This window comes from Aquarana catesbeiana, linkage group LG04 (assembly GCF_042186555.1).
Source record: "Aquarana catesbeiana isolate 2022-GZ linkage group LG04, ASM4218655v1, whole genome shotgun sequence".
In the NCBI taxonomy this organism is placed as follows: domain Eukaryota; kingdom Metazoa; phylum Chordata; class Amphibia; order Anura; family Ranidae; genus Aquarana; species Aquarana catesbeiana.
In genome coordinates, this window is record NC_133327.1 from 312,909,594 (window position 1) to 313,452,803 (window position 543,210).

The following is a 543,210-nucleotide window of genomic DNA, read 5'->3' on the forward strand; positions in this document are numbered from 1 at the left end:
TTTCTGCATCTGTGTATAGGAGTTTCATCATTAGTGGTCACACGGTGGCCAAAGAGAGAAGATGTTAGAAGCAGAGGAAACTGCAAACATGACAGTGGCAGTGACAGATGGGCAGAGGGAGTGCAGAACTGGTAGCACTGAAAAAGGGCAAACCTAGATAAGCCTGCCATAGCTGCACATTATGACAAGAGCTGATAGCTGATATTCATGTTACCCTTTAAAGTAAAAAAAAAAAAAAAAAATTCTGTTAGTTATATAATTGAGTGAAACAGGCAATCAAACATTTGTTTATGAATATTTGCAAAAAAAAAAACCTAAAAAAAGAGCCTTATTCCCTAGCTATGGGCCCCTCATTTACCATATGTGGCCAGTTGTTCCTGCCCTTCTGGCAAAACTCCAGATATATAGGGTGAGTGAAGCCTATGAGGGTAGAGAATTGTGTATCTCAGAGAGAAAGAATGTAACAGAGAGTGGAACTGTGTTTGCGTCTCCACATGGGCTTCTCTAGCTATGGGCCTTTACACACCTAATATCTAACACTGACCTAAAAGTAACTAAGACTTAACACTGTACAAAAAGCGTTGGGTTACTGGATTGAAATTGAAGGGGGTTTTTTTGGAAATTGTCTCTGGCTGGGGTAGTGCTATTCAAAGAAAAGGCTTATGCCCCGTACACACGGTCGGACATTGATCGGACATTCCGACAACAAAATCCTCGGATTTTTTCCTACGGATGTTGGCTCAAACTTGTTTTGCCTACACACGGTCGCACAAAGTTGTCGGAATTTCCGATCGCCAAGAACGCGGTGACGTCAAGCACGTACGACGAGACTAGAAAAGGCCGGTTCAGAACCAAGCGCAGCACCCTTTGGTCTCCTTTTGCTAATCTCGTGTTAGTAAAAGTTTGGTGAGAGACGATTCGCGCTTTTTCAGACTCGTGGCTTTCAGATCGTTTTCTGCCGTTCAGTTTGTGCTTGTGGGTTTGTATCTGCTCTTCAGTGTGTGCAGTCAGTTCGTATCGGAGTTTTCTGTGCGATCTTGTCCGCTCGTTGCTGTTTTTCAGGTCGCTCTTCACAGGCCTTGCTGTTCTTCAGTGCGTTCTGTTACTTCGTTCTGAGCAGCCGACCGTTTTCTAGCCATGTTTCGTATGCGTACTCCTCGTACAGTTCGTGCTGTGCGGGGGCTTGGTGTTGGGGTCCTGACCTTGACACAAGTCCAGTCCATGAACAGGGTGGGGAGGAGTTCATGGACCAAGAATTGGTTGCTTCAGCGTGACCAGTTCTGTCATATGCCTTTGCTCCGTGAGATCCGTGAGAAGAATCCTGAGGATTTCAGGAACTTTCTCAGGATGACGGACCCCGTGTTTCACCGTTTGTTGGCTTCGCTGACCCATTATATTAGCAGGCAGGATACCTGCATGAGGCAAGCCATCACTCCGGAGCAGAGGTTGGTTGCTACCTTGCGGTATTTTACCACAGGGAGAAGTCTGCAGGACCTCAAGTTCTCGACAGGCATCTCCCCCCAGGCTCTTCTTTGTGGACATTTACTGCTTGTGTTTGTTTTAGCTGACCCTGACAGAAATGTGTGGAGTCCAGAAAATGGCGTGATTGTGTAACCTTATACAAAGCACTGTTGGCTGTTATTTACTAAATGCAAAGACACTTTTCACTACAAGTGCACTTGCAACTGCCCTGAAACTGCACTTGTAGTGCAAAGTGGATTTGCCCTTAGGAAATAACCCCCATTTTCTCATCAAACAACAATTACATCACCCCAAAAGTGTTGTAGCGTTGAGACAATAATCCACACATTCTTGATGAACAATCTTTTTAATACCTGCACAATCACATGTGCATTTACCAAAGGTTTTTCTGACAAACCAACATGTTTATTGTATAACATATTTTGTGGTGTCATTATCCAAAATCAAAATGTGCATTTTATAGAAAACAGGCCTGTGTAAAACCAACAAGAAAGAAACAAATCTTGATCTTACAAAGTTCACATTTGGTAGAACTTGAAGGCAATATCAGACATGAGTATTTAGGAACTGTGTTTGATATTGCGTTCAGATGGGGGAAATCACCCCTGGAAAAGCCAAATTTGGAAGATGCACACAAATTTCCCAATGTCAACATGTGCTATCTGCCATCACGGGGGATCAAGGGACGTGTTTTGGGGGAGAAAGCCCTTCCTCACCGCTACTTTATAATTGAGGAAGGGGTTGCACCCCCAAAACGCGTCCATTGATCTCCCGTGATGGCAGATAGCACATGTTGGCACACTGTGTGCATCCTCCAAATTTGGCTTTGGGAAAAATCACAAAAACATTTAGCACATTGTAGCACACAAAAGAAGAAAGTGATTTGGAGGGGCTTTAAACTCGCCCCAAAACATCAATGATGTTTTTATATTTTGGAATAACATCATTGATGTTTTGCTTGATGTTTTCCAATTGTAAATTACACCCCATGATCTCCCCGATCAGGATCTGGGCACTTTCGGATGTGAAAGGATCTTCATCCACAACCTCACGATCACCTAAAAAGAAAGGAACCCCAAAATAAATTAGGTCAAAAAAAAATGCCGCCATCCATCTCTTATCTGAGCCTGTAGTCGCAGACACTCACCTGTTGTGGTGACTACTTCCACCACATCTTCTTCCTCCTGCTCATCTTGTGTTGGGGGGATTTCACCTTCTTCCAGAGGGGGGGGGGCTCTGGTCTCCTGGGATGAGGGGTGTCCTCCGAGTCTTTTCTCCCCTATGTAAAACAAAAATGGTATAATTAGCACACAGATATTTGATGGCAGAACTCTAAAGATGAAACATTGCTTGGAAGTGGGGTACAATTGTCTATTTTAGCAGAGTTCCAAGATGTAGCTTTTTTAGTGTCCTTTGTCAAGCTGCAATACTTTACCTGTTTAGTACAAGCTTCACAGATGTAGCCCCCCCTATAGTATACACTGGAGCACCTGTGTGGCCCCCCTAATAAAAATGGTGTTCTGGAGTCCCACACTAGTGCTCCAGTGTCCAGATGTGAAAACAGCTGCTGAGTGTCCTCTCCTTACACACAATCTAGTTTGCATTTCATTCTAGTAACAAAGCCATCTACACAACCCAATTCTTTGAAGACAAGTATAGGACCTCAAAATGGTGGCCAAATGCATATGGGCTAAACAATGGTGTTTTATAGTCCGAAAAAAAAATGTGTGATCCGAACGAATAATGTGCCCATGAACATGAAAGTTGCCATTTTAAACTGTACAACAGTTCCTAAAAGCACATGGAGCAGCACGAACGTAAGAAACATAAAAAGAATAGGAACACAGCACAACTACTTACTTTTTTGCAGCACTCTCCGGATCTTTCTGTACTGCTCATGTTCTCGTAATTTGAGGTCTGACCACTGCTTCCTGAGCTGATCTTTCGATCGTCGTACCCCGAATTTCCGGTGCAGACTCCTGACCACTTTCCCCATGATCTTGGCCTTTCGGACATTGTGGTTGGGGTAAGGCCCATACTTTCCATCATAGTCGGCCTTCTTCAGGATGTCCACCATCTCCAACATCTCCCCAAAGGACATATTTGAGTCCTTTAATCTCCTTCTGGATCGGGACGTTTCAGGCTCCAGCCTTTCCTCCTCCTCCTCCTCCTCCTCCTCGTTGCTGTAAATAGCACGATCCTGCTGTCTATCCGCCATGTGCTCTTCCTCCACTGCGCCGAACGAAAAGGGGCGGGGAATAGAATAGAAAGAACGTCAGGGGCGGGCGGAGTTATACGCATGCGCAGTGTGTATAAATCGTAACGCGCGCGTCTTACGTACGATCTGTGAGCGGAGGAAGGAGCATCGGAGACGCCGATCGTGCTAACGAAGGTAGGATCTAAACTTGGGCCTATACTGCTTCGAAATGGAAGCCTATATTGTAACAAGATTAGGGGAGTTTGGCCTGACATTAGGGTTTGTCTTGTGTTGTGTCTTGCAGAGAAAATGGATGGGTTCAACGACCACAATTTCCCGCCCCTGTTCATAGACAAGTACAGGGAGCTGCCCTGTCTGTGGCAAGTGAGACACCCCCACTATAATCACAAACAGAAGAGGCAGGCAGCGCTGGAGAAACTGCTGGAGTTGGTGAAGCCGGTGGTCCCCACAGCAACCATCCCTTATTTAAAAGCTAAAATTGGGGGCCTGAGGAGCACTTATCTTAGGGAGCGCAAGAAGGTCACAGATTCCCAGAGATCAGGAGCTGCAGCAGATGACGTTTATGTCCCCAGGCTCTGGTACTATGAGAGACTGCGATTTCTGTCAGACCACACTGAAGTCAGGGAATCCCTCTCTACTCTTCCTTCCACTCTTCCTTCCACCCCAGCTGAGGCTTCCGATGTCCAACCTGGGCCTTCCAGCCAGGAAGAAGTGGAGGAGCCCAGCTGGAGTCAGGTATAGCATTCTTCTACAGATTTCTGGGCAATAAAGAAATGATGTTTACTAGATGTTATTATTGATCACTAATTGCTGCTTGAAAGTGTTTTACATAGCAATAGACAGTAGTGGGCACCCAAAATTGGGACAAGAATGAAAAATGCTGGGCTCAGAAGGATAGTCTGTTATATTTGTTAATATTCAATTTGCAGCAGTCAGGAGGTGAAAATTGTGTGTAATTGATGAAAACAATACTAAAACTATGTCCCTTTTTCATACACAGGAAGACCTCAGCCAGGAGGAGGCTGTGGAATGTGGCAGTCAGGAGGAGGCGGGGATTATTAGTGTCAGCCAGGAGGAGGCGGGGATTAGTGGCAGCCAGGAGGAGGCGGGGCTAAGTGGCAGCCAAGAGAAGCCTGGGACAAGTCGCAGCCTGACTGAGTCTCAGGTTCCTCCCCTCCGCCTGCCATATAAAAGGGCCAGGAAAGCCACTCCCAGTCCTGTGCAGGATTCAGCATACAGGCTGATCCAGGAGGCTTCGGCGTCCCTCAGAGCCTTCCCCAGTCCTGAAGAGGCCTTTGCCTGCATGGCCGCCACCAAATTGCAGGGCATGCAGGAGGGTCAACGCAAGATCTCTGAGGACCTGATTTATAAAGTCCTTCGTAAGGGGGAGAGTGGGGAACTGACACCCAAGACGGATGTCATTGAGATCGACGATCCTCCTCCTCCTCCTGCTGCCACAACTCCACCACCACAGCCAAAGCCTGTAAGGAAGTGTGTAAGGAAGACCAAAGAGTGATTGCCCTGGGTTCAGTCTGGTCTGACAGAAGCTGCAGTCTCTCGTATGACCACAGCCTGGGGACACAGATGTCATCTGCTGCTTTCCGGATCTCTGGGACTTCTGGACCAGACTGCCCTCCCTTAGATATGGACTCCTCAGGCCACCAATTTTGCTTTTAAATAATTGATGTCTGCCCTGGGGGTCCAAGGCTTCGCCCACTTCTGCAGTTTCTCCTGCGTTGCCTCCCTCTTTGTTTATAGTTGTGACCCCTTAATAAAATATTTTTAGGTAAATTCTACTCTCCTGTGTGTGTTTTCATCCAAAAAAGGACAGTTTGTTGGTGACGATTCAGGTACATTTCTAAAGTACAATGTGAAATTAACAAGGGACAACAACACCAAACAATCTCCTCCTACAGATTAAATAGAACAACATATCAATGGTGTTGTGGGAACTTGTCACAAAAAACACACAAACATTTTCGGGAGTACAAATCAAAATCACCAACAAAAAAAAATAAATAAAAAGAGAAACACAAAAAAAGATTCTACATTAAAGTAAAAAAAAAAAAAATAAAAAATATGTTGTCAGATGTGAGAAATCAAAATATATTGAGGGAATCCCGATAAATAGTAACGAAAAAAGTTTTTTCAGAAGTGTGTGTGAATATGAGCATCAAAACGACTTAATTCTTGTCACATTATAAAGAAGAAGAGAGTGCGCTATATTAAACCATTTTTTACATTGCAGCGTGACGAAAGTGCTTTATCCATTACGAACGCTAAGTTTACCAGAACGAGCTGTCCCGTGTCGGAATTTCTTCTGAGCATGCGTGGCACTTTGTGCGTCGGAACAGGCCACACACGGTCGGAATTGACGCGATCGGATTTTGTGGTCGGAAAATTTTATCTCCTGCTGTCCAACTTTGTGTGTCGGAAAATCCGATGGAAAATGTCCGATGGAGCCCACACACGGTCGGAATTTCCGACAACACGCTCCGATCGGACATTTTCCATCGGAAAATCCGACCGTGTGTACGGGGCATTAGACTTAGAAATATTTCAGAATAGTTTCTTAAAACCAAGAAAAAGCATCCAAATATTGAGTTCATTTCTATATAACTTACTTAGGGAAAAGCAATATAAGGTGTAATGGAAGCAGTGGCTATTCAGGCACCTTTAGGAATCCTTTTAAGTGTGGCCTGAGCACTTAAAGTGGAGTTCCACCCACTTTTACAACTCTTTAGCATCCCTCACTAAACTGTGCACTGTAAACGAATTGGATATTTTATTATTTTTTTCTCAGCACCTCCTGTATATCTGCTGTATTCATTTTTCACTTCCTCCTCCCTGGCCTTGGCCCATCGCATCATTTCCTGTTTGCAATGCCTTCTGGGAAGGGGCAGCAACTTCCTCTGACACTGCCGTTGCTATGGAAACCTGACCTGAAACCTATTACACTGCTTGTGCTGCACTGAGTATGTGCGAGATTTGCAAGGATGAGATCCAGGAAGAAATACAGTCTGGCTTCAGATGCCCACACTTAAGATGGCCACGGCCTGCTGTAAGTTACAAATAACTAACTACTGCTATAAACTAACAAAACAGACCTTAGTTTACACTTACCTTACTAGAATACATTAAACTTGTGTATTATAGGGGTATTTTTATTTAAAAAGTATAATTTCGTCCGGAAGACCACTTCAAGGCTCATCTACAAGGGATTATAGCAATAAAAGTAAAATAATTAAATATATAATTATAATATGTTACATATGCATTGTTGTTTGTTTGCTTAATAATGTTGTCCCTACCTCACTCTGTAGCTAGGGAAGGCTCTTTGTAGTCAGTCCCACCCTTCTTCTTTGTGCTTTATACACCTTTCACCACATGTACTGTATTTTCCTGGAGCTAGGCACACTATGATTTTTTGACCAATCTGATGTTCATGTGTGATCTGCACAAGTTTTTTTTATTAAAAAAACTTTCTGATCTGCAGGATGTCATTTGGATCAAGCACTGTCTACTAATTCTACTGAAACTCTTAGTTGCAGCTATCTTGCCACAACAGGATAGATCAGTTATAGAGATCACACCTGCGGCAAAAGGAGGGAGGGGTTTTTTTTGGGACTTTAGATGAGGCAATGAATGGATACATTCATCTGCCTCCATCCCTATTGTATACAAAACAATATCAAAAAGAATAGTTGAGACTGTAAATGAAGCACAGCTAAGAGCATATAGAAAAATAAAATCACATGATCATGGATTCCAAAAGCATGATTTTCTTTTTGATATTTTTTTTAGATCACACTTGCAGTGCTTAGTTTGGAGAGGCAGAACAATTAGAAAAATGAGAAAGGAAAAGACTGAGAGAAGAAATGAGAGGGATAAAACACCACCCAATTTTTGCCATGGTGGGCTATAGGTGCCACAAATTTCCAATCTGGGTGTTAAACTGTGCCTTAGATATTTTGGGACCCCAGCAGCACTATGTTACTTTTCATCTTACAATATAATAACCAGTGATACTGTTCATCTTCTAGAACAAATAAATAAAGTACACTCACTGGCCACTTTATAAGGTACACCTGTTCAATTGCTTGGTAACACAAATTGCTAATCAGCCAATCACATGGCAGCAACTCAATGCATTTAGACATCTAGACATGCTGAAGACGACTTGAAATTCAAACCGAGTATCAGAATGGGGAAGAAAGAGTATTTAAGTGACTTGAAGGTGGCATGGTTGTTGGTGCCAGACAGGACGGAATGAGTATTTCAAAAACTGTTGATCTGCTGGGATTTTCACACACAACCATCTCCAGAGTTTACAGAGAATGGTCCGAAAATAAGAAAATATCCAGTGAGCAACAGTTGTGTGAAAAAAAATGCCTTGTTGATGTCAGAGGTCTGAGGAGAATGGGCAGACTAGTTTGAGATTATAGAAAGGCAACAGTAACTCAAATAGCCACTCGTTACAACTAAGGTATGCAAAATAGCATCTCTGAATGCACAACACATCGAACCTTGAAGCAGATGGGCTACAGCAGCAGAAGACTACACCTGGTGCCACTCCTGTCAGCTAAGAACAGGAAACTGAGGCTACATTATGCACAGGCTCACCAAAATTGGACAATAGAAGATTGGAAAAATGTTGCCTGGTCTGATGAGTCTCAATTTCAGCTGCGACATTCAGATGGTAGGGTCAGAATTTGACTTAAACAACATTAAACTATGGATCCATCCTGCCTTGTATCAAAGGTTCAGGCAGGTGGTGGTGGTGTAATGGTGTGGGGGACATTTTCTTGGCACACTTTGGGCCCCTTAGTACCAATTGAGCATCGTTTAAACACCACAGCCTACCTGAGTATTGTTGCTGACCATGTCCATCCCTTTATGACTACAGTGTACCCATCTTCTGATGGCTACTTCCAGCAGGATAATGCACCATGTCACAAAGCTCAAACCATCTCAAACTGGTTCCTTGAACATGATAACAAGTTCAATGTACTCCTCCACAGTCACCAGATCTCAATATAATAGAGCACCTTTGGGATGTGGTGGAATGGGAGATTCGCATCATGGCTACAAATATGCAGAAACTGTGTGATGCTATTATATAAATATTGACCTAAATCTCTGAGGAATTTATCCAACACCTTTTTGAATCTATGCCACGAAAAATTAAGGCAGTTCTGAAGGCAAAACCGGTCCAATCCAGTACTAGCAAGGTGTACCTAATAAAGTGGCCGGTGAGTATATATATATATATATATATATATATATATATATATATATATATATATACATTTTTAATACACGATCAGTCGTATCTTTATAAGCACCCACCATAACCTGTCAAGGCATAGACTCCACTAGATCTCTGAAGGTATGCAGTGTTATCTGGCACCAAGTCGTCATTAGCAGATCCCTTAAACTCTGTAAGTTGCAAGGTGGGGCCTCAGCCCCTCCCAAATATGCTTGATTGGATTGAGGTCTGGAGAATTTGGAAGTAAACATCTCAAATTTGTTGTGTTCCTTAAAATATTCTTGAATTCATCAGACCAAGCCATCTTCTTCCATTGCTCCTGTGGTCCAGTTATGATGCTCACATGAATATAAAAGAAAAAATGCAGTGCATAAATGTCCATTAAAAGAAAGGAAAAAGTCCATTAATCCTGAGAAACACTGAATATGGGAGTGATCCTTGACTTATAGATGAGCAAGTCTTCCACCAACACCACAGTAAGCCATGCCTCTTACCCTCAGGAATGGACCACTAGATTATAGGTGGTCCTTAACACCCAAACACCAATCTCCTCTGAGTCTTATCCACCACAGACTGCTCCAGCATGAATCCAGGTATCTTTCCTCATATTAAAAGGTTTAAGAACAAATACCACATCATAGTGTAGTATGTCAAACCACTTGAAATTTATTGTAACCAAACAGATACACTCACACAATGGATGATAAAAACGAGCATGTCATGTAAACAATTCAGATGGTTTCAAACCAGCAAGATGGGCATGGTTCACATGCACAACGACCCCATGCGTCCAAACTCCACCCTACGCGGCGTTTCGTTGTAAAAGAAGTCATTAGGGGCGTGAAGACACATGAGTTTAACTAAATAGATTTATGTAAATAACAAATTGAAACAAAATTTATTTTTTCGTTCTACACATGTCTATTCTTCACCTATAGCAGCCCCTTTCCCAAAAGGCAAGCAGCCCTACCAGTACTCAGTTTCCCCCAGGATGATGTCTTAGTAGACGAAACATTGGGATATACCGCGCTGGCTCCACAACACTGCGTTTTTCTCCTTGTGATCGCATTATACAAAGGCCTATTTTTATCTACATTGATGTAAGTACAATACTTTATGTAATATGTTTTTAGCCATGGCTTTTATGCTATGTGGCAATCTTTTTTTCCTGTATGACTCCTTCCTGTTGACTGGTGGAGCCAATGAGTCTCTATAAGCTGAGCTTGGAATGTTATGCTTTCTTGATGTTGGTCCCTGAAAGTTTGATTGTCGAAACTGCACTGCTGTACAATCCACATGCTGGTTCCTGTGAAGTTAAAGACCCTATCAGTTTTACTTGTTTGGCTCTCTGCTGCTGGCAGGTAGCCCACACCATTTGGTACCCTATTACCATCACTGGTGGTGGTAGCACATTTGATGGTGAATAATGTTTCTTGCTGAATTGAGCACACACCTCTGCCGGTCATCCTTGGCTGGAAGATCGAAAAATCACCTATTACTTTTTTCACTTTGGACTCATCTAAGTAACTCTTGACGCAGTTTAATGGACATTTAGGTTCTCAATATGTTTATGTATATGTTGTCTCACTATTTTGCATACTAGTCTTGCTTTGCAGGCAATGTCATTAATGTATGTTTAATTGTGCACTGTCACTTATATGTTTGCATTACTACATATATCACTACTTAGCGCTGCACTTAAATCCTTACCACTTTCTTTACACAATTTGTCTAATTGTAGTGTCAGCAGCTCATCTATTGAATGTGGTGGGGCAGTATTTTCCTTCCTTTTTTTAAGGTCAATTCATAGTCAAAAGGCAGGCAGAGTTCACAGAATAGTCGATATCCGATCCAAGGTCGTCAACGAGGAAATCCAATCTAGCAGAGCAGGGCAGACAAACAGGGAGCCTAGAACACGTATTACAAAAGCTATCACAAGCATGAGACTACAGGCTTGGCTGGCTTAAATCCCGTTTGGTCTCCACCCAGAGAATAGCCACATTAATCACATTGCAGGTGGACAGACAAGGAGAATGCCACAGCCAAAACCAGGATGTTGCAATGAGAAGCAGGAGTGCGAGACCATCCTGACATGCACTATGTGTTCTGACACCTTTCTATCAGAACCAGCATTAACTTTTTCAGCAATTTGAGCTGCAGTAGCTCTTCTATTGGATCAGGCTACACGGGCCAGCCTAAGCTCCCCATGTGCATTAATGAACTTTGGCTGCGAATAACCCTGTCGCCAGTTCACCAGTTTTTCATGCTTTGGAGATCTGACCCTAGTCGTTTAGTCATTACAATTTGACCCTTATCAAAGTCGCTCATATCCTTACGCCTGCCCATTTTTTCTGCGTTCAACACATCAACTTCAGAGATAACATATTCACTTGCTGTCTAATATATCCCACCCAATTTCATTTGCCATTGTAATATCATAATCAGTGTCATTCACTTTACCTGTCAGTGGTAATAGTGTTATGGTTGATCAGCGCATATGCAAAATATTAGATAAATACATGCACAAAATAGATGGTAAACCTCACCAGAAAATCAGCTCTTTTCTGGCACACCTCATACAAATTAGAATAATCAAAATTTGTCAAACTATCTAAATTTTTATATAAAATATTATGCAGTTAAGCAGCGGGTTCTCTTTTCTTCCCTCCTTTTCTTCCTCCTAAAACAGTTTCAATGATTCATTTAAAATGTAACTAAGAAACAGCATGTACTTTCTCTGCAAATTAAGCTTGAATAGCCATGTTTATCAACTATTTACAGACTGTAGACTAAGGAAGGCCATACATTATGCCATTATTTCCCCTTCAACCACGGGTTGAAGAAAAGAAAATTGCTTAATTCCCCCATCAACACAGTGTTTATTGAAGAATCCCTCCCACAGGTCTATTGTAATCTGACAGTGGGAGGTTTCCCAGCCATCAGAATACAATGATCACTATTGGCTGAGATCAAACAGAAAAATGACAGGCTGGTTGTACTGAAGTCGATTAATAGATCAACCTCAATACAACTACACTAGTCATAAAATAATTGACAACTGTTCTGGCCAGTCCATAAAAAGGAGTACTCTAACTTCTTGTTTCTTTATCATTTTTAAGTAATCTTTTGGATTTCTGTCACCTTACATGATAAAATTTGTACTGATCAAACACATGGAACAGCGTGAAATTATGTAATGGAGTGGTTACCCTTCTGGTCCATCATTCTGTGCATTCTATGGTAATTTCCTTCTTTACAAGCACCAAAGCAGCCGATACCATAACATTTCCTACAACATACTTGATCAAGTATCAAGAGACTCTCTGTATTCCTTTAATTTTCTCTTCCTCTCACGGATGTGCTCCTCTTCAAATATCACAAACTTAGAATTATGTGCTTATAGTATACTCTCATCCACCATCCAATGTCTGTTTTTTTTTGTCTTTTGCACGTTTTAGGCTTTTATTTTTCTCCGGTGGCAAATATGGCTTTTTTTTTTGTTACTCTTGTAGAAGACATTGGTATTTGAAATGTACTTTTAAAGAGACAGCCAACTGAGGACTTGAAGGTTGTCAGTTCACATATTGCAGATTGTGTATCTGAATTTTGAGTTTTGGCTAGATCCAGTTTGCCCTATTCTCTCAAGACAGTAGTGGACCCCTTTGTATCAAATCTTCAGTTTCTTGGCAGTTTGATGCATAGAACAACCTTCATTTTGCAAAATAATTGACTGATATGAAACCATTTTCCAAGGTATTCCTTGGAATGTCAGCATCACTGCTAAGTTGATAAAAGTCAGAAAGTGATAAGTCAGCGATGGCCATCTTTTCTCAAAACCAGATGCTTATAACCAAAATCAAAACTGCTATCGCTGTGGAAAACTGGACAGGAGCTTGGCAGCAGTATTTTTACAGTGGGAATACAACATACCATGCACCAACACAGCATCCTATATCTCCCATGTCAGAAGAAGAGACACAAACTCACCATGCCAGGATAGGCTGGCATGATTACCGGGTATTATATGACTGCAGCAAATACGGCACTGGCTGCCAGTGGCTCCTTTAAGTTATCCAGCAGTTCTTTTTCCCTAGGACTTGATGAACAGTGCAGGAAGAGAAAGAGATTAAGAAGGGCGCTAATTGGCTGCTAAGATGAGCCCACCACCTTGGCAAGAGGCTTAAAACTGAAGTGAGTGGGCCTGGATTGTTCTTTGCTGTGCTGCCCTGAAGGGGGATAGCGGCTAGGGGTCTGGGGAAAAGCTTGAGGCTGCTGTCAAGGACTGTGCAGCAGAGGCAGAGGGAGAACTGCATAAGTGGTTGTTGCACGCAGTGCTTTAAATCCAGAGACACGTGCTGCTGTGGGAGAGATTGTCTGCTGAGAAAGGACCACATACTGCACATTCTAAGTGTTCCAGAATGCTCTAGTTGTTTCAGTTTGACCCATTTGTATAATATCCTGTTCTGGTGAGAATCAGCTACTGTTACTGACTTACCATGAAGAGATCCATCTGGTGATGCTGCATAACTCCAGCTCAGGAGGGATGATACCTTTTGCTGGTCACCAGAGGGAAGGTCAGAGACCCAGGGACCAACTTTTGTGCTGTGAGGCCTTTTGGCAACCTTGTGTAATACAGCTGTTGTTGAAAGTTGCCCGCCAGAAGGGACTGGAGCTCTTAATCACCTGGGATAATAAACACTCCCGCTAGGGAGTAAGTGCACCACTGCAAAGGCCCCAATGTCGGCAGGACTGCATTATTCAGTTATACTGGTCAGTGTCAGGGAAGGGCTTCCAAATATCAGTTAGGCCATCATTCATAAGTTATCTGAAAACTGCACCTGCTGCTGGTAATTGTGCTTTATGTTGTATTGGCTAATCAATTTCCCTTCACAAGGCTCTTGTGTTAATTAGGCCTATTGATATGTGTGTTGGTGGTCATTCAAATCTAGGTACATAGTGGATCAACCTTGATGAAGGACAGAAAAACCCAAACAATCCAGTAGCTACCCCAGGTGTAGTACTACAATATACTCAATATACTTTTTATGGACATACCTCCCTACTTTTGAAGTTGAGAATGAGGGACACTTCAGGAGAATAGCAACCTGTGGCATACGTGGTGTGCTGCAGCAAAAAGTAGGTGCTGTTTAAATATGATGGCCAGGAGGGGACAAGCTAGTACCGTTCCAGCCATTGTAATTTAACCTAGTTATAGATCGCTCCTGTGTTCATTCAGGAAAAGAAGACCCTGGTAAATATGACATAATTATCACCTCCCCCTGCTCTCCATCCTGAATCAGATACTTCTGTGCCCCATAGCAGCTAGCGAGAGGGAGAGAAAGAGAGTCGGCAGCGCTGCAGGGAAGGGGGGAACACATAGGCATCAGAGCTGCAAGGGGCAGAGGTGATAGACAGAAAATGAAGTGGGGGTTATTGGAGTGCCAGGAAGGGGGGGGGCACAACTGGAATCTTTCCCTGCAGCCCAGCTACAGTCAGTGGTAGAGAGAAGAGGAGAAGCTGACAATGCTGGGGGGGGCACACAGGAGGATCGGAGCAGCAGGGGGCTGGCAATAAATAGAGTGGTGTTGAAGGGGTTGGCGCTCAGTGCAGATACTGAAACCGATCCCCTTGATGTGAAAGAGAGGAGGAGAGTTGACTGTGCTGCAGGGGGATCAGAGCAGAGGGATTAGTAGAGCCCAGTGATGGAGCTCATTTCAGAACTGAGCTCTGGGATTCAGCCTGGATCTGCAGGACCCTGGGATTTCAATGAAATCTTGGGACAAATTGGATGTATGATATGTGTATACATTAAACAGAAGCAGGGCTGTTAGAAATCATGGAGCCCTGTATAGCCTGACAGAGCCCCCCCCCCCCCCCCCGCTCATCCTGATACTGATCTCCCTGTGTGCCTGCAGCAGCTGCTGGCATAAGAGAAGAGGAGAGGTGGGAAGCACACGGGGGGGCCCGGACAGCAGAGAGGAGGGGGCACAAATATTAGAACCAAGGATCGATTTCTTCAATAAGGCAGTACAGCCTGCCTTCCTGCTTGGCAGGTGCCTGGGGCCCCCCCTTTTGAAAGGATGGAACCCAGGTCCAGTACAGGATGGCTAGCTGTACTGCCTTATCAGCGGCCCTGAACAGTAGACACATATACAGGTGTATCTCAAAAAATGTGAATATCATCAAAAAGTTAATTTATTTTAGTAATTAAATTCAAAAAGTGAAACTCATATATTATATAGATTAATTACACATAAAGTGATATATTTCAAGCATTTCTTTCTTTTCATTTTGATGAATATGGCTTACAGCTAGTGAAAACCCAAAACACAGTTTCTCAGAAAATTAGAATATTACATAAGACCAATAAAAAAGATTTTTAATACAGAAATGTTAGCTTACTTACAAATGTTAGCTTACATGTACAGTATAGTATGCACTCAATACTTGGTTGGGGCTCCTTTTCCACAAATTACCGCATCAATCCGGCGTGGCATGGAGGTGATCAGCCTGTGGCACTGCTGAGGTGTTATGGAAGCCCAGGTTGCTTTGTTAGCGGCCTTCAGCTCATCTGCATTGTTGGGTCTGGTGTCTCTCATCTTCCTCTTGACAATACCCCACAGATTCTCTATGGGGTTTTGGATAGACGAGTTTGCTGGCCAATCAAGCACAGTGAAACCATGAACATTAAACCAGGTAATGGGACTTTTGGCAGTGTGGGCGGGTGCCTCTCCACTCTTCCTCCAGACTCTGGGACCTTGATTCCCAAATAAAATGCAAAATTTACTTTCATCCGAAAAGAGGACTTTATACCACTGAGCAACAGTCCAGTCATTTTTCTCCTTAGCCCAGGTAAGTCGCTTCTCTTGTCTCTGGTTCAGGAGCAGCTTGAAACAAGGAATGTGACAGTTGTAGCCCATGTCCTGGATACGTCTGTGTGTTGTGGCTCTTGAAGCACTGACACCAGCTGTAGTCCACTCCTTGCGAATCTCCCAAAATTCTTGAATGGCCTTTGCTTCACAATCCTCTCAAGACTGCAGTTATCCCTGTTGCTTGTGCACCTTTTTCTACCACACTTTTTCCTTCCACTCAACCTTCCAATAATATGCTTGGATACAGCACTCTGTGAACAGCCAGCTTCTTTAGCAATGACCTTTTGCGACTTATCCTCCTTGTGGAGGGTGTCAATGACTGTCTCCTGGAAAACTGTCAAGTCAGCAGTCTTCCCCATAACTGTGTAACCTACTGAACCAGACTGAGAGACAATTTAAAGGCTCGGGAAACCTTTACAGGTGTTTTGAGTTAATTAGCTGATTAGCGTGACACGATGAGTCTACAATATTTCACAAATTTCTAATTTACTGAGATACTGTATTTGGGGTTTTTACTAGCTGTAAGACATAATCATCAAAACTAAAAGAAATAAAAGGTTGACCTATATCACTCTGTGTGTAATGAATCTATGTAAGTTTCACTTTTTGAATTGAATTACTGAAATAAATTAACTTTTTGATGATAATCTAATTTTTTGAGATGCACCTGTATATATAAGGATTTTGGCACTGGCTGGGGGCAGGATTGTGGAGGGTGTATAAGTAAGGCACTGGCTGGCAGGATTGTCGACAGTGTATACATGTCACCTAGGTTTCCCAGGTGAATGGGCTCTAGTATGGAGCAAAACAAACGTTAATGTATACACAGATCTTTGTTCTGGTCTGGGCCCTGAATCCTGGGTCTTATGCCGAAGGCTCTGTAGAGCTTTGGTTGGGATAATGCTTCCAGTCCTAGTCCCACATCTTACCTGACCTCACTAATTAGTTTCAGCTGGCCCCAGGGCTTTTTGGATCTCAGCTGACAGATGCCAGAGGCTCTCTTTCACTCTCTCTGCTGTGAGCCTGACTACTGACAGAACACTAAAAGGTACCAGAACTGCCTGTCTGTTTTGAGGAACCTAATAGGGACACTCGTTCCTCAAAAATGTGCAGGCTGTAGAAGCGGAGCTCTCCCTGCACTGCATGGGTTAAATGCTTGTTTATGTCTAGGGTACCAGTAACAAGGACTTTTCCCTTGGTTCCCCAGCAGATGGAACTCAAATCTTCTCTCTGGTGCTGCGGGCTCCATGGCATTCTGTACAATACATGGCTACTGACCCCTGAAGCACTTTAGAGTAGAGGTTGTAGGTGCTGCTAGTCAAAGCATTGAGGGAGCTTGTGGGAGAGAGGGATTAGGCAAGTAAAAAGCTGAGTTAGACTTACCGGTAACTCCTTTTCTGAGAGTCTTCCAGGACAGCCCATGAGACCTTGGGCTCCTCCTACCAGGACAGGAAACACGTCACCCCCACCAGATAAAAGGGCGGTCCTCCAGGCCCATGTCAGTATTCTCAAGAACCGTAGGACCCTGCAAAACATATGCATAATACACATAACTTCAGACAATACCGGGTGGGAATCCGGCTGTCCTGGAAGACTCTCAGAAAAGGAGTTACCGGTAAGTCTAACTCAGCTTTTCTCCAAGCGTCTTCCAGGACAGCCCATGAGACGATGAGCCAGAACTTACCAGTCTAGGGAGGGACAACTGCCTGAAGGACCTTACGACCAAATGCCTGCTCCCGAGCTGATAGGAGATCCAGGCGATAATGTTTAATGAAGGTCGAGTAACTGGACCAAGTGGCAGCCCTGCAAATTTGTTCCGGTGAGGCACCAGCCCTCTCAGCCCAAGACGTAGACAAGGCTCTAGTTGAGTGCGCAGTAACAAAAGGTGTAGGGACCTCCCTAATTTTGTAAGCTTCCAAGATGGCTTGCTTTATCCATCTAGCCAATGTGGCTTTAGATGCACTATTCCCCTTGTGAACTCCAGAAAAGAGGACAAACAAGGCATCAGTTTTCCTAAAGGTCTTCGTGACCTCAAGATAGACCAAGAGAATCCTTCTTACATCTAGAAAACTAAATTTTCTTTCTAAGTCGCCCTGTGGCGAACTACAAAAGGTTGGCAATACAATGTTTTGAGATCGGTGGAGTGTACTTGCCACCTTGGGCAAAAAACCTGGATCGGTTCGTAACACAACTCAATCCTCAAAAATCGTGAGGAAGGGCTCCCTAACTGATAGGGCCTGCAACTCACTTACCCTACGAGCTGAGGTAACAGCTATAAGGAACACAGTTTTTAATGTAAGTAACTTAACTGACATACTTTCCAGAGGTTCAAACGGAAATTCTACCAGAGTTTGAAGTACTAGGGACAGATCCCACGTTGGACAACTTCTCACTACTACTGGTCTGGCCCTAGAGATAGATTTGAAAAATCTGGCTATAGTGGGATTTTCCAGGAGAGAAAACTGGAGGAACACACTAATAGCTGCCGCCTGTACCTTTAAGGTACTAACAGAAAGACCTTTGTCGACACCCTCTTGGAAAAATTCCAAAATAGACGGAATATCATGAGTTAATCTATCATTTTCAGATAACCATGAGTTAAACCTTTTCCAAACTTTGGAATATATGGCTCTAGTAACTGGCTTCCTGCAATTAACGAGAGTCCTGACTACTTTGTCAGAGAACCCTTGGGCGCTCAGTATCTTTTCTTCAGATACCAGGCCGTCAAGTTTAAGGAAACCACTTGAGGGTGTGATACTGGACCCTGCAATAATAGGTCTTCCCTTTTCGGAAGACTCCACGGAGGCTCTGAAACCAGAGACTGTAGCAGGGAAAACCATGGCCTCTTGGGCCAAAACGGGGCAATTAGAATCAGATCTGTCTCTTCCAGCCGAAACTTCCGGAGGACTTCTGGAATCAGCCTGATTGGCGGAAAGGCATAACATAGGCCTGGAGGCCACGGGTTCGCCAGAGCATCGATCCCCAAGGCTTGGTTTGCCGGGTTCATGGAAAAGAATATCTCCGTCTTGCGGTTGTTTCGGTTTGCGAACAAATCCGCTACCGGATAACCCCATCTCTTGGTGAGGTCTGCAAAGACTTCGGGATGAAGGGACCAGTTGTCTCGGTCTATCCTGTGACGGCTGAGATAATCTGCCAGGCAATTGTTTTTCCCCTTCAGGTGTACTGCAGAAATGGAGGCTAGATTCCCCTCTGCCCATGAAAGGATCTCCTGGGCAATGGACTGAAGCCTCCGGCTTCTCGTGCCTCCCTGCTTGTTGATATACGCGACTGTCGCTATATTGTCTGACAGGATTTGGAGGTTGTGACCCCTGATCTCCATCTGAAAAGACTGGAGGGCTCTCTGGACTGCAAGCAGCTCTCTTTGATTGGATGAGGCCCTTGCCTCCTCTGGGGACCACTCTCCTTGTGCTACTGCATTGCTGAGGTGGGCCCCCCATCCCCAGGAACTCGCATCCGTGGTAATCCTTCGGGAAATGGGAAAGGACCATGGGAGACCTCCTGCTAGGTGCTGACCAGCTCTCCACCACCACAGGCTTCTTTTTATCCTGTCGGGAAGCCAGATCCTTGACTCCAGGGACCTTACGTCCCCGTCCCAGTTTCTTAAAAGAAACCTTTGTAACGGACGCTGACGGAGTCTCGCCCATGGTACTGCGGGAAAACATGAGGTCATAAGACCCACTGCCCTCGACACCTGTCTCAGAGAGACCGACTGGTTGGTCTGCAATGTTGACATAGTCTGGAACACTTTGGTAATCTTCTCCTGAGGAAGAAAAACTCTTTGGTTCACGGAGCAAAAATCGTAACCCAGATAAGTTACTTTCTGGGCCGGAATCAAGGACGATTTTTCTTTGTTTATTAGCCAGCCTAGGGACTGTAAGAAGTCCTGTACAGCCTGGAGATCTTCCAACAGCCTTTGGTATGATTTTGCCACTATCAGGAGGTCGTCTAAGTAAGGGATAACCGTTATTGCCTTTAATCTTAGAGGAGCCAGCACTTCCCCCAACACCTTCGTAAAGATGCGTGGGGCTGAGGAAAGACCGAAGGGGAGGGCCTGAAATTGAAAATGTCGGGTCCTCATACCCGTCTTCACTGCCAATCTCAAAAACTTTTGGAAGGCTGGATGGATAGGGATGTGAAGATAAGCATCCCTTAAGTCCAACGTGGCCATAAAGCAGTTTGGGTATAGTAGGTTTTTGATTGTAAAAACCGTCTCCATACGGAAATGCTTGTATCTGATGGACTTGTTTAAGGTCCGGAGATTCAGGATAAGTCGAAACTTTCCTGCCGGCTTTCTGACCACAAATACATGGGAATAGAATCCCTTGCCTCGCTCCGATCGAGGAACAGGAATCAGGACTTTTTGATCTAATAAGTCTCCGATCTGGAGACCCAGAGCCCTTGCTTTCTCCCGATCTTGTGGAGGAAATGTGACCAACAAACGTTCTGGTGGTTGGTGAACAAACTCCAGCCTGTACCCGTTGGCCACTAGGTCCAGGACGAAGGGGCTCAGAGTGACTGCTGCCCACTGTGGGATGAAGGCCCTCAATCTCCCTCCCACCGGGGAACACAAGTCACTGCGGCTTGGCGGGCTGTTGAGGAGGGTTAAATAGCACTCCCCCTTTGCCTCTGCCTTTGTGCCCAGTCCAATGCTTTTTCGGCCTGCTGTCCTTTTCTCTAGGACTCTGTTGCCTGTTTTGGCCACGAAAAAATTTTCTGGCTGTCTGAACTCTCTTTTTCTCTGGAAACGCCTTTTTCTTATCAGCCGTGCGTTCCAGTGCCTCCTGTAGACCGGGGCCAAATAAATGATCGCCAGTTAAAGGAAGGCCACAAAGGTGCAACTTGGAGGCCGAGTCCCCTGACCAGGTCTTAAGCCAAAGGCTTCTCCTGGCCGAGTTCACTAGAGCCGAAGTCCTGGCTGACATTCTTACCGACTCAGCGGAAGAATCTGCCAAAAAACCCACTGCCTGAAATAGGAGAGGAAAATACTTTAAAATTTGCTCTCTGGAGGTACCTGCTGACAGATGTGACTGAATCTGAGTCAACCAAACCTCCAGATTTCTGGCCACACAAGTGGAAGCCAAAGCTGGTTTCAGGTTTCCAACTGCTGAGTCCCAGGCCCTGTGGAGAAGGATATCCCCCCTCTTGTCCATCGGATCCTTAAGCGTACCCATATCATCAAACGCCAGGTCCGAGTTTTTTGAAACTTTTGAAAGAGGTGCGTCTAACTTGGGATTCTTATTCCATGGCTGCGCAGTGTCCTCATCAAAAGGAAACCTCCTTTTTAGGTTACTAGAGAAGAATGGTTTTCTCTCAGGATTATCCCATTCCAGTTAAATAGTATCAACCAAAGAACTATGAACTGGAAACACTCTTGATTTTCTCTTATGTAATCCTTTATACATAAGATCATGTTTGGATAACTGAACCTCTTCCTCTTTTAATTCAAGGATAGTATAGATAGCCTTTAATAAGTCATCCACACCCTCAACAGATAACTTAAATCTTGAGCCTCGAGTGGATTCTCTATCTCTGGGCTCTGTATCTGACCCTGATTCTTCCAGAGAAGAACGGGTAGATCTGACCTCAGCCTCAGAGTCTTCACTCTCTGCCTGCTGCGGAGTGCTTACTGACGCCTTCAGTGAAGACGGACTCTCTGCTGGAGTCTGGAGCTTGTCAATAAGCGTTCTAAAGGAACTGAAGGTGGACGCAAGCTCATCCCTAACAGAAGTAAGCATCTTCTGGCAAGAGGCAACCGGGTCATCCTTTACTAGGCCTTCTATACAGGTGCGACAAACTGCTTTGCTCCATGAGGAGCTCAATTTGTTTGGGCAAACCGCACATTTCCTTTTAAGTGGCTGCGCTTGGGCCTTGTCCTGAGTCTTGGTCTGCAAGACAAAATAAATGACCCACAATGTAATTAAAGCCACACAATCACTCCGTAACACCACGTGCAGGAGGGAGGAAATGTGTCCCCTTACACCCACTACTACAGAGGGGGGAGAGGGAGGGAACACTCACAGGGATAGCAAGGTGGTGACTGAACACCCCAGGCTTACCTGTGAGGTGCTGGTGTTGGGAACTGCATCCGCTGCCTGTGCAGGTACTGCAGGAGGATCCATTCTGCCCCTCTTGGTCATCCACAGCCTGGCTGCTTAACACCAAGAAACACCAGCAGCCAGCGTTCTCTGTTCGCGCCGTTTATGAAGACTGGAACCTCGTCTCCGGCGCCCGATGATGATGTCATATGCCCCGGAAGTAACCCTCTCCAGGCACTTCCTGTGGGCCAGCCCCCTCGAACGCTGCGGCTTCCTCCATTCCTTGCTCAGATCAGCCAGGCTGTCGGCAGGGAAGGACAACCGAAGCTCAGCTGAGCTAGAGTGCAATGCACTGCGCTAGGGGCACGACCTCACACCGGTCCTGGCCCTCTCCAGGCACTGAGGACAGAGAACAGCAACACAGCCAACCTCCCCAGCGGTGTGCTGCTTCTGGCAGAGGAAGAGGTAAGTGATATGCCCCAGAAAAAGGCCATACAAAGCCACTGCTTATAAGGTTAATGGGAGCAGGTTCCATGAACATGTTACCACCCGTCCGGAGGAAACACAAATAACTGACATGGGCCTGGAGGACCGACCTTTTATCTGGTGGGGGTGACGTGTTTCCTGTCCTGGTAGGAGGAGCCCAAGGTCTCATGGGCTGTCCTGGAAGACGCTTGGAGAAAGTCTATTTTTTTGTATCGGTACTCTCTTTTTTTGTACTCGTACTCTAAGCATACATGAGCATTTAAACCTTTTCTTTTCTCCGGAGTTCAGCTTAAAGCCTTCACTACTCAATCCAAAGCTTAAAAATGTTTTAACTATACTATACTATACATACACTTCAACTGACTGGATGAAGCTCCATAGTTTAATATAATATGGAAAGTGCCCAAAATCTCTAAATACAATAATCTAGCTCCATTAACAGATTTGGATTAACTTACATTTTCCAAAAATCTAATCAGTGTTCCCGTCGGTTATTATTTTTCTTTAATCGGGGCTTTTCGACATTTTGATCCATGCAATCAGTTATTTACACAAAGCTATGCCTTTTTCCTTGTGAATGTGAACCTTGTTTATAAACTTTTCGGCAATCATAATTTTAATAGAAGATTTTGGAACAACTGTTCCATTTCTGGCTACGGTCACATAAACATTAGCGGAGTTAATGACAATACCGCAAACACAGTTTTGTAAGCAATATCAGAAACCAGAAAGTTGCAAGTTTACTAACAATCGTTCAACTTTGCATACCAGAAGGCAGTGAGAAATATATTATAAACATTATTTCCTTAGAGCATCCAGTTCAGTCTGCAGCTTGCTAACTATGGGATTTGGTTTTACAAGAGTGGTAGTTGCTAAATAATTCATTTTTTCTCTCAGACCTCTGCTAATACTTAAAGCAGTAATAAACCACAAAAACAAATATTGAGTATATTGCAGTTTACCAATCCTTAAAAGATTATTGCAGGTTGCCTGCCACTTTAAATAAGTCATTTGGGCCAGTTTGGACCCAATTAATCACTTGCATGCCAGAACAGACTGGCTCCTGCATAGGCTGTAATATCCTGTAGTAGCTTGTGCTAAAAACAGTAAAAGTGGAGCTGTTATCCGGCAGCAGAACAAGACACTTCTTCTCCGTTGCTGGATATAGAAAGATTTGGTTGAGTCATATCGCCGCCATTTAGGAAAAGCCTTGTATTTTTATCAATCAGTAAAAGGCACTTTCTGAATCTCCGAAGTGGAGAGTCAGGCAGGTGACATCATGTTCTCCACCTCGGCCAATTAGGAGATGCCTTGTATCAATTAATAAAAATACAAACACTTCTTTTAAATGGCGGACATGCAATACAACTCACTCTCTCTATATTCAGAAATCGAGGGGAAGTGTATTGTACTTCTACCAGAAGACAGCGCTGTTTACTGTATGTTGGATAAGCTGCTACAGCATATTATTCCAGCCTATGCAGCAGCCAGTCTGTTCTGGCATGCCAATGATTTGTTTGTTTCAAGCTGACCCAAACAAATTATTTTAAAACCTGTAATTCTCTTTTAAATGCCGTGGCTACGTTAGTTTTGTTTTTTTCTTTATTTTTAACTGGTGATCCAACCAGTAACACACTTCCTGTCTTAAGGCAGCCAAACACGGATGGAAATTCAGCCAGGTCATTAGGGACCGGCTGAATTTTGATCCATGTACAACCACCCTGTCTGGGTTTTCCCGAATGATCAGTGCCACCGGCTATAGCCGGCAACACTGATCATTATGCTCTGATGGCGGGTAAAAGTCCCTGCCGGCAGAATACAATAGCACAGCGGGAAGGATTCCCTTATCCACATCAAATGTGTGGATGTGGGTTGAACAAAACAAAATGTATAATGTATGGCCTGCCTTAGGGTGTCTCCACTCTGGATGAAGGAACAATGAGGCCACCTTTCCACAGTAGCATTGCCAATCTGGGGAGAGGGTAGTGCTAGACTAGTAGATTTAGATCGAGGCCCGGCAACCTGTTGATCGTAGGTGACGGGTAGATTGCATCCCTTGGTTGCCAAGCCTGACCCCTGGAGAGGAGGGGCGGCGGGGGCAGCACTTAGTGGAACCAATGGGCTGTATTTTCCTCACTGCAGCAGCTGAATGCCAGCTATGCCCGCTTCTCCTTCTCCCCCTCCCACTGGCATTCAGCTGCTGCAGGGAGGAAATTTGCCCATGGGTTCCAGTAACAATGGAGAGCAAGGAAGGGGCCCATAACTGTCATTTACCGGCCCCTTCTTTTCTGAATGAACACAGTGAGTGATTGGTACTGATCGCTAATGTGTCCATTCATAACTGAAGCATCGTAAACTGCTCAGCGCACTTTCCATTCATTCACTGTCCAGGGCAGCTGAGAGTGCAGAGGAGGGAACTGGGGAATCTGTTCTCATTCTGTTCAGCCCCAACAGGGCTCCTAAAAGTAAAAAAAATAAATTCAATATTATTTAAAAAAAAATAATAAAATAATACAAATTAATAACTACTGACACTGTCCTACTGACACAAACCTCTGCATTACTGACACCATCCACTGCTCTACTGACAGTCCTGATATAGATGGGACTTGACTAAGAAATTAAAGCTGAACTCTACTTTAAAGGCAGTTATAGCAGCAGTTTCTTTCCTTTTGGAGTAATGTTTTTTCATAAATGAATAAAAGCTGATCATTGTAAGCACCTGTCAGTGGTAAATGGTTTATCTCAAGCATGCAATTGCTATTTTTGCTAAACAGCTTGGTCTGTTAAAGGAGTTTGAAAAATAACAGACTTACAGGCAGGATCACCAGCTGAAAGTAAGGGAAAAACGCCTAAAATAGAAAATGAATTCAGCCTACACACCTAAGAATTGGTGAACTGCAATATATCACTTTTTGTTGTTTAAAGGCTAAGTTCACCTTTTGAAGCATGTTACACATTACACCCATATTTACCTACACAACCCTCCCCTCTTAATCTTTTCCCCAGCACCGACTGTCACTTTTCAAAAACGGCACGGCTGTGTGGGGCTCCGCCTGCACAGCAGCATAATTCATTCACAGCGTTCTGTGAACGAATAAACTACAAGCGCCACCTGTCACTGTGGCAGACAGCTTGTAATTTTCAAGAAACCGCAAGGGAGTCTGATGGCTGTGATAAAGGGGCTGGTTTGTGAAATGCATTGCCATGGTAACCTAGTAGCTATCCAAGCATCATTTCGATTTAGTGGTTGTGGCTTCCTCTCAGCCCTCCAGCAGTTCCCATTCACTTTCAGCCCATCATGGCATCATTTCCAGTGCGCAGTTCGGTGGCCGGCTACTGCTCCTCCTATCCATTCTTACATTGGAGAGCACCCCCCTTGAGATCCCCTGGGCATATCATCCTTTGGATCATACACCAACTGTCCTCCTTGGCGTTCTCCTCTTCCATGTGCTGGTATGCAACATCTTACATTTTTGCCCCCACCATACAGGGTTATGCAAGCTTATGGTTTTAATTATTTTACCCTGCAAGGCTTATGATGCTTTTTTTTTAAATTGCTATAAATGGTTTCTTTTTGGATCATATGCACATATGATCAATTTGTGTGACTTTACCACATAGAACAGATATATCGAGACATTACAGTACCATCTTGTGGCCATTTTTCATATAGCGCTCTGGTTTGTGTGTTTCTTCTCGCCAAATAGATGCCTGTGCATCTTCTTCTGGCTGCCAGCTCCCCTACCCACGGCTGCCACTACCATGCTCAAAGAAGGGCACAAGATAGGAGGTGTGGGCGATCTGGATAGAGAGCAGGACTTTTCAAGTTAAAAAGCTGGCGATTGGTTGTTAGGCTGGAGCGGTCCAAGCAATCATTTACCCGCCTTTAACATGAAAAGCCCCACCCTTTGTCCAGACCTGCCATTCCACCCAGCCAGGGACGGATCCAGAGTCTAGTCTCGGGAGGGGCACTGCCAGAAAATCCATTTTTTTGTGGGCAATTTATCAGGGAAACGGCTGGTGTTGGCGCTTCAATCATCCTGGCACCATGGTTGTTACAGTGTCAGGATGATTAGTAGCGCATTATTTCTATAATTACATTGTAAAATAAAATGAAATAGTTCAACTCACCATAATGCAGAATCAGTGGGAGCCCTGCGGATTGTCACTTGCCACGTCACCTGCCACACGTTTTGGATTGTCACTTGCCATGTCACCTGCCACACCTTGTGGATTGTCACTTGCCACGTCGCCTGCCACACCTTGTGGATTGTCACTTGCCATGTCACCTGCCACACCTTGTGGATTGTCACTTGCCACGTCACCTGCCACACCTTGTGTATTGTCACTTGCCATGTCACCTGCCACACCTTGCGGATTGTCACTTGCCTGCCACCAGATGCAGATTGTCACTTGCCACGTCACCTGCCACACCTTGCGGATTGCCACATCACCTGCCACACCTTGTGGATTGTCACTTGCCTGCTAAGTGGGTGTTTTAGTTGTCTCTTGCTGTGACCCCGAATTCCCAGACTCAGGCAGCAGAGAGATAATGTAATCTCTTTGCTGCCTGCCCAGTGAGGGCGGAAGTTACTGCAGGGATGCAGGGCTGGCAGTGAGAGATGATCTCATCTCTCTGCTCCCCCGCCCCTGGCTAACTGATTGGCCAGCTGACACACTGAGCCTGCTCTCTCTCTCTCTCACCTGCCAACACACTGAGACACCTGGCAGCTCAGTCCGCCCACAAACCTCGCCGTCCGCCCACAAACCAGTCCGCCCGCTATCTCATCCACCCGCGGAGCCACCCTATATGTCAGCCGCTCGCAGAGCCGCCCGATATGTCAGCCGCCCGATATGTCAGCCGCTCGCAGAGCCGCCCGATATGTCAGCCGCTCGCAGAGCCGCCCGATATGTCAGCGGCTCGCAGAGCCGCCCGATATGTCAGCCGCTCTCAGAGCCGCCCGCTTTCTCACCCCTGCCCGGCTAGCAACAGATTTCTCGGGGGGTGGCAATTGCCCCGTTGCCCCCCCCCTGGATCCGCCCCTGCACCCAGCAAGGTAGGACAGTAAAGGGAGCAGGGGGTGCTGCGATGTGATGAAAGGGACAGGAGTCTGTAATATGAAGGCAGGACTATAATGTAAAGAAGGGTCTGTAATGTAAAGGGGGACTATAAAAGCAAAGGAGGGGGGGGTTGACCATGTAAAGGACTGTGGTGTAAGGATGGGTGGCTGTGATGTAAAGGGGGTCTGTACTAGAGCAGTCTGATGTAAAAGGGGTGATCTAGGAAGGATGTAAAGAGGACACTGATGTAAGGGCTTGTTCACACTTGTGCAGAGATCTATGTTTTTCTGTACTAGAAAATCATAGATCTCTTCAAGGGCACTGGAAAACAATAGTTTTCTTTGAGCCCTGTTCACATTGCAACAGTGTCTCTTAGTGCAGTGCAGTGCGAAATGCAAACCATGTGCATTTTTCTGCAATAGACTGGAGCTCACCTGAAGGCTCTGTGGACAGTATTTCTATGCACCGTAACGGAGCTGTGGTGCATAAAAATGAATGAAATGTAATTTTGACATTTCAATAAGGTCGAAAGAAAAAAAAAAAAAGAAAAAAGGAGGTCACAAAAGGTTCCCACAGAGTAGAACTTTGTATACCACAATAAGGGCCAGAAAGTTTGGGCCTAAAAAGTGTGTGTGGAGTTGTGATGTGCATGACACCCACAGCAATTAAGTTTTACCAGACCCCCATGAATTTTAATTCAGTACCCATGCTGTAGGGCTTGTCTACAGGAGTCTGACAATACACTGGCAATCCACTGATTGTGGGTACAAGACTTTGCAGGCTCCTATAGGAAAACTGATACATTTCCTTTTTTTCTGACAAAAATGTGTTTATCTTTTCTACAAAAGTGATCTTAATACTACTTTAAAGGAAATCTGTAATTTTTTGATATCATGAGGTTAAAGCCCAACTTTAGCTCAAACTTTTTTAAGTTACGGTATGTCTCAACTGGGGTATTTGGTATGAGTCCTGTAAGATAGGGAGAGGTGGAGAAAAGTTTTTAACCCAGGACACAGACAGTGCAGATCTTATGCTATTACATACCTAACTTTAGGAGACCATACCACTTGACCAGGTTTTTTTTAAAAGCCTCTTCAAATGTTTACTCAGGTCTGCAGGAGTAGATAGAGTAATCATTCCTATTGGTACTTTGCATGAAATGGACTCACCTTGGAACGGAGGGACAGCTACCTTTCAGAGTGATTGGAGACCAGAGGATTCCAGCTCCCTTATTTGAAACAAAGCGCTTATTGACCTTCCTGTTATACGGGGTCATATTAATGAGGTGAGCAGCCAATTCTATCTGTGGTGGTGTTGCTGCACTCAGTTTGTGGCACTTGCATGATAGATCTGGACGCACTCCTGCACAGTGGCTGAACTTTTCCGCTTCTTTCATTCATCCACAGGAATATTTTGGAGACATGGACTTTTATATATTTAATATTATTTTTTGTTTTATGGCGAGTTTATTGAAGTTGTAATTCTTTTGGAATATTTTTTTTTTTTAACAAAGTTGTCATTTTAGGAGGTTTTTCACATACAGCATAGGCATACTTAGAGCTACACTCCAAAACACATTCAGCTACCACATATGTGAGACTAACAGCCTAGATGCATAATGGGGCCCAAAATCCAAAGAGCACATTCAGGTGTTCCAGTGTCATTAATTGCACATCTAAATTTCCTGACTAATGGCCCGTACACACAATCCGAAAAATACCGCTTTCAACGCGATTGTACAATAATCGGATCATTCCAGAGCTAATCACGACAATTCATCCAATATTATTTGACCGGACAAGCACGAAAATTTTCCTCGTACGATACCAGATCATACGATTTTCGTTTAGTCAGTACAGTTGTCGTACAATATTTTGAATCTCCTTAACCATCACATTTTGGAGGCCCTGGAGCACCAGGACAGTGGGAACACCCCCAAGACGACCCCATTTTAGAAAACACCAAGGTATTTTCTGAAAGTCATAGCGAGGCTTTTGAAAACGTAATTTCGATTGCTGAGAGATCTAAGCTTTATGAAAGCACTAATGGACATACTCCTTTTAATGCAGACACATGCCGCTAACTAGCAATCAACATGATGATATTTTAGTTTAGTTATCTTTTTTTATTTTAATAACAGCTCTATTATTGGGGCAGTGGACATGACCCTAGCCTTGCCATGTATTGTAAAAGAATTTTAAATAAGTGCATAATCTACTTACTAGAAATGCACCAAAATTTCAGCAGTTTTGCCGATAAAAAAAAAAACGAAGTTACTTACTGGTAACGTTCTTTCCCGTAGTCTTTCAGGACAGCCACCTGAGAGAGCTTGGCTCCACCCCTCTGTTGGAAACACCTGCGCCAGCTTCTATAAATTTCCTCCCTCCCTGCTGGCTCCTCAGTTCTTTAAAGAGCACCTCCAGTCCGCTGGGGAGACACAAGAACATATGATACACATAATTCATTATATCACATTTCCTGTAAGGAAATCTCTATGTCTTTTTACACAATTGGGTGGGTACCCGGCTGTCCTGAAAGACTACGGGAAAGAACGTTATCAGTAAGTAACTTAGTTTTTCCCCTAATCGTCTTTCAGGACAGCCACCTGAGAGGATAAACGAGCACTTACCCCTAGGGCGGGACCACGGCTTGTAAGACCTTGCGTCCAAAGATCTGATCTTTAGCCGCCCAAAGATCTACTCTATAGTGTCTTACAAAGGTGGCAAAGCTGGACCAGGTTGCCGCTTTACAAATCTGTTCCGGCGTTGCTCCAGCTCCTTCTGCTTGCGACGCAGCCATTGGCCTGGTGGCATGTGCCCTGATACCCTCTGGGACCTGCATACCTCCTAACCTATAAGCCTGTTCAATGGCTTCTTTTAGCCATCTGGCTATGGTGTGTCTTGAGGCCTTATGCCCTTTCCTTACTCCAGAAATCAAAATAAATAAGGAATCCGTCTTCCTAATCTCTTTTGTTGCTTCTAAATAATGCAAGACGCATCTCCTCACATCTAGACTATAGGAACCTTACTTCCTGTTCTTTAGAAGGATTTGGGCAAAACGATGGTAACACAATCTCCTGGCCTCTGTGGAATTTCGATGCCACTTTAGGCAGGAATGCCGGATACATCTTAAAGATTATGCGATCTGGAAAAATCTGAAAAAAGGGGGGCCTGATTGACAGGGCCTCCAACTCACAGACCCTTTTTGCTGTAGTAATTGCCACCAAGAAGACTGCTTTAAGCGTCAGCATCTTCAGGTTGCAACTATCCCCTGGTTCAAAGGGGTCTGCTGTCATAGTTTGCAGCACTAATACCAGATTCCACTTTGGAAAGACTGTACCTGGTATTGGTCTTTGTCTGCTCAGTGATCTAAAGATTCTGATTACCAAAGGATCAGATGCCAATCTCTTTTCCAGGTGAACTGAAAGTGCTGACACTTGACTCTTAAGCGTGCTAAGACTTAGTCCTTTGTCTATCCCGTCCTGTAGAAACTCCAGGACTGCTACTGAGCTTTGTATATTAACTTCCTTGTCTGTACACCATCTGTTAAAACATCTCCATACCTTCTGGTAGATGTTCCGTGTCCCAATCTTCCTGCTTTTCAGCATTATGTCTATTAGATGGTCTGAGAATCCCTTTGATTCTAGCAATTGCTCCTCAGACACCATGCGGCCAAGTTCCATCTTTGCACTTGGGGGCAGTGTACTGGACCCTGGGAGAGTAGATCTTCCTGGATCAGTAATAACCAGGGGGGTTCCACCGCAAGTTCTCTGAGCATAGAGAACCACCGTCTCCTGGGCCAATAGGGCGCTATGAGAATTAGTGTTGTCTTCTCTGTACGTAACTTCCTTAGTACCGCTGGTAGAAGTACCGGTGGGAGAAAGGCATAGCATTTGTTGAAAGCCCACGTTTGTGCTAATGCATCTACCCCGAGCACTCCGTCCTCTCTTTTCAGGGAGAAGAACGCTCTGACTTTCCTGTTTTCCTTTGAGGCAAACAAGTCCACCTGAGGTATTCCCCATATTTGAGCAATCTGCTCGAATACCTCCTGCTTCAGCGCCCAATCGCCCTCCTTCACTTTTTTCCTGCTGAGGAAATCTGCCACTTTGTTTAAGTCCCCCTTCAAATGGACTGCTAAAATTGAGAGTACGTTTTCTTCTCCCCATTTTAAGATTTCCTCTGCTAAGGACCACAGGGTTCCGCTTCTTGTTCCCCCCCTGTTTGTTTATATAGGCGATCACTGACGCATTGTCGGACCTGACCTGCAAATGATGACCCCTCAGATCTTCCTGGAAGGTTTGAAGTGCATACCATACTGCTCTCAATTCCTTCCATTTGGATGATCTCATCCTCTCCTCCTTTCCCCAAGTCCCTTGTGATATCTGAGAGCCTAAATGTGCTCCCCACCCTACGCCGCTCGCGTCTGTGGTTAAGATTCGGGAAATGGGTAGCTCCACAGCCGTCCTTTGTTCGTGTTCTCTGTCCTCCTCCACCACCATAAGGTTCTTTTTACCCTTGCTGGCAATAGCACCTTAGTGTCTAAGGACTCCTGCCTGTGATCCCATATGCTTAATAGGAACACCTGCAGTGGCCGGAAATGCAGGCCTGACCATTGCACTGCTGGGATTGCGGATGTTAACAGTCCCAGTGTTGACATTATCTGCCTTATGGTACATGGTAAGTTGGCTTGCAATCTGCTTACTTCTTTCTGAATCTTCCCTATTTTCACTTTGGGAAGAAACAGCCTTTGTTGCGCTGATTCTAGGACATACCCCAAGTATACTATTTGCTGACTGGGATTTAAATTGGATTTTTCCAAATTTACCAGCCAACCTAGACTCTCTAAAAACATTTGCGTATAGCTGAGGTTTTGTAGTAACTTCCTGGGCGACTCTGCCCACAAGAGAAGGTTGTCCAAGTAGGCAATGATGGATATGCCTTTGACCCGTAATGGTGCCAGAGCTTCGGCCAGAATTTTTGTAAAAATTCTGGGCGATGAGGAGAGGCCAAAGAGTAGAGCCTGAAATTGAAGGTGCATGATTCCTACTTCTGTCTTTATTGCTAATCTCAGGAATTTCTGACACTCCTGGTGTATCGGGATGTGTCCTTTAGGTCTAGAGAGACCATATAACAGTTTGGGGGCAGAAGTGCCCTTACTGAATATATGGACTCCATCCTGAACCTCTTGTAGGTTATGGACAAATTTAGAGGCTTGAGGTTGAGGATTGGTCTGACCTCCCCTGAAGTTTTCTGCACTCCGAATATGTGGGAGTAGAAACCTTGCCCTCTTTCCCCTTTTGGTACCTTGATAATCACCCTTTGTTCTTTGAGTTCCTTTAAGGATCTCATTAATCCTCTGCCCTTCTCCTTGATCCTCAGAAGTTTGGTGATATATAACCTGTTTGGGGGTGACCTTGAGAACTCTAAACGATATCCTTCCTTTATTGCTCTCAGAATAAACGGGTTGGAAAATATTTCTTCCCATTGCGGGAGGAAGGCCCCCAGTCTCCCTCCCACTGCGACTACTTTGTCATTTCTTCTGGGTTTGCTCAGGACGACAAAAAAATCACCCCTCCCTTGCCTTTCCCTCTCTGAACCCAAGGTCTCCTCTGGGTCTCCATCTTGGGAGTTATAAAGCGTGACCTTGTATTCCCTCTTTGCCTCTTCTTACTTTGTTGTGGCTGTTTCCCGCTTCAGTGGAAACGTCTTCTTCCTATCTGCAGTTCAGTCCAGCACCTTTTCTAACCCTGGTCCGAAGAGCAGATCCTCTGTAAAGGGAATCCCGCACAGTTTGGCTTTGGACGCGCAGTCACCCTGCCATGTCTTAAGCCAAAGGGCCCTTCTTGTGGAATTGGCCAGTGCAGAGGACCTGGCTGCAATCCGAACCAGTTCTGCGGAGGCGTCTGCGATATACACACAAGACCTCGCAGGAGTGAGGGAAATGAAGCCAGAATCTGCTCATTCGCAAATCCTTCAATGTGAGCCTGCAATTGATTTAACCAGAATTCTACGTTCCTAGCCACCACCGTGACCGCCATAGCTGGCTTCAGGCTTCCCACCGTCGAGTCCCGTGATTTTTTTTTTTTAACAATGAGTCCATTCTTTTATCCATTGGCTCAGAAAGAACCCCCATGTCCTCAAATGTCAAGTCTGTGTGCCTTGACACCTGCGAGAAGGCTGCATCTAGTTTTGGAACCTTGTTCCACACTGATGCTGGATCCTCTATAAAGGGAAACCGTCTCTTTAAGGCCTTATAAAAGAATGGCTCTCTTTCAGGTTCCTGACACTCTTTCTTAATAGCCTCTACTAGGACCTCACGATCAGGAAAATTCCTCTTTTGCCATTCCCCTAGGCCCTCATACATCTGATCGTGCAATGATAATGGTTTCTTCTCCGTTGATATACCTAGCGTGGTATAAAATGGCCCCTAAAAGGTGATCTACCTCTTCTAATGAGAGTTTGTATCAGGATGGCTTCCTGGAATCCCCATCCAGAGCTTCCCCCTCAGAATCCTGGGATCCAGAAGTTGCACTGTCAGGTTCCTCTTCCACCTCCTCTCTAGGGGCTACTGAAGGACCTGTACTAGTGGAGGGTATTGCCTGAGCTTTCGGTACCGTTGTTGTCGGAGGAGCAGTCTGAAACTGTGGCATCTGAAACCCTTCAAAAAAATTTTTGAAGGATTCGAACATACTAGACAATTCTTTAACAGATGCCGCTAGTTCACCCTGCTCTGAAGAATGTTCTTGTACTAGTTAAGTGTTCTTGCATAGCAAGACCACTTACTGTTATCTCACATATATATTATTCTTATTATTATAGCCAAATTTACCACCCTAACTCCTCCCACAGTTTTTACACTACATAGACAAGTAATATACCGAAACGTGCGGATTGTTCCCGAATGGTGTGCTATTACTTTGTGGAACGTTTCGCCGAATGGTTCACGAAATATCGTCATTTTTGCGGCGAAATTGGTCCCATAGGAATGAATGGGGAAACTAGAGTGGGAGATGACAAAAGCTGGAAAATCAGAACATGATTTCTAAACTGCCGCCACTCCCTCATTTTCAAGCCCACCTACACAAATCTTATATCAAAACGTTCAGCTATCCCTGCTGCCACTAAACATGTCCACGGCTAAGCCATAGTCCTGATAGTTTTCACAATATGACCATTTGTTTGCAACTCACGCCGTCCATTGACATTCATTGAAACTACACTCTAGCCCCTTCAAATTTGAAGGGCAGTTTCTAAACTGCGACCGTGCCTTCAATTTTAATATTTCAGAGATATACTATGTATCAAAATCTAGGTCTGGGTCTTGTGATTCTCACAATATAAAGATCTTCGCTGTAGGATGTATAGTTTTTAAAATACGGCCATTTGTTTAGAGGTCATTTCAGGAAATGTTAGCCATTAATCAGAGTGTACTGTTAGTGTTTGTTTTGTTGCCATGGTTACCAAAGCTTCTGTTATACACAGGGGGGGAGGTGGCTGGAGCATCTCAGCTCTGATTACAGAGCTCGGGGGAGGGGACAGACACACCATGTACTGATTTATAATAGAGGAATATGATGGGGCAGTTTTGATGGGGTAATTCTGATGGGGCAGTTTTGATGAAGTAGTATTTGGGAAGCATAAACAGGGCATGAGCGTTGCTAGGAAACAGTGGTTGTAAACACAAGATGCTGAGACACCCCAAATGCATGTGACTTCATCTGCTAGACTTGATAATGCTTGTAGACTCCTCCCACAGTTTTTACACTACAGAGACAAGTAATATACCGAAACGAGCAGATTGTTCCCGATTGGTGTGTTATTACTTTGTGGAATGTTTCGCCGAATGGTCCACGAAATGATGTTTTTGCGGCGAAATTGGTCCCATAGGAATGAATGGCGAAATGTTCAAAACTAGAGTGGGAGGTGACAAAAGCTGACAACCCCATGATCAGCCAAAACATTATGACCGCCCCATGATCAGCCAAAACATTATGACCGCCCCATGTAAAAAAAAAAATATTTTTGAAAAAAAAATAAATAATTTTTGAAAAAAATAAAATAATTTTTGAAAAAAAAAAAATATTTTTGAAAAAAAAAAATATTTTTGAAAAAAAAAAATATTTTTAAAAAAAAAAATTTTTGAAATAAAAAAATTCATTTTTGAAAAAAAAAATTACCTTTGAAAAAAATGTTCAGCTCTTTCAGCGAATGATGGAACATTTTTACTACTATTTATACTTTTTAAAATATTAAGCTTAACACTTTTCACAGTTACTCAAGCCACTCCACCCCACCCAGTTACTCCGCCCACTCCAGTTGTAGAGGCAAGAACACTTTCACAATTTCCCCAGAAATTGTACCTTTTCTAGTTTGCTAATACAATCTTTACATAATGGTTTTTCCCAAAAAGGGTCATTTTACAGGAAGGGCTCCTCCTTTTTGAAACATGAGAGGCCCTGGTTTTCTCTGTTTTCTGAAAAGACATAAGAAAAAACCCCCAACCATTAACACACAGTACCCTTTCCTGCATAATTGCAGGAGTGCAACACTTTCATTCGGGCTTGCCTCACCAGGGGCCCTATGAGTCCACCCTCTGACACCTGAGGGTCTTTAACCCGCCCCCCCCACCCCTTGCACCTGTCCCACACTAATGATTGGGGGGTTGTTCAGGTCAGGGGAGCTCCACCCTAGGTTCCCCTTACCTTAACATGGCTGAAGCTGGTCTCTGCTGGAGCAGTGCGGTCCAAATCCTCTGCATCCGCCATCCTTGTGTCACCTCTGGAGCTTTTGCTGTCTCTACAGTATGTATAGCTCCTCTCCAGCCCCATGCCTGGCTCCCTTTCAACGTTCGCGGCCGCGAACCCGGAAGTGCACGCCCCTTCTGGCCGGATATGATGTCACCCAACACAGGCCGCACAATCCCTGTACCCGGCGTGTTCTACTCCACACGCTGCTGGGGGCATGAGACTGCAGGAGCTGCACTTTGCTTCACCGCGCTCGGTGATGAAAGGGAAGCCCTCCCGACCTCAACCTGCGCTCAGGGATGCGGGGGTGGCAATATCCAAAAAAAGTTTTCTCTGACCAGGTTAGTGTTATAACCGCTGCGGGTGTATACACTAACATTTTTCCCCTGGTCCGTCCTAGGAGTTTCTACTCCTTTTTCAGGACATGCTGCCTGAGCCTCCCTCTGGCTCTCCTGGCTGGTTCCTGTGGTGTCTCCCCTCTGGGGGAAACACAAATAACTGAGGAGGAAATTTATAGAAGCTGGCGCAGGTGTTTTCAACAGAGGGGAGGAGACAAGTTCTCTCAGGTGGCTGTCCTAAAAGACGATTAGGGGAAAAATGGTTATGGCGATTGTGGTTTTTGAGTCAGTCAGATGACCTATTAAAAACACCATATCAAAAATGCAACAGGTGCTTTATTGATGTGTTTTTTGCTGCGTTTTCAATGCATTTCAACTGGGAGGTGCATTTTTTTTTTTAAGCCAGGGTTCACACTAGATACAGAGCGAATTCAGCACCGCATCTAAATCGCAACCCATCCATGATAACCGATTGTGGAATGTATGTTAAGTTAATGTCCGATTCTGGTGAGGACAAAAATAAGGGTCCTCTACCAGTTTGGTGCAAATGCAGTGCGACTTGAGCCATACAAATCCATTGCTCAAATCTTACCGGAGACACCGCATGTAATTCACACAGGAACGTGCTGCGATTCTTGTGCGAATTCCATACAGCATCTCGCACCGCAGCAGTGTGAACCTAGGCTGACTAAAAATGCAGCAAGATTTACCACCACAAGGGAAGCACAACAGACCAGTGTGAAGACATACATAGAATTTAAAGGGATCCATTTTTCTCATGCTGAAATTCATGATATTGAACTGTCAGTTTCGGCCAAGTGCATCCTGCATTTTCAGCACCAAAATGTTCATTCGATGCACCTCTACTACTTACTATACACATTACTGAAAACAAAAGCAACACTAATAGTAATGCAAAACTGCTTTATTTCTAGCAGTTAATACAGTACATTTTAATAAATATTGTTCCCACAGTTTTAACACATCTTTATGACAAGGAAAGAACAATCCCTGATGCATCACATTGAAGCCAACGGAGTTCAAATTTAACATGGAATCATTTCTTCTGAGGGAATGAAGCTCTGCCGATTTCAAATAAACTATAACCGGTTCCTGAAAAACAAAAAAAGTGATAAACGTAAAGCTAAATGTTCATTTAATTGGAAAAATCTACAACAGATTAGCTTTTATCAAATCCAAAGTGTATGAGCCAACATCAAATAAAGTACAGAGACCCAGTGGTACTCCCAAAACCTGCACCTTTTTCCACAGATCCTAATTTAGTCCTGCCCACTTTTTGGTGAACTCCATTTTGTTGCTTAAATTTCAAAACGTCCTGGCAGGCAGTATAATGCTGTAATTGTATAATGTAATCACTAGGTGGCAGTATTCAACTTTGTTTTATTAGTGTCAGAATAAACCAAGAAGATTGGTTTGATTTTAAAGGCCAAGTTCACCTTTCCAATAAAAGCTCACATGCATTCAAACAATTGCATTAGAATAAAAATGGCTGCAGCTTAATTTTAACCTCTCTTGGTATAAAATGAATGTAGCACTTAGCATGGTCAGACAGCTTTCCCACTTGCCACAATTTTCTGCCCATGGTGCTAACAAGGGGGTCAAATATGTAGCTAGATGTGAGGGACATCGCTCATCTCAGGGGCGCTCGAGACCAGCATAGTCATTTGCCACATCATAGCGAGGGACGCTTGTCAGCATACATCTCATTGTGTGCTCTTGAATTGCAAGAAATTTCATGGGCGTTGACAAGTGGTGAAGCATATGGGACATTACAGAGCTGCAATCACAAACAGTAAGCCTGATTTATTGTCAGGTCTTTGAGGGATATAGGATTGCTCTGACCTGCTATCAGTTGCACAGGAAGGAGAAGTAGCTCCTTGAGACTACATTGAAACTGCTGTCAGGTTTTTGCCTAAGGCTGGGTTTACACATGTGTGCGGGGTTTTCCGCATTCAATTCGCATGACATTTGAGAGTGACTGGCTCTCAGTGGAGCCAGTTCACACATATCTGGGGCAGCTGTGGCTCGCATTCCAAAAGGGTCCTGTGCTTGTTTGAGTCCAGTTGAGGTGCAAATTCAGGCAAAAAATTCAGACCCGATTCGCACCGGACCCCCATGCTGGGAACCGCGGAGGCAGATATGTGAACCCGGCCTAGACGTTTGCTGCCCAAGGACCACTGCAAAAGTAGGTTACGCTAAATAATCTAAAGCTGGCCATATACCCGGTGATTTCTCTTGTAAAGCCCAATGGAAAGAACAAGAAAAATCAGTCAATCTGATTTCAGTGGGCAGGGGTGTTTACACCGCTCCTATAGCACCTCAAAAGATGCTGCTTGCAGGAATATTTGACGTCCTGCCAGCGCACCGCTCCGGTGTGAAAGCACTCGTGCTTTCACATTGGAGTGACAGGAGAGGCAGTTTACAGGCGCTATTTTTATAGGTGCCTGTAAAGCACCTCAGGGGCTGCACAAAGAATTGTTGCCTCAACAGAAGAAAAACACTTTCCGTTTATGCCAAGACACCTTGGTCTGTGTGCAGCCCCTCCCAAGTTTTTCAAAGTGACTAGTTTGAGCAACTCTTTCCATTCTGCCTATATGCCAGTATGTGCCCAAGATTTGGCTCCTTCCCTCTAGCACTGCAAGAACTAGCACTTTGCTGGGTTCAAACCTCACAAAAGGTCAGTGTACCCCTTTCCCTCAGCTTACGCATTTTCTCAACCTATAGGTTGCTTTTCCCAGCTTAGCAGTTGATGAAAATCAATTCCAATCCTCACGCCAAGTCAATGTGTTTCATCTTTTACAGGATTACACTGCAGCCAGCATTATTGATATATCAAGCACCAAATTCTAGTCCCGATTTACTTTTCCACCCACAGAGGCCTATGAAAACATGGCACATCTTGTGTTACAACCATTGAGGATTTTGTAGAGCATTTCTTATCTATGTCCCATTACCAACTTAAGCCTCTAAAGCAGGGGTCTCAAACTGGCGGCCCTCCAGCAGTTTTGAAACTACAAGTCCCATCATGCATCTGCCTGTGGGAGTCATGCTTGTAACGGTCAGCCCTACAATGCATCATGGGACTTGTAGTTTTTCAACAGCTGGAGGGCCTCTAGTTTAAGACTCCTGAATTGAGCCCTCCTCCTATGAAATAGGAAGCCAGGTGACGTGACTTTTACATATTTGTTCCAATACAAATTTGAGTGCAGGTTCACACTGACAGCGGGATTGAAATTGACTCCAGGAGTGATTCCAGGTACATCTGTGCGGGTTCCTGCACAGATATCTATACAAATCCCACTCCAAAGTCGCCAAAAGTAGTACAGAAACTACAGAAATCGGTGGTGCGGCGTCGCAAATGGGGTATCGCACTGATTCGGATGGTGCCATTGCCGGCAATAGCAGCCAATTTGGCATGTGATTTGACATGTAAACCTAGGCTCAAGGGAATTTTTCTCTTAAATAATTAACGGGCTACTTCAAGTAATTTTTTGTCCTCCGGTTTTAATGTACAGGTCGAGGTGAATCAAGTAAATTATACATACACTTTATAAAAACTGCTTATAGTTACCAATAATTGTGAGCAGCATGGTCACTCTGTACAATAAGACATCACTAATGCCTGCTTTTAGATGGACCGGAACACCATTATCTTCCTGTTAAAAAAAAAAAATTACATAAAAGTTCACTTTAGCTCATTTATTAGATAAATAGATAATTGTTAGGTCAAGTATAAATAAAATAGTACATGGATCTGACTTTATGGAGGAGTCCATTGACACACACCGACATCTGATCCTGTCCGCTAAAAATAGATGGCGGGTAGCTGGGTTTAAACAGAAAGGCGGTCCATTTACAGCCGGCCACTTAGAGAAGAGCGGGCTGGTTTGCAGGTGGAATCGCTGTGGATCTGCCCACGATTCCAAATCGTGGGACGCTTGTGCAATGCCATTACTTCTTAAAGGCACCTCCAAACGCGACACAATTTTGCTGCGAGTGTCATGTCATAAATGTTGCTGCAATTGTGGCAAATAGAGACGCTGTTGCTCAAAAGAAGCTCCTGCTTCTTTTTGAGTGACAAGCATTGTGATTTGCCACAATTGCAGCATGCTTGGGGTGCAATTAAGTAATGTCATCGCACAAACTTCCTGCAATTCGCCTCGATTTGGAATCGCGGGCAGAATCGTGGCGATTCTGGCCTCGATCCGGATCACTCAGTTGTGAACAGAGCCTTAGTGCTGCCAGCTATAGCCTACAGTACTGATCAGTATTCTGATGGGAGGGGAAGTCCCCCTGCTGTCAAAACACAATAGCTCAGCGGAAAGGATCCCCCCCATCCACATACAGAGTGTATGGCTGCGTGAATCAAGTCAACTCGCTGATTGTACAAAAGAAAAAAAAAAAAAAAATTTTTAATGTATTGCCAGCCTTAGCATGTTAATGTACTCTAAGTGCTGGTTCACACCATGCCTACACATGACTTACACAGAAATGAACTGAGTTTCTGTGCAATTCAGACCGCATGCAAAACGCACTCCATTTACAATCTGCAGAGGGTGTCAATATAAAGTTGACACCCCAAAAACGCAGGTTTCAAACAGTGCGTTTGCCCACACCAGATCGCATCGTACTTTTGCACCATGAGATTCAGTTACAGTGCTGTTTAAAAAGTAGTGCATGCATTACTTTTGGTGCAGTGTGGTGCGATTTTAGCCATTCAGGACCGGTTCATACAATGCCCACACATGAAATCGCACAGAACAAGCAGTGGGTTCCTGTGCGATGCGATTTCAGACCATTTTATATGGGATAAATTCACACCGCATAACACCGGTATAACACCGGTTATTAAACGTACACTTAAAATGTGGAAAATAGGTTCTGAAATTATTTATCTTTGTCTCATTTTTTTACATCACAGAAACCTGACATTTTAACAGGGGTGTGTAGACTTATAAGCACTGTACATATAGATACACACACGCATTGCAGCTGTAATCAGTGGATCAGGGCTTCAATATCAGCCTTCTACTGACAAGCCCTGCAGCTTTCATTCATACCTTCATAAGGGCTGTCTGATTGAAAGGCTTGTGAATGAATTACAAGCACGCTCATCAGAACCCATACAGTTCATGCAAAACTGCAAGTTGTCGGCTGTACTGGCTGATTATTTTTAAGGGGGAGGTTTTATTTCATTCATTCATAGGAAACTGAATGAATGACATGGCCGTGTGAGAGCAGCCCCACAGTGCCATGCAATTTTTAAAAAATTGTGACAGTGGGTGCGGGAAGAAGATACCATGTCTGCTGTCACAGGTGGGGGGGGGGGGGGGGGGGGGAAGGGAGATCAGGGGCAGGAGCTGAACATGTTACTGGTTCCACGCTAAATACATATGGAACATGTAACATGTTCCAAAAGGTGACGTTAGCCTTTAAACATAGCAAAAGTCCAATTGGATGGTCCACAGTAATGTGATACAGTAATACGTAGGTTTGTGGTTTTGTGCTTATTTCACATACTTTGTGCTGCAGTAAGGGTTGATATACCCAAAGCTGCAGCACTCGAGTTAGACAGCTAGTCTCACAAAAATCATGAAATAACCCAAGCTCCCTGAGCAGCACTGTTAATTGGAGTAGTGTGCAGTAGGGTATATTGGACCAATCACAACCACAGCTGCTGCTTTGTGTGTGAGTGGCAACTCTTCCAGGTGCTGCAAACAAGAGATGACTGAATTACAGTAAAAAATTGAGAAGGCTCAGTTGAGCTTTAAAGATAAACGTTGAGGCATTATTTCAAGTTGTACCCACTATCCCTCTCATTTGTCCATGCATATTTGACAAGGTAATATTGTGAGAAAGCATGTAAAAAAACATGTATATACCTGAAAGACCTTCTGCTTTTCTGCAACCCTGTTTTGCACTGACTTCCGAGTAGAAGTAGTTAGGGATCTCTGGGAGATCTGACGGAGGGCCTGAAACAAAACATGATACATGTATAAAGCACCAATCGTTACACCTCAACTTCTACCAGAAACACATCAGTAAGTTGCCTGACGTGGCCAACATTCCCCAATCACTACTGCTCCCCAGAGACAGGCAGCCCTACCATTTTATGTCATCCCTACCTGACGTTTAATAACGACACTTACCTGTCTAGGGATAAACAATGTCTTCACCCAAGCAGATTCTTCAATTGGCTTCAGGTGCAGGCGCCAGCATCTCAAGTAAGGGAAACTGTCAGTGAAGCCTTGCAGCTTCACAGCCGTTTTCCTACTGTGCATGCACACGTTGCGCTGGACCTTGTGAATGGTCCTGTAGTCTTCTGGGACTTGTGATGTGTCCCAGAATGCTACGGGGAAGGAGGAGGGGCCGAACTTTCAGCTCAGATCACTGCAGCGCATCTGAATGAAAGTGGGAGCAGGTACCTGTCAAAACCAGGTACCTGCTCCCCCCTCCACCACAAACAGCGCCAAATGTGGCAGTAAGGAGAGGCCAGAGTATGTAAACAAGCAGAACCTCCCTTTGGGTGAAGTTCTGCTTTAAGTCGCTTATCTCTCAGCTGCCTCCAAATCCTTTTCTTTTTTGCTGCTGTGATCTGACTTCTATTAAGAGGGTGACTACATTCGTTCACACAGTGGGACCACGGAGAACGAATGTAGCCGCCCTCTGTTGCTCCCTCCTCAGATAGTATATGTGATTTGTAGTGTGCATAGAGCACTGTATATGACTGCAACTAATGTGTACTGCTCATTCCAAACAAAGGGGAGGGGAGAGGTTTGGGAGCTCACAGAGGATACTACAAGTGGGCAGAAAAATAAAGTAAGACATTTTTATTAAAATATACATTACAGGACCAGAAACAAGTGGGTGTACATTGATTAGTTTGGGAGAAGATAGATGTGTCACTTTAAAGCTCTGCAACCATAAAAAACCTCTTTTTTTTTTTTTAAAGCAATCGGTAAGTATTTAGATTTGACTTATTTTAGGCCTGTAAGACAGCTCTGGTAAAGCAGAGCTCAGGCTGGCAGACAGAGAAGGAGCCAATCAGGTATGCTGTGCTGCAAGGAGCATGCCAACAGTAGGTGAGAGCAAAGTGACAGAGATCAGGCTATTGTGTGTTTAGTGAAACAGAGTGGTTAACTTCTTTGAACTAAATGTACAGAAATACTGTCTATGCTGCTTTGTCTGGAGTTCAGTTCTATCATCTATCACTGAATCCAGCTCTTACACAATCATTAACAGAAAGCCCATTAAAAGTATATGTAATACACTTCTGCAATGAAATGACCTTGGAAAAACCATCTCCAAAATACTGGACAGGATTTTTCTCTAATTTGTTACCTTATAGAATCAGCAGAATAAGGATGTGCAGAGAAAAAAAAATGTATATGTGTATATTCTACTGATCAAAAGGCTTCTACAGGAGGAGGATCAGCCACAGCAGCCATCTCAACCAGGGTTCCTGCACAGGATCCTACCCACTGATCACCAATCTAAGGGGAAGGGGTATCCTACCCACCAATTACTGCTGTACTGCTGTGGGGGAAAAGAGACATCTCAACCACCCACCTGTAAGGGGGGTGACATCTTAACCAAACACCGCTGTAAAGGGGGGGTGACATCACAACCACCAATCACTGCTGTAAGGGGGGGGGGGGGGGGGGGGGGGCGACATCTTAACCAAACACCGCTGTAAAGGGGGTGACATCACAACCACCAATCACTACTGTAAGGGGGTGACACCACAACCAATCACCACTGTAAAGAGGGGGGGGGGGGTGACATAACCACCAATCACTGCTGTAAGGGGGGGGGGGGGACATCTTAACCAAACACCGCTGTAAAGGGGGGTGACATCATAACCACCAATCACTGCAGTAAGGGGGGGGGGGGGGGTGGCATCTTAACCAATCACCACTGTAAAAGAGGGAGGGAGGATAACCACCAAACCCCACGGGGGGGGGGATGCACCCCACCCACTCAGCCCCACTGTAATAGGAACATTCTACTGACTGACCCCCGATTAAATAATAAATTAGCAGCCATCACCTAGGATCTGTCCTCCTGGTGTACACATCTTAGTAAAGTGTGACGTTTCAGTTGTGACATACACAGTTCTATAACCGCGGTCCTGTAATGTCCAAACATATCCGCTGTAATATCCTCCCTTCCTAGAAATGTGACACACAGGAGACTTGCTGTAGAAGCTGGTAGCCGGGGCACCAAGGTCACCGGTCCATAAAGAAGCCAAAGACTCGTGTGTGATGAGGATAGGAATACAAAAGTCTCCCTGCCATGAGCCCAGCACCGCCCGTACACAGCCATCATGGTTACCACACACTGAGGATCTCCAGGCCGCCCTTACCAGGACATTGCGGAACATGCTACCCATCCTCGCTTCTCACTAGCCGCTGCTAAAGGACAAGGACACTGTGTAACCGGAAGCGGAAATAAGCTCTCTCCACTGTACGTAGCCTACGTGCACGTCCTACAGAGGAGGAGACATATTTATTGAGGGCAGGGCGACCTCTGTTATACTTTTCTTCGAGGTGACGCCTTCACTCGTTCTATACTGCATATTGTTAGCAGAGCACCTGTCTCCATTACGTGTGTGTGTACTACGAGGAGGTCTATGTATTACGTGTTTTGTAGTGTTCTCCTTCCATTCTAATATTGCAGACTATGTATGTGTTTTGTATTCTGTACAGGTCTGTATGGAGGGGCTACATGGGCTCATGCTTTGTGTTTTACACATCAGTTAGTGACACTTGTGAGATCATCACTGCAGCTTTCACATATATTTGCAAATGTGTGCAACAAAAACCCCTGTTCTTATCATGAACTGTTAAGACAGGGCTAATTTGTTTTTTTGCAGGCTGACTGGTAAATGTGCTTCAAAATGTTCTTGTTGATTGTAATGCACACTACATACAGTGGGGAAAATCATTATTTGATGCCCTGCAGAGTTTGTAAGTTTGCCCAGAAAGAAATGAAAGGTCTATCGTTTTTATCACGGGTGTATTTTAAATGATAAAGACAGAATATCAACCACAAATCCAGAAGAAACACAATACAAACTGTATAAATTAAGTTGCAGTCCAATGAGCATACGGTGGAACCTCGGTTTGCGAGTAACACGGTTAACAAGCGTTTCGCAAACTGAGCACTGTATTTCTAAAATTCCTATCTCAGTTTGCAAGTGTTGTCTCACAAAACGAGCAGGATTCCGGCCAAAAGCTGTGTGCAGTACCACTTTTGGCCTGAGGCGGGGGGTGGCGGAGCCGAGCAAAGCCGAAAGTCGACGATCGGAAATGCACGGAAAGGCCCGAGGACAGTTCGGCTGACCTGTGAACGGAAGTTTGCCAAGGTCCGCCGAAGTGTCCCTCGGCCCTTTTCGGACGTTTCTGAGGCTCTCCGGCGCCCCCGCCTCTGGCCGCATGCAGTATTGCATCCCATTGAAGTCAATGCAGAACAAATTATTTTCGTTTCCATTGACTTCAATGGGAAAACTCGCTTTGATATGCAAGTACATTGGATTACGAGCAAATTACTGAAACGGATTATGCTCGTAATCCGAGGTTCCACTGTACCTCCCAACATTTTGAGATGGGAATGAGGGACACCTACTGGCAAATAGATGAAGGCATAAGACACGCCCCTGCCACGCCCCCCTAAAGTGAATTAACCAAAAAAAAGGTTAATTAAACTCACAAGGGCTTTTTTTTTTACCACTACTATTCCTTTATATTGGCTTTTAAAATTTACAAATGCAGCACTTTAGAATTTGGATAAAAGGTTTAGCACTGGGAAACACTTTTTGAAAGATAAAAACAGCATTTTATATACAACTATATGGATCAGACCAAAATGAGGGACAAATGAGGAGAAAAGAGGGACAGAGGGACATTGCTCCAAATCAGGGACAGTCCCTCCAAATCAGGAACAGTTGGGAGCTATGCAATGAGTAAAATAAATATTTGATCCCCAAGCAAAACATGACTTAGGACTTAGTGGACAAACCCTTGTTGGCAAGCACAGAGGTAAGATGTTTCTAGTAGTTGCTGACCAGGTTTGCACTCATCTCAGGAGGGATTTTGGTCCACTCTTCTTTACAGATCTTCTAGAAATCCTTAAAGTGGATGTAAACCCTCACACATACCCAGCAAAGTGAACAACCTCAGATGATACACAGGGCTGAAACAGATCTCCCTACATAAGTTTTACATGTATATCTGCTGTCTTTTACTTTCTATATTCTTTAGAAAGTGCACATTGTGCTAGAAATGTTTCTTCCTGTTTCAGCAGTGGGAGGGGAGTCTGGGCATACACCGTGTGTGATTGGAGGAAAGACACCCCCCCTCCACATAGGCAGGTGAATGAAGAAACTTGCAGAGCTGTGCTGTGAATAGACAAGCACTCTGCTTATCTATCCTTAAGTTACCTCCCAGACACAAATTTCCACCTGCTTTTATCTCCTGTGTTGGAGAGCTTGTCAGAAGTTATCAAGCTGATAACAGAGGAATGGAGCACCAGACATGAGACTTAGAGGTTTGGAGAGAGATAAGTAAACGCTACAGATATATTTGCCCAGGTCAGATTTCATGAATAGGGTTTACATCCACTTTAAGGTTTTCTTCCTCCAAACACGGTGAGTCCCCCTCCTCAAGAAGGCACATGCACAGTCATGCCAATGAACATCTGAATGATTTAGAGAAGGATTGGGAGAAAGTGCTATGTTCGGATGAGATCAAAATTGAGCTCTTTGGCATTAGCCCTGGTTCACATTGATGCGATTTGACATGTCAAATCACATGCCGTAACGGCGGCAATGGCATCATCCGAATTGGTGCAACGCCACATTTGCGGCACCGCACTGATTCCCAAAAGTAGTTTCTGTACTACTTTTGGGGTGCGATTTCCATTGACATCTGTGCATTCGCATGCCATCATAAACACGCGGAGTAGTCTATATGATGGCATTTAGGCAAAACAAGAATTTTGGCGGAGTATTTCCAAACATGTATACAGCATGCAAATTGGAAATCGTTACCTCCCGGACCGGTAGGCAGACATGCAGTGTTGAAACATGATTATAGAATGCCCAAAGCAACCTTCACCGCCTTGGATCGAATACACATTCCGGATAGAAGAGGTGACTGGAATAAAATATTGCTCCAACGTGCGCAAAGATGGATATTCAAATTACAGACCACTACTTTTCCAGGCCTGAATGAATCCATCTCTTATGCTCCTTTCTTAAAAGGACTAGCATCAGGAAAGACACAATAAAAATACTAATTTGACTAATTTGATTGAACAATGACTTCCACTGTATAAATAAAAATGAACTGTAGAATATTTGACATGCTTCAGGCTCATTTTAGTTAAAAATCTTCAATAAGGTTTTGAACAATGAGAATATACCTATAATGTTTTCACTGTATTACAAATGGATGTTGTATTTTTTTTTTTTTCAGTTTTTCAGCAGTTCCATCTTTTCATGGTCCTTCAATGCCTCTTGAGGTGGGTCCGGTCTCTGTCAGGATTCCCGGCAAGGTAGGGAGATATGGACCCTCACAGTTCTTCCTACATAACATACTTCCTCTGGGGGGGGGGGCCTTTTTGACCACCGGGGGGAGCTGTACCTTGCTGGAATTGTCTTTTGATCATTGCTGGCGAGGGCGAGTCAGTTTACAATTGGGCATATAGTTGTGCCATATCCAATGTTTACAAGAAATGAAACAAGATCCCCAGGTGGCGGACTTTTAAGGCACAAAATGGTAAAATGGTATATTCTAATATGAAAAGTATTTATTGAAATATGAAAAATACACAACATTTAATAAAAAAAAATGTTGAGTACAGGAAACACTACTCCGTTATATGTATTCTGGTTTGTATGACAACACTGGAATGTTTATTCTCAACATGTTTTTTTATTAAATGTGTATTTTTCATATTTCAATAAATACTTTTCATATTAGAATATACCTTTTTACCATTTTGTGCCTTAAAAGTCCGCCACCTGGGGGATCTGGTTTCATTTTTTGATCATTGCTGGATGCCTAAGGATGTGGTGCACATGCCACGATCTGCAGGTCCCGCATGTGCGAGACGTCAGGGCTCAGTGTGATCTCAGGAGAGCTGTTGCACATGAAGGTTCATAGTTTCAAATGCAAGTACTGTTGGAAATGCCGAACCAGTATTTTTTGTTTAACACTCTAGATAATAAGAGTTAGAGCTTTTATTTTATATATATATATATATATATATATATATATATATATATATATATATATATATATATATATATATATATAGTTTCTTGGTATTTATCACTCATTTTTACTCCTTACAATTAATAGATATGGCATTTTTCTGTGCACATCATCACCAGAGTGGTATACCTATTTGAGCAGGGCACTCAAATTGCAACAGTTGTCCCCACATAATTCCTTACCAGTTAAGGTAATTAACTACAGGTTTTTTTTGTGTGGGTGTGTTTTTGCGTTTGGTCGTTTGTTTTTTGCTTTCTTAGATTGCTTGAGGGAGCAGCACCACTCTATTTCATTCCACAGATTCAGTTCACTTACCCACCTCCCATACACTAGTATCCACTCAACTATTTATTTCACATTCCCATATTCAACTTTTCTGCTGCATTCCCATTCACTTTTTTCTATATACACAACTATATACTGTATATATATATATATTTTCACACACCCTTATTACCAAACACCAATCAAATAACCAAAAATCTAACATTATTTGATTAAAAACAAGCATCTAACTTACTCTATACTAAAAATGTTAAATTAAAAATTAGATAGTATTTAATTAGTAATAATAATATAAAACTTTAAAAGAATTAATATAGATAGATATCTACTGGCATTTTTCAAAAGTACTGCAAAATAAACACGAGTTCTAGTATATTGTTTCATCGTCTTTTTTGATTCATTAAGATTATTGCATAATACCCCGGGTGCGGTCTACTCCCTCATATCAGGAACGTTCTATTGTGTGGCTTTTCGAAAAGCCTCTCGGAGCTGGACTCCATCTTGAGGAGGTGGGAACGGTGTGTGGAGATCATGGAATTACTGGGATTTTTTAAAATAAATTCTGGCTATAGGATAGTTTTATTTCCTGAGCGGCAATTATAGCCTCATCATGATACAATACATTCATAGATGTTTGTAAATAGGGATGGTCTTTATGTTCAGGTTGAACATGAGTTCGACTTGAACATTGGCTGTTCGCCGAACAGCGAACAATTTGGGGTGTTCGCGGCAAATTCGAGAGCCGCAGAACACCCTTTAAAAGTCTATGGGAGAAATCAAAAGTGCTAATTTTAAGGGTTAATATGCAAGTTATTGTCATAAAAAGTGTTTGGGGATCTGGGTCCTGCCCCAGGGGACATGTATTAATGCAAAAAAAAAGTTTCAAAAACGGCAGTTTTTTCGGGAGCAAAATTACATTTTTAAAGGGAAAAAAAAGTCATGAAGTAATAGTGGTGTCGGCTATAGTGAATTGTCTATGGGAAAAATCAAAAGTGCTAATTTTAAGAGTTCATATGCAAGTTATTGTCATAAAAAGTGTTTGGGGACCTGGGTCCTGCCCCAGGGGACATGTATCAATGCAAAAACAAGTTTTAAAAACGGCCGTTTTTTCAGGAGCAGCGATTTTAATAATGCTTAAAGTGAAACAATAAAAGTGTAATATTCCTTTAAAGCTTTATTAAAATCACTGCTCCCCAAAAAAACATCCGTTTTTAAAACTTTTTTTTGCATTGATACATGTCCTCTGGGGCAGGACCCAGGTCCTCAAACACTTTTTATGACAATAACTTGAATATAAGCCTTTAAAATGAGCACTTTTGATTACTCATGTTTGTGTGCCATAGACTTTAACGGTGTTCGCACAAATTTTTTGCCTGTTCACATGTTCTGGATGCGAACCGGACCGGGGGTGTTTGGCTCATCCCTACTTGTAAATTACAGAGCATATATATACGGGTAGTAAATAGCCAATCCCCGTTCATGAGGTTCTCACCATCTCAGTATTTGTATTATTTCGATATTTCATATTATTTTTTTCTTCTGATGTTTTTTAATATCGATTATTCTGTTTGATCGTAGACTTTTATGTGTACTCAAATTATTTTCCTTTCTCTGAGCATTAAATATATGGGTATTTTTTAATATGTCTCTCTAGAGAACAAATGCCCTGAAGAAGACTATAACTAAGTCGAAACACATTGGAGTGTTCCTGTGGATATCACTATTGCAATGTATCATCACCTGACAGTTGTATTGTGTGATAATTTACAGATGTAATAGTATATGTATGTATACATCTGTAGCCAGAACGCATATTTCATCTCCATTTTCACTTTTTTAATTCGATTTTGTCTAATAAAGATTTTATTAAAAACTAAAACATCTTGATTTAAATATTTAGCTGCTAAAAACCCCTTGGGGGAATCATCTCATTTTTCTCCTCCAAGTACTAAGTCATGTTTTTCTTGAGGATCAAATACTTAAAGTGGAACTTCAGTCATTTTTTTTCATCTTTCCATCTATTAAATCTTCTGCTCTTATTGTTTTAACTTTGGATAGTACTTTTTTTTTTCTGCCAGTAAATACCTTATACAGCCCACTTCCTGTTTCTTGTCTGGTAAAAAGCCTAGGCGTATGACATCATGCACAGCTCTCACTCTCACTCTCATGAAAATATGCCAGGAAGGGAGGGGGGATGAGTCATAGGAGGGCCAATGAGAGCTGCGGAGGTGTGTCTGTGTAACAGGAAGTAAACAGGCAGCAGCTTCAGCTCCAGTTAAAATAGATACAGCCAGACTTAGTGGAGGGAGATTTCTGCAGCATATTTGGCAAGTACAGAGTCACAGTATATATAAAATAATATGCAAAGTGGTTGGAGGGAAGCTTCAGCATGGCAAAGATGTTTTTATTACAAATGATGTGAGCAGACTGCAGTTCCTCTTAAAAAGTGCACAGAAAACACCCAGTTTTTCTGGTGTGTGTCCCTTGCTGCCAGGAGTTAGGTGTCACTCTTCAGCAGTGCAGCATTGCTGGTGAATTGACCTTCAATCAAATGGTCCAGGAAAGGTTTAGTTCCAGGTGCTGTGTGGGAAACATTAAGCACTTCAGCTCCTCTTTAATTTACTCAGTGAAATTGCAACTTAATTTATAGCATTCGGTTTGTGTTTTTTCTGGATTTTCGGTTGATATTCTATCATTTAAAATAGAGCTATGATAAAAAAAAATAAATTAATAAATATAGACCTTTCATTTCTTTTAAGTGGGCAAACTAACAAAATCTGCAGGGGATCAAATAATTATTTCCCCCAACTGTATCCTATAGTACATCTCAGAGGTGAGCAAGAAAGAGGTCTCTATGTTCCAACATACAATGAGACCATGGAGAATGAATGTAACCACCCCCTAACAGCATGACAGATCACAGCAACAATAAAAAAGGTATTTGGAGGCAGCTGAGAGCAATATAAGGTACTTTTTTTTATTTACAGCAGTAGTAAACTACTAAAAAAAACAAGTATTGATTCCAGGTTTGTAGGCTCTGGCTGTTTGAATGGGCATGCTGTGATAACATCACTCCCTTGCATGTGCACAGGAGTCACAGTCGTGGGACAGCACTCTTAATGGACGGCACACTTAAGTATGCAATCCATTCAGAGCTCAACATGCAAATACAGGAAGGTCCATATATAATTTGGACATGGGTACAATTTTAGTTTTTTTCAGGTATTTACCAAAGCATATTCAAACTATAGTTATATAATGCAAATGAGCTGCAAGTGCACACTCTCAGGTTTAGTTTGAGGGTATGCACATCCAAATCAGAGGAAGGGTTAAAAAAAGCAGCCCCCCCATTTCAAAAGGACCAAAAGTAATTGGACAATTGAATCAAAAGCTGTTTCATGGCTAGGTGTGGGCTGCTCCTTCATTATTTCTTCATCACTTAAGCAGGTAAAAGATTTGGAGTTGATTCTAATTGTGGTATTTGCATTTGGAATCTATTGCTGTGAACCTACATCATGCGTTCAAAGGAGCTGTCCATGCAAGTGAAACAGGCCATTGTAAGGCTTCAAAAATTAAACACATCCATCAGAGAGATAGCAGCAACATTAGGAGTGGCCAAATCAACAGTTTGGTACATTCTAAGGAAAGAAGAACACACTGGTGAGCTCAGCAACATAAAAAGACCTGGATGTCCACGGAAGACAACAGTGGTGGATGATCGCAGGATCTTCTCTATGGTAAAGAAAAACCCATTCGCAACATCCAGACAAGTGAAGGCCACTCTCCAGGAGGTGGACATATCATTGTCAAAATCTACAATCAAGAGAAGACTTCACGAGAGCAAATACAGAGGGTTCACCACAAGGTACAAAAATATTCATAAGCCTGAAGAATAGAAAAGCCAGATTAGACTTTGCCAAAAAAAAACATCTAAAAAAGCCAGACCAGTTCTAAAAAAGCATTCGTTGGACGGATGAAACCAAGATTAATCTGTACCAGAATGACAGGAAGAAAAAAGTGTGGAGAAGACTTGGAACAGCTCATGATCCAAAGCCCACAACGTCATCTGTAAAACATGGTAAAGGCAGTGTGATGGCATGGGCATGCATGGCTTCCAGTGACACTGGGTCATTGGTGTTTATTGATGATGTGAAAGAAGCAGCTGGATGAATTCTGCAGTGTTTAGAGATATACTGTCAGCCCAGATTCAGCCAATTACAGCAAAGTTGATTGGACGGCGCTTCACAGTACAGATGGACAATGATCCAGAACACACTGCAAAAGCAACCCAGGAGCTTTTGAAGGAAAAGAAGTGGAATGTTCTGCAATGGCCACGTCAATCACCTGCTCTCAACCCAATTGAGCATGCATTTCTACTTGCTGAAGGCAAAACTAAAGACAGAAAGACTCACAAAGAACAACTGAAGACAGCTGCAGTTAGAGCCTTGCAAAACATCAGAAAGGAGGAAACCCAGTCTTTGGTACTGTCCATGGGTTCCAGACTTCAGGCAGTCATTGCGAGTAAAGGATTCTCAACAAAATATTAAAAGTGAACATTTATGATTATATTAATTTGTCCGATTACATTTGAGCCCCTGAAAATGGGGGGAGTGTGTATATAAATGGTTACAGTTCCTAAAATTTGTACTTGATGTTCATGTTCAACCCCTTGAATTAAAGCTGAAAGACTGCGCTTCAAATTCATTTGGATTGTTTTTAATTTTATTCTGGTGGCATACAGAGCCACAAGTATGAAAATGGTGCCTGTGTCCAAATATATTGGGACCTAACTGTATCTACTAAAAGGAGATATTCATTTTACCTACAGGCAAGTTTTATTATAAGCGTACCTATAGGTAAAAGTGACAAAGCGGAGTTTACCATCACTTTAAGAATACATACATGAATGGAATTTTAGTGTCACCTTAAAGTGTTACTAAACCCAGAAATATGAAAAATAGGTAAATCGCCGCCCCCCCCCACACACACACACAATGTCCACAGCTTATAAATCTTTTTACATTAACCCCTTGCCAACCAGCCGCCGCAGAAAGGCACGGCTGGGCGAAGCGACGTCATGTTACGTTGCTTCGCCCTGTGGCCACTAGGGGCACGCGCCCGATGCACGCCCCCCGAGCCAATGCGAGTGCCCGGCGGTGATCATCGGCTCGGGGGGCGTGCATCCCGCGATCACCACTGAGACACGGAGAACCAGGAGCTGTGTGTGTAAACACACAGTTTCCGGTTCTCTGAGGGGAGAAGTGACAGATCGTCTATTCATACAGAGTATAAACAGCGATCTCTCTCTTCCCCCACACAGTCCACTCCCCCTTTACTTAGAACACAGACTAGGGAAAACATTAACCCCTTGATCGCCCCCTATTTTTAACCCCTTCACTGCCAGTGACATTTTTACAGTAATCAATGCATTTGAATGCAGCCCTGATATAAAAAAAAAAAAAAAAAAAAAAAAAAAAAATCGCAGATCGCCATTACAAGTAAAAAAAAAATAATAATAAAAATGCCATAAACGATCCCCTATTTTGTAGTTTTGTAGACGCTATAACTTTTGTGCAAACCAATCAATATACGCATATTGCAATTTTTTTTTTTTTTACCAAAAACATGTAGAATACATATCGGCCTAAACTGAGGGAACAAAAATGTTTTTTTATACATTTTTGGGGGATATTTATTATAGCAAAAAGTTAAAAAATATTGTTTTTTTCAAAATGGTTGCTTTTTTTTTGTCTATAGCGCAAAAAATAAAAACCGAAGAGGTGAAACCGAAGAGGTGATCGAATACCACCAAAAGAAAGTCCTATTTGTGGGAAAAAAAGGACGTCAATTTTGTTTGGGTGCAACGTCGCACGACCGCACAATTGTCAGTTAAATTGACGCAGTGCCGAATCGCAAAAAATGCTCTGGTCAGGAAGGGGTAAAATGTTCCGGGGCTGAAGCGGTTATTATACTGTCACTATATACCTTTTTAGATGATCTGTATACCACGGTTACATCATAAACTGCACACTTTCTCCAGTGCCGAGAGTTCAGGTAGGAGATTTCCACTACAGCCTGTATACACGCCCACATGTGTGATGTCAATACCATGTGATCTGGCTAGCTCTGAGAACAAGTAAATGTTCTCTCCTGCATAAAAGACACAACTGAGCATGTGCAGGTTGGCTACCCTGCCTGTGTTAGCTGGCCTTCCCCAGATAGACAGTGCAGGAGGGGGAGGATCTATGCATACAGGATCAAACAGCCTTTTTACACAATGCAGAGGATTAACCCCTGAAGTTCCACAGTGAGTATAACAAGCAGGCTATGTTGCATCTACAGACTGATTTTACTGTTATGGGTTTAGTAACACTTTAAGCTCTAATGCACACAGGTGCCTGGGGCTGTAAAATTCAGGTGGATTTCGCCGCCCATTAGCCAGAGGTGTTGCATACATAGAAATCAGTGGCTGTACATGGATATATGCTGTTACTTGCATAAACAAGCGCATCCATACATACAGTTGTGCTCATAAGTTTACATACCCTGGCAGAATTTATGATTTCTTGGCCATTTTTCAGAGAATATGAATAACACAAAAACATTTCTTTCACTCATGGTTAGTGTTTGGCTGAAGCCATTTATTATCAATCAACTGTGTTTACTCTTTAAATCATAATGGCAACAGAAACTACCCAAATGACCCTGATCAAAAGTTTACATACCCCAGTTCTTAATACCATGTATTGCCCCCTTTAACATCAATGACAGCTTGAAGTCTTTTGTGGTATTTGTGGATGAGGTTCTTTATCTTCTCAGATGGTAAAGCTGCCTATTCCTCTTGGCAAAAAGCCTCCAGTTCCTGTAAATTCTTGGGCTGTCTTGTATGAACTGCACGTTTTTAGATCTCCCCAGAGTGGCCCCATACTTTGAGGTCAGGAGACTGAGATGGCCACTCAAGAACCTTCACTTTATTCTGCTATAGCCAACGACAGGTTGACTTGGCCTTGTTTTGGATCATTGTCATGTTGGAATGTCCAAATACGTCCCATGTGCAGCTGCCTGGCCGATGAATGCAAATGTTCCTCCAGTATTTCTTGATAACATACTGCATATATCTTGCCATCAATTATGACCAAATTTCCTGTGCCTTTGTAGCTCACACATCCCCAAAACATCAGTGATCCACCTCCGTGTTTCCCAGTAGTTATGGTGTACCTTTCATTATAAGCCTTGTTGACTCCTCTCAAAATGTAGTGTTTATGATTGTGGCCAAAAGGCCCAATTTTGGTCTCATCACTCCAAATAACTTTGTGCCAGAAGGTTTGAGGCTTCTTCTGGTGACTCGACCATGCAGCCCATCTTTCTTCAAGTGCCTCCCTACCTACTGTGCATCTTTAAACAGCCATGCCACACCACATGTTTTCAGAGAGTCCTGTATTTCACCTGAAGTCATTTGTGAGATTTTCTTTGCATGCTGAAAATTTTTCCTGTTGTGGCTGAAATTTTAGTTGGTCTACCTGACCGTGGTTTGGTTTCAACAGAACCCCTCATTTTCCACTTCTTGATTAGTTTGAACGCTGCTGATTGGCATTCTCAATTCCTTGGATATCTTTTTATATCCCTTTCCTGTTTTATACAGTTCAACTACCTTTTTCCGCAGATCCTTTGACAATGCATTTGCTTTCCCCATGACTCAGAATCCAGAAACGTCAGTGCAGCACTGGATGAAAGATGCAAGGGTTTGTCAGGCGTCCAGATACTTATTGACCTTTTATACACACACATTAATTACAAGCAAACAGATCAGAGGTGAGGATGGTTACCTTTAATAGCCATTCAAACCCCTTTGTGTCAACTTGTGTGCATGTTATCAGGCCAAAATCCCCTGGGTATGTAAACTTTTGATCAGGGTCATTTGGGTAGTTTCTGTTGTCATTATGAAAAAAAAAGAGTAAACACAGTTGATTGATAATAAATGGCTTCAGCCAAACATTAACCACGAGTGAATGAAATGTTTGTGTTATTTATATTCTCTGAAAAATGGCCAATAAATCAAATTCTGTCGGGGTATATAAACTTATGAACACAACTGTATGACCCTGGATGCAGACTGTTTCCATGCACATTAACACAATAGACAGCTGTGTGTAGCACCTGTGGCTTCTAGGTAGGGAAATACACCCAAATGTTATGTTTTACAGTCAAATGTTGGGTACACACAGGAGGACCAAAACAGCCAGTTTGGCCCGTGTGTACAGCTCCCTGTCCGACAGAAGCCAGTTTCACAACCAGCTTCTGTCAAACCAGCATCTGATCAGCGCTCTCTTTCATGGTTTCTGTACCTCTTGGTCTCTGGCTCTCTCCCTCACTATTTGAATTCTCCTGTTTTCCTTTTTTTCTATCCTGCTGTGTCCGCTTGCACTCAGCACTTGTACAGTTTAAAGGAAAATACTCCTCAGAAGTTTGAAATGCTTGTTTAAATCATCCAAGAGTCCCTGTACACATAGCAGTTGTCCCAGTTCAAACCTCTGCTGTCACTTAGAAATAAAATGCCACTTTTATTCTTTGCTTGCTATAGCTCAACTATAGGCAGAAGCCTAAAATATGGGTATTCCTACGGTAGAGGTACAGGGAGCACTGAAGCCACAGCCCCCCTATCCGTTCTGCAGCCCTGTGCCTTCTCTGTTCCCTTTATATTGATAAAAGACTAAGCCCACAACCTCCTGCAGCCACCAGCTAGTTTGGATGAGCTTTCTATATTAGCGGTTGGTTGGTGGTGTCATGAATGACAGCAGCTAGAGGGGTTCGTCATCATTCACAAAAACACAAGCCCACAACAATGCACCTTGGCAGCTACTACAGTATGCTCCCTTAGACAAATGGAGCTGCCATCATTGTGCACTGGGACCCTTGTAGGATTAAATTGAGTGTATGATCATGGGCAGCATGTGCAGGACCAAATGGTATGTTCAGGGGATTGCCAGATGCAACAACTGCTGACTCACAACTTTGAGTGTGATATTATACTGCTTAAGGCCTCTTGCACACTGCAGCTTGAAAAAGCTCAGTACAGCTTTTTTTGTTTTTTTGTTTTTGTTTACTGAGCCAAGATACAGCCTATTATTTGTAATGTGCCTATGTACACAGGAGCGTAAACAATCGACGTGCATTCTTCAGTTAAAAAAATAAATAAAAATCAGCATTTTTGGTCAGCAATTTAAGCCTCATGCACATTTACATTCTGCACAGAACAAAAACGCGAGAATAAGTTTTCATGCATGTGTGCGAAATTGCGCGCAAATACATACAGAAAAAAAAGTCAGAAAAAAAAGATGTTCAAAACAGGTGTGTCTGTGCAGGAGGCCTAAGTCAGACTTTATTTGTACTGCTGTAGTTTATTTTCAGCTTTTATCTGGGCTTCTGTGTCCCTTTGTTGAGCCTTCATTGTTCGCTGTAGTGTTACATTAGCAAGACATTGCTCCACATCAGCCTGCTGCAGTGCAACATTAGCCACTAGCAGTTGTTTCAGCATTTCATTCCCGTTTGCTTTGGACATTTCAGCCCACTGATTCATTAGCCCCTGCTATGTCTCTTAAAGAGCTCCCAACCTGCCACACATAGAAAGTAGATACCCGTCAGCCAGGACACAGCCCTTTTGGCCAGCACACCCTCCTCACTGAGCAGAACTCTTAGAAGAGATGAAGATTTAAGATAAGTCCAGTCACTGTACAAAACAGGCTGCAAAAGTGTACAGGGTACAATTGGCAACCAATGCTAGGGTTGTCCCTACAACTTTAGTTTCTAGCGCCCAATCACCTTAAAGTGGTTGTAAACCCTCACCTATACCCAGTGAAGTGAACAACCTATATGGAAGCCGATTGGAGGAAAGGGAAAGGGACCCCCCCCCCTTCACATAGGCAGAGGTATGAAGGAACATGCAGAGCTGTATTCTGAAAAGACAAGCTGTGTGATTATCTCCCTCCCCATCACAAATTTTATCTTGTGTCAGGAAAACTTTTCAGAAGTGACACATGCCAATAACAAGGAACGAAGTACCAGAGAGAAACGACGTTTAGAGATTTGGAGAGATATAAGTAAACACTGAAGATATATACTCACCGGTCACTTTATTAGGTAAACCTGTTCAATTGTTGGTAACACAAATTGCTAATCAGCCAATCACATGGCAGCAACTCAATGCATTTAGGCATCTAGACGTGATGAAGATGATTTGTTTAAGTTCAAACCGAGCATCAGAAAGGGGAATTTATGCGACTTTGAACGTGGCATGGTTGTTGGTGCCAGATGGGCTGCTCTGAGCATTTCAAAAACTGATGGATCTACTGGGATTTTCATACACAACCATCTCTAGGGTTTACAGAGTGTGACAGACTCACCCGAGACAGAGGCTATTGGAGGGGACTGAACGCTAGCCTCTTGCCAACAGATTATGGGCCCTGGCATTTGGGGAAATGGTGCTCTCTGTGAGCTGTATGCCTGGGGACCCTGGGGTTGTTTTTACTTTGGATTCAGCTCCATGTCCCCCCAAAACACACAGACTCTGGGGACCCTGTATTTGCCATAGTAGCAATAGTGACTGAGCCATACTGTTGGGGCTCATACTGTGAGAAGATGCTAATGTCATCAACTCCACTCACCTGTCTGATGTCAGTTATAATGTGTTTAATGTAAATAAGTTTACTCTAGGTTCTAAGGGTATTCAACTCATTGTTGTTTGTTCTAATTAACCCTGTGTTGATGTTTATGGTAATGTGTGTTAATTGAATGAGCTGATCACATTAGCCACCAGCATTGGCTAGGAGACGAATGGTCTAGGCTGAGGAAGGGGGAGATTATTGTTAATTGTAATTAGCTCCAGCTATTGTGTTTATACTACTGTGTGAAGCTTGGTGCCCACAAGTCTGTCATCTGGTCTGGGTAAATTTTTTAGTAAATTAGCTCATGTTAATTAGGTTAGCTTTGAGTCAGCCTGCTGTATAAATGTGTGTGAGATCTCAAATAAAGAGTTAGTTCTGATGTACTCCAAGACTGGTGTTGTCTAGTTCTTGGGGTTCCTATAGCCAGATCCATTGGACTCGTGTTCCAGAACTTAGGAAGCGGTATACTGACGGAAGCACTCAAGCGGAGTGTGGGACACAGAAAACAGAAAATATCCAGTGAGCTCAGTTGTGCAGACAAAAATGTCTTGATGTCAGAGAATGGGCAGACTGGTTTGAGATGATAGAAAGGCAACATTAACTCAAATAACCACACGTTACAGCCAAGGTATGCAGAATACCATCTGATTGCAAAGCAGATGGGCTACAGCAGAAGACCACACTGGCTGCCACTCCCGTCAGCTAAGACCAGGAGCCTAGACTAAAATTCGCACAGGCTTACCAAAATTGAACAATAGAAGATTGGAGAAACGTTGCCTGGTCTAACAAGTATTGATTTCAGCTGCAACATTCAGATGTAGGGTCAGTATTTGGCGTAAACAACATGAAAACATGGATCCATCCTGCCTAGTATCAACGGTTCAGGCTAGTGTTGGTGTAATGGCATGGGGGATATTTTCTTGGCACACTTTGGGCCCCTTAGTACCAGTTGAGCATCGTTTAAGTGCCACAGCCTACCTGAGTATTGTTGCTGACCATGTCCATCCTTTTATGACTACAGTGTACTCATCTTCTGATGGCTACTTCCAGCAGGGTAATGCACCATGTCACAAAGCTCAAATCATCTCAGCCCTGGTTTATTGAACAGGACAACGAGTTCAGTGTACTCCAATGGTCTCCACGGTCACCAGATCTCAATCCAATAGAGCACCTTTGGGATGTGGTGGAACAGGAGATTTGCATCAGGGATGTGCAGCCGACAAAGCTGTAGCATTTGCATGATGCCATCATGTCAATATGGACCAAAATCTTTGAGGAATGTTTCCAACACCTTGTTGAATCTATGCCACAAAGAATTAAGGCAGTTCTGAAGGCAAAATGGGGTCCAACCCAGTACTAGCAAGTTGTACCTAATAAAGTGGCCGATGAATGTATGTGCTCTGTTCAGGTTTCATGACTGAGGTTTACAACCACTTTAAGGTAGCTGCACAACCCAATCGTCTATGATAAAAGAAAGGGGAGTTTTGGGACTTTGAGTGAGGCAATTGACAAACAGCTGGATTTTGTATAAAAGCTTGACATGTTTATTGTCGTTAGAAAAATATAGCATTAAAACAGGAAGTACATATATAAAAGCCATATTATATACACACACAAATAATGTAACAGCACATTATAATTCCCGATGTGTGAAGTATAAAATTCTGTAAAGAAAGAAATATTTTTTGAAGTAGTAAAAAACATTTTGTACATGGTATGCATGCAATACTCGTGCATAAAGAAAGCATGGTTGCAGCCTACAGTGCTCAACATGTTTTGTGGTACAAAGCCACTTCCTCGGGAGAAAATACATCCACATATATGGAGCTATGGTTCAATAGATATGCAGCACTACGAAACAAGGGCCGCTAGAGTTGTCGGCTGTCCCCAGAGCTGAGGTAACGAAACCGCGTGTAGGGCAACCAGTACCCCCTTTGAGCTATTACATATTACTTCTTGTCACTATCCAGTGCATCATCGAGATTTCCATTTCTGGGAATGCTTTGTGGGTGGTTGCCTCACGCGCAGTTTCGTTATCTCAGCTCCCGGGACAGACAACGCCTCTAGCAGCCCGTTTTATTGTCCCGCATATCTTTTAAACCGTAGCTCCATACATGTGGATGCATCCGCTCCTGAGGAAGTGCTTTGTACCACGAAATGCGTCAAGCACTGTAAGATGCAACCATGCCTTCTTTATACATCAGTATTGCATGCATACCATCAAATACAAAATGGTTTTTGCTACTTCAAAAAATATTTCTTTCTATACGGAGTTTTATACTTTACACATCGGGAATTGTAATGTGTCGCTACCTATATATATATATATATATAATGAACTGTACCGTGTGTGTGTGTGTGTGTGTGTGTGTGTGTGTGTGTGTGTGTGTGTGTGTGTGTATATATATATATATATATATATATATATATATATATATATATATATATATATATATAAATAAAATGAACTGGTGTGTGTGTGTATGTATATATATATATATATATATATAATTTTTTTTTTTCTCAGAGAATAGGTGCAGGAACTCCCCCCTGTCTGAGTCACCCCTTGTCTCTGCCCCCTACCCACCTCTGACCACCGTCCCTTGATTCCACCACCTACCAGTACTGCCCCTTTTAGAGAATACAGAACCAAGTATCATTTGTGATGCTAAATCATTTGTATGGAACATGCTGATGATAAAATGAAAAGCAGTAAAATAGATCCCCTGCAGTCAGCAACAATAGAATCCCAGCAATAGGTAGCCACACAACAATAGACTCCCCCAGCAACAATAGATTCCCTGCAGCAAAAAAGTGAACTACCCACAACAAAATATCACACCCAGTAACAAAATATCCACCCAAGCAACATTAGACGCCCCCCCCCCAGCAGCAACAGATCTCCCAGCAGACAGCATCAATAAATCCTCCAGCAGCCAGTAAAAATAGACCTCTCCCTCAACAGTAGATCCCTTCCAGCAACATAAGACCCCCCAGCAACAATAGATTCACCATCAGCAAAAATAGACCCTCACACAAAATCAGATCCCCACCAGTGACAATAGATCCCTCAGCAGCCAACATCAATAGACCCTCCAGCACATCCCACACCCCATGCTATTACATGCTGGAGGTACCGGAACTGCGTTCCTGCTGAAAAAAAGCCCTGTATATATATATAAAAATTACACTTACTGTTTAATGCTATTTTATTTGTCTTACAAACACTAAACATGTCAAGTTTTTATAAAATATCCAGCTGTTTGTCAATTGCCTCACTCAAAGTCCCGAAGCTCCATATTCTATTTACTTGATGCAGGGATGGAGGCACATGATTTTATGTGCGTCATTCAAAGTCCCTTTACACCCCCTCCTATACAATTGTCTAAGAGAAGACCATGTGTCCTCTAATGTACAATTAAGAAAAGGTTTTGTTCTTCTCATTGCAATGTCCAAAAGGGACAAGGAGACCAGGGACAGACTGTGGGTACCTTCCCGTTTATTGAGAGGAGTTAAGCTGGGTACACATGATCCAAATATCAGCCAGTTCAGCAGGAACCAGCTGTTCGGACAGTGTGTACAGCTGCCTGTCTGACAGAACCCTGTCTCCCTGGAAATCCAGCATCTGACCAGCACTGGCAGCCAGTGCTGATTAGTGTGTTCTGGTGGGATGGGAGACAGTCCCCCTGTCAGAACACAATAGCACAGTGGGGGAGATCGTCGCACTAACATCGCTAAAGTTACAATTTCCCTACACCGCACTAACAATGCCAAAGTATTCCCTATCTATTACACCTCCTGGATCTGATGAAATGTTTTGCTGGAGAATGTTTTCTTTTATTCCAAATGCCAATCAGAGCACTTCACAAAACAAAATGGTTAGCTTACAATCCTGTTCACAAGTTGCATTTGGGGAGCTTTGAAAATTATACCCTGTGTCACTTTCTTGGTGCTTCAAAGCATCTCCAAAGTGGTTTTGTGCTACAATCTCAAGTAGGCGCAGCTGAAGTGCACTAGTACTGTGACCATACACACTGCAACAATTAGTAGACAGTAGCAGAAACAAATACACGCATACCATATTACTAGTTAATGATTATCATTTTCCAGAGAATACAGTTTTTAGTTAACAGGCTTTGCAAATACATCAGTGGACAAAAAGGAAGACAGAGCTAGTAAAGGACCAAGTAAACTTTATTTTACCAATGCCATCCAGTGTATTAGAGAAGTACAAGACTCACTATCTGCCTTTTCTTCTATGTTGTAAATTAAAAGATTTGCTAAACTTAGTGTGCTGTACTTCAATCTTATTTTAGATCTTTGCACTTTTTCTGCATTACACATTTTCAGAAAAAGAAAAACAAAAAGCGAATGCTAAATTGCAACATTGACATTTTCTGGAGTGAGTTGTAAGTCAACTAGTTTTCATAAATGTGTTGCACTAGCTTTCGTACACACAGGAGCTTAAAGCGGAGTTCCACCCAAAAGTGGAGCTTAGGCTCATTTGGTTCCTCCCCCCCTCCAGTGCCACAATTTGGGGAGCTTTGAAAATTATACCCCATGTCACTTTCTTGGTGCTTCAAAGGATCTCCAAAGTCTCCATAGAAGTGTGACAATGCTTGTGAACGGCACCCTGCAGCTTTTGAAAGGCTTTTACTCAGAGTTAGCTTTGCTTTCTTTTGGAAGTATTGCAGGTATGAGATATCCCAGGATGCACCAACAAGCGAACGGGAAAGATGTCATCAGCAATCACTTGCAGTTCATGTATATATACATCTGCAGAAGACATCAGGCATGGTGTGTAGCAGAGAGCAGCAGAAAGGGGAGCAGGGTCCGGACTGAAGTGGAGCAACTAGCAGATGGTACACATGGTGTGCAACATGGAAACGCTATAGGTGTAGGTGAACAGGACTGGAAAGTGAAGACTGAGCAGATGAAACTAGCAGATGTCACATGTGGTGTGCAGCATGGGAGCAATGTAGCAGGAGGTGAGCGGAGACCAGAAAGAAAGGAGGAGGATCAGGAGAGCTGGGGGGTACTACTGAGCGGGGGGGGGGGGGGGGGGGAATCTGCTGAATGAGGGTTCTAATAAGCTGGTGATCTGCTGAACAGGGGTACTAATAAGCTGGGGTTCTACTGGGCACCTTTACAACAAATAGAAAGTCAACACACAAGCATATTTAAAGCTTCAAAAAAGGATTACAGAAGCATCAAAAACACATTTAAAAAAAGCATGCACAAGCAGCAAGTGCCTTTAATTTGTGTATACGTCTAAGCAACTCCCTAACTACTACGTGGTGTGCCGCTCACAAACTTTTCATCTAGCATGCTGTAGAAGTGCAGACTTCTACAGAAATGGGTGAGCACATGGGTAAAAACAAGGATTCTAGAGACCTTGTGTGGGTTTGATATATGCATTACAATAGCAATCCAAGTCCACTTGCGGAGCTGAAATTTGCAAACTATTGTTTTTATTTCTCTATAAATGATAGACAGGACAAAAATACTTCATTTAAGAGAATTTATTTACTGGAATAAAGTAAAATCTTGGATATAACAGGGAAACAATCACAGCACTTGTTTAAACAACTGCAACTATACAACCACACAATTGTTCAACCAGTTATAGAAAACCTGCAGACAATCTAGTGGCTTTACTTACGAAATTGTTTAACAGGTCCTTTTTTCGCTACATTTGCAAAACAATATTTTTTGCCATACAGCGAGTTACTATACACTTAGGATTCCATACCTGAAAGACCGTTATAGGTGATATAATACGGTTTCTTTGCTTTGTTTTTTTTTTATTTTGGAACTTTCTTCAATGTAGCACGTTTGCAATAAGAAAGTCAAGTTAGACAGTTTTAACTTATTTTTGCTATGATCATTGATGAGCAGCTGAAGGTGTGAGTTCTAAATACAGCACAAGATACTCTTGGCTTGTTACAATGTCACAAACAAGCAACCATTTTCAATAGTATGGTCCAGGCACAGCAAAAACAATATTGCATCTCCACAGAAAGACATTATGCACACACATAAGGACCCATTCAAGCTATGTGCAATTACCTGGGTTTCTGCATGGAAAAACAAAGGTAACTGCAATGACACAGAAAACTGTTTCCTGTGCGTCATATACAGACCAGAACAGGGGGGAGAATAATATGTTCAAAGTCTGTTCTGAAGTAAAATAAATATTGAAGAATTTATTTAAATGCAATGCTTTTGTTAGGGGAATAAATGGGGGGAAGAAAGGGAGGTGGGGATACATAAAATGACAGACAGCATAAATCAAATACTTTAAGAAAAAAACTGTAAGACTACAAATATTGGAACCTTCACCATGTGCACAATATACAGCTAAAAGGCAGCAACATTTCACATTTAGAACCAAGCAAGCTAAATATTGTTCATACTATACATATATGCATGTGTGCGTTATCGCTGCTCTGATTTCAAGGAGGCTTTTGTCCAGTAGATGGCAGCAATGTCACACGGCAACCTCATTCGAAGCGCACAATTGTGTGTGTGTGTGTGTGTGTGTGTGTGTGTGTGTCAGATGTTAGAGGTTCCCTATGTGGTCACTAGAAGGTATGACACAAAAAAAAATTTAAAAAAAAATCCATGTATCTTCATGTCTTTTAGATTCTTAATATAGCCTTCCTGTCACTTCTCAAGTTTTTCAGCTCACATAAAAAGCAACTTTTATTGATTTACTTTTAAACCCATCATCCCTTTTGCTACCTCGGCAGAATAAGACTACACTTTCAAACTATAATGAAAGTCCACAGCATCACAAAGATGTCAAAAGGGGCTGTGATATAACATGCCAAGCAAAACATAAGAACGTGTGAGAACTTTTGGCGGTGCCTCCTGTGCATCTACCTTGCCTCTCTAACTGCAAATACATGTTCAAATCAACAGTGCTAAACTGGAAGAGACATCAGAGGATGCAGGATTGGAAATAAAACTATTAATAAACATTTTCTACAAAGGGCTGCAATATAATAACATCAATATTTACAGAAATCCATGGTCCCCTATAAGCTGTTGAAGCTAATATACAGAACATTGTTTTAGAGGTTACAAGGAGGATGATGGTGGTGGGAAGTAAAGTGGTTTTGTGCTACAATCTCAAGCAGGCGCAGCTGAAGTGCACTAGTACTGTGACCATACACACTGCAACAATTAGTAGCAGAAACAAATACACGCATACCATATTACTAGTTAATGATCATCTTTTACCAGAGAATACAGTGTTATTGTAACAGGCTTTGCAAATACATCAGTGGACAAAAAGGAAGACAGAGCTAGTATAGGACCAAGTAAACTTTATTTTACCAATGCCATCCAGTGTATTAGAGAAGTACAAGACTCACTATCTGCCTTTTCTTCTATGTTGTAAATTAAAAGACTTGCTAAACTTAGCGTGCTGTACTTCAATCTTATTTTAGATCTTTGCACTTTTTCTGCATTACACATTTTCAGAAAAAGAAAAACAAAAAGGGAATGCTAAATTGCAACATTGACATTTTCTGGAGTAAGTTGTAAGTCAACTAGTTTTCATAAATGTGTTACACTAGCTTTCGTACACACAGGAGCTTAAAGCGGAGTTCCACCCAAAAGTGGAACTTAGGCTCATCTGGTTCCTCCCCTTCTCTGGTGCCACAATTGGCACCTTTCAGGAGCCTCAGCAGCAGATATTGACGTTGCGGCGCTCCTCCCTCCTCTTCCCCCTGTCGCCGGGCCAGTAGAAAAGAGGAGCAGAGCTTTGCATATGCGCAGTAGGGTTCCCGGCGTGAAGCCTTAAGGCTACACTGCTGGGTTCCCTTACCCGCAACAGCAGCACCCGACAGCTGGTGGAAACATCAGCTGCTTTGCCAACATCACTGGACTCCAGGACAGGTAAGTGTCCTATTATTAAAAGCCAGCAGCTGCAGTATGTGTAGCTGCTGGTTTTTAATTTTTGCAGCAGTGTGCAGACCGCAGCTTTAAGACCCCTTTCACACTGAAGGCGGTTTCAGGTGTTTTAGCGCTAAAAATAGCTCCTGTAAAGCTCCTCTCATGCCTCCCCAGTGTGAAAGCCCGAGTGCTTTCACACTGGGACGGTGCGCTTGCAGGACGGGAAAAAAAGTCCTGCAAGCAGCGTCTTTGGGGGCCGTGCGGTAGTGGTGTATACACCGCTCCTGCCATTGAAATCAATGGGCAGCGCTGCCCAAGCTCCTTCTTTGAGGTTAAAAGCGCCCCGCCCCCACACAGTGCCAGTAAAGCGCCGCTAAAACTAGCGACGCTTTACCACAAACGCGACCTGCACCTCAGTGTAAAAGGGCTCTAAAGCGGACCTACACTCTACTCTTCTCCAGTGAGCTCCCTTAACTGTACAAACATCTTCTCACCAGCTTCTTCCGAATTCTGGATCTTAGGCCATCTCCAATAGCCAGGCTAGGATGACATAAATCTCATGCATCCATGAGTTATTTGATCCCTCTGGAAAGAGTGGGAATTGTACACTGAGCTGTGCATGCGTAGCTCAGTATGCAGTGTAAAGAGTTTGCCAGGAAGAAGATATGAATCCTTTACTGAAGAAGAGAGCCTGGGGTTGATATACTAAAACTGGAGAGTGCAAAATTTGGTGCAGCTGTTAATGGTGGTCAATCGCTTTCTAACCTGAAGTACTTGTAAAGCCTCCTGGTTTTTTTCATTAAAATAATAAAAATGTCATACTTACCTGCTCTGTGCAATGGTTTAACACAGAGCAGCCCAGATACTCCTGTTCTCAAGTCCCCTGCTGGTGCTCCTGGCTCCTCCCTTCGGTCCATAGGCATCTATTCGGGCAAGCTTGCTCCTGCGCCGAGCTGTTTGCGTCTATGCAGGCACAAAGCCAGGCTGGGCCCCTCCCCCCGTGCTCAAATGTTTTGGACTGCTTTGGCTCCCGCTGCTCTCAGCTATGCCTATTAGAGCTAAAGAAAGGGAGCTGCTGCAGACATGCACAGCACTGGACCAAGATCAGGTGAGTATTAAGGGGAGCTGCACTTAAAGGTTTTTTACCTTATGCAGAGAATGCATTAAGGTAAAAAACATTTACCTTTACAACCACTTTGAGCTTGATCAATTAAAGCGGGGTTCCACCCAAATTTTGAACAATATCTGTATGTATTCTCTTCCTTGCCTAGATGCTGACATGCCGTTTAAAAAAATTTAAATCGCCGTAATTACCTTTTATTTTTCTATTCTTCTTTGCACTTCCTGGTTCTCCTCCCATGGGAGTAGGCGTGTTTCTAGCCTCTCCCAGACTCCTGGGAGCTAGTCTCAGGCTTCCCAGGATGCCACTGAGCATGTGCGGGAACGAGCAGTGAATGCTGGGAGCACAGCATTCACCACATCCAGGAAATAAATGCTTGTGGGCTTCAAATGCCCACAATGAAGATGGAAGCCGCCTGCAGTGAATAATATAAGTTATTCTTTCCGACGAAATCTGACACAGGCGGACATATTACACACAATATGTGAGTATGTAATGCTGAGAAGAAAAGTTTGTGGATGAACTAAAAAAAAAAAAAACGATAGATAGGTGGACCCCCGCTTTAAGCTTTGACAAAAAACCTGGAAGCGGATTGGTTTCTATGCAGAGCTGCACCAGGTTTTGCACTCTCCAGTTATAGTAAAGCAAAAGTTTTGGCCTAAAACTCGGCTTTAAGACAATTCCCATGCAGCGCAATCCAGGATATGCACAAATGGGTTCTGAGCTTATTCAGTTGTTAAAACGTGTCCAGAGCACACTAAATGTCAACAGCAGGGGTACTCATTGGCACTTACACAACAGCATCATTTTACTTCTATAGTAAGCTGGTTTGTAATGCACTACAATGAACTTAGAGGGCACAATCTGCACAGAAAGGAACTGCTGTGTCCACTGTCACTGGAAAAAAAAACTCCTTTAAAAAGAAGAAAAAGTTTACACTTTCCTGTCTAGTTACCATTTGAAAAAAATCTTTGCTCTGTTGCACAAAAAAAAAGAAAGAAAAAAAAAGAAAGATCACATAAGGAATCTGCACAGCTGGCACATGAGGGACCACAAAACACAAGCAATGGATGCATCTGACTCAAAGAGAGAAAAAAAAAGAAAAAAAAAACGTTTTGCAATAGAGTAATAATTCTATGAAAGGGCAATGGGCATTAGGTATAAAGTCTCTTCTTTTACAGCAGCTTTTATTTTTTCAAAAAACAGAGTCACCTGCTCAGCATGTAAATTACAATCTTAACTCTGCATTTAGTTGGAGAGGCCAATACAAAATGGAGTAACACATATCAGTGCAATGGACTTTAGGCACCAGACACAGCTGAGTGCCATACATGTATCAAGTCTGGATCAGCTCAGAAATCCCACTGGCAACCATGTTATGCAGCAAGAAGTTCAGTGGAAACAGAGCTTGCACATGGATGAGGCAACAAATATGTTTTTGACCATTTCCTAGGTACAACAAATAAAAAGGCCTTAAAATGAGCCCACATAAGAAAATAAATAGCATTAGAAATACTACAGCAGAAAGCTAACACACAAGCAGTGCAGACTTGCTTAGATGCACATGCAAACCATTAATTTGGAATATCAGCACTGTTATTACGATTGCCATATTTGGTATGTATGATGAGAAGCACAACACCTAAGAAAAAACAGATCGAGCCCACAGTCATGTATGCAATTCCTAAAAATGGGTTCTTTCCTCCCATCCAAGAAATTGTGCTTAGAATCATTCTCTTTCTTCCATCAAAGCTGAGAACAGGATAATCTGAGAATGGTATAGGAAAATTACTTCACCAGGACAAAAAAAAAACAAAACAAAACAAAACAAAACAAAAAAAAAAAAACACTTGACGCCTAAGGGTAAAACAATTGTAAATGCCCAATTTTACAACGTTGACATGTGTTAGTAAAACTGTGTATATCGTCACAAATACTTTGTGTATCCAGGTGGATTACACCTCTCTTTTTTTTTTTTTTTTTTTTTTTTTTTAAATTTAGCTGTATATTTCTTGCGGTCATAATTTACCAAACAACCAAAAAAAAATTCTCCTGCTCCTGACGAGTTGTTGTTTGAACCCATAGTACAACCCAGAAACAAAATGCGCATTTTGAATTTTTTTTTTATCCTGCCTAAAACACACTGACATTGATACCAATTAAATTATTCTATTAAATTCTAACCAAAATATGTTGACTGTGACCTCTGACCCCAACCTTGACACTAATCCTGTCAAACTTTGATCTTATTGACTATTTATTTATATTAGATTTTTTTTCCCCACACTTTGGTTTGTTTACAATTCCTTTCCGGCAAAAAGAGGAAGATACAAGGCATCTTTCTCTTCAATCAGAAGTAGTAAACACAGGGGCAGGCCCAGAGGCTATCACAGCGATCAGTTGACCCAGAACCATGAGTCCCGGGTCCTGATCGTTAGGACAAGACCAGGGGCTCTTGTTAAGTGCATGGTCTCTGTGCTGGGAGCACATTGTGCAGCCCGCTCACAACACAAAGGGAGATGCGTATATATGTGGCCCCACGTACCGCCGAGAAAGGTTTGTCAGTGGTCTTGGTGTGCTTTGCAAAGTTTCAGAAAGAGGTGCAGAGGCAGTCAGCTTGGTTCGGTAACAGGATACAAGATCCAGCAGATACAAAGCAAGCTCTCGCAATTGGAGTCTAAGTGCTCTTGCAAAGGAGGGCCAACCTTTGCTGGCCTGCAGGTATTTCATTTTGGGACACATTGTTATGAGTATCAAGCTAGTACGAGTAATCATATATCCAAATCCAAAATGGAGTACACGTGAAACCAGGAGTAGGTGTTGAACTAAACCCCACAGTCAGAGAGGATAGTAGGGCAGTCATGCCACATACAATTGTAACTGCTGCTCAGGCCTCCAGATTTTTGGCAGACACAGTTCATTACCTGATCTCATCTGCCACATGCAAAGCCCACAGAGAAAGACTCTGCTAAAGCCTAGTACACCACCAGTTTTTTTCTTCAACCCAACGGGTTAAAGAAAAAAAGAAACCTAACAGCTCAGGTTGGAGCCACTGTACTAACAATCCAATGTTAGTACAGCAATCTCCCCTGCTGTTCTATTGTGTTCTGACAGGGGGGCAGCTACTCCGCCAGAACACTGATCAGTGCTCTCAGCCTGGCTGACACGCAAACAAATGTCAGCCGGTTTCTATTGAAGCGGCTCACATTTGGCCAGTGTGTAGAGTCTTTAGACTAGAGTGTGCATAGGAAAGAAAAAGAGTGGATATTGCAGAGAACTCCACATCCATGCCTGCAGGGGTTACCAACCCAGGACTGGTGGAGGAACCTGCAGAGATAATGATGATTAAGTCATGGGGTTGAACAGGTCCTAGAAGGACCACACATGGGTTCCCAGGAGAATAACCAGTGGGGAATCCTGATAAATCCCTGCTGCAGGCAGCCCATGCATTTAAAATCTAAGGCTTCAGAGAGAGTCAGGCTAAGCATCTGCCATATTTGTGGACTTGGAAAAGGAACTAGAGTGATTCCTCACACGAAGTTGAAATAACACTTGATGCAGAGCCCTGTGCTGTTAAAGAGACACATCCAGGTATGCTACTAAAGGAACATGGCAACAACAATACAGGATAATATAATTGGGAAAATATGCACTTTGTGACGGACTGGAAAGTAGGGATGCACCGACAGATCAGCCAAAAAAAAGGGTTATTTGCGTTTTGCCGATAGAAACAAAAAAGTGCCGATACAGCATGTTCTGAGACAGCATACATAAATGTGTCCTGACCTGAATGCTACCTGGCGCCCCACTTCGCCACGTACGCAAATCCTGGCCAGGCTCCCCATCCACTCGCTGCTTACTGACCATCTACACACCCTGCCAATCAGAGGTTGCATGAACCCACAGACCTTTGCTGACATCCCCCTGACCATGCCAGTCCCTCGTGCTCCATATGCAGGACGTTGGGGGGGGGGGGGGATTACTGTGTGCATCCAAGAAGTTGGGGGTTGGGGAATGGGGCGGAGCCAGAGATGACAGGGGCGATCTGTCTAGGACTGGAAAGAGGTGAGTTTGCCAAACTAATATAATACTGGGCTGTTTGTGACTGTCCCTTTGCTGGATACGGCTGTCCCTTTGCTAGATATGTGGAGATGTCTCTGCTGGATTGGGCTATTTCTTTGCTGAAAATTTGGAGATGTCTTTGTTGGATTGGTCCATCCCTTTGCTGAATATATGGGGATGTCTCTTCGCTGCTCTTTGACTAAAATATAATTCCTTACTGTTAAATCTTGAAAGTGCTGATAACTTGGAAAACACTCTTCATTTTTATATATTAAGTTGTAAAAGTGTTTAAATAAAAGTGTGTGCACTAAAGAATTTGGTGGGATGGCCAGTGGGCAGATTCGGTGGGAAGAGCAGTGGGGTGGTGGTAGGAAGGGGCCCAGGCCTAAAGCTGTGTAAAGGGGCCCAAAAGATCTGATGGTTGCCCTGCTCACGCGTATTACGACCAGTGCCATGCTGTAATACACAACCTCTGTGGCCCAGCTATTTTGCATGGTGCTGTGACCTCCATCCACCAACCCATTATATTAATTAAAAGTTGGAATATAATATATCTATCTATAGATAGATATCTATAGATAGATATCTATAGATAGAGATAGAGAGAGAGAGAGAGAGAGAGAGAGAGAGAGAGAGAGAGAGAGATATCTAATACATTTTTTTTTTTTTTAAACTGTCCATTTTTCAGCCAAGTGCATCATGAATTTTTGGTTTTGGTCCAGAATTTTCATTTTTGTGCACCACTACTGGAAAGACTTCCAAGAATTAGAATCCTGCTTATATCAGCTAAATATATTTCAAGTCTACCAAAACAAAAAGTCAGGCATACATCAAGCAAATTAGCAACAATTCAATGCAAATCAGGCTGCCTCCTGTTTAGCAAGGTCTCTGCAACAGTGTTTTTGTGAGCCTGTGCCTGTAATCTTGGGAAGCCAACTGCAAGGTCTGGAGTTAGATACTGTACTGTTAGACACTGTAAATAAAGCTGATTTTCCCCCTAAAGAGCAGCATGATTAGGAAGTGGTAAGGTTACAGTCTGTCAGAGTACTACTTTAAAGCAATTTATGATTAATAATGCAATCTTGTCTTAAAGCTTTCAAATAGACTGCCTTACTGCTCCTGTTTAGCACGGTCGTGCTATGTGACAGAATTTATATATACCCTTCAAGTGTTCAAAGTTTTTTTTTTTTTTTTTTTTAAGAAAACTGTCACAGTCGATTAGAAAAGCAGGTCCCCTGCCAGCATTTACTTTTTTTTTTTAGGACCACTGCTGAAAGACCACTTCTTCCACAAAGAGAGAGCAAGAGTCATTCTCTGCATCATACTGGCAGGGTACATGCTTTTCTGCTCAGGCTGTGGCTAATTTCTGAAGAAAATGAACTACAAAACACTGCACATCTTTGTTTTGCAAAGGACTCCACTTAGCAAATGTAAACTGAAATTGGAATTAAAGGCTATACCTAACTAATCTTAACCCTTTCATGACTAAGCCTATTTTTGAAATTTGGTGTTTACAAGTTAAAATCCATATTTTTTGCTAGAAAATTACTTAGAACCCCCAAACATTATATATATTTTTTAGCAGAGAATCTAGAGAATAAAACGGAGATTGTTGCAATATTTTATATCACACGGTATTTGTGCAGCGGTGTTTTAAACGCACATTTTTGGAAAAGGGACACTTTCATGAATTTTAAAAAATCCAAAAACAGTAAAGTTACCCCAATTTTTTTGTATAATGTGAAAGATGATGTTACGCCGAGTAAATAGATACCAAATATGTCACGCTTTATAATTGCACGCACTCGTGGAATGGCGACAAAACTATGGTAGCTATGAATTTCCATAGGCAACGCTTTAAAATTTTTTTACGGTTACCAGGTTAGGGTTACAGAGGAGGGTCTAGGGCTAGAATTATTGCTCTCGCTCTGACGATCACGGCGATACCTCACATGTGTTATTTGAACACCATTTACATACGCGGGCGCGACTTCCGTATGCTTTTTCTTCGCTGCGCGAGCTCGCGGGGACGGGGGCGCTTTAAAAAAAAAAAAAATTTTTTTAAATTTATTTTATTTAATTTTTATACTTATAAATTGTGTTTTAAAAAAAAAAAGTGTTTTTTTTTTTACTTTTATTGCTGTCACAAGGAATGTAAACATCCCTTGTGACAGTAATAGGTGGTGACAGGTACTCTTTATGGAGGGATGGGGGGTCTAAAAGACCCCCCATCCCTCCTCTGCACTTCAAAGTATTCAGATCGCCGAAATACTGAATACTGTGTATTTTTTAAAATTCGGCGCCATTGGCAGCCGAGTAAACGGGAAGTGACGTCATGACATTGCTTCCACGTTTACAATTAGAAGGCTGGAACGTAGCCATTCATGGCTTCGTTCCAGCCCGCCCCCAGCCGCCGGAGGCAGCCAATTGGACACCGGGCCTCCCGATCGCACGGGAGGCCCGGTAAGAGCGGCGGGAGGGGGGGGCATCCCCTCCCGCTCCTCCGGTATAACAGCCGAGTGGCTTTTACCCGCATCAGTTGTTATTTACGGATAGCCGATCGCCGGCTCGAAACAACAGTACCAGGATGATGCCTGCAGCTGCGGGCATCATTCCGGTATAACCCCCGAAAGCCGATTACGCACATCTGCGTACAGTCGGCGGGAAGGGGTTAAAAATGCTCCCTCTTCACTCTCAACACCTATTCTGACAAACCAGTTTAAGAAATATGTATATACTTACCCATTTTCAAGCTGCTCTGATCATATGATCTAGCTCCCCTATGTCATCCAGCAGCAGCTGCCGGGAGACCGACAAGGGATGAGCCATAGGAGACTATGGGTGACAACATTGCTCTCAAGCATTATCAGCCATCGTTGGGTGCTCTCTCCTCTCCCATGCAGCAGCTGCTGGCTGACACAAGTCATGTGACTGGACTGGAGTGGCCTGAAATTGCACTTTAAGAACTGGTTGCTAAATTCCTGCTTTCAATTTTTCAGCAAGTATTGTATACACTGTAAGTTGTGAAAGTGAAAAAAGCAGCCAAATATTGAAAAGGATACTGTAATTAATCAAAAGAGAGTAATTTCCAGGTTTCAATGCTACTTGTGAAGAATCAGTCTTTTCTATGAGACCATAAAGCTTTCTGAATGTTGGCAATGCTGCAGTACGCATCCATACAATAAAATCTTCATTGATGAATCCATTGTTGTCCGGATCAGAACTTAAATCATACACTGGTGTCTGCCAATTAATTGGCTTAGTTGTATCTTCGTAAAAAGAAAAAAAAAAAAATCAATTAGCAACAACAGTAAGCATGTAATTAGCAACAGTAAGCATGTAAACATACGAAGCTAGCATATGTCAAGATACAAATAATTACATGAAACGGGAATAAGCCACGACATTTCCAAGATCACATGTACTAAAGAACAAAGAACATAAAACAAAGTTCACAAACAGTGCAGGTTTAGACTGCATTAAGCCTTCCTTTCCAGTGTTCTTCCAGTGGAGGACAAATGAGTTGGTGCTATAGGAGCAATTAGCATTAAAGTGAAACTTTACCTATAACAGTTTGATAAAAATAATGTTCTTCAGCAAGGAACATACATTCCACATTAATAATTATGCCATCAAAGTCTGTGTTGTAAATTGTCTCCAGCATTGTTCCTGTTTCTTCTTACTGGAAGTTGCCATTTTGCTGACGCCTAGAACCCCTGAACAGCAGTAAATTTTTAGGCTGCAGATCAACCGCTACAAATAAGGCACAGTGCCAAGAAAATAAAGCAACTGAGCATGTGCAGAGCAGGGTGAGACAGTGTATTACTGGATTTTAAACAGTATAGTCACTTACAGTATATTTAAAGTGGTAGTAAACTGCACATTTTTTTTCTTTTTATAAACCCTGGAAGATTGGCATGATGCATACTAGCACATTATGAAATACTTACCTTAGAATGAAGCCCTCCAGCAGTGCGCTGTCACCGCTGACAGGGCTTCCATTGTTGCTCGGTCTTCCTTCTGGGTTCGAGTGCATGTACGCAGCAGTCGCAGCCATGGCACTGAGCTCTGAAGGGACGGCACAGGTATGCAATCCCTTGTCACTAGCTGCATGCAGTGTGAATATCTCCTAAAGTTTTCAGGTTTTGGAGATATTCACTGTACTTACAGGTAAGCTTTATTAAAGGCTTACCTGTAGGTACAAGTTAGAATTAAGACTTTGCTACCACTTTAATGTTTTATATAGCTATACCTGCAAAAGGGGCAATCCTGAAGTGATCTAGCAGGACTTAATTTCCTAATTAAAGTTACACTTTAAAGTCTAGTGCTTTTATGGCAATGTTATTATTTCAAATGTTTAAAGTGGTTGTAAACCCTCACATATACCCAGTGAAGTGAACAGCCTCAGATGACACACAGAGATTAAACAAATCCTCCAACATAGGTTTTACTTGTATATCTGCTGTCTTCTCCCCTCTATACCCCCTTAAAAGGGCAGGATCGTGTTAAAAATATTTCTTCATCTGTCAGAAGCACAGAGGAGAGGGCAAAGAGACTGCTGTAACAGCTGGTTAGAGGAAAGGCACCCCCCTTTCACATAGCAGAAGAACTGTGTTCTGAATAGACAAAGCTCTGTTCTGCGTTCTCCCTCCCGACACAAATTTATCTCATGTGTCGGAAAACTTCTCAGAGGTACAGCTAATAGAGGAACGAAGCAACAGAGAGAAACAACACTTATGCCCCGTACACATGATCGGACTTTCCAACAACAAAACCGTGGATTTTTGTTCGAAGGGTGTTGGCTCCAACTTGTCTTGCATACACACGGTCACACAAATGATGGCCAACAATTATGAACGTAGTGACGTACAAGTCGTACGTGATATCTCCATTATGAACGCCAGTTATATTCTCCGGCTCATACTCGATTCCGAGCATGCGTGGACTTTTGTCCGATGGACTTATGTACACACGATCGAAAAGTCCGACAACAAACCTTTGTTGGCGGAAAATTTGAGAACCTGCTAGCCAACATTTGTTGCGGAAAGTCCGATGGAGCATACACATGGTCGGACTTTCCGCCAACAAGCTCGCACCCAACATTTGTTGTCGGAAAATCTGATCGTGTGTACGGAGCATTAGAGCTTTGGAAAGAATTAAATAAAGACTACAGATATACGTGCTTTGCTGAAATTCTATGACTGGGATTTACAACCACTTTAAGTAACATTAATTTTTGATTGAACAGAGGTATCTAGAACAAAAGCCCTAATGTATAAAACATTTACAGTTAGGCCAACAGTTTAAATTGAAACTAGAGCTGTAAACATTTTTGGTATGTTTAGTATGGCAGACCGTTTCCTTTCAGTGGAGACAGTGCCTGTTAAAAACAAGCAAAAAAAAAAAAAAAAAATAGATTTTACCTTTAAAGATCTCCTTGAGGTCTGATGTATTTCCCACTGGGTTTTTGAATTTTACATTTTTATCAGTCCACCATGCAATCCCTTTCTTGGTCAATTGAATAGGCTCCTCTACTCCATCTGTGATCCGATATAAGCGAAGACTGTCTAGAGTGAAAAAGTTATCACAAGTTATCAATGATGATAGAGCAGTACCACAAAATTAGCTACAAGCAGATCATCCTTTTAGTGGTAGTAAGTGACCAAGGAAGAGATCTGCAACAAGTGCCTAAGCAGCATTTTACCAAAACCACAATTTGTGCCCGATTTTCAGTAAATGGTCCCAATAGTAAAACTTCTGCAGGAAACCAACATCCACAGCTACACTCAAAGATGAGATGGCAGGCAGGGTTTTTATGGCAAGAAATGCTACCTTCTGCCTGTTAGCAGTAATATACACTGAGCCACACATGCGCAGCTCAAAGTACATTACGGCACCTGCGCTGTGGTGTGTTGACATGGCTCCCATGCACATGCGTGGGACTGACACCCTTGTAGCCTGGCCATTCAAGCAGTTCAACAGGGCAAACCTACAATGAGGACTGAATGAAGATGGAAGTGCTCCGGCACTACCAGCGCAGTGCTGGAGGGCTTCCTATGACAGGCAATCTGTCATGATTTGGCATAAATGGTCAAATAGGTGGAAATGGCACTGCAAAGTATCTGGGGAAATGATAAAATTACTGCACACCTCCTAGGTCAATAAATATGAAACTCTCTAAAAATGTGCCCGTCCCTATAAAATGTCACAATTCATATAAAAATGATTTCATAGAATAAATGTGCAAGTAAATTCATATCAAAAATGAATAGGCTAAACATGCAAATGAAAACCCCACCAATACTATAGTGTACATAAAAGTACAAGGAATAAAGTGTCAAAGTGCTACAGTGCTTATGAAATCATTGAACCTATAATTATTAAAAAGTGCACCGTGCCAAAAAATGATGCATCATAAAGTCCACATATACATAAGAATTTCATGAACGTTCATAATTCATATGTATTGTATAATGAGTGACCAGTGACTGGGTCCTCGCTCACCAGATACTCTAGCCCCACCAGGGGGCTATAAGTCTTCCAACAGGTACTGTGTAACCTCCTCAGTATGAAGCATGCATCTTCTCTTCACGGCCACCACAAAGAATACACTCATGCAAGGGGCAGGACATAGATTTTTAACACATTTTATATGCGGATTTGCCTATTTGCTATGCGCTTACAGGTAAAAAAAAAAACAAAAAACAATACAAAGTCTTGAAGTCAATATGTCTGGAATGGCAGGCACTCCCTGGGACCCACACGCCATCCCTCACGTATTGATTTCCAAGCTTTTATTTTTATTTTTTTTAACATGTAAGTGCATAACAAACAATTTTTATATGCGGATTTACACTATTGGATTTGCCTATGTCCTTCTGCCCCTTGCACATGAATTCTTGGTGGTGGCTGTGGAAAGATGATACATACTGCATACTGAGGAGGTTATTCAGTATCTATTGGTAGACTTATAGCCCCCAGTGGGGCGACAATATCCGGTGGGTGAAGATCCAGAATAGGAGCACATGTGTCAAAAGTGTGGATCTTAAGAGCACTGGTCACCCATTATATAATACATACGAATTGTGAACTTTCATGAAATACTTATGTATGCGGACTGTATGATACATATTTGTTTGGCACGGTGCACTTTAAAATAATATTTATGTAGTTTGAATGATTTCATAAGCACTGCAGCACTTTGAAACTTTATTCCTTGCACTTTTATGTACACTGTAGTGTTGATGGAGATTTAATTTCCACGTTTAACCTATGAATTTTTAATTTTAATATGAATTTCCTTGTACATTTAATCTATGAAATCATTTTTATATGAATTGTGACATTTAAAAAAAAGGGACAGACATTTTTTTGAGAGTTTCACATTCATTGACTTAGGACTCTGTGCAGGCCAGTCAAGTTCCTCCATCCCAAACTTGTTCATCTATGTCTTTATGGACATTGCTTTGTGCACTGGTGCGTAGTCATGTTGGAACAGGTAAGGGTCATCCCACAAAATTGGGAGCGTGAAATTGTCCAACATGTCTTGGTATGCTGATGCCTTAAGAGATCCCTTCACTGGAACCAAGGGGCCAAGCCCAACCCCACACCATTATCCCCGCTCCCAAATAGATTTGGACCAGTGCACAAAGCAAGGTCCATAAAGACATTTTGGAGTGGAGGAACTTCACTGGCCTACACAGAGTCCTGACCTCAACCCAATAGAACATTTTTGGGTTGAATTAGAGCGCAGACTGCGAGCCAGGCCTTCTCATCCACATCAGTGCCTGACCTCACAAATGCGCTCTCTCTAAGGATGATCAAACATTCCCATAGACACACTCCTAAACCTTGTGGACAGCCTTCCCAGAAGAGCCGAAGCCGTTATAGCTGCAAAGGGTGGGCCAACTTAATATTGAACCCTACGGACTAAGACAGGGATGCCATTAAAGTTCATGTGCGTAAAAATGCAGGCACCCCAATACTTTTGGTAATATTAGTGGATTTCCAGTTTAACTGTATAACAACATTTTTCCTGCTATGTTAGTTGGCGTTTTTGGGCCTGGAAGCCATAAAATCGTTGCCTTCTCTCTCTCCTTGCTTTATCTTGTTACAACTCATTAAAATGACAAGAAGCATTCAGAAATTTCTATGTTTCTGCTACTTCTCTTGAAATGCGGCACAAAAAAGACGACTTACCATTAAACATACTGTTTGCGATAGCACCACAAGGAGCAATAGGCTTATTGTCACTGGTACGATAAGGATCACATTCTTTGCTTGGATTCTAGAGTGTTTAAAATGAATGTAGTTAATTTTAGACATGTATCAGGTTTGAGATATATTAAAAAAAAAAAAAAATCACCACACAAACATAAAAAGCGCAAAATGTTCGCTTTCCTCAACAGCAAAATTCTGAATTTCCCCTGGGGGAAAAACAAAAACAAAAAAAAACAGGCTGACATTTTTGATTTACTAATTACAATGCCCAGTCCTAAAGAAAAACTAAACCCTCCTATTCTTTACAGCCAAGGAAGCTGCCATCTTAGGCTGGCAATACATTATACAGTTTTCTTGTACAGTGGGGAAAATAATTATTTAATCCCCTGCAGATTAAGTTTGCCCACTTACAATGAATGGTCTATAAATTTTTATCATAGGTGTATTTTAAATTATAGAGATAGAATATCAACCAAAAAGACAGAAAACACACGATACAAATGTTATGAATTGAGTTGCAATTCAGTGAGAAAAATAAGTATTTCATCCCCAAGCAAAACATGCCTTAGTACTTGGTGGAGAAACCCTTGTTGGCAAGAACAGAGGTAAGACGTTGCTAGTAGTTGGGTTAGCAGGTTTGCACTCATCTAAGGAGGGATTTTGGTCCACTCTTTACAGATCTTCTCTAAATCCTTAAGGTTTTGGCTTAGTTGTTCCCTCCATAATTGTTCTACAGAATTAAGGTCTGGAGACTGGCTAGGCCACTTCATGACCTTATTGTGCTTCTTCTCAAGTCACTCTGTTGCATTGCCGGTTTGTTTTGGGTCACTGTCATGCTGAAAGACCCATCCATGACCCATCTTTAGTGTTTTGGCTGAGGAAAGAAGGTGCTCGTCCAAGATTTTACAATACATGGTCCCGTCCATTGGCCCCTCAATGCGGCAAAGTCAGCCCGTACTTTTAGCAGAGAAACAGCCCCAAAGCATAATGTTTCCACCCCCGTGCTTGACTGTAGGAACGGTGTTCTTGGGGTCACAGTCAGCACTTTTCTTACTTCAAACACAGAAGTCGAGTTAATGCCAAAGACCTTAATTTTGATCTCATCTGACCACAGCACTTTCTCTCAATCCTTCTCTGAATCATTTAGGGGGGGACCCTGCAGGTGCTGCAGGAATTCAATCCATGGCAGCATATTGTGTTACCAATGGTTTGTTCGGTGACTGTGGTCCCAACTGCCTTGAGATTATTCAAAAGCTCCTCCCGGGTAGTTCTGGGCTGATCCCTCACTTTTCTCATGATCATCCTTACCCCATGAGGCGAAATCTTGCATGAAGCTCTGGACTGAGGGCGATTGATGGTTATTTTGTATTTCTTCCATTTGCGAATGTTTGCGCTAACAGTTGCCCCCTTCTCACCAAGCTTCTTGCCGATGGTCTTATAGCCTATTCCAGCCTTGTACAGGTCTACAATCTTGCCCCTGATGTCCTTTGACAGCTCTTTGGTTTTACCCATGACGGTGAGGTATGAATGGAATAAAGATTCTGTGGACAGGTGTCTTATATATACACACACATACACACACACAATGAGTTGTTGTTAGGAGCACCTTCCTAAATTTACAGGGCTAATGGGTTTACCACATGAGCACATACTGTAGCCAGTCTGTGGGAGCAGAATTATTGTTGGTTGGTAGGGGATCAAATACTTCTTTTACTCACTGAACTGCAACTTTAATTATAAAACATTTGTATCATTTTTTTTTCTGGATTTTTGGTTGATATTCTGTCTCTATCATTTAAAATACACCTATGATAACAATTATAGACCCTTCATGTCTTTGTAAGTGGGCAAACTTACAAAATCTCATGGTATCAAATAATTATTTTCCCCACTGAACAATTTTTCTTTAGATTTAACAAAACCATATAATATGGGGTCAAACCTAAACACTTTCAGTTTGTATGCAATCAGGCAGGCCCTTGGACTACTTAATGTTGAATAAGAAAATTGGAAAATGTGTGTCCAGCCTTAGCCTCTGTTTGATATGATGAGCTGTGACACCAGCTATTTGATAGCTTGACAGTTTGATTAAGAGCCAACATAAACACACTTATAAGCACAAAATAACTTTAAACAGTTATTTAAGGCATGTCTTTAATGTAACGTGTTAGCAAATGGGTAAATCAGTCGGTTTAGTTCTGCTTTCAAAGCCCTCTTACTCATACGTTGTTACAAAGAACAGTTTCTGTACAACAAAATAAAGCATCTGAAATCAGCAAGGTCATCAAGTACACATGGAAATGGCGAAGTCACCAGAAAGCGAAACCCATCCAACAAAAGCTGGGCTGTATATTGATCATAAAATATTAAAATCATTAACCACACTCTTTAAAATTTAAACATCCTATGGAAAACAAGGGCAAACATACATTGCAACAACATCACTGTTCATACGTCAGTTATAATTAAGTATGCCGCTTCTTAACCAACAAACTGAATTTTTAAACTGAAATAAAAAAAAAAACACAGAAGTGTGAGTGACCGTTGGAAAAAATAAAAAAAAGTTGTTCAAGTCTCCCCCCCTCCCCCTTCTTCTTCTTTTTCCTTTTGTCTGGGTATGCACATATGTATACTTTAACCACTTCAACTGCCCGCCCACAATGTACTGAAGATGGGCGGCCGGTGTAGGCAAAGTGACGCATCCATCTGACGCTGACTACTTTCAGGTTTAAGGCACGCACATGTGCGCCCCCCGGCCAGCACACCCTGTGATTGTACACAGTGGGAGCCTGTCAGCAAGTCCCGACCTGCTGTGTACAATCACAGCCCAGAGCTGTGTGTTGACAATTAACACAGAGCAAGCTCTGCACAGGGAGGAAAATCTCTGTCTTATCCCCGCAAAACAGGAAAGAGAAACAGATCTAGTAGTAAAAAGCAGCACACATTACACATAGTTAGGCCCACATTTATCCCCTTGGATTACCCCTAGATGGTAACCCCTTCCCAGCCAGTTCATTAGTACAGTGAATGTGCATAATATTACTGATCACTGTATTAGTGTAACTGGTGATGTCAGTAGGGGTGCAACGGATCGTCACTGGTCCGTACGGATCAACCTCCGCTGATCGGGACACCCTTGATCCGCGGAGCGCTCTGTGGCATGGGCCATAGAAAAGGCCGTGGCTTCGGCCTAGCTCTGGAGCGGCGGCCATCTTGGTACACCCGGCGGCCGTTTACCACGTGATCGCTCCGTCAAATGACGGAGCGATCACTTGTAACAAATCGGCGTCATGTCATGACGCCGGTTCCTCTCTCTCCCCCCCCTGACAATACTCTGCAATGCCCTGCCAATATACCCTGCAATACCCTGCTAATATATTACTACAGTGGGGGAGATTGTGGATATTACAGTGGGGGAGATTTTTTTTGTTGATCCGAAAATGATCCGAACCGTGACTCCTGATCTGAGGAACCATCCGAACCATGAGTTTTTTGATCCGTTGCACCCCTAGATGTCAGTGGTAGTTAGTCAGTTTCCCCCAGCGTCAGTTAGTGTCAGATTTCCCATTGCCCAATCGCAGTCCACTTACAAGTCACTGATCACCACAATTATTAGTGTGTGTATATATTATATATATATATATAAAAAAAATTCCAGTATATATACACCAGAGTTTGTAGGCGCTATAACTTTCACACGATCAAAATACACCTATCAGGATTTTTTTTTTCAATCAAAGACATGTAGCAGATTACATTTTGGCTAAAATGTATGAAGACGTTTGATTTTTGATTTTTTTTGGATAGGTTTGATAACAGAACGTAAAAAATGTTTTTTTCAGAATTTTCGGTCTTATTTCATTTATATTGCAAATATTAAAAACAGTGGTGATCAAATACCACCAAGAAGAAATCTCTATTAGTGCCGATTCACACAGGGGCAACAGGACTTCAGCGCGACTTTGCAAGACGACTTCAACGCGGCTTCAACGCGACTTTAAGCGACTTCAAGTCACCTCCAGGACAGGCGACTTTGGCTGTGGCCAATCACAGAATAATCAGCTCTCTGGGAGGGAGGGGTTTGCCTGGGTAAACTAATTTCTTTTCCTGTAAAGTCGCTTCAATATAGATGGAGATCCGACTTGGAGCCGACTTCCATTGAATTCTATGGGTACAGGTCGCCTAGAAGTTGCCTTGAAGTAGTACAGGAACCTTTTCTGAAGTCGGAGCGACTTCAGTAGTGTACATTAAGACGGCTTTCATTGACTATAATGCAATTCCCAATGTCAAACGACTTGGGGCGACTTGAGGGCTGACAAGTCGGATCCCAAGTCGTTGTAGTGTGAACCGACCCTTAGGCTCGGTTCACACTAGGACAACTTGTCAGGCAACCTAGGTCGCCTGACAAGTAGCGTCCCGTTCAGTACAATGGAACCGTTCTAATCGGAGCGACGCAAGTCGCTCCGACTTAGAAAAAGGTTCCTGTACAACTTTGGGGGCGACTTGGGGCGACTTGCATAGACTTCTATACAGAAGTCGTTTTGCAAGTCGCCCGGGCAGTCGTGTGCAGGTCGCCTCGGTGAGGCGACCTGCAAGTCGTGCCGCCTCTGGTGTGAAAAAAATTATATAAATTTAATTTGGGTACAGTGTTTCATGACTGCACAATTAACCAGTTAAAGTAGCACAGTGCTAAATAGCAAAAAATGGCCCGGTCATGAAGGGGGTAAAATCTTCCGGAGCTGAAGCGGTTAATGCTTCCTACATAGCACCTGGAACTAAACCTTTCCTGGACCATACGTTCGAAGGTCAATTCACCAGCAACGCTCCACTGCTGAAGAGTGACACCTTACTTCTGGCAGCAAGGGACACACACACACACACACACACACACACACACACCAGAAAAACGGAAATATTTTCTGTGCACATTTAAAGAGGAACTGCAGTCTGCGCACATAATTTGTAATAAAAACATCTTTGCCATTCTGAAGCTTCCCTCCAACCACTTTGCATATTATTTAATATATACTTTAATTCTGTACTTGCCAAATATGTTGCAGAAATCTCCCTCCACTGAGTCTGGCTGCAAACATTTTAACTGTGGGCAGCTGAAGCTGCTGCCTGTTCACTTTCTGGATTTCCACAGAGGCACATCTCCAGCCCTGCAGCTCTCACTGGCCCACTTATGACTCATGCCCCCTCCCTTCCTGGCAAACTCTCACCAAAGTGAGCGAGAGAGCTGTGCATGATGTCATAAGCCTAGGCTAATGACCATACAAGAAAAAGGAAGTGGCCTCTATAAGGTATTTACTGGGAGAAAAAAAAAATGTTTTACTATCCAAAGTTAAAACAACAAGGGCAAAAGATTTAATAGATGGAAAGTTGAAAAAAATGACTGAAGGTCCGCTTTAAGCAATCCTGTTGCTCACAAGTATGCCATGGGCATGAGTTTCACTTTCACCTATTTTGCAGATAAAACAGAAGAAAATAGCTGCAAATCTCTACACACAAACTAAAAAGTGGATGTAAACCCTCACATATACCGAGTAAAGTGAAAAGTCTCAGATGATCCACAGAGATGAAACAAATCTCCCTACTTAAGTTGTAGATGTATATCTGCTGTCTTCAGCTTTATATACTGTTTAGAAAGTGCACGTCCCATTAGAATGTTCTCTTCCTGATTCACCTGTGGGAGTGGATTCTTGCCATACACTGTGAGATAGCTGATGGAGGCACACACCCCCTCTCCACATCGGCAGAGACTTGCAGAGCTTTGCTGTGAATAGACCAGCTCTCTTCTAATCTATTTATAGCACCCACCCTGACACAAAATTCAGCCTGGTTTTATCTCAGTTGAGAGAGAACTTGTCAGAAGCTATCATGCTGATAACAGAAGAATGGAGCAGGAGAAAGCCATGGGACTTAGGGCTTTAAAGAGAGATCAGAAAAAAACACTATAGATAGATGTGCCCAGCTCAAATATCATGAATGGGGTTTACATCCACTACGTAAAGTTCATCTAAATCTACTATTCCATCAACCATAACTCTCTCCATACAGCACTGTTGTCCAAGGATGTCTCTGTTGCTCCTCCACAGATAGAGGAACCACCCCCGGACAGGAAGTGTTAAACTATCTGGATCTACAAATAAACATAAAATAAAAGCTGTAGTATATTACATTTTTGTTTTAGATATGCTTTAACTCACAAAATAGGTACAACTTACCGTCAGGGAGTTTTTGTCTCCATTCAACTGACTGTCATCTCTTGACTTAACATACCGGCGGTGGTTCTGGTAGAAGTTAGACAGTCCATAATACATGAACACATTGCTCTGAAAAAAAAAAAAGTTGCAAATAGTGAGGCTAATATAACTGTTTAAGATATATAAAAGGTTGTCTAAGGACCAGATCAAGTCCAACAGGGAAAATGTGTCTTATCCCCACTGGCACTTCTCACCTAGATGACACGCTTCATTTTTGATAAAAACGCTCAGGAACCCAAACTTTATACTTTGTTAGTAAAACCATGAAAATTAGAGTCAAATGTGGCCAACAGCTAGAGATTACTGAGAGTGCACTTGAATATATGGTTCCTGCAGGTTTAGAAGTTACATTAAACATCGACTCTACCATATTAGCACATAAAACCTTTTCATATCACTCTTAATACATAAATGAGGACCAGTGACGCTCCATATGCTACAATGACTTATTAGAGATGAGACTGGATGCTTACATCTCTACTGAATACACAAAAGCATCCAGGGACCTTATTACTTGGGGAGTAGTCTGCCCATGCTGTAAAAGCTCACCCAGCAGCTTGTTGAGGTGAGCAGCTTTGTTGATGGCAGCTTCAAAGTACACAGCATAGCAAAGCTATTCCTGATTAAAGCAGAAATCTTTCCATCCTGGCAGAAGACACTTGGCAGAGCTCTAAACCAAGCATCAACTGTCTCCTATCACAGTTCAGGTTAATGCAGCCATATGCACATATTGTCTACTTTGATTTAAAAGACACAAAAAGGACAAAAACAATATGAAAAAAGGACAAAAAGAAGTGAAAAGTACAAGTTATTAAAGCAGTATTAAACCAATAAGAAACATTATGTTGCAGCTTACCAATTTTTAGATGTATTGGCTGCATTCGTTTTTTTTATTTACTCTATCCTTATCTGGTGATCTAGCCAGCAAGTTTGTTTTTCAAAAGAACAAGCACTCCAGCACAATGTATCAGTTACAGAGATGAGACAAACCATTTACCACTGACACAGGTGCATAAAAATGACCAGTGTATGTATATAACCAAAAGGAAAACTGCTTATAAATTAGTTGCTGCAGTTTGGCTTCAATTTGCTGCTGTATTAAAAATTTCTAGTACATTTAACACCCCCACCCCCTCACCAGACTGACAATCCTGCTGTCCAAAGGTGCCTCCTGTGTGCCTTCATCAAGAGTGTAAGCACCCTGATACAGGAGATATGTTATTGGCCAGATCACCAGGGGACAACAGAGAGGAAAAAACAAACAAAACAAAAAGCACACATCACATATAATAATTGGTAAACTGCAAAATATAAATTTTATGGTTTTGGGTTTATTAACCGGTTCAATAGCGGGCATTTTCACCCCCTTCTTTCCCAGACCAATTTTTAGTTTTCAGCGCTGTCGCACTTTAAACGACAATTGCGCGGTCGCGTGACGTTGTACCCAAACAAAATTGTCGTCCTTTTTTGATCACCTCTGCTGTTTTTATTTTTTGCGCTATAAACAAAAGAAGAGCGACAATTTTGGAAAAAAAACACAATATTTTTTACTTTTTGCTATAATAAATATCCCAAAATTTTTTTAAAAAAAAAATAAATTTTTTCCTCAGTTTCGGCCGATACGTATTCTTCTACATATTTTTGGTAAAAAAAAAAAAAATATCGCAATAAGCGTATATTGATTGGTTTGCGCAAAAGTTATAGCGTCTATAAAATACGGGATAGATTATTTTTTTTTTTTTACTAGTAATAGCGCCGGTCGCAATTTTTTTTCGTGACTGCGACATTATGGCGGACACATTTGACACATTTTTGGAACCATTCGTCTTTTATACAGTGATCAATGCTATAAAATTGCATTGATTACTGTGTAAATGTGACAGGCAGTGAAGGGGTTAACCACTAGGGGGCGGGGAGGGGTTAAATGTGTTTCCTAGGGAATGCTTCTAACTGTAGGGGGAGGGGACGCACAAGGGGAGAAGACTGATCAGTGTTCCTCCATTCTGGGAGCACAGATCACTCTCCTCTGAGCTGACAGGACGTGGATCAGGTCCATCCAGATGCCTGGACTGGCAGCAGGTTCAGCCTCTCAGCGAGCCGCCAAGAGCCAGAGTCAGCCCCTCTCCACCCCCTCTCCACAGCCCAAAGCTCCAGTGAGCGCTGGAGGGGCAGAGCAGAGAGTGGGTCACTGACAGTTACTGTTCTGTGCAGGCTGGAGACTGCGGGCTGAGCGATCAGCGGCATTTGATTGCTCTTTTCTCAGTCTCAGAGAAGGCGGGGAACAGATGCAGCATTGGATTGATGCTGCATCCACCTAGCTGAGTGTGTGCATATATTTAATTTTTTTTAATGAATCCCACACTTCTCTTTTAAGTCATTACCAGTCATACAGATTATGTACAAAAACTGTAGTGACGTACAGAGGCTGCCATTTCTTAAATTCTCTTTCTGAATATACCAGTTTGCCTGGTTAACATGCTGAACCAATGAGTTCAGTATTTTGTCAAGTCAAAAGACCCAAAACAAATACACAGATCAAGAGTTCAACTTCTGTACTTCATGGTCAGTATACTTATTTCAGGTCAATGTTTCGAAGGAGTCAGACAACTAGCATGGTCAACAAGAAGTCAGAAATCGCAGTCCCTTTTGTTCTCACAGCGCAGATTTCTTTAAAAATTAAATGAAACCTGTACTAAAATATTTATATATATATATATATATATATATTTATATATATATATATATATATATATATATATATATATATATATATATATATATATATATATATATATATATATATATATATATTAATATTAGAGCTGCACGATTGTGGCTAAAATGAGAATCACAATTTTTTTGCTTAGAAGATAGATCACAATCTATTCGCGGCGTAACATCATCTTTCACATTAAAACAAAACAAAAAAAATTGGGCTACCTTTACTGTTTTTTTCTTTTATTCATTGAAGCGTATTTTTCCCCAAAAATTGCATTTGAAAGACTGCTGGGCAAACACAGTGTGACATAAAATATTGCAGCAATTGCCATTTTATTCCCTAGGGTCTCTGCTAAAATATATATATATATATATATATATATATATATATATATATATATATATATATATATATATATATATATATATATATATATATATATATATATATATATAATATGTTTGGGGGTTCCAAGTAATTTTCTAGCAAAAAATATTGATTTTAACTTAAGAAACAAGTATCAGAAAAAGATTTATACTTTAAGTCATTAAACCTCCTGCATTTACATGCTGTTTAAAAACTTGGCAGACTGCCTGGATTTTTTTTTTCCACACAGAAGTTTATCCCTTTGATCTAAGCAGGAAGAGTTAGTTACAATGTTTCATGTTAAAAGCTTGGCAGATTGCCTGGATGTTTTCTTTTGACAGCTGAGTGAGCAGATAAGTCTCTCCACTTGTTATATGAAAGAATAGGCAAACGCTGCAATAGAGATCGTCAAGGGGGTTGAATAGAGATCACGATTTTTTAATGATTAATTGTGCAGCTCTAAATATCTCTATCTATCTATCTATATATATCTATATCTATATATCCCCCAATTGAGCATCTCTGGAGAGACCTAAAAATGGCTGTCCACCAACGTTTACCATCCAACCTGACAGAACTGGAGAGGATCTGCAAGGAGGAATGGCAGAGGATCCCCAAATCCAGGTGTGAAAAACTTGTTGCATCTTTCCCAAAAAGGCTCATGGCTGTATTAGATCAAAAGGGTGCTTCTACTAAATACTGAGCAAAGGGTCTGAATACTTAGGACCATGTGATATTTCAGTTTTTCTTTAATAAATCTGCAAAATTTTCAACAACTCTGTGTTTTTCTGTCAATATGGGGTGCTGTGTGTACATTAATGAGGAAAAAAAATGAACTTAAATGATTTTAGCAAATGGCTGCAATATAACAAAGAGTGAAAAATTTAAGGGGGTCTGAATACTTTCCATCCCCACTGTGTATATACACACACACACACACACACACACACATATATATATATATATATATATATATATATATATATATACACACACACACACACACACATACACAGGTCAGTGACTCAATGTACTGAAGTTAGAAAAAGCCGGGCAACTTGTATTTTCCGAGGAAGGTTCAGCAAGGTGGCCTGTGTATTTCCTTTAAGCTTTTTTGTTTTAGTCTGAAGGTGACGGTTATTACTAAAAAGAAACTCACTGGTCAGTATTTTAGTGGTTATTTAGCTTCTCAGTAAAGTTAAAACCTGATTACTTATGAAACAACTTTTTCAGAACAGGCCTACATTTTCAGCATTTGACGAAGGGTAGAATAAGCCTGAGATGTGGGTGTTGCAGACCAGGGGTCAAGAGCAGACTATAAAAAAGTGAAATGAGAACTTTTAACATTAGAATTATCAAAAACGTATATAATATTTAACATAAGCAACAATAATGCAGTTACCTCAAATGCAGTTTCCAGAGTAAAATTCATAGTACAATTACATGGCTTGTTCCATGAAACATTAACACATCTGTGGCAATCACTATTAGAATCTATCCCAGTGTAGTCGATCTGAAAAAAAAAAAATTATTAGATGTTAAAATAGTTGACATTAAAAGCACAAAGTTGACAGTTTATGATACTTCTTGCAAACAGATTTATGATATAACTTACAACGGAAAAGAAAACATGCAAAATATTTAAAAAAAATAAAAAAGGAGACAAAGTTGGACTAAAAGAGTTGAAAATCTTCACTCAAATTGTAGCTGGGTTTCCCTTGAATACCCAGTCACATGCAGAAATAAACAGGGATTTGCTTTTCATGTAAATATTAACATCATTTACGGATTCAAGATTCTCAACTGCTTCAGTAAATCAGCTGCATAGTATAAAGCTCCATTCACATTAGCAAGTCTCCAAAGTCGCGTGATTTCCAGTGTGACACTGGAGCGATTTTGATCCGACTGAACATTCTATGGATCAAAGTCACACCAAAGTAGTGCAGGCACCTTTTCAAAGTCACTGTGACCAAGTCACCCCAAATTGAACGGGTGCTAGTGCAAAGAACTGGGTGTAATTTGTCATGCGACTCTGATGTCCAAAGTTGCCTGATAAATTGCACAAGTGTGAATAGAGAGTGAATGAGCAATTATTGGTAAGCAAATAATCACATTCTTTTAAAAGTATTGTATTTAGATCCCTCCAGCCTGTGTCTTAAAATAACAGGGAGGTGAAGCCTCCATCAATCAAGATGTAATATCCCACCCATTGTGTTTAGCTGCTTAATGGGCATGGAGGGAGGGAAGTGTTATTTACCACTGTGTATACTCCCACATGTGTGACTCTTTAGACACATGGGCTGCTCAGAACGGATAGGGAGGAAATGCTCAGAGTAGAAAATACACTGAAAACTGAGTATGTGCACTAGCTGCCAACATTGCTCTGCAAAATTCCCAACTGCAGTGGGGACATGAACAAGGGGAGGGATAAAGAACAGTAGGATCCACTTTTTTTTTTTTTTTTGCAGAGTAAAGAAAAAAAATCTCAGTGACTGAGTATGAACAGCATGTGATACATTTATTGATAGTTTTTAACCACCAGCCAATTACAGGATATTACTATCTCACAAAATAAATGTTTTTAGCATACTTATGCAAATATCTTCTCTCCCCTGCCCATCCCCATGCTAACAATCATGTCTGCTGGTGAAAGTAAAGTCAGAATTTTCAAAGTCATGCTGATAATTTTTTTGGACAGACAGGGAAGCATGCTCACATTGCCAAAATACACAGATGACTATTCACACCCTAGCACCATACTTGTGCCATCCTATTATGAGTGAAAAACAATAGCCACGTCCAACAATGCCATGGTTCTCCCAGAAATAAACCTCTGGAGCGTCTTATCGATTGTAAAGAAAACAAGAGTCATAAACAGCTGTATCAGACAACCACCGCCTAGGGTATATGAAGATAAAATGAAGTGCAGAGGGCCTCGTGCAACCAAGCAGCGGAGACCAGTCAAATATCAATCCATGTATGAGCAGGCAGACTGTACAGAAGTCGACTTCTTTACAACCAGCCTTTCGGGTTTATCTTGGTTGATCAGTACTGCCGGTTATAGCCGGAGCACTGATTGATGTGTACTTACAATGGGGAAGGCTCCCATGTGTCAGAATACAATAACTCAGCGAGAAGGATTCCCCCATCTACTTCAAAGACTGCAGACTCAACTTGACCCGTAGGGGTCTTTACTAGAGGTGAGAGGCTGGGGGAAACGTGTGGCGCACAACGGATTGCTGATAATTGAAGGAATCTGAAACCGATCATTTTCTGCACATGTACTTTTTGTTCTTTGCACAAACTGTTATATGAAGATTTACTTCACCCACGTTGGAATCTTATTGCACTTGTTGGATTATGCACTTTTGTCTATTTTTATAGGGTTTTTTCACTATTTTGCTTCATTATGTGATTTTTTTCATTTTATGCGACTTTTTTCACTTTTTTCCAATTTTTTGTTTTATTGTGATTTTTCACTCTTATGCACTTTTAGAGTAGTATTGGACTTATGCATTTATATTGGATCTTTTTTGCACTTTATGCGATTTTATTCTTCATTATAAGCAACTTTTTTCACTTTATGCGATTTTTTACATTTTTTTGTGATTTTTCATCTTTTCATCTTTGTGCACTTTTAGATTATTATTGGACTTATGCACTCTTATTGGATTCTTTTATCACTTTGATTTTGTTAGTGTATTGACGTCACACCGAAGAATTGTCATTATTTTTATGTTTAATCACATTGTTTATGATCTTTTTATGCACTTCAGTTAGCGCCACATCTTTTATATTCATATTGGTTTTTCTGTGTGGGAACACTTTATCTTTGGTGGCTTCTTTGATCTCTTTATTTATAAATTGCTTCAGCTCACTTTGGTTTTGCGCATTAGTTCCCTCCTTCTGTTCAGTTACCAATTACAGCCTCAAATCTCATTGAGTATTATGCTACAAGCTTGGTGCACCTATTTTTGGGCAGTTTCTCCCATTCTTCTTTGCAGGATCTCTCAAGCTCCAGCAGGTTGGATGGGGAGCGTTGGTGCACAGCCATTTTTAGATCTCTCCAGAGATGTTCAAATCGGGTTCAAGTCTCGGCTCTGGCTGGGCCACTCAAGGACAGAGTTGTCCCATAGCCACTCCTTTGTTATCTTGGCTGTGTGCTTAGGGTCATTGTCCTGGTGGAAGATGAATCTTTGACCCAGTCTAAGGTCCAGAGCACTCTGGAGCAGGTTTTCATTAAGGATGTCTCTGTACATTGCTGCATTCATCTTTCCCCATAATTCGGACTAGTCGCTCAGTTCCTGCCACTGAAAAACATCCCCACAGCATGATGCTGCCACCGCCATGCTTCACTGTAGGGATGGTATTGGACAGGTGATGATATGACGCTTGCCATTCAGGCCAAAGAGTTTAATCTTTGTTTCATCAGACCAGAAAATGTTGTTTCTCAAGGTCAGGGTCCTTCAGGTGGGCTGTCATGTGCCTTTTACTGAGGAGTGGCTTCAGTCTGGCCACTCTACCATACAGGCCCGATTGGTGGAGTGCTGCAGAGATGGTTGTTATTCTGGAAGGTTCTCTTCTCTCCATAGAGAAATGCTGGAGCCCTGCCAGAGCCATTGGGTTCTTGGTCACCTCCTCGACTAAGACCATTCTCCGATGATCGCTCAGTTTGGCCGGGCGGCCCACTCTAGGAAGAGTCCTGGTGGTTCCAAACTTCTTCCATTTAAAGATGATGGAGGCCACTGTGCTCAGTGGGACATTCAATGCTGCAGAAATTTTTCTGTACCCTTCCCCAGATCTGTGCCTCCATACAATAATGTTTCGGAGATCTACAAACAATTTCTTGGGCTTCATAGCTTGGTTTGTGCTCTGACATGCACTGTTAACTGTGGGACCTTATATAGACAGGTGTGTGCTTTTCCAAATCACATCCAATCAACTGAATTTACCACAGGTGGACACCAATCAAGTTGTAGAAACATCTCAAGGATGATCAGTGGAAACAGGATGCACCTGTTCAATTTTGGGTGTCATGGCAAAGGCTGTGAATATTTATGTACATAGGATTTTTTTCATTTTTAATAAATTTGTAAGGATTTCAAACAAACTTCTTCCACGTTGTCATTATGGGGCATGGTTTGTAGAATTTTGAGGAAAATAAATGAATTTAATCAATTTTGGAATAAGTCTAACATAACAAAATGTTGAAAAACTGAAGCACTGTGAATACTTTCTGGATTCACAATAAATATGGAAGCATCGATTTGTAAAGGGGTTAAAATAGCAGTGATCTCTAACAGTCTCATGCAATGCATCTTCAAGTCTATGACTGTCCCTGAAGCACCTCACTAGTCTCCAACAACTCCTATAGCATCTTCACAATCTCCTGCTGAGTCTCTGCAGTCTGACAGCTTTTTGCAGCATTACATTTACTGATTATTATTATGCAGCCCTCTGGTGATGTCAGGGCCACACTTGAGCTCCCTTATATTACGATAGGTAATCACCACTGGTCTAGCAACTTGAACAGCCGCTGAATGGCCCAACCAATATTTCAGAAACGTTAAAAAGGAAGTCAAAGAAGTGTTTTGCCTATGTCTAGTATAGCTAAAGGCGCACATATATGGACACCTTTATGTTGCTGCTGTATATTGTTTTTTTTTTTTCAATGTGGAAGCAAGTAACCACATCAGTCCATTTATATAGGCAAAATCAGTGTGAAACTAAAAAAAAGGAAAAAAGGACTTGCCAACTATATAATTTTTAGATTTTGTCATCACTTACAGTGTATTTTTCCTGATAAAAAAAAAAAAAAATTTCCTGATGCACGTTTTTGATCTAAGCTTGGATGAGATAAAAATAAGCAGTTATGGAAATTCTTGACTACACTTGGAAGAATTAGAAATACCAGACTGAAAATAAAGACAATATTCCAGAAATAGACAGAAATATTTACAACAGAGATACACAAATGATATCGCCCGACCCCGGGACATGCAGTTCCTGGCGTCGGGCAGGTTTTTTTTTTTTTTTCCACATTTAGCCCTGCTGTGGGCAAGCAGCAGGGTTTACGTTATTTTCAGCTGGCGTTTCCCTTTTTACCAAAAACAATCCGAGCAGCTGATTATCCCCCCACCCCCGATCCAGCAGTTCACGTGGCTGGCTATAGAGGTGAGGAGAGACCAGATCGTCTCTCCTCTAGGGTCTAAAAACAACCTTATGACTTTCAGTTTAGGGTGAATGTAAACCATTTTTTTTTGGAAAGCATCAGATTTATTTAATTTTTTTGAACTCATGCTTTTAAGAGTAGAGAAAAGATTGGGGGACTTATAGACCCCAGACATCTCCATAAAGGAGTACTTGGCTTTATTATCACGAGGGATATTTACATTTCTTGTGATAGCAAAAAAAAAAAAAAAATCACAACACACATTTAAAAAAGGGACAGTGTAAAAACAAAAAATGTTTAATACGATAAATAAAAACCCATCCCCAGAGGCAAAGGCATACGTAGGTCAGCCATACATATGGAAACGGTCTGTACCACACATGTGAGGTGTCGCCGGCAAACGTTCTAGCGAGAGCAATAATTCTAGCGCTAATCTTCTCTGCAACTCCAAACTGGTAACCTGTAAAAAAACATTTCAAGTGTCGCCTATGGAGATTTTTAAGTATCGAAATTTGTCGCCATTCCCAGAGCGTGCGCAATTTTAAAGTGTGATATGTTGTTAGGTATTTACTCAGCGTAACATCTTTTATATTTTACCAAAAAATTGGCTTATTTTGTGAGTTGTTTTTTATTTTTGCATTAGAGTGTGCTTTTTCCAAAAAAATTGTATTTAAAAAACACGCAAATACTGTGTGACATAAAAATTGCAACGACCACTATTTTATTCTCTAGGGCAGTGATGGCGAAACTTGGCACCCCAGATGTTTTGGAACTACATTTCCCATGATGCTCAACTACACTGCAGAGTGCATGAGCATCATGGGAAATGTAGTTCCAAAACATCTGGGGTGCCAAGGTTCGCCATTACTGCCCTAGGGTCTCATTGGGGCCGGCGCCTCACCTACTCGCTCAGCATATGCGTTTCTGCTAAGCATCGAGAGCCGACACTCCCCTTTCCTGATGAACACCCAATCGGTGCTGGTCACAATGCAAAGTCTCTTGCCCTTCCTGGGTGCGCTGCTGGAGACAGGCAGGGAGGTGAGTAGGATATAAACACGCAACGTTAAAACATTAAGTCGCCATAAAGCCCCTTTTGTTTTTAAAAGCCCCAGACATTCCTAAAAGCACCTGTCTAATAAAAACATGAACCCTCTACCTTATTTAAATATGGTTTTAGTTAAAACAATTTTTTTTTTAACTCCTTTAATATATATAGGCATGCAGATGGGGGTCACCAAACACGCCCTATGTGTGATTATATGACCCCTGATCACTCAGCGATTGCTGAAGCGTTGTTCTGGGGAGGGGGCAGCTGGCTCTAAGCCACCTACTGAAAGGCAGAGCCAGCTTTTGGTCAGGCAGCTGGGTGGATACCGACAATATTGTTGGAATCCTTCCAGATCCTGGCTCGGCTCTGCCCCATCAGTGAGAGCAGGCAATAGCTCACGCATGTGCAGTAGGGGACCAGGAGTGAAGCCAAAAAAGTCTTCACTGCCTGGCTCCCTTACCAGGAATGGTGCGGCAGCACCCAGGAGTCAATCCGAAGATCAACTGGGGTGCCGGCATTGCGGGCTCCCTGGACAGGTAAGTGTCCTTATATTAAAAGTCAGCAGCTACAGTATTTGTACCTGCTGACTTTTATATTTTTTTCCGTTGGCGGAACTCCGCTTTAACCACTTCCCATCCTGGCCAATTCTGGCACTTCACTCCTACATGTAAAAATCATAATTTGTTTTTCAAGAAATTAAATTAAAAATCTATAAATTACTCAGAACCCCAAACATTATATATGTTTTTTTAGCAGAGACCCTAGGGAATAAAATAGCAGCTGTTGCATTTATGTCATACGGTATTTGCGCAGCGATTTTTCAAACGCATTTCATGAAATAAAAAAACAAAAACAGTAAAGTTAAAATTGTGCACACTTGTGGAATGGCGCCAAACTTTGGTACTTAAAAATCTCCATAGGCGATGCTTTAAAATGTTTTGCAGGTTACCTGTTTAGAGTTGCAAAGAAGGTCTTGGGCTAGAATTGTTACTCTCGCTCTAACGTTCGCAGCAATAGCTTACATGTGTGGTTTGAACGCCGTTTACATATGTGGGCACTTCTATGTGCGGGGACGGGGCGCTTTAACCACTTAAGGATGGGGCCTAATTTTTCAGACTCTGTGTTTACAACTTAAAACCAGTTAATTTTACAAGAAAATTACTTAGAACCCCCAAACATATTTTTTTTCAGACACCCTAGAGAATAAAATGGCTGTCGTTGCAATACTTTGTCACACCATAGTTGCGCAGCGGTCTTACAAGCGCAATTTTTTGGGAAAAAAATACTTCGACTAAATTTTTTTTATATTGTGAAAGATAATGTTACACCGAGTAAATTGATACCCAACATGTCATGCTTCAAAATTGCGCCCGCTCGTGGAATAAAGACAAACTTTTACCATTACAATTCTCCATAGGCGACGTTTAAAAATTTCTACAGGTTACATGTTTAGGAGTTACACAGGGGGCCTGAGTGCTAGAATTATTGCTCTCGCTCTAACGATTGCGGCGATACCTCACATGTGGTATGAACACCGTTTTCATATGCGGGCATAACTTACGTATGTGTTCGCTTCTGCGCACAAGCTTGGTGAGATGGGGCACTTTACATTTTTTTAATTATTATTTTACTATTTATTTTTACACTGTCCTTTGAAAAAAAAAATAAAAAATTGGGTCACTTTTATTCCTATTACAAGGAATGTAAACATCCCTTGTAATAGAAAAAAAGCATGACAGGACCTCTTAAATGTGAGATCTGGGGTCAAAAAGACATCAGATCTCACATTTACACTAAAATGCAAGAAAAAAAAAAAAAAAAATGAAGTCATTTTTCTTTATACATCTTTCCCTCCACTCAGCATCCAGGCAGTGAGGGGAGCATATATGATCATCTCCGCTACTACGGACACGTCCCCTCCAGCCGCCTGATGGAATGATCAAGCGGCTGCACTGCCGCTATCATTGTTCTTACAGTGCAGGGAATCGCCAGCCGAAAAAGATGATATTTGGATGATGCCTGTAGCTGCAGGCATTCAGATATCCACACTCAAAGTCCAGGACGTCATATGACGTACCTTAGGCGGGAAGTGGTTAAAAGGTGAATTCCAGGTAACAAAGTTTCTTGCATAGCTTGTAAGACACAAGACAGCTTGGAAGCCAGAGGGATTTTTGTAGATTATGAATATTGTAAAAATATTGTTGAAAATCATTAAAAGCTCAGGTCGCCCCCCCTCCCCCCCGAAAAATGTTTTATACTCACCTAGGCGGGTGCAGAATCGATCTGATGCTGCATTTGGCTCCCACCACCTCTACATGGAGAGCTGAGCGATCAAACACCGCTGATCGCTCAGTTCTCAGTCTTCACTGAGCAGAAAGCTGTGACTGTCAGTCCATGGCTCTCTGCTACTCCAGTGCCCACTGGTGCGCTGGGCTGTGAAGGGAGCGGAGGGGCTGGCTCAGGCACTCAGCAGATTGTTGAGAGGCTGAGCCAGCTACCAGTCCAGGCTGCTGGGTGGATCCTGGCTGTAACGACAGCATTGATCAAGCGCCTGGACCGACTGAGTGACATCACAGGAGTGCAGAGCTTTCTTGTGATCCATAGGAAAAATAGGGCCAAAAAAGCACATCTGCCTCAATTCCAATACATATTCGTATGGAAAAGGGTAAGTCACTTCTGCCTTGGAATGCACGCTGCTCCCATGCGGCTCGGAGTGGTGGCATCCCTATACAGAGTGTTGGCAGATCATTCCGGGTGCAGGGACAGGCACCAGATATTGTGAGTAACATTTTATAGCTGGTTTTAATAAACGATAATGATCTTTTTCTTGGCTTTCTCTCCTTCATGATGTGGAATTAAGAGCAACCATGATGGCATTATATACTGTACAGCGTGGATAATGGTATAAACACACAGTTGGCCTGTGTCTAAAGCTTTCACTGACCTCTCTCTGTATAATCTCAGGGGGTCAAAAACTTGAATTAGTTAGGTGAGTTTAGACATTAGACCTTTAGACAAGGAGTGGAGGAGATTGAAGTGGATTTGCACGGAGCACTAAAGCACTTTTCTTTTAAAGAAGATTGCACATATTTTTGCTCTTTTATTTGGCACTACAGCACTTTAAATAATACTGATTTATTGGTATATAATTTAAACAGCTTTATATGCATTGTACGTTCGGCTGCATCATATTAGATTTTGTCCGGTGGTAGGGTGAGCGCAGCCCCTTTTCCATATTGCGTTTATGATATATGAACATAAAATATATACCATTAAGGCAGCAGCTACCCAAGTTCACAGTAAAAACTGTTCACAGTGACACACGAGTGGTTAAATTTTTACCACCCTAATTTGTCAAAATCATTGCGTGGGTACCTTTTTTCATATTCCCAATACATACACGATTTCCCCTTGGAATAATAAAATGAGAATTATTTTTGAAGCTGTATACTCTTATAGCACATATCAGATTTCTAATTCCTCCACACAATCATTACAATAGCTGCATAGACTATAATTACTACTGAACAGATCATATTGTGCTGTGTCACAGCAGACTAATTATGACTCTTTTTAAGGCTGTACTTTCTTTTGCCATACATTAGATTGCAAAATCATCCACGCAATCGTTATTATAGCTGCATAGACTGTAATTACTATAATGCTGTACCATAGCACACTCTGAAAATAATCTATAATGGAACTATAGGTTAATGTGAAAAAAACAATCTTATAAAAAGGGCATTAAAATGATTGTAGAGATTATTTAAAAATAAATAAAATAATATTACATATGAGATCACACTGTTCCGTAAAAAAAAAAAAAATGCATCAAAAATCCATACGCGTTTTTGCTGTGGTGCGTTAAATTTAACACGTTTTCCCCATATCATTTGTGACATGTTATTTTCATGCGATTTCCATTGTGACTATATAGTGCAACTTAGGCTCGGTTCACACTGGGGCGACTTGTCAGGCGACCTAGTCGCCTGACAAGTCGCCTCCCGTTCTGTGCTATGGAACCGTTCTAATCGGAGCGACGCAAGTCGCTCCGACTTAGAAAAAGGTTCCTGTATTACTTTGGGGGCGACTTGGGGCGACTTGCATAGACTTCTATGCAGAAGTCGTCTCGCAAGTCGCCCCGGCAGTCGTTTGCAGGTCGCCTCGCTGAGGCGACCTGCAAGTCGTGCCGCCCATGTGTGAACCGAGCCTTACTTGCTACTTTAATACAACTTCAGTGAGACTTTACTCAGAAATTAAATCAACATTAGATAAAAAGCATTCCTGAGAGACTTAAAACCAGTGTTTGTTTTTTTTTTTTTTTTTTTTAAATCCCTCACCTCTCCTCCCGGGTCATCCTAAACACTCTCCTCCCAAGCGTGGAATGTCAGGCGTTTTTTCCACTGTTCACTTTGGCACATTTGTAGCATGTTTTGACACAAAAAAATAGGTATCTTCTAACCGGTATTGGGGTGTCCTTAATTAGGCTACATTCACATCTCTGTATTTCTGACCACGCAGGAACGTTCCTGCACATAAAACGCATGTTTTTCAGCATGTTTTGGGAATGTACTGCAAACGTGCATCACGTTTGTGCCACCATGATGGAGTTCTAATCGCGATTGGGGTGTCATTAAAAATGAAGCGCAGTACACACTAAGAAAATCGGGCGAACGATCTTCCGGTTTTCCTAAATTTTTTGCAGCAGGTCGAAACTGAGGGTTGTACTAATTGTATGAACATTTTTATAAGACGAAGGCTTTTTTTTGTTGTTTATTGTTTCTGCTCATGCGCAGTCTTTTGTATCTGATTTTTCACATACGAAAGCAGTACACATTAAAGTGGTTGTTAACCCACAGTTATAACTTTATATAATCCTGTTTGTTTCCTAACGCTAGGTGCTCCTGTGTGTGTTTTATAAAAAAAAAATGGCAGCTATAACTTATTTCCGAGTGCCCCTCGGAGCTTACGTGACCAGCTGGATCTCTCCTCATCTCACAGCTGCAGCGGGCAAGGCCGAGATTCCCCAGCTGACGTCAGTGAGGAGGAGAGAAGGAGAGGAAGGGAGAGCCGGCCATTCACGCGAGCGCCGCTCAGAAATAAGGTATAGCTGGCATATTTTTTTTTTTTTTTTAAACACAGAGACAGGCGCACCTAGCATTAGGAAACAAACAGGATTATATAAGACAACAAAAGTAATTTCAGCGGAAGGAGGGGAGGGCACTGACACAGGAGTGGAAGGGAGGGGAATGGAGGAGAGGAGAGCTGCAGCTAACGGAGGCATGTAAACTGACCACAGAGTCAGAGCTCAGCAGCCATGATACACCGTTGTCAGTTTACAGGGGGGGGGGGGGGCATAGCCAGGCAGGATCAATCTGGTATTTTAGGTGATACGGGGGGGCCAAATTACACAGCACAAGCACTGTGCTGTATAACATGCTTTAGGAACAAGATCTGGGTTTTTTTGGGTAACAAACACTTTAAGCCTGCCCATGTCCTATCATTGGTTGCCAAGGTCACGTCGCGCAGTCCACACAGATTTCTGGGTTGCCGACTTTAGTACAGATAGCAGCAGGCAGGAGGAGAGAACCTGGAAGAGGTACCGGCTGAGCTCTCTCTCCTCTCTGTATTCAGGAGTTACCACTAGGCCACTTTCTAATCCAAACATACAGTTTTACGTTCTTTTGCTGCAGCACCCCTGAGGACTCTTCGCACCCAGTTGAGAAATGCTGATCTAATGCGTAAAAGACACTTGCAGCAACTTCTGCCAAAGCTTATCAGGGTGAATAGCAATTTGGTAAGTACAATAAACAATCATTTGGGGCTGGGTTCACACTGATGAGATGCAGGAACCTCCGCGATTCCTGTGCAGGTTCCCCCATTGCATTTCACTTGCAGACAGTTCACGCTGCTCTCTGCAAACCGCTGTGGATGTCAATGTAAAGTTAATGACAGCCCCAAATTGGTTTGCAGAGGGCAGTGCAAACTGTGAGAATGGAGGGGAATTGGATCGCACGGGTCTGAACACCCAAGCGATCCGATTCCAGTGCGGACCAAAAAAAAAAAAAGGGTCCTGCATCATTTAAGAGGAGTTCCAGCCTGGGTGGGAAAAAAAAAGTCAGCAGCTGCAAATACTGGAGTTGCTGACTTAATATTAGGACACATACCTGTCCAGGGATCCCGCGATGGCGGCACCCCTAGCTGATCCGCCCATCGGCCACAGGCGTGGCATCTTCACTAAGGGAAACAGGAAGCGAAGCCTTGTTTCCTACTGCGCATGTGCAACTCGTGCTGCGCTTTCTGAATGTTCCTGCGGTTTTCTGGGACCTGTGTGTCTCCCAGAAGGCAGCTGGGTGAGGGGGTGGAAATTGCATAGATCACCGCACAACGATTGCGGCAATCTTACCTGGAAGTAGGTGCCAAATTTGGCAGCTGAGGGGAAGCAAGCAAACAGAGCTTACCCTTTTGGGTGGAGCTCTGCTTTAAAAACAACTTTCTTTTGGCGTACAGAGACAGGTTTTGTGAAAGTGTCTCGTGTGCGTTCCAAAAGTGGTGCAGAATGAGCCCAATACAAGGACAGGTGTATGAATTCAGCACACTGCACCACCTTTAGAACACAAGAGACGCTTTCACATAATCCACCAGTCTTTCTGAATTCCAGGAGTGTGTCCTAATATATGACAGATCCAGTCATATCCTATGAAGGATTGTTATATTAGACTGCTATGTAAATGGCCACCATCAGGAGGACAGGGTGGTGACCCAGGAAGTGACACTCTGGTGGCCATATTCTCCTGGAGTCACCTAACACAGACTTCAGCCCTGACCTATAACCCTTCCCATAAGACAAGCCCCCAGGGAGAAAGCAGCCATCACACACAATGCTCTCACCTCGAACTCCCGGATGTTGTTGGAGGTGACGAAGATCCCGATCCCAATGGGGATGAATATAATCCCGATAACGAAGAAGGCCGGCAGGACGGTACCAGCGGTGAGGATGGGCTGCCAAGCCGGAAGGCGTTGCTGCTTGAAGGCCGTATTATCCGGCTTCTTACTCTTAGCGGCCAGTCCAGGGCCCACACCGGAGTGAGGGTTCCCGTCCTCCTCCTTGTAATTCATCGCCATGGAGGTGTGTGTACTACGAGCTCTTCAGAGAGTCCGCTCACTGCCAACAAACCAGTCCGGACACCACCTCCTCTACGTCACCACCGGGAGAGCCCCAATGCGGAAGAAGCGAGTCTCACTGCGCAGGCGCCCCACATAGACCGTCATTAGAGAAAGCCGGTGTTCTGTCGAAAAGTGCCCCCAATCGATTGGCGCCTGGGATGTACTGCGCATGCGCAGGGCGGAGCCGCACTTCAGCTGATTTGCCGATCAGCTGGAGTGACGTGCCAGGGCGCAAGCGCACATGGAGGAATGGGGCCTCGAGCTGGAATGTGGTAAACAAGCGACGTCACAGGGGGGCAGAGCAGGTATAGGCGCGCTGAGCTCAGAGAGCGTTCAGTAAGCAGAGAGCCATCCATAGGAAATGTTCGTGTCCTGAAATGTAACTCTGTGAGCCCAGGTCCATGTGTACAACAGCACAATAGGTGGCTGGGGGGATTCGGAGGAGGGAGTGGACATCTTTAATAAGGGATAGAAGGACAGCCAATACTAGAGGTCGACCGTTATGGGTTTTTCTCTGGCCGATATTTAGAAATCGCTGCGGCCGATATATGATGCCGATTTTTTTGGGCCTATTTTTTTTTCCTTCATCTCATAAAATCTAACAGTTAGACCCCTTTCACAATGGGGCGTTTTTCAGGCGCTTTTGGGCTAAAAATAGTGACTGTAAAGTGCCTGCAAAACACCTCCCCTGCAGTCTCAGTGTGATATCCCGAGTGCTTTCACACTGAGGCGATGCGCTGGCAGGATGTTTAAAAAAAGTCCTGCAAGCAGCATCTTTGGAGCGGTGTATACTGCTCCTCCACCACTCCTGCCCATTGAAATGCATGCGCACCGCTGCCAAAGCGCCTGCAAAGCGATTCGGCAGCGGTGCTTCACGGGCGCATTCAACCCCTTCCTCGGGTGCTAGCTGGGTTATGAGTGCCCCGCTAGCAGCCGAATAGCGCCGCTAAAATGACGGTAAAGCGCCGCTAAAACTAGCAGCATTTTACCGTCAACGCCTGCCCGCTCCAGTGTGAAAGCAGCCTTAAGTAATAAGTGATACAGAAAATTTCTTACATTTAAACAGGTATTCAAAACTTTTGGACGAAAAAAAAATGGGCTAACTTTACTGCTTAGTTTTTTTTTTAATTCATTAGTGTATTTTTTTTTTTAAATTGCGTTTGAAAGACCGCTGCGCAAATACCGTATGACATAAAATATTGCAGCAGCCGCTATTTTATTCCCTAGGGTCTCTGCTAAAAAAAAAATATATATATATAATTTTACAGGATTTTTACTTGTAAGCAACAAATGTCAGAAAAGATTTAGTCTTTAAATGGTTAAACTTAGAACTCCTACACACGGAGTTAAGTTCATTGACAAGTGGAAACATTGTATCTTTTTAGTTTCTTTTATCAGACTTGGAAGGCTGCCCAGAGAGGTTAGAAGTTGCTCCACAGAAGATTTCAGGCAACTTGCATTGACTTCTATTACAGAAGTCATTTGCAAGTCGCGCTGAAGTTATAATCTGCCTTTTTTATCAGCACAATCGGCTAATGCCGATTAATTAAAAAACGCCAAATATCGGCTGATATATCGGTCGACCTCTAGCCAAAACCCCATATCATCCTATTATTAGGACAACTATAAGCCCATCCCCACATGCCAAGGTTATAGGTGTAGTCCTGGACTTTGAACTCTCCTTCAAGCAACATATCCAATCACTGTCCAAATCCTGCCACCTCAACCTCCGCAACATCTGCAAAATGCGCCCCTTTCTAACCAATGACACAACAAAGCTCTTTATTCACTCGCTGGTCATCTCTCGCCTCGACTACTGCAACTCCCTTCTCATTGGCTTACCTCTACATAGTCTATCACCTCTTCAATCCATCATGAATGCTGCTGCCAGACTCATCCACCTTACCAATCGCTCTGTGTCTGCCACTCCTCTCTGTCAATCCCTCCACAGGCTTCCGCTCGGCCAAAGAATTAGATTCAAAGTACTAACAACTACGTACAAAGCCATCCACAATTTCGCCCCCAGCTACTTCACTAGCTTAGTCTCTAAATACCAACCTACTCGCTCTCTGCGTTCCTCTCAAGACCTCCTGCTCTCTAGCTCCCTCGTCACCTCCTCCCATGCTCGCCTCCAGGACTTTTCCAAAGCCTCTCCAATCCTATGGAATGCCCTACCCCAATCTGTCCACTTATCTCCTACTTTATTAGCTTTCAGAAGATCCCTGAAAAACCCTTCTCTTCAGAGAAGCCTATCCTACCTACACCTAACAACTGTATTTTCTTTTTTTTTCCATCAGCTCATCCCCCACAGTTATTACCTTTTGTTTCCACTTGACCCACCCTTCTAGATTGTAAGCTCTAATGAGCAGGGCCCTCTGATCCCTCCTGTATTGATTTGTATTGTAAGTGTACTGTCTGCCCTCATGTTGTAAAGCGCTGCGCAAACTGTTGGCGCTATATAAATCCTGTATTATAACAATAATAATAATTATTAGGCGATAAGGTAAGAGATAGGACTGCAGGGGCGGTTCCAGCCAGAGGCGTGCCTGCTCCGTCTACCTGATAGATATTAAAAACAAGATTGGTGTGTTTAGGGGAATGGGCGGGTCTGAGTGATCGCTAAGCTAACAAACACATGGGATTGAAGGGGTGGGGATTCAGCTGGAGAGAGGTGGACAGCGCACTTACAATTAAGAGGCGGGGCCTACTCTTGCGACCGTTGGGCTCGCACCTGATTGGCTGGCCGCAGAGCGAGAGGTAATGAAGAGTGTTGTGCTGAAGAAACTGCAGTCTGCAGATGAGCAGTGGGAGGAGCGCCAGGGATGATTGCAGTGCCCCTAGTGGAGAGAAACCATAGTACACCGAAGATGTTCTTTTAGCACAGGAGGTGAACGGCAAGGTAAAGACACAAGACATTGATATTATATGTTTATTTGTATTATGAAGAATATGGAACATTTTTTAATACAGGATTATGAATGTATTATTGTATGTATATGTATATTCACTTACTGAAAGAATTGGATTTCTTGTAATTGACGTATATTGAATTGGTAAATTATCACTGGATTTAATTATGCTTTTATCATTTCTATCAGTACTGTATTAGCAGTGCAGTGTTATTTCACTTCCACATTTCTATACACTATAGATGATTACAGCGACTAATTTACTTCTATAAATTATTTATTCACTGATAACACCCATTTATTATCACATTATTGTAATTAGGGATGCACCGATACCATTTTTTTTTTTTTTTTTTTTACTACGAGTACCAATACTTTTTTTTTTTTTTTTTTTTTTTTTTTTAGTACTCGTCGATACCAATTACCAATACCTACCGCAACTGTTTTGTTTTCACCTCAGCTGTCAGCAATGGTACAAAGCATTGAAAAGTTATTTACAAATGAAACAAAAATAGATTTTTTTTTATTTTTGCGCTTCTTCAATGTGAAATGTGTAAATATATATGCGTAAAAATATTCACTAACAAAGCAAACAAAAAAGTTTTAATTGTTCGTTGTTTATAAAATAGATATGAACAAAAAAAAAAAAGCAGGAAAATAATTAAATGGAGGAGACTAGGGAGTTAACTAAGGCTGATTAGAGTAAATTGAGGGTTTATAAAGGGGTTAAACAGAGGAACATTTGTTCATCCCCTTGATCTGCAGATGAAGAAACAGAAAGATGCAAAAAGAAACAATGGGGTTGATTTACTAAAGGCAAATCCACTTTGCACTACAAGTGCACTTGGAAGTGCAGTCGCTGAAGATCTGAGGGGAAGTTCTGAAATGAGGGGAAGCTCTGCTGATTTTATCCATCCAATCATGTGCAAGCAAAAATGCTGTTTTTTATTTTCCTTGCATGTCCCCCTCAGATCTACAGCGACTGCACTTCCAAGGGCACTTGTAGTGCAAAGTGGATTTGCCTTTAGTAAATAACCCCCAATGCTACTTTTTATTTTAGTGTTTCAGCGGCTGAGCAATGTTAATAAACATTGCCGGCTCCTTTTTTTTGACAGCTCCAATTACTGGACTTCTTTAATACTTCAGCTGTCAACAGGGGAGACCCACTGATAGCTCAAAGAATCAAGCCTGAAAGTATTGGTTTCAGCTATCGGTGCATTTGCATGAGTACTGATACTTGTGCAAATACTCGGTATCAGCACTAGGGATGGGCCGAACACCCCCCCGGTTCGGTTCGCATCCAGAACATGCGAACAGACCGAAAGTTCGTGCAAACAGACCGAAAGTTCGCGCAAACATTCGAACACCATTAAAGTCTATGGGACTCGAGCGTGAGAAATCAAAAGTGTGAATTTTAAAGGCTAATATGCAAGTTATTGTCCCAAAAAGGGTTTGGGGACCCAGGTCCTGCCCCAGGGGACATGTATCAATGCAAAAAAAGTTTTAAAAACGGCCGTTTTTCTGGGAGCAGTGATTTTAATGATGCTTAAAGTGAAAAAATAAAAGTGAAATATTCCTTTAAATATTGTACCTGGGGGGTGTCTATAGTATGCCTGTAAAGTGGCGTGTGTATCCCGTGCTTAGAACAGTCCCTGCACAAAATGACATTTTTAAAGGAATAAAAGTCATTTAAAACTGCTTGCGGCTTTAATGTAATGTCAGGTCCCGGCAATATGGATGAAATTCAGTGAGACAAACAGCATGGGCCCCCCCCCAGTCCATTACCAGGCCCTATGGGTCTTGTATGGATATTAAATGGAACCCCACACCCAAATTAAAAAAAGAAAAGGTGTTGGGCCCCAAGGCCCTATATACTCTGAACAGCAGTATACAGGTGGTGCAAACAGGACAGGGACTGTAGGTTTGTTCTTATGTAGAATCTGTTTGTAATTTGGAACAGGTACATTTTGTAAGTGTAGCTCCAGCCAAAAAATCTATTTTAAAGCTTTTTGGAAAACATAGGGAAGCGTTATCACCCCTATAACATATGTTTTGCTGTCTGTGCCCCTGTTCAGAAGATTTCACCTCACTTTCTGTCCCAATGACAATTGGATTTTGAAAATTTGGGGTTTTTAAGGGAAACAAGGATTGGTGATAAATCAGTGGAGGAGACACCTTTTTCCCATATTAACTTTTACAGAAGAGAATTTCCCTTCCTAGGGGTAGATTTCCTCTCACTTCCTGTTGTCTCCCTCCGTTTGTAAGTGGGTGACATTTGTAAGTCGGGGCCTGCCCTATATACTCTGCAGAAAATTGGGCCTTAGGTGTTGGTGGTACCAGAACACTGTAATCTCTCACAGTTACTCTTGGTGGGCACTGGAACGGTCCCTGCTGTGAAATATTATATTAAGAATTGTAATTACCGTATTTATCGGCGTATAACACGCACAGGCGTATAACACGCACATTCATTTTAAGAGGGAAGTTTCAGGGAAAAAAACTTAAATTTTAAATAAGGAACTTTGAAGTAAAATAAGGGTCAGTGCCCATCTGCAGCCTCACCATTGCCATCAATGCAGCCTGATCAATGCCCATCTGCAGGCTCACAAGTGCCATCAATGCAGCCTCATCAGTCCACATCAATGCAGCCTCACCATTGCCATCAGTGCAGCCTGATCGATGCCCATCTGCAGCCCAGAGGGGACAGGGAGGGGGCGGGACAAGCGCCGACAGATTACATACAGCGAGAATCTCCTATGATAGACAGAACAGTGGTCCAATGGCGGCCCAGGAGTCAGGAGTAACTATTACAGAGGCCGCCAAGTAAACAGGAGATTCTCACTGTATGTAATCTGACGGTGCTTGTCCTGCCCCCCCCCCTCCCTGTCCCCTCCGAGGCAGCTAAAACTGAAGTATTGGCGTATAACACACACGCACTATTTGCACCCAATTTTCATGGTGAAAAAGTGAGTGTTATACGCCAATAAATACAGTACATGCCCCTGTTGAACAGGGTCAGATAAATTGGGCCTTTGGTGGTGGTGTGGTGATGTTGCCACAACACTGTAAGCCCTCACAGTTACTCTTGGTGGGCGCTGGAATGGGCCCTGCTGTGAAATATTATATCAAGAATTGTAATTACATGCCCCTGTTGAACAGGGTTAGAAAAATTTGGCTTTAGGTGCTGGTGCCACAACACTGCAATCCCTCACAGATACTCTAGTTGAGTGCAGGAACGAGCCCTGCTTCAAAATATTACAGCAAAAATTGTAATTACATGCCCCTGTTAAACAGGAGCAGAAAAAATGGGCTTTAGGCACTGGTGCAGGGGCCACAACACTGTAACCCCTCACAGATTCTGTTGAGCGCAGGAACGAGCCCTGCTGCAAAATATTAGATTTAAAAATTGTAATTACATGCCCCTGTTAAACAGGGGCAGAAAAATTGGGCTTTAGGCACTGGTACTGGTGCCACAACACTGCAACACCTCACAGATACTCTAGTTGAGTGCAGGAACGAGCCCTGCTGCAAAATATTACTGCAAAAATTGTAATTACACGCCCCTGTTAAACAGGAGCAGAAAAATTGGGCTTTAGGCACTGGTGCTGGTGCCCAGAACCAAAAATGTTCTTAGAAGCTATCAACATGAACATTGAGGAGGAATAGGATAGTCAGTCAGCATAGACAGTCTTCAAGGGATCTCACATTCATAAACAAATTATTTGGTTACATCAGCATCAGGTGCTTGGTAGCTGGTGATCCAAGACTGATTCATTTTTATGAAGGTGAGCCGATCAACCGAGTCGGTGGACAGGCGCACTCTGTGATCGGTTACAAAGCCTCCAGTGGCACTGCTCTGGCCAGTGATCCACCCTCGAGACCCAGTAACCCAGTGGATTTTCGGTTGGAAAGTTCTCCAAGTCTGATCTTGCCCCTAGGTATTCCTGCACCATGTGCAACAGACGCTGGCGATGGTTGCTGGAATCGATCATACCTTGGGGCTGCGGACTAAAAAATTGTCTGAATGCAGCAGACAGCCACCTTCTCCACTGCTCCTTCTGTGACTGACCAAAGCCTCAGCAACATGTTGTCCAGGACCAGGAATTTGTACCCTGCCAGGCTCGGATAATGCATTGCACAAACCTTTCTGCAAGGCCTTGTCCTTCTTGGGCACCCCCTTATCTCTCTGGACTCACATTACTGCCTTCATCCTCAACCTGGGTACCATCATCAGAGCCTTCAAAACGCTACGCATCCTCCTGCAGCATGTACCCTACACTGTGGTCGAACAGTTTGGGGGACTCCTCAGGACATGATGGTGGGGCTAGGGAAGGAGTGACTGATGACATTGAGCTGATGGAAGAGGCCGCTTTGGCAGCTGCATTGGCAGACAAAGTACCCTGAGCCAGAGTGACAGAGGATGAGGAGGATGAGGACGGCTTGGTCATCCACTCTACCAACTTGTCTGCATGTTGTGGTTCAACACGGCCAGCTCCCGAAAAAAAAGGATAAGCGTGCCCCACGGCCACTTACTAAGGATGCACCGTGTCCACGACCAGCACTGTTTGCTGTACACACAGAGCTTGCTTGCCCTCTTTTAGTGGCCTGTGAGCATCTGCCTCTCCTTGGTGGCCTTCCAGACATACTGTACAATTAGATTAGCAAAACAATGCCTGAAGTTTACTAAAAACAGTACACCAGGAATGGCCTACAGTAAGGTATAGGCTTGGCTAGATTACAATGCAGTGCATATATATTTTATGAGCTGCAGTTCAGTGAGTCACCTGCCTGGCTGAAGTATATTAGCAACAGTACATCAGGAACGGTCTGCAGTGAGATCTAGCTAAACCATATACAGTATGTGTATGTATGTATGTATGTGTGTATATATATATATATATATATATATATATTATACACAATACACTGCAGCTAACTGTCTCGCCTGCCTGCCTGAAGTATATTAGCAACAGAACTCCAGGAATTGCCTGCCTGCTGAAACTAAATGAAATGACAGTCTCTCTGTCTCTCGCTTAACAAATGCCACCAACACACTACACAAGGCCGACATGCTTGCGTCCTTATATAGTGTGGGGCGTGTACTTAACCCCCTGAGCCATAATTGGCCACAGGCACGGCGCTGTGATTGGCCAAAGCATGCGGGTCATAGTGAATGCTTGGTCAATCATCAGCCAAAAATGCACTGTGATGATGCAGTGCATTATGGGCCATGATGCACCGCTCGAATTTGGCACGAACGGCCCATAAAGTTCGAAATTCGGCGGACAAGCAAATGGCCGATGTTTCCCCTTCCCGCCTTGTAGCAACATCAGCCAGCTGAATGTGTCGGCTGAGCCACCAAAGTCAAAGGCTTTAAGCAGCGAACTAGTGGTCCCGTCTGATAGTGCAAACTCTAGCATAAAAGAAACTGGACAAAAATGGCAAGGGAGAAGGAGAGGGAACCATTTACAGTATACAAATAATAAAATAAAAAAATATAGTGCGCTAATATCACAATGAAAAAACCTAGCCACTATGTAAAGTGCAAAGTTCCTGAAGACAAACCTAGAAAACCTTTAATTGACAAATAGAAACAAATGTGCTAAATGCGGGTGTGTACAATGAACTTGCTCCCACTATAATTATAAATTACAACAAAGGTATATACGTGCTTAAAACCATTAACATCCGATATTATTCCTGCTTGTAATATGAAGCCAAGTATATGAAATATTTGGTGTGTACAATGGACTGAATAACACTGGTGATGATCAATTATAAGCGGTATATGCATATTTAAAAGGTCCCATCCAATGTTGTTTCTGCTGGTAAAGCTGAAGCCAGGTAAGGAAGCATGACAAAATTATAGCAAGAAATAAAAATGATAGATCTTCCAGAAGATAGCTACCACATGAGATGGTTTGCAGTTCTAATTCAAACAGCTGATTAGGTCACCCCTTTCTGTCCTTATTCTCCATATCCTCCAGAGTTTAAACATGTAACAGAAGAGAAAACAATAGTGTGATACTGCAAAACTAGTATCAGCTAACTAAAGCCGATGCACTCACATACGCCCAATGGATAACAGCGTGTACGACAGTCAGGCTCACTCCTCCTCACAGCCTTTTCGTGTAGCTGCACACTCGTGGTTGACATCACTGGCTCCTCCTGCTGACGCGTTGCGTCACAGGTCACGTGACATTCTCAAGGGAATGAAGCCTTGTGACGAACGTGGGGATTTATAGCCGCACTTTGTGGGTTGCCATAGTGACTTCGGATTCATTGTAACATCATGCTGCATCATTTAAACTGCCAATGCAATATGTTAGTAATGGGTGTCAATACAAAAGGATGTAAAGATACATTACTATTGGTTACAATATATACTTTATCCTAGACTGTTAAACAAACTTAATGGGTATATTAGTACATATTAATACATTTTATAACAATACATGTGCCCTGCATCTAGTGGTGAAAAACTGACCTAAAAAATTCCACATAAAACCTAAAAAATTGCAGGATAACTTTAATAGCATATGGGATAAAAGATGGGTGTGCAGATGGGAAATATTACTTGATCAAAAATGTTTAAAATTAAAAATCGGATATGAAACAGTTTAAATCGAAATCCATGTTTAATCCTAATGGTGCAAAACAATTGATTTCATATATCCATCTGGATTCCATTTTGCTCAATTCCCTAATTTTGTGACTACCCCTCCAATGAGGTTTATATTTCTTAATGGCCCAGAATTTTAACTCCATAGCGTTTTTTTCGTGTACCTCAGCAAAATGTCGGGATACGCTATGCTTTGGGAATCCTGACTTTATATTTTGTACATGCTCACGTAATCTTTTCCATAGGGGGCGTTTAGTCCTTCCTATATATTGTAAAGAACAAGAACATTCCAGCATGTAAACAACCCCTTCTGTTTGAGATGAGATGAAGTCTTTTATTCCATATTCTTTTTTGGTGGTGTTAGATATAAATTTGTTTCACTTTTGTCCCTTCTGATTTGTATTTCGACACGCATAACATTTTTTGCATGGATAAAAACACTTCCCTTGAAAAAAAGTAAAAACATGTATTTTTTTGGGCGGGGGTCTGGAACATTTTTCACAATCAAATCTCTTAGTGTGGGAGCTCTTCTGTATATATAACGTTCTTTGTCCGGTAAGATTTTATTCAATTGTACATCAGCTTTTAATAGTGACCGGTGCTTACTAATTATCTGCTCAATTTTTTTATGCTGGACATTATAATTAAGAATCATAGGAATATCTTGCTGATTCTTTTTATTCTTCTCTTTGTCTATTAGAAGGGACTCTCTTGGTATTTCCAGAACCTCCTGATTTTTTCCTTTTATGAAGTATTCACTGTACCCCTTTTCTATGAATTTATTCCCTATTATGTTTGCCTGTTCCACAAATGTATTTTCATTGCTACAATTTCTTCTAATTCTTATCATTTGTCCTTTGGGTATGTTAATGAGCCAGGGATCATAATGACAACTGTCTGTTGGAATGTAGCTAGTAAGTTCAACTGGTTTGAAGAATGTCTTTGTTGAGAGACCATTAGTTTCAAGAGTTATTTCTAGATCGAGAAATGTTATGTTGTTATTACTAATCTCATACGAGAGCCTAATGTTTTTTCGATTATCATTCAATTTTTCAAGATACTGGCTTAGACTATTTTTGTCTCCTTTCCAGATGATTATACAGTCATCTATGAATCTCTTGAACAGAACCAGCTCCTTTAGGGGGATTGGAGTACCTCACTTCTTCCCATTTACCCATAAAAATGTTGGCAACACTGGGGGCGTATTTCACCCCCATTCCAATCCCATTCAGCTGTCGATAATACTCCATATTGTGCCAAAAATAATTATGTTGTAGTCCATATGCTAAACATCTCAATATGAAACTTTTTTGTTTCAATACAGGATTGCTATATGTATCCATAGCCCATTTGGTAGCATCTATGGCATCCGTATGTGCAGTACTCGTATACAACGATGTTACATCTGCAGTTGCGATTAAATAACTTTCATGTGGCTCAATTTCAACAGTATCCAGGATTTGAATTAAGTGTTTAGTATCCCTTAGGTATGATTGGGTATTTGGAACTAATGGCTGAATAAAATTATCCATATAATCCCCCAATCTCGCATTTATGGATTGTATTCCATTAATTATAGGTCTGCCAGGTGGGTGGGTCTGGTTTTTGTGGATTTTAGGTACAGTGTATATGATAGGTACTCTACAAGTGTCTCCTTGGAAAGCACTACGATAGCTCCGCCTTTGTCTGCTGGTCTTACCACAACTTTTTATTTTCCTCCAACTCCTTGATACCCCTCTTGATTACTTGTGGGTTTTGTATTTTTAATTTTGAGTTTTTCAATGTCCTCAGTTACCATTTTGTTAAATACTCTAATATGTTCATTATTCGATACTGGCGGGTTGAACAGTGATTTATTTTATAATTCAGTATGTTCTATTCTATCTGTTGTATTAGTAGATCTTCTTTCTATCACCGGTGCTTTGTTCATCATATACTTCTGAATATTTAGTTTTCTAATACAGTTCTGTAAATCCACATTAGTTTCAAATTTATTCAGATTTTTTTCTTGGTGCATATTTTAAACCTTTATCCAAAGTAATCAGTTCCGATTTGGTGAGCTCAATTCCACTAAGATTGTAAATGCTCTCTCCAATTATTCTCTTTTTCTCTTTGGCCTTGAGTCCTCCTTGACATCCCCTCTTTTGTTTGGGCTTCTTTTGTTGCCTATTCTCTTGTTTCGTAGTAGGGTTCTCTCTATATATGGAGGGGTTCTGTCCCGTCTGCGTTGATCTAAAAAAGGACGTGAGTCTTCTTCTCTATTATCTCTTAGTGCTTCATATCTGTTTTGTGTGTGTATTGGACTTCTTCTATTGTCATTCTGATATTGATCTCGATGGTAACGCTCATCTGCCTGTGAGTAGGGGTACTGAGCATATTCTCTGGTGTCTCTTCTATCTTGGTTGGCATACCCTTGATTAACTTGATCATAATGCCCATAATTGCCCGCATTTCCATAGTAATTTTGTTGGTTGTATGGTTGATTCCTTTTTTTGCTGATTTCTATTTCCACCATTCTTCCAGTAAGGTTTTTTGGAATTATTCTGTTTGTTCCTCCACCATGGTTTCGGGATCCTTGGTCCATTATGTTCTTCTTTGTATGGTTTTTGATGTGCATTTTTCCAGCATAAAAAAAATTGAGCAGATAATTAGTAAGTACCAGTCACTATTAAAAGCTGATGTACAATTGAATAAAATCTTACCGGACAAACCGCGTTTTATATACAGAAGAGCTCCCACACTAAGAGATTTGATTGTGAAAAATGTTCCAGACCTCCCAAAAAGAAACCATGATTTTACTTTTTTTCAAGGAAAGGGTTTTTATCCATGCAAAAAATGTTTTGTGTGTCGAAATACAAATCAGAAGGGACAAAAGTGCTATAAATTTATATCTAACACCACCAAAAAAGAATATGGAATAAAAGACTTCATCTCATGTCACACAGAAGGGATTGTTTACATGCTGATATGTTCTTGTTCTTTACAATATATAGGAAGGACTAAACGCCCCCTATGGAAAAGATTACGTGAGCATGTACAGAACATAAAGTCAGGATTCCCAAAGCATAGCGTATCCCGACATTTTGCTGAGGTACACGAAAAAAACACTATGGAGTTAAAATTCTGGACCATTGAGAAATATAAACCTCATTGGAGGGGTAGTCACAAAATTAGGGAATTGAACAAAATGGAATCCAGATGGATATATGAAATCAGTTGTTTTGCACCATTAGGATTAAACATTGATTTCGATATAAAGTGTTTCATATCCGATTTTTAATTTTAAACATTTTTGATCAAGTAATATTTCCCATCTGCACACCCATCTTTTATCCCATATGCTATTAAAGTTATCCCGCCATTTTTTTAGATTTTTTTAGGTTTTATGTGGAATTTTTTAACAGTCTAGGATAAAGTATATATTGTAACCAATAGTAATGTATCTTTACATCCGTATGTATTGACACCCGTTACTAACATACTGCACTGGCAGTTTAAATGATGCAGCATGATGTTACAATGAATCCAAAGTCGCTATGGCAACCCATAAACAAATTGCGGCTATAAATCCCCACGTTTGTCACAAGGCTTCATTCCTTTGAGAATGTCACATGACCTGTGACGCAACGCGTCGGGAGGAGGAGCCAGTGACGTCAGCCATGAGTGTGCAGCTATACGAAAAGGCTGTGCGGAGGAGTGAGCCTGACTGTCATACACGCTGTTATCCACTGGGCGTATGTGAGTGCATCGGTTTTAGTTAGCTGATACTAGTTTTGCACTAGTTTTCTCTTCTGTTACATGTTTGAGCTCTGGAGGATATGGAGAATAAGGACAGAAAGGGGTGACCTAATCAGCTGTTTGAATTAGAACTGCAAGCCATCTCATGTGGTTGCTATCTTCTGGAAGATCTATCATTTTTATTTCTTGCTATAATTTTGTCATGCTTCCTTACCTGGCTTCAGCTTTACCAGCAGAAACAACATTGGATGGGACCTTTTAAATACGCATATACCACTTATAATCACCAGTGTTATTCAGTCCATTGTACACACCAAGTATTTCATATACCTGGCTTCATATTACTAGCAGGAATAATATCGGATGTGATTGTTTTTAAGTACGTATATACCTTTGTTGTAATTTATTATTATAGTGGGAGCAAGTTCATTGTGCACACCCAACATTTAGCACAATTGTTTCTATTTGTCAATTAAAAGTTTTCTAAGTTTGTCTTCAGGCACATTGCACTTTACATAGTGGCTAGGTTACCTACAGGAATCACTAGAGCACACAGCACTTATTAATATTAGCATTTGCCATTTTTTTCATTGTGATATTAGCGCATTTTATTTTTTTATTTTATTATTTGTAATAGTGAGAGATCACCTTTTTGGTTGCGACTTTTATCACTTCATATATACAAATTATTGTTTTATTTTTCACCACACCAGTGCTTGAGTACTAATATCATTATTCATTTTCAGTATACAATTTTTTTGTTAACTCCACCGTGGCCGGTCCCAAGTCCGTGCTGAGAAAGGAGCAGGGTCACTTTCCCCTTCCCTTTCCCCTTCCCTTTCCCCTTCCCTTCCCCTCACCTTTCCCCTTCCCCCACCCCTTCTCCTTCCCTTTCCCTCCCCTTCCCTACCCCGTACAGCCTTGTAGCAACATCAACCAGCTGAATGTGTCGGCTGAGCCACCAAAGTCAGAGGATTTACGCTGTGAACTAGTGCTCCCGTCTGGTACACACTCTAGCATAAGAGAAACTGGACAAAAATTGCAAGTAAGAAGAGGGAACCATTTTCAGTATACAATGTCTTTGTTAACTCCACTGTGGCCGATTCCAAGTCCGTGCTGAGGAAAGAGCAGGGTCCCTTTCCTTTTCCCTTCCCTTTCCCCCTCCCCTTGCCTTCCCTTCCCCCTTCCTCTTCCCCCTCCCTTTCCCTCCTTCCCCTCCCCTTACCTTCCCCCTACCCTTCCACTTCCCTTTCCCCCTCCCCCTCCCTTCTCCTCCCTTGGCCGGTCCAAAGTCCATGCTGAGAAAGGAGGAGCATCCCTTTCCCCTTCCCTTCCCCCTCCCCTTCCCTTCCCTGTCCCCTTCCCTTGCCTTCCCCTTCCCTTTCCCCTTCACCCTATCTTTCCCTTCCCCCTTCCTTTCCCCTTCCCTTTCCCCTTCCACCTCCCCTGTCCCCTTCCCCCCTTCCACCTCCCCTTCCCTGTCCCCTTCCCTTCCCCTTCCCCTTGCCATTTCCGTTTCCTTCCCCTAATCCCCTTACCTTCCCCCTTCCCTTTTCCCCTCCCCTTTCCCCTTCCCTTTCCCTTCCCCCTTCCAGCCTTGTAGCAACATCAGCCAGCTGAACATGTCGGCTGAGCCACCAAAGTCAGAGGCTTTAAGCAGCTAACTAGTGGTCCCGTCTGATGGTGCACACTCTAGCATAGAAGAAAATGGACAAAAATGGCAAGGAAATAGGAGAAGGAACCATTTTCAGTATACAGTGTTTTTCTTAACTCCAATGTGGCCGGTCCCAAGTCCGTGCTGAGAAAGGAGGATGGTCCCTTTCCCCTTCCCTTTGCCTTCCCTTCCCTTCCCCTTTCTTTTCCTTCCCCCTTACCTTCCCCTTCCCCCTTCCAGCCTTGTAGCAACATCAGCCAGCTGAACATGTCGGCTGAGCCACCAAAGTCAGAGACTTTAAGCAGCGAACTAGTGGTCCCGTCTGATGGTGCACACTCTAGCATAAAAGAAAATGGACAAAAAAGGCAAGGAAGGAGAGGGAACCATTTTCAGTATACAAAGTTTTTGTTAACTCCATCGTGGCTGGTCCTAAGTCCACGCTGAGAAAGAAGAAAGGTCCCTTTCCCCTTCCCTCCCCCCTTCCCCTTCCCTTTTCCTTTCCTTCCCCCTTCCCCCTCCTCTTCCCCTCTCCTCCCCCTTCCCCCTTCCCTTCCTCCCCTCTCCCTTTCCCACCCCTTCTCCTTCCCTTCCCCTCCCCCTTCCCACTTCCCCCTTCCCTTCCTCTCCTTATCCCCTTCATCCCATACCTTTCCCCTCCCCTTCCTCTCCTTATCTCCTTCACCCCGCAACCTCACCTTCCCTTCCTCTTCCCTTCCTCTTCCCCTCCCCTTTCCCTCCCCTTCCCTTCCTCTTCCCCTCCCCTTTCCCTCCCCTTCCCTTCCTCTTCCCCCTTGCCAGCCTTGTAGCAACATCAGCCAGCTGAATTTGTTGGCTGAGCCACCAAAGTCTGAGGCTTTAAGCTGCAAACTTGTGGTCCCATCTGATGGTGCACACTCTAGCATAAAAGAAAATGGACAAAAATCTAAAGGAAATAGGAAAAGGAACCATTTTCAGTATACAGTGTTTTTCTTAACTCCACCATGGCAGGTCCCAAGTCCATGCTGAGAAAGGAAAAGGGTCCCTTTCCCCTTCTTTTTCCCTTTACCCTTCCCCCTCCTTTTCCCTTCCCCCTCCTCTTCCCCTTTCCATCCCCCTTCCCCTCCCCTTCCCTTCCCGCTTTCCTTCCCCACCTTTCCCTTCCAGCCTTGTAGCAACATCAGCCAGCTGAACATGTCAGCTGAGCCACCAAAGTCAGAGGTTTTAAGCAGCGAACTAGTGGTCCCGTCTGATGGTGCACACTCTAGCATAAAAGAAAATGGACAAAAAAGGCAAGGAAGGAGAGAGAACCATTTTCAGTATACAAAGTTTTTGTTAACTCCATCGTGGCCGGTCCTAGGTCCACGCTGAGAAAGGAGAAAGGTCCCTTTCCCCTTCCCTTCCCCCTTCCCATCCCCCTCCTCTTCCCCTCTCCTTCCCCTTCCCCCTTCTCTTCCACCTCCCCTCCCCCCTTCTTTCCCCCTTCTCCTTCCCCCTTCCCCTCCCCCTTCCCTACCTCTTCTTATCCCCTTCATCCCACACCTTCCCCCTCCCCTTCCTCTCCTTATCCCCTTCACCCCACACCCTCACCTTCCCTTCCTCTTCCCCCTTGCCAGCCTTGTAGCAACATCAGCCAGCTGAATGTGTTGGCTGAGCCACCAAAGTCAGAGGCTTTAAGCTGCGAACTTGTGGTCCTGTCCGATGGTGCACACTCTAGCATAAAAGAAAATTGACATAAATGGCAACAAAATAGGAGAAGAAACCATTTTCAATATACAGTGATTTTTCTTAACTCCACCATGGCCGGTCCCAAGTCTGTGCTGAGAAAGGAGGAGGGTTCCGTTCCCCTTCCCTTTCCCTTTCCCCTTCCCCCTTCCCTTTCCCTTTCCCCTTCCCCCTTCCCTTTCCCTTCCCCCTCCAATTCCCCTTCCTCTTTCCTTCCCCCTTACCTTCCCCTTCCAGCCCTGTAGCAACATCAGCGAGCTGAACATGTCGGCAGAGCCACCAACGTCAGCGGCTTTAAGCTGCGAACTTGTGGTCCTGTCTGATGGTGCACACTCTAGCATAAAAGAAAATGGACATAAATGGCAACGAAATAGGAGAAGGAACCATTTTCAGTATACAGTGATTTTCTTAACTCCACCAGGGCTGGTCCCAAGTTCGTGCTGAGAAAGGAGGAGGGTCCCTTTCCCCTTCCCTTACCCATCCCTTTCCCTTTCCCCTTCCCCCTTCCCTTTCCCTTCCCCCCCAATTCCCCTTCCTCTTTCCTTCCCCCTTACCTTCCCCTTCCCCCTTCCAGCCCTGTAGCAACATCAGCCAGCTGACCATGTCGGCAGAGCCACCAACGTCAGAGACTTTAAGCTGCGGACTAGTGGTCGCACCTGATGGTGCACACTAGAGCATAAAAGAAAATGGACAAAAATGGCAAGGAAGAAGGCGAGGGAACCATTTTCAGTATACAATGTTTTTGTTAACTCCACCGTGGCCAGTCCCAAGTCCGTGCTGAGAAAGGAGAAGGGTCCCTTTCCATTTCCCTTCAACCTTCCCCATCCCCTTCCCTTCCCCCTCCCCTGCCCCTTAACTCTCCACTTCCCCTTCTCCCTTCTCTTCCACTTCCCCCTCCCCTCCCTTGGCCGGTCCCAAGTCCGTGCTGAGAAAGGAGGATGGTCCCTTTTCCCTTCCCTTCCCTTTCCCCTTCCATTTCCCCTCCCCTTCCTTACCTTCCCCATCCCCTTCCCTTTCCCCATCGCACTATCCTTCCTTTTCCCCTTGCCTCTCCCCTTCCCCCTTCCCTTGCCTTCCACCTCCCCTTCCCTCTTCCCCTTTCCCCTTCCCTTCCTCTTTCCTTTCCCCTTCCCTTCCCCCTTCCAGCCTTGTATCAACATCAGCCAGCTGAACATGTTGGTTGAGCCACCAACGTCAGAGGCTTTAAGCTGCGGACTAGTGGTCGCACCTGATGGTGCACACTAGAGCATAAAAGAAAATGGACAAAAATGGCAAGGAAGAAGGCGAGGGAACCATTTTCAGTATACAATGTTTTTGTTAACTCCACCGTGGCCAGTCCCAAGTCCGTGCTGAGAAAGGAGAAGGGTCCCTTTCCATTTCCCTTCCACCTTCCCCTTCCCCATCCCCTTCCCCTCCCCCTCCCCTGCCCCTTAACTCTCCACTTCCCCTTCTCCCTTCTCTTCCACTTCCCCCTCCCCTCCCTTGGCCGGTCCCAAGTCCGTGCTGAGAAAGGAGGATGGTCCCTTTTCCCTTCCCTTCCCTTTCCCCTTCCATTTCCCCTCCCCTTCCTTACCTTCCCCATCCCCTTCCCTTTCCCCATCGCACTATCCTTCCTTTTCCCCTTGCCTCTCCCCTTCCCCCTTCCCTTGCCTTCCACCTCCCCTTCCCTCTTCCCCTTTCCCCTTCCCTTCCTCTTTCCTTTCCCCTTCCCTTCCCCCTTCCAGCCTTGTATCAACATCAGCCAGCTGAACATGTTGGTTGAGCCACCAAAGTCAGAGGCTTTAAGCTGTGAACTTGTGGTCCCGTCTGATGGTGCGCACTCTAGCATAAATGAAAATGAACAAAAATGGCAAGGAAATAGGAGAAGGAACCATTTTCAGTTTACAGTGTTTTTCTTAACTCAACTGAGACCGGTCCCAAGTCCGTGCTGAGAAAAGAGGAGGGTCGCTTTCCCCTTCCCTTACCCATCCCCTTCCCTTTACCTTTCCCCCTCCCCCTCCCCTTCCCTTTCCCCCTTCCCCTTCCCCTTCCCCCTTCCCCTTCCCCTTTCCTTCCCCCTTCCAGCCTTGTAGCAACATCAGCCAGCTGAACATGTCGCTGAGCCACCAAAGTCAGAGGCTTTAAGCAGCGAACTAGTGGTCCCATTTGATGGTGCACACTCTAGCATAAAAGAAAATGAACAAAAATGGCAAGGAAATAGGAGAAGGAACCATTTTCAGTATACAGTGTTTTTCTTAACTCCACCGTGGCCGGTCCCAATTCCGTGCTGAAAATGGAGAAGGGTCTCTTTCCATTTCCCTTCCCTCTCCCCTTCCCTTCAACCTCCCCTTCCCCACCCCCCTCCCTCCTTCCATTCCCCCTTTCCCCTTCCCCTTTCTGTTCCCTTCCCCCTTCCAGCCTTGTATCAACATCAGCCAGCTGAACATGTCAGTTGAGCCACCAAAGTCAGAGGCTTCAAGCTGCGAACTTGTGGTTCCATCTGATGGTGCACACTCTAGCATAAAAGAAAATGGACAAAAATGGCAAGGAAGAAAGAGAGGGAACCATTTTCAGTATACAATGTTTTTGTTAACTTCACCGTGGCCGGTCCCAAGTCTGTGCTGAGAAAGGAGAAGGGTCCCTTTCCCCTTCCCTTCCCCCTTCCCCCTCCCCCTCCTCTTCCCCTCCTCCTTCTTCTTCCCCTCCCCCTTCCCCCTCCCCCTTCCCCTTTCCTTTCCACTCCTTATCCCCTTCATTCCGCACCAGCAGAACTGCACCAGGACCCCCCCACCTATCCGTCACGCTGTCCACACCATCCGGACACCGCGTTCAGTCCGCCGGCCGCACAGGCCTATCCCGCAGGAAACTCCGCGGCTCCGGCCTAGCTCCGGCCAGCGCCGAATCGCCGCCTCACCTCCCACAGCCGATCAGCAGCCTGTCGGCTGGCCCGCGCCCTCCTCCTACTGGATCCATCCTCTCATCCTCTTGCCATCCATCATAGCTGGACCGGGAACATAGCACTCGGATAGCCTGCGGCTCGGGCCTAGCCGGCGGCCATCTTGGGACTCCCTAGCATCCGGACAGCCCGCAGCTCGGGCCTAGCCAGCGGCCATCTTGGTACTCCCTCCTGAGGCCACAGCACTCCACCGGCCCTCGGAGATCATCCCATCACCTCCAGGTAGGGCCCACCATCCCACGGACCCCCTCACTGTTCACAGTCCCGAACCACCCACCATACCTCCACTGGGGCATCACCGCAGCTGCTGTCTGATCGCCCCGTTCTCTAGCCGCTAGACTCGGGGGACAGACTGCGGCTGCGGCCTAGCTCCAGCCAGCCGGCAACCTCATAACCCTCCCACACTTGTCCAGCAGGCCCCCGTGCCCCTCTACACCTGGAACACCCCCTCCTCACTACTGGACCTCACTGCAGGGGCACAGGTTGACACCGGAGGCCAGGATATCCACAGCTCTGGCCCTGCCCAGCGCCAATCTCAGATCCTCCTAGACGCAGCACCAGTCCATAACCAGTAAGTAGTGGCCAGAGCCCCCTTCACCCCCTCCACAGCCCCCCCTTCCCCCTCTCTCTTTTCTTCAGGATCATCCTGTACAGGTGAGCCCACCGGAGTACCCCAGCAGTTGATCCAGGGTCCTCGAGTCCGATCGCCCCTCGGGGGGTCAGGAAGGAATTTTTTCCTCTGCTGCAGCAATTAGCTAGCTCAGCTAGGGGTTTTTCGCCTTCCTCTGGATCAACAGGAGGGTGATAGGTAGCCCCTTTATCAACCCCCTCCTGAACTTTCCGCACCATCATCCAGCCCGTCAACTACACTACTCCCGTAGCAGTGGCAGCCATCTGATCCCTCCATCCCCCAGCAAGCTCATCATTGCTACATCAGTACCATCATCTGATCATCCTTCCTTCAGCAACTTTGTCTTTCTCACCATGTGCAATTTCAAATACACAGCGGACACCCTCCACAGGCTAAGAAACACTGCCTCAACTTTACCAACCGCCACTCAAAAAAAGACTAAAAAAAGAACAATTACTAAGGACCGACCCACAATCAACCATATACAGGGAGACACCTATCCAACCACAACAGCTAGCATGCGCCCTAATCAACACCACATCTGCAGTCAAGCACAGACTGGAAATCCACGACTTCATCATCGAAAACAGCATAGATTGCCTCTTCATTACGGAAAGCTGGCTAACACCTGGCTGCAACACCATCCTAACTGAATTGGTGCCTGAAAACTACAGGATCCTATCAGAGCATAGAATAAAAAAAAAAGGAGGAGGCCTAGCTGTGATCTTCAAATCGCACCTTGTGTTCACCAAACCTACTTTACAGAACTTAGTGCCTTTCATGGAGACACTCTCCCTGCATCTTCAAACAACACCCCAAGACACCACTCACATACTACTATGCTACATACCACCAGGACCAAAGACCAATCTCCTTACACCACTCACTGAATTCATTTCAATACACACCCTGAAAACCAAAAACTTTCTGTTACTTGGAGACTTTAACCTCTGGGCAAACTCTACCCAAGACCCTATCACGACCGCCTGCATTAACCAACTGGAAGAACTAGGTCTTTGACAGCTGATAAATGCTCCCGAGTACGGTTCAGGACACACTCTAGACCTCATCTTCAAACAAAATTTGGACATCAACATATTCAACAACACACCACTACCATGGACGGACCACCACGCTAAAAATAATATAAAATCACCACTAACACCACCATCCAAAAACAAACACGCAACAACAACACACTGGAACAGATCTCAGAAGAAACTACGCTCTGAACTCTTCAAAACCACATTATCAAACAAAATACCATTGCTAAACTTAAACCTCTCAAAGGAACAAACACTCAACTCCCTAAACAAGGCATTACTACAAACAGCAGACTTAGTGGTGCCAAAACGCAGAACACTCATCTGCAAAAAAAAATTGATGGTTTAATGACACTCTCACCCTACTCAAGCATGAACGTAGAAGAGCTGTAAGAGCATGGAGAAGAAATCCTACCAAGGAAAACCATACAAACTACAAAGCACTCACTGTGAAATACCACAAAGCAATCTTCAAAGCCAAAAAATAACATTTCTCGAACACCATCTCAAAATAGTCGCCAGTCAATGAATCCAACCTGCTTAGAGCCCCCAGCAAACGAAACTCAAGAATTATGCAATGAGTTATCAAATTTCTTCATCAACAAAATCGACAACATTCGGAAAACAACTCAACAGAAAAAAATAACCAACCTCACTCAACCAAAGCAAAAAGAGGATATCGACACAAACAATACACAATTACCGAATTTCTCTTTGACCCCAATCACCACTGACACCACCAAAAACATAATCAGAAGCCTTTAAGACAGCACATCACCAAACGACATCGTTCCCACAAAACTCTTGAAAGAATGTTCCGACATCTTGGCCCCTACTATAACACACCTCATGAATCAGTCTTTCAAAGAAGGGATTGTTCCAACCACCCTCAAGCAAGGCATCATCAAACCCCTGCTAAAGAAACCCAACCTTGACCCTAAGGACCCTAACTACCGCAGACCGATAACAAGCCTCAACACCATTTCCAAGATTATGGAGAAAGCAATAGTACAACAGCTACAATGCCTCCTGGACCCTCTGCAATCAGGCTTCCGCCCAGGCCATGGCACAGAAATGGCACTTCTCAAAATATGGGACGACGCCCTAGAAGCAGCAGATGATGGAGAATCGTGTCTCCTGGTACTGTTAGACCTCAGTGCAGCATTTGATACAGTGGACCACAATACTCTACTTGTCCACCTTACAGAAGTAGCAGGAGCCACAGATTCTGGTCTAAAATGGTTTGCATCCTTCTTAGAGAATCGTTCTCAGACAGTGAAACTAGGAGCATTCACCTCTGAAACCTGCGCAATCTCCTGTGGAGTCCCTCAGGGTTCACCCTTGTCACCAGTGCTATTCAACATCTACATCCGCCCACTCCTCAAAATCATCAGAAAATCTGACCTCAGCTTCCACTCATGCGCTGATGACACCCAACTCTACTTTCGCATCACTGGACAAAAAGACCATCATCAGCAATTAGAGAAATGCCTCACTTTGATAGATGACTGGATGACCATTAGCTCCCTCAAACTCAACGGTTCAAAAACAGAACTTCTTCTTCTCCTACATGCTAACCAAAATTCCAAAACTAAGACCCCGTGGACACCTCCCACCATCTTTGGACAGACCATCTCTTCAAGCACCAAAGCCAAGAGTCTCGGAGTCATCTTTGACTCAGAAATGTCAATGGATGCACAAATAGGATCAGTAGTTAGCGGTTCTCACCATCTCCTCCACCTGCTACGTAGACTCATCCCCTTCATCGCAGAAGAGGACAAAGCAGCAGTAGAACAATCATCAATTCCCGACTCGACTACGCAAACTCCCTCTACATAGGATTACCCCAGTATCAGCTTGCGTGCTTACAACTCATCCAAAACACGGCGGCAAGACTGCTAACAGGAAAAAAAACCTGGGAATCCATTTCCCCATCCCCGAGGAGCCTACATTGGCTAACCGTAAAGAATCGGATCACATTCAAGACCCTCTGCCTCACCCACAAATGCCTACAAGGAAATGCTTCTCAATACCTTTAAGAGAAAATAAAACACCCAATCACAGACTTCGATCATCTAACAAAAACCTACTCCTCATTCCCAAACACCGCTACAAATCAAAAGGAGAACGAAGATTCGCAGTCCAAGGACCACGGCTATGGAACGCTCTCTGACTTACATCCGCATGGAAGAAAACCATCAGGCCTTCAGGAAAAAACTTAAGACCTACCTCTTCTAAGAAGCTGACAACACGGAATGCATCTAGCGCCTTGAGGCGATTCAGTTCGCATTTGCAGCGCTTTACAAATCATTCATTCATTCTTCCCCTTCCCTTTCCATTCCCCCTACCCTTCCCCTTTCCTTTCCCTTCACTTTTCCTTCCCCCTTACCTTTCCCTTCCCCCTTCCAGCCTTGTAGCAACATCAGCCAGCTAAACATGTCAACTGAGCCACCAAAGTCAGAGGCTTTAAGCAGCGAACTAGTGGTCCTGTCTGATGGTGGACACTCTAGCATAAAAGAAAATGGACAAAAATGGCCAGGAAGAAGGAGAGAGAACTATTTTCAGTATACAATGTTTTTGTTAACTCCACAGTGGCCGGTCCAAAGTCTGTGCTGAGAAAGGAGAAGGGTCACTTCCCCTTTTCTTCCCCCTTCCCTTCCCCCTTCCCTTCCCCCTCCTCTTCCCCTCTCCTTCCCCATTCCCCCTTCCCTTCCCCCTCCCCCTCCATTCCCCTCCCCCTTCTCCTTCCCCCTTCCCTTCCTCTCCTTATTCCCTTCACCCTGCACCTTCCCCCTCCCCTTCCTTTCCTTATCTCCTTCACCCTGCACCCTCACCTTCCCTTTCCCTCCTCTTCCCCTTCCCTTAAAATTCCCCCTTTCCCTCCCCTTCCCCCTTGCCAGCCTTGTTGCAACATCAGCCAGCTGAACATGTCGGCTGAGCTACCAAAGTCAGAGGATTTAAGCTGCGAACTTGTGGTCCCATCTGATGGTGCACACTTTAGCATAAAAGATAATGGAGAAAAATGGCAAATAAGAAGGAGAGGTAACCATTTTCAGTATAGAATGTTTTTGTTAACTCCACCGTGGCCGGTCCCAAGTCTGTGCTGAGAAGGGAGAAGGGTCCCCTTCCATTTCCCTTCCCCCTCCCCTCCCCTTCCCCTTCCCCTTCCCTCTCCCTTTCCCTCCCGTGGCCGGTCCCAAGTCCATGCTGAGAAAGGAGGAGGGTCCCTTTTCCCTTCCCTTCCCCCTTCCATTTCCCCTCCCCTTCCTTACCTTCCCCCTCTCCTTCCCTTTCCCCTTTACCCTATCCTTCCTTTCCCCCTTCCCTTCCCCCTTTCCTTTCCCCTTTCCTTCCCCCTTCCAGCCTTTTATCAACATCAGAAAGCTGAACATGTCAATGAAGCCACCAAAGTCAGAGGCTTTAAGCTGCAAACTTGTGGTCCCGTCTGATGGTGCACACTCTAGCATAAAAGAAAATGGACAAAAATGGCAAGGAAATAGGAGAAGGAACCATTTTAAGTATACAGTGTTTTTCTTAACTCCACCATGGCCGGTCCCAAGTCCATGCTGAGAAAGGAGGAGGGTCCCTTTTCCCTTCCCTTACCCATCCCTTTCCCTTCCCCCTCCCCTTTCCCTTCCCTTCCCTTTCCCTTTCCCTTCCCTTTTTCCCTTCCCCTTTCCTTCCCCTTACCTTCCCGTTCCCCCTTCAAGCCTTGTAGCAATATCAGCCAGCTGAACATGTCAGCTGAGCCAAAAAAGTCAGAGGCTTTAAGCAGTGAACTAGTGGTCCCGTCCCAGGAAGGAGAGGGAACCATTTTCAGTATGCAAGGTTTTTGTTAACTCCACCGTGGCCAGTCCCAAGTCCGTGCTGAGAAAGAATTAGGGTCACTTCCCCTTCCCCTCCCCTTCCCCCTTCTCCCTCCTCTTCCTCTCTCCTTCCCCTTACCTTCCCGTTCCCCCTTCAAGCCTTGTAGCAATATCAGCCAGCTGAACATGTCAGCTGAGCCAACAAAGTCAGAGGCTTTAAGCAGCGAACTAGTGATCCCGTCTGATGGTGCACACTCTAGCATAAAAGAAAATGGACAAAAATGGCCAGGAAGGAGAGGGAACCATTTTCAGCATACAATGTTTTTGTTAACTCTACCGTGGCCAGTCCCAAGTCCGTGCTGAGAAAGAATTAGGGTCACTTCCCCTTCCCCCTTCCCCTTCCCTTCCCCCTTCCCCCTCCTCTTCGCCTCTCCTTCCCCCTTCCCATCCACCTCCCCTCCCTCCTCCATTCCCCTTCTCCTTCCATTCCCCCTCCCCCTTCCTTTCCTCTCCTTATCCCCTTCACCCCGCACCTTCCCCCTCCCCTTCCTCTCCTTATCCCCTTCACCCCGCACCCTCACCTTCCCTTCCCCTTTCCTTCCCCTTCCCTTAAAATTCCCCTTTCCCTCCCCTCCCCTTCCCTTCCTCTTCCCCCTTGCCAGCCTTGTTGTAACATCAGCCAGCTGAACATGTCGGCTGAGCCACCAAAGTCAGAGGATTTAAGCTGCGAACTTGTGGTCCTGCCTGATGGTGCACACTCTAGAATAAAAGAAAATGGACAAAAATGGCAAGGAAAAAGGAGGAGGAACCATTTTCAGTATACAGTGTTTTTCCTAACTCCACCGTGGCCGGTCCCAAGTCCCTGCTGAGAAAGGAGGAGGGTCCCTTTCCCCTTCCCTTTCCCCTTCTCCCCTTCCCTTTCCCCTTCTCCCTCCCCTTACCCCTCCCCTTTCCCCTTCCCTTTCCCTTCCCCATCCCCTTCCCATTTCCTTTTCCTTCCCCCTTACCTTCCCCCTTCCAGCCTTGTAGCAACATCAGCCAGATGAACATGTTGGCTATGCCACCAAAGTCAGAGGCTTTAACCAGCGAACTAGTGGTCCAATCTGATGATGCCCACTCAAGCATAAAAGAAAATGGACAAAAATGGCAAGGAAGAAAGAGAGGGAACCATTTTCAGTATACAATGTTTTTGTTAACTTCACCGTGGCTGGTCCCAAGTCTGTTCTAAGAAAGGAGAAGGGTCCCTTTCCCCTTCCCTTCCCCCTCCTCTTCCCCTCCCTTCCCCTTCCACCTCCACTCCCTTCCCCTCCCCCTTCTTCCCCTTTCCCTTCCTCTCCTTATCCCCTTCACTCTGCACCTTCCCCCTCCCCTTCCTTTCCTTATCCCCTTCACCCCGCACCCTCACTTCCCCTTCTCTTTTCCTTCCCCTTGCCTTTCCCTTCCCCTTGCTTTTCCCTTCCCTTTCCCCTTTCCCTCCCCTTCCCCCTTTCCCTCGCCTTCCCTTCCTCTTCCCCCTTGCCAGCCTTGTAGCAACGTCAGCCAGCTGAATGTGTTGGCTGAGCCACCAAAGTCAGAGGCTTTAAGCTGCAAACTTGTGGTCCCGTCTGATGGTGCACACTCTAGCATAAAAGAAAATGGACAAAAAAGGCAAGGAAATAGGAGAAGGAACCATTTTCAGTATACAGTGTTTTTCTTAACTCCACCGTGGCCAGTCCCAAGTCCATGCTGAGAAAGGAGGAGGGTCCCTTTCCCCTTCCCTTACCCATCCCCTTCCTTTTCCCTTTCCCCTTCCCCCTCCCCTTCCCCCTCCTTTTCCCTTCCCCCTCCTCTTCCCCTTTCCTTTCCCTTCCCCTTTCCATCCCCCTTCCCCTCCCCTTCCCTTCCCGCTTTCCTTCCCCTCCCCTTCCCCCTTTCCTTCCCCCTCCTCTTCCCCTCTCCTTCCCCTTCCACCTCCCCTCCCTCCCCCTTCCCTTCCTCTCCTTATCCCCTTCACTCCGCACCTTGCACCTCCCCTTCCTTTCCTTATCCCCTTCACCCTACACCCTCACCTTCCCTTCCCCTTCCCTTTCCCTCCCCTTCCCTTCCTCTTCCCCCTTGCCAGCCTTGTAGTAACATCAGCCAGCTGAATGTGTTGGCTGAGCCACCAAAGTCAGAGGCTTTAAGCTGCAAACATGTTGTCCCATTTGATGGTGCACACTCTAACATAAAAAATGGACAAAAATGGCAAGGAAATAGGAGAAGGAACCATTTTCAGTATACTGTGTTTTTCTAAACTCCACCGTGGCCGGTTCCAAGTCCCTGCTGAGGAAGGATGAGGGTCCCTTTCCCCTTCCCTCTCCCCTTCCCTTTCCCTTCCCCCTCCCTTTCACTTTCCTTCCCCCTTCCAGCCTTGTAGCAACATCAGCTAGCTGAACATGTCGGCTGAGCCACCAAAGTCAGAGGCTTTAAGCTGCGAACTAGTGGTCCCGTCTGATAGTGCACACTCTAGCATAAAAGAAAATGCACAAAAATGACAAGGAAGAAGGAGGGGGAACCACTTTCAGTATACAATGTTTTTGTTAACTCCACCGTGGCCTATCCCAAGTCCGTGCTGAGAAAGGAGGAGGGTCCCTTTCCCCTTCCCTTAACCATCCCTATCCCTTTCCCTCTCCCCTTCCCCCTCCCCTTCCCTCTTCCCTTTACCTCCCCTTTCCCTTCTCCCTCTCCTTCCTCTTCCCTTTCCATTCCCCTTACCTTCTCCTTCCCCCTTCTAGCCTTGTAGCAACATCAGCAAGATGAACATGTCGGCTGAGCCACCAAAGTCAGAGGCTTTAAGCAGCGAACTAATGGTCCCGTCTGATAGTGCACACTCTAGCATAAAAGAAAATGCACAAAAATGACAACGAAGAAGGAGAGGGAACCATTTTCAGTATACAATGTTTTTGTTAACTCCACCGTAGCCAGTCCCAAGTCCGTGCTGAGAAAGGAGAAGGATCCCTTTCCCCTTCCCTTCCCCTCCTCTTGCCCTCCCCTTCCCCCTTCCATTCCCCTCCCCCTTTTCCTTCCATTCCCCTCCCCCTTCCCCCTCCCCTTCTCCCTTCCCTTCCTCTCATTATCCCCTTCACCCCACACCTTCCCCATCCCCTTCCTCTCCATATCCTCTTCACCCCGCACCCTCACCTTCCCCTTCCCCTTTCTTTTCCTTCTCCTTTCCCTCCCCTACCCTTCCTCTTCCCCCTTTTCAGCCTTGTAGCAACATCAGCCAGCTGAATGTGTTGGCTGAGCCACCAAAGTCAGAGGCTTTAAGCTGCGAACTAGTGGTCCCATCTGATGGTGCACACTCTAGCATAAAAGAAAATGGACAAAAATGGCAAGGAAGAAGGAGAGGGAACCATTTTCAGTATACAGTGTTTTTCTTAACTCCACCGTGGCCGGTCCCAAGTCCATGCTGAGAAAGGAGAAGGGTCCCTTTCCACTTCCCTTCCCCCTCCTTTTCCCTTCCCACTCCCCTTCTCCTTCCCTCTCCCCTTCCCACTTCGCTTCCCTTCCATTTCCCCTACCCCCTCCCTTCCCCTCCCATGGCCAGACCCAAGACCGTGCTGAGTAGGGATGAGCTTCCAGTTTGAGTTGAACTCATGTCGAATTGCAAACGTTATGGGCCGTTCATGCCAAATTCGAGTGGCGCGTCATGGCCCATAATTCACTGCGGCATCGCAGTACATTGCTGGCTGATGATTGGCCAAGCATGCACTATGACCAGTCACAGCACCGTCTGTACAGAGAGCCGTAATTGGCCAAAGCCAGGGTGGCTTTGGCCAATTATGGCTCAGGGGGTTTAGTACACGCCCCACACTATATAAGGCTGCCTGTGTGGTGGCCTTGTGTAGTGTGTTGCGGCAGCGGAGAGAGATAGACAGAGAGACAGTGTCATTTGATTTAAGTTAGATAGAGTAGGCAGGCGAGTCAGTTAGCTGCACTTAGTGTATTGTGTGTATGTATATGCATCCCAGGTGTTGTGTGTGTGTGTGTGTATATATAACTGTAAATACTGTAAAAACACCTGCCTGCCAGTAGGAAGAGAATAACAGGAACGGATCTAGCTATATATATATATATATATATATATATATATATATATATATATATATATATATATTATACTGTATTCAGTTTAGCTAGATCCGTTCCTGTTATTCTCTTCCTACTGGCAGGCAGGTGTTTTTACAGTATTTACAGTTAGTGTACTGTGTCCTCTGCACAGTGTGCACCTAAAGCTACCTGAAGACAGTTGCTGGTGTTCTGATCCTATTAATACCACAGGCAGGCAGCTACAGTATTTACAGTTAGTGTACTGTGTCCTCTGCACAGTGTGCACCTAAAGCTACCTGAAGACAATTGCTGTTGTTCTGATCCTATTAATATCACAGGCAGGCAGCTGCAGTATTTACAGTTAGTGTACTGTGTCTTCTGCACAGTGTGCACCTAAAGCTACCTGAAGACAATTGCTGGTGTTCTGATCCTATTAATACCACAGGCAGGCAGCTGCAGTATTTACAGTTAGTGTATTGTGTCCTCTGCACAGTGTGCACAAAAAAGCTACCTGAAGACAATTGCTGGTGTTCTTCTGATCCTATTAATAACACAGGCAGGCAGCTGCAGTATTTACAGTTACTGTACCGTGTCCTCTGCACAGTGTGCACCTAAAGCTACCTGAAGACAATTGCTGGTGTTCTGATCCTATTAATACCTCAGGCAGGCAGCTGCAGTATTTACAGTTAGTGTACTATGTCCACTGCACAGTGTACACCTAAAGCTACCTGAAGGAAATTGCTGGTGTTCTTCTGATCTTATTAGTACCACAGGCAGGCAGCTGCAGTATTTACAGTTAGTGTACTGTGTCCTCTGCACAATGTGCACCTAAAGCTACCTGAAGACAATTGCTGGTGTTCTGATCCTATTGATACCACAGGCAGACAGCTGCAGTATTTACAGTTAGTGTACTGTGTCCTCTGCACAGTGTGCACCTAAAGCTACCTGAAGACAATTGCTGGTGTCCTGATCCTATTAATACCTCAGGCAGGCAGCTGCAGTATTTACAGTTAGTGTACTATGTTCACTGCACAGTGTACACCTAAAGCTACCTGAAGACAATTGCTGGTGTTATTCTGATCCTATTAATACTGCAGGCAGCTGCAGTATTTACAGTTAGTGTACTGTGTCCTCTGCACAGTGTGCACCTAAAGCTACCTGAAGACAATTGCTGGTGTTCTCATACTAATAATACTACAGGCAGGCAGTTGATTCTGATAGCTGCTGTATAATCAGTATATATATACATCCCAGTTTTGTGCAGCTACATCTCACTGCAGGCCATTAGTATGTCTGGAAGGCCAACATGGAGAGGCAGACAGTCACAAGCCAATAAAAGAGTGCAAGCAGGCTCTGTGTCTAGAGGCATCAGTCATGGACACGGTGCATCCTCATCAGCACGTGGCCGTGGGACACGCTTGTCCTTTTTTTCGGCAGCTGGCAGTGTTGAGCCGCAACATGCTGAAGACTTGGTAGAGTAGATGACCAAGCCATCCTCATCCTCCTCATCCTCTCTCACCCAGGCTCAGGGTACTTTGTCTGGCAAAGCAGCTGCCAACGCGGCCTCTTCCCTCGGCTCAGTGGCATCAGTCACTCCTTCCCTAGCCCCACCATGTCCTCCTGAGGAGTCCCCCGAACTGTTTGACCACAGTGTTGGGTATATGCTCCAGGAGGATGCCCAGCGTTTTGAAGGCTCCAATGATGGTACCCAGCTAGAGGAAGGCAGTAACATGAGCCCGGAGAGAGGGGGTGCCCAAGAAGGACAGCAATCTGGCAGTCATGTTTCCCCAGCTGCAGCATACTGCCAGCTTTGCTCCAGTGATGAGGAGGGAGGGGATGATGAGGAAGTCACTGACTCCACGTGGGTGCCTGATAGGAGGAGGAGCCGGCAGCACACCGACTGCATCACACCACAGAGCTCCGCATGTGTGGGGCGCTGATGTCTCTGCGTGTTATTCCAAAAGTTCTTTGGTGTGGGCCTTTTTTGAGACGAGTGCATCAGATCGCACCGCTGCTATTTGCAACATATGTCTTAAGCGTATCTCGCGTGGCCAAAACAGCACCCGCTTGGGCACCACATGCTTGACCAGACATATGTCGACCTGCCATGCAGTTCGTTGGCAAGCGTACCTAAAAGACCCACACAAAAAAAAAGCAGACCTCTCCTTGCTCCTCATCAGCTGGGATCTCCAACCCCACTATACCTTCAGTCCTCTCTGAAACCTGCACTGAGAGGAATGAAGGTGTAGAATAAGGTGTGTCACAGCCAAGTACTTGCGGGCAATCTGCTATCGGTACACCAACGTCAGATTGTACCAGGCAAATTTCCCTGCCCCAGCTGCTGCACCGCCAAAAGAAGTTCGCTCCCAGCCATCCACATTCCCAGCGGTTGAATGCTAACTTGGCTAAATTGCTAGCATTTCAACTGCTGCCTTTTCAGTTGGTAGACTCTGCCCCCTTCCGTGAGTTTGTGGAATGTGCGGTTCCTCAGTGGCAGGTTCCCAAACGCCACTTTTTCTCACAGAAGGCGATTCCAGCTCTCTACCGGCATATGGAAGGCAATGTCTTGGCCTCGCTGGACAGGGCGGTCAGTGGTAAAGTGCATATTACCGCTGACTCATGGTCCAGCAGGCATGGACAGGGACGTTACCTATCTTTCGCCGTGCACTGGGTGACTCTTCTGGCAGCTGGGAAGGATGCAGGACAGGGTGCAGTAGTGTTGGAGGTTGTTCCTGCCACCACGCCTCCAAAATTCTACTAGTGGTGATTCTGACACACCTCTCTCCTCCACCCCCTCCTCTTCTCCTTCCTCCATGGCCTCTTCCTGTGCTGATTTGTCCTTGGAACCAGCGGTGCTCCGTAGGCGTTCAAGGGGCTACGCACGCAGGCAAAAAGATGCCATGCGGTGCTTGAGCTGGTGTGCTTGGGGGACAGGAGCCACACTGGGGCAGGGACAACTGGCCCATGTGCCCTGTTTGGCTCACGTCCTTAACTTGGTGGGGCAGCAGTTCTTGGGCAGGTACCTGGGCTTACAGGATGTCCTGAGGCAGACCAGGTAAGTCTGTGTGCATTTCCGCAGGTCATATAATGCCAGTGCTCAGCTGGCTGATCTCCAAAAGGAATTTAACCTGCCCAAGAACCACCTAATCTGTCACATGCCCACCAGGTGGAACTCAACGTTGGCCATGCTGCAGTGGCTGCACATGCAGCAGAGGGCCATCAATGAGTACCTATGCGGCTATGGCACCAGTACAGGGTCAGGGGAGCTTGGTTTTTGCCCCACGCCAGTGGGCTATGATCAGGGATGCATGCACTGTCCTGTCACCGTTTGAGGAGGCCATGAGGATGGTGACAGTGCATGCATCAGTGACACTGTCCCTCTTGTCCACCTGTTGGAGCATACGCTGCATGGAATAATGGACAGGGCACTTGAGGCAGAACAGAGGGAGGAAGAGGAGGACTTCCTTACCTCTCAAGGCCCCCTTTATCCAGACAGTGTTCCTGCGTGCCCGCCTATCACACAGGAAGAGGAGGAGGAGGATTGTGTCAGCATGGAGGTGGAGCCTGGCACTCAGCATCAGCAGCAGTCTTCAAGGGATCATTTACAGTCCGAAGAAACCCATGGACTTGTACGTGGCTGAGAGGAGGTGGCTGCGGATCATGTCCTCATTAGTGACCCAGAGGACTCTGGAACGAATGCCTCAGCAAACCTACGCTGCATGGCCTCCCTGATCCTGAAAAGCCTGCGGAAGGATCCTCGTATTTGTGGTATCAAGGGGAGGGATCATTACTGGCTGGCAACCCTCCTTGATCCACGTTACAAGGGTAAGGTTGCAAACCTTATCTTGCCATCGCAGAGGGAGCAGAGGATGAAACATCTTCGGGAGGCCTTGCAGAAAGGTTTGTGCAACGCATTTCCAGAGCCTGGGAGGTTACAATTTCCTGGTCCTTCTGGACAACGTGTTGCTGAGGCTTCGGTCAGTCACAGAAGGAGTGGTAGAGAAGGTGGCCATCTGACCAATGCGTTCAGACAATTTTTTAGTCCACAGCCCCAAGGTATGATCGATTCCAGCAACCATCGCCAGTGTCTGATTCACATGGTGCAGGATTACCTAGAGGCAAGATCTGACTTGGACACCTTTCCCACCGAAAATCCTCTGGTTTACTGGGTCTTGAGGATGGATCACTGGCCAGAGCTTGCACAGTATGCAATGGAGCTACTGGCCTGTCCTGCATCCAGCGTTCTTTCGGAACACACATTCAGTGCTGCTGGAGGCTTTGTAACCGATCACAGGGTGTACCTGTCCACCGAATCGATTGTCTGACCTTCATAAAAATGAATCAGTCTTGGATCACCAGCTACCAAGCACCTGATGCTGATGTAACCGAATAATTTTTTTAAAAATGTGAGATCCCTTCAAGACTGCCTATGCTGATGCTCAGTGACTATCCTGTTATGCTGAGTGACAATCCTCTTCCTCCTCAATTTTCATGCTGATAGCTTGTAAGAACATTTTTGGTTCTGGGCACTGCCACCAGTGGCTAAGGCCCAAATTTTTCTGCCCCTCATTCCTGCGCTCCAACTATAGTATCTGTGAGGGGTTGCAGTGTTGTGGCAGCAGTGGCTAAGGCCCATTTTTTCTGCCCCTGTTTAACAGGGGCATGTTATTACAATTTTTGATGCAATACTTTGCAGCAGGGCTCATTCCTGCGCTCCAACTAGAGTATCTGTGAGGGGTTGCAGTGTTGTGGCACCAGCACCAGTGCCCAAGGCCCAATTTGTCAGCCCCTGTTTAACGGGGGCATATATTTACAATTTTTGATGCAATACTTTGCAGCAGGGCTCATTCCTGCACTCCAACTATAGCATCTCTAAGGGGTTGCAGTGTTGTGGCACCAGTGCCTAAGGCCCAATCTTTCTGCCCCTGTTCAACAGGGACATGTAATAACAATTCTTGATCTAATATTTCACAGCAGGGCCCATTCCTGCGCCCTAACTGTGAGGGCTTACAGTGTTTTGGCAACACCACCACCAAAGGCCCAATTTTTCTGCACCTGTTCAACAGGTTCATGTAATTACAATTCTTGATATAATATTTCACAGCAGGGCCCGTTCCAGCACCCACCAAGAGTAACTGTGAGGGCTTACAGTGTTGCGGCAACACCAACACCTAAGGCCCCAATTTCTGCAGAGTATATAGGGCAGGCCCCTACTTTCAAACATCCAACTTACAAACTACTCCAACTTGCAAATGGAAGGAGACAACAGGAAGTGAGATGAAATCTACCCCTAGGAAGGGAAATTCTCTCCTGTAAGAGTTAATATGGGAAAAACGTGTCTCCTCTCCACTGATGCTTTATCACCAATCCTTGTTTTACTAAAAACCCCAGATTTTCAAAAAACATTTGTCATTGGGACAGAAAGTGAGGTGAAGTCTTCTGAAGAGGTGCAGAGACAGCAAAACAAATGTTACAGGGGTGATAACCCTTCCCTATGTTTTCCAAAAAGCTTAAAAATAGATTTTTTGGCTGGAGCTACACTTTAAAAATGTACCAGTTCAAAATTACAAACAGATTCTACTTTACAACAAACCTACAGTCCCTGTCTTGTTTGCACCGCCTGTATACTGCTGTTCAGAGTATATAGGGCCTGGGGGCCCCACGCCTTTCCTTTTTTAAATTTGGGTGCGGGACCCGCCGCAAGCTCCGTGAGTCGGGTCGCGGGTCCTGCAGACTCGATCGCTGCGGAGATACCCGCGATTGCCTCACGGGGAGGAAGAAAGGGGAGATGCTAATGTAAACAAGCATCTCCCCGTTCTGCCTAGTGACAGTGTCACTGATCTCTGCTCCCTGTCATCGGAGCAGAGATCATTGACGTGTCACACACAGCCATGCTCCCCACAGTTAGAAACATGCCCCTAGGACACACTTAACCCCTACACTGCCACCTAGTGGTTAACCCCTTCACTGCCAGTGTCATTTACATAGGAATCAGTGCATTTGTATAGCACTGATTGCTGTATAAATGACAATGGTCCCAAAAATGTCCGATGTGTTCACCATAATGTCGCAGTCACGATAAAAATTGCTGATCGCCGCCATTTAAAAAAAAAATATTAATAAAAATGCCATAAAACTATCCCCTATTTTGTAAACGCTATAACTTTTGCGCAAACCGATCAATAATCGCTTATTGCTATTTTTTTACCAAAAATATGTAGAAGAATACGTATCAGCCTAAACTGTGGAAAAAAATTTTTTTTTATATATTTTTGGGGGATATTTATTATAGCAAAAAGTAAAAATTAATGCGTTTTTTTCAAAATTGTCGCTCTTTTTTTGTTTATAGCGCAAAAAATAAAAACCGCAGGGGTGATCAAATACCAGCAAAAGAAAGCTGTATTTATGGGAAAAAAAGGACGTCAATTTAGTTTGGGAGCCACGTCGCACGACCGCGCAATTGTCAGTTAAAGCGACGCAGTGCCGAATCGCAAAAAGTGCTCTGGTCGGGAAGGGGGTAAATTCTTCCGGGGCTGAAGTGGTTAAGGCAAATATGCATGAAGGACAAAAAACGAAATTTGAAAAATAGAGAATAAAGGGGACATTCACACCATATTACAATCAAGGTAATTAGGGAATAATGAAAGAAATACAATACATTAGCAAACATTAAATACATAGAATGTGATGTTAAAGGCGAAATCTTACCTTAATATAGTCCTTCTGCAGGACCTGAATGATGGCAGAACAGGTCTCTGCAATAATGATCCCCAGAGCCTGGGGGGAGATGCCTGTCGAGAACTTGAAGTCCTGCAGGCTTCTCCCAGTTGCCAAGTACCGCAATGTGGTGACTAGCCTCTGCTCGGGAGTGATGGCTTGCCGCATGCAGGTGTCCTGGAGCAACCAATTCTTGGTCCATGAACTCCTCCTCGCCCTGTTCATGGACTGGGCTTGGGTCAAAGCTAGAAGCCCAACACCAAGCCCCCCGCACAGCACAAACTCTACGACGAGCACGTACCCGCAACATGGCTTCAAAATTGTTGGCTGGTCAGAACGAACTAAACAGAGCACACTGAAGAACAGCAAGGCCTGTGAAGAGCGAGCTGAAAATCAGTAACGAGCGGACAAGAACGCACTGAAAAACATAAACGAATTGACTACACACACTGAAAACCAGATACAAACCCTCAAGCACAAACTGAACAGCAGTAAAATGATTGAAATAAGCACGAGTCTGAAAAGCACGAATCGTTTCTCATCAAACTTCTCCTAACACGAGATAAACACGAGATTAGCAGAAGGAGCCCAAAGGGTGGTGCACTGTGTATTGAACTTCCTTTTTCTAGCCCCGTCGTATGTGTTGTACGTCACCGCGTTCTTGACGGTCGGAATTTGGTGTGACCATGTGTATGCAAGACAGCTTGAGCGAAATCCCGTCATAATTCCGTCGAAGGGGGCGTGGTCTCGGCATGGAGGAGTGAAGCCGCGTTTTCAGAGGGCTCCCGGTCCGCGGCTCCTTACTAGTCCAACCGCACAGCCTTACTGCATATTTCGGCTTCTCAGCACACCTGAGCAACTGAGAAGACTACACCGCTGACCTACGTGCCTCGGAACATCTATGGAGAGGTTTCTCAAACCGAAGCAGCCAGCGGTATCAACCCCGGACCCTTCCAAGATGGTGCCGGGAGCGGATGAAGGAGCAGAGCTTAGCGCGCCTTCAGGACGAGGAGAGAGACATAACAACGGTAATGACATGCTGCCTTTCTCTCCGACTAGCGACCTCTCCCCCTGCCTCCCCCGCTCATTGTCCCTCACATCTTTTGACAGTCCAGGAAGGGAACCCAGTGACTCGCTTCAATGGGCTTCGCAGGGCATACAGCGCTCCCAGCAACAGAGCCTGACACTCGGTGTGCCTTTGCCTATCTCACTGCAAGCCTCCATGAGCACTGCCCCACTTACTCTGCCCTCACAAGAGCCTTCACCCATGCTTACTGGAGAGCAGGCACTGTGGACACTTTTACAAAAATTGCCCACCAGAGATGATCTGGACTCTGTTGCAATTAGAATGGAGGCAGCGCTCCACGGGGAAATTACAGGAATTAAACAAACAGTAGCAGAAGTTTCCACACGAGTCGCCACTGTGGAGTCAGATACTGCAACCCTTCGTCAGGATGTCACCTCCTTACATGACGCGCAAGAAGCAGTTATAGACCAAATCGCACAGCTGCATTTGTTGATAGACGATTTGGAGAATCGCAACCGCAGACGCAACATCAGAATCAGCGGTTTGCCAGAAGCCACTCAGCAAGCTGACCTAAAGATGACGGTGACTGCCATTTTCAATGTCTGCCTAGAGAGCCCGACAGAAACACCAATTGCCATAGACAGAGTCCACAGAACCCTCGGCCCCAGAAACACAGAGGAAGACAGACCCAGAGATGTCCTTTGTTGCTTGCATAATTACTCTATCAAAGAGGACATTCTCCAACGGGCCTGGCATAGAGGTCATATCGACTTTGACGGAGCTCAGGTTTCTCTCTTGCCAGATGTTTCACGGAGGACCCTGCAGATGCGCCGATGCATGAAACCCCTGCTGGAGAGTTTTGGCGAACAGGGAATCACCTATAAGTGGGGCCATCCTTTTCATTTGATTGCACGGAAGGGAGGTCGCTCATACATCCTCCGACATCCCAGAGAGGTTCCCACCTTCCTCAATTCTCTTGGGTTGCCTTCAATGTCACTGCCCAACTGGCTGGCGTTTGTACTGACTCCCAACATCAATACCCCAGGGGTGGATTCTTCTGGCAGGCCACAAAGACATCGACGCAATCGCCGATCCCAACGCAGAAGATCTCAGGCTCCTCGGGACAATGAGATATGATCCCAGGGAGTTGAGTTGCTCTCTAGATGGAGGACGGTCTTACATCTCACCTGTTGTCCCTTCTGCATATGTGGGTGTTATCTAACCTTGTCTTGCTGGCTCTTCACCGGTTCAGCCGACTGGAAAACCTTTTTCCCTCAAAAAAAAAATTTTTTTTTTTTTTTTTTTTTTTGAAAATAGCCTCTGGCCCACTTAGTCTGACGTTCTAGTTTCTCCTTGGCCCGTTGGCCTCATGGAAACACACCACGTCCCCATTATCCTGGACTACTGTTACAGAGTCAGAGGGCAAACATACAGTCCTATAGACTGGACTCACCTGAAGGTGTATGTTTGAGAAGAGTCAGATTTGTTTGGCCCTATCACCACGGACCAGAGAAAACAGGCTGTATGCACATCTGCTTTGGGCTCTCCCTTCCGTTACGTCCCTCTATTTAGCCTAGTACCTCAACACAAAAACATGGGTTTTTCTAGGTCGTAATATTTTTTGCTTGCAAGTCCGCAGCTGGTGGGGGAGTAATCTTTAAGATGGGACTCAGAAGGGCTGGTTAATAGTAAAATGGTACAGTCAATGGTTTAAAATTTAAAGTTCCGTTATAACGCCTGGTTCTTTTATATTCAGTCCTAATGACCTCTAAGGTTGGGTACCTACTTGGTGATGATGCTATGTTACTGATGGTCCCCCCCTTTCCCCTCCCCCCTGCCCCCCCTTCCCTTCCCCCCTTCCCTTCCCCCCTGCCCCTCTCCTTTCCTTAACCCGCCCCCCTCCCCCTCCCCTTTTTCTTTTTTTTTTTTTTTTTTTTTTTTGTGTAGGGGGGGGAGGGGAACATAGAAGCATTCCATCCTGAGACCCGGAGATTGTTCCAGCTGGAGCTAGATCCCTTCAGGATTGTTGACGGGGGGATGGGACTACGACTCGCGCCCAGTGGGCTTAGACCCAGTGGGGGGTGAGCGCCCCCCTCCTTAATCAGATCCAATATTAAGGGGTCGGAGACTGCTATAGTTTTTTTTACCACCTAAGGTACTATTGAATGTTTTATTTTTAGTTTAATTTTTTTTTTTTTTTATTGTCTGTTTTAAATGTTAAGAAATGTTACGTTAAGCTGATGGTTACAAAGTGATATCTCATATGTCTTTGTGGAACTATTTCATTTAAAAGAAGCTGAAAGCTATAATGCGATACCGGAAGGGATCGCTTCCTCTGAGAAATGGGTTGGGGGGGCCCCGTGCTCCGGGAGCCCGAACTCCGAAGTGCCTTACCTCTTCCCCCATTAGGCCCTAGCTGCCCAAATAGGCAGTAGCCCTCCATTTGGAGATTTAGTTTTCCCTCTCCCCTCCTTTCACGTCTTCCATTTCTTTCTTTTTCTTGTTCCTAGCCTCACTTTTGTGCCCTTTCCTACCCTTCGCCTGCTCCTCTCCTATTCTAACCCGCCTTCTTCCTCCCCCCTCTCTCCCACCCCACTAACTGTCCTAGTTGCTGGCGAGGCCTGACGACCCGAGCCCGCCCTACTCGACATGTCTCTGAAGTTTGTGTCCTGGAATGTGAAGGGCCTTAATGCCCCAGAGAAGCGAACCAGCTGCCTCACGGACCTATGGAGGCAAAGACCTCAGGTAATATTTTTGCAAGAGACCCATTTTCGGGCGGATAGTATCCCAAAACTCTACAGTAAGCATTTCCCAATAGTGTACCACAGTGCTTCACCCTCTTCTAAGTCTAAAGGGACAAGTATCCTCCTGATCAAAACTTTGCCATGGCAGCTGGGGGACCTCCATGCTGATCCCGAAGGTAGATACCTTTTTGTCAAGGGTACCCTTCAGTCGCAGACATATACCTTCGCAAATCTGTATTTGCCGAACGTAGACCAGCTTCCGGTGCTTGAAGCATGTTTAGACGCCCTGGCGTCCTTCACAGAGGGAACTTTAGTGTTGAGGGGAGACCTTAACTTCACCATGGATCCTCAAAAAGACACATCGACGGGCTCTTCAGCCCTGTCTTCAAGATCCCGGAACCGAGTCAGGGAACTGTTGCATTCCCATCGATTGGTTGACATATGAGAGAGGGACTTCACCTTTTTCTCGGCAGCTCATAACTCATACTCCAGGATCGATCTCTTCCTGGTCTCCCACGCTACAATCCCATTTGTCTCAGGTGCACAGATTGGGCATATTGCACTCTCAGACCATGCACCGATCTCTTTGACTTTAAATTCGCAACGTCCGCATCCCAAATCGGCCACATGGCGACTAAACGAAGCCCTGATCCAAGATCCTGAGGTTAGAGCAGACATTGTACGAGAATTGGGTCTTTTCTTCGAGAGTAACAAACAATCAGTCCCTAATCCGCTAACTATTTGGTCAACACATAAATGCTATATACGAAGAATATTCATTAAACACGGACACAGACTCAAAGTGGCCAAGGAAAAAACGCTATCCGAATTACTCGCAAAACTCCATGACTGTGAAAAACGTCATAAAAATCACCCAGATAGGGCCACAGAGGCAGAGGTAACCAACCTTAGGGAGCAAATCAGAGAACACTCCCTATTCCATGCTAAAAATAGCCTCTTGAAGGCACGCAGAACCTTTTATGAGTTCGGAGACAAGTGCAGCAGAACACTAGCAAATGCCATACGGACCCAATGTAACAGATCCTACATCCCCGCCTTATCTTCCACCACAGGAACTAAAATTCATGACTCTGCAGAAAAGGCAGAGTCCTTCAGGGTGTTCTATGAAGCACTTTACAACCTACATTCCCACCCTTCAGAGGAACGGAACCAGAATAAGCTAGAAGCCATAGAGACCTACCTTGCGGCTGCAGATCTGCCTTCTCTCAACGAGGGAGAGGTAGAGTTGCTATCACAGCCTATTACTTCAGACGAATTTACGAAAGCTTTGGCTGACACTCCAACAGGGAAAGCACCTGGCCCCGACGGCTTCACAATCTCCTATTACAAAAACTTCCAAACTCAACTGGCAACTCACTTTGTTACTACCTTCAATGCAGTAGTAAATCGTCACGCCATCCCGCCAGATATCCTGCAAGCCAGCATATCTGTCATCCCTAAGCCTGAGAAAGACCCGCTTCTTTGCGCAAGTTACAGGCCTATCTCCCTTCTTAACTGTGATTTGAAATTATTCACGAAAATTCTAGCCGAACGTATAGGCTCTGTTATACAGCGCATAATCCCACTAGACCAAGTGGGCTTTATTCGCAACAGAGAGGCACGAGATAACACTATTAGGACAATAAACGTGGTGGCAAAGGCCAAATGCCTTAACATCCCTTTCATCTTGTTGTCTACAGATGCCGAAAAGGCGTTCGACAGGGTGAACTGGACTTTCCTCTTGGCCACCCTGCGACTCCTTGGCATGCCGGCCCCCATCCTATCCTGGATATCTGCCATATACTCTTCCCCCTCCGCAACAGTTAGAGTAAATGGGACGACCTCTAGCCCCTTTAAGATAAGTAACGGCACGCGACAGGGGTGCCCACTTTCCCCGCTCCTTTTCATAATTTCCCTAGAGCCCTTATTGCAACATATTAGGCTTAACCCGGACATCAGAGGACTCGAAACGAGCACCTATCATCACAAAATTGCCGCCTATGCGGACGACCTGTTATTTTACATCTCGGAAACCACTTACGTCTCTACCAATCTTAATCAGTAATACGCCAATATGGGGAGTTATCGGATTTTAAAATCAACTTCCAAAAGTCAGAGGCGCTGAACATCACCCTTTCCCCAGGTTCTCGGGCTGCCCTTTGCAGCAATTTCCCCTTCCGGTGGACTTCCCAGGCCATCCAATACTTAGGCACTAAAATCCCCTCTGACATACACCTCATTTATCAACTTAACTTCCAACCACTCCTGAGCGTTTTTGCCTCAGACCTAGAAAGATGGAAGGGTCTGGCAGTCTCCTGGTTTGGTAGATGCAATGTCTTAAAGATGAATATCATGCCGAGACTGCTCTACCTCTTCCAAGCATTGCCTGTTCGGATCCCACAGGGCTTCTTTCGTAGGTTACGTTCAGTCTTTATTAAATATGTCTGGCAGGGCAAACTCCCGAGGCTCAAGAGAACTCTATTACAAAGGTCAAAATCCAGAGGACGCGTTGGTCTTCCTGACCCGGCTCTATACTACACAGCAGTTCACATGAACAGAGTGGTGGATTGGTGCAGGCACTCCTCTCATAAGCTATGGATTGGGCTAGAACAGGATACAGTCCCGTTCCCCATTGAGGGTCTACCCTGGAGTGGAACTCACTCTTCCAAATCCTCCTCTTCCCACCCATTGATTGAACCTACCCTACAGGAGCTTCGCAGATACTTCAGGATAGCGGAAACGCCCAGTTATCCTTCCCCACTGACACCCATAATTGGGCATCCGGACTTCTTACCAGGCCTCTCTGATAGATCCTTCCGGCTCCACCCAGATCGGAGTCTAGTTAGAGCCTCCTCTTTTTGTGGACCTTCAGATTGGAGTGAGCCTTCTAACATTTATCTTAGCTTTAATTCCTCCATACTGGGCAGATGGAAGATCTCACAATTGTCACACTTTCTCAGATCCCTCCCAGAAATCGGAGGTTTCTGCAGACAACCAATTCCCTTTGAAGAGTTATGCCTGGGTGAGGAGCCAATACGGAAATCCCTTTCTCACTCTTACAATATATTACTGACCCATACGTCCCAACAGGATGCCCCATCCCTGAGGAAGTGGGAGAGGGATCTTAACACTACGTTTACAGAAGATCAAAAGACCCGAATCCTTTTATTTGCACATAAATCTTCTTTATGTAGCAAATACCAAGAAATCACCTTCAAAATCTTGACGCGATGGTACAGGACCCCCTCTGTGCTAGCGTCCATATTTCCGGGACACAGCCCCTTATGCTGGAGATGTGGCACACAAAGAGGTACATTACTTCACATTTTCTGGGAGTGCCCGGCCTTGACTCCTTTTTGAAGACAGGTTTTGGGAATCATTCACAAACTTACTGATGTGGCCCTTCAGGACAATCCAGCAGCAATACTACTGAATCTGACTCCGATGTCCAGTAAGCGTTACCGCAAATCTTTACTGAAACACCTTTTGAATGCGGCCAGGGCGTGTGTCCCCAGCATGTGGAAGCAGCAATCCCCTCCGACAGTGATACAATGGTTTGGTAGGGTCTGTGATATTCAGCGAATTTTCAGGGAAAAGGAGGAGGAACATAGCACTAGATGGACACATTGGGATCTGTTTCGCCTTTCAGATGAATACAAGGCCTATATGTAGGCATTCAACCCCTGGTTAATTAGGGGCCGCGGGTCGTCGGCCTCGCCAGAACCCCATACCCACCCCCTTTTCCTTCCTACTTCCCCACATCTGCTCCTTCTTATTTCTATCCCTTTTTCCCTCTAATGACACCACCAGTGTCATCCACCCTTTCTTTCTGTTTCCCCATTATTAAGAAAAAACCCCGGATTGCTGTCCCCCACTTTGGTACCACTCCTATGTTAGTAGGATTGAGAACCATATCTTATATAGAATACAACGCTAAGATAGTAACAAAATATTTGGCCAATAGAGATAAGCTTGGGGAGTTAATTGTCTACTAGTTAGTAACTTCGGACAGAGGGTTCTCTCTTCAATACTGCTTTGAAGGACAGGCCAGAGTCGTCAAGTTACGACTTCCTGCCTCAATAGTACATTTTAAGGGAACCTTTTCCGCTATCACGCCGATGTACACTTGATTTGTTCATGAAAAACTATTAACAGAAACATACAAATAACTGTCATGTTGTCTTCCTTGTCTAATTGTACATTTTGCATTCCTTAACTAAAGATTTAAAAAAAAAAATAATTCAGTCGAAAAACCATCAGAGCTTTTTCCGACCAAAATTCCGATCGTGTGTACGTGGCATAACATCCAAATGGATGACAGGACCCAAGGTTTCCCAAGAGAACATTACCAAAATCATCACACTGATTTCAATTGCTTCCCATACTGTATCCTGGTGGCATCTCTTCCCCAAGTGGGCGGCGCACATGCACCTGGCCATTTACATGATTAGTCAGGCCACCCTTTTCCATTGGGTCAGCATGGGCACCCTGATCACCATGAACGTGTAACATGACAATCAATTTGATTCACTTAAAGTGGTTGCAAAGGCCGAAGGTTTTTTATCTTAATACATTCTATGCAGTAATATAAAAAGCCTTCTGTGTGTAGAAGCCCCCTTGGCCCCCAATACTTACCTGAGCCCCATCTCTATCCAGCTATCGGGGACTCTCCTCCTGATTGACTGACACACAGCTGCTGCACCATTGGCCCCCGCTGTTGTCAAAGTCAGTTAGCCAATCAGGAGAGAGGGGGCGGGGCCGAACCGGGGCTCCATGTCTGAATGGACACAGGAAGCTATGACTCGGCTCAGGTGCCCCCATAGCAAGCTGCTTGCTGTGGGGGCACTCGACAGGAGGAAGGGGCCAGTAGAGACAAAGAGGAACATGAGAAGAGGAGGATCTGGGCTGCCCTATGCAAAACCACTGCATCGAGCAGGCCAGTATAACAGATGTTTTTTTTATAGAAAAAAAATGAAAAAACAAGACTTTACAATCACTTTAACTTGTCAGTGGTCATAAATTAACTTCAGCCCCACTGCAGGGGTGCCGATGCGCGTGGACAGTGGTTGCAATGACCGCCGGCCACGCGCGGGCACGAGAGGCAGAACAGGGACGTGTGTGTGTGTATGTGTAAACACACAAATCCCTTTTCTGTGAGGAGAGGAGAGGCAGATCGTGAGTTCCTACTAGCTAGGAACCATGATCTGTCATTTTCTCCAGTCACTCCCATCTCCCTACAGATAACACACACACTAGTTGCACAGTTAACTCCTTGATCGCCCCCTAGTGTCAACCCCTTCCCTGCCAGTGACATTTACAGAGTAATCAGCACATTTTTATAGCACTGATTGCTGTATAATTGTCAATGGTCCCAAAAATGTGTCAAAAGTGTCTAATCTGTCCGCCATAATGTCGCAGTCCCGATAAAAATCGCAGATCACCACCATTACTAGTAAAAAAAATGTAAAAATAAAAATGCAATAAATCTTTCCCCTAGTTTGTAGACGCTAAAACTTTTGCGCAAACCAATCAACATACGCTTATTGCAATTTTTATTACCAAAAATATGTAGAATACATATCGGCCAAACTGAGGAAAAAATTTGTTTTTTAAAAAATTGGGGATATTTATTATAGCAAAAAGTACAAAATATTGTGGTTTTTTTTCAAAATTGTCGCTCTTCTTTTGTTTATAGCGCAAAAATTAAAAAAACGCAGAGATGATCAAATACCACCAAAAGAAAGCTCGATTTGTGGGAACAAAAGGACGTCAATTTTGTTTGGGTACAGCGTCACACGGCCTCGCAATTGTCAGTTAAAGCGACCCAGTGTGGTATCGCAAAAAATAGCCTGGTCATTGAGCAGCCAAATCTTCCGGGGGCTGAAGTGGTTAAAAAACAAATTTCTTCATCAATTTAGACCAATAAATATTCTTGTACATATTTTTGGTAAGGGGAAGGGGAGGGGAAAGGGAAGGGGGAAGAGAGAAGGGGAGGGAAAAGGGACCCTCATTTCTCAGCACAGACTTGGGACCGGCCACGCTGGAGTTAAGAAAAACACTGTATACTGAAAATGGTTCCTTCTCCTATTTCCTTGCCATTTTTGTCCATTTTCTTTTATGCTAGAGTGTGCACCATCAGACGGGACCACAAATTCGCTGCTTAAAGCCTCTGACTTTGGTGGGTCAGCCGACATGTTCAGCTGGCTGATGTTGCTACAAGGCTGGAAGGGGGAAGGGAAGGGAAAAGGAAGGGGAAGGGAAAAGGGAGGGGGAAGGGGAAGGGAAGGGGTAAGGGACCCTCCTCCTTTCTCAGCATCAGTTTAGGCCAATAAATATTCTTGTACATATTTTTGGTTAAAAAAAGGGAAAGTGGAAAGGGAAGGGGGGAGCAGGCGGGAGGGGGAGAGGGAAGGGGAAAGGGACCATCCTCCTTTCTCAGCCCGGGTTTGGGACCGGCCACGGTGGAGTTAACAAAAACTTTGTATACTTAAAACAACTAATCGATTAATCGACAACTAATCGATTATGAAATTAATCGATTACTATTTTCATAATCGATTAATTGGCCAGTAACATGGGGTTAAAAAACCTAAAATTAGCCCTATATAGTACAAAAAGAACAAAAAATCTCTACTGTAAATATTACTTTCAATGTTGCACGGTAAAAAAAGGGCTAATTTTTTTTTTTTTTTAACTCCATTATGTTACTAAATGTCTTAGGCCTGGTTCCTACCCATGTGGTTTTTCGTGCTTTTTGCAGAAATGCACTACAGTTCATTTAACGTTCACATCTATGTTTTTTTCAGCTGCTGTTTATTTGGAAAGGGTGCTTTTTTGGTTCAATATACTTCAATGGAGAAGCTGCAGAAAAGCATGTAATATTACAGTTCTGTTTGAAAATCTGCAAAACAGTCTAGAATTTTTTTTTCTTTAAATAAAAAAATTTGATCTGAGTCTGATGATATTTACCAGTTTCAACCTCTAATAGAGTATATCTCTTCTGTCTTTTATTCTCAGAGAGGATTAAAGATTTTACTCCCTAACTATATAGTTGGTTATTTATATTTACCCCTGCGTATAAAGATATTTAGGAATAAACTGCCTTTTTTAAACTTTACATATTAACTAAATTATACACCACATTTTTTGTAAGGTTATTAACCTGATTAATCGAAACAATAATCGGCCAACTAATCGATTATGAAAATAATTGTTAGTTGCAGCCCTACTGAAAATGGTTGCCTCTCCTTTTTCCTTACCATCTCTGTCCATTTTCTTTTATGCTCGAGTGTGCACCATCAGACAGGACCACTAGTTCACAGCTTAAAGCCTCTGACTTTGGTAGCTCAGCCAACATGTTCAGCTGGCTGATGTTGGGTCAAGGCTGGAAGAGGGAAGGGGAGGGGGAAAGGAAGGGGAAAGGGGAGGGGGAAGTGGTAAGGGAAGGGGAAAGGGACCCTCCTCCTTTCTCAGCACGGACTTGGGACCGGCCACGGTGGAGTTAACAAAAACAATGTATACTGAAAATGGTTCCCTCTCCTTCTTTCTTGCCATCTTTGTCCATTTTCTTTTAAGCTCGAGTGTGCACCATCAGACAGGACCACTAGTTCGCAGCTTAAAGCCTTTGACTTTCGTGGCTCAGCCAACACGTTCAGCTGGCTGATGTTGCTACAAGGCTGGGAAGGGGAAAGGTAAAGGGAAGGGGAAAGGGAACCTCCTTTCTCAGCACGGACTTCTTCCTTGCCATTTTTTGTCCATTTTCTTTTATGCTCGAGGGTGCACCATCAGACAGGACCAGTAGTTCACAGCTTAAAGCCTCTGACCTTGGTGGCTCAGCTGACACATTCAGCTGGCTGGTGTTGCTACAAGGCTGGATGGGGGAAGGGAAGGGGCAAGGGGAAGGAAAGGGGGACAGGAAGGAGGAAGGGGAGGGGAAAGTGAAAGGGAGGGGGAATGGGAAAGGGACCCTCCTCATTTCTCAGCATGGAATTGGGACCGGCCACGGTGGAGTTTACAAAAACATTGTATACTAAAAATGGTTCCCTCTCCTTCTTCCTTGCCATTTTTGTCCATTCTCTTTTATGCTAGAGTGTGCACCATCAGATGGGACCACTAGTTCGCAGCTTAAAGCCTCTGACTTTGGTGGCTCAGCCAACACGTTCAGCTGGCTGATGTTGCTACAAGGCTAGAAGGGGGAAGGCAAGGGGGAAGGTAAAGGAAAGAGGAGGGGAAAGGGAAGGGGAAGGAAAGGGACCCTTCTCCTTTCTCAGCACGGGCTTGGGACCAGCCACAGTGGAATTAATAAAAACATTGTATACTGAAAATGGTTCCCTCTCCTTCTTCCATGCCATCTTTGTCCATTTTCTTTTATGCTTGAGTGTGCACCATCAGACAGGACCACTAGTTCACAGCTTATAGCCTCTGTCTATGGTGGCTCAGCCAATACGTTCAGCTGGCTGATGTTGCTGCAAGGTTGGAAGGGAAGGGGGATGGGATGGGGAAAGGGAAGAGAAATTGAAGGGGAAGGGGAAAGGGACCCTCCTCCTTTCTCAGTGAAGACTTGGGACTGGCCATGGTGGAGTTAACAAAAACATTGTATACTGAAAATGGTTCCCTCTCCTTCCTTGCCATCTTTGTCCGTTTTCTTTTATGCTCAAGTGTGCACCATCAGATGGGACCACTAGTTCGCAGCTTAAAGCCTCTGACTTTGGTGGCTCAGCTGATACGTTCAGATGGCTGATGTTGCTACAAGGATGGAAGGGAAGGGGGAAGGGAAGGGGAAAAGGAAGGGGAAAGGGTAGGGAAGGGGAAAGGGAGGGGGAAAGGAAAGGGGAAAGGGACCCTCCTCCTTTCTCAGCACGGACTTGGGACCAGCCACGGTGGAGTTAACAAAAACATTGTATACTGAAAATGATTCCCTCTCCTATTTCCTTGCCATTTTTGTCCATTTTCTTTTATGCTCGAGTGTGCACCATCAGACGGGACCACTAGTTCGCAGCCTCTGACTTTGATGGCTCAGCCGACACGTTCAGCTGGTGGATGCTGTGCACAATTACAATAATGTGATAATAAATGGGTGAAATTCCCACGTTATCAGTGAATAAATAATTTATAGAAGTAAATTAGTCGCTGTAATCATCTATAGTGTATAGAAATGTGGAAGTGAAGTGACGCTGCACTGCTAATACTGACAGAAATATATACAGATAAAAGCATGATTAAATCCAGTGATAATTTACCAATTCAATATATGTCAATTACAAGAAACCCAATTTATTCAGTAAGTGAATATACATATACATACAATAATACATTCATAATCCTCTAAGTATTAAAAATACTTGTTCCATAATTCTTCAAAATACAAATAAACATATAATATCAATGTCTTGTGTCTTTACTTTTCCGATCACCTCCTGTGCTAAAAGAACATCTTCAGTGTGCTATGGTTTCTCTCCACTAGGGGCACTGCAATCATCCATGGCGCTCCTCCCACTGCCTATCTGCAGACTGAAGTTTCCTCTGCACAACACTCTTCATTACCTCTCGCTCTGCGGTCAGCCAATCAGGTGCGAGCCCAATGGTCGCCAGAGTAGGTCCCGCCCTCCTAAACACACCAAGCTTGTTTTAATATCTATCAGGTAGGCGGAGCAGGCACGCCTCTAGCTGGAACCGACCCTGCCCCTGTAGTCCTATCTCCTACCTGTTGCTATAGAGAATTCAAATACATTGTACCGTAATTATCGCCTAATAATAGGATGATATGGGGTGTTGGGTTTTCTTCTATCCCTTATTAAAGATGTCCGCTCCCTCCTCCGAAACCCCCCAGCCACCTTAATAGACATGTGCGCCGTCAATAAATTAATTTTGTTTCGTTCTGTTCCATTTCGTATTAAAATCAATTCATAATTCATGTCAGAAATTCAATTCGGATTCATACGAAATACGAATTTTCGCTAGGTTCGTAAACTTTTCGTAACAATAACGAAAGTTCGTTATGATAAATTTATCATTATGAGGGGCTCCCACCATCCCTGTGCTGTGCTGACTTCCTGGGGTTTTTAACTTTTAGGTTTGTTAACTTTTCGTAACAATAACGAAAGTTCGTTATGATAAATTTATCATTATGAGGGGCTCTCGCCATCCCTGTGCTGACTTCCTGGGGTTTTTAACTTTTAGGTTTGTTAACTTTTCATAACAATAACGAAAGTTTGTTATGATAAATTTATCATTATGAGGGGCTCCCACCATCACTGTGCTGTGCTGACTTCCTGGGGTTTTTAACTTTTAGGTTTGTTAACTTTTCATAACAATAACTAAAGTTTGTTATGATAAATTTATCATTATGAGGGGCTCCCACCATCCCTGTGCTGTGCTGACTTCCTGGGGTTTTTACCTTTTAGGTTTGTTAACTTTTCGTAACAATAACGAAAGTTCGTTATGATAAATTTATCCAAAGTTTGTAAACTAAATTTCGTATTTCGTACAAAATTCATATGCATAAAAATTCGTATTTCGGATGCCCACAAATGTACGAATTTTCGGAAATTCGTACGAATTTCCAATTCGTATGAAACTAATCGCACATGTCTAGCCACCTATTGTGTTGTTGTTGAACACATGGATCTGGGCTCATACTGTTACATTTCACAAAGCGCAGACACACTGAACCGCCCTGTGGGTGGCTCCCTGCTTAGTGATCGCTCTCTGAGCTCAGTGCGCCTATAACCGCTCTGCCCCTCTGTGACATCACTTGTTTACCACATTCCAGCTCGAGGCCCCGTCCCTCGATGTGTGCTTGCGCCCTGGTCACATCACTCCAGCTGATCGACAAATCAGCTGAAGTGCGGCTCCGTCCTGCGCATGCGCAGTACATCCCGGGCTCTATTCGATGGTGGTGCACTTCTTGACAAACACCGGGCAGGCGCACTCGCAGTTTGTCGTTTGATGGCCTGTTCTTTTTTTACCTAGACTAAGAAGCGCGCCTCACTGCGCAGGGACCCCACCTAGACTGTCAATGGAGAAAGACGGGCACGCGCACTCGCAGTTTGTCGTTAGATGGCCTGTTCTTTTTTTACCTAGACTAAGCTGGCCAGGAAAAAGGAAAAATAAAGATTGTTGTAACTGAATAAAAAGTGTTGGACAAGTTCCTGTCACTAAGCTAAAGTCCATGTTAGCTCCATGTCTGCACTAGGTGACAGCTAGGGTTGCCACCTTTTCTTCAAGCCAAATCTGAACACTTTAGCGGCGCATGGCATGTTTTTTTTTTTTAGAAGACACTATAAGATTGTAAAAGACCTGGGACGCTTTTGGGTGCCCCAAGGAGAGTTGTAATGCAGCTCAGTGCGCCAGAATGGGTGTGGCCTAATTGTGGCTCTATTCACACCTAGGAGTTCCAGATTGTGGGCCGAATAATGTGATTATGCCCGCGATTCCCGAATCGCCGCAAATTGCAGGACACGCTCACGATCCCGTTATTTTCAATGGCACCTCAATCGCGGCACAATTGTCACCCGACAAATCGCACAAACGTTTGAATCGTGGGACGCCTGTCACCCAAAAGAAGTTTTGCTCCGCAATTCGGGTGCCATTGAAAGTAACGGGATCACGAGCACGTCCCATGATTTGGGATGATTTGGGAATCGTGGCGATTCCACCTGTGATCCAGAATGCCTAGGTGTGAATGGAGCCTGTGAGACTTATGCACAGAATGCAAGGGACAGGAATGTATAGTGCATATTAGGAGTCATGAGTACAAAACAAAAAGAATGCAGGAGTCAGGGGTGTGTAATACACAGTGTAGGGGTAAAAATAGTGCAAAATTCCCTCCACGAGCAATAATCTCCCCACTTTACCTTTTCATCAAAAATCCCAACTCCCTCTCCTGCAAAAACAAAAATCCAGCACTAGTCTTTATGCTCACCCTCCACCCCCACCAACAAAAATCAATTCTCCCCCACCCAGATCAACCCCCCCCCCCAAAAAAAAAAACCCTTACACAGCACAAGTACCCCTCCACCATCGCCAAAATCCCCAGTCCTAGCATAACCCCCCCTTCTTCCACATCCCAGCACTTATCCCTACCCCCTCCTAATACAAATCATCTTCCTCTACCAGAACACATCCTCCTTCCCACGGAGGAAGGAGGGGGCCCCAGCACACAGGGAGACCCGGACAGCAGTGGGATCGGAGTGGCGGTCCGAAGGACAATTACAGAGGAGACAAAAGGGAAGGGAGAGAGAGGCACCAGGTAGCCGCTGGTACAGTAGTTTTTTTCTTTAATTAAATGTTTAAAAACAATCTATATTGCACTTACACATGTCACAGAGCGGTAGGCATAGATCACAGTCTGTGAAGTCCACTGTCAGCCTTCTCCCGATCCACACTGCTGTTATCACTGAATCGCTGGAGGAAGCCGGTATAAGGATACAGAGAGCCACGGGAAACTCCAGTGAACTGTCAGGCTCTGATGATGGAGGCGTGGTTAAGCCTCCAAAACACTCTGATTGGTCACAGTGTCCCAGGCTATCTGACAGTTCACTGGAGTTTCCCACGGCCCTCTGTATCATTATATTGGCTTCCTCCGGCGATTCAGTGATAACAGCAGTGTGGATCAGGAGAATGCTGACAGTGGACTTCACAGACTGTGATCTATGCCTACCGTTCTGTGACATGTGTGAGTGCAATACAGATTGTTTTTAGGGCCAGTTCACACCATAGAAACACAGTCCGGATGCGTTCCAGGTGCTTTTCTGCATACATGTTTTTGATGCGTTCCAGTGTGTTTTTTTGATGTTTTTTTTGGTGCGTTTTTGATGCGCCCCCCCCTTTTTTTCTTAATCTTAAATAAGGACAAGTGTGTTGCAGTGCTTTTTGGTGCATTTAGGTGCATTCCGGTGTGTTTTTTTTATACATTTTAGAGTGTTCCAGTACAGTCCAGTGCAGCGTGTTCTACTTTTTTTCTGGAACGCACTGGAACTGCAAGCACTGGTGTGAACTATGTCATTGAAAACCATATAACCTACTTTCTATGCATTTTTGATGCAGAAAAATGCACTGGACTGCATGTGGTGTGAACTGGCCCTTAAGGTTAAGAATAAAGATGGGGAAAAATGCACTGGACTGCATCAAAAATGCACTGGATTGCATCAAAAACGCATCAAAAACATGCATGCAGAAAAGCTTCTGGAACGCATCCAGACTGCGTTTCTATGGTGTGAACTGGACCTAAGAAAAACTACTGTACCAGCACCTACCTAGCACCTCTCTCTCCCTTCCCTTTTGTCCCCTCTGTAATTTTCCCCCTGCACAGCTGCTCCAATTCTCCTGCTGCCTGGGTCCCCCTGTGTACTGGGACCCCCTACAGGAGGCCCCGTGGTACCCCCTGCTGGCGGCACTGGTGTCCGGGTCTCAGGCAGTGGGAAACCCTGGCATATCAATCAAAACCCAGACTGTCTGGGTCATAACCAGACAGGTGGCAACCCTAGTGACAATGAATTTACTGCAGATCAAGCAGTATTTTTACCCTGTTGGACAGGCTGACCGGTAAGTAGAGATGGTAATTTACTTTGATTTTGTTTGACATACGTCACCCTTCCATGTGCTCCTTGCTGCAAAGGGCCAGTTATAGGTAGGGCAGTAGCCATTTGTTTGTACTGTCACCCTGTTGGAGTATCTCCCAACACAGCCTTGATGTCAACCAAGGTCCTAGCAGCACACAACTGTCCCAGAAATTGCGGGACAGTCCTGTTTTAAACCACTTCAGCCCCAGACCATTTGGCTGCCTAAAGACCAGAGGACTTTTTACAATTTGGCACTGCGCTGCTTTAACTGGTAATTGCGCGGTCATGCAATGTTGTACCCAAACAAAATTTGCATCCTTTTTTCCCACAAATAGTTCTTTCTTTTTATGGTATTTGATTGCCTCTGCGATTTTTACTTTTTGCGATATAAACGGAAAAAGACCGAAAATTTTGAAAAAAAAAAGATATTTTCTACTTTTTGTTATAAAAAAAATCCAATAAACTCACTTTTACGTTTCATGTACACGGGACGTTTTCACATCCTCTCCTGAACGATTTAATTTGACAGATAGTAACCCACGTTTAAAATGTCCATTTTGCTGCGTTTACATGCCGTGTTTAGCTGCGTTTTGCCGCATTTGCGTTTAGAAGCGTTTCTAAGAAAAAAAAATTTTTTATTTTTAACCACTTCACATCCCGCCCATGTACATATGACATCCGCAGGAGGGATCTCACATCCTGGGCAGGCGTCATATGACGTTCTGGGCTTCCCGGCCATGTGGGGGGCCCACCTCCGCCGCGTCACTCGGGAGCCGATGCGCGTGCCCGGCGGCCGCGATGTCCACCGGGCACCCGAGATTGCCTGTTAACCGAGCAGGACTGTGGATCTGTGTGTGTAAACACACAGATCCACGTCCTGTCAGGTGAGATGAGACTGATGGTGTGTTCCCAGTACACCGATCAGTCTCCTCCCCTTGTGAGTCCCCGCCCCCTACAGTTAAAATCACTCTCTAGGCAGCACAGTTAACCCCTTCACCGCCCCCTACTGTTAACCCTCTCACTGCTGGTGACATTTATACAGTAATCAATGCATTTGTATAGCACTGATCGCTGTATAAATGTGAATGGTCCCAAAATGTTGTCAGAAGTGTCCGATCTGTCCACCGCAATGTCACAGTCATGATAAAAATCGCAGATCCCCACCTAGTAAAAAAAAAAATAATAGAAATAACTTTTGCACAAACCAATAAATATACACTTATTGCATTTTTTTTTTACCAAAAATATGTAGAAGAATACATATCAGCCTAAACTGAGGAAAAAAAATGTTTTTTTTGTTTTTTTTTTTAATTGGAATATTTATTATAGCAAAAAGTAAAAAATATTGTGTTTTTTTTCAAACTTGTCGCTCTTCTTTTGTTTATACCGCAAAAAATAAAAACCACAGAGATGATCAAATACCACCAAAAGAAATCTCTATTTGTGGGGAAAAATGATAAATATTTCATTTGGGTACAGTGTAGCATGTCCGCGCAATTGTCATTCAAATTGCGACAGTGCTGAAAACTGAAAATTGGCTTGGGCAGGAAGGGGGTGAAAATGCCCTGTATTGAAGTGATTAAAATGGGCAAAAATGAAAAACGCCTATAAACGAAACACGGCTAAACACGGGTTACCGCGTTTAGCCGCGTTAGGCGTCTGCAACATCGGAAACTTTGGCGTCTGAACCCATTTTTTTTGCTTTCGAAGAAACGGTGTTAAACGCAACTGCCTAAAAAATGCAATAAACCAGACTGTGTACATGGTCACATAGGATAACAATGAATGAGTTCAGTTGAAAAAAGCATCCAAATGCCTCTGAACGTAGCAGCGTCCCGTGTACATGGGGCTTTAGTCATACATTTAGGCCAAAATGTATTCAGCCACATGTCTTCAGTAAAAAAATGTCAATAAGCGTATATTTATTGGTTTGCGCTAAAGTTATAGCGTCTACAAACTAGGGTACATCTACAAACTTGGGATGTCTACAAAGTAGGCACCCCAAGCTATTTGCTGAGAGGCATGTTGAGTCCATGGAATATTTTATATTTTGCCACAAGTTGCGGGAAAATGACATACTTTTTTTTTCAAAGTTGTCTCTAAATGATATATTGCTCAAACATGCCATGGGCATATGTGGAATTGCACCCCAAAATACATTCTGCTGCTTCTCCTGAGTACTGGGAGCCTAGCCACATACGGGGCCCCGAAAACCAGTCACCGCCTTCAGGATTTCTAAGGGTGTAAATTTTGGATTTCAGTCCTCACTACCTATCACAGTTTTGAAGGCCATAAAATGCCAAATTACCCCATTTTGGAAAGTAGACACCCCAAGCTATGTGCTGAGAGGAATGTCAAGTCCATGGAATATTTTATATTTTGACACAAGTTGCGGGAAAAAGACAATTTTTTTTTTTTGTACAAAGTTGTCACTAAAGGATATATTGCTCAAACATTCCATGGGCATATGTGGACTTACACCCAAAAATACATTCTGCTACTTCTCCTGAGTACGGGGATACCACATGTGTGTAACTGTGGTTTTGCATGTGGAGTTGCAATGTGTCTGTATGGGACTTTTATGCTTAGACTCTTGCCAGCACCTTAGGTTGTTCAGGCCCAAGGTTTTATTATGTATCCCACTGCTGTTTTTCACCATTGTTAACTGCCTCTTGAAACTTCTAGGAGAACTCCAAATATTGGATGTTTCACAGGGTTATATGTAGCACTTTTAGATTTACAATCTACCGCAGATTAGGTACATTTAGTAAATTGTGTGTTAGGAAGCTTAAAAGTTCGCCTCTGTTCCAGCTTGGCTGACGTTGTGTGTGCTTCCGTGCTGACCGGTGGATGTCACTGTTACCATTAGTCAGTGTTGGAGGGGCAACGTGTCGAAGTGTATAGATGCTCCTCTGTCTCGGAGGCAAGCTCGGTGGAGGTGGTCCTCCGAGTTGCATTCTGGGAAGGGGGTATTTATGGGACAGACGCCATGTTCTAAGGTTCGTTTTGCAGCCACCTGCTGGCCCTCCTGGCCGACAGGTATGCGTTAAGGAGCTACCTCGTGGTCCCCCGATCGGAAGGCCCACGATGCTACGGTGCAGGGGTGGTCCAGAGGCTTGTCTGGGGCCTACCATCGCGGCCGAGGAATGGTCCTGAGCTGTCGGTCCTGTGTGACGAAGCTGGACGGCTGAGGAGATCCCAGGGGAGGACCCATCTTGGAGAGATCACGCGGCGTGCTGGTCTATAGAGGGGCCTGGTGACTCGGGTGGAGGACGTGTCCAAAAGAAGTAACCATACAGCAAAGGTTCAGGCACTGTGACTGACTGTTCACTGCAGAAGGTCTGATACATCCTGTGGCAGAGGATCGTGCAGATTTACCCCCCCAAATAAGTCTGTGGCAGAGACTTTAGATTCGTGCTGCGTACTGGCTGCTAGACCGGTGAGAGAGACCTATCCAGACGAGCAAAGAGTGCATCCCATGAGGGAAACGCATTCCACATAATTATCTGAATTCTATCGGGACATTTGTCTGTAAGATTTTGCAAGAAAATATTTGAGTTTCTCCTGAGAGTTTCCTTTTCCGTCTCTTTCCTGCTACTTCCTAAAGTTTGACTGTTTAATAAAGCATTGAAAACATACTCCAGTGTTGGTGCGTGTGTCGTCCAGCAGTAAACTCAACGGAACCCCTAGGCCCGGTGCCGGTGAAACAGAGGGAAGCAAAGTGAAGGTAACAGACCCGCTTAAACCAGCAGCTCCACCGTGAGTTAGTGCTACATGTGGGGGCGTTGTCCGGGATTTGTTGACCGACAATTGTTGCAACCCAGTGGAGTGTTTTACCGGGAGTTTACAGAGAGAGCTGGACTTTGAAAAAAAATCTTTTGAGGAAGAGGAAAGGTTAAACTGCAGGACTTTGCTTTTAAGTGCGTAGACGCTGGGCGCCAGAAGAGGCCCAGGAGATACGTGACTGAAAGAACAAGTGGGAGGAGTTACCCTACTTGCTACCACGTGGGACGCATGTAGTGTGCTTGGCGCCAGAGGAGAAGAGAAGCCTCGTGATCGTGCTGAAAAGATCAGAGTGTGGCCATGTCTTTTCCGGCGTTGCAATCGGTTGTGGGACCCAGAATGTTCCCTGCAAGCACCGTGATGAATACTGTGCAATCTGGAACTCTGCTCACATATACTGGAGTTCGAATGAAGCCGCAGGGGAGGTTTGTCCTGTATACCTCGGGAGATGTTGAGGGACTGGGCATGACCTGCCATCGATGTGGAGGATTGGCCGTACATCTTCGTCCATTCGGCCGATGTCCGCAGTGTGGAACGTATTTGTTTGTAGTGGAGCCACCTACTATGCCACCCCTTGCCTACTGGATGGATTAGGTGACAGGTATCGCTACAGTGGAAGCTGCTACTGCTACAGAGAGAGAGCGACGGGCCGCCACTTCGCCTGTTGCTTCCGACAATGTTTCGAAAAGAGATGCTGCTGCTGCCGTCTCATCAGGAGACATTACTTTGATTTCTGAGTCCACTACACCTGTTCCTGTGGTGCCTACTCAGAAGAAGGTGGGCTATGTGAAGGCTTCTCGCGGCCGTGGTCGAGGCCTACCCCAGAGGTTACCTGAGCCGGAGCTACCAGAGTCTACGTCTGGAACAGGTAAGCCACTGTTGGGGACTGTAAATAAGTATTTGCCAGCAGAAGAATTGAGAGACTCGGAAATAAAATCCATGTCGGATCTTTCCGGGGATGTTGACTTGTTCGAAACCATGTCGCAAGAGCTATTGTGGTCACAAGGCGAGGATGTTGCCTCCACAATGACCCTTCCTGAATGGACTGCCATGAGTTCTGAGAAGACATCGCCCTGTGTGGAGACGCACAGTACTGTTGCTGGGACTTTGTCAAAAGTTATTGATACAGACACCGGCTGGGTCTATGGTGAAAAAGTCATTAGACTCCTGTGTACCGCCTGGTATGGGATAAGACAGATCTTTGCCAAAACTTGCTCGCTTGCACAGGATGTTAAACAAACGTGTGGCCACAGAGTATGGATTAGAGTTCCCCTATGTGCCCCAGGATGTCATGCGGGAGATTGAAGCTAATCGGGAACTGTGGTACAATGAAGCTATTTGGGACTACTTGTCTGTGCCTAAACCCTTTAGAAAGACTGGATGTTCTGTCCGGATGGATGAACGTTTTAACGGATGCTTTGTTCATTGGAACTATGGTCGGCATATCTATGCTGATAAAGTGGTGATCTGCAGACCGAGAAAGGACAATGCTGTATATTTTATTACCACTGTAGATAAAGAAGGAAAATATGTGACTCTGCCAGATCCTCGGTTTTACTGGTAATTATGGACACTATTACTTTGGAGTTATTAGTTAGTGTCAGTATAAAGAGATCTCCGTGGTCAAAATATAATGTTCACCTTGACGTCTTCAAATTCAAAGAATCTTCGCTAGCTGGACTTTCTTTATAGAAAGGATGTAATCCACTCAGAGATAGGGATGGACGCCAAAAGTACATATTCTTTCTAATATAAATCATAGGAATAGAGTCTCATTTTAAATGAGGCTTTCCTCTTGGTGTTGTGTAGTGCGTATATATGTGTGTTTAAATATGTTTTTTTTCAGGGATCATCGGATCATATGTATAGCTGGGAGGCTTTTCAGCTAGTTAGTTAGTGAGTTGTAGAAAGAAAAAAAAAATTATATTGTGGTTTTGTTCACGGCTGTGAACATAATGTTTTATAGATATAAGTCTCATAATGTCTTTAAACTGTCCTTTTTCTCTCTCTTTGCCTATCTAAAGTTATGAGAAACTCAAATGCTACTCTCAGGCTTGAGAGTTACTGTTACTGCGTTCAGGACAGACGTTGGGGACAACGTCTATTGTAGTGGGGGGAGTATGTAGCGCTGGTAGATTTACAATCTACCGCAGATTAGGTAAATTTAGTAAATTGTGTGTTAGGAAGGTTAAAAGTTTGCCTCTGTTCCAGCTTGGCTGACGTTGTGTGTGCTTCCGTGCTTACCGGTGGGTGTCGCTGTTACCATTAGTCAGTGTTGGAGGGGCAACGTGTCGAAGTGTATAGATGCTCCTCTGTCTGGTGGAGGTGGTCCTCCGAGTTGCATTCTGGGAAGGGGGTATTTATGGGACAGACCCCATGTTCTAAGGTTCGTTTTGCAGCCACCTGCTGGCCCACCTGGCCGACAGGTATGCGTTAAGGAGCTACCTCGTGGTCCCCCGATCGGGAGGCCCACGATGCTACGGTGCAGGGGTGGGTCCAGAGGCTTGTCTGGGGCCTACCACCGTGGCTGAGGAATGGTCCTGAGCTGTCGGCCCTGTGTGACGAAGCTGGACGGCCGAGGAGATCCCAGGGGAGGACCCGTCTTGGAGAGATCATGCGGCGTACTGGTCTATAGAGGGGCTTGGTGACTCGGGTGGAGGATGTATCCAAAAGAAGTAACCATACAGCATACTGTTGCCGGTTCAGCTTAAAGGTTCAGGCACTGTGACTGACTGTTCACTGCAGAAGGTCTGATACATCCTGTGGCAGAGGATCGTGCAGATTTACCCCCCCAAATAAGTCTGTGGCAGAGACTTTAGATTCGTGCTGCGTACTGGGTGCTAGACCGGTGAGAGAGGCCTATCCAGACGAGCAAAGAGTGCATCCCATGAGGGGAACGCATTCCACATAATTATCTGAATTCTATCGGGACATTTGTCGCTAAGATTTTGCAAGAAGGTATTTAAGTTTACCCTTAGACCTAGTGCCGGTGAAACAGAGGGAAGCAAAGTGAAGGTAACAGACCCGCTTAAACCAGCAGCTCCACCGTGAGTTAGTGCTACATATATATAATTGCTTAAATCTCACATACATTTTTTATGGCCTCCAAGTTGGGAGATTCACATTCTTTGTCCACTTATGGCAGAGGCCTGGTTCATTGATCTTACGAATGAGGAGGATCAAGATGATGCCAGGTCCATTACAGCACCAGATAATGACACACTTCTGGTGCACGGAATGTGCACTTCTGCCTACGCACTTAGAAGCATGGACTTTCATGCTCCAACACCATTTTATTTTGGGCTCTGATTGCCAAAAGGGGCTGACATCAGGGTTGCATTGTGCCTGTAAAAACTACAGGCTGCAGGAGTGGAGGACATACTGCTGTGGGTACTAGGCTGTGTGCAAGGACCAAGACAGCAAGCCTTCTAAAGAATCCCCTCTCTGTGGAGCAAGGTGGGGAGCCATCAGCCATCAAGAAACAAAGTAGATTCTAATGGACAGAAACTCACTGTCCAGCGAGTGGATCGTTTTTGGTACAATCAGTCTGCCCGTACATGGATCGAATTTATAGTGAAATATCAAATGGCTTGCCATTCTACGGTGACAGTCTGGTTGTTCCATTTTAGAGTATACTACTGATTGTTGCGTCAATTGCGCTGCCTGATAGTATAGACATAGAAGAGGGTCCCAAGCCCACCGTGAACTCTAGGAGCGTACAATTCCTTCTTTGAGAACTTATGCCGATATATCCTCCATATATAGTGAATTAATTTCCATTGGAATGGCATCAAATCCAAATGATAAACCGCTACAGGGAGAGAACAAAAAAGATACAAAAGTTTTGGTAGGATAGTCATATAAACCATAATAACCTTATGACCTTATGACCTTAGCCATGATAGGTCAAATAGGGACCACTTTGTAAACTTCTCTTCCAGTCCTATATATACACATTGTAGGGTAGTTAAAGTATGACTAAAGACAAAGCTTTTTTTTTTGTTTAGGATAGAGTGGAGAGGTATTAGAACACCATCAGTTTATATTACTGTCTGTGCACCCAAAAAAGAGATTCACCCTCTTTGTTTGTCCTGTTTACCATTATCATTGAAAGTGAAAGTAAAAGAAAATCCCAAACTTTGGGTTAGCGCCAAAAAAGTATTAGAGGGTAAATCTTCCAATGGGGACACTTCTTGAGATCTGGAGGTCCCCAAGGTATTCCCTTAATTTGCAGGGATTTTCTCTCACTTCTTTTTTGGCAATAGGACAGGAAGTGAAGGGAAATCTCCACAATGGGACACAGAGGGCAAAAAAAACAAAACAGTCTGACGGTGGTTATAACCCTCCCTTGCTCTATCCAGAGTGAAAAAAAAACCTGAACATTGTTTCATACTTACCGTAAATTATCTTTTCCTGGTGTCTATCCATGGCAGCATACGTATGATAGTAGCCACGCCTACTTCCTCCCACAGGACCAGTGCATAGTCATAAAAAATTAACACCCACACAGCAGCCCATTCCCTATGCATCACTGGGAATGAACTGGGTGGGTTCAGTATGCTTCCATGGATAGGCACCAGGAAAATAAAATTACAGTAAGCAGGGCTTTTTTTCTCAGAAAACAGGTGCAGGAACTCAACCACGACCCCCCTAAAACCCCCCACACACGCTTTCCAAACCCCATAAAATAGTGGGTGTGGTCAAATTTCACTAACAGTGGGAGGGTATTAAAGGGGCATTAAATACCCTCCTTAAGAGCTTTACCATCTTCCACATGTTTTACTTTTGTTGCATTATAAAATTGAAGCATCCAGCTCTAGTATCTCCCCGCACACTGTAGGTGGCTCCTTCTCTCTAACTTGCAGGGAGATCATCCGGGATGTCGGCATACTCAATGCACCCCGGCACCTGCATCTCCCTTGTCCCCCCCATCCTGCACTCAGTAGGAGCCACTCAGGATATCAAATCTGTCTGAGCTGCTGGGAGACAAGCTTTCACTGGTAAACACAGAAGCCGGACTTCTGTGTTTACCAGTGATAGTGCTGAGCAGGGAGCAAAGGGCCTGATTCAGAGGTGGTGGAACTGAGTTCCACCAAGTTTCAGCTGAAAAAAAGCCCTGACGGTAAGTATGATACAATTTTATGTTTTCCTGGTGCCTCTATGGTAGCATACGTATGATAGATCAATAACTAGCTATCAGGGTGGGAAGATTCAGCAAATCCTATCATAAGAAACTGAGTAAGCTACTGGTTTCCTACCAAAGACAGGTGTAGTGAGGACTACTAAGCCCTTCAGTATTGCTGAAAGAATGCGCCATAATAGAACCGGATTGGCTCCCCTGCCTGTCATGTTGGCTGACATCTCTGCATAAGGTGCCCACAATGTTCAGATGCTGCTGGAGGAATGTACAGCAATTACCTTCGGTGGTTGCAGCCCAGCCATATTGTGGGACTCAGAATTAACTTTAGGAACTGCAAGGTGATTGTGTGCTAGAGCCTTCTACCATTGTTGGTTTCTAAGGAGCTAGGTACAGCTACTTTGGCTAGTTAATGACTGTTTGCAAGTGTGCAGTCATTGATCTGGATGTATTGAAAGCGGGGGTCCACCTATCTATCGTTTTTTTTTTTGGAGTTCATTCACAAACTTTTCTTCTCATGATTATCTACTCACATGTTCTGTGTAATAAGTCCGCCTGTGTCCGATTTCGTTGTAAAGAATAACTTATAAAATTCACTGAAGGCGGTTTCCATCTTCATTGTGGGCATTTGAAGCCCACAAGCATGTATTTCCTGGATGCGGTGAATGCTGGGAGCAGAGATGTTGTGATGACGCTGTTGCACAATGCATGCTGGGAAGCCTGAGACTAGCTCCCAGGGACTGTGGGAGGTCTGGGAGAGGCTAGAAACACGCCTACTCCCATGGGAGGAAAACCAGGAAGTGCAAAGAAGATTAGAAAAAAAAAAAAGGTAATTACGGCGATTTAAATTTTTTTACACAGCATGTCAGCATCTAGGCAAGGAAGAGAATGCATAGAGATAATGTTCAAAATTTGGGTGGAACCCCGCTTGAAGGAGTACTTCACCTAATTTGGACAAAGCAATCCCACTATGGGATAGGCAAGCAAAGGCTCTTGATGCCATGACAACAGCAAAGCTGTGAACTTCCTGCAGCTTGAAGAGCTTCCTTAATAATTCTTATACCAAAAGCTGGCTTTGGAAAAGGGTGAATGTCCTCCTGGTAGAAAAGCAATTGAGCACCATTCGTGAGTCCCTGGCAGGAAAAGTGAGGCTAGAAGCCTAGGTGTCAGCCTTTGTGATCTGAGAAACCGTAGTCTGCAACCAAAAGCTCAGGATGCACTCAAAGATTTAGTAGAGTGCATCTTGTCAAGACAGGATGGAACCTGAACCCTAGACTTTGGAGTTGGTTAATAGTCTGCTGAGTCTTGACATGATGGAAGCTAGAGAAAACAGAGCATCAGTACTGGATCTAGCTTGAAATACAAGAGGAAAGTAAAGGCTGAGAGAAACTTTCCAACATGGCCACATCTAATCAAGAGACAGAATAAGAATGAATAAGGATGTCCTGTTTGAGGAGACAGACAGAAACAAACCAGAGCAAGATGGAGAACTGGGTTTTAACAACCTTGTCTTATGTTAAACCTGTGAAAGGTTCCATGCCAGACAAGATCACCAGTCTTAAACAGTCATCTCCCCAAGTGAATGTTACTAGTGAACTCTTTAAGATCCCACAAAGTAACATGGGCAGCAATATTAAGAGGTGAATGCTGACCTAGGCCCAGCTGCAGGACAGGACTTGTCCAGTGAACAAACTTTTGGGGAGAACGTCCTGAGGCTTACATCAAGTAAGCAATCATCACATGTCCAGCTATAGATTTAACATGAAGAAGTAGACCTCCCTGCTTAGCATTAAGGGATTCCTAGACTCCATGATGCCCAATCTCAGAATTTGAGCTTCAATGATCAAGCTGTCAAAGGCAGCTTGAAGCTGGATGGCAAAACACATTCCTTGGGAACAGATGATCCTGATCCAGTAGATCACTTAGAGCAACTGTCCGGCACCGCTTTTAGGTTGGTGTACCACATCTGCCTGGATCAGCCTGGAACACTCGAATGCTTTCCATTCTGAACATACAAGTGAAACGAGGGAAGAAAGTACTGAAAGTAACACGAGCATCCTACCAGAGGACCACTGCACCTGAGCCAAAACTGCCTAGCCTTTAGTTTGACCTCAGGGGCCCAGTAGTCAACCTCTAAAGTTGCCTACCTGGGACACCACCAGGAATAAAAATCAGTCTCACAAGTTTAGGCACTGCAGTCAGATGCAGTCTGCTGGCCAAGATGTACAGTGGGGACGGAAAGTATTCAGACCCCCTTAAATTTTTCACTCTTTGTTATATTGCAGCCATTTGCTAAAATCATTTAAGTTCATTTTTTTTCCTCATTAATGTACACACAGCACCCCATATTGACAGAAAAAAACAGAATTGTTGACATTTTTGCAGATTTATTAAAAAAGAAAAACTGAAATATCACATGGTCCTAAGTATTCAGACCCTTTAGTCAGTATTTAGTAGAAGCACCCTTTTGATCTAATACAGCCATGAGTCTTTTTGGGAAAGATGCACAAGTTTTTCACACCTGGATCCTCGGTCATTCCTCCTTGCAGATCCTCTCCAGTTCTGTCAGGTTGGATGGTAAAAGTTGGTGGACAGCCATTTTTAGGTCTCTCCAGAGATGCTCAATTGGGTTTAAATCAGGGCTCTGGTTGGACCATTCAAGAACAGTCACGGAGTTGTGAAGCCACTCCTTTGTTATTTTAGCTGTGCTTAGGGTGATTGTCTTGTTGGAAGGTAAACCTTCAACCCAGTCTGAGGTCCTGAGCATTTTGGAGAAGGTTTTCATCCAGGATATCCCTGTACTTGGCCGCATACATCTTTCCCTCGATTGCAACCGGTCGTCCTGTCCCTGCAGCTGAAAAACACCCCCACAGCATGATGCTGCCACCACCATGCTTCACTTTTGGGACTGTATTGGACAGGTGATGAGCAGTGCCTGGTTTTCTCCACACATACCTCTTAGAATTAAGGCCAAAAAGTTCTATCTTGGTCTCATCAGATCAGAGAATCTTATTTCTCACCATCTTGGAGTCCTTCAGGTGTTTTTTAGCAAACTCCATGCGAGCTTTCATGTGTCTTGCACTGAGGAGAGGCTTCCGTCAGGCCACTCTGCCATAAAGCCCCGACTGGTGGAGGGTTGCAGTGATGGTTGACTTTCTTCAACTTTCTCCCATCTCCCGACTGCATCTCTGGAGCTCAGCCACAGTGATCTTTGAGTTCTTCTTTACCTCTCTGTCAGAGTATCTAATTGACCCGACTGTGTGGACTACACAGAGGAATCCCAAAACACATATAAGTGAAATAATGGTGTTTATTAACAAGTGATAAGTGAAAGGAATATAAACAGTGCAAACCCACACAACAACCCACTACAAACAACAATATATATAGGTAAATGGAGATACCGTAATCGTAATCAAAGCCAAGCCAAGGTCATACACAGGGAAGTCAGCAGAAGGGTAAGGACGGGAAACTGAACAGGACAAGGAGAGGATGGATGGATGGGGTTCAGGGCAGGGATCCAAGGGAGCCAGGAACAGAAGGGACAGGACTAGGAAGGCCTCAGGATAGGGATGGGATCAGATCAGGACAAGGCAGATAGCAGGCTCAAGGTCAAACAGGCAGCAAGGTCAGAACGCAGGGAGAGAGAGAGATACCAAGGCAAGCCTATGAGGGCTTGCCGGGTATTTGTAAGGCTGTGGTAATTGACCTCATGTCACAGCTGAGCGCAGTGTGAGCTGTTTGCTCCACACTGCCAGAGTGCACCCGCTGGTTGACGCCGGTACTACGGCCCGAGGATGCAACAGTGCCACCAGCAGGAAAGACCTCTTACTGCAGGTCCTAGGTGTTGGAAGACACCTGCTGATGGACACTGGTACTGCGATCCAAGAGACCGATAGCGCCACCAACGGGTAGACCTTCTCATGACAGTACCCCCCCCTAAAGGAGCGGCCTCCGGACGCTCCAACAAGGTGCGTCTGTTCAAAGTTCATGGCCTCCGACTGAACAGATGAGGGCACATCAGGCCGGGCATCGGGTACATCAACCTGGACAGTGGGTACTGCTGGCATGTCAGAGTCATTAAGCTGGGCAGCAGACGACAGGAACCACTTGAGCTGGGCAGCAGACGACAGGAACCACTTGAGCTGGGCAGCAGACGACAGGAAACACTTGAGCTGGGCAGCAGACGACAGGAACCACTTGAGCTGGGCAGCAGATGACAGGAACCACTTGAGCTGGGCAGCAGACGACAGGAACCACTTGAGCTGGGCAGCAGACGACAGGAACCACTTGAGCTGGGCAGCAGACGACAGGAACCACTTGAGCTGGGCAGCAGACGACAGGAACCACTTGAGCTGGGCAGCAGACGACAGGAACCACTTGAGCTGGGCAGCAGACGACAGGAACCACTTGAGCTGGGCAGCAGACGACAGGAACCACTTGAGCTGGGCAGCAAACGACAGGAACCACTTGAGCTGGGCAGCAAACGACAGGAACCACTTGAGCTGGGCAGCAGACGACAGGAACCACTTGAGCTGGGCAGCAGACGACAGGAACCACTTGAGCTGGGCAGCAGACGACAGGAACCACTTGAGCTGGGCAGCAGACGACAGGAACCACTTGAGCTGGGCAGCAGACGACAGGAACCACTTGAGCTGGGCAGCAGACGACAGGAACCACTTGAGCTGGGCAGCAGACGACAGGAACCACTTGAGCTGGGCAGCAGACGACAGGAACCACTTGAGCTGGGCAGCAGACGACAGGAACCACTTGAGCTGGGCAGCAGACGACAGGAACCACTTGAGCTGGGCAGCAGACGACAGGAACCACTTGAGCTGGGCAGCAGACGGCAGGAACCACTTGAGCTGGGCAGCAGACGGCAGGAACCACTTGAGCTGGGCAGCAGACGGCGGGAACCACTTGAGCTGGGCAGCAGACGGCGGGAACCACTTGAGCTGGGCAGCAGACGACAGGAACCACTTGAGCTGGAGGGCAGACACCCGAACATCAGGCTGGAGGGCTGGAACATCAGACTGGAAAGCTGGAACATCCGACTTGGAAGCTGGCACATCAGACTGAGAAGCTGGCACATCAGACTGGGAAGCAATCTTCGAGACATCAGGCTGGAAAGCAAGCTGAAAGACATCAGGCTGGGAAGCTGGTACAGCAAACTGGGAAGCTGGCACATCAATCTGGGAAGCTGGCACATCAATCTGGGAAGCTGGCACATCAATCTGGGAAGCTGGCACATCAATCTGGGAAGCTAGCACATCAATCTGGGAAGCTAGCACATCAGACTGGGAAGCTGGCACATCAGACTGGGAAGCTGGCACATCAGACTGGGAAGCTGGCACATCAGACTGGTAGGTAGGCATCAAAACATCAGGCTGGAAGACAAGCTGCAAGGCATCAGGCTGGGAAGCTGGTACAGTAAACTGGGAAGCTGGCACATCAATCTGGGAAGCTGGCACATCAATCTGGGAAGCTGGCACATCAATCTAGGAAGCTGGCACATCAATCTAGGAAGCTGGCACATCAATCTGGGAAGCTGGCACATCAATCTGGGAGGCTGGCACATCAATCTGGGAGGCTGGCACATCAGACTGGGAAGCTGACACATCAGACTGGGAAGCTGACACATCAGACTGGGAAGCTGGCACATCAGACTGGGAAGCTGGCACATCAGACTGGTAGGTAGGCATCAAGACATCAGGCTGGAAGACAAGCTGCAAGACATCAGGCTGGGAAGCTGGTACAGCAAACTGGGAAGCTGGCACATCAATCTGGGAAGCTGGCACATCAGACTGGGAAGCTGGCACATCAGACTGGGAAGCTGGCACATCAGACTGGGAAGCTGACACATCAGACTGGTAGGTAGGCATCAAGACATCAGGCTGGAAGGCAAGCTGCAAGACATCCGGCTGGAAGGCAGGGACATCGAGCTGGAAGGCAGGCATCGGGACGACAGACTGGGAGGCAGGCACATCAGACTGTAAAGCTGGAACATCAGACTGCAAAGCTGGAACATCAGACTGCAAAGCTGGAACATCAGACTGCAAAGCTGGAACATCAGACTGGAAGGCTGGAACATCAGTCTGGAAGGCTGGAACATCAGACTGCAAAGCTGGAACATCAGACTGCAAAGCTGGAACATCAGACTGCAAAGCTGGAACATCAGACTGCAAAGCTGGAACATCAGACTGGAAGGCTGGAACATCAGACTGCAAGGCTGGAACATCAGACTGCAAGGCTGGAACATCAGACTGCAAGGCTGGAACATCAGACTGCAAGGCTGGAACATCAGACTGCAAAGCTTGAACTTCAGACTGCAAAGCTTGAACTTCAGACTGCAAAGCTTGAACATCAGACTGCAAAGCTGGAACATCAGACTGCAAAGCTGGAACATCAGACTGCAAAGCTGGAACATCAGACTGGAAAGCTGGAACATCAGACTGGAAGGCTGGAACATCAGACTGGAAGGTTGGAACGTCAGACTGGAAAGCTGAAACATCAGACTGGAAGGCTGGAACATCAGACTGGAAGGCTGGAACATCAGACTGGAAGGCTGGAACGTCAGACTGCAAAGCTGGAACAGGTTGGGTTACTGGCAGGATGGTGTGGGTCGGGAAGAATTTTTGCTTCTTCTTTGGTTTAGCCCGTGCAGTTTTGTATGTAGGTGCAGGGCTGTAAGCAAAGAAAGTAGCTGGGCAGAAGGAAGACCAAGGAACTGTAGCTAGAGAGGGGTTTTGTGGGACTGTTACAGGTGGAGGAGAAGAGACAGGTGAATTGAAGGCAGGATGGGTGCAACACTTGGAGACTGGGTGGTAGTATTTGGTAGGGAGCTGATTAAACTGGGTTGTAGCTGAGGTTGCCATGGGTGACGGGGAAATAGATCTTTTGGAAAGCAGATGATTAATGGCAGGGCTGGAATAGTGTGGCTTAGCTAAAGACAGGAGGTCTGACCATGCCTGCAGCAAAGGTTGAACAAACGCTGATTCACATACAGCCTGACTAACCAAAGATTGTACTGAATAAATGCAATCGGATAACACCTGCTGGGAACAAGCGGAATAGTGTTCATCAAAGGAAGCCGGATCATCCTCTAACAACCATACCAGGGATTCAACCTGGTCACAACTGAAAGGAGGGGAGAAATCGTCACTACCTTCGGGAATGCATGACAAGGCTGACTTTGTACATAATTGGATCAAAGGCTGAACATCCTCAAATAACACATGACCTTGATCTACAAGTAAATGGGCGGTTTGTATCGTTTCCAGCAGTTGGTCTCGGGTCCAATCTTTAAGAGTCTGACAACAATATTCATTATCCTCTGCCGCCAGCAGAGAATAATAGACAATTTCATCAAAGTTCATTTTGCGCGCCCACCGTAACAGGACGGTTTCTCAGTGCAGCCACGTCTGGTCAGGGATGGCCTTGGTATACTGTCAGAGTATCTAATTGACCCGACTGTGTGGACTACACAGAGGAATCCCAAAACACATATAAGTGAAATAATGGTGTTTATTAACAAGTGATAAGTGAAAGGAATATAAACAGTGCAAACCCACACAACAACCCACTACAAACAACAATATATATAGGTAAATGGAGATACCGTAATCATAATCAAAGCCAAGCCAAGGTCATACACAGGAAAGTCAGCAGAAGGGTAAGGACGGGAAACTGAACAGGACAAGGAGAGGATGGATGGATGGGGTTCAGGGCAGGGATCCAAGGGAGCCAGGAACAGAAGGGACAGGACTAGGAAGGCCTCAGGATAGGGATGGGATCAGATCAGGACAAGGCAGATAGCAGGCTCAAGGTCAAACAGGCAGCAAGGTCAGAACGCAGGGAGAGAGAGAGATACCAAGGCAAGCCTATGAGGGCTTGCCGGGTATTTGTAAGGCTGTGGTAATTGACCTCATGTCACAGCTGAGCGCAGTGTGAGCTGTTTGCTCCACACTGCCAGAGTGCACCCGCTGGTTGACGCCGGTACTACGGCCCGAGGATGCAACAGTGCCACCAGCAGGAAAGACCTCTTACTGCAGGTCCTAGGTGTTGGAAGACACCTGCTGATGGACACTGGTACTGCGATCCAAGAGACCGATAGCGCCACCAACGGGTAGACCTTCTCATGACACTCTCTCACCAAGGCTCTTCTCCCCAGATAGCTCAGTTTGGCCGGACGGCCAGCTCTAGGAAGGGTTCTGGTCATCCCAAACATCTTCCATTTAAGGATTATGGAAGGATTATGGATGATGGCCACAGTGCTCTTAGGAACCTTAAGTGCAGCAGAAATGTTTTTGTAACCTTGGCCAGATCTGTGCCTTGCCACAATTCTGTCTCTGAGCTCTTCAGGCAGTTCCTTTGACCTCATGATTCTCATTTGCTCTGACATGCACTGTGAGCTGTAGAGTCTTATATAGAAAGGTGTGTGGCTTTCCTAATCAAGTCTAATCAGTATAATCAAACACAGCTGGACTCAAATGAAGGTGTAGAACCATCTCAAGGATGATCAGAAGAAATGCACAGCACCTGAGTTAAATATATGAGTGTCACAGCAAAGGGTCTGAATACTTAGGACCATGTGATATTTCAGTTTTTCTTTTTTAATAAATTTGCAAAAATGTCAACAATTCTGTGTTTTCTGTCAATATGGGGTGCTGTGTGTACATTAATGAGGAAAAAATGAACTTAAATGATTTTAGCAAATGACTGCAATATGACAAAGAGTGATAAATTTAAGGGGGGTCTGAATACTTTCCGTCCCCACTGTATACCTGAAATGCTCATGCCAGACAAAGTTGGAGGCTGATGTTTTGCCAGGATACCAGTCTAGTCTTTTGCTTGAATTGAAGTATGCCACCTTTATGGCATTGTCTGCTTGGATCCAGATTATATAAAACAATCCAGAACTTCTGGATATTACCTTGGAAAACAAGACGCCAAAGACAACCAAGCCCCTTGATATGAAGGGTGTCTAGGTCTGAGGTGTTTTTCCATGGGGATGCCTTAAAACAGGAAAAGAAGACTTCCTTTCTCGAGAGCCAGACCACTGAGCCTCAGCAATAGGAAAATCACCTGACCAAAGGCTGATTCAACATATACCTCGAAGAACAAAGGCCTGTAAAAGCCTGGGGTGAAACCAGGCCAAAGGAATTACCTCAGATGAGGCTACCCTCAGTTCTATGCTTCTCATAAAAAAAGTGGAGATCCAGATCGCTCCTGGAACAGACAGCTTGAATCTGAGACTAGAGTGTGTAAAGTTATCAATGAGGAAAAGCACTCTGTCCTGAGCTGTGAGTAGGGCCATCAGTCGGTTTCAGCAACGATCTCTGAACCTATCCAGATTACTGAAATATCTGAAGAACCATGTCAGGTTGCTCAATAAAGCCTGCACCAATCATTCCCTATCTAAGGATCTGTCTATGAGAATATTTCAGGAAGGCAATGAGGCTAGTTGTCATGAAGTTCCTGCCAGTAACAGGCAGAGTAGACCCATCGGTGCACGATTGCGGGCGTCTATGCGCACGCGCACATGCACTCGTTAGTGTCTGGCGGGTTATTTAAACCTGTCTGGCACTTGCATCATTGCTGTTTGCTCTGCAGCTCTGTGTATGTGTTCCCTGAAAACCTGATATCTGCTTCTGTTTTGACCCGGCTTGCTTTGAGACTATTCCTGTTATCTGCCTGTACCTGATCCCTGGCTTGTTTGACGATCCCTCTGCCTGCTCCTTTTGTACCTCTGCTGCCAGCCTGCTTACCGACCCGGCCTGTCTGACAATCCTGGACTCCCATCCAATCTGCTGAGCCTGTCTGCTGAGCCATCCAGGCTGTTCACCTGTCTGCTGATCATCCAGTCTGCTGGGCCTGTCTGCTGAGCCATCCAGGCTGTTCACCTGTCTGCTGATCATCCAGTCTGCTGGGCCTGTCTGCTGAGCCATCCAGGCTGTTCACCTGTCTGCTGATCATCCAGTCTGCTGGGCCTGTCTGCTGAGCCATCCAGGCTGCTCACCTGTCTGCCTGATCCATCCAGTCTGCTGTCCTGTCTGCTGAGTCGTCCAGTCTGCAGTTCCTGTCTACTGATCCATCCCGTCAGCTGTGCCGGCCATCTGATCCTTCTGCTGTTGATCCTGCCAGGCACTCATACCACTCCGCACTCCTGCACCCCTGTCACCACTATCAGGGGCTCTCGAGTAGGAGGCGTAGGAGAGGCCATCCTCTGCAATTTGGGCTCACCCTTTAGGTACGTAACAGTAGCAAACAGCCATGTCTGAGCCCGAGCAGGGAACCTCTCCTATGCAGAAACTTTGTTTGCACTTAGCAGGCCTGACCCAGGCTGTCAAAAGCCTTCAGGAAGGATACACCCGGTTGGAGGAACGGGTCCAAGTACTGTCTTCTCCCACTGGAATTCAAGGAACCCCTCAAGCCTCTACCTCTTCTACAGGCACCGCATCCTCTCCTACGGTGGTGATGCTTCCGCCCGAACCACGTGTCCCCACACCCGAAAAATTTGCTGGGGAGCGTAGCAAATTCAGGGCATTTCGCAATTCCTGTGAACTGTACTTCGCCCTCCAGCCACGTACCTTCTCCTTGGAAGCCACCAAGGTGGGCTTTGTCGTCTCTTTGCTTTCGGGTGAACCTCAAACCTGGGCCCATCGCCTCCTGGAACAGAAAGCCGATGTGTTGACCAACCTTACCACCTTCTTTAATACCATGGCTCAACTGTATGAAGACCCTCAGCTTTCTGCAACTGCCGAAGCCGCACTGCACGCCCTTCAGCAAGGGCGCCGGGCGGCGGAAGATTATGTGGCTGAATTTCGGCGGTGGAGCGCAGACACTGATTGGAATGACGCTGAGCTCCGTTACAAGTTTCGCATGGGACTGTCTGACCCCTTGAAGGACGAGCTAGCCCGAGTTGGTGTACCCCAGACCCTAGACGCATTAATCAATCTTGCCATACAGATTGACCGGCGGCTGAGGGAACGTAGGTCGGAAAAATTTTCCCGACCAACCTGGATGTTACCTAGAGTGCCCAGTCACCTGCATCCGGCCCCTACCTCTCAGTCCACTTCTACAACGGACACTTCGGAACCCATGCAGTTGGGGGTGCTTCGCCCTTCTCTTACTATGGAAGAGCGCCAACGTCGCCAGGCAAATAATCTATGTCTCTACTGCGGGGAACCCGGTCACTATGTCAAGAATTGCCCTACTAAACTTCGTAAGTGTTTCCGAAAATCTCCTGAACATGTGCTTACTGGAATCCAGACCTCTTCTCACCTTGCCCTCTCTATCTCTTTGCAGCTTCCAGGAAAGAATCTGTCAGTGCCCGCCATTATTGATTCAGGAGCCTGCAGCTGCTTTATGGACTCATCTTTTGCAACAAGGTATCAGATTCCTCTGCTTCCTAGGACCCAAAGACTGTCCATTCACCTGGCTGATGGGTCCACTATTAAATCTGGGCCGGTTGTCCAAGAGACTTCCCCTTTGCCAGTCACCATTGCCGGTGCCCACCACGAACTGCTTCGTATGGACATTATCTCCTCACCTCTGTTTCCTGTAATTCTTGGAATGCCTTGGCTTCAAGCCCACAATCCTGGTGTCAACTGGGCCACAGGGGAGGTCACCTTTTCCTCTCCTTATTGCCAGCAATTCTGTGCCTCAAAGGACCCCCATGGGCCCTTTCCTTTGCTATGTCTGGACACTGAAGCTGAGCTATGCCAAACTGTCCCGAAAGCCTACCATGACTTCATTGACATGTTCAGCAAGAAAGGAGCAGAAACTCTACCTCCCCATCGGGCGTATGATTGCCCTATCAAGCTCCTTCCAGGGGCCGAAATTCCCTTCGGAAGAATCTTCCCGTTAACCGAGTTAGAACAGGCGGCCCTTAAGGACTATATCGATGAAAACTTAAAGAAGGGTTTCATTCGTCCATCCACTTCCCCGGCAGGTGTGGGTATCTTTTTTGTAGAGAAGAAGGATCACACACTTCGGCCTTGCATAGACTACCGTGAGCTAAATAAAATTACCGTCAAGAACAGGTACCCCCTTCCCTTGGTCCCCGAGTTATTCCAGAGACTGGGAACAGCTACTATCTTTACTAAACTTGATCTTCGAGGAGCCTATAACTTGGTCCGCATCAGGGAAGGAGATGAGTGGAAAACAGCGTTCCGCACCCGTTTTGGGCACTTTGAGTACCTAGTAATGCCCTTCGGGTTATGTAACGCTCCTGCCACGTTCCAGTATTTTATTAACGATGTTTTCCGGGATTATTTAGATCTGTTTGTCATCGTCTACTTAGACGATATTCTAATCTTTTCTTCCTCCCTAGATGCTCATCGCAGACACGTCAGGTGTGTTTTGACACGACTTCGACAGCATGGCCTGTACGCGAAGTCAGAGGACGCACAATTCGAACAAGAGAGTATACCATTCCTGGGATTAATCATCTCCATAGAAGGTATCAAGATGGATCCGCAGAAGATCGCTGCAATACTTGACTGGCCAGTTCCTGTTGACAAAAAAGGAATCCAACGTTTCGTTGGATTCGCTAATTTCTACCGGAAATTCATTAAGGGGCTTTCTGCCATCATTGCCCCTATTACCCAATTAACCAAACTGGGGGTTCACTTCCATTGGACCCCAGAAGCTCAAGTTGCCTTTGAATCTCTCAAAGAATTGTTTACATCTGCCTCCGTTCTAAAACACCCTGATTCCGCCCTGCCATTTGTACTTGAGGTATATGCTTCTGAGATTGCTGTTGGAGCAGTACTCTCCCAACGCCAAGGAACCAAGGCACTGCTCCACCCAGTAGCCTTCTTCTCCCGCAAACTTTCGGCTGCCGAAAGGAATTACGATGTGGGGGATCGGGAACTGCTGGCAATCAAATCGGCACTTGAAGAATGGCGGTACTTACTTGAAGGAGCAACTCACCCAATCTTGATCTTCACTGATCATAAGAACTTAGAGTACTTGAGGTCGGCAAAGAGGTTGAAGCCACGGCAAGCGAGATGGGCGTTGTTTTTCTCCAGGTTCTCTTTTCATGTTACGTACCGGCCAGGCTCTAAGAATACAAAACCTGACGCCCTGTCCAGAATGTTTCACAAATCCAAAGAAATGACTTCCCCCGATACCATCCTTTCTCCAAGGAGTTTTCTTCTGCTGCAGGAAGATTTGCTCTCCTGGATCAAACAGGCTACTCTGGGGTGGACGCCCCCCGCTAAATCGGAACTACGAGCAAAAGACGGGTTGTTCTGGTACAGGGACAAGATTTTTGCACCTGAAAGCGTACGAGTCCCTATATTAGAACTCTGTCACGATCACGCACTAGCTGGACATTTTGGCATAACTAAAACCACCGATTTGGTACAACGTACCTTCTGGTGGCCTCAGGTAGGCAGAGACTGCAAGAAGTTTGTGGAATCCTGTGTCACTTGCATTAGGAACAAGAGCAGTAGAGCCAAGGCCTGGGGATTATTGAGACCACTGTCTGTTCCGGATAGACCCTGGAAGATGTTATCCATAGACTTCATTGTAGAGTTACCCCCAGCAGAGGACCATACCACCATCTTTGTGGTGGTAGACCGGTTGTCAAAAATGGCACACTTTATCCCTATGAAAGGCACTACCTCTGCTTCTGAGACTGCACAGGTATTCATCAGAGAAATTATCAGACTCCATGGAGTACCGGCCAACATTGTCTCAGATCGGGGGGTACAATTTACTTCCCGATTCTGGAGGTCCTTATGCAAAGCTTTGAAGATCGAGCTATCTTTCTCTTCCGCTTATCACCCCCAGACAAATGGGCAAACAGAGAGGACCAACCAAACCCTCGAACAATACCTCCGCTGCTTTTCTTCATTTACTCAAGATGACTGGATCTCTTTGCTTCCGCTGGCTGAATTCGCCTACAACAATTCTACACACTCTGCTACAAAACAAACCCCATTTTTTGCCAATTATGGCTTCCATCCATCATTCCTGCCCAGCTCCATCCCAGAATGTCCTGTACCAGCAGTTCATGAAACAATTAATTTTTTTTCTCTCAACAATCAGCTCTTGCAAGAAACTTTGGCCAAGACACAGGAACACAATAAAGAAGTTTTTGATAAAAAGAAACGTGGAGAACTGTTACTGGCACCCGGTAATCTAGTTTGGTTGTCTACACTGAACCTGAAGATGGCATGCCCTTCGAAAAAGCTGGGTCCTAAATTCATAGGTCCATTTCCTGTGAAGAGGAAAATCAATGAAGTGGCTTACGAGTTGGAACTTCCTGAGTCACTTAAAATTCATCCTGTTTTCCACGTAACACTATTAAAACCCTCTGTTGCTAATCCCTTTCCTGGCCGAAGCTCTAACCCTCCTGATCCTGTATTAGTAGATGGGGAAGAGGAGTTTGAGGTAGAAGCAATAGTGGATTGCAGGAGGAGAAACAATCAAACTCAATTCCTGATCAAATGGAAGGGCTATGGGTCCGAGGAGAATTCATGGGAACCTGAAGAAAACATCCACGCTGAGAGTCTGGTTCAATCCTTCAAAAGGTCCCATCCTGAAAAATTGGCTCGGATGGGCATCCGGAGGCTGCCCCTTGGGGGGGGCAATGTCATGAAGATCCTGCCAGTAACAGGCAGAGTAGACCCATCGGTGCACGATTGTGGGCGTCTATGCGCACGCGCACATGCACTCGTTAGTGTCTGGCGGGTTATTTAAACCTGTCTGGCACTTGCATCATTGCTGTTTGCTCTGCAGCTCTGTGTATGTGTTCCCTGAAAACCTGATATCTGCTTCTGTTTTGACCCGGCTTGCTTTGAGACTATTCCTGTTATCTGCCTGTACCTGATCCCTGGCTTGTTTGACGATCCCTCTGCCTGCTCCTTTTGTACCTCTGCTGCCAGCCTGCTTACCGACCCGGCCTGTCTGACAATCCTGGACTCCCATCCAATCTGCTGAGCCTGTCTGCTGAGCCATCCAGGCTGTTCACCTGTCTGCTGATCATCCAGTCTGCTGGGCCTGTCTGCTGAGCCATCCAGGCTGTTCACCTGTCTGCTGATCATCCAGTCTGCTGGGCCTGTCTGCTGAGCCATCCAGGCTGTTCACCTGTCTGCTGATCATCCAGTCTGCTGGGCCTGTCTGCTGAGCCATCCAGGCTGCTCACCTGTCTGCCTGATCCATCCAGTCTGCTGAGTCGTCCAGTCTGCAGTTCCGGTCTACTGATCCATCCCGTCAGCTGTGCCGGCCATCTGATCCTTCTGCTGTTGATCCTGCCAGGCACTCATACCACTCCGCACTCCTGCACCCCTGTCACCACTATCAGGGCCTCTCGAGTCGGAGGCGTAGGAGAGGCCATCCTCTGCAATTTGGGCTCACCCTTTAGGTACGTAACACTAGTACTGGGTCCAGCATCCTAATACATGAGGTGCTGACCAATAGACAAGGGGCAGGATCCCAGAATGGTAGTTCATGGGTCCAAAGGCAAGGCACAGAAATTGCTTAAGGTATGGGGATAGAGATGGGAACATTAATTATCTTTGATGCCCACTAAGCCAGAAAGTGTCCCAGGCAAAGAAAGGCAATGCAAATTTTGTATTTTTATACGGAAAACTTGCATCTGAACCCATCCCCTTAAATCTTCAAGATGGATACAGGATAATGCCACCATGGTCTTTTGGATAGTAAACTGTTTGCCACAATAATTGGGGCAGAAGCACCTTGACCCAGAAAACCTTCTGGAAATGCAGAGACCATAATTGGAGAAAAGATTCTTCTTAACAAAAAGTAGGAGAAAAATGCAATCTGTACTGTAGCCTTCTTCTGCTAGTAATGACAAATGTTCAACTTCAGCCGCATCTCTAATGCTGTTGACCTGGACTGTCTCAAAGAGTACCTGTCTCCAGGCCATGCAGGCTACTTCTTCAGACTGAGGAAATGCTGTAGCAACTTTCATACCTAGAGCCTGTTCTGGTTTCTTACTTGGCTCCTCTGGTTATTCTCCACTCATGGTAAACTTACCTACCTTAAAGAGAATGGCCAGCAGGGGCAAAGCGTTAGGCTGAACATAACTTTCTGCTGAGGGAGGCTTTATGCAGTTGGTAGCAACAGTATTGAAATGCAGCATGAGCTATTCTGTACAACTTGGATATGGTAACTTCACACAGGCCCACATCAATCCTTTGCGGCTATGAATAGTGCGCAGGGGAGCTTCTGTCTACTCCTTTAAGGCAATCTTGACACACTCTTTATCATTAAAAGGCAACTTCATCCAGGCTCATAGCATTCCTTTGCAGCTATTGGGGTGGAAGACCTTCTGTCACCCTCTTTAAGGCAATTGTCAGGAGAATATGGCCCCCAGCCATCAAAACCGTGTTCCTGCGCGCATGCACGGCGGAACGGCGCTCTGGCGCATGCGCATTCACGGGCTGGCAATCCGACGCATGTGCATGCGCAATGGTGCACGCCCCACATGATCCTTGGGCTGGCCTATAAAAGGGACTCTGGCACACAGATCAATTTATGGTTTGTCTTCAGCTTCCTGTGATATTTCTGCTTCCTGTTGTTGTGACCTGATTACCCGCTTTTGACCAGGATTGACTATTCTGTTGTCTCCTGAACCTGACCCTTGGCTTGTTACACAGACTTCCGCTCTTCTCCAGTGTTTGACCCTCTGCCTGTGACCCGGATTTGCCTGCTGTCTCCTTGCCCTTGAACCTCTGCCTGTATCCTGGACTATCCTTGTGTCTTCCTGCCATATACCTCAGCCTGCTGTGATTATACTTATCCTGTGTGTGTTTGACCCTCAGCCTGGTTCTGGACTTTCTTTTGTACCCGCTTCAGCTAATCATCTACCTGCCAGTGGCTGCACAGCTGCCTCCCTCTACTAAGGACTTCACGTCAGCAACCTCCTGCTCCCTGAGGTAGCCTGTGCCTCTTCCTGCATCCACTCCCTGTCTCATCTCCAGGGGGCGGACTGCGCTTAGTCGCAAGGGTGAACCGCTCTCGGCATTTCGGCCTCGGAAAGTACTTTCCTGATAGCAATCTTGGCACATTATTTACTTAGTAAATGCAACTTCACCCAGAATTCACAGCAATTCTTTGCGGCTAAGCATAATGGGTCGGAGAGCTTTTGTCTGCCTCTTTAAATTGGTCCTGATGCACTCTTCAGACCGTAGTGTTAACGTTTGCAGCATGGAAGAGGATTTTCTTTACCTTAGACTGGATTTCTGGTGCTCCTCTCAAGCATATTCCTGTCAGTGGCACAGGCTGGGCTCCTTAGTCAAGAGAAAGGTCAGTTAGCACCTGAATGCATTCTTTTAACAGCAAAATACCTACCTGCTCTGATAACTCTTACGTATAGGAACCTTGTGGATCTTTGTTATGCAGTGAGCTCATTGTGCAGGGCAGCTTGAACATTGACCTTTAGTCAGGTATAATAATAATGCCACGCTGAGACATGAGTAATAAATATTCGCTAGGCAGCAGGAAATGGCCCTTGATGCAGGTTTTGCGGTTTTGGGCATGCTGGCATGCACTCCTATCGTGTGAACACCCTATCTGGAAGCCACTGGGTCTTTAACCCCATGTTCCTCAATTTTTCTGCCTGCCTCCCACTCCTGGCAAATGTCTCACCTTGCCCACTTCTAAGATGGCTTCTAGGTAGTCTTGCTCAACTCCAAAATGGCAACTAGGGGAGTACTTGCCCAAAACAAAGATGGCCCCCATGTGAGATCTATCCACTTCACCTGTTCAGCATAATGCATCATTCCCTTGAATGTGGACACTTAGCTTTCTCTTCCACAATTGTGATTAGAATGCATACTGGAACACAGTGCAGCTGCAGCCCATTCTAGAGGAGATGTAACACGCCACTTATGCCATTCACAGATAATTTTCAAAAAATTAGAAAACATACTTATCTTGAAAATGAGGTGTCACGGTTCAATGGATCCACTCACTTCTGGGAAGCAGGCTCCAGACATGAACAGCTCTTCCGAGGAATATAGCCCTGGCTGCACTGCTGTATGTGGGGCTAGTTAGCATCTGATTTTTACCCTAAAAGATCCACAGAAGGTGTTCCCTGCCTTATCAGAGCATTTAGCGTCCCAAGGTCAGGGACTGCGCTACAGGAAAGGCTTAAAGTGGTGTTCCGGCCAAAATTATACTTTTTAAATAAAAATACCCATATAATACACAAGCTTAATGTATTCTAGTAAAGTTAGTCTGTAAACTAAGGTCTGTTTTGTTCGTTTATAGCAGTAGTTTGTTATTTTATAAACTTACAGCAGGCCGTGGCCATCCTAAGTCTGGGCATCTGAAGCCAGACTGTATTTCTTCCTGGATCTCATCCTTGCAGATCTCACACATGCTCAGTGCAGCACAAGCAGTGTAATAGGTTTCACGTCAGGTTTCCATAGCAACGGCAGTGTCAGAGGAAGTTGCCGCCCCTTCCCAGAAGGCATTGCAAACAGGAAATAATGCGATGAGCCATGACTAGGGAGGAGGAAGTGAAAAATGAATACAGCAGATATAAAGTAGGTGCTGAGGAAAAAAAAATTAAAATATCCAATTCGTTTGCAGTGCACAGTTTAGTGAGGGATGCTGAAGAGTTGTAAAAGTGGGTGGAACTCCACTTTAACCTGTGCGGAAAACCACCAAAGCTGGCAGGTAAGGGTTTCTTCTCTTCACACTGGCTGTGAGTTCCATGAGGACGAAAAAGGGAATGGGCTGTTGCATGGGTGTTAACTTTTTATAACCATGCACTGGTCCTGTGGGTGGAAGTAGGCATGGCTAATATCATACGTATGCTGCCATGGAGGCACAAGGAAAAACTTAATCCAAAGTGAAAAAAACGTTTTGCCTGTAATTCTACTTTAAAATGGTAGAGCCGAGGGAAAGAGGATGAAAGGTGGACTCCCAAGTATGGGAGTAAGGATTCCTGCCAGATAAAAGGAAAATGATCTTTTAACCTAGTTAAAATGTCCAAGGGAATATTTATATTTAGGGCCATAGATTTTGTCTCATTCACCCAAAGACCCGAAATCTCACCCAACCTACGTAAAATACGCAATAGTTGTCAGAGCAGAGGAGATAAACAGAAACATATCATCTGCAAATAGTGCACACTTATTTATGCTACTCCCTTAATGTCAGGGTTATCGGTAATGGCTATTGCTAATGTCTATACAGCACTGCCAAAAATAAGTGGTGATAATGGGCAACCCTGACAGGAGCCCCTGCTAATCATTATCAGGTTTGAAAGGTGTCACTGTGATTTTACTTTGGCCTGAGGCTTAGAATATAAATATGGTAATATAGACATACAGTGCCTTGAAAAAGTATTCACACCCCTTGAAAATTTCCACATTTTGTCATGTTACAACCAATAACGTAAATTTATTTTATTGGGGTTTTATGTGATAGGCCAACACAAAGTGGCACATAATTGTGAAGTGGAAGGAAAATGATAAATGGTTTTCAACATTTTTTACAAACAAATATCTGAAAAGTATGGCGTGCATTTGTATTCATCCCCCTTTACTCTGACACCCCTAACTAAAATCTAGTGGAACCAATTGCCTTCAGAAGTCACCTAATTAGTAAAAAGAGTACACCTTTGTGTAATTTAATCTCAGCTGTTCTGTGAAACCCTCAGAGGTTTGTTAGAGAACCTTAGTGAATAAACAGCATCACTGAGGCCAAGGAACACACAGACAGGGATAAAGTTGTGGAGAAGTTTAAAGCAGGGTTGGGTCATTAAAAAAATATCCCAAGCTTTGAACAATTTTACGGAGCACTGTTCAATCCATCATCAGAAAACTGAAAGAGTATGGCACAACTGCAAACCTACCAAGACATGGCCGTCCACCTAAACTGACAGGCCAGGCAAGGAGAGCATTAATCAGAGAAGCAGCCAAGTGGCCCATGGTAACTCTGGAGGAGCTGTAGAGATCCACAGCTCAGGTGGGAGAATCTGTCCACAGGACAACTATTAGGCCTCATGCACACTGGATGTTTTTGAACGTTTTTACAGCAGCTGTTTTTGGCTTCAGGAGTTTTTTTCTACAGTCAATAAACTCCCCATCATGTTATTCTATGTGTCCATGCACACATAGGCTGTTATCAGCAGTTTCTGGCTGGGGCGTTTTTTGGCTTTAAAAAAACCCAAAACTAGTGGGTTCTGAGAGGAGTTTTTCAGCTGTAAAAACGCTCTAACATCAAAAAATGCTGATAAACGCTCAAAAACGCAGTTCACCAGCTTTTTAATTACGTTTTTGATCCATTGGGAAAAAAAAAAACGCTAACACGGAAAAACGCTAAAAAACAATAATAACTGCTAAAAAACACTATTGCAAACGTTGAAAAACTGACTGCAAAGCTACTGGCATTTTTATAACATTATATTAACGTTCAGTGTGCATGAGGCCTTAGTCGTGCACTCCAAAAATCTGCCCTTTATGGAAGAGTGGCAATAAGAAAGCCATTGTTGAAAGAAAGCCATAGGAATTTCTATCTGCAGTTTGCGAAAAGCCATGTGGGGGGACACAGCAAACATGTGGAAGAAGATGGTCTGGTCAGATGAGACCAAAATGTAACTCTTTGGCCTAAAAGCAATACGCTATGTGTGACGGAAAACTAACACTGCACATCACCCTTAACACACCATCCCCACTGTGAAACATGGTGGTGGCAGCATCATGTTGTTGGGATGCTTTTCTTCAGCAGGTCCAGGGAAGCTGGTCAGAGTTGATGAATAGTCAGAGAAGATGGATGGAGCCAAATAAAGGGCAATCTTTGAAGAAAACCTGTTAAAGTCTGCAAAAGACTTGTGACTGGGGCAGAGGTTCACCTTCCAGCAGGACAACGACCCTAAACATACAGCCAGAGCTCCAAAAGAATGGTTTAGATCAAAGCATATTCATGTGTTGGCCCAGTCAAAGCCCAGACCTAAATCCAATTGAGAATCTGTGGCAAGACTTGAAAATTGCTGTTCACAGATGCTCTCCATCCAATCTGACAGAGCTTGAGCTATTTTGCAAAGAAGAATGGGCAAACATTTCACTCTCTAGATGTACAAAGCTGATAGAGACATACCCAAAAAGGTATTACAGCAATTTGGCTGTGATTGCAGCGAAAGGTGGTTTTAAAAATTATTGACTAGGGGGGTGGAATACAAATGCATGCCACACATTTCAGATATTTATTTGTAATAAATTTTAAAAACTTTTTATCATTTTCTTTCCACTTGACAATTATGTGCCACTTTGTGTTGGTTTATCACATACAAGGAATGAACCCTACTTGGTCGTTAGGACGCAGTTCCGTTAAAGAAGGACAGTCTATTCGACATTACTTTTGTTAACAGTTTAAGGTCAATATTGATTAACTGCTTGCTGACCGCCGGCTGTCAATTGATGGCCAGGCAGCGCAGCTCTCGTTGCGGGCGGGCGTCATATGACGACCTCGCTTTCCTGGCCCACCAGGGGGCGCGCGCGCACCGCCGACGGTGATCGCGTGCCCGCAACACACAGATCCACGGTCCTGTCAGAGGAGAGGAGACCGATGGTATGTTCCCAGTACAGAGGAACACCGATCGGCCTCCTCCCCTAGTGAGTCCCCTCCCCCTACAGTTAGAAACACTCCCTAGCAACACAGTTAACCCCTCGATCACCACCTAGTGTTAACCCCTTCCCTGCCAGTCACATTTATACAGTAATCAGTGCATTTTTATAGCACGGATCGCTGTATAAATGTGAATGGTCCCAAAAATGTGTCAAAAGTGTCCGATGTGTCCGTCGCAATATCGCAGTCACTATAAAAATCGCAGATCGCCGCCATTACTAGTAAAAAATAAATAAATAAAAATGTTATAAATCTATCCCCTATTTTGTAGACGCTATAACTTTTGCGCAAACCAATCAATATACGCTTATTGCGATTTTTTTTACCAAAAATATGTAGAAGAATACATATCGGCCTAAACTGAGGAAAAAATTTGTTTCAAAGAAAAAAAAATGGATATTTATTATCGCAAAAAGTAAAAAATATTGTATTTTTTTTCGAACTTGTCCCTCTTCTTTTGTTTATAGCAAAAAAAATAAAAACCGCAGAGGTGATCAAATACCACCAAAAGAAAGCTCTATTTGTGGGAAAAAATGATAACAATTTCATCTGGGTACAGTGTTGTATGACCGCGCAATTGTCATTCAAAGTGCGACAGCACTGAAAGTTGAAAAATGGCTTGGGCAGGAAGGGGGTGAAAATGCACTGTATTGAGGTGGTTAACCACTTGCCGACCGCCTCACGCATATATACGTGAGCAGAGCGGCACGGGCAGGCAAAATCACGTACCTGGTACGTGATTGCCTTCCCGCGGGCGGGGGGTCCGATCGGACCCCCCCCCGGTGCCATCGGCGGTCGGCGTTTGGCTGGGAGAGTTGAGAGACGAGGGGGAGACCATCCGATCGTGGCCCCCCCCTCGCGATCGCTCCCAGCCAATGAGAAACATCCCCTGCCTCTGTATAGTACACAGAGGCAGAGGATGTGATGTCATCTCTCCTCGGCTGGCCAGTTTCCGTTCCAGCACCGAGGAGAGAAGACATGTAAGTGCACCAACACACACACACAACACAGTAGAACATGCCAGGCACACTAAACACCCCCGATCCCCCCCCCGATCGCCCCCCGATCCCCCCCCAATCACCCCCCCCCCCCTGTCACAAACTGACAGCAAGCAGGTTTTTTTGTTTTGTTTTGTTTTTTTCCTGATTACTGCATAGTGTCAGTTTGTGACAGTTAGCAGTGGTAGGACAGTTAGTATTAGCCCCCTGTAGGTCTAGGGTACCCCCCTAACCCCCCCTAATAAAGTTTTAACCCCTTGATCACCCCCTGTCACCAGTGTCGCTAAGCGATCATTTTTCTGATCGCTGTATTAGTGTCGCTGGTGACGCTAGTTAGGAACGTAAATATTTAGGTTCGCTGTCAGCGTTTTATAGCGACAGGGACCCCCATATACTACCTAATAAATGTTTTAACCCCTTGATTGCCCCCTAGTTAACCCTTTCACCACTGATCACCGTATAACTGTTACGGGTGACGCTGGTTAGTTCGTTTATTTTTTTTAGTGTCAGGGCACCCGCCGTTTATTACCGAATAAAGGTTTAGCCCCCTGATCGCCCGGCGGTGATATGCGTCGCCCCAGGCAGCGTCAGATTAGCGCCAGTACCGCGAACACCTACGCACGCACCGTACACGCACCGTACACCTCCCTTAGTGGTATAGTATCTGAACACATCAATATCTGATCCGATCAGATCTATACTAGCGTCCCCAGCAGTTTAGGGTTCCCAAAAACGCAGTGTTAGCGGGATCAGCCCAGATACCTGCTAGCACCTGCGTTTTGCCCCTCCGCCCAGCCCACCCAAGTGCAGTATCGATCGATCACTGTCACTTACAAAACACTAAACGCATAACTGCAGCGTTCGCAGAGTCAGGCCTGATCCCTGCGATCGCTAACAGTTTTTTTGGTAGCATTTTGGTGAACTGGCAAGCACCAGCCCCAAGCAGCGTCAGATTAGCGCCAATACCACTAACACCCACGCACGCACCGTACACCTCCCTTAGTGGTATAGTATCTGATCGGATCAATATCTGATCCGATCAGATCTATACTAGTGTCCCCAGCAGTTTAGGGTTCCCAAAAACGCAGTGTTAGTGGGATCAGCCCAGATACCTGCTAGCACCTGCGTTTTGCCCCTCCGCCCGGCCCAGCCCACCCAAGTGCAGTATCGATCGATCACTGTCACTTTTTTTTGTAGCGTTTTGGTGAACTGGCAAGCGCCAGCGGCCTAGTACACCCCAGTCGTAGTCATACCAGCACTGCAGTAACACTTGGTGACGTGGCGAGTCCCATAAGTGCAGTTCAAGCTGGTGAGGTGGCAAGCACAAGTAGTGTCCCGCTGCCACCAAAAAGACAAACACAGGCCCGTCGTGCCCATAGTGCCCTTCCTGCTGCATTCGCCAATCCTAATTGGGAACCCACCACTTCTGCAGCGCCCGTATTTCCCCCATTCACATCCCCAACCAAATGCAGTCGGCTGCATGAGAGGCATTTATATGTCCTCCCGAGTACCCCTACCCAACGAACCCCCCCAAAAAAGATGTGTCTGCAGCAAGCGCGTATATAGACGTGACACCCGCTATTATTGTCCCTCCTGTCCTGACAATCCTGGTCTTTGCATTGGTGAATGTTTTGAACGCTACCATTCACTAGTTGAGTATTAGCGTAGGGTACAGCATTGCACAGACTAGGCACACTTTCACAGGGTCTCCCAAGATGCCATCGCATTTTGAGAGACCCGAACCTGGAACCGGTTACAGTTATAAAAGTTACAGTTACAAAAAAAAAGTGTAAAAAAAAAAAAAAAACACAAACAAAAATAAAAAAAAATAGTTGTCGTTTTATTGTTCTCTCTCTCTCTATTCTCTCTCTGGTGTTCTGCTCTTTTTTACTGTATTCTATTCTGCAATGTTTTATTGTTATTATGTTTTATCATGTTTGCTTTTCAGGTATGCAATTTTTTATACTTTACCGTTTACTGTGCTTTATTGTTAACCATTTTTTTGTCTTCAGGTACGCCATTCACGACTTTGAGTGGTTATACCAGAATGATGCCTGCAGGTTTAGGTATCATCTTGGTATCATTCTTTTCAGCCAGCGGTCGGCTTTCATGTAAAAGCAATCCTAGTGGCTAATTAGCCTCTAGACTGCTTTTACAAGCAGTGGGAGGGAATGCCCCCCCCCCCCCACCGTCTTCCGTGTTTTTCTCTGGCTCTCCTGTCTCAACAGGGAACCTGAGAATGCAGCCGGTGATTCAGCCAGCTGACCATAGAGCTGATCAGAGACCAGAGTGGCTCCAAACATCTCTATGGCCTAAGAAACCGGAAGCTACGAGCATTTTAGGACTTAGATTTCGCCGGATGTAAACAGCGCCATTGGGAAATTGGGAAAGCATTTTATCACACCGATCTTGGTGTGGTCAGATGCTTTGAGGGCAGAGGAGAAATCTAGGGTCTAATAGACCCCAATTTTTTCAAAAAAGAGTACCTGTCACTACCTATTGCTATCATAGGGGATATTTACATTCCCTGAGATAACAATAAAAATGATTTAAAAAAAAATATGAAAGGAACAGTTTAAAAATAAGATAAAAAAGCAAAAAAATAATAAAGAAAAAAAAAAAAAAAAAAAAAAAGCACCCCTGTCCCCCCTGCTCTCGCGCTAAGGCGAACGCAAGCGTCGGTCTGGCGTCAAATGTAAACAGCAATTGCACCATGCATGTGAGGTATCACCGCGAAGGTCAGATCGAGGGCAGTAATTTTAGCAGTAGACCTCCTCTGTAAATCTAAAGTGGTAACCTGTAAAGGCTTTTAAAGGCTTTTAAAAATGTATTAATTTTGTTGCCACTGCACGTTTGTGCGCAATTGTAAAGCATGTCATGTTTGGTATCCATGTACTCGGCCTAAGATCATCTTTTTTATTTCATCAAACATTTGGGCAATATAGTGTGTTTTAGTGCATTAAAATTTAAAAAAGTGTGTTTTTTCCACAAAAAATGCGTTTGAAAAATCGCTGCGCAATTACTGTGTGAAAAAAAAAAATGAAACACCCACCATTTTAATCTGTAGGGCATTTGCTTTAAAATAATATATAATGTTTGGGGGTTCAAAGTAATTTTCTTGCAAAAAAAAATAATTTTTTCATGTAATCAAAAAGTGTCAGAAAGGGCTTTGTCTTCAAGTGGTTAGAAGAGTGGGTGATGTGTGACGTAAGCTTCTAAATGTTGTGCATAAAATGCCAGGACAGTTCAAAACCCCCCCAAATGACCCCATTTTGGAAAGTAGACACCCCAAGCTATTTGCTGAGAGGCATGTCGAGTCCATGGAATATTTTATATTGTGACACAAGTTGCGGGAAAGAGACAAATTTTTTTTTTTTTTTTTTTTTTTTTTTTTGCACAAAGTTGTCACTAAATGTTATATTGCTCAAACACGCCATGGGGATTTGTGAAATTACACCCCAAAATAAATTCTGTTGCTTCTCCTGAGTACGGGGATACCACATGTGTGGGACTTTTTGGGAGCCTAGCCGCGTACGGGACCCCGAAAACCAAGAACCGCCTTCAGGCTTTCTAAGGCCGTAAATTTTTGATTTCACTCTTCACTGCCTATCACAGTTTCGGAGGCCATGGAAAGCCCAGGTGGCACAAAACCCCCCCAAATGACCCCATTTTGGAAAGTAGACACCCCAAGCTATTTGCTGAGAGGTATAGTGAGTATTTTGCAGACCTCACTTTTTGTCACAAGGTTTTGAAAATTGAAAAAAGAAAAAAAAAAAATGTTTTTTCTGGTCTTTCTTCATTTTCAAAAACAAATGAGAGCTGCAAAATACTCACCATGCCTCTCAGCAAATAGCTTGGGGTGTCTACTTTCCAAAATGGGGTCATTTGGGGGGGGGTTGTGCCATCTTGGCATTTTATGGCCTTCAAAACTGTGATAGGTAGTGAGGAGTGAAATCAAAAATGTATGCCCTTAGAAATCCTGAAGGTGGTGCTGGGTTTTCGGGGCCCCGTACGCGGCTAGGCTCCCAAAAAGTGCCACACATGTGGTATCCCCGTACTCAGGAGAAGCAGCTGAATGTATTTTGGGGTGCAATTCCACATAGCCCATGGCCTATGTGAGCAATATATCATTTAGTGACAACTTTTTGTAAATTTTTTTTTTTTTTTTTTTTTTTTGTCATTATTCAATCACTTGGGACAAAAAAAATAAATATTCAATGGGTTCAACATGCCTCTCAGCAATTTCCTTGGGGTGTCTACTTTCCAAAATGGGGTCATTTGGGGGGGGTTTGTACTGCCCTGCCATTTTAGCACCTCAAGAAATGACATAGGCAGTCATAAACTAAAAGCTGTGTAAATTCCAGAAAATGTACCCTAGTTTGTAGACGCTATAACTTTTGCGCAAACCAATAAATATACGCTTATTGACATTTTTTTTACCAAAGACATGTGGCCGAATACATTTTGGCCTAAATGTATGACTAAAATTTAGTTTATTGGATTTTTTTTATAACAAAAAGTAGAAAATATCATTTTTTTTCAAAATTTTCAGTCTTTTTCCGTTTATAGTGCAAAAAATAAAAACGGCAGAGGTGATCAAATACCATCAAAAGAAAGCTCTATTTGTGGGAAGAAAAGGACGCAAATTTCGTTTGGGTAGAGCATTGCATGACCGCGCAATTAGCAGTTAAAGCGACGCAGTGCCGAATTGTAAAAAGTGCTCTGGTCAGGAAGGGGGTAAATCCTTCCGGGGCTGAAGTGGTTAAACTGTTTGTAAACCTTAAAAAAAAAAAATGACTGCCTCTTTAATACAGTATAATATGCTTTATTATATTGCTATTTTATTCAGTCCTGCCTGTGTTGTAATACCTGGTTGATCCTGGTTGAAATTCTTAAATCCAATTCACAAACAGAACAGAGAGTAAAAAAACATGCACTATTTATCACCAGGGTTTTGCTGGCAGTATTTGTCAGAAACAGCTTGAGAGTCCCCCCAATAGCTGGTTGCTAAGGAGCAGACCGAGAAGCTGGCCGCCGAGTCCTTAACAACGGATTCCCTGCTGACAGCTGAATGTAAAAAAACCATGCCGGCAATTAAAAATTGTTTAAAAAAAAACAGCGTTGGGTCACCCCCCCAATACCATACCAGGCCACATGCCCTCAACATGCGGGAGGTGCTATGGGATGGGGGCGCTCAGTCTCCCACCCCAAAGCACCTTTTCCCCTATGTTAGTGTGGAACAAAGGGCCTCTTCCCACAACCCTGGGCTGTGGTTTTGGGAGTCTGAGGGTGGGGGGCTTACCGGATCCTGGAAGCCCCTTTAACCATCTCAATACAGGGCACTTAAAACCCCTTCCTGCCCAGACCAATTTTCAGCTTTCGGTGCTCTCACATTTTGAATGACAATTACTCAGTCATGCAACACTGTACCCAAATGAAATTTGTGTCCTTGTATTCACACAGATAGAGCTTTCTTTTGGTGGTATTTAAGCACTAATGGGTTTTTTTATTTTTTGTGCTATAAATAAAAAAAGACCGTAAATTTTGTGAAAAATTGCCTTTTTCTTTGTTTTTGTCATAAAATTTAGCAAATTAGTAATTTTTCTTCATAAATTTTGGTCAAAATCTATACTGCTATATATCTTTGGTAAAAATAACCCAAATTAGTGTATATTATTTGGTCTTTGTGAAAGTTTATAGAGTCTACAAGTATGGTGCCAATCACTGAAAATTGAAAACATCTGATCAGGCCTTTAGTACATCAGGTGAATCTCATTTCTTGAGGTACTAACAAGTCAGAAAAGTACAAATACCCCCAAAATGACCCCTTTTTAGAAAGTAGACATTCCAAGGTATTAAGTAAGTAGCAATTTATTTGGAGAGGGAAAAAACCATGTATAAGTCTTGCATTATTAGTTAAAGATAAGGAGAAGGGGGCTTGGGGGGCACCAGATATTAGATGTTATCACAAGGCAATTATTTTATCACGAATAGTAGAATGGGCAAAAAACAATAAGGAAAAGTGCTGGGTGAAAATGGATAACACGATTAGCAAAGCAAAAATGGGTAAAGTAATATGGATTCCTCCACCTTTTAGAAAACTCAGTACTGAGACACGTTTTATCACTAGATATGCATTAAAAGTTTGGGACAACTTGCACAAAAGGGAGAAATGGGAGTACAATTCTCCTTTAATTCCACTGAAGGACACAGAGTATTTTGCACCTGGAATGGAGGTATTGTTTGGGAAATGGATCTTACAAGAAGAAGCACAACTAAAGGACGTGATGGAACGGAGCAAATTATGTACATACCAGGAGTTAAAAAACAAAGGGGAACTTATAGTCATAGATAGATGGCGGTACAGTCAATTAAAACAATTTATCGAAACACTCCCTCAACCCGTCAGATCTGATTCTAACTTTCGCCCCTTAGAGAAACTGTGTGTTGACAAAGTAGGGAAGAAGGGGATCTCTAGGATCTATAGGGTGTTAATAGAATTGAAGGGAATAGAAACACCGGCATTTATTAAGAAGTGGGAGTTGGAATGGGATTCAAAACTCACAGATTCAGAGATTGGGATTTTATTAAAGCGAGCACATATAACATCGGTAAACTACAAGATGTCCGAACTAAATTACAAGTGCTTGGCAAGATGGTATATTACCCCAGATAGAGCATCTAAGTATCAGAGCGAAACCTCGCATTATTGCTGGAGGGGATGTAAAGAGATTGGGACAATGGCGCATATTTGGTGGCACTGTCCGAAAAACAAAAAATTCTGGGGTGAGATCAGGCAAATTATTAGTGAGATAACTCACATTGAGGTCCCTGATGATCCATGGGCGTGCTTATTTCACGGTTTTAGATTGCCAACTGAGACATATCTGAGAACACTCTTACCTTTGAACGCAGCCAAAAGTCTTATACCCAGATACTGGCAGGAAAGAAGGTGCCCGACACTGAATTGGTACGATAAAACAAAGGAAATCCAAAGATATCTGAGATACAGCGAGGGAGCGGGAATGGAAGAGTATGAAGAAAAATGGAAGGATCGGTTAGAGTTCAAGTGCTCAATAAAGGTCTGCTGAGGTAATAGGAATCTAAAATAAAAACGGGGTCTGGACCCTTAATTAGTTAGAGACTTGTACAAAGTAAAAGGAGTGGAGAAAATGAATTGATTAGAACTGGTAGGCTTCAAGGTGCGCGGTGGAATGTTAGTATTGGGATGGGTGACATCAGGGGGACAGGAGGGTGGGGGGTAGAACTAGGGATGGATGTAGGGGAGTCTGGATGTTCTATGTACTAGATCTGCTTCGACTGTTCCTAGTGAAGAGAGGCTCCAATAAAGGAACTGGTCGTTTGTGTTGGGGACATTTATACTTGTATTCAAGAATAAGGGGAAAAAAAAGTAAGTAGCACGGTGAGTTTTTTGAAGTTGGAATTTTTTCCCACAATTCTTTGCAAAATGAAATTATATTTTTTTTTTTACAAAATTGTCATATTAACTGGTTATTTCTCTCACAGAGCATATGCATACAACAAATTACACCCCAAAATACATTCTGCTACAGTTATTTTTTTTCAAAAAGTTTTTGGAAAATGTGGAAAAAAATGAAAACGCTTTTTTTACACAAAGTTGTCCATTTATAAGATATTTCCAACACATAGCAAATACAGAGCAAAAAGGACACCCCAAAATACATTCTGCTACTCCTCCTGAGTATGGCGATACCACATGTGTGGGATTTTTACACAGCCTGGGCACATACAAAGGCCCGACATTGAAGTAGCACCATCAGACGATCTACGAGCATAAATTGCACATCTCATTTCTCAACCACCTATTACACTTTTGAAGGCCCTGGAGCACCAGGACAATGGAATTGCCCACAAAATGACCCCATTTTGGAAAGCAAACACCTCAACGTATAATCTATGAGGCATAATGAGTCTTTTCAACGGTTATTTTTTTTCCAGAAGTTTTTGGTAAATGTGGAAAAAAAATAAAAATGCTTTTTTTTTTTTACACAAAGTTGTCCATTTATAAGATATTTCCAACACATAGCAAAAATGACACCCCAAAATACATTCTGCTACTCCTCCTGAGTATGGGGATACCACATGTGTGAGACTTTTACACAGCTTGGCCACATACAGGGGCCCAACATCCAAGTAGCATCATCAGGCGTACTAGGAGCATACATTACATAGATAATTTCTTGGCAACCTATCGTTTTTGAAGGCCCTTCATATTTCTAACACATAGCATGTACATATCAAGAACTACAATCCAAAATAAATTCTATTGCGGAAAGGGTAAAAAAAAAAGTATTACCTGTGCTTTTTAGTAGTGTCCACAGAAGAGAGCACTGGTCCAGGCAGCAGTCAGGGATGTGCTTAGTGACAGCAATAGTAATTATCCAGGCAGCAGGCAGGAATATTGTCTATAGTCAGCACAAGGATATTGTCAGCACAGCCAAAGCATTTGTCCATAGAAATTGTCCAGGCAGAGACACCCAGCACAGCCATAATATTGGTCCCGGTACACTATTACCTGCAGACACTCATTATTATACCGCTCTCCAGCCCTTCATAAACATACTGCCTCTTGCTACAGCCAATTATTTGCATAGTCCAGGTAGCAGGCAGAGGTGTGGTCTGTTCATGCGGCAGGCATGATGGCAGTAAGTCAGCAGCAGGCTGAGGGCCACAATCGGTTAAGACCTGTGCACAGGGGTAGAGGCTTCGACCTACCCAAATCTCTATGAAAAAAAAATGTTTTCTCCATCCGGAAAAAACTATTATGGAGCCCCTCACATATGTGAGACCCCTGTGTACTACAGTAGCAGGGCAACAGATCAGTCCAAGCAGTAGGCAAAAGCACAGTCCATAAAACAGGCCAGGGTCAGTTCACGTGCAAGCAGTCCAAGCGGTGGGCAGAAGCATAGTCACAAAACAGGCCAGGGTCAGTTCACATGGAAGCAGTCCAAACGGTAGGCAGAGGCATAGTCACAAAACAGGCCAGGGTCAGTTCACGTGGAAGCAGTCCAAACGGTAGGCAGAGGCATAGTCAAAAAGCAGGCCAGGGTCAGTTCACGTGGAAGGCAGTGGCATGGTTATTTGGGGAAGCATAGAAAATGGTCAGCACAGATGATGAAAATGAGGAAAATATGGGCTAATATTTTAGGGATGTATGATAAAGTTCGAAGTATTCACCAATGCAAAGGCCAGGTTGGGAGGGACACTGGGGACAATGGAAGTTGGTATCTTTTCGAAATCCTCTTCTGCTGCACACGCGACATCTTTTTTGCCGTCTTCGGCTTGCTTCAGATGGTGGAATGTTGTACTGGAAGTGGCGTTCATGAAGTCGGCTAACAGCATCAGAACAAAGGTCTTCTGGGGGGTCTTTGTTGATAGATGAGGAACGTGACTACTTCTTCTATGAGTTTTAGGAAGGGGGCGGGCCTTTCTGTGGATTTGGTGTAGACTATGTAGGAATTATAAACGGCCAAATGGATGAGATAAATTGCTGCCTTCTTGTACCAGAATCAGGACCTCCTTATTGACAAATAGGGCTGAATCATTAGATCATTGAAATCCGCATCCCCCCCCCAAATGTAGAGATTATAAACTTTGACACATGTCAGTTTTTCAATGGGACCTCGTCTTCGCTGAACTACAACTGTAGTGTCATCGTGAATGGTGGACATCATGTGCACGTTACTGTTATCCTTCTAACTCAAGGCCAGCACTTCATTGCATCTCAGTGTTTCTCTTTCCCCACTTTGCAGCTTTTTGTTTACTATGGATTGTGGGAAGCCCTTCCTATTTTTTCTTGAGGTTCCGCAGGCCAGGTTTTTTTTCGATGTATAGGTGTCTGAAAAGGGGCAGGCTGGTATAAAAGTTGTCAAGGTATATATGATATCCTTTTTTCAGAAGTGGGTAAGCCAGGTCCCATACGATTTTTCCAGTTGTGCCCATGTAGGCTGGGCACTCAGGGGGCTGGAGCTGGAAATCTCTTCCTTCGTATATGCAAAACGCATAAAGATATCCCGCGGCTCTCTCACAGAGCTTGTAAAATTTTACTCCGTATTTGGCCTTTTTTGCTAGGAATATATTGTTTTATTCCTAGCCGGCCTGAAAATGGTACCAGGGACTCATCCACGCATATATGCTTCTCGGGGACATAGAGCTCTGCAAATCGTTGGGAAAATAAATTTATCAGTGGGCGAATTTTATATAGCTTATCAGAATTTGGATGATTGCGTGGAGGGCACTGGGTGTTGTCGTTAAAATGAAAGAATCTCATAATCATCTCATATCGGGACCTGGGCATTGCGGCAGAATACATGGGCATATGGTGGATGGGGTTGGTGGACCAATAGGCATGTCCTTCATTTTTTTTTGTAAGCCCCATGTTTAGGTTGAGGCCCAAAAACAATTTGATCTCCTCCAAATTCAGATCTCTCCACTCAAACGGACGGGTATAAGATGATTGGGGGTTGTTGGCAATATACTGCTGGGCATACAAATCTGTCTGGTCCACAATGAATTGCAGCAAAGTGTCGGGCAAAAACAGATGAAAGCAATCGATCTCTGTGAAATTTTGGGTGTTGGCCTGCACACCTGGCTGTGCTGTGTAAGGGGGAATAATTGGTGATCACGTGTTGGAAGGCAACCATGTTGGGTTGGCAAGACCATCTGGCATGTATGTAGCGGCCCTGGCTCTTGGGGGACGTGACACTCCAGTAGTTGGGGGGTTGAATTTCCTGTGCTGGTACTCAGGCATGATGTGGCAGCACTGGTACTGGGCCTGGGCATTTGTTCGCGGGGCTTATCGCTGGCGGAAGCACTGGTACTGGGCCTTTGTTCCTGGGGCCTATTGCTGGCGGCAGCGATGGTACTGGGCCTTTGTCCCTAGGGCCTATTGCTGGCGGCAGCGCTGGTACTGGGCCTGGGAATATAATCCTGGCTGCTGAATGCCTGGTTTCCAGAGTGTCGTGCCCTTTTAGGAGGGACCCATTCTTCATCCGAATCATTACTACTCTCGATTGGTTCAAATGGCGAATTTGATTTGGAATCAGAATTGGAATCTGATGAGAACTCCCCAGTGCTCTCATTAGTCATGGAGAGGATCTGGAATGCCTCTTCACTGTTATATACTCTTTTGGACGTGGCTGTGTGGCGGGTAGCTGTGCGAAGGGTGACAGATGGGTGGCAGGTGACGGTCACTGATGGGCTGTGCAATGGGTGGCAGGTGACGCTCACTGATAGGTGATGATGGTGTGATGGGCGATGGTCACTAATGGGTGACAGGCGATGGTCACTGATGGGAGACAGGCCACGGACGGTGACTGGTGTTGGTCACAGATGGGTGACAGGCGACGGTCACTGATAGGTGATGGGTGATGGGTGACAGGCCATGGTCACTGATGGGTGACGGGTGCACCACTGACGGTCACTGATGGGTGATGGGTGACAGCGCACGGTCACTGATGGGTGACGGGTGCACCGCTGATGGTCCCTGATGGGTGACGGGTGACAGGGCACGGTCACTGATGGGTGACGGGTGACAGGGCACGGTCACTGATGGGTGACGGGTGACAGGGCATGGTCACTGACGGTTGACGGTTGCATCGCTGATGGTCACTGATGGCAGTCTCTTATGTGACAGGTGCACTTTTATGGGGTGACTGTTCGGTGACAGAAGACAATTGGGGGGGCGATGGGACAGGTGTGGTGTTGGTGCAGACACTACTAAACATAGATCTGTAACTCACTGCTCCTGGCTCTTCTCTCCTTACACTGGAAACGGTGTGTGAGGAGAGAAGAGCTGGTAACAACTCTGTGTTTACATTTAGTGATCGGCTGTGAATGGATCACAGCCGATCACGTGGTACACAGCCCTGGCCAATGGCTGTTTACTTTTGTCTGTGCCGAGCAGTGTTCCCAGGAACATGACACCACCGACGCGCACTAGCAGCGCGCTCACGATTGCGCGCATGTGCCGTTTAATGTGGGGAGTTACCATTTGTGATCGGTTGTGACATCATCACGGCTGATCACGTAGTAAACAGCTATGTCCAGTGGCTGTTCACCCCTGTCGGTGACGAGCGGTGACTTGGTGACACGCCGCCACCGACAGTACAGGGCTGCACACACACGATCGTGTGCATGCCCTGTTTAGACGGGCTCACGTCATGTGACGTCCACCCAGAACTAGAGCCTTACTTTTCCGCCATCATATGACAGTGGGCGTTAGGCTAGTGGTTGACAAGGGAACCCCCCCTCCATGTGAATGAGTAATGGGGTATAATAAAGACAGTACAAAAGTTTTTGACAATTCCTTTGTTAAAAAAAATGTAAAAATCTATCCCGTGGTCTGGCTGACATGTCTATAGCTATAGGGTGGGGCCACCCAGCAACGTAACCTGGTGGCACCGCCCCCTTGTTACGTCACCAACCAGCACATGCTCATCCCCCCTTTCCTGACCTGCTGGGCTGTATGCTCAGATAAGGGCCTGTTGGTTGACTAGTAAAATAATATATATAATTATTACTAGTCATACAATATTAGAATTCTACTACAGCTAGCTTGTAGGCGGAAAATTCGACTGGAAATGTACACATACAGTTTAGCTGCTCCGTCGAATCTTCTTTGAACATTCGACAGACACCATAAGCCTTCAATGACAGATTCGACCTTAATTGATTTGGATTTTCAGACGCATGCAATTTTTAACGAAAAACAAAATAAATAAAAACGAAATTTGGGAGAAACGAAATAAATTTGCTTTTCGGACGAAAACGAAATTCCGAAACGAAATATTTTAGTGTGCACATGTCTAGTGTGTATTAACCACTTGCCGACCGCCTAACGCAGATATACTGCGGCAGAATGGCACGGGCAGGCAAAATCACGTACCTGGTACGTGATCTGCCTCCAGCGGGCGGGGGGCGCATCGCGCCCCCCTCGGTGCCCTAGGCGGTCGGCTTCGTTAGGGGAGAGATCCGAGGTGAGGGGGAGGCCACTCATTCAATCGCTCCCCACGAATGAGAATCTTCCTCCGCTGCTGTAATGTAAACAGCGGCAGAGGAAGTGATGTCATCTCTCCTCGAGCTGGTCTTTTCGTTTCGGCGCCGAGGAGAGAAGACATCAGTGTCAGTTGCACCAACACCACACTTACAGTAAAATACACTAGGCACACTTTTCAACCCCCATCACCCCCCGATCACCCCCCTGTACCCCCTGTCACAGTGACACCAATAGCAGGGGGTTTTTGTTGCATTGGTGTCAGTTTGTGACAGTTATAAGTGGTAGGGCAGTTAGGGTTAGCCCCCTTTAGGTCTAGGGTACCCCCCTAACCCCCCCTAATAAAGTTTTAACCCCTTGATCACCCCCCGTCGCCAGTGTCACTAAGCAATCGTTTTTCTGATCGCTGTATTAGTGACACAGGTGACGCTAGTTAGGGAGGTAAGTATATAGGTTCGCTGCCAGCGTTTTATAGCGACAGGGACCCCGTATACTACCTAATAAAGGTTTTAACCACCTGATTGCCCCCTAGTTAACCCTTTCACCAGTGATCACCGTATAAGTGTTATGGGTGACGCTGGTTAGTTAGTTTGTTTATTATAGTTTCAGGGCACCCGCCATTTATTACCTTATAAAGGTTTAACCCCCTGATCGCCCAGCAGTGATATAAGTTAAGTTTTAGGGTCAGATAAGGTCTGCGTCGCCCCAGGCAGCGTCAGGTTAGCGCCAGTACCGCTAACACCCACACACGCACCATACACCTCCCTTAGTGGTATAGTATCTGAACGGATCAATATCTGATCCGATCAGATCTATACTAGCGTCCCCAGCAGTTTAGAGTTCCCAAAAACGTAGTGTTAGCGGGATCAGCCCAGATACCTGCTAGCACCTGCGTTTTGCCCCTCGGCCCAGCCCTGAACAGCCCACCCAAGTGCAGTATCGATCGATCACTGTCACTTACAAAACACTAAACACACATAACTGCAGCGTTCGCAGAGTCAGGCCTGATCCCTGCGATCGCTAGCCGTTTTTGTTGGTAGCGTTTTGATACAGTTGCTAACAGTCAGGAGCTTTTTTACCTGTGAGTCTCACTAGTGTACCACTAAATTTAGAGCCCAAAATGTCAAATCGAAGGTACACTAGTGAAGAGGCCTACACGTTTCTGAGCATGACAGATAGTGAAGAGGAAGTCACTCATCTGTCAGATTCAGACTCAGTAGACAACAGCGGCTCCATGACAGATAGTTCTGACAACGGAGTTGTGGTCCTTGCCAAGGTCAGGCGTACCAGACCCCGAACTTCTTCTTCTGTCGTTGATGTGCAAGAACCGCAGGTCCCTCATATGGAGCAGAGAAGTACTAGCGCCACTATTCCTTCTGGTGAACTGGCAAGCACCAGCGGCCTAGTACACCCTGGTCGTACATCCAGCACTGCAGTAACACTTGGTGACGTGACGAGTCCCATAAGTGCAGTTCAAGCTGGCGAGGTGGCAAGCACAAGTAGTGTCCCGCTGCCAACAAGAAGACGAACACAGGCCCGTCGTGCCCATAGTGCCCTTCCTGCTGCATTCGCCAATCTGAATTGGGAACCCACCACTTCTGCAGCACCCGTACTTCCCCCATTCACTGGCCAACCCAGCATTCAGGTGGAAACAGTTGTTTTTACATCACTGGATTTTTATTCGCTGTTTTTCACCGAAGATCTCTATAGATCTATATGGTCAAAACATCGCCACTATTCCCCAGTCCTCCCTTGCCAGAGATTGGAAACCAATTACGGTTTCCGAATTTAAGATCTTTCTGGGCCTTTCCCTCCTCATGGGCATAACCAAAAAGAGTGAGTTGCAGTCATATTGGTCCACAGACCCAATTCACCATATGCCGTGTTCTCTGCTTCCATGGCCAGGGCACGATACGAGCAGATTTTGCGGTTCATGCACTTCAACAACAATGAACTCAACAATGAGACCCTGAATACGATCGGCTCTACAAAATTCGGCCCCTCGTAAACCACTTCAGCCAACGTTTTGCAGATTTGCTTACTCCCCATCAAGTTGTCTGCGTTGATGAGTCCCTGATTAAGTTTTCTGGCCGCTTGTCATTCAAACAGTACCTTTCCAGCAAGCGTGCCAGATACGGGGTCAAGATGTATAAGCTCTGTGACAGGGCCACAGGCTATACATGTAGTTTTATGGTTTACGAGGGAAAAGATAGCCACGTAAAGCCGACAAACTGCCCTGACTACATAGGAAGCGCTGGCAAGATTGTGTGGGACTTGGTGTCATCCTTATTTGGTAAGGGGTACCGCTTGTACGTGGACAATTATTACACGAGCGTGCCACTTTTTAGTCACTTGTTTGAGCAGCAGATTGGAGCATGTGGCACCGTGCGACCTAATTGCCGGGGCTTTCCCCAGCAGCTTGTAGATTCCCATCTTAGGCTGGGGGAGAAGCATGCTTCAAGTGTAATAACTTGCTCGCTATGAAGTGGAGGGATAATAAGAATGTTTTCGTTGTTATCTCCCTTCATGCAGACATGACGGTCCAAATTACTACGGCGACTGGTGTTGTGGAGAAACCCCTCTGTGTCCACGAATATAACCTTAACATGGGAGGGGTGGACCTCAACGACCAGTTGTTGGCGCCGTACCTAGTTGCCTGTAAGGCCAGACGCTGGTACAAAAAAGTGTATGTTTATTTATTTCACTTGGCTTTGCTGAACGCTTATGTGCTTTACAGAGCTTCAGGACGGACTGGATCCTTCCTTAAATTCCAGGAAGAGATCGTCGGAGCCCTTCTGTTTCCAGACGGTGCTCCACCTCACCTTTCCCAACCAAATGCAGTAAGCCGGCTGCATGAGAGGCATTTTCTTTATGTCCTCCCGAGTACCCCTACCCAACGAGCCCCCCAAAAAAGATGTCATGTCTGCAGCAAGCGCGGATATAGGCATGACACCCGGTATTATTGTCCCTCCTGTCCTGACAATCCTGGTCTTTGCATTGGTGAATGTTTTGAACGCTACCATACACTAGTTGAGTATTAGCGTAGGGTACAGCACTGCACAGACTAGAACACACTTTCACAGGGTCTCCCAAGATGCCATCGCATTTTGAGAGACCCAAACCTGGTACCAGTTACAAAAGTTAAAGTTTTAAAGGTCCAAAAAAGTGTAAAAAAAAAAAAAAAAGTAAAAAAAAAAAAAATACAAAAAATATATAAAATAAAAAAACCAAAAATAGTTGTCGTTTTATTGTTCTCTCTCTATTCTCTCTCTATTGTTCTGCTCTTTTTTACTGTATTCTATTCTGCAATGTTTTATTGTTATTATGTTTTTATCATGTTTGCTTTATAGGTATGCAATTTTTTTATACTTTACTGTTTACTGTGTTTTATTGTTAACCATTTTTTTGTTTTCAGGTAAGCCATTCAGCTGCAGAGTGGATTAATTTATCTTGACAGCAACAGCGTTTGCTCCCACGATACATAAAGCCGTGACTCCAGCGCTGTCGGAAGTGATTTTACTACCACAGTTACATACTTCAGCATATATGCCGAAGCATGGGGGCAGCAGTGGGTGGAGGAGCGATTTGCTCCTACCTTTTGCGGGAGGATGCCCCCATGCTTCGGCATATATATATTTTAGGCACAGGTTGCGTTAAATGTTTTATTTTTTACTATGGTTTTTTTGTATTTGCTTTGCAGGTATGGTAAATCTAATGCCCTGTACACACGGTCGGATTTTCCGCCGGAAAATGTGTGATAGGACCTTGCTGTCGGAAATTCCGACACACAAAGTTTGAGAGCTTGCTATAAAATTTTCCGACAACAAAATCCGTTGTCGGAAATTCCGATCGTGTGTACACAAATCTGATGCACAAAGTGCCACGCATGCTCAGAATAAATTAAGAGGCGAAAGCTATTGGCTACTGCCCTGTTTATAGTCCCGACGTACGTGTTTTACGTCACCGCGTTCAGAACGATCGGATTTTCCGACAACTTTGTGTGACCGTGTGTATGCAAGACAAGTTTGAGCCAACATCCTTCAGAAAAAATCCATGGATTTTGTTGTCGGAATGTCCGATCAATGTCCGACCGTGTGTACAGGGCATTACTGTTATACTGTAATGTTACTTTGTTTTATTGTTAACCATCATTTGCTTAGCAGGTACGCCATTCAGTTGCAGCGCGGATTTATTTATCTTGACAGCAACAGCGTTTGCTCCCACGATACATAAAGCCGTGACTCCAGCGCTGTCAGAGGTGATTTCACCACCACAGTTACATACTTCAGCATATATGCTGAAGCGTGGGGGCAGCAGTGGGTGGAGGAGTGATTTGCTCCTACCTTTTGTGGGAGGATGCCCCCATGCTTCGGCATATATAAACGGTGCATGTATACCCATCATTAGAAGTGGGTGGATGAAGGGAGGTATTCTAATGGTGGGCATACCCACCGATCAATATCTTTTTTTCGTTCAGCCGACAGGCTGCATGAAAAAAAAGTTTACAATATATGCCCAACAAGGACCAGCAACGTACTGGTATGTTGCTGGACTTTGAGTAGTTATACCAGAATGATGCCTGCAGGTTTAGGTATCATCTTGGTATCATTCTTTTCAGCCAGCGGTCGGCTTTCATGTAAAAGCAATCCTAGTGGCTAATTAGCCTCTAGACTGCTTTTACAAGCAGTGGGAGGTAATGCCCCCCCCACAGTCTTCCATGTTTTTATCTGGCTCTCCTGTCCCAACAGGGAACCTGAGAATGCAGCCGGTGATTCAGCCAGCTGACCATAGAGCTAATCAGAGTCCAATCATCTCTATGGCCTAAGAAACCGGAAGCTACGAGCATTTCATGACTTAGATTTCGCCAGATGTAAACAGCACCATTGGGAAATTGGGAAAGCATTTTATCACACCGATCTTGGTGTGGTCAGATGCTTTAAGGGCAGAGGAGAGATCTAGGGTCTAATAGACCCCAGTTTTTTCAAAAAAGAGTACCTGTCACTACCTATTGCTATCATAGGAGATATTTACATTCCCTGACATAACAATAAAAATGATAAAAAAAAAAAAAATGAAAGGAACAGTTTAAAAATAAGATAAAAAAGCAGAAAAAAAAAAAAAGCACCCCTGCCCCCCCCCCCCCGCTGCATTTGCGCAAAGGCGAACGCAAGCGTCGGTCTGGCGTCAAATGTAAAAATGTAAACAGCAATTGCACCATGCATGTGAGGTATCATCGCGAAGGTCAGATAGAGGGCAGTAATTTTAGCAGTAGACCTCTGTAAATCTAAAGTGGTAACCTGTAAAGGTTTTTAAAAATGTTTTTAGTTTGTCACCACTGCACATTTGTGCGCAATTTTAAAGCATGTCATGTTTGGTATCCATGTACTCGGCCTAAGATCATCTTTTTTATATCATCAAACATTTGGGCAATATAGTGTGTTTTAGTGCATTAAAATTTAAAAAAGTGTGTATTTTCCCAAAAAAATGCGTTTGAAAAATCGCTGCGCAAATACTGTGTGAAAAAAAAATGAAACACCCACCATTTTAATATGTAGGGCATTTGCTTTAAAAATATATATAATGTTTGGGGGTTCAAAGTAATTTTCTTGCAAAAAAAAATTATTTTTTCATGTAAACAAAAAGTGTCAGAAAGGGCTTTGGTTAGAAGAGTGGGTGATGTGTGACATAAACTTCTAAATGTTGTCCATAAAATGCCACAAAACCCCCCCAAATGACCCCATTTTGGAAAGTAGACACCCCAAGCTATTTGCTGAGAGGCATGTCGAGTCCATGGAATATTTTATATTGTGACACAAGTTGCGGAAAAAAGACAATTTTTTTTTTCTTTGCACAAAGTTGTCACTAAATGATATATTGCTCAAACATGCCATGGGAATATGTGAAATTACACCCCAAAATACATTCTGTTGCTTCTCCTGAGTACGGGGATACCACGTGTGAGGCTTTTTGGGAGCCTAGCTGCGTACGGTACCCCGAAAACCAAGCACCGCCTTCAGGCTTTCTAAGGGCGTAAATTTTTTATTTCACTTTTCACTGCCTATCACAGTTTCGGAAGCCATGGAATGCCCAGTTGGCACAACCCCCCCCAAATGACCCTATTTTGGAAAGTAGACACCCCAAGCAATTTGCTGAGAGGTATAGTGAGTATTTTGCAGACCTCAGTTTTTGTCACAAAGTTTTGAAAATTGAAAAAAGAAAAAGAAATTCTTTTTCTGGTCTTTCTTCATTTTCAAAAACAAATGTAAGCTGCAAAATACTCACCATGCCTCTCAGCAAATAGCTTGGGGTGCCCACTTTCCAAAATGGGGTCATTTGGGGGGGTTTGTGCTATCTTGGCATTTTATGGCCTTCGAAACTGTGATAGGTAGTGAGGAGTGAATCAAAAATTTACGCCCTTAGAAATCCTGAAGGCATTGATTGGTTTTCTGGGCCCGTATGCAGCTAGGCTCCCAAAAAGTCCCACACATGTGGTATCCCCGTACTCAGGAGAAGCAGCAGAATGTATTTTTGGGTGTAATTCCACATATGCCTATGGCATGTTTGAGCAATATATCATTTAGTGACAACTTTGTGCAAAAAAAAAAAAAAATTGTCACGTTACCGCATTTTGTGTCAAAATATAAAATATTCCATGGACTCAACATGCCTCTCAGCAAATAGCTTGGGGCGTCTACTTTCCAAAATTGGGTCATTTGGGGGGGGGGGGGTTGTGCCATCTGGGCATTTTATGGCCTTCAAAACTGCGGTAGGTAGTGAGGAGTGAAATCAAAACTTTACGCCCTTAGAAATCCTGAAGGCGGTGCTTGGTTTTTGGGGCCCTGTACACGGCTAGGCTCCCAAAAAGTCCCACACATGTGGTATCCCCGTACTCAGGAGAATCAGCAGAATGTATTTTGGGGTGCAATTCCACATATGCCCATGGCCTGTGTGAGCAATATATCATTTAGTGACAACTTTGTGCAAAAAAAAAGTTTGTCATTTTCCCGCAACTTGTGGCAAAATATGAAATATTCCATGGACTCAACATGCCTCTCAGCAAATAGGTTGGGGCGTCTACTTTCCAAATTGGGGTAATTTAGGGGGGTTTGTGCCATCTTGGCATTTTATGGCCTTCAAAACTGTGATAGGTAGTGAGGAGTGAAATCAAAAATTTACGCCCTTAGAAATCCTGAAGGCGGTGCTTGGTTTCGGGGCCCCGTACACGGCTAGGCTCCCAAAAAGTTCCACACCTGTGGTATCCCCATACTCAGGAGAAGCAGCTAAATGTATTTTGGGGTGCAATTCCACATATGCCCATGGCCTGTGTGAGCAATATATCATTTAGTGACAACTTTTTGTAATTTTTTTTTTTTTTTGTCATTATTCAATCACTTGGGACAAAAAAAATTAATATTCAATGGGCTCAACATGCCTCTCAGCAATTTCCTTGGGGTGTCTACTTTCCAAAATGGGGTAATTTGGGGGGGGTTGTACTGCCCTGCCATTTTAGCACCTCAAGAAATGACATAGGCAGTCATAAACTAAAAGCTGTGTAAATTCCAGAAAATGTACCCTAGTTTGTAGAAGCTATAACTTTTGTGCAAACCAATAAATATACGCTTTTTTATATGCTCATTTTTTTTACCAAAGACATGTGGCCGAATACATTTTGGCCTAAATGTATGACTAAAATTGAGTTTATTGGATTTTTTATAACAAAAAGTAGAAAATATAATTTTTTTCAAAATTTTTGGTCTTTTTCCGTTTATAGCGCAAAAAATAAAAACCGCAGAGGTGATCAAATACCATTAAAAGAAAGCTCTATTTGTGGGAAGAAAAGGATGCAAATTTCGTTTGGGTACAGCATTGCATGACCGCGCAATTACCAGTTAAAGCGACACAGTGCCAAATTGTAAAACGTGCTCTGTTCAGGAAGGGGGTAAATCCTTCCGGGGCTGAAGTGGTTAATATGTTTATAATTTTGAGATTGTGCTGCACTCTCTTTTTGAATATCTATGTAAATTAGCAACCAAGATAAGGGAATGTTTGGTGTTTAGCATCTCATTTAGGAGATATATTATCAGTGGCAGCCTCACTGTGCCCCATCATATGCAGCCTCACTGTGCCCCATCATATGCAGCCTCACTGTGCCCCATCATATGCAGCCTCACTGTGCCCATCAAATGCAGCCTCACTGTGCCCCATCATATGCAGCCTCACTGTGCACCATCAAATGCAGCCTCACTTACCTTACAGGCAGCTCCACTCGGGCTGTGCGTTCCACAGAGCTGCTGACGTCACTTTCGGTTTCCCTGGAAACCGGAAGTAACCTCTTAACTTGAACAACAAAGCTCCCGCCCTTAGTAATATACAGTGGGGGGCGCCACTGTATATTATCCTCCCATAAGTGCAGGAAATGAGTAGTGTTTATTATTTTTTGAATTACTTTATATTTACCTTTTAAAATTTTTTACATTGAGAATTTCAATAACTATTTGCTTGTAAAAAACAAATTCACAGTGACTTTTTTTAATTTATTACTTAAATGTAACATTTGTAAAAAAAAATTCTGTGATCCTACCCACATATCAAAATGTTAAAATACAAAAGTTTAAATACACTTAAATGCAATTTTGTGCACAAACATAATATAATTCCCATTTTTTTTGGTAAAATATAAAAGATGCTGTTGTGTTAAAAAAATGTGCCAAGATTAAAAATTGTGCATGCTCATTAAATGACAAACTACAGTACCTAGTTTAGTGTTAAAAGTGAGCTCTGGTGCAAGAATTATTGTTCTGGCTCTGATATTCTGTGTTTTTCACACACATGTGATACCTCACATGTGCAGTGCAATAATTGTTTGCATATGCATGTGAGACCTATGTTTGCATGTTTTTTTTTTTCTTTTCATTGCATTATTTATTTTGATATAATAAAATACTTTATTGATATCACAAGGGATGAATAACATCCCTTGTTATACTGTAGCATGGGCAGTGTCACGTACCTTTTATTGATTGATCAGGGGTCTATAAGACTCCTAATCTTTCCTCTGCCTTCCATGGCAGACTACCATACCAAGATTAATTTGATCAGCTGCTTGTCTGGCCAGTAAACAAAGAACCAAACCTGGAAGTGACATAATTGCAAATTGCTTCTGGCTTCATTCTTCACAGATGAAGGAGAGGAATGGACGGCTCCCTGTCTTCTGTCTACAGCCGGCCCGACAGAGTGTAGCTGCCCCAGGCTCCCCAGTGGAACAGGATAATGGTGATGGGGCGGCAGGTTCCTTCTTCGTCCTGTAGAAGCGATTAAATGGTTGTAGAGCCACTAAAATCACTTTTACATGGAAGCCTATTGCTAGCTGCAAATTTGTGATACCAGCTGTAGCCATAATCCCAGTATAACTGCTTCTCTTGAGGATGTGCGGGTACGTTCTACAGATGGGAAGTGATTAAACTTCACTAAATACTGGAGATCAGCTTTAAGCACTTGAAAGAGGGAGACATATTATATTGGATATGGTTGTGTTAAGAGTTGGGGTTTCTCCCTATTCATACTTGTATAAAGTTTGATTGCTTAGAAAGGGAAATCAGCTTTTAACTGGGAGAGATACAGGGATAGATAGAAGGCTAATCCTACAAATTACAAATATAAAATGTAGTCTAACCTAAGGGCAGGGAGTATCCTATGTTGGGGGGATGTAGACTAGCTGAAAGCCACATGTGAGGCTAGTTGTAACAACATTAACCTGCCTGGTCTATGCAGTTTTTGAATAACAAGACCAAGATAATAAAAAAATACCATCAGGAAATGAACCCAGTGGGAGCTAAGGAGGCGGTGAGTCCCTACAATAAAGGCATGTACAACTCTCTTTTTTTTTTTTACACTTGTCATGTCCATGGCAATCCCCATTCTGCATAATTATTAACTAAGCTTGAGGTAAAGAGGAGGGAAGTTAGCATAGTGCAAGGGCGTCTATATACCCTGAGGCGCTTTCAAGTTTCTTTGGGGGTGCCTTCAGAAAATGCCTAAAAGTTGTATACAAGCCAGTGGGTGGATCAAGTCTGTCTTATATTTACACAAAGCCACAGATTTTAATTGTTCACTATTAAAACCTTCTACTTGCTGCATTCTGTAAAACTGTTAGTTTCATTTTTTTACATTTTAGAATGGGGTGCCTTGAGATTGTACAGAATTTTAAAGGGTGCCTTGACTGAAAAAATGTTGAGATATACTGCCTTAGATCATTGGCTCAAAACTGGAAAGTCAAAAACTGGCGACTACTGAATGGGCTTACAAGGGCATGGTCTGGTATAGTGCTGTTCAAATGCCTTTGCTGCTTTTTCTTTGATAAAAAGTGTGGAGTAGCACCAAATATCTAAATGCTTTTTTTCAAGTTTGCCCTAGTACAATGTAATATAAAAAGATATTTGGCAATTGTATGGTAATCTTTGTAATTTTGTAATTGCCATAGCAGCAGAAAACTGGTATCTAGGAGATGTAGAGGAACTGTCGGCTCAGTAAGAACTGGAGCAGTGTATGGTTTCATGAATACATCTTTTCTACTTCACTTGCGGCAAAGAATTATGGATACCTTTACTGTGTACAGTGTTTCATTACCTCCAATAGCCAATATTGCAACCCTCAACAACTAGAGGTGGTTAGTCCTGGTTTATTGTTTTTAGGACTGTTTGCATATATGGTCATGGATGATTAGTCTAGTTAGAGTTATCTATGTCAATGTAAGCAGGATGGTAAAAGTAGAAATATCACTTGACAACTCTCTGAGGGATGGCCTCCAGTCTGGCTCTGGTCATGCATGTGGAGACAATGTTCTCACTTTGTCTTTGGATTCCGAATAACTTTCATGAAGATGTACTGCTATGCTATGCCCTTGTGTTTTATGGTGGACTGCAAGTCACCAATGTACATCTACTATTTTATACTGAAATCGGGCTATTCTTTTGTTTACAAAATATGTAATCAGAAGCACATAGATTTCAATGTGGTTAAAATTAAATACTTGTCAACAGGAAGTAATCTCATGCTACTTACAGTAGCTACTGAAAATGTGTAGCTAAGCCTTGGATACAGGTATCTTAGCAGAGTACTTAAGAAAACTAAAGGTAACACAACAAGTAAGTGAAAATGGAGTATCGCTGGAGTGTCCTCAAATTGTAAGGCACCTCATCCCAAATATTGTTTTTAAAAGATGGGGAGGGGGAAGGAAAGGGGGATTATATAATCCACAGTTATTGATTCCCACACCATCTCTAAACTGTCGCCTTGGTCACTATCAATACTTATGGCGCCCCTGTATTTATATTGATTTAAAACTATACAATTGTGACTATTGAGGCTATGTTAGCCCTTTTTGGGATATATATTATCCAAATTTCTACATTATATTGATATATCCTTTTTCTTCTCAATGTGCTAGGTCTTTGTCAGCCCCCTGCAGCCACACTTGGTGCGGTGCTGTGGCTGTTGATTTCCCGGGAGGGCCCAGGTGCTATATTCACCTTCGGGGGTGTCTTTGTAGGTATTGGGGCGTGTGTGGTTACCTGTCATGGAGAGCTTTTTAAGCCATGTCGTGCAGCCAAATATATGTTGTAAATTATTTCATTATCTTTGTTACTATGTCTTTGTAATCATTTATTTTGATGGAATTTTGTGTTTTTCTTCTAGAGTCAACCCAATTGTACAGGCCAATAACATTTATTTTCCCTGAAGAAGCCATTGTTTGGCGAAATATGTAGGGACTTGTAATTTATTTTGGCCATTGAACATCCCGGCCAGTTCCTTGTATATACTGTCTTGCTTTGCGACTGTTAACGCACCTGTGATTGTACTATCTGTTTTAACTTGTAATAATAAAAATATTTTTTATGTATTCTTTGTAATTCATATAGTTTTTGGCACCGTTATAATTCCCCTTTCCTACCGCTACCCATCTTTTACAAACAACATGTAAGTGTTTTAGAGTTCATTTACTAAAGTCTAATAGGTCATTCACTTTGCAAAGTAAAACTTCACCACTTATACTAAGCTTTGGAAAATTCCCTTGAAAAGCGAACTGCCTCTTTGCCACTAGTAAATCAACGTCATTGTTTTGTTCTCTAGTGTAGGCAGAATATGTAAGCAATTATTACAGGCAACAAAGGTATCCTACCTATGCTTTTCATATGTCAGGCCTGGTGTATACTTATATTACAAAGGCACATGAAGCCTTTTGTTTTGGATGGATTTATTTTCAGGTGTATTTTCCAGAGGCTAGAAACCTTGATTTCACTTTTCTTCTCAGCTACTATAAACCCGTTCCAAACATGCTTGTGTTTTGATTACAGCATATAAAGTATTTACAATTCACATAAAATATACAATATATACACCAAAATATCCCTCATTTTACCTATTGAACCGGAGGCCCACAAGGTGGCTGACCCCTCCCTTACCTTGACCTGGACTTCCTCCCTACGTTATTTGGGTATCACTATTACTTCATATGTGTCTGATTTTTGTAAACTTAATTTGTACTGCCTGCTGGCTACTATTAAACGGGTTGTAAAGGCAGAAGGTTTTTTATCTTAATTGATTTCAATGCATTAATATAAAAAAACTTTTGTGTGTAGCAGCCAACCCAGCATCCCCCTAATTACTTAGCTGAGCCCCATCTTTCTCCAGCGATGTCCATGAATGTCTAAGCCATCTGGGACACTCCTCCTGATTGGCTGAGACATAGCAGCGGCACCATTGGCTCCCACGGCTGTCAATCAAATTCAGTAAAAACAAACACATACAGCGCTGGCAAAAAATATAACCACACCATAGATATGATACTATAGAGAAAGTGCTCTGTGCGATATTCATATAATCATGAATCCAAAAATACATGAATAAAGTGCTAAATACGTAGAATATATATGGATATACAATTAGTTCAAAACCCAAACCAATTACTAATTGATAGATTACTATTTGCTAATTTAGCACATGTGTGAAGTGCCAAATGGATATGCAATTGGTGCTAAACACAAACCAATTGCTATTGAAAAACAATATAAATTATGTGCTAGGATAAATAAAATCAATAATAGTGGTAAATAGTCCCAAATAAATGCCATCAGCTAGACTGCTACACAGGGCTTTTGGTGGCGGTCTCACTGGAGAGAAAACAGCATCTCTTCAACCTATGCTGACAGTCAGTCTCCTGGAGTGCTGCAGTATGATGCCTCTGATGTAGATGTAATAAAAATGGCATATGATCGTAGCAAATAGGTCATATACTTGTAGGTGTCAACCATCGAATCAGACCCAAAAAGATAAAGAAAAGCGATATAGTGAAGTATTGCGGAGAAAAAAAATCACTTGCGCATCATAGCGCTACTCACAAGATACTTGGTTGCAAACAGGCATGTCAGAAAAACTTCAGCGTGCGTTCCACGAGAACAGGAAGAAGCGTCACTGGTTAAGCGTGAGCCGGATGTTTCGTCGACGCGATTCGCCCTTCCCCAGGGCGTCATCAAAGACATAAACATGTCTTTGATGACGCCCTGGGGGAGAGGCGAAAAAAGTGATTTTTTTTCTCCGCAATACTTCACTATATCGCTTTTCTTTATCTTTTTGGGTCTGATTCGATGGTTGACACCTACAAGTATATGACCTATTTGCTACGATCATAAGCCATTTTTATTACTTCTACATCAGAGGCATCATACTGCAGCACTCCAGGAGACTGACTGTCAGCATAGGTTGAAGAAATGCTGTTTTCTCTGCCACCAAAAGCCCCGTGTAGCAGTCTAGCTGATGGCATTTATTTGGGACTATTTACCACTATTATTGATTTTATTTATCCTAGCACATAATTTATATTGTTTTTCAATAGCAATTGGTTTGTGTTTAGCACCAATTGCATATCTATTTGGCAGTTCACACATGTGCTAAATTAGCAAATAGTAATCTATCAATTAGTAATTGGTTTGGGTTTTGCACTAATTGTATATCCATATATATTCTACGTATTTAGCACTTTATTCATGTATTTTTGGATTCATGATTATAGGAATATCGCACAGAGCACTTTCTATATAGTATCATATCTATGGTGTGGTTATATTTTTTGCCAGCGCTGTATGTGTTTGTTTTTATTATTTAAGTATTAGTACTTTTCTTACAGCAGCGGTAATACACTCATGTATTTGTTTTAATTTGTCACGAGCGCTGCATCATATATATAAATTTTTCAATCAAATTCAGTAAGCCAATCAGGGGAGAGAGGGGCCAGGTCAGGGCCCTGGGTCTAAATGGACACATGGAGCTGTCTCGGCTCCAATGCCCCAATAGGAAGCTGCTGGCTATGGGGGTACTCGATAGGAGGGTGGGGCCAGGAGCAGGAAAGAGGGACCTGAGAAGAGGAGGATCCGGGCTGCTTTGTGCAAAACCAACTGCACAGAGGAGGTAAGTATAACATGTTTGTTATTTAAAAAAGAAAATAAACTAGCCTTTACAATCGCTTTACGCATAAATTGAAATGTGGGACAAACCGCCCCTTTCACTTAATGGCAGAATCAATTTGTTTAAAATGAAAATTCTTCCTGTCCTATTATATATCCTGCATCACTCCCCTGTCTGGATACCAAAAGCATTTTTTAGACAATTTGACTCTATGATTACTTCCTTTTTGTGAAAGTCCAGTACCCGTAAATTTTGCAAATCCATTCTCCGTAGACCATGGACACATGAGGGCTTAGCCTGTCCTGATTTCCAGGCTTATTTTTTTGCAGCCCTTCTCATGCATGCCCATAATTGGGAAATTTCTCATGAGTCTAATACCTCAGTAGTCCATGAAGCAGCCTACCTAGGCTCCTACGCATCGTTCAAGAATGTTCTTCACAGGGGTACCTGAGTATTTTCCCTTGCGACCTCCATGTATGCGTTGGTTCGTGGCACCAGTTGATTTGTAAACACCCTAATGTCTCTGCTATTGTGGTCCCCTAACATTCCTGTATGGTTGAACCCAATTCTCCAGGAATTCCAATCCTTTCCCGATCCAGTGGTGTGGGTTTCCAGGGATATAAAAACCCTTGGCCAAATTTGTTAAAGGGGTGCCTTTCTTCCCTTCAACAAACTGAAACTCCAACCCTTGGTTAAGCCTTTATCCCAAATCTATAAGGCACTTCTGCCTTTAGTCCATGTTGGTCTGGAGAGACTTCATTCCAATTGTTCCAGATATTGATGGGATAGACTGGGAGGAAATATGGGAAAACCTCCTTTCTTCAATTAGTTGCTGTTAGGGATCAGCTGATCCAGTTTAAATTACTGCATAGAGCCCACCTAACACCTAAACGATTGGATAGAATTTATCCTTGAGTGTATCCCCACTGTCGGAGATGTGCTAGTGTTAGTGCTGACTTTCAAGATATGTTGTAGGCATGCCCTAAAATTCAAAAGCTTCTGGGGCGAGATTACTCGTTTATGTCTACCTTAACCACAATTCCTATTCCACTGGCTACTGACGTCTGTTTGCTGGGCCTGGTGGGCTCGTTAGCCTACCACCGAGCAAACAAGACTCTCCTTAATTTTGTCTTGCCCTATGCCAGAAAGGCTACAGTGTTAAAATGGAAGTCGTCTAAATCACAGACTCTAGAATTTTTGGAAATCTCTTGTAAACTCATCTATACCGCTGTATAAAGCCACTTATATTTCTCAAGGTTGTCCTGCTAAATTTAATAAAGTGTGGAGTATTTGGATACCACTAAAAAAATGCAGTAATTTTAGATGTTTATTTGGTATCATTATTTCTAAAGGTTCCTTGTCTCTGTTGGGGGCGTTGACTGATGCTTTATACGTCTATGTGTCCACTTAGCCACACATGTGACCTTCTGACTGCTGATTGTCCTCTTTCCTTATTTACTTTGTTCACGGATGTGTTACTGCTGTTAGCTTTCTTTTATCTGAGCTGCCATCTCACTCCTGTCTGGTGGTACTGAGCAGAAGGTTTATAGGTTTGTTTGTTCTTGTTCTTCTAACTGCACTTTTAGTCATTGTTTTGTACCTATTTGAGCCGGGGAATGACCAGAGTCTCTGTTTTGTACACCTTTATTCATAGAAAATGAAAGTAAAAAAAAAAAATATATATATATATATATATATATATATATATATATATATATAAACTAAACGCACTATTACACATGTTATATATGTACAGATGTTAAATACATAAACAAATCCATCAGCAAATTATAGTGGGCAGTTTATTATAGATTAATGCCTCAAACAAAAATTTAAAACAACAGAGAATAAAGATGTGTACAAACTGCACATGTGTATTGGTTTATAATTATCTGCTTGCAGAACAACCAGAATGGGCAATAGTTTAAATTTTCTCCTCAACCATATTGATTGCCCGTAGCAGTGAGCTATTTACACATCTACATTTCAGGGTGTTCTCTATATAGGCATCTGTGATTCAATATCAGCTCTATTTAGAAATGTGACATCCAAGAGATGCTCAATATAGTCACCTGCCATCCAAGAACTACTATATTTAGACATCTTTTATTAGATATTCGCTCAATTTAGACATTTCTCATTGAAGATCTGCTCCACATAAACATCTGAAGCTTCTTTCTTTCAAAAACTTGCAATAATGCATTAATACTTGCTTATCTTAATTGCATAGTGGCAATAAATAGTGCACTTTTCTTCTTGCATTCATTAGTAAGCACCAAACACATACCCTTGGCTTTTTAAGTCTCATACATACCTTTACCTTACGTCTGTTTATAAAATATAATCATAATTAACATACAGGTTTATTTTCTTACTCTGCTAAAATCAATTCAAATATATATTTTATCACTATCTGTGTTTTGTCAAATGCAATAAGGACAGTGTGGATAGGCTTTGGGTTTGTGTCAAAGAGGAACTTCTGAGATCATTCAGAATACACAGACAAGTGGATCTGAAAGGCTTCAAGCAGGTTTACACTCCAATAGCCATGTATGGGGATGCAAAACCCATTTAAAGTAAACAAAAGCTCACGACAGCCCTTACAATTTACAGTAAGACATGAAATTGAACAACTTTCAGTGTCTAGAACAATCTGGAAACACATACTGTATAATTAAAAATATTCAAAGCCCAAATCCAGGGAGCAGTTAGAACTTCTGTAGGATTTATATTGCAGTCTATGACCCACTGGAGAGATCTCACATCCTGCTTCTGTGACACCAGTAGCAGAAATGAGGGAGATGGGGTCGCTGGGGCAAAAAAGGTCAAAGGGGTTGATTTACTAATCAGCTTACTTCAGGTTTTTCAATTAAACTTTGACAAAAAAACTGGAAGCTGATTGGTTTCTATGCAGAGCTCCACCAGATTTTGCACTCTCCAGTTTTAGTAAATGGGACAGGAAGTAAATTAAATCTTTTTAAGGGGGGTTAAATATTTAAAAAAAAAAATAAATTGGAGATGAGCTTTAAAATATTATTTCAATATTAATTTGGACAATCCCAGCAGATTCTAGGCCACAAAAAGACTTACCTGGAGATCTGAGGGGTCTGAATCCTTTGCTCGCCTAACCTTTAAAGGCCTATTTTTTGTTCAGTATGAAGGTGTTATAGCAGAAAGGAGTGTTAATAATCATCCTTATGCTTAAAGATGTGCTAGAAGAAATCTGCCAGATTCAGACACTTATTTATATACACTTGTAAATGTAGAGCTATATATACTGTCTTATATACACACAAACACACACCACACTATCATACTTTTATTGTATAAATCATGGCTCAATATTACAAGCCACAAATACCGTAAAACAATAAAACTTCTAGGTACAGATGTGGCTGTAAGTGCCTAACTACCACAACTCAAACAGATTTTTTTGCAGCATGTGCTCCTAACAACACCTTATGTGTGGTAGCTGTTATGATAAAGAACAGCATGTTGGTTCTGATAATTCGGACATACTTTAGGATGGCTGAAAATATTTTTAGCTGGTGTAAGATCCTGTGAGCAACCAGTTTTTAATATTGAACTCCAGGCCCATATTAAAAATTATTAAATAATTTTTATTACAGGCATACCCCACTTTTAAGTACACAATGGGGTTTATTTACTAAAGCTGGAAAGTGCAAAATCAGGCTCACTTCTAACCCCAGCTTGTTCAATTAAGCTTTGGTAATAACACCTGGAAGCTGAATGGTTTCTCTGCAGAAGTGAGCTTGATTTTGAACTTTCTAGCTTTAGTAAATAAACCCCATTGTGTACTTAAAAGTGGGGTATGCCTGTATTATTATATTATTATTTGGTATAATTATAGTTATTTATTATATTATAATTTATGATTTCGTGTTTCAAACTTTATCATAGCCGAGATATCTACTAGACTCTGGTTTGGACAGATTTAAGTGAGTTATTCCTAAGAATTACAGGCCTACAATATAAAACTCCAAATTTCCATGCAAAATAATGGTACCGCTTTCAGCATCAAAAATATGAAATAATCATACCGTCAGGGAGGTTAGGCTGCTTGCCTGGAGGTCAGCATTAACAGGAAAGCACAATGTCTGTTATATAGTGTACACATTGGACCCACAACAGATTCAAGTCAGCAGTGGTACCAATAAATATGTACCTTTGCTGCACCCTGCTTGGCAAAGTTTGGGTTTGCTTGCAAATATGGCAGGGGTGTTTCATATTTAAGTGCAGCACAGTGGCTTAGAGGTTAGCACTTATGCCTTGCGCCACATCCCAGCCAGGACAATACCTGCATGGAGTTTGTATGTTCTCCATATGCTTGTGTGTGTTTCCTTCAAATTCTCTGGTTTCCTCCCACATTCCAAAAACATGCTGGTAGGTTAATTTAATCCTGTCTATATTAGCCCCAGTATGTTTTTGAGATAGTAATGTTAGACTGTAAGCTCTTTGATGGCAGGAACTGATGTAAAGTGCTGTATAAATTGATGGCACTATAAATATCTAAAATAAATAATGCATGCTTTTCATTTTCTGTGTTGGATGAGTTATACTTTTAGCAAAAAAAAAAATAGAATTTTAATGTAAATATACTACACACATCAATGGATGACTATGAATGGCATCTGCACCGGAAGGCTATATAGGCTCAGGTTTAAAGCGTATCAAAACCCAGAAGCAAAAATTGAATATATTGCAGCGTACCACTTCTTAGATGTAGTTGCTGCATTTGTTTTTTTAAAGACCTTTTTTCATTATTTTTATCTGTTGATCCTGCTAGTAAGTCTGATGTTTTTCTAATTCCTTTGAAAAAAACAAGCTCTCCAGTATAAGTGGCAGTCACAGTTGAGCCAATTTAACACTGACAGGGGTGTTTACAATAATTAGCTTAAAATTATTGTAAAACCTTTATCCCAAAAAATATTTTAAAAAGTTGCTGTAACTTCTTAAAAATAGTGTCAGCTGAAGATTGACTTTAATTTGTTACTCAATCTAAGTCTGCTAAACCTTCTCCTTGACAATGCTAACGTTCAAGGGTGGCTCTAAAGCCACCCTAAAATGGAAAGTGTGTCACATGCCAGTTCGCCTGGTGAAAATAAAAGGAAACAAAAGCCTAAAAAAAGATGCAGCCACCACATTTAAAGATCGGTAAGCTGCAATATATTTCACTTTATGTTTTGAGAATTCAGGATTTTGTAGTTTACCTTTTGTTTAAGTATCATATCATAATTTTAGTGAATTAGAATTGTTCAACTTGGAAATGCATTTATTTATAGTATACAGGATATTGGAAACTGTACAGCACCCACAATCTGTGGCCACTGGTCACATCTCTACATCTGGCAAAGTAAATATCTGTTGTGTGTACATTAAAACATGTGTGCTTAGTAGAATATTCCTTTCAACTGAGTTCTATGACTTTAAGCACAGTTGCACAATAATATTAATTAAAGCTTTCAGTGTTATCTCTTGTAATAAATATATAAAGGATCACCAAATTCCCACGCAAACACCAAACATTTGCTTACTTACACATACTTGAATTTGAATTTTTTTATTTGAACCACATTTACTCCTTCATTTATTTAACCTGCGCACATAAAGGTGCTCCTTTAAATAATTCTTCCAGATTATAGCATTCTATTTTGGTAAACTGTCAAAGCCATTTTAATATGAAAAATACAATATTTGTGAAAAGCCACTTGAAAAAAAAAAATCCAGAAAAATATAAAATAAGTTAAAATTCTCGCCAAGAAATCATTTCTTTAAAAATTACTTTCCACAAAATTCTGCAGATTTGAGATATTTTTTTCCCAAAATATTAAAAAAAGACATAAAATCTTTAATGTGTCAGTAGCATAGTCAGTAATCAAGGTCTTGGTGAACATCCCAGAAAACATCCATGAGAGGTTGAGTTCAGTAGAAGTGCATCGATTCATGTTCCCACATTTATGTCATCTAGTGTTCATGCGTACCTGATGGATAACAATGCTCTCTGGAAAAGAAAAAATTGGTCTGCTGATTAAAATTTCTTATGAAACAACAGTTAAATGTGAGCAAGCTGGCCCTAGTAATCTGAACAAGAATAATGTAGCATTTTGGGTGTTCTTAGTTTACATACACATGTCTAATATTTTCTGCTGTGCTGTGCAATAAGAAGCCACAGGCCCCGGTGAGCGGCAGGAGAGCAGAGAGACTGCATCACCTTCTGCATCACAGCTCTTGGGTCTGCCTCCATACATTACAAATTCTGATAGGAGCGGAACCCTGCCCTGTAGTGTACATGTGCCGCTTTTCCAACTCCTGTACATAAATACCAGATTCATAGGAAGGCTGTAGTTCTGAGAAGAGGCTGAAATAGGCTTTAGTAATTTTTTCCACTGCAGAAAACTCCCATAAAGAAAGTGACAAGCTGCATCAGGTGAGTGTGGTTGCAGGTTACAGTGACAAGCTGCATCTGGTGGCAGGCTAGTGACAAGCTGCATCTGGTGGCTGCAGTGGCAAGTCACAGGCTGCATCTGGTGGCAGGCTACAGTGACACTCTGCTTTTGGTGGCTGACTACAGTGACAAGCTGCATCTGGTGGCAGGCTACAGTGGCAAAAGACACACTGCATTTGGTGGCTGCAGTGGGAAGTGACATGCTGCATCTGGTGGCAGGCTACAGTGACAATTGACATGTTGCATCTGGTGGCAGGCTACAGTGACAATTGACATGTTGCATCTGGTGGCAGGCTACAATGGCAAGTGACAAGCTGCAGCTGGTGGCAGGCTATAGTTAGCATTAAGGTGAATTTAACTATTTAATTATATATTACAAAGTAATAATAGAAATATTGAGCTTTAATCATTCTGACACCATTTCAACCATGGTGCCAGAATGATTGAAGTGCTAACACCCCAAACAACCAACCCCCCCACCTCCCAGTTTTTGGAAGGATCTCCCAAGAAACCGGCCCCCGATGCTAAAAAGGTTGGGGACCACTTATCTAAACAATACTTGGCCATAGCACCTTGGAGCCAACTGTGGCATGAAAAACCAAAAACTGCTAAAGTCGAGAGTAAAATTATACTGATCATAAAATGGTTATCAAACTATGCTATTTATTTTACAATGTAGTGCATGCCTAGCACATCATTCACCTGTTGTTTCTTCTTGCCCAGTGGAAATAGTTGGCATAGTTAGATTGGTGAAATCATTTCATAACAAATATAGCATCTACAACAGCACTCAAAGAGAATTTAACCACTTCCCGACCGGCGCACGCCGATGTACATCGGCAGAATGGCATGGACAGGCCAATGGGCGTACAGGTACGTCCCTTTAAATTTGCCACCGTGCAATGCCGGCCGGGACCTCCGTGAGTCGGATCGCGGGTTCCGCGGACTAGATCACCGCGGAGATACCCGCAATCCTCTGACGGGGAGGAAGAACGGTGAGATGCCAATTTAAACAAGCATCTCCCCGTTCTGCCTAGTGACATTGTCACTGATCTTTGCTCCCTGTGATCGGAGCAGAGATCAGTGACGTGTCACAAGTAGCCACACCCCCCCACAGTTAGAAACACGCCCCCAGGACACACTTAACCCCTACACTGCCACCTATTGGTTAACCCCTTCACTGCCAGTATCATTTACACAGGAATCGGTGCATTTGTATAGCACTGATTGCTGTATAAATGACAATGGTCCCAAAAATGTGTCAAAATTGTCCGCCATAATGTCGCAGTCATGATAAAAATTGCTGATCGCCGCCATTACTAGTAAAAAAAAAATTATTAATAAAAATGTCATAAAACTATCACTTATTTTGTAAACGCTATAACTTTTGCGCAAACCAATCAATAATCTCTTAATGCGATTTTTTTTTTTACCAAAAATATGTAGAAGAATACGTATCGGCCTAAACTGAGGAAAAAAATGTTTTTTTATACATTTTTGGGGGATATTTATTATAGCAAAATGTAAAAAATAATGCGTTTTTTTCAAAATTGTTGCTCTATTTTTGTTTATAGTGCAAAAAATAAAAACTGCAGGGGTGATAAAATACCACCAAAAGAAAGCTCTATTTGTGTGAAAAAAAGGACGTCAATTTTGTTTGGGAGCCACGTCACAAGACCGCTCAATTGTCAGTTAAAGCAATGCAGTGCCGAATCGCAAAAAGTGCTCTTGTCTTTGGCCAGCAAAATGGTCCAGGGCTTAAGTGGTTAAACTCGTTTAAACCCACTTTGAAGTTAACTTGTTTCACTATTTTGTCCTTTGTACTCTAGGTAGTCCATTAGGGACAAGGGGCAAATGACAAAACATCCTAAGTGATTCTGTGTACTCTCCTGAAAATTATTAAAAAACCTGCTATAATTTAAAAGTGCCTGCCAAAAAGCCTCCACACTGGTTTGGCAGCTTTTTGATCACCTTTAGTCCAGCCACTGGAGTAAGTTTCAGGGCTTTCCTGCCCACTGTTCTTTAAAAGTAAACGTTCCTTACAGCAGGATTTCCACATAGGCGTTCAGCTTCATAAGGCATTTAGGCTGGCTTCACACCTAATACGGATGCGGCTCACAGCATGGGTCTGGTGCGTCCCTGTTCTCCGTTTCAGGGAAAAATCAGGCTCAAACTTTTGCCTGAATTCGGACCTAAAATGGAGCCAAAGACACACAGGACCCCTGTGCAATGCCCTCTGTGGCTGCCCCAGACATGTGTGAACTGGCTCCATTGAGAGCCGGTCACAATCTCCTGTCATGTGAATTGGATATGGGAAAACCCGCATCCAATTTGCATAAGTGTGAATGCAGCCTCAAAAGTAAAAACACAGCCTCCTGGTTATAAAGCAGCCCACTTGGGCTAAATTGACATTCAGCCTTGAATATATCAGTCCACATGCTGGTCCTGCAGCCCCTACATTAAAAGGGCTGTGGACGTCTGGACTATCGGCTGGTTTCTAGCAAAACATGGATCCAGGGCGATTTCATCCTGGGGGGATGAAAAAGTTTCTGGGCTCCAGCACCCATACCAGGATTTACCAATTCAGTATAAAAAGTGAAATGCCAATTTTTTTCTAATGAGACACACATCCCAGAGCCCTTCAGCCTGCATGGGTTAGACTCCAGGCTTCATCCTCCCCATTACTTTACAAAGCCTCTGGGCTCCAGCACCCATACCTGGGTTTACCACTCCAAAAAAAAAAAAATGAAATGCCCATTTTCTTCTAATGAAACATAAATCCTAGAGGCCTTCGACCTGCATGGGTAAGAATCCTGGGTGACACCAAACACTGTGACGAGACACAGCATTATCACACAAGCCATTCTGATCGGCAAAGCTCTGACACATTTTTGTAATATAAAGCTTGTTGTTGATTTCTGCTTCCACACTGTTCGATTAGCCCATCACTATGAGAAGCTGCCACATGCCAAAAAAATAAATAAGCAGGACACTGGAAGAGTCGGGCAAGCATCAGTACCTGGTCCAGATGTACTACTTTGAGGATGTGTTGGAACTTTGTAGATCAGCATTTAGGTGTATTCATAATACCTGCATCTTATACCAGATAGCAGATTTTTTTCTGTAGCTCTAAATGTCAATGTCAAGTTGTGGGAATCTTTTTACGTACAGTATAGTTATATATATTCTTTTATTTTCTCCAGGTATCAATAATTAGCAGTCTTGGCATGGCAATAAATCCTCCCCTACACAACTCAAAATTAAATCATTTTATAGACAGTGTGCCCTAAGAGGTATTAGATGCAAAAATAGCCAAAAGTGTAATATAGGCAACTATTGAGGGTGTAACACAAACAAGAAGATTGCTTGTGATACTTATAATGATAATGATACTTTTTCGATTTGACAATGGTATGACATGACTTTACATGCTATTTTCCTTATTGTATATGTGGAAAACATTTCAATTGTTAATTACTTATATAAAGGCCTCAGGTTGGAGGGCATGGGGGGCCTTTGCTTCCTGGCTGCTTCCCCGTACTTTTAATAGGGGTATGTTACTATACTGAAAAGATTTAAAATTTGGCTAATACAGTACATAGATTAAGGGACATTCAAAAATGAGATTAACACAATTCAAATGGTGTAGGCTTTTAGACATGAACATATCATTATTGAATTCCTGTTGGGAACAAAGGGTACATTTTACAATACAGAAAAAATAATTGTAATCATGAATTAATTTACTTTCCAAAACTTGTACTGCAATTCAGTGAAAAGAGAATTAAATATAAATAACTATGTAATTTGGTTTTCCATTTCTTGAGAGGATAAAAAATAAAATAAAATGTACGTTTCTTATTTATTAGCAAAGGAATTTGAACACTTGTAAAGGTAATTTAACCAAACAGAAACTGTTTGCAAATTGCTTAACGTATCAGAACACAGTCAATCAGAAGAGGGCAGCATTTCATAGGTTTGTGGAAAGTAAACTGAATGTTGCTATGCTTATCATGCAGATCACATGTAACTAGAGAGTAATGCAGTGCACAGGCATATGCATGCCACATGGAAAAATCATATCCCTTCACAGCACCTGGCATGCAGGTCAACACATGCTGCGCTACAGATCCATTTTCTATAAATATTTCTATACTGTAAAACAACAAATCTGCTTAAAAGCAATGGATTCAATGACCTTTAGCTAAACCTCTACTGTGCAAGTAACCAATAAGAGGAAAGTGGAAGTGGCATGCTGCGGAATTTCTGTCGTTTGTAAGCAAAACTCTAATGCCCAGTACACACAGTCGGATTTTCTGATGGAAAATGTCCGATCGGAGTGTGTTGTCGGAAATTCCGACCGTGTGTGGGCTCCATCGGACATTTTCCTTCGGATTTTCCAACACACAAAGTTGGAGAGCAGGAGATAAAATTTTCCAACAACAAAATCCGTTGTCGGAAATTCCTATCGTGTGTACACAAATCCGACGGACAAAGTGCCACGCATGCTCAGAATAAATAAAGAGATGAAAGCTATTGGCCACTGCCCCGTTTATAGTCCCGACGTACGTGTTTTACGTCACCGCGTATAGAACGATCGGATTTTCCGACAACTTTGTGTGACCGTGTGTATGCAAGACAAGTTTGAGCCAACATCCGTCGGAAAAAATCCTAGGATTTTGTTGTCGGAATGTCCGAACAAAGTCCGACCGTGTGTACGGGGCATAAGTGTAATAAGGCATGCTCTGTGCCAGTTTAAATACTCATAAGCACATTGCACTTTATTTTCATAAATAATAGTTCCATATACTGTACAAGCAACAGGTTGACTTACGGCTGTAATGTAACGAGTTTCATTATGTAAGGTATCTGTCTAGAAGTAGGTTTAATGTGCTGTTTGTAGATGGCAGGTGCCCTTGAATGCTGTACTGGCATATTTTTGGTCTGAAATAACATTTTCTTAGGTCTAAGTTCACATCTATGCGGTTGATTCGTTTTTCAGGCATGTTTTGCGGTGTGTTTTGCGTTTTTAAACCTGTGTTTCATATGTGATTTTGCATGCAGTTTTTATGCCTCTTTGCGTTTTGTGTTTTTTTTTCCCTTTAAAAACACTGTATATAGCTGGTTGTTAAGGAGCGGTTCAGTAAGCCTTTTCGCCGCGTCCTTAACAACCGATGACAGCTGAATGTAAAAAAAATAATTGCCGGCAAAAATGTACCCAATACTCATCCACATAGGGGGCGGGTGGGATCAGGGGACCCCCTTGTTAAAGGGGGCTTCCAGATTCTGATAAGCCCCCACCTGCAGACCCCCATAAGCACAGCCCAGGGGGAAGAGGCCCTTGTCCCCATCATCATATGGACAAGGTGGTTTGCCCCCCCTCCTGAACCATACCCGGCCACATGTTGAGGGCATGCGGACGGGTATTGTCCAGGAGGGGGGGCACTCGCTCATCCCCTCCCTTTCCTGACCTGCTGGGTTGCATGCTCGGATAAGGGTTGACAGAATAAATTGACAGAATAAACCAAAAAATATTATTGGAACTGTCCCCATTCTTTCGTGTTCATGATCATCTGAAACAATGTTTTACAGTATAGAAAGAGTTCTACTAAACTCATTTTGAGACACATGGTTAAGTTTTTAATTTTGTTATTTTTAACAACTAGGTGACAAAAAGTCAATGGCTCACCAGCCTGCAGATCCTTTGAGCAGCAGAGAGGTGAACAAAGAAGTCATTGATTAGTACAGATCTAAGAAATTTGATAAACAGGGAACTGCATTTCATTGTAGCAGAACCACCTGCACATACCCCTGAGGCTTAGCCTCAGCCCTTCCCCCCTCCCAGAGGGGCAGAGCTGCTGGCTGGCGACTTCTTCAATTCTATTTTCATAGACTGACTCTCGCCACGTGGCTCAAATTTTGAATGATTTCCTGCTCCTGGCACTGCCATTATTGGCTTTACTGCTTTCATACCTTTTGCCATGGGAATGCGGGTAGGGGTGTGGCGTTGGGATGACCCATCCTGTGTTGTCTTAAAAAAAAAAAAAAAACCCACACATTTAACAAAAATAGCATTACAATATGTACATTCTCTTCAAACAACTTATGAAAATGATCACAAACACACATACTTAAGTAGTCAGTAATATCTTCTGGAAATCAATTCACAAACAAAATCATTCATCTATCTCAATATGGATTAACAGTAATTTAATAAATGCATGAATAAAGTACAGTGTATTAAAAGTCAAAACTTCATTTTTCATTTTTGGATAGAGTAGGGAATGGTAAAATTTCTGGCACGATTTTTTGATATCTTTGTGCCATTGCAAGATACAACAGGAATTGAGAGGAAATCTTGCCAAAGTATAGGGAACACCCTCTTAGACACTTTTCACTAGAACAGTTGAACTCATTGAAAAATTTCCTCTCTATTCCTCTCTATTCCTGTTCTTGTGACATCTTAAAAGTCTGGATTTCTCCTCACTTTTAGTCCTAGTAGCAAGGGTCACCAGGAAAAATAGAGAGGATGAATCTCCATAATGAGGCACAGACAGCAATAAAAACCTGACCGGTGTTCTATACTTTTGGATAGAGTGGAGAAAGATTAGTATCCCCTGTGAGCATTTTACTGCTGTTTGGGGATATTTATCCCTGCAATGTTTTCCCATGCAGAAAGTGAGGGTAACAAGCAACAACACAGACATTTGTGTCCCTGTTGCAGATTTTCTCTTAGTTTCTGTCTGTTGTAATATGTGTCAGCAGGACAGTAAGTTGATGTAAATTTCAATAATGAACCTCAAACAGCAATGAAAACCAGGCATTGCTGTAGTACTTTCCAACATTTTTGGCTTGACTTACGCTTTAATGGGTTAAGTTTAAGGTGTCATTTGACTCGTTAGTGTTACAAGATCTCAGGTGTGAATGGGCAGAAGGTGTGTTAAATTTTGTGTTATCGCTCTCACTCTTTCATACTGGTCACTGGAAGTTCAACATGGCACCGCATGGCAAAGAACTCTCTGAGGATCTGAAAAAAAGAATGGTTGTTCTACATAAAGATGGCCTAGGCTATAAGAAGAATGCCAAGACCCTAAAACTGAGCTGCAGCATGGTGCCCAGGATCATACAGTGGTTTAACGGGACAGTTTCCACTCAGAAAAGGCCTCACCATGGTCAACCAAAGAAGTTGAATGCATGTGCTCAGCGTCATATCAAGAGGTTGTCTTTGGGAAATAGACGTAGTAGTACTGCCAGCATTACTGCAGAGATTAAAGGGGTGGGGGGTCAGCCTGTCAGTGCTCAGACCATACGCCGCACACTGCATCAAATTGGTCTGCATGACTGTCGTCCCAGAAGGAAGCCTCTTCTAAAGATGATGCACAAGAAAGCTCACAAACAGTTTGCTAAAGACAAGCAGACTGGAACCATGTCCACTTGTCTGAGGAGAACAAGATAAACTTATTTGGTTCAGATGGCATCCTCAAACGGAAGGTGGAGGAGCGTAAGGTCTCTCACATCCACCAGCTCCGTGATGTCATCATGGAGGAGTGGAAGAGGACTCCAATGGCAACCTGTGAAGCTCTGGTGAACTCCATGTCCAAGAGGGTTAAGGCTGGAAAATAATGGTGGCCACACAAAGTATTGACACTTTGGGCCCAATTTGGACATATTCACTTAGGGGTGTACTCACTTTTGTAGCCAGTGGTTTAGACATTAATGGCTGTGTGTTGAGTTATTTTGAGGGGACAGCAAATTTACACTGTTATACAAGCTGTACACTCACTACTTTACATTGTAGCAAAGTGTCATTTGTTCAGTGTTGTCACATGAAAAGATATAATAAAATATTTACAAAAATGTGAGGGGTGTACTCACTTTTGTGAGATACTGTATATGAGAGAGAATTATTAGGGAGAAAGTTATACTTGCTTTTGATGTGTTAAATTAATTATAGATTAATTTCTTTGGTTTTATATGCTGTTGTCATTCTCTGACACCTCTGATAAATTTTCTTACTCTGCCATTAATTAGACCTAAGATGGATTTTAGATGTTTAGGTTTAGCACCAACCAGAATTTTTGCAAAACAAATTTAAAAAATGCTAAACAATATTCTGTGGATTGGTGAATTGTTATATTTACATACAATGTCAAATTACATTATTGTCCAACCATTTGGAAGACATTGGAAGAATTCATATTCACCTCACTGTTGAATTCTACCTGTAAGACCAACATTTATTAGCACCATGGGATCTTCCAGTGGGCCCCATGAATAAGCAGACTCTTATAATATGCTTTTTAGATTAGAACAATAAAGAAAAATGATGTATTATGATATCTGGAAACAATAAAATAATTATTTTGTAGATGAAGTGCACTTTTGTGATGCACTTTTTTTGTGAAAAAAAAAACTCTGTTTAATAAATTGTATTGTACAGAAATTGTACTGACATTTACATCTACAAAAGTGCACTAAATTCAAGCTATGCTCACACATTTTACATTGTAAGATATTACAGCTGTGGTAACTGGAATTTGGAGGCTGATGGTTAAATAATATGAGTTGCATTGAATAGCCATGCAAGCAGCATGTTCTGTGCAGAAATGTAGTGAATAAACAATAAAATAAAGGGGATACGACTTTAAATGAGTGTGGACAAAGAACCTGGAAAACTGGCGTCCTCATAGAAATTCACCATTTAAATCAAAATGTTACATTTGGTAGTATAAATTTGGTCTATGACCGTATCCAGCACAATGGATGTGCCCAGGATATTAGAGATCCAAATTTAGCTTTTAGAACATTTTACAGAACAGCAGTAAACTATGCATTTTGGACGATATACCGGTCTGCTAATCCTGGTGTCAGACATGCTGGCTACATAGTTGGTGTTTCTGTGACAGCACAGTAGCAGCACTATGTTGTTCTCTATCGTGGTGAAGGCAGACCCAACTGCTTGGATTAGTTCAAGATTGTCCCATGAGCAAATTGACTTGTACACAATCATTTTTTCCTAGTAAACCTTTTGTTGGCAACTTGAACCTTAAAGTGGTATTAAACCCAAAACCAAAAATGTAATATATTGTAGCTTATCTTTTGATGTGGTGGATGCATTTTTTTACACTTTTCCCTTTCTGGTTTCTGTGCCCCCATTCTAGATAAATGAGTACAGGGGGCACAGCAGACAGCAGCATTGTCAGTCTAGGAGGAGGAGAGTGTTAGATGTACTAGCAGATTTAAGTACACTAACAAGCTGAAGCCAAACTCTAACTCACACTTTGCAATCAGTTACCGCAAACCGCATTGTTTCCTTTTAGGATGGAGGTTTTACATGAATAAATAAAAGCTGGTAATTTTAACCACCTGTAATAGGTTTAACTACCTTATCCACCTGTAATGGTTTGTCTCATCCCTGTAAATTGATACATCTGGAAGAGAGCTTGTTCTTTTGAAAAACAACTGACTTAGTGGCCGGAAAAGAGAAAACTAATGCAGCCATCACATCTATGAATTGGTAAGCTGCAATATAATAAATGTTTGATTTTGGGTTTAATAATGCTTTAATACAATTAAAACTGAACTTAAAGTCATTGTAAAGGCTCAATGCATTCTATGCATGAAGGTAAAGAGCCTTCTGTGTGCAGAGGCGCCCCCGGCCACCCTAAAATTACCCGAGCCCCATCTTGATCCAGTGGTGTGCACGAGAGCCCCAGCTCTTCCAGGTCTCTCCCTCCTCATTGGTGCCATTGGCTCCCTCTACTGTCAATCACAACCAGTGAGCCAATGAAGAGAGAGCGGGGGTGGGGATGAGCCATGTTCCATGTGTAAATGGGAGCAAGCGCCGTGTGTCCCCATAGCAAGCTTCTTGCTATGGGGGCACTAGGCAGGGGGGAGGAGCCAGAAGCACCAGCAGGGGAGTCAAGAATAAGATGATAAGGGCTGCTCTGTGCAAAACAATTGCACAGTGCAGGTAAGTAGGACATATTTGTTATTTTTAAACAGAAAACAAAATCTACCTTTCATTTTAAATTTAAGGTTAACAGATAAATACTCAGTTGACGGACATACTATATACAGTATGTGAATGGTTTTACCTGCCAAATGATATGTCATGTTATCCAGCCTGTCTTCTAAAACAAAGATGAGCAGTCACCAGCACTCCAAGTAGATGCACTTAACGTGTAAATTGTGAAGACAGGATCACATAAGGCATAAGGTGTGAAATGTGCATATATCTGGAATGCTGGTGACTTCACATCTTTGCATTTGGTTTTGGCACAGCACCATCTGTGACAATCACCTTGAGCACCTATCATTACAATGTCAAGTACTGGGAGGAGTGCAGCTTCTTTTTGGAATTCATAGAGTCTTATAAAACAGACATCACTACAAGAGAGTACCAAAAGGTCCTGCAGACTACAGTGTGATACAGCCCGATCCTGGAACAACTCCTGCCTGTGCCTGGACAATGAATGAATAGAAGCATGTTGATGTGGCCATGTGAGCATAAGCATAGTTCATATATGCTGTGGTCACGGCCCACAGCAAGGGGTCTGGTTCCCCCCTGTTCATCGATTCAGGTGCGGATCAGGTCTGAATTTTTGCCTGAATTTGCACCTGAATCGGAACCAAAGATGCACAGGACCCTTTTTAAGTGCGGACCTGAGCTGCCCCAGAGCTGCGTGAACCAGCTCCATTGAGAGCCGGTCACACTCTCCTGTCATGCAAATTGGATGCAGGGAAACCTGCATCCAATTTGCATATGTGTGAACCCAGCCTCAGGCAAGCAGACCAAAGGAACCTTGACTGACTCTGAGTATTGACCCTCTGGGGTTGATTTACTAAAAGCAAATAGGCTATTCTCTTTGCAAGGGAAGTTGCCCCAAAGGTTAGTTAATGAGATGAAGTTCTGATGACTTTTTAATCAGGTGCAAGAAAAAATGCTATTTTTTAAATTTTCCTTGCATGTGATTGAGTATTCTTTGCAAAATGAAACTTCTCCACATTTGCAAAGCTCTGGAACAAAGTCTCTTGAAAAATACAACTTAGTTTGCAAAATGAACAGTCTATTTGCTTTAGGTAAATCAACCTCTATGTGTCTCTCTCTGCTGGGCATGACATTATGGCAGGTGGATATTAAGACAGATTCATTCAGGCTGCCTAAACTAACTACTATAACCAAAGGCAAAACTTTTTTTTTTTTTAAGTTGGAGAGTGATTAAACCACCTGTCAGGTATTTTTTGTTGCTATATGTGCCCCCATTAGGGAGATTCACCCTCTGTGTTTTACCTGTTTACTGATATCACCAAAAGTAGAAGAAAATCCCACATTTTAATTTGTCACAAGAAAAGAAATAGAGGGGAAATCTTCCTATGGGAACCCTATTTTTGGTTACCATGGTGACTGTTACTTTGTAGGGATTTTCTTTCACTTCCTTATTGTCTATGGGGCAAGAAGTAAAACAAAATCTGCCCAAAGGGACAGAGAGGGCAAAAAAAACATACTGACGGGGTAATAACTGTCCTATACTCTATCCAAAATTTTAAAAAAGTTCAACATTGCAGAACAAGCCTAGTAGTAGTGATTAACTACTACTAACTAAAGCCATAATTTAGGTTTACTGTTCCTTTTAAAGATTGACCTGCTTACTACTCACCACTGATTGGGTAGAACGTGTGGATGATGTTGTAGCAGGAGTTATAGTTATAGAGCTGGTGACTTTATTTGTTGTAGATCTGGCAGACAGGTTGGTCTTAGGAGATCGAAGTACTGTGCCGGTAGCAACCTCTTTATTTTCTGTAGCAACATTTAAAGGTCTAACAGTTATGACAGGGGTGGCTCCGTCTGAGGAACTGCCAGGATTTCTTTTAAACTGAGAGCCTAAATGGATATGAATTTTATTATCCTCTGTTGTAATTATGTTGGCATTAGCATTGTATTTTCTAATGGGAGTTGGCACAGTCTGTTTTTCAGGGGTAACTTTAAATACAGCACGACCCATAGTCATTTCTTGTGCATCTGGTGAAACAGATATCTCTGGAGATGAAGCAGATGTTGATACTGTGAGTATCTGAATTGGTGATGTAGGTCTATCCCCAAAATTGGTTTTGACACCTTCTGTTGGTCTTTCCCGTGAGAAAGTGGTTATTGTCACAGGGGACATTGCCCTTTCTGGAGATATGGGGTTATCAACACTTTTAACTTTCTGGCTCATGACAGCTGGAGAAGGAATAATTGTAATCCTTGGTTTCTGAGTGCCTAAAGTTGGTATTACTGTGGTACTTGAAAAGAAGTCCTCAGAAGGTGGGCTAGTTATCTCCAAAGTAGCTGTGCTGTTTTCATGGTCTGGTGTTACTCTTATATGAAGAGGTTGACCTTGTTTTGGTGAGAGGAACACTTCACCATGGTGCCCTAAGCTAGGATTTGGACGAATTGATCTTTCTGGTGTGATTGATGTACCATTTTCTCTTTTTTTCATCCAGGGGATCCATGATTTCCGCATATTGAGGTCATTTGATGCGGGTGGGTATCTTTCCAAAACAGGTGACCTCTCTGCTGGTTTTTTAAGTCCAACTTGTCTTAAATTACTCATAATATGATTTTCCTCTTGAAAGGATTTCCTGATGAACACTGCTGGGGTTTCTTCCTCAACTGATTCATTACTCAATACATCTGTCTGCACTCCTGTAGATGTCACAGGGACATCTACCATTCTTCTCCCATTCATGCTGGGCCTGATAGCTCGGCTGTATCGTTTTGATAACTCTAACTCTTTTGTCAAATTTAGAACATCTTGTCCCATATTTTTGTTTTTATTTTCTTCCTCTATAAACCTTTTCTGAAGGACTGAATAATCAACTTGTAGCTGAGAAAGCTGATCTTCTTTGTTCATCATATCATGAACCTTTTCTTTAAGTGCTTGAACCTCTGCTCTTATGTCTCTATTCTTAGCCTCCTCTACTCGGATTCTGTGCCTAAGTTCTGCCTCTTGACTTACAGCTTCTCCTTTCTCAATTGCTTTATTCTTTGCTATTTGGCTTTTCAGCTCTTCAAGCTGTATGGAAAGTACATTAGCTCTGTCTTGCTCAGTTCTAAATTTTCTTTCTAGCTGATCATATTCGTCCTCTGTCTTCATCAAGTCTCCCTCAACCACCTCCAGCTGTTGAAGGCGATTTCTAAGTCTCTCAATTTCTAAAAGCAGTTCTTTAGTCTTGTTGTCTTCATGGTGCACAAGCTCAAAATTATTTTTTGCCCTGCTACGTGCAGCTTCTCTTTCAGAAATTTCCATATTTTCTATTCTTTTCATGAGCAGTTCTACTTTGCAACTTAATTCACAATTTTTCTCATCCACACTTCTAAGTTTGCTGGTGGATTCATCTCTGTCATTAGTCAAGTTAGATACTTTTTCTTCCATCTCTGATTTCAATTTCAAAAGCTTTTTGCTTTCATCTATGAGCTTCTCTGTTACCTCCATAACTTTACCTTGTTCAGTTTTTAAACTACTATTTAGATCATCAACCTTTCCTTCCTCTAGTTTTATCTTTTCCATCATGATCTTTCTTTCATCAACAAGCATCACAGTGAAAGATTTCAACTTCGTTAAATCATCCTTTAAACTGTGTTCTGCCTTTTCTAGTCTTCCCTCTACTGATTCTAATTCTTTAACTCGAGTCTTCACCAATTCAACTTCTTTGGTCAGCTCTCTTGTTTGTGCTTTTTCTTTATCCAGCTTTACATAAAGCTGAGAGCATTCAGCTTTACTTTTCATGAAAGCTTCTTCTAATTTTTCTAATTCAGACATTCTTTTCTGCAGTTTTTCTACTTCCAGCTTTAGCTCCCTGCTTTGATGTTCTTCTTCGTGTAGCTTCTTTTTTAGTTCTTTGCACTGTGTTTCTGTTTTTGTTATCTCCTCATCTTTTCCTTCCATTTCTAAAACTCGCTTTCGTAAGCTCTCTACTTCTGCCATTAAACTTGAATTTCCACATTCTCCTTTGGCAATTTTTTGCCTTAGTTCTTTCAACTCCTCCTCAGCTTTTAGAAGATTCCTATTTGCGTCTTCCAATTCTTCAATTTTACGATTGAGACCCACCAGCTTAAGTCGGAGCTGACGATTATTGGACTCCTGAGTGACCAGTTTCGTAGACATGTCTTCATGCTCTTGAGAATACTTGGAGGTTTTGTGCTCAAGTTCTAATTCCAATTTAATAACTTTCTGGCTGTCTTCATTGGCTTTAGCACAGGCTGCTTTCAATTTTGCCTCTGCTTCTTGAAGCTGTGCAGTAAGGTCTTGTATCTTTTGGCTTTGTTGACCAAGCTGTTCAATATGCATTTGCCTTTCATCCACTAGCATTAGTGCAAATGACTTCAACTTTACCAATTCATCTCTAACTTTATTAAGTCTCTTGGTATATTCTTTGTCTTTCCGCACTTGGTACGCTTTCTCCTGTTCCAGTAACTTCTTTAACCTGTAAAACAAGTACCACTTTAATTTTAATATTTCTTACTAAAAGTAATGGATAATGTACTAATTTTGAAATTACAGTTTTGTATACACACTTACACACAGTTTTTTTTAGAGTAAATAAACCTGTGAAGTAAAGACTCCAAATCAAGATATATATATATATATATATATATATATATATATACCATAGCAGTCATTGTCTTTATTTTCCACAAGGCAACACAATACTTTCAGCAGCAAATGAACCTAACTTCTCTTCAGCTCAGTAACATAAAATAAAGACTGCTTATTTTCATTATAACAACACAAAAGAGTCTCATTGACAACAGCTTTTTACCCACAGGAGCAGTGTCACAGTCAGGGGTATTTTCCAACCCAGAGACAGGCCCAGATATATTACAGCTTTCATAGCTTCTCATAGGCACCTGTTGCAAACTCCTACATCATCTATGTGGAGTTACCCTACATATAAGCCCCTGCTGGTTAGTTAACCTGCCCCAACCTGTGACTCCTTACAATGGACTCAGGAGAGGGTATCTGCATTTTGATGCTGTCTCCAGGGTCTGGGCATAAATACAAAACAATATTTCTGTAAAGACAGGAGCCACCTGGTCGCTTTTGCATTACCATTCTTGTCTTGTCTCATACAGGTTAAGGAGCATGCTCTGACACCAAGCAGAATCTCCCACCGCCTAGCAAAAAGTACTGCAGAGAGTCCAGAGCCTATTTTATGGGTAGGTGCTCTCACTTCACCACTTCACCGCATAGTTTCTCTTGATGGCCAACAGCTTTCAGCTGGGAAAAACAATGGTGTGTTTTCCCCTACTGACTTCTTGAGATAAGACTGCTCTCAAACCCTCCTCAAGGAATCTGTCTGCACAATAAATTCTCTGGAAAAATCCAGAGCAACCAGCAGTGGATGTTGGCATAATGAAGCCTTGAACTTCAGGAAAGTTTCTTCTGTCAGCATTCATCACTAACATAGACCATTAGTGAGGGATTATAGCTGGGAGCGTTATGGCCTGGCATAGCTTCAGGGAAAATTTGAATCCCATATTAATTTACAGGGTGTCAAGACAATGCATAAATCAGAATGTACAAGAAAGCAGGTCTATGACTTCACCACAGGTTCACTTATCCTAAGAATGTAGAATATAAACGCTTCACTATCCAGTCTTTATTATTGAGTGACATTTCTTTATAAATGGTAGACAGCAAAGTTTCCAGATTCTGCACCTGCTCAGATTGAACTGGGAAGTTGGTCTACATTGGACAGTTCCAAACCTACATGCTCCTAAACAGGTTTCAAGAGGACATACTGTGGGGAAATATGACAGACCATAAGGAACTTCTGTCCAAGATGGACTTGTTAATGCTCTCCTTTCACCTACAAAGTTGATGTATGTATGATTATGGCCCAAGCATAACACAGCTTACACAGTACAGAATCTGAAGTTTAAAGGTAAGGTCTCAACATACTGTATGCTTACTGTTAATTTGCATACATTACTTTCATGACAGGGTAACTTTAAAATAATTAATTATTTAAAAAGTTATTCATAATGTAATGTATGTTTTTCATACATACATAGCTAACTTCAGTTATCACCAGGAATAAAAAAAGAAATTCTCTGTTCGTGTCTTGGAACACTCTTATTGCATATACGCTATCAGATGTCTGTAAATGAAAAAAATCACATGAGGCAACCCAAAAGATATATACTGGAACATGTACCTGCTAATATATACACAGTTATACGTTATTACACTGGAGAGCTGAGCAGGTGCTGATCCAAAGAGAATATAAGAAATAGATCAAATCAAAATTTGTCACTCTTACTTTAACTTCCTGAGCATGCCTTTGCTTTACACTGCACACTGTCTCACAAACATTTTGGCCTCTGTAAGTCTTAAGACCAAATATTAATGCATACAAACTTGAATCCTAGTAATCTTGTTGTTTGGACTGCAAGGACTTGAATTTTTCCTTGAAGCCATTGCCCTTGACACTGACATAAGCCTCAAATACTAAAACAATACAATAAGGTACTACTCATGGCAGGGTTAAACATTACTGCATTAAAAGATCATTATATTCTGCTGGTTATTAGTTTAATGTAAACCTCCTAAAGCAGGTGCAAGATGACCTGTTTAATTTGTCAAATGTAATTGCTCCACTGAAAACACAACCAAAAAAGGCATGTAGGCTATCATTTATCCTCATATGACCACATGGTTACTGATATATCCAGTATTAGCATAATCATTATTAATAACAAAAAAACACAAGGGCCCATAAACTGAAGTGCAATTTAGGTAACCTCTAACAATGAATCAAAATAATTTTTTACTACTCTGACCATGATGAACTATAAAAGCTGAAGCCCAGCTGCTTTGTATAATCCTTACTATTTAAGTTACTATTTAATGCAAAAAAAGAATATGTTTGCTATTGTTCTTATTAGAATGTGACTGCAACAATAAAGACAATAAAAAAAATACTCAAAATAATTAATTTATAGACAAACTAAAATCCATATCACACCATGCTACCATCAGTGCAAGCCTCACATGTTTTGCAATGTCATGTATTACATTATCTTAAAGGAAAACAGCAACAATACAAATGAAATGACTGAAAGACCGCTGCTGCAACTATACTATGCTTAACCCCCAGAACATCTTGCAGTGTTCACACTGTAAAGAGAAGTGAATTCATAAGGACTTGAAGGACAAATTAGCTCCTTCCAGTCCAGCAGCAGCGTGTTTAATACCACAACAATGTGAGACTTTCTTTACCTTCAGAATTAGCCTGCAGATAGTTTAAAAGACATGGTAACTCTCCTCGGAAACCTCAAGAAGCCTTTTTCTGGCTCGTGTTCTCTGGGGTCTTTGCCATCACATTCCAACCATGTCATCAAGACAATAAAAGGTGAACGCTGTATTTGGGAGCTGGGACCACTGACTGGTGATGTCATCCCTTCTTACATGCTTCATTATTGTGCAGATTCTCTTCACTCATTGAGGAGGGGTGGAGCACCAAATTCCCCAAACAGAGAGAAAAAACACACACACTTGTCTGCTCTGAAACTTCTCTACCACTGATTCTACTGTGCTTCATACAGGAAACACCATGGCAAATTTTACTGGAGATAAAACAAAATCTTTATAAAATATGCCCTTTACAGCTGTTTGAAGTATTTGAAACTTTTCATTTTTATTCTTAAAGTTGAATGCTGATTTAAACATTCTTCTGTTTTCAATCAGCAAAGTGTCAAATCACTAAAACATTACATATGTTAAATTCTAATTACCGCACATTAGGCCCAATTCACAAAGTTTTACACAAGGAAAAATATGTTTTTTTTTTATACTTGCCATGTTATAGAAATTTTAATCTAAATGGACTAAATCACTAAAGCGCTAAAGCACTAAAGCATTGTGTATGTCAAATTTTCATTACCATGCATTAGGTCTATTTCATAAAGTTTAACACAAAGACAAGGATTTTTTTTTATAGTAGTCATGTTACTATACTTTGTAATCTAATTGGAGTCAGATAAAAATAACTTTTTTTTTTTTTTTTTAAATAAGCATCCTTCTGTTGATGTGTTAGCTTGAATGTATTATTATCACGTAACCTTTGCAATTGAAAATTATGTTTTCAATTCGCTAAAGGTTTTATCACACAGAGCAGTTGCACAATAATTATTGATTTTCATTCTACGTGACATGTAAAATTCAATACTCAAGTTTAAAAGCTGTTTTTCCTGATGTAACCTTAGTTTGTTGCTGCTATTCTTGATAATGTTTTGCATCATGTCTATTGTGAAGAGCAGAAAATGGAGGTATTATTTTGGGCACAATAAAGCAAAATAACAATTGCACACTGATGCAATATTTATATAAATCAACATTTTCATTAGAAACTGGCCAGGAGATAAACAAGAAACGATTTAAATAACTCATATATCTTAGTGAATTGACCCTCAAGTACACCATAATCAATCTTTCTGTCCTAGTCTGTTTAAGTAAGCTTGTGTTGTTCTAAGAATACAATGCCTTATTTTGATTGTTCTCAAATATTTAACAGCAATTTCAACATAAAACATACAAGTGGTGAATAAAGCCATCCGCAGTCTCCACACATTTGTGCTGCACCATTTACAACCCAGGACTTGCTATACAAATCCAAGTAGGAGTTGATCTCCTGTGAGGCAAGGGTGGGGGGGGGGGAGATGATAATAATAAAGAAAAAAAAAACATAATAGTCACTTTTCAGTCTCCATCAGCTTAATGGTGTGCTAATGATCTGCCTCTCTCCTTGCATGTTGACTGTTGAAAACAGTATTACATTGTATGTAACATGTTCGTGAAGCGTCAGGGCACATGGCTTTCTATGGTAAAACAACAGCTTGCAAATCAATTCTTTGTTTCCTCCAGAGTTCACAAAGAAGGAGATTTGAATGGGAGCGAAGCCCGTTGTTAGGCTCTGAGGCTGCAGCTGGGGAGACATCATTCTCCTCTGCTGGCCAATGGGAAAGAAGATTGTAATCATACTGATGCTTGATGTTTTGCATGTACAAACTGTCTCTGGAAGAGTATTTGTTAATGCCAGAGTAAACTTGCAGGTTCCATTCAGATGATGTAGTGGGAGAAGTCCTTGAAGAAGATTGACATAAAGCAATAATAAAACATACACTTCAGGGTTTTGGTGGTCTGCCAACCATTAACTTTTTCAGTTCCATAAAACTGCCTTTTTAAAACAATTGTATTTGAAAATAACCAGGGCATGTATAAATTCCCATCATAGAGAGAGCATTTGTTATTGATTACAAACTTTCTTTGTATTTTATTACAATGTTTGCTTTTTACCTCTCACCCATAAAAATGCATGTGTTCCATATGTCCTCACATATGATGTAACAACAAAGGAGGAAAGATTAGGAAATACTCAAAGGTGGATGATCAGAAATTTTATATAGGATCAAGCTAGGACAAACACAACCTTTACAATGGGTTACTGTTTGTAGTTAACATAGGCAAACTACAGTGATTTTTTTTCTACAGGATATATAGAGTGGCAACAGTTTGCACAGCACTTTACAAAAAAAAAATTACATTTTTTGGGGGTCTAATATCTTCATTGTACAAATAAATATTTAATGCTGAGTGTTTCTCCAACATTTGGGTTGAGAATTGCTGGTTACACCAGAACCTAATCAGAACCTAAAGTGAATTGCTGTTTTTGACTTTTTTTTTAATTCTTTATTAATAAATAAGGGCTGTACATACAGTACCAAGTTATACAGCGTGTGCCAGATACCTCTAAATAAACAGTGGATAAAGTTACATGTATCAATTTAGGTACCACGGGGATAGTAAAAAGACATACCTACAATTCAAGTATACTCATATTGACATAAGTCCATATTCTGTAGCATGTCATAACAATGGAATCATTTTTTTCAAGCAGCAGCGTGAACCTTCCTTAAGCTCTCTTAAATTTTACAGACAAATCAGAAACTGTGAATGAGTAAGCCAACAAAGTTGTCATAAGTAATGTCGTATAATACCAAAAATGTCAGAAGGCATACCAAGAGAGAAGAAGAAGGAAAAGAAAAAGTAAAAGAAAAAAAGAGGGGGGGGGGGGCAGGGGAAGAAAGGGTAAAAGGGGAAATGGAAGAAGAAAGTAAAGAAGAGGGTAGAACACCTCCCCTCCACTCAGCTCCTCATCATCTCTCCCAAAAGCAAACAGGTCTCTGAATATTTCAGGATGCATTCATACATGAATTCGTGCCAATAAATTCATTTCTTTAAAAATGTATCTCGCATGTCTTGATCTTTCAATATAAGGTCCTTCATTCTATTTATTTCCTCCATCTTAACTAGCCACATAGCTATGGTGGGAGAGAATGACTGCTTCCAGAGTTCAGGAAGCAGTCATGAGCTTTTAGCCATGTTGAGCAAATAAGGTAGTACTGAGCATTTATAGGTCTTCTGCGGTATGGTATAATAATGTAGAAAGAACCAGGCCAGGTTTAAACCGGTTCAATACAGGGCAATTTCACCCCCTTCCTTCCCAGGCCAATTTTTAGTTTTCAGTGCTGTCGCACTTTAAACGTCAATTGCGCGGTCGTGCGACGTTGTACCCAAAAAAAATTGACGTCTTTTTTCACCACAAATAGAGCTTTTTTTGGTGGTATTTGATCGCCTCTGCGGTTTTTATTTTTTGCGCTATAAACAAAAGAAGAGCGACAATTTTGAAAAAAACACAATATTTTTTACTTTTTGCTATAATAAATATCCCAATTTTTTTTTTTAAAAACACATTTTTTCCTCAGTTTCGGCCGATACGCATTCTTCTACATATTTTTGGTAAAAAAAAAATCGCAATAAGCGTATATTGATTGGTTTGCGCAAAAGTTATAGCGTCTACAAAATATGGGATAGATTTATGGCATTTTTAAAAAAAAAATATTTTTTAATTTTTTTAGCGGCGATCGCGATTTTTTTTTGGTGACTGCGACATTATGGCCGACACATCGGACACTTTTGACACATTTTTGGGACCAATCACATTTATACAGCGATCAATGCTATAAAATTGCATTGATTACTGTGTAAATGTGACAGGCAGTGAAGGGGTTAACCACTAGGGGGCGGGGAGGGGTTAAGTATGTTTCCTAGGGAATGATTCTAACTGAAGGGGGAGGGGACGCACTAGGGGAGGAGACCGATCAGTGTTCCTCCGTTCTGGGAACACAGATCGCTCTCCTCAGAGCTGACAGGCTGTTTACACACACAGATCCACATGCCGGCCCGGTTAACGGGCAATCGCGGGTGCCCGGCGGACATCGCGGCCGCCGGGCACACGCACCGGGTCCCGAGGAACGCGACGGGCGCGCGCGCGCTCCCGGCGGCACACGCACCCCCCCTAGACGGCCGGGAATCCCAGGACGTCATATGACGTCCTCCCAGGATGGGAGATCCCATCTGTGGACATCATGTGACTATACGTGGGTATTGAAGTGGTTAAAAGGAGTTGATAATCTGTACATTTTTGGGTGACTTCTGACCAGAAATTTTGGATCTCTTTGCAAGACCAGAAGATATGCACTATATCTTCAACAGCATCACCACATCTCCAACAGCAGTGCGTGGGAGCAGTTACATTCTGTGAAGTCTGGCTGGGGATGAGCACCATATTGTTAGAATTTTATTCATTTGTTAACTGATGTTTAGTGCAAAATGGAGACTTTATGGGAGAATAACAATATTCTGTCAAGGTGGTCTTGTCTAAAGGTCAGCTGGAAGTATCGTTCTCACGTAGTAATAAAATGTGGTTTGAAGTCCTTAAGGAGAGAATTGACAAGGTTATACATAGTGAGACTGAGTGTCTAAGAGGTGTGCAGGCTACACATTTCCTTTCAAAGGAGGGAAGATCTTGAGTGAACGTTGTTGCCTAAGGGAGAGTGGAGAGAAAATTAGATAGTTCGGCCTTACTCCAGAAGTCCAAGGAGCGGAGCTGTGGGTGAGCATTCATTGTTTGGAACAAAGGGCACAAGTTCCCCATAACAAGGTGATTGGCTTGGAATGTTTGAGTATTGATCAGGTCCCTGAAAAGGGGGGGGGTCTTTTTCTAGGCCTAGTAAGAATGAAGGATTACCAAGGATAGGGAAAAGTGGGGAAAGACCCTCAGATATTCCAGCGTTTGGACCTTTTTACAGGTTTTCAGGTTGCTCCAATAGTTGGATGGGCCTTAATCTCTGAGGGAACGTCATCCACACACCAGGGAAGTGCCTACTGTGTTTAACTGAACCCTTTCGTGACCAGAAGACAAAGTTTAGATGCCCCAAATCATTGTTATGTGTTAACTTGACAATATGACAATATAAATTTGACAATAGCTCCATAATAAATTTGCCTAAATACATTGGACATTTTTTAAATGTATGTAAAGTTTCCAAATGGATTCACTGTTTTAATAAATACCCCGCTCAAGTGTTTTGTTAGGTGCTGACAAGTGAATAAACCGTGAACTTTTTTATTTTTTATATTTTTTAAATACTGTAACCTTAATTGCTTTAAACAATTAAAGTGTTAAATAGAGGACACTATCATCATGAGGCTGTAGTGGCACCTGCAGGCTGAGGATTTACTTTGTGAAAGAACCTCCAGACTGCATGTGATCACCATGACCAAGAACTATGCTGATTTTTTAACATTGATAGACATATTTTGGCTGTCATGATCAGCCTGGTCTGAAGGTTAGTTGACCCCAGTGAGCATTAACCTAGTTCTCAAAGAGTAAATTAACATTTCCTTAGCACAGGGACCCTTGCCGAGGAACTGGAAACTGGTACTAATTACAATGCTAATTGTATAGGGATCCATCCTGCAGGGATTGGGATAGGGTATATTAAGGAGGTTTTCCAGCATTTGGGCATCCCCCTTGATGAAGTCAGAACAGATGAAACATGTAGTGGCGGAGCCTGATGCTGGGGTGAGTAGGAACTGTGTCCTGGCTTTCATCTTTGTGGTTTCTGTGAGCTGGGAAGGATTGGAGTGGCTGGTAACCGATGGCTTCTCTGTATATCTGTGCTGACACATCTGTATGCTTGATTTTAAGCTTATACTTGAACAGCTTTTGTGAGTATCTTGATTACTTGTGTCAAATACATTTCAGTGTTTACGATACTATATCATGGGAGCCTGTTTTTTGTTATTTTTATGCTGGCTATGAAATCTAACCACTAAATGGGGAGAGGACAGCAGTGGAAGTGGACTGCATCTGTTTGGACGATCTTTTGAATTACACAAGCTGTGTTTGCCTAATCTTTTAGGTACGCACTTATGGTATTAGTGATGGTGGTCACGTTGGATCAAAGATTTTTCTACACTTGGAGGAATAATACTGATGATATGGATTTTTTAGTCATTACACCATTGGATTGCTTCATTTGAACTTGTTTTGTTTCAAATTAATTTTAGCTAAAAATATTTTCATGTTTATTTGAGGACTTTATTTGCTCACAATATTTATTGAATGATTTATTGTGCATGAATTTTCACACTGATGAATATTTTATATAACTGAATTAGCACTGTAATTATTATTTTCTTATGTCACTTTTATATTTTTTTATAGCTGCTGGTCTGTTTCACAGTTTTGAAATATAATTTTCTTACAATATATTATATCCATTGGTGCGGAAGTGCTTATACATTTATTAGTTCAGCCTAATCGCACAACAACTGTTGAGATAAAATATCAGCCACATAGGGAAGGCATTGCTTTTAGCCAGCCAACCAACTCATAAACTTTGGAAAGAAGGGGCAGTAAAGAAGAAAAAACTATAGTACTGTAAAGCAGGAAGTAGAGCTTGCATATCTAATGAGCAAATGTGGCTGCCCCCATGCACAGTACATACTGTACATCATTACATACTGTCACTAAAATTATGCTTGACTATGTATTCTCTATGAGCAATCACTCAGCTCCCTAAACTCCTTTCCTGCTTTGTTCAAATGGCTATGCTCTCTTAAAAACCCATCATCTTCTAAGAATCTCTGAAAGTTCAGTCAACAGCGTTGGAGGCCTTCAGGAGATAATGTGGAACAAGGCAAGCCTTTTTGCATAATTTCTAGTGCTTTATGGGCTGGACCTGCAGAAATGAGCCCTCAAAGAGATGGAACTTTTGGTGACATCCAAGTAGGACAAGATTGGCTGTTGGATCTCTTTGTTGTACATTCTCTCTGGCCAGGTTCCTTACCGCCTGAGCAAGTGCAGCAATGTGTTGTTAGGATCCTTTAGTGACGAGGCCCCACTTTTGGGCTTTGACTTGTACTGTCAGACACCTGACAGAAGAGCCTGACACCTGCTAGATACTGATAGATTGTAGACTCTAGTCTGGTTATTGGTGCATCACCACTGGGAGAATGGCAGACAGGAGATAGGTCACTAGAAAGGCAGATAGGGACACTGGAACAGGCAGAAGATTGGCGTCTGGATCAGTAAACATGTAATAAGATTGATACACCAACTGCTGAGCTGATGGCAGGTGAAAAGTTGGGGAGCAGGAACTAGAGACTGCTGTGAAGTCAGGTAAGCTGGGTCAGCAACATATGGGTGGATCACAGAGAGATGGCAGCAGGTGCATGGACAGAGTTCAAGTTGGGGTGAGATGAGCAGATTAGGAACAGAAGGAGCAGACAGAAGCACTGTCGATGTATAGGTTGAGGTCAATAACAGACTCAGGAGCAGGTCAAGGCCAGCTGAGTTGTATCAGGTAGTCAATAAGGAAAACACAAGTCACAGATTTGCAGGTACTACTGAAGACAACTCAGCACTGGCCATATTCGGCTGTGCTGTTTTAATAGCCCACCTGACACCACCACCAGCAGCAAATGTTTATGCACCCCTGCACAGACATTGTGAATAGTGCAGCCCTGCATGTGGGACTGCAAGCCAGCCTGTGCTCGCACAGATGCACATTTTCCATTCTGGCATTCACCTTGCTAGCAAAACCTTTTTTAAACTATCCAAAACCATTTTATTTGCCCTTCAATCTGCCCATACATAAGAGTTTCTGGTTGTTTTTTCTTGTAAAACTCTTTAAAAGATAATTTTCTTCATATTATAATGCCATTCACTCTGCAGCATACGGTATATGGAAAAAACAAATAACTTTGCGCTAACTCAAACGTGTAAGCTGCTGACACTGCAAATATAATTTTTGCTGTAAACCATAGAATATATAAATAAGTGCAGCGCTATAATTTATATAAGTGAAATAACAATTTTGAATATCAACATATAAAAATCCTGAGATACTAAATGTCCATTATCAATAAATCAAAGTCCATTTTGTTGTTGTGAAAACATGAAAATCACCACGTGGATATATGACTAAAATAGTGATTAAACAATCCCCAAAGTAATGGAGGCGTACCATAGATTTTGGACCTAAAAATAGCATATGCTACATAGGTCAACACAAGCCTTTATTGCCCAATGGCAATGGTACAGAAGATGAGTACCAAAGGAAGATCAACGGTCCTGGAAGCTTACTCAGGGATTTGTGCAAAACCACACTTGTGAAAATACCACCACCCATATGAATGGAGGCTTACCGAAAAATCTCCTCTCCATTGCCAGTGGGCAATTTTAAGCCTGTTTGACTCATTCAGCATATGCTGTTTCGGGTCCCAACCTTTCGGTAAGCCTCCGTTCATATGGGTGGTGGTATTTGCACAAGTGTGGTTTTGCACAAATCCCTGAGTAAGCTTCCAGGTTTATTGATAATGGACATTTAGTATCTCAGGACTTTTATATGTTGATATTCACAATTGTTATTTCACTTATATAAATTATAGCGTTGCACTTATTCTATAGCATACGGTATATATCAGGTTCTATTGTCTATGTCATTGTTGCAGTGATTTCCTAAAATAAAAGGGAAGCTTACCCTTTGTCATCAATTACTGAAATGGGTGTCCACACTGGAAGATTACCTCTCTACCCCTACTCGGTTGACAACTGTAAAATTTTACCTTTCATCTTACTTTTTGTCTTGGTAATACTGATCACCAATACAGGAAATTAGGGGAACCTTAATGAGGACAAAGACAGCAATAAACACCTGATAGGTAAAAAAATGTTTGAGTTGTAGTTCTTAAACTTAAACTTCCCTCCCCATGGTCTCAGTCTGCCAAACTGTTAATTCCAGGTATGCATACACACCCCAACACCTTCAATACAGAGTGCAGTGCCTAACCAATTAATCGCCAGGTCCAAGCATTCCTCTCATTGCATAGGTACTTTCAGTGTTTTCTACACCAAAAACTAAAGGTGCACTGAACCAACTACAGGCTTTTTATATATTTGTTGTGTGACTCCAGCGGTGACATGTTCCTGCAGTAGTTTGTGCCTCTTGCTGCTCCAAAAAGGTCATAAGTAGTGTGTCACTTTTTCACATTATGGAAGCACAGGACCATTATTTGGCTTCATAATGGCAAAATATTTATCAGGTCTGAAAAAAGTTTACATGACTAGTATTTGTCACAAGACAAAACTGTACTATTTAGAGTGACAAGGGTAATTCATTTTTTGTCATGCTATGCTGCACAAGATTTTTGACGCATTCTGTAAAAGAAAAAGCACATGGTTTATTCTTCTTCTTCTTATTCTTTATAGCACTGTCTTTTCTTAGAAGTCTTAGATGAAATACCACAGGAGGTTATTTATAGCTAATCCCACTAGGGGAGTATAAGCCTTGACACTTTTGAAGTGCATCCAGTTTTTCTAAGATAAGTTTGGACCTCAACCAGAAACGACAAATGTCACTTCATATCTGACAGTGAAATCGTACTAGTAGAGGTTCTTGGGTATTAATTAGTAGCTGCATTTATGTGTTTTAAAAAGTGTATACTAAAATGTTGTATGATTTTCATGCGATTACCAGGGTTGGTACATTTGAATTTGTAAAGTAAAGTCCTGCCATTTGGTAATTAGATTTAAAATTGTAAACTATTGTAAATAGTGATTTAATAAAGTTTAACAAATAGAAGTAAAATAATTTATATATATTAATATGAGCTATGACACACTAGCTTTCATAAACCTTAAACACAATTCCAGTCTCTGGCAGGTTTTTTTTGCTGTTGTGACTCTATTGGTAAAATTTCTCCTTTGCTTTATGTGTGGTGGTGTAACATCAGTAGGCAGAAGAAAAATACTAGCAGAGATTCTAACCCCACTGGACAACCAGACTCTGGAAGTTAGCCTTCTTGATGGTGTAGGTTCCTGCCAACAATTCAGTGCTGGAGAGGAGAGGACCGGATCACTTTTTGATTGGATAATATGGAGCGGCATGGTACTGTCAGAAAGGCACAGGTGCCGAATAAGCAACCTCCCTTGTTCACTAAGCAGCGAGGTAACCGCTTGGCTAGAACTACAGCTGTGCCTACTACAGTGATTTCCAGCTTCTCCAGAGATCTTACAGGTATGACACATACAGTACACACTTACATTGGTCAAGCTTGACCGATGTACATATGCAAACATATGCAGCTTTAACTTTGCAGAGTTAGGGTTTAAATATGACATTAACCACTTGCTGACTGGCTCACGCCGATATACGTCGGCAAAGTGGTTCGTTCCGGCGAATTGCCATATGGGTATGTGCGTACCTTCAAGGGCGATAGCAGGCGCGTGCACGCACTCGCTGCACAGCGGGGAACCCGATGCGCATGGCCGGTGGGCTCAATCGCCGCTGGCCACGTGCAATCGCGTGCACGAGAGCAGGAACAGGGATTTGTGTGTGTAAACATTCAAATCCCTGTTCTGTCAGGAGAGGAGAGACATATTGTTTGTTCCTACTAAGAAGAAAAAACGATATGTCTCTTCCTCTAGTCAGTCCTATCCCCCTACAGTTAGAACACACCCAGGGAACACACATTTAACCCCTTGATTGCCCCCTAGTGTTAACCCCTTCTCTGGCAGTAACATTAACGCAGAAAACAGTGGATTCTTATAGCACTGATCACTGTATAAATGTCAATGGTCCAAAAAATGTGTCAAAGGTGTCCGATCTGTCCGCCATAATGTCGCAGTACCGCTAAAAATTGCAGATCACCGCCATAAATCTTTCCCATAGTTTGTAGACGCTATAACTTTTGCGCAATCAACTACGCATATTGCGATTTTTTTTACCAAAAATATGTAGAAGAATATATATTGGCCTAAACTGAGGAAGAAATTTGTTTTTTAAAAACATTTTTGGGGATATTTATTATAGCAAAAAGTAAAAAATAATGTTTTTTTTTTTCAAAATTGTCGCTCTTTTTTTGTTTATAGCGCAAAAAATTAAAACTGCAGAGGTGATCAAATACCACCAAAAGAAAGATCCATTTGTGGGAAAAAAGGACGTCAATTTTGTTTGGGTACAACATCGCACGACTGCGCAATTGTCAGGTAAATCGACGCAATGCCGTATCGCAAAGAAACGCCTGGTCATTAAGCAGCCAAATCTTCCGGTCTGTAAGTGGTTAATAAAAAGAAGCTGTAGATCGTGTACATGTGTATTTATCACGTAAACACCTCTGTACCAGATGGTGAACTGCACCTTTTATAGAATAACATACATTCTAACATTCTGAATGGTGCAGGTTTTTGGGTTTTGAGAGTTTTAACAAAATGATTGTGCTTCAATATGACAATGCCAAAGTGTGGATAGATCTGCGAAGGAGAATGGATAATCAGAGGTTTGGGCATTAATGTCCTTATTATCTATTTTCAGATGTGGAGATGTAAGACCAGCCCTTTGTAACCAGTCAATATCTGACTCCTCCTGAGCCTTACTTTCCATACCAACACACATTCCCCGATAGTTTCATCGCCAATATCACAACGATTACACTTTTTGTATAGGGTTATGCAAACCTTTTAGTATTGGTGAATGTGCAGCAACATTGCTACATCCATATGACTGCTCAAGTCAAAATTGTGAAATGAAATTTAATTTCATGAATAGCATGACTTGACTTGGATAATTCTAGTTGAGGATAATTCCTCAAGAAATGGTGCTATAAAAAGATAAGAGTAAAGACGCATAATCTGCACCATTTTGATTAAAACCAAGCAGCAGGAATGAACATTAAAAGATGGGGTTTGCTTTCCTTTTATATTGTGTCAATGGCCCTTTCACTGATTGTCACAGTACAGCAGGTAACTGATGATTAACTGACATCACAAATGTTTACAACTTTAGAAAGCTGTGGAAGAGTTATAACTCGGTTTTGTTCTCCTTCTTCCCCTGAAAGGAAGCTTGAGCGGCTCAAATAACAAACAAAGAACAAGCCTTAAGCCTGCTTACATCAATTACACAATTTTTGCTTTAAAGTAACTGTGTTCTTTATTACTTGCAGATCGGCTTCCTTTGCAGGTGATGCAGTTTCAACATTACATCACTGGAAGAGCAGCCAGAAGGATCTGGATGCCAGGATGACTAAAGACACAAGAATGTTTTATCACCGCTCAGCCAATATGCAGTTTGCTGTGGGGAGATTATAATAAAGGACGAGAGAGGGAGATTACAGGAAGAATTCCAATTTGTTATCCAGGAGAAAGATGATTGATGATTTATAGGGTTAAAGCTTTGCTGCCTTTTATAATCACTTTGTTTACCATGTATTTGGAACAGTTTTTTTTTTACAGTTTCTGGATCTTCAGTACAATTCACTGCTAATCGGCATCAAAGAGAATGCTTTTATTTTACAGCATCTATTAGAAATCTTCAATAACAAATGAGATTTAAGAGCAGAGTGTAAATAAATAAATAAATAAGAATTATTTGATACCCACTTGGTGGATGCAGATGTCTTCAAACTATGAAGAATGCTTAGTGTATAGAAGTGGATTATGACAAGATACTACATGGATTACACTTGTCAGACAAAATGCAGAGTGAGGCCGGGTTCACACTGGTACGACACGACAGTCATACGACTGTGGATCCAACTTTGCCCTGCGACTTGAATTCTGACATCCATCCGACTTCAATGAACAAGAATCCGACTTTGATCCCCGACAATACCAGGCACTGTGTCTGGTATGAATCTTTAGGGGAAACGTAAAACTTAATTTTTTTTTTTTTAAATGCCATGGGTTCCCCCTCCAAGACCATACCAGACCCTTCAGTCTGGCGTAGATTTTAAGGGGAATCCCCCACGCCAAAAAATGGCATAGGCCCCCCCAAAATCCATACCAGACCCTTATCCGTGCACACTGCCCGGCAGGTCAGGAAAGGGAGTGGGGACGAGCGAGCGCCCCCCCCCCTCCTGAACGGTACCAGGACACATGCCCTCAACATTGTGAGGTGGGTGCTTTGGGGCAGGGGGGCCCTGCACCCCCCCACCCCAAAGCACCTTGTCCCTATGTTGATGAGGACAAAGGCCTCTTCCCGACAACCCTTGCCCAGTGGTTGTCGGGGTCTGCGGGTGGGGGGCTTATCGGAATCTGGAAGCCCCCTTTAACAAGGGGACCCCCCAGATCCCGGCCTCCCACCCTATGTGAATAAGTATAGGGTACATTGTACCCCTACCCATTCACCTAAAAAAGTGTAAAAAATAAAAAGCAGTACACAGGTTTTTAAAGTAATTTATTAAGGCAGCTCCAGCGTCTCTTCTGATCTCTTCCGATATACAATGTACAACATACTCATTCACATAGGGTGGGGGGGCGGGATCTGGGGGGCCCCTTGTTAAAGGGGGCTTGCAGATTCCGATAAGCCCCCCCGCCCGCAGACCCCGACAACCACCAGGCAAGGGTTGTCTGGAAGAGGCCCTTGTCCTCATCAACATGGGGACAAGGTGCTTTGTGGTGGGGGGTTGCAGGGCCCCCCAGGCCCAAAGCACCCACCCCCTATGTTGAGGGCATGCGGCCTGGTACTGTTCAGGAGGGGCTCGCTTGTCCTCACCCCTTTCCTGACCTGCTGGGCTGTGTGCTCAGATAAGGGTCTGGCATGGATTTTGGGGGGACCCCATGGCGTTTTTCCGGCGTGGGGGTTCCCCTTAAAATGCATACCAGACTGAAGGGCCAGGTATGCTCTTGGAGGGGGAACCCATGCTGTTTTTTTTTTTTTTTTTAATTTGGCGTGGTGTTCCCCTTCAAGATCATCAATCATCAGAGCGCAAGTCGCATGCCAAAGTCGGATCATTTAAGACGGCGATCCGACTTTGATCCAACTTCAGTGATATTCAATGGGCTGAAGTAGGATCAAAGTCGGACCAAAGTAGTGCAGGGAGCATTTTCAAAGTCAGACCGACTTGTGTCGGACCAGTTAAGACGGCTCTCAGGGAAACATTGATTTTCATACATCATGCGACATGAGCTCCCAATGGCGTTTGTCGTACAAGTGTGAACTCGGCCTAACTGCTAAGAAGTTAGATGTGTATATTTACCAAGGAAAAGGTTGTCATCACATTAATTCTAAATTCTTAATATGAGAGCAAGAAAACATGTAAGTGCTGCCCATAACACCTAATCAAACTGATATCACATGACAGGTTACAGTGTGACTTGTTCTGGAAATCAGTTTTCTTTTCATTTAGATTCTTTAAAGCTTAAAACAGAACTTCACTCTCTCATCAACATTGACTATTTTTAATCCTTATGCTGCTAGCATTAGTAAATACATAGGAAAGTATATCACATTTATTTTTTATTTATTTTATTTTTACATCAGATTTTTACAGCTTTCTTTTTTACATTTCTTCAGACTACTTCCTGGTTTTCAGGCCTAGACAAATGATGTCAAAGGATGTCATGCACACCAAGAATCTTCAGGTGGGGAAGAGGGTCTTTTTTCCAGCTAAGCACACTCTCCTGCATGCATGCCTGAGCTAAGGGCAAAAGGATTCTAGGAAGTAAATAATACATGAATCATCTGCCCTTACTCAAGATGGCCACAGCCAGAAATACTAGGGGGTGTTTTACAAAGTGATTTATCAGCCAAAAAAAAAAAGAACGGAGACATGGATGGTTGGGTGGGTTTGTTTTGAATAATAAAAATGCATCAAATAGTGTTTTTGGTTTGTGGTGCTCAGATGCTGTGTAGTTCTGCCTTAACTCTGGGAATTACACCAAAAAAAGCAAAACATCCTTGCAGTGAGGTCCCACATTTGCAAGGGTTAAATGCTCATTAACTCAAGTGATAGACAACTAGCTTTGTAATACTTACCATACTCCTCACTTCGGCAGGCTTCAGGCGACCACCTCTTCTCTCCGATGCTCCGGTTGTGGGTGGGCACTCGTTGTCCTCATATACAATGCAGGGTTGTTGGCCCTGTGTTGTATGTGATGACATCAGCCTGCAGCTGCTGACCAGAGTAGATGCTTAATCTTCCTGTATATCCTTACAGTTTTGCACCCTCAAGTTAGCAGGTGCAGCCCACCCTCTCCCTCCCTATCATTGACCTTACTTAGTTCATTCTTCAAGGTCCACAACATTGTTTATATTCCGTCACTGCTTTCTTGATCAGTTGTTCATGCATGCACAATTTAATCAAACTGACTGTTTTAAGACTAGCAGATGAATAGAAGCCAATCCGTCTACAAGCTACATAAATGTCTATTGGACTGAACTGCACACACGCTGACATCCGATTAAGATGCTGGCAGAGGAGTTGTAAAGAATGCTGCAGGCCTAGGGGCCTTGGGGGAAAATCTAGTATAGTGATTTGGTGGTGGTGGTGGTGGGGTTTTGAACTACTACTACTACTATTACTGCTAAGTTTGCTTACCCTTTAAACACCACTTCTAAGTGGTCTAATATAGTGAATAGTGGAGAAAGCAAGATAAAGAAAACGTGGAGTGATTGTCCATGGCAGCCAGTCGGAAATCTCCTTTATTGCTTTCATACAATTAAAAGGGAAACCCAATTGGTTGTTATGGGAAACATTTCCACATATGTTCTCATTTTCTAATTTTTTTGTCCATTTTTTTATGAATTAGCCCTACTGTTTGTAAGCAATAACACCATATGCACATTAAGCAGTGTTGGGATTCCTGAACCAGTATCATAATTGAGAATCCTTGTTTGATGAATCTTGCTGGAACATTCATATATTGTATACATCCACCACCATTAACATCAACATATTTAAACTGTTATAAAGCTCTGGGTTTGAATGAATGTTGTTTATGAGAAATAGCAGCATTATAACTACTATGCGGTCAAAGAAATAAAACATTTCCAAATCCTTGATGGAAATGACAGCCTTTTTTGGTAACTGTCAGATGCGTAATTTATGCTCTTGAAGGTGATAATTTTCTGTTCAGCTTTGGTAACAGGGCGTTTCTTGCTGGCTAGGAATCCTTAATATGCTATGTTTGAAGCTGTAAAACAGGCTTGTGAGACTTTTCTATATACATAACTAGGAAGGCAAAAACCATAAAATATATATAACATATAACAATATTCCACTTTATCCATATTATCTATCCTATACAACCACTCAGTGTGTTTAAGTCATAGTCTTTATTGAGATTAACAATAAAACCAATAAATTAACCCCTGTGGGAACTTATTACATATTTACAGAATAATATATATTTGCACATTAAAGTACAACTAAAGGCAAAACTTTTTTTTTAGTTTTGGATAGGGTGCAGAGGGATTAGAACGCTTCTTAGGTTATATTGCTGTCTTTGCCACCATTAAGGAGATTTGCCCTCTCTATTTGTCCTGTTTACCATTGTCATTAAAACTGAAAGTTAAAAAAAAAATTGGGGGTTGTCCCCAGATAAGTAACAGATCAAATCTTCCAATGTAGACACTAATTCTGGTGACCTAGGGGGTCCTCCAGGAATTCCCTTAATTTGCAGGGATTTCTTCTCACTTCCTGTTTGGCTATGGGACAGGAAGTGAAGGGAAATCTTCGCAATGGGACACAGATGGCGAAAAAAAAAATCTGATGGGGTTATAACCCTGCCTTCCTCTACCTAAAATGAAAAAAAAAAAAAAGTTTTTCCTATAATTCTACTTTAATAATAGTTTTGTAAAAAGTGCTAAATTCTTAATATACTGTATATAGTATCACATGCTATTCATAAATGACAGTGCCAGTGACAAGTAGAGGCGCACAGACATCATTAAGCATATATGATAGAGATGTTGTATACTGTATATGAGATACTAGGGTTGATTTACTAATAGACTAATGTTCACTTTGCAAAGTGAATGTTAGTATTACAGTGCAAATACATGGTGTAAGCAAGCAAGGAACTCCCATTGGGTCCAGTTGTGTTCCCAAACACCTGGGAGTTTTGGCCGTTCCTTACCACCTTTCTGATTTTCAGGACCTCCTATTTGAACCCAAAAGACCTTTTCACATAGGTGGCCTGATCAAGTCTGCCGGATCAGAAGCTCTGTGTAAGTCTATGGGCAGGCAGGTGTATATTCATGTGAGTCTGTTTGTGTCCTATTGCTTTCAAGTCTGTCAAGATCAGGAAAAATTTGAAAAAGACCTGCCTCTTTTTTTCTGAGCTAAACATGGCGATTTAGAGGTAGTTTCAAGCAAACAGATGCAAGTCTGTTTACATCTAGCCACCCATAGATCTAATATGGCCCCTGGAAAGTTTCTCTGTTTGTTAATCGGATTACACACTGAACAGACATATCTATTGCAAAAGTGACATTTGTCCTGTTTTTGTCTGTTCACAGAGCACAGAGATTTTACATAGGGTCCCTTAGAGATCTATCAAAGGGTCAGCTGGTATAATTCTTTAGCATCTACCAAAAACCAAATTATACATTATGGGAGAATGGCCCTTTAAAGGCTGTAAGTCACAAAACCAAACACCTGTTTTGTAGGCTTCTGATTGATAGTGCTGTTTTCACACTCTCAAGTGGCATATCACATTGATGACAGCTTGGATCTCTCTGTTTATCTGCACTACTAATGATGTCAGTGTCCTGCAAATAGAATGTAGCCTGTGAGTTTGGTACAATATGGCTTCTTCCATCAGACGTTTCCAGACATCCCAACCTGCAAAAGCTCAGGGAGGTAGAAAACTAATTTCAGGGAGGTGATGCTTCACGCCGACCCCCCACCCCCACCCCAATTAAATACAGCCTGATCAGTGCCAATTAAATGCAGCTATACCAATGCCAATTAAATGCAGCTATACCAGTGCAGACCTCTCAAGTCTCCCGCGACTCTCCCGCATTTGACAGTGGGCTCACGGACACCCATGAGTGCAGCACAATCTCCCGGCTGAGCATGCTTGCACTGTCAATCACTGCCACGGGAGGCGTTTGAGCAGCGGCTGCGAATGAAGCTCCCGAGCTCGGCTCTCATTGGTCCATGGGTGGTGCCTGTGTCAGCATAAGGAGGGAAGAGGGAGGCGGGCCCGTGCAGTGAAATCATTCCCATGCGTGCGCCGCGATTGGTTGCTAGGCTCGGCTAATTTGCCTAGCAACTGAGGGTATTGAGACGGGGCCACATGATGTTTCTACTCATGCGCAGTACATAGCCGCAGAACAGCTGAGTTTACGATCAGCTGTTGTCTGCGTAGCCGAGGCATGTTCATGTAGGTGAGAGGCGGATAGTTACATACATATAGGTTCCATGCTGCCAGTGTGAATGAGGTCTTACCACACATACATAAAGGTTCCGTGCTGCCAGTGTGAATGAGGCCTACGTTTTCCATAGTAAAGGTGTAGAAAAGTGTGCTGTTGCCAAGAAGTACAAAGGTGTGACTACACAGGGTGCTGGACAAATAAGGGCAGGGTTTCCTTGTACTGACTCTCATTATTATATATTACTCAGTGTCAGGACATAAGCTGCACACATGGCACACCGCGCTATTATTCCCCTCCTGTGACAATAGTATACACCCAATACTATACACATCCAGCCGCCCTCAGCTCCGGGCCATCACTGAACATGGTAAAGTCAGGGAGGACAAAAAAAGCCTGAGCCACGCCCCATCTTCTCAGCCATCCAATCACTGTCATACTCTTCTGTACACCTGCCTCAATACGCTCAGTTGCTAGGAAAATTCGCCAAGCCTAGCAACCAATCACGGCGCATGCATGGGAATGCCTCCCTCTTCCCTCCTCTCGCTGACGCAGGCACTGCCCATGGACCAATGAGAGCCAAGCTCGGGAGCTTCGCTCGCAGCTGCTGTTCAAACGCATCCTGTGGCAGTGAGTGACAGTGCAGGCAGGCTCAGCCGGGAGATTGCGAGTTGCGGGAGACTTGAGATGTCTGCATTTCTGACACAGTTGTTTAGCTTTGTGACATATTTGCTGTATACTGATCAGAATCCCAAAACTATACCTCTCACACGTGTACAGATAGAGATAGCGGCGCTAATATAAATTGTGTAAAATAATGGGTCAGAGCAGCATAATGCCTATGACCCTCTACTTATACATAAAAATAAATAATAGTGTCATGAAAAATATTATTTTTATCATGAAAAGAAATTTCTTTAACTCCCATATTTGCTGTATACTTATAAAACAAAGGAACCCTCAGGGCTCATTTACACCAGCTACGTTTTCTTGTGTCCTGGAGTGTTTTTCAATGCAGACAAATGCATGAACACAAATCCTTTGTTGTCTAGAGGACCTGTTCACAACACTGTGTCCTGTTGTGGTGAGAAACAGTTCTGAATGTTGCCTACATGATCCCATTGTAGATCTTATTTTGGCCTATCGAATGGGATCCTTGAACACAACAGTACAACACACATAAAAATGCATGTGGAACTGCATTTCCGAAAAACGTATCAGTGTTTGATATGAATAAGCCCTTCAGATATTTCCTGTGGGATATACCATGGCCCCAGTTTGGATTCTGCATTGTGGCCCCATGGCTTTTTTCTAATGGCCTTGTTTCTTCACACAAGATTCACACCGCTTTCATTCAAGATTCACACATTTTTCCAACTGAATCCTATTAGAAAAATATGTGACTCTTGGGTAATAGCTATGTGAATCTTTTGTGAAACATTTATACAGTAAAAAGACCTCTACTGTAAGTCTGAACAATATTTTTAATAACTAATAATCTATTTAAGCCAAACCAATTGGACACATTTGAGTAAGACTTGGCAAAATTTCAGCTTAGCGATAAATTACTTTCAAGTCCTACTGCATGAGAGAAAAAGATGGCAGCACTCTCAAGAATGCTTCAAGAAATCTGTTTAGACAGGCTTTCAAGCTATTGCTCATTACAAAGCATGACCATTTCAACGTTCTAGATTGAGGAACAGTGAAGCTCACAGCTGAAGTGGATGTCTGCCATAGCTTTGTGTATGCTATCACATAACTGCAATGGGACGCTTCTTTAGCTACAAATGAGTAATGACATCCTCAAAAGATAACATCATTATTTTGTTGGTACAAAATACTTATTATAATGTTATATAAAGTAAAAAACAAAACAAAAAAAAACGAAATGCACAACTGAACACCTACTGTGCTGCATGGCTGAATTGCATAAGGTGGGCGACAAAGTTTTCGCAACTTGCAGTTCTGCATATTCTGTACAGCTGACCAGCCACCTTTCGGTTTTATGGCATGTTTTGAATGTTAATATATAGGTGACACACATCCTGAGCTTTAACTTCATGTAAGCCCATGTAAATACCTTCTCACATCCACCCACTGCAAGCCTGATTGCAACCTCCATCTGCCATGTTTATAGAAATATTTTGAAAAAAATCACTATTATTAGAGAGAGAGAAAATATTTTATGACTTTTGTAGGAGTACAAGTGAGCTAAAGGCTGATTTTTTAAGTAATTTGTAAGTAACATTCACATTCCCTACATTTACCCACTGTTAAGTTCTCCAGCAGAGAGACCAAAAAATACTTAGGGCTTCCAAGTATTGAAGAGCATGTGTCCTTCTCCCATAATGCAGTGCTTGAGCCCACTAGCCAACCACCAAACCCAACCAATGTGAGGAGGAGCACATGTCATCAGCCCTGTGTAAACTCTAAAGGCACTCAACATGGAGTTTTCACAGGATTGGCACAGTGGAAGAATGAAGTGGAGGGAGATTACAGGGAAGGGTTATATAAATAAATTTGGGGTGAGCGTTAAAGAGACTTTATTCAGAGCAACTTGCCAAGGTTTCTTAAATATTTAAAATGTTAATTTCTTCGCATATAGTAAGTATGCCAATTACATGTTAACAATTAATGTAATCATGCTCAGAAGAATTGATGCCATCGTATTACAGTAAGAAGATTAAACTGTCAATTAAAGATCATGCTTTCAGTGCTTTGTAACTCCCTAGATAGGAATTTAGTAAATAAGCTTAACTTGACAGGCACTGCAAATTTAATAACTCAAATTATGTCAGGAACACTAACTGAAAGTTTCTGTTACATAAAGGATAACTTTGCTTTTAAAATACATTGGCTATTTTTTTGTGTACAGAGACACCAAGCAAACATACCCCCTTATACCTGCATTTTCTTTATATTGTTGTTTGAAAGGCATTGGAACAGACCTAGAGCTATGAAAAGACTGTTGTACAGCTTAGAAATCAAACAGACCAGAACCAAAGACTACAAAAAGACATCTGATCCACAAATTGTAGCTGTACCTATTTCATTCAATGTCTTTAGTGCCAGGACCATGAATCGTGAAAGCACAAATGTAATCACTGTAAAAAACAGATCACGAATTGTAGCAAGGCTGCCCCTGCATAAGTTTAGCTAAACCCTGCTCATGGCCATATCTCATGTACTTCAGACAGCCCATTCTGGATAGCACAATCCACAACTCAAGGGACCCTTGATGAGTTCCTTGTTCTCAGTTCTCTAAATTCAGCCTGTCTTTTCCCTCAGCAGATCATTGGTCCACTTTAAAATGTTTTCCACATATCTATGTTTACTGCTGGGGCAGTATTGTACAATTAACCCGCAGAATAGAGTAAATATGTATCATTGGCAACAGCATGTCCTTCCTGTGAATGGTGAATTTGGCTCTCCTGGCCATCCACTAGTAGAATTTTCTCAAAATTTTTTTGATTTACTAACTTAGTGTAACAGTGTATGTGATTTTCTGCAGGAAAGACCATTGATTCCAAAATTTTATGTTAAAAGCAAACAAAATTTTTAAGTACTTTAGAACAACATTTGTCAAGTCATCAAATGTATGGGAAATTTTCATATGAATGTTTGTACAAATGTTTGTTGGAAAATGGCCAACTTACAGATTAACCAATTAATTTTCTAAGTGTGTTGCTTTTAGGGGCTATTCTGTGCAGAAATAAGCATGTCTCACTCAAGTCTTTGCTCTTTCATGGTCCAAAACGTTTTTGCAAACTACACTCCAGTTATGCAATATAGCCTGGTCTAGGACCTGCCTTGGACTGTGATTGGACAGTGAAGAAGCAGCAGTACTAATGAGATCATCCTTGTGCTCTTTTGACATAAAATTACCCTAAGGCTCCATTTACACATGCATGGTGCAAATTTCCCCTCTGTTTTCATTGCAGATTTCCAGAGAAGCTGTTCAGTGTTTCAGCTGTGAATTCAGATATGGTTCAGATGCAAATTTTCGGAGCTGGAAGCCACCGGCAGGAAGTAAAGCGCTGTTTCTTTTTCTTTTTTTTTTCTCACCTGCAAAAGTAAAGGCATAATGTGCTAGTATGCATTGCATACTATGGTGAACTTAGGTGCAAACTAAGCCCTCTTTGCCCCCGCTGGAGGCCGTATCCATCTTTGCCTTTCTACCTTCTGGGTCCACAGACTCCGGCTGTGTGACTGGCTGGAGTCGCATGACTTCACTCCTGCTCATGCGCACGGGTGGCCATTCCTTCAGAGCACATGCGTCAGGCTTGGAAGCCTCTTTAACAATGGGTGACTCATTAGCTGTCAGTGGGGTTCCAGTACAAAAATGTGAAAAAACGTTGTGGGGGAAAAAACAATAGGGGCCCTGATCCCCCCCCCCATGTGAATGAGTATGAGTTACATTGTACCCCTACTCATTCACCAAAATAGTGTCAAAAATAAATAAAAACACAGGGACAATTTTTGACAATTCCTTTATTACAAAAAACAGAAACAATGTTCCCCCCGGTGTAGATCCAGGGTCAATCACGCCAAATGCTAATGAAATGAAACGCTTTGTTAAATGGGGCTTCTAGTTTCCGATAAGTCCTCTACCCTTAGACCTCCACAACCAGAGCACAGGGTTGTGGAGAAGAGGCCTTTGTCCCCATCAACATGGGGACAAGGTGCTTTGAGGGGGGGCAGACCCTCCCTGCCCCAAAGCAACCTCCATGTTCAGGGCAAGTGGCTTGGTATAGTTCAGAAGGGTAGGCTGCTCACTCGTCCCTCCCCTCCCTTTCTTGGCCTGTAAGGCTGCATGCTCTGATAAGGGTCTAGTATGGATTTTGGGGGGACCCCACGCCATTTTTAAAAAAAAATTTGGTGTGTGGTTCAATCATCCAATTCAAATATATGTGAACAGAGCCTTATACCTCTCAAATGTACTCATTGAGTTGCTTAATCAAAATTGTATTTAAAAAAAAAGAAAACAACAATAATCTACGCTATTTATTTCTTTATTTGGAGTGTTTCTTATTTCTGTGAATTAACTAAAACCAGAGCAGTCAGAATGTGGAGAAGCTGTGCATAGTAATCAGTCACCTTATATCTTTAGCTTTTTCAGGTAAGCTTTACAAATGAAATATAGAAGCCATGCATAGCTGCTCCAGATTCTCGTGGTTCCAGTAAATATCACTCAGGATGTTTCAGTGAAAGAACAATGCAGCTTAAAGCAGACCTTCGGTCATTGTTTGAACTTTCCATCTATTAAATCTTCTGCCCTTGTTTTAACTTTGGATAGTAAAACATTTTTTTTTCTGACAGTAAATACCTTATATAGCCCACTTCCTGTTTATTGTCTGGTCATTAGCCTAGGCTTATGACATCATGCACAGCTCTCTCTCTCTCTCACTCTGGTCAGCGTTTGCCATTAAAGGAGGGGGATTAGTCATAAGAGGGCCAATGAGAGCTGCAAAGCTGGAGGTATGCCAATGTGTGTCTGTGTAAATCCAGCAAGTGAACAGGCAGCAGCTTCAGCTGTTAAAATAGTTTCAGCCAGACTTACTGGAGGGAGATTTCTGCAGCATATTTGGCAAGTACAGAATCACAGTATATATAAAATAATATGCAAAGTGGTTGGAGGGAAGCTTTAGAATGGCAAAGATGTATTTATTACAAATTATGTGAGCAGACTTCAGTTTAATCCTGCAATATGTCAAAACAAGAATGGGGCATGATAGGCTCTTTGTCTAATGTTAGTAGTATGGCTAGGGAAGAACAGTTTGGTATTCTGAAACAGCAGTTGGAAAAGTGTGTATTTGATGGTGCTTAAAATCTAAATGGGAGCTATAATGTAGTACAGGCCAAAAGAATGTTTTGTAATTCTGTATGCACATTGGTGCTATGCTCACAACCTAATTTGGTGGTTACTGATGCCACATTGTGTGCTGATCCAGTGAAATTATTCTTTGGACTCCTAGAAAAAACAGCTGTCTTTTTTTCAGAGTAATACAAATGTTCTGAACGAAACAGGTCTACTGTCAGAGTTAAGGGAATGATAAGCTCTCTAGACTTAAGAAAATGGGTCAAACTAGATGGGGGAGCAACGAGCAGCACAGGGGTTGATTTACTAAAACTGAACAGTGCAAAACCTTGTGCAGCTCTGCATGGTAGCCAATCAGCTTCTAATTTCAGCTTGTTCAATTATGCTTTGACAAAAAAAACCTGGAAGCTGGTCTATGCAGTTTCTGAGCAGAGCTGCAGCAGATTTTGCGCTCTCCAGTTTTAGTAAATCAACCCCATTGTGTACATGTTTGTTTCCACTGTAGACCAATCAAAGGAAATGTATTGTATACTGTTATGCTTTACTTTTTGGAACCCATTGCTGAATCCCCTACATTTGACAGCAAAGCTGTGATTGAAGCCAAAAGTTTGCTTCATGCTTAGATATGATATGAAACCTTGCTTATCTCATTCTTGTTTATGCAAATCTTTGATATTACTAGCCCAGTTTCAGGGTGCCTCCAAACACGTGGATTCAATTATTTACAGCCATGGCAAATGGTGCAACTTCCCAAATATCAAATTACGATGGTCAAGAATTTATATATAATTCTAACGATAATGCTGGAAGCATTTGTCACAAAGGCAAGCTGTATCCTTCTGTAGCATTCTACTAATGCTGCAATTAAAAGCCATTTACCACAGAAAAGGTTCTTCGGGACAAAAAATATTTCGAGAAATTACAGGATGAACCTCTTTCTAACCCCACTGAATCATTTCCATTTTAGGTTTTCTATGTAGTCATTGATCGGGAGGAAAAAGTCTCCAAAATTGAAACTTTGATTTGTGATATGTCCTATTTAGACCCCAAATGGTTCAGTCAGATCAAAGTTACATTCCAACAGAACCTTTGCAAACTGTAACAAAGTTGGCTGAGGTTGATATTGTTCAATGTAAGGCTGAATTTCTTAGTGTCAAAGCAAAATATCAAGTTATAATGAAACCATGCCCTCTGTAATATCTCATTGATGATTTAGCTGAGAATAAAGACCACACTGATGTGAAACATATAGCATATGAAAACTGTCCTACTTGATGATGTAGGATTTTGTTCAACCATAACTTGTAGTCTGTTGCATGTACAGATTTTTTTGCAATACATAAATTACTTCTTACTCTTGTATGCACTCAAATGTCTTTTAAAACAGTTTTCTCAAAGTTAATCATTATAAAAAACAGATTAAGGTCTTTGCTTGGATCGAATCTTCTGGAATTCCTCATTTTACGGAACATAAAAAGGGATATCAGCAGAAGTTTAGTTTAGGATTACATCCTTAATAATTTTTCTCATTCGTCTTCCTGTTCTACAAAAAAATCTTCTTTAAAGCTAAATACAAAAAGCCAGCAAACAGAAAATTAAAGGATAACAAAATCCAGTAATAAGTATATCTTAAAGATATTACAAAAAGGGTAAAGGTTAACTTTGTAGCTGACATTTTTTGGGTAAAGTTACAGAGCACAATTCATTACTGTCAACATCTTTAGGACTGGGTAATGCAGTGAATTTAGCTTTTTACCACTAGTCATGATCCTCATCATATTTAGCGACACTTGACTGATAACATCATTAATAAATCTGCTCATTCTCTTTCATATTCACTACGGGGACATTGGAGTTGACTGACTAAACCTGGGGAGGTTTTTTGTCAAAGCTTAATTGAACAAGTTAGAAGCTAATTGGCTATCGTGCACAGTTTCACTCTCCAGTTTTAGTAAATTAACCTCATTGCTACAGTCTAATGAACTAATGTCAACATCTTGAGGAGCGGGTATCCCAATAATTTCAGCCCTTGTACCCTTGGCCATCATCCTCATTATACTTCAGACACTTGCTTGACCAATTACTGTGTATTTTCTGTCATCTATTTCTTCTGCTCCATTTAAATCTGATGTTGTTCACTGAGCACAAATATTCAGAAATCAGATAGAATAATGTGACTGAATATATTTTCATTTTAGTGTTATAAATACAATGCAAATTATATATTTTTTTACATTAAATCATTTTATCAGAAATAAAGAGAATGTTGTTGGAGGAAGACTAATTGTGTTGTACTGAAAAATGAGACAAGTTGGTGAGGTGGGCCTCCAAAACTTACTTTGTCTGGTCAGACCCAGAGGTACAATCCACCCTTGTAGACATATATTCATTTATTTAATAGTACAGTGCAAATAATGCTGCTGTGCAGTAACACACACGGTAACTCAAAGAGTAAAGCTGCTAAAGGCAGTTTGTTCATTGACTGATATTGGGTTACTTTACACCATTGCTCTTTATTACATACTATAAGTGATCTCAGGCACAAACAATATAACAGTTTCAGGAATAACGAAAAGGAAAGTTATTGTGCCTATTTAGGTCATATTTAGACACACAGAATAATTTTTATGTTAAATTGTTCTTTAGCGTACTCACCGTTCACGCTCCTGCTCCAGCAAGTTAGTGAAATCGTCACTCTTGTTCATGTACTCTGTGTGTTTCTTCTTCTCATTATCCAGTTCATAAACAGTTCTGCGGTGACACTTCTCTGCCAGAAGAAGCTGCTCTAACATGCGTCTGTAGGTTTCTCTCTGCTTTTCCTCAAGTCTGTCCAGCTGTGTAAATTCAATTTAAATATTACATTTAAAAACATATCACATGCTTATAATTTGCTTTTTATTAACATGCAATGTTATTAAAGGCTCCTTCAAACATCATTGGGCTTTGGTGCATTGCCTGACGCAGTCTCAACATAAGAACAAGGCAATTTTTTTGAATGTCCTAATTTTTCAGTTGCAAAAAAAAAAAAAAATGGAAAGGTCTGGTGTCACCCGCAAACAACCACCATCCCAATATATGCAACAGAATACAGGAAATCACCCTGGGACTTTAAATGAGGTGAATGTGGTTAGCCAACAATTGACAAAGTAAATGTAATCTCAAAATTTATTAAAATTGTCATGCAAACATAAATAAGATGAATCATAGCCAAGCCATTGAAATTATACATACAATAAAAAATGTCATTACACGTATCATGGTGTAAAATGTAAATTGCAAAGTACACAGGCATGAAAAGTATCCCAACTTGTTTCGCAAGATCGTGCACGTTTCATCAGGGGTAGATGCGTGTATAGTACATCTGTAGGGGGTATAATGAACCAAATAAATATCAACACAGAGATGGTATTGTGACAATTAGTCAAGAGGGTCCAAAACGCATGGCCCTATACTCACCGAAGGCTGGATCAGACTACCAAATGCTGAATACCCAGAAGCGGCAGTAATGAGCATCTGACTCGGGAGCTGAGGAGGCAGAGGAAAAACCAACCCAACAGAGCACAAACGGGGGGGGGGGGCAGACATGGCCAGGATGGGGGTGTGTGTCACCAAAGATCTCCCAGTATCCATTAATAATGTTAACTGAAACATAAATGCATATATATCAATAGATGCTGTCATAACAGCATAGAAGTAAAGTAGTATATGATATACAGTAAGTATGTATACGCATGAACCAATCTGGTTCAATAATGGTATGGGCTTACAATCTAGGGGACAATAGAAAAAAAATAAAAAATAAAATGTGTAGATAAAAAATATGACAAAAACAGTGTGATAGAGTGTCCCACATAGCATGTATCCAAATCCATGTCAGCTACAATAAGAATATATGTATATCAGTTGGTACTTTACCAAGAGAGTAACCATGAAGTATACAATGTAATGAAAAAAAAAAAATATATATATATATATATTTATATACATATGAACCAATGTTGTTCAAAGCTAGATGGACTTAGAAACTCAGAGATAGTGAAATAAATGAGATGAATGTGTAATGTTGTGTGTTTTTGTGAACCATGTGAGTGAACATAGTAATGCGTGAGACAATTTATATGGCAGACCATGCTAACGTTAAGTGCTCAAATGTGAAGGGGGTAAATGGATGATTAGCATCTATCAAGGATTGTGAACTCACCTTGAATGAAGTGAAACTGCTGTGTGTGAGTGAAACAGGAAATAGGCAGTGACAAACACATCTCAGCCATGACTAGCCCCAATTTATATCCCCAGAGGGCCCAGTGAGCGATGCCTTCAACGCTATGTATGCGTGACAAGGCACATGAACGCGAATGATGCTCACCGCCAAATGGAAAACGCCTCCGCAGATGCTCTCAGTCACACATGCTGACATACCACGCAACAGCAAGCCGATGCCCCATCCGCGGACGTCACCCGGTGTGGTTGCATGGTGCTTGTGTAGGTGGCCTCGCACGTCCGAACAGGGCAGGGGGGACAGCAGGAGGTATGATAACCTCCCTTGTACACATCGCAGCTCCCAAGCCAGACGATCACCAATGCCACCAACAGGGAACAGCACCAAGAACCTAGATCAGCCCATGGAAGAATTGGTACCTGAGTGTTGGACGAAATTGCTGAAAGGGCTACGGAATAGAATAATTGTATGTAATGAATAATTGGCTAATGGTGGCAGCAGACCAGGTTTCAGCTAAATGGGTGTCTTCCACCCGGGTTTAGAAAAAAAAATAATTTTTCAGTTTCATTGAAATAAAAAGGACATGTTTTGCACAGAACATCTGGATTCACTGCAAGATTTCACAATGTGCCGAAGCACAAGGTAATAGCAAATAAGTCCAAAAAAAAATGGAAAAAAGTTTTAAAATGCACCGCAAGGTGTGTAAGAAAAAAACACTGCCATATGGTACAACTATTAAATCTGGAGAGCTCAATCAGCCCCAAATATCCCATTAGTGCTTCAAGAAGAAGACTTGCTTGAACATACAGCTGAGTGACATTTACAGTATACAAGTGGTGTTACATGCCAAAGGATATGGATTTGTTTTTTTTTTTACAGTCTTGTGATTCACACAACTCTGCTTCAATGCATACTGTAGGATGTGACAACTTTAATATCCTGGTTCAGCTTTGCAGCTTTCTGTGTCTGCCCCCCGCCCCAAAGCATCTTGTCCTCATGTTGATGGGGACAAGGGCCTCTTCATCACAACCCTGGCCAGTGGTTGTGGGGGTCTGCAGACGGGGGGCTTATCAGAACCTGGAAACCCTCTTTAACAAGGGGGCCCCCAGATCCCAGCCCTCCCCCTATGTTAATAAGTATGGGGTACCCCTACCCATTCATGAAAAAAAGCAGTGAAGTGTGACAAAAGACAAGGGACAGTTTTTGACAAGTCCTTTATTAAAACTGTCTTCTTCCCCCCTTCTTTCTCCAGTCTTCTTCTCTAGCTTCTTCCTCCGGTCTTCTTCTTCTTCCTTTGGTCTTCCTCTTCTTCTTCCCCAGCTTCTTCATCCAGTCTTCTTCTTCTTCTTCTGGTCTTCTTCTTTCTCTAGTCTTCTTCATCTGTTGTTCTTCTTCCTCCTCTGCCACTCCCACCGCCAACCCGCTGAAAATAAAAAACGACCCTCCTCTGATGCTGCACCCCACCAATCTGTCTGCTTCAATGTTGCACATTTCATATATAACTATGGCCATTGGATGATGTAATCCGGAGACCCCACCCCCTTGTGACATCATGGACCCCATCATGCCCCGGGCGGTGACGTCACAAGGGGCCGGGGTCCCTGAATGACGTCATCCGCCCCATCACAGCATTGGAGGTGGTTAGTTTTTTATTATTTTCTGCAGGTCGGCAGCGGCGGAGGAAGAAGAACACTGGAGAAAGAAGAAGACCGGAGAAAGAAGCAGGGGAAGAAGAAGACCGGAGGAAGAAGTGGGGAAAGAAGAATACCGGAGAAAGAAATGGGGAAAAAAGAAGACTGGAGGAAGAAGTGGGGAAAGAAGAAGACTGGAGGAAGAAGCGGTGAAAGAAGAAGACTGGAGGAAGAAGCAGGGGAAGAAGAAGACATTTTTAATAAAGTACTTGTCAAAAACTGTCTATTGTCTTTTGTCACACTACACTACTTTCTTGGTGAATAGGTAGGGGTACAATTTACCCCATACTCATTCACATGGGGGGGGCCAGGATCCTTGGGGCTCCCTTGTTAAAGGGGCTTTCAGATTCTGATAAGCCCCCCGCCCGAAGACCCCCACAACCACCGGCCAGGATGGTGTGGAAGAGGCCATTGTCCCCATCAACATGCCCCAAAGCACCGCATCCCCCCATGTTGAGGGCATGCGGCCTGGTATGGTTTACTCATCCCCTCCCTTTCCTGACTTGGTGGGCTGCATGCTCAGATAAAGGTCTAGTATGGATTTTGAGGGGGACTCCACGCCATTTTTTAAAGAATTTTGGTGTGGGAGTGTCCCCTCCAAAACCATGCCAGATCCGAAGGGCCTGGTATGGATCTGGAGGAGAACCCCACACCATTTTTTTTTTAAGGAATTTTTTTTGCCGTCAGTTATTTTTTTTATTTTTTTTTACATTCAGCTGTCAGTGGGGAAACCCACTGATAACTGATGACTCATCGGTTGTTAAGGAATTGGCGGCTGGCTTCTTTGCCCTCTTCTTAGCAACTGGCTACATAAGGTAAATGTAAAAAAAAAAAAGGAAAAACGCAAGTCCTGGGAAAATCGTGCTAAAAATCGCTGTAAAAACGTGGTTAAAAAAGAAGAAAGCACAGCAAAAGCACTGAAAAAAGGCTCAAAAGCAACATGCATAGATGTGGATCAAGCCTAATACTAAGCTAGGAAACAGTGAAGTTGGTGATGCAGTTTCACACAGATGTGATTCACAAAGTTAACAGAAGCTTGGAATTCAGATTTAAAACGTCTATTCAATTTATAAAGCCTTTAGGAGCACTTATGTACTGCCTTTTTAAAATTGAATTTAAAGTATAACTAAAGGCAAACTTTTTTTTTAAGCTTTGGATAGAGTGCAGAGGGATTGGAACACCTGTCAGTTTCTAATGCTGTCTGTGCCCCCGTTAGGGAGATTCACCCTTTCTATTTGTCCTGTTTACCATTATCATTGTAAGTAAAAGAAAATCCCAAATTTTGGGTTGTCCCCAGAAAAGTAATAGAGGGGAATGCTTCCAATGGGGACACTCGTTCTGGTGATCTGGGGGCCCCAGTGAATTCCTTTAATTTGTTGGGATTTCCTCTCACTTCCTGTTTGGCTTTGGGACAGAAGTTAAGGGAAATTACCACAATTGGAAAATCTGACAGGGGTTATAACCCTCCCTTGCTCTATCCAATATTAAAGAAAAAAAAAACAGTTTTGCCTATAGTTCTACTTTAAAGCAGTATTAAACCCAAAAGGAAACATGCAATATTTTGAAGCTTACCTATACTTACAAAGTGATGGGTGTATTCGTTTTCTTTTTTTAGGCTTTCTTTATTTTATTTTCACTTGGTGATCTAGCCAGGAAGTCTGTTTTTCAACAGAACAAGCTGTTCTGTAGATATAGCAGTTACAGGGATGAAATAAACCATTTGCCACTGACAGGGGTGCTTACAATTATCAGCTTTTATTTATGTAAAATGTTTTGTCCCAAAAGGAAAAAATACTGTTTGCTGTAACTGCTTATAGTGTGTTAGCTGGAGTTTGGCATCAATTTATTAGCGTATCTAAATTTGTTAGTTCATCTAGCACTTCCCTCCCCTGAAATGTTGCTGTCCAAAGGTGCCCCCTGTGCGCCTTCATCCATTGTGGGGCACTCTAATATAGGGGATGTATTACTGGCCAAATCACATGGGGAAAACAGGGAAAAAATGCCAAAAAAAGAAAACTAATGCAGCTACCACATCTAATGATTGACAAGCTGTAATATATTTCATTTTTGGTTTTATGTTTAATACTGCTTCAACAACAAAGGCCAGCTTATTAACAGACTTTGCCTATTAAAGTGATATTAAATGCTATTTTTTAATCAAAATAAAAAAGAGATTATACTTACCTGGTCTGTGCAACAATAATGCACATAGCGGTCACTCACCTCTTCTTTGCCTGTCCCCCACTGGCACGGTCTGCTTCTTCTTCCTTCTTACGCAGCCTAAAAAAATCACCAAGGGAAATAGTAATTGAAAATATGTGGTGGTAAAACACAGAATCTGATGTAACTATCAATCCTTTATAAATGATGTAAGGTTAGCAAACTTGAAAACATTGAGAAACTTTCAACATGTTGTTGCTGCGTGGTAGTGTTCTTTTACTTTGATGTCTTTGTGTATTTTTCCATATATGTATATAGTAAAAGAACACTACCACGCAGCAACAACATGTTGAAAGTTTCTCGATGTTTTCAAGTTTGCTAACCTTACATCATTTATAAAGGATTGATAGTTACATCAGATTCTGTGTTTTACCACCACATATTTTCATTTACTATTTCCCTTGGTGATTTTTTTAGGCTGCGTAATTTATATCATTTCATGCAGTTTTGTAGTTTAATTAAATTTATTTTATTTTCCCTGTAACCCCCCCATTTCTTGTTCTATATTCCAATAAATGAAAAAATATATATAGAGAGATTGGTTCCCTGCAGTGTTTGATGATATAAGGGTAATATTTCCTTTGTTGGCAAATCTCTACACTCCCCACAGTTCAGTCACTGCCCACACTTTTTATTCAATTATTTTCAAGTAATGCAAAAACCAATACAGCTTATACAATTGTGACACATGTCATATTGTAACTGAATGTTATTTAAAATTACCTTTCCTTTTCAATCTAAAGCACTGTAATTTTCTGAAAAATGCAATGCAATATTCTTGAAAACGTTCTGTACACAGATGGTGTACAGAATGTCCCCCAAAAATTTAATTTCCTGCTTGTTGGATTGGCTTACTGGTTTTCCCAGAAGTCTACACTAAGATACAACTCAGATTTTTTGGTATCCCGTGCAACAAAAATGTAATTTTGTTCAGATACTTCCAAAGGAAAAAAAAAAACACATCTAAGGGATGCAGAGCCTGCCACTTTCCTCATTAGGGCCCTGCAGGTGCAGCACTGCCACTCCCATACAGATTCACTCTGTCCATGGACACAGACAAACAAACAGCTATTTCTTCAGAATAACAAAAGGTAGGAATCTGCAACAAAGTTTGTTAAAATCCTTGTAATGTACATGGTTCACCCACAGAGGAATATTTTTTTTCTCAACGAAAGTGGAGTTACTCTTTAACCTCCCTGGCGGTATTCCCGAGTCTGGCTCGGGTTGGATTTTTTATACCAAAAGCGGTATCCCCGAGCCAGACTCGGGCTTGCATCGCAGGATCCAGGAAGAGCATACTTACCTTGTCCCCTGGATCCTGCGATGTCTCCCCGCTGTGATCGGCGAGCCGCTGTGTCTCGCTCGATTCACAGTGCCGAGCTCCGTTCCCTGCGAGCGTTGCGACGCACGGGGACGGAGTTCGGCGGTAAATTCAAAAGTGAAACACACAGTATAGATACAGCATACTGTAATCTTACAGATTACAGTACTGTATCAAATAATTACACATCCCCTTTTTCCCTAGTGGTCTGCCCAGTGTCCTGCATGGAGTTTTATATGTATATAAAACTGTTCTTTCTGCCAGGAAACTGGAGATTGTCCATAGCAACCAAAACTGTCTCTTTACATCAAAAGTGGTTTTAGAGCAGCTAGAAAAAAGCGATAATAAATTAGAATCACTTGCAGAATTGAGCGATAGTGATTTGTGGGGAGATCCGTCATCAAACACTAAAAGTAACGAAAGCTAAAATTCTGCAACTGAGCAAATTTCAGTGTTTTCGATTTGATTACATTATTATATAATTTTTATTATTATTATATTATTATTTGTTATAATTATTTATAGTTATTTATTATATTATAATTTTTTATTTCGTTTTTCAAACTTTATCATACCCGGGATGTCTACTAGACTCTTGTTTGGACAGATTTAAGTGAACTATTCCTAAGAATTACAGGCCTACAATATAAAACGCCAAATTTCTGTGCAAAATAATTGTACCGCTTTCAGCACCTAAAATCAGAAATAATCATACCGCCAGGGAGGTTAAGCCAAGCTAAATATTGGCATTATAAAGTCATTTTTGGCATGAAAGTTCAGCTAATGCTTTCATTTTTAGAGGAACCTACAATTATTTATTCATGCAATAAATATATTGTCTTTTTTTCCTCAAGAATTAGTGATGATGATATGAAAAAAATAATAATAAATAAATTGAAATTATTACACCAAAAGCTATCAAGGATTGCAAGCCATGTCGTTGTACTGCTCATGTATCTTGTTTAATTAAAAATAAATAATTTCACACGCTAAATATTGTTAACATATCTTTTCCATTGTAAGCAGCTTTCATTCCCAGTAACATAACAGAGTCACACATTACATATATAAAAAATTGCAAACCACAGTAAGCCATGTTCAAATCCCCCTTCTGAACTCGGTCCATGATTGAGTACACTGGCTTCTTATGTGGACAGCAGGGTGACGTGAAAGGATTAAATGCATGGCTTGGTGCAATGGGGTAGTATCATTATTCTGACACTAGTAAGCTAGAGGCTGTGAAAGTGTCATACAGTACATGGAGTTTTCACGGCAGCTTCTCATTTACTTAAAGGGAAACTAACATATGCCAGGCCACTGGCTTGCATATATTGAAAAGGTTTTATCAACGTGTACCCTGCTATATCTGTTTGTATTTATATATTTAGTCAACATATTTCACATATTTTATTTTTCTTACAAAGTATGGAAACAATTTTTTTATACAGCCTATACAAGAAGATATATATATATTTAATGACAGTATGAAATAACACAAAATAACATTTGTTAATATCTAAAGAAATTTACAAACACAGATAGATAGATAGATAGATAGATAGATAGATAGATAGATAGATAGATAGATAGATAGATAGATAGATAGATAGACCAACTACATGCATGAAAGGTAATGAAAAATGTAGATGACAAACAACTTGATAGCAACAGTATATAAATAAAAATGAAATGAAAGAAGAGGTACCAAGGAAGAGATATAATGAGAAATGTACAAAGACAGAGAGCTCTGTCATGAACAAATGACAGTAGACATAGTCAAAAAATACCCTTAAATTGGTCTTATCTAACAGTAATAAGAACATTACCTCTGCCATTGGTTTTTCATACACATCTTCTCCTATGGATTTCTCCTTTGCCAGAAGAGCATCTCTGTGCAGTACCCTCAGTACATCCTCCGGAGCTGAAAACCCATAATGAGCTTCCAAAACTTCGGGTTTAGTTTTCTCTGTCTTTAGCATATGGATAACATCCTCCCTAGCCTGTGGGAATGTAACATGATATGATTAGAGAAGCTGCAGATTATATAACACATGCTTACATCATTCCTGATAAATTGACATTTGGTATATGAGCTAAAGCCATCGGCTGGTTCAACGGGAACCTCTCTTCTGTAATATACTTCACATTGCCAAAAACGGATTGCTCATGTGATATTACATGACATGTTGCTAGGAAGCATCTGTGTGTACAATCCATACACAACTCTCCACACTCTTCATCTCATCAAACCAGAAATCTAAATCTAAATGTTACACACCTTGCAAAAATAATCAAAATGCATGTAAGCATAGTTTGTTATCAACCATAAATCAGCCCCACCTTCTTTAGTATTGAAGACCACCTGCTTCAAAGAGGTTTATAGCCTAAAATAATTTTGTGTAATAAAGTTATGGGGTAATGGATGTTTTTCTTTAAATCCATAGATTTCAGCAAGCCAAGCCACAATTTTCTTGCTGGTTTATGATAAGTGACGCTTGGCTAATCCAGAATCAGTCTGTAATCTAGTCTTTTGGGAAAGTTCAGTAACAGAGTTATAAAAGGAGATCCCTAAAAGGATGTGACAATTTGCAAATTACTGTACACCACACATTGCATGAAGTAACTGCGTTATTAAAGAATTGTAGCCAAAATATAATAGAAGAAATACATTTCAAATGGCTTATTCTGCAGCTCAGAGATGTTCTTAGTGAAGCCAGAATTACGAAATCTAGCACTTTAAAGCTTTTCTCTATCCAAAGCCTTTTCTCTAGTGTGAAGAAGGACTAGATGCCCTCTTGGATTGTTACTGTTATCTAGGGCTTTGTTAAATAAATGTTGCCTTACCTGCTGTCCCAGTGACAGCAGTGTACAAAATACAAAGTTTTGGCTGAACATACACTTTAAAATTGAACTCTAGGCAGATATAAAAGACACAAATTAAGGTAGGTTTGAGCTCATTACTGTGTTGCTTCTCATTCACTGTTTAGTCATAGTTTAGGGGCAGGTACATGAGATAACCTGTGCTGTGTAGAGCTCTATCCAAAACTTTTTCTCTAGTTTTTGGTAGTGCGTGGAAGGATTAGAGCCCCTGTTATTATTATATTGTTATGTAAAGGTAATCCCGTGAGAAGGAAGTAGCAGCAGTTGAGGTGGGAGATGACCAGGGAGTGAACTAGGCGCTTTGTGGGTGTTATTGGTTAGGAAGGGGCATATTTTGGAGATGCTGCAGAGGTTGAGACGGAAAGATTTGGAAAGTGTTTGGACGTGGGGCCGAAAGGATAGTTCAAAGTCCAGGGTTACACCTAGAACCTTGGCATGCGGGGACAGGCTGATAGTATTGCTATTGATCTTGACAGAGAGAACATTTGCAGAGGCACATGGGGGAGGAAAAATCTGAAGCTCACTTTTGGATAGATTGTGTTTGAGGAAGTGGTGTGACATCCAGGCTGATATGTCTGTTAGTAAATTAGTGATACATGAGGAGACTGAAGGAGTGAGCTGAGGGTTAGAGTGATAGATTTGGGTGTCGTCAGCATAGAGATGGTATTGAAAGCCATGGGAGGCTATTACCTGACCTAGGGAGGAGGCGTAGATGGAGAATAAGAGAGGTCCAAGAACAGAACCTTGGGGGGCCCCGATAGAAGAAGGGAGAGGAGAGGAGGAAAGAGATTGTAAGTGACACTAAAGGTGCGGTTGGATAAATAGTATTAGAACCAGCGAAGAGTACAGTCACAGAGATCAAAGGCGTGGAATGTTACTGTTCTCTTGGGCTTTGTTAAATATATGTTCCCTTACCTGCTGTCTCAGTGACAACAGTTTACAAAATACAATTAAAAAAATAAACGTTTTGGCTGGACATACAATTTAAAGTTGAACTCTAGGCAGATAACACAAATTAAGGTAGGTCTGAGCTCCTAACAGTGTTGCTTCTCCTTCACTGTTTAGTCATAGGTTAGGGGCAGGTACATGACAGTCTGTGCTCAGAGGAATGGATTAAATCATACTAGTCCTCACAACTAGCTTATACTATCTTGCAGAGACCTAAGAAGATGGGCAGTATGGGGTCACTGGACATACAACTCTATTATAAGGCAACTTTATTATAAGGGAATCAGCACTTCTATGTTTCCTCTAAACTGTGGGTAGTTTTGTAAAAATTTATGTTGGGTAGAAATATAGTCCATACTCCCTGGATTTTACATGAGTTTAGAGTCCTATCTAAAACCAGATTGCACACCATTAGCTTTTTTTCCCAGCCACAGCAGCAAGGGAAAATGCCAGCAGAAACCAAAAGTTCCAAAATCCTTGTCACTTCCAGGTCCTTACTAGCTAGGGGAGATCAATGAACAGACCTTTGCTTGCCCCCCCCCCCCCTCCCCACTTAGAAACACCCACCTAGCAAAACCCACCATGCAAATCCCATTTGGGATGGTGAAGCCTGGGAAACATGACAAGGGGTGATGGCAACATACAGTATACGTTGGTGGAAGCAAAATGGTTAGAAGCCCATCCTTTTATATGGCTTATTGAAAGCTGAATTCTGAGGAAAAAAAAATGGTACCTTTGCAAACTTTACCCTTGCAGTGGGCCCCCCTCTTTTTCATGTGTCTGGTCCCCATAAGCTTCTACCCTTTACTGCCTGACCGCTGCTCTTTGACATCATTTCGTACAATGTAGCACCAGCAGTCCTGAATTGTACTTAGGGACACTGAGGGCCTACCCAAAACTGGGAGCATCTAATAATATGCCCTTATTGATCATTCCATAACCAAAACTAGTGGTTTTGTTTTTCACCTCCGGAATCCAGCTTTAGACAGGACCATCACTGCCTCAAATATGTCACACAAAACTTATTAGCATTCAGGCGTCATGTGTATGGGGCATTAAAATACTGCTCTTCTAACTAATCCTCAGTGTGCTCTGACTATGATACACAGACCTGGTGTACAATTTTGTTGGTGTGTCTACCCCAATTTCCCAAAGTTGAACCCACCTAACATTACTTTTGTTGATTATACAGTATATATTTACATATACATTATATGGAAGTTTAACCCCTCCACATCCTGAAAGAGTGATCAGGCTGCTGTATAGCCGTTTGGATCACTTTAACATAAAAAGATCCAAAAAAAATATAACAGGATCATGGCTACAGCTGCAGCCATGATCCTGGTATAAACACTTAAACTCGATAACGTACAGGTACGTCCATTTGCGGGAAGCTGTTAACGTGCAAAAAAATCCTAACACTAACTATTCCTAAAAACATTGCCTTTCACCCTCCTCCAACATATCCTGCATATCCTGTGTAAAAAAGATCTGTGTGCTGTCCTTTTATTAATCCGGTGCTGTTCAGTCACGTGATTCGGAAGCTCCAATTTCCCTGTGTAAGGGACCGCTCAACAGTGGCTGTGAATTCCGGGAGGCATGATGTCACCCATAGGATCCCATGGCCCAGCCATTTTCTGCTCTTCCTCTTCTGCCCTGCAGCAGTTACCCACTGACACAGGGGAGCTGCAAAATCACATAACCAGACTGAATTACCGTATTTGCCGACATATAAGGCGACTGGACGTATAATGCCGTGTACACACAGGCGGATTTTTCGGCATCAAAGGTCCGACGGACTTTCTGACGGACTTTTCGACGGACTTTTGATGGACTTCCGATGGACTTTCGAACAAACGGACTTGCCTACACATGATCACACCAAAGTCCGATAGATTCATACGTGATGACGTACGACCGGACTAAAATAAAGAAGTTGATAGCCAGTAGCCAATAGCTGCCCTAGCGTCGGTTTTCGTCAGTCGGACTAGCATACAGACGAGCGGATTTTTCGAGTCGAGTCGAAACATGTTCCAAATCTAAAGTCCGTCTGATTTTTGACCGAAAAAGTCTGCCGCAGGTCCGATGAAGCTCACACATGGTCGGATTGTCCGACGGATTCTTCCCATCGGACCAGTCCGGTCAAAAAGTCCGCCCGTGTGTGCACGGCATAAGACAACCCCCTATTTTTCCAGTGAAAACATAGGTTTTGGGCTATACTCGCCATATAAGACTACCCCCCCTTCCGAGGCAACACCATTTAAAAAAACATCAGAAACATTAAAAAAACAAAGCAAGAATGCCAACTACTCATACGCCATGCTGTGATATGTTATACAGTAAATCAAACAATAATAACACAGACAGAGATCTCTTGAATGCCACACCTCTGGAAAGCAGAATTTTCACTAACCAAAGCTATACCACTTTTGGGTTACATTCTATGGGAATTGTCCACCAAAAACATTTAATAAATGTTATAAATTCACTAGTAATACAACCAAGCCCCTTTCATATGTCCCAGATTCACCTGTCCTTCTTGGGTGCCTGGGACCTCAAAGGCAAACAGCAGGATGTAGAGTAGTGGGAGATCAGTGAATGAATTTACCCTGTGAAGTATGGTGAGCGATGTTATCTTTTAATGAATACAAAGCCTGCTCGGATTGGCAGAAGCTGTAACATCAGCAGCCCGCGCCTCTCTCTCTCTCAAAGTCAATCTAAGCAGGCTACTGTATGTAGCCCACTCGGATTGGCAGAGGTTGTTTCTTCAATAAGGGCAGGCTCTGTATTCATTAATAGAATACATCACTCACCGGGATTGGCTCAGCGGTGTATGCTGTATGTAGCTGAAGCTACATACAGTATTACCGCACATTCAGCGGGCATCCGGCGGGCTGACATCCAGAGGGCGGCATTTTATACCCAGCATATAAGACGACCCCCGATTTTTGGGCATTTTTTTTAAGTGTAAAAGGTTGTCTTATATGCCGGAAAATACGGTAAAAATAGGTAAGTACACAGATCTTTTTTTTATGCAGGGTATGAAGGATAGGCAGGAGGAATGGGGAGGGAACATTTTTAGAAATAGTTAGTGTTAGTATAACTTTATTTTCTTCCACTTTACCTGAACAGAATGAATTATCAAAATTGGTATTTATTATTTTTTATTATATTATATTTTGCGCTTTACAAAATAAAGGCAGACATTACAGTTACAATGAAATTTGGTACAAGAGGAAACAGAGGGCCCTGCTCGTTGGAGCTTACAATCTAAGAGGTAATATATAATGTTAATATTTTTTAACTCAGAATAAACAGTTTTCCTGTTTCTTCTGGTACAGCCAAAATCTTACAAAAAATCCTCAATCTTTACTTTTTTATGCCTCTGTTCACTTTAACTGAAATGCTGTTTGGGAGCCTGTCACTGCTGGAAGAGAGGGCAGTTGTTAGTGCAGTCAAAGTGCACTTTTCATTTAAAGGAAAATTTGAAATTCTCCTTTAAAGAGATATTTTGAATTAACCCCAGCTAACACTTCCTAAGCTGTTACAGCAATAGTTTTATTTGTCTTTTCAAAAAGAGAATGAAACACCATGAATAAAAGTCTACTGATGTAATGCACTCCTGGCAATACTATATGATTTGTTCTAACCCCTGTAACTGTTGCTTTTAATGGACACCCAAATGGGGAATATATACTGTACTGGGAAATAAGGAATTCCTTTACTAAATAACGGAAAATTGTATACTCACCTTTCCGTAATTTTCCTTTCCTGACGCCTTTCCATGGCAGCACACGCTGGGTTGTGACTCCGCCCCCACAACCTGACAGGATTGGTTAGCTATAAGTTTGAAGGGGAGACACCCCGCTGCATTCTCTGTAAATATATCACCATAAAACGGGGTGGGAATCTGTGTGCTGCCATGGAAAGGCGTCAGGAAAGGAAAATTACGGAAAGGTGAGTATACAATTTTCCGTTTTCCTGACGCCTCCATGGCAGCACACGCTGGGAAATAACTCGCCAGTCGGGTGGGAGCAAGAAAATAATATTTATTCCTTATAATGCGGAAGAATTGGCTCTAACAACGGATCTACCGAAGTCTGCCATAGCCAAATGAGCAGAATCTACTCTATAATGAGAAATAAACGTATGTCTGGAGGACCAAGTTGCTGCCTTGCAAATAGTCTCCGGTGAAACCCTGCAATACGCTGCCCAGGAGGTAGCCACTGCCCTGGTCGAGTGAGCCCTGATGTCTTCAGGAATTGCCATATGCCGCATGGAGTATGCCTTCTTGATGGACTTGACTAACCAGGAGGCGATAGTACGTGAGGTAGCCGCTTGACCTCGTCTGTTTCCATGTGGGATGACCATGAGGGTATCCGTCTTTCTAAAAGAATTCGTAGCTGTCAGGTAACTAATGATGGTAGTTTTAACATCCAGGGGATGAGGTTCACCCTGATCATTAGTGAAGGATGGTAAGACAATATCTTGGTTGTAATGGAAGGAAGTTGCTACCTTCGGGATGAAGTGGTCTGAAGGTCTTAGTACTACCTTATCAGGAAAGAATACCAAGTAAGGTTCTGATGCCATCAGTGCTTGGATCTCAGACACCCTCCTTGCTGAAGTGATTGCAATGAGAAAGGATAGTTTTAGAGTCAAATCCCATAGAGATATTGATTCAGATGGAGTAAAAGGAGGATTGGTGAAGGCTTCAAGAACTATTGAGAGATCCCATGATGGAAAAACTGGTTTTTTAGGAGGTTTGATTTTCAGGCAGGCTTTCAGAAATTGGATAACCAGCGGATGTAATGCCCATCTGGTGCCTGTTTTGGCCGACAAAGCAGATACTTGTACCTTAAGGGTACTTGAACTTAGACCTTTGTTGATTCCTGATTGGAGGAATTCTAGGATTTGAGAAGGTTCTGGAGCAATAGGATCCCATCCCTTCTGCTGCGCCATTCTAAAGAATTGGTTCCAAATTCTTGTATAGGTGGTGTTGGTGGTGCTCTTCCTGGCTTGCATCAAAGTCGATATTACTTCCTGTGAGCAGCCCTGTTCCCTTAACCTAACCCTTTCAACTTCCATGCTGTCAGATGTAGTTTCTCTGGAGCTGGATGTAGGAATTGGCCTTGAAATAGCAGATCCGGAGTTACCGGAAGGAGGATTGGAGGTTGAAGGCTGAGCTGCAATAGTGTCGTGAACCATGGTCTTCTCGGCCAAAGAGGAATTATCGCGATTACCGTGGCTGAAGATCTCCGAAGCCTGGACAGGAATCTTGCAATTAGCGGAGTTGGCGGGAATATGTACCCCAACTTGAAGTTCCAGGGGTGAACTAGACAATCTATCCCCTCGGCTGAAGGGAAAGATGCTCTGGACAGGAACCTCCGACACTTCGTATTCGCCGGAGTAGCTGCTAAGTCGATCTCTGGTACTCCCCATGTCTTCGTAAGAAGAGAAAAGACCTGGAGACTCAGGGACCATTCGTTGTTGGAAAGAGTTTCTCGACTCAGGTAGTCGGCTAACATGTTCTGTGCCGCAGGAACATATATTGCTTTTAGATCCGCTAGGTGTGCCTGTGCCCATTCCAGGATAGGGCGGACTTCCTCCAACAATGTGAGACTCTTGGTACCCCCTTGCCTCTGGATGTAGGACACTGCCACCTTGTTGTCCATCCGAATAAGCACGTTCTTCCCTCTGAGGACTGGTGCAAATGCCATGAGGGCCTGGAAGGCTGCTCTGAGTTCCAGTATATTCGATACTAAATCCTGGCCCCGGAACTGCCATCGGCCCTGCGCTGCTTGATCTTGACAGTGAGCTCCCCAGCCGCTCTGACAGGCGTCCGAGGTGACTATTATCGGATCTGGGGGAACTATCAGTTTGTATTTCCTGAGGTTGGTCAAGTGTGTCCACCACCACACTGATTGCTTCATTGGTCTGGAGATGGTAATGGTCTGACGCATCGATACTCCATCCCACTGCCTCAGAAAGGAGTTTTGGAGGATTCTCATGTGCCATTGTGACCATTGCACCATGGGCAGGGTTGCCGCCATAGACCCTAGCACACTTAAGCAGATTCTGGCTGGAAGATGCCTTGCTGATAGTAATCTCCACATCTTCTGTACTAGAGGCTGAATCTTCTCCTGAGGAAGTTGTACCATGTTCAATTTGGTGTTCAGATCTGCTCCCAGGAATACCATGCTTTGAGTGGGTTGTAAGCTGCTCTTTTTCCAGTTGACTAACCAGCCGAAGTCTTGGAGAGTCGTGAGTAAGATCTTCCGATGGCATAGCAAGGTTTCTTGATCCTCTGCCAAGAGCAGGATGTCGTCCAAATAATGGTGGACTCGCAGACCCTTCTCCCTGAGGAATGCAACCAAGGGTAGAAGGACCTTGGTAAATGTCCTGGGAGCCGACGAGATGCCGAAAGGAAGGCACTGAAATTGGAAGTGGCTTTTGTTGATGGCAAATCGGAGGAATTTTTGAAAGGCAGGATGAATTGGAATATGTAGATAAGCGTCTGATAAATCTACTGAGAGCATCCAGTCGCCCAGGTTCACTGCTAGAAGTATAGACTGCAGACTCTCCATTTTGAAGGCCTCTGTTTTTATGTTCCTGTTGAGATTTTTTAAATCCAATACAGGACGTAAGTCTCCAGTCTTCTTCTTTACGAGAAAAAGTGGGGAATAGAACCCCCTCCCCTTTTGATCTGACGGAACCTCCAGTATTGCCCCTTTCTCCTTCAATTCCACTATATATTTTAATAGTAACTTCCTTTTGACTAGTGAAGATGGCAGTCTTGTTGATTGGAAGTGATTCTTTGGGATTTTGCCCATAAACTTCCACTTGTGTCCAAATTTGATCGTGGAAAGAGTCCACTGATCCTCTATATGGCTTGACCAAATCTGTGCGAAGTCCTTGAGCCTGGCGCCCACCTGTACTGAGTGGGCAGGCGAACCTTCAAAAAGACTTCTGCTGCTCCCCTACCGAGGTAGGCTTGGACTTCTGCATCCTTAGGAAGGAAGGTCTTGTGTTCTTCCAGTCCCTTCTAAATTCCCTACCAGGACGGTAGGATCTAGCTTCCCTATATTTCTCAGGAAGGTTGCGCCTGAGGAAGGAACCCTTTTGGGCCTTGGGTCTTCTATCTGAGGGAATTAATCCCGACTTCCCTCCTGTTACCTTTGAAATAGCGGTGTCCAATTTAGACCCAAACAGGTTTGAGCCATCATATGGAATTCTGCACCAGTTTGTTTTGGATGCAGTATCGGCCATCCATGGTTTCAGCCACAAGGCCCTTCTTGCTGTGACTGAGGCTAGCATTGATCTCGCCGAGGATCTTATAATATCCACTGAGGCTTCTGCCACGAAGTCACCTGCCAACTTGATCTCCTGAAGAGAAGATATTATTTTATCTATTTCAGTACCGTCTTGCAGATCCTTCTCCACCTTGGATGCCCAACCTGATATGGCTTTTGCCACTGCTGCTGTGGTAATTGCTGGTCTGCATGCGCCCCCAGCAGTGGAGTATGCTTTCTTCAATTCTAGATCCAATTTCCGATCCAGAACATCCCGAAAGGAAACTGCGTCCTCAATAGGCAGAGTGACATGCCGTGCAAGACGCATCAAGGAGGAGTCGACTACTGGAGCGTTCATCAATGTTTTGACTTTTGACTCCTTCAGAGGATACATTTTTGTCAGTCTGTTGGTGAGACTGGACCGCTTATCAGATCTTTCCCATTCATCTTTAATTAGATCCTCCAGTTCACCTATAAAAGGGAAATTTTCTGGTTCTTTTCTTAAATTTGGGAAATATTTCCGGACTTTCTGCGGTTCCTCTATATCTTCTTCCCAGCCTATTGCTTCTTTGACTGACTTTGCGAAAGGCTGTACCAGGGAAAAATCAAAACCTGCTGACATGTCCTGGTCCTCATCTCCTGAGGAGGGTTCTGATGCCTGGGGTTGGCGGTCATCCGCCACCGATGTGCTAGGCGTAGGCCTATCGATTAGTGGTGCTGTTGTCTCCCTTATGGATTCCCGCACAGATTCTTTTATGAGCTCCGTAGCCATTGCTGCGTCTAGCTCTTTGTCCTTTGCTGCCTCATTGAAGCAGGCTCTGCAGACTAGTTTATCTGGCAAGGCTGGTGCGCCGCATACCCAGCAAGCGTTTGCTGCAGGACGGGTGTGGCGGCTTTGGCGGTGCGATGAAGATGACCGTCTGCGGTGTGACCGACTGTGACGGGAGCGGCTGCGTCTTGAGCGGCTGTGACGTGAGCGGCTATGTCTTCGGTGGCGAGAAGAGGATCTTGAGCGGCTTCTGCGGGACTTTTTGCTTGACCCATGGCTTGATTTCCTCTCACGCCTGGAACTTGCGGCTCTTGACCTGGTGGGGCTGCCAAAAACGCAGCGTTAGTGGTTGGCTCTCTTTTTTCTCCCCTTTCTTCAATACTTACCGATGACGAATAGCCTCTTACCTCGTTTGCTGATGGTGGTCTGCGCGGGCAGTGGTCTCCATAATGATAGTAGACAGTGTAGACTGAAGGAATAAGAGAAAGAAAGAAAGTTTTTTTTTTTTTTTTTTTAAAACCTACTCTTTCTTTTTTTTTTTTTTTTTGGAAGGCTAAATCAATAAATAGACTTACCTGGTCTTGCTGAGTCGTTTTCTTGGCAAAGCAGTTGAACGCCGGTGAACATTCAGGTATTTGAAAAACTGCTCAGCAAAAAACACAGAAAATGCCTGTGTTTTTAAATCTGCCGCCGCCGTCGCGGCAAAATGACGCTCCCGCGCATGCGCAGAGCGTCCCGAGCGCCTCGGCGCCATCTTGGACAAGGGCATTGCCTTCCTAAGGCAGAACTAAGCCCTGAAGCCAATTGCAGAGTGGAGGAGGCGGCCTCGGCGGCCATGACGGTTCCTACAGAGGACAACAAGTGCCAGCAGATCTCTAAACAGAGAAACACCATAAGTAAATTACAGGCAAAGGTACAGGCAAAAAGGAAAAGGAGACCACTGCAAAAATATGAAGCTTCTTTAAAGCTTACTGTGCCAGATGTCCAGACGCCCCCTGAGACCACCAGACCGGGGGTTCCCTCCATAGAAGCTCCTTTAGAGACTGTACAGGAGGGACTTCCAAACAGGAGAGGCTTGAACCTGCTGGGGCAAGTGCGGTAAGAGGCTTTTTTCTATATCTTGACAACAGGAGCAAGCTGCTTATCCCAATCTGTCAGGTGAGGATAAAAAAGAGAATGCAGCGGGGTGTCTCCCCTTCAAACTTATAGCTAACCAATCCTGTCAGGTTGTGGGGGCGGAGTCACAACCCAGCGTGTGCTGCCATGGAGGCGTCAGGAAACTATCATTACAAGTAATAACCACATACAGTTACCAGAGTATAATATTTTTTGCTATAATAAACATTTATTGATCAAAGGTGCACACATTACACTATATTTGAAACAAGGAAAGGTTTTTAAAAGATTTGATCAGAATTTGTGTAAGTAAACAGAAAAGCGGACAAATGGATATCCCTAAATGTCCCTTTTCTATGGACATTTTTTTAGAGAGAGGACTGGATTTGATTAAAGTTATGCAGTAAGTTCTATATAAAGCTTTTTTCATTTTCATAAGGGTCAGCCCAGTTTTTTTCCTTTTGCCAAAGTTTTTGTACCTTACTTTGACAAATTGCATATGTTATTTCAAGACCAAATATTTAATTAACCAAAAAAGACGGTCTGATTACATTTTCAAAATAATTTTTATATCCTTAGAGAATAATCAGACAGAATGACGCAAGGGCTTTATCTTTTTAGGTAATAAAGATGTATATGAATGGGCAATTGATGGAAAGAGTTTTTCCAAAGAGTAATTGAGCACATCAAACACTGATGGATTAATATGACCTTGCATTCATTTGTAAAAGAAAAGGCTAAAGCCAACTGAGCTACAAACTTTGCTGGAATATGTTTTTTTGAAATCATTTATAGTTTTATTTCGTCCTTCAGCAAAGCATACAATATAGTTAACCATAAAGAATAGCCTCCAAGGTAAAAAAAGACATGAAAAATGGAGAGCAAAGGGAATTAAATATACAAAAGAACAACTTAGCCAGAACATCATAATAAGGCCCAAGGATTCCTTATGTATATGAGGCTAAAGTTTACTCAACCATACATAGATATTCTGACCCTTTATATCATTTAGGTAGACAAAGATTCAGTGAAGTGTTGCTTAAAGTAGAACTATAGGCAAACCTTTGTTTTCATTTTGGATAGAGTAACAGAGGGTTATAACCCCTGTCAGATTTTTTTTTCAGCCATTCGTGTCCTATTGCAGAGATTTCCTTGCACTTCCTGTCCCATAGTCAAAAAGGAAGTGGGAGGAAATCCCTGCAAATTAAGGGAATTCATTTTGAGGGACCCCCAGATCACCAGAACTAGTGTGTGGGACAACTCAGAAGGGACAACTCAAAATTTTGGATTTTCTTTTACTTTCACTTTCAATGATAATGATAAACAGAACAAATAGAGAGGGTGAAGATCCATAACGGGGACACAGCCAACAGTAAAATCTGGCGGGTGTGATAATCCCTCTCCACTCTATCCAAAACTAAAAAAAAAACTTTTGCCTTTAGTTTTACTTTAAGTTAAAAGGACTTATTTTCCAAAAATTGTAGGAGTAGGTGTAGGAGGTCCAGAGTGACCCGAAAACATAGAAGAAAAAGAGTGCAAGGCAGAAAGAAAATGAAAAAGGGGGGTGAGAGGGGATATTTGCAGTTTTTTATGATTGTAAACAAACATTTTCAATATTTCAAGATTCTCTGTTGATTAAAGTTTATAACAAAATGTATTGAGCATCAAAATTTCTCTGCTCACACAAAATGATGCAGCTCTGTATTCATCAATACATCATGAAATTAATTTAGCTAATAAAGATAGTGCACACTTTGAATGTTATTGGTTTGACCCTTGTATACCATACAGGTTTATCAAAACAGAACAAAGGCAGGATACTAAATATTCATAAGGGTGCAATCTAGCACAAAAGAGTCTATGAGAAGGTGTATATATCTAAATATATATAGTACAGTACAGACAGAACACTGGCATAGTTATAGACTACTAGGTTGTGAGCTGCCATATTTAGGTGACTGGATACTGGCAGAGTTGTTAGAACCAATGGTTTTCAAATCACTCATGATAGATGCCAGATAGATGTTGGACTGGGATGAAGTCCTAGGGACAACAATGGTCCATGGGACTTGCAGCTTCCCATAAACATTCTGGAACTCAGGGTGATTCACCTATCCCTTCAGCATGATGTCTCCTGTCCAATTACAGTCAGTCAGACAATGCCACAGTCTTGGCCTACATCAACCATCAAGGAGACACCAAAAGTTGCTCAACCCTAAGAAGGGCAGATCGGATCTTATCTTAAGGGAAACCTTTACATTCTAGCCATGATCGCTGTGCACATTCTGGGTGTGGAAAATTGTCAGGCAGACTATAAAAGTCTGAATTCCAGGACATGGGGGTCAATTAACCATGAGATAAATACCTCTTAGATTTTGGAGTTAAAATAACTCATGCAGTATTTATCTCAAAAGTAGTACATTTTCTAAAAAACGTGCGTTATTTAACTAATGAGTTAAAGATTTATGTTTTGCGTTATTTAGAACTTAAAAAGCAGTTAAATATCTATCTTTTGCGTTTTTTTAGCACTTAAATTTTGCATTATTATTGGCGTTTTTTTTTTTTTTTTAAATGTTTCAGGCTAACATTGCACCAGAAGGCACACAGCATTATTGTGAAACTATCAAAACATTCTGGAGTGCTTTCATTCACAAAACGGTCTACCTCTGATGAAATTTTATTTTCATTCCTGAGCTCAGAGGAGAACATTTTCACACTGATACACTGTATACTTTTCATTTCCCGGCCAGTGCAGAGTCCCGCTAATTGTTATTTTGTACTTTTCTAACATACCGCCAGCAAACATCAGGGGATAAATAAGGAATGTGTGTGTTTTTTTAGTGAATTTAATAATTGACCCCATAGTCTCCCCACTCTCCACTCCAGGAGCTTTGTTGGATGTGGGAAACTCCAGATCTCCTAGCCTCAAGATTCAAAAACAAACTGAACAGGTTCTTGCCAGGACCAGAGATTCTTGGGCCTTCACAGTGGATGCCCTGATGACCCCATTGGATAAATTCCCTATGATCTATGCCTTTTCCCCCTTCCTCAGCTGCTCCACAGGTTCCAGGTGAAGGGTGTTCCAGTAATCCTCATGGCATCAACCTGGCCCAGGAGGACATGGTTCTCAGAATACTTGAACTCTTGTCAGGGCCACTTCCAGATCACCTAGACCTTGTGTCTCAAGAACCAGTCCTCCATCCTGCTTCTTAGTCACTGGCTTGTGTAGCCTACTGTAATTCCGAAAGGACCAGGGCTCATCAGATTCAATCATTCTTACATTTCATAGGATAGTAAATTTACTTCTCTACCATTGCTACTGTCAGGCATATTATGACTGGTGTGAAGAGAGGAAGCTCCATCCTTAACAGTACTCTGTGGAACATGTTTTTTCTCCATTCAGGTCTTAGTGTTTTCAGCACCGTCAAGAGATAAAACTCTGCCTTGGCTATTTTCTTTCAGATGCTGCTTGCCTCTCACTTCTTGGTCAGGGCTTTATAAGCAGGAGTCGCTCCCACATGCTTCCCTGTGATGCTGTGTTATGTTAATCTGCTTCTGTTGGCAATTTAGAGGCTACCTTTGGAACCCATTAGGGATATTCCCTTGGCTAATTTCACTCACACAGTTGCAGTCTTATCCAGTAAGAACCCCTCCCTATGTTACACAGGGATAAAGTTGTTCTAAGGCCTAAGGCCTTTTTTGTGCCCAAGGTGACATCCTCCTTCCACCTCAATTAGCACATTGTCCTTTCATACCTTTGTCTTGCTTCAAAGCATCTAAAGCAAATCTCTTTCCACTGCCTCGTCATTCTTTGCATGGTAAGGGATTACCTTCTGGCTAGTTCCTTATTTTGGTAATTGGATTCCCTCTTTGTCCTTCCATGGGGTTCTGATCACTCAACCAGATGAATCAGATGAAACAGCTGGGGTAATTACTAAGACAAAGAAAGTGATCAAAAAACCTGTGCAAAATAATGGAAAGCCTGAAAACATGACCTGTTGGGGCACCTTGAGGTCTGGAGTTGAGAAACACTGTTCCAGCCTACTCTTTGAAGGATAAGGTTCTATCTTCCTCTGGTAAGGAACACTCTACCAGATCCATTGATGCCTCTTGAGCCTTTTAGGATCAGGTATCTGTTTCCCAGATTTGCAAGGCCACCACCTGGTCCTGTTGGCATTGGTTTGTTGTGTTGCCCACCCCTCAGTTGCATTGCTCTTTGACATCCCAGTAGTCTATGGCTAAAAATGTGTATGATTAAGAAAATACAATTTTTGACTTACCTGTAAAATTCTTTTCTGTAAGTACAGTACAGGACACAGGTCCCTACTCTCTGTTTTCTGTGATTACTCTTATTGTTGGTAAAAAGCCGAGGACTGTTGGCAGTAGGAGGGGTTATATGGTCTGTCCTAACTAGGGATGAGCCGAACAAGCCCCCCCCCCCATTTGATTCGCATCCAGAACATGCGAACAGGCAAAAACTTTGTTCGAACACGCAAACACCCTTAAAGTCTATGGGACACGAACATGAAAAATTCAAAAGTGCTAATTTTAAAGGCTTATATGCATGGTATTGTCATAAAAAGTGTTTGGGGACCTGGGTCCTGCCCCAGGGGACATGTATCAATGCAAAAAAAGTTTTAAAAATGGCCATTTTTTCGGGAGCAGTGATTTTAATAATGCTTAAAGTGAAACAATAAAAGTGTAATATTCCTTTAAATTTTGTACCTGGGGGGTGTCTATAGTATGCCTGTAAAGTGGCGCAGTTTTCCCGTGTTTAGAACAGTACCACAGCAAAATTACATTTCTAAAGGAAAAAAAAATCATTTCACAAAAAAGTGTCAAAAATGTTAAAAAAGACAAGAGACAGTTTTTGACAATTCCTTTATTAATTTCTTATTCTTTCCCGGCTTCTTCTTCCATCTTCTTTCTTCTGGTCTTCCTTCGGTGTTCTTCTTCCTCCATCTTCTTCTTCCCCCGCTTCTTCTTTATGTAAATGGTGACCCCGCCCCCCTCTGACAACACGGGGAAAGCCATAGGGAAGTCCCCCGTGCGTCAGAGGGGGGCGGGGTCACCGGGTGGCCCTGCCTTCTGTTATATAAGAACTGTCACCTCAACAGAAGCATCACACAGCTGAAGACTCCCACTGAGGCGGATCGTGTGGAGGACGAAGCGGAAAAGAAGCTGGAGGAAGATGCTGGGCGAGAAGACCGGAGGAAGCAGCGGAGGAAGAAGCGGGGGAAGAAGAAGATGGAGGAAGAAGAAGAACACCAAAGGAAGACCAGAAGAAAGAAGATGGAAGAAGAAGCCGGGAAAGAAGAAGAAATTAATAAAGGAATTGTCAAAAACCGTCTCTTGTCTTTTTTAACATTTTTGACACTTTTTTTGTGAAATGGTAGGGGTACCATTACCAATTCACATGGGTGGGCAGGATCTGGGGGTCCCCTTGTTTAAGGGGGCTTCCATATTCCGATTCCCACCCGCAGACCCCCACAACCACTGGGCAAGGGTTGAGGGGATGATGCCCTTCTCCCCCCAATAACTTGGGGACAAGGTGCTTTGGGAGGGCCGCTACCCCAAAGCACTCTACCAAATGTTGAGGGCATGTGGCCTGGTACGGTTCAGGAGGGGGGATGCTCTCTCGCCCCCCCCTCTTTTCCTACGGCCTGCCAGGTTGCGTGCTTGGATAAGGGTCTGGTATGGATTTTTGGGGGGACCCCACGCCATTTATCTTTTAATTTTGGCGTGGGGTTCCCCTTACAATCCAGGGTCTGGTATGGATTTTGAGGGGGACCCCACGCCATTTTTAAAAAATTTTTGGCGCGGGGTTCCCCTTAATATCCATACCAGACCTGAAGAGCCTGATATGGAATTTAGGGGGACCCCCACGCATTTTTTTTTTATTTTGGTTCGGGGTTTCCCTGTGGGGATGCTGTTTTTATCAATTAACTTTATGTGTATTGCCGGACCGACAATTCATTATAGCCGGCCCTAGCGATAGTAGTTTTAAATGACTTTTTTTCATTTAGAAATGTAATTTTGCACTCAGAGTGTTCTAAACACGGGAAACATGTGCCACTTTACAGGCATACTATAGACATCCCCCGGGTATGAAATTTAAAGGAATATTACACTTTTATTGTTTCATTTTAAGCATTATTAAAATCACTGCTCCTGAAAAAACGACCATTTTTGAAACTTGTTTTTGCATTGATACATGTCCCCTGGGGCAGGACCCAGGTCCCCAAACACATTTATGACAATAACTTGCATATAAGCCTTTAAAATGAGCACTTTTGATTTCTCCCATAGACTTTTAAAGGGTGTTCCGCGGCTTTGGAATTTGCCGCGAACACCCCAAATTGTTCGCTATTCGGCAAACGGGCAAACAGCCAATGTTCGAGTCGAACTCATGTTCGACCCGAACATAAAGCCCATCCCTAGTCCTAACAACTTTGTTTACCATTGTCCACTCATCTAAAGGTGGAAGCATATAACTCAGTAGTCTAAAGCAGTGGTCTCTAAAATGTGGCCCAGGGACTGAATGCAGCCATTTGTGTGCCTTTATCTGAGCTTTGGAGCACTATGCCTCCAACTGACACCAATAATAGGGCACAATTTCACCCATTGACACCATCAATGGGGCACCTTTCCTTCCACTGACACCAATAATGAAGCACTATTTTTCCTACTGACACCATCGATGGGGCACTATTCCTACCATTAAAAACAACAATAGGACATTGTTAACTGCCACTGACGTTGGGGCTTTTTCTACACCTACTGGGCACAGTCTGGCCCTCCAAAATCTGAAGGAAAGTAAACTGGCCCTTTGTTTATAAAGTTTGAAAAGCCCTGGTCTAAAGTATACTTCAAGAAACGGTCTTAAATTATGATGTGAGACCTACATTTGAATTGTTTGGAGCACATGATTTAGTTACTTGAATAATAAAGACTAATGCCCCGTACACACAGTCGGACATTGATCGGACATTCCGACAACAAAAATCCATGGATTTTTTCCTACGGATGTTGGCTCAAACTTGTCTTGCATACACACAGTCACACAAAGTTGACGGAAAATCCGATCATTCTGAACGCGGTGAGGTAAAACATGTACGTCGGGACTATAAACGGGGCAGTAGCCAATAGCTTTCATCTCTTTATTCATTCTGAACATGCGTGGCACTTTGTGCGGATTTGTGTACACACGATCGGAAATTCCGACAACGGATTTTGTTGATGGAAAATTTTATATCCTGCTCTCAAACTTTGTGTGTCGGAAAATCCAATGGAAAATGTGTGATGGAGCCCACACACGGTCGGAATTTCCGACAACAAGGTCCTATCACACATTTTTCGTCGGAAAATCCGACCGTGTGTACGGGCATTAGAGGTAGATCACATGTTTTTAGATTCAGAAGAAAAAGAAAAGAAATCCAGGAAATCCATACAGATTCACACATTTTTTCTTACCGTTTTATATGATGAAAACTGAGCTTATGAAATATACATCTTTTGATGGTTTGATTTGTTCCTAACTATTTATCAACACTTCCCTGTAGTGTCCCACTATAATGATGCATTTTAAAATCAGCAATTTAAAAATGGTTCCCTTTCATGACTGACTGATTATTTTATCACACAATCCACTTTTTATTTACTGCAGTTTGCACCACATTAGTAAAGTTTCCATTCATGATCACTTGTGTTAAACTGAAATACATTAGGCAATTATTGAAATTGTTTCTATTAAAAGATTACACATCTGCAATACAAAATGTCCCTCTTAGGATTAATTATATGACAAGGAACACGAGGGAACTATCATCTATATTATCAGACAGATTTTTTATTGAGGGTAAATCATTGTACTTGTTAAGGTAAAAAAAATCTCTTTTAGTGTAAAACATATAAACATCTTAGCTAAATAAAAACATTCATTCAGCAGTGTGAAGTTAGCATTTCTGTAGAACGTGTCATAAGAGGGTTGTTGCCAAGCCCCAGACTACGGATAATTAATGATGTCATTGAAAGCTCCCATGGTCGGTTCTTTTCAGAAATCTGGCGACATCACTGATGAAGAGTCCTGGCAGCAAAAGCCGAACAAAGAAATGTGGGCAGAAAATAATAGTCAGATGTCTTCTTATGAACATTTGATTTACTTTTAAGTTTGCAACAGGGAGTTCTTACTCCTTAGACAGTTTTATATAAATATAATGTACAGGCCAAATTTGAAATGTGTAAGAATTCAGTGTGTACTAATCTGAACCTTTCTTTTGTCATCTAATACTTAGCCAGTGGTTTAAAGTGTATGTAAAGCCAAAACATTTCTATTTAGTTTTGGATAGAGTACAGGTTATTTTTTCTGTCTGTAGCCTGCTGGGGAGATTTCCCTTCACTTCCTGTTTTGGGGATGCAACAGGAAGTGGGAGAAAATCTTAATCTTTAAAACAGTATTAAACTCAAAGCTAAAAATGTAATATATTGCAGCTTACCTATCATTAGATATGGTGGCTGCATTCGTTTTCTATTTTTAGGCTTTTTCCCCTCTGTTTTCACCTGGTGATCTGGCCATCAACACACCTCCTGTGTTAGAGTGCCCCCACTCTGGATGAAGGAGCACAGGGGACACCTTTGAACAGCTGCATTGTCAGTCTGAGGGGAGGAAAGTGTTAGGTGCACTAGCAGATTTAGATATACTAACAAACTGAAGCAAAACTCTAGCTAATATATAGAAATAGGATCTGTGCTTGGATCCAAAATGTAAAGTGTACAAAAAAGCAGCCTACAAAATATCCTTCTATAACATATATACAGCACCCTGAAGTTTAGGCAGGGTTGCTATCAAATTTAGTTGTTAGGTGATAGTTGCCTTGGCCAATTGTTAGGAGATCAATTGATTTCCCCTTAATTCTGGAATTGCTGCACTTCTCTCCTTTGTCACTTGATGGCATGGTAGCTGGTGACATTGGGTAAGACAAGGGCATAGCAAGGACAGATTATGAATGAATGGGGTGTCTCAGCCAATTGGCTGGGGTTTCTTTAAGTCCCTTGGCCTGCTGGGAGAGCCTATTTGGGTGTAGTTAGGTGATTGGGGTTCTGTGCCACCTGAACAGCTGTCTGGGTGGACTTGTGTTGTACTGCCCCAGGCTGCTAGGCCGGAAGCCTGAGGCCTATCCCAGGGGCATCTGGCTACTAGGCTGTCTGAGGCCCTATCCAGAAGGAGGAAAGAAGCATAGGGTTGGGACTGCTGGCCTGCAGTCCAACCAGAAGTAGCGGTTCTGCAAGACGGGGAACCAGTTGTGCTCGGAGGTGGAAGGGGAAGTTGTCGCCACTAAGGGACCATCCATCTTGTTACCGGAGACCACTGTCGATAATCTGAAGTCAGTACCTGAGCAGTCTCATCAGACAGGGACTGTGAAGAAGTGGGGAAGCTTCAGTGAGTGCCAAGCCAGGGACCCATCGGGACAGCAGAGGTGACGCTTGTAGAGCATCAGTGGGTGCCAAGCCAGGGACCTAGCGGGTCATCAGGGGTGACGCTTGAAGAGTATCTGTGAGTGCCAAGCCAGGGACCCAGCAGGGAAGCGGGGGTGACGCTTGAGGAAGATACTGAGTGCTAACAGTGAAAGAGTTCAGGGGAACCAGTGGCTATTGCATCTGAAATCTAGTGAAAGACTGGGAGTTCACTGAGCGAAGATCCACAGTGAGTGATTGTGGTATAAACAGAGAACTGTTTGTGTGGTCAATAGTTGAATATACTACCGTTAGTAACTACTACAAGACTGTTGCCATAGGAGACAGCGGTCCTACCTATACAGAAGTGGTGTCCGGCTGGAGGCCTTCACCTGTATAGCTGTCTATTCTATAGAAGTCTCTGAGTCTGCTAATTATCATTGCATCTGCATAAGGGTGTCCTGGCCCTAACCCTCTCTCCCCCAGTTCTGTTCAAGAGACAGTAAATCTCTTTTTGCATTCTAAAAGTGTCTGGCGCCCACCATTTAATCTTGCATTACACCCACCATGCCTTGTAACCCACTCTACACAGAAGGATGTCAGCTGTCCCTAACTCTGGAGGTCACAATTAGGCCTCAGGGGCCCTGGGACTTTCCTACGTATAGAAACTATGAGGGTCATAACTATCTGGTAAGCTGCCTTGTGTACACAGTAGTTATTTGTTTCAATCTGACACAATGGGTGGATTTACCAAAGGCAAATAGACTGTGCACTTTTAAAGTGCAGTTGCACCAGAGCTTGGTAAACTAGGTAAAACTTCACTTTACAAACAAAACCCAATCACATGCAAGAAAAAAATTAAAAAATATTTTTTTGCACATGATTTAATGATGGAAGTCAACATAGCTTTATTTACTAAGCCGTGGAGCAACTGTACTTGCAGAGTGCAACTGCAAGTGTAAAGTGCATAGTCTATTTGCCTTTAGTAAATCCATCTCATTGTCTGCTTACAAGGTCCATTGCACTGGCATAAGAGAGATTGTTTTGTTTTTACCAACACTTTAAGTTTTATCAAATTAATTTCACTTTCTCATTTGCACTTTATTTGTTGTTTTTTTACAACATTATTGTTTTATTATTCCATTCATACTCACATTTTGGATATGGAGTGTTTGCACTTAAATATTAAATGTTGTGTGTTAAAACTGGGGCTGATTTCCTAAAGGCAACTAGACTGTGCACTCTGCAAGTGTAGTTGCTCCAGAGCTTTGTAAAAAGATAGTAAAAGATGACTTCCATCATTCAATCATGTGCAAGCAAAACTGCTGTTATTTTTTTTTTTTTTCTTGCGTGTGATTGGGTACTCTTTGCAAAATTAAGCTTCACCTCATTTACTAAGCTCTGAAACCCCTGCATTTGCAAAGTGCACAGTTCATTTGCCTTTAGTAAATCAAGCCAACTGAGTTGTTGTGCTTGTCAGTTTGTACAGTGCACCTAATTCTTTTTTTGTATGACTCTTTTGCACTTTTGCTATAAAATAACCTTGTTATTTATAGCACCTAAACTCCAGCTAATACTTTATAAGCAGCCACAGCAAACAGTTTTATTTGTTTTTGGGATAAAGATTTTAACTAAATAAATAAAAGCTGATCATTGTAAGCTCCTCTGTCAATGGTAAATGGTTTGTCTCAACCCTTTAACAACCAAAACAAAAGACTTACTGGCCAGGTGAAAATAAAAGAAAGAAAGCCTAAAAAAGAAAACAAATGCAAACATCAAATCTACGTATTGGTAAGCTGCAATGTAATAAATGTTTGCTTTTGCATTTAAAACCACTTTAATCACTTTAAGACAGCCCACCGCACACATACTGCGGCAGGGCTCTACAGCGCAAAACAATGTACCTGTACTTCTTTTTTTATGCAGTAGACACTGTGGGTGCATGCGCGTGCCGCCGAGTGCAAGTGTGTGCCCAATGAGTGCCGCCACCTGCAAAACGGAGATCTGCCTATGTAAACAAGACGGATCCCCATTCTGACAGGGGACAACATGGAGATCTGCTGTTCCTAGTGATCAGGGAGCCCCCACACAGTTAGAACACTCCCAGGGAACACAGTTAACCTCTTGATCGCCCCTAATGTTAACCCCTTCCCTGCCAATATTTATACATTGATAAGTGCATTTTTTTAGCACTGATCACTGTAATAATGTCACTGGTCCCCAAAAAGTGTAACTTGGGGTCAAATTTGTCCGCCGCAATGTCGCAGTCCTGATAAAAATCGCAGATCACCGCCATTACCAGTAAAAACATTTAAAAAATTAAATAAAAGTCCATAAATCTATCCCCTATTTTGTAAACGTTTGGCGCAAACCAATCAATATACGCTTACTGCGATTTTTTTTCAAAAATATGTAGCAGAATACATATTGGCCTAAACTGATGAATAAATTTGCTTTTTTCATTTAATTTTTTTTGGATATGTATTATAGCAGAAAGTAAAAAATATTGTTTTTTTTTTTTTTAAATTGTCGGCCTTTTATTGTTTATAGCGCAAAAAAACTACTGCAGAGGTGATCAAATACCACCAAAAGAAAGCTCTATTTGTTGGAAAAAAAGGACATCAATTTTGTTTGGGTACAATGCCGCACGACCGCGCAATTGTCAGTTAAAGCGAAGCAGTGCAGTATTGCAAAAATGGCCTGGCCATTAAGGGGGTATCCAAATATCTCCGCCTCCACCAATCTCCCCGGAGATTTTCTGCGTATATTTTGGTCATGCCAGACGGTCAGGCATGTACTGACTATTGGGACTACAGGGAGTTTCCCGGTGGACCGTTGGCTCAGTGGGTCGGTTTTTATGCTGAATTTGGCAACAGCAGGAGCGTGGCAGCAAACAGCGGTGGGGATTCGGGGAAGGTGGCCAGCAAAGAGGGCAGTTGGATGTGAGAATCCACCCCCTCCCTGACCACCGAAGAGGCGAACAGGAGCAGGCACGGCCACCCCGGCGCTCCCAGAACCTCGATTACTCTACCTCCTCTCTGCTCCAAGAACAGTTTGGCCCAGGCTGGAGGACAGGCTGAATGTGGGCCCGGAGAAAGTGGACAGGCGGGAGGCGGAGGCTGCCAAGGAGGCGCTGGAAGGAGCAGAGCAGCGAGAGCACACCTGGATCAAGGGGGAGACTCAGCACTGCCGTTGCTGGCCATTAGGTACCTGCCATCCTACACATACCTGCCCGCACACAGAGCCTGGGGGGAAGCAGAGGAAGGACTGCACATAGGGACAGTGCTATGTGGTCTATCTCAGCCCTCCCCTCTTTCTCTCAGCCCCCCTCTGTCTCCCAGCCCCCCTCTGTCTCTCAGCACCCCCTGTCTCTCAGCACCCCCTTTTTCAGCTCCCCTCTGTCTTTCAGCCCCCCCGTATCTCAGTCCCCCCCTCTGTCTCTAAGCCCCCCTCTGTCTCTCAGACCCCATCTGTCTCTCAGCCCCCCTCTGTCTCACAGCCCCCCATCTCTCAGCCCCCTCTGTCTCTCAGATATCCATCTCTCAGCCCCCTTTGTCTCTCAGCCCCCTCCTCTGTCTCTCAGCCCTCATCTGTCTCTCAGCCCCCCTCTGTCTCTCAGCCCCCCTCTCTCTCACTCACCCCCTCTCTCTCTCACACACCCCCTCTCACCCCCTTTCCCTCAACCCCCCTGTCTCTCACTCCCACCTCTCTCTCTTTCACCCTCTCATGATATACAATTATGGATGTGGGGGCCTTTTGGCAGGCGTGATTTTTTTTGGGGGGGAGGTGGGGAGCAGCATTTTATTGAATTAAAGTGGGCTGGTCTGGATGAAGTCCGGGGCCAAATTTTTGTCCCAGTCCAGCCCTGCCAACGGTTGTCTCATTTTGGCAAAATGTATTAGCTGTCATTAATGAGGTGGTGCAGATAGCTGTTACTTTGACTCCTAAATTCTGCCTATTGGGGTTAGTAGAAGAACTGGCTCCTACAGTAGCTAGGAAAGCTCTGTTGAGCTTATTGCTGTTTTATGCAAGAAAAGCCATAACGCTTAGCTGGAAAAAATCTTCCTCTAATTTTGATTCGTTTCTAGATGCAGTTAGTTAACTCTAATCTTCCCATGTATAAATGTATAAGGATACTTGCCTTAATAGAGGTTGTCCTAATAAGTTTTACAAAGTTTGGCCCTGCTGGCTGGATGATTCCTCGACAGACAATCAATTTCATTCTTAATTAACTGTTGTGGGAAATGTGAGGTTCCAAATGGGTATTGATGCTCCTGTCTATCATCTAGATTTCTGTGCTGGAACCAAACACCACTATTACTTTATTTTATTTGTATTACCTTTTATTTATTTTATTTTTCTTAGTTGGTTCAGTTAATTTGTAACTATCTATGGTTTTCTATGTACCACCTAGTTTTTGTTGTCCTTTTTGTAACTTTTGAATGTATGGCAGATGCTAATTTTCATCTGCCACAGTCTTGTATTGTGTTATTATACAAATTCAATAAAAAAGATTTTTGAAAAAAATTAAATTCCTATTGCAGGAGGTGGCAGTATTTTATATGTATCCTAGTGCAGGCTTTCGAAAAAATTAGCAATTAATTCACAAAAGGAGGAAATCACGTTTTTTGGGACATTGGTACACCAACAGTTTACAGAACCCCTCTGCATTGAATTGTTTTGGCACGGTGGAGAGGTAGAGTTGTGACGTCACAATCTCCACATCATCCAATAGGAGATCACTTTGTGTTCTTGGAAAAAAAATATGAAGTATTCTGTTAATGGTGGCAGTACCTTGTTGTTAGTGTGCAGAGGGGAAGCCACTTGGTATAGGACCCGTAAGATCGCAGCTAGTAGCGCTGACTACTAAAGTGATTGACAGCTTTCCTAGCAGCTCCTCAAGTATCAGATACAAATACTTAGATTGATACAGCCTGGACCAATCAAATTATGCAATAAAAATCATACCTATGAGTTTTTCCGTTTTAAAAAAGCAAGTAAAGTCTAACTCTAACTATTGATAAAAACGTTCCATACTCCCTCCTCCTATTTATCCTATATACCCTATATAAAAGATATGAGCTGCAAGATCATATGACCAGACCAGATTTTAAAAAAGGCAAATACACAGATCTTTTTTATATAGGGTATGTAGGATAGGTAGGAGGAGGGATTAAAGGGAATTTAAAAAAAATAGTTAGTGTTAGGCTTTACTATCATTTAGAGCTATATAAAAAAGTGACTCCCCCTGTGCTCAGTGTAAATTAATAAAACTAAACTAGTGTGAACAATATGTGTAAGAAAAATTATCCCAAAAATAAACTAAAAAATAGGGACACTGCACTCTCTACAATGCCAGGATAAATGACACCAAGCTTTTCAAATATATGAGTGCAATGTCCATTTAAATGCTTCAAATTCCAATATTTGCTAAATATGCAATACTCAGTGCAAAATTCATTTTTTTCCACACTCCTGAGGACGTCCACGTGGATGAAACGTGTAGGGGCAGGGCTTTGTCGATGACATCATCACCCAGATATGCCAGGCTGAGTGGCATGCTGAGTTATTACCCGCTGGTGTACTGTGTTCCCTTGTGAGTACATTTCTTTTAATAAACGCTGGTTTGTTTTATGGTGGTGCACTATGGATCTTGTTTTTGTGACATATTGGGGTTAACAATGAGGATGTGATTGAGCACAAGGTTAATTCAAGTCTGCAGCAGCTGACATCAGTGTCTTCTGTGTACTTGGTGGCAGAGGAATTTAATATCTAGCTGGTTTCCCTGTGGCGTGACTGAGTGATATACCTAAGTACTATTGACTTCTTTAGGTTTGGGGTCTAATGTTCTGGTAAGCGAATGGGGCTCTATGTTGGTGAGGGAGCACGGGGATCACAACAAAGATTGCTGGCACTTATGGACTTTATACCATATTATCTGCCATTAAAGTGGACTTTTTGCATGTCTTTGTCAACACATTTATCACAATGTGTGGTTAATAATTTTGCCCTGGGTATTGCATATTTAGCACATATTCGAATTTGAAGCATTTAAAGGCACAGTGCACCCAGATATTTAAATATCATTTTAAGCTGTAGACAATGAAAAATTGGTACAAAGTAAATTTGCTGGTTTATTCAAAGTAATATCTTGTCCAAGCTGGAGTTGTCTAAAAAAAAATGATGCATAAAAACAAAGAAACTGTGGCAAGATACTAAGCTTTAGAACACAACTGTATGACAATCTTCCGAACTACAAATTATTATTTTTTTTAAATAATATAGTTCACTGCCAGTGGGAACTATTCCACCGATCCCACCACCATTCCTGCAGTTCCTCCAAAATAGAGCATCCGACAATAAAGCCTCTACAGTTAAAATAGTAACCAAGAAAACACCATAGAAGACTAAAATATTCATATGATATAAACAAAAAGCCTAATCTGACAGCACAGATTTGCATTTGTGGCCCAAGTTCGCATATTTAATGATGTTCCATGTGAGCAGTCTGGGAGAACACCATGCACAGATTATTATTCATCTCCAGTGGGAAACTCCCTGATATGCCAAAAGATTATTTATAATGTGAGAAAAGTAACTAGAGATAGATGATACATCTGTGTCTTATTGGTGTAAAACCATTCTGTTTAAATAAAGCTTTCCCTGAAGGGGCTTCAAGTTGCAAAACATCAGTAAACTTAAAACTGAACCTGGCCACACATTAGTAAATCTAGTCATTTATGTTTTGCTTGCATTTGCCAGGTGGTTGATGAAGCTAAGGCAGAGGCAAATGTCAAGAGGACATGTCTATAGAAAGGCCTTTGTGGTAGGTGACACAAAACTCTACTATAGCTGCAACTGGAAGAAAATACAAAACGTTGGTGATACATAAGCCAAGGAAATAGTTACTTGCCTGAATTGAAGGCCTACTTGCCACTTGAGGGTTTATTTTTATATTCGGGATACAAACAAGAACTATACACTGTGTGATATAAGCCAATAGTAGACTCACCAAAATCCAGCTATGATTATCAGTATAGAGCTGAGAACTGGCACATAGAAGAGTTTTTGCTAATTTTGCATTACAGAGAATACAGAAGGAAATAGAAGTCAGGTAATTGGTTCTTTTTCAACTGGGCCACACCATGGCAACTGTATGTATGTCACAGCTCTTCAATTCACCCCATCACAAGTTGAGTTCCACCCGGTTCTGTGTTTATTAAAAGTCAGCAGCTTCAAAAAGTATAGCTGCTGACTTTTAATAAACACACACTCACCTGTCCCACGGTCCAGCGATGCGGGTACCCGAAGCCTCGCTCCTCTCCCCAGCCTCTCCACGGCACCGGCATTACTAATGTGGGCACCCAACTGTGACAGCTTGCAGCTACACAGCCTGGTGCACACTGCGCATGCGCAAGTCACACTGCGCGACGTGAATGGCCGTGCAATCTTCTGGGACCTGTGATGTGTCCCAGAAGATTGCAGGGAGGGAGGGGCCGCCTAGGGGCCGAGGAGGAGTCGCCTAGGCGGCCCCGAGCGGAAGTGGGAGCTGGGTACCTGTCAAAGCAAGGTACCCGCCCCCCCCCCCAAAAAATGACATGCCAAATGTGGCATGTCAGGGGGTAAGAAGTACTTAAAGTGGAAGTTCCACTTTTGGGTAGAACTCCGCTTTAACAAATCAATTTAAACAGTGAACTGAAAAGCAGAAAGCACATTAGGCAACTATTAGGCTGTGTTTGCCTCCTTGGCAAAATGTTCCCAATCTAACATCTTTTTTGCATGACAATAGTGCTACGTTTTTTGTGTGACCTAAAAGGTAAGATTCTCCCTTCTGCACCTGAGAGACAGAGGGTGGTCGTGCATGGTCTGATTAAAGCTGATTCCTTGTGGCCACCCTGTACACCTTGATAGGGGGGACAGTGGGGACGGCATATTGAGAAACTGATCCCCTCCATTTTCCCATGCAGCCACTGAAAGCCTGTTCCTCCTCTCTCTCCTGCAGGCATTCAGCGGCTACAGGAGCGAAATGGAGGGGATTGGTTTCCCTAAATGCCATCCTGCCTCCCCTCCTATCTAGATCCTGCTGCTCCCGGGTACTCTCTTGCCCTGTCCCCTCGTAGTGCTGTCGGCTTCATCCCCCCTCCTGCAGGCTGCTGCGGGGGATGTGTCAGGATGGAGAGGGGGAAAGGGCACTGTAAATACATCACTTACTGGCCCCTTCCTATTCTGAAAAGACAGAGTCAGTGAACAGTACTGATCACTGACTCTGTCCATTCGTAACTGAAGCATTGTAAACTGTGTTTACAATGCTTCAGTATGTGAATGAATGGGAAGCTCTGTACAGAGATATTCCTGTCCATTCATTCTGTGCATCTGAGGCTTCAGAGATGGAGATTGAGGGCTGTGTCCCTAATCTTCTTTCTTTGTTTCAAATGTGAAACTCTGTTTAGACCCCTGATGTTTCACCAAAGCCCCCCAATGGGGTTCCTAAAAAACTTTAAAAAATGTTAAAATGAAAAAATAAATAAAAATAAAAAAACTAATGACACCAGTGGCGGAACTACCAGGGTCACAAAGGCCATGGGGTTCTGCCACCGGGCTAGGCGGGAAGAGCCCTGGGCTCAGAGGGAAAAGCCAGGGTCGGGGTATCCTGAATGATTTCTTGCACTGAAGGTTCCAGTTAGGCCTCTGCTTTGCATGCTTCCAATTGAAAGGTGATTGGCACAAAGGTGCAAACCCACACAGCACCATGATAAGTGATATTATATTTAGGTTGGTGGTTACAAGTGAATTAATTCAGTCCATATAAATTTAGAGCTTTTGGAGTCCAGAAACAAGATATCTCTCCAGCAATTGTCAGCTGTTGCCATTCCCCTATTCCCTAATGAAGGCTTTCAAAGGACAAGCAAGGAGTCTCACTTCTCCCGCTGCTCTCCTTTGTAATATAAAGTAAGAAGAGAACCCATTGGTAAAAATGAGACCCTATAGCAATGTGTCAGGGGCAGAGCTAGGAAATTAGAAGCATGTTGCTGCCTTATGCTATATACACACGATCAGACATTCCAACAACAAAACCGTGGATTTTTTTCAGACAGATGTTGGCTCAAACGTGTCTTGCATACACACGGTCACACAAATGTTGTCTGAAATTCCGAAAGTCAAGAACGCAGTGACGTACAACACGTACGACGAACCGAGAAAAATGAAGTTCAATAGACAGTGCGGCTCTTCTGCTTGATTCTGAGCATGCGTGGACTTTTGCCCGTCGGAATTGTGTACACACGCTTGGAAAGACTTGTTGTCGGAAAATTTGAGAACCTGCTCTCAAACAGTTGTTGTTGGAAATTCCAACAGCAAATGTCTGATGGAGCATACACGTGGTCGGAATTTCCAACAACAAGCTCACATCCAACATTTGTTGTCGGAAAATCCTATCACGTGTATGGCCCATAAGTCTTTAATGCATACAAGAATCAATAATCCAGATTCTCCACTATCAACGTACATGTAAAATGTGAGTTTTCGATGGTTTTACCCTACAAAGCAAACCCAAAGCTATGAAGCCGAATTCATGTAAGTGGAGAATACCTTCCAAGCATATTGTTTAGTGCATTTAAAGGACACAGCATGCAAAGTGGACAATGTAGCTCGATTTAGCGTACACAGCTTTACTCTACTAGCCATTTAAAATGGGTCTAAGTCCCATAATGTATTGTTTCTAGGACAAAAACAAAAAGTAATAAGGATGTAATCATATCTTAAAACTTTTTAGAATGGATGTAATTTTATAAAATGAGGTTTAAATTGCCCTACTTTGTCCATGTGTTCACAATTTCCCAGGTGCTCCAATTGCCTTTTTAATATACATCCAAGTACATTAAAAAATATCAATCTACACATTGTGGGGCAATTAGTGCTACAAAAATGGTTATACTGACACATAATTACTAGGGCATCAACACTTATGTTTAAAATATGATAAACTATCGAAAGTAATATTTTTTGTCTTTTATTGCTCTCCTGTTCTTTTTTCTGAATGTTTTAAATGATGATAATTAAAATGTGATTTCTCTACACAGCTGTGTGCCATTGCTTTAAAGGCAATCTGTTCACTGGAATTGGAACTGAACTCATATGAGAAATATCAGGTCTGTTATTGCTGATCTTCTGAAAAATGATAATTGCTTGCTATGTTGCTTGCTGTGCCCTCCAGCCGCAGCTAAACACTGCAGCCTCATGCGCCAAGGCTAAACGCCCAGTGTGCATGAGGCCTAAGGTTACTTTAAACACTAGCTCCATACTCTCATATACCACCGCCCAATTGTCCCTGATTTGGAGGGGCTGTCCCTCTTTTGTAACCAAATCCATCTGTCCCTCTTTCCTCCTCAGTTGTCCCGGGTGAGATATATAAACCGCTATAGAATGTACATTTAATTATCAGAAATGTTTTATTACACCTAACCTTTCATCCAACCTTTATATTTTTGTATTTGTGATTTGTAAGAGCCAGTATAATAGAGAATTAGTACTGAAAAAACAATTGTTAATTTAACCAAACATTATTTGCGTCTGTGTAATAGGTGTCCTTTTCCTAATTTTGTTCCGTGTCCCTTTTTCTTCAGGTTTAATATACCCTGCCACATGCACTTTTATTATAACCCAGCTCTGGCAAATTTTCGTTCACCCTGTGCTACACAGAACACATCAGAGAGAGATCTGAGTTAGACTGCCACTAGATGGTGCTTGCAACACGCAAGGTACACAAATCATTCACTAGTTTGCAATACATAACAACATGATGTATGCAAATCACAATTCTTGTGTACTGTAAAACGCATTTAATGAATCCATGGTATGGCTTCCATATATTAATATAACCTAGATGTTAAAGACAATGGGAAAGACTGGAAATGTTCTGTAAATGATGAAGCATAATATATGGTATTAGAAAACAAATACATTCAGAAGAAATATAAAAATACCTGCATATTTATTTTGGAAAAATAGACAACAAACTGAACCTTTAAATTACTTTTTTTTTAAATTCCCAAAATCTATTTTTTTTTAAAACCTAACCCAGGCCTGGTTCACACATGCAATAAAAATGAGTGGTCCGGCCTTGTTTTTACAACCCCTTGACAGCCTAATAAAGCGGCTGGAGGCGATCATACACAACAGCAAATTTATCCCTACTTGTCAAGTTTGATAGATGGCAGCACCTGTCAAACTTGCCCATTGAAGACAACACTTGCCTCGCGTGCCTACAGTATATAAGTTTCATGTAAAATGAATGTCAGCAAAAAAAAAAAAAAAAAAGGCATTCAGGAAACTGCAGTATCACCTCCTGAACACCCGGAAGCTGCTGCTCTACCACCTTTTGAAAGGCAATCCACTGTTGATTGTTTTTCAGAGACTGCTGCCGTGTGGACTTATCCTCAAGCCACATATTTTTTTAGTTTCCAATAAAGTAGATAACCATCTGGTAGGTTTTTATTTCTGTCTGTCTACAAAAAATATTGTTCAAACTCATTGCAGGAAATTTTGATCAGGGCAAATAAACCAATATTTTAAAGGGGGGTAAAGTCAACCCATATGTGATGACATGGAGATGTCAAATGTTTGATCACTTCCTATCCTGGGAAAGGAAGTGAATAGAACCCCCCCCCTATATTTAAATAGCATACCTGACAAGGTTTCTAATGCCGTGTACACATGGTCAGACTTTTTTGACCGGACTGGTCTGACAGACGCCGACGGACCAAATCCTGCGGACAATCCGATCATGTGTGGGCTTCACCAGACCTTCAGCGGACTTTTCCAGTCACAAATCTGATGGACTTTAGATTTGGAACATGATTCAAACCTTTACGTCGTAACTCCGCCGAACCCAGAAATCCGCTCGTCTGTATACTAGTCCGACGGACAAAAACCGACGCTAGGGCAGCTATTGGCTACTGGCTATAAACTTCCTTATTTTAGTCCTGTGTACGTCATCACGTACAAATCTGTCGTGTGTAGGCAAGTCCATTCGTTAAAAAGTCAGTCGGAAGTCCGTCAAAAGTCCACTGGAAAGTCTGTCGGACCAGTCTGGTCGAAAAGTCTGACCGTGTGTACGCGGCATAACTCTTACCTGCCTTATCCAAAATAACTAAAAAGTTTTTGTTGAAATGGATCTTTAAATGTGAACTTTTGAATACATGTTAGAAGTTGTCAATGATGTGCATTTACAAAAGCAACCATCAAATTTAAGTTATTAGCAGTTCAGTATAGTCAGATAAGTGAAAGACAAATAACTTTGGCCACTCTTCACTTCATATTGCCATTTGCCTTGTTTTTTTTTTTTTTTTGCCTTGTCCATAGTTTAGATAGATAGCGTTGGAGTAAAAGTCCTGCTGCTATGTATCTTTTTATTTCCCAAAAATAAACTGGATAGAAAATATACATCTTATAGCTTTTTTTGTTAAACAGAAATAATCCAATGACTTCATTAAATGACTAAATGTCAGAGAGCTCGACAGCCAATGCTAAATAAGGTCTCATAATGACATCCTCTGACAGTGTGCAGTTTTCACTTACATTGATTTATAAAGGCACAAACAGTGCAGCTCGGCCCCGCCCCGCTCCCTTTTTTTGATTGACAGCAGCAATGCTCTCACTGGGTCCAGTGAGGAGGGAGAGAGAGATCCTGGGCACAGCACTGGACTGAGATTGGACTCAGGTAAGTATTAAGGGGGTCGGGGGGATAGCTGCACTTAAAAGGTTTTTTACCCTAATGAAGAGAATGCATTAAGGTAAAAAAAAAACCTTTAGCATTTACAACCACTTTGAGCACTAGAGTAAGTGCAGAATATATGGGATAAGCTGGTTGGAGACTGTATTAACAGAATGCACAAAATACTAACCCAGTGTCGGATAATTATGGAAGTTCCATATAAGGCCAAATTTTGCATTCAGTGTTGGAATCAGTGGAGAAAACTAATGCTGGCCACAGATACCAGAGGATACAGCATGACCATCTGAGGATATATTTAGCTCCAGCTTCAGGCATAAACATCAATGTGCGTAGGTTGCCTAAAGCTAGCCATATATGCATAGATTTCTCTTGTTCAACCTGTGAGCTGAATATGAGAAATCTAATAGGTTCTACCATCCATGCCAAAGCAGCGCCTGTGACTTTCTGAATACCTGAACAATGTCTGCATCTGATAGGATGTAATCTCTGTCCCTCCAACAATTTTCCACCCAGCTTCTTTGATTTTTCAAAGTTTGTTGAGCTGGGTGTTCATATTCATATTGATCACAAAGGACAACAGCAGGTATCAGATCTTGGAAGGAAACAATCGTGACTGGACAAGGCATTTTAAACCATTCTGCTCACTTTTATTCCTTGAGATCTTTTAGCCAGCACTGTCTACAAGTTAAAGATTGTCACCAAACTTGGCTGAAAGTGGCCAAAAAAACCTGCTGCAGCAACCTAAAATACCTTGCTTTTACTGCTTAATCCCTGGCTGTCCAAGATTGTGGCTACCTCCTGCTTCCACAAATTCATATTTAGCCCATCATTAAAGTGGACTGTCTTACTACCTGATAGAACTGTGCAGGAAATATGGTACTTTGAAAAAAGAGTTGGTTTTAGGTGGTTTGCAAAGACAGACAGAATCTATACAGTATATCTTCAACCAGAGACATGCAGTCAGGGCTGGACTGGGACAAAAATTTGGCCCCGGACTTCACCCAGACCGGCCCACTTTATTTTTGCAAACATGCACCAAAATAGTATATAAAACTATACGCAAATGCGCAATATGGATACTTATTGAGTTTGGGATGGATCTGAGGGAAGCTGTGCGGCCTCTGTATGGGGCATCAGAGCGTCTGGGGGGGAAATTGCCACCTTGCCCCCTGGTAGGGTGACCACATTTTCAGACTGCCATTCAGGGACAATTTTGCCAAGGACCAGGGGGGATGTAGTCTCAGGGTTGAGGGAGGTGAGAGAGAAATAGAGAGGGGGGAGAGAGCGGAAGGGAGAAAGAGAGGGGGAAGAAAGAGAGGAGGGGAGAAGGGAGAGGAGAGAGAGAGAAAGGGAGGGGTGGAGAGAGAGAGGGGGGCAGAGAGAGAGGGGCAGAGAGGGGGCAGAGAGAGAGGGGGGCAGAGAGGGGGCAGAGAGAGAGAGGGGCAGAGAGGGGCAGAGAGAGAGAGGGGCAGAGAGAGAGAGGGGCAGAGAGGGACAGAGAGAGAGAGGGGCAGAGAGAGAGAGGGGCAGAGAGCGACAGAGAGAGAGAGGGGCAGAGAGAGAGAGGGACAGAGAGAGAGAGGGGCAGAGAGAGAGGGGGGCAGAGAGGGACAGAGAGAGAGAGGGGCAGAGAGGGGGCAGAGAGAGAGGGGCAGAGAGGGGGCAGAGAGAGAGAGAGGGGGGGCAGAGAGAGAGGGGGCAGAGAGGGACAGAGAGAGAGGGGGGCAGAGAGAGAGAGAGAAGGGGCAGAGAAGCAGAGAGAGAGAGAGAGGGGGCAGAGAGAGAGAGAGAAGGGGCAGAGAGAGAAAGAGAAGGGGGCAGAGAGAGAGAGAGGGGGCAGAGAGAGAGGGGGGCAGAGAGAGAGGGGGGCAGAGAGAGAGGGGGGCAGAGAGGGACAGAGAGAGAGAGGGGCAGAGAGAGAGAGAGAGAGAGAAGGGGGCAGAGAAGCAGAGAGAGAGAGAAAGAGAAGAGGGCAGAGAAGCAGAGAGAGTGAGAGAGAGAGAGAGAAGGGGCAGAGAGAGAGAGGGGCAGAGAGAGAGAAGGGGGCAGAGAAGCAGAGAGAGAGAGAGAGAGAGGGGGGCAGAGAGAGAGAGGGGCAGAGAGAGAGAAGGGGGCAGAGAAGCAGAGAGAGAGAGAGAGAGGGGGGGCAGAGAGGGGCAGAGAGAGAAAGAGAAGGGGGCAGAGAGAGAGAGAGCGAGAGTGAGAGAAGGGGCAGAGAGAGAGAGGGGCAGAGAGAGAGAAGGGGCAGAGAAGCAGAGAGAGAGAGAGAGGGGCAGAGAGGGGCAGAGAGAGAAAGAGAAGGGGGCAGAGAGAGAGAGCGAGAGTGAGAGAAGGGGCAGAGAGAGAGAGGGGCAGAGAGAGAGAGAGCAAGAGTGAGAGAAGGGGCAGAGAGAGAGGAGGGAGAGAGAGGGGGGGGCAGAGAGGGGCAGAGAGAGAGAGAAGGGGGCAGAGAGAGAGAGAGAGAGAGGGGGGGCAGAGAGGGGCAGAGAGAGAAAGAGAAGGGGCAGAGAGAGAGAGCGAGAGTGAGAGAAGGGGCAGAGAGAGAGGAGGGAGAGAGGGGTCTGGTCAGTGCTCAGCTAACTCACTTGAATGGTGGGGGGGGGGGCTTTAGTGTGGCTGTCGGCTGCTTGTTTAATCTTCCTGCTCCCTCTTGCTCTTCATAGATGCAACGCATGGGCAGGGAGAGAGGGGCGGGAGAAGCAGTGTTTGTCACAAGCTGGCTGAGGAGCAGTGTGCGAATCCTTTCCTCTAGGGCAGCTGCACCGAGCCGGCTGTCACCCACTGCCCACACGCTGACATCAGGGATCATCCAGAGGATGGATCGGCAGCGGCAGTCGGAGGACTTCCCCACCCACCAGCGTGACCTTACAGTAACCTATCGCAGCGGCAAAGGAAGTGCTCTGTGCTACAGGTGGTGGGCGAGCCGGCAGTGAAACACTAAAGCACCGAGCCAGCTCCCACCATCCTGGCAAAGTCCACCCCTAAATTGCCGCCTTGGTCCCATGGTAGGGACGGCAGTACAGCAGTACTCAAAATAATGCCTGCACGGGCCGCGCATCCATTATTTTGACAGGCTGTCCCTGAAACAGGCCCACTGAGCCATCGGCCCACCGGGAAACTCCCGGTAGTCCCAATGGCCAGTACATGCCTGCATGCAGTGGCTTCCAATTTATTCAACCAATATCCAAGTCACCTTTCCGGAGTATGCCAGGATAACTGATCATTTGCAGTAAAGCTTGTTAATATGTGTTCTATTGGTGGAGAGAATTAGCTCATTGTTTAAAATTAGCCAACAGAACTGATAAAAGTGCAGATGCTCAAAGCTTTTTATGTACAGTCAGAGTTCTAAGCAGTTGAATGAAATTATAATATTTAATAACTTGATAATGTGACACAAAACCTGGTAACACAATGGGTAAATAGAAATCAATGAAAAACATACCGGAGAGCAAACAGATTTCTTAATGGGGCTATTATTCAAACTGATATTATTATAGGTGTATGCCAGAGGTGTAAGTGGTCATTTTCACTTCCCGATTACAAAGTTTGAAATAACAGCAATCTGTTCCTCAAACAGTTCGGACCACATGACATATTGGGCAGGTTTTACTAATTTTCATGGTGGCATGTCACTTTTATTTACAAAGTTATATGGCCAATTCTTTGCTTTTATTCCACAGTAGGCTCCTTTTCACACTTGTGATCTGACTTGTGAAACCCAAAGTCACAGGACATGTGAAATGCCATGTTAGTTAATGAGAGCCGTTCCAATTGACACTACTGAAGTAGCTGCGACTTCAGAAAAGGTTCCTGCACTAATCTGGTCTGACTTTGACACAACTTCAATGCCAGAGAGTGTAAAAGTCTTATCAAAGTCACTTTAAAGTTGTAAACTGAAAATCGTGCAACTTTGGAGTTGGCTAGTGTAAAAGCAGCCTTAAGGTTACCAGAGACAGTAGACGAACAGTGCAAGTCATGAATTTCAACTGAAATATTCAACTCTCTATAAATCTAAAGGAGCCTTCAGATGATATCATACACAACAGACAACCATTCTCAGGAAAATTATCAGCTGATCATCCAGCTCACTAGGGCCCGTTCACACTAGCATGCGTGCATTATGAACGGAGTTGTTAGAATACAATGTTTACGTTTTCATTTTTTTTTTCGTATATTGACAAAAACACTTAATTCAACTGCTTGCTATGCACTACGGTGCTTAGATATGTGGTGTGTTGTTCTGTGTAAAAATTCAGACATGCTGCATTTTTAAGCAATGCACAACACTATACATGTATTGTGGAACGGGACACATAGAGATAGCTAAGGGCTGTTTCACAGTACTATGCTGCGGTTTGGCAGCAGCATGGGTTCAGTGCCATGTACCCTCAGTTTTCTTGCGGGTTACCAATGCTTTTCCACAGACTTTTGGATCTTTTTAGCTCTGGTGTTTTTGATGCGTTTTCTGAAAGCGCACCAAAGATACAGCATGCAGGACTTCTGGTGCACTTTCAGAAAATGTACCAAAAATGCCCAATCTACTAGAAGTCTATGGGAAACCCATGCAAAAACCATGAGAATACTATGCTGAACCTGCGCTGCAGTTTAAAAGCATCTTTGGTGCCCTTGCATTGAGCCTACATTGATTGATACAGATCAACGCATCTGGTGTGAACAAACCCTAAATGTCCAGAAAGGATGTTTTCTTTTTTTTCAATACATTTTTATTGAAGTATCTCAGTTACAGTAAGGAAGAGATATCGTATATACTCGAGTATAAGCTGAGTTTTTCAGCACATTTTTTTGTGCTGAAAATGCCCCCCCTCGGCTTATACTCAAGTTTCCTTCCACACTGTGTCCTTCTGCAGCCTTACTATCTCCCGGCTGTCCTGTCAAGGTTTCTGCCTGCAGTGTGATAATGAAGGGTAATGGTCTGGGGGAGGAAGGAAGGAATTAATTCTCTACGATCTCCCAGTGTCCTGTCCTGACGAAAAAGGTCCCCCGGCGGATAGTGCCCCCCCTGTACTGCGCAGGCGCAGCTCTTGCGTGGTGCGAACCACAACACAGCCATAATAATTTCTTCCTACTTACGGATGACCTCTTGTCCAGATTTAAACTGGCCTCCTCTCTAGACCAACTGCCCTCAGGAGAACATCTGCAAGAAAAGGACGGACTTTTCTTCCATGACCATGCTGTGTTTGTGCCCCTTCAGCTGAGAGTTCCTGTGCTCAAACTCTGCCATGACAAGTTAGCAGGGCATTTTGGGGTGACCAAAACCACCGATCTGCTTTTGCGAACCTTTTGGTGGCCTACCCCCAAGGCAGACTGCCACGCTTACGTCAATTCCTGCCCGGTATGCAATCACAGAAAAACGAAAAAGAATAAATCATGGGGTCTCCTACGCCCCCTGCCTGTTCCCTCCAGATCCTGGGAACAGATCAGCATGGATTACATAGTGGAGCTACACCCCTCTGGTGGGTTTAAATCCATATTTGTTGTTGTGGACCGCCTTACAAAAATGGCTCATTTTACTCCTATGATTGGCACTCCTTCTGCCCCAGAAACAGCTCAGGCTTTTATAAAGGAGATCATGCCCCAGCAATATTGCATCGTATCACGGGGTTCAATTCACCTCTAAATTCTGGAAGGAGCTCTGTCTTGCGCTAGACTTCAAGAACCACTACTCTTCGGCCTACCACCCTCAGACCAATGGACAAACGGAACACACAAACCAAAATCTTGAACAGTACCTTAGTTGTTTCTCCACCTTTGTCCAAGACAATTGGGCGTCCCTACTTCCTTGCGCAGAATTTTCATACAACAACGCAATACATTCTACCACTAAGCAATCACCATTCTACGCCAACCTGGTGTACCACCCTTCTTTTTCCCCTGTCCTACCTGCTTCCGCTTCGGTCCTGGCTGTCTGGAACAGAGTTGAATTTCTACACAACAACTTAGAGCTCTTAAAGGATGCCATAGCCAAGGCACAGCTGGATTACAAGACCATCTGTGATCGAAGGCGGCCGGGGGTCCTGGATTTTCTACTGGGAGACAAGGTTTGGCTGTCTACCAGGCATTTGAAGTTGGCCTGTCCCTCCAAGAAATTGGGCCCTAAGTTCATTGGACCCTTCCCTGTCCTGTCCCGATTCAACCCTGTCGCATATCCATGCTCCAGAGCTTCTCCGGCGGTTCTTTCAGCGAGCTTCATCCCTTCGGGGGATGCTCTGTAATCTGTAAGAGTCCAGTGCTTATTACGCATGCACCAATGGCGCGTTGCCGCAAGAGGAAATCCGTGGAAACTGAACATGCGCCAAAGACGCCTCAGTGCGCCAACCCGCACCTGCACAGAAGACCTGATGGAAAAAGGCAGGAAAATGCCCAGGAGGTGCACATGAAGTGATCTCAACCTGATGGAAAAAGGCAGGAAAAATGCCCAGGAGGCGCACAGGAAGTGACCTCAACCTGATGGAAAAAGGCGGGAAAATACCCAGAAGGAGCACAGGAAGTGACCTCAAACTTCCCTATATAAGCCCAGCCCAGACACTGCCAAATGGCTGGATTATCTTCAGTCTCCCCTTGTTCCTGTTCTAGTGTGTGATCTGTCTGAACTTGTTGTGACCTGGAAACCTATTTGACCTTGGATTTGTACCTTGACCATTCTACTTCTTTGCCCCTTTTGTACTCAGCTGCCAGATTGGAACTAACTGATTGGAACTATGGTCTGAGCACTGACAGGCTGGCTCCCACCCCTTCAACCTCTGCAGCAATCCTGGCAGCACTTATACGTCTATTTCGACAACCTCTAGCTATGATGCTGAGCACGTGCACTCTACTTCTTTGGTCGACCATGGCGAGACCTGTTCTGAGTGGAACCTGTCCTGTTAAACCGCTGTATGGTCTTGGCCACCATGCTGCAGCTCAGTTTCAGGGTCTTGGCAATCTTCTTATAGCCTAGGCCAGTGATGGCGAACCTTGGCACCCCAGATGTTTTGGAACTTCATTTCCCATGATGCTCCACTACACTGCAGAGTGCATGAGCATCATGGGAAATGTAGTTCCAAAACATCTGGGGTGCCAAGGTTCACCATCACTGGCCTAGGCCATCTTTATGTAGAGCAACAATTCTTTTCTTCAGCTCCTCAGAGAGTTCTTTGCCATGAGGTGCCATGTTGAACTTCCAGTGACCAGTATGAGAGAGTGAGAGCGATATAACACCCAATTTACCACACCTGCTTCTCATTCACACCTGAGACCTTGTAACACTAACGAGTCACATGACACAGGGGAGGGAAAATGGCTAATTGGGCCCAATTTGGACATTTTCACTTAGGGGTGTACTCACTTTTGTAGCCAACGGTTTAGACATTAATGGCTGTGTGTTGAGTTATTTTGAGGGGACAGCAAATTTACATTGTTATACAAGCTGTACACTCACTACTTTACATTGTAGCAAAGTGTAATTTCTTCAGTGTTATCACATGAAAACTATAATAAAATATTTACAAAAATGTGAAGGGTGTACTCACTTTTGTAAGAAACTGTATATTACATTACTTAATGACATGTGTAATAGAAAATCAAATCTTGATTACTTGCGTGTATCTTTAACTGCTTACCGCCCGCCCACTGTCAAATGATGGCGGGACGGTGCAGCTCTCGTTCTGGAACAACGTCATATGACGGCGTCCCAGAACAGCCGCTCTAGCGCGCCCGCGGGGGCACGCAGTCTGGCGATCATCAGTGCCCTGATTACAATATAGCAATAAAGTGTCACCAATCAGTGCCCACCATTGCCTGCCTATGCCAGCAATCAGTGCCCACCAGTGGCAGCAATCAGTGCCCACAAGTGCCACCCATCAGTGCCCATTAGCGATGCCAGTCAGTGCTGGCAATCAATGCCGCCTATCAGTGCAGAAAATGATGAAGAATGTGTTTGGGTATAGTGTAGCACAAGCGCGCAATTTTCATTCAAAGTGCGACAGCGCTGAAAGCTGAAAAATGGCTTGGGCAGGAAGGGGTGTAAGTGCTTGGTAGGCAAGTGGTTAAACATCATCTATAATCATCCTACCCCCAAGCCATAGCTAGAAGTGAAGCTTGTCTACACTGTATACCATACATCTCAAGAGTGGGCTGTTTACAAAGATCCAGTGAACCAGTATGGACAAACTAAAAGGATGTTTTATTGATTTATTAAGGCTGGAGAGTGCAAAATCTGGTGCAGCTGTGCAAGGTAGCCAATCAGCTTCTAACATTCAGCTTGTTCAATTAGGCTTTGACAAAAAAAAAAAAATTGGAAACTGATTGTTTTTTTTTTGCAGAGCCGCACCAGATTTTGCACTTTCCAGTATTAGAAAATCAACCTCATTATGTACTACACTACATCTATACATACTAGTTTAAAAAAAAATGACAGCAATATGTCCATTTTCTGTTGTTTATACCAATAATACAATCAGGGATACAATATAATTATAGAAAAATAATGAAATAAAACCAATATACAGCAATAAAAGACTGGTAGAACACTAATGCAGAGTCACTTCCATGTGTTAGAGAAGGTCACCGATCTACTCTTAGTGGCATCAGGTTCTGTACTTAAGAAAGTTCATTTAGTGGCAGTATCTGTTACTCTCACAGCTTATGTGACCTCAGCGAGTAATTTTCTCCATGTATTAAGAAACACAACAAATAAGCACAAGATGTCTTTCTACTGTGGTTGAAACATATCACTTAATCCCCTTCTCACATAATGCTAATAAATAGAAGATTTTATATAGGTATGTAGAATATGGTCTGTTGTCCCAGGCTCAGATATTATGCATACCCATTATTTTATATAAGAAAAAAACAATATATTTTCATTGGCATCATTTAAAGTTTTAAGGCTCTGTTCACATCTAGGCGTTTTTGGGCGATTTTCTGCTCTAATGCTGCATACACACGGTCGGAATTTCCATCAAAGAAAGTGTGATGGGAGCTTTTGATCGGATATTCCGACAGTGTGTATGCTCCATCCAACTTTTTCTGTCTGAACTTCCGCCAGCAAAAGATTGAGAGCTGGTTCTCTATTTTTCTGACAGAAAAAGTTCTTGACGGAAATTCCTTTCGTCTGTATGCAATTCCGACGTGCAAAAAAACACGCATGCTCGGAAACAATTCGACGCATGCTCGAAAGCATTGAACTTCATTTTCTCAGCTCGTCGTAGTGTTGTACATCACCGCGTTCTTAACGTTTGAAAGTTCAGAGAACTTTTATGTGACCGTGTGTATGCAAGCCAAGCTTTGGAATTCCATCGGAAAAACCATCCAAGATTTTTCTGACGAAAATTCCGCTTGTGTGTACGGGGCATAAGCATCATCTCTAAAAACACCCAACAAGACAAATAAATCCCATTCATTTCAATGGCCCCTGTTCACATCTGACCGTTCTGTCACCTTAAGCAAAACGCCCGTCGCTCAAAAAAGTACACTTTTATGGCAGATTACAGGCGTTTTACTGCTTTTCATTGGTGACTTGTCAACTCCAAAACACCTGTACAAAAACGCTGCAAAAACACACGAAAGAAAGTCCGAAAAACACCTGTAAAATAGAAACGCCTAGATGTGAACGTATCCTTAGAGTCTGAGAATACTTTTAATTACGTACAGCAAATGTAAACACGAGTAATAACTGCTTTTAAATAGTAAAGCAAACATATATAGCACTCGATTTCTTGTTTACACTCCTTGCACATATAAAAGGCACTAATTATCGCATCACAAATAATAAATTCTTAAATGCATTTTTTTAATTGCAAGCAGTGTGAGTATCTGAATGTAACTTAGTATTGGTCTTTTGTAGTCCTCGTGCAGCAGAGCTCAGACTGAGGAAGGGAGAATCTGTACCAAGAGCCAATCATTTTTTTCCGCAGTGCAAGAAACATGGTGAAAGAAGGAAAGAACGGAGTGACAGAGAGATGAGCCAATTAGTCTTCTGCTTCTTCTTTTACTGTCCAGTCACAAGGTGGGGGCGGGACAAGGCCTGTAAGTGTTACTGAAATGCAGCAGAGATAGATCAGGTCTCCTGTCCTGCCAGACAAAGCTGTGCTGTGAGACAGAGCTATGTAAATCTCACAACTATATGGATAGGAATAACAAATAATTTCTAACAGTTCCTTTATGTGCATTTTATCTGTGTATTTAGCTGGTTACTTGTTGTACAACTTTAAAAAAGAAACTTGGAAGATTGGAACCATTTTTAGGATTTTATTGCAGTCATTGTCCCTAAGACAATAACGTGAGCTGGATCTATTTAACAGGGATGCACATGGTAAAAAACTGCTTTTTTAGTAAAAAAAAAATTAGAACCTCTGTCAGGTTGTATTTGCTGTTGGTGCCCTCAGCAGGTCTACTTCCCAAGTGGTCACCTCAACAGAACAAGAGGAGAAATCAAAGAACACTACTACATTAAAAAAACTTTTGACATTCCTCGACTGCTTTGTAAGTAATAATGTGACCCCCCCAACCATGATACTTCTGCCACAATGCCCCATTTTTCTGTGATCCAAATCTACTCTTGCAGATTTCACCCATTCAAAACCTACTAGTGAAATTAAGTTTTGAAACTATTACAACAAGATATTTTGATATTCTATGACTGTAGATTGAAGTCTGTCTAGTTACAATAGACAACTGGGCAGAAGATACTTTCACTACTGCTTTTAAGAGTGGCGGGGGAGAAAGGATTTGTCTGATGCAATGGCTACATTTGTTTAAAATAAATAAATAAGAAATACAATTTAAAAGAGGTAGGTACTAAAACCAAAGCGTTTCCTTTTTATTTTGGATAGAGCAGAGAATTGTTACACCACAACAATTTTTTTCCCATTATGGAAATTTCCATGCACATCCTGTCCTGTAGGTGCAAGAAGAAGTAAGAGGAAATCTCTCCAAAGAGAGATGTGTGGCTGAGGCATGCCAGCCAAGACAGCGGGCAGGGTGAGAAGTAAGAGGGGCAGAGCCAGACAAAAGATGAAGTAGTGGGGGGTGTTTAGGGTGCCTGAGCTGAAGATGAGGGGAATTGGAGTGTCAGCAGTTCTATCATTGGCTAGTTGTCTTTATTGATCCACCGGATGGCACCTAGCCGCTGTAGCCTTTCATGGGGCACCCTACTGGTCTTGGGCCCTCAGGTAGTGCCTGAGTGCCCGAAAAATCAGTCTGTCCCTGCTGCCAAGATATAAAAAGAGAATAAATCTCCCTGTCCCACTTTATTAGCAACTTTAATTCCTTAATAAGACCTAGGTGCAAGTGGAACTTGGACTTCTCAGACCTCAGTGAACAAATACTTGTTCTGCCATCCACATACTAGGTATTGAAGCATGGATCAAGATGCCAGGTATCTGTTCCTTTGAAATCAAGCCTACAGCAGCGGTTCCCATATTTCAATATCTCATTGGTTCACTTTACTGTTGCTTTGATGTACAAAAGTGAATGAAGTGAACAAAATAAAGTTTAGTAATATGACCATACCTGGAGTTCTCCTTCCATAACACTGAGCAGCTTCACAAGATCATCTTTGGTTGGATCATTGAGCTTCCTGTTTTTCCTGTCACCAGTGTCTGTAGATTTACCATGTCTTTTAACTGTTCCAGAGACCTGCATGTCTCCCTCCTTATTTCTGTACACTTTATTCCTGTTTTTGGCATCTCCACCGAGGTTCTCCTCCTCTAAGGCATTGCCATTGTTACAGTTTACATTGTGCCCAATGGTTGAGCTTTCTCCACCTTGATTTCGAGATCTCATGCCCACCTACGGTCCCAAAAGAGAAAAAAAAATATTTAGCCAGAAGTATGCATAACATTATGCATGGGTCAATATATTTATTACCTGTCTTTTGCATATTCTGTGACAATAAAAATATGTTCACCTTTTCACAATTAAATAAGTGTACTGTTGTAATCAGTTTATGGAAGAAAATGAGCTTGTTAGATCTTCCTCAATTTGAGCCCCAGGTCTGTCTATTCTTGTCGGTCCCAGTGTTTTGACTAGCACCTGCACTTGTTACACCTCCGCTGTGTCACTGCTTTAAACTATTCTATCAGCCTCGCCCTTGCACACCTGTTTCTGATCTCTTGTCGGCCTCCTGGTTATTTTTACTTCTGCTACTCTTGTAGGAAACTGCTAGAGTTCTCGATGTCAGAGTTTGATTCTGTGGCCTTAGTTTTAGATCCCCAGCTATCTCCATGTTCTTGGCTTGTCCTGCCTTTGGGATTCCTGTAACCATAATCAATGTACTCCTGTCTTGCTATGTGTATTGTCTGGTCCATCTTGTACATTATCTTACACCACTTCTCAAAAAGTAACCCTTTTTCCTGATAGTGCCCCTTTCTAGCTGACTAGTATCATTTTACCTAAATGTTCGATATCATTTAATTTTTTTTACCAGTCATTGCCCTTGGTTTTGTCTCCTTGACTTTCATCTCTCTTCCCTACGTGTCTTCATCTGGTGGCCTACTGTGTAGGCATCTTGGTTTTGTATTGCTGTACTCTACTGTACTATATTATCCTTGTGTATGTTCTTGTCTCACTCTCTAAATTTTGCTAGCTAGGCAGTCCCAAGAGCCTCATACTTATAGGGCGTATGGTATGCAAAATTAGGTAAGAGGCTACACTATGTAGTCTCTACTTGCTCCAAAGGTTTTACTAGGTAACAATAGTGAACATTGGAATTACATATTTGTCAGTAATTGATAACCATGCTCTCTGATGATTACAGGGGGCTTCTCATGTAGAAAATACTGACACATTTCACAGGACAATGCCTGCTTCCTCAGGGAGAACTGGCATATGTTTCTAATATTACAAACAGAGTAATATGCATTATACAGGATCATGCACGGCTAGATCCATCTTATACATAGCGATCATGGTTCCTTGAATTTGGGGTCAAGATACACTATATTACCAAAAGTATTGGGACACCTGCATTTACACGTACATGAACTTTAATGGCATCCCAGTCTTAGTTCATAGGGTTCAATATTGAGTTGGCCCATTTGACAGATTCAACTCTTCTGGGAAGGCTGTCCACAAGGTTTAGGAGTGTGTCTATGGGAATGTTTGACTATTCTTCCAGAAGCGAATTTGTGAGGTCAGGCACTGATGTGGATGAGAAGGCCTGGCTTGCAGTCTCCATTCTAATTCATCCCAAAGGTGTTCTATCGGGTTGAGGTCAGGACTCTGTGCAGGCCAGTCATATGGACCTTGCTTTGTGCATCCCAGTCATGCCTAGGACCATCAAAACTTGTCAGCCTTGATCAGCAAAGTCCTACTATTTTAAAATAAAGATCTAAAATATAAATGCACATATGATACCAATAGGAATTCATAAGTACAATCACGTTGCCATGCATCTAATTTACCTTAATAGAGCTCTTACAGCACAGTTTATTATGGTATATAGCTGACTGTAGTTTTTTTTAGATGACCATGACCATACAATGCCACACTGATCAAGTTTCGGCTGATTCCTGCTGCCTTGGCCAAAATTTGAACAGTGTATGGCTCTGCCAGCACCAATCTATTGACAAAATTACTTTGTTCAATTGAATTTTGACAAAGGAGCCTGTCGGAACATTGTCAACTGAACAGTGCCTGCATCCAGTCAGATGGAGTCACTGTTCGGTATTCTGACAGCCACTGCTAGGGCTCTTTCACACAGGCAGCTAGAGGGTGGTAAAAACAGACGAGTGAGCATTGGTTTTACTGCCCTCCCCCCAACCAACCAACTAAAGTCTGCCATAGTAGCCGAGCGGGGCTGTATACATGCCAAGACCACAATGTTTTGCTTTTCGTCACCTGTCAAATGCACCCATTAGATCAATGGAAATGTGCCACAACTGCGAGGCAAGTATTTGGCTCAAGGTTTCAGTGCAATATTTTAATACAAAATCCCCCTTGGGATTTAAAACAAAATATAAATTCAGTAGGCTACAAGATTGCCTCCTGAACGCTTTGAAGCCACTGTTCCACCAACTTTTGTAAATTAATACACGGCAGATCACTTTTCCGATCTGCTGCCCATGTGAAAGAGCCCTTATCATGGATGCCGTAATCTGTCTTATGGTCAACATGCTGGCTGAGGAAAGAAATGTATACGCTTATGACCAGCTTGATTAGTCATTTTAGGCTGAGGTGTTAACAGAAGAGTGCTATACTAGATTACCCTCTCTCCAGAGTGATGGCTTCACACAGTAAGAACAGTTTAGACACAATCAAGGAAAAGTACTGATTGCAACTCTAGAAAACCGGTATTACTAGAAATAAAATCCCTAAAGCCTATAGAAGGCCCCTTGAAAATTTTCAAAATAAAAAACACTTTTTTATTGTCTTCTATTCAATTAAATACCTGTTTGATCATATTAAATGGTTATGTACATGTATAAATGTTTACTCATTCCTTTATTGTTGTAGCTAGAATTTAGGACTGATTCACACCAGTAGCTGTGCTGATTACACGTGTTGTGCTGTGTGCTTTTTTGGTTTGTTATAACTTTATTGAAATATCACAAGTGGTATTTTATTATTTTTTCTCTCTGTTTTCACTTGGTGATCTGGCCTATAACACACCTCTTGTGCCCCCACTCTGGATCAAGGTGCACAGGGGTCACCTTTGGACAGCAGTGTTGTTAGTCTGAGGGGAGGGGAGTGTTAGATGTACTAGCAAATTTTAATTCACGAATAAATTGAAGCCAAACTCCAGCTAACACTTTATAACCGCTTGTCGACCACCCTATAGCACATTTACTGCTACAGGGTGGCTGTGCTGCATATGATCACATGTAATTTGTAACACAAATTACAGGAGCTGATCAGCGGGTCCTGCAGACCCAATGTCCGCCGGCACCTGGTGATCGTTCGGTACACAGGCAGAACGGCAGTCTGCCCATGTAAACAAGGCAGATTGCCATTCTGTTAGTACATAAAGGCATGGATCCTGTGTTCCTGTAAAGCATGAACACCGATCCATGCCTTCCACTAGTAAAAGCACCTCCCCCACTACACTGAATCCCCAGCTAGGCACACATTTAACCTTTTAATTGCACCTGATGGTAATCCCTTCCCAGCCAGTGTTATTAGTACAGTGACAGTGCATATCTTTAGCAGTGATCACTGTAATGTCTGTAGTGTCAGTTAGGTGTCCGATTTGTCCACCGCAATATTGCAGTCCCGCTATAAGATGCTGTCATTACTGGTAAAAAAAAAAAAATATCCATAAATATATCCCATAGTTTGTAGACGCTATAAATTTGTGCAAACTAATTAATATACACTTATTGGGATTTTTGTTATCAAAAATATGTAGCAGAATACATATTGGATGAAATTGAAGAAATATGATTTATTTTTTATTTTTTGTTATTTAGGTTTTATAGCAGAAAGTAAAAAAAAAATATTTTTTTCAAAATTAACAGGTTTTTTTTGCTTATAGTGCAAAAAATAAAAAACACAGTGTGGATCAAATACCACCAAAATAAATCTCTATTTGTGGGAAAGAAAATTCATTTGGATACAGTATCGCAGTGGCGTATAGCAAAAAAATGGCCTGGTCGTGAAGGGAGGTAAATCTTCCGGAGGGCAAGTGGATAAGTAGGTACAGTAACAGTTTTTCCATTTGGGATAAAAGTTTTACATAAATAAAGCTGATCATTGTAAGCACCCCTGTCAGTGATAAATGGTTTGTCTCATCTCTGTAAGTGTTACATCTGGAAGAGAGCTTGTTCTTATTGAAAAACAACAGACTTACTGGCCAGATTACCAGATGAAAATAGAAAAAGAAAGAAAGCCCAAGAAAGGAAACTAATGCAGCCACCACATCTAAGAATTGATGAGCTGCACCATAACAATTGTTTTCTTTTGGATTTAATACCACTTTAAATAAACGAATATAAGACTATGCAATAGTGTCACCTAAAGCCCGCTAAACAATTAGCTGTGTCATGGAAAAACACACACATTTGCCTATGTTTCCTGACAGGAAAGTCATTTGCTTAGTTTAGCTGCCTCATCAATAGAGAATAAATTGGCGGGGAGCCAAGCTGTTGTTTTAAGTGACTTACATAGCGAGTGGGGATATACATGAATACAGTAATTAGAAAACTGCATAGCATTTCCATTTTAGGAACCGGAGACTTGTCTTTGTGTAACCATGCGCTCATATCCTTATGTTGTCAGTGTAAGAACATCAAATAACAAAGCTTACCAAGTCATGAACTCTGCCAATTTATGTGTGTAAAACAATGCAACGTTTTGATGTGGGATGTCAGACTACAATAGAGGCACTGATTGTCTTCAATTACTATGAACATTATCACAGGTTTAACGTGTACATTTCAGCCCTTGATTAACAGTAGCAAACTTAGGGCATGTTTACACTAGCAGAAGCCCCTCGAAGAGCAATCCACTCGGGATCGCTTTTCAGAGGGCATTTGATAAGTGGTAAAGAGGCCTCCCTCCTCACTGCGTAATTTACCCCTAAAAGCTTGCACCACTACGTGCAATGCAGCCTGTTACAGGGCGTTTGCAGCACAGCCTCATTCACGTGATGGGGGGGGGGGGGGTCATTTTTGCAATGCATTATGGCCACACCATGAGTATACACCTGTTACGATGCCTTTGCTGCTTAGAGGTGCAGTTGGCAAAAATGCAGTTAAGCCACCTCTTTTTACTGTCCCCCCAACCATGTGTATACACTAGGCCTTACAGAGTATGTAAAGGCCCCTTCAATATACAATGCTAAAAATAATATTTTAATATGCAAACGAAAATGTCATTGATGTACCCTGTAAATAAATGTTTAAAAAAGCAGCTTGTAAACAAGTAAAAACAGAAGCCCTGCTCCAGGTAAAACTTTATTTTCTTTTAGACATGTTGGAAAGGTTAGAGTAGTGACATGAGGTCAGAAGGAGGAACCAGTGAGAACAGCGGGGAGCCCCGAAGATTGACACTCCTGGAAGTGTCAATTTCCTGGAGGACTATGGATTATGGGAAACCATATTGGAGTAATGTTTGGCAATGAGAGCACCAGGAAAGGGAAGTATTTATACTTTCCTTTTATGGTTAGCAAAGGTTTTAAGCACTCATTTTTTTAACAGGGTCAATTTAAGTATTAGTATAGGTTTAATGTTCATTTTTAGCCTAAGGTTTGGGGTTGAGTGTTAGGAGATGGTCTAAAAGCCACCACCCTCTCCTCACCATATTGTACCCTACAGATAAACTGCTATTCTCAGAACCCACCCAAAGTTGGAACCAGACCTTGAAATAGTGGGAAATCAGTTGCCTGGCTAGACCCTCAGCTTTTTTTTTTAGGTTTATCAATATAGGATCAGCATTGCAAGGGGGAAACAGATCCTAAAGTATAACGAAAGGCAAACCTTTTTAGTCAGGTTTACCATTATCACAGAAAGTGGAAGAAAATCACACATTTTAGGTTGTCCTCAGAAAAATGTAAAAAAAGGGGAAATCTTTCAATAGGGACCCTGGTGACAACCGAGGATTCCCTAGATTCTGAGGTATTTCCTCTTACTTCCTGTTTTGTCCAGTGGACAGTAAGTGAAGGGAAATCTACCCAGTAGGACAAATATGGCACAAAAAAAACTGACAAGGGTTATAACCCTACCTTACGCCATCCAAAATAAAAAATAAACTTTTGTCTTTAGTGTTACTTTAAGTAAATATTGTATTTAGGTCCTGTTCTAAGACATGAAATTCTTGGGGGGAGGGGGTGTGCATTGGTGCAAATACAGATACATTTTTGGTTATGAGAGGTCCATACTTAATTGCATTTGTAATTGCATCTGCATCTGTGTCCAACCATGCCAAACAGGGTCCCTGTGCAGTAGAGCACTCATATTGCCCCACCACTTAGAACTGGTCATTCACAACCCATATTAGGGTTGTTTTACCCATAATTTTATATATTTGGTTTATTTAGAGGCATTTACTTTCTAACTTACAGAGCATCTCAATTCCAGTAATGTCACCAAGTTAGAGAAATGTAGCTGATTGACTGCTGGCTTACTTCACCGTCCTACCAGTGGATCAATATATTAAAATGTCCCTTTAATAATATGACTATTGAGAGCATCATTTTATTCTTGGGAATAGCAACCTACACACCTTGTTTTCCCATTACAAATTGTTTTTTTAGATGCTGTAATGTTCTTTGTACATGCCATCTAACCACGCCTGTGGACTGACAATTGTTATAAAGTCAGCAGGGACAGAATAATGTGTAAGCTATGCTGTGTACTTCTAGAACCAAGGAAATGTTTGTAGTGAGGGAGAAGACGGCTATGAGACCTGGCTTCCAATTAAAACAAATGGGATTCTCATTAGTCTGCAAATATAATGTAGATGAAATCAGGACAAAATATAGTAATTAGGAGCCATAAAAACACAAACAGGGTGGAAAACAAATTCCTTGTTGTTCTACACAGTGTACTCCAATAAACCCAGACTATTTTTTTAGGTTAATGTTGAGCAACATTCAAATACTAAAGTACAAGGAGTGTATCTTCAGTCCCATTCTTTTTTGGGAGTGGTCTGTTCACATCTGTAAGGATAATGCCTTTGTATGCCCTCATAACCTCAGTCTGAGGAGCCTGGATTTACAGTTAGCTTCCATGATAAAATAAAAGGTCACAGTCCTCTGTCCTGTAGATATATATATATATATATATATATATATATATATATATATATATATTCACCACTTTAGTAGGTACACCTGTTCCATTACTTGGTAACCAAATTGCTAATCGGCCAATTACATGGCAGCAACTCAAAGCATTTAGACATCTAGATATGGTGAAGAGAACTTGCTAAAGTTCAAACCGAGCATCAGAATGGGGAAGAAAGGGTATTTAGGTGACTTTGAACATGGCATAGTTGTTGGTGCCAGATGGGCTGGTCTGAGTATTTTAAAACTGCTGATCTACTGGAATTTTCTTGCATAACCATCTCTAGGGTTTACAGAGTTGGTAAAAAAAAAGAAAATATCCAGGGAGCGGAAGATGTGTGGACAAAAATGACTTGTCAGAGGAGAATGGGCAAACAAGATGATAGAAAGGCAACAGTAACTCAAATAACCATTAGTTACATCCAAGGTATGCAGAATGCCATCTCTGAATGCACAACACATCGTACCTTGAAGCAGATGGGCTTCAGCAGCAGAAGACCACACCGGGTGCCACTCTTTTGCACAGGCTCACCAAAATTGGACAATAGAAGATCGTAAAAGCATTGCCTGGTCTGATGATTCTCGTTGTAACATTTAGATGGTAGAGTCAGAATTTGGTGTAAACAACATGAAAGTATAGATCCATCCTGCCTTGTATCAACAGTTCAGGGTGGTGGCGGCGGTGTAATGGTTTGGGGGATATTTTCTTTGCACATTTTGACCCCTTAGTACCAACTGAGCATCATTTAAATGCCACGGCCTACCTGACTATTGTTGCTGACCATGTCCATCCCTTTATGACTACAGTTTATCCATCTTCTAATAGCTACTTCCAGCAGGATAATGCACCATGTCACAAAGCTCAAATCATCTAAAACTGGTTTCTTGAACATGACAATGAGTTCACTGTACGCCGATGGCCTCCACAGTCTCAGCAGATCTCAATCCAATAGAGCACCTTTGGGATGTGGTTGAACGGAAAGATGGGTGGTGATTCGCATCATGGGTGTGCAGCCGACAAATCTTCAGCAACTATGCTATCATGTCAATATGGACCAAAATCAAAGGTTTCCAACACCCTGTTGAATCTATGTCACTAAGAATTCAGGTAGTTCTGAAGACAAAAGGGGGTCCATCCGGGTACTAACAAGGTTTACTGAATAAAGTGGCCGGTGAATGTATATATACAGTATATATATATATATATATATATATATATATATATTGAGAGATTAGTAAAAAATGGCAAGGGCAAAAGGCAGGGATCTCAGTGTAACAGTCCAAGCACACTTTTTCAGCATGCTTCAAGGACAGATTTTGGATACGGGTTAATAATCTCATTTGTACATTACTTTCCACTAATCTTTGTAAAACTTTTATGAGGCAGTGTTTAATAAAACCATCCCTAACATTTCCATACAGAACAAGCGCTAGTCCTTCACATTTTCATGACCTTCAGATTAATAATGCTAGGGTCTGGAAGATTCCCATATGAAGTGATAAAAACAGGTTAACTGGCATTATGATAAATTAAAAACTGATGACATTATTGACTGACACCCATGCCAAATTCTTTCCTAGATAGAAAACTTGGGAGACTTTATTTACAACCCTCCATGGTTTGATGATTCCCTACTGACTATCTGTCTTCAATATCCTCCTCCCCTTCCTCTATACCTTTGCACTCCTTCTCTTCTTGCGTCTTTTCCTTGCCCTCCCAGCCTTCCCCTTACCATTTCACTTTCTTTTTTCCTGTTGTAGTGTTTTATTTTTAGTCCTACTGCCTCTCTTTTCTTTTCTCCCAAAATATATATACTGTATACGCCTCTCTGCTTTGCCTGGATGACCACTATGACCTTGTTTTTCAGGGCTCCATATACTCTATATCTCTATAAATTTGTGCTACTGAAATAAAGAGGGTCTCTTACCTATTACACCCTGCAACATGTAGTCCATTCATTCTTTTTCTAGCCTTATCCAAATTTCTAGATTTTATTGACCCTTGTTCAGTTTTAAATGTTGTTGAATATTGCATACTGTATTTTGAGGCTTACAAACTCAGCAAAAGACATACATTTCACTTTTACAGGCCAGAGGATTTCAGAAGAACTGTGTTTTGTAACTTTTTTGGTTACTTGCTCACAATAATTTAATACCCATAATTCATAACAATATCCTTCTCTTCAGGAAATACTTTAATGTACAGTCCAATTGCACATTCGATCTCCTCAGTGGCCAGTAAGGGCACTTGCTGGACACTGAAATAGATAGACAGTCACTGACCACTAAATGGCAATTTGTGGAACATAAACTCAGCAAAACTCAGGCGCCAGTAACACAGAATATTACAATATGATTACGTTTTTACAGCATTTCATTTGGGTCTAGTGCTTGCACACTGCTTTATTAAAAATATTCTGCCAACACACTGTCATGAGTGTTTAATTAAAAATGTATTGATGTTGACCCTGTGCTAAAAGCACTAATCTGACATCACCCTTTGAGTTTTAACCTCATGAAACTGTGAAAATTGGTAGTTTTTCTTGTCTCACGTGTATGTTTTATATGAATCTGAATTAAAGAAGCACTATTAGAAGTGACACCAGTGATAAATCCAGCAATCATGATTTCAACCTAATCTTGAATCCAATTGCTCATCTCTGACGTCTTTATGTGCTTTAACTCTAGGCATTGTTCTCTTCCTTCATTCTTTGCTTAAAATACTACTATAGGTGTAATAACAATAAAGTATATGTAAAAAAAATTATATCTTTGCTGTATCTTATTATATTACTAAAGAGTAGTGATAGTATACTAGTACAATTTAAATAGATAATGTTGACGATACAATAGTTTATCATGTCCCACTTTTAAGAAAAATTTAAAAAGCTGATAAAGGGGTTGATTTGCTGTGATTGAAATGCCGGTTCACACTTGTGCGATTCGAGAACCCTGCGAATCCAGTGCAGGTTCCCACATCGCACCTGAATCGCACAGTGGTTCACACTGAGATCTGCGAACCGCTGTGGGTGTCAATGTAAAGTTAACGACACCCCCAGATCGGTTCACAGATTGCAGTGTGAACTGTAAAATGGTGCAGGAATCGGATCGCATAAGTGTGAACATCCATGCGATCCGATTCCAGTGCGGACCAAAAAAGGGGTCCTGCACCATTTTGGTGTGACTGCAATTCGATTTCAGCCATACAGCTTGTATGGCTGAAATCACATCGCACAGACATCGCATGTGATCTGTACAGCAGTGTGGTGCGAATCACATGCGGTGTCTGTCATCGCACTAGTGTGAACCAGGCCTAAAACTGGGGAGTGCAAAAGCTGGGGGGATTCTGCATAGAAACCAATTAGCTTCCAGGTTTTATTTCAAAGCTTAAATGAACAAGCTGAATTTAGAAGCTGATTTGCTACCATGCACAGCTGTACCAGATTTTGCACTCTCCAGTTTTAGTTTCAACCCCACTGTGTCTGAAATGATCCCCCATTAGAAATCCAAGCATTTCCCCTTCCCTGGCTTACACAGTTGAGGAATATTAGCATGATGGAGCATCACCTGGGTTATGCCACTTGTCCATATATTTTTATGCGAACGTCACAATGGGTAGCATGGCAATACTGATCAAGGTAATTCCAAGTTGATTGGTTAAGCAAAGAGTAAGATCTTAAAGCAGTATTAAACCTTAAGGCTGGGTTTACACCAGTGGCGGCCCGACCATTGGGGCGCCCGGGTGCCACCCCCTCTCTACTCGCCACCCCTTATATGCATAATGGATAAATGCATGTATAGCATGCATCTATCCATGGCCGCCGGGGCCTACCCCTATTCATGCATCCGGCCCCTTTCAAGGCACCGGGTGCATGACTTACAGGGGACAGTTTTTTTTAAGCCAGAAGCTCTAATAGGCTTCAAAATAGGGTGGGCTCAGGCCTGTGTGCATGCCTGTATGATGCAAAATCACCAGGTGAAAATAGAGGGAAAAAAAGAAAATAAATTAAGCCACCACATTTAAGGATTGGTAAGCTACAATATATTACATTTTTGGCTCACAGTTCAATAACGCTTTAAAGTTTTTTAGACTGTGGTTGCGACTGAACTTTAGAGCATCCACCCAGATTTGAGTAATCCTCTGTACTACCGAGTTACAAGTTCATTCAGTCTGATTATGTAACTGCAAGATGAGGAATAAAAGTTTTAATGTCACACATCCCTTCACTTCCAGGATAATTTGATTCACCCTCATGTCTCTATTAAATCAGACTAAATACATGGGAGTTTACCTACTGTAGCTAATGGTTTTGTTTGACCATTCAAAGAAAAACTTCACTTTTGGTAAACTGTTTGTTATCTAATTCAATCTGCTTCTATACTTTTCCTGAAATATAGCATTCAGCATATAGTTGTTATGGCTGTGGATGAAGGGTTTATGCTTCCCCCACTATGTAGCTCATTTTGAACTTTTACCTGGGGTGTCAGGGGTCACTGGAGGACTGAGAACCTTTGGCCTGGTGGCCAATCACAACTGACCGTGGGTTAAAGAAAATGTACAAATCAAATAGTACCATTGTACTGCGTTGATTGGGGAGTATGGCAAAAGGTGGAGGATGTCCCACCATTACAGTGATACACCTTTTCACATCATATAACTTCAGATTGCTTTGCAACCCTCTGCATTTGGTCACATGACATCTCAGAACTGCAAATAAGGTTAGTGCTGGAGGTCTTCCCTCTTCCAGACCCTGTGATCGCATATCTGAAAAAGGAGCAGGTAGCTGTGTGATGTCCAGCATGTTTCACTGACTCTGCACTGATGTCTGAATGATGAAATATGTCCACGGTCTTATAGAAACCAGCCCAACATATCCTTGGGGGGCAAATGGTACCAGTCCTGCCCTGTCAGGAGGTCACCTGAAGTTTGACCATTGCTCTCTGTCAATAGGCTGACCACACAGACTATATGCTCAGAAAAAAGGATACAGTAAGGTCAGGCATTTGGACAAAAACAACTATCAGTCTTCAGGTGAACACTAACTATTCCATTGCCTCACCAATGGGAGATCCTGTGTTTTTACCCCCTTTTAAATGTCACTTCCTTCTACCATGCAATAGAGAACATTCTTTATAATATTTATGCATAAAAAGGCATAGAAATATATTTTTTCTGTTTGTGTAATTGGTTCACAGTTTTATTTTCAGGCAGTATATATAATATTAGAGCTAATAATGACGTGATAGCACACAGACCCAAAAAAGAAAGGGACTTAAATGTGTCGGTAACCCTAAAAAAGTAACACGTTTTCCAAAATCATTGACTTGTAGGGATTATTTTTTTTTCACAGCAAATGTGGAGTTTCGCTTTAACAAGTAAATGGAACACATTTCCCAGCACATATTGGTTCAGTTGGGAAATTTTTGGATGATATCACAAATATTACATGCTGCTAACTAGTAATAAAAACTTTCCCCAAGAGCATTACACATGACTTCATGACTTCTAATTGCTTACAGAGACTATTCTCATTTTCTACATACAAATTACACTTTTATTTACTATTAAAAAATAATTGCAATATTTACCACCTACTATGCCTTAATTACAGATATAACATGATTTGGGTTGAAACACTGTACTCTATGATGTCCATATGGGGAGACAAAGGTCATACTAAGTATAAGCAATGACATGTTTCACAGGGGATTCCAGTTTGAGAATTCAGTATGCTAGTGAGAGTTTAATTTCTTAAACATCTGCAGTATGAACATTGAGCTAGAACTGTATTGCAAGTTACAAGACACAAAAACTTTCTGCATTGTATAAATTGTGAGAAGTCAGATATTTGCTCCCTGTCATCTCTTTAAGTAATTGCAGTTGCATTTTTCACATTCTCAGTCTTAATAATAAGTAGCTTGTACTTTATGCATCCCATATGGTGACAATAGAAATACCTTAAGAGTAAAATAATGGATTTTAAATAAAATCATATATTTCTGTTGGAATTCCCATGTGTGTTATGGGTTAGGATCAAGAACATTTGTTTCCACTTTGGTGTACTACGACATAATAAGTATAAGTATGCTCAGAACTAAGTCAACGTAAATAAGCCACAGTAAATATGCCCATCAGTGCCACGGTGTATAAGACAGTGTATAGATTACTGTATATATTAAATCGGCTAGAGTTTTGTGAAACTAGGGTCCTTGAGCAGTCTAGGATTAATAACTCACCTCACAGTCCCTAGATAGAATTTGTTGTGGATAAGTCACCATGATTATCACACCACATCCCTTGATTTGAACGTATCGTTGCAGTTTGATGGGACTTTTTAGGTGCAATGCAAAAATGATCCAGTAGATTTAATTAAAAAATTCAACATTTATTTTATCAAATGATTAAAAGAAGGTATTATATCCTCATAAAAACATATACAGTATGACTCATATGGTACAGTACTTATGTTTACAGCAGCCTTTATGTAGATCCCGACATGTTTCACCCTGAAACTGGGCTTCCTCAGGGGATATTATCCGCTTGGGGTCAAAGCCTTCTAATGAAAAGAGAATAGTTTCAGTACCAATGTCACATGGTAGACCAAACAGTGTAGAACCAGTCATCTCCCCTCGTCTGACTCCCAATGGTCCTTTTTAATGGAGGGATTTTTCCCACTGACCATCAGCGTAAGGGCCATTCTCTTCATCAAACCCCAAGGTGATGGGGCATTCTTCCCACTGACCATCATTGTAAGGAGCTCCACAATTACTACAAATGTAAGGGGCATCCTTTCCACTGACCATCAAGTGGACCACCAGAGACCACCAATAGAAAGGTGTAAGTCTACCCCTGACCACCAAATTAAGAAGGCAATGCTCCCAGCAGAAAGACTACAGTTTCACTTATTATTTTCCACTTAATTTCATGATTATTACTTTATATAATTTGCCACATAATGCAAGGGGGTAAAATAATATGTCAAATACTGTAGGTATGCCACACTGGGTGGATTTAGTAAGACTGGAGTTTAAAAAAAAACACTGTTTATTATTATATCTTATAGATATAATAATTTTATTCAAGGGTTCCCTGAGACTTGAAAATTGTTTCAAGGGTTCCTACATGGAAGAACCCTTGTGGCAGAGATGTGTAAATCTTAGAATTGGATGGACATAAATACATGTAGCGCTGACTCCTGTAGGAGCCACTGTAAATTTGTCCAGGTTCTTCCCAGTGGATTGCCGCAACCAGGCACGCAATCTCAGACACACTTTTCCTCAATAACCTAAAGTTGTTGTATTTGTTGTTTTTATTTTTGGAGAACTTGAATAGGGTTGAGGAAAAACAAAAACTATGTACAGATTGAGGACAATTAACTCCTTTCTGAAAGGTTGAAGCAGAAGTCCTTGCCTATAGCAAGCTTTGACTTGGCTTTTAGTTGAAACAGTTTTAAACACAAACTCCTTTCTTTAGAGCAATAAGAGAATAGTCCCTCCACAAGGAATGAGATAAACTAAGCTCTTCAGGACACCAGCCCATGTCCACTTTGGTCAAACACACAGCTGACTCTCTAGCACAAGAGGGGGTGGCAGCAGCTCAAAAATCTCTAAGATCTCTCACAGTATTCTGTACCCACAAAATGTCCAGGGACAGTTGGTTGCTTCCTTCCAACATCCGTGTGACACCTTTTTCCTGTGATACCAGACTAGATCCTCAGATGGCATCCCCCTCAGTCAGCTCTCTGTAGGCTCAGCATTCAGACAAGCACATGGCAGCATTGCCCTGTAGGGCAGCAGCCCTCCAAGCTGGACTAATCCTCTGCAGAAAAAGACCCAGAAGCTCAGTCTCTCAGTGTATTTATGCAGTTTCCCAGCAGCCTTCAGGGTTCTGCTCCCTAGCATTGGCCAGAACTGCATAAATATACTGCTGTCTGCATAACTCCACACCTATGTTCCAGAGAATTCTACCACTGTCTAGAAAGCAGAGGGAGTAAACAGACTGGCAACAGCTGAGAGCATTGGATTGACCTAAATGAACAGTTGCACTGGTTACAGTTAGCCCACACTAATTACACCCACACTGGTTACATTGAGGCAAGCTAAATTTACCTAGCAAAAACACACACAGCTCCATTGAGCACAGTGAGCCAGCACTAAATCTTACTAATCCTAGCACCTATCTAGGAGGGTGCTACATACAGATCATATGGAACCTAAAAGCCTCTCTCAAATATGAGTTTTATCTTTACTTATCTGTTTGTCAGGAGTTCAGCTTTAAGTGATATCCTAATTGGTTAACTTGTGTTAAAGTGTATCAGTAGCCAAAACTTTTTTTTCAGTTTTGGATAGAATGGAGAAAGGTTGGAACATGTAATGGAAAATATGGTGCACTCTAAACAGTTTTGCAATCAAAGGGAAACAAGCAATGTAATAATAAAAAGTGGATGGTGCCACCATCATGAATCTTCAAGTGTAGATTATCACCATCATATCATATGCTCAAGAAAAGAGCTATTTATTAGTTACAAGCAAGCAACCTTTCAGAGTCCTTACATAAGCTCCTTCATCAGGCAAACAGTGACGTTAATTTTTTATATCAGCAAGATCAAGTAAGCTTGCAAAGCCGGGCTTTAACGCAAGCACTTGCACATGCATGTGTGTGTGTGTGTCTGTGTGCACAGTTCTATTCATAGAACTGTGCACAGTCACACACTTGTGCGCAGGCGTGCCCATTTGTGCATCTCATGTTATGTGCGCTGGCATGCACATAGCAGCTCCATGTGGGCTATTTAAGGCTGAGACCTTCAAGGCTCCAGTGCTGAGATATCTACAAATGTAACCTGGGAAAAATTGTGTGGGCCACTCAGGCTCAATAGGGAGGGGGTATATGGAGAGTACATCCACAGCTGCTGCTGACAGAAGATGGAGCCCGTCCTGGCTCCTGCAAAGGTTCAAGAAAGGAAGGGTAACCCCTGGAAGTAGCACATCTATGATGAAATTAATGGAGTGGCAACCTCAGCCTGGACTCCGACCAGGCCACGCCCCCAATGCGTTTTACTCTGCCCCCCCGGAGCTTAGTCAGAATAAATGTACTCTGACTTGCGATTTATTTGATCCTGATCTATTACTGACCCCTTTTGTTCCCTAATTCTTCTGTGGTTCTCCTCTGTCTGCTGACCTACTCCTGTATTGAACCTGGTATAATATTTGACTACAATTTCTGCCTACCACTCTGGTACCTTGCAGTCTGCAAATTGCTCACCCAGCCTGTCCCTGACTCTGTCTCTCCCTGGCCAGTTCCTGTACACTTCTCATTGGTGACCTGCATCTCCTGTCACATCCAGCCACGTGACCACATCGCTTATCAGTTCCAGTGACATCAGTGCAGTGGCATCCCTATCTACTGACCCTTGTACTACGCTTTTATCGCTGCACTCTATGGGGGAGTGCTTGGACTGGAATAAAAGATCAAAAACATTGCTTATTTGTAACTAATAAATGGTCCCATTTTGAGTATATGATGTGCTGGCAGAACATTACACTTGGGGAAAGTTTAGAACCCACCTCTCAGGATTTACTGCTATCTGGTGCTCTGCTAGCAAGATTTTGCCTTAATTTCTGTTCTGGCTATAACATTTTACCAAGCAGCAAGTAAGGGAAAATCTGCAACTTGTTTTAGAATTCCCCCTACTTTACTTGCAGTAAACCTAGCAAGAGTTCTAAACCTTCCCCACAATATCTGAAACAAAAAAAAAATTAATGAAGAGTGTCACAGACGCTCCTTTAGAATTTTGTCACACCTCTGCACCAAAAGTTTTGATGCTTTCAAAATATTTATGTACCTGTTGGAAACAGGTACACAGTTCTGCTACACGGAACCTGAAGTGTCCATAGCATATACTCTGTGCATGGCTCAACATTACTTAGCCATGCAGACAGGCAGACGCATGGCAGATGAATATTGCTGTTGGCTGGGGGAGCTTGATGGAGAACTCTGAGACTAGTTGCCCATCAGGTATGCCTCCTGTATGATTGACAGTGGAAGATAGTGTGTGGATTTTATAGCCACTGTTCAGCACAATAGTGGCTATGAAATCTGCCCACTGTATCCACTGTCAATCAAAAGCAAAGTGGACCTGATGGGGAACTATTCTCTCAGAGTTCCCATCAGGCTCTAAAAGTGACGCAAATAATCACATTATATTAATCTGTTAAGTGTCACAACTGTTACGGAAACTGTTGCAGTGTTTCATGAATTGAAGGGACCATAATGCCAAAAAAGTGTCATTAATACTTAATTGAATTGTTTTTTTTTTTAATCAAAGCAGATTAAAGCATTTAAAGCACACCTTCAGCCAAACATTTTTTTTTTTTTACAGAGAAAGGTAGGTTCTTACCACGGTGTACATCCCCCTTGGGGTGAAGACAGTCACCGCACCTCTTATCCCAAATGAAAATAAGCAGAAAATAAATGTGACACAGAGATTCTAACCCTCTCCCACTGTGCAAAAGCACTGTGCAAAATCCCCGCCGGGAGAAGACAGTGATTATCGCTAGCGGCTATAGCAGCCACTTGCGGTATTTGCAAGCAAATCTGGCAGGCTGCTTGTACCCAAGTTGAATGGTCGATCAACTTGGTACATTCAGCCTGTCCATAAACGGTTTGACTCTCGGCTGGTTCCTGCTGAACCGGAAGAGATTCAAACCATGTATGGCCGCCTTGGAGATGTCTCTGGATTTGTTACTCATTGCTATTCAAGTTAACAAATTTTATTGTCATGTAGCACCTGCCTTGTGTAGGCCTTTGGCATGATCGTTATTTGATGTTATCAGTATCTAGTCAGCAGATTGGTATCTTCCTTTGTACCTGACATCTTTTATTTTGTCCATTGTGGATACTGCCTTGCTGTAAAAAAATTAAATTTGGAAAAAAAAATTATATATATATATATATATATATATATATATATATATATATATATATATATATACTGTATATAAATAATGTTCTTGTCTTCCTAATAGGTCTGATATCTAAAGGAGAAAAAAAATCTCTATCCATTAGAATGTAACCAAAAAAAGTATTTGTTTTCCAGTTTTCAATTACGTGTAAAATGTCATTGCATAAACACATTAATTATTAAAAACCAAAATGTATTTATTGAGCTAATTGTTAATAAATCAAGAGCCATTCACGTCTGAAAGGGAGATGCTCTAAGACAGAGAGCATGACAAAACTGCAAAGCAACAGTACATGGCACAAATTACTTCACTGATCAGACAGCACGTGTGCTGCAAAGAAACAATGTCTGAAGGGTAAAAGGTTAATACAAATATACAGAAAAAACACTGCATTAAATACAGCATCTCTAGCCAATTCCAGAATGGCACCATGCTTGTAGTCCGTGTCCCTGTGAAAATGGACAGGGAGAAGTTAGTGAAGAAGTTTCTTCAAGTTGTGGCCAGCTGAGTTAGATAAAAAAAAAAACCACCAAATTGATCTTTTATTCAGTAAATTAACTATTCTTTGCCCTTCAACAGCCTTTCAGTATCCCTTTCTTTTCTATGCAAATACCCTTTTAAATGAAAAGTGGACCTAGTTTACTGAAGTGTGAATTGAGATGAAGGGAAGTGAACCTGTATCTTCTTGGTTAAATCATGAACCGAATCTTTGTACACTTCAAACCTCCAATAATGTTCAAGGGAATCTGAAAATAGAGTCTTTACAGCTGGATGTTTAAAGTATACATGGGTTCACGTCATTTCAGTGTTACTTCAGACCCAGGTTCACTTCACAACCTAATTTCACATTTTAGTAAATAAGGATATTTATTTACCAAGTTATATGAAACAAGCAGCCATTACAATATCACATTACTTATTGTTGAACAGTTATTACTGAAACTTTAAATAAGTGATGAAAATAATACAACATAATGTTCATACATCAGTATATTCAGTCATTGTTTTTTTTTTTTACATTCATGGTACATCTACCAGGCTCACCATCAACTTTGGTTAGTTGTTGTGTGGTTGAACGTTGTTGTTCTGGGTATATATGTTAGAGTCTTTCTTAAAGTGGAAGTAAAGGCAAATATACCTAAGATTTTAAAGTTTGCTTCCCTCCTCATACCCATGCTGCCTACAGTTTGTAAAATATCTCTATTTAAATACATTTTTATATATGTCCTTTGATGAGATCACGTGATCTCTAAGATGTGACCCCCCTGTGGCTGAATTCCTAGAGTCGTGATGTCACCTGCTGGCATCCATTGCCACTTTGTTGTCAGTGGTCCCTCCCATCATCTGCAGCAGTTGCTCACTTGGAGAAGAATCCAAGAATTGGACAATCCAAGAATTGGACAATAGGCATCATATACAGTAAATAAAATTTCTCAAGATTTCCATACAGATATCGCAATGGGCTTAGGTGAGATGTTCTAGTGCTTCAGTGGCTTCTATAGGTATTATTTTTATGCAGGATTTATGCAGTACAAAGTGGAGACAGACAGTACAGTTACAATATCATTCAATTCAAGAGGAATCCGGGGACCCTGCTTGATATACACATCAATGTGTTTGGAGAGATTATGGTGCCAGCCAAGGAAATTCCATCAAGGTCAAAGAAAAAGGCAGTAAGGCTAGTGGCTGCCATGATGTGCTATCTTAGCTTGGGTCCCCCATTGCTCCAGACACTACATGACATGCACCCTTTTTCCTTGCCATTGGCTGCATAATGGCATCCTCTAGGCTATTGTAAACCTTTTTTTTTAATAACAAACATGTTATACTTACACAATGGTTTTGCACAGAGCAACATTGATCCTCCTCTTCTTGGATCCCCCACCAGAACTCCTGGCTCCCCCCCCCCCCCGCTGGGTGCCCATCATAGCAAGCTGTTTGCTATGGGTTTGCTATGGGTACACTCATGTGGCCAACTCCTGAGACAGCTCTGTGTGTCCATAGACACAGAGAGCACTGTTCACCCCTGCCCCTGCTCCCTCCTTACTGGCTGTGATTGACAGAAACTTATTTGCACATCGCTGGATCCAGATCGGGCTCAGGTAAGTATAAGGTGGGAACTGCACTCAGAAGGTTTTTTATCTTAATGCAGAGAATGCAAGAAGGTAGAAAACATTCAGTCCACTTTCAGTATACAGTGGATTGGTATATATTCAATATTTATTTATTTATTCAATACTTATTATGGTCTGGACAAAAAGATACAACTTATTAAGAAGTGATAAGAGGAGTAGACTTTCTATCAAAAAGAATCAAGAAGAATCAAGCAGTGTGCATGCACAGTAGGACCCAGAATCAACAGTGAGAATTTTTAAAGTGGTTGTTAGGCCACTTGTATAAAAAGCTCCCATCCCCTCTGTATTAGAACAATAAGTTCCCCTGTGTATTATATCATAAATATGCTTATCCGTACTGATAACACACCATCTTTCTGCAATCAGTTGCCTCTTCTCCTCTCCTCTGCCTGGCTCACAGTCCTAGTGGGTGGGGCTGAGCACTGTCGCTGACGTCAGTCGGGGAGGAGAGAAGAGAGACAAAGCCGAGGAGTCACAAGGAGTCACATGATCGCAGGAAGACACTGTGTTATCAGTACAGATAAGCATATTTATGATATAACACAGACACAGGGGAACTTATTGTTCTAATACAGAGGGGATGGGAGCTTTTAATGTTAAGTATGAGAGCAGTAGGAGCGGGGCAGGCGATGACACAAGCAGACAGTCAGAGAGGGGAGATGATGAATGAGAGGACACAAGAGTCAGAGAGCAGGGCTGCGGATGACAGAGGCAGGTTTGCTGACAACGGTGTCAGGGCTCAGCAGCCCTAATATATCATGGTCAGCGTGCAGGGGAAGGGCATAGCCAGGCAGGATCAGACAGGTATTACAGGAGATACAGGGGGCCAAATGAAACAGCACAAGCGCTCTGCTGTATAACATGCTTTAAGGGAACAGGATCTGTTTTTCTTTGGGTTAACAAACGCTTTAAGGAGAGGCTGTGTGGTACCCAGCAGATTCCACACTAAAGATCTCAGCAGAGCGCGGACATGTAAGTATGCTGAATTCAAAGGTTGCTATAGATGGGCATCAGGTCCAACCAGAATAAACGCACTAATGCCCTGTACACACGACCGGTTTTGCCGTCGGAATAAACTCTGAAGGTTTTTCCGATGGAATTCCGCTCAAGCTGTCTTGCATACAGACGGTCACACCAAATTCCGACTGTCAAAAACGCGATGACGTACAACACGTACGACGGGACAACACGTACGACGTCTCATATTTGCTTCAGAGCATGTGTCATTTTTGGTCCATCGGAACAGCATACAGACGAGCGGTTTTTCTGATAGGAATTTGTTCCGTTGGAAAAATATAGAACATGTTCTCTATCTAAGTCCGTCTGAATTTTGAACGTAAACGGTCTGATGGAGCATACACGCGGTCGGAATATACAATGAAAATCTCCCATCGGACTTTTTCTGTCGGAAATTCCGACCGTGTGTACGGGGCATTACTCTTTACTAAAAACTATCTTTGACTATAAAGCAGGCAGCAAAGGTCTTCTGATACACATTCTACTTTTAGTTAAAATAATTACATGATAACATGCAACATCTTCATTCGGGCTGCCTTGGAAGACAAGACAGGATGTACATACAACCCTTTTTTTGACAGAAGCATTAAAGTATAACTAAAGGCAAAACTTTTTTTTTAGTTTTGGATAGAGTAGAGATAGATTAGAATACCTGTCAGTTTTTATTGCTTTCTGTGCCCCCTTTAAGGAGATTCGCCGTCTCATTTTGTCCTGTTTACCATGGAACGTGAAAGTAAAAGAAAATCCCAAAATTTGGGATTGTCCCCAGAAAATGAAATAGAGGTGAAATGTTCCAATGGGGACACTAGTTCTGGTGACCTAGGGGTCCTTAAGGAATTGCCTTAATTTGCAGGGATTTCCGCTCACTTACTGTTTGGCTTTAGGACAGGAAATGAAGGAAAGTCTCCACAATGGGACACAGATGGCTAAAAAAAATTCTGACAGGGGTTATAACTAGGGTTGTCCCGATACCGATACTAGTATCGGTATCGGCACCGATACCGAGCATTTGCCAGAGTACTTGTACTCTGGCAAATGCTCCCGATGCTTCACCCGATACCTGTACAGTCAGTGGTGATCGGTGAGTGGGGGAGTTACAAGCTTCTCCCCCAGCAGCTTTCAGCTGCTTCAGTGAAATTTATACAGCGGTGATCGGTGCTTGTAACTCCCCCACACATGATCACCACTGTGTGACTGTCCCCGCATCCTCCTCCATGCCGTTCTGCTGTCCCCCTCCGTTCTTCCTCCATGCCTCCTCCATTCTGCTGTCCCCCTCCATTCTTCCTCCATGCCTCCTCCGTTCTGCTTCTGTCCAATCCATTCTGCTTCTGTCCCCCTCCGTTCTGCTTCCGTCCCCCTCCGTTCTGCTGCTGTCCCTCTCCGTTCTGCTGCTGTCCCCCTCCGTTCTGCTGCTGTCCCTCTCCATTCTGCTGTCCCCCTCCGTTGTGCTGTCTCCCTCCATGTCCTCCTCCTTCCTTTGTGTATGGACAGAGTCAGCTGACTCTGTCCATTCACATAACTGAAACATTGTAACCTCCTGTGATTACGATGTCTCAGTTTATGAATTGAGAGGAGCCGCTGTCTTCTCTCCATTCATTTTCAGTGCAGCTGAGGCTGCAGAGAAAGGGACTGGGAAATCTCTATCCTCGGTCTCTATCTCAAGGGGGAGATATCAGGGGTCTGTTAAGACCCCTGATATCTCACCAAAGGCCCCAACAGGGTTGATTAAAAAAAAAAAAAAAACATAAAAAAAAACACATATTGCAATAAATAATAAAAAAAAATTTTATTGTAAAAAGTGTAAATAAAAAACACACAGACACCGTCCACCCCTCCCCCCCCCCCCCCCCCCAAAAAAAAAAGAAAAAAAAAGAAGGTATTGTTAAAAAAAAAAAAATACACTGTCACATGACATTAAAAAAAAAGTATTGGTAATCGGTATTAGCGAGTACTTGAAAAAAAGTATCGGTACTTGTACTCGGTCCTAAAAAAGTGGTATCGGGACAACCCTAGTTATAACCCTCCCTTGAACTGTCCAAAATTAAAAAGAACATTTTGCCTATAGTTCCGCTTTAATAAGTGATTCAAAAAAGGTGAACAGTTGCGCTTTAAGTTTTTATAATCATTTAAAAGATTGTTTATTTGGAATTAAAATGTATATCAGAAATGTATTCTATCAGTCTTTTAAATAAATGCGTTTGCTTGTAAAATGCAAATGTAGATAGTAAATCACCCCTCTCTATGCAGAAACCTTTGCTTGCCATGTTTTTATATTAACAGCATTGCATTGTTTCATAGTTTGCACCAATGACAGACCTTTCACTAACAGGTGATGAAAGCGTATTTCCTGCAATATCATGTGATAAGTCTGGTAGATGATGAGTGTTTTTTTTTTCTCATGTCTGGCTGACAGCTCTCAGAGGGTTAAGACAAGACAGGATATAGCAATTATGTACACAAATGAAAATTATTACTATGTCCTAATAACAGATGTTCAAAAAAAAGAGCTCTGCCTATAGTACAAGAGAAGAGAAAATATAAAAATGAGTGCTAAACAATAGAGATGTAAGTAGCCATCCAATTCTAAAAATCTCAAGTGATGTGATTGTGTTAAAGCATTTAGTAGCAGGTAGCATGCAAGTCCTCACTACACGTAACTCCCAGAAATCTTGGAGTGTTTTGGTGAATTTGATGTGGGCTTACCTGATAAGAGACTAGCCATCTCACTAGTCTGCAGGAGCATTATGCATTTGTCTATTATTGACAGGCTACAAGATTTTCCCATCTACAGTCCCTTTTTTTATTTGTATGCTGTTTAACATTTATGACATCCAAAGTTTAACTAATACTCATTAAGTTGTCTGCATAAAATTTCTCTTGCACCTAAAATAATAAAATAATAAAAATAATCGTGACTCTCAGCGACTTTGATATCCCTTTTGGCCATCGTCCAGTTTAAAAAGGAAATGATTGAAAGCAGTTTCTGCAATCCATTCTCACACAGCAAAACATATGCGTGTTTTACATGCACTCCACAATAAATCTAGAGGTAATCAGACATTCACTTGAGAAATGTAAAGCTGCAGGGCATTTTCCTTTTTCAGGAAATATTTTTCATTTTAATTGTAATGTCAGAGGCTAAGCCATATAAAGTGTACATTTTGTACACGCTAATCCTTCTTCCATCATTGCAATAGAATATATAAACGCATCAGACTTATATCATGTAATAGGACCCCTAGGACTTCTCCTGGCATCATGGTAATAGAAGCTTACCTGTATCTGATGTCACTGTCCCCCCTTCTCTTTCCCTCTGCATTCACCTTCACTGAACTTCATCTAACTTTGCTTAGCAGAGCTTTGTGTTCCTGCGCACTTTGCCACACCTACCATTATAACCCTCCTCTCCGTGATATGTGTTCAATCTTTGTTCCCTGGTCATAGTATGCAGACTTGCAGATGATGTATGAAAACTACATCCAGCATGTGAACAACAGCAATGACTGTTAATCATTTCTCCAGTGGGCTTCCTATGCCTCTGAAGAGTTCAGCGTTGTCATTTTTGTGGTCGTTTCACACTATATAAATATTTTGCAGCATGATGATGTCACAGTGTTTCTGAATTGCTGAGAGTGATGAAGGCACTAAAGAATCATTTTTTTGTTTTACAGGCAGTTAATTATATGAATGAAGGGACCTGACCTTCCTGGTGCTGAATAATGATCAGCTCATTGGTCTGAAAGGCTGCTTTAAGTTTAATAAGTTACTGTTTAACTATTGTGCTACTCTGACTGCATTGTGAGCACAATTCTGCTTTTGTATAAGGATGTAAAAAAAAGTGTCTGTTTAAAGTCTTTGCATAATGTGGTGTAGTTGCATTTGGGATTTTTTTTTTTGCAAAACAGTTGGGGCATATTTACAAGAAAACATATTTTTACACTATACCAATAAACTATAAAAACCAAGTCAGTTCACTGGCCCAAAGATATATTACACTTGTTTAACTCTCTTTTAGAAAAAAAAATGGTCCTTCTATAGGTTAATGTCATAATGTGCTAGTATGCACCATATACTAGCACATTATGACAGAATTATCTGTAAAGTGGATCCCACCAGCAGCAGGCTTCACCACTGGCAGGGCTTCCATCTTTCCGTGTTCGCATGCTCCAGCCGCTTCAATGGCCATGATGACGTCACTCCTGCACATCATGGGAGTCATGATCGTGGAACTGTGCTCTGAATGGACGGCACACTCAAGTGTGCCGTCCATTCAGAGTACAGTGTGCATGCACTGGTGAAGTCACCAGCTGCTACCAATGTAAATATCTCCTAAACGGCGCACGTTTAGGAGGTATTCACAGTACCTACAGGTAAGCCTTATTATAGGCTTACCTGTAGGTACAGATAAAAAAAGCACCTCCATGCAGATAAAATCAGCAATCAGATAAGGATGAATACATGTTCACTTTATTTTGTCCAAGGAGTACACATGTTTCAATCAAAGCCAACGCTAACCCGTTTCAGCCTTACTCTGTATAGAACACGTGTACTCTTTGGACGAAATACAGAGAAATTGTATTCATCCTCACCTGGTTGCCAATTTTATCTTCATGGAAGAACCCTTGTTTTGCGGGGTGGAGGCCACAAGTCAGGCACGGTGAGAGCTCTTGCCAGCCCTGATTGCATGATTGGGTTGCAGTTCCATTATCTTGCATGTGTGTACAGATGAAAAAGCAGACTTGACTACTTCTTTAAGGTGGCCACATATATTATATGATGGTCCTGAAGGTGGATTTCTTCATAAAAAACATAGTCCATATCCTAGAGCCACAGGGCTGTCAGGAGAAGCACACAGCTACCCATGCTTCAGTGTTGATTTACTCAAAGCCAGTTCCCCAGAGCTCAGTGAATGTTATGAAATTTCATTTTTGCAAAGAATACCCAATCACTTGCAAGGAAAATAAAAACAACACAATTTTTGCTTACATATGATTGGATGATGAAAGTCAGCGGAGCTTCACCTTGACATATGAAGGACATAACCTACAGTCTCTTTCCCAACCTGTTATACATAATCTACAAACCCCTTTGTTCCCCCACAAATGACCTGACAAGGTTTTTTGGAGTAAAATGGCCTTCCGGACTTTTTATTAACAATTAACGTAAATTAAAAAAATATCATTTTTAAATAACCATTAAAACTTCTCTATATACTTTGGGGTCTTTGAGGGCAACAACACACAACTTGGTCACTGCGACCAATTTCTTTTAAACTTTAGGCCTCCAATCACAAGCCACCAACTCAGAGACAGTATTCAACCTTCGCAGTGCCCTACCATTTTACCCCTTCCTGGTTAACCCCTCGTTAGCCTATTTGCCTTTAGTAAATCAAGCCCATCATGGCTAGTAACAATGGCTAGTAAAGCCTGGAGCAGTGATATGACCCAAAGGCTTTAGTGGCCCATCCATTGTCGGTGCTCGATCCTCCCCCCTGAAGCCTTGCTGGCTGACATAGGGAAGCTGCATCACATGATGAGACCGGAGCAGCCTGAATAGGTAAGTATAAACATCTTTCTTACATGGGTTAGCTAGCAGGGGAGAGGGGAGGGGACAGTTTTAAATAAGTTAGTTATACACAGGAATCACACTTTTAAAGAAAGGGGGGGAGGCTTAGCAATAGACAGCAACGCTTATAATACCTGAACATATAATGTTATATTTTATTATATTACAATGTTGTTTTATATTTTATAAAGGTTCTATGTTTGCGGCTTCATTAGGACAGTCAGGACGTGTTCATATAAAGCTCTGAAAAGAAAACAACATAAACTGAAGTGGAGTTAGAGTATCAACCCATGCAGTAGCTTAGGGCTCAGTGGATGCCCAGGAGCCCAGCGACAACCTTCATGCTGCTGCAGTAAACAAGTGAATAGGGCAGTTGGTCAAAGCTGTGCACCTCTCTGTCATTTCAAAAGAGATGATGCACTTGTAGGTATTTGGTGTCTGATGGGGCCATGCTAGTACTGAAAATGTGTACCTGGTGACTTCTAGTGTGCCTAATACAATCCTTATCAATGGGATTGGAGGTAGGCAAAACTATGACATTGCCTAGAGGACCATTTTGTTCTAATCTCTCTGTCTTAAACCTCTTTAATGGTTTGGTAGTGAACTAAGCCAATGACATTGGAAATGTGGGTACGTTTAGTCGCTTTTTATTGTAATGTGCAAAAGAAAATTATTTTTACATTTATACCAAAAAATATATCCTTTTCTATCACAAGATGTAGACATAACGCTAACATGTCCATGAAAAATGGAAACCCTTGAAAACATTTTTCTTTTACTAAAAATACATTTTTTATAATAGACATATGGACAGTCACACAACATTTAACTACTTGCCTACTGGGCACTTTTACCCCCTTCCTGCGCAGGCCAATTTTTCAGCTTTCGGCGCTGACACAGTTTGATTGACAATTGCGCCCCATCATGCAGCACTGTACCCATATGAAATTGTTATAATTTTTTTTCCACACAAATAGAGCTTTCTTTTGGTGGTATTTAATCACCACTGGGTTTTTTTTTGCTAAACAAATTAAAAAAGACCAACATTTTTGAAAGAAAAAAACATTTTTCTTAGTTTCTGTTATAGAATTTTGCAAACAGGGAATTTTTCTCCTTCATTGATATACGCTATTGAGGCTGCACTGATAGGCACTGATGAGGTGGCACTGATAGGCTGCACTGATAAGGCTGCACTGATAGGCACTGATGGGCTCTGATAGGCTGCACTGATGAGGCGGCACTGATAGGCAGTACTGATGGGCACTGATAGGCTGAACTGATGGACACTGATGAGGTGGCACTGATGAGGAGGCACTGATAGGCGGCACTGATGGGCTCTAATAGGCAGCATTGATGGGCACTGACTGGTAGCACTGATGGGCACTGATTGGCAGCACTGATAGGCACTGATTGGCAGCACTGTTGGGAACTGACTGACAGCACTGATTTGCAGCACTGATGGGCACTGATTGACATTACTAATGGGCAATGATTGGCACTGATAGGCAGCACTGATGGGCACTGTTAGGGCTGCACTGATAATCAGGGAACTGATGAACAGTGCCCTGATAATCAGTGCAGGTTTCCCCTTTCACACTAGCCAATTACCGGCTTTCTCCTCTCCTCACACTGTGACAGTGTGAGGGAAGGAATGCCAGTAACTGACAATTGTTTACATCGTGACCAGCTGTGATTGGACACAGGTAATTATGTGGTAAAGAGCCACTGTGCTTGGCTCTTTACCCTGATCTGTGATCAGCTGTATCTGAAGGACACAGCAATCACAGAGCGTGCCGGGTGCGTGCCACAGCGGGGGGCATGATCACGGGAGAACGCCATATGACACCCTCCCAGAACTGGCCGACTGCGCTGTAGTCGCCATTTTTGCTATAGCGCAGTCAGCAAGTGGTTAAAGTGATATTAAAGCTGCCTAGAAAAAATTATAAATGTAGCTGCATACCTTATGTCACATTTTCTTCCTGTTCCGAGTTTTTTGCAGTTCCTACAGCATTACCAGTCTATAAAAGTTTTCTCTGCTGAGTTTCCACCTAAAGGGTTTCTTCTTTGTCTGCAGTGTTTCCCTGGTGATAGCCCAATGTGCACGTTCCCACCGCCTGGTGTGTGTAGGCGTTAAATATATGTCCTGATGCAATTTTTTTTCCTAATTCTGGATACTGTCAAATTTTTACTGCTTTGTGGGGCTCAGTTAGAGAGAGACTTACACTTGCTTCCTATCCTGCTGACTATGTTTTACCAGACAGGAAGTGAGGGGAACTCTTTAACAGCAACACAGACACAGATGGATTAACATACATCAAAATGGTTGTATATACAGTTGTGCTCAAAAGTTTGCATACCCAGAAACTGTGGCATTGAAAATGGAAAAAATGACTGCTCTTCCAAAAATACTGTCTTATATTTAAGGATAGTGATAAAATGAAGCCATTTATTATCACATAGTTGTTTGGCTCCTTTTTAAATCATAATGATAACAGAAGCCAGGAGAAGCCCAATATCAATATGCTTGACAACATCTTGACATGCCTCACCTGACTTTTTTGTGGCATTGGCACATTAAAGGCTTCTTTCTGGCAACTTGAAAATGCAGCTCATTTTTATTCAAGTATTGTTGTATTGTGCTCCTTGAAACAACCACATCTTCTTTTTCCAGAGCAGCCTGTATTTCTCCTGAAGTTACTTCTGGGTTTTTCTTTGTATTCTGAACAATTCTTCTGGCAGTTGTGATTGCAATCTTTCTTGATCTACCTGACCTTGCCTTGGTATCAAGAGATCCCAGAATTTTCTACTTCTTAATAGGTGATTGAACAGTACTGACTGGCATATTTAAGGCTTTGGATATCTTTTTATATCCTTTTCCATCTTTATAAAGTTCCATTACCTTTTAACGCAGGGCTTTGACAGTTCTTTTCTGCTCCCCATGGCTCAGTATCTAGTCCGTTCAGTGCATCCATGCGAGTGCTAACAAACTCATTGACTATTTATAAACATACACTAATCTCAATGTAAAAAGCCACAGATGTTGGAAATTAACCTTTAATTGCCATTTTAATCTGTGTGTGTCACCTTCTGTGTCTGTACCAAGGCCAAAAGTTCCAGGGTATGTAAACTTTTGATCAGGGCCATTTGGGTGATTTCTGTTATCATTTTGATTTAAAAAGGGACCAAAAAACTATGTGAAAATAAATGGCCTCATATAATCACTATCCTTAGTGATTTGGCATGATTAGTCCAATTTTCAATATCAATGACAAAATTTCACAATTTCTTCCAGGGTATGCAAACTTTGAGCATGACTGTATTGCTACCTTTACATGTCACATATCTGCAGAAAATATAAATGTTCCACAGGAAACAGTGCCAATTTATATATAAGATTACACTTAGCGTTCCCTGGAACAAACACATATATGAACTAAAAACAATATGCAAGAAGAAAATAAACCGATGTGGTATGTAGATATAAAATACAACATTTTTATATGGGTAGATAACGACAGAGGGAGAGGGGTTGAATGACAAATGGATTCATGCACTTATCAAAAACTGTGCTACAATCTATACTTAGAATGTCTATCTAACAAGCCATAAATAGAAAAGAGGCGCAAAGGACTAGAAATGCCATTACATCATCTCTCTCAAAAGTCAGCATAATTAGATTTAGCCACCCAGAGATCCACAATCTTAGCCAAATCTTGGCAGTACTGTTTACACAATTAAAAGAGGTCTACCACACACAGTGTTCATGTCATTTTACATGGCAGGAATGGTACGCAACATAAGTGCGGTCATTTATTTATAAAGTGATAATAACATGTTTAAAGCCTAAGTTTAGTAAACAATAAAAAGAAAAAAATGCAGCACAAGGGACATTACTTAAAATAAACGTTATGTGTCCTTTGTGCTGCGGGCTCCTGCATTAGTTAGGGTTTTCCCATAGAGGCGTTTTTGGTGCATTTTCTGAAGGAGCACCAAAGATGCAGCATGCAGGATTTCTGCTGCGCTTTCAGAAAATGTATCCAAAATGCCCCGAACTAATAAAAGTCTATGGGAAAGCATGGGTGCACTGCGCTGCACCTGTGCTGCAGGGTAACTGCAACAGAGCAGCGTGAAAGCATGCTTAAAATCTTCCTCCCCTGATCTTCAACTACCCCTGTCAGCATAATCTTCTGGTGCGGCGGGAGTTAATAGAGCCAAAGTATCCATCACAGGCATTCATCAAGAGTTACACTACAAAGCCAATAAACCTGGTGGGTGAATGAAGTATCAGAAAAATAGAGGGGATACGACCCCTCTAAATTTCCTCCTCCCTGACAAATTTTGGGAGTAACTGGACTTTATTAGTACTCCAAAGACTACACATACATAATAAAAATAAAATCAACAAAATGTATTAAGAGACAATACATAATAAATAGCATTATCGCAAAAAAAAAAAAAATTAAATGGCAAGAGCGTAACATTATCTTCCCCACATAAATATAGGTCCCCCTTAACCAAATACCGACCGCCTAACTGGGAAAATACGTCATTACTTTGACATTTAATACTGGAGTTTTGGCTGCAGCTCGATGCTATAACCCCGGTATTCATTCTTCCCTCAGGCGCCAGGCTTTCTGCTAAAAGTGATCCGAGCGGCGAATTCGCCGCTGGATAATTTTAGAAGTGGTGGGAGGGACCATAAACGTAACAGCTCATTTCCATTTTACTGATGAATGGTCAGCGGTAACAGAACTCAGAATAAAATTTGAAAAGTTTACTTAGTATATATGTAAATATACTGAAATCTGCTGTAACTGGATAAACACCACACAGTATAACTAAAGATAACCCTTACTTTTATCATTACCATCATCTGTTGCATACCTGCAGACATTTCTAATGAGGCTCACAGTGGGAGCGGTGCTGCAAAATATATGGTAGGCAAAAATACTTTTGCCTAATTTGGACCTAGTGTGTGTAGGCTCTACTAGGAAAGAGACTGTTCAGTGTGTTTTTTTTTTAATTGACCAGTTCATACACTGTATAATATGCAATACAACTATAACATTTTTAGCAATATTAATTAATTCTTAATATGGTCTTATCAGAAATTCAGAAACAAATTAAAAACACTTTTTAATCAAATTGTGTATCATAATATATATTTAAAAATTCAGCTAATCTAAATACTGTAACTCCCTCTTCACTGGCCTACCTTTACACAGGCTATACCCTTTCAGTCTATTATGAATGCTGCTGCTGGACTAATACATCTTACTAACCGATCCATGATGGCTGCTCCTCTCCGCTAATCCCTTCACTGGCTTCCCCTACCCCACCGTATAAAGTTCAAAATACTAACCACAACCTACAAGGCCATCCACAACATCACCCCCAGCAACATCACCAACCTCATCTGCCGATATCGCCCAAATCGTCCCCTCCGCTCCTCCCAGGACCCCCTGCTCTCTAGCTCCCTTGTTACCTCCTCCCACGCTCACCTTCAGGACTTCTCCTTTCCCAGTTGATGCCTTCTATGGGGAAACGCGTCCGGTGGAGCTTTAGAACGTGACGACATCACGCATCAGCTGGCTGGCTTGAGCCGCGGCTGTATTTGAAGTGCTTTGTATACCGATTGTGCTTGGATGTCAGTGCTATTGAGAAATAAACCCCCTTTTTAAAATAAGTACTGCACCGTGAAACATTTCTGTTTTATCTTATGATATACATGTGCTTGGAGTGTTTTTCGTTTGGAGGACCCAGAGACCAGTATCGTAGTAGTGTGGAGGAGTCTTTATGTCATTGCTGATTGTTTCATCTGCCAACGATCCCATGCTTTGTGTGTGTGCCCATATGATCTCTATAATCTGAGATCCACCTGATCTGGTAAGCGGTGCTGTTTGCTTTTTTGAATATTGATGAACAGAACACTATCTTCTTCAAATGTCTTTCTGATGCCTCTTAAAGTTTTTTGGACCTAACACCTATAGCTTGTGGACTATTATATGAGAATACTTTTTTACAGATATCGTTATTGTTTGTTTCAAAACAACACAGTTATATTGTCACATTGTTACACTGTTTTGGCAGAGTGTGGCAAACATTTATTCATTTTTATTTTTTTGGGTTTGGACTTTTTTCACAGCAGTTTTTTGGACTATATAATATGGGAAATGTTTCACTGTATGATATTTAGTGTTTAATATCATGGTTGATACACCATTATATTAATAATTTTGGGTTGCGCATATACACCTTTTTACACATTTTCTCAAACCGGATATTCTGGTTTTGTTTGATGCTGCACCTTTTTTCCTTCATTGTTGCACTTTTTTATGTTCATTTTTTAATGCACATATTTAAGGTTTAGCGCAGATATTCTCCCCTTTTTATTTAGGACTTCTCCAGAGCCTCTCCCATCCTCTGGAACTCTTTTCCCCAGTATGTCAAGTCAGCCCCCAATCTGTCCACCTTTAGACGATCCTTGAAAACTCCCTTTTCGTGGAAGCATACCCCACCTCTACCTAAGAACTGTACTTGAGTCACCTCCATCAAATCATTCCCCGCAGCTATTACCTTTTGTACCACCTCCCCCCTCCCTTTAGATTGTAAGCTCCATGAGCAGGGCCCTCCTATTTCTTTTGTATTGAACTGTATTGTAATTATACTGTCTCCATTGCAAAGTGCTGTGTAAACTGTATAAGAATAATAATACTTAAATCTGTTTTTATTTTAGCTATCTGTAATCCTCTGTAAAGCAGCACTCTGGGAATTAGAGGGTCAGCACTCTGAGCTAATGAGGGGTTCATTACTTTGTACAATACAGTCAGGCCGGGTTCACATATGTGCGTCTGCGGGTTTGTGCCTGGGGTCCGGTGCGTGCCTGTTCAATGCTTCAGGTGCGATTCAGGTCCAAATGTTCGCCTGAATTTGCTCCTGAACCAGACACAAACATTCACAGAACCCTTCTGCAATCCGGACCGTGGCTGCCCCGGACCTGTGTGAACCGTCTCCATTGAGAGTCAGTCACACTTGCCTGTCATGCGAATTGGATGCAGAGAAATCTGCATCCAATTCACATATAGGTGAACCCAGCCTGAGTCTGACAAGATACATATTTACAGGAGAAGAAAGCACAGGGATATTTTATTTTCTGCTGCTCCTTCATTGTCCAATCAGCAGGCTAGAGAAGATGTCACCTATCAGATGGGATACTGCATGTGTGTATAATGGTGATCTTTTTCACCATTACAATAAATTGGTTTAAATATTGGTAAGACCTTCAGGAATTCTAAAAAACTACAAAATTGTTTCCTTCTAAATGAAACTGTATTTCTTATCCTCTTCTCTTGTCCTATTTCTTAATTACCTGATATGCTCACATGTTACTAAGAATTCTATATTGAATTTTGGCCCAGTGTCTTCTTTCATCAGATCACACATGTTTAATCTTCCAAGGCCAATATCCTAATAATGTAATAGTATGTATTTATTATGTGTTACCCTAATAGCTGCTGTTGGAGATGTTCCATACTGTACTAACAAACATTCACTACTGTCTGGCTGAACTAATTCATATAAAACTAGAAATAAAGAAGAGCATAGCTGTTTCATAGCCATAGAAACCAGCCAAACTCAAATTGTTATTTTCCAATTGCTGGCTGAAGAGTTAAACATCAGACTGGCGACAGCTCCTTTTTTTTTCCTATCAGACAGTATTTAGAAATACTCAGCTTGCTTGTCAGAGTTACATGGAATAAAAAATGATGTAATCAAACTAAGTTAGTGTATTAGGAAACATTACATATGTAGGCTCTGCTTCATCCTGTGCAGTTTTACACCATATACTTTACTGCTTCTTCTCACAATGCAAGTGCTTAGGTTGGCTGACACATTACAAAGAGTGTTCTCTATGTGTGGCTGATATCTTATCTCAGCAAGTTGCTATGTTAAACTGCAAACTCAATAAACAGCCCTAGCTGTATAGTTATAGTACAACAGCATACATACTGTATACAAGCTTCACAAGAGGGGTAGGCCATGGCCTCAGAGCCCAACCTGTGAGGGAGCATGAGTCGGGCTCTTTCTGCTCTCACTAGAACAGAATGACTGGTAAACCAAATCAGTCAGCACGAATAGGCTATCGCCAGGTCACAAGTACAAGAAAGCTCTAAAGAGTTTCCATTTTTTATCGGGGACCCCCCCGATAAATAGAAGTCAATTTTTTGTGTGAGACAGTCCAGGTCATAGCCAGAGACACCCTTTAGGGTACTTTCACACTGGGGCAGGGGGTGCGTCGGCGGTAAAGCGCCGCTAGTTTTTGTCAGTGAGCCTCATTGGCTTACTGACTCGTTTTAGTGGAGCTTTACCATAGTTTTAGCTGCACTTTTTGGGGCCGCTAGCAGGGCGCTTTTAATCCCCGCTAGCGGGCGAAGAAAGGGTTAAAAGCGCCTGCGTTGCCATGCTGCCGAAGCGCTTTGCAGGCACTTCGGCAGCGCTGCACATTCATTTCAATGGGCAGGGAATTTTGGGAGCGGTGTATACTTAGCTCCCAAACTGCCCCAAAGATCCTGCTTGCAGGACTCTTTTTCCCGTCCCGCAAGCGCACCGCCCCAGCGTGAAAGCACTCGGAATTTCACAATAGAGAGGCGCTTTTCAGGCGCTTTACAGGCACTATTTTTAGCGCTAAAACACCTGAAAAGCACCTGAGTGTGAAAGCAGTCTAATGCCCCTAACACACGATCGGATTTTCCGACAACAAATGTTGGATGTGAGCTTGTTGGCGGAAAGTCCGACCATGTGTTTGCTCCATCGAATATTTGCCAACAAATGTTGGCTAGCATGTTCTCAAATTTTCCGCCACAAATGTTTGTTGTCGGACTTTCCGATCGTGTGTACACAAGTCTGTCGGACAAGAGTCCATGCATGCTCGGAATCAAGTACGAGCCAGGGATATAACTTGCGTTCGTAATGGAGGTATCACGTATGTCTTGTACGTCACTACATTCGTAATTTTTGGCCAACATTTGTGTGACCGTGTGTATGCAAGATAAATTGGAGCCAACATCCTTCGAACAAAAATCCACGGTTTTGTTGTTGGAAAGTCCGATCATGTGTACGGGGCATAAGAGACTGACAACAGGCATGTACTCAATGAGACAGACAAGCTTGCGGTGCTCTTTAGTTATGATGTATTTTAACCAGCAGATGGCGATGGATATGCATATAACATTCTCCTCAGAGATACACCTGTTCAGTACCTACATAAAGAATTGTTTCACTGTTGTGGTCATTAAGAAGCATTTTTGTTTAACATTATATGAGCATACTCCTTTCTACAAATTTAAGTCTCTTAATAACGTGAATGTTAAAACGTGTCTACTGACGCATTTGTCAACTGCAGGAGAATATGCTGGCAGTCACATAACACTAATCTCATTTGATGCAGGTTAGATTACACCTCAGTGATCCGAGAAAAGGAAATGCCTTCAGTACGGGCTAATATTAAACTCTCAGTACACAGCAGACAACAGATGGAAACTGACTGATGGGAAAGTCTTTTTATAGAAATCATTAGATTGTGTACTTGTTGTGACCCCTTGCAATTTATGAGCATTCATTTTTTTTATTGGGGGGGGGGAAGTAGACAAGTAATCCAGTGCTGACGCAAGCGATTTATAATACTGTTTTTCAGAGCATAACGATGTAAAATAAGTAAATAAAGTACTGTAAATATATTAAAATATGGTAAATAAAGTAACGTTAGTAAAAAAGCATTGATGGCCAGCAGCCATGTTTTATCGTTTACTAAATGCCTATTCATTTCCTTTCTCTGATATATAGATGCTAGTGTATATGACATAAAAACATCCCAGTGCATGTGGAGAGGTTGATACATTCAGATGATAACAAAGATTTTGTGGTATAATATAAGGATATTGGGCACCGCCTGAAGAAACAGTGTAGTGCAGGCACCTTATATGTCAGAGATATTGCTAGCTGTCTTCAAGTGACATTAAACAATACATAGACCCTTCAGCTCCATGTGTTGCATACAGTGCCATATTATAGATATATAGATATATCTATATATCTATAATATGAGAACTGTATGCAACTATACACATGGAGCTGAAGGGTCTATGTATTGTTTAATGTCACTTGAAGACAGCTAGCAATAACTCTGATATTTAGGGTGCCTGCATTACACTATATATATTGTGAGGCACTGGCTGGCAGGATTGTGGACAGTGTATATGTGTCAATTAGGTTTCTCACATAGAGCCAGTGAGGAGCTCCATGGTGAATGACTGATATGAAGGAAACAATTTGTTTTCTCAGAATCTTGAAGCGATAGTAAAGTCTTGTTTTTTTTGTTTAACTACTTGCCGACCAGCTGCCGCAGTTGTACTTTGGCAGGTTGGCCCAGCTGCGCGAATCACCGTCATTGTAAGAAGCTATAGGGGGTGTGCGTTTGCCCGCGGCATGACGCCGGAGCCGAAGACCGTGGCTGGCGGCCATGGTGTCCCGGCCACCCGCAATCGCTCCTTAGAGAGCCAGAATGGGGATCTGTCAATGTAAACAGACGGATCCCCGTTCTGACAGGGGAGTAGAGAGAGATCTGCTGTTCCTAATGATCAGGAACAGTGATCTCTCTCTCCTCCTCCAGTCAGTCCCATCCCCCCACAGTTAGAAACACCTCCCTAGGGAACACTTAACCACTTGATCGCCCCCTAGTGTTAACCCTTTCCCTGTCAGTGACATTTATACAGTAATCAGTGGTTATTTTTAGCTCTGATCACTGTATATATGTCAATGGTCCCAAAAAATTGTCAAAAGTGTTTGATCTGTCTGCCGCAATGTCGCAGTCCTGCAAAAAATCGCAGATCGCCTCCATTATTAGTAAAAGAAAAAATAATAATAAAAATGCCATAAATCTATCCCCTATTTTGTAGATGCTATAACTTTTGCACAAACCAATCAACATTGCGATTTTTTTTACCAAAAATATGTAGAAGAATAGATATTGGCCTAAACTGATGAAGAAATTTGTTTGTTTTTTTTTTTTTTTTTCGTTTTTTTGGATATTTATTATAGCAAAAAGTAAAAAACATTGTTTTTTTTTTCAAAATTGACGCTCATTTTTTGTTTATAGCGCAAAAAAATAAAAACTGCAGAGGTGATCAAATACCACCAAAAGAAAGCTCTATTTGTGGGAAATAAAGGAAGTCAATTTTGTTTGGGTACAGGTTCGCATGACCGCGCAATTGTCAGTTAAAGGGGCGTAGTGCCGTATCGCAAAAAAATGGCTTTGTCATTAAGGGGGTAAATCCTTCCGGTCCTTAAAGCGGAGTTCCACCCAAAAATGGAACTTCTGCTTTAAGTGAGGGTGACCCCCTGACATGCCACATTAGGCATGTCATTTTTTTTTGGGGGGGGGGGAGTGGATACTCTCTTTTTAGAGGCTTTCAGCTCCAACTTTCTCACGGGGCTCCGCTGCGCCAGAAGGAAGTTCACCTCTCCCCCCTCCCTCCCTGCAATCTTCTGGGACATGTCACAGGTCCCAGATGATTGCCCAGCCAATCATAGCATGCAGCATGGCTCGAGTAAGCGCAGTCAGAATGCCTGCGCCACGGAGAGGAGGGGGAGAGGAACGGGGCTTTGTTCGTCCGCATCACTGGACCGTGGGACAGGTAAGTGTCCGTTTATTAAAAGTCAGCAGCTACACATTTTGTAGCTGCTGACTTTTATATGGGTGATACTCCACTTTAAGTGTTTAAGATAAAAAACCTTCTACTTTTAGAACCACTTTAAAGTTGAACTCCAGCCTTACCTTCCATTGTGCAAGCTCCTCCACTTTACTGAAATTGCTTATTCTGATTTCAATGTACACTATAAGATACTCACAGTGTGCATTACAAGCTGCAGAAAGGCAGATAGAGCTTGCCTCATTTCTTGACTGGAGGATGATCAGCATCCTCTAGCCTTTTCCTATCTAGTTGGACTGCCCCTGACCCATCTCTTTCACTGGATTTCAGTTCTTCCAATCATGGAGGCTCAGCATTACATGTGGGTGATACCTAAGCCAGTCTGCATCTAAAAAAAGACTGCCTAAGAACACCCACTCTCCAGACTAACATCCACACATTAAGGCATTTTGATATTTGAGTAATTCCTCCCAAAAGCCAGCCCATTGTTTGTATCAGGGCTTAGGTCTCAAGAGGAGTACTAATGCAAGGTGCTGTGGTGTTTTCAAGAAGCTATGTACAACACTCTGACAGCCCTTTCCACCAGCCATGATCTGTCTGCTTTGTGTAGAGAAGAACCGAAAAAGAGTAAGGATATCAGTGGGTCTATAATGTACGTAATGAAAGAAAAACAATATAACAATTTCAATATGTTCCTAGCAAGTTAATGGAGGATGGGGGAGGGGGGTTGCGGGGGGAGGTGCGAGAGGATGGAAAAATATAAGCGGGGTGGCAATATAAGGGATGGCAAAATATAATCAGATTAAACTTCAGCTTTAATAAGTTCTGTTCTGGATCCTAGAGCACAGAGGCTTTGTAGAGTTTTGGGTGGGATAAATCCTTCTTTCCTGTTAGCCTGACCTCATTATCAGCTTCAGCTGTTCACAGGCCTTGTATGTGAGTTGCCTGATCTAGCTGTCTGTCTCTTTCTCTCACTCTCTCTGCTGTTGAGGCGTGCTGCTGGGTGAAAAGGTTGAATACTGATACTAAAGAAGTACAAGTGCTGCCTGTTTGTTTTAGGAAACCAATTAGTGGGCACCCAGTAAGGGCTGGTTCACACTGCACTGTGCGATTCCTGCTCAGTGCAATTTTGTAGCCCATTCATTTTAATGGGCTGAAATCCCACTGGAATGGAGAGAAGGTAGTGCATACTCTAGGACCATGCAATTGTGTGCCTGCAAACGCACTGCGTTTGTGATCTATGTTTGGGGTAACATTACACTGGCACCCACAGCAGATCACAAAGGCCGTGCGCTTTGAACATGGTGCAGGTGCCTTTCCTGAACTGTATTCTGGTGTGAACAGTTCGTTAGTGGCTCATATGAGCAGATGTTTTGCTTGTTATATATGCATTTGCTGTACAAAGCCCCCCTGCTCTGAAAACTGTTTGTTTGCCACCTTGCTGAATAAAAGTGCAGGACAAACCTGCTTTGTCTGTTTCTGGGTATCCCTGTCTCATGCTTGGTTTACCACTGCCATTGCCAGTTGAGCCTGCCCCCTTTATAACATTAACTTTTCATAACAGAAATTCACCATCCAAGCAAAAATGCTTACCCTTTCCTGAGACAAGCTATTCCCCCCACAATACTTAATTTCTATTTAGCAATCCCATGGACTTTCCTCCCCAAGCAAGAAGAAGAATCATATAACACACACATAGCTCCCAACTGTCCCTGATTTCAAGGGAGTGTCCCTGATTTGGAGCAATGTCCCTCTGTTCCTCATTCCTCCTCATTTGTCCCTCATTTTGGTCTGATCTCTATAGATGTTTTTAAAATGCACTTTTTATCTATCAAAAAGTGTTTTCCAGCACTAAACCTTTCATCTGGTTTCTAAATTGCTGCATTTGTAAATTTCAAAAGACAATATACAGGAATAGTACTGGTAAAAAAGCACTTGTGGGTTTAACCAATCTTTTTTCTTTTTGTACAATTCTCCTTTAAGGGGGTGTGGCAGGGAGTGTGTCCTATGCCTACATGCTTTTGCTGATAGGTGTCCCTCATTCCCATCTCAAAAAGTTGGGAGGTATGCACACATCCCAGCACTAGAGGGGTGTGTGCTGTATATTTCCCAAAGGGAACAGAGACACAGAATCATGGATCTGCCACATTTTAGTCCAAGAAGAGTTTGGAGATGCAACTGTTGGAAGATATGCACCCAGGGGATCTTGGCAGAAGGCTATGACCCTGGCTAAGTAACATTGCTGGTCAGTGTTACACATATTAAAGTGTTACTAAACCCAGGACCCTGAATTCCCTATATATGGTCTCCTATAGTACACAAAACAAGGAAATTCAATTATTTTAGTACATATAAACTGCTAAATACCTTTTCTCGTCAGCAGCATATAGCAGTCTTTTGACTTCTATCAGTGTCAGGGCCTGCACTGGTTAAAGCTTGTAGGAGGAGTTTTCATTCTCCTCTGACTGTCCTATGAGGCTGCATGACCCCTGACCATCTGTCTGGACAGTGCTTATTGGCCCTGTCCCGATCACAGGCACCCTCCCAAAAATAAAACTCTCTAGCAATACACATCAAACTGAGCATGTGCAGAGTGCCCCCAAGGCTCTGTACTAACAGCAAATGGCTTGGGGACTTTATAAGATTAACCCCTTAGGGTCCACAGTGAGTATAACAAGCATGCTTTACTGCATATACTGACTGATTTTACTGTTGTCGGTTTAGTAACACTTGATTTAACAACAGCATGACAGCATGGAGACAAAATTGCCAATGAACCAGAAAACATTTAAGGATCTTTGGAGAACCAAGGTATCCTTTAGCTGAGGATTTAAGACTAACAATAAAATTATTATACCTTTTTACAGGGCATGAAAAAAGCAGTATCAATGACTTCAAGCTTTGAATTGGGCAGGCATTCTAACAATGAAAAAGAATGAACATCCCCAATTTTCAGTCTTCAACTATGCAGACTAAAAAAAGACTTTTGGGGAGGGTTGCAGTTCCACGGAAATCATCATAGACTTCATTCACCTTGTTGGACTGTGTAGGGAAGCCAAGAATAAAAAAAAGGAGTATTTAAAAAATGAAGGAAGAAAATTGTGCAGTAGATAATCCTTCCCACAGAGAATGTGACAGCGAAACAAAAATATATATATCTAAAAAATGTTTGAGGAACAAGATTAAAAAGATTTAAAGACTAAGGTGTTTTAGCATGCATGTGAGATTATGTGAATTATGACTAAAATACTAAAGCTGTGATACTACCCAAAACTGGAAAAAGAGATATATTTATTTGTCCTGCCATTTAAAAACCAAATAGAGAAGATATAACTAAGGAATACAATAATTATATCTTGTATCTGTCCAACAATATACTGGCCACTGCATTTAGCATATCTTCCAAATTTTGGAGTTGGGATAGAGCGATACTTTGTAGCACACAAGATATAGGCAAAGGACACACCCCACTACACAGGCCACAAAGAATTAATATACAAAAAAGGATCGGTTAACCAAACAAGTGTGTCTTTTTTTAATAATCCTTTCCTTTATATGTGCTTTCACAAAAAAAAAAAAAAAAAAAAAAAAAAAAAAACCAAATGCAATAATTTAAAGGTTGGATGAAAAGTATAGCACATTTCAAAATGTTTGCTAGTGAAATAGTGCACTTTATATAGAGCTCTATACATCACACCAAAGAGGGACAACTAAAAACAGTGGCGGATGGTGCTCAAAATTTTTTGGGGGCGCAAACAAACTGAAAAATTCTGAGAAAAAAACCTATCAATTGCAGCCTCACTGTGCCCATCAAACACCGCCACTGTGCCCATCAAACACCGCCACTGTGCCCATCAAACGCAGCCACTGTGCCTATCAAACGCAGCCACTGTGCCCATCAAACGCAGCCACTGTGCCCATCAAAGGCTGTCACTGTGCCCATCAAAGGCTGTCACTGTGCCCATCAAACGCAGCCACTGTGCCCATCAAACGCAGCCACTGTGCCCATCAAAGGCTGTCACTGTGCCCATCAAAGGCTGTCACTGTGCCCATCAAACGCAGCCACTGTGCCCATCAAACGCAGCCACTGTGCCCATCAAACGCAGCCACTGTGCCCATCAAACGCAGCCACTGTGCCCATCAAAGGCTGTCACTGTGCCCATCAAAGGCTGTCACTGTGCCCATCAAACACCGCCACTGTGCCCATCAAACACCGCCACTGTGCCCATCAAACGCAGCCACTGTGCCTATCAAACGCAGCCACTGTGCCCATCAAACGCAGCCACTGTGCCCATCAAAGGCTGTCACTGTGCCCATCAAAGGCTGTCACTGTGCCCATCAAACGCAGCCACTGTGCCCATCAAACGCAGCCACTGTGCCCATCAAACGCAGCCACTGTGCCCATCAAACACTGCCACTGTGCCCATCAAACGCAGCCACTGTGCCTATCAAACGCAGCCACTGTGCCCATCAAACGCAGCCACTGTGCCCATCAAAGGCTGTCACTGTGCCCATCAAAGGCTGTCACTGTGCCCATCAAACGCAGCCACTGTGCCCATCAAACGCAGCCACTGTGCCCATCAAAGGCTGTCACTGTGCCCATCAAACGCAGCCACTGTGCCCATCAAACGCAGCCACTGTGCCCATCAAAGGCTGTCACTGTGCCCATCAAACGCCGCCACTGTGCCCATCAAACGCAGCCACTGTGCCTATCAAACGCAGCCACTGTGCCCATCAAACGCAGCCACTGTGCCCATCAAAGGCTGTCACTGTGCCCATCAAACGCTGCCACTGTGCCATCAAACACTGCCATTGTGCCCATCAAACTCTACCATTGTGCCCATCAAACGTTGCTACTGTGCCATCAAATGCTCCCACTGTGCCATCAAATGCTGCCACTGTGCCCATAAAATTCTGCCACTGTGCCCATCAAACACTGTCACTGTGCCATCAAACACTGACACTGTGCCCATCAAATGCTCCCACTGTGCCATCAAATGCTCCCACTGTGCCCATCAAATACTGCCACTTTGCCCATCAAATGCTGCCACTTTGCCCATCAAATGCTCCCACTGTGCCCAATCAAATGCTGCCACTGTGCCCAATCAAATGCTGCCACTGTGCCCATCAAATGCTGCCACTGTGCCCATCAAATGCTCCCACTGTGCCCAATCAAATGCTGCCACTGTGCCCATCAAATGCTCCCACTGTGCCCATCAAATGCTGCCACTGCGCCCATCAAATGCTGCCACTGTGCCCATCAAATGCTCCCAATGTGCCCATCGAATGCTGCCACTGTGCCCCCCCGTCTGCCATCTACCCAGCACTTACCCTGTCTCGGTGGGGCAGCGGGTGATGGCAGCGAGCAACGAGCGCTGTTGATCCTCCATGCTTCTCCATGTCCTGACTCCTCAATGTCTTCTCCCGTCCTCTCCTCATCCAATCACAGCACCTGTCTTTTCAGCCAATCAGGTGGTAGGTAACAGACCCGAGCACCTGATTGGCAGAGAGGCGGATCAGCGTTAGGAAAGCGAATATTCATTCACTTTTCTAACACAGCTGGGTGAACTGCAAGCGCTAAGCATGGCTCTCGCTGTTTACATTTTTAGACGCCTATTAGAGCCTATGGCTCTAATCAGGTACTTCAAAAACTCCCCCGCCGCTGTAATTCAGGTGCCCGGCGCTTGAAAAGAGGGGTGGCAGCGGCGGCCATGGATAGATTCATGCAATGCATGAATCTATCTATTGGTGATAGAGGGGTGTGGCTGGAGAGAGGGGCGGTGTCTGAGCGCCCTTATGGATGCACCGCCACTGAGAAATGGAAATAGGGACTTTGGGAATTTAGTTCCAAAAGGGTGCCAATTCCCTCAAGTGAGCGATAGTTGGGAACTATGAAGTTGATTTACTAAGTGAAAAAGGAGAAAAGTTAGGAAGGGGCATTAGAGGCACCAATATGGACACATAATTATATCAAATGTAGAAAAGTTTATTTGTACATACAATTAAAATCAGTGTGGAAATAAAAAAACATACAATATACATGTTACATGAAATAAACAAGAAATTGCAAGGAACTTTTCTACATTTGATATAATTATGTGTCCATATTGGTGCCTCTAAAGTCCCTTCCCAACTTTTCTCCTTTTCTATTTATTATTGAAATGTGGCACCCTTTGACACCTGGACAGCCTAGGCATTTCTGATAGAATTTGTTGATTTACTAAAACTAGAGGGTGCAAAATCCGGTGCAGCTCTGCATAGAAACCAATCAGTTTCCAGATTTGTAGTCAAAGCTTAATTGAACAAGCTGAAGTTAAAGGAGAAGTACAGCCAGAGCTTGTTTGGCTGTACTTCTCATGTGGATCACAGGAGTGCAGTTTGTTCTGCACTCCTGTGACGCGTTTTCAGCCAACGGCAGGCTAAAGTTCGCTGTCTGTTGACGTCACAGAGCCGGTCCAGACTGGGGAAAGATTGCGAGCACCCAGGAGCGTTCCAACACTCCACTGAGAGTCTGAGACAGCTACTCCCGCCCCCTCCACAGCCCAGAGCTCCAGTGACCATGTGGGCGGGGGGCAGAGCAGAGAGCCGGTGACTGACAATCACTATTTCTCTGGTCATGGAGCACTGAGAGCTAAGTGATCAGTGGCCTTTGATCGCTCAGTTTCCAGTGTTAGAGCCGGCGGGGGACAGATGCAGCGTTGGACAGATGCTGCATCCATTCCAATATTTTTTTTTAAGCTGATTGGCTACCATGCAGAGCTACACCAGATTTTTCACTCTCCAGTTTTAGTAAATCAACCCCAATGTGTTTTTGCACAGTGACTAATAATGGTGAGATAATGGCACTGGGTGAGGGGGCTCCCCCAGCACACTATGACTAAATTTGAATGGTACTGATAATTGCAGTAAAAGTTCCCAGCATTGAACAACTTCTGTGTTCCTGCAGTACTCAGATTCTAAACCATTACTCTGGACACTTAATAAATCCATTTGATATACTGCATATATTCTTTCCTGGCATGCCACTATCCCTAATACCATTTCTTACTTTCACACTATCTATGGATTCTCTGGAATGTACTACCTCATCACATCAAACTGTCCCCCGGCCATGATCCCTATAAACATTCTTGAAGATGTGCTTCTGCAAAAGAAATGTCCTAATGGTTCCTGACACTTTTATGCTTAAAAAAAATAACAGAATGGGGTTGATTTACTAAAGGCAAATACACTGTGCACTTTGCAAAGTGCAGTTCAGTTGCACTCTGCAAGAGCAGTTGCTTCAGAGCTTGGTAAATAAGCAGAAGCTATGCTGGCTTCCATCATCCAATCATGTGCAAGCAAAAATGCAGTTTTTTTTTCTCCTTGCACATGATTGGGTACTCTTTTGCAAAGTGAAACGTTACCTCATTTACTAAGCTCTGGAGCAACTGCACTTGCAGAGTGCAATTGCCATTTGCAAAGTGCACAGACTATTTGCCTTTATTAAATCAACCCCAATGTGATGATCACTTGTCTGTGCTCACCTTACATTTCCCCTTATGTCATACTGTAGTACATCATACCTCCCAACATTTTGAAATGGGAAAGAGGGACAGCTACTAGCAGATGTATGTAGGCATAGGACACGCCTCCCCCTGCCACACCCACTTAAAGGAGAATTAACAAAAAAAAAGGTTAAATAAATCCACAAGAGCTTTTTTTTTTTAACCGCTACTATTCCTTTATATTGGCTTTTAAAATTTACAAATGCAGGAATTTAGAATTTGGATGAAAGGTTTAGCACTGGGAAACACTTTTTGAAAGATAAACAGTGCATATTATATACAACTATATGGATCAGACCAAAATGAGGGATAATTGAGGTGGAAAGAGGGACAGAGGGACATTGCTCCAAATCAGGGACAGTTGGGAGCTATGGTACATCATGCCATGTTATGCACTTTACAATAGAATTTTCACTTTGCAAGGGGATTTCCAGGAGCAGGCAATGGTTTGATGCCATTAACATCTGGGGATAGCCCTGTTGTAAATTTTCACTTCATTTAATAGCACTAATGTGGAAATGCACATATAAATTGCAGCAGACTGAAATATCTGATTGCGTGCACGTTTTGCTGTACATCAATAAATAACACACATGTCTATATAATGGCTAACTTGGAATATACATGGCTAGAATTTGTATACAATAGACATATTTATTACACAATTTCTTACTGACCTTAAGAAGTCACAGCACATCGATTCACGGTGGTGGGTTTGGAGCTATGGCAAACTAATAACTTTGTATTCCTGGATTGTTACAGCTACACAAATCCCTGCTTATTTTCTCTCATTTGTACATGGCTGCAGATTTGCTGTTACACCTGACTGCAGTACTTCCAGCTACAAATCACTGGTATGATCACCAGAAGCTGGATTTGATGACATGTGTAGCTACTAAAGCTGGGGGTTCTGCTGCTAGCTCCAGATACTGCAGAGACCACAAATCCCTAGAATTGCTTTAACACAGACATTTTATTTACTGCAATTCATTTATTCCTAGCAGGAAAAAAACTAAGCTACAAAATTCTGCTAAAGAATCACTAATGCGACATGTCCCTATCTCTTCTATACAATGCGAATACCAATAGGGATGGTAAAGCCCATGTGAACATTTGTGCATGCTGTGTAGGATGATTACTATAAGTTCAGAACTACTCAAGCAGCCCTTAGCATTGTGTCAGATGTCACAAAGTATAGGTTTAATTAATAATAGCATATGTTTTGCAGTCCTTCTGAAAGGTATAGTCATAATGCATGAACAGCAATAAATCAAAAGTTTTTCAATAATTTTCTGAATTTTGAAACTGTAAAGGAAAACTCCTTCTAGACCATAGTCTCTCTAGTGCTCCTACACTTTCTAAAAATCTCTTTACAGGTCTGCTTTTTTTAAAAATAAAAGTTGTTCCTGCCTTTTTTATATATTGTGTGACATGTCATGCTGATTCTGCCTTAATAGAAAGTTAAAATTTGTCATTCAAGTGAATAAGAAACATATACAATTCCACACATTTTTTTAAAAAGCATGCTTTGTAGAAGTAATATCTAGTGAGTTACTAACCTGAAACAAGCAAGTAACCAGTGATGAAACTTGTGCTCCGTTATAAAAACTGATGCCAGCAAGAGGTATAGTTTAAACCTGAATGGATGCTATGGACAACTCATTTTTTTTCCTATTGCATATTATTCAAACCTCAGTACAAACATGTGTTCCTTCAGTAACAGTTGGTACGTAACCATAATGTGTCATGCTAGCGTATACTAATGCAGGTAAAATGTTAAATCAAAAAGGAAAAAAACGCGCTATGAGTGATATATACAAAAGTCCAATTGTGAAGTCCCATATATCATAAAATGAATAATCCCAATTACAGTCCAGGCAAGGAGGATAAGTAGATGATATAAAACTTCTTCCAAAGGAAACAGTAATGGTGAACACAGTAAGCAGAACACTCCAATATATATTGCGCTTACCAGAAGTAAGACATAAAAGGGCGAGTGGCTTAAACCCAGCCTGGGCCTTTAGATGTACACTCCAGATGAAGCAGGAAGGACGCCCTCGTCCCGTGTATCCACAGATATAATTCAAAAAAAGGTATAACAAAAATATAGCGTAATATTGTTTTTAAAAGGCACGCCAAACCAAAAAAAGAAGTGACACTCTATTAACCTTAAATCACGTGTGATCATATAAAATCCTATGCTGAATAGCAGATATAATTGGACAGTCGACGTGTATAAAACACCCCAAGAAAATGTGAAAGGTTGTGGAGAAAACTCCCACCAGGTGCTGAGAAAGCTAATAGTACGAGCTGCTTACCAGAAGGCAGACCCTCGTATGCAGATATAGTGAAACCAGGAACCAAACACCAAGGAACAGATATTTAAACGGACCTCCGGGATTGTCCCCTTACCAGACAAATAAAGCAAAAAGGCAGATGTATTACGATCCCAGCCAGGCTCCCGACCGGAATGGTGTGCCTCGTCTTGCCCTCTCTCAGAAGCTCCTGTCCCGGGCTGCTAATCCTCGAACTGAGAAAATGTAACTGTAAAATGTTAAAGCTGAAGTTTAGGTATGGTCTATTTTGCATAGTTATATTATTTCAGCTTCGACCAATGTAAGTATGAATGTGCAACACTTGGCTATTCCCTGTAGAAGCTGGAAATCACTGTAGTAAGCACTACTACAGTTATCGCTGATAGCTTCAGGGTCCTGTGCCGAGTGGCTGCCCTGCTGTTTAGTAATTGCAAGGGGTGTCAGGATCACTTAAGTGCTCCTGCTCCTCATGCCAGAATCCGGGTTTTGGCTATTGCATTCTCCCTGTCTGTGTCCACCTGCAAGGTGATATGGTCATAAGCAAGCCAAATGCTCTGTCCCTTGCTTGTGATAGTGAGTGATACGTGTGTTGTTCCTGATTGAGCTCCCTGTCTGTCTGCCCTGCTTTACTAGTTTGGATTTCCCTGTGTATAACTTTGGACCGGATTATTGGACTATTCCTTGAACTCAACTCGTCTTTTACCTGGACTGTCATATAACCATGCTACGTGTCTGCTAACTGCAAGTATCTCTTGGCTTTGCTCCGTTCGCATCTGCCCTGGTGTGGTAGCCAGCCACTATAGCATTGTGTATAAGTTCTGGGGCACAACCAAGTACCGGTAGGCTGCTTGCCTTAAGGGAAAGGGGGCTGCTATAGGTGAAGCACACAGTAGCTAGCTATAGTGTCTGACCACCTGCGTTGGGTAGACGTGACAAGAGGTTTCTTGGGAATCATTGAGAGAATAAGTGTATGCCTTGCAATTTTCTTAAGAAACACAAAGCATTCTGTGATTGGATAAGGTGGAGATCATGTTGTAACTGCCAAACCACTTCACCTCCAATCCAATCAGAGAATGTTTTGGATTCATTGACAAAATACAAAGCAAAATACAAAGCATTCTCTGAATTCTTCTGCAGCATGGGACCAAGCAAGTGGAGGTCACTGAAGTATCTGTGTCTACTACAGTGATTTCCAGCTTCCACAGGGATCTTCCAGGTATGGCACATGCATACGTTTTTTTCATTAAAGCTGGACCAATGTAACTACGCAAAACAGTCCATACCTAAACATGAGCTTTAAGGGTCCATGCATACTTGACTTAAAAAAAGGCCAGTTCTTTTGTCAGAAAAAAAAACTCTCACATAGAGCATTTTTGTAAAGGCGTTTGGGAGCATTTAGCGATTTTTTTTTTGCCAGAAAACTGCTCTCAAAAACGCAAACCAGAAGGGTTTTTTTTCTGCCTTTAAAAGCTGAGCTTAAAATATGCCTCTAAAGGTCCTAATGTGAATGGATACGTAGGATAACATTGAGCTGCTTCTATAGGCTAAACACAAAACTCCTGTAGAAGCAACATTTTTTATAATCCCAGTGTGCATGGACCCTTAAAACGTTTTGGCCACCAAAACAAAGTTAGTTGGTAATTTGTTAAAAAAATAAATACAGACTCCAAACTGTATATAAGCATTATTAATAAGCAAAAGGAACAAGGGGGAAAATATATGGGTGCCCACAGAAAAAGAATAAGAAGAGTTCAATTATTTAAAGGGTTAGTTTCGCAGGGGTTGCAAATGCGACCTGGCTCGATCCTCCAGGGTGGCCATGTGGCTTCCCTGTACACCTAGATAGGAGGGACATGACATGATCAGCAGTCCATGTGAACAGACGTGCTCATCAGCGCTCCAGTGACCCATCCTGTAGATTTTCCTGCCTCCATCGCAACCGCACTCCTCTGCCCCTCCACCTGGCTTCCTTCCCTCTACAGCACTCCCTTTACCCTTCGGTAGTCTCTGGTGCTTGATCTACTGCCATGACCAGGAGAAAGGACGGCTCCAACATTGCTGAGCAGGGCACACAAGTTGGCCGCGGTGCACTGCAGACTCTTCATAGTGGCTGCTCAATTAGATAGAAGGCGAGGGAGACAGCGGCAACCAAGCTGGGGTGGTTCACTCAGCTCCCGAGCACAGACAGGGAGGGAGAGGCCTCCCATCATGCAGCTAGCCTGTCACCACCTGACATAGCCAGACACCGGACCTTCTACTGCAGCTACAGCAGCTACTCACTCAGAACATGGCGACCGGGCCATGGACCTGTCCTGCACAGTGAGTACTGCCTCAGGCTGGTGGGCCTTCCAGAACATGCAGATGGCTCTAATCCCTTTGCATTTGCTGAAAAAGGGCTGTTAGGTGTGATTGGATAGAAGGGGTGGCAGTATATAGAGGAACCAATGCCTTCCATGCAGCCCGCTTCTCCACCTCTCCCTCCCGCAGGCATTCAGCTGCTGCAGAAGGAACATGGCGGGCATTGTTTCCTCTATATGCCGCCTCGCCATACCTCCTATCCAGGTCCTGCTGCCCCAGGCCATGTGTATTCTCTTGGCCCCCTCACCTCCCCTGTTGCAGGGGGATGTGTCAGGATGCAGAGCAGGGAAGGGGCTGGTAAATATTCAGTTTGTGAATGAACGGGAAGCTCTTTACAGAGCCGTTTCCTGTCCATTGATTCTATGCTTCTGAGGCTGCAGAGATGGAGATTGAGGGCTGTGTTCTCAATCTCCTTTCTTTGTCTCAAAGGTGAAACATCAGAGGTCTGTTTAGATCCCTACTATTTCACCAAAGCCCCTCACCGGGCCTCCTAAACAAAATTGTGAAAAAAATCTAAAAAATTAAATTGTAAAAAAATAAAATAACAAAAATAAAAAATGAATGATACCAGTAGCTGAACTAATAGGGCCCTGGGATTCCTCCACTGTAAGGAGCCCCAAGACAGCAAAGAGGGGCTGCGGGACAGTAATACCGTAATGAAGGGTGAAACAACGGGAGTAAAGGGCCCCAGACCTGGAGGGAAGGGCCCCAGCTGGAGGTCAGGGGGGCCCTGCATGGTTGCTGGTAATGCCTCTGGTTAGTTCACGTTTACTAAAAAACTGCCAATCCAGATAAGGGACTTCTGAAAGATAAAAACAAACTGTGCAGCTTTGACTGAAGTTGAATAATACCCTTGCTATAGGTGTAGACCATTTACATACCTCATGAAGCCTGACTTGAAAACTCCCAGGATGTTGCTAAGCAATGCCCAGGTATTACTAGAAGAAAGTCATGGGCTGCCCCATGACTAGGCTCTGAGGGGCAGAGTGAAATGCATTGGGGCATGGCCTGGCAGGAGCCCAGGCTGAGTTTGTCTCTCCCATAACCATCACAGGACACCGTAGATGTGGGGCACCAGGGATCCTTCCTCTCTTCCCTCTAGTGACTATACGAGCTGGGACGAGCTCCATCCCTTGCTGATACTCCTGCAGTAGATGCAGCATCACCCAAACTACTCCCCACAGTGACTGAGTCTGAGCGGCACAGTAACAAATTGTGGGCCTAGGTACTACTGCTCATCTTCACCATTACAGGGGTGATCTCTCAAACCCTGAGCTCAGAGCTATTGTAACAGGGGAGAGAAAAGGAATGTGAGGATGTTTGAATCAGAGAAAGAGCTCACTCTTGTCATGGTGAAGGTGAACAGTAATGTCTGGGCCTCTCTTAGCAACGTCCTAGCAAAGTCCTGAAGTTTTCAGGTCAGGCTTCATTAGGTACGTAAATGGCTCACACCTATAGCAAGGGCATTATTCAATTCTGGTCAAAGCTGCACAGCTTGTTTTCATCTACAGACGTCCCTTATCTGCTTAGGCAGTTTTTTGGTAAAGGTGAACTATGCCTTTAAAGAACCATCACTCAATAAACTAGCAGAATCATGCAGTTACACTATAAATACTTTATCAAAATGTGGTGCATGTCTGATAACCAATTCAGTCTTTGATATTAATCCAGTAAAGAACAAAAGATTCCTATATCCCTAGGGAATATTTTCCCACATTGCATGTATGGTATTAATGGAGGAAACACACGTGCTTATTTAAGTACCCAGAGTATCATGTCTTAACAAGCACTATGCAATTATTACAGACATTTTATTGCAGAGTGAAAATATACTGACATAGCTGATAAAGCTAATGATAAGGTGATCACACAAATCTGAACAATATTTACACGGTAACTAAGGCTGCATTGTTTAACACACGCATGGATCTATACCAATAGCCCTGTATCCGGGTATATGATATCATCTAACCTTTCATCTGGGAATTTAGCTTGGACTTCACAATAACTGTGGAAATTCACTTCCTGGAACACAATAGGTTTGTTTTAAGGCTGTACAGAGTCATCACAGCATGGAAAATAAGTGGCTGTGGATGAAAACCACGAAAATTACTTATGGAAGGAAATTTTCCTTGAAAGCTTTTTAAATATGCATCCTTAATTGTCTATGAAATCGTCGGGCCCGGAAAGTTGCTAATTTTTTTCTCCCGTCTAGTATAAAAAAAAACATTTGCAATTGGCCCAAAGTTTCAACATGTTCTAGGTTTTAATTCACATCTATATAACTAAAGGGGGGCATGTTGATATCACACCAATTAGGCCTCATTCACATGGGTGTGCTTAAAGTGATTGTAAAGGCAGAAGTCTTTTTACCTTAATGCATTCTATGCATTAAGATAAAAAGCCTGCTGTTTGCAGCAGTCCCCCTCAGCCCCCCCCCTAATACTTACCTTAGCCCCATCTAGATCCAGCAATGTTGCAGGAGTGTCTCAAATGCCCAGGACTCCCCTCCTCATTGGCTGAGAAACCGGAACGGCCCCATTGGCTCCCGTTGCTGTCAATCAAAGTCAGACGGCCAATGAGGAGAGAAAGGGGGCAGGGTGGGGCCACGGTCCTGTGTCTGAATGAACACAAGGACCTGTGGCTCGGCTCAGGTGCCCCCATAGCAAGCTACCTACTTGCTGTGGGGGCACTGAACAAAAGGGAGGGGCCAGGATCACCATAGAGGGACCCAAGAAGAGGAGGATCTGGGCTGCTCTGTGCAAAACTACTGCACAAAGCAGGTGAGTATAGACATGTTTGTTATTTTTAAACAAGACTTTACAATCATTTGCATAAAAACCCAAGTGAGGACCATGTTTTGACTGTGTGACTGAGAACTTTAAAAAATATCAATATTATCAGGTAGAAAAAAAAATGATGACAAGAAAAAAACACATTATAAAAATGTAAAATGAAATAATTTAATTAGTGATAATAATAACTATTCCTAATAATTCCTTAGCTTCTCCTAAACCGCTACATAAAACATACTGTAGGGGTTGCTTTACTAAATGCAAATATCCCATTCACTTTACAAGGGAATTTCCTTTTAGCTTAGTAAATGAGGTCTTCCATCATGCAATCAAGTGCAATTAAAATAGTGTTGTTGTTTTTTTTTTGTTCTTGCATGTGATTGGGTATACTTTATAAAGTGATTTTTTTTTTTTTACCACATTTGATAAGCCAAGAGAAAAAAATGACCTTTCTAAAGTGAACAGCCTATTTGCTTTTAATAAATGAACCCCATAGAGTTTATAAAAAAAAAGTCATAGCTGGCATTAGCTATGTGAGACCTGGGTGTATACACAGTACACCACCCATTGGAAAGAATTTGACTAGATTTGATCTCTTTTAAGCATTTATTAAAGTCATTATAACATATACAGTGGGCAGGGCTTTTTTTCAGGGGGAACTTGGTGGAACTCGGTTCCACCACCTCTGGCTCAGACCGTTTGGTGCCTGCTCACCACAATCACTTGTAAACACAGAAGTCTGGTTTCTGTGTTTACAGGTGACAGCTCTGCACTCTCTTTGTAATGCAATCCTGGTATTTAATGCCCCTTTAAGACTCTCCTACTGTTTTCGTGAAATTTGACTGAACAAACCCACTATTTGATGTGATTTGGAGGGTGTGTGTTGGGGGAGGGGTTTTGTGAGGCCGTGGTTAAGTTCCAGTACCTATTGTTTGAGAAAAAAAGCCCTGACAGTGGGCATAATTTTATTTTGCTGTCAAATTTCCATTTGCTTCAGAGGGAAACAAGATGCAAATACTGAAATGTGTTCTGCCACCAGCAGAGATAAATCAGAAGCTAACAACGTGTAGTACATATTACACTTTGTTATTACTGCTTCACTTAGTGGCTCAGGAAAAATATTTGACTATTCCAAAATGGCCACCCCATTGCTTTCTATATAGGTTTCAAAGCAGACAGGATATGTAAAGGATCAGAAAGAGCATACATCCATCAGACACTGACATCTTAGTTCTTCTTAGGTAAACAGGATAACATATATCCTACGTCCAATCCCTGCAACAACTCTTCTTTGCTTTTCCTTTATACTGCACCAAACTGGCTGTTAAACTGATCCTCTGGCTTCATTTCTTTGTCACTGAGTGGAATAAGGCATCCACCATTCTCTCTTAAGGAATGGTTTCCTTTAAGATTGGTACATTGACAGGCACAGCCACAGTGGAGCCCCACAACATATCTGACACAATACAAGTAAACCAGCCCAATTGTGTCACATATGCTGTGGGGCCCCAGTGTGGCTCTTCCTGTCAATGTACCAATCTTAAAGCTAACCTTTCCTCAAAGAATAGATGCCTTGTTCTATTCTGTGATTCAGAAATAAATTAAGCCAGTCAGTATACAGCCTGTTGGGTGCAGTACAAAGGAATAGCCAAGAACAGTTGTTGCAGGGCCTGGAATTTGGATGTTCACTTTATTGCCATGCAACATGTAAAAATTAAAGTTTAAGGCTCCCCCAACATGATAAAGCACCATTCTTCTGCAGGCACCAATGTAACTATGCAAAAATAGACCATGCTTGACATTTTTTAAAGAATAGATTTAAAAGCACATGGGGATGTTTCCTTTTTGAATACTATTGGCACTCCTATAGGTCACATTTGTCAAACACAGGGCCCACAGGCCAAATCCAGCCCTCCAGGTCATTTTATGTGGCCCTTGCACCTCTCCTGCAACTGCAGCATCCCCCTCGTCTGTCTCCGCCACTACCTTATCTCATCAGCCGGCAACAGAAAGGAGAACAGAACTCCTCCTCCAGATCCTGCACTTCTCTGTGTATTGGAGAATGCTCAGACAGAACACCATAGCAGAACCATTTTCTGTCTGAGCAGTCTCCAATAAAGTTTCTTGTGGATGATACTATGATGCCACCCTTCTTTTAAACTTACACCTCCTGGTATTGAAGTGTGAGTGGGCTCTGTACCGACCTGCACCTGCCCTTCACAGGTTAAGTTAAGTTTTTATTAAAACCATTAATAATTAAATGCAGAGGCAATTATTTAATATACTAAAAAGTAGATTCATTTATATAGTCTTACAGACATAACCAGCCCCTTGAGGGTAACCATAATGCTGATGTGGCCTGCGATAAAATTGAGTTTGACACCCCAGTTATAGGTGGATAGTCAATTATGACAGACATCATATACTTGACTAAAATAACATTAACCACTTGCCGACCGCCTCACGCATATATACGTGAGCAGGTCGGCACGGGCAGGCAAAATCACGTACCTGATACGTGATGCCTTCCCGCGGGCGGGGGGTCCTATCGGACCCCCCCCCGGTGCCCTGAGTGGTCGGCTCTTGTTCGCGGGCGATTAGGGGTCAGGGGGAGGCCATCCATTGATGGCCACCCCCTCCCGATCGCTCCCACGAATCAAATGCTTCCTCTCCCTCTGTAATGTAAACAGAGGGAGAGGAAGTGATGTAATCTCTCCTGGAGCCGGTCTTTTTGATCCGACGCCGAGGAGAGAAGACATCCAAGTAAGTGCACCAACACCACACGCTCAGTAGAACACGCAGGCACACTTTTCACCCCCCTGTCACCCCCCGATCACCCCCCTGTACCCCCTGTCACTCTGACACCAATAGCAGTGTTTTTTTTTTTTTTTGCATTGGTGTCAGTTTGTCAGTTATAAGTGTTAGGGCAGTTAGGTTAGCCCCCTTTAGGTCTAGGGTACCCCCCCTTAGGTCCAGGGTACCCCCTAACCCCCCCTAATAAAAGTTAACCCCTTGATTACCCCCCGTCACCAGTGTCGCTAAGCGATCGTTTTTCTGATCGCTGTATTAGTGACACAGGTGACGCTAGTTTAGGGAGGTAAGTATATAGGTTCGCTGTCAGTGTTTTATAGCGACAGGGACCCCCATATACTACCTGCTAAAGGTTTTAACCCCCTGATTGCCCCCTAGTTAACCCTTTCACCAGCGATCACCGTATAAGTGTTACGGGTGACGCTGGTTAGATAGTTTGTTTTTTGTAGTTTATTACAGTTTATTACAGTTTATTATAGTTTTAGGGCACCCGCCGTTTATTACCTTATAAAGGTTTAACCCCCTAATTGCCCGGCGGTGATAGAAGTTAAGTTTTTAGGATCAGATAAGGTCTGCGTCGCCCCAGGCAGCGTCAGGTTAGCGCCAGTACCGCTAAAACCCACGCACGCAGCATACACCTCCCTTAGTGCTATAGTATCTGAACGGATCGATATCTGATCCGATCAGATCTATACTCCCCAGCAGTTTAGGGTTCCCTGAAACGCAGTGTTAGCGGGATCAGCCCAGATACCTGCTAGCACCTGCGTTTTGCTCCTCGGCCCAGCCCAGCCCAGCCCACCCAAGTGCAGTATCGATCGATTACTGACACTTACAAAACACTAAGCACACATAACTGCAGCGGTCGCAGAGTCAGGCCTGATCCCTGCGATCGCTAACAGTTTTTTGGTAGCGTTTTGAATCAGTCGCTGACAGTCGGGAGCTTTTTTGCCTGTGAGTCTCACTAGTGTACCCCTAAATTTAGAGGCCAAAATGGCAAATCGAAGGTGCACTAGTGAAGAGGCCTACAGGATTCTGAGCATGACAGATAGTGAAGAGGAAGTCACTCATCTGTCAAGTTCAGGCTCAGAATACGATCCTGTAGAGGACAGCGGCTCCATGACAGATAGCTCTGACGACGGAGTTGTGGTCCCTGCTAAGGTCAGGCGTACCAGACCCCGAACTTATGCTGTCCTTGAAGTGCAAGAACCGCAGGGCTCTCGTATGGAGCAGAGAGGTACTAGCGCCGCTACTCCTTCTGGTGAACTGGCAAGCACCAGCGGCCTAGTACACCCTGGTCGTACATCCAGCACTGCAGTATCACGTGGTGACGTGGCGAGTCCCATAAGTGCAGTTCAAGCTGGCGAGGTGGCAAGCACTAGTAGTGTCCCGCTGCCACCAAGAAGACGAACACAGGCCCTTCGTGCCCATAGTGCCCTTCCTGCTGCATTGGCCAATCCGAATTGGGTACCCACCACTTCTGCAGCACCCGTACTTCCCCCTTTCACTGGCCAACCCGGAATTCAGGTGGAAACAGTTGACTTTACGCCACTGGATTTTTATTCGCTGTTTTTCACCGAAGATCTCTATAGATCTATTGTGGACCAAAGCAATTTATACGCTGGTCAATACATCGCCACTATGCCCCAGTCCACCCTTGCCAGAGATTGGAGACCAATTACGGTCTCCGAATTTAAGATCTTTCTGGGCCTTTCCCTCCTCATGGGGTTGAATAAAAAGAGTGAGTTGCGGTCATATTGGTCCACTGACCCAATTTACCATTCATCCTTGTTCTCTGCTTCCATGGCCAGGGCACGATACGAGCAGATTTTGCGGTTCATGCACTTCAACGACAATGAACTCTGTCGTCCTCGTGGAGACCCTGAATACGATCGGCTCTACAAAATTCGGCCCCTCGTAAACCACTTCAACCAACGTTTTGCAGACTTGTTTACCCCCCATCAAGTTGTCTGCGTTGATGAGTCCCTGGTTAAATTTTCTGGCCGCTTGTCATTCAAACAGTACCTTCCCAGCAAGCGTGCCAGATACGGGGTCAAGATGTATAAGCTCTGTGACAGGGCCACAGGCTATACATGTAGATTTATGGTTTACGAGGGAAAAGATAGTCACGTAGAGCCGACAAACTGCCCTGACTACATAGGAAGCGCTGGCAAGATAGTGTGGGACTTGGTGTCACCCTTATTCGGAAAGGGGTACCACTTGTACGTGGACAATTATTATACGAGCGTGCCACTTTTTAGCCACCTTTTTGATCATCAGATTGGAGCATGTGGCACCGTGCGTCCTAATCGCCGGGGCTTTCCCCAGCGGCTTGTAGATTCCCGTCTTAGGCTGGGGGAGAGAGCCTGCTTGAAGTATAATAATTTGCTCGCTATGAAGTGGAGGGATAAGAAGAATGTTTTCGTTCTCACCTCCCTTCATGCAGACACGATGGTCCAAATTCCTACGGCGACTGGTGTTGTGGAGAAACCCCTCTGTGTCCACGAATATAACCTTAATATGGGAGGGGTGGACCTCAACGACCAGTTGTTGGCGCCGTACCTAATTGCCCGTAAGGCCAGACGCTGGTACAAAAAAGTGTCTGTTTATTTATTTCAATTGGCTTTGCTGAATGCTTATGTGCTATACAGAGCTTCAGGACGGACTGGATCCTTCCTTAAATTCCAGGAAGAGATCGTCAGAGCCCTTCTGTATCCAGACGGTGCTCCACCTCACCAACCCCAACCAAATGCAGTAAGCCGGCTGCATGAGAGGCATTTTCTTTATGCCCTCCCGAGTACCCCTACCCAACGAACCCCCCAAAAAAGATGTCGTGTCTGCAGCAAGCGCGGATTTGGGCGTGACACCCGGTATTGTTGTCCCCTCTGTCCTGGCAATCCTGGTCTTTGCATTGGTGAATGTTTTGAACGCTACCATACACTAGTGGAGTATTAGCGTAGGGTACAGCACTGCACAGACTAGGCACACTTCCACAGGGTCTCCCAAGATGCTGTCGCATTTTGAGAGACCCAAACCTGGTACCAGTTAAAAAAGTTAAAGTTACAAAAAAAAGTGTAAAAAAAACAAAAAAAAGTAAAAAAAAGAAAAAAACACAAAAAAAATATAAAATAAAAAAACCAAAAATAGTTGTTGTTTTATTGTTCTCTCTCTATTCTCTCTCTATTCTCTCTCTATTGTTCTGCATTCTATACTGCAATGTTTTATTGTTATGTTTTTATCATGTTTGCTTTATAGGTATGCAATTTTTTTATACTTTGTTTTTTTTATTGTTAACCACCTTTGTGTTTTCAGGTACGCCATTCAGCTGCAGAGCGGATTTATTTATCTTGACAGCAACAGCGTTTGCTCCCACGATACATAAAGCCGCGACTCCAGCGCTGTCGGAGGTGATTTCACCACCACAGTTACATACTTCAGCATATATGCCGAAGCGTGGGGGCAGCAGTGGGTGGAGGAGCGATTTGCTCCTGCCTTTTGCGGGAGGATGCCCCCATGCTTCGGCATATATATTTTTTAGGTAGGCACAGGTTGCGTTAAATGTTTTATTTTTTACTATGTTTTTTTTGTATTTTGCTTTGCAGGTATGGTAAGTATTACTGTTATACTGTAATGTTACTTTGTTTTTTTGTTAACCATCATTTGCTTAGCAGGTACGCCATTCAGCTGCAGAGCGGATTTATTTATCTTGACAGCAACAGCGTTTGCTCCCACGATACATAAAGCCGCGACTCCAGCGCTGTCGGAGGTGATTTCACCACCACAGTTACATACTTCAGCATATATGCCGAAGCGTGGGGGCAGCAGTGGGTGGAGGAGCGATTTGCTCCTGCCTTTTGCGGGAGGATGCCCCCATGCTTCGGCATATATATTTTTTAGGTAGGCACAGGTTGCGTTAAATGTTTTATTTTTTACTATGTTTTTTTTGTATTTTGCTTTGCAGGTATGGTAAGTATTACTGTTATACTGTAATGTTACTTTGTTTTTTTGTTAACCATCATTTGCTTAGCAGGTACGCCATTCAGCTGCAGAGCGGATTTATTTATCTTGACAGCAACAGCGTTTGCTCCCACGATACATAAAGCCGCGACTCCAGCGCTGTCGGAGGTGATTTCACCACCACAGTTACATACTTCAGCATATATGCCGAAGCGTGGGGGCAGCAGTGGGTGGAGGAGCGATTTGCTCCTGCCTTTTGCGGGAGGATGCCCCCATGCTTCGGCATATATATACGGTGCATGTATGCCCATCATTAGAAGTGGGTGGATGAAGGGAGGTATTCTAATGGTGGGCATACCCACCGATCAATATCTTTTTTTCGTTCAGCCCACAGGCTGCATGAAAAAAAAGTTTACAATGTATGCCCAACAAGGACCAGCAACGTACTGGTATGTTGCTGGACTTTGAGTGGTTATACCAGAATGATGCCTGCAGGTTTAGGTATCATCTTGGTATCATTCTTTTCAGCCAGTGGTCGGCTTTCTTGTAAAAGCAATCCTAGCGGCTAATTAGCCTCTAGACTGCTTTTACAAGCAGTGGGAGGGAATGCCCCCCCCCCCACACCGTCGTCCATGTTTTTCTCTGGCTCTCCTGTCCCAACAGGGAACTTGAGAATGCAGCCGGTGATTCAGCCAGCTGACCATAGAGCTGATCAGAGACCAGAATGGCTCCAAACATCTCTATGGCCTAAGAAACTGGAAGCTACAAGCATTTCATGACTTAGATTTCGCCGGATGTAAACAGCGCCATTGGGAAATTGGGAAAGCATTTTATCACACCGATCTTGGTGTGGTCAGATGCTTTGAGGGCAGAGGAGAGATCTAGGGTCTAATAGACCCCAATTTTTTCTAAAAAGAGTACCTGTCACTACCTATTGCTATCATGGGGGATATTTACATTCCCTGAGATAACAATAAAAATGATAAAAAAAAAAATAAAAATGAAAGGAACAGTTTAAAAATAAGATAAAAAAGCAAAAAAAATAATAAAAAAAAAAAAAAAAAAAAAAAAGCACCCCTGCCCCCCCCCTGCTCTCGCACAAAGGCGAACGCAAGCGTCGGTCTGGCGTCAAATGTAAACAGCAATTGCACCATGCATGTGAGGTATCACCGCGAAGGTCAGATCGAGGGCAGTAATTTTAGCAGTAGACCTCCTCTGTAAATCTAAAGTGGTAACCTGTAAAGGCTTTTAAGGGCTTTTAAAAATGTATTTAGTTTGTCGCCACTGCACGTTTGTGCGCAATTTTAAAGCATGTCATGTTTGGTATCCATGTACTCGGCCTAAGATCATCTTTTTTATTTCATCAAACATTTTGACAAAATAGTGTGTTTTAGTGTATTAAAATTTAAAAAAGTGTGTTTTTTCCCCAAAAAATGCGTTTGAAAAATCGCTGCGCAAATACTGTGTGGAAAAAAAAAATGAAACACCCACCATTTTAATCTGTAGGGCATTTGCTTTAAAAAAATATATAATGTCTGAGGGTTCAAAGTAATTTTTTTGCAAAAAAAAATAATTTTTTCATGTAAACAATAAGTGTCAGAAAGGGCTTTGTCTTCAAGTGGTTAGAAGAGTGGTCGATGTGTGACATAAGCTTCTAAATGTTGTGCATAAAATGCCAGGACAGTTCAAAACCCCCCCAAATGACCCCATTTTGGAAAGTAGACACCCCAAGCTATTTGCTGAGAGGCATGTCGAGTCCATTGAATATTTTATATTGTGACACAAGTTGCGGGAAAAAGACAAATTTTTTTTTTTTTTTTTTTTTTTTGCACAAAGTTGTCACTAAATGATATATTGCTCAAACATGCCATGGGAATATGTGAAATTGCACCCCAAAATACATTCTGTTGCTTCTCCTGAGTACGGGGATACCACATGTGTGAGACTTTTTGGGAGCCTAGCCACGTACGGGACCCCGAAAACCAAGCCCCGCCTTCAGGCTTTCTAAGGGCGTAAATTTTTGATTTCACTCTTCACTGCCTATCACAGTTTCGGAGGCCATGGAATGCCCAGATGGCACAACCCCCCCCCCAAATGACCCCATTTTGGAAAATAGACACCCAAAGCTATTTGCTGAGAGGTATAGTGAGTATTTTGCAGACCTCACTTTTTGTCACAAAGTTTTGAAAATTGAAAAAAGAAAAAAAAAATACGTTTTTCTTGCCTTTCTTCATTTTCAAAAACAAATGAGAGCTGCAAAATACTCACCATGCCTCTCAGCAAATAGCTTGGGGTGTCTACTTTCCAAAATGGGGTCATTTGGGGGGGTTTTGTGCCATCTTGGCATTTTATGGCCTTCAAAAGTGTGATAGGTAGTGAGGAGTAAAATCAAAAATGTATGCCCTTAGAAATCCTGAAGGCGGTGCTTGGTTTTCGGGGCCGCGTACGCGGCTAGGCTCCCAAAAAGTCCCACACATGTGGTATCCCCGTACTCAGGAGAAGCAGCAGAATATATTTTGGGGTGTAATTCCACATATGCCCATGGCATGTTTGAACAATATATCATTTAGTGACAACTTTGTGCAAAAAAAAATTAAAAAAAAAAAAAATTGTCACTTTCCCGCAACTTGTGTCAAAATATAAAATATTCCATGGACTCAACATGCCTCTCAGCAAATAGCTTGGGGTGTCTACTTTCCAAAATGGGGTCAATTGGGGGGGGTTTGTGCCATCTGGGCATTTTATGGCCTTCAAAAATGTGATAGGTAGTGGGGAGTGAAATTACAACTTTACACCCTTAGAAATCCTGAAGGCGGTGCTGGGTTTTCGGGGCCCCGTACGCAGCTAGGCTCCCAAAAAGTCCCACACATGTGGTATCCCCGTACTCAGGAGAATCAGCAGAATGTATTTTGGGGTGCAATTCCACATATGCCCATAGCCTGTGTGAGCAATATATCATTTAGTGACAACTTTGTGCAAAAAAAAAAAAAAAATTCTCACATTCCCGCAACTTGTGTCAAAAAATAAAATATTCCATGGACTCAACATGCCTCTCAGCAAATAGCTTGGGGTGTCTACTTTCCAAAATGGGGTCATTTGGGGGGCTTTTGTGCCATTTTGGCATTTTATGGCCTTCAAAACTGTGATAGGTAGTGAGAAGTGAAATCAAAAATTTATGCCCTTAGAAATCCTGAAGGCGGTGCTTGGTTTTCGGGGCCCCGTACGCGGCTAGGCTCCCAAAAAGTCCCACACATGTGGTATCCCCGTACTCAGGAGAAGCAGCAGAATATATTTTGGGGTGCAATTCCACATATGCCCATGGCATGTTTGAGCAATATATCATTTAGTGACAACTTTGTGCAAAAAAAAAAAAAAAAAAAAAAATTGTCACTTTCCAGCAACTTGTGTCAAAATACAAAATATTCCATGGACTCAACATGCCTCTCAGCAAATAGCTTGGGGTGTCTAATTTCCAAAATGGGGTCATTTGGGGGGGTTTTGTGCCATCTTGGCATTTTATGGCCTTCAAAACTCTGATAGGTAGTGAGGAGTGAAATGAAAAATTTATGCCCTTAGAAATCCTAAAGGCGGTGATTGGTTTTCGGGGCCCCGTACGCGGCTAGGCTCCCAAAAAGTCCCACACATGTGGTATCCCCATACTCAGGAGAAGCAGCTAAATGTATTTTGGGGTACAATTCCACATATGCCCATGGCCTGTGTGAGCAATATATCATTTAGTGACAACTTTGTGCAAAAAAAAAAAAAATTGTCACATTCCCACAACTTGTGTCAAAAAATAAAATATTCCATGGACTCAACATACCTCTCAGCAAATAGCTTGGGGTGTCTACTTTCCAAAATGGGGTCATTTGGGGGTGTCTTGTGCCATCTTGGCATTTTATGGCCTTCAAAACTGTGATAGGTAGTGAGGAGTGTAATCAAAAATCTATGCCCTTAGAAATCCTGAAGGCGGTGCTTGGTTTTCGGGGCCCCATACGCGGCTAGGCTCCCAAAAAGTCCCACACATGTGGTATCCCCGTACTCAGGAGAAGCAGCTGAATGTATTTTGGGGTGCAATTCCACATATGCCCATGGCCTGTGTGAGCAATATATCATTTAGTGACAACTTTTTGTAAATTTTTTTTTTTTTTTTTTTTTTGTCATTATTCAATCACCTGGGACAAAAAAAATAAATATTCAATGGGTTCAACATGCCTCTCAGCAATTTCCTTGGGGTGTCTACTTTCCAAAATGGGGTCATTTGGGGGGGTTTTGTACTGCCCTGCCATTTTAGCACCTCAAGAAATGACATAGGCAGTCATAAACTAAAAGCTGTGTAAATTCCAGAAAATGTACCCTAGTTTGTAGGCGCTATAACTTTTGCGCAAACCAATAAATATACGCTTATTGACTTTTTTTTTACCAAAGACATGTGGCCGAATACATTTTGGCCTAAATGTATGACTAAAATTGAGTTTATTAGATTTTTTTTATAACAAAAAGTAGAAAATATCATTTTTTTTCAAAATTTTCGGTCTTTTTCCGTTTATAGCGCAAAAAATAAAAATGGCAGAGGTGATCAAATACCATCAAAAGAAAGCTCTATTTGTGGGAAGAAAAGGACGCAAATTTCGTTTGGGTACACCATTGCATGACCGCGCAATTAACAGTTAAAGCGACGCAGTGCCAAATTGTAAAAAGTGCTCTGGTCAGGAAGGGGGTAAATCCTTCCGGGGCTGAAGTGGTTAAATAATATATATTTTAAAGGCATAAAACAGAATGCAGTCATGGTGGTGACATGTTTAGTATACAAATATTGCAAACATGGCTCATAGGCAGTTAGTACAGAGATAGGGGGATGATTTACTAAAGAAGTTGGGAATCTTCACTGAAAAAATTGTGCGAATATTCACTTCAATTATCCAGTCATGTGAAAAAACACATTTTTGTTCACCTTGAATCCCCAGTCATGTGCAGATGTTTTTCACATGACTGAATTTTGACATCATTTTTTTTTTCAGTCAAGATTCTCAACTTCTTTAGTAAATCAGCTTTATTAGCTTGTGTCAGCATAATCCACAAAACAAGACACTGTTTATATACAGCACTCTTATGGGCCATGGTATCTAAAGGAAACCAGTAATGAAAGCAATAGAGAGGCTTGTCTAAAGTTACCCTCAACAAATTATTTTCAATAGTTCTATGATAAATATAGCCTCTTGAATTTTACAGTAATGTGCCTGGATATAAGATATGCAGAGTCCTAGTTGTCTTTTTAATGTGTAACCCTTTTGGTCTGGTGTGGGTTTTAAGGGGGATCCTTAATATGATCATTCAACCTGGCTGGTAAGGAGAGGATGGAGGGTGCAAGCATGTGGCCCTTCCCCTCCTGAACCATACTAGGCCACATGCTGTCAACATGGGGGGGTTTCTTGTCCCCATGTTGATGAGGGCCTCCTCCCCTGGCCGGTGGTTGTGAGGGCCGTGGGTGAGAAGTTTATTGGCGTCTGAAAGCCCCCTTTAAAAATAAGCGGGTCCTCAACAACTCCTCTCTTAATGAATGAAAAAGTGATACAAAGTAATAAAAAAAAATCTAAAAATAAAGACACTGAAACATTTGACACATCTTTAATAAAACAAAAAAAAAAGTTGTCTCATTGTAAATCCATCGTCAATCATAATGAAGGACAACTCACTGAAATGAAAATCCAATGAATGCAGCACACACGACCAATCCTGATGGTATTGCTTGGCAAATGACAGTTCCCTGACCTTCAACTTTAAAAGGAAAGAGGAAGGGATAGAAGTGACATAATTGACCAAATACTGTATGTGTCACCGCTATCTCTGCTTTGCTTACATGACCAGAAATTCGTGGCCATTTAAGTCAATGTGCTGCTGATGGCACTGGTTGCTAGGGATGCAGTGGGTGCCAGAACCCGCTGCTTCATTAGGAACCATTGACAGCGGATGGCTGTCATATGTAGAAGTGGTAATAATACCGCTTTTATATATAATGCTCAGCTTTCGTCAGACAGAAGAGGCATATAGGCATAGGTCAGAGCGTTCATCCAGAAGTCTGAACAGTCAAAGTTCGGTCCAAACCTAGATTCATACTGAACCATCTGCTTATGCCTACCCTGGAACAAGCATGCAGAGAAAAGTCAGAGAAAAAAATCAAATCTCCTAATCTGCATGCTAGTTTTGAGTCAATGAGTTTGATTTATGAAAGACAAATGGACTGTTCACTTTGTAAGGGAATTTCCTCTTAGCTTAGTAAATGAGACAAAGACCTGCTGACTTTGATTATCCAATCATGTGAAAGCAAAAAAATATTTTTTCATTTTTCCTTTTACGTGATTGGGTATTCTTTAAAGGGAAATTGTCCAACATTCAACAAGCTAAAGGAAAATTCCCTTGCAAAGTGAAAGTTCTCTTACAAGATGAACAGCCTATATGCCGTACTAACCACAGGAGGCTGCTCTATCAGCAATGTCACCAATCACAGAACGCCTTTTATTTCTTCAATAAATACAAGTCATTCTCTGATTGGATAAGGTGGAGAGGTGGGGCAGCTTTCTGCCTTAATGTAACATTTATGTTATGTTTTGTACCTTATGAAGGGATACATATATATCTTGCCAGGAAGCTGTCACTACAGGCCCCCAATCATAAGTGGAAAATACATTTCCTGCTGTGCAGTCACACGTAAAACATACAGTACATATTTATTGTATATGTGGAGCTGAGGGATGGGGAATGCCTTGGAAACTTATGACTCGTGGCCTGCAGTGACAGCTTCCTGGTGGGAAAGCTCAGGCAGGTTCGGACTAGTATTCACTGAAAAGCAACACTGCACTCACAAACAAGGAACAACGCAACAATCTATAGTAAACTGTTTGCTGTAGTTCCTGAGTCTTGGGATTCAGTGTACACAGGGGACAGGCTCTGCAGTGTAACTCTTTTTCTTATCCAGTAAAAACTGGCTCTTTGGAAGTTGTGTGCAAAACATAGGACAAGCTCAGTGGGTCCTGTGAGAGATTAGGAATCTGCCAGATGCAATGCCCTTCAATGGAAATTCAGAGGCACGTAGGAGGAAGGGGATGAAATGAGCAGCACAATTTTTCAGCAATCACCACAGCCAGAAGCAGATAGGACAAAAACAGGTATGTCTGGGGTTCTGGGGTGATTTTTGACCCCCCTGGATCTCAAGAGACAAAGGGGGAGATTTACTAAAGCTGGTGCACACAGAATCTGGTGCAGCTGTACATAGTAACCGATCAGCTTCCAGGTTTAATAAAGCTGGATATACACTATATAATTTTCTGTAGATTTTTTCCTTTCGATTTACCAAAACCATATTATATGAGGTCAAACCTTAAAGCCTCGTACACACGATCGGATTGTTGGCCAACAAAACCATGAACTTTTGTCCGAAGGGCGTTGGCCCAAACTTGTCTTGCATACAAACGTCAAGGAATTGCCAACAAATAAGAACGTGGTGATGTACTACGTTGTTTTTCAGCTCTTTAGCGCCACCCTTTGGGCTCCTTCTGTTAATTTTGTGTTAGTAGAAGTTTGGTAAGTGTTGATTCACGCTTTTCATTTCGTGGTTTTCAGTTCGCCCTTTTCATTTCGTTCGTCAACCAGACATGTTGCGGATTCGGGGGAGATAACATGTTTTTTATTTTTGGTCTTGAAGTTATTGCTTTGACATTGTTTTTTTGGTTGAATAATGATTTGATTTTGGTATATTGTCTATATTGTTGGATGCATAGAATGCACTTTTTGGTTAAGTGCTATTGGCAGATAGCATTTCTAATGTTATTTGTTTTCTTTTTTTTAATGCACTGTCATTTGAAGTGTTTTACTTCAAATGACAGTTTGGGAGTAGGCAGTTACATTTAAAAAAAATAAAATGTAAAATTGACAAGGGACACCAACATAGTTGTATCTTTGAGATTAAAAACTATGGGATAATGGTGTTGTGGTAACTTGCCCAAAAAAAAAAAAAAAAAAAAAAAAAGCATAATAATATTATTTTTGATATCACTAGAAAAAAACCTTTGAAAATTAGTTTGCAATAACTCCATCAGTATCATCAGCAAAGCAGCTTCATTATTATCCCATTAAAGAAGAAGAGAATATGCGCTGCATTTCGAGATTTCATAATTTGCCACATCATGAATGTTAATTCCCCATTACGAACGCTAGTTTACAAGACCGACCGCTTCTGGCTCGTCCTTGCTTCTGAACATGCGTGTTTGTACTTTGGACTTTTGTCTGGCGGACTTGTGTACACACGCTCAGAAAATCCGACAACACACATTTGTCCATGGAAAATTTTAAAACCTGCTATCCAACATCTGTCTGCAGAAAATCCGACAACAATTGTCCAATGGAGCATACACACGGTCGGATTTACCGCCAACAGCCTGTCATCACACATTTCTCGTCGGAAATTTCAATCGTGTGTACGAGGCTTTAGAGTTTCAATTTTCATGCAATCAGGCAGGCCCTTGTACTACATGGTTTTGGTAAATCTGACAACAAATGTTGTATAGTGTGTGTGGGGTCTTAGGGACCCAACCTGCCTCCAATCTGCCAAAAAGAATGCTTATGTACATTTTTGAGCGAAAGGTGTTATGTTTCAGGCGACAGAACACTCAGATGTGAACAGGGGCCATTGAATAGGATTTGGCTTGCTGAGCGTTTAAGTGCCAGTTCACACTGGGGCGGCTTCAAAGACGCCGGACTCTAAAGCCGCCCTGTACAGCGTGGCTTGCAAAGAACTTCTGTAAAAAAAAATGTTAAAATACCATTTAAAAAAAAAATTCAAAACATTATCTTCTTGAGACGTATACAATGCAAAAAAAAAAAAAAAAAAAAAAAAAGGAAAAAGAAAAGAAGAGGAAGAAAAAAAAAGGAAGGGGGATATTGGGAGGGGGGACCTGCGACTAATGTAAATATAGAACTGTCAGGAAGGTACAGAAACTATTAGGTTAATGAATATTAATCAATAAGTCATACTCTGATTTACCATCAAGGCCTGATATCATTTCATAATATAGTTTTGTTTCCTTAAATCCAAACCATTTTGCCCATGTCTTAATATATTTCCTGGTCAGTCCTTTATTTCTACAGGTTATTTCTTCCATTAGACGGAGCTCGTCAACCCTTCAAAGCCACTGTGAGATAATCTGTAATAGAAGTCGCTCTGAAATCACCTCCAAAAGGTACAGGAACCTTTTTCTAAGTTGGAGCGACTTGAGTCGCTCCGATTAGAACGGTTCCATTGCACTGCATGGAGCGCTACTTGTCAAACGGCTAAGTTGCCTGACAGGTCTCCCCAGTGTGAACCAAACCTTAGAGCTACAATCTTTAAGCAGAAAATCTCTTAGGTGTGAACAGGGCCTAATTACCAAAGATGAATTGAACAAGCTGAAGTTAAAAGCTGAGTTGTTACCAGATTCTGTGTGCACCAGTTTTAGTAAATCTCCTGCAAACTCTTGTGTAAAAGTAACGACAATTATAATAATGTAATACTGAATATTAATACTTTTTTTTTGGTTATGACTAGATCTCTTTTCCTTGTCAATACATATTACGATATAATTATTTGGTATAATGAGTGCTTGGATGAAAGAATTACCGTATTTATTGGCGTATAACACGCACATTTTTCTCCTGAAAATAGGGGGAAAATCTTGGGTACGTGTTATACGCTGACAGCATACCTGGGAGGGGAAGGAGGGGGACGAGTGCAGCCGGAAATCACCGAGCTGTCATCTCCTCTCCACTCAGCTCTCCCACACACAGTCCCGCCACCAGCATTGGACCAGTGTTCTTTCTATCACAGGAGCTGGTTCAATGCCGATGGCGGAGGCGGGACTGTGTATGTGACTGCCTACTGAGAGCGAGGAAACAGATGACGGCTTGGTGATTTCATCCGAGATATGGTGAGCTGCATTGAGGGGGCAGATGGGCACAGAACAGGCTGCAGATGGGCAAACAACAAGCTGCAGATGGGCACACAACAGGCTGCAGATGGGCACACAACAGGCTGCAGATGGGCACACAACAGGCTGCAGGTGGGCACACAGCAGGCTGCAGGTGGGCACACAAGGGGCTGCAGGTGGGCACACAAGGGGCTGTAGATGGGCAACCAACAGGCTGCAGATGGGCACACAAAAAAGTTTTTTTCCCTGAAACTTCCCTCGTAGCCTCCCTGGCGGTATGATTATGTCAGATTTTTGCGTCTCAAAGTGGTACAATTATTTTGCATAGAAATTCGGCGTTTTATATTGTAGGCCTGTAATTCTTAGCAATAACACACTTAAATCTGTCCAAACAAGAGTCTAGTAGATATCCCGTGTATGATAAAATTTGAAACACAAAATAATAAATTATAATATATTAAATAAATATAAATAATTATAAAAAATAATAATATAATAATAATAAAATGAATTTACCCACGATTCACTATCTCTCAATTCTGCAAGTGTTCTAATTTACTATCGCTGTTTTCTAGCTGGTCTAAAACCACTTTTGACGTAAAAGGACAGTTTTTGGTTGCTATGGACAATCTCAAGTTTCCAGGCCGAAAGAACAGTATATATCATATAAAACTGCATGCAGGGCACTGGACAAAGCACTGGGGACAAAAGGGATAAGAAATCATTTCATACAATAATGTAAGATTACACTGTACTGTATGTATTATTATTTTTCAATTTTTTTAATTTGCTGCTGGGCTCCGCCCCCGTGCATTGCGACGCTCGCAGGGAACGGAGCCCGGCACAAAGAGGCATTGGGCGGAGGACAGAGCCCGCAGACACAGTGGGGGGGACATCGCAGGATCCTGGGGACAAGGTAAGTACACCGCACCAGGATCCTGCAATGCAATCCCGAGTGTGGCTTGGGGGTTATCGTTAATGGTACTGAAATTTAACCCCGAGCCACAATTGGGAAAACTGCCAGGGAGGTTAAATTGGGGTGCGTGTTATACGCTGGCGCGTGTTATATGCCAATAAATACGGAAACTGATTACATAAATGTATGGTTCCTTGAATGAACAAGTCTTTACATTAAAAAAATCCATTTAAATTTAACTAAATTAATTGTTTTCTTTAGTGTGTTGAATGACTATTTTAGAAATAAATCATTGAATCTACAATGGTTTACATGTATAGACAACATTTAAGCCAAAAACATGCTCAGCTGGTGTTCCTTTATTTTATGGTTTATGAGATTTAACCACAAGAGTTAAACCATCGTTATATATGGCTTGTGGTCTGAATGTCACCAGTTTATGAACTGTAAAAGGAGACAGTTAAATACAAATCTACATGGCATTAAGGACACCAAACAAGACATTTGTCACTTTACTACCACTGTCGGAGGGTCCTTACAACAACGAATAAAAGCTAGATTTGATCAGCTATTAAAGATTAAAAAGAATATATTGTGTGTCCTGGTGCCTAAAACAGCATTTTACAGAAAAAAACTACATTTCTCCAAGTGAAATATGTGGTAATGTGGAAATGGAGTAAAAGTCATGAAGGCAATTTAAACTAACAGATAAGATCCCTTCCACAGCTGCTGAAAGAATTATGGTTAAAATAACATATAAATAAAGGAAACAAATATAGGCTATGTAATGAGGAATTGCATATTTTATCTATTCACATTGTATGGTTTTATGTAAAACAGATGCTGTATATAGTGAATGAGTGCTTCAAATTCTTATAACATGCAAGCATCCTGCTTGTCATGAGAGCAAATCTTTAAAAAATACACTTCTGTTGGTACCCTAAAGATTTGCACGTATGCCTGCCTGTCATTCTGATAGTCACCCCCGCAAAGATCATATGCAAACATCCGCCATACTAAAAAGTCAATACATGTACATGGCCATGGCTAGGCATGTCTGCCACCCAAAATGTGACAACACATGGTGATTGATTCCACAGGTATCAAGCACAGCATTGTGGTATGGCAGGGAAATGCACACGTGTGCCTAATAAATTGAGTGTTTAATGGAGAAGCAGTTGGGAACGTAGAACTTCTGTGGAACCCTCAAGTTACTGCAGACATTGCTACAGAGCATTGAGGAAGCAGCTGCATGGGAGAGTTCCCATTGATGACTGTGCCTGCAGAGTTCCATTGCCAATGTTAGAGACAATGGCGTGGAATAAATGGAGTCTCTGACAACAGTGGTGATTTTAGTTGTCTATATGTGGTGGGGATGACATTCTACCCTGACCACCAATGTAAGGGGCTTTTATCCACTGACAAAACACAATTTCATGGTATCAAGCACAATGGTGTTCAATTACTCCACGATTGACATATTTGTTATGCTTTTATTTATTATTATTATATTTACAACTTATTGATCTTGCTAATTTACTGTGACTTGTAGATCTAGTCATTTTTATTAGTGGTTCCCAAAGCTCTGTAGTGAAAAGTTTTTAAAAGGTTTAAAAAAACATACCAAAGAGTGCAAGCTGAAAGAAAACAGTCAAGGCAGCCATAGACAAAGACTAAGTATGGGCAGGCTGGTTATACCCAAGTTGATCAGCAATCAACTTGGGTACAACCAGCGTGTGGGATTTTGCATGTGATTATTGCCAGTGGCTAGAGCCGCTAGCAATAATCACCTTTGTAGGGCAGCTATTGTGCTCTCTCCCGACGGAGGGAGAAGTCCCCACTGGGAGAGCACAATTGCTGCCCCACAATAGCTCCCCAATACTAATTGTGTTGATGGGGGAATCGAGCAATTTTCTTTCCTGCAGCCTGAAGTTGCAGGAAAGAAAATCGCATCGTCTATGGACAGCTTAAGCAAGCAAAAAAAAAAGTACCTTTAGGCAAATGTTACAAAAATTGTTTAAAATACATACTTATTGAAAATGCATTATAGTTTCCTTTTAAGGCAAACTAGATTACAAGGAAGCAACTGCCCAGTGCTTCCTAATCTATAATTAGTCAAAGAGATTATAAAAGCGAACAAACACTTTAATGTGAATGGTCTCTTTATTTAAAAAAATCAGTTCTGTTTTCAGAACATATCGAGAATGGTATCCAGTATTTACTAAGATAAAATATCCTTTTTAATGACCTAGATAAACATTTGTAGAGGAAAGCTACATTGATTACAGAATTGCACAATCTCTTTCCAAGTTAAATTTTATAGGTAGATTAGTTGAGAATTTAAATAATCTTCTCCTAGACAGCCCCAGCCTCTGGGGGCTCCATCTTGTTTCCTTTAACAAAACAGAGCAGGCTTATGGGGCCCATCATAACAAAAACATATCCTGACTTCAAAAGCTATTTTGGACTTGGCGTTCTACATGCTCATGTTAATGGTATGATGCAGCTGCTGCTTGTTTTATTCACATTGCTGACAGTTACAGCTGAGAGATAAAATTTGATTTCTCACCTCTAACCTATTGCAATGCTGACAACGAACAGCCATAGTGAGGTTGCCAAAAAAGCCTTCTGATGAAAACCGTGTAGCAGTGTTGCTACAGATCAATATTTCTTTTATCTCTGTATATTTCTTTTGTCTCGTATACATGAAAAGTCTGGCCTAATTTGTGTTTGCATTCAATAGAACTATATGGCAAAATATCAAGGCTGATAAAGTCTTCTATGACATTCTTTAGCTTTTGCTCTTCACCACCAGCTTCATCCACTCTTGTTGATATGCTAATATCAATGCTCTATTAAGCATCAAGCTGCCCTAGTCGATAATTCTGTTTTGTATACCAATTTGTCACATCGTAATGTAACGCACAGACCGGATTGGTGTTTAACAAGAACAGTAGCTCTATTGGGGGAGATTCAATAACTTTTGTGAAAATGGGGCTACTGAAAACAGAATGCTGATTGGCTTGTAACGATACAATACTAATCTAATGTAAAGTTCAGCAAACAAAAGGAAGGGGAAATCATTCCATGTTTCTTGACCTACAGAGTCTTGTAAAAGCTCTCAAATTAATCTGCACTCCCACCACATTTCTTTTACTGGATTTAGCCCAGGTTCACACTGAATGCGGGTAAGAAATTGTGCGACTTTAGCTGAACTCGCACGATTTCAAACCAGCAATGCAGTCCGGCTGGCTTGACAGACATCCGTGCAGGTTCATGCACAGATGTCTATTCAAATTGCCCCTAAAGTCGGCCAAAAGTAGTACAGGAACTACTTTTGGGAATCAGTGCGGCGCCGCAAAGTCGGCGCCGCACTGATTCGGTCGGTGCTATTGCCAGCAAAAGCCACTGATTTTGCATGCTATTTGGCCCAATGCGAACATGGGCTTAGCGTCAAACATAGACGTGCACACAGGGTGTGCCAGGTATGCTTGGGCACACCCTAATCACCCTGTGTGGTGCAGATTTCCCTGTCTAGACCCCTGAAATTTTACCAAAGCCCCCTAACAGGGCTCCTAAAAAAATTGTAAAAAAATAATAAAAATAAAAATGACTGACACTGCCCTACTGACACCAATCTCTGCCCTAATGACACCGTCCATTGCTCTGCTGACACAGTCACTATATATATACACATGTGCACACACGCATATACATATGAGCTTTTGGGTGCACACCCTAAAGCTATAGGCTGCGCACACCTATGGAGTCAAACATCTGGAAGTGGCCAAAAAAATAGGGGGGGGGGGATAAAGCCATAGTTTGTACATTTTGTGTCTTGGTGATACCACTTGTAACCCTGTTGTCTCAAGCAAAGTCAACCTTTTTCCACAGCTTACTTTTTGTGGGAGGTGTTGAAGGAGGAGCCACAACCTTCTCTGCATATTAGAGAACCCTGGGTTCTTGTAAGAGGGCCTCCCTAACCCTCTAGTATTACTTTGTATTGTAACTAGATCTTCCTTTATTTTGTAAAGCACTGTGCAAACTGTTGGCATTATATAAATTCTGTATAATAATCACTGAAATTACTGACATTTGTTTTACTTAAAGAAGCTTGGCTTTAACTTTAATGGCCCAGAAGAACCATATATCAACTATCTGTTGATAGAAACGTCAAATTGCTGCTTTACACCAAATGCACACAAGCATATTATAATCAAGTAATTGGTAAACCAGTGTTAACAAAGTGGGTGCCTTCTATCAGATCTGTTGTTCTGACACAAGTCACTTGCAGAGCAGTTAACAATGACTTGATCATAATGGCACTTCAAACGTGAGTCCACATCACTGAAGAGCAATGGTGACCTCATGTAAGGCACAAGGAAACCATATAATCCAGCAGCATAGACTTGCTCTGAGTGTTGAGCCTTGATTCTGTCTTTCTCCAGGTATGCCGCGTACACACAAGCGGAATTTCCGACAGAAAGAGTGCGATGGGAGCTTTTCATCGTATATTCCCCATCTGACTTTTTCCGTCGAAAATTCAGACGGACTTAGATAGAGAACATGTTCTATATTTTTCCGACGGAACAAATTACTATCAGAAAAACCGCTCGTCTGTATGCTGTTCCGACACACCAAAAACGACGCATGCTCTGAAGCAAGTACGAGGCGGAAGCTATTGGCTACTGGCTATTAAACTTCCGTTTTCTAGTCCCGTCATACGTGTTGTTTGTCACCACGTTCTGGACGGTCGGAATTTGGTGAGACCGTGTGTATGCAAGACAGCTTGAGCGGAATTTCCGTCAGAATTCTGTCGGAAAAACCTTTAGAGTTTATTCCGACGGCAAAACCGGTCGTGTGTACAGGGCATAAGAGTACTTCTGGCCTCTTTTGGCAATTTTGTTTGTAATTTAAGAACATATCAACAGCTTTCAGCCACAACAAATCCTTATCTACAATTGAATCTCTGTTTTGAGTGACTGAATGACCAAATTGGCGCAGAGAAAAAAAAATGTTTTGCTGGGGCAATGTAGTGCTTTTGGTTCATTTCCATCATTTGATCACTCAGAAATGATTTCAATTTTAGCCCTTAAATGCAGAGGGAAGACCCAAAATTGCCAATAAAATAGACAATTCCACGTACATAAATGTCAAAAGAACTTAGCTAAGGGTGATTTAAAAATGCTACACTTTGGATTTTCATGCAGTGATGGTCCTAGGGGTCATCACATGTGACAATCTGTCTTGATTGGTTGTTGTCTAGGTATTTGAGTACTATGATTGCCAGAAATAATGCAAACAGCGTAGTAAATAGTTACCCCATAAAAGTGAAATTTTTATCCAAATTATGCCTGAACGTATAGTCCAATTATAACTAACAAGCACTGAATACAAAAGAAACAATGGAATGGACTACTACACACCCAATGAGTCCCCAGATGAAAATGTTTGGGATATAAGTGGGAGAGCCAGTTGTATTGTATGATTGTATATGTATAATGTAGTATTTGATTTGTGATGCAGTATGAAAAAGTATTAAACCCAACTACAGTACAGAGCATAGCTACCCTTAGCTATATTGCCATGAACTATTCTCAATGCACCTGATGCACAATTTTCATCTCATTTCATATACACTAATTTACCAGCTTAGAATATTTTTACTGATTTCACATTTATTTCATTTATTTTTTTTACTTTTTTGAGCATATATCATATATACACAGTAATAAAGCTCATTTTGTTATTGGAAATTATGCAATAATAACATCACCTGCAACAAGAAATTGAATTTTCATGTTTAGTTATAAAAACCCTAGATGTCCAGACAATTCAAAGCGGTTCCAAAGTCAAAACATTTATTACCTTAAAGTGGATGTAAACCCAATGTCATCCTTTCTAAACTACTGCCATAGGGGTTATCTATAAGGATATACATGACTCCTGTATGTAACTTTACCTGTCAAATGTCTCCCCTCTGTCTGTAATTAGACCTGAAAAACTGTAGATTCTGTGGGTGGGTCTGTTGTCTGGAGGTCGGTGGGTGGAGTCGTGATGTCAGTAGACTCCCCGCCCACCTCTACACTCCCCTTGTCAATATGCATTTTCTCCTGTGTATTTCTAACACTGAACTTCTGCTATGATCTCTAACATCCAGTGAAAAGACAGGAAAGTAACCACATGACTTCAGCATGCCAAATCATGGTGAGGTGTGGAACAGCCAATCCTTGCAGAGCTGCTGAAGAAAGGAGTGGGGGAGGGAATTAAAAAATAATGCCTGTGTCTTAAGCTGTCACTCACAGCAAGGGGGAGTATTTGACAAAGTTTTTCTCAGTTTGTCAAGATTTATCTCACTGAACAATAAAAGAGGATTGCCCAGAGATTGGGCTCAAATGATAGGAAATCTTATACTCTACAGTATGATATAAAAAAAAAAAAATTAAAAAATTTCGGGTTTACATCCACTTTAACGCATTCCCTGCATTAAGGTTAAAAATGTTCCACTAATTGTTCCTCTTTAACCCCAAACACTTACCTGAGTCCTATGTCAATCCTGTGCCCACCTGCAGCCCCGCTCTCTTCTCTTCCTCTTCTCACAGATGACACAGGCAGGAGCCAAAGGCTGTCAGTCAAATCCTATAAGGAGGGAGTCGGGGCATGGCCGAGCCACACTGTGTAACTATAGACACACACAGCCTGGCTTGGAAATGCGCCCACATGGGTGCCTCCTCAGCACACGGCTTGCTGGGGGGGCATTCAGAGGAGATGGGGAACAGACAGTGCTGGTGGGGAAGAGGAAGTAAGGACCGCTCTGTGCCACACTACTACACAAAGCAGGTAAGTATAAAGCCGTGTACACACGACCGGACTTTTCGACCGGACTGGTCCGATGGAACGAATCCGTCGAACAATCCGACCGTGTGTGGGCTTCATCGGACCTTCAACAGACTTTTTCTGTCGAAAATCAGACGGACTTTAGATTTGGAACATGTTTCAAATCTTTCCGACGGACTCGAGTCCGGTCAAAAAATCCGTTCATCTGTATGCTAGTCCGACGGACAAAAAAGGACGCAAGGGCAGCTATTGGCTACTGGTTATGAACTTCCTTATTCTAGTCCCTTCGTACGTCATCACGTTCAAACCAACGGACTTTCGAACGGACTTTAGTGTGTGGGCAAGTCCGGTCGTTCGAAAGTCCGTCGTAACTCCGTCGAAAGTCCGTCGGAAAGACCGTCGGACATTTGATGCTGAAAAGTCCACTCGGCATAACTTTTTTTATTGTAAGAAAAAAAATGTGCCTTTAGGACCACTTAGAATTGGATGGTACTTTAAAATGTAATTAATTGCCAAGAAGGCCATGAAGTAAGTATTTATTTGAAGGCAAAGTAAATATGATACAGCTCACCACTAGATTCTTATTTTATGTTCTCAGATCAAAGAAAAGTATAGTATTATCGCTTGATAATGTGGCAACATTTTTTTAAAGAGAAGATGAAGAAAATATATATATATATATATATATATATATATATATATATATATATATATATTCTTCAGCACCAGTCTTTGACAAATCATTCTCTTTAAACACTGTACAAGGGTTGCCATCTAATCACTGGTAATTGTCTCCAGGAGAGTACAGCATCCAGTGATTTCAGTAATAGTATCCAGAAGAAAACTTAAATAAATGGTACAATCAGAAAAAATGATTTTGTTCCACTGAGATCAGTGCAAAGCTATTTGAGGTGACCCAACATTACTCATCACAGGTAATCAAATGAGTGTAAATTGTTTTTCAGACAAGCTGCATCCCCTGTAAACCGAGAAAGAAAAGGCTTGTCCATGAAATGATAAATGTCTTTTTGCATATTTGTTTAGCTTAACTGTACATGGAGCATACCTAACCTCCCTGAACAAAAATGTTTTATTTTGCAGCTTACTGGTTCTTAGAGATGGTGATGGTATTAGTTTTCCAGTTATTGTCTCCTATATTTTTACTTGTTGATACTAACGGTTACACACTTCCTGTCCTGGGGGGGACAACGACAATACTCATTCATTGTGCTGAATCTATGGACAACCAGCGTTGTAACCCTAGGATAGGATGTGTTTTAGGACTACAGAACACCTCCCCTCCTCACGTCTCCATAATATTTGGATGAGAGAGTGGTGGTTGTTCTGTAGTTCACAGAGAGAAATAAACAAGTCTGTTATCACTGCTTGCGATAACACAGCAATGTGCATAGGAAGTTGCCCACTTGCTTGATTCTGTCAGAATCAACAGATATTTTTTAACTTATCAAACAGATATAACAATCTGCTTTCAGTTGTAAATTTAACATGCAGGCAGGTTGCCTACTGTAATGTATGTTTAGTTAACACTTGGCTTCCCAGGTTAGAGGGAAGGGGTTAATATTCCTTGCCCCTATCCATGATCATGCTTGTGGGCTTTTTCTGGGGTCCAGTCTTCCTACCATGTGATATAAAATGAAGAAGGTTCGGGTCCCAGGGGGGGCTAGAAAGCATGCACGAGAATGGGAACCTTGCTAAAGTTTGCTGGGACCTTGATGATCCCGTACCCATGGACTTCTCCATTGAGTTCTGCCAAACATGGACTTTACCCAAAAGGACTTCACCTGTACAAGTATGCTGGGGCAGCCACAGTTAGATGTCGTTAGGAGACGGATGTTTATTCATGTTATACATGTTATGCTGAACTTTCAGTAAAGTTGTTTCATCTGCTTTGAGCCTGGTCTGAAGTTATTCAAGAGGTGCATGTTAGGTCCTGGCATATTCCTAAAGAACCTGGGTCTGTTAAAAGCACTATGGTACAAAAGGTAAACTCCCAAGGCAAGGGAGAGGAGGTAAAGTAAAATCAATGGATGGTGCTGCGTTCTAAGTGATATCAAACAAATAAATTATTGTAAAGTGCTAAATAACTACTTATAAAGTGCTAAATGTTCAATTTCATAGATAATAGACTCCAAAAAACACAATATAAAATTATATTGAACAATCTAAGGAGCAGAGTGCTCAAAAATACATGAGTGATGAACTTCCAATGTACAGTAAAGTGCAAATAATACAAAGAAATAATATCCAAAACGATGATGTCCTTAACAGGATAAAGTGCTAGTGCCAAACCAAAGGAATAAAGTCCAAAGTGGGCATAAGTATTTCAGACGAATGCTGGTGAATTAGTGCAGAAAAAATATAGATCGCTGGATTCCAACTAACACTCTGTGTGAGTGTGAAGATGTGAAGTAGGTGATTTCTTCAGTGCAGTCTCACCTCAGTGTGCAATGGCTCCTTACCTTACCGCTGTAAGGTAACAGCGTAAAAGTGGCCAGTGGCAATCTGGAAATCCGGGATCCTGCAGTAGGTCACCCTAAGGATTTCTTAAAGGCGACAGTATCTATGGAACCTGGTGTCTTAGTGGATGCTTCTCATTAGAAGAGTATATCTTCTTAATATGGGTCAAATGACCGTGAAAATCCTCCCAGATGGGCAAATCAGTTTTATGGAGAAAGAGAACAGAGAACCCAAATCGTGAAGTATATAAAAACTGGGTATTTATTTTAATTACAGCCAAGATTGGTACTCACATAAAAGCAGATATGTCAAAGTAAAACAAAACGAGCAACGAGCTCGCGGCCTGACGTCACTTCCCGTGCCCGTCTATTCTGGCACGTATCGCCACGATCACATGACTTCATCAGGGACAGCCATCTGGGAGGATTTTCACCGTCATTTGACCCATATTAAGGAGATGTACTCTTCTAATGAGAGGCATCCACTAGGACACCAGGTTCCATAGATACTGTCATCTTTAAGAAATCCTTAGGGTGACCTACTGCAGGATCCCAGATTTCCAGATCGCCACTGGCCACTTTTATTCTGTTACCTTACAGCGGTAAGGTAAGGAGCCATTGCACACTGAGGTGCGACTGCACTGAAGAAATCACCTATTTCACCACACTCACACAGAGTGTTAGTTGGAATCCAGCACTCTATATTTTTTTCTGCACTAATTCACCAGCATTCGTCTGAAAAACTTATGCGCACTTTGGACTTTATTCCTTTGTTTTGGCACTAGCACTTTATCCTGTTAAGGACAGCATCGTTTTGGATATTATTTCTTTGTATTATTTGCACTTTACTATACATTGGAAGTTCATCACTTATGTATTTTTGAGCACTCTGCACCTTAGATTGTTCAATATCATTTTATATTGTCTTTTTTGGAGTCTATTATCTAAGAATTTGAACATTTAGCACTTTATAAGTAGTTACTTAGCAATTTACAGTAATTTATTTGTTTGATATCACTTAGAGCGCACCACCATCCATTGATTTTACGTTATTCCTTTTTTTGGCTGGTGATTGACCTTTCCGGTTCTTTCTGCAACTAAGTACCTTACTCGTTCTACTTTAGGTAGCACGGGAATACTCATTTTATTTAAGGGAGAGGAGGTAGTTGCCATGGGTAATCGAAAAAAGAACAGTTTTACCAAACAGAAGTTTGGCGTGGTATCTGGTTAGGTTACAGGTCCTCCCAGCTGTCTGTCTTCTCTGGTCCCTGGGAGCAGACTAGCATTATGGAGGTCTAGAACCTGATCACTAGGTACGGAGATCGAAGAGTTAGCGTTGGACACGTATGAGACCCATGCAATGTGTGCGGCGGGGTTTCATTCGGTTACTGGGAGTGAGGTAACGGAGTTACGCTAGTCTGGTGGAGTGAGCAATGGCTCTGCATGTCCCTCTGAATGCAACACATACATCAGTACAAAGTGTAGTGAAATGGGATGAAACATCCTAACCAGTTAGCGACTGCCCTACGTAGATATACTGCAGTACCTAGTATGTGATCTGCCACTTCCGCACCGCCCACGACCCGCTCCCACTTTGATTGGACACAGAGGGAGCCAATCGGTGGGTCCCGGTGGACCTTGGGTTCATTCCAGAGATCAGCAGAACGACGGTCTGCCTGTGTAAAAAAGGCAGATCACCATTCTTTAAGATGGGATGACTGAGATCCTGTGTTTCTGCTAACCAGGAACATGGATCTCTGCCTTCCCACAGTAAATGCACCGTCCACACAGTTAGAAAGCACTCCCAGGGAACACAGTTAACTCTTTGATCACCCCTAATGTTAACCCCATCCTTGCCAGTGTCATTAGTACAGTGGCAGTGTATATTTTTAGCATTGATCACTGTTTTAGTGTCACTGGTCCCAAAAAAAATGTCAAAAGTGTTACTTAGTATTTGATTTGTCTGCCGCAATGCCACAGTCCCACTACAAGTCGCTGATCGCCACCATTACCAGTTAAAAGAAAACATAAATAAAAATTCCATAAAAATATCCCATAGTTTGTAGACGCTATAACTTTTGGGCAAACCAATAAATATATGCTTATTGGATTTTTTTTTACCAAAAATATGTATCAGAATACATATTAGCCTAAAATGATGAAAAAATTTCATTTTTTTACATTTATTTATTGGATATGTTTTATAGCAAAAGTAAAAAATATTGTTTATTTTTCAAAATTGTCGGACTTTTGTTTGTTTATATAAAAATCTATTTGTGGGAAAAAAGGATATCAATTTTATTTGGGTACAGCACCGCGCGACCATGCAATTGTTAATGCAGTGCTGTATTGCAAAAATGGCCTGGTCAGCAAGGGGGGGGGGGTAAACCTTCCGGAGCTGAAGTGGTTAAGGAGGAACTCCGTACATTAGTGCTGCACACAAGTGGCTCATCTCTGAGTCAAGGGCTGCCTTAATGTTTGATTCTCCACATGACCGCAGCCTCCACCTGGTCCTGGGCTTTGGTGAGCACGTGAGGTGTTACCCCATGTGCACGGGTGCAGTAGACCCTGCCTACAACTAGGCCAAAATTACATTAGAGGGAGCACCCTGCTCACTCTTTTTAAGTTAATGTACTAAGTTGCCTTTATAAAACAGCACAGAACACCCAATGATGAGGTAAAGGTTTCCATGTCTGGTACACAAAAATCTATTTTTATGTGCATAAAGGTCTATTTCTAAGTGTGAATAGAGGCCACCACGCTTAAATATGACACTTTCCTAACTTTAACAGAAATACCCAAAGGGGTAGGGAGAAAAAAAGATTCCCTTTTAATTCATAATATTGTTTTATTTCCCCTGCATTTTGTTGATCAGGGTAAAAAGGTAAGGGGTAAACAAATGTACTATGTCAGCAAATGGACAAATTGCTTGCCTCCCTCTGGGGCAAGTGAGTGTGTATATATATATATATATATATATATATATATATATATACATATACAGTGGGGACAGAAAGTATTCAGACCTGCTTACATTTTTCACTCTTTGTTATATTGCAGCCATTTGCTAAAATCATTTAAGTTCATTTTTTTTCCTCATTAATGTACACACAGCACCCCATATTGACAGAAAAACACAGAATTGTTGACATTTTTGCAGATTTATTAAAAAAGAAAAACTGAAATATCACATGGTCCTAAGTATTCAGACCCTTTGCTGTGACACTCATATATTTAACTCAGGTGCTGTCCATTTCTTCTGATCATCCTTGAGATGGTTCTACACCTTCATTTGAATCCAGCTGTGTTTGATTATACTGATTGGATTTGATTAGGAAAGCCACACACCTGTCTATATAAGACTCTACAGCTCACAGTGCATGTCAGAGCAAATGAGAATCATGAGGTCAAAGGAACTGCCTGAAGAGCTCAGAGACAGAATTGTGGCAAGGCACAGATCTGGCCAAGGTTACAAAATAAATTCTGCTGCACTTAAGGTTCCTAAGAGCACAGTGGCCTCCATAATCCTTAAATGGAAGACATTTGGGATGACCAGAATCCTTCCTAGAGCTGGCCGTCCGGCCAAACTGAGCTATCGGGGGAGAAGAGCCTTGGTGAGACAGGTAAAGAAGAACCCAAAGATCACTGTGGCTGAGCTCCAGAGATGCAGTTGGGAAATGGAAGAAAGTTGTAGAAAGTCAACCATCACTGCAGCCCTCCACCAGTCGGGGCTTTATGGCAGAGTGGCCCGACAGAAGCCTCTCCTCAGTGCAAGACACGTGAAAGCCAGCATGGAGTTTGCTAAAAAACACCTGAAGGACTCCAAGATGGTGAGAAATAAGATTCTCTGGTCTGATGAGACCAAGATAGAACTTTTTGGCCTTTATTCTAAGCGGTATGTGTGGAGAAAACCAGGCACTGCTCATCACCTGTCCTATACAGTCCCAACAGTGAAGCATGGTGGTCGCAGCATTATGCTGTGGGGATGTTTTTCAGCTGCAGGGACAGGACGACTGGTTGCAATCGAGGGAAAGATGAATGCGGCCAAGTACAGGGATATCCTGGATGAAAACTTTCTCCAGAGTGCTCAGGACTTAGCGCCTTGAGGCGATTCAGTTCGCATTTGCAGCGCTTTACAAATCATTCATTCATTCATTCAGGACCTCAGACTGGGCCAAAGGTTCACCTTCCAACAAGACAATGACCCTAAGCACACAGCTAAAATAACAAAGGAGTGGCTTCACAACAACTTTGTGACTGTTCTTGAATGGCCCAGCCAGAGCCCTGACTTAAACCCAATTGAGCATCTCTGGAGAGACCTAAAAATGGCTGTCCACCAACGTTTACCATCCAACCTGACAGAACTAGAGAGGATCTGCAAGGAGGAATGGCCGAGGATCCCCAAATCCAGGTGTGAAAAACTTGTTGCATCTTTCCCAAAAAGACTCATGGCTGTATTAGATCAAAAGGGTGCTTCTACTAAATACTGAGCAAAGGGTCTGAATACTTAGGACCATGTGATATTTCAGTTTTTCTTTTTTAATAAATCTGCAAAAATGTCAACAATTCTGTGTTTTTCTGTCAATATGGGGTGCTGTGTGTACATTAATGAGGAAAAAAAATGAACTTAAATGATTTTATCAAATGGCTGCAATATAACAAAGAGTGAAAAATTTAACCGGTTCAATACAGGGCATTTTCACCCTCTTCCTGCCCAGACCAATTTTTAGTTTTCAGCGCTGTCGCACTTTAAACAACAATTGCCCGACGTTGTACCCAAACAAAATTGACGTCCTTTTTTCCCATAAATAGAGCTTTCTTTTGGTGGTATTTGATCACCTCTGCGGTTTTTATTTTTTGCGCTATAAACAAAAGAAGAGTAACAATTTTGAAAAAAACACAATATTTTTTACTTTTTGCTATAATAAATATCCCAATTTAAAAAAAAAAAAAATTTTTTCCTCAGTTTCGGCCGATACGTATTCTTCTACATATTTTTGGTAAAAAAAAATCGCAATAAGCGTATATTGATTGGTTTGCACAAAAGTTATAGCGTCTACAAAATACGGGATAGATTTATGGCATTTTTTTTTATTATTATTTATTTATTTTTTTTACTAATAATAGCGGCGATCGCGATTTGTTTTCGTGACTGCGACATTATGGCGGACACATCGGACACTTTTGACACATTTTTGGGACCATTCACATTTATACAGCGATCAGTGCTATAAAATTGCATTGATTACTGTGTAAATGTGACAGGCAGTGAATGGGGTTAACCACTAGGGGGAGAGAAGGGGTTAAATGTGTTTCCTAGGGAATGCTTCCAACTGTAGGGGGAGGGGACGCACAAGGGGAGGAGACCGATCAGTGTTCTGCTGTACTGGGAACACAGATCGCTCTCCTCTCACCTGACGGGATGTGGATCTGTGTGTTTACGCCGGTATTGAAGCGGTTAAGGGGGTCTGAATACTTTTCGTCCCCACTGTATATATACATATATATATATATATATATATTATATATATATATATATATATATATAAAAACATACATATATATATATATATATATATATATATATATATATATATGTAGCACAAACCCCCCAAAATAATTTGGGTTGTTGCCACCACCCCTTACCTGTAATTTCACCACATCAGGAACCTAGAGTCCATGTTGAGCTTTGTATCCAACAATGTATGCACCAGTCACTTTAGAATTTTTCAATGCTTTAATGAAAAACTTGAAAGATGTAGCAGTGAAGAGGTAGAAAGGGAGTTGCAGGAAAGTTCAAATACCTTTTGCAGATCACTGAGGAATTGAAGATCTTAGAGACGAATACACCTTCAGTCCAAAGATCTTTGCCCACCCGGATAGGTCTCTCTCACTGACCTAGCAGCTAGAATGGAGCACGAACAAAAAGTCTCTGCCACAGACTTTAAAGGAACAAAATTGCCATAAGATCCTCTGCCACAGGACACAGTAATGATTGCTATACAATCCTCTGCCACAGGACATAGTATTAGATGAACGACACAGTACCAGAACCTTTAAGCCGAGCCGGCGATACTGTGCGGTAGGTTAGAGATAGGTGCGTCCTCCAAGTAAGTCACCAGGCCCTTCTGAGAGACCAGCCTTCATCCTGGCTCTCTCCAGCAAGGGTCCTCCCTGGATCTCCTCAGCTTGGATCAGCTTCTTCCTAGCAGGCAAGACAGCCTAAGTGGTAGTAGACCCCAGGCAGGCTTCTGGGCCTACTTGCACAGCTGCAGTGACACAGCCCTCCAGCCTGGAGGGCCACGAGGTAAGAACTGATCCCTAACACATGGCATCTGTCCCATAAATACTCTCCCCCAGAATGCACAGCAGCAAGAACCTCCCACTGGGCTGTTTCTGAAATAAGAATATTCATTAAAGTTTCACTAAGTTGTTATTCACACACTGTCCCATGGTACCAGTGACACCTACTGGCAACAGTGGGAACTGCACAACCAAGTCAATTCCAGAACAGATCCAGTAAACTATATACATTCAATCTGAGCTGGTTACAGCTCAGCCAAAAACTAAATTTACTTGCGAGCGCCTGGTCAAAAGGAGCAGGGCGCTACACACATATATATATATATATATATATATATATATATAGCAAATACAATTGCTACACAAATCATATTGTAATTGAATGTTATTAGGAATTTTCAATCTGCAGTGGCATACTTTTCTGTAAAATGCTATGCAATATGGCAACCTGGAGGCATTCTGTACACAGGTGATCTACTGGTGCACAGAACACCCCCCCCCCCCCCCCCAGAAATGTAGAGTCAGATTTTGGGCATCCCCTGCACCAATCCCCTGCACCAAAAAAGTAGTTTTGGGCCACTTTCCTCATTAGAACCCTGCAACTGCAGCAGCTGATTGATAATTATAAAATCACTCCCATTCCCATTCACTTAGCACATGGACACAGACAAACAAACAGCTATTTCTTCAGAAAAACAAAGGGTAGGAATCTGCAACAAAGTTTGTTAAAAACCCTGCCATGTACAGGGATTTTTTCTTAACAAAAATGGCGTTGCTCTTTAGACATATTTGTAATGAATTAAGTGTTATTTAGTATATGAGGCTTAGCAATAACTACAATAATATTACTGTGCAGTTAGCTGATGTGTTGTCATAGTATTAGTAGTAGTAGTAGTAATAGTATATTCACAACGTTCTGATCAAGCTTATGGTGTTTCTATTTATTTTGCTTTGTGTGTAATATATGAAATTTTGTTGTGGTAAAGGGTCTCTTACATTGGTAAACTGCAAAAGATCCATTCATTTTAGGGAATAATATCAGAATATGTTTTGATGACCTTTGCCCATATTGACATAAGTATATTCAAAACCTCTCAGTATTGTGTAATCATCTTCAAGCTCAATTACTTTTTATAGATGGTGTGCAAGAGGCATAAAGGAGACATGTAAAAGAGCTTCTGATTGGCTAAGTGTTGGTGCACACAAAGAGTACAAGTCCCTGCCCTACTTCTTCTCGCTAGAACAACACCCCACCTGCTTGAAGCCCTAAACATCCATCATCTTGTACCCAACTCCTTGCTAGAGGCCTTCCCATGACATTTCCAGTCATTAGCCTTTAAAGTTCATTAAAAGGAATGTCTACACCAAAGGCGTTTAGTTGATGCGCTTTACTGGCTTTACTTCAGAAGATGGCAATTACAGTCACATCACATAGACATACTATCCGAAATCACATATAATGGACAAACCACAGCAGTCACATGTGAAAACAGCATAAAACACTTCTCCCTTCAGCCTCCTTCTCTTTAACAGTCATTCTCCTTCCCAGGGTCCTTAGTACTCACTCAAAGGGCTCTGGCTTGCCTTTGGCTATCTGTCCAGGGCCCCTGCTCTAGATGACTACATCTACATAATGTGGGGTATCTGGCTCCCATGCCCCAACATGCCCCAACATGACTTATATATGGATACTGACTCACTCGTGACATCACTACAGGAGGGCTCTAACTAAAAGGGACCTAGCACCCAATTGCTTCTCTGGGACAGAGCCAACTAGTGGCAGACTAGCTAACTCCACCAGCTTACAGACTATCTATGTCAAACTGGAATGCCCATCTGTACACAGGGGTGTTTTTTTAACATTTCTATTCCAGTGATTTACCAAGTTACATACTGTATGCAGACACCCCAACATCAAATATAGGATAATGTAATTAGAGTAGTTCTAAAGCTTTCACACCTCTTATCCTGTTCTTGGGCAATCAACATTTGTCTTCACATATTCCATGATGATTGGATTAAGGTTTCTGTGCTACCTCTGTGGATAAAAATGCTGAGATGTGTTTCCTTACACTCATTAGACTTGAAGAAGGGGCTTGGAAAAGCTATGAAACAATTTTAACATTACAGAACAGGTTCAGTTGAATGTGACTAAAGATGGCCCTACACTGTTAGTTTTTTTGTTCAGCTAGGAGACTAAATGGAACCCCCCCCCCCCCCCCCCAAACACACAAATTCCTCCATTCATACAAACAAGGTGGATGGAGCAGCCTCATTGACTTGAATGGCTGAGTTTGACAGGCAGTGCCTTATGTCAGCATATTGTTGAATTTGCCATGGCTTCAGCATGTGGACAGCCCCTCCAATTGTTTAGCCTTTAGGTGGGTGGCCAACGACAGTAAAAATACCTAAGAGCTTGACCTCCGGCACTTAGAGCTAATCCCTACCTACTCAATATCATCCTGTTCAGTGAAAAAAGTTGGGTGAGGCTTGAAGGAACCATTTACCTTATTAGGAAGAGCAAACTCACTGCATTTCACAAGTAAACATTTTTTGTTTTAAGTGCATGTAAACTTTGACATTTAACTTTTCTGGTCCTTTTTGGTCCGAAAAAATATACCATTGAATGCATTTTTTAATCAATTCTTTATTCATACAAAGAGCAAATACCAATGTGTATTGCCGATAGAAATTACTTCCGTGTGCAGGTAAATGAATACAGATATATGAGGTACCCATAAGATGCAGAAATCTGTTGGAGACAACCTAACAACCTAGACCTGGAATATAGCCTTCACGTCTTGTTCACTGATGTAAGGTAGTGTAGAATATTGAAGGCACATAGGCAGGATCGAAGGGTACAGTTTAGCTTTGTTTTTATCTAACATTAAAAGGAGGTGTTCTGGGAGGGGAGAGATAGGGTGGCAAGGGAACAGGGAAAGGGGCAGTTAGGAAGTCACAAGTAGTGTGGTAAGAAGGGAGGAAGGGAGTGGGGAGAAGGGGAAATAGAAGATAAGAGAAGAAGAAAGAGGGATAAAAAGTAAGGAAAAAAAGAGGGGAGGAAATATAACTAAAAGCAGGGGCGGCCCATCCATTAGGGGCGCCTGGGTGCCGCCCCCCTTATCCACGGCTGCCCCGTCTATCCATGCATCTGGCCCTTTTCAGGACGCTGGATGCATGAATTCCAATGGGGGGGGTGTTCAAAAATAGGGTGGGCTTGGGGCGCAGAGCATTACAAGCCCACCCAGGTGTGTTACAATAGTGAATTGAATATTCACTATTGTAACACTGATCCTCTTCCCAGCCAATCAGGGAGCAAGACCTGTTTCCCGATTGGCCGAAAAGAGAAGCATCCCAATTGGCTGCCGAGGAGGAGGGAGGAAACAGAAGCCACGGAGAGCAAGGGAAGAAGAAGCTGCTGCTGCTGTGATGCGGAGAGCAGGGGAAGCCATGGGTGAATCCCAGGCGCTGCCCGCCAATAGATGGGGTAAGTGCTCCGGACCCGACCGGGTGGGGGATAGTGGTGTCATTGGTGTTTGCCACCCCCCCCAAAATAAATTACCACCGGCCACCACTGATTAAAAGCAATTTGTTTTATCTGTCAGATAAGTACTAAAACTATGCCTTTTGATCCTGCCAGGAACTAGTGTCCTGATAACTTCCTGTGCTCTTTGTCTGTGCAGCACTGTTATCAATTATCATTGTTCTCTCTTTGGACTACAGAACACCTCTGTCCATGGTATGGAGAAGAGAAGGAGGGCTGTTCTGTAATGCTATGCTAGGGTGACAATGCTGCTTCTCCATAGATACAGTACATTGAGTCACTCTAAAATGGGAAATTAATTTTTGTTAGAATCACCGGGTGAAAACAAAGGAGCCTGAGAAAAGAAAGCCATCATATCTAAGAACTGGTGGGTTGCAAAATGTTAAATATTTGTTTCTTGGATTTAGCTATGCTTTAAATTAAGACATGTTCATTTTATGGTGAGGAAAATAATAATCAGATGTTGATGCTGGCAGGTGAGCAGATAAGAGAACCAACTAAGCATTGACACATTTTGCCATTCTATGATTAATATTAAATGATACTATGTGATTAAACATATTTTTTGCAGTGGGTATAAGCAAGATTCTATTTCAAGTTAAATAAAAACCCGAGCAATAATACATTAAACAATTTTATTAGTTAATATTACTCATGAGTGTCTGGGAAACAGTGCGATTTTTTCTGAATCTTTTGGACAAGTAAATGATACTGGCAGAAGCCTTAAAGCCCTGGTGATGTCAAGCAGCAACAATTCACTGTCACATATTGATTCAATTTAAACTTTGCAAGATAGAACAATGAGTGATTTATTTAATTTACAATAATGAATTTCCATGTGATGCTGACATAAGTAAAATTGTTTGCATAACCAGTGCATTTTTATTTACTAATAAATCTAGTCGTTTTTTTGTTTGTTTTTTTTTTGTTTTTTTTTATAAATAAGTTATTTTAGAAATTAGGAGTACATGTGTTTCTCTCTTTGAACATTGATCAGTGACAATGATTCATAGGTGGATGCTGAGCATTTATACATGTTAAAAATACAAACAAAACATCTGCAGTGCTCATTGAAAGATGGCGGCACCCATACAACATTTCTCCTATGTTTAGAAAACTTTTACTGTAATTGCAGCACATGCACAATTTTCTACAAAAGAGAAAAGGCAACAATCTCCCGATGGTTACTAAGATTGTCCAGCAAGTTGGAAACTCCATATAGATTCATACATACCTTACTTAAAGCAGTAATAAACTCAAAAGCAAACATTTATTATAGTGTATATTATAATTCTTTTTTAGGCTTTCTTACTTTTATTTCCACTTGTTGATCTAGCCAGTAAGTCTGTTGTTTGTTTTTTTTTTAAACAGAACACACTGTCCTGCAGGTGTAGCAGTTGGAGGGATGAGACAAACCATTTAACACTGACAGGGGTGCTTACAATGATCAACCCTTAATTATTTATGTAAAATGTTATCCCAGAGTGTTGTTGTAACTGTTTCAAAAGTGTTAGCTGCAGTTTGGCTTCAATTTTTTTAAATTTGTATCTAAATCTGCTAGTACATCTAAAACTCCCCTCCCTCCCAGACTGGCAATGCTGCTGCCCATAGGTGCTCCTGTGCTCCTCCATCCAGAGTGGAGGCACTCAAACACAGGAAGTGTTTTACCAGCCAGATCACCAAGTGAAAACAGAGGGGAAAAAAAACAACGACAAAAAAACGAATGCAGCCACCACATCTAATGATTGGTAAGCTGCGATATATTTAATTTTTGGTTTGGGGTTTAATACCGCTTTAATTATCCTACTCCTCAGTCTTGATTCCAATACCTTTTTTAAGCTTTTCTGCAGTGTAATGGATCAAAGTCACAGTTTCCTCTATAAGCCAAGCTAATTTCTTGCCACGGGGACCAGACCTTTTCCCCTGCTCATTATCCTGGAGTTGGACTTTAGAGTAGGGCTCCACCTAAGAGATGTTTGCTTCCTAACCCCCCTCCGCTGCCCCATTTGCCACCTTCCGTGGGGGAGTGGGTACCTGCTTTTGACAGGTACCCATCCCCACTTTCGGGTGACCTCGCTTCCTCAAGGTCCCCCAGAAGTTCAGCCCCCTCCTCCTTCCTCCGCCGCCGCTTCACATATGTGCAGTAGGGAACCGGCTGTGAAGCTGCAAAGCTTCACTGCCGGTTTCCCTCACAAGGAATGCCAGCGGTAACACCCAAGAGCTGATTAAAAATTTGGCTGGGGTGCCGACATCGCGGGATCCCTGGACAGGTAAGTGTCCTCATTTTAAAAGTCAGCAGCTACAGTATTTGTAGCTGCTGACTTTAACTTTTTTGGCGAGGGGGCTGGAGCCTCTTTAACCATTTTTTTTTCTCATCATTGACTATTTTTGTCAATATCTTTAAGCATCTGTGAGGGTCTTAACAAATTCTTACAAGAGAGCCGGCGTGGCTTTATCATCCAGTGCAACATTTCGCCTTTTTGACTGTATCGCCGCTGATAATGCAAGTCAATGAGAATGCTCAGAAAGTGCCCTGTGAGCATTTGGGATGTGCTTATTCAGCCTGAACTGTCATATTCACAGCATCTGGAGAACTATTTATTATCCCAGAGTGCACGGAACTTTGCTCTGGCATCAGAAAACTTTTAATAGTGCAGAAAAAATGTTATGTTAGTGCTATGTAACTATGACCACTTAACATAATATAAGAACTCTGCAACTGAACCCATAGCAAAGAGCACTAACATCTAGCTTTGTTTCCTGATTGTATATATTATCACTGCTATAGTTTAGATGACTTTTAGGGCTCATTCACATCAAATTCATATAAAAGTGTGTGCGTTTTCATGGAAAAATGCACACACAATCACATGCATTATGAATAATTTTTATGTGTTTTACGTCCATTTTGATGCATTTTTAATGTGTTTTTTGTTTGCAATTTTATAACTCATTTCCTGCTTTGTAGCTCAAAGTGCACTTATCCTAAAGGCCACAACATAATTAGAAGACTGCATACTGATATTTTAGTGACAAAATGATGTGCCCAAAATTCAAGTTGTCCCCCTCCCCCACAAAAAAAACAAAAACAAATCAACTGTCTGGTGGATAGGATCTGGTCCTGAAGGTCATACGTTATTGTGGTCAAATAAAAAAACAATAGTAATGGGAATAAAAAAAAAAAAAGTTCCTGGAAATGTTGAATGGTGTAAATCTGTCTCTCTTTTTATACACACACATCATATTTTGTGCCTTGTGTTGTTTTGTTAACTAAATAGCCCCATTTGGAGCATTGCCATATTGTAGTATAGCACTCAGTCAGCCATAAAGCCCTTCACGGTTGGGAAACAATGAATGACTAAACATATTACTTGCTTTTAAACACAATATAGGGAAAAGTTGCAAGTGAAACTGCAGCTGTAAAAATACAATGATTTCAGCACAGTTGTCAACACATATGTTTCCCTTTTTCTTTTTCATCTATTTTAGAGTTTATGCTTTTAAGGCAACATGTAAGATGTAATCTCTAATCAGACTTTCTGACAAACATCTTCTTGATGCTATGCTTAAGGAACACAACTTTCCTACTACTTTAAATATATATTTCTTACAAAAAAAGCGCTAACTCTTTCAGACTTGGTCTTTGCAGAGTCCTCTGAATCAAGGTGAATCATTAGCAGAGAAGTTTGGAAGACTGAATATGAAGAAGAAAAATGTTTAAAATTTTGTATTACCCACTTCAAAATTGGACTGTGACACTCCCTTTCAGTCCAGACCATTTTTTCGTTTTCAGCGCTGTCACACTTTGAATGACAATTACTCAGTCGGGCAACACTGTTACCAAATTAATTTTGTATCATTTTTTCAGACAGATAGAATTTTCTGTTGGCTGTATTTAATCAACACTGTTTTTTTTAACTTTATAAGGGAAAAAAGGCCACACATTTTGAAAAAAAAAACAAAAAACAGTTTGACTTAAGTTTCTGTTATAAAACTTTGCAAATAAATACTATTCATTCGTCATACATTTGGGCCAAAATGCATTCTATTACATTTCTTTAGCGAAAAAAACAAATCAGTGTATATTATTTCATGTGTGGGAAAGTTATAGAGTCTACATACTATGGTATATTTATTTGAAAATTGAACAATCCTGATGTACTGTCTATCTCAGTACAAATACCCCCCAAATGACCCGGGAGTATTTAGTAAGATGTAGGGTGATTTTTTTGAAGTTGTAAATTTGGCCACAATTTTTTGGAAAATTAAGAAATTCAATATTTTTTTTCACAAAGTTGTAATTTTAACAAGTTATTTCTCACACAAAACACGGGTATACATACAATTGCACCCCATATCACATTCTGCTGCTAATCTCAAGTATGGGAAATACCATATGTGTGGACTTTTTCGCAGCCTGGATGCATAGATGGGCTCAAAGTCCAAGGAGCACCAGTATAAACTTCATGCCTGGTTTTCTGACTACATATCATATTGTTTGAGTCCTTGAAGTGTCAGGACAGGAGAAGCACCCACAAAATGACCACATTTTGGAGAGCAAACACAGCAAGGTATTTTTTGAAAGGCATAGCGAGTCTTTTGAAAATGTCAGTTTTTGAAAAATGCGGGAAAGAAAATTAAAATACATTTTTTTATTTTAAAATTGTCAACTAATAAGATATTTCTAAAACACAGCATAAGTTTACTTAAGCCTCGTATACACGATCGGATTTTTCGACGGGAATTGTGTGATGACAGGCTGTTGGCGGAAAATCCGACCGTTTGTACGCTCCATCAGACAATTGTTGGCCAAGTTTCCGTGGACAAATGTTGGATGGCAGGTTTATAAATTTTCCGCAGACAGAGCTCTGTTGTTGGATTTTCCGAGCTTGTGTACACAAGTCCGTCGGACAAAAGTCCAAAGTACGAACACGCATGCTCGGAAGCAAGGACTAGCCAGAAGCGGTTGGTCTTGTAAAACTAGCGTTCATAATAGAGAACTTACATTCGTGAAGCGGTAAATTAAGAAATCTCGAAATGTAATGCACATTCTCTTCTTCGTTAATGGGATAATAATGAAGCTGCTTTGCTGGTGATACTGACGGAGTTCTGCCAAACGTGTTTAAAAAGGCTTTTTTTTTCCTAGTGTATCAAGAATAATATATATATATATATATATATATATATATATATATATTTTTTTTTTTGGTCAAGTTACCACAACACCATTATCCCGTTGTTTTTTTTATATCAAAGATACAACTATGTTGGTGTCCCTTGTTAATTTTACATTGTATTTTTTTAAATGTAACTGCCTACTCAAACTGTCATTTGAAGTAAAACACATAGCCAAGTATTATTCTACAAATTTTTGTATTGTGCATTAAAAAAAGAAAACAAAGAAAATTAGACATGCTATCTGCCAATAGAACTTAACCAAAAAGTGTATTTTATGCATCCAAAAATATAGAAAATATACCAAATCAAATCATTATTCAATCAAAAAAATAAAATAAAAGCCTCATGCATGTGTCCTGCTTCTTAATATAGGGGGTCAACAATGCCAAGAGTTGGTGAAAGCGGGGGTCTGTCATCCGGAGATAATTCCGAAAATCATCTGGATTATTCTCCTGGAGCTCCCGCAGCAAAGGCATATGACATAATTGATCACGATTAATAAAGCAACCAATTTTTGGTCCAAGAAATCCTCCTCCTCCTGTTCCTGGACTGGGCTTGGGTCAAAACAATAACTCAAAGGCCAATAATAAATAACATGTTCTCTCCTCCGATTCTGCAACATGGCTGGTTGACGAACGGCCGTTAAGAAACTAACTGAAAAGAGCGAAATGAAAAGTGCGAATCAACACTCACCAAACTTCTACTAACACGAAATTAGCAGAAGAAGCCCAAAGGGTGGCGCCTGACAATTGAACTTCCTCTTTATCGGCTCATAGTGCGTCTAGTACGTCACTACGTTCGTGTTTGTTGGCCAACAATTCCTTGCTGTTTGTATGCAAGACAAGTTCCTGGCCAACGCCCTTTGGACAAAAGTGTGAGATTTTGTCTGCGGAAAATCCGATCGTGTGTACGAGGCTTTAGAATTACAACTCAAAACACATTCTGCTACTCCTCCCAGGTATGAATGGACTGATTATGTACCGCACATTGTATCTTGTGTATCACAAAAATCAACCAACACTGTATAGAAAGCAATGTGCTATAATGGTTGCCTCTGTATGAGTGGTCAGGGAATATTACTTACTAGTGTAGCATCACCTATATCAGTCCCCAATCCCATAAGCCAAGCAAGCCTAACTTACTGGTATGTGGCTGCCCCAGGAATGTCATTTCACTGGCCAGAAAGTATGGGAGAATGAAAAAAGGAAGAACAAAATAGTTCCCGTGGTTCCAGTAGTGCAGCTGTCCACAGAGAATAGCTGGGACTGGTGTCTCACCAGAATGTAGTCAGTGGAATGTGCGGATGGGTCAGTTCAGGTGGGAGGCAGAGACACAGGCAGCAAGCAGGCAAGGGTTTTGTCCAGACAGCAGGCAGAAATAAGATCAAATACAGGCCAGGGTCAGTATAGAGGGCAGGCAGAGGCAACACTGCAATTCTATGGCAGTGATCAGGAAAACTATAGCTGGCTTATACTGGCCTGGTGAGACTGGGACTGGTATGGTGGGATCAGGGACACTGTTGCTGGCTTACACTGGTTTGGTTGCACTGCAACTGGTGTGGCAGAAATCAGGAAAACTGTTGCTGGCTGCACTTGTCTGGTGTGGTGATGATCAGGAACTCTGTTTTTAGCTACACTGGTCTGGCGACTCTGTGACTAATGTGATGTTCATCGGTGACACTGTGATTGGCTGCACTGTTAGGGCTCGTTCATATATGAGGTTGGTGGGGGATGGTAAAACCTTGTGTTTGAGACACGGTTTTACCATCCCCAGTCTCTACCTTTAGCTGCAAAGGCAGTGGCTGGGATGTACACATGCCACAGCTGCGATGCTTCGTAACTGTGGCAGTAAATATACCCCATGTTTCTTTTAGTAGATGTAGCGCTCTGACCATCGTAACCCATTCAAGTGAATAGGGGAGCTTGTGTGGGGTCCACAGGGTTAAAGCAATGTCTCCTCATTACCTTTCATATCTCTCACTGAAGAGTGATTCTAAAACTTCTTCAGAGAGCATCGCACATGTCATAATGTCACATTTGGGTGGGACATTGGGACTGGTCTGGTGGTGATCAGGGACGCTGAGACTGGTGTGGCGGTGATCAGGGACACTGAGACTGGTGTGGCAGTGATCAGGGACACTGAGACTGGTGTGGCGGTGATCAGGGACGCTGAGACTGGTGTGGCGGTTATCAGGGACACTAAGACTGGTGTGGCAGTGATCAGGGACGCTGAGACTGGTGTTGCGGTGATCAGGGACACTGAGACTGGTGTGGCGGTGATCAGGGACACTGAGACTGGTGTGGTGGTGATCAGGGACGCTGAGACTGGTGTGGCGGTGATCAGGGATGCTGAGACTGGTGTGGCGGTGATCAGGGACTCTGAGACTGGTGTGGCAGTGATCAGGGACACTGAGACTGGTGTGGCGGTGATCAGGGACACTGAGACTGGTGTGGCGGTGATCAGGGACGCTGAGACTGGTGTGGCGGTGATCAGGGACACTGAGACTGGTGTGGCAGTGATCAGGGACACTGAGACTGGTGTGGCAGTGATCAGGGACGCTGAGACTGGTGTGTCGGTGATAAGGGACACTGAGACTGGTGTGGCGGTGATCAGAGACGCTGGAACTGATGTGGCGGTGATTAGGAACACTACGTTTTTTTCCTACATACTGTCACCAGAGCAGTGCAATATCTTTATGGTGACATTTTACTGCAGTGATGGTGACCAGAGACAATACATACAGTGATATCAGAGCATCCAGCCATTCTATATGATCACCAGCACAGCAGTATGATGTCACCATAGTGACACTGCACCTACTCTGGTGACAGTATGTAAGCTACCACACTGAAGCATTGGTAAGCTGCAATATATTACATTTTTGTTTTTGGGTTTAATACCACTTTAATGGCGCTTCGTGTCACTCAACCTGGAAGACTGAGGTCTTATGGTAGAAAGAAATTACTATGGGAAGCAGCACCACAGAGGATCGTAAAATTGCATCCGGAGATGCTTTTTTTTTTTTCAGCCATGGCTAAGCTATTCATTTTTTTAATTAAAAGCCAAAGTTGAGCTATACCCTATACGCAACCACTGTATAATGTTTGACTATCAAAAACACTTACGTGAGCTATGGGCTTCTTACGTGGATGTCATACTCACTCTGGAACACTAACATTACCTATACTAAAGGCAAGTAGCCTTTACAGCCTTATCCTGGAACTATTTTACGAATAAAGATTGTTTTTGTCACAGGATTCTGAGACAGGTTCAAAACAAATGATTCTAGAGAAACCTTCACGGTTTTGTTCCCTTTTTTAACATTTAACGCAGGGTGTAACAATGACATATTCACTGAGAACTATGGATTTTCTAAGAGAACACAACAGGAGCTGACGTTTTTAGACACTCTCACTCTGATTGAAGCTTCCTATAAAGCTTTTTGTAAGTGTAGCACGACTTGAATCTGTTTATGTTGGTGTTTCTGCCCTTTTACACCAGTATCTCACCTATTTTTTGTTTGTAGCTATTTAGGGACTCATCTCCCACCATCCACAGCTGGTGCATCCATATGGGTTAGACCTCTTGCATTTGATACTCCTGTTTGAGCATCTACTTTTTCAGCCATAATTTCAGGTGTTTTTTTTGTATGTATTTGCGCGTAATTATGCACATTTTTGCGTATATGCGTTTGCAAATTTTCGGCCAAATTTATTCTCGCGTTCTTGTTCTGCACAATATGCAAATTGTCATTGGGCCTTAGGCCTCTTACAGACTGCAGATTGAAAAAGCTCAGTATAGCTTATTTTTTTCCTGAGCTAAAATACAGCCCATTCATTGTAATGTGCCTATGCACACAGGCTCATTAACAAGCGGTGCGTATTCTTCAGTAAAAAAAAAAAGAGAAAAATCTGCATTTTTGGTCAGTAAATTACTCCTATATGTTCGCTAATGGCCATTATTTACAATCTGCAGAAGAAGAACGTGAGAATAAGTTTACGCGAACGCATATGCACGCAAATACATTAAAAAGTCTAAAAAGGTAAATGCTTAAACAGGAGTATGGTGTGCAAGAGGCCTTAGTCCGAACTGATTCTTGCACTTAATTCACTGTTTGTTCTGTGTTTTGAGCTAGGCCCTTCTGTCATACAATATATCTTCTGATCCGACCTGGCTTCAGTTTCTGTTCCTGTTTGTATATCTGTATTGGCATTGACCTCTGTTCTGATGTGTTTGTATGCGTATCCTGTTGCAGCTGTGCATGGCTGTCTGTTTCTCTCTGTCTGTCTACTGTAATTTAGCAAACACTTTCTTCCTGACTGTTCTCATCTGCGTTCTGGTAGGCTATCCCACGCCATGCGTACCTGAAGCTATCCTGCCATACAAGTCTATCTGCACTTTCAGCAGACCTGAAAAATACCAGGCAGCCCAGCAATAGCTCCTAAGCACCAGCTGGCAACACAGTATGCAGTATTGTTTGATGTGGACTTGCACCTGCTTCCCTATGTGTCTACACTGCGCTCAGATTATTATGGCTGTTCTGCTTTTTGCTGTGCTCCTATCATCAGGTCCTTTCACCCCAGGAGTTCCCAAGGTCTCTAGAGCTACCAATTCCCTGCTGTCCATAAGAGATTCATCTGGTAGAGGAGGGGGATAAGCGATTGCTCCGACTCATTTGTTTGTGTGTATAAATTGGAGCTTGAGCTATTGAGTTATGTAAAACAACACACATTTTTCAGCAAAGCAGGGAAGGACAGCCTGAAAAGTATGTACAGTAAAAGGGAGTCTTGAAGTCTACCTGCAAACTAGACTTGAAAAATATTTATATGCAGTAGTTCCTTTTTATTTGACAAAGGAAAAACATATTTTAATTGTGCTTTAGTTGTGCCCATAATAAAAATAAATAAAATGTATATAAAATGACGAAACATTCCCATTAAGAATTTGATATCTCTTATCTGTATAGACTTGAAGTAGAACTAAAGGCAAAAGTTTTTTTTTCATTTTGGCTAGAATAAGGCTTATAACCCCTGTCAAGTCTTCTTTTTTTGCCATCTGTGTCCCATTGGGGAGGTTTCCCTTCACATCCTCATACACAGCCAAAGCAGGAAGTGAGAGGAAATCCCTTGTCACTAGGGTCATCAAAACTAGTGTCCCTCTATTGAAAAAAATTCCCATCTATTACTGTTTTGGGGACAACCCAAAATGTGGGATTTTTTTTCACTTTTACGCACAGTGATAATGATAAATAAGACAAATAGAGAGGCTAAATCTCCCTAATGGGTGTACACTAAGCCAGAAAAACCTGACAGATGTTCTAATCCCTCTCCATTCTGTCCAAACCTAAAAAAACAAAAACTTGCCTTTAGCTATACTTGAAGTTGTGCATTTTAAAGGGTGGATTTACTAAAGAAAGTACTAATATAGTTCTGTTAACTTCAACAATTCAATTCGGTGTAGTAGAAATTTCCATTTTTTCCCCTTCACATGATTGAGTAATCAAAGTGAGCAGAGCTTTCCTGGGCAACAATTTTCAATTGGGTTTATATGGCCTGCGATGCCATGTTCTATATTTTGTTGACTTTGTCCAGTTACAACTGACTGCTGTAACTGTAGAGGGATAATACTTAAGGTTATATTTTGTACTCTTAGTTAACTCCACCGTTACATGTGATGATGCCAACTTATTTACATTTATTTTCTGACATGAACAAGATAAAAATACTTCCTGTCCTTCAGACAGATGAGAACACTAAAGCCTGTAAATCCCACTAACTTGAACTTCATATGAGTTTTCTACTTCATCTGGTATATTTTGGCTTCACAGTCTATGCTACTTAAGTGGGCCAGTAAATTATCTGGCCATGGCTACATAAACAACTATTAAAAAAAAGTAGGAGCTCATATTATGACGTTAGTCAGCAAAATAATATATAAAACACTTGTGATTGTTTCAGCTGTAGTTTAAGCAAAATAGTAAGCTAGTGCCCACAATAACGGCAAGTTTTAAATTTCATTCTTCTTTAGCTAGAAAAATGAAGTTTGGTGTGTGACTGGTTGCTCTAGCCATTGTTTGCCTGCACGGGCAGTACCATGGGAAAGCAAAGTATGGCACTTGCCATGTGCACCCCTGCTATTGGACATTATTCCTATCACTAGAAACCAAACAACTCTAATGCCCTGTACACATCATAGGATTTTCCGACAGAAAATGTTTTATAGGAGCTTGTTGTTGGAAATTCCCACCATGTGTAGGCTCCATCGGACATTTTCCATTGGAATTTCCGTCACACAAAATTTGAGATCTGGATCTCAAATTTTCCGACGACAAAATCCGTTGTCGTAAATTCCGATCGTGTGTACACAATTCTGACGCACAAAGTTCCACGCATGCTCGGAATCAAGCAGAAGAGCAGTGCTGGCTATTGAACTTTCATTTTTCTCGGCTCGTCGTACGTGTTGTACGTCACCGCGTTCTTGATGTTCGGAATTTCCGACCAACTTTGTGTGACTGTGTGTATGCAAGACAAGTTTGAGCCAACATCCTTCGGAAAAAAAACATGGATTTTGTTGTTGGAAAATCCTGTCGTGTGTACAGGGCATAAAAGAGGTTGTTACTGCTTGTACGGGTGTACCTAAAGTCTTTTAGCACCTTTTTTTTAAAGCCCCCTACAGTCACATTTATTTTACCAGCTCAAATCAAGCCAAATTATCTGTTTATTTACATCAAATTGTTAGATTGGCTAGTTGATATTCTTGTAATGCAGCACTATGGTTTAAGAGCAATTCATAACAAAAGTTATATATGAAAGGAATGTGTATGTTCTCCCTATGTTTGCATTGTTTCTTCTACATGACTCAGTTCACTCCCACAACCCAAAAAATGGCATCAACATTGAGGCAAACTGGCATTAACACAAACTGCATGACTGTGATGGTGACAACAGTCTGTGCACTATGGGCACAGGAACTAATAAGAATCATTTTATATACGGTACTCTACGAATCACTGTGGCATTGTTAACCCTGTTGATTTGTATATATGTTTAAAAAAATAGTTAAAGCTGTATATATTCATTAAAAAAAAAAATTTTATCGTTATAATTAAATGCATTTAGTATGCTTAAAGCAGACCTTCATTCATTTTTTCAACTTTCCATCTATTAAATCTTCTGCCCTTGTTGTTTTAACTTTGAATAGTAAAACATTTTTTTTTCTGCCAGTAAATACCTTATACAGCCCACCTCCTGTTTCTTGTCTGGTAAAAAACCTAGGCCTATGACATCATGCACAGCTCTCTCTCATTCTCGAAGGGGGGGGGGGGGGGGGGGGGTGAGTCATAAGAGGTCCAATGAGTGCTGCAGGGCTGCAGAGCTGGAGGTGTGCCTCTGTGTGTCTGTGTAAATCCAGGAAGTGAACAGACAGCCGCTTTAGCTGCCCACAGTTAAAATGGATGCAGCCAGACTCAGAGGAGGGAGATTTCTGCAGCATATTTGGCAAGTACAGAATCACAGTATATATAAAATAATATGCAAAGTGGTTGGAGGGAAGCTTCAGGATGGCAAAGATGTTTTTATTACATATTAAGTGAGCAGACTGCAGTTCCTCTTTAAAGTGTTGCTAAACCCACAACTGTAAAATCAGTCTGTATTTGCAGTAAAACATGCTTGTTATACTCACTGTGGAACCTAAGAGATTAATCCTCTGATCATCTTCTTCTTCCACAGTCCCCAATCCATCTCCTGATAGAACAGAGCCTTGGAGCAATCTACACATGCTTAGTTTGGTATGTATTGCTAGTGTTGTTTTCTTGGGAGGGTGCATGTGATCTGCACAGGGTCAATCAGCACTGTCCAGACAGAGGGTCAGGGGTCCTGCAGCCTCATAGGACAGTCAGAGGAGAATGGAAACTCCTCCTACAAGCAAAGTCACAAGACTGCCATAACTGCTAATGAGTTTATATTTACTAAAATTATTGTATTTCCTTGTTCTGTGTACAGTACTGTGGGAGACCAGATATAGTGAATTCTGGGTCCTGGGTTTAGTAACACTTTAAATGCTATTGTTATTTATTCCTAAATTTCTTATTAGCTTCCTGCAATTCTCTGAACAGCAGAATCCATACTGGGTGAGGCAGGGCTAGGACCTGGGCGGGCTGGAGAGGGTTTGCTGCATTATGCAGACTGAGGCCTGCCATAGACTGTTCGAATCTCGGCCGTTTCTGCAGGAACTGGCCGAGATTCGAACCATGTATGGGCAGACTGAATGTACCAAGTTGATTAATCGATCAACTTGGGTACAACCAGTCTGCCAGATTTTGCATGCGATTATCGCTAGCAGCTCCCCACTGGGAGAGTGCAAATGGCTCAGGGAGAGGATTCCCCTGTCAACACTGTCTGTGTTGATGGGGGAATCGAGGGAATTTTTTTCCTGCTGCCCGTGGTTGCAGGAAAGAAATTAGCTTTGTGTATGGGCTGCCTAACACTAGCAATGTGCTAGCAGGAAGAGAAAGGTGAATGGAGTGATGATTCATCAGTGTGCTATTGCTCCTTCCTTCCTTCTGATCAACATGCTGGAGGCAGTAGAAGTCCAGGATCTGACTATGCATTGTGGCAGTAGTGTCCAGATCATAAGACTGGCTGTACAGAATTAGGAATCTTTTGGCAGGCCCCATATATGTTTTACAAAGGTATTTAAGCTTTCTTCTTGGAGCTTTAATTCTAAATAGAATATAATCTGGCTTGAGTCTAAAAACATAAATTTACTTAAATGCACTGTAAACAGAAATACAAAGTTCTGTAAAGAAATTATTTGTTGGCAAATGAATACTCTGATATAACAAAACTATGGCAGATATGCAGTTGGCTACAGTGAATTTCAGCTATTCCCTATTTTTAGGTTATGTTTTGAACAAAGCCAAGAGGATCCTAACATTAGAGAGGTATTTCCCTTGCTGGACACTTGTTAGCAGGAGTGGAGATTCACAGGCCTGTCTGGCCTCAGAAACAGAAATAGTATACCCCAGAGACAGATGTCTATGTATACTGACTGGTGCAGAGAGGGCTGTTAAAACAAATGTGTAACTCAGAATGGAAAACAATGTACCACAGCACAGGATGGATATATGATAATGGTAGAATGATGGATGTCACGCTGAGCTTATATGTGAATCACGAACCTTACTATTTACAGGATATAACATGTCAAAAGGAATATATCATGATATGCCATGACATACGATCTATACTATCTGTAGAAGATTGCCTGGTATTCTGGAGACCAAGGGTTGGCAAGATGAGGGGGCTTTCAGGAATTTCAGGAATTTTAAACTATTCATAAATGTATTGCATTCCATTAAAATGTAATTATATAGAGTCCTTTATTTTATGTTGTTTTATCTTTATTAGATTTTTAAACAATTAGCCAACAACTATGGCAATCACTTAGTCATGAAAGTTTGCATTACATTTTTATAAAAAAAAAAAATATCCATTGCCCATCCACTAATTTTATACTGGAAATTTAGACATCTATAAGTAAAAAAACTTTGATAATAATGTATAACTATTACTGTATATTTAGCGTTAGGCCCCATCCATGTTTGAGCTAATTTTCTGGTAGGGGGGATAGAGTTTTTTTACAATTATTTTTAGGCCAATAGTTACTTTGCAAGAAAATATGCAGAAAAACTGTTTACCAGGTGCTCCTATAGAAATCTATTTGAGACAAAAAGTGAATATATTGTAAATCGTATTCCCCTTACACACGATCGGATTTTCCGACAACAAATGTTAGATGTAAGCTTGTTGGCTGAAATTCCGACCATGTGTATGCTCCATCGGACATTTCTTGTCGGACTTTCTGCCAACAAATGTTGGCTAGCAGGTTCTCAAATTTTCCGCCAACAAAACTTTGTTGTCGGAATTTCCGATCGTGTGTACACAAGTTCGACGCACAAAAGTTCACGCATGCTCGGAATCAAGCAGAACGAGCCGCACTGGCTATTGAACTTCCTTTTTCTCGGCTCGTCGTACATCTTGTACGTCACCGCGTTCCCACATTCGTAATTGTTGGCCAACATTTGTGTGACCGTGTGTATGCAAGACAAGTTGGAGCCAACAACCTTCGAACACAATTCCACGGTTTTGTTGTCGGAAAGTCCGATCGTGTGTACGGGGAAAAAGTGTCAAGCATTAGGTCACTTCTGGTGAAGCTTCCAAATGCTCAGCGGACACAGGGCCTTTAATACAGCTAGTATAAATACTTGATGCTGTGTTCATGCTAGCTTCTTATACTGAAAAACACAGGCTGTGAGAGAAAACATCAACATTTGAAGACAGTCAAGAATCTACTGCTTTCCACAGTGCTGTAAATCTGATACTAGGAACATGTTTACATGTTCCTTCAACCCATATGTTGGGGGAAAGACGACTAAGGAAGCAGAATGTCAGCAGGCTTTTTTTTTTTTTCCTATAGACACCCATCAGATGTTGGAGTACCATTACCATAATTTCAGTGATCGAAGGAAGGGTGTGGAACACTGCTTATTAAAGATGATTGCTTCTATAAAAGTAACGCTGCCCAGACAAGTTACAATCTGATTGTAAAATATCTACTGTATTAGAATTATCAAAACCTATGTAGTGTGAGGGCCTATGTAATAGAGTATAAATAGAATAGATTGTTTAGGTAGGCTCTGGCTACATATTAGTCGGTAGGTCCAAAGAAGATTATATGGAAATTGTGCAATGAGACTGTAACTGTAGAATAAGTCCTGCTTATGGTAGGACATATGTGTGGCATGTAACTGGGATCGTGGCATTATGATTTTAATCTGGAGCCCTTCTTTATGGTTTTCACAGCTAGATAATGAGTGGACAACCACAGGAGCGGAGCAACTGCTCAGCCCAGGATCTTAACCCCTTGGCGCTGACAGTATGCAGATATGTGACCTCACTGGACTGGGCTTTTTTCTGTGGGGCTGCATATCTGCATATCTGTCTCACCGAGAGCCCCGAGTCCTGTATTAACGGCTGGGGCCTGGAAATCATGGTTCCGGGGCACCTGATCGATGTGATAGCCTCTGATTGGATATCACAGTGAAGCCCACCCCTGTGTTTCTCTCTGTGTGAATGGAGAGAAAAGATACACTGTATAATTCTCTCTTCTTGCAGAGAGAAAAAAAAAAGTATATGTAAAAAATAAAATATTAATAATAAAAAATAAAGAAAAAATACACAAATCGATGTTTGATCTAGGTCAGTGCCAGGGTTACTGTTTGGGTCAAGTGATGGTCAAAGGTCAAGGCCAGGGTCAAAGGTCACGATCAGTATATTTTGGACATTTTTTAAATTAGTATCAATGTCAGTTAGCATCAGTCTCAGTGTGTTTTAGGTAGCTTAAAAAAAGCAAAATGCACACTATTGTTTCTGGGCTGTACTATGAGTACAAACAACAAATATCATACACATATGTGGTATCACTGCGATTGTTGGGAGCCCTAACTCCATCATGAAATGTTTTGAGAGGTTTGTTTGAGATCACATCTTAAAGCAAGCATTCCTATTGATCTGGATAAGTATCAGTTTGCCTATCGTGCAAACAGATTCACAGATGATGCAATTTCTATTGCATTGCATACTGCCTTGTCTCATCTTGAGCACTCAAACACATATGTTAGATCAGGTGTCTAATATTATTATTTTGAATACAGGGGTACCACAGGGATGTGTGTTAAGTCAGGCCCTGTTTACATTGTTTACGCACGACTATACTCCCATACATGCATCTAACACTATAGTGAAATTTGCTGATGACAGCACTTTAGTGGGACTCATACGGGATAATCATGAGACAGCTTATAGGCAGGAAATTCAACATTTGGTTGAGTGGTGTAGAGAAAATGAGTTAATACTCAATACGGCAAAAACTAAAGAAATAATAGTGGATTAAAGGAGATCAAGAAAGATCAATCATTTCCCGTTATATATAGGTGGTGAGAAGGTGGAAAGGGTGGGCACTATTACATTTTTTGGAGTGCATATTACAAGGGAGTTGTCAAAATACTTTTGTTCTAGTGAAAAAAGTGCAGTCTTCCTTCGGAGACTAAAGCAGGCTGGATTGCCCTTAAGGCTTCTGGTCAATTCCTGTCATTGTACCATTGGGAGTATTCTTCTCCACTGCGCTGTAGTGTGGTATGCCAGCTGCAGGGTAGAGGATAAGAAGTGCCTGTCTCGTGTGGTAAAAACCGCACAGAAGACCATAGGAACAGAGTTACCGAATTTGGGCACAGCATATGCCAGCTGATTAAAAAAGCGGGCAAAAGCTATCAGTAGTGATCCAACCCACCCAGGTTACAGTGTGTTTGTCCAACTGCCATCAGGGATCTTGTTTACATAGGCATCTCCCCATTCTGCGGCTCCTTGACATGATCGACAGGAGACCGGCGGACATAGAGTCCGCCGGTCCCGCGGGCACGGCCCCTCTATACGCGGTGCTAGCCCCGCCAATTAAAGGGGACTTACAGGTATGCCCATTTGCCCACCGCTGCCATTGTGCCAACGTGTATCGGCGTGCAGCGGTCGGCAAGTGGTTAATAGATATGTGAGCATGTTCTAGGAGTATGCATATGTGGTTTTGTTGAGAAGTGTTATTGCCGTTGTAAAGAGCATCCTGATAAATGTTGTATGTATACAATGACAATAAAGTATATCTTAATCTCAATCTTTATCCTTAGGCGTGAAGGGGTTAAAGACAGTGGCGATCACTGTAGTAGCAGGAACTACTGCAGTGATCTCCAGCTTCCACAGTGATCCCTCAGGTCTGGAATATGCATGCTTACATTGGTCCAAGCTGGACTAATGTAGCTATGCAATAAAATCCATACCTGGAATTCAGCTTTATTAGAAACATCAATGAATCATTTGATCAGTATTATTCTTTTTTGTCATATGATTTTCAAGGCAGAAAAATTTTAGGTTTCACAATTCTTGGCCACTAAATTGGTTGTTTTGTGACCTGGCCAGCTTCAACATGCAAGGTTTAAATTTGTTATGATGACAAGCAAACTATTGTAAACCATAAAAACAGAATTAACCGAATCCCAAATGGGAAAATATTTGCTACCTAAACTATTTCTACTTCAGAGGACAATGTAGACAACTTTATCTTCTTCATAGTGGTGGTGAAACCAGTGTCATCCAAAACGTGGGAAATAGGTCTTTTTATTCTTTACCGTGTCCCCATGGTTGTTAAAATAGAACTGTATCTTTAAACAAAAATCAAGATTTCCAATACCTTTAGTGAATAAAAGTTTCTTACCTTTCTGTTCTCAAGAATCTGTAGACTCTTGACTCTTTACAAAGCCCATTGTAAAATACTGCCAATTGCTGGGTGCTGAGATGATATACCTCTCGAGGCCTTGTGGGAGTTACACCATCCCAGCTCAGCCAATCAAGATGCAGAGCCTGATAGAAGATGCAGCATCACCAGAGAATAGGTCAATTTAGTTCCGCTTTAGAGTAAAAAGTTAGTCAGAGGGGTAGATTTACTAAAACTAAAGAGTGCAAAATTTGGTGCAGCTCTGCATAGAAACCAATCAGCTTCCAGTTTTTTTGGTCAAAGCTTAATTGAACAAGCTGAAGTTAGATTGGCTACCATGCACAGCTGCAACTGATTTTGCATTCTTCAGGTTTAGTAAATCAGCCCCAGTGTCTTAACTTTTGTACTACTGTTCTGCAGACAGCACTCAAATAGACAGATAATGGTTCCTTCAGTCTTTAGTGGTGATACTGCAATAAAATAGCAGCATATCTGCTAATTCCAGTACCACCACAAAAACCAAGCCTTTTCCGGCACCTTTTGTTTACAAGTAAAAAACGTATTTTTTACTAGAAAATTACTTAGAACCACAAACATTATACATATATTTTTTGCAGAGACCCTAGAGAATAAAATGGCGAACATTGAATTTTTTTATGTCACACCGTATTTGTGCAGCGGTTTTTCAAACATAATTTTTTTGGGATGGATACACTTTAATGAATTTGAATGCAAAAACAAAAACATAATATATAACCCATTTTTTGGTAAAATATAAAAGATGATGTTACACTGAGTAAATAGATACCTAACATATCATGCTTTAAAATTGTGCATACTCATAGAATTAATGATACTAAAAAATCTCCATAAGCAATGCTTTAAAAATGTTTACAGGTTACCCGTTTAGAGTTACAGAGGAGGTCTAGCACTAAAACGATTGCTCTCACTCTAACGTTCGTGGCGATACCTTACATGTGTGGTGCGAACACCATTTACATGTGTGTGCACGACTTACGTCTGCGTTTGCTTCTGCGCTCGAGCACGGAGAGATGGTGGCGCTCTAAAAAACTAAAATTTTTTTTTTTTTTTCATACATTGTCCCTTTAATATTTTTTTTGCAATCACTTTTATTCCTATTACAAGGAATGTAAACATACCTTGTAATAGAAATAAGGGATTACAGGTCCTCCTTATGGACCTCCAAATCTCTCATCTAATTTTAAAAGAAAAACATAAAAAAAAAGTGATCTTTTGCGCAAAAAAAAAGTTGTTTACTTCTGCCCTAGACCAGAAGTGTCATAACTTTGCTCTGATCCTCCAAGATTATAGAGGTGATTAGAGGTGATCTGTTCACCTCTATGTCCAGCCGTGTGTACCGTCGGATCGTTTCCCAGGCTTGTCGGTAAGCCCAAGAGACTCCAGTGAGCGTGGTCAGCAAGTGGTTAAAGTGTTCCCTGGAGATGGAAACCTTAATCAGTGTTGCTTTACCTTTTCTTCTGCCTATAAAGGCTTAAAATACAGGAACTACCTATAATATCCAAGAGAAAAAAACTGCGCCAATCTAATAAACAATAGGGTGGACAAATCCCCAAGCTGCAATAAATGTGGGATAAACACAAAATAAACAAACAAGAAAAAATCACGCTATAAGAGTCCAATTGAGTAAAAACATTTGCATGTAAAAAATTCCACATGCCTCAGCAGTCGAAATGAACTAAATGTTCTTCACAGAAGAATCATAAGAAATGCATGCTTACCAGAAAGTAAGCCAAATAGACAAGTGGCTAATACCCCAACCTGGGTCGATGATTAATACAGCATGAAGTGTAGACCTCACAAACTCTTCAGCATGGGTTGGCATCAACTCCAAAGGTATTATATGTGTAAACAAGAAATGTGTACATAGCATGATACCGTCAAAATTATAAATTAAATGTGTAAATAGATATAATGACACTCACATTGTGAGCAACCAAACGTGAGCAAAAAAGGATATAATGATCACCCAGTGGATAGAATGACACTAGATGTGCCTTCACCAGACAGAGGACCTCCTTACCAGATTTAAATAGGAAGAGAGCATGTAGAATATAGCCAATAGGAAAACAAACATCCACCCAGTGGATGAATCAAATAAAGTGGGACCGTCACCACACAGAGAGCCTCCTTACCAGACGTTAAATCAAGCGGAGTAAATAACTGCACCAACAGGAAACGGAGCCACGGTATACTTCAGGAAACAACATGTGTGATATATAGATCAATCGCTCAGCAAACGAGGGAAATGGTCTCACGGAGCCATAGTTGCCAGTAGATGATAACCCAAAAGTCATAGCTAACATTACATCCCCATTGATAATGTTAGCTATGACGAAACGCGTCTGAGGAGGTATGTGCTGACGTCACCACGCTGTCTTGTTGAGGAGGACGGGACTTTTTTGCTTATGCCGGCTGGCTTCATATACCCATGGGAGTTGTTTATCGTTTGTTTGTAAGTGCATTTCCTTTATTTTAATAAATCAGTGTTGATGATATCACACCATTGGTCTATATATATCTCTTTTGGGTTATCATCTACTGGCAACTATGGCTCCGTGAGACCATTTCCCTCGTTTGCTGAGCGATTGATCTATATATCACACAAGTTGTTTCCTGAAGTATACTGTGGCTCCGTTTCCTGTTGGTGCAGTTATTTACTCAGCTTGATTTAACGTCTGGTAAGGAGGCTCTCTGTGTGGTGACGGTCTCACTTTATTTGATTCATCAAAAATAAAAAATAAATAAAGTGCGCTAATTATATGAAAATACACACATAGATGTGAATACATGTGGGTGGTAGTAAAAACCACAATCTACTGAGAGCAAGTAAATGACTCCATGAGTGGTAGAAATATATAAGTGCAAAACATAAAAACTCAAATAAAAAGAAGAAACAAAAAATGTGTACATGTGAAGTACAATGATATTAATAGCGTGAAAATCTGAAAATCCAACAAACTCAGTCCATGGGTTCAAACATAAAAAGTTAATCAGTGAAAAAAAGCTTCCATCCACTATACAGCTCAGCAGCAACTAATCCCCCTATGAGTGGATTGACAAAGGAGAGAGATGTGCAGGATGGTGCAAATCCACTGGCGGTGACTCCAATAAGTGAGAAAGTGATAAAGGTGGACTCTTACCCTCCGTGTTGGACCCCCTCCTTGGCAGGGTCTATCAGGCATGCAGATTTTTGCCCTCTGCAGGGACCGTGTAATGAGAAGATCTCCCCAGCAGCTGTCAGGAATGTTGTCTCCGATCCGGGCTGGTCCAAGTGAAACGCCTGGAGAGGGGGGTAGGAAAGCTCTCTTGCTCCCAGTGTGGCAAAGGAAAAAGCAAAAGAGCGGAGCTCCAATAGTGTAAAAAGTTTCGGAATTTATTCAATAAAAGTACAGACCGCAACAGAGAGTGCACGCTCCGTGAGGTAAAAATACAATTAAAAACAAGCCGGCATATAAGAATCGTAATAACCCGTGCATAACATGGGGCAATCGTGACGGCTTACAACGTAGCCACGCCCTACATGTTTCGTCATTAGTAGCCGTCTTCAAAGGGGCCCCTTTGAAGACGTCTACCAATGACGAAACATGTAGGGCGTGGCTACGTTGTAAGCCGTCACGATTGCCCCATGTTATGCACGGGTTATTACGATTCTTATATGCCGGCTTGTTTTTAATTGTATTTTTACCTCACGGAGCGTGCACTCTCCGTTGCGGTCTGTACTTTTATTGAATAAATTCCAAAACTTTTTACACTATTGGAGCTCCGCTCTTTTGCTTTTTCCTTTGCCACACTGGGAGCAAGAGAGCTTTCCTTCCCCCCTCTCCAGGCGTTTCACTTGGACCAGCCCGGATCGGAGACAACATTCCTGACAGCTGCTGGGGAGATCTTCTCATTACACGGTCCCTGCAGAGGGCAAAAATCTGCATGCCTGATAGACCCTGCCAAGGAGGGGGTCCAACACGGAGGGTAAGAGTCCACCTTTATCACTTTCTCACTTATTGGAGTCACCGCCAGTGGATTTGCACCATCCTGCACATCTCTCTCCTTTGTCAATCCACTCATAGGGGGATTAGTTGCTGCTGAGCTGTATAGTGGAGGGAAGCTTTTTTTCACTGATGAACTTTTTATGTTTGAACCCATGGACTGAGTTTGTTTGATTTTCAGATTTTCACGCTATTAATATCATTGTACTTCACATGTACACATTTTTTGTTTCTTCTTTTTATTTGAGTTTTTATGTTTTGCACTTATATATTTCTACCACTCATGGAGTCATTTACTTGCTCTCAGTAGATTGTGGTTTTTACTACCACCCACATGTATTCACATCTATGTGTGTATTTTCATATAATTAGCGCACTTTATTTATATTTTTTATTTTTCATGGTATACACAGATATTGGTGTATTTTGTGTGCAGCTTTTACCTTTGACCTTTTTTGCTCTGCAGCGCAGTTTTTCTTTTTATTTGATTCATCCACTGGGTGGATGTTTGTTTTCCTATTGGCTATACTCTACATGCTCTCTTCCTATTTAAATCTGGTAAGGAGGTCCTCTGTCTGGTAAAGGCACATCTAGTGTCATTCTATCCACTGGGTGATCATTATATCCTTTTTTGCTCACGTTTGGTTGCTCACAATGTGAGTGTCATTATATCTATTTACACATTTACACATATAATACCTTTGGAGTTGATGCCAACCCATGCTGAAGGGTTTGTGAGGTCTATACTTCATGCTGTATTAATCATCAACTCAGGCTGGGGTATTAGCCACTTGTCTATTTGGCTTACTTTCTGGTAAGCATGCATTTCTTATGATTCTTCTATGAAGAACATTTAGTTCATTTCGACTGCTGAGGCATCTGGAATTTTTTACATGCAAATGTTTTTATTCAATTGGACTCTTATAGCGCAATTTTTTCTTGCTTGTTTACCTATAATATCCACTGGGTGTTTAGCAGAGCACAGGTTTTCCCATTGACACGTGACTTGCTACAAACTTAAGTCTCTGCAGCCACCCCTACTCCTAGGCCACATTTTTTTTATATATAAAATATATATATATTAATATATTAAAATATATATTATATATATAAGGCAGGATCTGCTTTTAGAAGACATTTTTTGTTACTTTTACAGTTTAAATTTATGAGTGAAAACCTAACAACAATTTGACGCACCATACTATACGTCAAAAAACATTTTGTAACCATAAAAATAAATATTACATCTTGTGCTGGTAACTTGGTTTCTGCTAGATGTAAACACAAGCAAATCTCTCAGGACATTACATGGTACATTCTGTCCAACACAAGAATCTGGATTCACCTCCAACTGCGTGCTGAGAAGTAGCAACAAGGATTCCCAGTCGTAGTTTACATTACACATTCTTCTCACTACTCCTTTCAAGTGTAACATTGGCGGTAATACCAGTGCCAGATATTGATTAATGTCACAAAGCACAAATATGGAGCAAATTGTAACTGAACTGACATGCATTAAAATACAGATCTGTAGAGTCAACAGGTTCCTGTGTTGCCATTATGATTTGAGCTTTCATGTTGATAAAAAGTGATATTAAATGTGTATATTCTTTAAAAATTTTTATAAATCCTCCTTTTAGACTTTGCTATAGTTGATAAAAATTGATATCCATGCTGCTTTAATATGCACTAAAATATGCCTTCTCCAGAAGCAAATTGCAAATGGATTTGTATTAGAGCAGATGATCACTGTAAAGCCAAGCTTCAACAAAAGGACTAGATGAATGTCTAGGATCACCTGCGCATTGACCAGTAGGACTAACCTGTTCCTTATTGCAGCATGCTTGCTGGAGGGCAGGATTATTATGGACTCCCTGCATAGGAACCATAAATGAAAAAAAACAAAATGGGATTTTTTCAGGTACCAATTTTTCAATTCATGCAACTCATTTTTGATATAATATATATTTTTTTAATTGAATAAAAACCGATATTGAATAATAAAAGGTTATGTACACCACAGTATTTTTAACTACTTCCTATTGGACCCCATCAGTGTGGCATATACAGTATGTTCGTTCAGAAATAATTTCAATCTGCACAATATTTCTTATAAAAAACCAATTTCACATGATGGGATATCCAGTTCTCTACATGTTTCTTAGACCAACAGTCAACTTCTTTAGGAGATATGAGAGTAAAAGGATCTGAAATATATGTTACACCATCGTTATAACCTTTTTATTATTTACTATTATTTTTAATAATTTATTATTTACTGTCCGTTTTAATCAAACTTTGTAAAACAAAATAATTATGGCTTTTTAAGTCAAATAATTAGCTGAATTCATGGGAAAATTGGTACCTGAAAAGTCCCTTTTCATTTTTTTTCATATATGATTATATGATTAAACAAATTAACAGATAAGCGCCATATATAAAGATATACTGTAGGTTAATTGGATCCTGTCTAAATTGCCCTAGTATGTATGAATGTGAGTTAGGGACCTTAGATTGTAAGCTTCTTGAGGGTAGGGACTGGATGTGAATGTACAATGTATATGTAAAGCGCTGTGTAAATTGACGGCGCTATAAAAGTACCTGAAATAAATAAAATAAAATAAAATAAAATATATATATATATATATATATATATATATATATATATATATACACACACACATATATACAATATATACTACTGTATAATATATATATCTATATATATATATACATATATATAGATATATATATATGTATATATATATAGATAGATATATATATATATATATCTATCTATATATATATACATATATATATACAAACAGTACAAAAAAAACACACTTACACCAAATAGATTAAATAAACATATAGCATTATGAATGTGGTAATTCAAAGACAGCAATATAAAGTGTGATCAGGGTCATATTTCCGACATGGTACTTAACAATGGCCAAGGCAACAGATGAGTCAGGGGTAACATTTAAGGCATGATATTTATTAGTTGTGTATTTTTTCTTGACTAGCAACCTCTGACAATGCCCCTTTCACACTGCTGCGACTTAAAAGTCGCACAATTTTACTATGATTTTGACACGATTTCAGGGAATGCCTGTGTAAACTTGTGGTCTATGGACTTCAACTCGCATAGAAGTCGGACCAAAGTAGTACAGGGACTACTCTGAAGTCGGCACGACTTGAAGTTGCACATATATGAATGGTTATCATTGGAAATCATGGGGATCAACTTGTCATGCGACTTTGCAGTCCCAACTCGCAGGACAAGTCGCACAAGTGTGAAAGTGGCATGCCAAAGTCGGATCAGTTAAGACGATGATCCGACTTTGATCCGACTTCAATGATATTCAATGGGCTGAAGTAGGATCAAAGTCGGACAAAAGTAGTGCAGGAACCTTTTTCAAAGTCGGACTGACTTGTGTCAGTTAAGGTGGCTCTCTAATAGGAAACATTAATTTCCAGACGTCATGCGACATGTGCTCACAATGTCGGAGCGTTTGTCGCACAAGTGTGAACCCGGCCTAAATCAGAAGTGCAATAAAGTAGATAGTATACTTCTTTACAGGGCAACAAGCGTCAGTATGACCTTATTGCAGGATCCATTATCAGCTCATGGGATAGAGCTGCAGTAAATATGGGAGGGATCCTGACAGTATTGTTGGGATCCACATGTCTGTCTGATTGACTACCTGGCTCCGGCTTTCAGGGAGCAGCTGAGAGCCGGAGCCAATAGAGAACACTGGATAAGCATAGCAGAGGCAGTGACTGACAATCACTGCCCTTGGGTGCAAGCAGACTAAGAGTTAACTAATCAACATCAGGTAATCACTCAGCTCATGGTCTTTGAAACTGGGTGGGACTGCTACAGTGTCTCATGGATGCTGCAGACAGAGGTGATCATGTATTTTTTTTTTTGTTAACCTGCCCCAAACGTCTCCTTTGATAATGGAAGTTTGGTCATTGGAGTAAAAGAGCTTTTTCTGATGGCAAATATATATATTATAATACAATAGGAAAAATATGGAACCGTAAGCTTGTAAAATATGAGAATCACATAAAAGCACTTTAAAATACAGTAAATACTGTAGCAATAGGGTTGATTTACTAAAATCAGGGATTGCAAAACCTGGTGCAGCTGTGCATGGTAGCCAATCAGCTTCTAACTTCAGATTGTTCAATTAAGCTTTCAGAAAAAAAAAAAAAAAAAACAGGAAGCTGATTGGTTTCAATACAGAGTTGTACTAGGTTTTGCACAGTTTTACTAAACCAACCCCAATGACTTACATAAACCACACTATCCATTTCATCTACAGTGGGGACGGAAAGTATTCAGACCCCCTTAAATTTTTCACTCTTTGTTATATTGCAGCCATTTGCTAAAATCATTTAAGTTCATTTTTTTCCTCATTAATGTACACACAGCACCCCATATTGACAGAAAAACACAGAATTGTTGACATTTTTGCAGATTTATTAAAAAGAAAAACTGAAATCTCACATGGTCCTAAGTATTCAGACCCTTTGCTGTGACACTCATATATTTAATTCAGGTGCTGTCCATTTCTTCTGATCATCCTTGAGATGGTTCTACACCTTCATTTGAGTCCAGCTGTGTTTGATTATACTGTTTGGACTTGATTAGGAAAGCCACACACCTGTTTATATAAGACCTTACAGCTCACAGTGCATGTCAGAGCAAATGAGAATCATGAGGTCAAAGGAACTGCCTGAAGAAAAAAAATTCTGCTGCACTTAAGGTTCCTAAGAGCACAGTGGCCTCCATAATCCTTAAATGGAAGACGTTTGGGACGACTAGAACCCTTCCTAGAGCTGGCCGTCCGGCCAAACTGAGCTATCGGGGGAGAAGAGCCTTGGTGAGAGAGGTAAAGAAGAACCCAAAGTTCACTGTGGCTGAGCTCCAGAGATGCAGTCGGGAGATGGGAGAAAGTTGTAGAAAGTCAACCATCACTGCAGCCCTCCACCAGTCGGGGCTTTATGGCAGAGTGGCCCAACGGAAGCCTCTCCTCAGTGCAAGACACATGAAAGCCCGCATGGAGTTTGCTAAAAAAACACCTGAAGGACTCCAAGATGGTGAGAAATAAGATTCTTTGGTCTGATGAGACCAAGATAGAACTTTTTGGCCTTAATTCTAAGCGGTATGTTTGGAGAAAACCAGGCACTGCTCATCACCTGTCCAATACAGTCCCAACAATGAAGCATGGTGGTGGCAGCATCATGCTGTGGGGGTGTTTTTCAGCTGCAGATGACTGGTTGCAATCGAGGGAAAGATGAATGCGGCCAAGTACAGGGATATCCTGGACGAAAACCTACTCCAGAGTGCTCAGGACCTCAGACTGGGCCGAAGGTTTACCTTCCAACAAGACAATGACGCTAAGCACACAGCTAAAATAACGAAGGAGTGGCTTCACAACAACTCCGTGACTGTTCTTGAATGGTCCAACCAGAGCCCTGATTTAAACCCAATTGAGCATCTCTGGAGAGACCTAAAAATGGCTGTCCACCAACGTTTACCATCCAACCTGAAAGAACTGGAGAGGATCTGCAAGGAGGAATGGCAGAGGATCCCCAAATCCAGGTGTGAAAAACTTGTTGCATCTTTCCCAAAAAGACTCATGGCTGTATTAGATCAAAAGGGTGCGTCTACTAAATACCGAGCAAAGGGTCTGAATACTTAGGCCCATGTGATATTTCAGTTTTTCTTTTTTAATAAATCTGCAAAAATGTCAACAACTATGTGTTTTTCTGTCAATATGGGGTGCTGTGTGTACATTAACCACTTAACAACCGGCCCATAGCCAAATGACGGCTACAGGGCGGTTGTTTAACTTTGGGAGTGCGTCCAGGGACGTCCTCCCAGAATTCGGCTCTCGCGCGCCCCCTAGGGCGCGCACTCGAGAGCATCCGTGACCGCCGGGTCCAGAGGACCCGGCGCATCACGGATCCTGGTAAATGGCCGCTTATCGCGGCCGTTTACCATGTGATCGCGCCGTCAAATGACAGCGCGATCACATGTAAACAAACCGGCGTCTGATGACGCCGGTTCCTCTCCTCCCCTCCTGTGTACCGATCGGTACACTGTGAGCGGAGAGGGGGATGGATGGATGGCTGCAGCGTTGTAGGCTGCATCTGTAGTGCCCACAGCGCTGCACAGAGACATCCAGCCATCCATCCATCCATGCTCAGCCATCCCTCACTGCTCTGCAATGCCCCACAATACTCTGCCATACCCTGCAATACCCCGCAATACTCTGCCATACCCTGCAATGCCCGAAATACCCCGCAATACTCTGCCATACCCTGCAATGCCCCAAAATACCCCGCAATATCCTGCCATACCCTGCAATGCCCCGAAATACCCCGCAATACTCTGCCATACCCTGCAATGCCCCGAAATACTCTGCCATACCCTGCAATACCCCGCAATACTCTGCCATACCCTGAAATACCCCGCAATATTCTGCCATACCCTGCAATACCCCGCAATACTCTGCCATACCCTGTAATACCCCGCAATACTCTGCCATACCCTGCAATGCCCCGAAATACTCTGCCATACCCTGCAATACCCCGCAATACTCTGCCATACCCTGAAATACCCCGCAATATTCTGCCATACCCTGCAATACCCCGCAATACTCTGCCATACCCTGAAATACCCCGCAATATTCTGCCATACCCTGCAATACCCCGCAATACTCTGCCATACCCTGTAATACCCCGCAATACTCTGCCATACCCTGCAATGCCCCGAAATACTCTGCCATACCCTGCAATACCCCGCAATACTCTGCCATACCCTGAAATACCCCGCAATATTCTGCCATACCCTGCAATACCCCGCAATACTCTGCCATACCATGAAATACCCCAAAATACTCTGCCATACCCTGCAATGCCCCAAAATACCTCGCAATACTCTGCCATACCCTGCAATGCCCCGAAATACCCCGCAATAATCTGCAATACCCCGAAATACTCTGCCATACCCTGCAATACCCCGCAATACTCTGCAATACCCCACAATACTCTGCCATACCCTGCAATGCCCCGAAATACCCCGCAATACTCTGCCATACCCTGCAATACCCCGCAATACTCTGCAATACCCCACAATACTCTGCCATACCCTGCAATACCCCACAATACTCTGCAATACCCCGAAATACCCCACAATACTCTGCCATACCCTGCAATACCCCGCAATACTCTGCAATACCCCGCAATACCCCGCAATATTCTGCCATACCCTGCAATACCCCGAAATATCCCGCAATACTCTGCAATACCCCACAATACCCAGCCATACTCTGCAATACTCAGTGATACCCAGCCATACTCTGCAATACTCTGCCATACCCAGCCATGCTCTGCAATACCCCGCAAAAATCTGCAATACTCTGCCATAACCCGCAATACTCTGCCATACCCAGCCATACTCTGTAATACCCCGCAATACCCAGCCATACTCTGCAATACTCGGTGATACCCAGCCATACTCTGCCATACCCAGTCATACTCGGCGATACTCTGCAATACCCAGCCACGCTCAGCCATACTCGGCCATGCTCAGCCATTCTCGGCCATGCTCAGCCATACTCGGCCATGCTCAGCCATACCCAGCCATACCCTGCCATGCTCAGCCATACCCAGCCTCTGTATGTGGCCAGGCTGTGGAAGTCTCACACTTGTGGTATCGCCGTACTCAGGAGGAGTAGAAGAATCTATTTTGGGGTGTCATTTTTGGTATGTACATGCTATGTGTTAGAAATATTGTATAAATGGAAAACTTTGTGTTAAAAAAAAAAAGCGTTTTAACCACTTCCCACCTTCCGTCATACGACGTCCTTGACTTTGTGCGGGGATATCTGAATGATGGGTGCGGCTACAGGCATCATTCAGATATCAGCTTTTTCAGCCGGTGATTTCCTACACCATGAGAATGATCATAGCGGCTGTTACACTGCTTGATCGTTCTTACGGGAGGCGAGAGGGGACATCCCCCCCTCCCACCGGCCTCCGGTGCTTCTACCGACTCACCGCTACGATTGAAGCCAGGATCTTTTTTTTTTTATTTCAGGCACAGCCTAAAAGGTGAGATGTGGGGTCTTATTGACCCCATATCTCACTGTAAAGAGGACCTGTCATGCCATATTCCTATTACAAGGGATGTTTACATTCCTTGTAATAGGAATAAAAGTGATCAAAAAAATTTTTGGGGGGAAAAAAGTGTCAAACTAAAATAAATAAAGTAAAATGAACAATAAAAAAAAAATAAAAAAATTTTAAAGCGCCCCTGTCTGTGTGCTCGCATGCAGAAGCGAACACATAAGTAAGTCCCGCCCACATATGAAAACGGTGTTCAAACCACACATGTGAGGTATCGCTGCGATCGGTAGAGCGAGAGCAATAATTTTGGCTCTAGACCTCCTCTGTAACTCAAAATTTTTAACCAGTAAAAAATTTTAAAGCGTCGCCTATGGGGATTTTTAAGTAGCGAAGTTTGGCGCCATTCCACAAGCGTGTGCAATTTTGAAAGGTGACATGTTAGGTATCTATTTACTCGATGTAACTTCATCTTTCATATTATGCAAAAACATTGGGCTACCCTTACTGTTTTGTTTTTTTTTTTAAGCAAAAAACTGTTTTTTTTCCAAAAAAACGCGTTCGAAAAATTGCTGCACAAATATCGTGCGAGATAAAAAGTTGCAATGACCGCTATTGTATTCTCTAGGGTCTTTGCTAAAAAAACATATATAATGTTTTGGGGTTCTATGTAATTTTCTAGCAAATAAATGATGATTTTTACATGTAGGAGAGAAATGTCAGAATTGGCCTGGGTGCTCCAGAACGCCTGAAGGTGCTCCCCTGCATGTTGGGCCTCTGTATGTGGCTACGTTGTGTAAAAGTCTCACACATGTGGTATCACCGTACCCGGGAGTAATAGTAGAATGTGTTTTGGGGTGTAATTTGTGGTATGCATATGCTGTGTGTGAGAAATAACCTGCTAATATGACAATTTTGTGAAAAAAAAAAAGAAAAAAAAACAAACTTGATTTTGCAAAGAATTGTGGGAAAAAATGACAACTTTAAAAAGCTCACCATGCATCTTTCTAAATAGCTTGGAATGTCTTCTTTCCAAAAAGGGGTCATTTGGGGGGGTATTTGTACTTTTCTGGCATGTTAGGGTCTCAAGAAATGAGATAGGCCATCAGTACTTCAGGTGTGATCAATTTTCAGATATTGGCACCATAGCTTGTGGACGCTATAACTTTCACAAAGACCAAATAATATACACTAATTTGGGTTATTTTTACCAAAGATATGTAGCGGTATAAATTTTGGCCAAAATATATGAAGACAAATTACTAATTTTCAAAATTTTATAACAGAAACCAAGAAAAATGTATTTTTTTACAGATTTTTCGGTCTTTTTTCTTTTATAGCGCAAAAAATAGAGAACCCAGCGGTGATTAAATACCACCAAAAGAAAGCTCTATTTGTGTGAAAAAAAGGACAAAAATTTCATATAGATACAGTGTTGCATGACTGAGTAATTGTCATTCAAAATGTGAGAGCACCAAAAGCTGAAAATTGGTCTGGTTATTAAGGGGGTTTAAGTGCCCAGTGGTCAAGTGGTTAATGAGGAAAAAAAATGAACTTAAATGATTTTAGCAAATGGCTGCAATATAACAAAGAGTGAAAAATTTAAGGGGTCTGAATACTTTCCGTCCCCACTGTATGTCTTTACATCAACAGAGATTTCAATAGCAGAAAAAAACCAGCAATGTTCTGCCTAGTACCAAATCCACCGAGTGATGTTGTATAAAAAGAAAAAAAAGGACACTAGTTCACAGAAGAATTAGAATTCCACTGTTTTTTTTGTTTTAAAAGCTTGCTTTGGAAGACCAGAACCCTTTCCTACTAGAAAAAAAAATGTGCATATGTGCGATACCGCCATAGTTAAACTAGGCTCTTGCAATAATTTAAATATTTGCCTGATGGTTATTACCTAAAAACATATTAAAAATGAGCAGGCGGGAGCCTGAAAAAAACAGCCCCTGTTGTGCATATAGATCTATTTCATTGTAAAATGTATCTTGAATTTAACATGATACTGTATAGATGCTAGGCAATGACTCATAAGCAAATGTATCAAATACCATCTCTGCTCACCCAATGCAAGGGCTTAAATTAATAAAGATGTTTCAGCATAGCCATGCAAACCATCTTTCTAATGCAAATATGTGTGAAAATAAGTAATACCACATGCAAACTTACCATTTATTTTAAGTGAATCTCAGCCTAAAATGAATGGTAAGCATATGGTATATTCAATGTGTAGTGCTAATGGCACTGGCACTTGTTTAACATTTTTCAACATTAAAAAAATATTTTTTTGTTTACTTTTAAACATAAAAAAAACCCTAGTCCACACATTACATTACTTGAACCACATGACATTATCTCATGTGAAGTGCTCCTTGATATACCAATACAGTGTGATCAGCATTGCTGTAATTGACCATGACTGCCCTGGAGAGACAGAAAGAGTAACACATGAATAGGTACTTCCAGCAGCTAACTAATATGGCCGCTTTCATATCCTATTGTCCTAGGTGACTGATTATCTTTGAAAGGCAAGCAACATACACACTAAAGCCTGGTACACACGATATGTTTTTTTTTTATCTGATGTTAGTACAGCGATTTCCCCCACTGAGCTGTTGTGTTCTGACAGGGGGGTGGCCCCCTCCCCCCCCCGCCAAAACACTCTGATCAGTGCTCTCAGCCATTGGCTGAGAGTGCTGATCGAATGGCTGAGAGCACTGATCGGGAGCCAGTCGGTTGCTGGTTATCCAGCATGCACCTCCGACAGAAGCCGGCCAAAAGGCTGGCTTCTTTCGGTGCAGCTAGAACACACATGGGCCGAATGTTGAACGGTTTTTATTGAACCGGCTGATGTCACCCGGCATTTGGCCTGTATGTTTACTTATGATCACCTTTCCCACACTTCTCCTTCCTCGATGTTGCTCTACAATCCTAACACTGTGCAAGCTCTGTGTCGGATAGTGTTGGAACTTACACAGGGTTCATGATATCACACCATCCATTTGGACCTAGTGATTGGCTGCTAGGCCTGAGCACTGCAGGGAGGTCATGTGACCCCCTATTCTCAAAAGTATTAGGTATTTTACATTGGTTCTCTTGGCACAGCAGATTGGTGAAGGTGTGCAGGGAAGGGGAGTGCAAACGAGTCAGGGGATGGTCTTTAAAGTGAAACTAAAAACACCTATCTTGCCAAGGAAGCAGCCATTTAATAGCTTGACAGTTTGGTTGAGAGCGCAACCAATGTGACAGCTACATTCCTGACACGTGCCCAGAATGGAACTGTTTTTTGAAACTGTTAAAACAGTGGGTTTGGTTTCGCTTTAAGGCGACTCTGTCCCTTTGCTCCTAATGGGAAAGTGACAGATGAAAGATTACTATATTTAGAGAGAGTCTAAGCCTCGTGGCTTCCCATTGCCCTCCCCATTGCCCTCTTAACAGAGAAATACAGTCAGTGAATGAACTAGTGAATGAACAAAGCTTTTTTTTCCCATGGGCTATAAACCCTTGCAAGTCCACCTTCTCTCTGGAGGATTGAAGTGCTGTCTAATGCATGCTGCAATTTTGGGATACAGTCATCTTCTGATCTAAAGCCTGTGTTGGGGTTACAGGCAGGATGGGAGAGAGAGTAGGACAGTGGGGTTTACATATACTATAGCTAAAGATATCTCCTAAGATTACCTCCCCCTAACCCTCCCTCTAATGAGAGAGAGAGAGAGAGAGAGAGAGACTGAAAGAGAGAGAGAGACTCTGACTATAGTTTCCCACATGCAAATGGTCAGAAAAGATTTCCCTTTGAAAATGCTTGTAAACAAAAACATTCATTAACGCCCCTAAACGCGGCATATAATGTGGCAAAACTGACATATTTTAATGTCGGTTACTAGCTGTCAAGTTACAACGTTCAGAAGAGGTTTTCAAATGTCCCGTGTACATGAAGCCTTACATGTATATTACATGTATATCTGCTGTCTTCAGCTTTATATATTCTTTAGAAAGTGCACATCATGTTAGAGATTTTCTCTTCATGTTCAGCACTGGGAGTGTAGTCTTGGTATACAGCCAAGACAGCTGATTGGAGGAAAGGCATACACCCCCTCTCCACATAGGCAGAGACTTGCAGTGCTGTGCTGTGACAAGTCAAGCTCTCTGCTAATCTACGTATTTATAGCAACCTCCTTCAACACAAATTTCAGGCTGGTTTTATCTTGGTTGAAGGAGAATTTGTCAGAAGTTATCATGCTGATAACAGAGCAACCAAACAGTAGAGACAAATGGGACTCAGGGCTTTGGAGAGAGATAAGAAAACACTACAGATATATGTGCTTAGGTCAAATTTCATGAATCAGGTTTACATCTACTTTAAGCACTCTCCCTAAGTTAACCTTAACCTAACAGTTAAAATAAACTCCTGATCCTATCACTAACCTAACGTTAAAATATAATTCCTTACATTAAAGTAACCCTTGTAACAAAATACTTACATTAGCCTGCTATGGTAAAATCTGCAACAAAAGATAATAGCAGTAAAGACTAGGTGCCTATTTCCTGGCTTTGAAAACAAATGACCTGATTGTGGGTGCCTTGCTTTTTAACTATTCAGCGCTGATCAATTTTAAGTAAATATGATGAGTCATGTGATCAGGTTTAGAGGTGTAGGAGGTCTAAATCATTAGAACTTTGCTGTATGGATAACTTATTGGCTAAGAATCAATCTTACTCTCCAATAACTGGTAACAATCTTTAGAAACAACAATTTCATTCTACACATTTTAGAGGGACCATGTGAGGTCACAAAGTGTTATAAATTTACAGAGCTATAATAGGTCCCTGCTCTCAGTGTTGCAACAATTATTCCTTGTTTGATACCAAGCATAAAATCACTGGTGGGAAAGCATTATTGATTGTGCAGCAAAATGTAAAAATAATCCAATATGTTGATTCACAACTACAAATACACTATATTACCAAATGTATTGGAACGCCTGCCTTTACACGCACATGAACTTTAATGGCATCCCAGTCTTAGTCCTTAGGGTTCAATATTGAGTTGGCCCACCCTTTGCAGCTATAACAGCTTAAAATCTTCTGGGAAGGCTCTCCACAAGGTTTAGGAGTGTGTCTATGGGAATGTTTGACCATTCTTCCAGAAGCGCATTTGTGAGGTCAGGCACTGATCTTGGACAAGAAGGCCTGTCTTGCAGTCTCTGCTCTAATTCATCTCAAATGAGTTCTATCGGGTTGAGGTCAGGACTCTATGCAGACCAGTCAAGTTGGTCCACCCCAAACTCCCTCATCCATGTCTTTATGGACCTTGCTTTGTGCACTGATCCAAACCATTTGGTGGAGGGGGAATTATGCTGGGAGGTTGTTTTTCAGGGACTGGGCTTGGCCCCTTAGTTCCAGTGGAGGGAATTTTTTTAAGGCGTCAGTATACCAAGACATTTTGGATATTTTCATGCTCCTAACTTTGTGGGAACAGTTTGGAGATGGCCCCTTCCTGTTCCAACATGACTGCTCACCAGTACACAGAGCAAGGTCCATAAAGACACGGATGAGCAATTTTGGGGTGGAGGAACTTGACTGACCTGCACAGAGTCATGACCTCAACCCGATAGAACACCTTTGGGATGAATTAGAGCAGAAACTGCGAGCCAGGCCTTCTTGTCCACATTAGTGCGTGACCACACAAATGCGCTTCTGGAAGAACAGTCAAACATTCCCATAGATACACTCTTAAACCTTGTGGACAGCCTTCCCAGAGGAGTTGAAGCTGTTAAAGCTGCAAAGGGTGGGCCAACTCAATATTGAACCCTATGGATTAAGACTGGGATGCCATTAAAGTTCATGTGCGTGTCCCAATACGTTTGGTAATATAGTGTATGTAAAATAAATCACCAAAAAATTTTTGTAAGCATGAGAATACATTCAAAGTCTGGTTTTCTTATCATATAAATGCACTTTTAACTTTTGTGAATATTTAAATATTAATTAAACCACTCAACTCTTTGGTCATTGACTAACAGCCATATCCCTTGGCACCTGTTATATAACTTTTCTGCACACTTATCTAGCAGCAGTATGGTAAGGATTCCTATGTGGTCATGTCTGGAATGTGAAAGCAAAAACACATTATGAGAGCAGCACTTAGAAGAGCAAAATTCTTCATTGCCTTGCATTACTCTCAGTGAGCACATAATAACATAATGGTACAATAGCAAGTTTTTTAAAATGCAGAGTGGTTTGGAATTATATGCTAAGTGTTTCCCAATGGATGGATCCACTTCATTTTGCCAAAGTCAATTTGTTATTACATTCATAGGAAGAAAGGATACTCCCTTCAACAATGCTTGTCTGTCATTTTTCTTTAACAAGCAATGATACATGTTTTGTATTATGTATTAGGAAAGGCATAATATTTGGTTTCTTGGCAACACTTAAATGCTAAATGTGTAGGTATAATTTACTTTATGTTTGCAGAATATTGCAATTTAATTCTCATACCTTTATTTTTGAATGTACAACCAACCTGTGAACAAGAGAGCTGTTTTTGTTTATACTATGACGTCAGCTTCATTAAAGTGATACTAAGCACACACTGTTTTATTTACATTATCCCTTCTCTTTCTGTATGTGGATAATGGCACTGTAATAATTTTATTAAAAAAACATCTAAGTACCTTCTATTCTAAGCAATATACATCTGTGATATAACCCAGCTCTTTCCCAGCCTGTCTGTATGGAAACAGTGGCAAGAGGAGCTTCTAGTCCTCTAGTGCTGGTCAGATGTTAAAAAAAAAAACACAGCCTTTGGAATATGGAGTAAGAATAAATAATATTAATAAAACTATAAAATTTAAGTTGTCATACAAATATATATTTAAAATCAAATATTTATTATTTATTGGCAATAACATGGTGTGGGCGGATTTCTGCCAGTCACAGGCTGTGACATGCACCTCCGCCTGTGTCTTAGAATAACAGGGAGGCAAAGACTTCATCAATCAACATGTAATATCCCACCCCCATTGTGTTTAGCTTGTTAATGGGCATGGAGGAGGAGGGAGGGAGTGGGCTGTCATTTTCTACTGTGTATACACCCTCATGTGTGACTCTATAGTCACATGGGCTGCTCAGATGTGACAGGGAGGAAATGCTAACAGTAGAAATACACTGACAAGTAAGCATGTGCACTAGCTCCCAACACTGCTCTGCAAAAATGCAGTGGGGACATGGACAGGAGGAGGAGATAGAGGACAGCAGGATCAACCAGTTTTTTTGTTTTTTTTTTGCAGAATACAGTAAACAAATCTCATAGTGACTGAGTAAGTATGAACAGCATGTAATATAGCATTTATTGATATTTTTTATGATGTGGGTTTAATGACACTTTAAATGCTCAAACAAATGGGATGTACTTTTCGAAAGTTTAGAGTTGGCTTTATGTAAGTTGTAATGTATTGTCTAAGAATGCATATGGATGCCAATTGAAGCACATATTTCATAATGATGCTCTAATTTGATCATGTTAATGTTACTGTTACCAACAATACCATCACACGACCAACCTTTCAGGTCCCCCAAAGCCCAGGGAAGCCCTAATCCCATGCCAGAACTAGTTCAATAGCAAGTGCTTTTGAGTAGGGATGAAGTTCAGGTTGGCTCTTACCATGGGTTCATAGGGAGTTTTGCAGGTTTGAGGTTTGAGGTTCTTCGCCCTTTTTTTTCAAAATCATAATGCATGGCATTGCCTTTGAACTATGTCCAGCAGGCTGAGAATTGCTAATAAGGGGACTTTAGGATAAGCCATCAAAATCACTATAAAAGGGAGGGGGAAGGAGCAGTCATAAAGTCAGTGTATTGAAAGTTGCCTTTAGGGAAATGAAAAAAGGTAAAGCTGACAAACTGCATAGGAAGAAAATAGAATCAATTAGCAAACTGTACTTTAATTCTGATTGATAGCTGTCTGGGCAATCAACAAATTTGCTGCCTTTTTTTTATTTTTAATAATGGGATTTTTTTGTCTTTATTTAACTTATTTTGGAGGCTTATTGTTTTTTACTTTGTGTTAACAGGGCCTTTTTAAATTTGGGTTGTTCAAAGCTGAGCATTCGCCTGCTAATAATCCTCTCTTCTTAATGCTGCATTTTGTACACACCACAAACCTGCATCATTTAAAGAAAAATAAACTAAGTGCAAGAACAATGTGCACCTAAACCACCTCACATTATATCAGTCACATTCATTGCACCCCCCCATCCCCATAGTTAAAATAAAGGTTAGGCACATTGAGTGGGCCTATTATCCCTGAAATAAAATGGTTCTTCTACTGACCAATTTTACATAGCTGTGTCCTGGGTAGTACCTTAATTCTTGTAGTAAAATCCCTGTCTGTGTTTTTTGGGGGGGCCTGTCTGCCTGAGCCCCATCTTAATCCAGCAATATTGCACGAGAGATTCAGCTGTCTGGGACTCTCCCTCCTCATTAGCTGAGACAGCAGTGAAGTGCCATTGGCTCCCGTTGCTGCCAATCAAAGTCAGTGAGCCAATAAGGAGAGAGGGGGCAGGGCCAGGCCGCGGCTCCGTGTCTGAATGGACACAGGGAGCTGCGGTTGGGGTGCTCCTATAGCAAGCTGCTTGCTGTGGGGGCACTCAACAGGACGAAGGGGCCAAAGAGGGACCTGAAAAAAGGAGGATCTGGGCTGCTCTGTGCAAAACCATTACACAGAGCAGGTAAGTATAACATGTTTGATATTTTTAACAAAAAAAATCAAGACTTTAGTATCACTTTAAGCTTTGTAATTTTAAGCTAGAAACGGATGTGTTTCTATGCACAGCTGCTCCAAATTCTTTATGCTCCAGTTTTAGTAAATTCCCCTCTTAGTCTCTAGTAAATTTGGGCTTTACCTTACGCATTAAAATTATCTGGCAGCTGGCCAGTTTTACTTATTTATGTCACCTGCAGTCCTTTAATAAAAGGAAATAATAATAATAAAAAATTTACAAAGTTTATTACACAAATATATAAAATGACTAACAAAAAGACATTAATATAATTTCATTATGATCACATCACATCATCAGTATCCACATATCAAGCATGTAAATACAACATAACACCCATAATTGGTTGAAGCATGTAATGAACAGTTCATGAAGGCTTAAGGCTCTCTATGCGTTTCATGGGGCAGCGCACGCTTCTTCAGGAGCCAGCCCAGAAATAATTTTTTGTATGGGTATATGTCAATGTTGACCGAATCAAAAATGAACAAAATAGTGTAGATCACTTGGCATGTGTGTATTGGCAACAGGATCACAATACTATGGAAAGAAATCCATAGAGATGGTTCCAACCAAGAGCTGATGGTATAGGAGGGACCCGGGGGCAGATAACAAAAAAGTTGCAAAAAGCCCCTGCAAGGAGGTGGCTGGCCACAAAGAGGGAGCAGCACCACAACCACTTAACAGCATGCAAATAAGATCCTCCAACTCCCCCAATCTCTTGCCAGGCTTTCCTGTTATACCTCCTCCCTCCCGTCCTCTCCTTCTCCTCTCAGATAACCTTGGGTATAGTAGTTTTTTCACCCAGCAATGGTAATGGCTCCCCTATTGCCCAAACTACATTTCCCAGAATTCTGTGTTATAAGTTCAAACCCAACAATAAGCATATCTGTTGTTGCCAACTTGTGGGAAAAAAAAGACTCCTGCATAGTTTAGTAACATTAATTCTGGTTACGCTAACCTGAAATCTTTTTGGATTCATGCCTTCGTTAGTATCTGCACTTCCTTTCTGATTGACCACTTAAGCCCCGGACCATTTGGCTGGCCAAAGACCAGAGCACTTTTTGCCATTCGGCACTGCATCGCTTTAACTGACAATTGCGCGGTCGTGCGGCGTGGCTCCCAAACAAAATTGATGTCCTTTTTTTTCGCACAAATAGAGCTTTCTTTTGGTGGTATTTGATCACCTCTGCGGTTTTTATTTTTTGCGCTATAAACAAAAAAATAGCGAAAATTTTGAAAAAAAGGCTATATTTATTTACTTTTTGCTATAATAAATATCCCCAGACTATTGCGGCTATATAAATGCTGTATAATAATAACAATAATATTTACACTGTTGACTGAAAGAACAGGAAATCAGTTGAAACCTGCAGAACTGACAATTCATTCAGCTGTTAAAGGTTATCAGTTGCAGTTGCTTATGCCCCACACTCAGTGTGATAAAATCACAGGTATGTGGGCTGGTATTATGACCAACAGTTCCACTACAGTTTGCTCTGTCTTCCCAGTCTTTACGCCATATATGAAATATAACAATTTTAACCACTTTAATAAATGGCACTTATACCCCCTCCCTGCCCAGACCAATTTTCAGCTTTCAGCACTCTCACGATTTGAATGACAATTACTCAGTCATGCAACACTGTACCTAAACAAAATTTTTATCGTTTTTTTTATTCACACAAATAGAGATATCTTTTGGTGGTATTTAGTCACCACTGGGTTTTTTTTTTTTTTTTTTTAAAAGAGCAAACATTTTGAAAAAAAAAGCTATTTTTAGTTTCTATTATAAAATTTTGCAAATAAGTAATTTTTGTTCATAAATTTGGGCCAAAATTTATACTGCTATATACATTGGTAAAAATAACCCAAATTAGTGTATATTATTTGGTCTGTGTGAAAGTTATAGAGTCTACAAGCTATGGTGCAAATCATTAAAAACTGATCACACCTGATGTACTGACGGCCTCATTTCTTGAGGGCCTAAAATGTCAGGACAGTACAAATACCCCCCCAATGAGTTTTTGGAATGTAGAAAGTCCAAGGTATTTAGTAAGAGGCATCGAGAGTTTTTTAAAGTTTTTTTAAGTAATTTTTTTCCCACAATTCTTAGGTAAATAAAAAAATGATTTTTTTTTTTTTTTACACACAATTGTCATAACACACTCTCACACACAGCATAAGCATACTTCCAATTACACCCCAAAATACATTCTTCTACTCCTCCTGAGTATGGTGATACCACATATGTGAGACCTTTCCACCTGGCCACATACAGAGGCCCAACATGCAGGGAACACCATGAGGTGTTCTAGGAGCATAAATTATACATCTAATTTTATTCCTACCTATCACACTTTTGAAGGTCCTGGAACAACATGACAGTGGAATTACCCACAAAATGACTCCAATTTGGAAAGCAAACACCCCAAGGTATATATTTTGAGGCATAATGAGTCTTTTGAATACGTCATCGTTTTCCAAAAGTTTTTGGAAACCGTGGAAAGAAAATGAAAACTTATTTTTTTACACAAAGTTGGCAATTTATAAGATTTTTCTAACACATAGCATGTACATAGCAGAAATTACACCCCAAAATACATTCTGCTACTCCTCTTGAGTATGGCAATACCACATGTGTGAGACTTTTGCACAGCCTAGCCACATAAGGAGGCCCAACATACAGGGAGCACCGTCAGGTGTTCTAGGAGAATAAATTACATATTAAGTTTCCTGACAACCTATCACACTTTTGAAGGTTCTGGAGCACCAGGAGAATGGAATTATGCACAAAATGACCCCATTTTAAAAAGCAAACACCCCAACATATATTCTATGGGGCGTGGGCTGGTGACAGGTACTCGGGTACTCTGATGAGCTGGTGAAAGGTACTCGGGTACTCTGATGGGCTGGTGACAGGTACCCAGGTATTCAGATGGGCTGGTGACAAGTACTCTTATGGGCTGGTGACAGGTACTCTGATGCTGGTGACAGGTACTCTGGTGGGCTGTGGCAGGTACTCTGATGCTAGTGACAGGTACTCTGGGGCTAGTGACAAGTACTCTGGGGCTAGTGACAGGTACTCTGGGGCTGGTGACAGGTACTCTGATGGGCTGTGACAGGTACTCTGATGGGCTGTGACAGGTACTCTGAGGCTGGTGACAGGTCGTCTGATGGGCTGGTGACAGGTCCTCTTTATTTGTGGGGCAATCGGGGGAACATCACTGTACTGCAGCACATCTTTCTTCCTCACACACTGAGAAGGAGAACCCGGTTTACAGTTGTGACCGGCTGTGGTGACAGGTACTTGGGTACTCTGATGGGCTGGTGACAGTTACTCGGGTACTCTGATGAGTTGGTGACAGGTACTTTGATGGGCTGGTGACAGGTACTCTGGGGCTGGTGACAGGTACTCTGATGCTGGTGACAGGTACTCTGATGCTAGTGACAGGTACTCTGAGGCTGGTGATAGGTATACAATGGGGCTGGTGACAGGTACTGTGATGGGCTGTGACAGATACTCTGAAGGGCTGAGATAGGTACTCTGATGCTGGTGACAGGTACTCTGATGCTGGTGACAGGTACTCTGGGTCGGGTGACAGGTACTCTTGTGGGCTGTGACAGGTACTCTGAAGGACTGAGATAGGTACTCTGATGCTGGTTACAGGTACTCTGACGCTGGTGACAGGTACTATGGGGCTGGTGACAGGTACTTTGGGTCGGGTGACAGGTACTCTTGTGGGCTGTGACAGGTACTCTGATGGGCTGTGACAGGTACTCTGATGGGCTGGTGACAGGTCCTCTTTATTTGTGGTGCAATCGGGGCACATCACTGTACTGCAGCACATTTTTCTTCCAGGTTTCCTCCTCACACACTGAGAAGGAGAACCCGGAAACGGCACTACAGCTGTTTGTTGACATTTGTGACCGGCTGTGATTGGATACAGCCGGTCACGTGGTAAAGAGCTAAATTAATTGGCTCTTTACCCTGATCGGGGATGGGCTGTGCCGAGGGGCACGCCTTATCCCCGATCGGCGCGCATTAGCGGCGATTACAAGCACAGCACATGTCACTGGCTGTGACTGGATACAGCCGGTCACATGGTAAAGAGCCAATTTCATTGGCTCTTTATCCTGATCGGGGATGGGCTGTGTCCGAGGGACACGCCTCATTCCCGATCTCCGCACTGCACACCCCCGGGGGCGCGAACGAGCTGCGATTACAAGCACAGCACATGTCCCTGACTGTGATTGGACACAGCCGGTCATGTGGTAAAGAGCCATTGTTATTGGCTCTTTACCCTCATCGGGATTGGCTGTGTTCGAGGGACATGCCTAATCCTCAATCGCCGCATGGTGGGCCCCCGGGGGCCCGCAGGACCAGCGAGGACCGGAGGATGTCATATGACGTCCACCAGGAGGGAGATGTTCCTGCCGGCGTCATTTTACCATGGCCCGGTATGGAAGTGGTTAAAGAATAACTCCAGTTTTGTTGAGAAAGGAAAACATTCCCCTCGGGGTGATCTATGTACAGTGCATGGATTTTACCAAACTTTGTTGCAGATTCCTACCTTTTGTTATTCTGAAGAAATAGCTGTTTGCTTGTCGGTGTCCAAGTGGATGTGAATGGGAGTGATTCATAATTATCGATCAGCTGCTGCACTTGTAGGGTTCTAATGAGGAAAGTGCCCCTTGAGATGTGATTTCCCTTTGGAAGCATCTCACCAAAAATGATATTTTTGTTGCATGGGGTGCCAAAAATATGACCTACTTCCAAAGTCCATAATCCCATTAGGCCATGGGAGCAAGCAAGAGAGGGTGGCTACATTCCTACAGTGCGACTTTAGAGAATGAACGCAGTCACCCCCCAACAGGAAGTATACAGTATATATACATGTACACACAAAAAATGGTGAGCTGCACCTATTCCATTTTAGGCGGTCCGTGCGCTTTCAATTAGTGGGCTCCCATGCACTGCCAAACATGTAACTCCAAATAGATGGATGAGGCACTGGTACTCTTGATCTTTTTTTTTAATTTACTCTTGTATAACACAAGGAACATTAGGGGCAAACAACTGTTTTGGGCATCCCACTGAATTTTAGAAAGGGTAGGGATGCCCGAAACAGTCATTCAAATTTTCTTTGTGCTATACAAGATTAAATTGGGCGGCACAGTGGTGTAGTGGGTAGCACTCTTGCCTAGCAGTAAAAAGGGGTCGCTGGTTTGAATTCAAACAACGACACTACCTTTCTGGAGTTTGCATGTTCTCCCTTGGCCTGCATGGGTTTCCTCCGGGTACTCTGGTTTCCTCTCACACTCCAAAGACATGCTGGTAGGTTAATTGGCTTCTGTCTAAATTGTCCTTAGTATATGAATGTGAGTTAGGGACCTTAGATTGTAAGCTCCTTGAGGGTAGGGACTGATGTGAATGTACAATGTATATGTAAAAGCGCTGCGTTAAGTGACGGCGCTATATAAGTACCTTAAATAATAATAATAATGATAAGAATAATAATAAGAATGAGCAAGAGAGAGTACCTGTGCCTCATATTGTCTATTTATATATATATACATATATATATATATATATATATATATATATATATATATATATATATATATATACATAAATATTTAAAATAAATAAATAAATAAATATATATATATGTGGACAGCACTTGTAAGTACTGCAGTGAATGCCAACAACCAGAGTCCTGCCCTCCAGGTACAATATGTAGAAAAATGTCCAAAGGTGGCTGTAGTATATCAGAAATGTATTAAAAAGTAAAAAAAAAAAAAAAAAAAATACAACAATTTGTCAATATCTTGTAATGTTTTGATGTTTTCAATAAATATGTTGCAATCCCCCATTGGACATATATATATGTATACTGTATCTATGAATATATATATATATATATATATATATATATATATATATATATATATATATGCACACACATTTCTTTAGATAATTGAAATACATTGATATCAATAATTAATAAAATATATACAAAATAAAATATCTGCGTATTTGATATTAAAGTAAAAATTTGATTGCCTTACCTGGCAGTTTAAACAGAGACCAGAGATGAGTTTGTGACAACAGCGGTTTGGTGAATTTGGGTTCTGGTGACTTTTCTTGAAAAGCAGAGAATGTCTGTCAGAGGGAAGAGTAAACCTGTGTGCTATTTTCCATTGACAGGGTATCCAGCAGACAGCCTACACCGCTCTATCAGCTGCTAAGCTGATCTTGTCCAGTAAATGTAGATATCCCAGTCAGTAAAGGAGGAGGTCACACATGCTCCCACCCAGTGTTTTTGGATGAAAGATTTTTTTTTTCCCCACCTCAACTGTTGCTAGGTGTTGTTGCAGCTTGGCGGTATGGTTCTGAGATAATGTTTCCTCTCTTTTGGGCTCCTCAGGCTCTGTTAGACTGCAGACTTTGTTGAACAGTCTCTGGTGTGCTAAATTTAACTGGTGTTCTCAGCCAGTCAGGCTTGTCAACAGCTGAGCAGCCTGTAGCATTCTTGTTGCTGTTGTAAAACAGCTCCAAGTTATCTGTGGACTCCCTGTGATACTGCCCAGTGAGCTCACTCACAGTCTTCAAGGAACTATTATTATAACAAAGCACAGTCACGTTATCCCTATCTTTAACATGTTCCCTGTTAACAGAGCCTAGGAGCATAGCTCACAGGTTATTTCATGACTCGCTCATGTCAAGTGTCAAATGATTCATTGACACCCTATTGAATTTAATAAGATACTACAAAAGGTTCATTCTATGCCAAACATGCATGACAATCTGTGAAAAAAATTGCTTTAAAAATCATTTTATTAAAGGCATCCTTTGTAAACTAAACCGGTTTGACGTATGTAATCATATGAATGGGTCTTGATGCTTTAAGGCCCAACTCCAGGGGTATCAAAAAATCTTCACTTACTCAATAGTTTAGGGGTAGAAGAATGGGGACAAATACTTACCGTATTCCTCACATCAATGGGGTCCCTCCATGGCTACAACTGGTCCCTCTCAACTGCCTCTTAAAAGCCCCCAACCCTTTCCAAAAACGCAAGGGCACAACAATGCATCAATGTGAATATGTTCTATAGGAACCCATATTAAAAAAAAAAATCCCTGCATTTCTGCAAAATGCAAACAGCATCGAAAAACGTGAATGTGTGTGAATCTAGCCTAAAGCGTGTTTCCACTTTTGCAGTCACATTTGAGAAAACCCCACTATATGTTTGCTAAGTGTTCCCATTCACACCTGTTTTTTTATTAATTTTTTTATATTTCTTACCTTTTGGATGTTTCCAGGAGGAGGTGTCCTGACTGACTGCGAGGTCTTTTAAATGTTAGAATGAGGCTGTCCCAAGTCTGTCCTCATTTACATACAATGCAAGAAGCCCAGTCTTTAAACCTTTAACTTTTGTTAGGACAGACATGTTTAAGTAACAAACATGTTATACTGACCTGCTTTGTGTAATAGTTTTGCGCAGAGCAGCCCAGATCCACCTCTTCTTGGGTCCCCCTGCTGGCACTTCTGGCTCCTCCTCTTCTCTGAGTGTCCCCATAGCAAGCTGCGAATGCTATGGGGGCACTTGTGTGTGCTAACTCTCTAGCCACGCAAGACACACAGAATGGGTTTGGCCCCCGTTCCCTCCACACTGGCTGTGATTGGCAGAGACCTGGGAGAGCAGCCACTCTCATGCACATCGCTGGATTGCGATCAGGGTCGGGCAAGTATTAGAGGGACTGCACGGAAAGCTGCATACTGAAGGTTTTTTAAAAAACCTTCAGCCTTTAGAAGATCTGCCTACACAGTACAGATAGGGTTTATTTTAGTGAACACAGCTGTCCATCCCTATCTCATAAACAAAGAGAACTACCTAAGATTTTCCTTGCTGGAGAGTCCAGAATAAAGCATCTAAAAAAGGTAAAGCTGCCATTTAAAATGTTTTTTTTTTTTTGCAGCGCTATTTTTAAGTTATGCTATGTAAAATGCAGACATGTAAAAAAAAGTAGGGGGTCATCCCCGTTTGGCTGTAAAAGTGGAAATTCACTTTGCTGAGGATGACTCTGTTCACACTTCAGCCTCCTCAGCACAAAATACAGGGTTAATGTCCCTCATTTGGAGGAAGAGGTGCCTTTCGTGCAGCCTTAGTTCCACTTTTTGATTCGATGTGTACATCTCTATACAATATGTACTTTATTTTTTACCATGATGTCTGTTGAAATCTCCTTTCCCAGCACCCAAAAAGTCCCACTAAACTATTCTCCTGACTATATTTACTTCCCAGGGATGGTGGTGCCCTTTCTTTGACATTGTCACCCATCCATTTCTATTAATACAATATGTACTATTTTACTATTAAAAGTGTTAATATGCTATTAGATTTTTGTTTATCCTCTATTTTACTGCATTTGTTATTTTTAAAAGCAAAAATAAAGGAAAAAGGATGCCGTAAAAGCACTTGTGATTTAGTCAATCATTTTCTGCATTTTAGAACGTTGTGGTCCATGTAACTGGGGATGTAGCAGGAATACATAGCTCTTAACTGTCCCTGATTTCGAGGGACTGTCCCTGATTTGGAACAATGTCCCTCTGTCCCTCATTCCACCTCATTTGTCATGCATTTTGGTCTGATCTATATAGCTGTATGTAAAATGCACTTTTTATCTATCAAAAAGTGTTTTCCAGTGCTAAACCTTTCATCCAATTTCTAAATTGCTGCATTTGTAAATTCCAAAAGCCAATATAAAGGAATAGTAGTGGTAAAAAAAATCACTTGTGGGTTTAACTGATCTTGGTTTTTTATACAATTCTCCTTTAAGAGGGCGTGGCAAGGGGTGTGTCCTATGCCTGCATACTTTTGCTGCTAGGTGTCCCTCATTCCCATCTCAAAAAGCCTCCATCCATAGACCAGAGCTTCAGAAAGAGGAGGAACCAGCTGTGGAGCCAGCTGGAGCGGGGATTGGGGTAGGTAATAGAGCCAGCACTATACTCCCCTAGAGATTATTTTTATAATTATACAGGATTTATAAAGGGCAACAGTTTGCGCAGTGCTTTACAACATGAGGCCAGACAGTACAGTTACAATACAATAGAGTAGGAAGCAGAGTGCTCCGCTCATTAGAACTTACAATCTAAAAGGGAGGGTCAAGTGATACAAAAGGTAATGAGCATTTATCTCTTGCAGTGGGCGCAAGGGTGAATTTTGCATATTGCTAGAGTTAGAAAAACATAATAATTTGTTATCATGGATGTAAATGGGGCTAGGCATATTTGCTCATTACATACGCTGGTTTTTATTTCTGTTTTTTAGCTATACACATGGCTTCTGCTTTTCAGTTTCATCTCACAGTGCAAGTTTTTGAGTCGATCAACACTTTCAAAACAGTGCGCTCTGGGATTGACTTATTAAAAGCAAATAAGCTGTTTGTCTTGCAATGGAATTTTCCACAGAGCTTAGTGAATGTGGTGAAATTTCACTTTGCAAAGAATAGCTAATCACTTGCGATGACAACAAAAAATGTTGCCTGCACGTTTGGATGATGGAAGTCAGCAGAACTTCTGTCTTCCCCAAGTTCTTGGGAAAATTACTATGAGTGGTGCAACTTCCCTTGCAAACTAAACAGCTTATTTTACTTTAATAAATCAACCCCTATAAGGCTGATAAAATATTATTTATGATTTATGATTATTTTGAGTATTTGCGACAAGCCACCAAACGCGATAACTTTTGGGCAGCCAGTATCTGTTTGGACACTGAATTCACTCACAGTCATGCCTCCAGCTCCGAAACCAAAAAAAAAACGTACCTCAGTACCAGCCTAAGCTGGAGGAATAGCCTGCAGCAGCCTGTTTTCATTTTACCCACAATCCCCTGATTATAGTTGCAATACTTTGCAGGATCCAATGCAAAAAAAATAATACATGCATGTTTTTTTGATGCATGTGGATGCATTTATACATTTTTGCAAAAGGTGGAATATTGCTTTAACCAATTCAGCCCCGGAAGATTTGCACCCTTTGACCAGGCCATTTTTTGCGATTCGGCAATGCGTCGTTTTAACTGACAATTGCACAGGGGTGCGACTTAGTACAAAGTCAAAATTGATGTCCATATTTTCCCACAAATAGAGCTTTCTTTTGGTGGTAATTGATCACCTCTGCTATTTTTATTTTTTGCGCTATAAACAAAAAAAGAACGAAAATTTTTCTATAATAAATATCCCCCAAATTTAAAAAAAAAAACAAATTTCTTCCTCAGTTTAGGCCAATATGTATATTTCTACATATTTTTGGTAAAATCTGTCTGTTTACATTGACAGATCTCCGTTCTGTTTCTTTGTGGAGCGCTCGCGGGTGCCCGTCGGTCATCGCGACTGCTGAGCACGCGCATCAGCTCCAGCGGTGCTCGTGTGCCCCCTAGTGGTCTCAAAGCGAGCCGACCTATAGCTACCACGCTTCACCCAGGGGAGCCAGCCTGCCACAGTATAACTGCGGTGGCTGGTCGGGAAGTGGTTAAAGAAGAATTCCAGGTATAAATATTTTATACACAGTTGCATTGGCTTGATTCAATGTAGCTATGTACAGTATATACCAAACCTGGACAATGCCCCTGGAAGCAGGAAACCACTGAAGTGATCGCTTACTTCCAGGTCCCATGCTGAGCGGCTGCCTTGCTGCAGTCAGAAGTTTCAGAACACAGGAGGCCGGCCACATAGAATGAGCAGCATTTATGCTTTGCATTTTCTGAATCAACACAAAATGTTCTCTGATTGGACAAACTGGAGATGTGGGGCATGATGTCACGCTACCCACCTTGTCCAATCAGAGAATGCTTTGCATTCATTAAGAAAATGCAAAGCATTCTTTGAATGGCACCTGTATTGAGTGGCCAACCTGTGTTCAGCAGGGCAGTCACTTAACATGGGAAGCAGAAGGAAGTGGAGATCTCCGAAGTAGTGGTGTCTACTTCAGTGATTTCTAGCTTCCAGAGGCACTGGCCAGATATGGTATATACTGTACTGTACATACAGTATTTACAAAGGTCCAAGCTGGACCAATGTAACCATGTATAAAATATAAAAATAAAAAATAGTGCTGCGCTGCTCAAACTAAAAAATGTTCTGGGGGGGGGGGGGGGGGTTCCAACCCACCACCACGACTCCCCTCCAAAAAAATAAAAGAGAGCAAAAAAAATGTTTTTTCAGTAAATAACATACAGCCCCCCTAACACGTGTATCCATACAAAATACTGCAAAAAATTAAGCGATAAGGTGTATACTCATAATACTGCATATACACATAAAACGTGACAACGTTGAATATCAATAAACACTTTACAGACATACTAATACCTGTATAATAATAGAATAGAAATGGTGATTATTTAATGAAGTGTTCTGATGAACTGTTGATTTTTTTTTCTGATTTGCCCTTATTTTCACTCATTCACTCTATTTATGTACTATATATTTTTTATATGTGGTTAGTTGATCTCAGTTAATCAATCATTTGGGTGATTATTTACATCACTATTCCTATTCTATTATTATAAAGGTGTTAGTACATCTCTTATGGGTTTAGTACTGTGAATTAGGCAGCGCAATAGATGTTTTTTCTTTCCTTCATGTATAAAATATACCATACTTAGAATTCTTCTTTAACTTATCTATCAATATATTTGTTATTCTGTATTACCAATACTGTTATCTAGGCATGCTTGCCAGGTAGTATAAACAGTAACGGGATCATCATTACAGCTTGGTCAAGTACCAACCTCCAGACTATCAAATGGAATTGAGCATCTTCACACTGATGAGGTCATCATTCCTCTGACACTGCTCTGTCCTCCTCCAAGTTCCCAGTATTAGATTATCAGCAATACAGTACAACCTGTCAAATTATATGTGGCCTCCCTGTGATACTGTCCGGATCACACTATTGCTGCCTTTCACAGTCTGAATGTAGCTGGCCCGAGGATTACTGGTAAATGAAATAAAGGAGAGTTCAGGTATACAGAAGCTGTATTTAATAACACGTTTACATATCTGCATTAGATTGCCTTAGAGAGGAAGTAAACTTCCCTGGATTGTTTGAGGGGCTTTTTTTCAGCGGAAACACGGGGGAACGCAGTTCCGACACCCCCAGCACTAAATGCATGTAAGGTGTGTGCTGGAGGGTCTATTGATGCTGGCTGCTGGGGGATCTATTGTCACTGGTGGGGATCTGTTTTTGTGTGGGGGATCTATTGTTGCTGTGGGGTTTTATGTTGCTGGTAGGAATCTACTATTGAGGGAGAGGTCTATTGTTTCTGTATGCTGATGGGTCTATTGATGCTGGCTGCTGGGGGATCTGTTGTTGTTGCTGGGTGGATCTTTTGTTGCTGGGGGTGGTATTTTGTTGTGGGTGGTCCATTGTTGCTGTGTGTGTGTGTGGGGGGGGGGAGTCTATTGTTGCTGGGGTGGGGTCCTTTGTTGCTGGGGGTGTCTATTGTTGTGTGAGGGATCTATTGTTGCTGTGGTGAGGTGTATGGTTGCTGGGGGGGGCTATTGTTGCTGGGGTCCATTGTTGCTAGGGGAGTCTATTGCTGTGTTAGCGATCTGTTGTTGCTAGGCTGGGATCCTATGGTTGCTGAGGGGACCTATTGTTGCTGGGATGGGGTCCATTGTTGCTGGGATGGGGCCCATTGTTACTGGGGAGAGTCTATTATTGTGTGAAGGATATATTGTTGCTGGGATGGGTTCTATTGTTACTGTGAGATCCATTGTTGCTGGCTCCAGGGGATCTATTTTACTGCTTTTCTTGTTATTAGATAAGAGCAAATTCCATACAAATTATTTAGCACCACAAAATGATACTTTGGGCAGTGCTGGGAGGTGGGTAGGGGGTGGGACCAAGGCCCGGTGCTCAGAGGAGAGTAGGGTGCGTAGACAAGGGGGAACTCAGAAGGGGGGAGTTCCTGCACCTATTCTCTGAGAAAAAAGCCCTGATTGTTTTTACCTATAGGGAAGCCTATAATAAGGCTTCCCTATAGGTACTGTAAATATCTCCTAAACTTGCACTGTTTAGGAGATATTTACTGTATACTGACTTCATCGGCGCATGCACTCTGAAGGAATGGCTGCCTGTGCCTTTTCTTCAGAGCTCTGTGCCGTGCCCGGCAGCTTCTGCGTGCATGCGGACCCGGAAGGAAGACGAGCAAAGATGGATGCGGCCCCCAGTGGTGACATCGAGGGCTTCGTTTGCAGGTAAGTTTCACATAATGTGGTAGTATGCGATGCATACTAGCCAGTGGTGGCCCGTCCATAGAGGGCGCACAGGCATCGCCCCCTCTATCCATGCACCCGGCCCCCTTATCTACATACAGGGACGCCGGACCATGGATTCCAATGGGGGGTGTTTTCTTTTAAGCATGTGATTAGAGCCAGAGGTTCTAATAGGCTTAAAAAATGGGTGGGCTCAGGGTGCAGAGCACTGCGCTTCGAGCCCACCAAGTTGTGTGACAACAGCGAATGAATATTTGCTATTCTCAAACTAATCCTACTCCCAGCCAATCAGGAAGCGGGTTATGAGGCCCGTTTCCTGATTGCCAAAAACGCCAGGCGATGCTGTTGAACGCCTAGGAGGAGGAGAGAGGAGAGCAGAGAGCACAGCCAGAGGAGAAGACCCGCCAACCCACCAGCTGCCACTGAATTGGCTCACCCACAGCAGCGCTTCCCGGCTCGGACAGGGGAGGGAGGGGAGATCGGAGTGAGAAGATAAGGCGGCTGTCCGTCTCGCCCCAAATTATCGAGCATCAGCCGCCACTGATACTAGCACATTATGGCTTTACATTACAGGTCTGAAAAAAGAAAATAAAAAGAGGCAGCATTTACTTCCTCTTTAAAATCTTTAAAGCAATGCATGGAGTTTAACTACCAACTAAGATTTAATTTAAACCTAAATATAGTTAAAAAAAAAAAGCAGCACAAGGGACATTACTTACTGTCAGTAGAATGTGTCCCTTGTGCTGCTGACTCCTATGTAATCCTCCCTCATTCGTGATCCCCGCCCCACACCCTTCCCACCATAATATTCTAATGCAGCTGGGTTTAAAAGAACCAAGGGAGCTGTAACAGGCACTCATCAAGAGTACCCGGCTATGCCAGCTCTTTCTGCCCACCTCCTCTATTCAAACTACAGCTTCTATGAATGAAACATGATCTGTGCATGGAGGATGGGCAAATGATTGAAAGGTGTGCCCCTTCCATTCATAGATCCTGCATGCTGCAGGTTGGGCACTGGGATCTAAGAGCCTGGCTTGGAGATGCAACAATTAGTTAAACCTGGTGCCAATATAATTCCCGGCTATGTTCATAAATGTCTGACACAGATCCCCCCAAACGGCAGCCTCTCCATTTTTATGACTCGCTACAAAGTTACAATGTTGTAGTCTGATACCTGGGGAAGAAGAGACTGAGGAAATGCTTCCTCCTGCCTCAACCAGAATGATGAGATCGCATAGAGGTTGATTTACTGTTCACATTGCAAGGGAAGTTTCACTCTGCAAGCATAGGAATGTATTCAATGTATTCATTAGGACTTAGGACCGATTCACACTGCAAGGCAGAGCAACGGGAGCAATTCACTTCTCTGAACGCTCTGTGTCGCCTGCTGCGCTAGGGGGCAGCGTGGTGCGCAATTCAGGGCATTACAAAGCTGCCTTTCTTTTGCTTGTTTGTTTGTATTGTATGAGCTTTATTTTAAAGTGTACAAAACATACATTTCATTCACTGCAATGTTTACGATGCAGTAAAACATCTGTCACCCCCATATAGTGTAATTTGGCCCTTACTGAAAAATATACATTGAAACAAGAATGCTGGGGTTCTAAACATATATATTACCATCAACTTCTCATAGAGATAAGGTGGCTCCTGTTTGGTGACAGGGTTACCGCTGGTGTGCCGAGAGGATTATGTCGCTCCACTGAAACCATTCCTGGGGGTTTATATTTGCAGCCACTGACACCAGTGTTGGAGGTTGTCATTGTAATCACTGACACAGATGTTGGGGATTCTTAAAATTTGACTGACTATTTATTTCTTTTTATGACTGATACTGTAAAACAGATTTTTTTTATATATCTTGCACTCTGTTTCTTCCAAAAAAAAATTTCAGCATGCTCTGTTCAAAAAGGTACCTACCCCTGCTTTAAAACCTATGTGGCCACTATGAATGGAGGCCTTTCCTTCATGTCTTTTTTTCTTTTCTTGCCTGCTTGAGCCTCCAGTAATCTCATTAGACTTTTGTAAAAAAAAAAAAAACAAAAAAAAAACCGATGCAACATTTTAATAAACACGAGCAGCACAGGGACTGTAATGGGCTATTAAGGCTTTATTAGACATGAGGATTGTGCACCAGGACGTCAGAGTTCTTTATTATGCATCTGATAGCAAGACTGTAAATTGGATGTCTAGGCTAATCACTGCACACATAATGAACAATGGAATAGCTTTCCAGCCAATGTCCATGATCTAACACCAGATTCAAATCTTCACTGCCCTGAAAATAATAGGAACTAAAGAGGAAATATGCTAAAGAGGAAATATGATAGGGGAAACCCGAATAATTTAAGATACTTTGATAGATGCAGATAGAATGTATACTGTAATGCTGGCCTTCAGAAAACATAAATATGAGTAATAAATAATAATAGCTTGGCTCCTGTGTTGGATTTTAGTTTGACTCAAGATACTTGTAAGCATACCTGGGAAAACATTGTCTGCTGCTAGAGTAGTTCTCAGAAAAGTATACAGAATAAGCATAGACACCTCAGTTCTGGGTTTTGGTTATTAGAAATTGGAAAATTGAGGTGTTGAAGTTTGTAGGCTTTAGAGAATTGTGAAACATTTAATCAAGAGGAAAACAATGAGTAAATGTAAAAAAAAAAAAAAAATGAGGTTGTGTCTACAACCCCTGGCAAAAATTATGGAATCACCAGTCTCTGAGGATATTCCTTTGGTTGTTTATTGTTGTAGAAAAAAAGCAGATCACAGACATGACCAAAAACTAAAGGCATTTCAAATGGCAACTTTCTGGCTTTAAGAAACACTAAAAGAAATCAAGAAAAATAATTGTGGTGGCCAGTAACAGTTAGATTTATAGAACAAGCACAGGGAATAAATTATGGAATCACTCAATTCTGAGGAAAAAATGATGGAATCACCCTGTAAATTTTCATTACAAACACTAACACCTGCATCAGATTAAATCTGCTTGTTAGTATGTAGGTAAAGAGGGTAAATCATCACGCAGTGTTGCTCAAGATGTTGGTTGTTCAGTCGGCTGTGTCTAAAACATGGACCAAATACAAACAACATGGGAAGGTGGTTAAAGGAAAGCATATTGGTAGACCAAGGAAGACATCAAAGCATCAAGACAGAAAACTTAAAGCAATATGCCTTGAAAACAGAAAATGTACAACAAAACAAATGAGAAACAAATGGGAGGAAACTGGAGTCAACATCTGTGACTGAACTGTAAGAAACCGCCTAAAGGAAATGGGATTTACATACAGAAAAGCTAAAAGAAAGCCATCTCTAACACCTAAACACAAAAAAACAAGGTTACAATGGGCTAAGGAAAGGCAATCGTGGACTGTGGATGATTGGATGAAAGTCATATTCAGTGATGAATCTCGAATCTGCATTGGGCAAGGTGATGATGCTGGAACTTTTGTTTGGTGCCGTTCCAATGAGATTTATGCAGACAACTGAAGAAAACATGCAAATTTCCACAGTCAATTATGATATGGGGCTGCATGTCAGGTAAAGGCACTGGGGAGATGGCTGTCACTAAATCTTCAATAAATGCACAGGTTTACATTGAAATTTTGGACACTTTTCTTATCCCATCTATTGAAAGGATGTTTGGGGATGATGAAATCATTTATCAAGATGATAATGCATCTTGCCATAGAGCAAAAACTGTGAAAAAATTCCTTGAAGAAAGACACATAAGGTCAATGTCATGGCCTGCAAACAGTCCGGATCTCAATCCAATTGAAAATCTGTGGTGGAAGTTAAAGAAAATGGTCCATGACAAGGCTCCAACCTGCAAAGATGATTTGGCAACAGCAATCAGAGAAGGTTGGAGCCAGATTGATGAAGAATACTGTTTATCACTCATTAAGTCAAGTTTTTAAGTTTTTTCCTCAGAATTGAGTGATTCTATAATTTATTCCATGTGCTTGTTCTATAAATCTAACTGTTACTGTCCACCACAATTATTTTTCTTGATTTCTTTTAGTGTTTCTTAAAGCCAGAAAGTTGCCATTTGAAATGCCTTTAGTTTTTGGCCATGTCTGTGATCGGCTTTTTTTCTACAACAATAAACAACTGAAGGAACATCCTCAGGGACTGGTGATTCCATAATTTTTGCCAGGGGTTGTATAAGGTATTCATTTGATTTACATACTTCTATGGTTGTTACCAGGGCTTTTTTTCTCAGAAAATAGGTGCAGGAACGCAATCACAATCCCCTCCTTCCAGGGGTGCGTTACGTGCAGAGTTCCGGGGTGCGTTTGGTACATAGTACTGAGTTTAGGGGTTTGCTATGTACAGAGTACCGGGGTGCACTTGGTACATAGTACAAAGTTTAGAAATGCACTATATGCAGAGTTCCGGGGTGCGCTTGGTACATAGTACAGAGTTTAGGGATGCACTACATGCAGAGTTCGGGGGTGTGCTATGTACAGAGTGCAGAGTTTAGGCTTCCTCCACAGCTGCTTACCTCTGCATCCCCCATCCACATCTCGCTTTCACCCCTCATCAGCTCTGACCTCTGCATGCAACTCTCCCCTCACTTCACCCATATTCCACCCCCCCCCTTAAAAGATCCTCAATTTTCCACATAACTTACTTTTGTTGCTGAATTAAGCTGAAGCACACAGCAGGCACTAGTACCTCCCCGCACATTGTAGGTGACTCCTCCTTTCTCACTTGCAAGGAGATCATCTAGTGGGGATGTCGGCATCTGAAATGCACCCCAGGCACCTGCATCTCCCTTGTTATCATCCTGCTCCCAGTGGGAGCTGCTCAGGAGATCAGATCTGTGGGAGCCATTGGGAGACACAGAGGTGGGGGACTCGAGTCACATGACTTGACTCGAGTCAGACTCGAGTCACCTGTTTGAGGACTTGTGACTTGCTTGACAAAAATAAATAAATGACTCGACTTGACTTTGACTTGTCACTAATGACTTGCGACTTGACTTTGACTTGGGCTATTTGACTTGCAATGACTTGGCACCACCAGTGCTGTGTCTTGGCCTAGGCAAAAGCCGCCGCCCCCCCCCCCCCGCCCCACAAAAGAAAGCTCCCCCCGAGTCCCGGCTTCGGGGTAGATCAGTATTTTGACTTAATTTGTGACTTGACCAAAATAAATGACTTGACTTGACTTGCTTGACTTCTAGCAGGGACTCGACTTGACTTGCTTGCTTTTCGCCACAGTAACTTGGGACTTGCTTGTGACTTGAAGGTTAAGACTCGAGACTTGCTTGTGACTTGCACATGTGTGACTTACTCCCATCACTGGGGAGACAAACCAGACTTCTGTGTTTACAAGCGATAGTGGTGAGCAGGGAGCAGAGGGCCTGAGCCAGAGGTGGTGGAACTGAGTACCACCAAGTTCCAGCTGAAAAAAAACCCTGGTCGTTACCATGCTTATAACCATAAAAAATAAACATGCTCTGTAACTGTCTCATCTGCATTATGTATTTCAACTAGCAGATAGCAAGAGTGCCCAGACTTTTCTCAACTTTAAAATTCAGGTTGCAAATATGGGAGATGCCACTGGTGATTTGGTTTTGAATTTACATCCTCTGGGGCTGTTTCCCTAAGGCTGGCCATACACATAAAGATTCCTCTTGTTCAACCCAAGTTTAGCTGTTTAGCATGGATGAAAGAATATCCAGTTCCAGTTACTGTATTCATGCAGCCACACCATCAATGGCTGCCTGAATACCTGTGCAGTGACTTCATCTGATAAGCTGCAGTTAATGTTTGGCTGATAATTTTCCACCATGGCTAATATTGAAATGTATATGGCAAGCTTTAACCTTCCTTCATTACTTCATTAATCTGAGTGTCTCATAAGTATGTGCTATTTCAACATCACCGACTCAAAAATATCAAACATAGGATAAGGATGACTGACCCAGAGCTAGGCCACCCCCTGGCATATATACTAACCAAGCAACCCCTTCCTGCCTTCCCACTTTATCATCCTTGTTTCTAAGCTCCAGATGTGGCTGTATCAAAGTTTACAGGGCCACGGTTTGGGTGTTTGGGTCCGCTCACTTACTTCCTTTAGGCTCATTTACACTTGCTTCGGCTTCAACACACATTAACGGCTAGTTTACACTTGCTTCAAAACAAGGCTTCGGACAGGCTTTGTTAAAGCTCTCTGAACACTAGTCAAAGCTTCTTTCACTAAATACAATGGTTAGCTTCCAGTCTTGTTTATACCTTGCTTTTGCTTTGCTTCGGCTTTGCTTTAAAAATTATACCCCATGTAGCTTTAGTGGTGCTTCAAAGGGTCTTCAAAGCCTCCATAGAAGTCTATGGCAAAGCTCGCTTGAAGCCCCACTGAAGCCCCACCGAAGCCTCAACGAAGCCTCACGAAGCCTCACCGAAGACCCACCAAAGGCTGATCGAAGCCCCATCAAAGCTCCACCAAAGCCTCATCAAAGCCCCATCGAAGCACTAAGCAAAAGCAAGGTGTAAACAGGACTGTAAGCTAACCATTTAATTTAGTGACAGGAGCTTTGACTGACGTTCAGAGAGCTTTAACAAAGCCTGTCCGAAGCCTTGTTTTGAAGCAAGTGTAAACTAGCTGTTAATGTGTGTTGAAGCCAAAGCATGTGTAAATGAGCCCTTATAAAAATATGGGTAGGCAGACTGCAAGTGCAGTTGCTCCAGAGCTTAGTGAATGAAGGGAAGCTCTGCTGACTTTAATTATCTATTTTGTGCAAGTACAAATGCTGTTTTTTTTAGTTTCCTTGCTTGTGATTGGATATTTTTTGCAAAGTGAAGCTTCACTTTTTACAAAGTGAAGTTACTAAGCTCTGGAGCAAACTCCCTTGTCGAGTGCAACTGAACAGTCTATTTGCTTTTAGTAAATAAACCCCAGTGTATCCTTAAAAATATGTAAGCAATAAGTAAGTAAGGCTACGCTCACAATTGTGGAATGCGGCAGTGCGTGTGCTGCATTGTTTGCTGAGTGTTTTCTCGCATGTTACCAGGCATTGTGGTGGGACAGGCCATTCATTTACCTACAGCATCTAAATCGTATCAAATAAGTACATAATCCTTTTTTTTATAAATCACACCAAAATGCATGGTGCTTTTTTACCATGCGTTTTGTTGTATGTTTCTCACACACTCTGGCAAGATGCATTTGGGTACCCTTAACAATTCATGGTAATGCTGTGCACCTGCTAAAGGAATGTGCGTTGTGTTTTGTGCTGTGGGAAAGCATGCAATTTGTATGTTTCTGTATCACACAAATATGATCCTAGCCTTAGCGAGATGCTGGAACACATGGCTGCTCACAGTAGACAAACTAGATCCCTACACTGAGGCCAGCTTAATTTCCTGCTGAGGGGGCAATCTTAATTTCCTGCTGCGGGGGGTAAATCTTCATTTCCAGCTACGGGGGATGGGGGTATCTTAATTTCTTTCTGAGGGGGGGTGAATCCTCATTTCCTGCTACAGAGAGTGAATCTTCATTTCCCTTTGCAGGGTGAATGTTCATTTCCCACTGCAGGGGTGAATCTTCATTTCCTGCTGCGGGGGAATCTTCAATCCTGCTGCGGGGAGAATCTTCATTTCCTGCTTCGCTGTGGGGTAAACCTTCAGTTTCTGCTTCTGGGTAAACCTTAATTTCCTGCTGCGGGGTGGCACTTCATTTACTGCTACAGGGTGGAACTTAATTTCCTACTTCAGGGCAATGGCGTCTCCAGCTTTCATATTTAGGGGGGCACATGGGGGGACAGGGACAAAAGTAGGGGGGCAACTATAAAATGCAATTTTATATATATATATATATGGAGATATATATATATATCTCCATATATATATATATATCTATATAGATCTATATCTATATAGATCTATATAGATATATATATATAGATATATATATATCCTGGTACCCTTTACTACGATCCCACAACGGGCCCTTTCACATGTTCTGCAGTGAGCTCCCTTCCTACTGTATTGGGGCCATCCAGGGTAACAGAAAACAAGAGATATATGTCACCAGCATACCAAGAAAATATAAGGGTCCTAAGCAGTGGGAAAACTATCAGGGTTGCAAAGGCTGTCTTGCCACCGAGCCCTGGTGTTCTGCCACTGTGTGATTCCCCAGCCTCCTCTTGCTGTCCTGCCCCTGCAATTGACAGCGCTGGTCTGGCATCTCTTGGAATTTACAGGCTGGTTCAGTAACTGAGAGTCCTGGTGGAGTCCTTCATGCAATTCGCTCTTCTCCCTGCCAATAAGGATTCAGGGGAAGGAGCAGATCGGGCGGCATTGGTTGTGTGAGCGCTCGCATTATGCAGTGTTAGCGAGCAGAGGGAGGGGGGAGGAGTCACCCGCAGGAGCTGACTGGGGATGCTCTCCCTCTCAATAGAGACTGTGTTATTCCAGTGGCAGCCCGAGTAAGATGTGGCGCATCCGCTATGGATGCAAACAAAAAGACATTGCCTTTTTGTAAAAAAATAAATAAATTTGGTGGGGCACAACACAATGACGCCATTGCTTCAGGGTGAATCTTCATTTCCTGCTGCAGGGTGAGACTTTATTTTCTGTTGTGGGGTGAACCTTCATTTCCTACATCAGGATGAGTCTTCATTTCTTGCTGTGGAGTAAAGCTTAATTTCCTGCAGGGGGGGGTGAGTCTTCATATCCTACTCCAGGGTGAGTCTTTGTTTCTTGCTGCAGGGTGAGTCTTCATTTCCGGCTTTGGGGTAAACCTTAATTTCCTACGGTAGGGTAAACCTTCATTTCCTGCTGCTGGGTGAGTCCTCATTTCCTACCTCAGGGTGAGTCTTCATTTCCTGCTGCGGGGCGAATCTTCATTTCCTGCTTCGGGGTGAGTCTTCATTTGCTGCTGCGGGGTGAGCCCTTATTTCCTGCTGCAGGGTAAACCTTAATATCCTGCTGCGGAGTGAATCTTCATTTTCTGCTGCAGGGTGAGTATTATTTTCTTGCTGCGGGGTGAGTCTTAATTTCCTGCAGTGGGGGTGAGTCTTAATTTCCTGCAGTGGGGGTGAGTCTTAATTTCCTGCATCAGGGTGAGTCTTCATTTCCTGCTGTGAGATAAACCTTAATTTTCTGGTGCAGGGTGAGTCTTCATTTTACTGCTGTGGGGTGAGTCTTAATTTCCTGCAGTGGGGGTGAGTCTTAATTTCCTGCAATGGGGGTGAGTCTTAATTTAGTGCATCAAGGTGAGTCTTCATTTCCTGCTGTGGGATAAACCTTAATTTTTCTGCTGCAGGGTGAGTCTTCATTTTATTGCTGCGGGGTGAGTCTTAATTTCCTGCAGTGGGGGTGAGTCTTCATTTCCAGCATCAGGGTGAGTCTTCATCTCCTGCTGTGGGGTAAACCTTAATTTCCTGCTGCAGGGTGAGTCTTCATTTCCTGCTGCAGGGTGAGTCTTTGTTTCCTGCTGCAGGGTAAACCTTCATTTCTTGCTTCTGGGTAAACCTTCATTTCCTGCTGCGGAGTGATTCTTCATTTTCTGCTGCGGGGTGGGACTTAATTTACTACTTTAGGGTAAATCTTCATTTCCTGCTGCTGGGTGAGTCCTCATTTCCTGCTATGGGTGAATCCTAATTTCTTACTACAGGGAGAAATGATGCATCCAAGAACAAATATCATACTTGTTGCCAATGCCTTTACACATTTATCGCTTTTTTATAATTTTTTTGGTGTACATTTTTCATTGAAAATGGCATGCTGACAAGTGTATTTTTAATTTGTAATATCTAATTATGTTTACAAGTAATTTCTTAACTCCTACCAATGATAAATATATTTCCATGCTCCACATTTACCCTCCTTTACCATCATATCATGTAATTTCATCATAATTGTTGCCTGGATACAGTTTATGTTTTGTGGGTCTGTACAAACCAAGAAGTTCTGGGAAGCATAGGATTATTTTTTATATCACACAAGAAGCCTAATCTGGTGACATCTGACATCTTCTAGCTCTTATATAGTCATGGTGTATTTATTTGGAGCTCGCTGAAGGAAACCAGAGTCAATGCCAGATGTAATGAACATTTTCTACAATCCTTTAAGCAAGATGGTTTCCAGAATTCAAACAGCTAATATTTCGTTGCAAACACAAATTACACATTTGTGCTTAACAGCAAATATTATTGTCTCTATGTCTCATATTACTCACAATGTGAAAACTTTATATTTTTATATGCTGTTACTAATTTTCATATTTGTATGCAATTGTTTACACAGAAGAAAGAATAGTAATTATAATTAAAAAAATAAAAAGAACAATAAGGTATTAAGACATATAGCAGAACTTGGATATAAGGAAAGACTGCGTGGGATTCAAGTCTATAAATGGAATATTTATGATGGAAGACAGCATATCCAAAAAAGGAGAAATGTATTACACTTAAAAATCAAAGGCAATTAATCTGAATTACTAAGTATTCATGTTTTTGGAGAGCAGCTAAAACTGTCACAGAGACTGAGAAAATCCAGCTGGCCCAAAACTGACCTATGAGTGGATGAGGCACATGCTAGGCCCGATTAATCAGAATGAAAACTGATCATCAAATATATTACTTTGTACTGTAGATGTCGTGTATCTGCAATGCCGATTACTATGTTATCTTGTATTTGTATCTTTTCTATGCCATGATCCATAATGATACTTTGTATACCAGGAGATTTGCTCTTGGTGATCCAACATTGGAAGTTTTTTGTTTCACAGTCCTGGGAGTTACAGAGTTAAGGCGTTGGGGAAAACAAAAGTATCCCTCTCACTAAAGCCCCCCTAACACTTAATTCTCCCCCACCTGATTACTAAAATCTAATCTAATTGGGAGAATGAGCGCTAAACACCCCTCAACACCACATAATTAACCCCTTGCCGTACCTGTACGTTGCCCTTTAAGACGCGGCATTGTGGGCGCACGCGCGCGCGCGTGCCGCGAGCTCCGTGAGTGTGATTGCTGGTCCCGCGGACTGCGGACTCGATGTCCGCGGGGATACCCGCGATCATCTCACGGAGAGGATGAACGGGGAAATGCTGATGTAAACAAGCGGTGATCAGTGTCGTGTCACACGTAGCCCAGCCCCCCCCCCCCCCACAGTTAGAATCACTCCCTAGGACACACTTAACCCCTGCAGCGCCCCCTAGTGGTTAATCCCTTCACTGCCAGTCACATTTACACAGTAATCAGTGCATTTTTAATCACACTGATCGCTGTATAAATGTGAATGGTCCCAAAATAGCGCCAAAAGTGTTCGATCTATCTGCCATAATGTTGCAGTCAAGATAAAAATCGCAGATCGCCGCCATTACTAGTAAAAAAAATTATTAATAAAAATGCCATAAAAATATCCCCTATTTTGTAGATGCTATAACTTTTGCGCAAACCAATCAATAAACAGTTATTGCAATTTTTTTTACCAAAAATATGTACAAGAATACGTATCGGCCTAAACTGAGAGGAAAAAAAATTATATTTTTTTTGGGGATATTTATTATAGCATTTTTTTCAAAATTGCAATTGCATTGCATTTTTTTCAAAATTGGCGCTATTTTTTTGCTTATAGCGCAAAAAATAAAAACCGCAGAGGTGATCAAATACCACCAAAAGAAATCTCTATTTGTGGGGAAAAAAGGACGTCAATTTTGTTTGGGAGCCACGTCGCACGACCGCGCAATTGTCAGTTAAAGCGACGCAGTGCCGAATCACAAAAAACGCTCTGATCTTTGGGCAGCCAAATGGTCCAGGGCTGAAGTGGTTAAAGATCAGAATAGAACTAGTGGTATTTTTTGGACAGAGAAAGGGAGGGTTACAATCCCTAAAACAGGAAGTGAGAAGCAATTCCTCAAAAGTGAGAAAATCTCTGGTTGTCACCAGGCTTCCCCTCTATTCCTGTTCTGGTGACAACCCACATTTGGGATTTTCTTTCACTTTCACTCTTGATGATAATGGTAAACAGGACACAAAAGTGAGGGTGAAACTTCAAAGGCAGAGACAGCAATAAAAATCTGACAGGTGTTCTAATCCCTCCCCACGCTATCCAAAAAAAAAAAGGTTTACTTGTAGTTATCCTTAAAGTGTTACTGAACCCATAACAGTAGAATCAGTCTGTATGTGCAGTAATGCATGCTTGTTATATTCACTGTGGAATCTAAGGGGTTAAACCTCTGCATTGTTTAATAAGGCTGTTTGATCCTGTCTACTCTGATCCTCCCCTTCTTTTACTGTCCCCAATCCATCTCCTGATAGTACAAAGCCCTAGGAGGCACTCTGCTCATGCTCAGTTTGGTGTGTATTGCTAGAGAGTTTTTTTTTGTGGGAGGAGAATGCATGTGTTCAGCACAGGGCCAATCAGTACTGTCCAGACAGATGGTCAGGGGTCATGCAGCCCCATAGGACAGTCAGAGGAGAATGAAAATTCCTCCTACAAGCTTTAACCAGACACTCATAAAAGTCACAAGGCTGCTATATACTTCTGATGAGAAAAGGTATTTAGCAGTTTATATTTACTAAAATAATTGCATTTCCATGTTCTGTGTACTGTGGGAGACCAGATATAGTGAATGCAGGGTCCTGTGCTTAGTAACACTTTAAAGCAGAAGTAAAGTAATTGATTTAACAGTTTCAAAAAACAGTTACATTCCGGGCATGCCGGGAATGCTGACTGTCTCATTTGGCTCTCAATCAAACTGTCAAAACATCCAATGGAGGCAAAGGTGGCAGCTTCCTTGGCTGTAAACGATATGAGGGTTTATTTCCACTTTAAATCTGTTCCATGACACTTCTTCACCTAACCTCAAAACTACTAAAGTGAGTTCCTAACATTTAAATGGAGCTAAACTCTATTAATCAATGTTGACTTTTTTTAACCCTTTTACACCCCAGTAACCCACATGTGCAGTGGCAAAAAGCTGGACTTTAGCACCCATACGCGGTACATATGCGTTGCTGGGCAGGTAATGTTTATAGTATGTGCTGAGACCGAGCTGCCGAAAACGGCTCTTGGTCCCAAGAAAACATCGGTAGACGGTGAGACTGGCTTCCAATCATGTGACCACTATGTGACCACTGTGACAGCCAATCACAATGGTCACTTGTTTGTCGGTCCTTCCTGCTCCCACCTCCGAGCGTTAAGAACTTTTAAAGCAGACGCAAGGGAGGCTAAGCCTTATGATGCTAACATTAGTAAACATAGTATATAGATAGGAAAGTATATAACATTTAGTTGTTTTAACTACTTGCTGCCTGTAGGACGTCAATGGACGTCCTCGGGTTGCAGTGGTTATACCGGGATGTTGCCTGCACCTACAGGCATCATCCAGGTAGGAAATTTTTCAGCCAGCGATTCTCGTTGTAGCAGAAGTGATTCGAGTGGCTATCACTTCTGAGGGTGGCAGAAGGGTGTCCCACCCCCCTCCCACCGCCGCCGTTCATCCCTTGTGATAGCAATAACTTTATTCCAATCCAATACCAATTTAGTAAAAAAAAAAAAAAAGGTGCAATAAATAAAATTTTGTATAAAATAAATAACAATAATAGAAGAATTGAAAGCACCCCCGTGCCCCCATACATACGTGTAAACACAAACACATATGTTACTCCCGCACGCAGGGCCGGCTCTACCATGGGACCCGATGGAGCCATGGTTCCGGGCGGCACATTCAGGGGGAGGGAAATTGCCGCCGGCCAGCCAGCCCATTCCGCCCGCTCCACTGCGGAACCCACTGGGAGGATCTGCCGAGAAAGGTCCCCCATCGGATACTGTCCGCCCTGTACTGCGCAGGCGCAGCACTTGCGCAGTACGAAGGATAAAGAAGACGCCGAAAGTCTCCGAACATGAACAGCTGTTCATGAGCTCTACACAGCGCCTGCGCTTCAGTGTACATTGTGCCACACGCTCCAGCTGTTGATGTTCGGAGACTTTCGGCATCTCCTTTGTCCTCCGTACTGCGCAAACGCAGTACAGGGCGGACACTATGCGATGGGGGACCTTTTTCGGCAGAACACCGGGCTCCTCACAGTGGGATCAGCAGCAGTGGCAAGTGACAATCCACAATGTGTGCCTGGTGACATGGCAAGCGACAATCCGTTACGTGTGGCAGGTGGAGTCGTGGCAAGTGACAATCCGCAATGTGAGGCAGGTGGCATCATGGAAATCTGCAATGTGTGGCAGGTGGCGCCGTGGCAAGTGACAATCCGCAATGTGTGGCAGGTGGCATCGTGACAATCCGCAATGTGTGGCAGGTGGTGTTGTGACAATCCGCAATGTGTGGCAGGTGGCGCCGTGGCAAGTGACAATCCGCAATGTGTGGCAGGTGGCGTTGTGACAATCCGCAATGTGAGGCAGGTGGCGTCCTGACAATCCCCAATGTGTGGCAGGTGGCATCGTGACAATCCACAATGTGTGGCAGGTGGCATCGTGACAATCCGCAATGTGTGGCAGGTGGCATCGTGACAATCCGCAATGTGTGGCAGGTGACGTCGTGGCAAGTGACAATCCGCATCTGAAGGCAGGTGACGTTGGCAAGTGACACGCTCAGGGCTCAGACTGATTCCGCATTATGGTGAGTTGAACTATTCTATTTTATATAACAATGTAATAATAGAAATATTACACTTCAATCATTTTTTTGCGATACGGCACTGCATCGCTTTAACTGACAATCGTGCGACGTTGCACCCAAACAAAATTTATGTCCTTTTTTCCCACAAATAGAGCTTTCTTTTGGTGGTATTTGATCACCTCCGCGGTTTGTATTTTTACAGGTCCTCTTTATACTCCTTTACATGTATAGAGCCATGACAGGTCCTCTTTATACTTCTATATACATGTATAGAGCCATGACAGGTCCACTTTAGTTACCATGATATAAAATAATGGATGTGGGGGCATTTTGCTGGGCGTGATTTTTTTTTGGGGGGGCAGCATTTCATTCTTGGTACCAGGCAGCACAATGTCTTGTGCCGGCACTGCCCGCACGCATATGTAAATGGTGATTGCACCAAACATGTGAGGTATTGTCATGAACATCAGAGCGAGAGTAATAATTCTAGCACCAGACCTCTTCTGTAACTCTAAACTGGTAACTGTAAAGGCGTTTAAAGTGACTTCTATGGAGACTTTTAAGCACTGCAGTTTGCCAGACACAATTTTAAAACACAACACGGGCAGACACAATTTTAAAACACAACACGGGCAGACACAATTTTAAAACATGACATGTTAGGTATCTGTTTACTCGGCGTAACATCATCTTTCACATTATACAAAAAATTGGGGTAAATATATAGCGTTTGTTTTGTTTTTTATTCATTAAAGTGTTTTTTTTTTTTATTGCGTTTGAAAAACCACTGCGCAAATACAGTGTGACATAAAAAATTGCAACACCCATCATTTTATTCTAAAGGGCCTCTGCTAAAAAATATGTATAATGTTTGGGGGTTTCAAGTAATTTTATAGCAAAAAAATGTAGATTTTTACATGTAGGAGCGAAGTGTCAGATAGGAAGTAGTTAAACGTTTTTGTTTTTCATTTCTTCAGTTACGTCCTGGTTTCCAGGCCTATTGTCAGAGATGTGCTGGCCATAGCGCGGCCAAAGCTCCAAGACAAAGGCCAATGTGCATGCGCGGTCCTGCAGGTATCCGTCTTGCCGAGCACAGGCGCACATATTCTCACACAGATGTGAACGCCTATGCGCACATGCGCGTGTTAGCCATTAACCTCCCTGACGGTATTCCCAAGTGTGGCTCGGGGTTAAATTTCAGCACCATTAGCGGTAACCCCGAGCCACACTCGGGATTGCATTGCAGGATTCTGGTGCGGTGTACTTAACTTGTCCCCAGGATCCTGCGATGTCCCCCCGCTGTGTCTGCGGGCTCTGTCCTCCTCCCAAAGCCTCTATGTGCCAGGCTCCGCTCCCTGCGAGCGCCGTGACGCGCGGGGGCGGAGCCTGGCGGCAAATTAAAAAAATGTAAAAATCATAACACTGAAATTTTACAGATTATAGTACTGTATGAAATAATTTCACCTCCCTTTTGTCCCCAGTGCTTTGTTCAATGCCCTGCATGCAGTTTTACATTATATATACTGTTCTTTCTGCCTGGAAACTTGAGATTGTCCATAGCAACCAAAAACTGTCAAAAGTGGTTTTAGACCAGCTAGAAAACAGCGATAGTAAACTAGAACACTTGCAGAATTGAGCGATAGTGAATCGTGGGGAAATTTATTTTATTATTATTATATTATTATTTTTTTTTTAATTATTTATATTTATTTATTATATTAGAATTTATGATTTTGTGTTTCAAACTTTAGCATACCTGTGATATCTACTAGACTCTTGGTGGACAGATTTAAGTGTGTTATTGCTAAGAATTACAGGCCTACAATATAAAACGCCAAATTTCCATGCAAAATAATTGTACCGCTTTCAACACCTAAAATCCGACATAATCATACCACCAGGGAGGTAACACTGGCGCCAAATGGCCTATATAATTGCAGCAGCTGCACTAGTACACTGCTGTCTGATCTGCAGCGTTACCCATATACCCGTTCTGTGATCTGTGCTTGATTCTTGTGTTTGACCCGACTATCCTGACCACATTTTCGCTCCACCTGTCCTAACTATAGGCTTGCCTTAGACTTAGTTTATCTCTGCTCATCTGCCTGATACCCTGTTGCAAACCTCTGCCTGCATCTTGACCATTCTCTGCCTGTCGTTTATGCTTATACCCGATGGTCCGTTGCTGACCTGGCTTGTCTGACCCTACATCCAGTTATCCATCTGTCCTGCTCTGCATAGTGCCTGGTGACGCTGGTCCTCCATCTGCTGTGTGCTGCCAGCCTTCCTGCATCCGCTGCTTCAGCTATCCAGCCCAACTCTGTTGATGCACCTGCCACGCACCTCAGCAACCAACGGAAGATCATACAGGCACTCTTACCTCACCTGGCTCTCGCAGCCACTGTCGCAACATCAGTGGTCCTTGAGTCAGGGCTTTACGAGAGGTCTCCCTCTACATGTCAGGGCCGGCTCTGCCAGAAGGTACATTACACCTAGGCAAATCATGTCATACATCCCAGGTGTCTTTAGGAGAGAAAGAAAAGTTTACACAGCTAACCAAACCCTTCTGTCTGCATGCCTGAGCTAAGGGCAGATGGATTCCAAGAAGTAGGGCAGCACTACTCCCAACGAATCCCAACCACGACTCTACCTGCCTGGAGTTGTTCATGTTCTCCCTGTGCCTGTGTGGGTTTCCTCCGGGTACTCCGGTTTCCTCCCACATTTCAAAGACATGCTGTTAGGTCAATTGGATCCTGTCTATATTGGCCCTAGTATGTGTATGTATGAACGTGAGTTAGGGGGGTTAGATTGTAAGCTTCTTGAGGGCAAGGACTGATATGAATGTAAAATATACTGTATATGTGAAGCACTGAGTAAATTGATGATGCCACATAAGTACCTGTAATAAATAATAATGAATGCTCTGGCCTTACTCAAGATGGCTATTGCCAGAAATGCTGGGATGGTAGATTTTTCAAGGAGATTCATATGCAAAATAAAGCATGGAGACAAAGGTGGGTGAGTTTGCTTTGAATATTAAAAATAAATAAACAGCATTTTCAGATACGGTTCCCACGATAAAATCTGGACCTCTGAGCGTAATCTACCTAACCTCTAATTTAAAGCTGTATAATTAAAGAAGACATAAAAGTTAGGAAATTCAAAGCAGTAGAAAAAAGGCAAGATATAGAGTAGAATAGGCCTAAATTCTGCAGGAAGCCAATGCCCTTCAGAGCTGTAGACATAGGCATGCGCAGGGGGTGTGCCGAGTGTGCCTGGGCACACCCTAATCACCCCGTGAACCTGGGCCACTGATAAGGCAGTACAACCGACCCCCTGTACTGGACCCAGGTCCTATCAGTTCAAAAGAAGGGCTCGAGCACCTGCTGTGCAGGAGGACCGGCTGTACTGCCTTATTGCAGACACCAATCCTCTTTTTTCTCCCCCTGCAGCACTGCTAGATTTTCCTCATCTTCCTTCCTCAGCAGGGGGAAGGGGCTGGTAAATATGTAATTTATTGGCCCCTTCCTTTTCTAAATGAACACAGTGAGCGTTCGGTACCAATTGGTCCTGTGTTCATTTATCACTGACGTATAGTAAACTGTGTTTACTTTGCTTCCATTTGTGAATTGATAGGAAGCCTGAAAGTGCTTCCTATTCATTCATCTGTGCAGCTGAGGCTCAGCCTTAAATGTGAGACATCAAGAGTCCATTTAGACCCCTGATATTTCACCAAAGCCCTCCAACAGGGCAATTAAAAAAAAATATATAATTTCTATAATTTCTGCCATGGCAAAGCATCACAGCCGTGGCATGTGCATACCCCTAGCCACTGCTTCTGTTGCTCTGTGTTTGAGCTTTGGGGTGCACACCCTAATGCAATAGGTTGCGCACACCTATGGCTGTAGAGCTTTGAGTAGGTAGCAGTAGGCAGGACAAGCCATGATGAAAACACCATTAGGGCACTTTCACACTGGGGTGGGGGGGCATTAGCGGTAAAGTGCCGCTAATTTTAGCAGCACCTCTCAGCTGTAATAGTGATGCTTCTCAGCCGCTAGCGGGACGCTTTTAACCCCCGCCAACTGCCGAATAAAGGGTTAAAAGCACCCGCAAAGCGCCGTTGATTTCAATGGCAGGTACACACTGCTCCTCCACTGCCCGAAAGATGCTACTTGCAGGACTTTTCCTAACATCCTGCAAGCGCACCACTCCAGTGCGAAAGCACTCGGGCTTTTACACTGGGGCTGCAGGGGAGGCGTTTTTCAGGCGCTTTACAGGCGCTATTTTAAGTCCAAAAGCGCCTGAAAAACGTCTCAGTGTGAAAGGGGTCTTAATTCATGAATTCAGGTATCACAGCAGACTAGCAAACAAATACCAAAAGATGTTTGAACAAGTGTTTTTGCATTCTTTCAAATTAGTAATGTGTGCAGGGTTTGAATCACATATGTCTTACAAGTCTAGCATTCATTTTTTACTTAAAAATAGGTATTTTAAAGTAATCCCAAGCACATAACACGCAGGGATGAACATCTATGAAGAGATAAAAATGTATGGACTTCAATTTGAATTTAATTGATAAAAACAGCTCAAATGCAAACGTATACACATGTATAGTAGAAATCTACCCCTTAAAGCTGAACTCTGGTATAATCTTAATTGCATACACACATTGGTGCAGCTTGGCTCAATGTAAGTATGCATATCTCATACCTGAGGGTTCTACTGGGGAAGCTGACAATCACTGTAGTAGTCAATCCTACTAAAGTGATCACCATAATCTTCCTGTCCTGTGCCATACAACGCATTCTCTAATTGGATGAGATGGAGAGCATACCGTCACCACCCCTCCTCTCCACCTTATCCAATCAGAGAATGGCTTGTATTCATTGAAAAAAAAGGCTTTGTGTGAATGGTAGTGATGTTGAATGAGCAACCCTCTGTGGTCAGTGTGCTGTGGAGCAACTTGATGGCCCTGTCACCACAGAGTGCCTTTTGTTTTGTTTTTTTGTGAATACAATGCGTTCTCTAATAGGACATTGTAGAGAGGTGGGGCGGGATGTCAGAAAATGCCTTGTATTCCTTGAAAAAAAAATACAAGGTGTTTGGTGAATGGCAGTGTGGCTGAGCGAGCAACCCCCTCTGGTCAGTATACAGTTGGGCACAGGACCTGGATGATCATGGTAATCACTTTAATAGTGCTGACTACAACAGTGATTTTCAGCTTCCACAGATATTTATAATTACATGAGTCCAAGCTGGACTTACCTGGAGTTCAGCTTTAAAGCGGAGTTCCACCCAAAAATGGAACTTCCGCTTTAAGGGAAGGTGACCCCCTGACATGCCACATTTGGCATGTCATTTTTTTTGGGGGGGGGCGTATACCCTCTTTTTAGAGGGTTCCAGCTCCCACTTCCTCCCGGCGCACTGCGGCACAGGAAGGGAGATCAACTCTCCCCCCTCCCTCTCGGCAATCTTCTGGGACACGTCACAGGTCCCAGATGATTGTCCGGCCAGTCACGGTGCGCCGCGCAGCTCGCGCATGCGCATTGCGTGCCTGGCTGTGAAGCCATGGCCGGGTGCCCACAATGACTATGCCACAGAGAGGAGGGGGAGAGGAGCGGGGCTTCGTTCCCCCGCATCACTGGACCCTGGGACAGGTAAGTGTCCGATTATTAAAAGTCAGCAGCTGTAAGCTACAGATGGCCCTACGTCGCCCCTGGGTAGGATGGGCATATCATTCCACGTTTACATCCCATTCAAGAGGTGTATCTATTTTAATTGCAAAATCCATACACTTTGAGCCAGGAGAGATATGCACAGATCCTCAGGGCAGATATGTGTTTATATCTGCTAAACTATACGGAGAACCCTTCCTAATCTTAGCTTTCTATGTCCCCCCTCCATTTGCTATTACTATAATACTAGAGGGTGTCTCCTTCATGGCAAGATACCCCACAGTGCAAGCAGTATGGATGGGGGATTTTAATTCCACAATGAATGATGCCCTAGACAGACTTCGCTCACCGACAGTAGCTGCAATGAGGACAAATGACACTAAACTACATAAAATAACCTCATCCATTCATCTAATTGATACATGGAGACATAAATTTCCACATACCAAGGCCTATTCATGTTTCTCCTCCACACATAACTCGATGTCCCGAATAGATTTCATTCTGACATCAAAACAACTTTTACCTAGATTATTGACAGTGTCCTTTGGACCTAGGCTGTTGTCTGATCATAGCCTTTACTCAATTACTCTCAGCGTGCCCCTAGCCAAGCAGAAGCGGACCTGGCGCTTGAACCCATTTTGGTTGTCCCTGCTGCCAGAAGATGATATGCTTGAGGTGGAATGGACTCGTTTTTTTACGGACAATGAACATTCTGCTCCCGCGCCAGTAGTGTGGGACACGTTTAAGCTGCATGTCCGAGCTGTCCTGACCTCATGCATCAATCAGATTAAAACAAACTCCGCGGAAGCCTTAGATAAAGCAATCACAGAACTATCCTCTTCAGAACAAGCATATATAGCTGACCCATCCACAACAAATGCCAATACTCTTAAACTACAGACAAGAGTGGTGTCTCAGATGCAATATGTAAAAGCCAAGCAGAAATTATTCTTCAGTAGACAGCGGTGGTTTGAACATGGAGAAAAAGCAGGTAAATTGCTTGCATATCTTGTTCATAGTGAAGACAAACCCCCAATTGTAATCACGCTTCATGATAAGGATAGACAGCCGATCACGGATCCTCTTGTCGTGTCCTCCAAGTTTAGAGACTTTTTTACAGAACTTTACACATCAACGGTCTCGGAGGATACGGCAATAATGGATCAGTTTTTGAGCAACATCATACTTCCACAACTCTCAGAGAGTCAAGTCGAACTTCTTGAGGCACCCCTCACGGTGGAGGAAATAAAGATTGCTATTGCAGATTTTGCTAGGTCCAAATCCCCGGGGTCTGATGGTTTGCCCATTGAATTTTATGCACACTTTTCTGAGATACTTACACCCAAACTGCTGACTCTGTACAACACCATGTTCGAAACTTTAACACTACCTGCATCCATGAGAGAGGCCACGATAGTACTTATACCCAAACCAGGGAGAGATTTAGGATACCCTGAGTCATACCGCCCCATATCTTTACTCCAAGTAGATGTCAAAATACTAGCCAAAGTACTCTCCAAACGTCTAAACCAAGTAATACTATCCCTTATACATGTAGATCAGTCAGGGTTTATGCCTGGCCGTAACACTTCCTTTAATTTAAGGAAGTTATTTATCAATCTCCAGGCCAAGCATGATAATGTGGGCACAAGAGTGATAGTAACATTAGATACAGCCAAGGCATTTGATACGGTTGAATGGAGATATCTCTGGAGATGCATGGAGGGATACGGATTTGGGCCCAAGTTTATTAGATGGGTGCAACTGTTATATCAGCAACCAACTGCCCGAGTGGTGGCTAACGGATGCCCCTCTCGGGAATTTGGCCTAAGCAGAGGTACGAGACAGGGATGCCCGCTCTCGCCTTTGCTGTATGCTCTGGCATCGGAACCCCTCGCCGTGTCCATCCGTACTAACCAGGAGATAATAGGTTTGACATTCGGATCCCTTACCGAGAAAATTAGCCTATATGCAGATGACACCCTCCTCTACCTGGCAGACCCTGGCCTCTCTCTACACACAGCCCTTAACGTAATTGAGCAATTTGGGACATTTTCGGGCTTGAGGATTAATTGGGGTAAATCACAGATATTACCAATTGATAGTTTTCCACCTACAGAATCACAGGCTAATTTACCCCTTCAACGGGTGGATATAATAAAATACCTTGGCGTTAAAATATCCAAGAATCCAGTAGACTATATTTCCTTGAACGTCGAACCATTATTCTCCCTAATTAAATCTAAGATCCAGGTCTGGTCCCGCCTCCCTTTAGGAGTATGGGGCCGAGTCAATTTAATAAAGATGGTACTACTGCCTAAGGTACTGTACGTCCTATGGCACACTCCAGTATATCTACCCCTTAAGTATTTTAAACTACTAGAAACACTACTTAAACCATTTGTATGGGGGAAATCTAGACACAAACTCGCATGGCAAACACTTAAAAGCTCAACGGACATGGGTGGAACAGCACTTCCTGATTTTAACCATTACTATATAGCGTCACAGCTATCCCAACTATTTCACATTGACAAAACTGACAAGGAACGCTTTCTCATTCTGCTGAGCCCCCGTTGGGTTCAGCATACTGGGGACCCAATAAACGGGATAGCGGTGGGTGTAGGGAACACACAGTCAAAAGATTATAGACATTCCTTGCTATATCATTATAGACGCATATGGGAATTAGCCTCCTCTAAACTAGAGATACCATCATTTAATGACTATACACCACTTTGGCATAATAACAAGATGCAGGAACTTAATGGAGTCCAGAACTCAGGCTTATGGGCAGCCAAGGGCATATACTATTTACACCATTTGTTCACAAATGGAACTTTTAAAACGTTTGAGGCACTTAAGATGGAGTTCCAGATTCCGAATCAAATGTTTTTTTGTTATCTCCAGATCCGCCATGCGATCCAAACGCAGTTTTCACGGGACCTTCCTCAGCCCACTCCTAACGCTATTATAGCCATAGTCAAGGATACAGACTCAAAAAAACTAATTTCCTGTTTTTACAACATGCTATCCGCCCCTGCCTCTGCAAAATCAGCTTACGCATTGAAACCAAGATGGGAGAGGGAGGTTGGGAGGATGGAGGATGAGGAGTGGGAGGAGGCCCTGGAAACATGCAAGTTGGTTTCACCCAAACTTTCAGACAGACTGTCCCAACTCTTTATACTTCATCGTGCATACCTCACTCCTCTTAGGGTAGCTAGATATAAAAGAAGTCAATCCATCACATGTCCAATGTGTGGAACTGAAACAGGCACATTCTTTCACCTTATATGGTCTTGTCAGAAGATACAAGATTACTGGAAACAAATAGTTGCCTTCTTGCATGACGACATGGGGTCCCCATTAACTCTTGACCCAAAACAATGCCTACTGGGAATTTTTCCAGATGTACTAGACAAATTCACACTAATATTCCTACATGAAACTTTATTTTCAGCTAGGAAAATTATTGCCAGACAATGGATGAGATCCGAACCCCCTCAATTGGTGGACTGGAAAAGAGACATTAACACAACCCTTCCATATAAAAAATTCCTCTATATTAACAGAGGTTGTCCAAACAAGTATAACAGAATATGGGATAGATGGTTACAAGAGTCTATGACATGCATATAAACGGTGCTTATCCTGATATTTACTAAATATGAGTGTGGAAGTGTACGGATTATATATGAACCTACAGAACTAACTACATGATAGTAATATATGTGTATCATGTTCTTTGAATGCGGAATATCTTCTGTAAGATGTTAAACATGTATACCAATGCTTTTCATGTATTATGTACAATCTTGCAAATAAAAAGTTTGTTATAAGTTAAAAAAAAGTCAGCAGCTGTAATATTTGTAGCTGCTGACTTTATTTTTTTTTTTTTTTTTTTAAGCGGCACTCTGCTTTAATGCTAGAAAAAAACATTTGGACACAATGGGGTTGATTTACTAAAACTGGAGAGTGCAAAATCTGGTGCAGCTCTGCATAGAAACCAATCAGCTTCCATTTTTTTTTTTTTTTTTTTTTTTTTTTTGCGCAAGCTTAATTGAACAAGTTGAATTTAGAAGCTGATTGGCTACCATGCACATCTGCACCAGATTTTTAATTCTTCAGTTTTTTTTGTTTTTTTTTTAACAAGAAATCACTCTCCTGTTTTAGTAGACCAACCCCAATGTGACACTTCTAGCCACCCAATCTATAATTTAGCTGACAATATTTGGACATGCTTCACTATGTTGTACTCTGGGGGTATAGCAAGAGAAAGGTAGGTATAGCATTGTGATAATAAAGCAGTTTTCCTTGCTTTCCCCTGCAAATATATTTGCAATTATTTCTTCATTTTTTTTGTGCATTTCATTTACAGAAGGTTTTAGAGAACGCTACATGATGATTCACTCAGTTAACATTTTTTCGTGTGACAACGTTAAATAGTTGCCTGTAAAAAATGTTTGGCTGATGTTGCTGAGATTTGGATTTTTGTTAACATTTAACATATGTACTTTGCTATGTAAACATTTATACAGTGAATGATTCAAACAATATATGTTCCTGACAGATCTTTTGCATTTCCCGACAAATGAATGCTGTCTACTTCCTCTTGTTTTTCAAACATTATGTCTGGGAAATATGTTTAACAAAAGCAATGAGGCAACATTTATATCCTAACGGGAGAGATCGCTATCCTTTCTGTTCCTCATGTTCATAAAACAGTTAATAAAAGTTATTTCCTCAATATAATAGTGTTGATCCCAGACATACTGCTTTTGTAAATAGATGTGCATAGTTGTTGAGTTTCTGTTTTCCAAAAGGACACCTGGATGTTAGGTAGGTAGATTTTGGTTGTTATAATGCTAAACTTAAGCTGGATACACACTATACAATTTTCTTTAGATTTTTCCCTTTAGATTTACCAAAACTAGGGTTGTCCCGATAACACTTTTTTAAGACCGAGCACAAGTACTGATACTTTTCTTCAAGTACTCGCCGATACCGATTACCGATACTTTTTTTATAATGTTATGTGACAGTTTTCAAAGCACAATACAGATTAGGTGGCACTGATATGCAGCACTGATGAACACTAATAGGATTAGCTGGCACTGATATGCAGCACTGACAGATGGCACTGATGGCGGGCACTGACAGGTGGCTGGCACTGATGGCGGGCACTGACAGGTGACGATGGCACTGATAGATGGCACTGACAGATGGCACTGACAGGTGGAGATGGCACTGATAGGTGGCACTGATAGATGGCTGGCACTGATAGATGGCACTAACAGGTGGCGATGGCACTGATAGGTGGCACTGATAGATGGCTGGCACTGATAGATGGCATTGACAGGTGACGCTGGCACTGATAGATGGCACTGACAGGTGGCTGGCACTGATAGATGGCTCTGACGGGTGGCTGGCACTGACAGGTGGCTGGCACTGATAGGCGGCACTTATGGGCATTGGGCACTGATAGGTGGCATTTATGGGCACTGATGGGCAGGTGTAGTGACACTATCAATGCCCATCTTTGTACTCCTTGCACTCGGCCGCATTAAAAGCAGCAGCGGCCATCTTGTTACACCCAGCCCGAACTATATGGGCTGGGTGTAATAAGATGTCTGCCGCTGGCTTACTGCAGCCGAGTGCAGGGTGTACCAAGATGGGCGTCGGGATGTCCAAGCGCTGACGTCAACACGGAGCGTCACTTCCGGTGTTCTGCCCACTGACTTCTGTTTTCGTCGAGTCGCTTTATTCCTCTCCCAGTTATCGAATCTGGCATCGGGAGCATTTGTGCGAGTACAAGTACTCGCACAAATGCTCAGTATCGGTCCCGATACTGATACTAGTATTGGTATCGGGACAACCCTAACCAAAACCATATGATATGAGGTCAACCTTAACGCTTTCAATTTGAATGCAATCAGGCAGGCCTTGTACTACATAATTGAAGGTAAAGCTAAAGAAAATCAGACAACCAAAGTTGTATAGTGTATATATCCAGCTTAATAGCCTAAAACAGTGGTCTCCAAATTGCGGCCCTGGGGCCGGATGCAGCCTTTTGTTTGCCTTTATCTGGCCCTTGGCCACTGTTCCTCTTACTGATACAAGAAACCATCAACAGAGCACTATTCTTCCCACTAATACCAATAATGGGGCACTATTCCTCCTACTGACACCAATGATTGGGCATTATTCCTTCAACTGACACCAATGATGGGGCATTATTCCTCACACTAACACCAGAGATGGGGCACTATTCCTCCCACTGATACCAATGATGGAGCACTATTCCTCTCACTGACACCAATGATGGGGCACTATTCCTCTCGCTGACACCATTAATGAGGTACTATTCATTCCACTGACACCACTGATTGGGCACCATTCCCCTATTCACTACCCAACCCAGAATTCAGGTGAAAACAGCACATTTAACAGCTTCCTTGAATTTTTTGAGCTGTTCTTCACAAAAGATCTGTATCAATTGATTGTGGACAAAAGCAATCTATACACCATAGGTCTGCACAGCCTATTGCTTTAGGGTGTGCATCCAAAACCAAAGCTTATATAAATAATAATAATAATAATTACACGTGATCATGTTTTTATATCGTTTGTTGATTATTGGTTATATCCAATAAAATACGTCATTTGATCTGCACTATTGGCGTCCTATCTATCTTTTTGGGAACCATCCATGCTCTGGAGACTTGTTTGTGGCGGAGAATTCCCCCTTGGGCTTCTGAACGGACAGTCGTGACGTGGACCATAGAGGATAGATCCCCCTCGAGATCCGGGATTTCCAGGACCAACCATCGTCCAACCATCGTCCATTAAGGATCTCAGAGCCTGTTTGATTCGATGTCACTGGCATCCGAATCCACTCCTGCTGGTAAGCGTATTCCATCTATTCACTTCCCATGATCGTACAACTCATGATATACAAGAGAAGATTGCTACATCAGTCCAACATTCATATTTAGCCTATGTTTGGGACTCTCTTGTATCAGATTCATAGCCATACATTGGGACTTTACTATATCCCGTCTAATATTCAATTTTTTGGTATTATGCTTCATGTGTTTCAGCTATGTATATATTGGTAATGGTCACTGTGTCTGATGTGCCTTTTACCATTGGTTATCATTTTTAGCGCTGTATTTCACTTTTACTTCTGTTTACAATATTGGTCATATTTTATGCAGCTGCTTTTCACATTGGGTTAGCGCAGTGTTATTTATATTTTCTTTGAGATATATATATATATAAATATATATATATATATATATATATATATATATATATATATATATACTGTATATATATATATATATATATATATATATATATATATATATATATACATAAAATATACACACTCTTATAAATAAATGTAAACAAATTAATTCATAACAGCTGTAGTTCCCATAGTGATGCTGTGATTGATCCACAGCTATCACATGGTACCTGGGCCAATCACAGCACACAATGGTACAACTCATTCATGACAGTTCAAAACATTGCTGTTACAGTGATCAGCACTGTAACAGCAAAGTGTAAAAAAAAAAAAAAAAAAAAATCTCTGATCATCTATTGTTTTTTTCCAACTGGCGGTCAGCTTGCTTGTAAAAGCAACCCTAGAAGCTAATTAGCCGCTGAATTGCTTTTACAAGCAGTAGGAGGGACAACCAGTGGGAGGGACAAGCCCCCCTCCCCCCGCAGCCTTCCAGGGCTTTCTCGGGCTCTCCTGTCCCATCGGGGAACCCAAGAATGCAGCTGGCATTTCCACTGGCTGACCATAGAACTGATCGCAAACCAGAATGGCTCTGATCATCTCTATTATCTAAGAAACCTTCTTTATCACTTCTGGTTTCGCCAAACATAAACAGCACCATTTTTAAATTGGGAAAGCATCTGATCACACTGATCTTGGTGTGATCAGATGCTGTTAAGGGCAAAGGAGAGATCTGGTTTTTAATAGACCCCAGATTTCACAGTAAAGAGTACCTGTCACTGCCTATTGCTGTTACGATAAAAAAGGGACAGTGTACAAATAAAAAATAAAATAAATTATTTAAAAAATAAGTAAAATGCCCCTGCCCTACATGCTCTTGCGCAAAGGCATCAGTCCTGCGTCGTTACATAAACAGCGATCACACCACACATATGAGGTATCACCTAGTAATTCTAGCACTAGACCTCCTATGTAAATCTAAGGTGATAGCCTGTAAAGGCTTTTAAAGCATCGCCTATGGATAATAAAAATGTACGTAGTTTGTCGCCGTTGCACGGGCATGCACACTTTTAAAAGAACACACAGGGGGCCCAAACGCCTAGTGCATTAGCAAAGATTTATTATAAAAGGAAAAAACAAATAGCCAATTGAATACTCACAAAAGACAGAAGAAACATGCAAGACAGCAATATCTCATGGTCAGCCAAGGCAAGTTGACGCGTTTTGGGGGACACATACCCTTCCTCAGAGCTCAGACATTAAATATTATCTATCTATCTATCTATCTATCTATCTATCTATCTATCTATCTATCTATCTAATCTATCTAAGTTAAAAAGCAAACATGTTTACCAATGCAGACTTGTGGAGGCGATTTATTAAAACTGGTGCACACGGAATCTGGTGTAGCTGTGCATAGTAACCAATCAGTTCTAACTTCAGCTTGTTAAAACCTGGAAGCTGATTGATTACTATGCACAGCTGCACCTGATTCTGTGTGACCCAGTTTTAGTAAATCTCCCCCATAGTGTCTAGAATTTCCCTTACTTTGGTAAGATCTCCTCTCACATCTTATTGTATCTCGAGAGAGAGGAAATTAAGGACAATCTTGTGGTTTAAAATCTTTCTTGCTCTATCCAAATAAAAAAAATATGTAAATAAAAAAGTCTTGGCTTTTTTAAATGGAAATTAAATTAAAGTGACACTAAGCTCCAGTGTAAAAAAAAAATATTTTCAAGTATATAATCTTAACTAAACTTCAGCTTGTTCAGTTAGGCCCCTTTCACACAGGCACCTCCGTGAAGCGGGATTTGCTTGCTCAGCGGGGGGATCTCTCCGCTAGTCCCTGTTGAACAGATGGATGGCAGGTCCATGTTCTTTCTGCTATGCAGAGAGGACATGGACACAGCCCACTCTCGTCTATGGGATAATCAGATGGAAACGGACCACCCGCTGACATCCGCTGCTCCATAGAAGAGACTGGAGGGCCCGATCTGGTCCGCATAAAAAAACTGACGGGCCAACCTAATCAGATCGCCTGTGTCATTGGTGCCTAAAGCTTTGACAAAGAAACTTGGAAGCCGATTCATTTCTATGCAGAGCTGCACCAAATTTTGCACGCTCCAGTTTTAGTAAATCAACCCCAATGGGATCTGTAGTGTGCACAGTGCACTGAACATAACTGCAACTAACATGCACTGCCTGTTCCAAACAAACAGAAGTGTGGGGGGGGAAGGAGGGTTTCTGGAGCTCAAGGAGCATATATCCCAACTTTCTGAGATGGGAATGAGGGACACCTATTAGCAAAAGTATGTAGTATGACAGTGCAGTAAGCTGTAATGGGGTATGTCACCCAGGATTTTTAACCAGACGAGTTGAGGGGCTCCAGGGTGATTGTGTAATTGTGGAGGAAACTGTGTTTCAGTTTCCTCTGTGGTTGGAAAAATCCAGTTGGGGACCTGGAGTCTGGAGATTTCATAGCGATCTGGGTGGGAGGAAATCTCCAGTCCTGGGACCAGGATTTGGGAATAGCCAGTGATAGCCACTGATCGTTCAGGTGGGTTCTGAGCTAATAGTAGAGTCAGGACCAGGGTTCTGGGTTCCACCCTCCCGAGGAGTCCAGGTGTGCAAGGGAGAAGCATGCATGTCTGCACGGTGCAGTTTGACCGAGCAGATGGAGGGCCCAAGCCTGTGGGCTGCAGCAGCTAGGAAGCTGTGAAAGAGAGTGTCAGCAGAGGTATAGAGAGTGTACCAAACAGGGACACTGTTACAGGGTCAAGAGGACCGAGGCCAAAGCCTGGGCAGCAGTGCTGACCAGAGAGCCAGATGGCTTGGTATTTTTCATTAACATTGTTGCTGTGTAATGTTGAAACCCCTGTGTGGGAATCCTGGATGGACTGTTCGTCCTTGTTTAATAAAACTGGGCCAACAAGCCCTTAAATCAGGGACAGTTGGGAGCTATGCACTGAGGATGTTACATGGGGGCAGAAAAAAAACAGAAGAAGAAAGGTTTTCATGAAAACATTTTTTGGGACCATTAAGTAGTGAATGTTTATTCATTATTTTTGAAAAATACGGATATTGTTTAGTGTCACTTTTGGTAAAAAAAATCCTAGCCCCTACTTGTTCCTCCATCCTCCGAATCTACATATCTACAGTATATAAATATGCAAAACTGCAAATCAGATTAGTCTTTTTGTAGCTGCCCAGCAAGTATACCTGTACTGATGACTTACATATAGATCTATTAACTGCCTATACATTCATTCCCGACCTAATGTATAAAAATGTTTTGTTTTTGTTTTGTACATTTTGGGACTCTACTGATAAAATATCTTTTGTTTTTCGGTCTACAGTGCACACCTTACGAGGCCATTATGCGAGATCCCATTTTTCCTCTTGTATTTTTTTAATTTATTTTATATTTTGAAGAATGCAAACGAAGAGGGCAGGAGCACCCAAAGCTCCCGGGTGGGCAGGAATGGACCCAAAAATGATGGCACCCTGACAATCCTGTTTGAAAAATGAAAACATTTAAGCAGCCTGAAGCGAAGTCAACCCACCAGACTCTACTATTCAAAATATCAGTTTTGGGTGAACTGATCCTTTAAAAGGTTAGGTTATTTCTTTTTAATGTACAGTGAGCTTTTATATTTCATATTGTTGATGTGGTTATTGGACCAGGGCAGAGCTGTTGTTCCAGGGTAGGCTATTGTCTAATTGTTCCACATTTCTGGATTAAACCTAATCATTTCCTGCAAGCTTCCTCCCTTATAAAAACCGTGACTTACAAATCATACTTCAAAAGTGCAAGTAGAAATTATGTGCATCTCCTAGCTTGTGTTGGTTTCATAAATGAGCTTAGGGCCATCTAGTGGACACATGTATAAATACAAATGAATCTCCCCATGCTCCACAACATTTAAATCAGGAGTGTCAAACCTTTTGACCTTCTAGTGTCACATTGGAAGAAGAGGAATTGTCTTGGGCCACACATAAAATACACTAACAATAAGGATAACTGATGAGCAGAAAAAGTCGGGAAGATCAGTTAACGATCACTGATAGATAGATAGATAGATAGATAGATAGATAGATAGATAGATAGATAGATAGATAGATAGATAGTGTACCTATCTGAGTAATAAAACTTCCTTGTTTGTAATATTTTTTATTAGAAAAGTAAGAGGGAAACATAAAACTAGTGCAATATTTGACACTGTTTTTAATAAACTAACGCCTCAATATCTGGTTCGATGGACGCAGTAGCAATTCTCAATGAATTCTCAAGGTGCTCATCAGATATTTCGGTCTTAATTTTGCCCTTCATTTGCTTCAAACTTGAAAATAGTTGCTCACAAATATAGGCGCTGCCGAAAACTGATGACACAAATAAGACATGATTGTGAATGTGTGGGATATTTTTCTTTGGGAAGATAAAACTTATAAACGATCCAGTAAACAGACACTGTCAAATATGTATTTGGCCGCTAAGTGTAAGCGCATTTTTTACAAAAAAATTCCCCCAAAAAAGTGTACATTTTTAAGAAAGTTTATAATTTTGTGCTGGGCAGCATTCATAGCCTTCTTGTGGGCTGCAGGTTGGTCACCCTTAAAGTCTAGCTATAGCCAAAACTGTAAATCAGCTGCCAGGTGAATCCCAACAATATTGTTGGGAACCTTGCCCTATCCTGTCCTGTCAAGCTGACAGCTTATTTTTGGAGAATAAGGATAGAGCATTTCCATAGTCTCCTCTCAGACATAAGACTGCAGCACTTTAAATATGTAACAAGTCACAAAGTGTAACCTGCAGCAGAGAGCTGATTTGTGTCATGCATTTGTGAACACAGCCATGAACTGTACAGGCACCAGGGCTATGTTATCTCCAAACCAGCATATCAATACAAGAAGTAGATGTTGACTCTGAATAATTCCAAAAAAAAGGAGAGAAAAGGCGTTGAACACATTGTCAGTGTGAGTACTGGGAGGAAAAAATATTGTAATTTTTACAATACACTAAACTATATAGTATACACTATACACCATATAGCATTCTTGCACATACAGTAGAACTCCAGCCAAAATATTTTCTTTTTGTTTTGGGTAGTATGTGAAAGTAATAGAAGCTCTACTGATTTTTTTTCACTGGCTATGTTACCAGTAAAGAGATCAACCCTCACTTCCTGCTCTGGAGACCCAATAGGAAGCAAGAGGAAATGTGACTAAAATAAGAGGAAATCCTGCCTTTGACAGGTGGCACCAGAAATTTACCCTTCACTTCTGTTTTGGTGACAACTGTATTTCTCTTAAGGCTGGTTTCACGCGGGCTGTCCAATCAGGTCTGCCTGTCAGTTTTTAATGCGGACCTGATCGAACAGAGTGCAGAGCTGAGGATAATGCACAGAACATACCTCCCAACTTTTTGACATGGGAATGAGGGACACCTATGAGCAAAAGTATATAGACAGGGGATACACCTCCTGCCACGCCCCTTAACCACTTCATCCCCGGAAGGATTTACCCCCTTCCTGACCAGAGCACTTTTTACAATTTGGCACTGCGTCGCTTTAACTGCTAATTGCGCAGTCATGCAATGCTGTACCCAAACGAAATTTGCATCATTTTCTTCCCACAAATAGAGCTTTCTTTTGATGGTATTTGATCACCTCTGCAGTTTTTATTTTTTGTGCTATAAATGGAAAAAGACCGAAAAATTTGAAAAAAATGATATTTTCTACTTTTTGTTATAAAAAAAATCCAATAAACTCAATTTTAGTGATACATTTAGGCCAAAATGTATTAGGCCACATGTCTTTGGTAAAAAAAATGTCAATAAGCGTATATTTATTGGTTTGTGCAAAAGTTATAGCGCCTACAAGCTAGGGTACATTTTCTGGAATTTACACAGCTTTTAGTTTATGACTGCCTATGTCATTTCTTGAGGTGTTAAAATAGCAGGACAGTACAAACCCCCCCAAATGACCCCATTTTGGAAAGTAGACACCCCAAGGAAATTGCTGAGAGGCATGTTGAGGCCATTGAATATCATTTTTTTTTTTGTCCCAAGTGATTGAATAATGACAACAAAAAAAAAAAAATTACAAAAAGTTGTCACTGAAAAAAAAGTTGTAAATGATATATTGCTCACACAGGCCATGGGCATATGTGGAATTGCACCCCAAAATACATTCAGCTGCTTCTCCTGAGTACGGGGATACCACATGTGTGGGACTTTTTGGGAGCCTAGCCGTGTACGGGACCCCGAAAACCAATCACCGCCTTCAGGATTTCTAAGGGCGTAAATTTTTGATTTCACTCCTCACTACCTATCACAGTTTTGAAGGCCATAAAATGCCCAGATGGCACGAAACCCCCCAAATGACCCCATTTTGGAAAGTAGACACCCCAAGCTATTTGCTGAGAGGCATGTTGAGTCCAGGAATATTTTAGATTTTGACACAAGTTGCGAGAAAGTGACAAATGTTTTTTTTTTTTTGCACAAAGTTGTCACTAAATGATATATTGCTCACACAGGCCATGGGCATATGTGGAATTGCACCCCAAAATACATTTAGGTGCTTCTCCTGAGTATGGGGATACCACATGTGTGGGACTTTTTGGGAGCCTAGCCGCGTATGGGGCCCCGAAAACCAATCACCGCCTTCAGGATTTCTAAGGGTGTAAATTTTTGATTTCACTCTTCACTGCCTATCACAGTTTCGGAGGCCATGGAATGCCCAGGTGGCACAAACCCCCCCCAAATGACCCCATTTTGGAAAGTAGACACCCCAAGCTATTTGCTGAGAGGCATGGTGAGTATTTTGCAGCTCTCATTTGTTTTTGAAAATGAAGAAAGACAAGAAAAAACATTTTTTTTTCTTTTTTCAATTTTCAAAACTTTGTGACAAAAAGTGAGGTCTGCAAAATACTCACTATACCTCTCAGCAAATAGCTTGGGGTGTCTACTTTCCAAAATAGGGTCATTTGGGGGGGGGGGGTTGTGCCACCTGGGTATTCCATGGCCTCTGAAACTGTCATAGGCAGTGAAGAGTGAAATAAAAAATTTACGCCCTTAGAAAGCCTGAAGGCGGTGCTTGGTTTTCGGGGTCCCGTACGGGGCTAGGCTCCCAAAAAGTCTCACACATGTGGTATCCCCGTACTCAAGAGAAGCAACAGAATGTATTTTGGGGTGTAATTTCACATATTCCCATGGCATTTTTGAGCAATATATCATTTAGTGACAACTTTGTGCAAAAAAAAAAATTTGTCTCTTTCCCGCAACTTGTGTCACAATATAAAATATTTAATGGACTCGACATGCCTCTCAGCAAATAGCTTGGGGTGTCCACTTGACGACCGCCTCACGCCGATGTACGTCGGCAAGGTGGCACGGACAGGCAGAATCACGTACATACACGTGATCTGCCTTCTGCGGGCGGGGGGTCCGATCGGACCCCCCCCCCCCGGTGCCAGAGGTGGTCGCAATCTCTTCCCGGGCGATGAGAGGTGAGGGGGAGGCCATCCATTCGTGGCCACCCCCTCCCGATCGCTCCCGGCGAATGAAAATCCTTCCTGTGTCTCTGTAATGTAAACAGAGGCACAGGAAGTGATGTCATTCCTCCTCAAGCCGGTCTTTTTGATCCGGTGCCGAGGAGAGAAGACATCCAAGTAAGTGCACCAACACTACACTGTCAGAAGAACACGCCAGGCACACTTTTCACCCCCCGATCACCCCCCGATCACCCCCCTGTACCCCCTGTCACACTGACACCAATAGCAGTTTTTTTTTTTGCATTGGTGTCAGTTTGTGACAGTTATAAGTGTTAGGGCAGTTAGGTTAGCCCCCTTTAGGTCTGGGGTACCCCCCTTTAGGTCCAGGGTACCCCCCTAACCCCCCCTAATAAAGGTTAACCCCTTGATCACCCCCCTTCACCAGTGTCGCTAAGCGATCGTTTTTCTGATCGCTGTATTAGTGACACAGGTGACGCTAGTTAGGGAGGTAAGTATATAGGTTCGCTGTCAGTGTTTTATAGCGACAGGGACCCCCATATACTACCTAATAAAGGTTTTAACCCCCTGATTGCCCCCTAGTTAACCCTTTCACCAGCAATCACCGTATAATTGTTACGGGTGACGCTGGTTAGTTGGTTTGTTTATTATAGTTTATTATAGTTTTAGGGCAACCGCCGTTTATTACCTTATACAGGTTTAACCCCCTAATTGCCCGGCGGCAATATAAGTTAAGTTTTTAGGGTCAGATAAGGTCTGCGTCGCCCCAGGCAGCATCAGGTTAGTGCCAGTACCGCTAACACCCACGCACGCAGCATACACCTCCCTTAGTACTATAGTATCTGAGCGGATCGATATCTGATCCGATCAGATCTATACTCCCCAGCAGTTTAGGGTTCCCATAAACACAGTGTTAGCGGGATCAGCCCAGATACCTGCTAGCACCTGCGTTTTGCCCCTCGGCCCAGCCCAGCCCAGCCCACCCAAGTGCAGTATCGATCGATCACTGACACTTACAAAACACTAAGCACACATAACTGCAGCGTTCGCAGAGTCAGGCCTGATCCCTGCGATCGCTAACAGTTTTTTGGTAGCGTTTTGAATCAGTCGCTGACAGTCAGGAGCTTTTTTGCCTGTGAGTCTCACTAGTGTACCCCTAAATTTAGAGCCCAAAATGGCAAATCGAAGGTACACTAGTGAAGAGGCCTACACGTTTCTGAGCATGACAGATAGTGAAGAGGAAGTCACTCATCTGTCAGATTCAGGCTCAGAATACGATCCTGTAGAGGACAGCGGCTACATGACAGATAGCTCTGACGACGGAGTTGTGGTCCCTGCTAAGGTCAGGCGTACCAGACCCCAATCTTCTTCTGTCCTTGAAGTGCAAGAACCGCAGGGCTCTCGTATGGAGCAGAGAAGTACTAGTGCCGCTATTCCTTCTGGTGAACTGGCAAGCACCAGCGGCCTAGTACACCCTGGTCGTACATCCAGCACTGCAGTAACACTTGGTGACGTGGCGAGTCCCATAAGTGCAGTTCAAGCTGGCGAGGTGGCAAAGCACAAGTAGTGTCCCGCTGCCACCAAGAAGACAAAGACAGGCCCATCGTGCCCATAGTGCCCTTCCTGCTGCATTCGCCAATCCGAATTGGGAACCCACCACTTCTGCAGCACCCGTACTTCCCCCTTTCACTGGCCAACCCGGAATTCAGGTGGAAACAGTTGATTTTACGCCACTGGATTTTTATTCACTGTTTTTCACCGAAGATCTCTATAGATCTATTGTGGACCAAAGCAATTTATATGCTGGTCAACACATCACCGCTAATCCCCAGTCCTCCCTTGCCAGAGATTGGAGACCAATTACGGTCTCCGAATTTAAGATCTTTCTGGGCCTTTCCCTCAACATGGGCTTGAATAAAAAGAGTAAGTTGCGGTCATATTGGTCCACTGACCCAATTTACCATGCGCCCGTGTTCTCTGCTTCCATGGCCAGGGCACGATACGAGCAGATTTTGCGGTTCATGCACTTCAACGACAATGAACTCTGTCGTCCTCGTGGAGACCCTGGATACGATCGGCTCTACAAAATTCGGCCCCTCGTAAACCACTTCAACCAACGTTTTGCAGACTTGTTTACTCCCCATCAAGTTGTCTGCATTGATGAGTCCCTGATTAAATTTTCTGTCCGCTTGTCATTCAAACAGTACCTTCCCAGCAAGCGTGCCAGATACGGGGTCAAGATGTATAAGCTCTGTGACAGGGCCACAGGCTATACATGTAGTTTTATGGTTTACGAGGGCAAAGATAGTCACGTAGAGCCGACAAACTGCCCTGACTACATAGGAAGCGCTGGCAAGATAGTGTGGGACTTGGTGTCACCCTTATTCGGAAAGGGGTACCACTTGTACGTGGACAATTATTACAAGAGCGTGCCACTTTTTAGTCACTTGTTTGATCAGCAGATTGGAGCATGTGGCATCGTGCGACCTAATCGCCGGGGCTTTCCTCAGTGGGTTGTAGATTCCTGTCTTAGGCTGGGGGAGAGAGCCTGCTTGAAGTGTAATAACTTGCTCGCTATGAAGTGGAGGGATAAGAAGAATGTTTTCGTTCTCACCTCCCTTCATGCAGACACGACGACCCAAATTACTACGGCGACTGGTGTTGTGGAGAAACCCCTCTGTGTCCACGAATATAACCAAAATATGGGAGGGGTGGACCTCAACGACCAGTTGTTGGCGCCGTACCTAGTTGCCCGTAAGGCCAGACGCTGGTACAAAAAAGTGTCTGTTTATTTATTTCAATTGGCTTTGCTGAACGCTCATGTGCTATACAGAGCTTCAGGATGGACTGGATCCTTCCTTAAATTCCAGGAAGAGATCGTCAGAGCCCTTCTGTATCCAGATGGTGCTCCACCTCACCATCCCCAACCAAATGCAGTAGGCCGGCTGCATGAGAGGCATTTTCCTTATGCCCTCCCGAGTACCCCTACCCAACGAGCCCTCCAAAAAAGATGTCGTGTCTGTAGCAAGCGCGGATTTAGGCGTGACACCCGGTGTTATTGTCCCTCCTGTCCTGGCAATCCTGGTCTTTGCATGGGTGAGTGTTTTGAACGCTACCATACACTAGTTGAGTATTAGCGTAGGGTACAGCACTGCACAGACTAAAATAAAAAAATAAAAAAAACAAAAATAGTTGTTGTTGCTTTATTGTTCTCTCTCTCTCTATTCTCTCTCTGCTCTTTTTTACTGTATTCTATTCTGCAATGTTTTATTGTTATTATGTTTTACCATGTTTGCTTTTCAGATATGCAATTTTTTTATACTTTACTGTTTACTGTGTTTTGTTGGTAACCATTTTATTGTTTTCAGGCCATTCAGCTGCAGAGCGGATTTATTTATCTTGACAGCAACAGCGTTTGCTCCCACGATACATAAAGCCGTGACTCCAGCGCTGTCGGAGGTGATTTCACCACCACAGTTACATACTTCAGCATATATGCCGAAGCGTGGGGGCAGCAGTGGGTGGAGGAGCGATTTGCTCCTGCCTTTTGTGGGAGGATGCCCCCATGTTTCGGCATATATATTTTAGGCACAGGTTGCGTTAAATGTTTTATTTTTTACTATGTTTTTTTTTTGTATTTGCTTTGTAGGTATGGTAAGTCTTACTGTTATACTGTAATGTTACTTTGTTTTATTGTTAACCATCATTTGCTTAGCAGGTACGCCATTCAGTTGCAGCGTGGATTTATTTATCTTGACAGCAACAGCGTTTGCTCCCACGATATATAAAGCCGTGACTCCAGCGCTGTCGGAGGTGATTTCACCACCACAGTTACATACTTCAGCATATATGCCGAAGCGTGGGGGCAGCAGTGGGTGGAGGAGCGATTTGCTCCTGCCTTTTGCAGGAGGATGCCCCCATGCTTCGGCATATATAAATGGTGCATGTATGCCCATCATTAGAAGTGGGTGGATGATGGCATACCCACCAATCAATATCTTTTTTTCGTTCAGCCTACAGGCTGCATGAAAAAAAAGTTTACAATATATGCCCAACAAGGACCAGCAACGTACTGGTATGTTGTTGGACTTTGAGTGGTTATACCAGAATGATGCCTGCAGGTTTAGGTATCATTTTGGTATCATTCTTTTCAGCCAGCGGTCGGCTTTCATGTAAAAGCAATCCTAGAGGCTAATTAGGCTCTAGACTGCTTTTACAAGCAGTGGGAGGGAATGCCCCCCCACCGTCTTTCATGTTTTTCTATGGCTCTCCTGTCCCAACAGGGAACCTGAAAATGCAGCTGGTGATTCGGCCAGCTGACCATAGAGCTGATCAGAAACCAGAATGGCTCCAAACATCTCTATGGCCTAAGAAACCGGAAGCTACGAGCATTTCATGACTTGGATTTCGCCGGATGTAAACAGCGCCATTGGGAAATAGGGAAAGCATTTTATCACACCAATCTTGGTGTGGTCAGAGGCTTTGAGGGCGGAGGAGAGATCTAGGGTCTAATAGACCCCAATTTTTTTTTAAAAAGAGTACCTGTCACTACCTATTGCTATCATAGGGGATAATTACATTCCCTGAGATAACAATAAAAATGATTAAAAAACATAAAAATGAAAGGAACAGTTTAAAAATAAGATAAAAAAAAAAAAAAAAAGCACCCCTGTCCCCCCCTGCTCTCGTGCAAAGGCGAACGCAAGCGTCGGTCTGGCGTCAAATGTAAACAGCAATTGCACCATGCATGTGAGGTATCACCGCGAAGGTCAGGTCGAGGGCAGTAATTTTAGCAGTAGACCTCCTCTGTAAATCTAAAGTAATAACCTGTAAAGGCTTTTAAAAGCTTTTAAAAATGTATTTAGTTTGTCGCCACTGCACTTTTGTGCGCAATTTTAAAGCATGTCATGTTTGGTATCCATGTACTCGGCCTAAGATCATCTTTTTTATTTCATCAAACATTTAGGCAATATAGTGTGTTTTAGTGCATTAAAATTTTAAAAAGTGTGTTTTTTCCCCAAAAAATGCGTTTGAAAAATCGCTGCGCAATTACTGTGCGAAAAAAAAAATGAAACACCCAACATTTTAATCTGTAGGGCATTTTCTTTAAAAAAATATATAATGTTTGGGGGTTCAAAGTAATTTTCTTGCAAAAAATAAAAATTTTTTCATGTAAACAAAAAGTGTCAGAAAGGGCTTTGTCTTCAAGTGGTTAGAAGAGTGGGTGATGTGTGACATAAGCTTCTAAATGTCGTGCATAAAATGCCAGGACAGTTCAAACCCCCCCCAAATGACCCATTTTGGAAAGTAGACACCCCAAGCTATTTGCTGAGAGGCATGTCGAGTCCATGGAATATTTTATATTGTGACACAAGTTGCGGGAAAAAGACAAATTTTTTTTTTTTTTTTTATGCACAAAGTTGTCACTAAATGATATATTGCTCAAACATGCCATGGGAATATGTGAAATTACACCCCAAAATACATTCTGTTGCTTCTCCTGAGTACAGGGATACCACATGTGTGGGACTTTTTGGGAGCCTAGCCGCGTACGGGACCCCGAAAACCAAGCACCGCCTTCAGGCTTTCTAAGGGCGTAAATTTTTGATTTCACTCTTCACTGCCTATCACAGTTTCGGAGTCCATGGAATGCCCAGATGGCACAACCCCCCCAAATGACCCCATTTTGGAAAATAGACACCCCAAGCTATTTGCTGAGAGGTATAGTGAGTATTTTGCAAACCTCACTTTTTGTCACAAACTTTTGAAATTTGAAAAAAAAGGAAAAAAAAAATACATTTTTCTTGTCTTTCTTCATTTTCAAAAACAAATGAGAGCTTCAAAATACTCACCATGCCTCTCAGCAAATAGGTTGGGGTGTCTACTTTCCAAAATGGGGTCATTTTGGGGAGTTTTGTGCTATCTTGGCATTTTATGGCCTTCGAAACTGTGATAGGTAGTGAGGAGTGAAATCAAAAATTTACGCCCTTAGAAATCCTGAAGGCGGTGATTGGATTTCGGGGCCCCGTATGAAGCTAGGCTCCCAAAAAGTCCCACACATGTGGTATCCCCATACTCAGGAGAAGCAGCAGAATATATTTTGGGGTGTAATTCCACATATGCCCATGGCATGTTTGAGCAATATATCATTTAGTGACAACTTTGTGCAAAAAAAAAAAAAATTTGTCACTTTCCCGCAACTTGTGTCAAAAAATAAAATATTCCATGGACTCAACATGCCTCTCAGCAAATAGCGTGGGGTGTCTACTTTCCAAAATGGGGTCATTTGGGGGGGTTTTGTGCCATCTGGGCATTTTATGTCCTTCAAAACTGTGATAGGTAGTGAGGAGTGAAATCAAAAATTTATGCCCTTAGAAATCCTGAAGGCGGTGCTTGGTTTTCGGGCCCTATACGCGGGTAGGCTCCCAAAAAGTCCTAAAGATGTTGTATTCCCGTACTCAGGAGAAGCAGCAGAATGTATTTTGGGGTGTAATTCCACATATGCCCATAGCATGTTTGAGCAATATATCATTTAGTGACAACTTTGTGCAAAAAAAAAAAAAAAAATGTGTTACTTTCCCGCAACTTGTGTCAAAATATAAAATATTCCATGGACTCAACATGCCTCTCAGCAAATAGCTTGGGGTGTCTACTTTCCAAAATGGGGTCATTTGGGGGGGGGGGGGGTTTGTGCCATCTGGGCATTTTATGGCCTTCAAAACTGTGATAGGTAGTGAGGAGTGAAATCAAAAATTTATGCCCTTAGAAATCCTGAAGGCAGTGATTGGTTTTCGGGCCCTGTACGCGGGTAGGCTCCCAAAAAGTCCTAAAGATGTTGTATTCCCGTACTCAGGAGAAGCAGCAGAATGTATTTTGGGGTGTAATTCCACATATGCCCATGGCATGTTTGAGCAATATATCATTTAGTGACAACTTTGTGCAAAAAAAAAAAAAAAAATGTGTTACTTTCCCGCAACTTGTGTCAAAATATAAAATATTCCATGGACTCAACATGCCTCTCAGCAAATAGTTTGGGGTGTCTACTTTCCAAAATTGGGTCATTTGGGGGGGGGGGGGTTTGTGCCATCTGGGCATTTTATGGCCTTCAAAACTGTGATAGGTAGTGAGGAGTGAAATCAAAAATTTATGCCCTTAGAAATCCTGAAGGCAGTGATTGGTTTTCGGGGGCCCGGCTAGGCTCCCAAAAAGTCCCACACATGTGGTATCCCCGTACTCAGGAGAAGCAGCTGAATGTATTTTGGGGTGCAATTCCACATAGGCCCATGGCCTGTGTGAGCAATATATCATTTAGTGACAACTTTTTGTAATATTTTTTTTTTTTTTTTTGTGTCAGAAACAAACAGAATATTGGCATGCATTAAAAGGGGGATCAACTCCAGAGATAAAACGATAATTCTCCCGCTCTACAAGACTCTGGTCCGGCCGCACCTGGAGTATGCTGTCCAGTTCTGGGCACCAGTCCTCAGGAGGGATGTACTGGAAATGGAGCGAGTACAAAGAAGGGCAACAAAGCTAATAAAGGGTCTGGAGGATCTTAGTTATGAGGAAAGGTTGCGAGCTCTGAACTTATTCTCTCTGGAGAAGAGACGCTTGAGAGGGGATATGATTTCAATTTACAAATACTGTACTGGTGACCCCACAATAGGGATAAAACTTTTTCGCAGAAGAGAGTTTAATAAGACTCGTGGCCACTCATTACAATTAGAAGAAAAGAGGTTTAACCTTAAACTACGTAGAGGGTTCTTTACTGTAAGAGCGGCAAGGATGTGGAATTCCCTTCCACAGGCGGTGGTCTCAGCGGGGAGCATTGATAGCTTCCAGAAACTATTAGATAATCACCTGAATGACCGCAACATACAGGGATATGTAATGAAATACTGACACATAATCACACACATAGGTTGGACTTGATGGACTTTTTTCAACCTCACCTACTATGTAACTATGTGTCATTATTCAATCACTTGGGACAAAAAAAATAAATATTTAATGGGTTCAACATGCCTCTCAGCAATTTCCTTAGGGTGTCTACTTTCCAAAATGGGGTCATTTGGGGGGGTTTTGTACTGCCCTGCCATTTTAGCACCTCAAGAGATGACATAGGCAATCATAAACTAAAAGCTGTGTAAATTCCAGAAAATGTACCCTAGTTTGTAGACGCTATAACTTTTGCGCAAACCAATAAATATACGCTTATTGACATTTTTTTTACCAAAGACATGTGGCCGAATACATTTTGGCCTAAATGTATGACTAAATTGAGTTTATTGGATTTTTTTTATAACAAACACCATCAAATCTAATCAAATCAAATACCATCAAAAGAAAGCTCTATTTGTGGGAAGAAAAGGACGCAAATTTCGTTTGGGTACAGCATTGCATGACCGCGCAATTAGCAGTTAAAGCGACGCAGTGCCAAATTGGAAAAAGTCCTCTGGTCCTTAGGCAGCATAATGGTCCGGGGCTGAAGTGGTTAAATTTTAATGCACTAAAACACACTATATTGCCCAAATGTTTGATGAAATAAAAAAGATGATCTTAGGCCGAGTACATGGATACCAAACGTGACATGCTTTAAAATTGCGCACAAACGTGCAGTGGCAACAAAATAAATACATTTTTAAAAGCCTTTAAAAGCCTTTACAGGTTACCACTTTAGATTTAAAGAGGAGGTCTACTGCTAAAACTAATACCCTCGATTTGACCTTCACGGTGATACCTCACATGCCTGGTGCAATTGCTGTTTACATTTGACGCCAGACCGACGCTTGCGTTTGCCTTAGCGCGAGAGCAGGGGGGAACAGGGGTGTTTTTGTTTTTTTTTTCATTATTATTTTTTTGCTTTTTTATCTTATTTTTAAACTGTTCCTTTCATTTTTTTTTAATCATTTTTATTGTTATCTCAGGGAATGTAAATATCCCCTATGATAGCAATAGGTAGTGACAAGTACTCTTTTTTGAAAAAATTGGGGTCTATTAGACCCTAGATCTCTCCTCTAGCCTCAAAGCATCTGACCACACCAAGATCGGTGTGATAAAATGCTTTCCCAATTTTCCAATGGCGCTGTTTACATCTGGCGAAATCTAAGTCATGAAATGCTTGTAGCTTCCGGTTTCTTAGGCCATAGAGATGTTTGGAGCCACTCTGGTCTCTGATCAGCTCTATGGTCAGTTGGCTGAATCACCGGCTGCATTCTCAGGTTCCCTGTTGAGACAGGAGAGCCAGAGAAAAACACGGAAGACGTTGGGGGGGGGGGGCTTTCCCTCCCACTGCTTGTAAAAGCAGTCTAGAGGCTAATTAGCTGCTAGGATTGCTTTTACATGAAAGCCAACCGCTGGGTGAAAAGAATGATACCAAGATGATACCTAAACCTGCAGGCATCATTCTGGTATAACCACTCAAAGTCGTGAATGGCGCACCTGAAGACAAAAAAATGGTTAACAATAAAACACAGTAAACGGTAAAGTATAAAAAATTGCATACCTGAAAAAGCAAACATGATAAAACATAATAACAATAAAACATTGCAGAATAGAATACAGTAAAAAAGAGCAGAACAATAGAGAGAGAATAGAGAGAGAGAGAGAGAACAATAAAACAACAACTATTTTTTTTTTTATGTTATATATTTTTTTGTGTTTTTTTTTGTTTTTGTTTTTTTTGTTTTTTTACATTTTTTTTTGTAACTATCTTTTATAACTGTAACCGGTTCCAGGTTCGGGTCTCTCAAAATGCGATGGCATCTTGGGAGACCCTGTGAAAGTGTGCCTAGTCTGTGCAATGCTGTACCCTACGCTAATACTCAACTAGTGAATGGTAGCATTCAAAACATTCACCAATGCCAATACCAGGATTGTCAGGACAGGAGGGACAATAATAGCGGGTGTCACGCCTATATCCGCGCTTGCTGCAGACACGACATCTTTTTTGGGGGGGGTCGTTGGGTAGGGGTACTCGGGAGGACATAAAAATGCCTCTCATGCAGCCGACTGCATTTGGTTGGGGATGTGAATGGGGGAAGTACAGGTGCTGCAGAAGCGGTGGGTTCCCAATTAGGATTGGCGAATGCAGCAGGAAGGGCATTATGGGCACGACGGGCCTGTGTTTGTCTTTTTGGTGGCAGCGGGACACTACTTGTGCTTGCCACCTCACCAGCTTGAACTGCACTTATGGGACTCGCCACGTCACCAAGTGTTACTGCAGTGCTGGTTTGACTACGACTAGGGTGTAATAGGCCGCTGGTGCTTGCCAGTTCACAAAAATGCTACCAAAAAAACTGTTAGCGATTGCAGGGATCAGGCCTGACTCTGCAAACGCTGCAGTTATGTGTTTAGTGTTTTGTAAGTGACAGTGATCGATCGATACTGCACTTGGGTGGGCTGGACTGGGCCGGGCGGAGGGGCAAAACGCAGGTGCTAGCAGGTATCAGGGCTGATTCCGCTAACACTGCATTTTTGGGAACCCTAAACTGCTGGGGACGCTAGTATAGATCTGATCGGATCAGATATTGATCCGTTCAGATACTATACAACTAAGGGAGGTGTACGGTGCGTGCGTGGGTGTTAGCGGTACTGGCGCTAACCTGACGCTGCCTGGGGCTGGTGCTTGCCAGTTCATCAAAATCCTACCAAAAAAAATGTTAGCGATCGCAGGGATCAGGCCTGACTCTGCAAACGCTGCAGTTATGCGTTTAGTATTTTGTAAGTGACAGTGATTGATTGATACTGCACGTGGGTGGGCTGGGCTGGGCCGGGCGGAGGGGCAAAACGCAGGTGCTAGCAGGTATCTGGGCTGATCCCGCTAACACTGCATTTTTGGGAACCCTAAATTGCTGGGGACGCTAGTATAGATCTGATCGGATCAGATATTGATCCGTTCAGATACTATACCACTAAGGGAGGTGTATGCTGCGTGCGTGGGAGTTAGCAGTACTGGCGCTAACCTCATGCTGCCTGGGGCGACGCATATCACCGCCGGGCGATCAGGGGGCTAAACCTTTATTCGATAATAAATGGCGGGTGCCCTGACACTATAAAAAATAAACGAACTAACCAACGTCACCCGTAACAGTTATACGGTGATCACTGGTGAAAGGGTTAACTAGGGGGCAATCAAGGGGTTAAAACATTTATTAGGTAGTATATGGGGGTCCCTGAGGCTATAAAACGCTGACGGCGAACCTATAAATTTACCTCCCTAACTAGCCTCACCAGTGACACTAATACAGCGATCAGAAAAATTATCGCTTAGCGACACTGGCGACGGGGGGTGATCAAGGGGTTAAAACTTAGGGGGGGTTAGGGGGGTACCCTAGACCTAAAGGGGGCTAACACTAACTGTCCTACCACACTAACTGTCACAAACTGACACCAATGCAGTAATCAGAAAAAGAAAAAAAAAACTGCTTGGTGTCAGTGTGACGGGGGGGGGGTGATCAGGGGGTAAAGGGGGGTGTAATGTATGCCTGGCATGTTCTACTGTGTTTGTAGTGTTTGTGCACTCACATTGCAGTCTTCTCTCCTCGGCGCCGGAGCGGAAAATAGCGAGCCGAGGAGAGCTGACATCATTTCCTCTGCTGTTGTTTACAATACAGCAGCAGAGGAATGATCCCATTGGCTGGGAGCGATCCGAGGGGGGGGCCACGAATGGATGGCCTCCCCCTCACCTCCGATCGCCGGGGGACAAATGCCGACCGCCTCGGGCACCGGGGGGGGGGTCCTATCGGACCCCCGCCCGTGGGAGGCAGATCACGTACAGATCACGTACAGGTATGTGATTCTGCCTGCCCGTGCCATTCTGCTGACGTATATCAGCATGAGGAGGTCGGCAAGTGGTTAAAGGAGAGTTATGCAAAAAAAAGATTAGTTAAACCCACAAGTGCTCCTTTTTACTGGCTTTTGAAATGTACAAATGCAGCCATTTAGACATTAGATCAAAGGCTTAGCACTGAGAAACACTTTTTGATAGATACAGTAAATACTGCATTTAATATACAACAATATACTGTAGATGAGACCAAAATTAGGGACAAATGAGGAGGAAAGAGAGACAGAGGGATTTTGTTTCAGGGACAGTTGGGAGCTATACATAGAGTACAAGGCCTGGCAAGCAGAGTTCCTAACACACAGAGTACAGAGGTCAGGAGTGCATAGCACAGGGAGTGTAGTGGTTTGGAGTGTATAATACACAGAGTGCAAGGTGTTTAATGCATGGAGCGAAGGGGGCAGCAGTGAGCAACACAAACAGTGCAGGGACTTGGAGTGCATAATGCACAGTTTTCAGGGCTCAGGAGTGGGTATGTCATAGTGTGCAGGGCTCAGGAGTTCATAAGCCACAGAGTGCAAGGCTCAGGAGTGTTTAATGTGTAGTGTACAGGGCTCAGGGGTGTGTAACACACAGGGTGCAGGAGTGTGTAACGCGCAGAGTGCAGGTGTCAAGAATGTGTAACATGCAGGGTGCAGGGGTCTGGAGTGCATAACACACAGTGTGAAGGGCTCAGAAGTGTGTGTAGGGCTCAGAAGTGCTTAATGCACAGCGTGCAAGGGTCAGGCGTGTGTAATACAAAGTGCAAGAGTCATGATTGTGTGACATGTAGAGTGGTAGGGGTCTGGAGTCCATAAAACACAAGGTGTAGGGGTCTGGAGAGCGTAATACAGGGTGCAGGGGTCAGGGATGCATAACACACAAATTGCAGGGGTCAGGAGTTTGTAATACAGAGTGCAAGGGTCAAGAGTACATGATGTACAGAATGCAGGGGTCAGGGGTGCATAACACACAGAGTGCAGGCATAAGAACTGCATGATACAGAGAGTTCAGGGGTCAGGTGTTTGTGACACAGAGTGTGCAGGGGTTAAAAGTAAGTAACACACAGGCTAATGTACAGATTACAACCAAAAATGATTCCCTCCCCCCAGTACTAATGCTCCCTAAGTCCATATCCACCACAGTATAGATTTCCTATCACAGCCATAAACCCCCTCCAGCCCACCTCTCTTGTACAGACCTCCCTGGTACAAACTGCTCCTCCCAGCTCAACCACTAAGTACAGACTGCTCCTTCCACCCCACCCACTAGTACAGCCTCCCTCTCAACCCCTTCTCAGTACAGACCCCCCAGTCCAGACCACCTCTTTAGTCCATCCCACCCTACAGACCCCCTTCCTCACCTACTCAGTGCTGAATACCTGGTATACAGGGGCAGAACGAAGTCTTCCCCCCAGCTGAGGATGTGACAGGAGTCAAGGGGGAGCCTCCCACTGCTTTGCATATGAATAGGCCAAAGGTGGCATTTGCATATGAAAACCACTATAGATCTTTCATAGACACATTATTTAATCAGATAAAGTATATGCAAAGTGCTGTGGGCACTTTGTACATTGGTACACTGTACATGGTACACTTTGTACATTGTACATTGGTACAGGGGCAGAGCCTTTGTGGGACAAAACCTCTGTACAAATGACAGCGGGATTAAACTGAAAATGTAGGACAGTCCCACACAATCCAGGACTGTTGGGATGTATGCTTTCGTAAGATGCTCTTAGTGTAGGTTGTTTTCTGACAAAGTGGCTTCTTTTCACTGCACTTATCCAGTCTGCGTAATAAAATCTATATGAGAATAAAGTGTGGGCCTATTGGTAATGTGATTACAATGTTCTAATCACAGGATTCCAAACTTCAGACAGAAAAGCTTGGAAACATATTTTATCACCTTGCCTGGCAATACTGTCACATAGTTATGGTCATTGCCTAGGCAATTTTACTGTGTTTGTATGGGAAAATGTGCATTACAACATACAGCATGTAGTCGATTTTAAGCAAATTCCACATAAGCTAATTAGTTGGTGTCACATCTGCCACTGTCTGAATTCCATGTGGATGATGCAGAATACAGTTAAATGCACACACAGATGGGCAAGTCTGTAATCACACAAAGGTAAGTGTATATTATAACAGAACTTTTTTAATTGATAATTTAACTGATTTTAAAATATTTGTAATATTTACAATTCACCAGTTTCAAGCCAGAATTAAAAATAAATGTCAACATTTCATGCTGCCAATATTACTAGAGAAACATTGTAAGGACATTACTAGGGCTGGATTAATTTGTAAGTCCTCATGCACACTGGGTGTTTGCCCAGCTCTTCCAAACACCTTTTCTTTTGGCAGGAGAAAAGCAGTGCAAAAAACACGCCTAAAGCTGCATTTGGAAACTAATTTAGGTGCGTCAGACGTTTGGCCATTCATTCATTCCTTCCATTGGCTAGAATATTAATTCATTCTGGCTATTCAAATGAATAAATGCTGGCGTTTGACGCGATTGGGTGCACTGGGTGTTTTTTACAGCCCAAACACTCTTCTTCTGAATGCGCAAGTGATGTTTTGGGGTTTGTTTGCTGGCTCTAAACACCTGTAAATGCATGGACACACAGGCTAATATAGAGGGGCATTTAGAGGTAGAAAAAAGTCAAATGCCCTTAATAGGGGCATTTTTGATGCCAATTGTGCATGAGACCTAAAACTGCTAGGAAAAAGTGGCAAGTGATTAGGTGGCAGAGTAGGAATCTCTTCTAGGCGCAGGGTGTACTAGTGATGGAAACACGAAAAAAGTACTCTTGCGCACTGGTGTGTTAGCTAAAGAGATTCAAGAGGGGCTATGGGCTTCGGCTTTGCTGCTCTCGAAGGATGGGATTATCCTAATAGTGAAAAACAAAGAAAGAAACAAGAGAGCGCACCAGCCTAGCGCATTATCCTTGGCAAATTTTAATAAATTAAAAACAAGGTAAAAAGCTACTCACAAAAGTCGCAGGTAAAATAGCATATCAAACGCACAAAGGCAATAGTTCCAGTGGTAGGCAGCTATCCAGGTCCCAGGAGGGAGGCACACGGACCGCCGCTGGCTTACGCGTTTCGAAGGTTTGACCTTCTTCCTCAGAGCCTTAGTGGTGGCAGTCTCCTGCCGACTTTTTATATACACATGTTAGGCTGAAACAGACTGATCTGGTAGGTAACGGGACTCCTCCCTTAATTGGTGGGCGGTCCTCTGAGAGGAGGGGAGGGGGGGGGGGGGGGGGGAGGGTTTGTGTTGTGAATCTTGACAAAATAAACATTATTGAAGGGCCATAACATATTGATTTATTGATTTGATGATTAATTGGTGTGCTTTCATAACCATTATTGTTATCGCTAGTAAAATTAGTGAAATTAATCTAACCCATAATGGGTGAGCTGATAGGATCGTACCAATAATTTTCCTTACACAATCTGCTGTTCTACCCTCACATTCTTACATCACATAAATATTTACAGAGTAGTGTGAGTGATCAGAGGGTTATGAGTATGAGAAAGGGGGAGGGGGGGGTATTGTACCTTAACTGCTGTTGATCTAATGCCATCTCCTCTGCTCAAATGCGTTTTTCTGCAGGGACTGTGTCCGTATGGGCTGCCACTGCTGTCACGTTCGCTCCTGTGCTAGGTGGAACGCACGCCGCCGGTTTACTTCCGGGTTGCGGTCCACAGGGCGGAAGTGCGGTCGTGATGTCACATCCTGTGCGCCGTTCGGCCACTGTTTACTATATTGAGTCACATCCCAGGCGCCGAACGGCGCACAGGATGTGACATCACGACCGCACTTCCGCCCTGTGGACCGCAACCCGGAAGTAAACCGGCGGCGTGCGTTCCACCTAGCACAGGAGCGAACGTGACAGCAGTGGCAGCCCATACGGACACAGTCCCTGCAGAAAAACGCATTTGAGCAGAGGAGATGGCATTAGATCAACAGCAGTTAAGGTACAATACCCCCCCCTCCCCCTTTCTCATACTCATAACCCTCTGATCACTCACACTACTCTGTAAATATTTATGTGATGTAAGAATGTGAGGGTAGAACAGCAGATTGTGTATGGAAAATTATTGGTACGATCCTATCAGCTCACCCATTATGGGTTAGATTAATTTCACTAATTTTACTACCGATAACAATAATGGTTATGAAAGCACACCAATTAATCATCAAATCAATAAATCAATATGTTATGGCCCTTCAATAATGTTTATTTTGTCAAGATTCACAACACAAACCCTCCCCCCCCCCCCCCTCCCCTCCTCTCAGAGGACCGCCCACCAATTAAGGGAGGAGTCCCGTTACCTACCAGATCAGTCTGTTTCAGCCTAACATGTGTATATAAAAAGTCGGCAGGAGACTGCCACCACTAAGGCTCTGAGGAAGAAGGTCAAACCTTCGAAACGCGTAAGCCAGCGGCGGTCCGTGTGCCTCCCTCCTGGGACCTGGATAGCTGCCTACCACTGGAACTATTGCCTTTGTGCGTTTGATATGCTATTTTACCTGCGACTTTTGTGAGTAGCTTTTTACCTTGTTTTTAATTTATTAAAATTTGCCAAGGATAATGCGCTAGGCTGGTGCGCTCTCTTGTTTCTTTCTTTGTTTGTACTAGTGATGGGTTCAAATATGGAGCCTCTCAGCATTATCTTGTTATTAATAAAACCTACAATCATACAAAGGTGTAACATGATATAACTGCTGTAAAAAGTCTTATTCTATCTAACAAAGACATCATAAGGGCTCATGCAGACAGCTGCAAAAAAAATATTGTTTTTCGCTTATTTTTTATGGATCTCAATGCAGGTGTATGATTTGCTATGTCCCCACAGCTGTGTAAAGATTAGTTAACTTGCGCTGCATTCAGATCTGTAAAACCAAAACAGAAAAATCTTTATCCTGCATATGAATCAGTTCACCCAAAAATGCATCCTAGCAACAGAAGGACACTAAGCAGCAGAAGACTCCTGAGTTCTAGCAACAGAAAGGACACTAGGTAGCATAAGTCCTCTGCATTCTAGCAACAGAAGGACACTTGGCAGCTTCCTTTTATAAATAGTGTGTAATGTGACCATCGGAGGCAGGCTGGGCAGCAGGCACCGAACTGTCAGAGGCAGGCTAGGTAGCAGGCACCAGACAATCAGAGTCAAGCTGAGCACCAGGCACTGGGCCATCGGAGGCAGGCTGGGCAGCAGGCATCGGACCATCAGAGGCAGACTGGGTAGCAGGCACCGGACTATCAGGGGCAGGCTCAGGACCATCAGAGGCAGAATGGGCAGCAGGCTCATGATCATCAGTGGCAGGCTGAGCAGCAGGAAACGGACTGTCAGAGGCAGGCTGGGCGGCAGGCACAAGACCATCAGAGGCAAGCTTGGCAGCAGGCACTGGATCATTAGAGACAGGCTTGGCAGCAGAGAGAGGATCAGTGAAGCCAGGTTGAATAGCAGGAAAAGGACCAATAGAATCAAACTGGACAGTAGGCTGGGACCAGTGGCATTAGGCTGGATAGTGGGTGGCATATCAATGGAGTCAAACGGGGTAGCAGATCAGTAGAATCAGGCTGGGAGGCTGGAACATCGGCTTGGTGCATATTGGCTTTGAGCAGTGTTTGAGTGTGTCAGTCTGTCCCAAGGATGGATAGAATGTCCTAGAAAGGCTTGAGCAGATATTATTGCAGTAGAGTACAGTCAGAGTACTGAGATTCCTGAATATGAAAAGGCAGTAGTCAGAGCTGGAGCCAGATCAGAAGTGGGCTGACCCATAGTTGGACACTGGAATCCTGCAAGTGATTGCAGGGCTTCAAGCAGATTGTGCTGCTGGTGGAAAAGTGACAGTACTGATGTAGCACCCTCTAACATAGGTAGGTGCTAGAGTGAGGATTTTGTAAGGGAAACTGTCAGTACAGGTAAATTTGGGCAGGCCTATGCTTCATGCTAGGCCTACTTGTTTTTGATCTGAGTGGTTAGTGCACCAGTGGGTGTGACCACCTGTGCTTTAGTTCTGAGGCGCCTCCCTGCTTCCAGGAAGAATGATCTGAAGGGGGGCAGGGGCTAGGACTGGAGTGGCAGGAAGCTCAGGTGAGGAGCTCTGACCAATCCCCAACTGGAATTGGCAGAGGGCAGGCCTCCCATATAAGCTGAGGTAACGGCCCACGGGGGGGTAGTTGTCGGCCGGGAGATGTGGAGAATGGAGTACTAGGCAGCCGCAGGGGCCCCATCCCCATCTGGGGGGGGTGCGAGGCCTAGCGGAGGAGCCCGGGAGAGCTTTACACGGTCATTGATGAAGTGTTCTTAAACAAAGGGGCTGGAGAAGCTGCCGGAACATATGTCCAATTAAAGTTCTCCATCATGGACTTGGGGCAGGAGAAGGTCGGTGAGTGGACCACAGTGGAGTTCTGGCTGAGGCATGCCAGGGAAGCTGAGTGCGAGGCCAGAGGAGACTGTGGGGAGAGTGTGAAATCGCTGCAGCCTGAGGGTGCAGGATTTGCAGGCCGGACTAGCTTGGAGCAGTAGTCCACTAATCAGCACATCTTACTAAATTACTAGGCCGCCAGGGAGAGTTACTGCAGACCTCTGGCCTAGTAACAGTGCAACCAATTCTAGCCAGCAACTGAGACTGTTCAGAGTGGTCTCTTTTGTCAAAAGAGGATGATGTGACAGAAATAATGATAATCTACTGTGGAAGTTTGTGCAGGAGGGTGGAAGTCCTGGGAGCAACAATTTGCAGGAGATACGCAGATGAGGAGAAATAGTCTGCATGGTGTAATGCAGGAGGAGCGCCTGTAGATATTATGTGTACATCAGTACTTCACGGCTCAACCTTTTGTTCTAATTCTTAAATATGATGGCAAAGCAAATGTTCTATGGGCATCCCATATTTCCTTTCCCCCAACCAAGTTATATCCCCCAATAAACAAAACAAAAACAACGCAAAATGACTGTTCATTCTCTCAGAAGGTAAAGATGGAGGTGTGGCAGCAGGGTGATATGGTGGATGTTAGTTATTAATAGCAACCAAGCGCTACACTGAGAAATAGAGGGAAAGAGGTTGCAGTTGCAGAGGAAGATTTCTGAGGGGTTGGCAAGAGCAATGGAGCAGTAGAGGGAGACTTTAATTAATTAATTGCAGGGAAGATGCAGCTTGTGGGAGCAGGACACTGATAAAAACTTGGAAGTATAAAGTACATGGTAGCAGATGTGGGTAACGAAGGAAGAGTTTCTTGGTTTCTAGAGGTAGGACTGAATTGGTGTGAATTGGCTGAAATTGGGGATAGTGTAGTTTAGTGTACATTTACCTTGTCTAACTAGAGAGTGCACAGCAGTAATGCAATCTAACAAAACCTGTTGAAAACAAGCTGAGTGGTGCACAAGGAAGTTAACTTTGTCATCTTCCAGCAACCATACCAAAGGCTCAACCTGAGGTATATTAAATGGAGAAGTGAAATCATCATTGTCATTAGATATGGCAGGCAAGGCTAATTCAGAACAAGGTATGCGCCACCTGAATGTACCTTTCGCTAGCGAGACCCTGCAACATCTGGTGGCAAAAATCTTTGTCCTCTGTTGCCAATAACACACTACAGATCACCTCCTCTGAATGCATCTTAAATTAGCAGACAGCAAATGCTGAAACCAGATACTTCCCAATTCCCAAGTGCAGCTGATCTGAACGTTGGTGGACTCAGTGTTATGTAAGGGATACTTCTTTTTCTTCTTTTTGATTTGTTTTAGGTTTCGGTATTTAACCTATAGAGGTGCAGCATTTAATCACGTTATCTGTATAGGCAGGCACATCACCTGTGCACTCATATATATTTTTTTCACTTTGGATGATATTTTAGTGGTTAGCGCAAATACCCCCCCCCCCCCCCCTTTTGTCCTAAGGGATACTGAATGCCGGTAGTCATGGTAGCAGGGACGACCAGATCAGTGGGTTACACTTAAAGTGAATGTAAACCCTCACATATACCCAGTGAAGTGAACAGCCTCAGATGATACACAGAGATAAAACAAATTTCTTTACATAAGTTTCACTTGTATATCTGCAGTCTTCGGCTTTATATACTGTTTAGAAAATGCACGTCCTGATAGAATGTTCTCTTCCTGATTCACCTGTGGGAGTGGATTCTTGCCATACACTGTGAGATAGCTGATTAGAGGAAAGGCACACACCCCCTCTCCACATCGACAGAGACTTGCAGAGCTGTGCTGTGTATTTACCAGCTCTCTGCTAATCTATTTATAGCACCCACCCTGGCACAAAGTTCAGCCTGGTTTTATCACAGTTGATGAAGAACTTGTCAGAATTTATCATGCTGATAACAGAAGAATAGAGCAGTAGAAAGTCAAGGGACATAGGGCTTTGAAGAGAGATAAGAAAACACCACAGATATATGTGCCCAGCTCAAATTTCATGAATCGGGTTTACATCCACTTTAGGGAAAAGGGAATCATAAACAAAGTAGTATAAACAAAAAAAGTTTATTAATGTACACAACACCCATCCAACACCAACAAACCGTAAACAAGACAAAAGTGAAAAAGGAAGTTGCAGTATCATCATTACTGACACGCAATCTCTTCTAGAGGTGTCACCAACGCAACAACCAGCATTAATGTCATCAACACAGAGGTCTGGCCTATTCTAAAGGGGTCATCACAGTGACAGGTAGCATCAACATTATCATTATAGAAGCCTGACCTCTTTTAGACAAGTCAACACAGAATGAGGGAGTAGCAGTACAGTGCCCTCCTAGCCTAACCCTGAGTGCAGCCCCCCTCCATCAGTGCAGCTTCCCCCACCAGACTATCCCCTTAGTACTGATTCCCCATTAGAGTCATGTGATTGGTGAGAAGGTAGAACCTCTCTCTGCACTAAACAGTTGACAAAAGAGGAAAAGTGGCACTGTAGTGCTAATACCTTAGGCAGTGCAGTGCCATGTAAAAGAAAGAAAAACGAATGTGGTCGCAATATCACCAGAGTGTGGATTGCACCCTCCTTAGTAAGCCACCGCCACACTGTATTAGATCTAGATAAAGTCAGCCTGAACAGCTGAAAATGTCATTTTCTTAGGCATTTAGTTAGTGTGCACTGTTTGACTTTGCCGTACAATCCCTATTTTGCATCACCTCAATCAATATGTCATGGTAGTGCAACATTTATAGTAAGTATAAGGGGGTCAATGAATGCCCTTTACAAAGGCACTGCCACTTTGGCCTGCATACGTTTGTTTGTTGAACTTCAATCTCTCAATCGCCAGTCACTATTTTAATCCTTATGCTGCTAGCATTATTAAATAGATAGGAAAGTGTATTATACTTAAAACTTCTAATTTGTAAACGTTTTTTGTACAGTTCTTTATCTGCTTCCTGGTTTCCAGGCCTAGGTAAATTATGTCATGCATCTCAGGAGTCTTCAGGAGGGGAGGAGGGGTTTTCTCAGCTAAGCAAACCCTCCTGCCTGCATGCCTGACCGAAGGATAGATGGATTCCAGGAAGTAAATGCTATATGAATCATCTGCCCTTATTTAAGATGGCCTCAGCCAGAAATGATAGGGGGTGTTTTTCAAAGTGATTTATCAACAAAAGAAAGAGTAGAGACAGGGATGGATAGGTGACTTTGCTTTAAATGCTAAAAAACTTACCAACCGGCCCATAGCCGAATGACGGCTGCAGGGCGGTTGGATAACTCTGGGAGGACGTACTATGACGTCCTCCCAGAATTCCCCTCTTGCGCGCCCCCTGGGGCGCGCACCCGAACACAACCGGGACCGCCGGGTCCTCACGGATCCCAGTAAATGGCCGCTGATCGCGGCCGTTTGCCATGTGATCGCGCCGTCAAATGACGGCGCGATCACATGTAAACAGACCGGCGTCATCCTCCCCTCCTGTGTACCGATCGGTACACTGTGAGCGGAGGGGGGGATGGATGGATGTCTGCAGCGCTGTGGGCTGGATGTGTAGTGCCCACAGCGCTGCACAGAGACATCCATCCATCCATCCATCCATGCTCAGCCATCCCTCACTACTATGCAATGCTGTGCAATACTCTGCAATACCCCCACAATACTCTGCAATGCTGTGCAATACTCTGCAATGCCCCCACAATACTCTGCAATGCTGTGCAATACTCTGCAATGCCCCCACAATACTCTGCAATGCTGTGCAATACTCTGCAATGCCCCCACAATACTCTGCAATGCTGTGCAATACTCTGCAATGCTGTGCAATACTCTGCAATGCTGTGCAATACTCTGCAATGCCCCCACAATACTCTGCAATGCCCCCACAATACTCTGCAATGCCCCCACAATACTCTGCAATGCTGTGCAATACTCTGCAATGCCTCCACAATACTCTGCAATGCTCTGCAATACTCTGCAATGCCCCCACAATACTCTGCAATGCTGTGCAATACTCTGCAATGCCCCCACAATACTCTGCAATGCTGTGCAATACTCTGCAATGCCCCCACAATACTCTGCAATGCCCCCACAATACTCTGCAATGCTGTGCAATACTCTTCAATGCCCCCACAATACTCTGCAATGCTGTGCAATACTCTGCAATGCCCCCACAATACTCTGCAATGCCCCCACAATACTCTGCAATGCCCCCACAATACTCTGCAATGCTGTGCAATACTCCGCAATGCCCCCACAATACTCTGCAATGCCCCCACAATACTCTGCAATGCCCCCACAATACCCTGCAATGCTGTGCAATACTCTGCAATGCCCCCACAATACTCTGCAATGCCCCCACAATACTCTGCAATGCCCCCACAATACTCTGCAATGCTGTGCAATACTCTGCAATGCCTCCACAATACTCTGCAATGCCCCCACAATACTCTGCAATGCCCCCACAATACTCTGCAATGCCCCCACAATACTCTGCAATGCCCCCGCCATACTCTGCCATGCCCCCGCCATACTCTGCCATACCCCGCCATACCCCGCCATACTCCGCAATACCCCGCCATACTCCGCCATACCCCGCCATACTCCGCCATACCCCGCAATACCCCGCCATACCCCGCCATACTCCGCAATACCCCGCCATACCCTGCCATGCTGAGCCATGCTCAGCTGTACTCGCCCTCTGTATATGGCCAGGCTGTGGAAGTCTCACACATGTGGTATCGCCGTACTCAGGAGGAGCAGGAGAATCTATTTTGGGGTGTCATTTTTGGTATGTACATGTTATGTGGTAGAAATATTGTATAAATGGACAACTTTGTGTTAAAAAAAAAAAAGCGTTTTAACCACTTCCCGCCCGCCGGCCGTCATACAACGTCCTTGACTTTGTGCGGAGATATCTGAATGATGGTTGCAGCTACAAGCATCATTCAGATATCAGCTTTTTCAGCCGGCGATTCCCTATACCATAAGAATGATCATAGCAGCTGTTCCACTGCTTGATCGTTCTTACGGGAGGTGAGAGGGGATGTCCCCCCCCTCCCGCGCTTCTACCGACTCACCGCTACGATCGAAGCCAGGATCGTTTTTTTTTTTTTTTTTTTTTTTATTTCAGGCTTCCCAGTCTAGAGGTGAGATGTGGGGTCTTATTGACCCCATATCTCACTGTAAAGAGGACCTGTCATGCCATATTCCTATTACAAGGATGTTTATATTCCTTGTAATAGGAATAAAAGTGGTCAAAATTTTTTTTTTTTTTGGAAAAAAGCATCAAACTAAAATAAATAAAGTAAAATGAACAATAAAAAAGAAAAAAAAATTTTAAAGCGCCCCTGTCCCTGTGTGCTCGCATGCAGAAGCGAACGCATACATAAGTCCCGCCCACATATGAAAACGGTGTTCAAACCACACATGTGAGGTATCGCTGGGATCGGTAGAGCGAGAGCAATAATTTTGGCCCTAGACCTCCGCTGTAACTCAAAACATGTAACCAGTAAAAAATTTTAAAGCGTCGCCTATGGGGATTTTTGAGTAGCAAAGTTTGGTGCCATTCCACAAGCGCGTGCAATTTTGAAAGGTGACATGTTGGGTATCTATTTACTCGGCGTAACTTCATCTTTCACATTATGTAAAAACATTAGGCTAACTTTACTGTTTTGGTTTTTGTAAAGCACAAAACTGTTTTTTTTCCAAAAAAAAACGCGTTAAAAAATTGCTGCGCAAATACCGTGCAAGATAAAAAGTTGCAACGACCGCCATTGTATTCTCTAGGGTCTTTGCTAAAAAAACATATATAATGTTTTGGGGTTCTATGTAATTTTCTAGCTAATAAATGATGATTTTTACATGTAGGAGAGAAATGTCAGAATTGGCCTGGGTGCTCCAGAACGCCTGAAGGTGCTCCCCTGCATGTTGGGCCTCTGTATGTGGCCACGCTGTGTAAAAGTCTCACACATATGGTATCGCCGTACTCGGGAGTAATAGCAGAATGTGTTTTGGGGTGTAATTTGTGGTATGCATATGCGGTGTGTGAGAAATAACCTGCTAATATGACAATTTTGTGGGAAAAAAAAAAAAGTAAAAAAAAAAACCTTGATTTTGCAAAGAATTGTGGGAAAAAATGACAACTTCAAAAAGCTCACCATGCATCTTTCTAAATACCTTGGAATGTCTTCTTTCCAAAAAGGGGTCATTTGGGGGGTGTTTGTACTTTTCTGGAATGTTAGGGTCTCAAGAAATTAGATAGGCCGTCAGTACTTCAGGTGTGATCAATTTTCAGATATTTGCACCATAGATTTTGGACTCTATAACTTTCACAAAGACCAAATAATATCCACCGATTTGGGTTAATTTTACCAAAGATATGTAGCGGTATAAATTTTGGCCAAAATATATGAAGGATAATTACTAATTTGCAAAATATTATAACAGAAATGAAGAAAAATGTATTTTTTTACAGATTTTTCGGTCTTTTTTCTTTTACGGCGCAAAAAATAAAGAACCCAGCGGTGATTAAATACCACCAAAAGAAAGCTCCATTTGTGTGAAAAAAAGGAAAAAAATTTCATATAGATACAGTGTTGCATGACTGAGTAATTGTCATTCAAAATGTGAGAGCACCAAAAGCTGAAAATTGGTCTGGTTAGGAAGGGGGTTTAAGTGCCCAGTTGTCAAGTGGTTAAAAATGCTTGCAGGCTAATTGGCTCCTGTCTAAATTGGCCCTAGTATGTATATGTATAAATGTGAGTTAGGGACCTTAGATTGTAAGCTCCCTGAGGGCAGGGACTGATGTGAATGTACAATATATATGTAAAGTGCAGTGTAAATTGATAATTCATATTCCCAATGCACATGTTCCTGGTATAAGCTCAAGATTTGGGTGCTGCAACAACAACTAGCTGAATACTGATTCAAGTCACAACATAGATATTTGCCAGCACACCAAGGATCGGCACAAAGTGGCATCCAAACAGGTGGTTTATTGCACGATCACAACACGAGAAAGGTGCAAGGTTTCGGAGTCACGCAGGACCCCTTCGTTAGGTATGTAACAAAGGGGTTCTGCGTGACTCCATAACATTGCACCTTTCTTGTGTTGTGATCATGCAATAAACCACCCGTTTGCATGCCACTTTGTGCCGATCCTTGGTGTGCTGGCAAATATCTATGCAGCGTAAATTGATGGCGCTATATAAGTACTTGTAACAAATAAAATAAAAGCATAAATAAAAAGTGTTTTTGGTTTGTGGTGCTCAAATTCAGTGTAATTCTAATTTAAAGTTGAATTTACTGTTTCATTTGAAGCTGGCCACATACAGGACATGCAAATGTACATATTAGCAAACCCATGGTAGTAAATTGTAAATAAAATATAACTACCATTAGTGAAAAAATAACCTGACTAGGAAATATTCAAGGACATGCAAAGATGTTTTTTTTTTTTTTTTTTTTAATTAAGAGTATCTTGTATCCTTAAAATGATCCTTTCTAATATATGTACAGAAATATTCAAGCTATCCTCGTATTACGTATGTATAATTGTATAATTGTATTCCCTTTAATTGCAGGTCTATGTTCTACAATGTGACTCAGTCCGTTCAGCAGGAAATCAGCATTGTTTCCTCTTTGCAGAATACATGTGGTTTGCAATGCTCATAGCAGTCTCCATTTATAGCATTCTTCACCATAGATGTTGTCGATAAAAACAATATAGAATATAACAAATTCAGTAAAGATAATATTACAAATCAACACCTGTCTGAGAAGTTTAACATACTACTTTCAGGGCACTGAAGCAGAAACTACTGGGAGACTGTGAAATCTCTGCCCTGGAACTAATACACAAATCAATGGCTACTTTCATCACACAAGTGGTTAGATTTTTAATCTTAATATACTGTATACTGCCCTGTATGAATACTTCAAAAGCTACAATAGAAGCTTGATTTACCATTAAATATATATATTTATAACAAGTGTATCATATGAAATACCTGCTTTACCACAGCCACCGCCACTGTCTTCCAAAACTTTCCAGTCATTGTGCTCAAGCTTTGTAAATTCAAATCCCCTCTTAGGACTAATATCCTTGAAAAACAGTATGAAGTAGGGACAGACTGAAAATATGCATCCTCTGAAAGACCACATTGTGCTACAGTGGGATTTAATGTCTGTGTCTTTGCATACTTGTAGTGCAGCAGTGCCATGTGAATGGGACAGATAAACGTCACTTGTACTAGTAGGAGGAAAGGCTACATTGCAGGCATTTTTGGCACAGTAACTACATTCTTATTGTAAATTAAATCTTCAATGTGTTTAAAATGTAACATTGTGATTTGTCAGAAAATCTTAGCATGCTGTAAAGATGTAATACTTTACTTTACTCATAATTGCTCATAATGTAAAGTAAACAACTTTCTCGTTCTCAGTTCCCCCTTATTGTAAAGCACGGGTGCTTAAACTTTTAGGAGCAGATCGAGGGCCACTTAAAAGATTTGCTAACTAGTTGTGGGCCATAATTACCATATTTATCGGCATATAACACGCACAGGCGTATAACACGCACCTTCATTTTAGGAGGGAAGTTTCAGGCAAAAAACTTAAATTTTAAATAAAGAACATAGAAACAAAATAAGGGTCAGTGGCCATCAATGCAGCCTCACCATTGCCCATCTGCAGTCTCACCATTGCCCATCTGGAGCCTCACCATTGCCCATCTGCAACCTCACCATTGCCCATCTGCAGCCCCACCATTGCTCATCTGCAGCCTTACCTTTGCCCATCTGCAGCCTGATAAATGCCATCTGCAGCCTCACAATTGCCCATCAATGCAGCTTGATCAATGCCCATCTGCAGCCTGATCAATGCCCATATGCAGCCTCACCATTGCCATGAATGTAGCCTGATCAATGCCCATCTGCAGTCTCACCTCAGATTACTGCTGCCTCGGAGGGGACAGGGAGGGGGGCAGGACAAGCGCCATCAGATTACATACAGTGAGAATCTCCTGTTTTACTTGGCGGCCTCTTTAATACAAAGTCCCACCTCCTGGACCAGCTTCTATGATAGACAGAACACTGGTCCAATGCCAGCCCAGGAGACGGGACTTCCTATTACAGAGGCCACTGAGTAAACAGGAGATTCTTGCTGCATGTAATCTGACGGTGTTCATCCCGCCCCCCCCCCCCTCAATCCCTCCTAGGCAGCCTAAATTGCAGTATCGGCATATAACACGCACACACTATTCGCACCCGATTTTCAGGGTGAAAAAGTGCGTGTTATACACCAATAAATACAGTAAATGAAATGGTCCAAAATGTCAAAGTTTGAATAGTATAATGAAAACTTAACCACTCCAGAAGATTTTACCCCCTTTTTTTTGCTATGCGATATCATTGATATAATTTTTTTCACACAAATATAGCTTTCTTTTGGTGGTATTTGATCACTACTGAGTTTTTTATTTTTTGCTATATAAACGAAAAAGGACCAAACATTTTGAAAAAAATAATTTTTTTTTACTTTCTGCTATAAAACTTATCCAAAATTTAAAAAAAAAAAAAATTTCTTCATAAATTTTGACCAAAGTGTATATTGATTGGTTTGGTGAAAGTTATAGCGCTTACAAACTATGGGGTTGATTTACTAAAGGCAAATCCACTTTGCACTACAAGCGCACTGCAAGTACACTTGGAAGTGCAGTCGCTTTAGGGGAAGGGGGAAGCTCTGCTGATTTTATCATCCAATCATGTACAAGCAAAAATGCTGTTTTTTATTTTTCTTTCATGCCTCCCTCAGATCTACAGTGACTGCACTTCCAAGTGCACTTGTAGTGCAAAGTGGATTTGCCTTTAGTAAATAAACCCCAATGGCATATGGACTGGATTTTTTTCTTTATATACTACTAAAGGCAGCGATCAGCGGCCTATAATGGGACTGCGATAGTGCAGTGGGAAATCTGACACTTACTGATGCTGAGGGGAACTAACTGTCCTTGACATCACCAGTGACAGTGTCACTAATACTGTGATCAGTGATAATACTATACACTGTTACTGTACTAATGACACTGGCTGGGAAGGGGTTAACATCTAGGGCGATCAAGGGGTTAAAAGTGTGCCTAACTAAGTGTAATGTGTGTAAAGTGTACTGCTTTTTATGAATGGTCTCTCAGTTTCTCATCCCTGCTTTTCAGGTATGAGAAACTGACAGATCGCTTCCTCTGTACAGAGCTCTGTGTTGTTTACCAAACTGTAACCTTCTGACAGGCTCCTCCTGTGTACAGTCACAGTGGGAACCAGGCAGGGGCATACGTTCCATTTCCATAGGGCGCCAGTTTTGGGGAAACGTGTTGGGCGGAGCTAATGTGTGACGTCATCCCGCATGAGCCTGCGGCCTTGCTTTATATCATTACTGTTTTTCTTCTGGATATATGTAAGCGCAATCTTTTAATTAACAGTGATTTCTTTTAACACTGTTACACTATGAGGCTTTATCTCTTTTATCTTTAATTTGCTTGGCTAACTATTGTGTGGACGTGGAGCACATGCCTGAACTGCATTCTAGCAGTGGGGACACTGCAGCTTTTTCCCATTGACCGGATCATTTGGCTAACAAGATACCTGATGGTGAGAGCATCAGCTATTTGGGAGACATATCAAATACTGTTTTGATCTCTATAATTTGAGACCTCCACTATTTGGTAAGAGGCCAACACTTATATTACTTGGAAGAGCACTTGGCGCACTGAGCACGTTTGGAGCACTTGGATGAATATGATTTTAATGATTGTGGACTTTTTTTGATTTTATGGTTATTCACTTTGTATATTTATGATATATTATTGTTCACATGAATTTTTGAGATATATTTGTATGTTATTTTGTATGGTTTATTTTTCAACAGTTTATACACTTTTGCATGTGTATTTAAAGGGATAGCGCACTCAGTTTTTTGACAATTCATTTATTGCCTTTCATTGCTCATTAATAATTCAGACTGAGAATTTCCAGGACTACATGTACCAATATTGCATGCATTGCATTAACTTTGTAATGCTAGTAAATAGTGATGGCAAAAGCATTTATATTTCCAGATTTCCCAGGGTGCCAGCATTTGAAAGCATTGTTTTGAAAACTGCACATTTCATAGAAGAATTGCAGAACACACACCTGGGATACCAGGGGAATGGCATACCATCCTTTTTGGTTTCAACTTCCTATCTCAATTCAACCAATGATATCACCGAAATGACAGATGAAAGCTGGGTGCTATGGGCAACAGCAAAATTTCTTTTTTTTTACAACCTCTCCTGAACGATTTAACTTGACAGATAGTAAGCCACGTTTAAAACATCCGTTTTCTCTTAGTTGTTTACAATGTATTAGTAATTACAGTCAGGGGCGTATCATGAAAGGAGTGGGCCCATGTGCAAGATCAAAAGTGGGCCCCATTGTTGTAGAGGAAAAAAATGTGAAAGTGGGCGTGGTTTAAATTGTGCCTAATGAGCACGGCTTGAAGGAGGTGTGGTTAGAGTCTGAGATTACTTACATAGTGCAGAATGTGGTAATCTTAAATGGGCAATGTACAGTCCAGATTATACGGTAGTGGGTAGTATGTGTAGGAGTGCGGAGTGTATGGCGGTGGGTATTATGTAGACATCTCAAGTCTCCCGTGAATCATGGGAGTCTCCCGCATTTGGCTGCAGGCTCACTGACACCCGCGAGCGCTGGACGATCTCCCAGATAGGTGTGCCCACGGGGTGTGCCGTGTGTGTCTAGGCACACCCTAATCATCTGCCCATGTTGATTTTGTCCCAGCCTGTGTCCCAATTTTCCAGCAGCCTGAACAGCTGCAGAATCCCTGCCCATGACATTCAATATATGTTGAGTCCTGAAGCTCCTCCCCCCACCTCTGTTTCCTCCGCAGCAGTCAGCAGTGTTCTGCATTGCAAGTATAAAGTGCTCTGCTTGCTGCGCCGCATCATCTGCCTCTGTCCCACCCCCAGCGCCGCCCCCTCCATACTAAGTGACCTGTAAAGTCCAGTGGTTGCTGCAGAAGGATTGCTACTGTGGGAGGGGGTGAGTGTGTGTGGCGGGGGCATGGTGGCGTGAACCTGCAGAATGTTTAGGAGAGGGGATGAATGTGTGAGGAACCAGCCAGGGTCTGCAGGTAGAAGCCCTGCTGTGTGCCATTGCAGCCAGCTTCATTTACTGCCACTGTATATGTCACTGCATTGCTAGAGCTGAGGGGCCAGTGAGACCACCTCTACCTCCACCTGACAGATATCACCTGACATTTTATACTCCACCCTCTACCTCTAAGGGCTCTTTCACAAGCAGACAGTGGGGTGGCTGACCTGTTCTTTTTACCGCCTCCTGCTTATGCACCCAAATCCTAACCATTCAGTCGCAGCCGTGGCATTTTTACCTGAGTCAGCAGAGTTTGATTGGCAGAACAGCCTGTCAAACTCACCCATTGAGTTCAATGGGTCCGCTCTGCAACTGCGAGCCAAACACTTGACTCGTCATTGTGGTACGGTCTTACAATGTCAAATTGCTTTTCAGCAATTTAAACAGAAAATAAAAACACGCACCAGGAGGCAGCAGTAGCACCTCCTGATAGCCCATCAGCTGCTGCTATACCACCTTCTGAAAAGAAATCCACCACAGATTGCTTTTCAGAGGACTGCATGCATCACTGCAAATGTGAAAGAGACCTAAACGCTGACACTTCATTTCGCTGTCCATTTCACACTCACCATTACCCAGAACATTACTTCTCAGACACTTCCTATGTAACCCCCCCCCCACCACCTTATATCAATGGCCAACTATTTCCCAACCCACAGATGACATATATCATTCATCAACCAATTCCCACCCCCAACATGTATACACACCACAGGCCTCTCCATACCTTCTGCTGACAGGCATTACTCCCAGCCTCTTCCTACCCCCTAATTGACAGACGTTATTCCAGAGTCACTTTTTTTCCCCCACCTCCCCAGCATCCATCCCTGGTAATTCCATAGATACCACCACTGAAAGTCATCCTTCCCCAACTGACTCACCTCCACCCACAGACATTCCCCACACAGTCATACCCTCCACACTCCTCTTCTGTACATACTGTCCACTGTCATACCCTCCACACACCTCTCTTGTACATAGTGCCCACTGTCTTACCCTCCACACTCCTCTCCTATACATACCGTCCACTGTCATGCCCTCCACACTCCTCTCCTGTACATACTGTCCACTGTCATACCCTCCACACTCCTCTCCTGTACATACTGTCCACTGTCATACCCCCTACACTCCTCTCTTGTACATACTGTCCACTGTCATACCCTCTACACTCCTCTCCTGTACATACTGTCCACTGTCATACCCTCCACACTCCTCTCCTGTACATAGTGCCCACTGTAATACCCTCCACACGCCTCTCATGTACATACTGTCCACTGTCATACCCTCCACACTCCTCTTCTGTACATACTGTCCACTGTAATACCCTCCACACTCCTCTCCTGTACATACTGTCCACTGTCATACCCTCCACACTCCTCTCCTGTACATACTGTCCACTGTTATACCTTCCACACTCCTCTCCTGTACATACTACCCACTGTCATACCCTCCACACTCCTCTCCTGTACATACTGTCCACTGTCATACCCTCCACATTCCTCTCCTGTACATACTGCCCACTGTCATACCCTCCACATTCCTCTCCTGTACATACCGTCCACTGTCATACCCTCCACACTTCTCTCCTGTACATACCGTCCACTGTCATACCCTCCACACTTCTCTCCTGTACATACCGTCCACTGTCATACCCTCCACACTCCTCTCCTGTACATACCGTCCACTGTCATACCCTCCACATTCCTCTCCTGTACATACTGCCCACTGTCATACCCTCCACATTCCTCTCCTGTACATACTGCCCACTGTCATACCCTCCACATTCCTCTCCTGTACATACTGCCCACTGTCATACCCTCCACACTCCTCTCCTGTACATACCGTCCACTGTCATACCCTCCACACTCCTCTCCTGTACATACCGTCCACTGTCATACCCTCCACACTTCTCTCCTGTACATACCGTCCACTGTCATACCCTCCACACTTCTCTCCTGTACATACCGTCCACTGTCATACCCTCCACACTCCTCTCCTGTACATACCGTCCACTGTCATACCCTCCACATTCCTCTCCTGTACATACTGCCCACTGTCATACCCTCCACATTCCTCTCCTGTACATACTGCCCACTGTCATACCCTCCACATTCCTCTCCTGTACATACCGTCCACTGTCATACCCTCCACACTCCTCTGCTGTACATACTGTCAACTGTCATACCCTCCACACTCCTCTCCTGTACATACTGTCCTCTGTCATACTCTCCACACTCCTCTCCTGTACATACTGTCCACTGTCATACTCTCCACATTCCTCTCCTGTACATACTGCCCACTGTCATACCCTCCACATTCCTCTCCTGTACATACCGTCCACTGTCATACCCTCCACACTCCTCTCCTGTACATACCGTCCACTGTCATACCCTCCACACTTCTCTCCTGTACATACCGTCCACTGTCATACCCTCCACACTTCTCTCCTGTACATACCGTCCACTGTCATACCCTCCACACTCCTCTCCTGTACATACCGTCCACTGTCATACCCTCCACATTCCTCTCCTGTACATACTGCCCACTGTCATACCCTCCACATTCCTCTCCTGTACATACTGCCCACTGTCATACCCTCCACATTCCTCTCCTGTACATACCGTCCACTGTCATACCCTCCACACTCCTCTCCTGTACATACTGTCAACTGTCATACCCACCACACTCCTCTCCTGTACATACTGTCCTCTGTCATACCCTCCACACTCCTCTCCTGTACATACTGTCCACTGTCATACTCTCCACATCCCTCTTCTGTATATACTGTCTACTGTCATACCCTCCACACTCCTCTCCTGTACATACTGTCCACTGTCATACCCTCTACACTCCTCTCCTGTACATACTACCCGCTGTCATACCCTCCACACTCCTCTCCTGGACATACTGTCCACTGTCATACCTTCCACACTCCTCTCCTGTACATACTGTCCATTGTCATACCCTCCACACCCCTCTCCTGTACATACCGCTCACTGTCATACCCTCCACACCCCTCTCCTGTACATACTGTCCACTGTCATACCCTCCATACTCCTCTCCTGTACATACTGTCCACTGTCATACCCTCCACACCCCTCTCCTGTACATACTGCTCACTGTCATACCCTCCACACTCCTCTCCTGTACATACTGTCCACTGTCATACCCTCCACACCCCTCTCCTGTACATACCGCTCACTGTCATACCCTCCACACCCCTCTCCTGTACATACTGTCCACTGTCATACCCTCCATACTCCTCTCCTGTACATACTGTCCACTGTCATACCCTCCACATTCCTCTCCTGTACATACTGCCCACTGTCATACCCTCCACATTCCTCTCCTGTACATACTGCCCACTGTCATACCCTCCACATTCCTCTCCTGTACATACCGTCCACTGTCATACCCTCCACACTCCTCTCCTGTACATACTGTCAACTGTCATACCCTCCACACTCCTCTCCTGTACATACTGTCCTCTGTCATACCCTCCACACTCCTCTCCTGTACATACTGTCCACTGTCATACTCTCCACATTCCTCTCCTGTACATACTGCCCACTGTCATACCCTCCACATTCCTCTCCTGTACATACCGTCCACTGTCATACCCTCCACACTCCTCTCCTGTACATACCATCCACTGTCATACCCTCCACACTTCTCTCCTGTACATACCGTCCACTGTCATACCCTCCACACTTCTCTCCTGTACATACCGTCCACTGTCATACCCTCCACACTCCTCTCCTGTACATACCGTCCACTGTCATACCCTCCACATTCCTCTCCTGTACATACTGCCCACTGTCATACCCTCCACATTCCTCTCCTGTACATACTGCCCACTGTCATACCCTCCACATTCCTCTCCTGTACATACTGTCCTCTGTCATACCCTCCACACTCCTCTCCTGTACATACCATCCACTGTCATACCCTCCACACTTCTCTCCTGTACATACCGTCCACTGTCATACCCTCCACACTTCTCTCCTGTACATACCGTCCACTGTCATACCCTCCACACTCCTCTCCTGTACATACTGTCCTCTGTCATACCCTCCACACTCCTCTCCTGTACATACTGTCCTCTGTCATACCCTCCACACTCCTCTCCTGTACATACTGTCCACTGTCATACTCTCCACATCCCTCTTCTGTATATACTGTCTACTGTCATACCCTCCACACTCCTCTCCTGTACATACTGTCCACTGTCATACCCTCTACACTCCTCTCCTGTACATACTACCCGCTGTCATACCCTCCACACTCCTCTCCTGGACATACTGTCCACTGTCATACCTTCCACACTCCTCTCCTGTACATACTGTCCATTGTCATACCCTCCACACCCCTCTCCTGTACATACCGCTCACTGTCATACCCTCCACACCCCTCTCCTGTACATACTGTCCACTGTCATACCCTCCATACTCCTCTCCTGTACATACTGTCCACTGTCATACCCTCCACACCCCTCTCCTGTACATACTGCTCACTGTCATACCCTCCACACTCCTCTCCTGTACATACTGTCCACTGTCATACCCTCCACACCCCTCTCCTGTACATACCGCTCACTGTCATACCCTCCACACCCCTCTCCTGTACATACTGTCCACTGTCATACCCTCCATACTCCTCTCCTGTACATACTGTCCACTGTCATACCCTCCACACCCCTCTCCTGTACATACTACCCACTGTCATACCCTCCACACCCCTCTCCTGTACATACTGCTCACTGTCATACCCTCCACACCCCTCTCCTGTACATACCGCTCACTGCCATACCCTCCACACCCCTCTCCTGTACATACTGTCCACTGTCATACCCTCCATACTCCTCTCCTGTACATACTGTCCACTGTCATACCCTCCACACCCCTCTCCTGTACATACTGTCCACTGTCATACCCTCCACACTCCTCTCCTGTACATACTGTCCACTGTCATACCCTCCACACCCCTCTCCTGTACATACTGCTCACTCTCATACCCTCCACACCCCTCTCCTGTACATACTGCTCACTGTCATACCCTCCACACCCCTCTCCTGTACATACCGCTCACTGTCATACCCTCCACACTCCTCTCCTGTATACATATTGCCCACTGTCATAACCCCCTACACTCTTCTCCTGTACATACTACCCACTGTCATACACTCTTCTTCTCCTGCATACACGTGTGTTTGAACTTCGGGGTGCACACCCTAATGTAATAGGCTGCGCACACCCACCTATGGCCTGTCACTCAGCCACAGACAGAAAACAGAGCAGCCCGAGTGGCCAAATCAAGTACAGTCACAGCGGCCGCTCGGGCTGCTCTTTCCTCTGTCTTCGGCTGAGTGACAAGCGGATGTGATGACATCCTCGCCAGGAAATGCGAGGTGGAGGACAGTAACAAAGTCCCGCCTCCTAGAAAGATGGAACACTGATTCAATGATACACTAAATTAGTGTGACGTGTATCATAGGAGGCGGGAGTTTGTAACAGTTGCCAGCCGCCAGGATATTCAAAGGGAATCCCTTTCAGAGCTCTGTGTGATCAGCGTCACCACCCTAAAATTAGTTTTTGCAGGTTGGGATGTCTGATTATGTGTAGGAGAGAAGTGCGGAGTGTATGGAGGTGGGTATTATGTGTAGAAGAGGAGTAGGGAGTGCATACATTACTAATATCTATGCAATGAGTGCTATTCCCTATATTTAACACTGGTATCTGTACACTGATATCAGTGTTAAATATAGGTAATAGCACTCAGTGTATAGAGATTAGTGTTATGTATAGGTTATAACACCTAGTGCATGAGCAGTCACTGTTACACAAAGCCTGTTATAGAATAATGCACACACTAAGCTGCTGGTGATCACTGGCCTGCACACAAGGCAGACTGCTGCTTTGTACACTCTGCCACTTCCGGCTCTCTTCTTCGCACAGACTTGCTGTTCCCCACAGCGGAGATGTGGACTGTGGCCCTGTCCCTCCACTGAACACAGAGGGGGACAGTAGGCGGTGTGTGTCTGTATTTAGAACCCCTCAGAAGGAGAAGTAACAGGAACGGTTGCCCTCATTCGCATGGCTTTGCCATCCCTCTCATCCCAGCCAGCACAAGTCCTTCCTCCTCTCCCAGGGCCACTGCATCAACCACAGACAGGAACCTCTCATGGGGCCCCTCACTGACCACTGAATGCTCAGTCCACCCCTGGGTGCTGTATGCACTTAGTGACAGGCGCAGCCAGGGACATCTTTAATATTGATTGGACCCTAGACATACAATTTATTGGGACCCCCATGCAATTTTGCCCCCGATCGTTACACCATACCCCGTACACCACACTGTCCCCATTATTAAACAGTCCCCCCTCCCCCCATACTACCCCCATCATTACACAGGACCCCCTCCTCCATACTACGCCCCATTATTACACAGGATCCCTCCCCATACTAACCCCAATTATTACACAGGACCCCTCCCCCATACTAACCCCATCATTAAATAAACACAGGGATTATTGTTGAGGGTGGAGAGGCGGGGAGGGGAGTTATTGTTTAGCGTGGGGAGGGGAGTTATTGTTTAGGGTGGAGAGGTGGGGAGGGGGGTGATTGCTTAGGATTGAGAGGCGGGGAGGGGGTTATTGTTTAGGGTGGAGAGGTGGGGGGGTGTTTAGGGCGGAGAGGTGGGGAGAGGGCTTATTGTTTATGGTGGAGAGGTGGGGAGGGGGTTATTGTTTAGGGTGGAGAGGCGGGGAGGGTTATTATTGTTTATGGTGGAGAGGTAGGAAGGGGGGATATTGTTCAGGGTAGAGAGGGTGTTATTGTTTAGGGTGGAGAAGCGGAGAGGGGTGTTATTGTTTAGGGTGGAGAGGTGGGGAGGGGGTTTATTGTTTAGGGTGGAGAGGTGGGGAGGGGGTTATTGTTCAGGATAGAGAGGTGGGGAGGGTGTTATTGTTTAGGGTGGAGAGGTAGGAAGGAGGTTGTTTAGGGTGGAGAGGTTGGGGAGGGTGTTATTGTTTGGGATGGAGAGGTGGGGGAGGGGGTTATTGTTTAGGGTGGAGAGGTGGGGGAGGGGGTTATCGTTTAGGATGGAGAGATGGGGAGGGGGTTATTGTTTAAGGTGGATAGGTGGGGAGGGGGTTAGTGTTTAGGGTGGAGAGGAGGGGAGGGGGGTTATTGTTTAGGGTGGAGAGGTGGGGATGGTGTTATTGTTTAGGGTGGAGAAGCGGGGAGGGGTGTTATTGTTTAGCGTGGATAGGTGGGGAAGTGGGGTTATTGTTTAGAGTGGAGAGGAGGGGGGGTGTTATTGTTTCGGGTGGAGAGGGGGGAGGGGGGTTATTGTTTCGGATGGAGAGGTGGGGGAGGGGGGTTATTGTTTAGGGTGGAGAGGTGGGAAAGAGGGGTTATTGTTTAGAGTGGAGAGGAGGGGGGGTGTTATTGTTTCGGGTGGAGAGGGGGGAGGGGGTTATTGTTTCGGGTGGAGAGGGGGGAGGGGGGTTACTGTTTTGGGTGGAGAGGTGGGGGAGGGGGGTTATTGTTTAGGGTGGAGAGATGGGGAAGGGGTTAATGTTTAGGTGGATAGGTGGGGAAGTGGTTATTGTTTAGGGTGGATAGGTGGGGAAGGGGTTATTGTTTAGGGTGGAGAGGTGGGGAGGGGGGTTATTGTTTAGGGTGGAGATGTGGGGAGGGGGGGTTATTGTTTAGGGTGGAGAGGTGGGGAGGGGGGTTATTGTTTAGGGTGGAGAGGTTGGGAGGGGTTTTTTGTTTAGGGTGGGGAGGTGGGGGAGGGGGGTTATCATTTAGAGTGGAGAGGTGGGGAGGGGTGTTATTGTTTTGGGTGGAGGAGGGTTACTGTTTAGGGTGGAGAGGGAGTTACTGTTTAGGGTGGAGAGGGGGGGTTACTGTTTAGGGTGGAGAGGGGGGGAGTGGGGTTATTGTTTAGGGTGGATACGTGGGAAAGGGTTTATTGTTTAGGGTGGATACGTGGGAAAGGGGTTATTGTTTAGGGTGGAGAGGTGGGAAAGGGGGTTATTGTTTAGGGTGGAGGAGTGGGGAGGGGGTTATTGTTTAGGGTGGAGAGAGTGTTATATTTTTTTACACAAACTTGTTTCTTTTCCTCTCTGCAAGGAAAGAGAGAGATACAATGAATCTCTCCCCACCATTCACAGAGGGAGAAACACAGGGGCGGGCTTCACAGTGACTGATTACTGTGGTAGCCAATCAGAGGCTATCACAGTGATCAGGTGACCCAGAATTTTATCAGGATAAAATCCAAACCCATAAAAACAACTAAAACAAATAAAATGGATGAACGCTGAACTCACATCATATGCCGCCACCTGTTACAATGTTGTAGAGGTCTGACGTTCATGCTGTAGGTCCCTACCTTTTGCAATTCACACTAATGTGCATCTTCAGGACTGTGGAAAATTTAGCATCTAATTTGGAAATCAAGGTCCCAGAGTCTGGAGAAAGAGTGGAGATGCACAGAATCCAAGCTGCATGAGGTCCATGATGTTGCATGAGTCAGTAATGATTTGGAGAGCCATGTCATCTGCTGGTGTTGGTCCACTGTGTTTTATTAAGGCCAAGTCAAGTCCGCGCAGCCTTCTAGCAGGATATTCTAGAGCACTTCATGCTTCCCTGTGCGGACCAGCATTATGGAGATGCTGATTTCATTTTCCAGCACGACTTGGCACCCGCCCACACAGCCAAAAGTACCAATACCTGGTTTAATGATCATGGTATCACTGTGCTTGAATGGGCAGCAAACTCGTCTGACCGCTATCAAAGCAACCTGGGCTTCCATAACACCTCAGCAATGCCACAGGCTGATCGGCTCTATGCCACGCTGCATTGATGCAGTAATTCCTAAAAGTAAATGGAGTCCTGACCAAGTATTGAGTGCATACTATACTGTACATGGACATACTTTTCAGTAAGCCAACATTTCTGTATTATAGATCCTTCTTATAATTGGTCTTATATCATTTTCTAATTATCCTGAGAAACTGAATTTTGGGTTTTCACTAGCTCTAAGCAATAATTATCAAAATTATTCAAATATATCACTTTGTGTGTAACACATCTATATAAAATATATAGAATATATAGAATATATTGGCTGACCCGATGGGGATACCCTTAACAGTGATCTGACATCCAGGAGGCATCTGCCATTGCCTTTGGAGGATTATATAGTTGTGCCTTCACCTTATAAGCCCATCCCTCCCCTAAACACTGGTGAACCTGCCTATGCTAGCTAACAAGGCTCGATATAGGCCACAGGCCATCGTTAATGGACTCGTTTGGAGTAATTTATATTTGATGCACTCGTTTGATGCCACTGGATGAAATACTTGAATTCCCATTGTGATGTTACTTTCCAGATGGGACATTTGAGACAAGTCTAATACTGGAATCTTCAGTACCTCTGTCTGTTTTAGAGGTGATTTCTTTTCCTCCCCTCCATTGTGAGGACATATTACTGCCGTAATATTCTTATCCATTTGGCAGGAAAGAAGCGACCGTGGTTCTGCATCTTTGTCTGTATGTAGTGTCCCCCCTATCGGTCTCAGGGTTTACCAGCACCTACCCAAAAAAGTCCTGAGGAAGCTATTTTCAGCGAAACGCATTGACATGATGACATGAAGGAGTTTATGGACTATACTAAGTGACCTCTTTACACAATGTGTAAATGTTAAAATGTCATTTTAAAACTTTGTATAATAAAGATTTTTTTACTTTGTCAAACTGCTGCCTCGTGTTATGCCAGTAAAGTCCGCTATATTTTTTTTTTGACTCATTCAATCCTCTTTTATAAAATATATGAGTTTCAGTTTTTGAATTGAATTACCAAAATAAATTAACTTTTTGATGATATTCTAATTTTATGAGATGCACCTGTATATACTGTAGCGTATATGCCGGTGAACGCATATGTACGTATATAGCGTATAGCATTAATGTGGTATACTTTTTATGACATATGTAACATAAGTTCTTTAGATAGTTTTATACAGTATACTGTAGGTTTATAGTATACCATTTTCTAATTTAAATGATTTTATATCATTTTTTTTTTTTTTATCATCTTGTGTCTTGGCCCTAATGCGATCAAATTCAGGTACTTACACTAGCTGCACTGAAAATAATAAGTTTCACTATTTACTAATGAATATACGGTATAGCTACACTCATGCCTTAAAAGGATATGGCAATTGTTAAAGTTGAAGAAAACCCTAATTATAACTATATTTTTTAAAATGTCCCCTCCTTCTACTTATCCTGCATAACCTGTATAAGAAGATCAGTGTATATGCCTATTTTACTTCCGCTCCTGTCCTGACATGTAATCCTGCAGTTATAGCGTCTACAAAATAGGGGATAGATTTATGACATTTTTTTTTTACTAGTAATAGTGGTGATCTGCAAATTTTAGCAGGACTGCGACATTGCGGTGGACAGATTGGACACTTTTGACACTTTTTTGGGAGCATTGAAATTTATACAGGGATCACTGCTATAAAAATGCACTGATTACTGTATAAATGCCACTGGTAGGGAAGGGGTTAACACTAGGGGGCGATCAAGGGGTTAAATGTGTTCCCTAGGGAGGGTTTCTAACTGTGGGGGGATGGTACTGACTAGGGGAGGAGACATATCACTGTTGGCAATTACTACAAACAGCAGATATGTCTCTTCTCTCCTGTCAGAACGAGGATTTGTGTGTTTACATACACAAATCCCCGTTCTGGCTCTCGTACCCGCGATTGTGGGTGGCTGATGGTGGTCGTGCCCGCCTGACATGCGCACCGGGTCCCCCGCCGTGCAGCGGGCATTCGCCTGCTATGGCTCTTAAAGGAGCCGACGTATGGGTACGGCGATTCACGGGATGGAGCCACGTTGCTGCCAAATATCTATACGAGCTGGTTGGCAAGTGGTTAATTATATTGTAAACTCTAACGAGCAGGGCCCTCTGATTCCTAATGTATGAAATTGTATTATAATTGTACTGTCTGTCCTTATGCTGTAAAGCGCTGGGTAAACTTTTGGAATTATATAGATCCTGTATTAAAATATTAATAATGCTCCCATAGCATTTATGATGTGTTTATGATGTGTTTTCATTGTGTTTATTAAGCACTGAGAAAGCTTCAAGAATGCTTGATAAATGCCCATGAAAGTGTTGCTTTTCTAGTGGGAAGTGCTTAACTGTTTGCCAACTGTATAACATACATATACGACGGCAAGACGGCTCCTCTGTGCCAGATCATGTACTAGGTATGTGATCCAGCACTTCCGGGTAGGGGGCGGCGGCCCGGCTGTGCTGTGAATAAATACAGCAGATGCCAATTGGCAGGTGGTGGCCAGTGGATGACTGTCGGCACCCGGTGATCATCGGTAATTTGTACAGGACAAAGCCCAGCCTATGTAAACAAGGCAGAGCCCTGTCCTGTCAGCAGGTAATCAATGGATTTTCTTTCCCCGCAAAGCATTACTTAGTAAAAGCACCACACACACAGTTCACCAAAACACAGACTAGACACTTATTTAACCCTTTAATCACCTTAGGCGTTTGACCCATGCCCAGCCAGTGTCATTAATACAGTGACAGTGGATAGTTTTAGCACTGATCACTCTATTAGTGTCATTGGTTCCCAGTGCCAGTTAGTGTCTGAATGTCTGCCGCAATATCACAGTCCTAAAATAAGTCGCTGATCCCCGCCATTACTAGTAATAAATAAATAAATAAAAATGTCAGTATATATCCCATAGTTTGTAGACAATATAACTTTTGCGCAAACCAATCAATATATGTTTATTGGGATTTTTTACCAAAAATATGTAGCAGAATACATATTAGCCTAAATTTATGGAGAAATTTGATATTTTATAGTAGAAAGTAAAAAATATTGCTTTTTTTTTTCAAAATTGTCTGTCTTTTTTTGCTTATAGCGCATTTGGGTACAGCGTTCCACGACCGCGCAGTTGTCCGTTAGGCCACTTTCACACATGGACTGTCCATTTCAACAGTTCAGACACATTTTTTCAAAGAAAAAAACTTATGAAGTTTACATCAGTTCTTCATCAGTATCTCATCAGTTGTTTCTTACTACCAACGCAAAAACAGATGCATAAACGGACCGTTTGTCTGTTTACATCCACTTTTTGTCCATTCCGTTATTTTAATGGAACAAAAATAGGGCTTTGATCTGTTCCAAAAAATGGATGTTGACAGATGTGGATTTGATGTAAATGCATGATCATCCATTTATATCCGCTTTTCTATAGAGATGCATTGATGTCTGTTTTTTCAGCCGTCAATGGATTAATAAAAAACGTATAAACGTTCTGCATGTGTGAAAGGGGCCCTAAAGTAACGCAGTGCCATATCGCAAAAAATGGTCTGGTCATGAAGAGGGGTAAATCTTCTGGAGGTCAACTGGGAGGAATAAGAGGAAGTAATGTAGTGGAAATGGTCTACTTGGAAGTGGGGTTAGGTTGTGGTTTGATAGCAGACATTTTGTGAATCCTCTACAGTATAGATTCATATACTTTGATCTCTTTGACACTTGGCTTGGTCCAGCTCAACTTTGCTGACGTAAAAAGCTTTGCCACTGGCAATAATGCTCAATGCCTCTGCTCCTACCTACTGCCAGTATTGATGGCTGGCTTGATGCTTCTGCCCACACACAGAAGCAAATGGTGTTACCACATGGCTGTTCTGTACAACCAAAAAGTGGCTGGAGCTTCTCTGTCCTAGTTCTTTATTATTTCCCAGTGCATTCTGGGATACTGGAGCCTCCACTGTCTCTCCTCCAATGCCTAGCTAACTTTTTATAAATAAAAACAAAAAATAAATAAATGACTGCATCGCAACCATATATTTAGTGCACAAACATGCGTCAGTGTGACAGTCTTTTTGCTTCTTACTCCATCTGAATTGTGATGTTTACAGTCTCTGCAATCAAACTCAATAAAATTGTGAGTAAAAAAAAAAATATCTAAAAATCAAAATAATAATAAAACATAAGTCCGGTGCTCCCCTTTAACCAGTTACCAACCGGCCCATAGCCAAATGACGGCTGCAGGGCGGTTGGATAACTCTGGGAGGGCGTACAGTGAAATCCCCAAATCCTGCTTTTGTGCGCCCCCTGGGGCACGCACCTGAGAACATCCGTGACCGCTGGGTCCAGAGGACCCGGTGCATCACGGTAAACGATGGAGCGATCACGTCATGTCATGACGCCGGTTCCTTCCTCCCCTCTCTGTACTGATCGGTACAGAGGGGGAGAGATCAGATGGCGGCAGCGCTGTGGGCTGGATGTGTAGTGCCCACAGTGCTGCTCTGTGAAAATTGCAGTCACATCCATGGATCCATCCATCTATGCTCAGCAATACCCTGTAATACTCTGCAATACCCTGCACTGCTCTGCAATGCCCTGCAATACCCTGCAATACTCTGCAATACCCTGAAATACTCTGAAATACCCCGCAATACTCTGCAATACACCGCAATACTCTGCAATACTCTGCAATACCCCGCAATACTCTGCAATACTCTGCA

The 543,210-nt window shown here is 42.7% G+C and overlaps 3 protein-coding genes and 1 long non-coding RNA gene across 8 annotated transcripts; 1 reads left to right on the top strand and 3 right to left on the bottom strand.

Annotated features, from left to right (window-relative positions):
- Positions 1–37,438: 37,438 nt before the first annotated feature.
- COX7A2 (cytochrome c oxidase subunit 7A2) lies at positions 37,439–45,064 on the bottom strand. Its single transcript, XM_073626820.1, has 4 exons — positions 44,915–45,064; positions 42,432–42,521; positions 40,121–40,205; positions 37,439–37,641 (listed from the first exon to the last, which is right to left on the bottom strand). Exons 1-4 carry the CDS (start codon positions 44,939–44,941, stop codon positions 37,586–37,588), a joined length of 258 nt encoding a protein of 85 aa, XP_073482921.1. The 5' UTR covers positions 44,942–45,064; the 3' UTR covers positions 37,439–37,585.
- LOC141140053 (uncharacterized) lies at positions 45,030–253,257 on the top strand. Its single transcript, XR_012243892.1, has 4 exons — positions 45,030–45,098; positions 48,027–48,105; positions 251,797–251,913; positions 252,867–253,257. It is a non-coding gene; the product is annotated as an uncharacterized lncRNA (long non-coding RNA).
- On the bottom strand, positions 65,281–104,972 carry TMEM30A (transmembrane protein 30A). The gene is made up of 7 exons (XM_073626819.1): positions 104,540–104,972; positions 91,831–91,941; positions 87,305–87,412; positions 81,057–81,144; positions 78,281–78,424; positions 75,920–76,126; positions 65,281–70,563 (listed from the first exon to the last, which is right to left on the bottom strand). The coding sequence occupies exons 1-7, from the start codon at positions 104,771–104,773 to the stop codon at positions 70,370–70,372; spliced, it is 1,086 nt and encodes a 361-aa protein (XP_073482920.1). The 5' UTR covers positions 104,774–104,972; the 3' UTR covers positions 65,281–70,369.
- On the bottom strand, positions 222,567–457,334 carry FILIP1 (filamin A interacting protein 1). 5 transcript variants are annotated; one of them, XM_073626815.1, is made up of 7 exons: positions 456,923–457,334; positions 320,990–321,268; positions 276,117–276,290; positions 267,495–267,673; positions 235,128–237,936; positions 229,277–229,498; positions 222,567–223,023 (listed from the first exon to the last, which is right to left on the bottom strand). In XM_073626815.1, exons 2-6 carry the CDS (start codon positions 321,260–321,262, stop codon positions 229,292–229,294), a joined length of 3,642 nt encoding a protein of 1,213 aa, XP_073482916.1. In that variant the 5' UTR covers positions 321,263–321,268; positions 456,923–457,334; the 3' UTR covers positions 222,567–223,023; positions 229,277–229,291. The 5 variants fall into 5 exon arrangements, with proteins under 5 accessions (XP_073482916.1, XP_073482917.1, XP_073482915.1 ...); XM_073626816.1 differs by lacking the exon at positions 456,923–457,334 and adding an exon at positions 345,590–345,709 and having other exon boundaries at positions 229,441–229,498; XM_073626814.1 differs by lacking the exon at positions 456,923–457,334 and adding an exon at positions 345,590–345,709.
- Positions 457,335–543,210: the final 85,876 nt, after the last annotated feature.

Coding starts and splice junctions, on each gene's coding strand:
- COX7A2 (XM_073626820.1), bottom strand. CDS start 44,941: ATGGGTAGCATGTTCCGCAATGTCCTG. Junction 42,522..44,914: donor GCATGTTCCGCAATGTCCTG/GTAAGGGCGGCC, acceptor GTTTTGTTTCAG/GCCCTCCGTCAGATCTCCCA. Junction 40,206..42,431: donor AAAAGCAGAAGGTCTTTCAG/GTATATACATGT, acceptor TTTTTTTAACAG/GAAGATAATGGTGTTCCGGT.
- TMEM30A (XM_073626819.1), bottom strand. CDS start 104,773: ATGGCGATGAATTACAAGGAGGAGGACGGGAACCCTCACTCCGGTGTG. Junction 78,425..81,056: donor CGCAAACAGTATGTTTAATG/GTAAGTCGTCTT, acceptor TTTTCACTCTAG/ACAGTCTTCGCTTATATCGG. Junction 70,564..75,919: donor CTCTCTTTTGATTAATTACA/GTATCCTTTTCA, acceptor TACCATTCTCAG/ATTATCCTGTTCTCAGCTTT.
- FILIP1 (XM_073626815.1), bottom strand. CDS start 321,262: ATGAGATCTCGAAATCAAGGTGGAGAAAGCTCAACCATTGGGCACAAT. Junction 276,291..320,989: donor TTATGGAAGGAGAACTCCAG/GTATGGTCATAT, acceptor ACATTCCCACAG/GCTAGGGAGGATGTTATCCA. Junction 229,499..235,127: donor CACGTTCTACCCAATCAGTG/GTGAGTAGTAAG, acceptor TTTTTTTTTAAG/ACAACACAGGATGGGTCATC.